At 43.6% G+C, this 576,716-nt stretch overlaps 4 protein-coding genes across 12 annotated transcripts; 1 reads left to right on the top strand and 3 right to left on the bottom strand.

Annotated features, from left to right (window-relative positions):
• Positions 1 to 70,993: 70,993 nt before the first annotated feature.
• HDDC2 (HD domain containing 2) lies at positions 70,994 to 102,212 on the top strand. Its single transcript, XM_040350364.1, has 6 exons — positions 70,994 to 71,099; positions 78,415 to 78,536; positions 82,820 to 82,922; positions 87,529 to 87,597; positions 100,053 to 100,191; positions 102,072 to 102,212. Exons 1-6 carry the CDS (start codon positions 71,037 to 71,039, stop codon positions 102,167 to 102,169), a joined length of 594 nt encoding a protein of 197 aa, XP_040206298.1. The 5' UTR covers positions 70,994 to 71,036; the 3' UTR covers positions 102,170 to 102,212.
• A 17,639-nt stretch (positions 102,213 to 119,851) lies between these two features.
• On the bottom strand, positions 119,852 to 241,803 carry TPD52L1 (TPD52 like 1). Of its 9 annotated transcripts, none has more exons than XM_040350354.1 (9): positions 241,594 to 241,802; positions 205,678 to 205,793; positions 200,021 to 200,169; positions 158,185 to 158,301; positions 149,260 to 149,274; positions 144,830 to 144,868; positions 139,753 to 139,813; positions 137,296 to 137,313; positions 119,852 to 121,012 (listed from the first exon to the last, which is right to left on the bottom strand). In XM_040350354.1, exons 1-9 carry the CDS (start codon positions 241,613 to 241,615, stop codon positions 120,884 to 120,886), a joined length of 666 nt encoding a protein of 221 aa, XP_040206288.1. In that variant the 5' UTR covers positions 241,616 to 241,802; the 3' UTR covers positions 119,852 to 120,883. The 9 variants fall into 9 exon arrangements, with proteins under 9 accessions (XP_040206288.1, XP_040206289.1, XP_040206293.1 ...); XM_040350355.1 differs by having other exon boundaries at positions 158,185 to 158,286; positions 241,594 to 241,801; XM_040350359.1 differs by lacking the exon at positions 144,830 to 144,868 and having other exon boundaries at positions 241,594 to 241,803.
• Positions 241,804 to 263,116: 21,313 nt separating this feature from the next.
• LOC120937286 (early endosome antigen 1-like) lies at positions 263,117 to 322,230 on the bottom strand. The gene is made up of 10 exons (XM_040350353.1): positions 322,146 to 322,230; positions 321,749 to 321,840; positions 314,156 to 314,234; positions 308,437 to 308,551; positions 306,587 to 306,771; positions 294,329 to 294,483; positions 293,519 to 293,681; positions 276,874 to 277,032; positions 272,890 to 273,057; positions 263,117 to 263,513 (listed from the first exon to the last, which is right to left on the bottom strand). The coding sequence occupies exons 2-10, from the start codon at positions 321,835 to 321,837 to the stop codon at positions 263,325 to 263,327; spliced, it is 1,302 nt and encodes a 433-aa protein (XP_040206287.1). The 5' UTR covers positions 321,838 to 321,840; positions 322,146 to 322,230; the 3' UTR covers positions 263,117 to 263,324.
• Positions 322,231 to 342,049: 19,819 nt separating this feature from the next.
• Positions 342,050 to 461,207, bottom strand: RNF217 (ring finger protein 217). Its single transcript, XM_040350352.1, has 6 exons — positions 460,163 to 461,207; positions 370,304 to 370,537; positions 366,146 to 366,310; positions 347,659 to 347,860; positions 344,696 to 344,767; positions 342,050 to 342,601 (listed from the first exon to the last, which is right to left on the bottom strand). Exons 1-6 carry the CDS (start codon positions 460,724 to 460,726, stop codon positions 342,528 to 342,530), a joined length of 1,311 nt encoding a protein of 436 aa, XP_040206286.1. The 5' UTR covers positions 460,727 to 461,207; the 3' UTR covers positions 342,050 to 342,527.
• Positions 461,208 to 576,716: the final 115,509 nt, after the last annotated feature.

Raw genomic sequence — 576,716 nt, 5'->3', positions numbered from 1 at the left:
TCCAGTTTAGAGTTACAGAGGAGGTCTAGTGCTAGAATTGTTGCTCGCACTCTAACGCACGCGGCCATACCTCAAATGTGAACAGCGTTTACATATGTTGGCTAGACTTACGTGCGAGTTCGCTTCTGAGTGCGAGCTACCGGGGACAGGGGCATTTTCAATTTGATTAAATTTTTTATTATTTTTTATTTTACTTTATTTTTTTTATTTTGACACTTTACATTTTTTTTTATCACTTTTATTCCTATTACAAGAAATGTAAATATCCCTTGTTACTAGGAATCGTTTGTGAGAGGTCCTCTTTATGGAGAGATGCTAGGTGAATAAGACCTCCAGACTGAAAAGCATGAAATCGAAAAAACAATTCATGATCCCTAGCTTACCAGCCGCGATCGCAGCTTTGTTTACAATCATGGCCCGGATATGATGTCATAACGTTGTGTCCGGGCATCCGAGGGTCATGAGTCAGAGATGACTGGAAATCTCCATGGTTGTCACCTGGCAGTGGCCGATTCTTTCTCCGGGTCCCCGATGCTCATCAGCACCCTCGCAGTTCATTAAGAATTACAAGCCATTTTCTACGGTACTTGTAGTTCATGCATTCACAGGAGATTGTGATTGAATGACACGACCTTGTGGGCAGATCCCACATGGGCAAACCATTTTTGAATTATAACAGCGGGTGCAGGGAGGAGATTCTGTCACAAAGGGGGGGGGTGAGAGCAGGGGGAGAGACTGCAGGAGCTTGAACATGTTACATAAAATGTAGGTGGAATATGTAATATTATAGCAGATCAACAGGTATGTTTCTGTGTTTTCAGTGACTTTTGTGCTGCTGCGGCCATGTTTTCTGCACATACTGTATTAAAATGCACATTTTAGGCCTGACGATTGCCTAAAAACCCCACAAACATTGTTATGAAAACAGAGACCCTGTAAATTAAAATAATGGCAGCTGCAATTTTTTGTCACAGGAAAATTACACTACTTTACTTACCAAATCTGTATTAGCAGTAAAAAATACACTCAAATTATTTTTACTGACTACTTAGAGCCAGTTCACACTGGGGCGACTCATCAGGCGACTCAGCCGCCTGACAAGTCGCGTCCCATTCTAGTCAATAGAACCGTTTTGAATCATTTGTCCAGGTTTCAGTCCACCTGAAACCCAGACACAACATTCAGGCAGGATGTCACTGACCCTCGCCTCCTCCTCGCTGCCGCATTCCAGAGCCTTGTCCAGGCTGAGGTCTTCCCGTGTATAAAAAAGGGATATAGTTTTAGTTTTTGGTTCATCAATCACACACAATTTCAGCTCATGACTGTTGCAAATTGAACGTTAAAGCGGGGGTTCACCCTTAGAGGGCACTTTTCCCCCTTCGCTTCCTGCTCGTTATTACTAGGGGAATCGGCAATTTATTTTAAAATATGTGCAGTACTTACCCGTTTACGAGACGCATCCTCTCCGTCGCTTCCGGGTATGGGCTTCGGGAATGGGCGGTCCTTCTTGATTGACAGGTTTCCGAGAGGCTTCCGACGGTCGCATCCATCGCGTCACGATTTTCCGAAAGAAGCCGAACGTCGGTGCGCAGGCGCAGTATAGAGCCGCACCGACGTTCGGCTTCTTTCGGCTACGAGTGACGCGATGGATGCGACCGTCGGAAGCCTCTCGGAAGGCTGTCACTCAAGAAGGAACGCCCGCTCCCGAAGACCCATACCCGGAAGCGACGGAAGAAGATGCAGCTCGAAAACGGGTAAGTACTGCACCTATTTTAATATAAATAGCCGATTCCCCTAGACCGAACGAGCAGGAAGCTAAGGGGAGATTTTTTTTTTTTTTTTAAATGGGTGAACTCCCGCTTTAATAAATAGAAAACTCTCATTCTGACCCCAATCATTTTCGGCCACTACTGTCTATTTATATGTAAAACACTTTTTGTTAAATCATTAATTTGTTATCAATAATAACATCTAGTTAACATGAATAATTTTCGGACAATAAATATTTAGAAAAATACTATACTGGTTCCAGCAGGGCTCCTCCACTTCTTCCTGGATGGAAGGCCCAGGTTGCTCCTCGGAAGCCTCAGCTATTTTGAGGGAAGGGTGGAGGGAAGGCTGGAAGAAAGTGTGGAAAGTGATTCCCTGACTTTAGTCTGGTTCATCCAGAAGTGGAAAGAGGAAATATGGACAGCCGCACTCCAAAAACCTTGATGGTTGTCTTTTATTTAAAAAGGAAATGCACTACAAAACACAGCACAAAATACAGGGATGTACAACTGACGTGTTTCGCACTACTGTCTAGTGCATGGGTGCTCAACCTGTGGCTCTCCAGCTGTTGCAGAACTTCAAGTCCCATCATGCCTCTGCCTTTGGGAGTCATGCTTGTAACAGTCAGTAGCTTGCAATGCCTCATGGGAATTGTAGTTCTGAAACAGCTGGAGAGCCACAGGTTGAGCACCCATGGTCTAGTGCAACCATCAAGGTTTTTGGTGTGCGGCTGTCCATATTTCCTCCTTTCACTTGTTGCCTTGTGCATCACCGGCACCCTCATCTGCTGAGAGGATACTGATCATCCTAACACAATCCACCTGGAGTGGTAACTTTCTCTCTTTGGTTCGTCCAGAAACCGCATTCTGTTGTAGTGCCACAGACTGGGTACATACACGTCTTTTGCTGCTGCTCCTGATTTCTGGGATGCCAGGACCTTATTATGCTCCTTCTTATACGTGTTTCCCAAGCTACCAATTTTCTTTTCCAAAAAGTCGATGTCTGCGTCAGGGATCTGTGTCTTCATAAATTCCAGCAGTTTCTCCAACGCTGCCCTCCTATCTGGTTTATTTCTATATAAGGGGTTTTTAATCTCCCACAAATTGCTCAGATCCCTGTACCTGGCTATGAACTGGCCAATGAAATCAGGGTCTTTGAACTGTTATATATTTTCTGCAAGACAAAACACAAGACAAAAACACTAATTCCAGGCTAAACTCTCCTAATCATATCCCAATATAGGCCTCAATCTAAAATCAGTATAGGCCACTGATGCCCCAAGTTTAAATTTTACCTTTGATAGAGCCATCAGCGCTTTCGTTACTCCTTCCTCTGCACACAGAACGTAGGTACGTCACACGCGTGTTAGCTTTATATACACTGCGCATGCGTGAAACTCTGCACACTTCGCCCGCCCCTGACGTTCTTTCTAGTATATTCCCCGCCCCTTCTCTTTCGTCGCAGTGGGAGAGGAACATGGCGGAGAATCAGCAGGTGCGTGATAATAGCACTAACGAGGCGGAAAGCCCGGATCCAGAAACGTCCCGATCCAGGAGGAGATATAAGGCCTCAAATATGTCCTTTGTAGAGATGGCAAAGATGGTGGACATCTTGAAGAGGACTGACTATGATGGGAAGTATGGGCCGTACACCAACCCAAATGTGAGAAAGACCAAGATCATGACTAAAGTTGTGAGAAGTCTGCACAGGAATTTTGGGGTACAACGAACCAAGGAGCAATTGAGGAAATGCTGGTCAGACCTAAAATTGAGGGAGCACGTTCAGTACAGAAGGATCAGGAAACTGCTTCTAAAAAGTAAGTGTAGCAAACCCCAGAGGGAGCTGCTTTTGTTTGTTCAGTCTGTTACTCTGACTTTCAACCCCAATCTAGCAATGTGATTAATGGAATAACTCAGCGGGAATACACAACACAGTTCTTCTTGTAGTTTACTTGAAGAAAAGTAACATTTAGGTTAACATTAGTCAGCCAGGACCTGTGTAAGTGCCCAGGACAGGTTGAAACAGTTTAAAGAAAACAGTCAGGAACACTATGCAAACAACGAAAGCAATAGGTAACAATTTGTGCAGATTAAATAGACTTCCCTGATAACTTTTGGTGTGTGTGGGATGCTGTGGCTAAAGGGGAACCCCAGGCTGGCCTACGATACCTCTAGTACACAACCAGTGAAATTATATCAATACCCGTGGTGTGTCCCCTTTAAGAGCAACTGCGGTAATGTCCTGGAGGCAAAGCTTTGCCATTTATTATCTTCACCGGCAATGTAGGAGCTCTGTGGACAATATTTGGATGTGGTAGTCTATGAAAAGCATTAAAGATTCCTGGGCAAAGTCACCTCACCAAATCCTGTACACAGTCTATCGATACGCCGCGTAAGGTTGCTCCGGCGTATCTTTGTTTTGTATCCACAAAACAAGATACGCCTGAAGCTGGGCTAGATCCGACTGGCGTACGTCTTAGTACGCATGCACCATTCAAAAACAATGCCAATTACGCGGGGTCAATAGGAATTACCATAAAACACTCCCCCATCTCATCCATTTGAATTGTGCGCCCTTACGCCGACACAGTTACACTATGCCGCTGTAACTTACGGCGCAAATTCTTTCAGGATACAGAAAATACGCTGTATGTTACGGCGGCGTAGTGTATCTGAGATACGCTACGCCGGCCGTAAAAATGTGCGGAGGTACGTGGATCTGGCCCTATGTCTCTATACCCTGTAAACAGTCATTTAGGCAAAAAAAAAAATTTCCTTTACAACTCCTTTAAGCAAAAGATCAATGACGTTGAACAAAAAATGAAGAACATGATTGATGTTTTAGGCAGAATCTAAATCACCAAAAAAATTTACTTTTTTTTGTCCCAAAAATGTTTAAACCATTTTAAAATCAAACGTAGCCACAACATGGCTAGAAAACGGTCGGTTGGTCAGAACGAACTAACAGAATGCACTGAAGAACAGAAAGGCCTATGAAGAACGAGCTAAAAATCAGAAACGAGCGGATAACAATGCACTGGAAACCAAATACGAACTGACTACACGCACTGAAAAACAGATACGGAACCCATAAGCACAAACTGAACAGCAGGAACGGTCTGAAAAGCACGAAGACTGAAAAGCGTGAATTATCTCTCACCAAACTTGAACTAACACGAGATTAGCAGAAGGAGCCCAAAGGGTGACGGATTGGCTATTGAACTTTCCTTTTATAGTGCCGTTGTACGTGACCGCGTTCTTGGCGGTCGGAATTTCCGACAGCATTTGTGTGACCGTGTGTATGCAACACAAATTTGAGCCAGAATTCAGTCGGAAAAAAAACACGTTTTTCTTGTCGGATTTTCCGATCGTGTGCATTAGGCAGCAGACTTTGTGAAAATTAATATTTGTGTCATTCTCAAAACGTTTGGCCATGGCTGTATACTAAATAAAAAGGAAAAAAAATTGTGTGTGCTGCTAAAGTGTTCAGGTTTGGCTTGAACAAAAAGTGGCAACCCTAGTTTGACTTGAATAAAAGGTGGCAACCCTACCTCTGAATGAGCCCTAAAATACTAAATCACTCTTAGGCCCAGATTCACGTAGGAGATACGACGGCGTATCTCCAGATACACCGTCGTATCTCTGAGTCTGAGGCGTTGTATCTTGGCGCCTGATTCAAAGAATCAGATACGCCAGAATTTCTCTAAGATACGACCAGCGTAAGTCTCCTATGCCGTCGTATCTTAACTGCATATTTACGTTGGCCGCTAGGGGCGTGTACGCTGATTTACGCCTAGAACATGTAAATCAGCTAGATACGCCAATTCACGAACGTACGCCCGGCCGTCGCATTACAGATACACCGTTTACATTAGGCTTTTTCCGGCGTAAAGTTACCCCTGCTATATGAGGCGCAGCCAATGTTAAGTATGGACGTCAGGCCAGCGTAGAATTTTCCGTCGATTACATCGTTTGCGTAAGTCGTTCGCGAATAGGGCTGTGCATCATTTACGTTCACGTCGAAAGCATTGGCTTTTTGCGGGTTAATTTGGAGCATGCGCACCCGGATACTTTTACGGACGGCGCATGCGCCGTTCGTAAAAAGCGTCATTTACGTGGGGTCACAAGAAATTAACATAAAACACGCCCACGTGTTCCATATTTGAATTAGGCGGCTTACGCCAGCCTATTTACGCTACGCCGCCGCAACTTTGCTTTGTGAATACTGCACTTGCCTGTCAAAGTTGCGGAGGCGTAGCGTAAATAGGATACGTTACGCCCGCTCAGAAATACGCGCTCCCTACGAGAATCTGGGCCTTAGTTGATAATGTGCAAACTAAGCTGATCTGCTGGGAAAGCCACACAACTAAGTTGACTGAATATTATAGTTTTGAACCTGAAACATTTAATGATGTTGTGACTGTAACCTCATTACATTCTCATCACTATGAGTGTAAGTCTTCCTCTATTAGAGTACAACACGATAAAGCGTGCGGTCAGCCCAGCCAAGGGGCAGAGATTCAACCACCCACCGTCTCACAGTCCAGGAAAGCCCTGGATTCTCATGAGAAACTGCAGATTTAGCTTATCTGCGTCACACAAGTGTGCAGACGGGAGGACTGCACAGCTTAGAAATACAGAGGCTGCTGCCTATTTCCCAGGCCAGATATAGTACACACGTCTGACAGTGACAGGAAGGAGCTGCAAAGGACAAACAGAAGGAGACCACAGAATAGAGGGGATGAGAGATGTGGCTGTGACAGTGTGAAAAGAAGCTGCTAAAAATATGTCCCAGACTTTTCTAGCTGCTGCACAAGGCAGAAACGTACTAAGATGCAGTGATCGGGACTGTCCTGTCCTGCATCCTCTCTTTTTACCTCTAACAGGAAGCAAAGTCATGTTTCCTGTAAACACAACTGGAGAAAATTACTACCAATATTTTTTTGGCATCATAGCAAACATCCTGGTAGCTTCATCCCCGTCTGACAACACTCCTCCTCTATTATCTGCTAAAATCTAAAAAAGGTGTTGCTAGATGTCTGCCTAAAAGTGGAACGCTTGGAAAAATCAAAATCATCAAATAAAACAAACACAAACATTCCTGCAACTGTGCGTGACAGCAGAATGCATTTAGTAAATAATGTTTTAAGATAATAGCTTATACGTTGTAGTAGAGGAGATGTTAATGGAGGGAATTTGGTTGTATGGATGACCGCAAAGAAAAACAATTATGCTCTGTTTACACACACAGATCCACGTCCTTGTCTGTGTAACGGGCGATTGCGGGTGCCCGGCGGACATCGCGGCCGCCAGGTACACGTATTGGCACCCCAGTGAAGCGGTGGGCGCGCGTCGCGTGCCCCCCAGTGGCCGGAGGAGCCGAGACGTCCTCCCAGCATTTGAGAGCCACCTTGTCTACGGCCCCGGCTCGAAGTAGTTAAAACGGAAGTACATGCACAAATATTTAGCTCCCAATAAAAGGCCCAATGTCCATGAGGCTAGCATTTTCTTCCCACCTTATCTGTGAGGCAAGTTATCCCATTACTGAACTTATGTGGTGGCATAAAGAAGTTGTAACCCTAACAAAAAAAGATCCAGTTCCTTTAAAGCATGTTAAACAGCACAGTGCTTCAGCTGTGTCATTTGTCGCTTTCTATGCTGTAATATACCTGGTTGATCCTGCCTGTTCCTGTGTCCCCCTTTGTGGTTGCTGATCAGTGATACCGTGGTCAGTTTATTTGCCTCTGTCATCCCACTCCCTGCTGTGAGTCTCTTCTTTTCCCCCTCCCTCCCTTCCTGTCAGTTTAAAGTGTGTAAGCAGATCTCCAGACCCGCTCTTCCCCTCCTGCAGATGTTCAATGTGGTTGTAAAGTTACTGATAACAATTACTGCCAACCCCTCTGCTATAACAATCTATACTACACAGTGAATGTGTTTTTTTTGTTCAATTGTGCAGCTAAATGCCTTATTTCACAGCGACGTTGTGCAGTCATGTGACCTCCCGGCTGACATCAGAGGGGTATTTCAGCCGCTCCTGCTGTAGTTCTCAGATCTGGGAAGGAGAGCGGTGGGATGTCACATGACCGCACAGCGACGATGTGAAATAAGGTATTTAGCTGCATAATTTAAGAAAAAAACAAACAAACACACACTCACACACACTGGGGCTGATTTACCAAGCCTTTGTTCCATGATTTATGGAGCAAAGGCTGGAGCAACAGCCGTTTTGGCATTTACTTAAGGAATGTGCTGGCAATGCAGCACAATTCCTTATTTACTATAATGCCGACTGCGCCCAGGAGGGGGCGCATGGTACGCCTCTATGGACCTGGCGCACTGCATTTAGAAATGTAAATAAAAAGTGTTTGGGAGTGAGTTTATTAGGGGGGGGATGTGGGGTGATGTGGGGAAGTGTAGTGACATGTGTTTGTTTAACTTTTACGGGCCGAATTGAAAGTGAAAGTGACTTTTGTGAAAACGAGCCGCTACGCCTGCAAGTACATTTAAACCTGCGGGAGGTTTATTTGAGTACTGCGCATGCTTGAGCGGCAAATTCGGGCACTTACACACCCTGCTTCACTACGCCGGCAAAATATTTGTAAATATCAAGCGGCGTAGCTGCCTTTACGCAGCTTGAAGCGGCGCACGTGAATGCCCAAATCGTTTTCAGCTTACGCTGACCATGAATGGGAACTCCACGCCAAATTAAAACAAAATGGCGTGGGTTCCCCTCCAGGAGCATATCAGGCCCTTAGGTTTGGTATGGATCGTAATGGGGGAAAACCTACGCCGAAAAAGGCGTGGAGGTTCCCCCAAGATCCATACCAAACCCTTATCAGAGCATGCCGCCTGGCCAGACAGGAATGGGGATGGGGACGAGCGAGCGCCCCCCCCCTCCTGATCTGTACCAGACCGCATGCCCTCAACATGGGGGAGTGTGTGCTTTGAGGCAGGGGGCACTGTGCCCCCCACCTCAAAGCACTCTTGTCCCCATGTCGATGGGGACAAGGGCCTCTTCCCGACAACCCTGACCGTTGGTTGTCGGGGTCTGCGGGCGGTGGCTTATCGGATTCTGGGAGCCCCGTTTGTGAATGAGTATGGGTACATCGACAAATGTAAAGTTAAAAAAACACACTACACATTTATTAGTCAGCTGGGGGGGGTCTTCTGCCGGCCCCCTTTCTTCTTTAAGCTCTTTTATAAGGGGGGGTAGGCTGGGACTTCACCGCTGTGTTCCATCTTCTGCCGGGCTCCACCGGGGGCCCGGGCTTCACCGCCGCCTTCGCCTGGGCCCCCTCCCCCTTTCATCTTTAAGCTCTTTTACAAAGGGGGGGTCTTCTCCACCGTTTTCTGCCGGGGGACACCGGACTTCACGCTGTCTTCTGCCAGGGCCCCCTCCCCCTTTCTTCTTTAAGCTCTTTTACAAAGGGGGGTGCGCCCGGTCTTCTCCGCTGTCTTCTGCCGGGCTCCATCGTGGGGACTGGTCTTCTCTGTTCTCTCTTCTGCCGGGCTCCACCGCGGGGGCCCGGTCATCTCTCTTCCCTCTTCTGCCGGGCCCCCCGGCCCAGGTTTATCCGCTGTCTTCTCTGTTTCCTCTTCTGCCGGGCTCCACCGCGGGGTCCGGTCTTCTCCGCTGTCTTGTTCCTTCTTCTCTTCCAGCGATGTTGACACGACGAGCTCTCCCGATGTAATGCCGTCTGAGCGTTGCGCAACGACTTATATAGGCATGGAGCGTGGTCACCGGGTGATGCCACCCGGCAACCCCACCCTTTGTTACATCACATTCCCGGGGCATGATGGGAATGTGATGTAACAAAGGGTGGTGTCACGTACCTGGCGGTAGAGCCTGATGTGCGGAGGACGGCCTCTCTTACAGCTCTGACTCTGAGCCCCTGGTAGAGCAGACAGGAAGCGCAAGAGTGCAGAGTCGCACGAGTGCCTGGCAAGATCGCTGATGAAGTCGCTGGGCTGGAACCTCTGAAGAGACCGCGGAGGACACCGGTGCAGGAGAAGACCAGGAGCAGCTGTCAGCAGATAGCAGGGGCGACTTTGTGCAGGAACACCACAGACAGGAGAGCAGATGAGGCTGCAGATGGATGGGTGCTCAACAGGACTCAGAAGGACTGGAGAAATAGCGGATGCAGGCAGGCCGGGTCATACACTAGCGGTCATGTCAATAACAGAAACGAAGGCAGGAGTCAAAGTGCAGGCCGGGTCGGTTTTGGACTGGCAGCGAGGTAGCAGAAGAGGCAGGCAGAAGCAAGGTCAAACAAGCCGGGTCATGTACAGGCAGAAGGCAGGAGCGTCAGGGACAAGCCGGGTCGGGTAACAGGAACAGGAATCAGATACCGGAATCAGGAACACAAACGCTGTAGAACGGACAGCACCTGAGTCCGGGAACTGACCCAGTTTAAATGGCCTGTCTGGCGCCAAACGGTTATGGGGTGCACGCCGCTGCAACTGGAACTGGAGTCACTGGCTGTCTTCTACGGCCGCCATCTTGGACGTTGGCATGCCCTTCCTGACAGATGGACTCGCCCGGGTGGCGTCACCCAGTGACCATGCCCCATCTCTATATAAGTCGTTGCACAACGCTCAGACAGCATTACAGCGGGAGAGCTTGTCGTGTCAACATTGCTGGAAGTGGTTAAAAAATAACAAAACAGTAAAGTTAGCCCAATTTTTGGGGATAATGTGAAAGATGTAAATAGATACCTAACTTGTCATGCTTTAATATTGCACACACTCATGGAATGGCGCCAAACTTCGGGACTTAAAAATCTCCATAGGCGACGCTTTAATTTTCTTTACAGGTTACCAGTTTAGAGTTACAGAGGAGGTCTAGTGCTAAAATTATTGCTCTAGCTTTAACGCACGCGTCAATACCTCACATGTGTGGTTTCAACGGCGTTTACATATGTGGGCGGGACTTAAATGCATGTTCGCTTCTTTTTTTTATTCTTTTTTTTTAACGTAATTTTTTTTCTTTTTGCACTTTTTTGTCCCTTTTTTTTTTTATCACTTTTATTCCTATTACAAGGAATGTAAACATCCCTTGTAATATGAATAGCGTGTGACAGGTCATCTTTATGGAGAGAGGCAGGGTCAATAAGACCCCACATCTGTCCTCCAGGCTGGAAAGCATGAGAAGTGCTGATTTAAGTGCTGATCTAGCACAAGGCAATCCTATTCTAATTGTGGGTGTTTGAGGGAAGCCAAGTGAGTGTTAGAACCCCTATTTGTGTTTTTTTGAGTTGGGCTTTGTGTCCCTTTTCTTAAAATTGGCTTCACTTCCTGTCACACAGCTGAACAGGAAGTGAGGTTAAAACCCTACCAATGTCTTTTCTTGGGGACACGCAGGTCAATCTAACTAGTGTCCCCATTAAGCAAATTTCACTCCAGCACTGCTGTGTACACCCCAAATGATTAGTTTACTTTGGGTTTAGTAAAGGCAAAGCCACTCTGCAGTACAAGCATAGTCGCTGAAAATATGAGGGGAAGCACTGATGCTTTTAACATCCAATCATGTAACCGAGGATGCGGCATCATCCGGTGACCCCGCCCCCTCTGACGCACATGTACCACACGGGGACTTTCTTATGGCTTTCCCCGTGCGTCAGAAGGGGGCGGGGTCACTGTATGAAGCCGCGTCCTCGGTTATAAAAGTACTGTTAGAAGAACGGGAGCGTCACACGGCGGGAACTTCAATTGGAAGCGAATCGTCCAGGGAAGAAGAAGCAAGATGTGGACGAGAAGACCGAAGGAAGGAGAAGAAGATGGAGGAAGAAGCCGGTGTAAGATGCGGACGAGAAGACCCAAGAAAGAAGCAGAGGAAGAAGAAGATAGAGGAAGAAACCCGAATGAAAGCAGAAAAGAAGAAGATGGAAGATGAAGAAGCGCGGAAAGAAGACATTAACTACTTGCCGACCAGCCGCCGTCATTCTACGGCGGCAGGTCGGCTCTCCTGGGCGAGAGCACGTAGTATAACGTCAGCTCTTCGAGCGGCCACTAGGGGCGCGTGCGCGCCCCCCGCTCGCCCCCGACTCCCGTGCGTGTGCCCGGCGGGCGCGATCGCCGCCGGGCACACGCGATCGCTCATTACAGAGCGGGGACCGGGAGCTGTGTGTGTGTAAACACACAGCTCTCGGTCCTCTCAGCAGGGGAAATGCTGATCTTCTGTTCATACAATGTATGAACAGAGGATCAGTGTTTCCCCTAGTGAGGCCACCCCCCCCCCACAGTAAGAACACACCCAGGGACATACTTAACCCCTTCCCCGCCCCCTAGTGTTAACCCCTTCACTGCCAGTGGCATTTTTATAGTAATCCAATGCATTTTTATAGCACTGATCGCTATAAAATGCCACTGGTCCCAAAAATTTGGCAAAAGTGTCCGAAGTGTCCGCCATAATGTCGCATTACCGAAAAAAAATCGCTGATTGACGCCATTACTAGTAAAAAAAATATATATTAATAAAAATGACATAAAAATACCCCCTATTTTGTAAACGCTATAACTTTTGCGCAAACCAATCAATAAACGCTTATTGCAATTTTTTTTTACGAAAAATACGTAGAAGAATACGTCTCAGCCTAAACTGAGGAAAAAAAATGTTTTTTTATATATTTTTGGGGGATATTTATTACAGCAAAAAGTAAAAAATATTCATTTTTTTCAAAATTGTCGATCTATTTTTGTTTATAGCGCAAAAAATAAAAACCGCAGAGGTGATCAAATACCACCAAAAGAAAGCTCTATTTGTGGGAAAAAAAGGACGCCAATTTTGTTTAGGAGCCACGTCGCACGACCGCGCAATTGTCAGTTAAAGCGACGCAGTCCCGAATCGCAAAAAGTGCTCTGGTCTTTGACCAGCAATATGGTCCGGGGGGTAAGTGGTTAATAAAGGAATTGTCAAAAACCGGCTATTCTTTTTTTACATTTTTGACACTTTTTTTGCTGAAATGGTAGAGGTACAATGTACCCCATTACCATTTCACACAGGGGGGGGGGCGGGATCTGGGGGCCCCCTTTGTTAAAGGGGTCTTCTAGATTCCGATAAGCCCCCCGCTCGCAGACCCCCACAACCACCGGCCAGGGTTGTGGGGATGAGGCCCTTGTCCCCATCAACATGGGGACAAGGTGCTTTGGGGGGGACCCCAAAGCATCCTCCCCATGTTTAGAGCATGTGGTTCAGGAGAGGGGGGGCCGCTCTCTGTCCCCCCTCTTTTCTGCGGCCGGACAGGTTGCATGCTCGGATAAGGGGTCTGGTGTGGATTTTTCGAGGAACTCCACGCCATTTTTTTTTTAATTTGGGGTGGAGTTCCCCTTAAAATCTATAACCAGACCTGAAGGGCCTGGTATGGATATTTGGGGGGAACCCCACGTCATTTTTTTTATTTGACGGCGGGGTTCCCCTTAATATCCATACCAGACCTGAAGGGCCTGGTAATTGAATTTGGGGGGACCCCACGCTTTTTTTTTTTTTACATGAATGAATTCTCTCTGAATTGCCGGGAGCCAACAACTCATTATAACCGTGAGTGATTTTTTTAATGACTTTCTTTCCTTCAGAATGTCATTTTGTGCAGAGACAGTTCTAAGTACGGGAAACAAGCGCTATTTCACATTCTTACTTTACACCCCCCTAGGTACAAAATTAAAAGTAATATTTCACTTTTATTGTTGCACTTTAAGCATTATTAAATTCACTGCTCCCGAAAAAACTACCGTTAAAAAAAAAAAAAAAATGCATTGATACATGTCCCCTGGGGCAGGACTCAGGTCCCCAAACACTTTTTAGGACAAAAAGTTGCATAGACTTCTAAAGGGAGTTTGGCGGCTTTACATATTAATTGCATTGTGCCCTGTGCTGCGCCGGTTCATGCACCTAATTAAGGATTCATCCGGCGTGCCAATTAAGCCATGAACCGGCGCAGCGCATTGTTAATAGTAAATCATCCCCACTGTGTAGTACAGCTTGTTATAACAAAGGGACTGTCAGTAATTGTCATCAGTAACTTTACAGCCACTTTAAGGGCCCTTTCGCACCAAACGCAGCCCAAAATCAAGGTAATCCTATGGGTATAAATGGAACGGGTGTTACTGGCGCAAATAAGAAAAAATACAAATGTTTTTATTTCGTTCTGTTATATGGTTTGCTGCAATCAAAAGGTGCAAGTCACTCTATGGTGGCTCGCCCAGGATATAAATGGTATGATATAAGGTTTGCGCTACCCTAGCAGGTGACGGATGTCAGCCTGGCCTTGTGCAATATACAAAACTATTTATCACCTATGGGTATCACCATGTGCCTCCACATGAGTGTACGCCTCTGTGTGGTACTATATATACTGTAAAAAATTAATTGATAAATGACAAAATACACCAAAAAATATATATGTATAAATGACAAATCCTTATATACTTATTGTTTACTATGTGCCCTATATGGGTATTTTCTTCTAAAAATAAAAATAAAATAAAAATAAAAATAAAGACATGCATGCGTTTATAGAATTTTCAAATAGTGTTTTTCTAATCCGCAAAGATATCCACAATCCTATTACGGATTAACAAAAAATATATATTATATCTCAAAAAAACAAATGTGCTCAAACTTTGTGCCAACCACTAAGATAAAGCACAAAAAAGGGGGGTTCCTATATGGGTCCCCTTCCCTGTGTTTATTATTCGTTATACAAAGTCCCAGTGAATAACCAAGTGCTCCAAAGCGATAAACGTTCCTCCTATGGAGTATTAAAATACAGCGTGCTTTAAACACCTTCGTGATAATCCCATCACCTTCAGAAATGGCCACTCACCAGATCCTGCTCAATTAATGCCTTTGGTTCATTCCCAGGATAACCAATCCTATTTGCCCCACCAAAACTGTTGCTTTTCTTGAATGAGTTAATATGGCCTCGTTTTCTCTATAAATGCTCATAGGAAATAGTGTAGTAGGTAAAATAATTTATTGGTTTAAAAATATAAAAACTATTGCACTCACATTTTTGTGTGCCTCTATTCCAGCACCAAGCTTCTCCAGCCGTGTATGCAAAATTCGAGAGAAAAAATGCGGTCCTCTATTGCGTTCCCCTTAGGCCTTTCCTACGAACGGCGTGATGTCCCGTGGGTTTCAGCAGCCTCTACGCGTTTCGCAAAGGTTCTTGTGTCATCAGGAAGCCTGAAACGCATAGATATCTTTGCGGATTCGAAAAAACACTATTTGAAAATTCTATAAACACATGCATGTTTTTATTTTTATTTTATTTTTATTTTTAGAAGAAAATACCCATATAGGGCACATAGTAAACAATAATAGCCAGATTCACGTATCACGGTGTATCTTTATGCTGGTGTAGCGCATCCCATTTTGTTACGACCCTGATTCTGAGAACACTCTGTCTCAAGTTTAGACTCCAGCTGTAGAGGCCTATCAGAATTAACCACCAGCTCACTCTCACTGAACTATAAGAGTATGGGGTCTATATCATCATATCCTCTGATTGGAGCAAAACATGTAGAAATAGTTTAATACTTGTTAAACTATATAGTAACCTTTGTCTAGAGCAATGACAAGGATAAGTCTTTAGTAAGTGCTTTTTGAATATATAGGTACTGAACTTGAGTCATGTAGGAAATTAGCACTCCTGATATAACATATAGAAGCAAAACCTCAATATATTTAGAGCAAGTATCTCAATAGTTAATATGTATTTCTGAAAGAGAGAGAAGAAGGTAGTCCAGACTATGGGCAACAACACTAACTATATGGCAAAATAGTCTTTAAACACAAGCAGTTAAAGAGGTAGTGTGGACCAGGTCAGTTTGCATAGTAGTAGATGGTAATCCCAATGTGCAATAATATGCTCTATATAATTATGCAGTTTAAGAAGTAGTGTGAACCAGGTCTGTTTGCACAGGAGTAGATGGTAATCCCTTTATGCAGTAATATGCTATATATCCTTATGCAGTTTAAGAAGTAGTGTGAACCAGGTCTGTTTGCACAGGAGTAGATGGTAATCCCTTTATGCAGTAATATGCTATATATCCTTATGCAGTTTAAGAAGTAGTGTGAACCAGGTCTGTTTGCACAGGAGTAGATGGTAATCCCTTTATGCAGTAATATGCTATATATCCTTATGCAGTTTAAGAAGTAGTGTGGACCAGGTCAGTTTGCATAGTAGTAGATGGTAATCCCAATGTGCAATAATATGCTCTATATAATTATGCAGTTTAAGAAGTAGTGTGAACCAGGTCTGTTTGCACAGGAGTAGATGGTAATCCCTTTATGCAGTAATATGCTATATATCCTTATGCAGTTTAAGAAGTAGTGTGAACCAGGTCTGTTTGCACAGGAGTAGATGGTAATCCCTTTATGCAGTAATATGCTATATATCCTTATGCAGTTTAAGAAGTAGTGTGAACCAGGTCTGTTTGCACAGGAGTAGATGGTAATCCCTTTATGCAGTAATATGCTATATATCCTTATGCAGTTTAAGAAGTAGTGTGGACCAGGTCTGTTTGCACAGGAGTAGATGGTAATCCCAATATGCAGTAATATACTCTATATACTTGCGGTTAGGAGGTAGTCCAGACTGGGAAAATAAGCACAGGTGTAACGCTGGTGGTCCTTCTATCTAGTATAGCAACTAAGATCAGGATCCAAGTATCCCAAAAGTGAAGTTCAAGGTTGGTGTGAGTTGGTGGAGGGTCTCCAGGTGGCGACAGGGTCCAACAGGAATATTCCAACAACCTGTCGCCAGTGCTGGAGGTTTAAATAGCCCGGTCTCCCATGCACGCCGAGCGCCGCACACTGGAACGCACTTCCGCGTTCCAGCGTGGAGCGCAGACGTCCGCGTACCGGAAGTGACGCGGATGTCTTTGTGAATGGAGCGCAGCTGTCATATTAGGTAAAGCTGCGCTCCTAGTACATAAATTAACGCTAATAGCGTTACATACTCCCCTCCTCAAGGGGGCCCATCCGGGGCGCCTAATAGGAGATGGTTTATCAGGATATTTGTGATGGAACTGCTTAATAAGTCTAGGGGCATGAATATCTGATGAGCATTCCCAGGAATCATCTGTGGGAGAATAGCCTTTCCAACGAATCAAGTATTGAATGGAAGAACCTCTCCTCCTAGAATCCAAAATTTTCTCTACTTGATATTCAGTCTCACCAAAAACTTGAACTGGTGGAGGAGGTTGTGGATCTCTGTTTGGAAAAGGGTTTGGTTTGAAAGGTTTAATTAATGAAACATGGAAGGATGGATGAATCTTCCAATCGGAGGGTAGAATTAATCTGACAGCATTATTGTTAATGATGTGGGAAATTGGAAAAGGTCCCGTGTACTGACGGCCAAGTTTCTTAGAAGGAATCTTGAGTCGTAAATTCCTAGTAGATAACCATACCAAATCTCCAATCTTATAAGATGGGGGTTTTGTTCTATGAGAATCGTAGTACTTCTTTTGTCTAATCTGCGCATCTTCAAGATTAGAACGGAGAGTATCTAGAGTATCCTTTATGGTTGATAAAAGATTCTGAACAGCAGGGACATTAGTTGAAGGAAAAGTAGACGGTAAATTATTAGGATGAAAACCATAATTTGCGTAAAAAGGTGAAAACTGGGAGGATGAACTGGAGGCGTTGTTGTAAGCAAATTCTGCATGTGGAAGTAAATGAAACCAGTCGTCTTGGAGGTGGGTGCAGTAACAGCGCAGATATTGTTCCAGTGTTTGATTTACCCGTTCTGTTTGCCCATTAGTTTGGGGGTGATAGGCGGTAGACATGCGATGATCTATTTGTAGCGTTTGACAGAGAGCTTTCCAGAATCTGGAAATGAATTGTGAGCCTCTATCTGAAATGATCTGAGATGGTAAGCCATGAAGTTTAAGAATATTGGATATGAAAGCCTTTGCCGTCTCTTGAGAGGTTGGTAACCTCTTCAAAGGTACAAAATGGGCCATCTTTGTTAAAACATCAACTGTGACCATGATGGTGTTTGTTCCATTTGACCTTGGGAGGTCAACTATGAAATCCATAGAAATAACGTCCCAAGGTCTATTTGGTACTGGGATAGAAGTTAATAGACCATAGGGAGGTTTTCTAGAATGTTTGTTGGTGGCACAGGTCTGACAAGAATTAACATAGTCCTGAACTGTCTTTGTGAGATTTGGCCACCAGTAATTTCTCTTGACTAGATGAAGGGTCTTAGTAATGCCAGGATGTCCTGCAAGTGGAGCATCATGAAGTTGTTTTAGTAACATAAGTTGCAATTTTGGTGGAACATATATCTTGTTGTTAAAAGTTAATAGTCCGTTAGACTCTTGTTGTAAACCCATAGGTAAATGAGATCTCTCTTTAGTGAGGGTTTGAATAAGCAATTTATTGAAGGTCATAGTAGTACCCAGAATCCTATTGGATGGAATAATTGAAAATGGTGGAATCTCCAATGTTTGTTCTTCATGCATACGAGACAAAGAGTCTGCTTTAGTATTTTGAGTGCCAGGAAGGTAGGAAATAACAAAATTGAATCTATCGAAAAATAGACTCCATCTGACTTGACGGGCAGAGAGAGTTTTGCAAGATTTTAAGTGTTGTAAATTTCGATGATCAGTGAGGATGGTGATAGTATGTGTTGAACCCTCCAGCAAATGTCTCCAGTTAGAGAGAGCATCTCTTATTGCTAGTAATTCTTTCTCGCCAATAGGATAATTTTTTTCCGCTGAGGAGAGTGTCCTGGAAAAAAAGGCAACTGGATGTAGTGGTTCCGATAATGTAGGTTGTTGGGAGAGTACAGCGCCAAGAGCAAAATGCGAAGCATCTACTTCTAATGTAAAATGGTATGATGGATTTGGCAATTGAAGAATAGGAGCAGAAGTGTAACTATTCTTGAGTGTGTCAAAAGATTTCTGTGCATCATCATTCCAAACAAAAGGTATCTTTGAACTGGTTAAGCTGGTTAATGGTCTCACAATAGCTGAAAAGTTCTTTATGAACTTTCTGTAGTAATTTGAAAAACCGAGAAATCTCTGAAGAGCTTTCCTAGTTTGTGGTGCAGGCCAGGACAGAATACAATCTACCTTAGATCGATCCATCTGAACTCCACTAGGAGTAATTTGGTAACCCAAGAAGGAAATAGTAGTTTGACTGAATACACACTTTTCAAGTTTTGCATACAAAGAGTGTGTCCTAAGCCTAGCCAGAACCCAGCGCACATGTTTGTGATGTTCATCCTGATTCTCAGAATAAATTAAGATGTCGTCCAAATAAATTACAACGCAAATATCAAGTAGATCATGAAAAATATCATTAATGAACCACTGAAAAGTTGCTGGAGCGTTACACAAACCAAAAGGCATCACACAATACTCAAAAAGGCCATATCGGGTTTTGAAGGCAGTTTTCCATTCGTCACCCGAACGGATTCTGATCAGATTATATGCACCTCTGAGGTCCAGTTTTGTATAGATCTTGGCGTTCTGTAGACGCTCAATGAGTTCCGGAATGAGTGGTAATGGGTATCTATTTTTTACAGTGATATTATTGAGGGAACGATAATCAATGATTGGTCGGAGTGAACCATCTTTATTCTTTACAAAAAAGAGAGCTGCACTTGCTGAAGAGGTGGAGTTCCTAATAAACCCCTTTTTTAGATTCTCATCGAGGTACTCTTTTAAATGTACAAGCTCTGGTTGAGAGAGGGGGTAGATTCGAGCAGTAGGAATAGGACTGTCGGGAATAAGGTCTATGGGACAGTCGTAAATTCTATGTGGAGGAAGTTTATCTGCATTAGTCTTACTGAATACATCAAGGAAATCATGTAAATATTCAGGTAGGTCATGTGGAATGGCGTCAGAGAAAGAGATGATGCATGGGGAATAACAGAACTGTTTACAATAATCAGACTGTAAAGAAATTGATTTGGTGGACCATAAGAAAATAGGCTGATGAAGAAGTAACCATGGGAGGCCTAGAACAATGGGAAAGACAGGTGAGGAAATAATATCAAATTTGAGGGTCTCAGAATGACCAGTGGCACATGTAACCTTTAGGGGAGATGTCTGAGATATAACAGGACCATGAGTTGAACTGGACCCATCAATAAAAGTGAGTGACACTGGATTTTGCTTAAACACACAGGGAATTTTATTTGATTCTACAATACTTGAATCTATAAAGTTGCCGCAGGCTCCGCTGTCGACCATTGCTTCAATGGAAATCTCTTCTTGATCCCACTGTAGAGTAAGAAGGATAAAGATATATCGATTAGACGTGGAAAGGGATGAGTCTAATTTATTAATGTGGGAAAATTTACCTTCAGAGTTTTTCTTAAGTAGAGGACAGGTAGACACAATGTGGTCTGGAGCTGAACAATAAAGACATAGATTATTGGCTCTACGGCGTTGCTTTTCTGCTGGAGTCAAAGGTCCTCTTATAGTTCCAAGTTCCATTGGAGACTCTTTTGAAGGCGATCTGAATCTCCTGAAGGAAGTGACTGGGTATGTATTTGCACGTTCTGCCTTTCTCTCACGCAGACGGCGATCGATAGTCACTGATAGGTGCATGAGGTCTTCTAGAGTATCAGGGAGCACGACGCGAGCAAGCTCATCCTTCATAGCCTCTGATAAACCCAAACGAAATTGATTTCTAAGAGCAATCTCTGACCATTGGGTCTCCCTGCTCCAGCATTTAAATTCTGAAATAAAGTCCTCCACAGGCCTCTTACCCTGTTTGAGGGTTCTGATTGAATTTTCAGCTGTTAGCTGTTTGTTAGGATCTTCATATAAGAGAGACATCTCATTAATGAAAGTATCAAAAGCTCCCAAAAGATCTCCATGTTCTTCTATGTATGTATCAGCCCACACTCTGGGTTCACCTCTGAGATAGGTAACTAAAGTGAGGATCTTTATTCTATCAGAGTAATAAGTGCGCGGACGTAATTCGTACATCAAACGACATGAACTAATAAATTGTTTATAATTCTTCCTTTCACCAGAAAAAAGTTCTGGTGGGCAGACCTTAGCTTCAGGTCTGTCTCTAGCTTGTGCATGATTGAGATTGCGTAAGGTATCATTCTGAACACGCAATTCATTCATGTTAGCAGTCAGGTTATCCACTCTTTGGGAGAGTGTAACTAAATGATTTGCAAGTTCAGCTGGATCCATCTTGAATGTTTCCCTTTTTTTTTTTTTTTTTTTTTTTTTTTTTTTTTAAAGAGGTTGGAATATTATGTTACGACCCTGATTCTGAGAACACTCTGTCTCAAGTTTAGACTCCAGCTGTAGAGGCCTATCAGAATTAACCACCAGCTCACTCTCACTGAACTATAAGAGTATGGGGTCTATATCATCATATCCTCTGATTGGAGCAAAACATGTAGAAATAGTTTAATACTTGTTAAACTATATAGTAACCTTTGTCTAGAGCAATGACAAGGATAAGTCTTTAGTAAGTGCTTTTTGAATATATAGGTACTGAACTTGAGTCATGTAGGAAATTAGCACTCCTGATATAACATATAGAAGCAAAACCTCAATATATTTAGAGCAAGTATCTCAATAGTTAATATGTATTTCTGAAAGAGAGAGAAGAAGGTAGTCCAGACTATGGGCAACAACACTAACTATATGGCAAAATAGTCTTTAAACACAAGCAGTTAAAGAGGTAGTGTGGACCAGGTCAGTTTGCATAGTAGTAGATGGTAATCCCAATGTGCAATAATATGCTCTATATAATTATGCAGTTTAAGAAGTAGTGTGAACCAGGTCTGTTTGCACAGGAGTAGATGGTAATCCCTTTATGCAGTAATATGCTATATATCCTTATGCAGTTTAAGAAGTAGTGTGAACCAGGTCTGTTTGCACAGGAGTAGATGGTAATCCCTTTATGCAGTAATATGCTATATATCCTTATGCAGTTTAAGAAGTAGTGTGAACCAGGTCTGTTTGCACAGGAGTAGATGGTAATCCCTTTATGCAGTAATATGCTATATATCCTTATGCAGTTTAAGAAGTAGTGTGGACCAGGTCAGTTTGCATAGTAGTAGATGGTAATCCCAATGTGCAATAATATGCTCTATATAATTATGCAGTTTAAGAAGTAGTGTGAACCAGGTCTGTTTGCACAGGAGTAGATGGTAATCCCTTTATGCAGTAATATGCTATATATCCTTATGCAGTTTAAGAAGTAGTGTGAACCAGGTCTGTTTGCACAGGAGTAGATGGTAATCCCTTTATGCAGTAATATGCTATATATCCTTATGCAGTTTAAGAAGTAGTGTGAACCAGGTCTGTTTGCACAGGAGTAGATGGTAATCCCTTTATGCAGTAATATGCTATATATCCTTATGCAGTTTAAGAAGTAGTGTGGACCAGGTCTGTTTGCACAGGAGTAGATGGTAATCCCAATATGCAGTAATATACTCTATATACTTGCGGTTAGGAGGTAGTCCAGACTGGGAAAATAAGCACAGGTGTAACGCTGGTGGTCCTTCTATCTAGTATAGCAACTAAGATCAGGATCCAAGTATCCCAAAAGTGAAGTTCAAGGTTGGTGTGAGTTGGTGGAGGGTCTCCAGGTGGCGACAGGGTCCAACAGGAATATTCCAACAACCTGTCGCCAGTGCTGGAGGTTTAAATAGCCCGGTCTCCCATGCACGCCGAGCGCCGCACACTGGAACGCACTTCCGCGTTCCAGCGTGGAGCGCAGACGTCCGCGTACCGGAAGTGACGCGGATGTCTTTGTGAATGGAGCGCAGCTGTCATATTAGGTAAAGCTGCGCTCCTAGTACATAAATTAACGCTAATAGCGTTACACATTTGCACTACGCCGACGTAACATAGTGAGGCAAGTACTGTATTCACAAAGCACTTGCTCCCTAAGTTATGTCGGCGTAGCGCAAATGGTCCAGCGTAACCCCTCCTAATTCAAAGTAGGCATGTAGTGGGCGGGCTTCATTTAAATTAACCGTGACCCCATGTAAATGAGGGCCGTTGGTACGGTGCATGCGTGCGCATGCTCAGAATCACATCGCAAATACTCCCTATGTAATGACATTGGCTCAATGCTTTCGACGTGAACGTAACCTACGCCCAGCCCCAATCATGTACGCTTACGCAAACGACATAAAATATGACGGCTGTTCCGTCGTCCATACCTTGCATGGGCTGCACCATCTTTTTGGTGGTTTATCTTTACGCCGCAAAAACACCTTACGTAAACGGCATAGCTTACTGCGACGGGCGTACGTACTTTCGTGAATAGGCGTATCTTGCTCATTTACATATTCAACGCGTAAATCCACGTACACGCCCCTAGCGGCCAGCATAAATACGCACATAAGATACGGAGGCGTAGGAGACTTGCGCCGGTCGTATCTTAGCCAAATTTAAGCGTATCTGGTTTCCAGAATACGCTTAAATATCCGACGGAGCGCATTCGGACTTACGACGGCGTATCTACTGATACGCCGTCGTAAGTCTTTTTGAATCCGGCTAAATGTATATAATGGTTTGTCAATTATACATATATATTTTTTGGTGTGTTTTGTCATTTATTAATTTATTTTTTACAGTATATGTAGTACCACACAGAGGCGTACACTCATGTGGAGGCACATGGTGATACCATAGGTGATAAATAGTTTTGTATATTGCACAAGGCCAGGCTGACATAGGTCACCTGCTAGGGTAGGGCAATCCTTATATATATCCTATAGGTATAGTTCTCATCATTGCAGTGCAGTTGAGCGCAGTTAAAAAAAAGTAGAGCATTAGAAACTGGAAGTCTCTGAACCCCCTTCTATCGCAGAAGTGATATTAGCACTAAACAATCACTGTTTGATGGAATTTATGTATGCCAGGGCCCCCCTGCAAGTCCATGCATTCCTCAAAAAATGAAAGCTAGCTAGCTCACCCAAAATGTACACTTTCACCCTAAGTTACACTCTATTAGGCTTAAACACCAGTCTCTCAACACCCAATAGGACCACCTGCTCTATTGCTATCTTTGTTAAGTGTGCACTCCCACACCTCTTTGCTGATTAATGTAAATTATTACAACTCGCTTTACTGTATGTACCTGCACCAGTGGCGGCCCGTCCATAGGGACGCACGGGCGCCGCCCCCCCTCCCACAGTCACAAAAAAAAAAAAAACGGGCCCTTTAAGAACTTTTATTCGGCTAAAATGTCATTTTGACATTTTAGCCGCAGTTCTGGCGGCCGTCTATAGAGGGCGCTGCAGCGCCACCCCCTCTCGCAAATAACACACATTCGTGCATAAATGCACAAATGTATGTTATTGTTGGTTGCCAGCGCTGCCTGGTCTATTCAGATAACCGGATGCGGGACGCCGGTTACCCGAATAGCGGCAGCTGGTTGGCTGAGGGGAACTGCCTATCAAAGCCAGCGGCTCTGATAGGCTTTTCTCCGGCTCTCAGCTGTCTATACTCTGAGCGCAGGCAATCTGCGCTCATTGTATAAGACAAACGGCCGTTTCAGCCAATCAGGTTCCCGGATTCTGGTTATCAGGAACCTGATTGGCTGAAGCTTCACCACAGCGGCAGAAGACATCGAGGGAGCACATGGAATCCTCAGGTAAGTGCTTTTTACAGGGAAAGGGGCACAGTGACATCATGGGGCACAGTGGTGACAAAGGGCACAAAGGTGAAAATTGGCACAGTGGCATCATGGGGCACAGTGGTGACAAAGGGCACAGAGGTGACAATTGGCACAGAGGTGACAATTGGCACAGTGGCATCATGGGGCACAGTGGTGAGTGACAATGGGCACAGTGGCATCATGGGGCACAGTGGTGACAATGGGCACAGTGGCATCATGGGGCACAGTGGTGACAATGGGCACAGTGGCATCATGGGGCACAGTGGTGACAATGGGCACAGTGGCATCATGGGGCACAGTGGTGACAATTAAAGGGCACAGTGGTGACAATTGGCACAGTGGCAACAGTTGAGGGGCACAGTGGCTGCGTTTGATGGCATGGCACAGTGGTGACAATTGATGGCACAGTGACTGCGTTTGATGGTATGGCACAGTGGTGACAATTGATGGCACAGTGGCTGTGTTTGATGGCACAGTGGTGACAATTGATGGCACAGTGGTTGCGTTTCATGGCATGGCACAGTGGTGACAATTGATGGCACAGTGGTTGCGTTTGATGGCATGGCACAGTGGTGACAATTGATGGCACAGTGGCTGCGTTTGATAGCATGGCACAGTGGTGACAATTGATGGCACAGTGGCTGCGTTTGATGGCATGGCACAGTGGTGACAATTGATGGCACAGTTGCTGTTTGATGGCATGGCACAGTGGTGACAATTGATGGCACAGTTGCTGTGTTTGATGGCATGGCACAGTGGTGACAATTGATGGCACAGTTGCTGTGTTTGATGGCATGGCACAGTGGTGACAATTGATGGCACAGTGGCTGCGTTTGATGGCATGGCACAGTGGTGACAATTGATGGCACAGTGGCTGCGTTTGATGGCATGGCACAGTGGTGACAATTGATGGCACAGTTGCTGTTTGATGGCATGGCACAGTGGTGACAATTGATGGCACAGTGGCTGCGTTTGATGGCATGGCACAGTGGTGACAATTGATGGCACAGTTGCTGTTTGATGGCATGGCACAGTGGTGACAATTGATGGCACAGTTGCTGTGTTTGATGGCATGGCACAGTGGTGACAATTGATGGCACAGTGGCTGCGTTTGATGGCATGGCACAGTGGTGACAATTGATGGCACAGTGGCTGCGTTTGATGGCATGGCACAGTGGTGACAATTGATGGCACAGTTGCTGTTTGATGGCATGGCACAGTGGTGACAATTGATGGCACAGTTGCTGTGTTTGATGGCATGGCACAGTGGTGACAATTGATGGCACAGTTGCTGTGTTTGATGGCATGGCACAGTGGTGACAATTGATGGCACAGTGGCTGCGTTTGATGGCATGGCACAGTGGTGACAATTGATGGCACAGTGGCTGCGTTTGATGGCATGGCACAGTGGTGACAATTGATGGCACAGTTGCTGTTTGATGGCATGGCACAGTGGTGACAATTGATGGCACAGTGGCTGCGTTTTAAGGCATGGCACAGTGGTGACAATTGATGGCACAGTTGCTGTGTTTGATGGCATGGCACAGTGGTGACAATTGATGGCACAGTGGCTGCATTTGGTGGCATGGCACAGTGGCTGCGTTTGATGGCACAGTGGCTGCATGTGATGGGCACAGTGAGGCTGCAATTTTTTTTTTTTCGTTTGCGCCCCCCCAAAAATTTTGAGCACCAGCCGCCACTGACCTGCACCTTGTACTTGTTACCAAACTACCTGTGTCTATGCAGAGTTATGTTGACTCTTTACCATGAATATATATGAAGGAAAAAAAAATGAAGTAGAGCATGCTGCATTTTTTCGCACTGCAAACGCATGTAATGCCCTACAAATGCACTTCAAATGAAAAATGCACTGCAAACGCAACACAACGCTTGCAAAGCATGCGTCAAGCGGGCTTCAAACAAGCTTCAAATGCATGTAAACATGCAGTCAAAATAGTGTGAATGGTGGGAATGGGCCCTGAGCCAGCCATAGATGATTTGATTTTCTTTCCTGCAAACACGAGCCACCCAGGCCGGAAGAACACATAATGATTTTTCCTAACGGCCATACTGTAGCTGCTGGCAATAATCACATAACAAATTTGACAGGTTGGTTATACCCAATTTGATTGATCTATTAACTTGGGTACAATCAAACTGCCCATACATGGTTCAAATATCGGCCGGTCCTTGCTGAACTGGCGGAGATTGGAACCATCTATGGCCGACTTTAAGAGGTAATCGAGGGCATGACCCAGTGCTGATTTTACAAATGAAGTCACTGTTTGCATAACAGACTACGCCAGATTCCTAGGTTGCTGACGCACTTGGCTAAATGGAATTCCTGCACATGCAGGAATGCTAAACTTTTACTCACTATCCAAAAAAATAAAATAAAAGCACAAATAGATGCAGGACTCCTCATTATGTTTGCATCAAACCATATAATGTAAGGTACATAAAACAGTCTTGTTACTATAATTACAGTATAACACTATAAAATGCATAATAACACTATAAGATGTATTTATAAATGCAGATGGATCAAGGCATATACACAGAGCAAATATTTGACTGTCTTGTGACCGCCACACACGCTTGGCCTGAGCTCCACTGATTTTAAGGCCCCATTCACACTTACGAATGGGGCCTGTAATGTTTACATAATGGAGACCCAGAGGGAATTAGCTGCAGGCAGAAACCCTATAGAAAACAACAGGAGGCTGACAGTTCCCAAGGCTAATCGTGGCCTTTCACACTTAACCACTCAAGCAGTGATTACCTGTGAATGACTGGCCTTGGATACAGACTATCAGCATTTAGGAATGGTTATTCCCAGGTAATTTGAGGTAAAATGAGCATATACATGCAAGGTGACACAATTAGCTGTCAGTCTCCCATTGCTTTCAATGGGGCTTCCTTCTGCAGCTAATAGCTGGGGAACCCCACCAGGTCTCCAGCATGTAATTGCTAACTGCCCCATTCGCAAGGGTGATTTATCTATTTTTTTTACATAAATTCAAGGTTTAGGGCTCATTTATTGACAATGGCAATGCACAAAAATGCATAATTGCTGGCAATCTACTTACTTGAGGCAATTGTAGCCATATTAGTGCAATTGTGACAGAGAAAACTGAGTACTGTCCGTGATACCTTTTTTATTTGCACTAACATATCATTTTTAATGGACGAGCTTTCGGGGTGTGTCCCCCTTCTTCAAGGTCCAAGCAGTAACCAGTACTACTTGGACCTTGAAGACAGGGACACACCCCGAAAGCTCTTCTATGAAAAATTATATGTTAATGCAAAAAAAAAAGTATCACGGGCAGTACTCAATTTTCTCTGGCAATGTACCGGTACTTAAAACATATAAGCTTTACTACAAGTTCTAGTCCAAAATGCTTATAACAGCATCACATCTGAGTACAGCCCTGACTGGCAAACAAACTCTACCCTATTTAATGGACTCGGTATGTTCCTTCCCAGAACTTGAACTTGTTCTCCAGTTGACCTCTGCTAGATTAGCCTGACATGAATTCATTGTATTCCATGTTCCCAGGAGGATCAGACAATTTGGACAAAGTTTTAGTCTCCTGATGATAAGAAGGTTATTTGAAAACTCCCACTCAGTTGTTCAGTAAAATCAGCTTTCAAACACCTAAGCGTGTATATATTTAGTGTTAGCAGATGCCAAAGGGTGTCTCGCCTGGACCAGCAGATAAACGTAGGTTGTTTTACACTGACACATGTCTATTTCTTTCTTGTGAAGTCATGTTTCTATTTTTATGCAGTTATGTTGTCTTAGGTGGTCATTTTTCTTTTGATGTTTTATTTTTGATCTTGATGATGAAAGAATGTGTTTCAGGCTTAACACATGATGCTTTTTTATGAAGAATGCAGTTTAGCAGCAGTAACACTACAATTTCCAAAAGCAAAAAAATAGAAGAGTTACATTTTGTCTTAAAGCATATTTCCTCCAACTCCCCCCCCCCCCCTCACGTTCATGATTGAATTTAAATTACTCATCTGACCCTTTTTCTTTTCTAACCGTTTTACCTTATTTGGCAAGCAGAAAGTCCCTCTTCTGCTTTACCTTGCGACGGCGAGGTACGTCATTTCCGCTCGCCCCTTGGCTCCTGGGATATGAGTGTCATTAATTGCAGGAGTCAATGGGCATCCCCCGCTTCTAGCTTTGCGTTATTTCACAACTGGAAAGGACGTAATGCTAGACGGAGCTAAGAAACATTTTTGATTGGGGAATTCAGTCTTTTTTTTGTTTTGATACTCAGCGACAGAAAAGGTATCGGTAGCGACAGGTGGTGGCAGTAACAGGAGCAACATCGCTAAGCTACATGAGAAAACTGAGAGATGCACGAGATTGGGAGATGGATGCTGGGTAGCCAGCTGCACCTAATCCCGGAAGAGAGTCCCAGCAGGCCTAGATGCCCACAATCAGGATTGCTGCTTGCTTTATCAGGAGTTCCAATTAAGTCCTAAGACATGCAAAAAGGCGGAAACTCTATAATATACAGCACATGCTGATTTTTAATGTACAAGTGGCGACTGTCGTGGGGGTAATTAAAAAAAAAAAACAAGCAGCTGGAACAGCGCTTTAAGTACAAATAACCTTTCATTAGGGCAAAAAGTGTAATTCAATAACATGTAATATGGGATTTACCCAGGGCAAACTTCCCCTGCAAAGGAACAATTTTTGTAAGAGTTTCTCTAAACAATCCACAAACTTTTGCAAATGTAGTTTTGATTTGTATTATTCAATAAACAGCTGCATTATAAAATGTAACAAATAAACTATCCAACTACATAATGAATTGTTATTTTTACAATAGGACAGAGGCAAAATAATTGTAAAGCCACTCCGCCTTCTCCCAAGCTTTTAAATTACATAGATACCAATCTGATTCTGAACAGATTTTTAGGTTTGCTATGTAGGTACAGTGTTTAGGAATTCCTATTTTAAAGTCATTCACTGCAATTGAAGCAAACTTTGATACACAGTAAAACTTTGGATTGTGAGCATAATTTGTTCCAGAAACATGCTTGTAATCCAAAGCAGTTGTATATCAAAGTGAATTTCCCCATAAGACATAATGGAAAGCCAGATGATTCGTTCCACAACCATTTATTCGTAGGTCATTCAGTTTATAGTCCATATAAAAAGATTATAGCAATGCAATAGGTTGTGTAACCATAAAATGTCCATCCACAAATGGCAGCCTCCACAAGGGGATTAGAAGTAAAATCCAGCAGGAGCTACAGAGTTTAAAAGAGAAGAGAGGTGCCTCTAAGTCAGTGGTTCTCAACCTTTCTAGTGATGTGACCCCTTGATAAAATTTTCCAAGTTGTGGGGACCCCTAAAAGCAAAATTATTTTTGTAGCATGGGTTGTCAGCACCCAAGGCAAGTCAAGTAATTTGCGCCCCTAACCAACGGACATCTAGCGCTCCTTGAGTCCCTTTCACTTGTACCGTATTAAAACCCCTTATGGTACGCTTTAGGATGTACCACTCTCTTTGTTCTCCCTTTGTTCCATTTTATCTGTCTCTATCCTAATTTTTTATTTTTTTACCCCATCCCTCTCTCTAGCCATCTTTCTTGTTTTCTCTCCCTTTTTCTTTGTTCCTCCCCCTCTTTTCTTCTCCCTTACATGTATTCTCTGTTTCCTCCTCTTACTCCTTGGTGGGGGAATGGGATGAGTGGCAGTGCTGGGGGGAGTTCTGATCAGCCAGCTTGGGTGCTCTTGATCAAGGTCATATGCTGATCTGAGAACTGTAGTGGGGACTTTTAATGGCAACTGTAATCACAGGTAGTGTTACTCACTGTGTCTTCGGCTCCACTGTGTGGACTTTGTGGTGCCTCGTAGCAGTGACACCAATACCAAAATCAGGAGATAGGGTCTCCTCCAGCCCCTCCCACTTTACATTCCTAACCAATCAGCTGACCTCTAGTCTCTGCCCCCCAGCCATGCCATGAACTGAATGGGCAGCTCCGAAGAGGCTGAGTGGGTGGCCACAGGCTCCAGGGATAGCCCTGCTGGGCGGCCACAGGCTCCAGGGATAGCCCTGCTGGGCGGCCACAGGCTCCAGAGATAGCCCTGCTGGGTGGCCACAGGCTCCAGAGACAGCCCTGCTGGGCAGCCACAGGCTCCAGGGAAAGCCCTGTTGGGCAGCCTGCAAAAAGGCTGGGAGAGTGGTGCAGGTTTCAGGAACAGCCCAGGTTCGGTGACCCCTGGCAAATCATCATTCGACCCCGGAGGGGGTCCCGACCCCCAGGTTGAGAACCACTGCTCTAAGTGTAGATGTATGGATACATTTAATGAAGGTACAACATTTAGAAACACACGGTTGATGATTAAAAGAGGCACATCTAAGTATGCAGGCGTCCGGGGTAAAGATGTCCACATAGACCATCCTCTGCACCACTGGCTCGCATCGCTGTCAGTCTTCAATTGTGACCGGGAAGACTACCCTGCAGTAGAGCGATCTCAAAGCGTGGCTTAATGTGGATAGCTTTACCCGGGAAGACATTGCTTGTATATTAAGTCAAAATGTATTAATAAGTTTAGCTTGTCTTGCAAAATGCTCTCAACCCAAGGTTTTACTGTACAGTAATGACTATGTGTGAAATCTATACAGAGGATATTTAAAATTTAGACAGTGGTATGTTACATCGACGAGAAGCTATTTAAAATCTTCACCCAAAGAGTATATATAATCAGGTGTGGGCTTTACACAAGTTTAGGTTGCTTGCTACTTCTAGTAGAACTTCAGCCAAGATGTGGAGAAGGGTTAGAAATGCTTTTTTAAATTAATATTGCTGTTGCTTCAGCTTTTGTTCTGGTTACCATTGTCGCTGGGATAGAATGTAGGGGCCAGGGACAATGGAAATATATTTTCCAAGAAAGAATGGTGGGATTTTTTCCTTACTCTGGCAAAATTAAAATTTTGTCTTGTAAATCTCACCAATGAGGGTACAGTCAACAATTGGAACATAACAGAGGTTCCAACCCTTTCCACTTCTCCCAGGGGAATAACTAAGATTGTGAAAGACCTGAGGCACACTAAGAAAAGAAACCATACTCAGTGGACTGCAGTAAATGGTTGTTCCTAAGAGGGGGATGGACTTCAAGGAGAAAAGTCAAAAAGAACCTCATCAAATTTACAGCGATTTGGTCTGACTGGACATCATTTAAAGAATCTTCCAATTACCAGCAGGTTATTCCATGAAAGTGGTTTTATTACAGGAATATATGGTATCTTATAGCTCAGTAAAACTCTTTCCTTCATTCATGTATGTTACTTAGCTCTGAATATCTGGGAATTATTCCCTCCCCCTTCTTTTTTTTTTTTTTCCCCCTCCTTCCCTCTTCCTAAAAACGTATACGATTACATGCATATGCCTGTTCCTCGTCCTAGTTTAGAAAAACTATATAGTACGGTGATAGTAAAACTATCTGTGCTCTATTTCCATTGAAACTCTATGTAGTGACTGCATGGTTTTATAGTACTTTTTACCAAAATTGTCATCTGCTGTCATTGCCTACTACTGTAGGTGTATTATTTACATTGTTGTATGCACTATTATTCACTCAATAAAGACTTTGTGAAAAAAAAAAAAGAACCAGAGCCGACTTGCGATATACAGTTGTGCTCATAAGTTTACATACCCTGGAAGAATTTATGATTTTTTTGGCCATTTTTCAGGGAATATGAATGATAACATTTCTTCCACTCATGGTTAGCGTTTGGCTGAAGCCATGTATTGTTAGTCAACTGTATTTATTTTTTTTAAATCATAATGCAACAGAAACTACCCAAATGACCCTAATCAAAAGTTTACATACCCTGGTGATTTTGGCCTGATAACATGCACACAAGTTGACACAAAGGGGTTTGAATTAAAGGTAACCATCCTCACCTGTCACCTGTGATCTGTTTGCTTGTATTTAGTAGTGTTGAGCAGAATATGCCATATTCGATTTCGCGATATATCTCGAATATATATTCGAATATTCGAGATATATTCGCTAAATTCGAATATTCGTGATATTTTATCGAAATTAAATGATTGCGATTTTTCGCTATTGCGAATGCGAAAATAATTGCGATTTTTTTGATAACTGCGGTAGGAGCACTCTGATTGGCTCAGAATATTCTTGATATTTTATCGAAATATCGCAACATGCGAATGCGATATTTATTGCGCAATTTCGAGAAATGCTGGAGGAGCGCTCTGATTGGCTCAGAATATTTGTGATATTTTATCGAAATATCGCAACATGCGAATGCGATATTTATTGCGCAATTTAGAGAAATGCTGAAGGAGCGCTCTGATTGGCTCAGAATATTCGTGATATTTTATCGAAATATCGCAACATGCGAATGCGATATTTATTGCGCAATTTCGACAAATGCTGTAGGAGCACTCTGATTGGCTCAGAATATTCGTGATATTTTACAATACAAAATAATTGCGAATATTCGGCAAATGCGGAAGGAGCACTCTGATTGGCTCAGAATATTCTTGATATTTTACAATACAAAATAATTGCGAATATTCGGCAAATGCGGAAGGAGCACTCTGATTGGCTCAGAATATTCTTGATATTTTACAATACAAAATAATTGCGAATATTCGGCAAATGCGGAAGGAGCACTCTGATTGGCTCAGAATATTCTTGATATTTTACAATACAAAATAATTGCGAATATTCGGCAAATGCGGAAGGAGCACTCTGATTGGCTCAGAATATTCGTGATATTTTACAATGCAAAATAAAAAGTGTTTTGCATTGGTGGTGATTCTTTACTCTATCCATCTGTCACAGCCGTTTGTCAATCAAACACCTTGAAGATTGAACACGTTCATGCTGCATGCTTTGGACTTTTTTTCACTTCACATATCAAAGACATTTTTATGAAAGATTATTTTTCTATTATTGGGACTATATTTCTTTATATATTTGTTTCACTGTGTATTTCATAAGTTATTTGCGCTTGCTTATTTTATAATTTGCCCACATGTCTTGTCACTAGACATATTTTTTATTCTTGTAGAGCGATTCCATTTTCTGTCTTGTATTAATTTATGTTGTATAACATTTTTGAGTTGCTGCTGTATTCTCCCCTTTTTTAAGGCATGCGCAATTTTTTCCTTCTTACAAAAAATAATAATATCAAACATACAAATATTCATAACATACACATACACAAAGCCCCCCCCTTTTGCATCAGAGACAATCAGAGTTCTCCTACCACAGTTATCGAAAATTCGCAATCATTTTCGCATTCGCAATAGCGAAAAATCGCAATTTTTTTTTTTTCAATTTGGCAACATAAAAGGATCGCCTCAGCTTAGCTACTCGGCCCAGGGTCTCTAATCATACCAGCAATGCTTTTAGACGTCGATAGGATGTGATCTGTTTTAAAAATCAAATTGAAAAAATGCGAATATTCGGAATTGCGAATATTCACCGCGAAATTCGAAATATAGCGCGATTTCTCGAATATGCTATATTCGAGTCGAATATTCGCAATGCGAATATTCGTGAGCAACACTAGTATTTAGTGTGTGTGTATAAAAGGTCAATGAGTTTCTGGACTCCTGACAGACTCTTGCATCTTTCATTCAGTGCTGCAGTGACATTTATGGATTCTGAGTCATGTGGGGAAAGAAAAAGATTGTCAAAGGATCTGTGGGAATAGATAGTTAAACTGTATAAAACAGGAAAGGGATATAAAAAGATATCCAAGGAATTGAGAATCAGCAGTGTTCAAACCCTAATCAAGAAGTGGAAAATGAGGGGCTCTGTTGAAACCAAACCACGGCCAGGTAGACCAACTAAAATTTCAGCCACAATTGCCAGGAAAATTATTTGTGTAGCAAAGAAAACCCCACAAATAACTTCATTTGAAATACAGGACTCTTTGAAAACATGTGGTGTGGCTGTTTCAAGATGCACAATAAGGAGGCACTTGAGGAAAGATGGGCTGCATGGTTGAGTTGCCAGAAGAAAGCCATTATTACGCAAATTCCACAAAGTATCCCGCTACAATACGCCAAACAGCACAGAGACAAGCCTCAAACCTTCTGGCACAAAGTCATTTGGAGTCATGAGACCAAAATTTCACTTTTTGGCCACAACCATAAACACTACATTTAGAGAGGAGTCAAGCTAATAAGCCACTGATCAGAGCAATTTAACTAAAATGTGACCCCCCCCTCCTCCTGCCACCGCTGCTCTGCTGCTATGTATCCCACCCCTCCACCTGCCTATGCTGACATCTAATGTGCCCCCCACCCTCACTCTAACTCTCCCTTACACTGACTTACCCTTCCTGCTCTAATCCCCCTCTCCAGCACCTATCCCCCCTTGCAAACTTTGATCCCTCTATAGCTGTCCTGCAGCTGTCAAATTCTCTCCTCTGCCCTCCCACCCACTGTTTGTGTTGCAGGGCAGCCACAGAGGGATTAAACTGTAAAAAAGATACTGCCTGTCCTGTAGCTGCAATCCAGCACTCCAACCTCCCCCTTCTGCCGACTTTTCATGCTGCAGGACAGGCACAGAGGGATCCGTTTTTCTAAAAACTACCCCCGCGTTGCTCCGACCCCCACCCCCTCCACCGCACCGTTTGGGCTGCTAGCTGGCTCTCCCTTCCTTCCCTCCCGCCTGCTGCAGCTGCCAACCGATCGCGGTCAGCATGGAGGGGGATGGGGGTTTTGCGGGGGATGAAGTGTTGGGAGGTTGGGAGGGCTGGTAAACATGTGTTTTACCACCCCCTTCCTTTCCTAAAAGAATGCAGCCCAGCGATCATTACAGAGACATTAGAAGTCTGTTTAGACCCTGATGTCTCTCTAAAGCCCATCCCCCACCCCAAAAAAGTATTTAAACGTAAAACTTTAAGGTTTACCGTTGCAACAGAGGGTCGGGGTCACCCGTACACGTCACTGGGTAACCCTGACGATTCCCCTTGCGTTTCTGGCTTCGCCCTCAGCTATATAAGAGCTGTCAGTCTGGTGGCGCGTCATTCGTGTGTGTCGTACATTTGCTGGAGATCATCGCTGGAGATTGAGAATGGATTACATCGCTGGATATCGAGAATGGATTACATCGCTGGAGATTGAGAATGGATTACATCGCTGGAGATCGAGAATGGATTACATCGCTGGAACCTTTTTTTTATTTTTTTAAAATAGGATGCATTAAGGTGAAAAAAACACAAAGGTTTACTACCCCTTTAAGCGCAAAATCACGTACCTGTACGTGATTTTTTTTATAGCTCCGGGGGGGGAATTTATTTGCCACTCCACGCTCCTGCTGCGATTGGGCACAGCGGGAGCCAATCAGCAGGTCCAGCGGAAGTGATGTCCACCGTGACATGCCGATCATTATGAGGAGAGGCAGAACCGCTGTCTGCCTATGTAAACAGGGATCTTTGTTTTCCCCCAGTCAAAGCACTCCCCTCACCGTTAGAAAGCACTCCCTAGGGACACACGTAACCCTTTGATCGCCCCTGATGTTAATCCCTTCCCTGCTAGTGTCATTAGTACAGTCCCCAAAAATTTTCAAAAGTGTCAGTTAGGTGTCTGATTTGTCCACCGCAAAACAAAAATTGCTGATCAATACCATTACTAGGAAAAAAAAAAAAATTATCGCATCCCAGTTTGTAGATGCTATAACCTTTGTGCAAACCAATCAATATATGCTTATTGGGATTTTTTTTACCAAAAATTTGTAGCAGGATATTGACCTAAATTGATGAAGAAATGTGATATTTTACATATTTTTTTTTTAATTGTCAGTCTTTTTTTGTTTATAGCGCAAAAAATAAAACCCGCAGAGGTGATGAAATACCACCAAAAGAAATCTCTATTTGTGAGAAAAAACACCATAATTTTTTTTGGGGTACAGTGTCGCACGCCCGCGCAAGTGTCAGTTAAAACAACGCAGTGCCCTAACGCAAAAAAAATTGCCTGGTCAGGAAGGGGGTAAAACCTTCTGGAGCTGAAGTGGCTAAATGGTGAAGAAGCATGTTGTGAACAAAAGACAACTCCAAGAAGATAATCAGTAACAAGTATAGGCCATTCCAAGGCAAGAAAAAAACCTTGTTCCCTATCATTCCCTATCACGATTGCTCGTCTTCTGCTGCCGACGTCGCTGGACTCCAGGACAGGTAAGTGTCCATTTATTAAAAGTCAGCAGCTGCAGTATTTGTAGCTGCTGGCTTTTAATTTTTTTTTTATGGCGGAGCTCCACTTTTATAGCCTTCCTATCACCCCACTGTTGATACCTTTCACATGTTTCAGGTGGTGCTGGTCTGAGCATACTCTCAGGCCCCGTACACCCGACCAAGTTTCTCGGCAGAATTCAGACAGAAACTCGATCGGAGCTGAATTCTGCCGAGAAACCCGGCCGTGTGTACACTTTCGGCCGAGGAAGCCGACGAGTTCCTCGTCGAGCCAAATAGAGAACATGTTCTCTATTTCCTCGTTGTTCAATGAGGAAAGTTGGCTCGCCGAGATCCTCCGCGGCTTCACACGGACCTCGACGAGCACAACGATGAGTTTTGCCCGTCGAGTTCCTTGGACGTGTGTACGGGGCCTCAGACTTGTGAACACGGAGAGAAATTCACATTTCCCCCCATACTCGGGAAGTACTGGGCATTTCTCTTGGCACATGCAGGCATATTGGGTTCCAGGGGGCATACAGGAGTAAATATACTGTAGTAGAGGGTGTGAAGAAAAGTAGAATATTAAGTGAACCTGGTCTTTCACCCTGTTTCTACTTTAAGGCCTACTAATGCACACCTTTTGCATTTTTTCAATTGTGAAAGTAAATGAATCCCTGCAATTTAGATTGCTAAAGCTACCTTTAAATGGAAATATATCAACATTACACTTAAAAGAATCAGGTGCTGTTCAGAGCAATACGCTTTCTCCTCCATCCTCCCTTTGACCTCACTCGTGGTTGTTTATTCAGGCAGTGACTCAGGTTGAAATGGAAAGGAGTCGCAAAAGGGACCAGAATTAGTTTGCATAAATATCTCCTAAGTACAAGAACTTAAGCTTTTACACAAAGTCCACCCATTCTGCTCGTATGTCCTGCAGGGAGTATCAGAATCTCAGCCTTCACCACCCGCTGACAGTTTGGTAGATAGGAATGCCAAAAAATGGCTCAGTACAGTTGTGAGGGGATATGTGGCCTGGACTCTGTGCCAAGGAATTCATGTATGGCAGGGGACATGGGAGGGGCAGGAGGAAATCTCACCTCATAATGAGAAAGACAGCCTTGGATGAGCTGGCACAAACAGCTTGCCCACTGTCACAAATCGCTATTTGTTTTGGAAAGCAAGTATTTTTTTCTCATTTACCTTGGTTTATAACATTATAACATGTTTCGTTTATTAATTGCACTGCGCACAGCTTCCAAATCTACTTAAGTTATTGCGCAGAGCTCAACTATAAAACAAAAACATACTTTCCTAACTTCTATATAAACATTCTACGGTTAGCATTTAAAAATTTGGTTTATTATCAGTTATCCTACAATTGAGGCCCCTTTAAAACAGTTTATTCTTATATAGGCAATCCTTGTTAATATACGTGTCACCTAAAAATTTTATTAGATAGGGATCTGAGAGTCCCTATATTCTGGCACCTTTATTTCCATTTCAGAAATTCCTCCCTCCCTTTCAGCAACACAACAAAGCTGGCTGTAATATGGGTTTATGAGTCATTGCTGTTAATGTACCCTGTAGGTGTTATGATTATACAGTGTGTTCAGGCAGCTATAAAGCTTATGTCAATAGTACTAATGGTTCTATGACATATGCCTGTAGTATTTTACATTTCGGGACATAAATAGTTTTTTTAAGATGCCTTTAGTGCCAAATGTGCACATAAAAATATTATCGGTATCAATGAACTGATTTTCTTGATACTGGAAATAGAACTGATTAAAACTGGTTAAAAAACATTTGGGGGAATTCATAACGAGGGTCTCTGGCGCATTTTAGAATTCCATTGTGCCTTTGAACAGCAAATGTCAGTGCATGTGAGAGATTGTTGGAAAAGGGTACATGAATTTGGGGCAAGAACCATGAACCCCTCATTGGATTGTACCCCCATTAACACCCATCATACCATAACAACTGTACAGGACAGGTCCAAGATGGGAGGTATGTGGTCACAGGGGCAGACTGACCATTTGGAAACTCGGGCACTGCCCGAGGGCCCCATGCCACTAGGGGCCCCATCAGGGTTGCCAATCTCAGTAAAACCAGAGACATGTCCCTTACCGACATCCTTTTGGTCTAAAAAATATTATAGCTGCCCCGCCTCTCCAGTACCTTTTCAGTGTGTGTATGTGTATTCTGTGTGTATGTATACTGTGTTGCTCCATAATCTATTTCCCGGGGGCCCCATTCTATCCTCTTGCCTGGGTGCCCCATAATCTCCTATTGCCCGGGGGCCCCATAATCTCATATTGCCCAGGGGCCCCATAATCTTCTATTGCCTGGGGGCCCCATAATCTCCTATTGCCCGGGGGCCCCATAATCTCATATTGCCCAGGGGCCCCATAATCTCCTATTGCCCGGGGGCCCCATGAGTTGTCAGTCCGCCCCTGTGTGGTCCCGTTAAGGGGAACGACAAGAGACAGTTGGAGTACTCAGTAATTCCCATCAAAGCAGAGTGAGGGGCTCCAGGGCGATCCGGTAGAGAGGGAAAAACTGATTTAACCACTTAAGGACCGGCTCCTGTACATATACGTTGGCTGAATGGCATGGACAGGCAAATCAACATAAATATATGTCACTTTAAATTTGCCGCCGTGTGGGCGCACGCGCGCCCCTGCCACGAGCTCCGTGATCGTGCCCGCGGACTCGATGTCCGCCAGTGTCCCGCGATCGCGTGTCACGGAGCTGCAGAACGGGGGATGCCTGTGTAAACAAGCATCTCCCTGTTCTGCCTAGTGACAGGACACTGATTGTCTGCTACCTCTCATCAGGAGCAGCGATCAGTGTTGTGTCACAGTAAGCCACACCCCCTAACAGTTAGTATCACTTCCTAGGACACACTTAACCCCTTCCCCGCCTCCTACTGGTTAACCCCTTTACTGCCATTCACATTTACACAGTAATCAGTGCATTTTTTATATCACTATAAATGTGAATTTTTTACAAAATAGCGTCAAAAGTGTCCGATGTGTCCGCCATAATGTCGCAGTCACGATAAAAATCGCAGATCGCCGCCATTATTAGTAAAAAAAATATATATTAATAAAAATGCCATAAAACTATCCCCTATTTTTTAGATGCTATAACTTTTGCGCAAACCAATCAATAAATGCTTGTTGCGATTTTTTTTACCAAAAATATGTAGAAGAATACGTATCGGCCTAAACTGAGGGGAAAAAAATTAAGTTACGTTTTTTTTATATATTTTTGGGGGATATTTATTATAGTAAAAAAGAAAAAAATATTGCTTTTTTTTCATCATACTGTCCGTGATACTTTTTTTATTTGCACTAACATATCATTTTTCATGGACGAGCTTTCGGGGTGTGTCCCCTTTTTCAAGGTCCAAGCAGTACTGATTCACAAAAATTTTAGCAGAAGGTGAAATGTTAAAACAAAAACAAAAAAAAATGGGAAAGGGAAAAGAAAAACAAAACACATACAAATCAATGTGTATTGTTGCTCTATTATTGTTTATAGCGCAAAAAATAAAAACCGCAGAGGTGATCAAATACCACCAAAAGAAAGCTCTATTTGTGGGAAAAAAAGGACGTCAATTTTGTTTGGGAGCCACGCTGCGCGACCGCTCAATTGTCAGTTAAATCGACGCAGTGCCAAATCACAAAAGGTGCTCTGGTCTTTGGGCAGCCAAATGGTCCGGGACTGAAGTGGTTAAGCCAGCCAGACATGGATTGAAATTCAGCCAATCTATCGTTCAACTTGTGTACACCCAGCCTGTTGTTTTTTTCTCCAAAAATCAATGGTCGCGATTAAGCACATCGTGTGAAACATGTGAACTAGCAGCAGCTTTGTCCTGGTTGTGTCATTTGCTTTTGTAGATTATACAATAAGTGCAAGGACTTGTCGTGGTGCGCAGCAATTTCTTCTTGGATTGTATGCATTGCGGAGGCGAGCTGGGGCGGGCACCCATGTGTGTAGTCTATTAGTCTGGTTCATCTCTCCTGAAGCGGCATGTCTCTCCATTATCCTAAAATCAGTGCTGCCGGTTAGTCAGCAACACTGATCATTGTATTCTGCCAGCAGTGAAGGCCCCTGGCAGATTACAATAGCAGTGATTACAATAGGTTTCCCCCATCCATATAAATGTGTGGATGGGGGAATCAGCTCTTTTTTTTTTTTATCCACTGGTTGTACAATTTTTTTTTATCATATATGGCATGCCTTACAGCAGGGGTCTCAAACTGGTGGCCCTCCAGCTGTTTCAGAACTAAAAGTCCCATTATGCCAGTGGGAGTCATGCTTGTATCTGCCAGCCTTGCAATGCCTCATGGGACTTGTAGTTCTGCAACAGCTGGAGGGCCACCAGTTTGAGACCTGTGCCTTACAGTTTTCTCAGGATTGTTAAATACCGATATGTCACCCGTAATTTGGAGGTTTGTAGAGATTTTGGGTGGGAAAGAGCTTTCAAAACTGACTAAGGGTATTTTGGAGAGGGTTAACCGACCTGTAAAGGCCCTGTACACACCATAGAATCTATCCGCAGATAAATCCCATCGAATGGGTTTCAGCGGATAGATTCTATGGTGTGTACACACATTTCCGAATTCCAGCAGATAAATATTTGTTGACATGCACAGAATATCTATCCGCTGGAATCGGATCCCACGGATGGATCCGCTGGTCTGTACAGACTCACCGAATCCATCCGTCCGAAGGGATCCCCCGCATGCGTCGTAATGATTTGACGCATGCGTGGAATTCCTTATATGACAGCGTCGCGCACGTCGCCGCGTCATAATCGCGGCGACGGCGCGATACGTCATCGCAAGAGGATTTCGGCGCGGATTTCAATGCGATGGTGTGTACACACCATCGCATGAAAATCCGCCGAAATCCACGAGAGGATTTATCCGCGGAAACGGTCCGCTGGACCGTATTCGCGGATAAATTCTATCGTGTGTATGGGGCCCTAGAGAGGGCTGAAAATGGGCAGGAAGCAGTCAGCAGGTGTTCCTTGAAACATTGTGGTAGGACTGTGGATTGTATGGGCTACTGAGGCGCTACTGGGCTCTTGTGACTTTTCTTGACCCCAGGAGTAGGTGGGGACTTTAAACCTTGTTTTACGTTGGCGGTAAGCCAAATCTTCCCGTGAAAGGCCACTGGAAACTTTTTAACCCCTTAAAGCATTTGTAAAGTATTTATTTTCTTATAAAATACCAAACATGTTATACTTACCTGCTCTTCTCGGGTTCCCCTCTGGCACTCCTGGATCCTCCTCTTTTCAGTGTGCCACCATAGGAAGCCGCTTTCTATTGCTTTGCTTTGCTTGCCATTCAGAGGAACAGAGAAAGATTGATTTGAATTCCCACGCCAGCCTTTCTCAACCTTTTTAGAATAAGGGAACCCTTGAAATTATTGTGCAGCGTATTGAAACATGCACTGGAAGCTTCTTGTATACAGCAGAACACCTTTACTTTAATGGAGAATATCTTTATAATGGATTTACATCATGTAGACAGAAACAGGAAAAGAATGCAAACAAGTGTATACTTAGATACAGAGGTTACTTCCTCTCATATAATAGAATACATGAACTATACACTATAATACTACAGTACCACCTGGTGGCATAGGTAGGTATAATGCACATGTGTATACCCTCTTGGGCATGAAGTTCACCAGAGCTTCACAGGTTGCCACTGGAGTCCTCTTCCACTCCTCCATGATGGCATCACAGAGCTGGAGGATGTTAGAGACCTTGCGCTCCTCCACCTTTCGTTTGAACATGCCCCACAGATGTTCAATAGGGTTTAGGTCTGGAGACATGCTTGGCCGGTCCATCACCTTTACCGTAAGCTTCTTTAGCAAAGCAGTGGTCATCTTGGAGGTGTGTTTGGGGTCATTATCATGTTGGAATACTGCCCTGTGGCCCAGTCTTTAAAGGGAGGAGATCATGCTCTGCTTCCGTATGGCACAGTACATGTTGGCATTCATGGTTCCCTCAAGGAAACTGTAGCTCTCCGGTGCCAGCAGCACTCATGCAGCCCCAGACCATGAGACTCCCACCACCATGCTTGACTGTAGGCAAGACACACTTGTCTTTGTACTCCTCACCTGGTTGCCGCCACACACACGCTTGACAATATCTGAACCAAATAAGTTTATCTTGGTCTCATTAGACCAAAGGACATGTTTCCAGTAATCCATGTCCTTGTCTTCAGCAAACTGTTTGCGGGCTCTCTTGTGCATCATCTTTAGAAGAGGCTACCTTCTGGGATGACAGCCATGCAGACCAATTTAATGCAGGGTGCAGCGTATGGTCTGAGCACTGACAGGCTGACCTCCCACCCCTTCAACCGCTGCAGCAATACTGGCAGCACTCATACATCTATTTCCCAAAGACAGCCTCTGGATATGACGCTGAGCACATGTACATGCCAGTGATGAGGAGGCAAGAGGAAGGGGCTGAGTCCCGCTGTCTGTGTCAATGGACGCAGCAGAGGGAGTTCTGAATCGTCCCTGTTGTCTTCTGGGACCTGTGTGTCTCCCAGAAGACATCAAGGGGAAGGAGGAGGGGCCAGACATGGCGTAGTTCGCCACAGAACATGCCGTGATCTATGCCCGGAAGTGGGAGCAAAAACCTGGTGTACCTGGAATCCGATAAGCGAAAGTTCTGCTTAAAGGCAGAAGGTTTTTTTAATGTTAATGCATTCTATGCATTAACATAAAAAAACATCTGTGTGTAGCAGCCCCCCCCCCCCCCTCACCACAGTACCCCCCTATTACCCACCTTAGCTCCTTCTCTCTCCAGCAATGTCTACAATCCCCACAGCCACTCCTTTTGATTGGCTGAAGCAGCTGTGCCATTGGCTTCCGCAACTCTCAATCAAAGTCAGTCAGCCAATTAGAGGAGAGAGGGGGTAGGGCCAGGTTGGGGCTCCGTCTCTGAATGGATACATGGAGCTCTGGCTTGGGTTGGGTGCCCCCTGTAGCTAGCTGCTGGCTGAGGGACACTAAAATGAGGGAGGGGCCAGAAGCATCAAAGCGGGACCCAAGAAGAGGAGGATCCGGGCTGTTCTGTGTGAAACCATCTGCACAAAGGAGTAAGTATAACATGTTTGTTATTTTATATTTTATTTTTTAAAACAAGACTTTATAATCACTTTATTAATAAAAAACAAATTGTATGGTGTCTATTTTTCTAATAATTTCAACAGTATAACTTTCCAGTCCATCACACAAAGAAAGCATTAAGGTAAAGAAGTTTCGACTTTACAACCCCTTTAGGCTTTGACAATAAAATCTGCAAGCTGATCTTCTATGCACAGCTGCATCAGATTTTGAAAAGAAGTATCAATCTGAGGTTTTTTTGCTTTTATTTATATATATATGTGTGTGTATGTATATATATAGTATTTAGCAGAGGCCCTAGAGAATAAATTGGTAGTTATTAATTTTTTTTTTACGACATATGGTATTTGCGCAGCAGTTTTTCAAATGCAATTTTGTTGGAAAAAAATAAAAAACACAATATATAACTATTTTTTTTTTATATGAAAGATGATATTAGGCAGAGTAAATAAATACCAAACATGTCATGCTTTAAAACTGCACATGCTCGTGGAATGGCGCCAAACTACGGTTTTTATTTTTTTACAGGTTGCAGTTTAGGTATAGTGGTAGAATTATTGTTCTCGAGCATGGGGGTGCTTTTAAAAAAAATGACATTTTTTTTATTAAATTTTTTTTTATTTTACACTGTCCCTTTAATTTTTTATTTTTTTGTAATCACTTTTATTGCTGTCACAAAAAATATAAACATCTCTTGTGACAACAATAAAGCATGACATGTCCTCTTTATTGCAATTAGGGGTCAATAAGACCTCACTTTTCTCCACTACAATGGAAAGCATTTGATTCAGGCCGAGTTCACACTGGAGAATGCAGCGACTCACAGCAGGAGTCCAATGTGTCTCCATTCACCGTTTTAGGTCCAATTTCAGCACGAATTTTGGCCTTAATTCAAACCTGAAAAGGGACCAAAAGATGCACCTGACTCCTGTGCAATTCGCACCGTAGCCACTGCGGAGATGTGTGAACTGGCACCATAGAGAGTCAATCACAATCTCCTGCTATGCAAATTGGATGCAGGGAAAGCCGCATCCTATTCGCAGTAGTGTGAACCCAGCCTAAAAAAATAAAAATGGATCCAATGCTTCAAAAAAAACTGCATTGTTTGCATCAGACTGGAACCAAAAGTGACATCATGACGTTGCTCCGGTCCTCCCAGATGTTTTGAAACTACATTTCCCATGATGATCAACTACATTGCAAAGTGCATTAGCATCATGGAAAATGTAGTTCCAAAATATCTGGGGTGCCAAGGTTCACCATCACTGTCCTAGGCCATAGAGATGAGCAGAGACTATCTTTCCTCTGTTCATCTCTGTGGCCAGCCATGCAAGTGCCAGATTGGTTCTTCTCGGGCATACCAATCAGCCAGGTAAGCCCGAGAACCACCGTAAAGCAGTGAGGAGGTGGGTAGTGACCCCTCCTGCTACTACTAAAATTGATCCAGCAGCTAATCAGCTGCCTGGCTTACATGTCACAGCCCTGCATGATGAAAATGGTCACCTACTGGCCTTGTATGAGGGCAGAAGATGAAAGCTACTTCCGTTCTGTCTATGTTGTATACAGAGAAAGACTCTGCTCTCCGTATCTGCCTTAACGGGCCACCTCCAAAGTCAAGATCCTATAGAGTTGGTGTACATTGATTTTATGTGCTTGGAGCCCTATATGACTGAACAAGGATAGATCCTAATATGCCCAAGTTTTCCCAAAGAAAAGACCAAAGAGCTTCAACTGTGGCCAAAATTCTGGTGGAGAAGTTCTTCATCCATAAGGGATTGCCTCAAAGGATTTATTCTGTTGAAGGGAAAAACTTTGAAAGCATACTTGTATGAAAGCAATCGTAACCCTTTCTAGCATGCTTGGGACCCTCGTGATGAAGAAACAGCATGCCAAGATGATTTTTGCTCTTTTTTACTATAAATGATTTCCAAACAAGGGACCCTATTAGTTCGATTACATCGCTAAAATAAATATAATTATGATATTGATAACATTTATAAAAGCTGTTATAAAGCATCAGCTGTTAAAGTTTGGAATTTATCATATATACAAAAGTTTTGCATTCATATTTACTCCAAATGTATTCATATACTGCCAGATATACCTCTGCTTTAGACTATTCCTCTGCATCTTCTGTTTTAACATGTCCTACCGTGTTTCCCCGAAAATTAGACCGGGTCTTATATAAATTCTGGCTACAAAAAACACACTAGGGCTTATTTTCAGGGGATGTCTTATTTATTTATGGTATGTACAAAAAAGTTTCTCCCCCTGTCAGCTCTGGAGTCAGCATTGTGAAATTCTGTAATCCCAAAAATAAACCTTTGTTTAAAGACCTTATAAAATGATGTAATCCGTTCTGTAAAAAGATAATATCACGTGCAGTGTGTCTCCTTGTGTAACATTATTGTGGAAAATACCTTACTTACAGTGCCGCTTGCCGCTCACGTGAGCCGCTGGAGCTCTTCTTCCCTACTCCAAATACTGCAGAGGGAGGGGCCAAGATCCCCAATGACGTCAGACCCACTCTTAGTACTGCAGTGGGAGGGGCTTGATAAAGTTTTATTGAAAAAAAAAAACAGCTGACATCAGCTGGGAGGAGAGGAGAAGAGCTCCGGCGGGTCACGTGAGAGCCCAGCAGTGCTGTAAATAAGGTATTTTCCACAATAAAGTTACAAAAGGGAGACACACTGCACATTATATAATCTTTTTACAGAACGGATTACATGTTTTTACAAGGACTTTAACTAGGGCTTATTTTGGGGGTAGGGCTTATATTGCAACCATCCCAGAAACTCACGCTAGGTCTTATTTTCGGGGTAGGGCTTATTTTCAGAGAAACAGGGTATGTATGAGTATATCTGAAAACCACTAATTTGTTACACCATTAAGGTTTTGTTATGCAATTGTAGAGTACAGTATATAATGCTACTAGATGGTGCTTAGCAGGTATATAATTTGTAGCACCAACTAGAAAAAAATCAAATACCAAAGATGATGAGATTCTAAAATGTTTCAAGAGGCCACTCAGACCTACAATTAAAATGTTGAAACCAAATATGACAGTTGTCCAATGTCACAAACAGACTGTATTGTTTGTTACCGCTAGATTCAATTTATGAAAATGGAATTTGGCTATTTTTCAACAAAAAATGTCCATACTCACCATGGAATATATGCCAGAAAAGCATAAACAAAACCTCAACAGGCCGTACTATTAAGTTACAGATAGAAGACCAGTAAATGATTCCTTATGAATATTCCCAGAATTGCTTTTTTTTATTAGAATCACATTATGTTTTAGAGAACAAATCTACTGCAAACAGAATAAGATGCCCTTCACAAAGAAGAAAATACGTATTTTAAAACACTATTTTACTAAAACTACAAAAACTATAGTATTACATATTACTTCAGTACAAATATCTGTGATTCTGACAAAAATAAAGAAGTGTTATCATCAGAGACAATGGGCCAAGGGTGTAAAACGCTGCCTGGGTCTCATAGGCACCCACACATCCCCAACCAATTGGCCTCAGCTGCTTTAGTGTAGAACATTAATTTAAAAACTCTAATTATTGCATATAAAACAGGGGTAATGGAAAGGCTAAGGAACAAGCAACATTAAATTTACATTATATTATTCTTTCACAAAACCTGATAATCATCCCATTAAATCTATAAGAGTGTTTCCAAATATCATTTGACTGTAACATGCCATGTTAGTTACGATTTATTGGTGAACTGGGCTACCTCTAAGCATAGCATTGCTTCAATGAGGGCCCACAAACTGCATATAGTCGATGTGACAGGAGTCACTTTGGGCGGGGGGGCCCGTGGAACCCAGAATCCCTTGGGGAGGTTGGGAAACCCTTGTTCCCAGCTCCCCATGCAACTCCTATGTCTAAGTCACCCTGTGCCTATTAGGGGCACAGGGTGACAGAGAACCCCAGTCTGATCTGTACTAATCAAACTCAATGTACAACCACACTGGAATGTTACATATATATATATATATATATATATATATATATATATATATGGTGTGGTCTGTGTTGGGTTGTTTGGGGTGTGGCTGTATTTCATTGTTCGATTGCGTCTGTCTGCCTTGGGAGAAACTTATTATGGGATGTATATGTCTCTGCAGCCCCTGCCAAAGACAGTCCACTGATGAGAAGTTTGAATCCACCTGTGTCTTGCTATTGGTCGAGGTAAAGTCTACCCCGCCCTTTTTTTTATTATGCAAATGAGGTGGAGCTTGTCCCCCTAAGGTATCTCTATGTACTTGTGTTCAAATGAACAGTTCCATGCTCAAGCTGCATACCTAAGCTAGTCTCACCGGGTTCTTAGTTACAATATTCGGCTGTAAAATCTGATATCTGAGGGTCCAGGTTAAAGAAAGTAGTGTACAGATGGAAGCACTCAAGCGGAGTGTGGGATGGGATCTGTTACACTCGCCATCTTTTTCACTTTCCCATTGCTCAGTTCAGCCACAGGGAGCAAACAATAATAACTGGCACTTCTGGGAATGGGACACATGCATAGGTGTGCGCACAGGGTGTGCCATAATCACCCCATGCACATTAGCATTATCGCTCTGTGTGTCAGCAGGAAGATGGGAAAGATCTATTTTACTGGCTTAAGAGAAGTGCTTACACACTTGTCTTTCACTGTGCCGGCAGAGAGATTGATTGCAATCTCCCTGCCAGTACCATATATATGTAGACACACATGTGTGCTTGAGCTTTAGAGTTCACACCCTAATGCAAAAAGCTGCAAATATTTATGGATGCATGTGATTCAATTCCTGTCCACATGATTACTTAGGCAACCACCTCTGTCACATGTGGGTGGCAATGGAATGCTGACCCTTCCTTGGACCTCAAAGCTAAACGCAGCAGGAGGGAACAGACAGGAAGATAAGTACATGTAGCAGATAGGGCAGGAATTAAAGGGCACCTTTGCTCTTCCCATTAGGGTGACCACGTGTCCCGGATTGCCCGGGACAGTCCCACATTTTGCAGGTCTGTCCCGGGCACCTTCATTTCAGGACAATACAGTGTCCTGGAATGAAACTGACACAGCCACTCCCCAAGCCAAACGAATGCCCCCCAAAAAAAGGCTGCCACATCACCGCTTTACTCACTGACAGTACTTGTCCTGGTCGGGAATGCCTGGAGGAGCACAGTCCCCGCCCCCTGCTTGTGATTGGAGAAATCATAAATCCCGCCTCTTGTGTCCAATCACTGTGCTGTGATTCATTACAGCACAAGCTGATTTTTGGGAAGGGGGGTGTCCCTGAATGGTAGTTTGGAAATGTGGTCACCCTACTTCCCATTCACAATCAAGCCAACATAAAAGTGACTAAGGATGCAACAAGTAAGTGTGTAGCTTTTTCCCTCCCACATTCTGCACATTAGCATTCCACAGTATGATGCCTTGTCCTAACAGAATGTTTTTTTTTTATCTGTGTTCCCTTTCACATGCTTTAGCTCACAGCTGTGCATGCTCCTAGCTGTGACACTGCAATTGTCTCAATTCATGATCAGAAACCAATCATCGTGGTTCCTAATCATGCGATCACCATGTCCGCTATGATGTGCTGATTACTAGGGATGAGATTCGGGTTCAGGTTGCACATGTGTTCGAGGCAAACCTAGTTCATATATCCTTTGGGGACAAACCAAACCAATGTTCCGTTTTACGGATATAGCAACTGTGGGGATCTCCTGCCCTCTACTGTCTGTATTTGTACATTTCTGGACTGCTGATACAGTATATTATTTATGCACTAACATAATTAAGTCTGTGATATGATGGTCATGTATAGCGTTCACCTTGCTGTATATTAGTAGGTGACCTGTTTATTTCAACAGAGTTTATATTTAGCTCCTGTTATTTTAGTTAACTCTTAGTTAACAGTACTTTCTGGTCTGGTATTCTAAAGCTAGTTTTAGCCCAGGGCTTAATAATCAGCATAGGTAGGGCCAGGTTAGGCATCTTAAGGCCACTTCTGGTAGTTAGAGGTCCAGTTGCATGACAGATTAGAAACTACTAAGGATTAAAGGAGAAGTATGTGAATCAGGGTTATTGCAGCTTTATACTTACCTAGGTGGATATCTGTCCCCCGCCACCTCTGCACTGAGAACCGAGAGATCGAACATCGCTGATGGCTCGGTTCTCTTGGCTCCCCGAGCAGAGAGCTGCTGCCTGTAAATCAGCAGCTCTCTGCTCTGCTCCTCCACGCTCACTGGAGTGCTGAACTGTGGAGGCGCAGGGAGCAGCTGTTACGTACCTGGTTACCAGAGTCTGATGCAGGGTAGCCCCTCTTACGGCTCTGGTTCGCGAGCCACTGAATATGAGAACAGCGGACTCGGAGCACAGAGGGGTAGGAGTGCCGAGGTGGTGAAGAGAAGTCGCAGGCGGACGGAACCCTCTTGATAGACGATGCTGAACGCAGGAGCGGAGGATGGGTCAGCGACCCGCACGGAAGCTGCGACTACAGCGGCACAACAGGAGACAGTTCAGATATATTGGTTAGCAGGAACAGACAAGCCGGGTCACAGAGGTTAGGCAGGAAGGAGATGGCAGAAGGGTAGTCGGTAATACAAGCAGGTGGATCTGGCAACGGAGAGGTCCAGCAGGCGGTTGGTCGGACGGAGCCGGGTCGGGATTGGAGAGGTAGAGTAGTCAGGCAAGCCGGGTTCAGAGATCAATCAGGATTTCAGGCAGGTAGGAGAACAACAGGTCTCAGGTAGGGATCCAAAGTCAGAACTGCAGATCAGGCAGCGAAGACACTGTGCTGCTGAGGTGTTTAAATAGGGCAGCCTGCTGTTAATCACTGAAATCAGTCTGCACCATTAACCCTTAAGTGGCAGATCCATGACATTGTGCTGCTGAGGTGTTTAAATAGGGCAGCCTGCTGTCAATCACTGAAATCAGTCTGCACCATTAACCCTTAAGTGGCAGATCCATGACAGCAGCCATCTTAGCGGATGAGAGACTGAGATGGCTATCAGTCCAGGCACCTGGCAGATCCAGACTTCCAGACGCAGGATGACGGAGTGCCTGGACTAATCTGTGTGATGTCAGCAGAGAGTGGACTTCAGTACGCTCTCTACTGAAAACAGGTCACAGGAGTGCAAAATGAATTGCACTCCTTTGACCCATAGGAGAAGCCCAGCCAAATGAGCTCAGGCTGGACTTCTCCTTTAAGACACAGAGTAGATAGGCTGTCTCTGAATTCAAGTGCCACTATATCAGTTGGTAAGAATCTGAATTCCATCAATAACTATATATACCCGGGTATATGTGCACAGTTCTACCAGGACTCGTTGGCCCTTTGTCAATATACCTGTTTGAACATTGGATGTATATACTATAATTACTCTTTTCTTATATAAAGCTGCTTTCTGGCTTTAGGACTTTGGTCAGATGGCTTACAAGGTCCAATATGGGGGCACATGGATAATCCAGCCCCCTCACTATAAAACATTTTGACAATTGACTTAGATGTGATAGGGAAAGAACAGAAAGTACTGTTCAGTGGCAGCTGGTGAAGTTTTTGGATGGGGGGGCGCAAGACTCCGCCCCTCCACGTTGGTCCCTCCCACTTCTAATAAGCCACACCCCTTATAGAATCCACCCACTCTGTCCCCTGTATTCCACTTGCTTCCACTCATAGTGTCAGGAGTATACAGCTCAGCATCACAGGACAGAGTATATAGCCCCAGCATCACAATTAATGGTATATAGTGCAGCCTTACAGATCGGCGCAAACAAACTAAAAATTACACTGTTAGTGATGAAGGACTCTAAATAGGCAGGAGATTACCAGAGACTGCAGACATACTGCAGGAGATTACCAGAGACTGCGGACATACTGCATTAGATTACCAGAGACTGCGGACATACTGCAGGAGATTACCAGAGACTTCGGACATACTGCAGGAGATTACCAGAGACTGCGGACATAGTGTAGGAGATTACCAGAGACTGTGACATACTGCATTAGATTACCAGAAACTGCAGACATACTGCAGGAGATTACCAGAGACTGTGGATATACTGCACAAGATTACCAGAGACTGCGGACATACTGCACAAGATTACCAGATACTGCGGACATACTGCACAAGATTACCAGAGACTGTGGATATACTGCACAAGATTACCAGATACTGCAGACATACTGCACAAGATTACCAGAGACTGCGACAATACTGCACAAGATTACCAGATACTGCGGAGATAATGCACAAGATTACCAGAGACTGCGGACATACTGCATTAGATTACCAGAGACTGAGGACATACTGCATTAGATTACCAGATACTGTGGAGATACTGCACAAGATTACCAGAGACTGTAGACATACTGCATTAGAGAACCCGTAATTCTGTGAATTGTGGCCCTAATGAAAGACTTTGCGTAGGGGGTGAAGGTTGGTATTTTTGCAGAAATGTACATGTAAAATAAATTTTGTAAATAAGTGGGCGTGGGGGGGGACTGAAGGCTGCTATTTTGGCAGAAATTTAAATAAAATCCGGTAAATATGCGTGGGGGGTTGGGGGGGTGGTTAGGAGATGGCTGCTATTTTGGCAGAAATGTACATTTAAAATAAATGACATTTGGTTAATAAGCGGGGGGTGGGGGGGTATGGTAGTGACAGCTATAATTTTGGCAGAAATGTACATTTAAAATAAATGACATTTGGTTAATAAGCGCGGGGGGGGGGGGGGTTTGGGGGGATGGTAGTGACGGCTATAATTTTGGCAGACATGTACATTTAAAATAAATGACATTTGGTTAATAAGGGGGGGAGGGGGGATGGCAGTGACGGCTATAATTTTGGAAGACATGTACATTTAAAATAAAAGACATTTAGTTAATAAGGGGCCGTCACCCCCCCTACCTACCCCCCCCCCCAGCTTATTAACTAAATGTCTTTTACAGTAAAAGACATTTAGTTAATACGCAGGGGGTGAGGGGGGGTGACGGACGCTATTTCGGCAGCACATAGGATTAATAAACAGAAGAGCAGAGAGGAATGTACATGAAAGACAAACAGGCAATAACGAGGAGGGGGGGGGGGGTGGCAGGGGGATCGTGGCACTGGCAGCTACTTTTTCAGGACTCAGTAATGTACATTAGTCCCGAGGGGGGAGTAAAGATAAGAGGCGGCAATGAGCACAGGAGCGGAGGGGGATGCATACCTTAATGGATGCATACCTTAATGTCCCGAGAGTCGGGACCACACGGGCGCTGAGCTGCAGAGTGTGCCGACGTCACTTCCTGTACATCGAGTGACGTCGGACTTGGATCACTATAGCGTGTGCACCCGCTCGGCCATAATAATAAAGTCCACCGCGCCGGAAATTGTGGCGCGATGGATAACGCCACAAAGGCATTTTTTGTCTGCCAATGTAGCGCCTCGCCTGCAATCTTGTGATTGCACAGACGTGGCGCTACCCATACTTCACTGTGCCCAGCGCCGGGCACAGTGCACATAAGGACCATTTTTGTTTTTCTTAAAGGGACATGTTTTAAAAATAAAAAAACATTTTTTTTTTTTTTTATAATTTTTTTTTTTACTGACTGGGGGAGGGGGGGCGGCGCCTGGGCGCCCTCTATGGACGGGCCGCCACTGGTACTGTTGATAAAATACATTAGTGTAGTCCAGGGGTGTCCAACCTTTTGACCTTCCTGAGCCACATTGGAAGAAGAAGAATCATCTTGGGCCACATATAAAATACACTAATGCCATTTACACACGATCGGTTTGTCTGATGAAAACGGTCTGATGGACCGTTTTTTATCAGACCAACCGATCGTGTGTGGGCCCCATTGTTTTTTTATCCATCCGTGAAAAAAATAGGAACTTGTTTTAAAATTATCTGATGGTTAAAAAACCGATAGAAAAAAACATTGTCTGTGGGGAAATCCATTGGTTAAAAATCAACGCATGCTCGGAAGCATTGAACTTAATTTTTCTCAGCACGTCGTTGTGTTTTACATCACCGCGTTCTGACACGATCGTTTTTTTAACTGATGGTGTGTAGGCAAGACTGATGAAAGTCAGCTTCATCGGATATCTGATGAAAAAATCCATCAGACCGTTTTCATCGGATGAACCGATCGTGTGTACAGGGCATTACAATAAGGACTGCTGATGATCAGAAAACGTCAGGCAGATCACAAGTTAACGATCACTGATATAGATAATATACCTATCTGAGCAATAAAACGTAATTCTTTTGTAATATTTTTTACTGTAAAAGAGGGCAACATAAAACAAGTGCTTCATCCTTGAACATAGTTGCTCACAAATAGATGCTGCCGAAAACTGATTACATGAATAGGGCGTGATTGTGAAGAGTGGGATATTTTTTTGTGGAAAGATACATTTTATCCACTATTGTCAAACTTTTCTTGGGCTACATGTTAGCTAAGTGTAAACAGATTTTTTACAAAAAATTAATAAGTTTACAAAAGTAAATTATGATTTTGTGTTGGGCCGCATTCATAGCCGCCTTGGACCGCAGGTTGGACACCCCTAGTGTAGGGCTAATCCTATGCATTAAGGTAAAAAAAGACCTGGCAGTAACTGTCCTTTGGGTAGCTTAAAGCTGTTTATCTTGGGGAATTTTGGGGTGAGGGGAAAAGGGCTTTTTACATGTTATAACTGCTGACGTGTCCTGGAGGTTTCTTACAGCCTCATCACATGCAATATGGTCATAGTAGGCTGCATGTGTTTTTCCCAGGGCATATTTCCTAATTGTTGCTGGCTGCAATTGTTTTTTTTTTTCACAGCCTGTCCCTGTACACATGCACTATACTAATAACCAGCTGCATGTGTTTTTTCATGTTATATTTATTATTGTTGCAGGCTCCAATTTTTATAAAGGCCTTTTTTGAAAAAACAGTGCAACATTCCTGGGAAACGTACAGTACATCAGAACAGAAGTGATTTACAGGCAGAGGATTGTGGCAGTGAGTGATGGCCAAGATTAGCATGTGAGGATAGGTGCCTTATGGAGCATTATCCTGGTTTGATCTTTTCCCTGATGGAATTCTCTTACCTTACTGATCCGGTCAGAAAGGGTCTCATTTGTTTGCAATTTGTGGTCCAACATTAGTGGATTTTCCACTCACTATGGACATGCCAGCCAGGCTGGAAGGATATGCACGGGTGCCGGTTAAAGTTCTGCATTGCACTGCCACTTTGCATGTTTCTGGAGAAACAGAAGGTATGGATTCCGTGGAGATAAAGGACTGAGCAGCTGCAGTGGGACACATTCATACCTCCCAACTTTTTAAGATGGGAGCGAGGGACACCTATTAGCAAGTGTATGTAAGCATGGGACACACACCCCTCTCACGCCCCCTTAACCACTTAAGGACCGCCTAACGCTGATATACGTCGGCAGAATGGCACGGCTGGGCACAATCACGTACCTGTACGTGATTGTATAATGCCCAGCCGTGGGTCGCGTGCGCGCGCCCATGGCGCGCACCCGCGACCCGGTCCGAAGCTCAGCGACCTCGGCCGCGGGACTCGCGGACCCGGTCGCCGCTGGAGTCCCGCGATCGGTCCCCGGAGCTAAAGAACGGGGAGAGCTGTGTGTAAACACAGCTTCCCCGTTCTTCACTGTGGCGCTGTCATCGATTGTGTGTTCCCTTATATAGGGAATCACAATCGATGACGTCACACCTACAGCTACACCCCCCTACAGTTGTAAACACACATGAGGTCACACATAACCCCATCAGCGCCCCCTAGTGGTTAACTCCCAAACTGCAATTGTTATTTTCACAGAAAACAATGCATTTTAAATGCATTTTTTGCTGTGGAAATGACAATGGTCCCAAAAATGTGTCAAAATTGTCCGAAGTGTCCGCCATAATGTCGCAGTCATGAAAAAAAAATGCTGATCGCCGCTATTAGTTGTAAAAAAAAAAAAATAATAAAAATGCAATAAAACTATCCCCTATTTTGTAAACGCTATAAATTTTGCACAAACCAATCAATAAACGCTTATTGCGATTTTTTTTTACCAAAAATAGGTAGAAGAATACGTAACGGCCTAAACTGAGGAAAAAAATTGTTTTTTTATATATTTTTGGGGGATATTTATTATAGCAACAAGTAAAAAATATTGATTTTTTTTCAAAATTGTCGCTTTATTTTTGTTTATAGCACAAAAAAAAAAACCGCAGAGGTGATCAAATACCACCAAAAGAAATCTCTATTTGTGGGGAAAAAAAGGACGCCAATTTTGTTTGGGAGCCACGTCGCACGACCGCGCAATTGTCAGCTAAAGCGACGCAGTGCCGAATCTCAAAAATGGGCAAGGTCCTTTAGCTGCATTTTGGTCCGGGTCTTAAGTGGTTAAAGGAGAATTATACAAAAAAATTATAAGTTAACCCCACAAGTGCTTTATCTGTACCACTACTATTCCTTTATGTTAAAAAATGATCACAAGTAATACATGGGGGAAAAAAAATTTATTTGCAGAAATGAGGCAAAGTTGCAATATACCTGAGAGCTACACTTTCATATATATGCTTTATTAGCTCAGTTCTCTGAGGGTATTACACAGTTAATAGAACCAAGATTAGACCAAATGGTAAGAAAAAGAAGCAAAAAGAAATTACTTTCAACTCTGTATACTTATACTGTATATCAAGGACTATATTGTCGTGAATGTTGGACAAGAGATGTCCCAAAATTAGAAGAAGAAAACTGGGAGGAGATATGGAGATTTCCATTTCAGATATTAGTATCACTTTGATCCTTTTCAAAACGGGGCCTAGCAAATCAATAGTGCCCACTGTCACAGATTAGCTGAGCATGTGCAATTTTTGTTATCTTTTTTCTGTGAATGAATACACTCAAATTTAGATTTCTTTATTTATTTTTATAAACACCTGCCTGTTTTGTCCCTCTTATACTGTCCCCTATTTGTGCCCTTCTAAAAGCACTTACATTCTGTACTACAAGTCTGTACAAATAATTTATTGTCATTTTTATTTATGGTTTGTAGGTTTGTATCTCTAGAATTGTATTTATGATTTTTATTTAAAATGTTATATGTTTATAGAGTTTATGATACGCAACCATTTAGCAAACTAAACACCATGCAGCCAAGTGTGTCCCTTGAGGATCTCTTAACAACACAGGGCCAGATCCTCAAAAGGGATACGCCGGCGTATCTACTGATACGCCGTCGTATCCCTGTTTCTATCTTTGGAACTGATCCACAGAATCAGTTTCCAAAAGATAGGCAGAAGATCCGACATGTGTCGAAATGCCGCTTCGGGTATACAAATTAGCACTTACGGAGATCCACAAAGCTTTTACGCTTCGTTTTTTCTCCGTAAGTATTAAGTTGCATGTGTAAAATTAGGGCTGCTTTTACAAAGTGAAAACTGTTTACACCTTGTAAAAGTAGACCCTTCTTACCCGCGACGCTGTTATTTTTTTTTTTTACATTTTTTTTTCCCGCCGTATCTTTTTTTTTTCCCGACGCAATTTTTTTGACCCGGCGCGATTCACGAAGCTCGGCGTAACGTAATTTTGCGCTATGCACGTCGGGAAAATGACGTCACGAGCATGCGCAGTACGTCTGCCGCGGGAGCGCGCCTAATTTAAATGGGACTCGCCCCCATTTGAATAGGAACGCCTTGCGCCGGCGGAATTTAAGTTACACACCCGAAAATTTCTAGGTAAGTGCTTTGTGGATCGGGCACTTAGGTAGAAATTTTCTGGCAGTGTAACTTAAATGGGAAAAGATAAGTTACGGCGGCTGGCTGTGGATCTGGCCCATAGTGTTTACATTTACTTTAAATCTGTAAATTTGCAAAAAAAAACAACAACTCGTCCTTAAAGCGGAGTTCCACCCAAAAGTGGAACTTCTGCTCATCTGTCTCCTCCCCCCCTTCGGGGCCACATTTGGCACCTTTCGTGGGAGGGAGCAGGTACCTGTTTTTGACAGGTACTCTGCCCCCACTTACGCAGGACCTTGCTGCGGAGAGGTACGTCAGAGGTCCAGCTCCCTTCTCCTCCTTCCCTGCCGCAGGGCCAGTAAGAGAGCACAGCATGCTTTGTGCATGCGCAGTAGGGACCCAGCCGTGAAGCCATAATGCTTGACGGCCGGGTTCCCTAACTAGCAATGGCGGCAGCAGCTCCAGACAGCTGATGGAAGTATCAGCTGTGGTGCCGACATCGCCGACAGGTAAGTGTCCTAATATTTAAAGTTAGCAGCTGCTGGCTTTTAATTTTTGAAGGGGTGGGTAGAAGTCCACTTTAAATGATATGTATGGATCAGTTTTGTTTTTAACAGAACAAAATATAAATAATAAGTCTGCAGTGCCACCCACTGGCCATTTAATAAAACTGACACCTACTGTATATGATTAAAAAAAAAAAACAGGACTGTACTGCATGGGTAATTTATCCTAAGTGGCAAATTGAAACAAGGAACTTCCACAGTAGTATAGAAAAATACTGGTTTGCATTGTAAGTCAAAGTAATAAATATGAAAAGTGTTAGATATCCATGGCAAGTATATCATGAACCAAACTTTGGCTATTATTCTGCAGGTTGTTCTGTATTTTAAAATCTTGCTAAGTGCCCAGAAGTGTGCATGCCAGCTTTTTTACGATTTTATGCAGTAAAAATGTGTTCTATTAATACACTATAGGGAATCGGCCCGTAATTTATATAGAAGAATTATGAAGCAAATCAGATGGTGACCATTATATTTATTAAAAGCAGAGTAAATTTGTATTATACCCTTCCAGAAATATATACTTAGTTATTTTTAAGAAAAAGGGGATTAGTAGGTGGTGTCGGTTTCATCGTGATGACGTCGTCTGGACGCTCCAGACGACGTCATCACAACGAAACCGGTCGAGCGGACGCACGCTGTTACAACACTTCCACGAGCACATACAACGCCTGATTTGTTTTTATGAAATGTGAGTACCCAGTGATTTTATTTAATAAACATTAGATTTTAAAACGGTATCACACTATTTGGGCATCCTCTTTCCTTCTTTTGAGTGGCTTCTGGAAACAAAGCCATATACAGGGGGACAATTAAAGATTTGCCAGAGCGCAGCACAGGGCATACACTGTGGATGCCTTCTACCCCAGCAGGGGGATTTAATCTGGTGAGTGCGGGAAATACCTGAGCACAGAGGAAGGGTGCACAGAGTGAATCACCAGAATACCTCATTAAGAGTGGCATGCAGCACCTTTGCACGGACTAATCAGCACTTTATATTGCAGCACAATTTTTTAGAATATCAACTATTCAGCACGTTAAATATTATATGGACTATATGCATGTATTGGTCATTATCAGAATTTATATGTGACATATTTATTCACCATCAATTATTTCATTCATGTTATTTATTCATTTAATTTATTTTCATTAAGTATTTATATTTCACTTAAGTAATTAAGTTGCACCTTTACATTTATGGTATGATTCATACAGCAGGCGTCACCACCTACTAATCCCCTTTTTCATATATATATCCCACCTTGGTGGGGTACATCTGTAGGGGCAGCCACTGTAACTGACATTCTTTATATTCTTTATATTTTAATTTATTTGCACATATTTCACTGTCCTTCTTGTAGCCTATATTTTAAAGTTTTTTCCGTGGCGCTGATTCACATCACCTCTTCTTTAGTTATTTTTAAGCCTCATCGACATAGACACTTGGCAGTTCCTGTGTGTTGAGGAGTAAAACCCCTGGCACTTCCTGGGACCCGGGCAGCTGTACGTGTCATGTACAGCTGCCTGGGGAGAAGTGTAAACACCAACGCATAAGCGATCAGCATTTACCTTAACACAATTTCTTACAACCATTCACCTATATTGGTGGCTGTATGAAGAACATGTGGCTCCCCAGGGGCCAGAAAGCGCAGAGAATTTTTTTTTTTTAATTGTTTATTTATAACAGGAAGCCGGTCCACATGGACCACAAATACAAGCATAAATTGTAACATTGGTACAGAGCGATTACACAGCACATTGAAAGGCATACGTATCCAATATTAACAACCCATGGGTAGTCCTTTCTAGTCTTATCACCTTCGGGATGTCTAAGGCAGCACGTCTTAGCCCGGTGTGTTCGGTCCCCTTGTTTGTTTGTTTTTTTTATATAAAGAAAGAGAACATCTATAATAGCAAAGAAAGTTAGTAGAAATCAGGAATAGTGTAACGTCCCCGGAAATAGGGGGCGAAGTGGAAAAAATAGGAGATGCAAGAGAGGTAGAGAATGAGAGGAGAGAAGAAGAGAGTGAAGGGGGGATGGTGGGTAATGAGGGGAGGGGGGGGTGGCCCGCAGACACGGGTTCCAGCACCGACTCTATCTGGGGGGGGTGTCAAGATCCGTGAGCTCAGGGCAGCTCCGAAAGAGGGTGTCCCAGCGTCTCATGTCGCCGGGCTCTCTCCCCTGAACGCTTGACCTTCCTCTGAGTACTTGAAGGCGTTCCATATTCGCCATGTATTAGAGTATGCCTCTTGCCTATTCTGGTCCGTCATAATTATGTCCTCCATCTTATTAATGTCTTTGACTTTTTTGAACCATTGGAGAACAGTCGGTGGAGATTTCCAGAGCAGTGGAATACAGGCCTTGGCTGCATCTAGTAAATGCCTCACCACCGATTTCTTATAAGCACGAGCTGGGGTATCATTGGCGTGCAAAAGAAAATACGACGGGTCATCCGGCACCACCCGGTCCGAGAATTTCTGAACTAGTCTGCGAATCTCCCCTCAGTATTCCCCAAGACGGGGGCAAGACCAAAAGATGTGGAGCAGTGTGCCCTTTTCCTCCTGGCAGTGCCAGCATAAATCCGATGTTGTGGGAAAGAATCTATGTAATAGGACCGGGGTCCTATACCAGCGCAAAATCAGCTTGTAATTAGTTTCCTGGGTCTTTGTACATAGGGAGGATTTATTTGTAAATGTGAGTATTTGTTGCTTCTTGTGTACTGTAAAAACACAGTTCAGTTCCTTCTCCCATCCAGTAAGGCCTGGGAGCTCCCAATCACCTGGTGGAGTGATAAGTATGTTGTACGACCGGGAGAGTGTGTGTGGTAGCGCCTCCGTTCCCGTGCAGAGTTCCTCTTAAGGCGTGAGGCCTACTGGCCACTTTTCTGAAAATCCACGTCGTCCTGGATGCCGGCCGAGGTTCGGAGATTTCCGTCGGAAAGGATTGCGCCTGCGCAGTCCTTAAAGGAACTTTCTCATTAGCCGGAACCATATCGGCAGATCACCGGCAGCAATCCATGAGTCGACTCAAATGTATCGCAGAGTGGTAGGCACGGACGTCCGGCATTGCCAACCCCTCGTGTGTCTTGGGACGCATGAGTATCTTCCTGTGTAGTCAGGGTTTCTTTCCCGCCCACACAAACCTCCGGAACACCGACTGAACCTGTCCAAAGTAGTCTAGGGGAATGTGTATTGGCAAGGCCTGCATAAGGTACAAGAACTTTGATAAGATTGACATCTTAAGAATGTTACAGCGGCCAAACCAGTAGTACAGGCCGCTGTCCCATTCATCCAGCAGCTTCTTGACCGTCTGGAGGAGAGGTGGAAAATTCTGCTGGAATAGCTGAGCGAAATTTGGTGGAATACGGGTACCCAGGTAAGTCAAGGCCGCGTCCGTCCATTGCAGATGAAAGCTGGAGCAGAGATGTAAAAGTTGCGTCTGGGACATGCCTACTCCCATCGCCACTGATTTCCCAAAGTTTATTTTGAGGTTGGAGTGTCTACCATATATATCAAATTTGTTCATCAACTTAGGGAGAGAGGTTCCCGGATTCGTAAGTGAAAACATTAAGTCATCCGTGTAAGCAGAGACCGTATGTTGTGACTTATTCACCTCTATCCTGGATATGTCAGGGTTTATTCTCACATGACACAGGAAAGGCTCCAGGGATAGTGCAAACAATAAGGGCGAGAGCGGGCAGCCCTGCCTGGTCCCATTGGTAATTGGAAAAGCGTCGGAGAACACCCCGTTCGCTCTCATCCTCGCCGTCGGGTTGGAATATCCCGCTGCCACCCAGTGTAACATAGTTGGGCCCATTCCTATGTGTTTTAACGTTGCCATCATAAACTCCCAGCTCACCCGGTTGAACGCCTTTTCGGCGTGCGTCTTGTTGATATTAGCTACGTCAAGCAAATTCAACACCTTCGTTATGTATAACCGCGATATGCGCCTGTAGGGTGGACTCATGAAATTTGCCCCCGATCCCAAATCATTATATAGGTCTATTAGGTGCTGGCCCAAAGAGGGGAGCAATTCCCTGTAGTATGGAATGGTAAGGCCATCCGGTCCCGGGGCCTTACCCGGTTTAGCCCGGCCCAAAGCCAATTGCAGTTCCGGGAAGCATAATGGGTTCCTCAAATATCCCCCTTGCTTCAGTTGGTAGGGACGGCATGTCAGAGATGGCTATGTAGTCTGCAGTCTCGTCTCGGGTGGGTGGTAGGTACCGTGGTGAGATTGTAAAGGGAGCTGTAATAAGACCTGAACTCCCTCGCGATGTGGTGGGGTAGAGAAGCTTTCTGTCCTGCGGTCGATGTAATATGTGGTATATGAAAGGCTTGCCTCTGTGTCCAGAGTGTTTGTGCTAGAAGTTTCCCGCACTTATCGCCGGACTGATATATCTTCCGTCGACAGATCTGCAATGCCGCCTTGGCCCTGAAGTGTATTAAGTCAGTGACCTGCGTCCGCGTCACGTCCAGTTCGATTCCCAGTTGTCTGGTCAGGGTATGTTTGTGTTTCGTCTCCAGTGCTTGGAGTTTAAGTAGTAGTGAATTCAGTTGTGTGGTCCTTATTCGTTTGAGTTGGGTGCCATGCTTAATAAGTACCCCCCAAATGCCCGCCTTATGGGCTTCCCATACTACTCCCCTGTCACTGTCTGGAGTTCTGTTGGTGTCAAAATAGTGCTTTATCTCTGCAACCACGTCAGCCATGACTTCCGGGTTTTGAAGCAGTCCCTCATTAAGCCGCCACGGTGGCCGTTGTGCCGATCTGGTTTCTGACAAAGCGTAACTCAAAGTTATCGGGGCATGGTCTGACCAAGTTATGGAACCGATGGCAGTATCCTTCACCGCATGAAGCTGCTTGTGGGGGATCAGAAAATAGTCGATGCGGGAATACGACTGATGCGGTCTGGAGAAGAATGTATAATCTCTCTCCCCCGCAGAGAATTTTTTGCCTCAGCACACAGGAGTCCTTAAGTGTCCATGTGCATGAGGCCTTAGCTACTGGCACATGAGAGAACATGGTAATGCATCAGTTCCTGTACATTGTTAGTATTAGATTCTAGTTGATTTATAAAAGTTCCTGTGAATTCTTGTGGCAACAAGGCCGATCAAAGATATTAGCTTGTACAGATTCTAATTAGACTGAATCATAGTAAATCTGGATCATGATAAAGCATATACACGCATAGTGGGTATTAAAGTTGAAGTCCAGTCTGGAGACAAAGTGAGTCATTCTATTTTTTTTACTTTCCTGGCAGTCAATGCTCTCCTCTACTGTCGACCCTCAGGGCGTGGGTAGGTCTTCAGCATTCTCACGTACAATGCAGAACCACTGGTCCTAAATAATACATGATGGCATAGGAAAGCTGCCACTGATAAAGCAGTGAAGTGGCTTGAATGGAACCAGTCTTTTAGCATTGAGGAAGCCTGCAGGAGAAAGGAACAAGGGAAATATTTAATCTTATTCCTATCCCCCCTGTCAAAAAAGTGGAAAAAAGTTGCCAACTTTCATAAAAGTCAAAAAAGTCATCAACTGTCAAAAGAAGTCACTGTCATAAAAGTAAAAATGTCAAAAAGGTAACCAACTGTTGAAAAAGTAAAAAAAATAAAAAAGCACCATCGAAAAACATCACAAACTGTTGAAAAAGGTAACCAACTGTCACAAAATGTAAAAAAAAATCAATCAAAAAGTCATAAATGGCACCAACTGTGGAAAAGTTGATAAAGTCAAAAAAAGACACTGTTGAAAAAAGTCAGCAACTGTCATTACCTCTGAGAAAGTTCCATAATAATTGGAGGGTAGCTTTTTAGGCCTCTTTTACATCTGAGCAATGCAGAAATACAAGATTCTGTATCACACTAAAATTGCGGCAAAACGTGCAACACGTTTAGGGAGCTATTTATTCTTAATGGCACCCCAAACCTAGTTAGCCAGTGAGTGTTTTACTGGGCTACAAATGCGCCAAAATTAGCTTGCTTGGCATACGAGTATTTATACTGAAGTAACAGCATTTTATCAGGAGGGGGGTATGAGTCCTTTGGGCCCTCCACATTGGATTCCCTCCTTTGTCTAGTTACATTAGAAGGGGGGCTGCATATGGCCTTTAGGGCGCCCAAGTCCTCAGGATGATAGATACAGTTAATGATGATCCATGTGAACAGAAACACCATCAGTGCCAGCATACGAAGTAGGCATAAGGCTTTCCCAGAAGTCTGTGGTGAGAGAAGTGAGGTCATCTTTTTCAGAGTCTTTATCACGTTTCTCTCTTTGTTTCGCTCTTTGAGGATTTGCATCACTTGCTTCACCTTCTTTATCTGTGTCTTGCTTCGGGAGCCTTTGTGGGACTTTCTTTATCCTTCTCGGCATGGATTAATGCTCCAGATTGTTCCGTGAGGACATCGGTTCTGGTCACTGTGACTACGCTAGTGGGCGGGCCAAAAGGGTAATCTTTCTTCTTGGTCCGGTTCAGCTGGCAAATTACGACCACACCCCTGGGTTGTAACTCGTGTTTTGGTTCCTGTCAGGGTAAAGGAAAAGAAGAGACTACTTTACCGTAGATGCCATTCAGCTTCATAATCAAGTTTCCACAATATTCTTCCTGTATCAAAGTCAGATCTCTCTGCTCTATTACCAAGGGATTCTTAATCCAGGGCGTGGCAAAAGGTCGACCCATCGGGATCTCAAAAGGGGACAAGTGATTGGTCTTGTAAGGGATCATTCTTATTTCTGCTAAAACCGCAGGCAGCATAGTTTTCCATTTGGCAAATGTGCCACCCGTAGCCTTCCTTATTTTGTCTTTAATCGTTTTATTCTTTCCACTATACCTGAACTCTGGGGGTGATATGGAATGGGGAATTTTCACTCTATTTGCAAAGTCTTTACTAGTTCCTGACATATCTTGGAGACAAAGGCTGGGCCATTATTTGAATTTATTTTGCAATGGACATCCCCACCAGGGTATTATTTATTGTGTCAGGATTTTTACAACTGTCCTTGCATCTTCCCGGGTACATACAAAAACTTCTACCCACCTAGAGAACATGTCCACGAACACTAACAAATATTCCTGTCTTTTGCCCAATTTTGGCATGTGAGTGAAATCAATTTGTATATGTGTAAAAGGAGAGGTAGGATATAGTATATGTTCATGTTTGGCCTTGTTTGGGTTATTTCTGATACATTCAATGCATCTGGACACAAAAGATTTGAATAGGGGTAATAAATGTAGAATGAGGAAGACTTGTGTTAACATTTCAGCTGTAGCTTTCCATCCATTATGTCCTATGCCATGGTACTGTGATGGGCAGCACCCAGCAGGATTCACAGCTTGGCTGGGGTCGCTGGGCAGGTGGGACCTTTCCCTCAAAGTTCCGAGTGATACTCTGGCTGCCAGGTCGGTGTGAGAGGCCTGTCCAGGTACACTATACTTACTCCGGCTGGAGTGGCGATGAAAGTAAAAGTGTCGTTGGAAGCAGGATTGCTTCTGTGTTGTTGGGCCTGAGTCTGCTATTTCTTCTCCTCATGCATCTCTACTGTCTACCTCAAGTTTGTAGTGAGCGCTACACAGGTTTGCCTTGACAGCTCGGGATCTCGTAGGTTGCCTCTTGAGCAGTCTTTACCCAATACACTTTTCCCAACTACAAGCTGTCTGACACGGTGGAAGATGGTAGTTGTAGTTCAATGATTCACAGATCGCTGTGGATGAATGACACAGCTGTGTGGTTAAAACCCTGCATTTTAAATTGTGACGGCGGGTGAGGGGGGAAGATCCCCCGCACACTGTCAAATCAGGGATTTAGAGGGGTTCAGGCAGGTGCTCTTTGGTAACATGTTACACCCTAAATATGGGTGTACCATGTTACCAAAGGTGAACTTACCCTCTAACCCTAATTTTGTAGGTAAAATTGGGGTTCATTTAAAATAATAATCATATGTGCTCACCTTTTTCACTGACATGCCTGTGTAATTGAAGAACTTTTCCTCGTGTGCACAGAAGTCATTATACATGACCCAGAACTGGCCTCTCTGTTCTCTATTTGCAATCACTGGATGGATCCAGTATTTACACTGAGGTAGTAGCTGTCGCGACTGCTGCCATGACCAGTGTTGTAAGTAACGGAGTTACAATAAACGCAGTTACCTAACGCAGCCCCTTTTGAGGGTAACAAGTAATCTACCTGATTACTCTTCCCCTCAAAGTAACGCAGTTACCATTACTTGGGCGGCGTTACTGCAATTACATCTACCGCCACTAGATGGCAGCAGAGTAATTGCTTCTGCCGGCGCTGTGAATATGAATATGGGTGGAACTCCGTTTTAGAATCATGTGACCACTGTGATGGCCTGTCACAGCGGTCTGAAAACTCCCAATTGCAAGGAGCCCTGGATACAATGAGCCCCATCCGCCTCACACTGACCTATCACCGGGGAACAACTCACATCGATCACACACACTGTGTGCACAACCTGATCAATGATCCGGGGAACACATGGCCGGAACAAAATGTTCCACAGAACAAACGTTCCCTATACAACACAGTGTACACAGCGACATCTAGTGGTCAACATGGTAAGTGCAGGACACCTATACAGACCAATGATCAGCTGGTTATTTTTGGTCAGTGATTTCATCTCTTCATCAGACAACAAAGAAAAATCTGACATCCCCATTCCAGATCCCTTGCATCCAATAAAGCTTATATAAGATAAATAAAATAATAAACAATAAACTATAGAAAATTCTTATAAAGCCTAATATAAGATTTTAAATTACAGACTCTGTAAACGTCAAGGGAATGTATATTATAAACATACATTTTAATCCAGCTTATAATTTGGATGTAATATGTAGCAGATGGATAAGGGTTTTAAGTCCTATTAGCTGCACATAAATAGTGGGACGGATGCACCCAGGCTGGGATATACACGAGATCACCATTTGTTTGCGTTTTTTTTCTCTCAGGGATCTGGCATTCTTTTGTCTTGGAGTATTAACTCACTGCTCCCTGGCAAGCGCCCGTCATCTGCTTCTCAACAAAGCATTGTAGAATATGAAAAAAAAATTCAGTTACTTTGCTGAGTAACTAATTACTTTTTCAATGTAGTAACTGAGTCACAAATGCAATAACTTTTTCGGAGAAGTAATTTGTAACTGTAACTAATTACTTTTTTAAAGTAAGATGAGCAACACTGGCCATGACCAACAATGAGAATATGACAGCATAACAAACAAACAAACCAGGAAGTAAATATATCATGCTTTTAATTTACATCACAGCAGATATGCTTAAAGGTTCGTGTTTTTTCACCTTAATGCATCATCCTATGCCTCCCCGTTTTACTTACCTGAGCCAGTTCACCTGCTCGGCGTGTCCCCGGCGTCCCCGGAGTCTTGGCATTGATTGGATAGATTGATAGCAGCGCAGCCATTGGTTCCCGCTGCTGTCAATCAAATCCAATGACGCGGGTGATGGGGGGGGCTGAGTCATACACTCTATGGACGCCGAGTATATGACACAGGAGCACGCCCACAAGGTAACCCCCTCGGGAGAGAGCTTCCCAGAGGGGGTTATCTATTTCGGGTAGGAGCCGCGAGAGCCGCCGTGTGACCCCAGAAGAGGTAAGTATGACATTTTTGTTAAAAAAACTGAACCTTTACAATCACTTTAACATTTGACAAAATAAAAAAGCAGAATAAAAAAAAAAAACACCCCTATTCCCCTCTAAAAAAAAAAAAAAAAAAAGTGGGCGGATCTTATTGGAAAGCCCACGTGAAAAGGGCCTAAAAATAAAATCTTACGTTTATAAGCTGTAAGAACTAGAACAACAATTACAAAATTAGTCATGTGACTTGGGGGAAAAAAAAGGCAGAAGCAATTCCATTTATATAATAACTACACCAAATAAGTAAGCCTAATTTAATACAACAATATTTGTATTTAATCAGTATGATCAGTATGCCTGAAATCAATATACAGAACACATAACTTTTTTAGATTAATATAAGAGATAATAAGTTGCTAACATTAAAAGTAATTTGCATATTATTAGTGGCACCTCTAGGTAAAAAATACAACTATTACAAATTATTTATAAAATTGTGTGGCTTTAATTATTATCAATTTTTTGACTAGATACAATAAAATATTGCAGCGCAACCATATTGATGTGTAAGAATAGATTGAATGGGGAGGGGGTCCCTCTGCTGGACAAAATTAGGTATGCCAAGCCACTCATGTATATTAGAATGTAATACTTTACTATATATTAAATACAAAAAGCGCATTATGCGCTGGTGTGAATGAGCCCTAAAAGGATATCAGACAGAACAGGTAGTAATGTGAAAAATGTGGACAAAAAAGGCAACAAATATAATGTTTACTCAAAAAATCTGCCATTAAAATGACAGTTTCCTAACTGACCCTATTCTCTCCCTATGAATTTTATCAATGGTCCCAGGATTGGACAGGTGATCTGTCTATCAAAGTTTCACGGACAAGGGGGAGGGGCTGTATATGACGCACGCGGCGGGGAACACAGCTATTGAATTGAAAGCTGTTCTGTTCCCTGCGGTTTGAACAACAAGGCGGCGGCGGCTCCGGCTCCTCTCCTACCCAGCACAGGTAGGCTGCAATTGTGGGGGGACTCTGGCTGCAATTGTGGGGACATTTTGCTGCACTGGGGACACATGCTGCATTGGTAGACATGGGCAGACTGCATTTTTGGGCACGGATAAAGTTGTTGTTAATATTTATTTTTATAACTTAATTCGGCATAAAACATTTAAGTGTCATTTCATGAGATTTATGAGGGAGCGTGTCTAGGGGCGGGATTAGTAGGCGGGACATGGTAGGGGTTGGGCGGGGCAACTGGTGGCGAGTAACCCTTGAGGTCTGGCTAGTAGCTCATGACTTGAAATTTTGAGCCCTGCTGTATACTGTACTTCCCAATGACATGAGCATTTAGGTAACACCTTTACATCAGGGTCTGCAGAGTTCTCCCTTACACTCTGATGTAAGGGAGAACTTTGTGGATTATGATGTAAAGAGGAACTCTGGAGTCTGATGTAAAGAGGAACACTGCTGACTGTGATGTAAAGTGAATTACGGAGTCTGATGTAAGGAGAATTCTGATTTAAAGGGGAACACTGCGGACCCTGATGTAAAGGGGAGCTGTAATGTAAACAGGAATGCTACAGACCGTGATGTAAGGGGAAACTCTGATGTAAAGGGTAACGCTGCAGACTGTGGTGTAAAGAGGAAACTTTGTGTATTATGATGTAAAGGGGAACCCTGAAGTCTGATGTAAAGGGGGACACTGTAAATGGGAGCTCTAATGTAAATGGGAATGCTACAGACTGTGATGTTAGGGGGAACTCTGTGGACTCTGATGTAAGGGAGAAATTTGTGGACTACGATGTAAAGGGGAACTCTGGTGTCTGGTGTAAAGGGGAACTCTGTGGACTGTGATATAATGGGGAATTATTGAGTCTGATGTAAAGGGGAACGCTGGTGTCTGATGTAAAGGGGAACTCTGTGGACTGTGATATAATGATGAATTATTGAGTCTCATGTAAAGGGGAACTCTGTGGACTGTGATATAATGGGGAATTATTGAGTCTGATGTAAAGGGGAACTCTGTGAACTGTGATATAATGGGGAATTATTGAGTCTGATGTAAAGGGGAACTCTGTGGACTGTGATATAATGGGAAATTATGGAGTCTGATGTAAAGGGGAACTCTGTGGACTGTGATATAATGGGAAATTATGGAGTCTGATGTAAAGGGGAACTCTGTGAACTGTGATATAATGGGGAATTATTGAGTCTGATGTAAAGGGGAACTCCGTGGACTGTGATATAATGGGAAATTATGGAGTCTGATGTAAAGGGGAACTCTGTGGACTGTGATATAATGGGAAATTATGGAGTCTGATGTAAAGGGGAACTCTGTGGACAGTGATGTAAAATAAATGATTGAGTCTTATGTAAGGGGAACTCTGATTTTAAGCGAAACACTGCGTGAAGGGGAGCTGTAATGTAAACGGGAATGCTACATGCGGTGATGTAAGGGGAGTCTCTGATATAAAGGGTGACGCTGCAGACTGTGATGTAAAGGGGAACTCTGATGTAAGGGGGAACATTGTGGACTATGATGTAAAGGAGAACTCTGGAGCCTGATGTAAAAGGGAACTCTGGGGACTGTGGTGCAAAGGGGAATTATGAAGTCCGATGTAAAGGGGAACTCTGTGGATTGTTATTTAAGGGGGAATTATTCAGTCTGGAACTCTGATTTAAAGGGAAACACTAAAGGGAAGCTGTAATGTACACGGGAATGCTACAGACGGTGATGTAAGGGGGAACTCTGGTTTAAAGGGAAACACTGTGTAAAAGGGGAGCTGTAAAAAATAAACGGGAATGCTACAGACGGTGATTTAAGGGGGAACTCTGATGTAAAGGCTGACGCTGCAGACTGTGATGTAAAGGGGAACTCTGATGTAAGGGGGAACTTTGTAATATAATGTAAAGGGGAACTCTGGAGTCTGATGTAAAGGGGAACTCTGTGGACTGTGATCTAAAGTGTTTAATGGAGTCTGGTGTAAGGGGAATTCTGATGACCCTGATGTAAAGGGGAGCTCTAGGTTCTGAAGGTTCCAAATATGCCTTTGCCTCATCACGTCACTTTGCACCCACTTATCCTATCACATGATGTCACAGTGCACCCCACTAGTCCCATCACTACTATCAGTACACCTCCCATATCGGACCCCCGTTACATCTTCCCCTCTATAAAGCCGCACGCAATGTAAGCAGACAGCACATGAGTGAATAGTTTCTCATTAGCATAGCCCCAGCACATCGCTTTCTCGGCTCACTTCTCTACCACGTGTGACCCCTCCCATCATCTCCTGGTCACATGATACGGTCACATGACACGGTCACATGACGAGGACTAGTTCCCAGGCATCTTTTCAGCAGTGTGTATTGTACCGTAAAGCGAGGTGCGATGGCTGCAGCCGGCTCTGGAAGGAATCTCTTACAGTTTATGAAGTTTATAGGACAGCTAAAGGTAACAGAGGGAGCCTTGTGTGTATAGACTGCCCCAGCTTCGGTGCTATGAGAGATATGTACTGCTCTCTATAATGAGCACAGGAAGGAGCTCACAGGGCATGTGTTCTGATTAATGGCAATTGTTGACACCCTTTTAGTAAAAGCCCAGCTCTGTCCTTGTAACAAAGTGCACCTCTCTATTGTCCCCTGACCCAGCCTAGCCCCCCATTCTTCAAGCCATCTACAACAACCAGCCTTTGTTTACATCTTGCTGTACAATTCTTGGTATAGAAGTTAGTGAGGCTCTACTGCACAGGCACTACCAGGACACTGACCAATAGTGATGAGTTTGGGTGTATTTGGATTAGGATCCGAAGCCACACATGTGCAAAACCTGCAAGGGAGCTGTCCCCTAAGTGGGCAATCATCTGTGGTCAGCATCCGGCAGACTTTCAGAGCGCATGCAAGATGAAATCTTCTAAACTGTGCAGGATTAGGAGATATTCATTTTACCGCTTTCACATTTTTTGTAGGTAAAAATGTGAAAGCGGGGTATACAACCGCTTTAAACCCCCCCCCCCCAAAAAAGGGGAGACCGCTAAGGTTAGATTGAGGTAAGTATGCATCGGGGTGGAGTCTGGGCTAAACTGGGTCAAGGGACTGGGGCAAAAAAGGATTGGGCCTGGGTTCACACCTATGCATTTAGTGCTTTTTGCAGATTTGCACTACAGAACCTGTTCCATAGGAAACCATGTTCAATGGACTGTAGTGCAAATCTGCAAAAAGCACTAAAAATGCATGCAGGTGTGAATTAGGGCTGCAACTAACGATTATTTTCATAATCGATTAGTTGGCTGATTATCGTTTCGATTAATTGGATAATCTTAAAAAAAAGTGGTTTATAATTCAGTTAACCCCTTCCAGCTACAGGCATCATTCAGATATTCTTGTTTTCAGCCGGCAATTCTGTGCACCATAAAAATGATCATAGCGACAATTCCACCACTTGATCTTTTTTACAGGCGACAGGAGGGGGCACCCCTCCCGACGCCATCCGGTGCTTCCCCGGGCTCCAATCGGGTACTCGGAGAAAGAATCGGCCGCCGCCGGATGACCATAGAGATTTCCGCTGGAGGCCCGGGTGTGGCGTTATGACGTCATGTCTGGGTCGCGGTTGTTTATCTCATGTTTTTTAGCCTGGAGGAGAAATGGTGGGGTCTTATTGACCCTGCATCTCTCCATAAAGAGGACCTGTCACAATAGATTCCTATTACAAGGGATGTTTTTAGATGATTAGAAAAAAAAATGTAAAAGAGAAAGTGTTTTTTTAAATGCCCCGGTAGCTCGCGCTCAGACGCAAAAGCACACGTAAGTCCCGCCCACATATGTAAATGCCAGTCAAACCACACATGAGGTATCGCCGCGTGCGTATGAGCGCAAGCAACAATTCTAGCACTAGACCTCCTTCTGTAATTTGAAACTGGTAACTGTAAAAAAAAAAAAATGATGTGACGCCTATGGAGATTTTTAAGTTTCGAAGTTTGGCGCCATTCCATGAGTGTGCTCAATTTTAAAGCGTGACATGTTTGGTATCTATTTACTCGGCGTAACATCATCTTTCACATTATATAAAACTGGGCTAATTTTTTTTTTTTTTTAAATTAATGAAAAAACGCATTTTCTAGCAAAAATTTTGATTTTTTTTTTTACATGTAGGAGAGGAGTGCCAGAATAGGCCCGGTATGGAAGTGGTTAATATGTAAAGTTTAAAAAAAAATAAAAAATCTTAAATACTTATATGCTGGGGTAAATATAAATAACCAACTATATGGTTAGGCTACTTTCACACAGGGGTGGTGGGGGCATCGGCGGTAAAGCGCCGCCATTTTTAGTGGCGCTTTACCATCATTTTTGCGGTGCTATTCGCCCACTAGCGGGGTGCTTTTAACCCCCGCTAGCGGCCAAAAAAGGGGTTAAATACACAAGCAAATCGCCGCTTTTTCGGCGCTGCTGCCCATTGATTTCAATGGGCAGAGGCGCTGTAGGAGCGGTGTATTCACCGCTCCTACAACACCTCAAATATGCAGCTAGCAGGACTTTTTTTTTCTTTACTGTTCTGCCAGTGCACCGCTCCAGTGTGTAAGCCCTCAGGCTTTCATCCTGGAGTGAAAGGAAAGGCTCTTTCAGGGTGCTTTGCAGGTGCTACTTTTAGCGTTCTAGCGCCTGCAAAGCGCCTCAGTGTGATAGTAGCCTTAAGGCCCTTTCACACATGCGGACCGTATGTCCGTTTTTCACCCATCCGTTTTCAGATTAGAAAGGGACATACATTAATCCCTATGGGATTGTGGATTATCCGACACCGATCTCATCAGTTTCCGCTATGCTCTGTTTCTGGAGACGAAGGTAAATCCTATTTTTCCATCCGTCATCGGATCGGATGAACACGGACAGACGGTCCGTGTTCATCCTATCCCCCCCATAGAGGAGAGCGGAGATCTGACAGGGCAGTCCCTGCACAGTGTGCAGGGACCGCCCTGTCATCTGCCGGCTCAGCGGGGAGCAACGGAGTGATCCCTGCTGAGCAAGCGTATGTTAAAGAAACGGAGCCTCACGGGATCCGTAAGTGTGAAAGGGGCCTAAAGGAGAAAAACCTCTTATCCACTCTGGGAATAACAGACAGAAGAGATGTACTGTATACTATTAGGCCGCGTACACACGACCGGTCCAAACCGATGAGAATGGTCCGACGGACTGTTTTCATCGCTTCACAGCTGAAGCAGACCGATGGTCTGATGTGCATACACACCATCAGTTCAAAAAACAATCAGGTCAGAACGCAGTGACGTACAACACACGACGTGCTGAAAAAAAACGAAGTTCAATGCTTCCAAGCATGCGTCAACTTGATTCTGAGCATGCGCGGGTTTTGAACCGATGCTTTTGTGTACTAACCATTGGTTTGGACCGATGGTCAGCCGTCCATCGGTTCGATTTTAAAGCAAGTTCTATAATTTTTGTCCGAAGGATAACAGACCGATGGGCCGTACACACAGTCGGTTTGGACCGATGAAACTGGACTTCAGCCTAGGTTCACACTGCTGCGAATTCAAAATCGCGGTAAAATGCGCGATTTTTACCGCGATTTCGCGGCCGCGATTTTGCCGCGATTTCGGCCGACATTTAATGTAAATCGCGGCCCGAAATTGCAAAAAGTAGTACAGGAACTACTTTTTGAAATCGCAGATGCGGCGTCGCACTGATTAGGACAGTGCCATTGCCGACAATTGCCGCCGATTTGAGATGCGATTTGACATGTCAAATCGCATCTCAAATCGTTCCAAATCGTACCCAGTGTGAACCAGGGCTCAGGCCGTTTTCATCGGTTTGGACCGACCGTGTGTACGCGGCCTTAGAGGTTGAATCTGGAAAATATCAGACTCTGATCAATTTTTTTTATTTAAAGAAAAAAATATATTAAAGATTGTTTGTCAGACTGAACTGTAATATATTGTATGCTGGCCATACAAAAACAATGTCTTTCTTCAAAATAAAATTTAATGTTAAGAATGTTTGTTCGATTTTTCTAATCTTTAACCTCTTCCATACAGGGCAGTTATACACACTTCCATACCAGGCCTATTCAGGCACTTCTCTCCTACATGTACAAATCATATTTTTTTTGCTAGAAAATTACGCAGAACCCCCAAACATTATATATGTTTTTTTTAGCAGACACCCTAGGGAATAAAACGACGGTCATTGAAACCTTTTATTTTGCACGGTATTTGCGCAATAATTTTTCAAACGCCTTTTTTTTGGAAAAAAATTGTTTCATGAATTAAAAAAATTAAAAAACAGTAAAGTTAGCCCATTTTTTTTGTAAAATAGGAAAGATGATGTTACACCGAGTAAATAGATACCTAACATGTCACACTTTAAAATTGCGCACACTCATGGAATGGCGCCAAACTTCGGTACTTAAAAATCTCCATAGGCAACGATTTGAAATTTTTTACAGGTTACCAGTTTAGATTTACAGAGGAGATCTAGTGCTAGAATTGTTGCTGGCACTCTAACGCACGCGGCGATACCTCACATATGTGGTTTAAACGGCGTTTACATATGTCGGCGGGACTTGCGTGTGCGTTCGCTTCTGCGCGCAAGCTACCGGGGACAGGGGCGTTAAAAAAATAAATTTTATTTCTTTTTTTTTTTTTATATATATTTATTTCTTTTTTTTTATATATATTTCTTTTTTTACACTTTTTTTAATTTTTTTTTTTTTTTGATCACTTTTATTCCTATTACAAGGAATGTAAACATCCCTTGTAATAGGAATGTGTGTGACAGGTACTCTTTATGGAGAGATGCGGGGTCAATAAGACCCCACATCTCTCCTCCAGGCTGGAAAGCATGAAATCGGTGAAAAAAAATTCACCGATCTCATGCTTGCTGTTGCTTAGCAGCCGCAATCGCGGCTTTGTTTACTTACGGTTACCCGGGCGTGACGTCATCACATCGCGCCCGGGTCCTCCGACGGTCATAGAGATGACTGGTGACTATCTGGTCACCAGTCATCTCTATGCTTCCTGCGAGCGCCGGACGATTCGTTCTCCGGGCCCCCGATGGCACGGGAGAGCCCGGAGAAGCACCAGATGGCGGCGGGAGGGGGGGGATGTCCCCTCCCGCCGCCTGTAAGAACGATCTAGCGGCGGAACCGCCGCTATGATCGTTCTTACGTTGTGCAGAATCGCCGGCAGTTTAGAAGGATATCTGAATGATGCCTCTAGCTGCAGGCATCATTCAAATATCCCCCCCACAAAGCCCAGGACGTCATATGACGTCCACTCTGAACGGCAGAGGTTCTTTGTGGACGTCATTTTACTATGGGCCGGTAGGGAAGTGGTTAATGGGGTCAAATCGACATTCGTTTTCGACCACAGTGATGAGAAAATTCAAAGGAGCAGAATAGAAAACTTGGTCAAAGCAATTTTATAAAAAAAATGGGTACTCGCATGTGGGCAAGATCAAACAAAGCATTTCATGCGGACATGCATAGAAACAGAAGTGTTGTGATGTTCTGTCAAATCGCTCGACCGCTTTCGTCGACCTGACATCTTCTGGAGCAGCCTTTTTCAACCAGGGTGCCCAGGTGCCTTGAAGTTTCTTCAGTGGTGCCTCTGCAAAATGCCTAAAAATTTATCAAAAATTGTATACATTCTCTCAGGTGGATCAAGCCTGCCTTTTAGTTAAACAAAGCCAGGGGTTTTCATTATGCACCATTACGACCTGACACTGGCATCCTAATTTACCCATGACATCATCAGTTAATAAGGAGGATGTCTTTTGCCTCAACAGCATTCTTGTTTGTCCTTCTTGTGCCCCTCTCCCCCAGCACTGGGGTGACATTAGCAGACTGATGGGGAGAAACTGATCTGAGGGAGAAGAGAAACATTGGAATACTAGTCAATACCAGTGTGCAAAAATGTATTTGCTTTGGAAGAATAAATCACCTCTAACGTTGGATGTCCTACGCGTGGATGTTGCTGCATTATGTAAAGCTATTAGAATAGTTGTTTACATTTTAGAAAGGGGTGCCTCGAGACTGTCCATAATTTTAAAGGGTGCCTTGACTGAAAAAAGGTTGAGAAACACTGTTGTGGAGCATGCAGAGCGTCACTACCACTTCCTATTCGTCACAAAAAACACATTGCGTCTTATTTACCTTACGGCGGCCATATTTGGTGTGGTATTGAGGACCGAAGTCCAAGTGATCTAGTGCATATAGACGGCGGCCATTTTTGGTGTGATTTTTTTATTTATTTTTTGGTCAGAAGATTTATACAGTCTCCGCCGCCATTTTGTGTAAGATATTGGAGACTGTAGTCTGGACCTACTTGTCACCGAATTGTATTAACCCGCAGGACGCTATGCATTTACACAAATATTAAAAACTTTAACCACTTCCATACCAGGCACTTGCGCACCTTCCTGCCCAAGCCAATTTTCAGCTTTCAGCGCTGTCGCAATTTGAATGACAATTGCGCGGTCATGCTACACTTTACCCAAATGAAATTTTTATAATTTTGTTTCCACAAACAGAGCTTTCTTTTGGTGGTATTTGATCACCTCTGGGATTTTTATTTTTTGCACAACAACTAAAAAAAGACCCAAAATTTTGAAAAAAAATAAGTTTTTTATTTTTTTCTGTAATTTTTTTTTTTTTTGTAACTAAGTAAGTTTTCTTCTTCAATTATGGGCACCGATGAGGTGGCACTGATGGACACTCATGAGTGGCACTGATGGCATTGCTGGGCATCACTTCAGTCAGTGCCCATGTTGCCAGTCAGTGCCCATTTTTTTTTTTTTACAGCAGTGAGTGAGCAGAGAATGTCTCTGCACTGTATGAATCGTGGAATTGAATCGAGATCACAATTTTTTTTTACGATTTAATCATGCAGTTTTAGTATTGGCCGCTTGTTCTGCATTGTATGTAATGACATCAGCTGAGGGCTTTCTGGGACTGGTCGTCACAACCAGAGAGAAGACTCCAGGATTAAGGTAAGCAATTCTCTGAGGTCTCTTGTTCACTACAAAAAGCTGGGAGAGTGGCATTTTTGGTCTACCTGTGAGTTAGTCACCGCAAATTAAAATGCAGTTATTGTGGGTGCAATGCACAGGGTTTTGTATTTTTTACCCCCAAGTCCATACCAAGGTAAGAATGTTAAGTGGGTAAATGGACCACAAGTAGGGTGACATTAACACCCAGCTGCTGTACTTGACTTGTAGTATTTTCATGATCATTCATTGATCCCTGTGAGTGGAGCCATGCACAGCCATGCTGAATTAAAAAAAAAAAAGAACGCTTAGAACTGTTATAGGAAGTGGTTAGTTTAGAGTGCTGGTGCATGGGACTGTGCTTCACATTGTTTCCTAAATATGGGTGCAACATGAATCCTATTCAAAAAAGCAGCCTATGCCTTTACCCACTAAATGGTCCATAAACACGCACTGCCTGTTTTATCCACAAAGGCCGACGTACCCCTCTCTCTGCATTCTTCTTGCCATTGCTTGTTTCAGGAACGTGTTAACAGCTGAGTGTAGCTGCAACTATTAGTGTGCTGAAAACACTTGGAAACATGAAAACAAAGTATTATGAGACACAACCATAAAATAAAAATAACTTGAATATTTTCTTATATTGTCTTTAGCTAAAATTTGCATAGGCCTTATCAGTTTCAAACTACTTTGTCATGACCATGTCTCACCTTTTTCTTACCAAGTTGTTGCAGACTAAGTGGCTTTTTTTTTTCTTTTTTTTTTTTCTTCTGCAGAGAACACCAAGGACAGGATGGGTATACAGCCAAGTGAAGAAGCCAGAAAGTGTCTCAGATCATATGTATAGGATGGCAGTTATGGCAATGGTAGCAGAGGACAAGACATTAAATAGAGACAGGTATGTTATTGTATCAATACATATTTAAAGATGACCGTGCAGTAAAATGCACCCTGCCAGCCATGATCTGTCTGCATTGCTTAGGGAAGTACAGAGACCCAGTGATGGCATCGGCACTAGCATCCCCTGCAACAAAAAAATTAATTATTGGCGAGTTTCTACCACAAGGAAATTACATCTAAAGGGATGCAGACCCTGCAATTTTCCTCCAGAAGTGATTGATAATTATGAAACCACTCCTATTAGATTCAGTTCTACACATGGCACAGCGAAACACACAGCGATTACTTCAGAATAACAAAAGGTAGGCATCTGCAACAAAGTTTGTCAAAATCCTTGTAATGTACACACAACACCTAGACAGGGTTTTTTTTATAAACAAAAGTGGAGTTACTCTTTAACAATTACAGTGTGTGTGTGTGTGTGTGTATATGTATGTATGTGTGTGTGTATGTGTGTATATATATATATATATATATATATATATATATATATATATATATATATATATATATATATATATATATATATTGGTATAATATTTACATTTACCAACAAATAATTTAAAATAGAAACATTAAACTGGAGATGAAACGGTTTAATGGTTCTTGTACAGTGTGATCTATTGAAATGAATGAGTCAAATAGTAAAATAAGGGCATTTCCTGGTTAATTAGAAGGTAATGAATTCCCTGTTCACACAATAAATATTCTTCTGTGTTAGCTGCAGCTCTGTCGCTCACCATTGCTGTCTGTCAGAAAAAGGAGATAAGACAGCTAGTGTGTTACTTTTGTTAATGTTTACAAATGTTACACTGAATAATCTCTGTAAGACCCCTTTCACACTGGGGCGGTTTGCAGGCGCTATTGCGCAAAAAATAGCGCCTGCAAACCAACCTGAAAGAGCGGCTGCTGTTTCTCCAGTGTGAAAGCCCGAGGCAGGACAAAAAAAAAAAGTCCTGCTATCCGCATCTTTGGAGTGGTGTGTAGACCGCTCCTTCACCGCTCCTGCCCTTGAAATTGATGGGACACCGCGCCTATACCGCCGGCAATGCGTCTCTGCAGAGGCGCATTGCGGGCGGTTCAAACCCTTTCTCAACCACTAGCGTGCGCGGGGGGGTAAAACCGCACCCCGCTAGCGGCCGAATAGCGCCACAAAATTAGCAGCGTTTTACCACCACCGCGCCTCCCGCCCCAGTGTGAAAGGGGTCTAATTGGCTGTCAGAGTGATCATTCAGTAAAGAAGACTTCTGACTGGCTCCCAATCGTAGGATTCGGAGCTCCTCTTTCTACAGACAACGGGTCTCACGGGGCTGTGCACGGGAGGGAACCGGCGAGATGACAGATTACAGGCTGTCTCCTGGGCTTACAGAAGATGCCTTGTTTACAGAGGAGGAGATTTTATGGACGTGCGTAACACACCAAAGGTAGAAAACTGGTTAAATGTCAGGTTTATGGGATATTTAAACCCAAGAATGCAAATTTAATATTGGGGTTGTCCCGAGACCACTTTTTAAGACCAAGTACTGATACTTATTTTTAATTTCATGTGACAGTTTGACTGATGGGCACTGATAGGTGGCAATGATGGATGGCACTTATGGGCACTGATAAATGGCACTGAAATGCAGCACCAATTGGCAGTTGCATAATAAATCGGTTGAGCTCCTGCAGTACCACATGCACAGACCGACATGCAGGAACGCCGGTTTGCGCAACTGAGCCGCCCTGCTGCAGTATATATGCGGAAGGCGGTCGGCAAGTGTTTAGGACAATGTCTAGCTGGATCAACAATTCATAAAACATCCTTGATAGAGATGTGCGATTCCCTCTGAAAAGTCATTTAAATGATTTGTCTTCATATGCTTTTATTACGAGTACAATGTCCCTTCCATTTATTTATGGAAGGGACAGAGATTGCAGATCTGTTGGCCTTATGGCCCAGCTTTACAAACTGTTTGGAATGTTCAAGGATAGGTGATTAAGTTAGGAAATAGCTGAAGTAATTGTGCCCTTATTTTAGCGCTACATCATGGGGCTTATTCCATGTAGAAATTAAGAGACATTTTTTTTTTGTTTTTCTTTCTATCCTAAAAAGTCTAACAAGTTGGACTTTGGGGATGGGGTCCAATGTAAGCTCACCTTAGAGATTTTCTGTCAAGGTGAACTTACATTTTAAAATGTTGTTGTGCTGTTAGACCTAGCTTCTGCACCCAGAGTATTCACAAAGGTGCTTTCGCCTTTTCTCTCCCTTGTAGGAACTCAGGTAATCCATGTTGCCTAGATTACTTTCTGCTGGAGGATTCATCTCCCTCCTTAAGCAATATGTACAAACAACCCAAGGACTATCCAGTTTCTGCAGGTTTTCGGTTTAGTAATCAATTTCCAAATTCTATCCTCCAGTTTTTCCTGTGTCTGGAATATCTAGGCCTTATCCTAGACAGGGCCCAGGCAAAGGTTACCTTTCATAAAAGGGCCACATTCAAATAAAGGACAAATCCTCTAGCCTTATGTTTGGTATAGTGAATAATAAATATTGGCGATTTGCACTAAGCCTCACCCACTGTGTAAATCTAATATTACCAAATGAATAAATAGTTTCAATGTATAGTCATATAAAATGCAAAAATCGAACAGTAAATTCCATAAAGAAATGTATTGATGCTCAATATGTATAAAAGTACAGTCCAAGGGCTCTTAACGTAATAAAGACTTGGCTTAAAAAAGAAACATGTTGCACTTACCTGCTCTGTGCAGTGGTTTTGTAGTGCTCGCTCGCCCCCGCCCCCCCCCCCCCCCCCTTACTGGCTGCGATTGTCAGCAGTGGAAGCCAATGGCACCTGCTGCTTTCTCAGCCAATGAGGGAGAGTCCCCCAGAGAGCAAAGCTCTCGTGCACATCGCTGGGTCGAGATGGGGCTCGGTTAAGTATAAGGGGGGGCTGGGTTTTGCAGCTGCATAGAATGCATTAAGGTAAAAAAAAAAAAAAACTCCTGCCTTTTTAGAACCACGTTAAATCCAACAGATATGCATCTCTGTGTGTGAAAAGTCCCAAAATGCCACAAAAAGGTCCAGTGTACTGTAAGGTATATAACTTCTATTTCACCATGCTTCACTGTTTCATGCATTTCCACTGTGCAATGTGCCACCAGTTACCCAAATGAATAAAGGCTTTCCAAAGCTTTGTGACCCTCTGGAATCAAGTGGTCATAGTAACGTGTTTATATTTCAGCTCCTCTCCAGCACTAAATTAGTCAGTCGTTTACGATCCAAAATGTGCCCAAGATGCATTTGCATAAAAACAAAAAACAAATGTGCCCACAATAGTGTAAATCTGTATATAAAGTGTTTCTCTTTTTTTATTTTTTATTGCAAAGGCTCAAAGCATTCACATAAGATTAATGGGATAAGAGCATCCTATTACTCCAGCTGGCTTACAACAAGATATGTAAAGACCACTATACTTGATGACCTCTCCAAACTGAGTCCACGCCCCTACACATTCTGTCAGATAATGACATCTTCAGGAGACCACCTGAATGCCATTCATGATGTACTGATATAGTGTTTGTAGAAGGAGGGTGGAAGAAAACAAACCAGCAGCCAGCCAAACAAGAGTAAGAATGGACCTAATAAGTACCACTGAGAGAGAGTGAGAGAGAGCCAACTCCACATTAAAGGGTCACTAAAGGATTTTTTTTTTTTTTTTTAGCTAAATAGCTTCCTTTACCTTACTGCAGTCCTGGTTTCATGTCCTCATTGTTCGTTTTTGCTTTGATGTTGCTGTAAATCCTCTCTGTTCTGGACACTTCCTGGTTGTCTGTTTCCTGATCACCACAGTACTGGGAGATTGCTCTCTGTGGTGACTAATCAAGGAGGTGTGATTACTGTGTGTAAAACGAAACTGGATTGGTGCTGAGGAGTTTTAGACAAAGTATCACTGCCCTCTATTGGCTCTCTGTACATCAGAGAACCAGGAAACAACAGCAAACACGAAACTAAACTGCAGGCACATTATATGATTGATTTTTATCTATTTTTAATCCTTTTTAAAATGAATCAGTTAACTATTATGTCTCTATACCCTGTAAACTGTCATTTCAGCTAAAACATTTTTTTCCTTTAGTGACCCTTTAAAGGTTTTGGAATAAGATGTCCGTAAAGCTCATATAGGACTTAATTTCAGGTCTCCGCATACTTTTTGTTCTTGTATTTTTTTTTTTTTTATATATTTTTTTTTAAGTGTGAACTTCATGCTTTTGTTGAGACATATTTGTTTTATTTAGGTGTATACGACTTGCTCTTGTACATGACATGGCTGAGAGCATTGTGGGTGACATAGCTCCAGCTGACAATGTTTCCAAAGAAGAGAAACACAGGCAAGAAAAGGTGAGTACTTTTTAACTAGTCATTGACACTGGAGCAGATGTATATTGCTAACCACTTAAGGTCCACCTTATAGCAGTTTTTATATATGATCCGACTTCCCAGGGTAGGGGGTGCTTGTGCCGACAGCTCGCTTCCACTGTGATTGCACATAGCCGAATCTGATCGCCGGGTGCACTGTACCCAATGTCCTCCGGCACCTGCTGATCGTTGGGCAGATTGCAGTTCTGTGTCTGTCTATGTTCACAAGGCTGATTGCCATTCTGATAGGAGGAAAGAGATGGAATTTGTGTCCCTGCAGGTCATAAATTCCATCTCTTTCCCTAGTAAAAGCACCTTACACAGTATTGAAAAAAACACTGGCTATGCACACAGTTAAACCTTTGCTCACCCTATCCTGCCAGTGTCATTTAGTACAGTGATGGTGCATATTTTTTAGCACTGATCTCTGTATTAGTGTCACTGGTCCCCAAAAAATGTCAGTGTCAGCCAATCAGGAGAGAGAGTCCCAGACAGCTGAGACACGAGGACAGAGATGGAGCTCCGGTAAGTTGGCATTAAAATAAAACCAACCTTCTGACTTTACAACCCCTTTAAGAACAACTACTTAAATAGGATTTTTTGTTCTTTGCCAGAGTTTAGTGTCATGTTAAGAAATTGCATTCATTTGCACACATGAAAGTGAAAAATAAGTTTTCATGTTCGCTAGATATATCATACGCTTATGTCTTTTTGATGATGTCCACAGTTGAGCATCTGAATGATCTACTGTCTTGGTAAAAGCATAGTTTAACTGTTGTTAACCTTTACATATACTCAGTGAAGTGACTGGCTTCAGGTGATACACTGAGATGAAACAAATTCTCCTGCATGAGTTGTAACTGTTTATCTGCAGTCTTCTCTTCTCTACAGCCATTCAAAGTGCAGAATTTGTAAGACTTGTCTGAGCTGTGGGGGGAAAAAAAGGGAATGGACAGCTGAAAATACACACTGCAGAGTGAGGAGAGCTCTGAGTTCTGATTGGAGGCAATGGATACACCCCCTCCACGCAGGAACAGAGTTAAGGGCTGTCCATCACAGGCTGTGTGCTTTACATCCTCCCTTAAATTTGTCAGAAGAAAAGGAACAGGCAGCAGGCAGAAATGACACCTAGGGCTCTGGTTTGTGACACGCACACACTATAGAGCAGTGGTCTCAAACTCAAATTACCTGAGGGCCACAAGACAAGTTTTCATATGCCATGGGGGGCAGCATGCAAACTTTCAAACTTCAAAAACAACAGTACTGGTGTCAGCGAACACATTATTAACCACCAGCACTGGTGTCAGCGAGCGCATTATTACCACCAGCACTGGTGTAAGTCAGGGTTTGACAAATTTGCTTGGAATCTAGGAGCCAGCTAAAAAAGTTAGGACCCCGTCCCGACGAGCTTGCGCGCAGAAGCGAACACATACGCGAGCAGCGCCCGCATATGTAAACGGTGTTCAAACCACACGTGAGGTATTGCCACGATTGGTAGAGCGAGAGCAATAATTCTAGCACTAGACCTCCTCTGTTACTTAACCACGTGACCACCAGGCCTATTCTGGCACTTCTCTCCTTCATGTGAAAATCACAATTTTTTTGCTAGAAAATTTATCAGAACCCCCAAACATTATATATTTTTTTTTAGCAGACATCCTAGGAAATAAAATGGCAGTCATTGCAATACTTTTTGTCACACCGTATTTGCGCAGCGGTCTTACAAGCGCACTTTTTTTGGATAAAAATCACTTTTTTGAATTAAAAAAATAAGACAATACATTTTGCCCAATTTTTTTATATATTGTGAAAGATAATGTTACGCCGAGTAAAATGATACCCAACATGTCACGCTTAAAAATTGCGCCCGCTCGTGGCATGGCGTCAAACTTTTACCCTTAAAAATCTCGATAGGCGACGTTTAAAAAATTCTACAGGTTGCATTTTTTGAGTTGCAGAGTAGGTCTAGGGCTAGAATTATTGCTCTCACTCTAACGATCGCGGCGATACCTCACTTGTGTGGTTTGAATACTGTTTTCATATGCGGGCGCTACTCGCGTATGCGTTTGCTTCTGCGCGCGAGCTCGTCGGGATTGGGCGCTTTAAAAAAAATATTTTTTGTTTTCTTATTTATTTTTATTTAGTTTTATAATTTTTTACACTGAAATAAAAAAAAATTGATCACTTTTATTCCTATTACAAGGAATGTAAACATCCCTTGTAATAGAAAAAAGCATGACAGGTCCTCTTAAATATGAGATCTGGGGTCAAAAAGACCTCAGATCTCATATTTAGACTTAAATGCAAAAAAAAATAAAAATGTAATTTTTTCAAATGACAAAAAAAAAAATGTTTCTTTAAGAGGCTGGGCGGGACTGACGTTTTGAAGTCACTTCCGCCCAGCAGAGCTATGAGGACGGGTGAAGGAGATTTCTCCTTCAGTCCCGTCCCCGCTCAGCTGCCGGACACATCCGATCCCCTCCGCCGCTACCGACGGCTCCGGTAAGCGGCGGAGGGCGCGGGAGAGCGGCGGGAGGGACACCGGAGACCGCCGTTATCGTGTACACCACCGCCCCCTGAAAAGATGAATATCTCGGTTGTGGCAGCAGCTGCTGCCGTTATGGAGATATTCAACTTTAAAAACAGGACGTCTTTTTGACATGGGGCGGTGGTCAAGTGGTTAAAACATGCAACCTGTAGATTTTTTTAAACGTCGCCTATGAAGATTTTAAAGGGTAAAAAAGTTTGTCGGCATTCCACAAGCGGACGCAATTTTGAAGCGTGACATGTTGGGTATGAATTTACCCGACGTAACATTATCTTTCATAATATTAAAAAAAATGGGGGTAACTTTACTGTTGTCTTATTTTTCAATTAAAAAAAGTGTAATTTTTTCCCAAAAAAGTGCGCTTGTAAGACCGCTGCGCAAATACGGCGTAACAGAAAGTATTGCAACGATCGCCATTTTATTCTCTAGGGTGTTAGGATACAAAATATATATAAATGTTTGGGGGTTCTAATTAGAGGGAAGAAGATGTGTAAGTATAGTAAAAAATAGTGTAAAATGACATTAGAATTGCTGTTTAACTTGTAATGCTTAACTTGTAATACCAACGGCCACCACCAGATGGCACCAGCTCACATCTGGTGGTAATAACTTGTAATACCAACGGCTCACCACCAGATGGCGCCAGCTCACAAAAAAAAATTTCCTCTTTGCTCCCCCCACTTCCGCCCAGCCTGCGGGCCATTTATAACTGGTCCGCGGGCCGAAAATGTCCCGCGGGCCAGTACTTTGAGACCACTGCTATAGAGGGATATGTTTTGTGTACATTTCATGTCTGAGGGTAACAACCACTTTAAAATGGGTTCACCCAAGCATTGGCATGTAGGCAGGAGAAGTTAGTGGCATGAATGACCATATCCTGTCCATGGAATCGGTGTTAATGCTCACTGTTTTCTGTGTACTGATGCTTTGTCCTGATCAATGAAGCCTACGGTGCTTTCTGACCACTGATCAAATTGCTTCATCAACCAAGATGCGTACATTTGTAGCAAACGGCAAAGCACTTTACGTAACGCTTCTTCTATAGTGCATTTTCATTGTGTGTCCTATGTCTAAATGGAGAGCGCTAGGCCTGGGGCAAGACTTTGTAGCATGTCACTGATTTCAGAAGTTGCAAAGTGCTATTGTTTAGAAGCTGATGCTTCTGGGCAGGCAGCACTTCCAGAACATAGCAGATGCTCTGCAATATGGAGAATCTTGATAATGGGGACATAAGGTACTGAATATTACTTGTGTCTTGAACACAGCTAGCAAAAACTGAATTTCTCAGACGACTGCTGTAATTTTTTTTCCACTTAGTAGCTGGAAATGACCCGAGAGCAAACCTCTACTTTGCCAGGTATGGCATTTTGCAAAAGCAAAACACTTTCATTTAAAAATGCGCACAGGCAATGCTTTTTTATTTTACACGTGTCTATAATTTACAGAGCTGCACAATGCTGTGACAGCTCATAACTGGAAATATACACTTTATTGTCAGAAAAATATGTACATTGAAAATAAACAATATTTTGTTTGGAAAGCTTTATAAAGTGGTTCCAGCAATGAATTGGTAAAAGTTTTGCTAGAAATGAAGCCTATATATGCACGGAGCGCGCTCTCGGGAGGGGCGGGGCAAGTCGGGATTATGTCACCCAGGAATCGATTTTTTTTTTTTATTTTTTTTTTTTTCCGGTCGTATGCATCGATGCCACCCGAAACGCGGTGCAGCGATTCATTTCAGCACCCCTAGTTGGCACAGTTTTGCTCATTTGTGACAATTTCTAGAGATTTTCTTTTTTTTTTTCTCCTAAACAAATGCAAATAATTTTAAAAATACAAATATTTGCCATTTTTATGTTGCTTTTACAAATTAATTTAACTACACGGTATGGGCTTCAAAATGTGTTTTTTCTTTTTGTATAAGGAGAATAAAATTTACCTGTTTAAAAAAAAAACGCATTCACGACCGTTAGATTTATGCTTTTCCAGGGAAATATGGGGTACGTAAGCAATATCTAATTTTGTGATATATTTCTTAAGGATGCTATGAAGCATTTATCTGACCTGCTACCCGATGACCTGAAGAAGGAGATATATGACTTGTGGGAAGTAAGTAGATATTTATTTATTTTTTGCCTTTTTTATGATGCACAGAACACCAATCCCCCTCATGTGTTTCTGAAGATTAGTATATTTTTTTTTTTACTCTTCACTCTGCACAACCATGAATGTTCATGATGCAATAGGTTAATATTGTGTCTGGGGGAACATTTTATTTTATCTGTAGATAACCTTAGACTCTAGCAGTATGTAAACATTTTATTTGATATTATAAGGAATGATTTACAGAACTGTACAGACTTTGTCCATTTGCGGCATGCATTTATGTGCATAAAGTACCTATGCACATTATGGCAAAGACCTTAAAGTAATTGTTAAGCCACTATCATCTCCTCTGTCTGATAAAAAGCTGCATCGTAGTGTGTGTGTGTGTGTGTGTGTGTGTGTGTGTGTATATATATATATATATATATATATATATATATATATATATATATATATATATATATATATATATATATATATATATATATATATATATTTCTACCGGTTTTAAGTGTCTTCCACGATCACATGACTCCAGGGTGTCAGATCTCCCCATGTGATATCTTCAGCTGGCGGGGCCAAGATTCCCCTGCTGACGTCTGCCAGGGAGGAGGAGAAGAGAGCCTGGAGTCATGTGATCGCTAAAAGACACTGTTAAAACAGGTAGAAATCTTATATATATATATATATATATATATATATATATATATATATATATATATATATATAGCATAGGCACTAGGACACAGCTTTTTATCTGACAAAGGGGATGATATACAGATCAGATCATTAATTTTGAACCAGTGGGAGAGGTGCAGATCAGTGATAGTGAGAGATGAGACAGGAAGGGGGGAGGAGGGCAGAGGGAAGACACAGGAGAGCTGCAGATAGCAGCGTATAACGGAGGCACGTACATTAACAGTGTCAGGGCTCAGCAGCCCTAATATATTAAGGTCAGTGTACAGAGAGGAGGGTAGAAACTGGCAGGATCAATGGGTTAACAAACGCTTTTAAAGAATTAGTTCACCTTTAAAAAATAAATACACTTTTTTTTTTTTACTAGAATCCTGGAGAGCATTGCACCCGTGATTAGCAGATCGTGGGTGCAATGTAGGGCTTCTGCAGCCCTTCTTTTTTTTTTTCATAGTGACAGCAACCGGGGAGAAGATCCCCAGCTTGTTGTCACTAGATGCATCAGATTGTGGAGATGCTGCAAGAGTGAGAACATGTTCCACCCAAAAAACAAGTGGAACGTGTAATGCGAACTTCTCCTTTAAAGTGGATGTAAACCCAATTCATGTAATTTGAGATAAGCACATATATCTGCAGTGTTTTATTATCTCTCTTCAAAGAGCCAAGTCTTATAGCTCTCTTCTGAACAGTTCCTCTGTTATCAGCCAGATAACTCCTGACAAATTCTCGGACACATCACATAAAAGCAGCCTAACATTTCTGTCCAGGGAGGTTGCTATAGATTAGCAGGGAGCTGGCCCTATTACAAAACACCTCCTAAGTGTCTCTGCCTATGATGGGAGGGGGTATGTGCCTTTCCTTCAATCAGCAATTTTTAGCTATCTTGAATGTGTGCCCAGACATCACACTCTGTGTTAAACAGGAAGAGACCATTTCTTAACACGATCTGGATTTTCTAAATGGTATATCAATGTGAAGACAGCAAATATGGATGTAAAACTTATGTAGGGAGATTTTTTCATCTGAGGCTGTTCACTTCACTGGGTGTATGGAGGGTTTACATCCACTTTAAACACTGGCAGCAGATTTTAATTCCACTAAGAAAAAGCCTAGTACACACTGGCCGAATGTCGCGAGGCATCGGCTGGTTCAATAGAAACCGGTTGACTTTTGGCCCATGTGTACAATAGCCAGTTTGACAGAAGTGGCCCATTCGGCCGGCTTCTGTCCAAGGGGTATGACCGAAAAAGATCTGCTGATCGCCATCCGATCGGCACACTCAGCCAGTGCCTGAGAGTGCTGGCAGGGGGACTGTTCCCATGTCAGAACACAATAGCTCAGTAGGGGAGATTGCTGTACGAACATCGGATCTGTTAGTTCAGCGGCTCCTTCTGAGCCGCTGAACTTTTCTGTTTAGCCTGCTGGGTGTGTGCCAGGCTTGAGCTTTTCCCAACTGTCTGGCTATCTGTGCAAGATCCTGCCCTCCCATTGGGGGAGACCTACTGCAGGAGATCTAACCTGATGCATCCAGGAGGTCACAGGGAGCCAGGGATTGGCAACAGAAAGGAGTGTGACAGGTTTGGAGAAAATTGTGTGTGCAAGGTTAAATGCAATTGTGGTGTGATAGGGCGCAGAAGTGAATATTTCCAGGCCTGAAAAGTTATGACAGCTGGCTGATATTACAGAGGTGAGCTGGCCATGGTAAGCCACCGTGTGTGCTTTTTGTTTTGTGCGGAGTGTGTCTGGCTTGAACAGTGGGCATTGATTTAGAGACTGCTAGTGGCGATAAGATAAATAAAGATTAAACATGTGGGTATGTTTTAATATTATGTATAACTTGACAATAGTAGTTTTGACTTCCCTAGGTATAAAGACTATTTCCCTTTTAAATCCTATGTACTGTATTGCTGCATTTTGAGAAGTCTGCATGCCGCCCCTTCCATTGTAAGTCAATTGGAACCTATCCAAAGCACATAAAAAAAAACTCTCTACATCTGTCTTTGGGGCCTTTTTAAATTGCATGTCCATGTTTCATAGGTGCATGCTGGGTGGCGGGAAACCCAAAAGCACTCTGAAAATGCTTTAACCACTTAACGCCCGCCGCACGCCTATTTACGTCCACAGAATGGCATGTACAGGCAGATGGGCGTATATAAACGTCCTTGCCTTCTAGCAGATCGGGGACCCCCTCCACTGCGGGCGGATTCCCGCGGGGTGCGATCCGGGATGACGGCGCAGCTATTCGTTTATAGTCGCTCCGTCGCGATCGATCCCCGAAGCTGAAGAACGGGGAGAGCCGTATGTAAACACAGCTTCCCCGTGCTTCACTGTGGCGGCTGCATCGATCGAGTGATCCCTTTTATAGGGAGACTCGATCGATGACGTCAGTCCTACAGCCACACCCCCCTACAGTTGTAAACACACACTAGGTGAACCCTAACTCCTACAGCGCCCCCTGTGGTTAACTCCCAAACTGCAACTGTCATTTTCACAATAAACAATTTTTGCTGTGAAAATGACAATGGTCCCAAAAATGTGTCAAAATTGTCCGAAGTGTCCGCCATAATGTCGCAGTCACGAAAAAAATCGCCGATCGCCACCATTAGTAGTAAAAAAAAAAAGTAATAAAAATGCAAAAAAACTATCCCCTATTTTATAAACGCTATAAATTTTGCGCAAACCAATCGATAAACGCTTATTGCGATTTTTTTTTTTTTTTTTTTTTTTTTTTTTTACCAAAAATAGGTAGAAGAATACGTATCAGCCTAAACTGAGGAATTTTTTTTTTTTATATATATGTTTTTGGGGGATATTTATTATAGCAAAAAGTACAAAATATTGCATTTTTTTTTCAAAATTGTCGCTCTATTTTTGTTTCTAGCGCAAAAAAAAAAAACGCAGAGGTGATCAAATACCACCAAAGGAAAGCTCTATTTGTGGGGAAAAAAGGACGCCGATTTTGTTTGGGAGCCACGTCGCACGACCGCGCAATTGTCTGTTAAAGCGACGCAGTGCCGAATCGCAAAACCTGGCCTGGGCATTTAGCAACAAAATGGTCCGGGGCTTAAGTGGTTAAGTGTGTAAAAATGCAATATGCTTTTTTGAAAAAATACATGCAGATTTTTTCAGAGCACCAGTGTGAAAGGGCTCTTGCCATTTCTTTCTCTTCCATTGAGGGATACAGGAAATCTTACAGTATACTGTTGGGTTGTAATGCTACCTACAGGAGGATTGGAAACTGGCAAATAAATAAAAAAACATAAGCCAGCCCAGGATAACCCCTTCTTTACCCAGCATGCCTCTGTTTTCTGCTAGTGTTCTTGAAGTATGGACATCTTTTCTTTTGCTTTGCTGTGTAAAGTCTAAACTTCTTTCTTTTTTTTCTTTTTTTTGGTATTGTTTTTCTTTTGGATACCAAAGCCTAGTACACACATTCACAAACACATTCACAAAAAATATCACTTTTGAAGTGATTACTTCACTGTTTGAGCCACATATATGGTAGCTTTAGATTTCTGGCCACTGAACTGGACATTTTGGGGCTAGCCTAGATGTGACCTTCTACATTATCATTGTATATGGGTTTTCTGTCCTTTTTTAATTTTTTCCCCATTATGTCGTGTGTGTGTGTGTGTGTAATATATATATATATATATATATATATATATATATATATATATATATATATATATATATATATATATATATATATATATAGTTTATTATTATTTTATTTTTTGCTGATGAGTTATCATCTGCCACTGACTGTCAGTTCCACTGTCAAACGTACAAAAAAAGACAATCTAAATCTACTATGTGGTGTAATTTTCTTTTGATTCCGGCAACTGTTCCGCAGATGATGTCATGGTTACCAAGGTGACCCTCTTTCTTTTAGATTTAAGCCAAGATTGCTTGTTCAGGAAGAAAGTAATCCAAGAGAATTTTTTATTCACTTATGTTCGTTAGTGCAGGGAGGTCTGAGGTTGTGCACAGCGATCTCTCAAAGTGCTTCCCCTGTCAGTTCAATGCAAAATACTTAAGCTTCATCCACACAGTTATACAGGGGCCGTGCAGTATACAGAACCTGCAAAATCTCTCTGTATTACCGTGTGCATGAAGCTTTAAGAACCATAGATATCACATTGTGTACTGAGAAAACAAGTACAGTGCTGATTTGGAGGTAGGGTTGGTGCTGAGGGCCATGGAGTGCACTTTATACATAAAGTGGGGAAATTAATGAGTTGATCCCCTGCAGATTTTGTAAGTTTGCCCACTTACAAAAAAGGGTCTATAATTGTTATCCGTGTATTTTAAATGATGTCTTGAGTCCCCTAATTAGTAAATGGAGTCCACCTGTGTGTAATTTAATCCCCAGTATAAAGACAGCTGTTCTGTGAAGCCCTCAGAGGTTTGTTGGAGAACCTTTGTGAACAAACTGCATCATGAAGGCCAAGGAACACACCAGACAGGTCAGGGATGAAGTTGTGGAGATGAAAATATCCCTATCTTTGAACATCTTATGGAGCACTGTTCAATCCATTATCTGAAAATGAAAAGAGTATGACGCAATTTTAAACCTACCAAGACATGGCCGTCCACCTAAACGGACAGGCTGGGCAAGGAGAGCATTAATCATAGAAGCAGCCAAAGGGGCCCATGGTAACTGACGGCGCTGCAGAAATCCACAGCTCAGCTGGGAGAATTTGTCCACAAATCTGGCATACGTGGGCGGGACTTGCGTGTGCGTTCGCTTCTGAGTGTGAGCTACTGGAGACAGGGGCCTTTTTAATTTTATTATTTTTATTTAACTTTTTTTTTTTTTTTAACATCCCTTGTAATAGGAATAGTGTGTGACAGGTCCTCTTTATGGAGAGATGCGGGGTCAATAAGACCCCACATCTGTCCTCCAGACTGGAAAGCATGAGATCATGAAAATAAAATTCACCGATCTCATGCTTACTAGCCGCAATCGCGGCTTTGTTTACTTCCGGGTACCCGGGCGTGATCGCGCCCGGGCCTCCGATGGTCATAGAGATGACTGGTGACCATCTGGTCACCAGTCATCTCTGTGCTTTCCATCCGGCGCTGGATGATTCTTTCTCCGGGCCCCCAATGGCACGGGGGAGCCCGGAGAAGCACCGGATGGCGGGGGGGAGGGGGGGCGCTGCTATGATCGTTCTTATGGTGTGCAGAATTCGCAGCCAGCAAACAATGATATGTGACTGATGCCTCTAGCTTGCAGGCATCATTCAGATATCCCCTCACAAAGCCCAGGATGTCATATGACGTCCACCCGCTATTGGAGATCCCCTCTGTGGACGTCGTATGACTATAGGCCGGTACAGAAGTGGTTAAGCAGGGAACTTATAAATATTGATTATGAATAGTTTGTATTTGCCATTTGCGCATTTCGGGGGCACACCCCCCTTCCTCACAGCGGAGTTACTCTGGCTCTGAGGAAGGGGGTGCGCCCACGAAACGCATCAGCTTTTTCCCCCTTGATGTTATACAGCACATGTCTGCACTATTCAATATTGTGTGGTTTTATGGCTCCATTGAGAGTTGCTACTTTGTGAGTACTCACTTTTTACTGATTTTATTATTCAATAAATGTTTTTGGTAATGCGCTAGGTGTACGTGCCTTCCATTTTGTTTTATCGGATTACCCCATCAGAGGGGCTGCGTCCACCTAGACCTGGAATACTGATGTCCTTGTTTTCTTTTTAACCATAGAAGTCCTCTTAGTGCTGGAATTTACTGCGTTTCTTTGTATATCCACCTTTAGTAACATACACCCTTATTATTATTATTATTATTATTATTATTATTATTATCATACAGCGCTAACAGTTTGCGCAGCGCTTTACATCAGGGAAGACCGTACAGTCACAATACAAATCAATACAAGAGGAATGGGAGGGCCCTGCTCATAGTCCTCCACCCTCAACACTGATTTACAGTTCTTAATGCTTTCTCCCAATTTCCGCAACAACCTTAAAGCGGTAGTAAACCCACACAATAAAAAAAAAAGGGAAAAAAAATAACCCTGCAAGGCAAAGGCATAATGAGCTAGATGCAGCACATACTAGCTCATGAAATGCTTACCTCAGAATGCGCAGCTAATGTCAGTGGCTGCATGCAAATGGAATATCTCCTAAACTGTTCAGGTTTAGGAGATATTTTTTTTACCTACAGGTAAGCCTTATTATAGGCTTACCTGTAGGTAAAAGTGTCAAATTTGGGTGTACAATCACTTTAAAGTGCTCTGAAATGCAAGAATTAAAATGTAATATGTTGCAGTTTACCAGTCCTTCGATGTAATGGCCACATTTTTCTTTTTTTCATACTTGGGGTCCTAGAGATTTAGAGGCTGTATACCCGCAGATTATTATTTTCCTGTAAGGCAAAAGGCATAATGAGCTAGTATGCACCGCATATTATGAAATGCTTACCTTAGAATGAGGCGTCAGCAGGTGATCCCGGTCCACGCCGAGGGAGCTGACATTTTTCCCTCATTGTGTCTTCCGGGTATCGCGGCTCCGGCGCTGTGAGCGGCCGGAGCCACGATGTGGTCACTCCCGCGTATGTGCGTAGGAGACTTCTTTCTGGGAACGCCCGGCATTCAGAACGCATGCTCCGCTGATGTCACCGACTGCATGCAAAGGAAATATCTCCTAAACCGTACTATTCATTTTTACAGGTAAGCCTATAATAAGGCATAAAAAAGGGGTATACAACCGCTTTAAAGCTGAGTTCCACCCAAAAGTGGAACTTCCGAACCCTTTCGATGCCAGCCCCCATGCTCCATTTTGTACACATTTCCTTTTTGTTTGTTTTTCACTTCTAGCTTTCAGAATTTGTGAAAGGCCCCCTAAACCATATAGTTCCTGAAAGCACATAAGCAGAATAAATAAGGTGCTACTGATTTATTTTTTTTAGACCCCACAGTATTTGCGCAAATGTTTTTTATCAAACCCATATATTTGCTAGAAAAACACTAAAACCATTATTGGCAGATAAAAACACAGCAAAATTTACAAAATTCCTACTAAATATAAAAGATTAACCTGTACTGAGTGAATAAATAAATATTTGTAACTTTTTAAATTGCTCCTTTTTTGCAAAATGGTGAAAATTGGAACGCAAACGGTGTAAATATCCAAATTTCTCAAATCCTGAATGTTTTCATTTTTCCCTTACAGCATTTGTGAAAGACCCCCAAAACCATACATTTTCTGAAAGCATATGACCGCTAGAATAAGTTGCTCCTGATTTTTTTTTTTTTTTTTAGACCCTGCGGTATTTGCGCAAATGTTTATCAAACCAATATATTCGCAATGATGGTGGCAGAGGGGAGTGGGTTTGCAGGGGGTGTCGGATCTGGTGGGAGGGGGTAATTGGTGCTGGGGGGTGAAGGGGAGAGGAGAGCAGGGGGGGGCAGTTTTAGATGAAAGGGTATGGAGGGGCTGGAGAGGCAGGGGACATGATGGCAGCGTGGGTTGGGGGATGGTCACAAAAGGGGTAATTCATCAGCGGGTTGTAATCCGCTGATCAGAGTTATATAATTGCTCAGTCTGCTGAACTATTCTGATATAAGCTTATGGTCATTGAAGTGATCATAAGCTTATAGGAGAGGGAGAAATTAGGTCAGTACACCGTACTGACCTGGCCACCTGCGGGCACTTCTGTACGTCAGTGTGGTGTACTGACCTGGCAGTGAAAATGACATGTGACAAGGCTACAAAATACCTATCCTCTTTTCTATAACCTAGAGAGGGGGGGTGGTTTTGTAGTCCTAGCATGCTTTCTGATAACATCGTTTGCAATAACACTGCAGAGTGCTCAGGACAACACTGTATTTCTGGCCTAATCAGCGGAAAATGCTTTCAAACTCCATCCCCCATTGCCGCATCATACTGTAAATAGTTATTTCAGCTCCCCCTGTTATCAACTACACTTACAGCCTCTTCACTATAACTGTTCATGGTATAGAATTGTATTACTCCTATGCCTAACAGTAACTAGAAATAGTGGTCTCCATTACACACCACACTACGAATGGACATAATGCTGAAGGCACATCAGCTAGAGAAATATAGTCAGTAGCTAGATGGTGCCTATTTACTTTTTGTGTGCGTTGGAGAGGTCTAGTGTTAATCTTCTTATGGACAAAGCCATTTTCACAGTGCAATAGCTGTATGTCAGGCTTGAAACATAATTCTCTGAATGAGCGCTATACTGCTGCAATAATTTTTTTATGCCTTATGGTGATTTTTACAGTGATGCCAGCAATGCCAATTACATGGGCACAGGATTTAACTTCACACTAATGAAATATTTAAGGAAAACGGGCAGAAAGAGGAATTAAATTGGGTTGAATAATGACAAATACTGGGACATCATTAAAACATGTTTATTAGGATGGAAAAACAAAGACAGAAATTGCTATGCTCTTTAAGCAGATCCCGGAGGTATGAAAAAATAGAAATGCTGAAGAGATGGCAAAGTAGGCCATAATGTTTCATGCTTGGAGCAACAAAAGAGAGACAAGCTGCCACTGCTGCACGGCGAGCTGTGTGGTCCTGACGAGGGATAATTTGACAAGCAGGAAAAATGTGATGAGTCTTTACATTCTTCTTTTCACTTAATATAAAACATCTTCTTTAGTATTGTGTGAACTAATGCATGATGTTTCCCCAGCTAAACAGCATGTGGTGTCATATGCTGGACTGAATGTAGTTTGACATGACGTTTAGAGGCCAATTTCCAAACGGTCAGCGCTGATATATCGCCATTTGTTTCAAGGAGAAAAATCTTCCCTGGTTAAAAAGCGGCTCTGGGTAATTTCTGCACCACTTTTTGCCATATTAAAGTGGTTCTTAAGCCTAAAGGTTTTTTTTTTGTTTTTTTACCTCCTTGCATTCTTTGCATTAAAGTAGAAGTTCACCCTAATGCCGCGTACACATGACCGTTTTTCATGACGAGAAAAATACCATTTTTTAAATTGGTCATTAAAAATTATCATGTGTAGGCCCCAGAGCATTTTTCTCAACGTGAAAAATGGGCATTAAAAATGTATGCTCCATTCTTTTTCTCGTTTTTCACGTCGTGAAACGGTCGTGTGTAGGCTTTAACGATGGGGGAAAAAAACGTGCATTCTCAGAAGATATAACAAAATGGTTGCAAAAACGTGAGGGGTGTACTCACTTTTGTGAGATACTAGTATAAAAAGAAAAATGCAGCAATGGCGATGATCACCTCCCCTTATGTAACGGTGGTTGGTGTTCCTAACTTCCTTTCCAGGGTGAGAACTCTGCTCCTCCATAAATACAATACAAAAGTTGTGGGTCTATTACCAGAAGTGTGTTTATAGCGATCAGTGCTATAAAAATGCATTGATTACTGTAAAAATGTCACTGGCAGGAAAGGAGTTAACACTAGGGGGTGAGGAAGGGGTTAATTGTGTTCCCTAGGTGTGTTCTAACTGAAGGGGGGTGGGACTGACTAGGGGGAATGACGGATCACTGTTCATACATTGTTATGAACAGACAATCAGGCATTTCTCCCCCTGACAGGACCGGGATCTGTGTGTTTACACACACACAGCTCCCGGTTCTCGCTCGGTATAGAGCGATTGTGGGTGCCCGGCGGTGATCGCGCCCGCTGGGCACACGCCGCCGAGCCGACCTGCCGCGTATAACTGCGGCGGCTGGTCATCTAGTGGTTAACCACTTCGGGCCCGTAAGAATTTACCCTCTTCCTGAACAGGCTATTTTTTGCGATACGATACTGTTTCACTTTAACTGACAATTGCGCGGTCGTTGTACCCAAATTAACTTGATGTGTGTGTTTTTTTTTTTTTGTTTGTTTTTTTTTTTTTTCCCCAACTATAAACAAAAAGAGCGACAACTTTGAGGAAAACAATGTTTTTTTTTTTTTTGCTATAATATCCCCAGAAAAAAAAATCTTCATCAGTTTAGACCAATATGTATTGATTGGTTTGCGCAAAAGTTATAGTGTCTACAAAATAGGGGATGTATTTTTATGGCGGTGAGCAGCGTTTTTTTTTTTTTTTTTTATTGCGGCAGACAAATCGGACACTTTTGAGACTTTTTTTGGGACTGTTGACATTTATACAGCGATCAGACCTAAAAATAGCCACTGATCACTTAAAAATGGCACTGGCAGGGAAGGGGTTAAGTGTTCCCTAGGGGGGGTGTTTCTAACTGGGAGAAGGGAAGGGTACTGACTAAGAGTAGTGAGAGATCACTGTTCCTGGTAACTAGGAACAGTAGATCTCTCTCTACTTCCCTGACAGAACAGGGATCTGTCTGTTTACATTGACAGATCCACATTCTGTTTCTCTAATGAGCGATCGCGGGTCGCCAGCTGGCATTGCAGCCGCCACCACGCGCTTCGGCGCCGCCTATAGCTCCTAAATTAGCTGACATTTACCTACGGCGGTTGGCACGTTCGTCCCAACCTGCCGCAGTATAATGACGGTGGCTGGTCGGCAAGTGGTTAAAAGAAACCTTTTACTGAGAGAATATGGAGACTGCCCTTGATGACCTCTTTCTGAATGCTATTTGTCTGGCTGTCATGCTAATTCAGTGGATTCAGTACTTTCTATGGTACTGACCATAAACAAGTATCGGGCACTTTTTATTTAGAAAATACAGAAGGCATCGAGAGTCTGGCAATGTATAGCTAGGTCACGTTTTCTTTCATAGATGAGGCAGCTGACATTTTAACCACTTCTAGACCGCCGCATGTACATATACGTCGGCAGAATGGCACGGACAGGCAAATTGGCGTACCTTTACGTCCCTGCCTAGACGTGGGTCGGGGGTCCGATCGGGACCCCCCCGGTACTTGCAGCGTTTCCCATGGCTTCACGAGTGATCCGGGACGAGGGCGTGGCTATTTGTTTTATAGCCGCCCCCTCGCGATCCCTCCCCCGGGCTGAAGAACGGGGAGAGCCGTATGTAAACACGGCTTCCCCGTGCTTCACTGTGGCGGCTGCATCGATCATGTGATCCCTTTTATAGGGAGACTCGATCGATGACATCAGACCTACAGCCACACCCCCCTACTGTTGTAAACACACACTAGGTGAACCCTAAGTCCTACAGCGCCCCCTGTGGTTAACTCCCAAACTGCAACTGTCATTTTCACAATGACAATGCAATTTAAATGCATTTTTTGCTGTGAAAATGACAATGGTCCCAAAAATGTGTCAAAATTGTCCGAAGTGTCCCCCATAATGTCGCTGATCGCGCCATTAGTAGTAAAAAAAAAAATAATAAAACTATCCCCTATTTTGTAAACGCTATAAATTTGGCGCAAACCAATCGATAAACGCTTATTGCGATTTTTTTTTTTTTTTTTTTTTATACCAAAAATAGGTAGAAGAATATGTATCGGCCTAAACTGAGGAAAAAAAAAAATTATATATGTTTTTGGGAGATATTTATTATAGCAAAAAGTAAAAAATTATTGAATTTTTTTAAAAATTGTTGCTCTATTTTTGTTTATAGCGCAAAAAATAAAAACCGCAGAGGTGATCAAAAGCCACCAAAAGAAAGCTCTATTTGTGGGAAAAAAGGACGCCAATTTTGCCATGTCGCACGACCGCGCAATTGTCTGTTAAAGCGACGCAGTGCCGAATTGTAAAAACCCCTTGGGTCATTTAGCAGCATATTGGTCCGGTCCTTAAGTGGTTAAATTTATAAGAACATTTTTAAATGTGTACATTTTCTACATAGGAATATGAGTTCCAGTCCAGTGCAGAAGCAAGATTTGTGAAAGAATTGGACCAGTGTGAAATGATCCTACAAGCTCTTGAGTATGAAGAGCTAGAGAAGAGACCAGGGACACTGCAAGACTTCTTTGATTCAACATCGGGTATTGGTTTTACTTTAATGTGTTACCAAACTCACAACCATAAAATCAGTCTGTATATGCCGTAAAGCATGCTTTTTATACTCACTGTGGAACTCAAGGGGTTAATCCTCTGCAATGTGTAAAAAGGCTGTTTGATCCTGTCTTATCTGATCATCCCCTTCCACTGTCCCCTGATAATTTCCTGATAACACCTATGGAGTCAAGCTGCACATGCTCAGTTTGGTGTGTATTGCTAGAGGTGTTTTTTTTTTTTTTTTCTTAGGAGAGCGGGTAATCGGCACAGGGCCAATCGGCACTGTCCAGGCAGTGTCTGGGTCTTGTGGTCCCATAGGGCAGTCAGATAACTTGTCCTACAAGCTTTAACCAGTGCTTGGCTGAACACTGCTAGAAGTCACAAGACTGCTCTAACTGCTGTTGAGAAAGTACTTGGCCGTTTACATTGACTAAGATAGTTGCATTTCCATGTTCTGTGGGAGACCTGATCTAGTGAATGCAGGGTCCTGGGTTTAGTAACACTATAACCACTTGCTTACTGGGCACCTAAACCCCCTTCGTTCCCAGGCGGAATTTCAGCTTCCGGTACTGCGTCGCTTTAACTGACATTTGCGCGGTCGTGCGACGTGACTCCCAAACAAAACAATTTTTTTCCCCACAAATAGAGCTTTATTTTGGTGGTATTTGATCACCTCCTGCGGTTTTTATTTTTTGCGCTATAAACAAAAAAAGAGCGACAATTTAAAAAATATATATATTTTTTTTACTTGTTGCTATAATAAATCTCCCATTTAAAAAAAAAAAAAATTTCTCAGTTAAGGCCGATACGTATTTTTCGACGTATTTTTGTAAAAAAAATAAAAAAATCGCAATAAGCGACTGGTTTGCGCAAAAGTTATAGCGCCTACAAAATGGGGAACAGAATTATGATTTTTTTTTCATTATTTATTTTTTACTAGTAATGGCGGCGATCTGCGATTTTTATTGGGACTGCAATATTGCGACGGACGTATCGGACACTTTCGACACAAATTTGGGACCATTCACATTTATACAGCGATCAGTGCTATAAAAATGCACTAATTGCTGTATAAATGTGACTGGCAGGGAAGGGGTTAACACTAGGGGGTGAGGAAGGGGTTAACTGTGTAGCCTGGGTGTGTTCTAACTGTGTGGGGGGAGGGGGGGTGACTGGGGGAGGTGACCGATGCTGTGTCTCTATGTACAAGAGACACAGATCGGTCTCCTCTCCTCTAACAGCACGTGGAGCTCTGTGTTTACACACAGAGTTCCACGTCCCTGCTGTTACCGGCTGTGTTCCCGACGATCGCGTGTACCTGGCGGGCATCGCGGCCGCCAGGTACATGCATCGGGTTCCCAGCGATGCGGCGGCACAGTGGTTACCCGCCGCGTGCCCCCCAGTGGCACGCGCGGGTAATGCATTCCAAATGACGTCCAAAGACGTCCACTTGGCACCTGAGAACCGCGCTGTTGACGTCTTTTGTCAATAGCGCGGGGCTCAAGTGGTTAATTCCTATTCTGTTGTGGGAATTTCAGAGCAGTTACCTTGCAGAGTGTACTTTGTTACTGCACATTGGCTTTTTTTTTTATCTGTAATCCTGTATATCCAGACTGTTCCTATTCACATACCTCTGACACACCCAGACAGTTGACACTGCCTTGGATAGGCAGCGTGGCAAATGCTTGTGAAAAATGAGACTAGGTGAGCAGAATTCCAAACCCTTTGGCAGGTAAAATAGTTTATTTTGCTGTTATGAAGACTTCCTTAATGTTTCAGTTAATGATCAAATGTATCATATTGGCTGCAGTTCTGTTTGTGTAAGGGAAGCTGTTTTCCTAATTGATTTTTTTTTTCTATTTTTCAGGAAAATTTAAACACCCTGACGTTGTTCAACTAGTTTCAGCAATTTATGAAGAAAGAAAAACGAATATAGCAGCAGAAGCCAGTAGTTCTCAGCCATGAGATAGTAACAAGTTTGCTATAAATAAATTATTTATGGTTTTTATACTGTTGTATGTGTTTTTCTCAAGGCATCTTCAGGGCAAAGGGTAGGATGTAACTTTTTTTTTTTTTTTACTGGGTTTTAAATGGAAACATTTGATATTTTTAGTACAATTGTATTTGTAGAACACAAGGAGTAGTAAGTAACTTAATGAAGGAAAAACAGGTAACAGTTTGGTAACTTTTTTTTTTTTTTTTTTAAGGAATCTTCAGGGGCTCCTCTCGCCAGAAAACACAAAATACCCCTGAGCCACAGTTACTTGTGTTTCTGCCGGTGACACCGGAGCATCACTAATATCTTACTTTATCTATGCTCTTAGACATTCGTGCTAGTAGGTGCTCCTCATGTGATTCTAGTGGACTTGGAGGGGTTGCATATCTGGTTGTTTTTCTAGGCCATTTTTTTTTCTTCTTTTTTTTTTCTTTTTTTTGGTATACTAGTGGGACCTTCCCTCCCCATCACCTTCTTGGTATATTCCCCATTCCTTCTCCACCAAAGGAGAAGCAACTATCCCTGCGGTCACTGAGGATCTAATGGAACCCTCTTACTCACATTTGGTCAGGCTACAAGTCCTCCCCTGTGTTGCCTCAGGTGGAATGCAGCCTGCTTCACACCGTGATATGGTGGGTCTACTCTGGTGCTGGCATCCACAGACAACCGTGTAGGTGGGGGATGCAGTTGGTAGACATGGATCTTCCCAGGAGTGTTGCAGTAGATTTCATCCTTTCAGCAATGCTGCACCATATGCCCCCAGCTTGGCAAATTTATTTATGGCCAAGTGGGAGGAGGATGTCGTCGATGTTGTTTTTGCTGTGGGCCAGATACATCGACGACATCCTCCTCCTCTGGAGGGGTTCAGAGGAGGAGCTGGCAGGCTTCATGTCTTTTCTCAATCATAATGATAGGGGTATAGTTCTCAAGTATGAGGCCAGTAGAGAAACTATTAACTTCCTAGATTTGACCATCTCTGTTAAGGACGAGAGGTTTGCTACCTCCACCTTTTTCAAGTCCTCTGATAGGAACTCGTACATTCCTAGTGACAGCTGCCATCATGCCACGTGGCTTCGAGCGGTACCGAAGGGCCAGTTCCTTCGCCTTAAACGGAACTGTAGTGAACAAGAAATTTTCACACAACAGGCAAGTGTTCTAATGGAACGCTTTGTGGATAAGGGTTACCATCAAAATACCCTTGTTCAAACTTTGGATTTGGTCAATAAGACCAGGCGTCAAGATCTACTCAAGGAGAAATCTGGTGTTGATCAGCTGGCCAGTTACAAAGCGCCTTTTATCACAGATTACTCATGCCAACATGCCAGTGTCAAACACATTATTTCTAGGCACTGGCATGTTTTGAAAAGTGATAAAACCCTGAATGCCATTCTCCCTGATAAGCCGAGAGTGATATTCAGGGGTTCCACTTCCCTCAAAGATAAATTGGCCCCCAATGTACTGGATCCTCCCAAGATTCCGTCCATGTTTTTATCAGGGTTAGTGGGTTTTTTCAAGTGTGGGAGGTGTAAAGTCTGCGTTGTGAATACCAGAATTCCCAAAAGGACCATGAGTTTTTGTTCAAGACATCTGCCTAAACAATTCCCTATAGAGTCCTTTATCACTTGTTCAAGTATAGGAGTTATCTATTTGTTGCAATGCCCTTGCGGGCTTCAATACGTAGGTAGGACTAAGCGCCCCCTCCATATCCGTCTGAACGAACACTTAACTAATATCATGAGTGGATATTTTGACCACTCAGTGTCGAAACATTTTTTGTTGTGTCACAATAAGGACCCTAAGGGCATTATATGTGTTGGTATTGACAAATATCAGGCACATTGGAGGGGCAGCGACCTAGTAAGGAACATCTCAAGGACAGAGATGTTGTGGGTACACACCTTAAAGTGCTATGAACCTCATGGTTTAAACATTGAGGTAGATGTCAATTGTTTTATAGGCAACTCCTAGCTTTTAGTTTTGTTTTTATGTACTTTTGTTTCCGTTATGATATTTGCAATAATGGTTCAATTACTGTAACTCATTTACATATGCAATTGTTTTATAATTGTTTTTTATTTTTTCTGTATTTGAGCAATGTATATGTCTGTAATGGTGAACCATTTATATCATGATGAACATGTGTCTCCAATGTTTGCTTTACATTGGGAAAGTGTTTTTTGTATGGTTTCTGTGCATACTCGCAATGTATTTCTCATCTATGGAGACATATTTTTACATTTTTGTTTTTAATGTTTTTTAACTTTATTGTCAATATGATATTGAAATAATTTTTTATGACTTAATTTTTTGTTCAGATTTGGCTGCATCATTTATACCACTATCTTTGGTGGTTATAAAATTACCAGTATGATGGTTCTTAATAGACTATGCACGCTATGGTATACACCATCTAAATAATTTATTATCTGAGCCAGTGGCTATTCCCCCTAGTTTGGCTCATGATATTATATTAATATACTCAGGATCCTGTGGGTTTTGCGGCTTCTGTACCGACGGATGCTATTAATATGTTAAATCGTTGATGCCCGCAGCTCTCAGGGAACCTTTTTTCTGTTTTCAGCGTTTCCCTTAAGTTTTCCCTTATTTAAGATGGCGGACGGCTTGTCATTTGGGACATGTGTTCATCGTTTGCTCCGCCCGCTGCTATGTATTTAACGCGGTGACATGGGACGCCTCCTCATACCCCGTGAACAAGTCTGATTGGACGAAACGTTGGGAGGAGGCGTGCTGACGTCACCGCGAGTGAGGAATTCGTTCCATTACCGGCCGGAACTGTTTTATGCTGATTGTTTTCATCCATGCTGTAAGTGCATTACTTTTTTTATACAATAAATCCCCAAATGATGTCACACTATTGTGAGTTCTCTTCCACATGCGTATTTACCATCTGAATATTCGCTTGAGGATCGATCTGACGAGTCCCTCTCCTGCTGCACACACTTCAATTGCTGTTTGCGCTAGCCATTCCTAGGGCTCTGGTAAGGAGCAGTGTGTGCTGTGGTGGTGGTCTTTTTGTTACACTGTTGGTCTGCCAGTCACTGGGTGATAATTACCTATAAGTGTTCCATACAGTATCACACTATTTTTGCCTATTTGTTTTTATCTTGGACACTGCTGGAGAACCATTGTGAAGATCCTAAAGATTCTGATCCCCTGTGCAGTCCAGGTGTGTGGCTGCTTGCTTGGCCTGATCCATAAGGATCAATCTATCTGGTAAGGGTCATCAATACCAGAAAGTTGGGATCCATGTCCACTGTTTTGTTTCTTTCCAGATTTTCACCATTTCTGAACAAATCATTCACAGAAATGACTTTATGATTTTTTGATTACAGTTATCACATTTTTTATCCTAAGACTCTTCAGTTTTTAGTATTGAGAAAAATATTTTTATTATTTTTTCTTCATCACTGGATTTTTCATTTATTCCCTCATTTACGGGATAATTCCCTTATTTACGGGATAAACACTACTATTACATTTGTTAGCGCAACTCCACCTTTTTTCCAATGCTGCACCATGAGGTCTGATTCCTCCATGACACCTGCTAAGAATCTTGCAGATGACTCCAAGGTAGATTGATTAAATTATTTATTTTCTTATCGCTCTCCTCCCAAGGGTACCCTTGGGAGGAGGTCCTTTCTTTGGGTGTAGGTTTCTATCGGTGTTTGCGTGCCTCTTACAAGCACATGGTGTGTTTCTGTACACCATGTGTGTGGCAAGTTGGAGTGAAGTGCCAGCAGCTAAGAGTTAAGTATAATCTGTTAACCATTTCTTAAATTTTTGTAAAACTTGTTGAGAAGTAAGCAGACCCCAGTGGCCTTGCAGCTAAACTAAACACAATTGTTTTGCTTGTAGAAAGGTAAGGTGATGATCTAGTGGTGTCTTCTGGGGATTAATTTATATGCTTGATTTTGGGCAATATCCCACCCCTAGGCTGAACTAGAAACATAAATTGTGAATCCTGGGCAAAACCCCTATGCACGAGGAACCTAGCAGCGCTTTACTACCACTGCATCCCCACCCCATTGTAAAAAAATAGCCTTAAGGACAATTTGCTGCTACATGGTAGCCATTCTGCGCAGGATCGTGTGCGTGTGTATATATAGATTGTGTGTGTGTGTGTGAGATATTTTATTTATATATATATATATATATATATATATATATATATATATATATATATATATATATATATATATATATATATATATATATATATACACACAATGACATGCCTTTGGCCTACAAGTAAATACAGTAATATCTTCTGGAATTCTAATATTGTACACTAGATGTCAATATTAACAAAGGACTGTTGATGGGCAGTGTTCTATGGGAATGTACATTCCCTGTTGTGTTACTGAAAACTGTCTTCACTTTCGATCACCACTCATCTCTTTTCCACTGGACAGTCCACATGGAGTCAGCTAAGCCTGCACCACATGTTTCCTAGGTCTTGATCCTCCTGGGACAGCATCGCTGGTATGATGGACTGTTTATCTATATGCCTAGTAGACATTTGTTTGTGTTCATATAATTCTTATATGTTCATTTATTTGTTTATCTCTAGATTCACCATTATTCATACGCATCTTATATGGCAACCATCTGTTCATCGTAATAAAGATCCAAAGTTACAGACAGTCTGGTTATTTAAGATGCAAGGTTTAAGCTGTATGTTGAGCTACATACATGCCAGGGGCAAACGTGTAGAGATATATTATTATATTTTATATATATATATATATATATATATATATATATATAATATAAATTAGTGCCTTTGCGAAAGTATTCGGGCCCCCTTGAACTTTGCGACCTTTTGCCACATTTCAGGCTTCAAACATAGATATAAAACTGTATTTTTTTTTTTTTTTTGAAGAATCAACCACAAGTGGGACACAATCATAAGGTGGAATGAAATTTATTGGATATTTCAAACTTTTTTAACAAATAAAAAACTGAAAAAATAGGCGTGCAAAATTATTCACTCCCTTTACTTTCAGTGAGGATCTCTGAATGAACCAATGTTGACCTAAATGACTAATGATGATAAATAGAATCCGCCTGTGTGTAATCAAGTCTCTGTATAAATGCACCTGCACTGTGATAGTCTCAGAGGTCCGTTTAAAGCGCAGAGAGCATCATGAAGAACAAGGAACTCACCAGGCAGGTCCGAGATACTGTTGTGGAGAAGTTTAAAACCGGATTTGGATACAAAAAGATTTCCCAAGCTTTAAACATCCCAAGGAGCACTGTGCAAGCGATAATATTGAAATGGAAGGAGTATCAGACCACTGCAAATCTACGAAGACCTGGCCGTCCCTCTAAACTTTCAGCTCATACAAGGAGAAGACTGATCAGAGATGCAGCCAAGAGGCCCATGATCACTCTTGATGAACTGCAGAGATCTACAGCTGAGGTGGGAGACTCTGTCCATAGGACAACAATCAGTCGTATACTGCACAAATCTGGCCTTTATGGAAGAGTGGAAAGAAGGAAGCCATTTCTTAAAGATATCCATAAAAAGTGTTGTTTAAAGTTTGCCACAAGCCACCTGGGAGACACACCAAACATGTGAAAGAAGGTGCTCTGGTCAGATGAAACCAAAATCGAACTTTTTGGCAACAATGCAAAACGTTATGTTTGGCGTAAAAGCAACACAGCTCATCACCCTGAACACAGCATCCCCACTGTCAAACATGGTGGTGGCAGCATCATGGTTTGGGCCTGCTTTTCTTCAGCAGGGAAAGGGAAGATGGTTAAAATTGATGGGAAGATGGATGGAGCCAAGTACAGGACCATTCTGGAAGAAAACCTGATGGAGTCTGCAAAAGACTTGAGACTGGGACGGAGATTTGTCTTCCAACAAGACAATGATCCAAAACATAAAGCAAAATCTACAATGGAATGGTTCACAAATAAACATATCCAGGTGTTAGAATGGCCAAGTCAAAGTCCAGACCTGAATCCAATCGAGAATCTGGAAAGAACTGAAAACTGCTGTTCACAAACGTTCTCCATCCAACCTCACTGAGCTTGAGCGGTTTTGCAAGGAGGAATGGACAAAAATTTCAGTCTCTTGATGTGCAAAACTGATGGAGACATACCCCAAGCGACTTACAGCTGTAATCGCAGCAAAAGGTGGCGCTACAAAGTATTAACTTAAGGGGGCTGAATAATTTTTGCACGCCCAATTTTTCAGTTTTTTATTTGTTAAAGTTTGAAATATCCAATAGATTTTGTTCCACTTCATGATTGTGTCCCACTTGTTGATTCTTTAAAAAAAAATAGTTTTATATCTTTATGTTTGAAGCCTGAAATGTGGCAAAAGGTCGTAAAGTTCAAGGGGGCCGAATACTTTTTGCAAGGCACTGTATGTGTATATATGTGTGTGTGTGTATGGTATAATATATATGTATGTATGTATAATAAAAAAATATATATCTGAACTTCCGCCTAGGGGGCGCACACGCGGCTTCTCCTGTGTTTAGTCACAGCAGAAGCTGATCAGTGTGTGGATGTCAGCTGGCACCCTCCGATCATCGGGAAGACACATTGACAGCGGGTATGTGAGCAGGGGCTAAAATCCATCCCATCCCATCCCTTAGAAAAAAAGCACACAAGGATACATTTAACCCTTTGATTGCCCTAGATGTTTAACCCCTTCCCAGCCAGTCATTAGTACAGTGACCATGCATATTGTAAGCACTAATCACTGTATTGGTGTCACTGGTTCCCACAAAGTGTCTCAGTGTCCCACTTTAAGTTGCTGATCGCCATCATTACTAGTATTAAAAAAAATTCTGTATATATCCCACAGTTTGTTGATGCCATAACTTTTGCACAAACCAATCAATATATGCTTTTTCCATTTTTTTTTTTTATTTGTAGCAGAATACATATTGGCCTAAATCTATGAAGATATTTTTTTTTTATTTTTATATATATATATATATATAATGTTTTATAGCAGGAAGTAAAAAAATTCAAAATTGTTTATAGCGCAAAAAAATAAACGTGGTGGTGATCAAATACTACCAAAAGAAAGCTCTATTTGTGGGGGGAATATATGTTTTATTTGAGACTAGTGTTGTATGCAATTGTTGTGCAATTGTAAGTGTAAGTAATGCAGTGGCATATCACAAAATGGCCTGGTCATGAAGGGGGGGGGGGTCAAATCTTTCCCTCTGGAAGTGGTTGAAGAAAAAGTTAATCTTTTCAGGCAGAATTTCACTTTTCTTAATAAATAGAATCCTTTTGTAATATAAGTTCTGGCCGGCAATCCCAATGTTCTCATCTCTCACCTTATCCAAAAAAAGCGTTGAAATTTCATGTTTCTGTCTGTGTTTTAAAACCGTTCTAGTCGCATCCCTTCCTGTAGGTCAGCTCCCGTCATTCTGTGTTTTTTTGCATTACAGAAAAGCATGTGATGGGGTGTGCATTATCAGTCTGTACCATTACAATACCACCACCTACTTCTTCCATTAAGGTGGCCATACACATTACAATATGATTGTACAATCTCCTTTGGATCTCCCATCAGTCATGTAGTGTAAGTGCCTGCCTGGTTTGTTACATATTGATTGTTCAGGTGGGTCCTCCTGTTCCATAGTTCTAGTAAATCTAAAGGAAATTATACAGAGATGGTACAATCTGACTGCATAGTGTATGTCCATCTTTACACAAGTACATAGGAGGAAGTAGATGGAGACTCTCAGCTGTTGGGCCCTGTTTACATCTTCACATAGCAGGAACTCACGTTTCCACACGTTTGTTTTTTTGCGGGGGGCGCCTTTTGGAGAAGTTTGCCATTCGTCATGCATAGGGCAGCCCATTCACTTGAATTGCTTACCTTGGAATGGGCAGTGGCTGCATGCAAAGTGAATAGATCCTAAACAGTGCACCTTTATGAGATTTTACCCACAGGTAAGCCTTATAGCAGGGGTGTCCAAACTTTTTTCAAAGAGGGCCAGATTTGATGAAGTGAACATGCTTGAGGGCCGACCATTTTGCCTGACCTTCTTTAAACCTTTAAAATAAGGTCGAAGTGTGTTCGTTCGAGCACTGTAACACTGCCCAACAATAATTCTCTTGCCTTTGTGGCTGTGTGTGGTGAAGAGATGAGTTTAGGTGTGTTATTTGGATATAACGTATTTATCACCAAAAAACCCGCACCTTAACTTTAAACAGGAAGTTTCGGGAAGAAATCTTACATTTTAAATAAAGAACTGTAAAGCAAAATAAGGGTCAGTGGCCATCTGCAGCCTCACAAGTGCTATGAATGCAGCATCCTCCGCATTGCCATTAATGCAGACTCACCATTCGTCAGTGCAGCCTGATTCATGTCCATCTGCAGCCTTGAGGAGACAGGGAGGGGGCGGGACGAGCGCCGACAGACATACAGGAGAAAGTCCTATTTTCTCGGACGCCTTTTTAATTGAAAGTCCTGCCTCCTGTGTCGTCCTATGGCAGCGCAGGAGACAGGATTTCCTTTTACAAAGGATGCCGTGTAAACAGGAAATACTCCTGTATCTTGTACGGCACTTGTCCCATCTCTTACAAGGCAGCAAGCATTTATCTTTTGTGGCCTCCGGCGCTCTGGGATTCGTTGGGGGCCACAAAAGATAGATATATGTCAAAATTACCAGGCGGGCCGTCCAGGACGCAGGCCGGACTTTGGACATACCTGCCTTATAGGCTTACCTGTAGGTAAAAGTACAAAAAAGTATACAATCACTTTGAGCGTATCAATAGCTGCGATTTTTATTTATTTTTTCTTTAGCCGAACTGCGACATTGTGGCGGACAAATATGACCCCAAATGACACTTTTTGGGGACCAGTGACATTATTTGATCAGGTATGAATAATGGGGAAACTAATGCGCAAACCACACTAACTAGAGCAATAATAATAAACTAAAGATTAAAATAAAAATTAACACTAAGCAGCAGCCATGCCAATAAGTGCTCACACACTAACAGTAATTGATAAATAAGGGGGAGGGCAATGGCGCTAGCTAATAATAAGATCAGAGATCTCTCCGCGGCTGAGAGCAGAGACATTGTAATTACATGCTGTCTGAAAACGTTTGTTTTGTAAGTGTATTTGCTTTTACTTATTAAATCGTTTTATTAGTTTTACACTATGGAGTTCTTATTTGTTTGATTGAGAGCCATCCCACCTGGGTACTTATTGCTGGAGCTGGAGCCTAGGGATCTGTGGATCACTGACCAGAGGGATTAGTGTGACAAGGGCTAAACGGGCTGACCAGGAGCTTCCTATCACAGACCTAATTTGCTATTAAGCCAACAGGATTTGGTGATCTACAGGCTTCTTACAAGCCTTCTTGAGGTGAGAGGCTTGGGCAAACGGATCATATGCTTTGCACGTTATGCACTGTGGGACCTATTGTGAAGTCGAGCACTTTTATTGGAACACATATGCACTTCGGAAAAGTATTGTCGATTGAAGCACTTTGCTGTTACTTATTTTGGACACTGGATTGATATGTGCAAAAATAAAAACGCATATTTTGGAGTGTGGAGTGTGCACAGAGACTCACGTTTCTTTATACATATTTTTATTCCTTCATTTAATTGCATGTCTCTTTATTTATTTTAATTTTATGGATGACATCATATTGGTTATTAATTACTTATTTAACACTTTTTCACGTTAATTTATTTATCATCATCTTGGTGATATCCTTTATACCACACAAGTGGTTCATATTTACAACAACATCACTCTAGTTTACCCTCCCTTTTCATCCTGTTGATTGATGGTGGGTGACAGTGATCAGGAGTGACAAATTTTCTGGCTCAATTGTTTGTACATTGGGATTGTGACTACAAGCAGGATTTTAGAAGTTCATTTAGTTATTTATTAATTTTATTATTAGCAAGCGCCATTGCCCTCCCCCTTATTTATCAATTATTTGATCAGGGCTATAAAAACTCACTGATCAATGTAAAAATTACACTGGCAGGGAAGGGGTTAACACTAGGGGGCGATCAAGGGGTTAAGTGTGTTTCCTAGGTGTGTTCTAGCTGTAGGGGGGAAGGGCTTACTGGGACATGACAGAGATCACTGGGAAGAGAAGATCTGACAAGTCCCTTGTCCTGTTCTGCCTCTGTATATCAAGTCCACTGCGCTTGCGCGAACTGCTGTACAGGTACGGTGATTCGTGCAACACTGCCAACCTGCCACAGTATATCTGCGTGAGCTGGTCGGCAAGTGGTTAAACAGAATCGGTCCCAGGACAGAGCCCTCCAGACTATTCAGAATATGTGCCATTTATCACACCCTTTGGACACGCTCCTGTAACCAGTTTTCTATCCAGGTACATAAACTATCGTCGGTGCCAACAGACCTCAATTTGTAAATTAAGGTGTACAGTATCAAATGCTTTGGCAAAGTCCAGATACACCACGTCCACAGGCATTCCTCTGTCCAGATTACCTCCTCCTAAATGATTGGTCTGGCAAGAATGAGCCTTCATAAATCCATTCTGGTTACTACTGATGATACTCTTCATGAGCAAATTTTTGAATATAGTCCCTTATCCCCTCCGATAGTTTACTAGTGTTGGTCAACAAGGATCTATTATACCAGGCCTCAATCCTACACCCCCAAGTACCAATGCATAGGCTAATGACTGATGGTCAGCCTAACAATTTCTGAGTGTATATGTGTTATGTATATGTGTTATATATATATATATATATATATATATATATAAATATTTTTTTTTTTCTATAGTGCTCAGTGTTCATCTTTTTTACCCCTTTTGTGCACTGATGGATAACGGCATTATGTGTATAGACCATGGTCCAAGTAGCTAGTTGGGAACATCAGTAGTTGTGGTAGTCATGGTTTAGATCTCATGGATTTCTAGGATTCCGTTTTCCCGGTCTCTATATTCCTGATGAAAGTAACTTTACATCCACCCAATCATCTCCACAATTCCCCCCCCCCCCCATATGTAGCCTCGGTTCCATTTTCCCACTTGCGGGCATCCACTAACTGATCTCCCTTCTGGTACATGAGCATTGGAACAGTGTATGTTGTTGCTTTCAAGTTTGGATGCCACTTTCCTTAGCTGTTGTGGCCAGGAAAGAATCTAATAGGGCATGGTCTGTGGTCCATTAGCTCCAGTGGCAAGCAGAAAGAGAGATCAGGGGTCTAATAGACCCATGATGTCATGTTAAACAGAACATGACATTATAGTATGCTATTAAATGGGGGATATTGAACCCCTGTATAATAATCCAGTTAAGTGTAGAAAAAAAGAAACCTATAATAAGTTTAAAGCCCTCCCAAGGAACAAACGCATGTGGTGGGTACACCTATGTACGAAAATGGTGATTTACGCTACACTTGTTACATATCCCACAAAAGTTGGAATGAGAGCACTAATTCTAGACCCATCCTTCATGGTTAACTCTACACTTATGACCTGTAAAGGCTTTTAAAGCGTTGTCTTTGGGTATTCCAGGGTAAAAGAAAAAAAAGAAAAGCTTATCACCATTTCACAGGCGCATGCAATTTTAAAGGGGTTGTAAAGGTTTGTCTTTTATTTTCTAAATTGTTTCCTTTAAGCTAGTGCATTGTTGGTTCACTTACCTTTTCCTTCGATTTCCCTTCTAAATGTTTTTTTTTCTTTGTTTGAATTTCTCACTTCCTGTTTCTCCTCAGTAAGCTTTCCACCATCATCCGAGTGGTGAAAAGTCATTTAGAACAGCTTACTGAACACCTTACCGAGGAGGAACAGGAAGTGAGAAATTCAGACAAAGAAAACAAAGAAATAAAATATTTAGAAGGGAAATTGAAGGAAAAGGTAAGTGAACAAACAATGCACTGGCTTAAAGGAACCTATTTAGAAAATAAAGCTTTACAACCCCTTTAAGGCTCGACATATTTGGTATCCACTCATCTCAACCTCTTTTTATATTTTACCCCAATATTTTTCCCCTAATTTTCATACCTAAAATGTGCATGTTATGTGTGCAAAACATGAAAAAAAAATGGTGATGGTAGAAAAGTGGTTATAGTGTTACTAAAACCACAACAGTAAAATCTGTCTGTATATGCATTGAAGCATGCTCATTATACTCATTGTGAAACCAGATGGGTTATTCCTCTACATTGTGTAAAAAGGCTGACTGATCCTTCCCTTTTACTGTCCCCAATCCATCTGCTAATGGTACAGAGCCTGGAGACACTCTGCACATGCTCAGTTTGGTGTGAATTGTTAGAGTTTTTTTTTTGGGGGGGGGGGGGGGGGGTGCATGTGATTGGACAGTGCCGATATTAGCCCTGTGTTAGACAGAAATTCAGGGGGTATGCAGTATCATAGGACAGTCGGAGGAGAATGAAAACTCCTCCTACAAGCTTTAACCATTGCTCTGCTGGACACTGATTGATAGTCACAAGACTGCTATATACTGCTGATGAGAAAAGGTATTTGACAGTTTATATTTACTAAACTAAAATAATTGCATGTTCTGTGTACTGAAGGAGACCAGAAATAGTGAATGCAGGGTCCTGGGTTTAGTAACACTTTAATAAAAATGGATTGTTTTCAGTAGATGGTAACACAATGACAATCATTTCATAGCTGAATAGCGTATGGCTTGCCAATGTCACTGCAGGATACCTTGTAAATCATCTTTTGAACAGTTTGGATACTTTAGGCTATGTGCAGTTGGCTCCTGTTTTGTTATCAAATGCCAAGCAGACACCACCAGTCACAAACACAAGGGGATTGCAGTGTATTATAGGAAACCTGCCAGTAGAAAAATGTGTGGATTGCAATTGATAACCTTGCCTGGCTGTTATGGTGACCCCCCACGTAAAAAACAAATTACTGCCCATAGCAGCCAATCACAATTTTTATTAAGTGAAACCTGATCAGTTGCTTTTGGCATTCTGACCTAACTTTCTGTGCTTCGTCAGTGACTTAAAAAATTAGCCAATGTTAGGTAACTAGCATTTTAGAATGAGTTGCTGATAGAGGTCTCTATTTTTAACACAAAATCTTTTTTCCATATTACATGACACATAAATTTGATACAAATTCAAACGCCACTTGCTCTAAAACCAAGAGATCTTTATTAAGAATATTCATTTGGTATACATAAAACTCCTGATCTAATAATTAATTTTTCATATTTTTATAAAATGTTTATTTTATTTTTTGTTTTTTTAAATCTTCACAGTAAACACAACTTAAGCGTACTAGTTGCCACATGATTTTGTCAAGCAAAAGAACTGAATTTCCAAGTAACTTTGTTACAAGCACAGTATAGAAATTTCAGTCACACAACTTCCATTGATATGAATCTATTGAAATAAAATAGAGAAAGTGCTATAAACTTGTCAACATTTCAAAACCTCTGCATTTGGCACATAAAGTTCTAGCATTCGATCATATATATATATTTGTAAAATATCCAGTCCAGGTTATGAAATCTACTTACATACATTGTCTACTAGGAGAGGGGGAATGCTGCAAACTTTTTTTTTTTTTTCAACTTGCTGGAAAATGTTGTAAAGGATTTTCAAATCTCACACACTAACAAGATTGAATATTTTAAACTGGAACACATATTATTATTTTAGCTTTCATAAAGGACTAAAAAAAAAAAAAGCAGTCTTCTATTGCTGTCTGTTTGTCCATTAGGGGAATATACCATCACTTCTGTCCTGTTGGCTGGTGTCACTAGGATAGAAAATGTTGTGACACAGAAATCTTGCAGAAGGTTAAGTGGTTCCTGTCTAAATTGGTTATGGAGATGCTTTCTCAGCTTTAAATCACGCTACATGCAAAGGGGTAGCAACAGCTATGGAATCTGTGTTTTAAGAAGGTTGATTTTGATAGTTTGAAATATCATAGCAGTTTACGCCCATACCAGCTTTAAACTCATCCCAAGGTTTCCTAACGAAGGGCAAAGCAAGAGGTTACCTTAAAGCACTTTTATTCATTTATTTCATTTTCTTACAGTGGATTTAAAAAGTCTACACACCCCTGTTAAAATTTCATGTTTCTGTGATGTAAAAAATTGAGACAAAGATAAATCATTTCAGAACCTTTTCCACCTTTTAATGTGACGTATAAACTGTACCACTCAATTGAAAAACAAACATCTTTTGGGAAAAGTAAAAAAATAAATAAAATATGGTTGCATAAGTGTGCACACCCTCTTATAACTGGGGCTGTGGCTGTGTTCAGATTTAAGCCCCAAACACACTATTAGATTTTCTGCAGATTTTTTACTTCAGATTTACCAAAACCATGTAGTGCAAGGGCCTGCCTGATTGCACACAAATTGAAACTCTTAAGGTTTGACCTCATATTATATGGTTTTGGTAAATCTGAAGACACAAATCTGCAGAAAATCTAATTGAATGGTGATTGCTTAAAGCCTCATACATACAAACTCATGTTACATAGGAGTACACACCTGTCATCATTTAAAGTGCCTCTGATTAACCCCAAATAAAGTACAGCTTTTCTAGTAGGCCTTTCCTGACATTTTCTAAGTCGCATCCTACAACAAAAGCTATGGCCGTCAGAGGGATCTCATCGTTAAAAGGTATCATTCAGGAGAAGGGAACAAAAGAATTTCCAAGGCATTATAGATATACCATGGAATACGGTAAAGACAGTTATCAAGTGGAGAAAATATTGCACAACGATGACATAACCAAGAACTGCACGTCCCTCCAAAATTTATGAAAAGACAAGAAGAAAACTGTTCTAGGAGGCTGCCAAGAGGCCTACAGCAACATTAAATGAGCTGCAGGAACATCTGACAAGTACTGGCTGTGTGGTACATGTGACAACAATCTCCCGTATTCTTCGTATGTCTGGGCTATGGGGTAGCCTGGCAAGACGGAAGCCTTTTCTTATGCATAAAGACATCCAAGCCCAGCTAAATTTTGCAAAAACACATTTGAAGTCTCTCAAAAGCATGTGGGAAAATGTGTTATGGTCTTATGAAACCAAGGTTGAACTTTTTATGCCAAACATATCTTTTGGAATTATGGCAAAACACACTTCACATTACCAAAAGAACACCATCCCCACTGTGAAGGATTGTGGTGGTAGCATCATGCTTTGGGGCGATTTTTCTTCAGTTGGAAAAGGGGCCTTAGTTCAAGGTAGAGGGAACAGTTCCAAATATCAGTCAATAGCCCTTCAGGCTTTTGCTAGAACGCTGAACATGAAGAGGAGCTTCATCTTTCAGCATGACAATGACCCAAAGTATACATCCAAATCAAAAAAGGAATGGCTTCACCAGAAGATTAAAATTTGCGCAGCCAGAGCCCAGACCCGAATCCCATTGAAAAATCTTATTCAACTGGTGGAAAAAGTTCTGAAATGATTTATCTTTATCTGTCATGTTTTTACATCACAGAAACCTGACATTTTAACAGGGATCTGTAGACTTTTTATATCCACTGTAAGTACCAGATATAAATAAATGAATACACATGCTTTAAGGCAGTGGTCTCCAAACTGCGGCCTGAGGGCCAGATGTGGCCCTTTGCTTGCCTTTACATGGCCATTGGAGCACTATTCCTCCCACTGATACAAGACACTATTATGCCATCTGACACCAAAAATGGAGCAACATTTCTCCCACCGACACAAATAATGAGGGCTCTATTCGTCCCTAGGATAGCAACAATGGGGCACCATCTCCCCCCCCCCCCCCCCAATACCAAATGTGGGGATGCTTACTCCCATTTATGCTAGGACAATTTCTACTTCTGCTGGCCACAATCCGGCCCTCCTAAAGTCTGAAGGACAATAAACCGGCCCTTTGTTTAAAATGTTTGGAGACTCCTGCTTTAAGGTAACCTCTTGCTTTGGGATGAGCTTAAAGAAGGTGTGGGTGAGAACTGCTATGATATTTCAAACTGTCTAATTAAAATCAACCTTCTTTAAAGCAGATTCCATAGCTGTTGCTACCTCTACCCCTTTTTGCCTGTAGCTTCATTTAAAGCTGAGAAAGCATCTCCACAACCTTATACATTTCCCTCTTAACATCAATTTTCTCTCAATCTTGCATGTGTTGCTAATGAATGAATAGGACAGTATAAAATTATGGGCAATACACAGACTGCAAGCCTGTTACCTTCTTCAAATTGTGCCATTCAACTTTTCAAAGCAAATAGGATGATTGACAGATTTTTTTGTATACCCACGTTGTGGTGTTCTGGACGTATGTTATTTCTGCAGTCTCTCAAAATAAAGATCTCTGCTTGCTTATCTTTGAAGTACAACAATGTACTTATGAACATTGGCCCTCTATTTGCTAGCATATTCAACCGAAAATGCAATTTACTGCCTCCGGCTAAATCATCATCTTAAAATCCTGTGTTGGCGGGAATGCTTTCAGATTATAGGCACATCTTTTGTAACTCACTCCAAGGTCACGTAACCAGCTTTTGTTTTTGGATTGAATCATGTTAGAGGGCCAAAGATGTCATACTTGGACAGTACCATGCACATCAAGACACTATATAGAATAAAGTTAAATAGCAGATATTGGCAATGTAAATAAAAACATCACCGGGTTAAAATAATACATTTTATGGTCTCGGTTTTATAGCATAAAAAAGTAATGCATGTCATGGACATCAGGACTTGCTTTGGGAAGGAACGCAGTGATAGTTTTAGGAGTCACTGCAATTGCACACCACGTGCTATTTCACCATTTGACTTAACTTGCACTTTCATACACTCTGTGACAATATTTTATACTTTAAATCAGACAAAGTATAACATGGCTCAGTTTGAAAGAAATAAGCAATTGGGTATAGAAATTCAGCATTAAAACTACTTTAAAATATGTTTTATGAGTTGTTGGGTCCATTTACACTATATGCAATGGCGCTTTCTTTCACAAGAATAATAAAGTTTACAGCTAGGATACATAGGATTGTTTTCAATGTGTCCCTGTTGTGATGTGCAGTTAGGTGCGGAAAAATGCAGACATGCTGCAATTCTCTAAAGCAAACTGGATGGTAACTCATGTCATTGCAGATCAGGCAGCAAACTGCTCTGTCCAGGCAAGGATGAAGTGTCACAATGTGACACTGCAAATAAAATGAAGATAAAAAAGGTTTACAGCGTGATGCGCTAAACTGTACATCGCATAGCCCCTGCCATACCTCACACAGACACTAGCCAGCATGGTAAAGAGCTGCCTTTGCTGCCACTGTAGTAATGGGATATTATTGATTAGGAGTAGGACAGTCTGTTCTTGGTGCGGGACTATTACAAGAGGAGAGTAACAGGAGTACTGAGGTAAGTAACATACTATATACAAATATACCAAAAATACCTTATTCACCTCCACCCCAACAGATCTCTGCAAACTGTTTAAAGCACGTATTTCTAAAATTAAAGAAAAAAAAAACTGAGCGACCTACTTTTTTACACTTATTGCCTTTTCATCCAATAGGACTTAATCATTGCTATTATTTTTTGTTATCATTTAGGCTTATAGTCTTTTAACAGACATAGATAGTCAAATCTAATGTTCTTGTTAGGGTTAGTGAGCATTACAATTCATTGTGGAGCTTCAAAAGCATAGGCATCGTTTAAGGCCTCAATTACGCAAGAGATTTTAATTGCTTGCGGGCAGGAGCTTTTTATAAATACATTCCAAGTGCATAAAAACAATGTTTTAATGCCCAGTTCCTCCAATCATAGAAGCCATATTACAGCTTCTATGAATGAAATGTGATCTATGAATGAAGGGGGAAGACCTTTCAATTATCTGTCTGTGCTCCATTCACAGGTCACATTTCATTTGTACTATGGCTTCTATGAATGGAGGGGGGGGGGGGGGTCAGAAAGACCAAGTATAGTTGATCCTGTCCCTTTTAAAGCATGAATAACAGCACAGTTCATGTGCTGTGTAATTTGGCTCCCTGTATAACCTGAAATAATTGGCTGATCCTGCCTGGTTCTGACCCCCCCCCCTGCAAACTGACCACAGTTTACCATGGCTGCTGAGCCCTGACACTGGTCAGTTTACATTCCCTCGCCATCCGCTCTCTCCTCTGTCCTCTCTTGTGTCCTCCCCTCCCTGCCTGTTAGCTCGTGACTGAGCTTTGGCGATTGCAGATCTATAGGTCTGACTCAGTAGGGAGGGAGTGTTGGACCTCTGCAAAAAGACCACTGCTTGCACACAGAGAGAAGGGTCCCTCTCTGCAGCTGTTGTCAGGGGACAGACTTTCCTTCTTAGGATATAGCTGCTTCAGAGTGAATAGGTAATAAATTGCAAGAGATTAAATACCATTTTGCACCTAGAATATATGAGACTTAAACAGGGTTTTAAATCTTTGCTGAAAATGATATGCTTTTTCTATAAGCAATTAATATCACAAGTGTAATTGTGCCTTAAATGCATACTGTACATCTGTTCGGGAGTTATCTTGTGTGATATTTTAAATCAAATTTCTACTCCGCGCCCCCCCCATATTAGGGACACTATACTATTTTGGTTCAGAACAGAAATTTATACACCATTACCTTTATTGAAGGGAAACAAAACATATACATTTCTGAATTTATGACAGTATTTTGCAAGAGGCAAGGTGTTGACTGAGCAGCTATATGCATCATTAGTAGATGTCCTCACTGTAGTTCTTCATCAGCTTCAGGCAGAAGGCTGCCAGCCAGTGAACTCTGGGCGCTAGCATGGGCAGTAGAGCTCAGAACTTCTTCAAAACTTCCTTGTGTTTGGTTTGTTGCTCCTACTTTAGCCTGGAACAGTAAATGCAATGAAAAATTGATATCAATATAAAACAAAATAGTTTTGGCTTGGGCACGTTTTTTTTTCTTACCCGAGACAGAGTAAAAGCTCCCTTTTGCCTCTTTTTCTAAATGTTTATTAAGCCCAACTTCAGCCAATAGTTTTTTTATTTTTTTCATTTTTGAAAGCATGGGGAAGCGTTAGAATCCTCTGTCAGTGTTTTGTTTTACTGTCTTTGGGGGGAATTTATTGAGGGGAAAAAAGACTGTGCACTTTTCCCAGAAAATGTACCTACAGGGGCTGCAGTTGCAACCTGGCCCCCTATCTTCACCTGGATAACATGGGCAGCGGCATATATAGGAACTGATCCCCTACATTTTCCTCCTGCAGCCACTGAGTGCCCATTTCTCCTCTTCTCCCTATCGCAGGCATTCAGCAGCTAGAGGGTATCAGTTCCTTTGTATGCAACCTCTTCTATCCAGCCTCTTTCTGCTGCCCTGAGCCCCTGTGCTCTCCCCTGCACCACTCATCCCCTGCAGCTCTGCCGGGTTACCCCTCGCCTCTCCCACCAGCTGCTGTGGGGGGATTTGTCAGGATGGAAGGGGCTTGTAAATGTGTAATTTTACTGGCCCCTGCCTTATCTGAGGCTGGGTTCACATTGTGTGTAGCGTGGCTAGCATCAGTGGGTCTGGTGTGTCCCCATTTTAGGTGTGAGTTTTAGCTGAATTCAGACCCGAAACGGAGCCAAAGACTCACAGGGCTTTTCTGAAGTGCACTCCACGGCCGCCTCAAAGATGTGTGAACCTACACCATTGAGAGCCGGTCAGTCTGTCATACAAATTGGATGTGGGGAAACCTGCATTAAATTTGCAATAGTATGAGCCCAGCCTGAATGAATACAGTATAATTTGTGATCCATACCAATCACTGACTGTCTATTCATAACTAAAGCATAGTAAACGGTTTCTTAAATATGAAAGATCACAGGTTTGTTTAGACCCCTAATATTTTACCAAAGCCCCCCCCCCCCCAATTTTTTTTTTAAATAAATAAAAGAAGATAATGTAAAATATATATAATTACCCACTGAACTACCAGGGTCACAACGGTTGCACTTGTGACTAGACCCTGGGGTCAGGGGGGCCTTTTATGGTTTCTTGCACCAGGGATCTGAAGGTTCTAGTTGGGCCTCTGTAATTTCGCCTGGGAAAGGTCTAGTTCTTTCCTCCACTGCGAACAGGGAATTGTGGCTCCTGTAGTTTGGCAGCCATTCACTTTCATTGTAGATCCTTCTGCGGGAGACACCATCCCCATTGCCGCTGATTGTTTAAGATCTGTGGCTGCCAAAAAGGGGGGGATCTTAGGAGCAAGCGAGAATTTCATATCAACACAGCCGCACCTAAACACACTGTCCCTTTCTGCAGCAGCTGGGGGAGGGGCATATCAGCAGGGGAAGAAATAGGAAAGTGGGCCCAAGCAGTCACAACCCACTCCTACATTGCTCGCTCACAGCAGGGGATATAGCAAACCATCACAGCTCTGCATGCAAGGCAGAAGTTTACACACAGCCTGCAGCAGTACCCAGCTACAGGAACATTTTGTATGCCCCAGTCCTGATGAAGCAGCAAATACATTAAACATGCTGACACAGCAATGGACACTATATCTATATAAGTTGTAACTCTGTACTCTCCATCCTACATCCTTGAGTCTTCTGTAAGGTCCAGTAGATCAACCCTCAAATTTTCCACTCGCCTACTCGCATTTTGTGAGTGGAAAATGAGGGCTGGCGAGCGTGAGCTGCCGGGGGAAGCAGGAGAGTTGAATGGGAGCCCCGGGGAACAGAGAGGAGAGCAGGCGGCCGGAACATTGCTGTTACAGTTTTCATTAGAATTGCAAAGTGTTCCCCGGACCCTGCACTCACTGTCACACACAGCCCCGCCTCCTGGCCCGGGTACTTTGATCCACTTTACACATCCCGGCATTGGACGGGTGATCGGTCTATCAAAGTACCCGGGCCAATAGGCGGGGCTGGATGTGACGGCGAGCCTCAGGAACACTCAGCAATTCAAATGAAAGCTGTTAGTGATGTTCCTCGGCGCTCTGATCATCTGGCTAGAAATGCTCTTCCTCTCCTCTTTTCCCCTGCACAGGTCGGCTACATTGTTGGGCACAGGTGAAGTGGCATTGATGGGCACCAGTAGGCTGCATTGTTGGACTCAGGTGAGGCTGCATTGATGGGCACTGATAAAGTTGTTGTTAATATTTGTTTTGTAACTTAATTACGGTATGCATAAAACATTTAAGTGTCATTTTATGAGATCATTTATAAGGGCGTGATTAGGGGTAGGGATTGGGTGGGGCAACTGGTGGCGAGTAACCCTTAAGGCCTGGCTAGTAGCTCAGGACTTGAAATTTTGAGCCCTGCAGTAGATCCAATGTTTTCCTTGAATTGTGGGTATTTACAATTCTATAGTATCACATGCATCCTTCCTCATATGTTTTTTTAAGGCTTTGTACGTTCCAGACATTTTATTTTTCTGCAATGTTTTTATTTTCAACTTCTCACTGCCTGTGTTTAGCTGTATTATACTTAATCTACCTGAACCTAAAAAGTGATGATTTGCTATATTGTAGATAAAGCTTTTATTTTTTTTTGCTGGAGATGTCCCATTTATAAATATTCCTTAATTCCCCGTCTCAAGATAAAATAGGAAGTCAACGGAGTGCTCTTCAAAGTAAGGAAAATATTTTCTAAAACGGTTGTCACTGACTTGATGTTCCCTCTATTTCTGACCCCTTGGCACTTTCACTATTCATGTCAATGTTCACCAAGATAAATAGAGTAAATCTCTCCCATACAGGGAGCAATATAAACTTGACAGAGGTTCTAACCGTTTCGCACACTGTCCATAACAAAAAAAAAATATGCATTTCTTTACACATTAGATATGTATTTTCATTATAGCATGAATGCATACAAAATGTATATTATTGTACTGAATCGTAAAATACTGTAGTTCTATATAATACATATACTGCTATACAGATACAGTTGTAGTCAGCAGAATTAGTAGATGCACCGTGTGATGAAATAGAATTTTTTCCACCAGAGTAAACCAAAGACATAACTATTTATTGTGCATGAAGGCATTAAACCTACTGTAATTCTGTAAAGCTCTGGAAGAGGTTTCCTTGGCAACATCGAAATAGCTTATCGCCTTCACATTTTGTACTACTTTTTGAAACGCATTTCCTGTAAACCCATGTACATGTTTATATACCATCTGTTAAAGGCTCAAGCATTCCACAATCTGTACCCTAGTACTAATACTGTTTACATCATTTATTTCCATGTGCACTTCTCTATTGGTGCAAGAAGTGGTTAAAAGATATCTTTAACCTTCTATTCATTTTATAGTTTGCTGTACTTCTCGGCATTTATATAGATCATGGCCCTTATATGATACACACATTAGGCTTAAAGTGATTGTAAATGATCACCTTGTAAAACAACCCATTCAGCTTAAAATATAAAAAACGAAAAGGCAAAACATTTCTGTATAGATTTAAAAAATAAATTATAAATACCCCCATGCCTTTTTTTTTTAATAAGTGATCACATTCCCTCTATTCTCGGCTGCATAAGAGCTGGGGGTGACGAGACACAGCACCACACAACTTCCCACTGAAAGGCTGTGCATTGGAGGCATGCCAGCACAAGTCTGATCATTGGAGAGCAGGCAGAGTTCTCAGCATAGCTATAGAACTGACCATACTGTGCTCTTCTACTTAGTTGGGTCAGTTTTTAATAGGAAAGCAGAGGGACTAGCAGGAACACCAGGGATTTCACACAAAGCAAGCAATACGAAAAGAACAGGATATTTTTCATACAAGTACATGGCACAGCAGGCACATATCAGGAATAGGAAATGGCACAGCAGGCACATATCAGGAATAGGAAATGGGGTAACAAACACTTTAACTTATCAAGCATCTGGCATTGGGACTTTCTATGCTTACTGATATCCACCAATCAGATGCATCTTACCAGTGCAGGTTTATATCTGATTGGTAGCTACTAGGATGCACAAACACATTTATGTCAGACACTTAATAAATCATGTCAGTTGCTGAAAAAATAAAGCTGGCCCATAAATACCGGAGAATGGTTTGGACATGCAGGCACAATTATTGATTTCAAGAAAAAAACTCTTCTGTGTGGTTTATCAAACGCTACCTGACTTTAGAATTTAAAACTAACTGGTGTGTGTTCACTTGGTAAAGACTTTGATCCCTTTTTAAATATAGGCACCATATTGGCCATATGCCTATCAAGTGGTACCAAGCTAATAATTAAAGAGTCTCTAAAAATTTGATTTTGAAATAACAGAACTAAACTCTCTGACGACACATGGGTGTAAGCCATCTATCTGGTCCAGGTGCTTTACTCACGTTCTGTTTTTCTAAATGTTTGTAGACCATACCCAGTTTTTAGCCATTTTGGAGCTACAGTATGTTAGTACTATACACATTATTGACTGGAGCTCCCACATTTATCTTTGTATACACAGAGCTGAAATAGGGAAAAGTATTTATTAAAATTTGCCTTCTCTTTGTCCACTGTCACCAACTCTGATGTTATCTTGTAAAGAGCCTACATGCTCAAACGCATAGGCAGGAACTGGAAGTCAGGGGTCCACCGTCTTTGTTTTACCATCATATGCTGTTTTTATGGAATCTTCTGGACATTTGTAAGTGATTTTTTATTAAACAGTGTTTTTTAAGCCTACTACACTAAGTGCTGTGTTTTCCCCCTACTATTCTCTTGAATAAGAAAAAAGAGGAAGAAAAATTATCCCAAAAGAAAAATCTTCAGAGAGGAACAACTGGAATTAAAGGACTAAAATTCTTTATTGAGTGTCCACATTAAACTAGCAAAATAATAAATAAATACACCCACCTCCACCACATTTAATAAAAATTTAGACAAATATCTTCATTAACCACAGGTAGCCACCACAACTGAACGTGTCAGAATAATCCCCTGGGAGAGAGCAACAAGTGCAGAGCTCGTCGCTCTCTCCCAGGGGATTATTCTGACATGTTCAGTACATGAACCTACCATAAAGTATTAATATGGTTGTACATACAGCATATTCCTATTGGTACATGGAACGTAGTGGACTGATTCATTGACTGCTTTGAAGTATTCCACTGTATCTTCCCAACTCCTCTTATAAGGGCTTGTTGGTGTCCCTCTGGGTTTTTTTTTCTACTCTCCCCTGTGTGAAGTTTAAAGAATGTTGTACCTTCTATTAATTAAGGAACCACCGGTTCCTCTGACTTCGCTCTACCAGCTCTACTCTCTCTCTCTGCATTAGCAAATTTCTTTCCTATATTGGATATCTGCGCTAGCCACTGTGCTGATCAAGACTTGAGTTATTTCCAAGTGAGATCCTTTTTTGCTCTTGCAATCACTGTATCCTGAACTGTGTCCTGAAGAAGCCCAATGGCAAAACGCATTGATGCATTCGGGTTCTCATCATATTATATGTATTCATATGTATGATTTTTTTAACATTTGCACTGTCCTCATGTATGTGTCTTTTTTCTATTAAAAAAATGTTTTTCTACCCAATCAAAAGCCAATCTATGCTCTAGAAACCCAAATCCTTTCCTCTTACATCAGGTCTTTATACATCCAGTTCTCCAAGCTCCTGTTGCCTTTCCTGTGTTGTGCACAGCACAGGCAATATTCAAAAGAATTTAACCTTGGAGGGGCTTCCCTTCAACTTGCAGTCTAGTTCTTTACACTGATGAGGGATCCCCCATCTTCCATGTATTCTGTCATTTAAAAAGGGGTGAAGTTCAGAGGTTCACATATTCTGTCATTCACCAGGGGTGAGGTTCAGATTTGTCAGGTGGTGGATTTGCTATGAATTTGGTTCACCAAGCTAAATTTTAGAGGGCCCATAACGCCCTTCCAAACCTTTCAACTGTGGTCAGCAGGGTTAAAAAAGCCAAGAACAGGAGCTTTGTTATATGCCAGGCCCCTCACTCTATCTTTTTTTTTTCTTTTTCTTTTTTTTTTTTTTTTTTTTTTTTTTTTGCTCCTTTACTTCAGGTTCCGCCTCCTAGAGTTTCTTTAGAGCGCTCAGCTTTCATTTTTGCCGGCCACATAGCGTCTCTATTTGGTTTTACATCATTAGTAAAGGGATACTTTTAATTTGTTTTGTACTCCATGACCTCTTAAATTCTCTCCAATCATCCCATTTTTTGCTTTTACTTGTATCGTTCCCTTCCAGCCCATTCCTTAGATCTTCCATCCTGTATGTCTCTTCAACGGCGTCAATCCACTCCCATATCATAGGGCATTCTGTCTCTTGCCATTTTCTGGGGATTAACCTTTTTGCCGCGTTCAATAGGTGTGGTACCATTGATTCCTTATATCTTCTGAGGCCTATATCACCTCCGTGGAATAGAACCGTCCAGGGATCTTTTTTTATTTTAATTTTTGTTATCTCTTCTATATATTTCAAGATCTTCTCCCAGAAAGTCTTTACTTTAGGGCATTCCCACCATAGATGTGCCATAGTTCCTAGGGTCTCACAGCCTCTCCAGCAGTTTTCAGACTGGTCCTCTTTAAATTTGCTTAATTTGTTAGGGGTTATATACCATCTGGCAATACATTTATAATTCGTTTCTGCCGTTCGGCTATCTACTGCTGAGGAGTGTGTCAGTTTCAACATTTTCTGTAGTTGGGTCCTGTCGTGCTGTGATTTGAGTTCCTTTTCCCATTTTTCAATGAATGGGGGTGTCTCCCTCTCGTCGGTCTGTAGTAGTATCTTGTATATTTTTGATATGGTGCCTTTGGCATTTTCCGTTATACATAATTTCTCCATTTCTGTTAGCTGTTCTCACTGGGGATGGTAATTTCTGTACAAACCGACTGAGTTGTTGATATCTCCACTCATTAATTTCCATCAAGGTTTCTTTCAGTTTTAACTCCTCGTATGATATCATGTGTCCATCTTTAATTACATCTCTTAGTCGTGCTGTGTCGTTCTTTATCCAATTCCCTCCCACTTGTGTTTTCCCTGGTGCAAAGTATTCGTTATTTTTTAGTGCTATAAGGGGTGAATTAAACTTACTTTCCATTTTTTTATTTACTGTATCCCAAATTTTAAGTGCATTTTTTGTTATTGCGTGTATTTTCGTGCTGAATTTTCTGTGTCTAGGGGGATTCCATATTATCGTGTCTAATCTCACCTTAGATAGTGCGCTCTCTAGACTGACCCACCTTTTTTCTTTGTTGACTCTGGCCCACTCTACTACTCGGGATACCACTACTGCTTCATAATATTTTTTTATGTCCGGCACTGCGAGTCCCCCCTTATTTTTTGGTTGTTTTAAAATCTGTAGGGAGATTCTATGCTTCTTAAAGTTCCATATGTAGTTCATGATAAGTTTTTTTAACATATTAAGAAGCGGCTTTGGAAGGGCTATGGGAATCATTTGAAATTTGTAAACGATTTTTGGCAATAGGACCATTTTACAGAAGTTTATTCTCCCAATCCATGAGATTTGTCGGTTTTTTACCCTTTTGATTTCGCCCTTAATTTCATCCAGTAGAGGTATATAATTGATTTTATAGATTTTCCTGATTGTGTTTGCCAGCCGGATCCCTAAGTATTTGAGTTCCTTTACCCATGGGAGTCGGAGCACCATTCTTAACAGCCTTTCCTCTGTTCTATTAATATTTACATTTAGGATTTCTGTTTTAGTGAGGTTTAATTTAAAATTTGAGATTTCTCCATATTCCTCGCATAGGTTCAAGAGCTTTGGGATTGATGTTATAGGGTTCACAACATAGAAGAGGACGTCGTCCGCAAATGCAGATAGCTTATGTTCTTCTTGATCAATTTTTACTCCCTCTATGCTTGGGTCTTTGCGTACCCTAGCCAGTAGTGGTTCTAGAGATAAAACAAATAGGAGTGGGGACAAGGGACAACCTTGCCTTGTGCCATTTTTCATCATAAATGATTTTGACAGGCTGCCATTTACTTTTATTTTTGCCCTTGGAGACCGATAGAGGGCTCTGATCCAGTCCAGCATCCTCAGGCCGAAGCCCATATTTTCTAGGGTTTGTAACATGAGTCCCCAGTCTACCCTGTCGAATGCCTTTTCGGCGTCTATCGACAGGAATAGACCTGGGGACCCACTTTCCCTCATTTTTTGAAGGATCAGTAAGGCTCTGAGTCCGTTGTCCCTTCCTTCTCTCCCTTTGATAAACCCCGTCTGGTCTGGATGGATCAGTTTGCCCATCTCTCTCTTGATTCTTTCTGCCAGTACTTTGGAGAACAACTTAATATCCACATTAAGTAAGGATATAGGCCCCTCACTCTAAAAGGCAGTTGTTGCTATAACGTGATATACAGTGCTGTAATGCACTAAATTACTGTGGATTGCAGCATGTTGCACGTTAACAAAAAAAAAAAAATTGTTGAGGTTTAGTATTTTTTTTTTTTTTGTTTGGAACTGTGCAACATGCACTTATTGACACAGGCACAGCTGACCTTTGTTTGCCTCACATCACTGCATACATGTGTGGTTTAAGTGGTCAGAAACCTCAGAAATATGAACAAAGCATATCCCTATATAGTGTGTACAGGTCTCAATGGTCTCAATTAGGAGCACTAAGTAATTTCCTCTGCTATCAGCACGAATCACTTCTGACAAGTGAAGAAAAGAGAAACAAAGGTGACAGGGGAGGAGCTCCAGCACACAGCCTGTGATTGATAGCCTCAGCTCTGTTCCTGTGTGAAGGGGGTGTGTCCTTTTCCTCCAATCAGCTCTCAGAACTCCCCTCACTAAACTCTACAGTGTGTAAATTCAGCTCCCTGCCCCTGTTTTGCTTAAAGCTCAGACAAGCTTTAAATTCTGGACTTTATCTGCAGTATTCTCTCCTCTACATCAGTTCAAATGGGTACAACATACGTATGGGTATTTATTTCATCTCTGTGCATCACCTGAGGCAAATTCATTTCAATAGGTATATGGAAGAGATTATAACCATTAAGTAGAGTGCACCAAAAGACCACATACTTATTCCCATAAGTGCCAACGAGCAGCCATTCTTAACCTTTTTCTCTTATCGTCCATGGACGGACACAGCTCCTTAAATCTTGACAAGTGGGTTATGTTCCTCACAGGAGAGGACTAGGCAGAAACATGTTAGATAATTAAATACATGTTACTCTAACAGAGTTGAACAGCCCCGCCCAGGGGGCGGTCCCTCCGGACATAACCCTCCTCCCTGCAGCCTCCATTTTTTTTTCTGTCTAGCAAAGGAGAAGGATGTATGGCTCCCTTTGGGCCCAGCGCCCTGAGGACATTTTTATTTTATTTTATTGAGAATCTCCTATCAACTGTCCGCTGAGAGACAGGCTGGATATATAGATCCTTGTAGTCTCCTCAGTCCTGTAGTCTCTTCAGTCCGGCCAGCGAGCGTGAGCACACCATTGCTAAGAGGCTGGGTCTGCCACGACATACCCCATGACTCCTGGGGTGGCCGGTGAGCTTTTGCTCCAGGGTCCACACATGACTGGGCTGTGGTGTTGCCTCACTCACAGTGGGCCGGGCCGACAGCTACTCCAACGCAGTTGTATGCCTGTCAGGAATGCGTCAGTGAGTCCTCGCATGGACGGGTAAGTACAGTCCTTCCCACCTCAGCGGGTTGGTATGACTGGGCATTTCTGGGGTGAGGGGGTCCACCTATCCTCCTTTCCCTGCTTTCTGTCTTGTTTCCCTCATATTGCTGCCACCTGTGGGGGGGGGGCTCCTTTTCCCACCAGGGGACTGTGGGGTGTCTGGACCTGTGTATTTCTGTGGGGGTGTGTTTGACTCAGAAAGGCCTAATTAGGCCTTCTCATCCAGGTCGTGGCATTTTGACGCCATTTTTTTGTGGTCTGCTGTTATTGTGAAATTTCATTGGTGGCCATTTTGTTGTGGTCGCGCTATGGCACAGTTTACTATTGCGGACGGCCATTTTACTGTGGCCGTGCCCTGCTCTGTCTGAGGCGTCCAGCGGGCATTTTGAAGGTGGTTTTGACCTCTAGTGCTGGCTTCTACAGCGCACAGCACGGATCTCCTCATAATTTTACCTTGGTTGGTGAGTCCCCTGGGTAACCCCCGGTCAGCGCAGCAAAGAGGGTGGGCTTTATTCAGGTCTTGAATGGGTCCCTGAGAGCTGTCTGGTTATGGAGTCAGTGTCTGGTCTTCTTCCCCAAATATGCCAGAGGTGACAGCTGGTGGTCCTGCACCTGCGGTTCGCGTGTGGGCGTAAGGGGGGTAAAAAGTGTCCCTTCCCCCCACCATCCCCTGGGGAATGCTCTGACTCAGACCAGGACCTGGCTGTGGCTCAGGTGCCTGGTTCTGTGTTGTCGGAGGTAGTGGACCTGGACCTTTCGTTGTGAGAGAGAGACTCCTTTACTTGGGTCAGTACTGGATAGGGCACTTGTCGGTGCGCTTGTTAATGCTGTAAGGGCCTCTCCTCAAGCTGATTATTGCAGCTGAGGCATCCTCTGAGGGCTCAGTCTTTTTTGGGTCACACAAATCAGACCCCTCTGTGAAGGTTTTTCTTTCTGTGTCCTTTTTTGACAAGTTCATTGATAAGGAATGGGATAAGCAGCAGAAGTCCTTTGTAGTTCCTCAGCGCCTGGCGGTTCGGTACCCCTTTGAGGAGAGCCTCCTGAAAAAATGGGCTTCTCCTCCGGTAGTGGACCCCCCAGTTGCCCAGTTAATTAAGGTGACCACTGTCCCCATAGAAGGGACCCCTGCCTTTGATAGGAGGTCCGTGGCACTGACCTGCTCAATATTTACCATGCTGGGGTCTGCATTGCGGTCTATTGTGGCTGCTACCCTGATGTTTCAGACACTCACTGAATGGGCAAAGGTTTTGCTCCAGACTGTGGAGGAGCACCGACTCCCTCCTGAAGTTATTAGGCTGGCGGACCGCCTGGGCCTGGGCCTTGTGTATGTCTGTGATGCTACACTGAATACGGCCCCCCTGATATCCAGAGCTTCTGTTTTCGGCGGTGGTTTTGCGCCGCCTGATTTGGCTGAAATACTGGTCTGCTATCTAAGCATCCACAAAAAGCCCTGGCAGATTTACCCTTCAAGGGTGGGAGGCTTTTTGGTACATCACTGGACGACATTGTCAAGAATGTCACTGGGGGTAAGAGCAGCAGGGTGCTCGCACCAATCCTAGCCTTGCTGAGACAGTGAGGCATTGCCATTGTGGGCTACTTAAATGACCTTCTTCTGAGAGCAGCTTCTGGCTCAGAATTAGGGGGAGATGTGTCTATAGCCAGCCACACCCTCCAAGAATTCGGGTGGGTGTTAAACATTCAGAAGTCGGTCATGGTGCCGACTCAGCATTTGGAGTACCTAGGGTTGTTTCCGGACTCCTCGGAACTGAAGGTCTTTCTTCCCCTGGAGGAGTTGCTGACTGACTCTTCAGTCTGCAGTGATGATGTTGGCATCTGGGCCTGGTGGTTGCCTCCTTTAAGGCGGTACCGTATGCCCAGTTCCACAATCGTGTTTGGGAGAAGGAGATACTGTCCAAGTGGAACATATCTCCTTGGTCTCTGGATTGTCAGATTCAGGTGAGCCACCTTGTCAGAGTCTCTCTCAATTGGTGGCTGTGATCCCCGGCTCTTCAGTCCGGGAAGTAGTTTTTTTCCTTCCAGTGGACAGTGATTAGGATGGACGCCAGCCTCACGGGTTGGGGGCCATCTGCCGATCAATGTCCTAGCCCTCCGGGCGACCAGGTTATGCCTCTCCTCGTGGTCAAGGAGGTTGCAAGGTCGCCCAATCAGGATTCAGTCGGACAACGCCACGACGGTGACTTATGTCAACCATCAGGGGGGAACACGGAGCTCGGCTGCAGTGTCCGAGGTCGCTCACATCCCAAGATGTGCGGACAGGAGTGTGCCAGCTCTGACGGCCGTCTACATTCTGGGTGTGGAAAACTGGCAGGCGGACTACTTGAGTCGCCAAATGCTGGACCATGGGGAATGGTCATTGCATCCGGAGGTGTTTCAAATCTCCTGGCCTCTCAACCGCAAGGTGTCGAAGTTCTTGGCCAGGTCAAGAGATCCCTGGGCAGACGCGTCAGATGCGTTGGTGGCCCGTGGGGTCAGTATCATTTACTTTATGCCTTTCCCCCATTGAAGTTGCTTCCTCGGCTGTTCCGCAGAGTGGAGGCCGAGGGGCTCCCGATGTCTCTAATCGCTCCAGACTGGCCTCAGCATCCTTGGTGCGATCTCGGGCACCTAGTGGCGGATGTGCCCTGGCGGCTGCCAATGTGGGAGGATCTTCTGTCTCAAGGTCCCATACTTCATCCTGCTTTACACTCGCTTGCTTTAAACGTCATGGCTTTTGAAAGCCATGTATTAAGGGACCTGGGTCTTTCCAACTCAGTCATCTCAACCTTGCTGAGGGCACAGAAGTCTTTTTCCAGGAAGATCTATCATCACACCTGAAAGGCCTACATCTCTTTGTGAGAAGCGTTGGAGTGGCATCCACGGACGTTTTCGGTTTGCTGTTTTTACAGCGTGGAGTGGATCAGAAATTTGCCTTAACCACTTTAGCCCCGGACCAATATGCAGCCTAAAGACCCAAGGTGTTTTTACAGTTCGGGACTGCGTCGCTTTAACAGACAATTGCGCGGTCGTGCGACGTGGCTCCCAAAAAAAATTGGCGTCCTTTTTTCCCCACAAATGGAGCTTTCTTTTGGTGGTATTTGATCACATCTGCGGTTTTTAGTTTTTGCGCTATAAAGAAAAATAGAGCGACAATTTTGAAAAAAATGCAATATTTTTTACTTTTTGCTATAATAAATATCCCCCAAAAACATATACAAAAACATTTTTTTCCCTCAGTTTAGGCCGATACGTATTCTTCGACCTATTTTTAGTAAAAAAAATTGCAATAAGCGTTTATCGATTGGTTTGCGCAAAATTTATAGCGTTTACAAAATAGGGGATAGTTTTATTGCATTTTTATTAATTTTTTTTTTTTACTACTAATGGCGGCGATCAGCAATTTTTTTCGTGACTGCGACATTATGGCGGACACTTCGGACAATTTTGACACATTTTTGGGACCATTGTCATTTTCACAGCAAAAAATGCATTTAAATTGCATTCTTTATTGTGAAAATGACAGTTGCAGTTTGGGAGTTAACCACAGGTGGCGCTGTAGGAGTTAGGGTGCACCTAGTGTGTGTTTACAACTGTAGGGGGGTGTGGCTGTAGGACTGACGTCATCGATTGTGTCTCCCCTATAAAGGGGATGACACGATCGATGCGCCGCCATAGTGAAGCACGGGGAAGCCGTGTTTACATACGGCTCTCCCCGTTCTTCAGCTCCGGGGAGCAATCGCGACGGAGCGGCTATAAACAAATAGCCGCACCGTGGTCCCTGATCGCTCCCCGAGCGAACCCGACCGCCGCATGTAGCGGGGGGGGGTCCCGATCGGACCCCCCACCCGCTAATAGGCAAGGACGTACATTAACGCCCATGTGCCTGTACGTGCCATATTGTGGACGTACATTTACATGCGGAGGTCGGGAAGTGGTTAAGCACCATTAAGGGTCAGATTCCAGCTTTGGCTGTATTCTTCAGCGGCCTTTGGCGGCCCATTCTCTGGTGGGTACCTTTGTGCAGGGGGTTCATCATATACTTCCCCCTCTTGTACCACCTCTTCCCCCATGGGTTTTGACTCTGGTGCTCTTGGTTCTTCAGGAACCTCCCTTTAGAAATATCAGAGAGATTCCTCTCTTGACACTATCTCAGAAGGTGGCCTTTTTGGTGGCCATTACTTCTGTCAGAAGGGTTTCCGAGTTGGCGGCCTTGTCTTGCAGGTCGCCATACTTGATCCTCCATCAGGATAAGGCGGTGTTGCGCCCGCAACCTTCCTTTCTTCCGAATGTGGTTGCGGCCTTTTACCGGATTGAGAACATTGTTCTTCCATCCTTATGTCCTCAGCCGGCGCATCCTAGGAGGGTTGCGCTTCTTTCTTTAGACGTGGTACGCGCTTTGCAGGTGTACCTGTCTGCTACGGCTCAGTTTCGGAGATCTGACTCACTTTTTGTGTCGGTGTCTGGTCCACAAAAGGGTCTGGCGGTCTCGTCAGCCACCACTTCTCGGTGGATCAGGCAGACCGTCATACAGGCCTATGCTCTTAGGGGGCAGGTGCCCCCTTTCTGGTCATGGCACATTCGACCAGGGCAATTGGTGCATCCTGGGTTTTCCGACATCAAGCATCTGTCTCACAGGTGTGCAAGGCGGCGACTTGGTCGTCCGTTCACACTTTGTCAATGTGAGTGCATCTTCTGATGCTTCCTTCGGCCGCAAGGTTTTGCAGGCGGCTGTTTTAGGGTTGGACCTCCTACGCTGAGGAGCTCTGCTTGTTTTGGGGTGAAGTTAAATTGTTTTTTCTGATACTGTTCCCACCCATCATTTGTTGACACTGCTTGGGGATGTCCCACTTGTCAAGATTTAAGGAGTTGTGTGTCATACACTACGGTGAATGGGAGTGAACCACAACTGCGGTCAAGGAAGGAATTCAATGAAACTTCACTACTGCACCCCAGGCGTCACTCCAATCAGAGAAAAGTCGTTTTGGAGTTCACTACATCCTCTCTCTCTCACATATAGGAATGCGTTCAGCTACTAAGGGTGGAGGTATTACAACATGCCTCCAACCCCTTGCATTGAAAGATTACAATAAACGTGAATGAGCACAACTGCATTAAAGATTCCAATGCACTTCTCTATGCAAGTGATTACCAGTACCGGACCCCAGGCATCACTCCAGAGAATAGGAGTTTGGGGGTTCTCTACATCATATCACTTTACATAAAGGAATGCATTAGGCTACTAAGGGAGCAGGTATAAAATACCATCAACCCTTAGCATAAAAAGTTAGAGCGAACATGTTCCGTATTCTAGGGCGCATGCCCATATACAATTAACAACACATGTCAAGCACGTAGCATATGAGAATACTGTATGCAACTAGCATTTGCGTAAGAGAGGCAAATATAGCTCAGTTAGTTTCAGAGTGTATGTCCCTTTAAGATATTGCAGAGCTGTCAGCTGAAGGCCCACTAAGTAAACTCAAGCAGCAGGATACCATTAGTTATACCAGATCCAAATACAGCACTTTGTAAAGGGTATAAAAGAATTGAGTAATTCTAGAGCAATAATAGTATTTATCTGTTTTCAGGGATGAGTGTTTCCAGTAGGCTTGGGATTCTGTAGTGCAGGGTCTCCTGAAGAAAGATCTCTTAGGATGTCCCAGCAATGGCAATCTGCATGGCAGCATTAGCTTGATTATGGTAGGCATCCAGCGTAGCATGGTTTGCAGCTTTTGGGATTGATGGTACCAGTAGATCTGTAGCGTGGCCGGCTACGGCTGACAATAATAGAACAGCGTTTATACTACACGCTGTTATGTTTATAGCAGAGAGGCATGTGTGCTGAATAGAGCGTTGATTACGCTCGGCACTTCCGCGTTCCAGGCTGGAACGCACGCAGCGCCGTGGGGGGATGACGTTGCCGTATGCGCTCCAGCGTGGAACGCAATATGGCGACAGAGGCGTCGATTACACTGTGTCTGTCCATGGACGATAAGAGAAAATAGGATTTTTTGTACCGTAAAATCCTTTTCTCTGTCATCCATGGACGGACACAGCACCCACTCCTCCTTTTTTGGGTTTGTACTGCTTGTTACGAACTGAGGCTGCATGCTGCAGGGAGGAGGGTTATGTCTGGAGGGACCGCCCCCTGGGCGGGGCTGTTCCACTCTGTTAAAGTAACATGTATTTAATTATCTCACATGTTTCTGCTTAGTCCTCTCCTGTGAACAGGAACATAACCCACTTGTCAAGATTTAAGGAGCGGTGTCTGTCCATGGACGACAGAGAAAAGGATTTTACAGTGAGTACAAGAAAATCCTATTTTTTTATGGTCAAGGAACTCTTAAAAAAATGTAGGTCTCAGGGAACATCTGAAATATTTTTTTTGATCTACAACCAACAGCACCCAGTGTAGTCAGTGAGTTTTACATATAATAATAAATAAATGTATAAATAATAAAACCAATCATTTAATGCTAAACCTGAGCACGTGTTTTGCTGCTTTAATCACGGATAGCTAATTTTGTACATTGGATTCAAATTTCATGGATTTGAAATGGTGGTAAAAATATGACTTTACTTACTTTTTCCATATGACAGACCTGCAATTTTGTTAATTTAGATTATGAAATTGAATATACCATGTAAATTTTTGTGTGTCATTTGTTCAAAAATATTGCTATTGTTTGTAAGCACTATTTGAATAAATCGAATATTTGCCTGTTCAAATCATGGCCCAAACTAGGGGGGTGCTGGGGTGGGCAGCGCCCCCCCCCCCCCCACAGCTGGCTGCCCTCACCCACATGTATATTGTATGTTAAGCTTCTCCCCCATCCCTGCACTCGGGGCCGGCTGTAGTGAACTCATGTAAACAATCTGGATGGGAGAAGTGTCAGCAGCAGAGAGGAGAGACCCAGGAAGATGTGTGGCCTCTCCTCCCTCGTGTCATACCAGAGCTCCTCCATACAGCAAGTTACACAGGATCGCTCTTAGATCAGACGGCACACAGCTTGATTACCCACCCACATTTCCAGGAGTTGAGCAGTCCTTGGAGGAGAATTGGGCAGGGGAGGATTTGTGCTGTGTGCGAGGGATTATTAGTGCTAGGTGGGGGTAATGGGGAGGGGGGTTTGCTAAGAGAAAGATTTGGGTGGGGGCAGAGATTGGTACCTGCGGGGGGATTAGTACTAGGAAGAGGGAATTGGGGGGGTATTTGTACTAGGAGAGGAGAATTGGAGGGGAGGATTAGTACTTGGGGGGGGGGATTTGTACTGGGGAGGGTAATTTGTGCTAGGAGTGCAGATTTACAGGGATGAGGTTTTGTACTAGTTGGGGGGATTGTGGGGTATTTGTACTAGTAGGAGGGATTTGGGGGAGGCGATTTGTACTAGAAGGGAGATGATTTGTACTAGAAGGGGGATTTAAGGGGAGCCTTTGTGCTACGAGAGGGGATGGGGGGGTATTTTTACTATGATGGGAGATTTAGGAAAAGGATTTATGCTAGGAGTGGGGATTTTGGGATATCATTTATACTAGCAGAGGGGTGATTTTGGGATAGAATTTATACTAGCAGAGGGGATTTAGGGAGAGGATTTGTACTAAAAGGGGGATTTGTGAAGAGGATTTATGCAAAGAGTGGGGATTTGGTTGGGAGATTTGCACTAGAAGGGGTAATTTGGGAAAATAATTTGTACTAGGAGGGGGCATTTAGGGGGAGGATTTGTACCAGAATGTGTGATTTGTTTGAGCTGGGGAAATTTGTGGGGAATTGGGGGGGTTGATTTGAGCTGGAAGATGGAATTGGGGGGCAAAGATTTGTGCTGGGGGGAGGATTATGACTGAGAATGAGGAATTTTTACATTTTTGGGCTTGCAGAAGGAATGTATGCTTAGAGGGTGAGCGTGTTGATTAGTGCCGTTTTTTCTTTTTGGCGGGGGATGGGGACGCAGTTTGTCACCTTCACCTTGAGTTCTAGATGACCTTGTTCTGGCATTGCCTGCACTGCACTGCACACAAGGCACTCAACAGATCTCCTCCCCACGTAACACCTACCTGAGCTCAGATTCTCTTACAAATCCTCAATTTGCGCAATGTGTAGCTGGCTGCTATGTTGTAGTTCCGACCTGTGAAATTCTCTGATCAGATGGGCAGCTGCATTAGCCAGCTACACACTATCTCAGCTATGTGCTGTGTGGGGGAAGAGATCTCTTGGGTGTCCTGCCAGCAGTGACCTTGTTCTCATCACGGATGACCACTGTCTTCCGCCATGCTGACCCCTGTACCCTGCCATGCGAACCCCCTGTCCTCTACACTGCTGACCCCCTGTCCCCTCAAGTTACTTTGATAAATGCACTGTACACTGCCCTACAAATAATTTGCCCTATAAACTGTCGCCCCTATCCTCTGCCCTGCTGACCCCCTGTACACTGCTCTACTGAATCTTATACATTGCCCTGCTGACCTCACATCCTAAGCCCCCCCCCCCCCCTGACATTTTTTACTGCACACCTAAATCAGACCAGATTCAGCCCTAGTTCAAATATGTTGAAAACGTCAACAATTTTCAGGGGGTGTTCTTACTTCTTCACATGACTGTATGTGATGCCAGAATACAGTATACCGTCTGTGAAAATTGTACTATTCCATAAAACCGCATACAGCTTAAAAGGCATCTACCAAGTATGTAATTTAACTGATTAGTGGTTTTCCATGCCATACTGGAAACCACTAAAAAGGTCTCCTTCCACACTGTATAATATGTTTTTAAAATATTTTTTGCTTTGTCAAAGATCCATCATGGCAGTGCCCAGCTGCTTATGGCCTTCTTTGCCCAAAAACCCATAATATGGTTAGAATTTATTAGCAGGATTTGCCCACTATAGACTTTAATAGGATTCCACACAAAATTCAGGTTCATCAAACTTTAAACCAGATTCACCAAACCCTCAGCAAATAAAAACCAGGCAGATGATCACTAGATTTCTCATATTTTTTAATACTGTGCTCTGCAATGTAATTTGGTTGATAAAACATGCAGTTACCTTCAGTGAAGTTACTGTATTCTCAACACGTTCCTCAAAAGACTTGAATGTAGGAGAATTTCTGGAAAAGAGAACAAAAATTACAGTACAGTTATTACAGCACTGTAGTGTTTCATTTGGTAATGCATTGGGAAATCTACAACCAACAAGGTTAAAGTTTACAATAGAAGTATAGAATATATTGTTACTACACTTTGCACAAGCTTTACTCTGCCTTATTAAATAAGGCAGAAAGTGTAGCTATGCTATACAAGAGTACCTTGAAATACAAATACTGAAATTTGTCTTCAAGATGGAAAATATATGCATATGTGAGCTGATTAATAAAGAAGATATATAGCTTTAATACACCCCCCCCTCCCCCAAAAAAATAATAAATAGGTTATATACTCTTTCCAGACATAAGATTAAAGGGAATTTAACCTCAGCCCAAATTCCTTTTAATATGTGCAAAAGCACACGTCCCTAGGGGGGTGCAATGGGGTGCTGTAGACGTTGAATTGTAATGCAGTGCACCAACACAGAGGTTAATGTTTTTGTTTTGTTTTCAAACACAGAGGTTAATGATTTTTTTTTTCAGACGCAAAGACTGTAATTTCCTTAAAGTGAACAAAATTGCACCATGTTTACTCTATAGACATTTTATGTGTTTATTCAAGGTGTATAAATTAATATTTACGGGGGTCTCCCAAAAGTTCATGGCCTGACATGGCAGGAGTAACCACACAAATATGAAATGTTATCACCGCACCAAGCCACTCTTCCAGATGTCTGGCGCTGAAAATGGTGCATACAAGCTATACAGTTTTCGTGCGCTTCTTGCCAATAGTTGCTGATCTCCATAGTCGAGTTGAAAATGGAGAAAGTAAAGACACGTGCAACCAATGAATATTTGCCTCAGAAGAGTCTAACTACTGCAGGCATCTTCAAGGATATGCTAACAACATTAAGGAAGGACACCCCATCCTACAGCACTGTTAAGAAGTGGGCAGCAGAATTCAAGTGAGGATGGGACAGCCTCAAAGACAACCCCCATCTTGGCAGACCTGCGGATGTGACCACACCTGAAAACATTACCCATGTGTACAGTGGGGTGATGGCAGATTGCGGCGTTGACATCCGAACAATGGTTAAGGTAACAGGCGTATCAAAAACCACAGTTCAGTGCATCTTGACCCAAAATCTTGATATGCACAAGATTTTTGCCTGATGGGTGCCACGATTGCTGATGCCTGACTCATGGACATCCAAGGACAATCTGCAGCTGTTCAGGAGGGGTCCAGAGAAAGTTTGTACCAGGTTTGTGACTGTAGATGAAACTTCTAACCTAAGAGCAAATCTCAGTCGAAAGAGCAGAAACACACAGGAGATGTTTTTCTTCCACGCTGATAAAGGCTCAGAGTGTTCCATCATTGGGAAAAATTATGATGACAGTCTTCTGGTATGCCAAGGGTCGGCTGCTCATTGATTACCTTCAGAAAGCACAAACTATCAAGGGGGACTACTATGCAATCACGATTCATTGTTTGCGTGATGCCATCAAGGTGAAAAGATGTGTTTTGCTATGGAAGGGAGTGTTCCATCAAGACAATTTTCAGCCACACTGATCTGCTGTGGAGATAGCTGACATCCATTCCTGTGGCATTTCCCTGGTTACTCTTCCACCATACTCATCAGATTTCACAGCATCAGACTACTAGCTATTCCCAAAACTGAAAAGGAACTGCCTGGTGTTGGTTTCAACAGTGACCATGATGTCATTGATGCTGCGAAAACCTTTTTTGGATGATCAAATTTAGATAGGAGTACTGTTGGGCCAAGTGTGCGGACATTGGATGAGAGTATGTAGAAAAATATTACTTCATTGACATCAGACACTTTCTTCTAAGTCAGGCTGAGAGCTTTTGGGGCACCTATTGTACTATTTCTTCCATTCAAAAAAGTAAATATTAATTTATACACTTCGGTGAACAGGATCAGTTCACTTTAAGATGGTAATAAATAAGCATAAAACATGATTGTAGAACATTGTCATCTTAACATATTTTTTAAGCAAACACATTGAAGTGATTGTATTTTTATGAAAGATTCTAAATCAGATGTATTTTTTTCAGGATGGTGTATCAATAACGTTGATTTTTGCACAACAGCAATAGTCAGATGAGTTTGATTGCTAACACAGTCTGATATGTGTTCGATATTGAACTGACATGCTATCAGGGCAGGGAAAGAGCCTTCATGAGGTTAACGGTGTGTTGAATTTATGAACGATGCAGAGGGGAAGTGGATCAAGTGACTAAAACGCATTTAAGTCTTTTGTTGGTTTTACATTCTCATACAGTCTACAGGATTGCAAACCTGTTTGATGCAGGTAAAATCAAGTCAGAAGGAAGACAAATGCAGGTCAAACACACCTCAGAAGCATCTCAAACTGATGCAAACCCAAAGCCACTCAACATAGGTCTTAACTAGCCCAGGCCCTTCAGCAACCCCTCAGATGTTTTCCATTTACTCAGGAAACATTACTGTTTAGAGGGAATGTTTTGTCGGCTTTGTGTTGGCAACAACAATTGAAGAAAATGCACCCTACACAGGTACGGCAATTGATCAGCAAAGCTTGTCTTTCATTTCTAAATTTAAATGCAGTGCCACAGAAAGAGCACAATTATGTTGCCTAATGATGTGGAGGTGAATGGTGCCATTAGCATGTATTTTTGTCTTATATATCAGCAAACCAAGGTTAGGTAGCAATTGATTTGAATACGTTGGTTATTGAGTCACATCTTCCTTTCTAGTTCAGTTGTTTTCAATGTGTGTCTGTATGTCAGCGGGTTCTAAACAAACTAGCACAGATACTTACCGGTATGTATGGCTAAAGTCAACACAGTCCCTATTATCTAAAGCTTAATACTCAATAAAAATCTTATATTCGTTTTTCTTTTTATAGTCATGTTACACCAATATGATATTCACATAAAGCCGACTTAAAATAGCTTTTTTCTTTCACTCTCTGCCCTCCACACCCAGTGCTCTGTGCTGGCATAGAGAATAAGAGCTGCACCCCTCAACACAAGTGTATTGTGGTGGAATAGAGGGGGGTGTCTGACTAGGTCTCTAATTATTAGGTCATGCTATGGCACCTATTGCACTGCACAGTAATATTTTGGCAATTACTATAACAGGAAATTGAAGTTAAGACTATAAGGGCTCTTACACATGGGCGGAACGTATGTCCGCTTTTTCATCCATCCGTGTACGGATGAAAAAGGGACATACATTGGTCCCTATGAGATTGCGGGTGTCAGCAGATGAACATCCGCTGACACCCGATCTCCGCAATCCTCCGATTCTGCAGACGGAGGAAAACCCTATTTTTTCCATCCGTCTGCGGATCTGGTAAACACGGACAGACTGTCCGTGTTCATCCGATTCCCCATAGAGGAGAGCGGAGAAAAGACAGGGCGGTCCCTGCACAGTGTGCGGGGACCGCCCTGTCATCTGCCGGCTCAGCAGGGATCACTGGAGCGATCCCCGCTGAGCAATCACTGATCCGCCCCGTGTGAAAGAGCCCTAAGAAGTTGAGGTTATTAGTACAAGGTCTATTCAACTAAATATTTTTCTAACTTCAATTGGACTTTAAAGTCCATGGTGTTCTTATTGGTTAGTAAAGTTTATCCAGCATAATTATGGGTTATCTGATGCAGGAAGCCTAAGGTCTCCACCACAGGAGCAGAACAAAATTTGCATAACTGAGAGCTGTGAGTTTCAGGGGGCTTTACAAATTATATTACACGTTTATGAAGACATCGGGTTATAACTTCTGTCTGTTTTTATGGTTGTCTTTGCCCCCTACCTAAACTACCTTTACTTCCTGTGTGGCCACTGGGATAGTAAGAGAAAAGACTGCTTCTCATCAGGCATACAACATTGCAGATCCTGCTCCACTTTAGTCAAAACTAAACTCATATTTAGAGTGTAACGTTTTGCTAAGCTAAAAAAAAATATATATACACACACACACACACACAAACTCATATGCATAGGCTTGCGCAGGGGGTGTGCCAGGTGTGCCTGGGCACACCCTAATCACTCTGCAGTGCAGATCCCCCCTGCAGATAGTTCACCAAAGCCCCCAAATGGAGCTCCTAAATTTAAATAAGAAAAAAATAAATACAAATTTAAAAAAATACTGACACCAAATTCTGCCCTACTAACACATCCATGTTTTAATACATTTTAAAATGTTTTTTTTTTTACATTTATTTATAAGAGAGTGTGTGTGTGTGTGTATACATTATGCACGCACACACATGTGTTTGAGCTTTGGGGTGCACACACCTATGACTATATGCCTTTTTTATTTTATTTTTTTACATAAAGTGGATGTAAACCCTCCATATACCCAGTGAAGTGATCAGCCTCAGATGATACACAGGGATTAAACAAATCTCCCTATATAACTTTTACATGTATATCTGCTGTCTTCAGCTTTATATACTGCTTAGAATGTGCACACCTGTTGGAATGTTCACTTTCTTATTAACCTGTGGGTGTGGATTCTTGTCATACACTGTGAGACAGTTAAATGGAGGACAGGCAAACACCCCCCCACCCCTCCCCCTCCACATAGGCAGAGACTTGCAGAGCTGTGCTGTGAATAGACCATCTCTCTGCTAATCTATTTATAGCACCCACCCCGACACAAAATTCAGCCTGGTTTTATCGCAGTTGTCAGATGTTATGCTGATAACAGAATAATGGACCAGGAGAAAGCCACAGGGCTTAGGGATTTGAAGGGAGATGAGAAAAAACACTGCAGCTAGATGTGCCCAGCTCAAATTTTATGAATCAGGTTTAAATCCACTTTAACATTTTAGGTGGTTCAAAGATTCATTTTAATGTCAGTCATTATAGAATGTGAATGAGAGGGAATAGAAAACAGATGTGTATTACCAGGAGATAGCTGAATCATTTTATAAATTGTATGATGGATTATTATAAACATGTGGAATGAATTGAACACAACAAAACAAGCACAAGTAGCAATGAGAATCATGCAAGATAATGGTATAGTTACCTCATTGCTGGCATGCTTATAGAGTGACGGATAGAATAGCTGCCATTGTAAGCATAGTTAGAAGAAAAAGAAACCCAATAAAGGTTCTATTTATTTGAGAGAATTCATAATACAGCTTATAAAAAAAAAATATTGTATTGCATTATTGTTGACCTTGAATTGGAAGACAATTAGATACATTTTACACTGCTTCAGTCATCTTTCTCAACTCGACTTTTGCACAAATAATACCATTAATATTTGTATTTTTCTGAAAGGAATACAGTTTCTTTCATAGTCACAGTCCTAGTTCCCCAGTGTTAGAAGGCCACCTAGGTCATATTTTCCTCACTTTCAGGTGTGAACATGGTACCACATTATTTATATCTGGAAGTTATCCATTACTAATGCCCCCTGGAGACAGGTTTCGGACATGTTACAATACCCCATCTTATTTCCGCCATGGAGAACTGATTGATACTGGATTGGTTAAAAATGTAATTCAAGTTTAATCAGGCAATTATCAGGGTGTGTGTGGGATCATTGAGCCCCCAGCTTACAATTTTGGTTGATGGATTTCAGGGGAAATGTGTAATAGCTGGATTGCATTTTTCTAGGGAAAACAGTCAGCTCTTAAAGTGTATTTATAGTCTAAATGTTGTTGTGTTTTTTTTGTACCTTTTGGATAGAGTAAGGTAGAGCTAAAACCCCTGTAAGGCAAAAAAAATTTTATGCTGTCTGTGTCCCATTGGGAAGGTTTTTTTCCTTACTTCGTGGGCTCAATTCACAAAGCAATATGCTATATTTGGACCATGTGACTCATTTGATCCAAATATTGCATGCAATATTGAAAATGACAATTCATTATCCGTTTATACAGTATTTAAGGGAAAAAAAACTAGATACAGTACAGTAAATACCACAAACTGATCTAAAAGTCAATTCACTAAACAAAAAAATACATTTGTCAAATAAGTTGTAGTCTAGCCACTTGCTATTTAACAAATGTATAACATTTTTATTTTGAAAAAACTTTTCACACTTAAGGCACTCAGGTGTCTCAGCAGATAAATCTCCACAGTTGTAATGTCCTCTTTAAACTTTAAATCCACTGCAGCTGTTTTTCAGGTCATGCACAAGGAATTAGAATTTCCTTTTTTATTAGAACACAATAAAAATGATACAAGTGTAGCACCTTCTAGTGTACTAGAAAGTGTATATACAGGCAGTCCCCAACTAATGAACACCCGAATTACAAACGGCCTTGATACCGGCTGCTTGTGCTCCATGCTGGTCCTGGATACCTCCGAGCAGCTATCTTGCCACATTCCACACTGCAGTACTTCATGTACTGCATGCCCAGAAGAGCCCCAGAAGCGCCCTGGACATCCCACATCCCTGCACAGGCGGACACCGGAACATTCCACATCCCTGCACAGGTGGAAGTTACACTTACAAGCAGTGTTCCGACTTACAAACACAATTCACTACAGTCCGTAATGTGTTCGTAACTTGGGGACTGCATGTAGTTGTTAGAGTAGATAAATGGTTTGGCTTGGTTGGCAGCCAAGTCCAGGCTAAATCTGGGTCAGGGTGAGCGACTCGGGGAGGCTGGATGACTCATCAGGCAGCACCCCTGGTGCTTCCCCCTACTTGCTGAAACCTTGGAGATTCTTCCAGAAGAATAGGCGGGAGGTTAGGAGGAGCTGCCTGGGGTATTGAGAAGGACCCAAGCCAATTCCCAACAAGTGGGCTGGCAGGGGGTGGGAACCTCTTAAATAATCTGGGTTATTCCAGCAGGGGACATGTGGGTGGAAGATGGCGAAGGAGTGCTAAGGAGGCTGTCAAAACTCCTTGAGGATGCCCACTAGTTTGGGGGGGGGGGGGTGACCTTTGGCCTGGGAGCTCAGGTGGTGGCGGGATCATCTACCACACATGAAGGAGTCATGTCCTGGATGCACAGGAGCAGGTAGGAGGACAGTGGGAGAAAGCACGTCCAGGAGAAGGCAGTTGGGTGGGCTGGTGAGTATGCAGTCTGGGGAGGTTTGTGACAAAGTAGCCAGGGGGTTAGTGAGAGGAGCAGCTGCAGCCAGGTGGGCTGACAGTGCCTGAAGAGGTGGTGCTGGGATCAGTAGCCACAGCAATGTAAGCCGACACTGTATTTTGCTACAGAACGGGGCCAGTGTCCCTGTCTGTAAATGGCTTTTGCTTCAAAACCTGACTGTTGCCTTTTTGTCAGATTAACCATCAGGGTGCCAGCTGGAATTCTGCATGCAAGTTTAATGCTGGAGGAAGAGGAGTGTATATATTTGTACATAGGAAAGTTGTCCCTGAAGAATTGTTCTGAAGTCAAGTGGGCATCCCATAATCTCCCTAATCCCTATCCAAGTTTTTTCCCCTCAATAAAACATAAAACAAAGTGCTGGACTTTTTTTTGACTTTGGGAGCCTGTGAGATTTTGGTGTGCCTGGCTGTGCAGGGCGGGAGATCCCTATTCACCAGTGGCTGATCAAAACTGTAGCTGTAAAATCACGTACTTCCAATCACATAAGGGCCTCTTCCCCACAACCCTGGCAGATTGGTTGTGGGGGTCTGCAGGCATGGACTTATCAGAATCTTGAAGCCCTCTTTGACAATAAGGGGTCCCCCAATATACAGTATACCCAATAACACGCATCGATATGAAGACAAGCTGCCCTTCGGAGAGTAGTGGACTAGGTTATTTCTAGGGTACACTTGTTTTTTTGTGAATGAGTAGGGGTATTGTGTACACCAGGGGTCTACGGCCCGCAGACTGCCCCTATCATAAGATCGCAGAACTCACACTCTCCCTCCCCTCTGCTACATTATTCATGTAGTACAGGAAACATGACAGGTCCGGACTAGGGTTGGGCCGAACACCCCCTGATTTGGATTGCACCAGAACATGCGAACAGGCAAAAAATGTAAAATAATGCAAAACATGTATGCGAACCCTATTAAAGTCTATGGGACACAAACATGAAAATCAGAAGTGCTCATTTTAAAGGCTTATATGCAAGTTATTGCCATAAAACGTGTCTGGGGACCCAGGTACTGCCCCAGGGGACATATATCAATGCAAAAATACGTTTTTAAAACCGTTTTTTTAGGAGCAGTGATTTTAATAAGTGAAACAATAACAATTAAATATTCCTTTAACGATATTTAACGGTCCCCTTAGTCTGCCTGTAAAGTGGTGCATCTGTGTGAGATGTTTTACAGCAGCTAAATGAAATTTCTAAAGGAAAATATGTAATAAAAAAAAAAAAAGTGGCGTCTGGTGTTTTTTTTTTTTTCTTTGGGGGGGGCGGCAAATCCCCCCCTCCCGCTTGGTCGTTCGGTTGGGCGCAACCCCCCTCCAGCACTTCACTAACCCCATCTAGATGTCGGGCAGGTTGCAGCTCCTGCGGGCGGGTTAGGGGCAGTGGCTGTGTCCTCTCCTCCTCGGCTTCGATGGTGGGCAGCAGCTCCTCTGTCTTCTCCTCAGCTCGCGGTGGGCAGTGGCTCCTGTGTACTCTTCTCCTCGACTTCAGCAGCGGTGCTGTGCTCTGTGCGCAGTGCTCTGCGCCCTGAGCCCACCATTTTTTAAGCCTATTAAAGCCTCTGCCATTGGAATCCATGCGGTCGGCGCCCTGTATGTAGATCAGGGGGCCAGAAGCATGGATAGGGGGGGTGGTGCCCGTGCGCCCCTCATGGACAGGGCTCCACTGGTATTTACCTATGCTGTGTTTGCAGTATCCACACCAACTACTTCTTTATATGATGGGAATCCTTCAATGTATACAAATACAGGAGAGGACCAGGAGCATCTACCCCCTACGCCAGTCCCAACAAGATATGCTATGCTGCTGGTTCCGAGTGGAGATAATTCACGGTTAATACATCACTTAGAGTTAGACCAACAGTCAGGAACTACATAATGGGCATTAAATAGTTCCCAATCCCCATTCAGGCTTATGATCACAAGCAGAGGGAAGTCATTCAGTAATGATTTCCTTTAAAGCTGTAAAATATCTTGTGACCAAATGGCCATCAATCATTCCAGCACCCTGGTACATTTTGTGTGGTGAACTTTCTTTAGCTTGCAAAAATCTGTATATGTCATAAACAAGGTACTTGTTTGCCCCCAAGACAAATGCTCCCAGTTCTCCCCTGTACAAGTGCATATACTGTTCAATGCAAACTGTTTCAGAAATGCATATACATGGTAGACTTTTTCTTTAGAACGGCATAAAATGTGTAAGAATCAGATGAACCCCATGTAAAAAAAAAAAATAACAATTTGACTGTAACTGCGCAATTGTGGTTGTGAATTTGCGATACGGTAATTGAAACCAAAATATAGATGCATACAAACATTAAGGATACTAAGTTCGACATATTATATAAGTTACAAGATGTCCCTACTATTAATAAGAGTAACATCTTACCTAATAGAATGTGATCTGCAGCAAAGGAAATAAAATCATTACAATGTTATCAAACAATCCAATCAATGCAGACATAAACGCCATCTTTCACATATAAAAATAATGGATAAATATGCACTCACTAAGATAATGCATAAGATTCCTTAAAAACTTAAAATACTGTTACGAAGTGGAGTTTCAACTGTAGGTTTGTTGTCTTAAATTAGAACACAACGAAATGGTTCATTAAAGCGGAGGTCCACCCTCAGCTGAGACCTGAGCGATTACTCGGCTTCGGCTTCCGACATCGCGGGCACCCTGGAAAGGTAAGTTTCCTTATTAAAAGTCAGCAGCTACAGTGTTTGTAGCGGCTGACTTAATTTTTTTTTAAGCCGGACCTCCGCTTTAATAAAGGAGGTATGATGTAAGGTAGATTATATTTATATATTTTTTTATTTATGTCCCACGGGTAAGCTGTCCTGCCTAAACGTTCAGTGATAAGCAGGTTCCATTCTACCCTAGCTCTCTCTTTCGGGGTAGTAGATACTTGTTATACAGTTGAATGGGACCGTATGAATGGGACCAAAGTTAAAAAGAAAAGAAAGATGATCCTAATAAGCCTGCTGCACTGCACAACTATGCGGAAAAAGCATAAGAAATAAAAAAGAAAGATTTACTACATTTTTCAAAGGAATGTTCCTTGAGTACAAGATGTAACAATATGGTAAAGGTTTTAGGGTGGTATACCCACTTCATTGTCAGTATCCTAAAACGTTCCAAATAAAAAAAAAAGTACCAGTTACACTTACCGGTAACGGTTTTTCTAGGAAATCTTCCAGGATGGCACACCTGAGATGACAGTCCCACCTGACAGCAAACACAATCAACAACAGAGTTTAAAAGGCCCCACCCTTCCCTCTGCCCCTCAGTTATGACAAAGTATAGACCCACACCGGTGCCAGAGGGTACCTTCTGTGAACACACACATCACCAACATTTAAGGGTGGGAAGTAGGCCTGCCATCCTGGAAGATTTCCTAGAAAAACCATTACCGGTAAGTGTAACTGGTACTTTTCTCCAGTCATCTTCCAGGACGGCACACCTGAAACGATGAGCAAGAAGTTCAGGCCTACCTTAGGGTGGGATCACCGCCTGTAGGACCTTTCTGCCGAATGCCAAGTCCTGAGGGGACAACAGCTCCATTCTGTAGTGGATCAGAAAAGTATTTTGGCTCGGCCAAGTTGCTGCTCTGCAGATCTGATCAATCGAAGTGCCTGCCCAGGAGGTCGCCAGAGATCTGGTTGAGTGAGCTTTAATGTGGGCTGGAACCGGTTTTCCTGACTTTTTGTAAGCTACTGCGATAGCCAGGTGGATTAAACAGACTATCGTAGGCTTAGAAGCTTGAAGCCCTTTCTTTTGACCGGAGAAATTAATTAAATGATTTGATCTCCTGAACTCACTCACTCTATCTAAATAGGCTAGAAGACACCTTCTAACATCTAATAAATGAAACTTTGCCTCTGTTATTTTTTGGGTTCTGACAAAACATGGGGAGAACAATCTCATGTGACCTGTGAAATTCATAGGTCACCTTCGGCAAATATAAAGGATCCTGTCCGAGGATTACCCTATCCTCTAGAAGCAACAAAAAAGGCTCTTTAATAGTCAGAGCTCGTAGGTCACTAACCCTTCTGACTGTCGTAATTGCCAGAAGAAAGGCCATCTTAAGTGAAAGGAACGTAACAGAAATTTAAGCCACCGGCTCAAAAGGCTCCTTGGTTAGAGCATCTAGTACCAGGGATAAATCCCAAGGAGGAAACCTGATTGTTTTTACCGGGGTTACCCTTTCCTTGGCTGTTGGAAATCTTTTTATCAGTGGGTTCAGGGCCAGTCTTTGGTCAAAGAATACCGATAAGGCTGCCACCTGAACCCGGAGTGTACCCACTGCCAAGCCCTGGTCAACTCCCTCTTGGAGGAAATCCAGGACCATGGGAATTGTTTGGAGAGGACCTTCTCTAGGCTGAGCCCAACGAGAGAAGACTTTCCAAACTTTTGCATATATTTTTCTGGTGACTGGCTTCCTACTCTGCAGGAGTGTGTCAATCACCTTTTCCGAGCATCCCCTACGCCTGAGGCTCTCCCTCTCAAATACTATGCCGTCAGGGAAAGAAACCCTGGATCGGGATGTAACACGGGTCCCTGGGAGAGGAGATTGCGTCTGGACGGGAGATGCAACGGAGGAGCCATCGACCAGCTCCTCAATGTGGGGAACCATGCTCGCTTCGGCCACCAGGGTGCGATCAGGATAAGGTATCCTTTCGACCTGGATAACATCTGTAGAACCCTGGGGATGAGTGTCAGAGGAGGGAAGGCATAAGCTAGGGTGAACTCCCATTTCTGTGCCAGACCATCTATCCCATAGGCGTCCTGCTCTCTGGTGAGAGAGAAGTACTTGTGGACTTTCCTGTTCTTTTTGCAGACAAATAAATCTATTTCTGGTCTGCCAAAGTGTTGGCTTACCAGAGAGAAAACCTTGTTGTTCAACTCCCACTCTCCCTGATGAATGGGCTGCCTGCTGAGGAAGTCTGCCTGAATGTTGAGGGACCCTCTCACATGTACTGCCGAAACTGAGAGAATGTTTTTCTCCAAGTCCCCCAGGATCTCCTGGGTCAGTTTCGTCAGTCTGCTGGACCTTGTTCCCCCCTGATGATTTAGGTAGGACACAGCTACTGCATTGTCCAAGAGGATTTGTACTTCTCTTCCTTGGACCTGGTCCTTGAAAAAGTTTAGGGCTTTTCCGACCGCTAACAGCTCCCTGAAATTGGAGGAGGCTTTGCTCTGCTCCCGGTCCCAAGGGCCCTGGGCAAAGAGATCTCCTATATGAGCTCCCCAGCCCCAGATGCTTGCATCTGTAGTCAGAATCAATGGATTCTGTTGGGTCCAGGCCTGACCAACTGACAGGTTGTCTGCGTTGATCCACCAGTCTAGGGAGTTCCTTGCCTCTTCTGAAAGGGATACTGTCATGTCCAGGGATTCTCTTCTCCCATCCCAGGAGAGAAGGAATCCCTGGAGTTTCCGGGAATGAAATTGGGCCCAGTGAACCGCTGGGATGCAGGATGACATGAGTCCCAGTACTCTCATCATGGCCCTTAGGGAGAGCTCTCTGGTACCAAGCAGAGAAACGACTGCTCTTTGCACTTTGGTGATCTTCTCTTGTGGTAGAAACATCCTTTGGTTCACCGAGTCCACCCGATACCCTAGAAACACATTGGATTTTGCGGGATCTAGGGAGGTTTTTTCTTTGCTGATCAGCCACCCCAGTAATTCTAATGTGGACAGCACCTTGTCTCGGTCTGCCTGGAGCTGTTCCAAGGCCAGACTGAAAATCAGCATGTCGTCCAAGTATGGGATCAAGGCTATGCCCTGGAGGTGTAGGAATGATACCACCTCGGCCAGAACTTTGGTAAAAATTCTTGGACTGGCCGCTAGGCCGAAGGGGAGAGCCTTGAACTGCCAGTGTCGGACGCCCTGTCTTTTCTGCACTGCAAACCTCAAGAACTTCTGATGGATCGGGGAAATGGTAACATGCAGGTAAGCATCCTTTAGGTCCAACGTAATCATAAAGACTCCCTCCTGGAGGTCTTCTGACCATGTAGATGCTCTCCATCCTGAACTTTTTGTAAACCAGGAACTGGTTTAATTTTCATAGATTTATAATCAGCCGGAATTTTCCGGATGGTTTTGGTACCACAAATATGTGGAATAAAACCCCTGGCCAATTTGATCTACTGGGACAGGAATGATGACCTGCTGTTCCGCTAGCTCCCGGACACTCTTCAATAGGCCCCCTGCTTTTAATGGGTCTTTGGGGAGATGGGTCAGGATAAAGTTTGGTGGAGGAGGAGACAAGAATTCCAACTTGTACCCTTCCTTTATCAGACTTGAAATATAAGGACTCGGTGTGATACTTTCCCACTGAGGGAAAAAACCACGAGAGCCTTCCGCCAACTTTTATGCTGGCGTCATTTGGATTCTTTGTTGGAAGTAGTAGCTCCGGAAAAAAGGATGCCACCTTTTTCCTTGCCTTTACTGAATCCCCACTTTTTCTTTGGCTCCTTCTTTCCCTGAAAACATTTTTTTTAGAAAGGGGAGCCTCGAAAAAATGTCTTCCTTTTATATTTTTTGGACTTAGCAGGGAACTTTTTTCCCTTCTCTGTGGAACAAGACAGTACCTGCACCAAATCAGAACCAAAGAGCAGGGATCCTTCGAAAGGAATCCCGCAAAGGCGAGACTTGGATGTGAAATCTCCATCCCATGTCTTTACCCAGAGGGCCCTTCTGGCAGAATTTAGAAGAGCTGCCGACTTGGCGGTGGTTCTGACTGTTTCCACTGCAGCTAAATAGGCTGCTGCTTTTCCGACCACTTCCAGGGAGTCTAACACCTTCGGATTTACTCTCCTGCGCTACATGGTCCATTAGTCTGCGAACCCATGCGTCCGCATTTCTAGCAACGCATGCAGAGGCCAATGCAGGGCCCATAGCGGCTGCATTGGCATCCCAAGCCCTGCGCAACAAAGTTTCTGACTTTTTATCCATCGGATCCCGAATGTTGACAGAATCTTCAAATTATAAATCCGAGTGTTTGGATACTTGGGCCAATGAGGCATCCAAAACGCAGAATTTTGAAGAATTTGTCCTCTTCCTCGGCTTTGAAGGGGCACCTACGCTTCCAGGTTTAAAGTCTTTAAGACCCTGCGCTCAGGTTCCTTCCATTCTCTTAAAATAATATCCTTAAGAGCTTGGTGTACAGGAAAGGATTTGGTTTGGGCTTTACCGAGTCCCCTGTACAATCTGTCTTGAACTGAGACCTGCGTGGCTGGTAGCTGGATGTCCTCAGAGGCATAAATCGATTTGAGGAGATCTTCCATATCCTCCGCAGAGAAGAGATGGCCGCCCGGTCTAGTATCCCCCAGGCTACTCTGATCCGAATTCTCCCCTTCTTCCTGAGAACTTTGAACTGAGGATTCTAACTCTACATCAGAATAGGTTAGAGATGGTCCCTGAGATCCCTCTGTAATACTGGTTTGGGTCTCTATCAAAGATGAGGAATCCTCTGTACCTACGGGAGCTACCTCTCTGTTTGCTACCGTGGTTTTAAAGGATTGGAGAGTAGCAAGGATTTCAGTTTGTAAAGCTCTGCACTCTTTCATGGCTTGCGCTGTCTCCTTGCCTGCCAATTTGTAAATACACTTGTAGCAGAAGGGCTTATGATCCTGCGGGAGCTTCTCCCCACAGTGCTTGGATTTGTTAGATGATTTACCCCAAGACCTGCTGGTTGTCTCCTGGGCAGGGCATTCGGTCTCTAAAACAGACAACAAAAAAAGACCCTTGTTACCCATGGCTATCCCCGGGGGAGTATGTAAAGAGGGCCACCCCAGCATCACTTTCCCCCGTCAGCAAAAGTTACTCACCCCCTGTGGCGACTTGTGTTGCTGGAACCGGTCCATCCTTTCTGTCCATACTGCCTTAGGGCAGTCCCGCCGTAGGGACTCGTTCTGTAGGCTGGGTGGGACGCAGGACCATGGACCCCTGCTCCGTTTACCGCACTGCAGCATGTGGAAAAACGCTGCTCTCCGCCATTTTGGCGTAGCCCGGCGCGTGGAAGTGACGCATTCCACCCGCGCCACTCCAGGCTTCCGGACATGCGCACTGACTCCCCGGGGACGCCAAAGCCTGCACCGCAGTCCGGCGAGGATTCCTATGTTTCTAGTTCCGCTCGGAACCACCAGCAACCACAGCCCAGCTAAAGGGGACATCCACGCGGCACCTCCTGACCATCAGCCACCGTCAGGTAGGAGGAGTAGGATTAAATGGTCCCTGGAAAGCATGGACCCCCTCACCGGTTCCAATGCCACCAGCATTCTCAGGGAACCCTTGTAGCACTGCACAACTATCTCCCTGAGAATGTATCTATGGGGAAAACCCCCCTGGTCTCAAGCCAATGCCATAATCTGACTCTGCAGTCCCCACTGACTGCTCTTAGGTCAGAAAACACCAGGGGGAAGACCTTGGTCCCAGACCTTAGTCTCTGCTAAAATTAAAAAAATAAACTGTTTTGCTGCCATCCTGTTGGGAAACACAATCAATAACTGAGGGGCAGAGGGAAGGGTGGGGCATTTTAAACTCTGTTCATTGTGTTTTCTGTCAGGTGTGCCGTCCTGGAAGATGACTGGAGAAATACAGAAGCAACATATAGTTTAGTATTTCAAACCTACAAAAATGGGATATCAAATGTGTGGAGAACCACTGTCCCTGTAAAGGTGCAGGCTAATCCATTGGAAAATGAAAACCCAACGAAACGTGAAAAAGATCAAGGCACCCCAGGGTGTGTAAACTCACTATACAAGCCCACCACTGATGTATTAGGTGTCATTAAATTGGTTGTAAAGGCAGGAAGTTTTTACTTTAATGCATTCTCTGCATTAGGGTAAAAAAAACTTGCATGGTCAGTTCCCTCCAGCCACCCTAAATACTTACCTGAGCCCAATCTCAATCCAGCACTGCCCAAGAGCAGCAGCAATGCTCACTCTCTCTCCTCGGGACTCGCAGACAGCAGTGGGAGCCATTGGCTCATCCTGCGATCAATCAAATCCTGCGAGGAGGAAGCGAGTGGTGGGGCCAAGTCATGCTGTGTGTGTCAATAGATGCATATAGCCCAGCAAGCTTGCTATGAGATACTCAGAAGGGGGGAGGATCAGAGAGCATTGGCGAGGACCCCAGAAGAGGAGCTTTAAGGCTGCTCTGTGCAAAACCATTGCACAGAGCAGGCAAGTATAACATCTATATTATTTTAAGAAAAAAAAAACCTTTACATTCACTTTAAGGCAAAGGAATCCATTACTACAGGCAGACAAATTTGCATTACACAACATAGGCTGAAAATATTTAGAGTTGAAACACCATGAGGCTCCTGGATCTTTTATTTGGTTATCATTGCTCTATATCCTCCTTGACAACAGTGATTTATACTATGGGCACATGACAAGTACAAAACCATAGGAGACAGTAAAAAAATTATACTACTGCTTCCCCTTTCTTGTGAAAAAAATTACCACCCTTCTGGTAGGCAGATTCCAGAATATATACTTAACATAAAAAGACACGTTTCAGTGGCGACAACAGTTTTGAATTGGTGGTCGCAATTCTCGCTCACTTTATTGCATTAGGTTGCCAAAAAATGGAACTGCAGAGCAAGAGGGAAAAACTATGCAGCTAAAAAATATCAGTGTAGACATTTCAGACTTGCAGACCCCTAATGTGTGTGTGTGGTCAATTTAAATCTTTTGTTCATGACCAAAACTGATGCGAATGAGCTGTGGAGGAAATATTTAGGCGGTACACCACAGATTCCTATGAGCCTGCTTGTTGAGTCCAAGAATTAAATAGAAGATTCCCCTCTTCATATTTTATAAATAAGCTTTAGCACATACCTGAATGTGGTCTGAGACTGAGCTCAAGTAACCATATAGTCTTAATTTTGTGCTTTTTGTACACTCTTCTGTTATATCAAAAATAAACGACCACTTTAAAAAAAAAACCTGACAGGTAGGCTTGTTATGATAAATGAGACTCTGCTTTTTTTTCACGAAGTGTACAGTGAGCCCCACATACAGTGCTCAGTGTACAGTCTTGCCATGTGTTTTCCCTGTGCAGGAGTTATGTCACCCCAGCATGATCAATCTGGGATCCAGCCTGCCACAGCTCTGGTCTACCCAGCCCTGCCAATCTGCCTGTTGCACCAGCCACGAACATCCAGCCATACCAAATACTGGACTGTTTCTAGGCACTCCTGCGTCACCATGCTTCTGTGGCTACGGTCTCAACCTCAGGGTCCCACAAGCCGGTGCTGCCAGAGAGGCTCTCCTCTACACGTCAGGCTCATGATCCAGGTACGTGACACAGAGACTCTGGGCCAGATCCACAAAGAAGTTACGTTGGCGTATCTATTGATACGCCGCCTAACTTCTAGGATGCGCCGGCGTATCTTTGTTTTGTATTCACAAAACAAGATACGCCTGAATGTGGCCTAGATCCGACAGACGTACGTCTTAGTACGCCGTCGGATCTTAGGTGCATATTTACGCTGGCCGCTAGGTGGCACTTCCGTTGATTTCCACGTAGAGTATGCAAATTAGCTAGATACGCCGATTCTCAGAACGTACGTCCGCCCGGCGCATTTTTTACATTGTTTACGTAAGGCTTTTTTCGGCGTAACGTTACCCCTGCCTCATTAGGCGTACGCAATGTTAAGTATGGACGTTGGGACAGCGTCGAATTTTCCGTTGTTTGCGTAAAACGTTTGCGAATAGGGCTTTGCGTAAGTTACGTTCACGTCGTCTAGGCATTGAGCGGGCGTAATTTAATTTGAAAATTCGATGTGAAACTGAGCATGCACCGTTCGAAAAAAGCGTAATTTACGTCGGGTCATGCTTAGTTAACATAAAACACACCCCCCTGTTCCTCATTTGATTTAGGCGCGCTTACGCCGGCACATTTACGCTACGCTGCCGTAACTTTAGACGCAAGTGCTTTGTGAATACAGCACTTGCCTCTCTAAGTTGCGGCGGAGTAGCGCAACTAAGATACGCCCGCTTAGAATTACGCCGATCTACGTGGATCTGGCCCTCTAATTCCAGAAGAATACCAGATGAAGGTGGAAGCTTGAAGGCAGTACAGGTTTCACAGCACTGAAGGAGATTGCTTTGCAGGTTATTGTGCCATAATGTATAAATATGCTGTGCAAACTTAAACATTGTAGAATTTTTTTTTCCTTTTTTGATCGTTTACTTCAGCTTTAAAATGAAAAATGTAGGTTTATTCAACAAAGCTATCCTCAAAGATAGCTACAATAGTAATACATTAATAAAAAATGCAAAATGAAATTACCTCATGTCTCCCAGCTTCTTGCCAATTGCACTTCCAACATTAGTTATTGCAGTAGATGCTTTTATTCCAGCTTGGCTCAGGGTCTCTTGTGTCTTCTTGTACCTACAATGAACCGATCTGTGTCAGTGTATAATTAAAAATGACATGTTAACAAAAAAAAGTTTCCTTTTTTTTTTAGGTCTCATCACACCATTTTTTTTACTAAACCTAAACCAAAAACAAGCTCTGTTGAACATAAACAGGTATAGTCAGGCATGTGTGTTGAATAGAAATATGACGTGCAAAACAGGCACAGTTAAAAAAAAAAAATACACCACATTTAATGATATGAAGTTTAAAACAAATATGAACCTCTTCAAGAGAAATTCAGCAATAACTAAAATACTTATTTGCCAGACATTAAAAAAAAAAAAAAAAATGTTTTTATATATATATATATATATATATATATATATATATATATATATATACATACATACATACATACATACATACACATACACTCTTCTCATGTTTTCCATTACAACTGACAAATTGACAACATGTTGGGTTTGTTTACATATGACAGTTTTTAAATCAAACATTTTATTGTCATTTGTTTCTTATAATGTTTTCTAGCATGATATTGCTTTAAAGTGTTAGTTCACCTTCAGTAAAATATTTCTAAAACCCCCCTTTGCAATTTCATGTGTTCTGAATAATGAACATCAGTACTCCTCCTAAACTCAGCTAAAGCAAAGGACAGCAAATGCAATGCAAATGCACACAGTTGGAACGACCCTGAGCTATGATATCCAACTCTTCAACCAAACATGGAAGAATAGACAGAAGATGCTTCTCTTGTAGCCCAATATTTCAAGTGATGAAACCCTACTTCCTCTGTCAAAAAAGAATAACAACAGGTAACCCATTCTCCACTCTGCTAGCAGTCACTTTCTTCCCCAGACATGTGCTCCACCTGTCCAAAGTTGGGAGCAAGAAATTGTCCAAAATGTCTTGGTATGCTGAAGTTTCCTTCACTGAAAAGGGACCAAGCCCAACTCCTGAAAACAACCCCCATAAATACCCCCTCCAACAAATTATTTGGACCAGTGCACAAAGCAAGATCCATAAAGACATGTACAGTATGAGCAAGTTTGTGGTAGAGGAACTTGACTGGCCTGCACAACACCCTGATAGAACACCTTTGGGATCAATTAGAGCGGAGAATTCTAGCCAGGCCTTCTCATCCACATGAATGCCTTAACTCACAAATGCGCTTCTGGAAGAATGGTCAAACATTCCCATAGACACACTTCTAAACCTTGTGGACAGCCTTCCCAGAAGAGTTGAAGCTGTTAAGCCTCGTACACACGATCAGTCCATCCGATGAGAACGGTCTGAAGGACCGTTGTCATCGGTTAACCGATGAAGCTGACTGATGGTCCGTCGTGCCCACACACCATCGGTTAAATAACCGATCGTGTCAGAACGCAGTGACGTAAAACACGACGTGCTGAAAAAAATGAAGTTCAATGCTTCCAAGCATGCATCGACTTGGTTCTAAACATGCATGAATTTTTAACCGATGGTTGTGCCTACTAACGGGGGAATCCATCGGTTAAAATTTAAAGCAAGTTGGCTTTTTTTTAACCGATGGTTAAATAACCTATGGGGCCTACACATGATCGGTTTTGACCGATGAAAACGGTCCATCAGACCATTGTCCTCTGTTTAACCGATCGTGTGTACGAGGCCTTATAGCTTGAAAGGGTGGGCCAACTCAATATTGAACCCTACGGACGAAGACTAGAATGCCAATACGTTTGGTAATATAGTGTATATGCATGGCTTAACTCTTTCCTAATTGGTCCTCCGATTCCTGTCAGCATCTGTGCTATTTTTCAATTATAGAAAGGTGTCATTCATAAATGATACTGAATATCTGCATAGTTATTATCATTAGATTTTCCTACATAATAAAATACATAAACAGCCAGATTCACGTAGAGCGGCGTATGTTTAAGCGGGAGTAGCGCATCTCATATGCGCTACGCCGACGTAACAGAGAGGCAAGTACATTATTCACAAAGCACTTGCTCCCTAAGTTACGGCGGCGTAGCGTAAATGGGCCAGCATAAGCCCGCGTAATTCAAAGTAGGCTGGTAGTGGGCGCGTTGTATTGAAATGAATCGTGACCCATGTGAATGCATGGCCGAACGAACCGTGCATGCGCGCGCATGCTCAGAATCACGTCGCAAATACTCCCTATGATATGACGTCTCAATGCGTACGACGTGAACCTCACTTACGCCCAGCCCCATTCACATACGACTTACGTAAACAACGTAAAATCAGACGGAACTTCCGACGTCCATACCCTAAACAACTTAGACCAGCTTTTTGGTGGTTTAACTTTACGCCGGAAAAACGCCTTACATAAATGATGTAGATTACAGCGACGGGCGCAAGTACATTCGTGAATCAGCGTATTTAGCGCATTTACATATTCAACACGTAAATCAACGGAAGCGCCCCTTGCGGCCAGCGTAAATATGCACCCAAGATACGACGTGTAGGAGACTTACGTCGGTCATATCTTGGCAAAATTCAGGCGTATCTCATTTTAAGAATGAGCGCATAGATACGACGGCGCACATTCGGACTTACGACGGCGTATCTACTGATACGTCGGCGTAAGTCTCTCTGAATCTGGCCCAAAGAGTTCAGAAGGTCCTCCAATGTTGTGTATGGTTGCATATATTATAGAAGGATGAAGCAGTATATTGTTGCATCTATTATTTCAAAGTTGATTTATAGCAATCAGGAAATGCTAGAAAGTTTAAAGTAATTATTTTATGCTATACCAAATGCACCCCAAAGTGCTCCAAGTGCATCACTAGCTGCTTTTTCATGTCCAAGGTCCAGCCCTGTCTCTGCCACTTCCCAGGCTACATCAGACACTGAACCAACTGTAGGGAAACATTCCGCTTCTGGAACGCCTCCCATAGGTCCAGGAAGGATCCCCTCTTGCTCCAACTCTCCAGATACCTGGCCAGCACAGGATGCAGGAGAACCCAGGGTCCCAGCTCAAACTGATCTGCCGTGCCTCCCTCACCATACAGGGCTTCCTCCCGACCGCACCTTCATCCCAAAGCAACATCATGTTTGAGGCTTCTCATGATTCAGAAGGACCCCAAATAAGAAGGTGTGATACCAATGAAGAGATGACTGCCATCAGCCTGTTTAACCTTGGACAAATGGGCAGCAATGTCTCCCTCATGCCATAGGGACAAAGGGTGAACCCTTTCTGTGGCACCGCCTACAGACCTGTATCCACTTTCGGGTACCGACGTGCAGAGCTTAACTCCATCCTTGGAGGCTCTTTTCCAGGGAAACCTGAACATATTTGCACCCTGTTCACATAGTTCCACTGAAAGTCGCACTATACAGCTACTGTGTTTTCTCCACTACCTCTTTGACTCTACCTTCTGGCATAGACTGTCTGTGACTTCCCATGGTAGTTCACAGAAGGTTATCACTTCCCAAAAACCTCTCAACTATTAGTGTTGCTCACGAATATTCGCATTGCGAATATTCGACTCGAATATAGCATATTCGAGAAATCGCGCTATATTTCGAATTTCGCGGTGAATATTCGCAATTCCGAATATTCGCATTTTTTCAATTTGATTTTTAAAACAGATCACATCCTATCGACGTCTAAAAGCATTGCTGGTATGATTAGAGACCCTGGGCCGAGTAGCTAAGCTGAGGCGATCCTTTTATGTTGCCAAATTGAAAAAAAAAAAATTGCGATTTTTCGCTATTGCGAATGCGAAAATGTTTGCGAATTTTCGATAACTGTGGTAGGAGAACTCTGATTGTCTCTGATGCAAAAGGGGGGGGGGCTTTGTGTATGTGTATGTTATGAATATTTGTATGTTTGATATTATTATTTTTTGTAAGAAGGAAAAAATTGCGCATACCTTAAAAAAGGGGAGAATACAGCAGCAACTCAAAAATGTTATACAACATAAATTAATACAAGACAGAAAATGGAGTCGCTCTACAAGAATAAAAAATATGTCTAGTGACAAGACATGTGGGCAAATTATAAAATAAGCAAGCGCAAATAACTTGTGAAATACACAGTGAAACAAATATATAAAGAAATATAGTCCCAATAATAGAAAAATAATCTTTCATAAAAATGTCTTTGATATGTGAAGTGAAAAAAAGTCCAAAGCATGCAGCATGAACGTGTTCAATCTTTAAGGTGTTTGATTGACAAACGGCTGTGACAGATGGATAGAGTAAAGAATCACCACCAATGCAAAACACTTTTTATTTTCTATTGTAAAATATCAAGAATATTCTGAGCCAATCAGAGTGCTCCTTCCGCATTTGCCGAATATTCGCAATTATTTTGTATTGTAAAATATCAAGAATATTCTGAGCCAATCAGAGTGCTCCTTCTGCATTTGCCGAATATTCGCAATTATTTTGTATTGTAAAATATCAAGAATATTCTGAGCCAATCAGAGTGCTCCTACAGCATTTCTCGAAATTGCGCAATAAATATCGCATTCGCATGTTGCGATATTTCGATAAAATATCACGAATATTCTGAGCCAATCAGAGCGCTCCTCCAGCATTTCTCGAAATTGCGCAATAAATATCGCATTTGCATGTTGCGATATTTCGATAAAATATCACGAATATTCTGAGCCAATCAGAGTGCTCCTACCGCAGTTATCAAAAAATCGCAATTATTTTCGCATTCGCAATAGCGAAAAATCGCAATCATTTCTTTTCGATAAAATATCACGAATATTCGAATTTAGCGAATATATCTCGAATATTCGAATATATATTCGAGATATATCGCGAAATCGAATATGGCATATTCTGCTCAACACTATCAACTATCTCACCTGGCCCCTGCTTATATCAGGGAAAAAAGACAGCCCTACCCACATTATACACCCAGGGATGGAGATTTCATAAAAGGGATACTAACCCCTGCCCACAAATGTGTTTGGAAGTGGTACACATACGCTTTTAGGTACACTTTTAATTGTAGTCAGAGTCTTCACCGAGGAATACGACATCCTAACTACCCAGGCCTGAGGTGTGCCATTGGCCTTGCCGACAGTACGCCTATAAGTGGGCATACCCCGAAGTGATAGTGAAGTGAAGAAATAATGATGAAAAAAGACAAAATTGAAAAAAGGGGGAACGGGTGGGTGGGTACCCAGAAATCCCACCGACGCCGGAGATTAGAGGGGAGGAGGGATAAATAGCCCTCTGACTCCTCCTACAAACACAGGCTAACCTGCGGCTAGCCTTAACACTTGTAGTCAGAGTCTTCACCGAGGAATACGACATCCTAACTACCCAGGCCTGAGGTGTGCCATTGGCCTTGCCGACAGTACGCCTATAAGTGGGCAAAAAGACCCGGAAGTAGGTGTGATGAAAAGTGGAAGGGCATGAACCATCTGTGCGGTAGGGAAGCACGCCCGGACAGTCTCAAAGAACGACTAGCATCCGTGACTACAGCAGAAACCAGCGTACTAAGAACCGATGATTAGAAGGAACCCCCCCATCCGTTGGCACTACACAACTGCCCGGAAACCAAACGACCGTCCCATGACTGATAGACTAAGCCTCCCTCCTGAAAGCACAGACATGGGCACGAATGCTGATGGCGAGAAGATACGTGGGGGAATGGAACAAGGGCCGACCTGAGGAGCCCTGTGAAATGCAAACATCATCCAATAGGACGCAAGACCAGTAGCCCTGTCAAACACCCACAACCCCTGGCCTAACTATCTATACCTGGTAAGGGGACGTGAGAGGGAGAGATGCCAAAAAGGACAAACTGATAGGAGGGAAGGGGTATGAGAGCCGGCTACCCGAAAGAGGAGTAGCTGATGTTGACGGATGAGGCCAACACGCAGTAGCGATATGCAACGATACACAGACAGAACCAGACATGGCATGACACAAACTACCCAAGTGACTGTGACCCCCCACCTAGGAACAGGCTGGGAATTGGACAAGGAAACATGGACTGACAGACCTGCCCCGACGATCCGGCAACCTATGAACAAGAGAACAGCCCAGACCCCTACCATGAGCAGAGAAGAAGTGACGACTTCATGAACGAGAACCCTGATAAAATTATCCTTGCAGGAAAGGCCAGAACACGCTCCATGCTGGTATGTGAAGTAACTGGGATGGAATTGGACACAACCTGAAACGTACCGCCTACCCTGCTGTGGCCGGAAAAGGAAACCCCTTGTTGACTTACCGCTCTGCTAAGTCAAGTACGGACCAACCCGAGTGACGGAGTACTACCATGCTCTGAACCCCCACGTGGAGCAGCCAGGATGTACCAAAATGTGTCATCCCCGAACGTGCGGCACGCCCAACCCTAGGAAAACAGGAAGAAAAGACAACAGACAACAAAACATGAGACACCCCCCCCTTTCTGTACCTGCCTGGGCCAAAGACGTGAGCAGAAATGACCAGACCTCAGCGCGTGCATGAACCTGACAGATCCCACCCAAGTCTATGTGATAAGTGTAAGCAGTAAGTGAGCCCGAGTAACCTGCCGCGCAGAGACAGGTAATTAAAAACGAAACACTCAGGGCCGATGTACCCACAGCCCGTGGTGGGTAGATGTATAGGCGTAAGAATGAACGTGCACGTATGACGTATGGTATACAGGCGAGAGGATTGTGGTCAACAATCATTTAAAAACGAAACCTCAGCCCGTATGGATCTGTAGACGTGACAGATCCTGAGATGCGCACCCTGGCTAACTATACCCGGAAGAATGGTATGACAAGACAAAGAAAAACACATGAAGCTACAAGGCTGTTCGTGTGCCATGACTGCATAGCACCGACAAGCTATGTGACCGAACCACGCTGGAGTAGAACCCCAAAAAGAAACACAAGCCCCTCTCTGCCTACCCAAGCATGACGACATGCAGTTGCCTGGAGGGACCCTAGCATGTGAATGAACCTGACGACCCCCCGGTGAATAACTGGTGAGCACAAGTGACCTGCTGCGCAACCGAACACTGAGGACCCGTGTACCCACAGACCGTGGTGGGTAGTCCTGCAGGTGAAATGAAACGTAATGCATGGTAAGACGTGACGTGACGTGACAGGCGAGAAGATTGGGGTCAACCATCATCTCTAAAATGATAACCTCAGCACGAAAGGACCTGTAGACGTGACAGATCCCGAGACGTGAGCCCTAGCCAGCTGGACCAGGAAGCAAACCTACGAAATATGATAAGACATGAAAATGGACGAAGATGAACCGGCTACCGGTAAGGGCTGAATCTGCGTGACACTGACGCCATGACAGAAACACGCCATGACCTGAGCTGCTGTGACAGAAATACTAATGACAGAGCAGCGATAGCAAATCGTGCTACGACAGAACATGCCATGACAGAAACATGACGCTGACAGAACACACTACGACAGGAAACATGATACAGACAGCCCGATACGACAAAAAACACGCTGCTGACAGAACTGCTATGACAGAAACATACTACTGACAGAACCGCTATGACAGAAACATACTGCTGACAGAACCGCTAAGACAGAAAACATACTGCTGACAGAACCGCTAAGACAGAAACATACTTCTGACAGAACCGCTAAGACAGTACAAGCTATGACAGAAAACATGCTGCTGACAGAACTGCTAAGACAGAAACCTACTGCTGACATTACCGCTAAGACAGAAACATACTGCTGACAGAACCGCTATAACAGTACACGCTATGACGGGAAACATGCTGCTGACAGAACCGCTAAGACAGAACATACTGCTGACAGAACCGCTACGACCGAAACATACTTCTGACAGAACCGCTATAACAGTACACGCTATGACAGGAAACATGCTGCTGACAGAACTGCTATGACAGAAACTGCTACGACAGAACACGCTGGTGACAGAAACTGCTATGACAGAACACGCTAGTGACAGAAACTGCTATGACAGAACACGCTGGTGACAGAAACTGCTATGACAGAACACGCTAGTGACAGAAACTGCTACGACAGAACACTAGTGACAGAAACTGCAACGATAGAACACGCTGGTGACAGAAACTGCTATGACAGAACACGCTGGTGACAGAAACTGCTATGACAGAACACGCTGGTGACAGAAACTGCTACGACAGAAACGTTGTGATAGTACACGCTATGACAGAAACACGCTGTAGACCGAATCGCTATGACAAAACATGCTACCAACCACCGCCATGACATGAACAATGTGAGGCAAGAATCATGTGATGACCCCCCCCCCCCTGCTGGACTACACCCCCCTCCCCTTGAACTGTGACCCCCAAGGAAGCCTGACTAACACGCCAGACCCCGCCGGCTTGGCCCCCGGCTCATAGCTATGCCAGGGCACATCAAGCAACATGTGCCTTCCAAACAGTGCTTATAGTTGTATCCCCTGCAAGACCGACATGGTGACAGACAGCATGGGAAGGAGAAAGTGGATGAATGGAGCAGCATTCCCCCCCCCCCCCCAAGCTGTGAACGGCAGGCCACCCCCTATGGCTGCTCCACTGACAGCACGATCCATCGGATTCATGAGTAATCCACCAACCGGACTGACTGTGTGTGCGCCCCCCCCCTTCCCCCGGCGCGAGCACCAGGAGAAGCGGGCGGCCTCCTCAATGCTGCCAGATTGAGCCCAGGCAGCGGGGGTGGGTGACTGGCCCCCCCTCCCCCGGCGTGAGGAATGTCCAGCAACGTGGTGGATGGTCTGGCGAGAGCTCGAACAGGTGGCGGCCTCCATGGAGCCATACACCACGCGGACGCCACCGTGAGTGTCCGTAGTAGTGGGAGGACAAACAGCCCCCCCCCTTCACCGTGCATGTCCAGTGGAGCAGGAGGGTGGATGGAGGGGCCCCCCACTGATGCTGCATGACGGCTGGTGTGGGGAGAAGCAGGCTGGCAGCCTCCGTGATGCAAGATGGAGCCGTTACCATGAAGATGGCCCCCCTCCCGTGGAATGCACCCCCCACCCCGCGAGCATCAGGAGAAGATAGAGGGGAGGGCGCTCAGCTGACGGAGGAGGATGGGGAGCTGACGGCACAACTGACCCCCAAGTTACCCCTGACTGAGGGGAGCACAACGGGTGGGTGGCAGCAGGCCCCCCCAACCCTGGAGCATGGCAGAACCCCCCAGTAATACCACCTGTATGGTCGCGATCCCCCGTGGGGGATCGGAACCACGATGAGACACCTGCTGCCACTGCTCTGCCCGAACCGGAAGTGACGCGCGTACCCAGAAATCCCACCGACGCCGGAGATTAGAGGGGAGGAGGGATAAATAGCCCTCTGACTCCTCCTACAAACACAGGCTAACCTGCGGCTAGCCTTAACACTTATATTAACATACATTTAAAAAAAAAAAAAACATTAAGATGACCTAATAAAAGTATAATATTTGATTAAATTCCCTGCAATATATGCAGAAGACCTTGGAGTGATGTATGATTTGTTTAACAATAAGAATCCCATCAGCTTTTTTTATCATCTTGGATGTCTTTTTTCCTAGTAGCTGATACTGGCTTACTTATTACATTTAATATTGCCTGCTTTTTACTGATGAAGAACCTGTCAGTCTTGCAGGAAGATAATGTACTGCAAAGTCAATCTCAAAATTGGCAATAAATGTAAAAAAAAACACTTTACTTTTTATGTACTGTATCTATTGGCGTATAACACTCACTTTTTTACCCTGAAAATAAAGGGTAAACTGTGCCTGTGTGTTATACGCAGGGGGCTGTGGAAAGTTTTTTTCCTGAAACTTGACTCTTAAAGTTAGGGTGCGTGTTATACGCCGATAAATACGGTATTTACACTACAGGGCACAGTGAGTGTTATAGTGATGATTGCACAGTATCCTTCAATACATCTGAATAAGGAAAGTACAGAAGAATTGTAATGCCTGTATGACATATATATTCTTCATTTTGCACTAGATGCACTTACAGTCTACCCAACTCAGTTAAACTGTCTGTCTACTTCCTCCACTGCTTGTATATTGCCACCAGGTCACCTGGAGAGTGCCACACTATGCTACATTGCTTATATAAAGTTGAATCTGTTTGTAATTAAAAAAAAGCAGGTACATTTTTTAACCACTTAAGACACAGACCAATATGCAGGTAAAGGACAATGCCCCTTTTTGCGATTCAGAAACAGCGTCGCTTTAACTGACAATTGCGCGGTCGTGCGATGTGGCTCCCAAACAAAGTTGGCGTCCTTTTTTTCCCACAACTAGAGCTTTCTTTTGGTGGTATTTGATCACCTCTGCGATTTTCATTTTTTGCGCTATAAACAAAAATAGAGTGACAATTTTGAAAAAAATGCAATATTTTTTACTTTTTGCTATAATAAATATCCCCCAAAAATATATAAAAAAAGTTTTTTTTCCAGCCGATACGTATTTTTCTACCTATTTTTGGTAAAAAAAATTGCATTAAGCGTTTATCGATTGGTTTGTGCAAAATTTATAGCGTTTACAAAATAGGGGATAGTTTTATTGCATTTTTATTAATATATATATATTTTTTTACTACTAATGGTGGCGATCAGCGATTTTTTTCATGACTGCGACAATATGGCGGACACAATGGACAATTTTGACACATTTTTGGGACCATTGTCATTTTCACAGCAAAAAGTGCTATAAAAATGCATTGTTTACTGTGAAAATTACAATTGCAGTTTGGGAGTTAACCACTAGGGGGCACTGAGGGGGTTAAGTGTGACCTCACATGTGTTTCTAACTGTAGGGGGGCGGGGCTGGACATGTGATGTCATTGACCGCCTTTCCCTATATCAGGGAACAGACGATCAATGACAGTGCCACTGTGAAGAACGGGGAAGGTGTGTTTACACACACCTCTCCCCGTTCTTCAGCTCCTGTGACCGATCGCGGGACTCTGGCGGCGATCGGGGCCGCGGTCACGGAGCTTCGGACCGGGTCGCGGGCGCGCACGACCCATGGCTGGGCACTAAAGAGGATGTGCCCAGCCGTGCCATTCTGCCGACGTATATCGGCATTAGGCGGTCCCTAAGTGGTTAAGTGCAGCTCCAGCCCAAAAATACATTTTTAAGCTTTTTGGATAGCATAGGGAAGGGTTATCACCCCTGTAACATTTGTTTTGCTGTCTGTGCCCCTGTTCTGAAGATTTCACCTCACTTTCTGTCCCAATGACAATTGGACTTTGAACATTTTGGGTTATTAGGGAAACAAGGATTGGTGATAAAGCATCAGTGGAGACACCTTTTTCCCATATTAACTCTTACATGAGAACATTTCCCTTCCTAGGGGTAGATTTCCTCTCACTTCCTGTTGTCTCCCTCCGTTTGTAAGTAGGAGTCATTTGTAAGTCGGATGTTTGAAAGTAGGAGACCGGATCGCCTGTATATACTATATGGCCTGCCCTATATACTCTGCAGAAAATTGGGCCTTAGGCAGTGGTGGTGGTGGCACAACACTGTAAAGCCTCACAGATACTCTTGTTGAGCGCAGGAACAGGCCCTGCTGAGAAATATTCAATCAAAAATTGTAATTACGCGCCCCTGTTAACCACTTCCCGACCGCCGCATGTAAATGTACGTCCACAGTATGGAACGTACAGGCACATGGGCGTACATGGACGTCCTTGCCTTTCCGCGGGTGGGGGGTCCGATCGGGACCCCCCCCCGCGACATGCGGCGGTCGGGTTTCCTCGGGGAGCGATCCGGGACGACGGCGCGGCTATTCATTTATAGCCGCTCCGTCGCGATCGCTCCACGAGGCTGAAGCACGGGGAGAGCTGTAAGTAAACACGGCTTCCCCGTGGCGGCGTATCGATGGAGTGATCCTTTTTATAAAGGAGACTCGATCGATGATGTCAGTCCTACAGCCACACCCCCCTACAGTTGTAAACACACACTAGGTGCACCCTAACTCCTACAGCGCCCCCTGTGGTTAACTCCCAAACTGCAACTGTCATTTTCACAATAAAGAATGCAATTTAAATGCATTTTTTGCTGTGAAAATGACAATGGTCCCAAAAATGTGTCAAAATTGTCCGAAGTGTCTGCCATAATGTCGCAGTCACGAAAAAAATCGCTGATTGCCGCCATTAGTAGTAAAAAAAATAAAAATGCAATAAAACTATCCCCTATTTTGTAAACGCTATAAATTTTGCGCAAACCAACCGATAAATGATTATTGCGATTTTTTTTACCAAAAATTGTTGGAAGAATACGTATCGGCTTAAACTGAGGAAAAAAAAATGTATACATGTTTTTGGGGGATATTTATTATAGCAAAAAGTAAAAAATATTGAATTTTTTTCAAAATTGTCGCTCTATTTTTGTTTATAGCGCAAAAAATAAAAACCGCAGAGGTGATCAAATACCACCAAAAGAAAGCTCTATTTGTGGGGAAAAAAGGACGCCAATTTTGTTTGGGAGCCACGTCGCACGACCGCGCAATTGTCTTTTAAAGCGACGCAGTCCCGAACTGTAAAAACCCCTTGGGTCTTTAGGCAGCATTTTGGTCCGGGGCTTAAGTGGTTAAACAAGGGCAGAAAAATTGGGCCTTAGGCGGTGGTGGTGGTGCCACAACACTGCAACTCTTTACAGATGCTCTGGTTGTGCGCTGTGAAATATTACAGCAACATTTTTAATTACACGCCCCTGTTAAACAGGGGCACATAAATTGGGCCTTAGCCACTGGTGGTGGTGCCCAGAAACAAAAATGTTCTTAGAAGCTAATCAACATGAACATTGAGGAGGAATAGGATAGTCACTCAGCATAACAGGATAGTCCCTCAGCATCAGCATAGGCATTCTTCAAGGGATCTCACATTCATAATAAAATTAATCGCTTCCATCAGCATCAGCTGCTTGGTAGCTGGTGATCCAAGACTGATTAATTTTTATGAAGGTGAGCCGATCAAGTCTGTGGACAGGCGCACTCTGATCGGTTACAAAGCCTCCAGCAGCAATGAATGTGCATTCAGATAGAACGCTGGATGCAGGACAGGCCAGTAGCTCAATTGCATACTGTGCAAGCTCTGGCCAGTGATCGGTTAAGGGAGAACGTACACTGTTCTGCCTCAAGTGCCCTGTCCATTATTCCACGCAGCGTGTGCTCCAACAGGAAGATAAGAGGGACAGTATCACTGATGCATGCACTGTCACAGCTCACCATCCTTGTAGCCTATTCAAATGGTGACAGGACAGTGCAAGCATCCTTTATCCGTAGCCACTGGCGTGGCCAAGCTCCCCTGACCCTGTCCTGGTGCCATACTCGCACCGGTACTCATTGATTGCTCTCTGCTGTGTGTGCAGCCGCTGCAGAATTGCCAAGGTTGGAGTTCCACCTGGTGGGCATGTCACAGATGAGCCGGTTCTTTGGCAGGTTACATTCCTTTTGAAGGTCAGCCAGCCGAGCACTGGCATTATATGACCGGCAGAAATGCCCACAGGCTTTCCTGGCCTGCCTCAGGAGATCCTGTAAGCCTGAGTACCTGCACAAGAACCGCTGCACCAAATTAAGGACGTGAGCCCAACAGGGAACTTGGGTCAAGTGTCCCTGTCGGAGGGCGGAGAAGAGGATGGTGCCATTGTCGCAAACCACCATTCCTGGCTGAAGGTGGCGTGGCGTCAACCACCTCTGAGCCTGTCCCTGCAGAGCTGACATAATTTCTGCCCCTGTGTGGCTCCTGTCCCCTATGCAGACCAACTCAAGCACTGCATGGCATCTTTTTGCCTGAGTGCTTGCGTAGCCCCTAGAACACCTACGGAGCACCGCTGGTTTCAAGGACAAATATGCACAGAAAGAGGCCATAGAGGAAGAAGAAGAGGACGGGGTGGAGGAGAGAGAATCACAACTACCAGCATTTTGGAGGCGGAACAAGCTCCAACAATACTGCACCCTGTCCTGCATCCTTCCCAGCTGCCAGCAGAGTTACCCAGTGCACCATGAAAGAAAGATAATGTCCCTGTCCATGCCTGCTGGATCATGAGTCAGCAGTAATATGCATCTTAACGATGACCGCCCTGTCCAACAAGGCCAAGACATTGCCTTCCACAAGCCGGTAGAGAGCCGGAATGGCCTTCCTAGAAAAAAGATGGCATTTGGGAACCTGCCACTGAGGTACCGCACATTCCACAAATTCTCGAAAGGGCGCAGAGTCTACCAGCTGAAAAGGCAGCAGTTGGAGCACTAACAATTTAGCCAAACTACCATTCAGCTGCTGAGCATGTGGATGGCTGGGACCGAATTTCTTTTGATGGGTTAGCAACTGGGGTAGGGAAATTTGCTTGCTACAATCTGATTCAGGTGTACCGCTAGAAGATTGTCCGCATTTCTTTGGAACACCTAATTCTAAACCTTCATTGCAGGCACCTTCAGTGCAGGTCTCTGAGAGGTATAGTGGGGTTGGGAAACCCGAGCTGATGAGGAGCAAGGAGAGGTCCACCTTGTTCTTTGGTGTGGGTCTTTTAAGGAATGTTACCAACGGTGCGATCTGCTGCACACGTCTCAAAAAAAAAACCACAGTAGCGCCCTGCACATGTGGAGCTCATGTTTTTCTTTTCATTTCAATTTTAAACTAAATGGGTTGTTTTACAAGGTGATCTTTTACAAACACTTTAAGAGTCTGCCTTGATAACATACCGGGAGTTACTCCTTTGTTAAATGTTTTCTTTTAAGAACTCATTCATTCCAGCACATTGGAGTAACACATGGTAAACCATATGTGTCATCTTAATGAGTGGTAACAAAGCTTGCACACGTCAGTGCAAAAATCACCTGGGTCACAGAGCCACAACACACCCGGGGGGTTATTTATGAAGGGCAAATCCACTTTGCACTACAAGTGCACTTGGAAGTGCAGTCGCTGTAGATCTGAGCAGAAGATTTGAAACGAGGGGAAGCTCTGCTGATTTTATAATCCAATCATTTGCAAGCTAAAATGCTGTTTTTTTAATTTACTTGCATGTCCCCCTCAGATCTACATAGAGTGCACTTTCAAGTGCACTTGCCTTTCGTAAATATCCCCTAATGTACGTTGTGTTGACCTGCAGAAAAAAATAGCATGACCTAAATTTCTGTATGTCGAGGTGTGTTAGTCAATTCATTTCAAATACATCGGCTAGCGCAATGCACCTCTTAAATTCTCTAATAATAATAATAATAATAAAAAAAAAAATGGGGTTACTTACCGGTAACATCCCTTTTCCAGGAGTCTTTCAGGACAGGTACTGTAGAGAGACACAGGCTCCTCCCCTCTTAGGAAACACCGCCTTCCAATTAAGGATTTAAGCCTCATCCTCCCTCAGCTCCTCAGTTTTTCCAGAGTACCTCCGGCCAGCTGGGGAGACACAAGAACACGTCAAATAAATATCACTTTTCATCTTACCTGACGGCCTTGTATGATGAGTTTTTCAGAAATACCCCTAGAAAAAAAGGGTGGGTACCAGTGCTGTCCTGAAAGACTCCTGGAAAAGGGATGTTACCGGTAAGTAACCCCATTTTTCCCTGTTCGTCTTTCAGGACAGGTACTGTAGAGAGGATAAGCGAGCACCTTACCCTAGGGTGGGACCACTGCTTGTAGTACTTTGCGTCCAAAGGCTTGATCCTTGGTCGAAAGCAGGTCCAGTCTGTAGTGTTTCACGAAAGTCGAGAAACTAGACCATGTTGCAGCCTTACAGATCTGCTCCGGGGAAGCACCAGCACACTCTGCCTGTGAAGCTGCTACAGCCCTGGTGGAATGTGCCTTAATACCCTGTGGAGGCTCCACCCCCTTAGATATATATGCCTGAATAATGGCCGATCTTAACCATCTGGCTATCGTGCGCCTAGAGGCTCTGGACCCCTTTTTGGACCCCGAAAATAAAACAAAAAGAGAATCAGTTTTCCTGACCTGCTCTGTGCTATTTAAGTATTGTAGGACACACCTCCTTACATCTAAACTGTGAAATTTGTGTTCCTGTTCCCTCACAGGATTCGAACAAAAAGAAGGCAATGTGATTTCTTGACTTCTGTGAAAATTAGAAGATACCTTCGGTAAAAAGGCCGGATCCGTCTTAAAAATAATGCGGTCCGGAAAAATCTGAAAAAAGGGCGCCCTAATTGACAGGGCTTCGAGTTCACTCACTCTTCTAGCGGTGGTGATCGCTACCAAGAATACAGTCTTGAGTGTGATCACCTCTAAAGTACTACTCTCTAGCGGCTCAAATGGTTCCTCTGTAAGAGCCTGTAGAACTAATGAAAGATCCCATACTGGGAAGTTGGGGGCTCTAACTGGTCTTCTTCTACTCAAGGCCTTAAAAAACCTAGAAACCCATGGGTCAGATGCTAACTGTCTTTCTAGGAAAACACTCAAAGCTGAGACCTGACCCTTCAGTGTGCTAATGGCCAGCCCCTTGTCTGCTCCTGCCTGCAGAAATTCCAATACTGCTATCGAGCTATGAACCTTGAAAGAGCTTTCCAAGCACCAGTTGTTAAAACGCTTCCAAACTTTAAGATAGATTGCTTGCGTCTCCTTCTTCCTGCAGCTTAGAAGGGTTGCTATTAGTCGTTCTGAAAAGCCCTTGTTTCTTAGCAGCTCCTCCTCAGAAGCCAGGCTGCTAGGTTCCACCTCTCCACCTGCGGACAGCAGACTGGACCCTGAGTAAGAAGGTCTTCCCGGATTGGCAAAATCCAAGGAGGTTCTACTGATAGACTCTTCAGAATGGAAAACCATGGTCTCCTGGGCCAATGGGGTGCAATCAGAATCAGCGTTGTGTTTTCCCTTTGCAGCTTTCTCAAAACTGCTGGAATCAGAACCGGAGGGGGGAAAGCATAACACCTGACGAACTGCCAGGTCTGTGCTAAAGCATCCACCCCTAGTGCTCCGTCCCACCTGTTCAGGGAAAAAAATAGCCGTGTCTTGGTATTTCCCCTTGAGGCGAACAGATCCACCTCCGGTATTCCCCACCTTTGAGTGATCACTTCGTAAACCTCTTGGTTCAGGACCCAATCGCCCTCCCTCAGCTTTTTCCTGCTGAGGAAATCTGCGACTTGATTCTGCTCCCCCCTCAGATGAATCGCAGAAAGAGATAAAATGTTGGTCTCTGCCCATTTGAGGATGGACTCTGTCAGCTTCCACAAGGACTGGCTCCTGGTGCCCCCCTGCCTGTTGATATAGGCAACTGCGGAGGAATTGTCCGAACGGATTCGGACATGATGACCCTGAAGATCTCTTTGAAAGGCTCTGAGGGCCAGATCTATAGCCTTCAGCTCCCTCCAATTCGAGGATCTCTTTGAGTCCTCTATTTCCCAGGTACCCTGCATCAGAGAAGAATTCAGATGTGCTCCCCATCCTGTGCCACTGGCGTCCGTTGTTACTGTCCTGGATATTGGACAAATCCACTCCAGCCCTTGTAACAGGTTCGCCCCCTTCCTCCACCACCAGAGGGCTCTCTTGACCTGAATCGGTACTGAAATTAGAGCATCCAGGGACCCCGGGTTGCGATCCCAGACACTTAAGATGTAAAGTTGTAAGGGACGAAAATGCAACCCTGCCCACTGTACCGCCGGAAGTGTGGAAGTTAGAAGACCCAAGGCTGACATGGCTTTCCTTATTGTGAGCTGAGAGCTGCCCTGAAGAAGTAGCATTGCCCTGTCTACTTTTTGTATTTTTTCTGCTGGGAGAAAGACCATCTGTCTGGTTGAGTCCAGTTCGTACCCCAGGAAGGTGACCCTTTGAGATGGCACTAGACTGGATTTCTCCAGATTCAAAAGCCATCCCAGGCTTTCCAGGACCTCTCTTGTTACCCGGAGATCCTGGGACAGCTGTTCCGGTGACCCTGCAAACAGTAACAGGTCGTCCAGGTACGCTATCACTGAGATCCCTCTGAGACGAAGGAACGCCAAGACCTCCACCATAACTTTGGTGAAGATGCGGGGGGAAGAGGAGAGCCCGAAGGGAAGGGCTTTGAACTGAAGGTGAAATGTCCCTTCCTTGGACCTTACTGCCAATCTCAGAAACTTCTGATAACCCTCTGCTATAGGGATGTGCAAATAGGCATCCTTCAGATCTATTGATGCCATAAAGCAATTGGGGGGGAGAAGGGTCTTCACTGAGTAAATTGAATCCATCCGGAATCTTTTGTAAGTGACCGAGAGATTCAGGGGCTTCAGATTCAGTATAAGTCTGAACTTCCCTGATGGTTTGCGAACCACAAAAATGTGGGAATAGAAGCCCCTGCCTGTCTCTTCTGTCGGGACCCGAACCACTACCTCCTGATCCTCCAACTCCTGAAGGGAGGAAAGAAGAGCTAATGATTTCTCCTTGCATTTTGGTAGCTCGGTGATCAAAAGTCTTAATGGAGGAGGCTTTGAGAATTCTAATTTGTATCCTCGCCTTATGATCCCCAGCACAAATTGATTGCTGGTGATCATTTCCCATTGTGGGAGAAAGGCCCCCAATCTTCCCCCCACCTTGACTTCGTCATTGTGGTTTTTGGGGTTGTTCAGGAGCACGAAAAATCGCTGCTCCGCGCCCCTTACCTTTCGGTCCCCAAAACTTCCTTTTCCCTTCTGGTTTAGGGGTTTCTACTTTCTTCTGGGACCAGAACTTCTTCTTTGCCTGTCCCCCAAACTTTTTCTTTAGAGGAAAGGCTTTCTTTTTGTCGGCTGTTCGGTCAAGAACAGCCTCCAAACCTGGTCCAAACAGCAGGTCTCCTGTGAGGGGAATACCGCACAATTTAACCTTAGATGCGCTATCCCCTTGCCATGTTTTGAGCCATAAGGCTCTCCTTGCCGAATTAGACAAGGCCGCAGAGCGCGCAGACATGCGTATAGACTCTGCTGATGCGTCTGCTAGATACGCTACCCCATTCAGTAGTGTAGGAAAAGAGGCCAAAACAGTTTCTTTGGGTGTCCCTGCTTCAATGTGCGCTTTCAATTGCGTGAGCCAATGTTCCATGTTGCGAGCTACCACTGTAGCTGCCATGGCAGGCTTGAGATTCCCCTGTGAAGAATCCCACGATTTCTTCAGAAGTGAATCCATTCTTCTGTCCATGGGGTCTGAAAGCACCCCCATGTCTTCAAACGCCAAGTCAGTGTGTCTGGACACCTGTGAGAATGCCGCATCTAATTTGGGAATTTTGTTCCAAACTAAGGCTTCTTCCTCAGAAAAGGGAAATCTTCGCTTCAATGCATTTGAAAGGAAGGGTTTCCTTTCCGGATCCTGCCACTCTTTTTTGATGGTCTGGACCAAGACCTCATGGACCGGGAAAACTCTTTTCTTTTGTTCCCCTAAGCCCATGAACATTCTGTCATGGAGCGATAGTGCTTTTTTCTCTTCCGGGATCCCCAACGTAGCGTGGATTGCCCCTAAGAGGTCATCCACTTCTTCAAGGGAAAGCTTATATCGGGAATTCCTTGAGGGTTCCCCCTCCTTCCCTTCCCCTTCAGACTCCCCTTGGGAGTCAGAAGCGGCACTATCTCGCTCTTCCTCAGCGTCCTCTCTGAAGTCCTCTGGGTTCTCTCCACTTACGGAGGGAAGTACCACAGGACCAGGTGGATTAACCTGCTGCACTGGAGAAGGGCTACTCTGTGGCAACTGAAAACCAGCAAACAGATCCTTAAAAGATTGAAAAGTGCTGGTAAGCTCTTTCACTGTAGTTGCTAGCTCAGAACCCTGCTCTGCCTCTTTCTCCCTGATTAACCCCTCAATACAGCGTCTGCACAGTGCTTTGTTCCAGGTCTCTCCTAAAGAAGTTTTACAGGAAGGACACCTCTTCTTGGAGCTATGACCCGATTTTTCTGTGGATTTCTGTAAAACACAGTAAAAAGCAAGAGCAGGTATGAGAGGCTATCAGCGTTTCTTTTAAAAACAGCAAACCACCAGGAGTGTTTTTCCCCCTAGCCAACCATCACCAAGGGACACACTACCTCACCCCCCGACCACCAGGAGAATACACCAGTGAAGCTGAAAAGAAGGTAAAGGAACACCACCCCAGGGTTCCTACCTTAGAGTGGCTGGTGCTGCTGTCCTCCGGAGGCGCGTGTGAAGCCTCTGCTTCCGACATCTCCGGTCTAGGCTGTGGTCGATGGACACGCTCCGAATGCCGTCCCCACGGCTGAAAAGCGTAGGCCGCACCAGCCTGGCGTGTGGTCCTTATCCTCTGCCGCGTCTGGGCCTAGAAGACGCGTATCCGGCGGAAGTGCCCGCCCCTTCCGGATCTGACGTCACCCGTCATCCGGCCGGTCTCAGCTCCTGACCTAACTGTGTGATTACACAGGGAGCCGACACGCCGCCTGCAGCGTCCCCCTGGACGAAAGGACAAGGACCCCCTCGGTCAAATACTTCCCCAAGAACGCCGAGGCACGCAGCGCAACAGGTACCTTCGATTTTAGAGCTCACTAGCCCAATCAGGTAGTTGCAGGACTGAGAAAAAGAGAGTCCAGGACCCCCCTCCTCAGAAAACATAGCCCCAGCCTCCCCAGCTGTCTGGCTCTCGGCCCCAGCGGTGTCTCCTGCCGGAGGAAACACCATAAACTGAGGAGCTGAGGGAGGATGAGGCTTAAATCCTTAATTGGAAGGCGGTGTTTCCTAAGAGGGGAGGAGCCTGTGTCTCTCTACAGTACCTGTCCTGAAAGACGAACAGGGAAAAAAACTTCCACAGAACACCATAGAGATTAACAAATATCTACTAACTCAACTGAAAATAGATATTTCAACTTAGACGCCTTTTGCAATTCTTTATTGTGTTCCCTTACACCCTTTTGCTACAGGCATTTGGTTTCTACATGGTAGCCTTTCCTATTTTCTAAATGAAAAAAACGCAGTATGACACAGAATTAGTATCCAAGAGGGATATTTTATTTAAACAACGCAAGTTCACAGATTCTAGCATGTGTCATACAGTGGGGCAAGAATAAAAGCTAAGCAATTCTAAAGATCCTGCGGGCAACAGTCATTAACCCTGGTCAAATGACTTAAAGTGACTTAAAGGCTAAGGTCACATACTATTCTGGTTATACAACTCTCTCTCCCCATGTTGGTAGAGACAAAGTGGTACCTCGCTGCCAAAAGTGTTCCATGTACCAGTTAAAGCGTAATATAAAGCAGTATTAAAAAATATATATTATATTACAGCTTACCAATTTTTAGATGTTTTAGTTGCATTAGGTTTATTTTTTTTTGGCTTTTTCCCCCTTTTATTTTCACATTTTGATCTGACCACGTTCTTTAAAACACAAGCTGTTCAGCAAAAATAGCAGTAAGGGTTGGGACAAACAATTTAACACTGACAGGGGTTATTTTAATGATCACCCTTTCTTCATTTATGCCAAAAGAAACAAAAAGACAAACTGTTGTTTTTGGAATTAATACTGATTTATTGTTACCAAAAATGTAATGTTTGCATGTTACAAGATTGATGTAATGTAACTATTGGAATTTAGCTTTACAAGTGTTATGCCATACTAGCTTGATGTAGTAATTATATCAGTGACAGTAGCATTGATTTACTAAAGGAATAGAGGTTGTTTAAGTAGAAAAGTGAATGTTCACATTTTTTTGTGAATAAAGCAAAAAAAGGTATTTGCTTCAACCAACCAATCGTGCTAGAAAAATAAATGATTTCCTAAAATTTTCTTTAAATATGACTGGGTATTCAAAATGAAGACATGTTCACCCGATTTGCAAACAATCACTTTACAAAGTAAACATCAGAGCCAGCTTTGTAATTAAATGCATTAAATGGGGACATATAGGTCCAGATTCACAAAGCACTTATGCCGACGTATCTCCAGATACGCCGTCGTAAGTACAAATGTGCGTCGTCGTATCTATGCGCCGAACCAGAAAGCAAGATACGCCTGAAAAAGCAAGTTAGGCTTACCGGTAACTTGTTTTCCAGAAGTCTTTCAGGACAGCACCTCGAGAGATAGTGGCTCCTCCCTCTCCAACAGGAAACACCTTCATTCCAAACTTTAAAGGGAGGCTCCTCCCAGCACACTTCAGTTGTTACCGAGAAACCTCCGGCCCCGGCTGGAACATATAAACACATAGGTTAGTCACAGCATGGCACATTTAACAAGTATCTCAAACGGGCGGGTTGCTGCTGTCCTGAAAGACTTCTGGAAAACAAGTTACCGGTAAGCCTAACTTGCTTTTTCCCAGAGCATCTTTCAGGACAGCACCTCGAGAGGATACCAGAGACTTACCACCTTAGGGCGGGACAACAGCTTGTAGGACCTTTCTGCCAAATGCTTGGTCCTTGGCAGAAATCAGGTCCAATCTATAATGCCGTATAAACGTGTTAAAGCTTGACCACGTCGCCGCCCTGCAGATTTGTTCCGGGGTGGCACCAGCTCTCTCTGCCCATGAGGTCGCAAGCGCTCTTGTAGAGTGGGCACAGATCCCATCTGGTGGGACAATCTTTGCATGCAAATAGGCCTCCCTGACGGCTAGCTTTAACCATCTGGCTATCGTGCCCTTTGAGGCTGGATGGCCCCTTCTTTTGCCCCCAAACAAAACAAATAGTGAATCTGATTGTCTGAAGGACTCTGTTATTTTAAGGTAGCATAACAGAGCCCTTCTCACATGTGAAAAAACGATTCTTTTTCCCCCGAGGGGTTTGAACAAAATGTAGGTAGTACAATCTCTTGAGCTCGATTGGCTGCTGAGGCTACCTTTGGTAAGAATTTTGGGTCTGTTCTAAGCACAACCCTATCCGAAAATAAAGAAAAATACGGTTCCCTTATTGACAGGGCCTGTAGTTCGCTCACCCTACGGGCTGAGGTGATAGCGACCAAGAAAAGAACCTTTAAGGTAGCATCTCTAAGAGAAGCATCACACAAAGGTTCAAAAGGCTTTTCAGCTAAAGCTTTCAAAACAATTGACAAATCCCACTTCGGGAAACCCCTGACCTGTGGCGGCCTAGCCCTCGAGAGGGCTCTAAAGAACCTTGATACCAACGGTTCGGAGGCTATTGATCTTTCTAGGAAGACTGCTAAGGCGGATACTTGCACTTTCAGAGTGCTGACCGCTAACCCCATATCTGCTCCGTTTTGCAAAAATTCTAGGATGGCCCTCAAACTGCTAGGTTCCATGTTAGCAGTGTGACACCAGGACGTAAATACTCTCCAAACTTTAGCGTAGATGGCTCTTGTGACCTTCTTCCTGCTATTTAATAGGGTAGACACTAACCGATCCGAAAACCCCTTATCCTCTAGGATCTTTCTTTCAGAAACCAAGCTGAAAGGGAGAGCCTGGATACGTTCGGATGACACACTGGACCCTGACTCAGAAGATCTGACCTGCAAGGTAGGTGCCAACATGGTCTTGTAGCCATGCTTAGGAGTGTCGAGAACCATGGTCTCTTGGGCCAAAACGGAGCAATCAGGATTACTGGGACTCCATCCTTCTGAATCTTTCTCAGGACCAGTGGAATCAGTTGGAACGGGGGGAAAGCGAAGGAGAGGCGAAATCCCCAGGGATGCGCCAGGGCATCCACCCCTAAGGAGCCCTCCAGTCTGTTTAGAGAAAAAAAACAGAGGTACCTGGGAGTTTTCTCTCGAAGCAAATAAGTCCACCTCTGGTTGACCCCACTTGCTGACTATTTCTGCAAAGACTTCGGGGTTTAGAGACCACTCCGACTCCTGAACCTGACGCCTGCTCAGAAAATCTGCCACCCCATTCAGGGATCCCTTCAGGTGTATTGCCGAGAGGGATCGCAGATTTTTTTCTGCCCATAATAGAGTGCTTTCGGCCAACATCAGCAGGGACTTGCTTCTGGTGCCCCCCTGCCTGTTCAAATACGCTACGGCCGTAGCGTTGTCCGTCAACACCTGGACATGTTGGTCTAGAAGATCCGGAGCAAACCTCTCTAGAGCTAATGAGACTGCTCTCAACTCCCTCCAGTTCGAGGATCGAGCCGATTCCTCCTTTGACCATCGGCCCTGAACAAAGTTCTTTCCCAAATGGGCTCCCCATCCCCAGGCACTGGCATCTGTCGTTATCCTTTCCCCCACCGGAAAGGACCAACTCAGACCTCTCGAGAGAACCCTCTGGTCCTTCCACCAATATAGGGATCTTTTTACCCGAGATGGAATCTTTACTAGACTGTCCAGGGAATTGAGGTTGTGATCCCATGACCTTAACAGAAAACTTTGTAGGCACCGAAAATGCCTTATGGATATGGGTTGATAGGACTGAAGTCGAGAGATTGTCTCGTGGACCTTGATCTTTTTTTTTCTTGGGGCAGAAATATACTTTGGCTCAGAGAGTTCACCTGAAATCCTAGAAACAGAATATCCTGAGCAGGTACCAATGAGGATTTCTGAAGGTTCAGGATCCATCCCAGGGACTCCAGGTGAGTCTGAGCCGTGGCCACGTCTATCAGTAATTTTTCCCTTGACGGGGCAAAAAATAGCAGGTCGTCTAGATATGGGACCACTGCTACTCCCTGTAGCCGCAGCGGGGCCAAGGCTTCCGCCATCACCTTGGTAAACACCCGGGGTGAGGATGAGAGCCCGAAAGGCAGAGCCCTGTACTGCAGGTGCTGAACTATCCCCCCTCTCCTTACCGCAAACCTGAGGTATCCTTGGGATTGCGGAGAGATCGGGATGTGCAGGTAGGCGTCCCTCAAATCTATCGACGCCATGAAGCAACCTGGCGTCAATAGATTCCGGACCGAGAAAATAGAGTCCATTTTGAACCTCCTGTACCTGACTGACCTGTTTAAGGGTTTCAGGTTTAAGATCATCCTGAATTTTCCTGTCGGTTTCCTTACCAGGAAAATATGGGAGTAGAAACCCAGGCCTTGTTCTGCCTGAGGTACCTCTATTATTACCCCCTGCTGCCTCAACTCCTTTAAAGAGGATTTCATGGCCAGGGATTTTGCTGGATCCTTCGGGAAATTTGTCACCAGAAATCTTTGGGGTGGAGTTTCTGAAAACTCTATCTCGTAACCCCCGGGACAGGGTGGTCAGAATGTACTGATTGGTGGTTATCTCTGACCATCGCGGAAGAAACCTTTGTAATCTTCCGCCAACCCGGGACGCCGAGTCATTGCGTTTTTTGGGGCTGTGCAGGAGGATTGAAAAGGATTCCCTTCTTTTCTTTGGCTTTCTGTGCCCAACCTCTCCTGTCCCCTTGGGGTTTGTTACCCTTATCTTGTGCCCTTTGCTGACGAAAAAAACGTCTAGGGGGCTGCCTTTTCCTTTTGACCGGGAAAGATTTCTTTCTATCTGCGGTCCTGTCCAGGATACTATCTAAGTCTGGACCAAATAAGAGATCTCCTGAGAAAAGGATACCGCAAAGTTTGTTCTTTGATGCAGCATCCCCTGGCCAGGTTTTTAGCCAAAGCGCCCTCCTGGCCGAATTAGCCAGGGCCGCTGACCTTGCTGACATTTTAATGGCCTCCACTGAGGCATCTGCAATGTAGGCTACTGCCGCGGTCAGAGTAGAAAACTATTCCAGAATCTCCTCTTTCGACGAATCAGCCGAAATATGATTCTTCAGCTGATTTGTCCAGAATTCTAGATTCCGGGCAACACAGGTTGTGGCCATGGCGGGCTTTAAACCATTCATGATTGACTGCCAAGATCTTTTGAGGAGGAGATCCATGCGCTTATCCATGGGGTCCCTTAGAACGCCCATGTCCTCAAAGGCTAGGTCCGTGGACCTAGATACTTGCGAAAAAGCCGCATCGAGTTTTGGAACTTTATTCCAAACTGCTGTTTGATCTTCCTCAAAGGGAAAGCGCCTCTTATGTGCTTTAGGGAAAAAGGTTTTTTTCTCTGGGTCCTGCCATTCTCTAACTATGGTCTCAGAAATCACTGAATGGACCGGAATGACCCGCCCCTTTGACTCACCCAGACCCGCATACATGCGGTCATGCAAGGTTAGATCCCTTTTTTCCTCACTCAGGCCTAGAGTTAAATAAATAGCCCTGATTAAGCCGTCCACTTCCTCCAGGGATAGCTTAAATTTTGAGGGGTGCCCCACAGACTCCCCTTCTGACTCCTCTGAGTCCTCGCTGTCTGGTACCTGAGAGCCCCCTTCCCCGGGACCTGCGTCAACTGTTCCCAAAATCAGTTCCGGTACTGACACTGAATCCTGAGAGGATTGGGAAGTGGAGGCTAGAGGGGTGGTAGGCGGAACTAATGACTCACGTAAGGACTGAAATGTGGACAGTAGTTCTTTCTTTGCTGAGGAAATCAGTTCATCCCGCATAGCGGCTGACTCCTCCTGTATCAAAGAATCAATGCATGGTTTACAAAGTGCCTTCTTCCAGCTGTCACTCATCTTAGTTTTACATGATGGACATCTCTTTTTAGAGTCAGACTTAGCCTGCAAGGAAAAAACAACAGGGAAGAGAAGGCAGGGAGACCTTAGTGACGAACCCTGTTCACACTTATGGACCCCCATAATAGGTGCACTAGGAAAAAATAAAGACCAACCAGTGCCCAGACAGGCCCCCAAACCACTGGGGGGGAGAAAAAAGATTTTGAGACTGACCATCCACCTGACAGAAAAAAGGAAAAAAAGGCAGAACTCATAAGGAAGGAAAAACACTCACTGTGCTGCTTCCCGCCGAGGTCTTGCTGGTGCCTGTGCCTGTCCCCACCGCTGGATTCTCTGCTGTCTCCATCGCAGAATACCAGCGCTTCACTCGTGGCTTCACTGACCGGCTTCCGGAGACCTATAGCGCCGTTGCGCCGGACCGGAAGCGGAAATCGGCACCAGCTCCCGCCCCGTCCCACCTCGCCCGCCTGTAGCACCCGGACCCCGGATGTATGGAAGGGGAAAGCCCGGCTACTACCGTCGCCGAACGGGTAGCTCGGGGAGCGGAGTCTCCCAGGCTCTTAGCCTGAAAAAAGGTATGAAAAAAACGGGAGTAATCCAGGGCTTCCCTGGCCCTCTAAGAACTCCCTTGAAGATGTTCCCTCCGGGTCGGAGGAAACACAAAAACTGAAGTGTGCTGGGAGGAGCCTCCCTTTAAAGTTTGGAATGAAGGTGTTTCCTGTTGGAGAGGGAGGAGCCACTATCTCTCGAGGTGCTGTCCTGAAAGACGCTCTGGGAAAATAGGCTTCTTCCGACCGGCGTAACTTTCCTACGCCGGCATATCGTCGGCGCATAGTTACGCTGGACGCCTCATTGCAAATGAGGGAGATACATCGATTCACAAACGTAGTTGCGCCTGGAGCATAATATACGCGGTTTGCGTAAGACTTACATCCGGCGTACAGTTATTCCCCATCTATGAGGCGCATCTCATGTAAAAGGTATGGACCAGGGAAATCAGCCGTCAAATTTTACGTCGTTTACGTAGTACGTGAATATGGCTAGGCGTAGGTTACGTTCACGTCGTATCAACGTATCTTAGGCAGTTGTTTCGACGTGATTCTGAGCATGCGCACTGGGATGCGGCCACGGGACGGCGCATACGCCGTTCGTTTTAAGTACTTCTATGGCGCTTGGCCCATCATTTGCATGGGGTCACGCCTCATTAGCATGGCTCACGCCCACTTCCACCTACGCTGGCTTACGCCGAGGAAACCCAGCGTAGATTTGAGAGCGAGTGGGGGCGAGTGCTTTGTGAATACAGTGCTTGCCTCTGTACGCTGCGTCGGCGTAGCGTATATTCCATACGCTACGCCGGCATAAATATGCGCCAATGTATGTGAATCCGGGCCATAGTCAAACTTCCAAGACCCCTATTCAAGGTGTTTACTCCATGATACAAGAGACATTTGGGCTGATTTAGTAAGTAGTTGAGAATTGTTCCAGTAGAGTAGGTTGGAAACTTTTTCTCAAACTAAACTCTAAAAAAGTCAAGGTTGAAAAAAAAAAAAAAAAAAAAAAAAAAAGACTTGATTTCTCCATCCATAAATGCGAGGTAGATGGTGGAATCCTCTTCGCTGTGTCATTAGGGAGACTTCCCTAATATCAGAATACACTAATCAGCTTTGCCGGCCACAGCAGGCGATGCGGATGAGGCAGAAATTTTCTAGCAGGGGCAGTTGTTTTAAAGTTGATCGGGAGAATAACTTCTGCATAACCATCCTATATTTGGATCTAAATTCATCCAGACCCTGCTGAACTGACCAAATGTCAATCCATATATGGGCGACTTAACTGTGAATACGTTTTTCCATGAGGGAAAATTGAAGTACAGTAAAACCTTGGTTTGAGAGTAACTTGGTTTGAGAGCGTTTTGCAAGACAAGCAAAATGTTTTAATACATTTTGCCTTGATATACAAGCAATGTCTTGATATAGTAGCGTCATGTCACAACTGAGTATAAAAAAGAAGAGAGGAGCCTCTAAGTGTAGCAATATGGTTACATTTAATGAAGGTACAACATTTAGCAACTAATTGCTACACTAAGGCCCTGTACACACAATCAGTCCAAACTGATGAAAACGGACTGAAGTTCAGTTTCATCGGTCCAAACCGACCATGTGTAGGCCCCATCGGTCTGTTGTCCTTTGGTCCAAAAACAGAGAACTTGCTTTAAAATTGGACCGATGGACACCTGACCGATAGGTCAAAAAAAACGATGGTTAGTACGCAAAAGCATTGGTTCCAAACCCGCGCATGCTCAGAATCAAGTCAACGCATCCTTGGAAGCATTGAACTTCATTTTTCTCTGCACGTCGTTGTGTTTTACGTCACCGCGTTGGACTCGATCGGTTTTTGAACTGATGGTGTGTAGGCACATCAGACCATCAGTCAGCTTCATCAGTTAACCGATGAAACGGACCTTCAGTCCGTTTTCATCAGTTTGGACTGATCTTGTGTACAGGGCCTAATGCCCCGTACACACCATCACTTTATGTGATGAAAAAAAATGACGTTTTTAAAAACGTCACTTTAATTGACCGTGTGTGGGGGAAAACGTCGTTTTATGTCTTCTAAAAAACGACCAAAAAAAATTGAAGCATGCTTCAATTTTATGTGTCGTTTTTCAAAACGTCAACTTTTACTTCACAGAAATTGACCGTGTGTAGCAAAAACGTCGTTTAAAACGAAGTTTTTTCACCCGCGCATGCCTAGAAGCTAGTTATGAAGCAAGCTTCCATGGAAAAACGTGGTGGAACGTAACCTCGCTTTGCTAGAACATTGTGAGAAAAACGATGGTGTGTAGGCAACTTCGTCTTTGAAAATTGAAGTTTCAAAAACGTCATTTTTTACTTCACAGAAAATGTCGTTTTTTTTCATCACATAAAGTGATGGTGTGTACGGGGCATTAGAGTTGCCTCTCTTCCCTGTAAAAAAAAAAATGCTTTGATATACAAGTGCTTTGGATTACAAGCATGTTTCTGGAACGAATTATGCAAAATTGTAATGAAGCATGTTTAATACATCTGGGATTACAATCAGGTCTGGATGAAACTCTAGGGGTTTCAAACAAATTTGCTGACTCAATAGTGGCAAGAAAGAATATTCTAAGAATGCTCTGATGAGAATTTTCTTATGAACAGTTGTACAAAATCCTACTAGTGTATGGCCAATTTAAGGTTTAAAGCCATTTAGAAGCTTATGAAACATACTGAAAATGCAATAATATACAGCGACGAGAGTATGTGAACTACTTGGCATTAATTGGTTTTCTGTAATTATGTGCCGCAAAACGTGGTCTGAGCCTCATCCAAGTCATAACAATAGACAAACACAAATGTGCTTAAGCTGATAACACACAAACCATTATTATATCTCGCGTCTTTATTGAACACACTCATAAACATTCAATGTTGGAAGAAAAAAAAATATGTGAACCCCATAGACCAATTACTTCAATGAGTCAGTTGTTTGCACACCTTGAGTCCAATTAATGAAAGGGAGTTTGGAGGCGTGGTTAAGAGCTACTTTGATTGAGAAGACACTCAAACTTTTTAAGATTGTTGTTCATAAGAAGCATAAGATGATGTGAACCCTGCCTTGCAAAAAGGAGCTTTTTGATAACATACAATCAAGAGTAGTTGATCTGCATAAGGCTGGAAAATGGATACAAAGCAATCTCAGTTTTTAGGTATTAAAAGACCATTATATTTTAGGCTTTATTCACACAGGTGCTTGGGCCGTGTTTGCATATAGGGCTACTCACACAGACTCCTGTCAAATTAGGATGAGCTGCAGTGTCTGTGCAGCTGCTGTGTTGCCATACACTTACATGGACCACCTGCAGATTGCTGTTCAAAAGATGCATCAGCTGATGTGTGAACCAAGCCATGGAAAAAGGAGCTCTCTGAAGACATATGATCAAGAGTAGTTGAAAGCAATTTCAAAGTGCGTAGGAATTGGTTTAGTACTGTGGCTATTATTCCTAGAAGTTGGCACTCAGCCAAGATAACTCCCAAGGTGCAACACAGAATCCTAAATGAGGTAAATAACCCACGAGTAACACCTTAAATGCTTGAAGACAGTGATGTGAAACTGGCAAACATCCCTGTTCATGAGTCTACCATATTCGAGTCTTTGAACTGGCCAGGTGTCAATGGCAAAACACCATAGACTGCTCTACCAAGAATAAATAAATTGCAAACCACAACTCTACTGGAAAAATGTTTTGTGGACTGAACAAAACAAAAGTTGAATTGTTTGGGTAGAATACTCACCATTATGTGTGTGAAAAGGGCAAAGCTTACCAACATCAAAACATCATCCCAACAGTGAAGTATGATGGCGGGAACATCATGATATGGGCTTGCTTCGCTGCCTCAGGGCCTAGACCACTTACTATCAACAAGGGGGAAAATTAATTCCCAAGTTTACCATAATGTCCTGCAGAATAATTTCAGGGTCGCCATCCGCCAGCTGAAGCTTAGTAGAAGCTTGGTGATGCAGCAGGACAAGGGAAAAAAAAACACCATTGGGAGTGGTCCAGTCAGAGCCCAGACCGTAACCCCATAGAAATTCTGTAGAACGACTTCTAGATAGCCGTAATGATTAAAAATTGACTGCTGAACATTGTGCAGGTCTAATACAAAGCTATCAAAGTTGCTTGCTTAATGTAATTGCTGCCAAAGCAGGTTGGTCCAGCTATAAACCCCAAGGGTCCACTTTTTCCTCCAGCACTTTGAATGTTTATTGGGTGTGTTCCATAAAGGAATGAGAAATTAGAAGTGTTTGTGTTTTAACGGCTTAAGCACATTATGTTTGTCTATCACATTTTATGACAAATTCATGCATAAAACTAACTAATCCTACGGAATTCACATACTTTTTCATGTGTGTGTGTGTATATTATATATATATATATATATATATATATATATATATATTACACACACACACACACACACACACACACACACACACACACACACAGTATGTATTCTGTACAAAGTCATCATCTGTAACACGTCCTCGTGTTTCATGGATATAATGTCTTTGTCTTGGGACCCTGAAGTGAATTGTAAAATTAGAATAGTGATGCATTGTGACATTTGGGAATATGTGTAATGCCGACAAAGGCATTGTCAGCTTTTGTCAGCGTTTTTAGTGCACACTACTGTTAGTGACATCTTCTATATGCTCTAAAGCAGTTAACAAGACAGCTGCAAGCACATATTCGGGGCTGAAAATACACAGCAGCCATATCTTCTAGAAAATGGTGGCTAAATCTGAAGACCCTGCACAGAATTATATTGCAAAACCAATTATGATCTGCAAATCTAGCAATATTTTATGCTTAGATATTAGTAGTTTATTAAATAATTACACACAGATGGATATACCTTGTGGTAGGATCCTGAAAATATTGTAGGATGAAAAATGTACATTCATGAAAAAGAATAACATAACCTAAATCGGGCACTGAAAGATATCCACTTTTAGCCCTTGAGGACCAAAAGGTGAGCACCGCTGCTTTAAAGGATAAAGGAAAAGCAGTTTACATTGATAGTTAACCACTTGCCGACCAATGCACACAGATAAACGTCGGCAGAATGGCAGTGTTGGGCAAATAGACATAGCTGTACGTCCCCTTTAAGAAGCCACGCTCTCCGTGACCGAGCCCGCGGGCCCCGTGAACTTGATGTTTGCCGGCAGCCCGTGATCATGTCACGGAGGAGAAGAACGGGGAGATGCCTATGTAAACAAGGCATTTCCCTGTTCTGCCTAGTGACAGGACAGAGCTCTACTGCTCCCTGTCATCAGGAGCAGTGATCACCGTTGTGTCACTTGTAGTCCAGCCCCCCCACAATTAGAATCACTCCCTAGGACACACTTAACACCTTCATCGCCCCCTAGTGTTTAACACCTTCCCTGCCAGTGCCATTTACACAGTAATCAGTGCATTTTTTCAGCACTGGTCGCTGTATAAATGACAATGGTCCCAAAATAGAGTCAAAAGTGTCAGATGTGTCCGCCATAATTTCGCAGTCGCGATAAAAATCACAGATCGCCGCCATTACTAATAAAAAAATGTAAATAAAAACATTGCCATAAATCTATCCCCTATTTTGTAGACGCTATAACTTTTGTGTAAACCAATCAATATATACGCTTTTTGTGATTTTTATCACCAAAAACATGTAGAATAACACATATCGGCCTAAACTGAGAAAAAATGTGCTTTTAAAAATAAAAATAAAAATTGGGGATATTTATTATAGCAAAAAGTACAAAATATTGTGTTTTTTTTCTAAATTGTCGCTCTTTTTTTGTATATAGCGCAAAAACTAAAAAAAATAAAAAATAATTGCAGAGATGATCAAATACCACCAAAAGTAATCATGATTAATGCCCGTTTGATCTGCCCTTGTCAGTGGTAGGGACGTATCTTAGAACCCACTGGGGAACATAGCTTCTCAAGGACTGGGGACCATGAGTGTGCAAGGCCTTGCAAAGTGTTTATTGGCTTCCCTCCATGCCTTCAGGCAAGACAAGAGTAAAGTGAATAAGAACTGGTGAAATATAATTGGTGTTATGCACCATTTCCCTCAAAATTACTTTGTGTCAAGGCTGGAACAGGTGTCCCTAGTGGGTGTGAAGACATGTTCCTTCCAGTGGGAGGCCTGACTAGGTGGTTTGTTAAGTGGTCACTATCTCACATATCAACTAAGCAAGCATAACATTTTGTTGAATGGCAGTTTTCCCATGCCACCAACACTTGGCATAGTTCACAGAAAACAGGGTGTTGGCGGATATACTGTGTGGCAGAAAAATTCACTGTGAGCTAGGAGATCTGTACATGTAGAAAACAAGTGGCCAGAGGTGTGATCCGAGGCATGCCTTAGATGAGATAAAGCGCTATGATTGGAAGATGCAAATTATAGAGCTGTACAAAAGGCTGTGATGTGCAAACATTTGGGGACTCCATGTAGTTCAGCCCGAAGTCGCCACCGGGGTGGGGGGGTCCGGGGTGGTCGTGGTGCATTTTTTGGCTGGTCGGTGGGGTTGTGTGGCGGTGGGTAAGCTCACTTGCTGCCTGGCTTACCATTGCCTATCAATGACCACTAAACTCACCTACCTGACACACTGACCTACCTGACCTCACCTACCTGACATACATACACTCACCTCACCTACCTGACATACACTGACTTCACCTACCTGACATACATAGACCTACCTGACATACACTGACCTCACCTACCTGACATACATAGACCTACCTGATATACACTGACCTACCTGACATACACTGACCTCACCTGACATACATAGACCTACCTGACATAAACTGACCTCACCTACCTGACATACATAGACCTACCTGACATACACTGACCTCACCTACCTGACATACATGGACCTACCTGACATACACAGACTTTACCTACCTGACATACATGGACCTACCTGACATACACTGACCTCACCTACCTGACATTCGGGGCTCCAGCTCCCCTAACCACACCCTCCCGACCCTCCCGACGCCCCCGAGTTCAGCTGAGGGCTTTGACACTAGCTTTTGTTTTCAGGCATTTAAGAGCTTAGCCAAGAGGTGTCCAAGGTGTCAGAGGATTGACAGACAAGTTACAGTGTGGGCAAGAGGTACAGGCTGCAGCCCTTTCTTGTTCTGGACCCAGCAACCAGCGGTGGCTACCTAGGACCTTGATATGCAGGGGGATGCCAAGAGTGTACTGGTGCCCAGATATAAACTCTGTAGCATTTACTGCAAACCTAAATGTAATTTTTGGGTGAACAGACCATTTAAAGTGAACCTATAATTAGGCTGCAAGCAAGATCCTCAAAGTGCTCTACAGAAGCAGCTCATCTTCCTTTAATTTCGTTGGACACTCACAGAAGGGTCATATTATGAACAGACTTCAGCTGGCAATTCTTCTTAATCAGAGTAGTAATAAGATCGGTGAGGGCAGCAAAAGGGGTGAATGCATATTTTCTTCTTAGGGAACCATTTTACTTGAAATATTACTACATACCAGAGGTGCTTTGAGAATATTAGTGTAGCGCCTATGTACTATACAGTACTGGTGCTAGTCAAATTTAAATGTAGATCAGAGTACAGTTAGACTCTGATCCTGATTGTTAGTGGCAAATTGCGGTCTCTGTCTCAGCTTGGCTGTGCTGTGAGCCATTCTGCTGTGCTTGGGTGTTCTTCCAACCCCGGTGCTGTAGGTGGCAGCAGTGGAGTCTAGGTTTAGGTGCTCTTCCCAACAGCCAATGGCGAGGGTTTGTCCTCGTTGTGCATGCTGGGAGGGGGTATTTATGGGACAGACGCCATTGTTCTGGGTCTTTCTTCGTCCAGTGTGGCACCCACCTTTGGGGTGGCCACATCGCGGTGCCCCAGCGATGTGGCCTGCCTGGCTGGGGTGTGCGTGCTACGTGGTGTTCCTTGTTCCCGGACAATGTTGGCCCGAAGCATCTGAACCAGCGATGGGGATCCAGTGAGCGACTGGGTTACCCTTTTGAAGATCCCGAGCTGTGTGCTGTTTGGTGGAGAAGTTGGTCTGAGGAGCGCCATTGAGAGGCTGGCGGTCCAATAGAGCTAGGAAGAAACCACCGGGGATCACAGGTAACCGGACACTAAGGGGACTGGTCACCTGTCAGTCGGTACCTGGGCGACAAGTTGAAAGAGATCCAGATGTAACCTATCCAAGGGGCATATGTCCAAGAATTTCACCCAGAGGGGACCTGTGGCAGAGGTATCTTCTGAGGCTCTTTGAGAGGGGTCTGTGGCAGAGACTTTCTCCCAAGTTCAAGTTCACCAAGGAGGGTCTGTGGCAGAGACTAAGGCTTCATTTACACTTGGCGGACTCAGTCGCTACGGAGTCAGCCTGCTCCCGTCGGCTCAGCGGGAGATCAGTCCGCAGATCTCCGCTGAGCCGACGATGACAAGCTCATCTCTGCTCACTGAGCGGGGAGGGGCTTGTCGGGCACCGCTGTGTCCCTATGGAGCGATCTGATGAAAACGGACAGCATGTCCGTTTTCATCAGATCTTACCCGATCTGATCCGCATGGACGGATGGGGACGTGGCCCCCATACGTCTGTTTTTAGCGGGTCGGATGTCAGCGGACATGTCTCCGCTGACATCCGACGCTCCATAGCGATGCATGGAGCGGCCGTTCAGGTCCGCCGACAGACGGACCCGAACGGCCAAGTGTGAATGAGGCCTTATTCCTATAATTGTCCGAGTGACGCTCTGGCTGTCGGGTCAGTGAGAGAGGCCTGTCCGGGTGCGCTGAACCCACTCCGGCGGGAGTGGTGAAGAAAAGTGTTACGTTTGGGAGCAGGACTGTTTCCTATCATTACGCCTGAATCTGCTGTCTTTCCTCTTTTCAACTTCCTCACTGCAAGTTTATTGTTTTTTACCCGGCTGGGTAATAAAGAGCACAGCAAAAGAGCACCTGTCGTGGACATGCCTTTACTTCTGTTTATGCACATACGCATCATTCACCCCATGAAAATTTGGAGGAGCCGCGAGGTAACACGCCGCCCAAAAATCCAGCAGCTCCAATGGGGGTAATGCTACATTAGAATATTTAAATACACATGGCCTGGCCACAAAAAGCATTTGTCAGCCTGAACCATGTGCTTAAATGCTAAGAGTAACTTTATTTTGGATGTGGTTAAAATAAATGTACAGTGATTTTTTACATCTTTTGGTTGCGTATTATTTATTCTTATGCACATTCAGCAGGTAGAGCTTAGGCTGTACAGTTTCTTGTAACCAGTCATGCAAAGGCTGCAGATCAGTCCAAGTTTCTGGGTCATCTATCAAATTATTATTTCTAAAACAAAGAACCACATAATATAAAAACAGTAGTAAATATCAGTAAAAGCTTTTAAACATATAAAATAATTTAAATTGGCCCCAAATCATCCCTGGATATTGTTAAATTGCTTAAACAACGTCATCACTGCAGAACAACCTAATCATATTATGTAATTTCACTGTGTATGGGCACATTATTAAGTAATTAAATTACATTTTGCATCAGTTGAATTGAAAACACAGATTTTAACTACAGCCCAAGGCTTTGTAAGCAGTGTCTAGGAAAAGGAGTTTCTGACAATACCTTTATACCCCCATTGAGTTCTATAAACATCTGTACTATTTAAAGTCTGGAATAATATCATGGTAGTTAGAAGACCAGTGATCCATTCATTGACTTAATTAAGGACATATGATTCAGAGTGAACTTCAGTGCTGCAAACATGCACAGACCATACTCCAGCACAGACGGAGGCTCTTTTTGGATAAGCAGCTGTGGCGTCCCAATAATTTAAGTTCACTTTCTCAGCCAATTAACACATTTCAGGCCTGAATGGGTTGCAAAAGGTAATTTTCAGGTCAATTACACTATAATTTTACTCCTGTGTAATTGTCAATTTGTCGTTTCCCTGCAGCTAAATAGTAGACATGAAACTTCATTGTCAAGCAGCAGATTGCCATATTTAATATACCAAAAGACAATATGTCAGCTCAGGACAGATTAGTAGCAGTTTCCTTTACCTAGCATTCAGACACATTATCGTTCAAAATATTTTACTAATTCATTTGTCAAATTCTTACACATAGGATGTTTTTGCAGCTGCTGTTAGGGGCGGCTGGCATTTTCCTATTCCCTGCCTCTAAATACCCCTCCATGTTAGCCTATGTATCCACGCACACAGACTTTTTAGCAGTGTTTAGAAGAGTTTAGAGGCAGGAACAAAAAAACCCACATCTAGTGCGGCCAATAGCAGAAAAGTTTGGGCAGAAAAAACATTTGACACCTGTAAAAGTGCCTAAACGCGAGTTAACGCTAAGTGAGTTTAGTGCCTGAGCGCGAATTAACGCCCAAGTGCTTGATGCCTGTAAATGTGCTTAAACGCTTGTAAAAGCATTAGGCACTTTTACAAGCGTCAGGTGTTTTTTTTTTTTCGGCAAAATCGCTGCTGGCTTCTAGGAGAGTCAAAAATAAAGGTTTGTGTGCATGAGACCTTAATCACTTCATGTAGCTTTACTGCTACAGGGCAGCCGCACATGTATATACCAGATTCTGCTTCCGGGTAGGGGGCGCGTCAGCTGTGTTGTGATTAGACAAAGCACAAGCTGATCAGCGGGTGCCAACCAATTGATAACCGCCGGCACCTGCCGATCGGCGTGGAGGAAGGCAGAACAGAGCTCTACATATGTAAACAATGTGCAGAGCACACATTTAACCCTTTGATCACCCTAGATGTTTAACCCCTTCCCAGCCAGTGTCATTAGTACAGTGAAAGTGCATATTTTTAGCACTAATCACTGCATGGTCAGTTAGTGTCAGACTGGCCACCATACTATCACAGTCCCACTAAAAGTCCAACTTTCCAGCTTTCCTGAGCTCCCAGCCTGAGCCCCCCCCCCTCCCCGGTAAGTGGTCCCTCAGCCTCCGACAGCCTCCCTAAGCACTGCTCCTCCATCTTCCACCCAAACTTCCTTGCTGGCATGGCTCATGTCTATTTATGGGTTTTTCCAGTCCCCTGCCAGACCCATTCCTGGGGATTGGCTGAGGGTCCATGAATATTAAATGGCATCTCCTTCTAGCTTCTGCCCAGTAATTCTAGAACATTCTCCAATGTTACAGAAATGGGGGGGGGGGCACCAGAGAGCTGCCAAGATGATTCATCCAGCCCTGGCCTCTAGTAACCCTGACCCAATTAAATGACTCAGGTTGAACCTATTGCAGGGTGTTGAGGTATTAATCATTCTGAATGTGCAAAGTAATTCAGCAATGTGCATTGTTTTTAAAAAAAACTGTTCAGGTCTAATTGTAGCTCAGTTTTGGTCTATTGCCACCCATTCAATGGGATGTGTGTTGAATTCATGCATTGCCACATTTCATAGGCTTGAAGCTGGTCAGCAAGTTGGTTTAGAAGGCTTTTCTGGTTGAGAGGCTTCTTTGGGGAACATGTTCTGAGGAAGTATTAAAACCACGTTTGCAAGCCCCTCCTTTTGAAAATGCTAGTTTCCTGGCACTGGTGTTTAATGACTTGCACACTTTGACTTCCTGATCTGGAACAAGCATGCAGATCAGGAGATGGACTGGAAGTGAAGGAAATTAAATTAGACTTTAATGTAAAGTGCAATAATTTTCTGTGTAAAAATGATACCCTGTCCTGTCGTTCCAACACAGACAGATCTCCTCAGCCAACCCCAACATGTAACATTTAACTAATCAAACACTCAAACAGACTTACAAAAACCCTGAAATGTAAAATGAACAACGTGTATGCTCATAGGATTGTGTACTTTCTCAATTTATAGCGCTTAGTCCGTTTTCTGTCTGCTCCCCCCTCCTTCCTCTGCATGAGTCACTTCTGACAGTTTATCGTGACACCAAATACAAGGGAGGGGGCACCCAGCACTCCTTGGAGGTACACCCCCCCCCCCCCCCCAAGCTCACAGAAGGCGATTGACAGCCTCAGCTGTGCATGTTTCTGTATGAGACTATGTACAGTAGAGGGCGTGTCCAAAATCTCCACTAAGGTTTCAAATTACACTCAGCTCTGTGCAGGGTGTGACATCAGATTCCCACCCCCTTGCCTTCTGGAAGCTGAGAAATGCCATCTAAACTGTGTACTTTGAAGGACTTTGGAGTAGAAAAGCCTACAGATAAACAGGTACAACTGTTTATGGAGGATCAGATTAATCACTGTGCATCATATTACGCTAGTCACTTCAGTGTGACTATGTAAGGGTTCATTATCACTTTAAAACTAAACTCCAGCCCTACCTTCACTCTTTTTCAGTTCTAAAGGCTCCTCTTCTACACTAGAATTGCTTACTCTGATTTCACTGCACACTGTGAGCTTTTGACTGTGTGAATTAGGAGCTTCAGAAATTTAGATACTGCTTGCCTTATGGGAACCACCTAGGACCGCCAACCCCTACAGACTGACATCTACACATCAAGCCATTTTGATATTTGCAAAACTCCTTCAAAGGATCATTGAGTGATGTACTGCGGCAGGCAGGGCCAGGACAAGGGGTATGTGGAAGGGGAGGCTGCCCTGAGCGCAATGATTTACTGGGGGCCCCTTTCTTCTGTTGCAAGGCTGAGTAGTGACAGAGTGATTTTATGAAGTGAGTGACTACTGAGTGTAGGATGCCCTAAGGTTGCACATAATAAACAGGGGGGGGGGGGCACGGTTTGGCATCTTTGCCCTGGGAGCTGGATGATCTTGTCCCGGCACTGAAGGGAGGATTCTGTGATGTTTTCATGAAGCCATGTACAGCACCCTGCCTTTCCTCCTAATAAAGAATTGAATTTCATCAAATAAAGAAATATAAAGTAGGTCTAAGCCCTTGTCCACAGGCCCGTAGCTTTGAATCTGCTATCCCTGCTTGACTTCATTGCGGCTTGTATAGGACTTCTTTCACAGAAGTCAATGCAAGTAGTGTTGAAGTCACACCAAAGTAATGAAGGACGTTTTCTAAGTCAGAGCGACTTGAGTCGCACCAATTTAATTGCCATTAATACGGCGTGACTTGTCATGCGACTTTGAACTCTCAAGTCACATGACAAGTCGCAGCAGTGTGAACCAGAGCTGAAGCTAAAAAAGTTCACATCTGTCATGAATTCTCCAAGACCTCTTGGGGTAACTACAACAGTTATGCGTGACTATTTTATGACCATAACCATCTGGTAGCATTAGGCTGCATTTGCGCGGGCAATTAGCTACATTGTGTGTCTGTCAACTCCACCCACAGGAATCAGATTCCTGCCACTGGGATTCGAAGTATGGCTAAAAAAAAATCTGACAGAGGTTCTTACACATGTAAATGTAAATTTTCTGGTGAATGGGTAGGGATACTACCCCATACTCATTCACATGGGGAGTCAGGATCTGGGGGTCCCCTTGTTAAAAGTGGGCTTTCAGATTCTGATAAGCCGCCTGCCAGCAGCCCCCACAACCACCGCCCAGGGTTGTCGAGAAGAAGCCCCCTGTTCCCATCAACATGGGGACAAGGTGCTTTGGGGTGCATGTTGAGGGCATGTGGCCTGGTATGGTCCAGGAGGGGGGGACACTTGCTCATCCCCCCCCTTTACTGACCTGCCGAACTGCATAAGGATCGAATGAGGGTCCGATATGGATCTTGGGGTCTGGTATGGTCCTGGGGGGGGGGGGGGGACCCTACGCCATTTTGTTTTTTGGCATGGGGCTCCCCTTTTAAGATAAATACCAGACTCCAAGGACCTGTTATAGTCGGGTCCCATCCATTGAAGACACATGGAAGTTGGACATTAAGTTATAGGACAAATTCGGATAGAAAGTCGTCCGCCTTCCATGTCGGAGCAGTGTGAACCTGGCCTCAAAGTAGCTATAAACCACACCAAACTCTTGTCAATAATTGGAAAAAAAAATCATCTTTGGCCGTGACCCAGTCAGAGCCCAGACCTTAACCCCACAGAGATGCTGTGGAATGACCTCAAGAGAGCCATTCTCACCAGACATTCTACAAATATGTCTGAGCTGAAGCAGTTTTGTAAAGAGGAATGATCAAAAATTCCTCCTGAACATTGTACAGGTCTGATCCAGAGCTACCGAAAGCGCTTGCTGCCAAAAGGAGGTTCGACTAACTATTAACTCCAAGGGGTCATTTACTTTTTCCCTCCATCACTGTGAATGTTTAATTGGTGTGTTCCATAAAGACATGAGAAATCAGAAATGTTTGTTTGTTATCAGCTTAAAGAATATGTAAACCAAAAACATTTCATATTTCTGACATTTGCCTGCTGTACCATGTACTTGTATGAGAAAGTATCCTGTTATCTTTGTATTGTTTATTTTGTGTGAAATCCCTGGTGTTCCTACCAGTCCTTCGGCTTTCCAATTAAAATCTGACCACACTGAGCAGGAGAGCACACACGTTCAGTTCTCTAGCTATGTTGGGAACTCAGTGTACTCTCCTCCAATGATCAGACTTTTCCCAGACAACTCATCCCCTTCATCCCCCCCTCTGCACAGCCTTTCACTGGGAAGATTAGTGTGCTGCTCCCTCTCTTATGCAGTTGAGAACAGAGGGAATTTGATCACTTTTTTTATATCTATACACAAAAGTTTTGCCTTTCATTTCCATTTTAAGCTGAATGGGTTGCTTTACAAGATAATAATTTACAGTTATTGTTGTAACTTAGTTGAGGATCAGATCACATTTTATGGCAAATTACTACAGAAAATGTATTACTCCCAGGGGGTTCATATACTTTCTTATGTCACTATATTTGTATCAGCTTCAATGGATTTATGGAACTGGTATGTTAGATAATATACCACAGTAAAAGCAAATCGAACATATTAAAGCTGCTCGGGTCTTGATGAACAAGGTTTGTACTTACGCAGAATGGGTCTGCACATCATGCCAGCCTCGACTGAAGTTCTGCTTCAGTTCATTCATCATGCTGACTCCCAACTTATGTTTTATTTCTGCAAGGTGCTTCTCTTTGGCAGCCAACACTTGACGTAGAGTTACAATTTCATCTTCCAGCTTTGTACACAGAGAAAAAAAAAAAATCAAAGGGAACAAAAACAGATTGCATTTTGTCTGTCATAATGAATAGCTGTTTTACCAGTGTATCATTTGATATAGGACTATTAAATTAGGCCTCAATCGTGCAGATGTGGTTAAGCCTAAAAAGCATTGCATTTTCCCATATTTCAGGTAGCTGCAGTTGGGTTGTACACCTGGGTAAAGAAGAAAATGGTTTTACACCCTTTTCCCATGTAACATGTGCCGACGTCATTGGCACATGCGCACTCAAGAAACGGCCCGGCGCTCGAGCCGTTTCTCCAGTAGCCGTGCCGTCATTTGCGAAAAACCTCCGGGAGACACATTGTCGGTCACATCGATTCGTGGGGACCGCTGCAATAGCTTTGATCTAAGGAAAGTATTAATGAGCTAGTATGCGATGCATACTAACTCATTATACCTTTGTCTTGCAGGTTTTTTGTTTTTGTTTTACTGAGTTTACAACCCCTTGAAGGGTAAAGTTCTGCTTTATGCACTGGTGGCTGTCACAGATCACCCACAAAGTTCTACAGACATGCAAGACTGCCCCGTTACTATTTTCACAGATGTACAAGCCTGAGGCCAGACAGTCTCAACCCAGCCCGGCCATTTTCCTTTCTATTAAGGTTGGCTCTTTACCACACATTGCTTGAGTAGTGGATCCTATTCCTAGCACCAGGCCCCAGTACCTTGTTCCTGGGTTGATTGTTCCTCTACTTGTTCAAGTTCCTAGTGCCGGTTTAATTTCCTAGTACCTTTGTCAGCTTCAATGTGTTTCCTGTGCACCCCAACTGCATTTAGAATTCCTCCTTTAAAAGAGAAGTATGTCCCCCCCCCCCTTTTATACTTACCTTGGTGGATGCAGCATGGGACCGATGCTGCATCTGTCCCCTCTACACTGAGAACCGAGCCATCAAACATCGCAGATGGCTTGGTTCTCACAGATCCCTGAGAGGAGAGCTGCTGACTGTCAATCAGCAGCTCTCCTCTGTGCTCCTCCACACTTACTGGAGTGCTGAGCTGTGGAGGGGTGGGGAGCGGCCATCTCAGGCTCACAGCGGCTCAGCTGGTGAGCCCAAGACTGAGATGCTGGGACTGTGACGTCATAAGAGGCCTATATAAACCGGTGCGAGCTGCGCACCCGGCATTACAGCGGGAGGGAGCGTCGAGTCAACACCGGAAGAAAAGAAGAGGGAAGAAGAAGGCGACAGAAGAAGACCAAGCTGGCCGCCGCTAGTAAGAGAGCTACAAAGAAGATAGTGGCGGCCAGCCCGAAGAAGGCACCGGAGAGCGGGAGAAGAACCAGGGAGCGCGGAGAGCAGAAGAAGACGAAAGAAGACCCCCGAAGTCAGAAGAAGATCCCGGGAGAGCGGAGAAGTCGGAAGAAGACCCCCGGAGCTGACTAATAAAAGATTTTAAAAACCTGTGTAGTGTGTTTATTTTTTTGACACGTTTCTTCCAGGTGAATGGGTAGAGGTACGATGTACCCCATACTCATTCACCTAGGGTGGGGGGCCGGTATTTGGGGGCCCCCTTGTTAAAGGGGGCTCCCAGATTCCGAAAAGCCCCCCGCAGACCTCGACAACCAACGGCCAGGGTTGTCGGGAAGAGGCCCTGTCATCAACATGGGGGCAGGGTGCTTTGGGGTAGGGGGGGCCACAGGGCGCTCCCCTGCCCCAGAGCACCTACCTCCCCATGTTGAGTGCATGCGGCCTGGCAAGGTTAAGGAGGGGGGGGCACTCGCTCGTCCCCACCCCCTTTCCTGACCGGCCGGGCTGCTGCTCGGATACGCATCTGGTATGGATTTTGGGGGGACCCCCACGCTGTTTTTCCAGCGTAGGGGGTTCCCCTTTAAATCCGCACCAGACCCATGGGCCTGGTATGCTCTTGGAGGGGAACCAATGCAGGTTTTTTTGTTAAAATTTGGTGTGAATTTCCCCCCTCAAGATTCATATCAAGCACAGTGCCTGATATTGGCAGGGATCCAAATCGGATCCCTGCTCATTAAAAGTCGGACTTCAAGTCGCAGGGCAAAGTCGGATCAAAGTAGTATCCTGTTCATGAAAGGATCAATGTAGGACCAATGTAGGACCAATGTCGCAGAGCAAAGTAGGATGAAAGCTGTGTAGTATGTGTGAACCCAGCCTTATGCTGGCCATACACTATACGAAAATTCGGCGGTTCAGACAGTTCTTTCGTTTTTCGGCCAGTTAATGGGCACAAAATCGATAATCGTTGGGACGTTTTTGAGCTGAAAAAACTAAGGATACATTTGGAAATTTTCTGCCGAACAAACGATAAATCGGAAGGTTAATGCGTTTCCCGTCCGAACTTTCTGCACTAGGTATATGTAAAAAAAACGAGCCAATTTTTTTTTATTTATGTCCACTGAACGATTTATCGGTTTACATGATGGCACTATCGTTTGCGCTCACGGCCGAACGTTCGTTTTTCAAAAGTTCGTTCGGACGATTTTTCTTGGAGTGTATGGCCAGCATTATACTAGAAGGGGAAAGTGAGCAGCTGTGGCTACCAAAGTTATTATTAATAACCCTTTCACGCCGAGCGTACGCATATATGCGTCCTCGGCTTTCAGGGGTTATACCGGGATGATGCCTGCAGCCGCAGGCATCATCCCGGTACCGTTGTTTAGAGCGGGCGATCGGCTTTCCAAACATAACAACCGATGCGGCTAAAAGCCGCTCGGTTGTTATGCCGGAGGAGCGGGAGGGGACATCCCCCCCCTCCCGCCGCCTCTCGCCGCTCTGACCGGGCCTCCCGTCCCACCGGGAGACCCGATCCACGATCCGGCGCCTCCAGCGTCTCGGCGCGCTCTGAAACAAAGCCGTAAACGGCTTTGATTCAGTGTCCGCATTGAAACCACGGAAGCGGCGTCATGACGTCACTTCCGGGTTTCTCAGATGCCAATGGCGCCGAATTTAAAAAAGTATACAGTATTCAGAATCGCCGTTTTCGGCGATCTGAATACTTTGAAGTGCAAAGGAGGGCTCGGGGGTCTTTTAGACCCCCGATCCCTCCATAAAGAGTACCTGTCACCACCTATTGCTGTCACAAGGGATGTTTACATTCCTTGTGACAGCAATAAAAGTGATCAAAATGTAAAAAAAAAAAAAAAAAAAAAATTTAATATTAGAAAAAATAAATAAATAAATAAGAAAACAAAAAAAAAATTTTTTTAAAGCGCCCCCCTCCCCGCGAGCTTGCGCAGCAAAGAAAGCGTATACGGAAGTCGCGCCCGCATATGAAAACGGTGTTCAAATAACACATGTGAGGTATCGCCGCGATCGTAAGAGTGAGAGCAATAATTATAGCACTAGGCCTACTCTGTAACTCTAACCTGGTAACCGTAAAAAAAGTTTAAAGCGTCGCCTATGGAGATTTTTAGTTACCGTAGTTTGTCGCCATTCCACGAGTGCGTGCAATTATAAAGCGTGTCATGCTTGGTATCTATTTACTCGGCATAACATCATCTTTCACATTATGCAAAAAAATTGGGCTAATTTTACTTTTTCATTTTTTTAAAATTCATGAAAGTAAATTTTTCCCAAAAAGTTGTGTTTAAAACACCGCCGCACAAATACCGTATGACATAAAATATTGCAACAATCGCCATTTTATTCTCTAGATTCTCTGCTAAAAATATATATATAATGTTTGGGGGTTCTAAGTAATTTTCTAGCCAAAAATATGGATTTTAACTTGTAAACACCAAATGTCATACATAGGCATAGGCATCCCACAGGGTGAAAAGTGAATGGGTTCAAAATCAGTACAAATTGCTGTCCACGCTAGACGAGGAACACAGTAGGTCTCTACTCTACTTTAGAGAGATGGCTGTCCATAGTCTATGATAAATCATAGATATATTCATTGTCACATGATCCCACTTATTTGCAAGTTAAAGCAGTACCCAAAAACAAAAATCTATTACAGCTTAACAGTTTTTAATGGCTGCATTAGTTTTCTTTTTTTTAGGCTTTTTTCCTTAACTTTTATCTAATGATCCTGCTACTTCCTGTCTTAGGCCCCTTTCACATTGAGGAGTTTTTCAGGCGGTACAGCGCTAAAAATAGCGCTGCTATCGCGCCTGAAAAACTCCTTCACTGCAGACTCAATGTGAAAGCCCGAGGGCTTTCACACTGAGGCGATGCGCTGGCGGGAGACAAAAAAATCTCCTGTCAGCAGCATCTTTGGAGCGGTGAGAGGAGCGGCATGTATACCGCTCCTTCACCGCTCCTTCCCATTGAAAACAATGGGAAACCGCGGCAATACCGCCCGCAATGCGCCTCTATAGAGGCGCATTGCGGGCGGTATTAACTCTTTATCGGCCGCTAGCGGGGGTTAATACCGCACCGCTAGCGGCTGATACCCGCGGCAATTCCGGCGGTATAGCGCCGCTATTTTTAGCGGCGTTATACCGCCACCGCAGCTCCCGCCCCAGTCTGAAAGGGGCCTTAGGGTGGTTCCATTCCATGGTCAGAGCCACCCATAGGCTGCATTCACACTTCAGCATTTTGAATCATGGACAAATTTGCTGCGAATATGCTTGCGATTTGAAAGCGCTGATGTGTGAATGATAAATCGTGGTACTTGTATTTGAGATGTCCTTCATTTGAATGACACCTCAAATCGTGGTGCGGGTCTGCCGCGATACAATCGCGCTGCAATCGCGGGAAGCATGTGGCCCAAAAGTAGCTCCTGAACTTTTTGCGCTACATGCTTCCTGCAATTTATCGCGTGGCAGACCCGTATCACGATTTAAGGTGTCATTCAAATGAATGGCATCTCAAGCGAGTCCCGCAATTTGTCATTCAGCGCTTTCAAATTGTGGGCAGATTCACGGCAAATCTGCCAGCGATTCAAAACGCTGAAGTGTGAATGCAGCCTTAGACAACAACATTGTCAGTCTGGGGGGAGGGTAGTATTAAATGCACTAGCAAATTTAGATAAAATTTGGCTAACAAAATAGAGCGTCACTCCAGCAAATACTTTCTAAGCAGTTACAGACTTACTGTTGAATCAATAGGTTAAAATTAAATTTTAAAAAGCCTAAAAATAAAATTCCAAAAAAACAAAAACTAATGCAGCCAACACATATGAGGCTGGGTTCACACCTATGCAAATTGGATGCGGGTTTCACCTCATCCAAGTTGCATAGCAGGAGAATGTAACCGGCTCTCTATGGAGCCGGTTCACATATCTCTGGGGCAGATGCGGAGCGCACTGCACAGAAACGCTGCAGGTCTTTGGCTCCATTTCAGGGTCGAATTTAGGCACAGATTCGTCCCCGATTCGTCCCTGAAACAGAGAACGGGGACGCACAGTGTTCCTGTGCGATCCACGGCCGGTTTAGGTGTAAACTGAGCCTAAGAGTTGGTAAAGTGCAATGTATAATACATTTTTGCTTTTAGGTTTATTAGTGCTTTATGTTTTTAGATACCTAGGTTCACAAAAAGGGAACACTACCTTTGCCAATTCATTCTTTAGTTCTTCCTTCTCTTCCTCAGATATAATTTCAGCAAATTCAGCTTCGGTTGTCAATTCCTCATCTGTTTCCTGGAGTGGCTGAGTGTCCAGGAGATCTATAAAGAAATAAAGCATACAAATTGTGCTGTAAATGACAGTACTAATAACGCTAATGCAAACTCCATGCCAGTACATAAAGGCAATCATAAGTAATGTTAAGCATATTCTCATAGAAAAAACAAAGTGCAGCACTCATATATACAGTAGGTTCACAAAGTGTTGGTTAGTTACATTGTGATATCAACATGGGTGAATGTTTAAATCAATAAACAATCATAAATATGAATGGGCATTCAAAAAGTGAAAGTATCAGTCCACCACAGTGCATAACCCAAAGCTCTTATTAAAACTATGCAAATTGATATACATCATTGGATTTCACTGATGCGGAGAAACTTCCGAAGAACGTGGAGAACAGAAAGACTTGCAAAGAGAGCCGTCACCAACTGTGTCAAGGCTTACCGGAGGTAATTGACCTAAATATGTGTATACCACTTAGATCAAACAGGCTTGTGGTGATGATCACCGTAGAGTCAGAGGTAATGGTGCTCACACATCCAAAAATCGACCACACGGATGCATCACAGGGAGAGGGGTAGATATTCCAATACATTCAAAGGAAGTCTCGATATTCATATGTGGTTACCAAAAATTAAAAAGAAGGTCCACAGAGTAATACCGTAAACATATTTATTATGTAAAAAAAGGTAAAGGTAAACTCACATTTCGGTAGAACATAAAAGCATCAAATGGAGATAAAAGATGGCATAGTGGTGTAGTCAGGTGTCACCCGACATGTTTCGTTTTATGAGACCTCATCTGAAATGTGACAATGTGCCCTGCCACCAAGCTTTTAAATGGTAAGTGACCCCAATCTGAGCCATGTGACTTCCGGAAGTGCAACTAACTTGACATCACTTCTGGTTTAGAAACAGATTAAATGGTATGGAATTAACCAATGCTAATGATAATAAAGCATCCAAAATTAAAAGGCTGTTAAAACCATTATATAGACTTATATCTGTCATAAAACAGATCCACGAGACAGACCATATATGCAAAAAACATCTGGTGCAGATAGCAGAACCAAGCTTCGTTCTGAGTATCAAAAGATCCGTACTGACCGGAAATGGCGCAATCATGTAATATGTCATTCCGCCCGCCAGCCACTGCAGCCAAGCTTCAATCTGGATGTCGAGCTGCCGTGTGTGTCAAGGATGACGCAAATGCGTCATAACATCACGCCATTCAACATCCAATGGGCAAGGACAGAGGGACCAATGGTAAGCAAACACTAAAGCCCTGTACACACGATCAGTCCATCCGATGAAGCTGACTGATGGTCTGATTTGCCTACACACCATCAGTTAAAAAAACAATCAAGTCCAACGCGGTGACGTAAAACACAACAACGTGCAGAGAAAAATGAAGTTTAATGCTTCAAAGGATGCGTCGACTTGATTCTGAGCATGCGCGGGTTTTTAACCAATGCTTTTGCGTACTAACCATCGGTTTTGACCCATCGGTTAGGCGTCCATTGGTTGAATTTTAAAGCAAGTTCTAATTTTTGGACCAAAGGATAACTGACCGATGGGGCCCACACACGGTCGGTTTGGACCGATGAAAAGGTCCTTCAGACAGTTTCCATTGTTTTGACCGACCGTGTGTACGCGGCCTAAAGGATACTGCTCATCAGACTGACGTATGTAGCACTACCCCCGGAGGAGCTGCTGGTTTGTTTTGGGTGGCACATTTACCTTGTGGCTCTTCCGAATTCCTAGGAGTGAATAGTGCATATAGCAGTATTAAAAGGAATGTCCGCAACCAGTGTCATTTGCTGTGCTCTTCATTACCCAGCCGGGTAAAAACAAATAAACTTATGGTGAGGAATGTAGAGTTGAAGGAAGAAAGAAGAATAGCAAATTCAGGTGTAGCAATAGGGAAACAGTCCTGCTCCCAAGTGTAACACTTCTCTGCGCCACTCCTGCTTGAGTGGATATAGCGTACCTGGACAGGCCTCTCTCACTGACCTGACAACTAGAGTATCGCTCGAACCTTTGAGGAAAAGTCTCTGCCACAGACCCTCCTTAGAATGAACGTCAGGGAGACACCTCTGCCACAGGCCCTTTCTGATTGCAGTTACGGAGGTAATCCTCCTTAGGTTTATTACCCCTGGATCTCCTTCTTAACGTCGCCCAGGTACCGACTGACAGGTAATCAATACTTCAGTGTCCGGCTACCTTGACCCCCGGTGGTTTGTCAAAATCCTTTTGGACCACCAGCCACTCAATGGCGCTTCTCAGACGGACTCCCCACCGAACAGCTATACCGCTTGGGATCCTCAGAAGTGGGAACCCAGTCAATCACTGGGTCCCGTCGCTGCGGGGCGCCGTGGTGTGGTCACCCTAAAAGGTGGGTGCCACACTGGATGAAGAAGACCCAGAACCAATGGCGTCTGCCCCATAAATACCCTCCCACAGCATGCACAGCAAGGCTCAACCCTCCTGATTGGCTGCTGGGGAAGAGCACCCAAACCTTGACTCTACTGCTGCCATCTACCGCACTGGGGTGGGAAGAACACCCCAGCACAACAGAATGAGCCCACAGCACAGGCAAGCTGAGACAGAGACCCAATTTAAACATCTTAACCAGATCAGAGTTCAACTACACTCTGATCCCCCTCTAAATTTAAATAGCACCGGTACTTTGAAGTAACCAGGCGCTACACGTAAATACAGCACCTATCCAGGCCAATCTCAATTCAAAGATTCAAAGATTACAGGAAGAACAAAGAACCCAGAATAAGTATGAATTAAGAATAGAATGATCAAATTCTCAACGTTATGAGTAATGACGGTCGATTAAGACCCAAATCAATAATAAAACCACATTAAAGATGGGATTAAACCACTGATACAGAATAGGAGATACAAATTGATGCAAAATGTATAGTTGTTTAAATGGTTAAAATTGGGGTCACTTTAATTCTAACAGTCACCACTAATAATTTAAAGAACACATTTTATTAGGATCACAACCAGCCTCGCAAATTAGAAAGGAGGATATTGTACGGTGTTAATTAGATTACCTATGCTTTGTTTATGAACGCATTAATGTCCCACTCCATAATTATTCCTAATGGGGAGTGGGACTGCAACTAATATATCCAGAAAGTTTCCAGTATATAGACCCCTCCCCTCCAAAAGGGAATAAATCTATCAATGATCAGAAACTCTGTCCCCCTAGGATCTCTATTGTGGAACTGACGGTAATGTCTTGGAACAGTGTGTTTGATACTGCCACTTTTAACATGTTCTGTCACCCTAATTGCAAAAGTATGTATGGTACGTACGGCCAACGTACTGTTTGCCACAGGGGCAGGTCAACAAGTATACGACATTAGTTGTAGCACATGTGCAAAATTGTTTGATGGGATAGATCCGCTTGGTGACAGCAGATGTAAATTCTTAAGTAGTCTGTCTTCCTGTGTGTTAAACTGACATACTGTGCATTTTTTGCAAGGAAAATAACCGACTAGATTATGAAAAGCAAATTCTCATTTACTCTATGCTAGTCTTAAAATCTGACCCAAAATGTAATTTTAAGTTTTGGATAGATGGGAGAAGAGCTAGATCCTGTCAGGTTTTAATACTGTCTGGTTTGTGAGATTGCCCATTACAATAAGTAGGCAACTATCACTGACATTTGTATAGAAGGATCATGGTGGCAGTTTACCATCTTTAAAGCGTAAATCCACTTGAGTTGAGAAAAAAAAAAAACTTTCCCCTATGGGTGATCTATGTACATTGCAAGAATTTAACCAAACTTTGTTGCAGATTCCTACCTTTTGTTATTCTGAATGAATAGCTGTTTGTCTGTGTCCATGTGTAGAGTGGATTTGTATGTGGGTGGTTTTAAAATGACCAGTCAACTGCTGCACCTGCAAGGCTCCAATGAGAAAATTGACAAGGTCCGCATTCCCTTTTGGTGTGATTTCCCTTTGGGAGTATCTCACCAAAAATTATATTTTTGTTGCAGGGGATGCCCAAAAGCTGACTTCTATCTTAGTGCAGACTTCTGGGAAAATCAGTGAGCCAATAACTTAAGCAGGAAATTACATATATAGGGGTTGTTATGTACACTATCTGTGTATAGAACACCCCCAGGTAGCCATATTACATTGCATTTTAACGAAAATGACAGAGCTGCACACTAAAAAGGGAAACTTTTTTTTCCCTGTTTTATTGGTGTTTGACATATTGGCTTGATTTTCTATTTTCACGAAGATCCATCTTTAAAAATACCAGTTACGGTAAAATACGGTCACAGTAAAAGGAACATGGGTAAATCCTAAAATACCATGTGATCAAATACAAAATGATTTCCACATAATCCCACACTGACACTCAAAATGGAAGCAGACATGATTTGTAATTGTTTCTGGCTGAAAATATATTGGCAGATAGCGAATGCAACACTAAAGCAAAGCAAATTCATACAGTTGAGCTTCATTGTTTAGCCATACCACCCACATATTAAATGCATTTCAGAATTAATTTAATTAGTCATTTTAGTTTTCAGTATGTAAACACTTTGGTAGGATCAGAAAATAGTTGGTAGGGTCAGTAAGGGTTTTATTGTAAGAAAGTGAAGATGCCTTAAAGCACAAATTAACTCTTTCATGACTAAAAATGACTGAAATTAATTTTTTGCTAGAAAATTACTTAGAACCCCCAAACATTATGGATATTTTTTTAGCAGAGAATTTAGAGAATAACATGGCGGTCGATGCAATATTTTATGTCACACTGTATTTGCGCAGCGGTCTTTCAAACACAATTTTTTTGCAAAAAATAAACTTTCATGAATTAAAAAGAACGAAACAGTAAAGATGGACCAATTTTTTTGCATAATGTGAAAGATGATGTTACGCCAAGTAAATAGATGCCCAGCATGTCATACTTTGAAATTGGGCAGACTCGTGGAAAGGCGACAAAAAAAAAAAAAAAGGATTACCAGGTTAGAGTTAGCGTTACAGAGGAGGTCTAGTGCTAGAATTATTGCTCTCGCTCCAACGATTGTGGCGATACCTCATGTCTGATTTGAACACCGTTTACATATGCGGGCATGACTTACTTATGCATTTTCTTTGCTGCGCAAAATCTTGGGGACGGAGGTGCTTTAAAAAAATATCATTTTTTTTCTTTTTTACATTGTTACTGTAAAAAAAAAAAAAAAATTATATATATATATATATATCACTTTTATTGCTGTCACAAGGAATGTAAACATCCCATTTGACAGTAATATGGGGTAACAGGTGGATACCCCTGCTCGCCAGCCACTCCTGTCCTGTCTAAAAGACCTGCAATCGCTCCTTTGCACTTCACAGTAGTCAGATCGGAGAAAAATGCGATTCTGAATACTAAAAAAAAAATTTTACGGCACCATTGGCAGCCGACTTAACCGGAAGTGACGTTGCTTCTGTGTTTACAGAAAGAAGACTGGAAGGAAGCCAGCTTCCTTCCAGTCTTACTCTAGCCGGCAGAAGTGATAGTGGTCTGTGTGTGACATAAAAATATGCCGTTAATACACATACAGTTAATACATTGTAATACATCATACATTTTAGTATCAAGATAGAGAGAAAAACATGGTGCTCACCAATTCTGTCACTGACTGAATAGAAATTAAATGTTTTTTTTTTTTTAAAGTGAGGACAGGGGATGGGTTGTTACATTACATAGATATTAGCACCAATTAGCATACCTGGGTTCTGGTTGGACTGCTAAATAATAGGTCACCTTGACAGCAGACGTCATAAGGAGTTTAGATTTATTTTAAAATACTTCAGGTATATAAGTCAGGTTGGTTATTTTAAATAGTTCCTTGTCACCATGATATGTTCCTGAGTCTGGAAACATTCCTCGTCTTACTGTGACAAAGGGTGGGTTGGCAATTGGCTGCATTTACACCAGGAACCATACTGTGGTAAGCAGTGCCTGCTATCAAACCACTCTTAATTTCTGCATGATCCAGGTAAGGAACAGGTCTGTTTTAGCAATTTATTTACTGTTGTTAATTGAGCGTTTACATTTTTCTAAATTCTCAACTCAAATTTGGCTAAATCAGCTAAAATACTACCCAGTCAATTGCAGTGCAAAATATTGATGGATATAGACCTTGATCGTCTAGCTAAAGACTCTAGATACGTTTGTGAAGCAATATAGGATCATGGAAGACAGGGGTCATTATACTTGTGGCTCCTGAAAAAAAGGATAGATGGCTTGGTAGGCCTTGCTGCAACAAGGGTATTTTCTAGGCATTCACACCCCTCCTGTTAAGTTATTAATGAGATATAGTAGATTACAAATCTAATGCTAAACCCAAACATGAGAACACAATTGCCTACACCCCACAGGCACAAACATGACACTTGTAGGAACCCAGATTGTCTGTTTGTGCACCCTTCAGAAACTACTCCTGCATCATGTTGGTTGGAACTCATTTGGAAGTTCCAACTGCCCTCATATGTTTATTGGCACCCCAATAATGAGAGTAGAACAGAAAAATCCAACCACTGCAATACAACAACAAAAAAGAAGCATTTAAGCAAATTCATTCTCTTGCATCCACTTAAAACTATTTACTTTACTGTTAACCCTGCTAATTCGATGTAAAATATACAAAAAATATACAAAAATAGCAAAGTCTGGCATACAATTTTGAAAGGTTAGTGGTTTTCTTGAAAATATAAAAAGGACACTTCCCAAAGCCCACTATTATAATCCATTGGCCCACAATTTCATTTTCACTCAGAAGTGACTTAAAATTACAATTTTCGATACCTACTTCAATATTATCTTTTTTTTTATAAGCCAATGGCATAACTGAAGTAGTTTGCAAATTATGTAAACCAGTTTGGTTATTATGTCCTACAGGCTTTGTTATCTCTCCTCATTGCCTGTCAATATAAGGAACAGCCTGCCAAAGTGAATTCAGCAATTAACATGACAACTCATCTAGGAAAACTCTGTTTCGCTGTGAGAATCCAAAACATACTTCTCCGTGCCTGCTGTTTTTATTTTTCTCCTTGAAGCTTGGTTTGCCTCTATCTTCCAAAAAAAAAAAAAAAAAAAATTAAACAGATTTTATTAAAATTACCATACTTCTAATATTGTTGATTTTAATTTAGGCTATAATGTGTCTGTATGACTAAACCTCCTTGAAGATTATACTATCAGATAAATACCTCAGCTCATGTGTTTTTCTAGTAAGAATTGAAAGTAAATATAGAATCCTAGCTATTTCTGTTCTTGCATTATTACCAACTATCCACTCCAATAAACGTCTTTAAAGTGAAAAAAAAAAGAGGAAGATTCTGTATGGAGGATGTGGTCATTTACATTAGAAATGTATTAAATGATTTAACCCAGTGAAGTGCAATACTTGCGCTACCAAATATATTATTTGATTTTGTTTGGTGACTTGGTAAACTGGCAAAAAATGTCCCAAAGTGCCACTTACCAGTTTACCTAGGTCATTATACACAGTGGGCCGTCCATAGGGGAATCTCATGTCAGAGGATTCTTGTTTTAACATCACAGAGGATCATGGGAGGGCACTGATGTCACACTAAAAAATGAGAATGCATTGCAAATAGTAATAATGCTAATAATAATATAGACATTTATGTTTTATTTAATACCGGTATTTATAGGACACCAACACCAACATGTTACAAATGTATGCAACGCTTTACATACTCTGCTATTGTTGACCTAAGAAAAATACCAATTGCCTAGTTTCTGTACTGACCTAACAGTAGAGTTGGGCCGAACAACCCCCGGGGCCCCTCAACCTGCCAGGGTAACCTAAAATACTTTTAGCACTGTGGCAGGGCACCACCCAGTCACAATACATATAATCATAACCATACATATCATCTAATTTCAGACTTTCTGTAATTGATTCTTTATTTACAACATATTCAATTTGCGAATGCTACCAAAATATCTGTAAAAAGTGGAGCTGGAATTCTAAGAAAAAAAAAGCTTTTTCCCCCACCACTTCCTGCTCCCATATCGTGATGAAATGTGTAAATGAATATACAGAACTCAAATGTAGATATTTACAGGTACCGTATATCTTCCTACCAGCCAGTATAACATTGAGGAGAGAATATATAGTTTTCTGCATATGAAGTATGTACATTCTTTATAAGGTATGGCGTAAAAATGTCTTTTTGTGGTATATTTTTAGCTCCACTTAAAGCAGTTAAAGTTAAAGTTAAACTTCAGGCAAACATAAATAAACAGATGAATGTAGCTCTGAATTCGTTGACACGTAATTATTTTGTATTAGTATTATTTTTAATTTGAGCCGTGTAAGTACCAGAATTTGCTTTGGTAACAGCCTTCTGCAGTCCCTGTACAGTATAGCTTATTTTTTCACTATCCAGTGACATGCTGTAGTTGTAACTTAACTGCAACAGAAAAATTAGGCCTCTTGTCCTTACAGGCAAAGCTGTGTGGTGTAAAAGATCTGCGTAAATCTCAGAAATGGATGCACAAAAATACAGCTCTATTGGCAAGTTTAATAGGTCCCTTATATGTATTTTATCTGTGTTTAGCTGTTTGCCTAAAGTTAAGCTTTCAAAATGACTGAATGGAAACAGGATATTCTACCAGGATCTAGTTTATACAATAAAATTCATCCAGCAAAATGCCATTAATCACTTCATTTCACATGTTAAGAGACTGGGAGTCAAGAAATAAAACTATTCACTACCACTATATGCTGGACGGACTCTCCCTTCCTTGTCTTGCTAAATAGTATATAGCCTCGCAGTTACCGTGGCTTCGTCCTCAGGTTTAAAGCTTCTGTGGTAAAAAATATGCTGGAGCGAGTCAGGTTGGTCATTGGGATCGTCATGATCTTCATTGTTTTGAAAAGTAGAGTGCTATTGAATAAATGCACCATTCTATTTAAAACCCATAAGGCATAAGACCCATCTTGACCACATCAATTGCACTGTGTAAAAGGTGTACACGACTATCTTGGCCTCATGCAATGCATCATGACCATTATGTCATCCTACCACAGTCAAGATACAGTATATGCAGTTGAGCACATGTATATTTAAATATATATGTTTTTTCAGCAAACATATGGAAATGCATAAAAATATCTATCTATGAATAATCCATTGCTACTGCTATACTCACTACTAGCTTTTTCTGTTACCAAAACCCAAATAAATTAAACTGCTTAACCTATTTAAGCTGCCTGCATGCTGGTTCTTCAATGTAAAGAAAAACGTCTTATTTTTTCTAACTGCCAACCTCCATATACTGTATGTCAAAAAAACTTAGGTCACTGCAGAAAAAATAAAAATAAAAAAATAAGTTGATAGCACCCCATTAACAAAACTATAATTTTAATATATAGTTGTAGGTCTTCTAATATGAACCTGACATGCAGCTCCACCAAGAAAAAGGAAAAAGCTTATGAAAAAAACTTAATTTTGTGAAATCGGCGATTTAAACAAGATCAGCAGCCAGATTGGAAATGACTTTCACAAGAGTCACGACCTATTTTATAGGGTGCGATTTGGACAGGGTAAAAGCAGCAAATTGTATAGGCTATCTTGCATAATGACAGCACATCAGCCAGGTAATGCTTTGCTTCACCTTCAAAAAGGGGTCAAAATTGGTTCATCTATATCAGGGGTCTCAAACTGGCGGCCCTCCAGATGTTGCAAAACTACAAGTCCCATGAGGCATTGCAAGGCTGACAGTTACAAGCATGACTCCCACAGTCAGAGGCATGATGGGACTTGTAGTTTCAAAACAGCTGGAGGGCCACCAGTTTGAGACCCCTGATCTATATTAATGAAACGTTGGACTTTGGTGTTTGCGTGTTCTACCTCTGCTTGTGTAGGTTTCTTCCGGGTACTCTGGCTTTCTCCCACACTCCAATGACATGGTAGGTTAATTGGATATCTAAATTGACCCTAGCATGTCATGGTAGGTTAATTGGATATCTACAGTAAATTGACCCTAGCATGTGTGTATGTATTGTGGGGGGGTTATCTCACTTTCCCTGGGAAAAGGGCAGTCCAAATAGCAGGTCTTTCCTAAAACCTTGACATATAGGTTTTTTTTTTTTAAAAGGCTGCAAACAAAACAAAAACAGAAATTAAATCCTTGTCATCCAGGCATTAAACAAGACAGATTGTTCTCTGACAGCTGAAGGACTTCTGCCAGTCACCAACAAAACAAGTGTTTTGCAAACCCTTTCCTTCTCTTACAGAGTGATTTCCACATGCAACTCCCTCTCTCAGGTAGCTTCCTTAGTCCAAGGCCAAAGCACCCTCTTGCTCCAGCCCTTCCTCCTTTATCTGACCTGCTGCTGGTCAAAAGTGGGAAGCAAAACCTGACTTGGACACCACCCTGCCAAGGAGGTCTGGAAAACTTGGGCCAGATTCCACCTTAGTTTCCCAAAAAACAAGCAAGGTGAAACACACTTTCCCTCAACCACCTTGCCTTTTTTAATGAAGCGCAGACCAGTCTTGCAGTTTTGTCCCAGGTTCTATTCCCTATTAGTAATAAAACAAGTAAATGCACAACAACTTGAAGCTCATATGTGTCCCAGTAAAAAATATATCTGCAATAAGATTTACAATAAATAATAAGTAAAGAGAAGTGATCTAAAATAATCTGTCTGCAAATTGATACACAGTCTTTAAAAAGTCTATGTAAAAATGAATGCAAGGGTTAAAAGTCCAATTAATGCAAGCAGGGCTGCCATCAAATAGAAATAGAAAGCATATTCCAGGAGCTGCAGGAAACACAAGGAAAGAGGCGACTCTGGGTGCAGTTGTTTGTAAAAAGTAGGTTTTAATCAACATGAAGGTAATCAACTGACATTTGTAAGGAAGTAACAGGCATGATATATGTGATGTCAGAGACAATCCCGAGTCTTCAGCCGTGTAAGTCTCCAGATGACGACTGTGTCCTTTCCGACAAATGGAAACGCCGGCTACCGAAGGTTGCCTCAAAACAAGGCTTGGAACACAAGAAAACAGCCGGCTGCGCGGGATCACGTCATCAGAGGTGGATGCGTTTCGTGAGCAGGCGCACTTGGATGTAATGGCAAGTCGCTCTCCTTTGTCAACAGACATGTCCCCAGAGGCGCCTCTTTCCTTGCGTTTTCTATTCCCTATCAGGTATACAGCAGCCAGGCACACAGCAGCTCCACAGTCTCACAACTCAAGACATAGGCAGTGCATATCTTTTTATAAAAAAGCTGATTAAACTTGGTTGGGGTGTAGTGAGAGCCTTGGGATACTCAAAACCAAATGCTACGGACACCCTCTGGTCATAACATAACAGGGTGAATTACGCCCTGTGACTAGTGGTACTGAAACATAGTTTAGGAACCTCCAATGCATAAGCAATCCTAAGCCAACCAGGAATAGTCTCCCCAAAGGTCAAGCAAGAACAGTCACTAGGGTCTCTCTCACTCTGGACTTTACTCACTGTGCGCTGTGTACTTGTATCCTTTTCTCCAGTACCAGACATATTCTATACTGTAAGCCCCCAGGCCAGATCCTCAGTGGACTTCCTCCAATCTGCTCTCAGCAACTTTAAAAATATGTCCCTCAGCTCTCCTTGAGCTGGGACCTTGTTGACCTCCTGCAGAATTCAGATAAGTGACCAAGAGGGCCACAGACCTCCAGGCTGAGTCTTCCTACCAGGAAGACTGTTTCAGGCCCCAGCCCATGAATACACACCTCAGCCCCCTATTACTCATTCTCCTTCCCAGGGAATGGCCGAGGCTGTATGGATATGCAAGTCCAGAGTCTGTATCTTCCAACCCACTGAATTTTAGAACTTACTAGAAAGAAGGGGGAAGTAGTTGAGCCTAAAGCAATTAAACTTCGCTCCACTGGCTACAGAGGAGCCAAAAAGTAAATTTGTCTTAATCCTACTAGTAACATAACAAGGAGGGTGGTACAATTATGTCATAGTATGCATGCAGATAGGGACCTTAGACTGTAAGCTTCTTGAGGTTAGAGACTGATATACAGTATGTAAAGCACTGCTTAAATTGATGTCACCATATAAATACCTGACTAGGCAGTACCCTGAAAAATGTACCTGTCTGAAATTAAATTTAGTCTTTCAGTGCATTTCCTGGTATGTAAATGTGCCTAGACACTCCTGTACCTACATCCTCATAGCTGGAAATCTGTAATGTGAGATCCAAAGCACTGTTGCCACTGCTAATCTCTGGCGTTTTGGAGTAAGGTGTTAGTGATGCCACAACTGTGCAGATCACTGTTCTCCTTACTGAAGGCTCTGCCAGAAGGAAGCAAAACCCTACCTCTACCAAGATGGCCACCTCCACACACACAGTGCAGAACAAGGCAGAGTAGGTCAGTGATGAGGGGAAAGATTGGCACATGGAGACTATAGGCAACACCAGGGCCGTCTTACTGAGCGGGCCCCCCTGGGCACAGCCCGGGGGCCCCACCTTTGCCTGGGGCCCAATCAGGGCCAGACATTTCAAGCAGCGTCTGACTCCCTCCCGCGCGGCTTTGACTCTCAGCTAGTGTTTCCTGCAATCCGCCGCTCTCTGCGCTGATATGATGCAGACATCGGGATGGTGGCCAGCAAGGAGCAGCAGGGCCGTCTTACAGAGCGGGCACCCCCTCCCTCCCTTTCCCCCCCTGCTCCCAGAACTTGGATTCCTCCACGGTCCTCCTCTCTGCTCCAGGAACCGTGCGCCGTGCGGCCCGGGCCAGAGGCTGGCTGGGAGCCCAGTAGAAAAGAACATGCGGGAGGCAGAGGGTGCCAAGGAGCAGAACAGCGAGCACACCCCCCGGATCTAGAGGGAGACTCGGCGCCGCCACTGCTGGCCATCAGGTACCTAGGCTGTACATACATGCCAGCACACTGGGGTAAGCAGAGGAGTGACAGCGCTATGTGGTCTGTCTCAGCCCCCCTCCTCTGCCTCTCAGACCCCCCTCCTGAGACTTCTCTGCCTCTCAGAACCCTCTCCTCTGCCTCTCAGACCCCACCCCTCCTCTGCCTCTCAGACCCCTCTACTCTGCCTCTGAGACCCCTCTTCTCAGACCCCTCTTCTCTGCCTCTCAGACCCCCCTCCTCTGCCTCTCAGACCCCCCTCCTCTGCCCCTCAGACCCCTCTCCTCTGCCTCTCAGACCCCTCTTCTCAGACCCCTCTCCTCTGCCTCTCAGACCCCTCTTCTCAGACCCCTCTACTCTGCCTCTCAGACCCCTCTACTCTGCCTCTCAGACCCCTCTACTCTGCCTCTCAGACCCCTCTACTCTGCCTCTCAGACCCCCCTACTCTGCCTCTCAGACCCCCCTACTCTGCCTCTCAGACCCCCCTACTCTGCCTCTCAGACCCCCCTACTCAGACCCCTCTCCTCTGCCTCTCAGACCCCTCTCCTCTGCCTCTCAGACCCCTCTCCTCTGCCCCTCAGACCCCTCTCCTCTGACCCCTCTACTCTGCCTCTCAGACCCCTCTACTCTGCCTCTCAGACCCCTCTACTCTGCCTCTCAGACCCCTCTACTCTGCCTCTCAGACCCCTCTACTCTGCCTCTCAGACCCCTCTACTCTGCCTCTCAGACCCCCCTACTCTGCCTCTCAGACCCCCCTACTCTGCCTCTCAGACCCCCCCTACTCTGCCTCTCAGACCCCCCTACTCTGCCTCTCAGACCCCCCTACTCTGCCTCTCAGACCCCCCTACTCTGCCTCTCAGACCCCCCTACTCTGCCTTTCAGACCCCTCTACTCTGCCTCTCAGACCCCTCTACTCTGCCTCTCAGACCCCCCTCCTCTTTGCCTCTCAGACCCCCCCCCCCTCCTCTCTGCCTCTCAGACAGGGGATGGATGGAAAGTGACACACAATCTGGTGGCAGGGGATGGGTGGCAAGTGACACGCTGAATCTGGTGGTAGGGGACGGGTGCCAATTGATACGCTGAATCTGAAGACAGGCAACGATGGCAAGTGACATGCTGAATCTGAAGGCAGGTGACCGTGGCAAGTGACAGGCTGACACAAGTAACACGCTGTAAAGTAGGTGCATAAATTGGGGCTTGTAGGGGCCCCATAGCATTACTTTGCCCAGGGGCCCATGATGCTATTAAGATGGCCTTGGGCAACACTGGCGATTAGTCCCTTGCATCGTCTTACCTTTTTTCAGCACAGCTTCCAGAGTTCAGTTTCTCTATAAACAAGGTTGTGGGTTGTGTGACTGTTGCTTATGAGTGCATGTTTATGGTCTCATATGCCCCTTAACCTAATCACTGCATCATAATCATCCTGTTTGATCTGTTCTGTGTACATAGCAAAGAAAATGATCTACTAAGATGTTCAAAGAAATAAAAAAAAGTGTGTAAACAATTGAAAAAAAAAAAAGAAATGAAAAAAATTAAATAAAAAAATTGTAGCCTTTATTTTAATAGCAAACACCCCAACACAAAAGAAAAGCTTTGAGTATAGTACTCTATAATCTTTTTACATTCCTAATGTTCTTTGTCTTTCTCTGAAAGCAATTCATGCCACTATGTCTTATGTAAATTTTCTGCTTCTAGCAGAATAAAAGAATCAAAGTGCTTTACTCTATAGCTGCTTAAAATAGTCAATTTTCTTGATGACCTGCACTAAATCTCTAAATTGAAAAGTGAGGCCTCCCACACAACCACTCTCCAACTGCTTGGATACTTTGTTTTATGAATCCTGGTGAATACTCAGCAGCTGGATACCTGGAATAAAACTCACCTGCTGGAAAGGACAACACATTGCATAGCTATTCCTTTATTATTTTTCACATACTACTTACAAATCATTTAAGGGGTAAGCTCAGGATGTATTATTATAAGATTACATTGGGAGCTTTGGAGTCTTTGAGTAATTAGTTAATAAGATCAGCACTCAATTTTCAGTCCTTTATGTGTTTTTTTTTTTTAATTGGGGATTAACAAAATTGCTTGTTTTAGGGCTCTCTCCTATTCTGACCTAAATACATTACGTATACAGTCATGGAGCCCAGTATATAAGGATTTGTGTACTACATACTGAGATGATGAGCACCATTTAGAGTACTTTTAAATACTGTACATGAAATAATAAAATGGAGAAATTTTTTAAAACCACCAAGCCACTTGCACAGTACAATCTCCATTTATTCCTTATGGAGAGTTTGTACTCCGCTGGAGAATGAGATATGAACTTTTCATAGGATTGCTAAACTTTCCACATGCCACTTCGGGTGATCACTTCCCGGAAATGAGCCCTTGCTGGGTACGAGCGACTGTGAGGACCCGACTGTGGCAAGCCCCGCCGGTGTCCGTGACATCACCGGATTTCCGACGGAACTCCCTGAAGCCGGTGGAGAGGTGAGTACCAAAAGAATTTTGATCGATCAAAAAAATTAAAGATTAAATCGATGAATAGTTATTTCCACAGCCATACTTTATTCGGGTTCTCTTAAAATTATATACAGTTTCTCTTCAGGCCCATCATATTTTCCATTCCCCCTTTTCCCCCCATTTCCCTTTCTTTCTCTACCCCCCCCCACTTCCCTTATTGTGGGCTCAAGCTTTCCAGGGACCTCTACATGGATGCCTATGCCTTATGATACTGTTGATAGTCATTACATATGACCTGTGTAGTGGCATGCTCACCCATGTACAGATTGTGGGTGTCCGGACGATTGTTTATTTGGCTGTGATATGGACACCAGCTGCCTATTGGAGCCTTGATATGAATGTGGGGGTCCTTTGATGTATTTAAGGGTTGGATTACTGATATACCCTCTGTGTGAACGTCGCTGCTTGCTGAAAACCATTTTCATACCATTTGCCTGAGGTTTTCTTCATTGATACCGAATCGCATGACGTGTATGGTGTACCCTCTTCAGCGTATCATCTTTAACAAAGTTTGATTGGCCTAGTAGGTATATGCCTGTCTGGGTCCAATCGATCCTGTAAGCCCCTTGTCATAAGTGGTGGTGGACTCTTCCAATTTTTTAAGCATTGGATTATGTGTGCGTTTTCCATTCATTTGAGAAGGATTCACAGATTCAGTCATTAATATATATACTTTAATATACCATTAATTCACGTGGTGTTGCACATTATCTTTTACAATTGTTTATCACTAATTGTTTCATTGTTAGCGCTACACTTTTCTACACATGTTTTATTAGCAACTTTTTGATCTCATTTGCTGTGTTAGCGGCTTTTCAGTTTACTAGATAGCGCAGTATTTTTTATTTTTTCTAGATTGTTTATTTGTACCCCATTGTAGTGTGCCTTGTCTCGTGCTGTGTATTGTTAGTGGTCACACCCAAAGACACTTTTTGATGCTGGTGTTTGTGGTTGTTGTGTTCTGTTGAATTCTCAGCATCAACATTTCTAATCTCCCACTGTGGAGTTTCATGTTAGTTTTTTTAATTACTAATAAACCATTATTTATATTATTTTCACACAAATAGATCTTTCTGTTGGTGGTATTTAATCAATGCTGTTTTTTTTTTTTTGCGCTTTTAAAAGAAAAAGCCTAAAAATTCTGTAAAAATAAATAAATGCATTTTTCTTTGTTTTTGTTATAACATTTTGCACATAAGTATTTTTTTCTTTATGAATTTGGGCCAAAATGTATAACTTTCACACAGACTAAATAATATCCACTAATTTGGGTTATTTTTACCAAAGATATGTAGCAGTATAGAGTCTACAAGCTATAATGCCAATCACTGAAAATGTATCAATCTGATCACACCTGATGTACCGACAGCCTCTCTCATTTCTTGAGACCCTAACAAGCCAATAAAGTACAAATACCCCCAAATTACCCTTTTGGAAAGTAGGCATTCCAAGTTAGTTAGTTAGAGGCATAGTTCGTTTTTTGAAGTTGTAATTTTTTCCCACAATTCTTTGCAAAATGAAGGTTTATTTTTTTCACACCAAATTGTCATTAGAACAGGTTATTTATTTATCTCACATGGCATGTACATTCCACAAATGACACCCCAAAATATATTCTGCTACTCCTCCTGAGTATGGCGATACCACATGTGTGAGACTTTTACACAGTCTGGCCACTATAAGGGGTTAGCTCGGTAGCGGGGGTGTGTGACCCTCTGGATGGGTTCACTACACACAGAACTTATACAGAAAGGCAGTCGAAGACGGTTGAAAACAAAGATTTTGGTTTATTCTTCCATCTTGCTGGAAACAAGTTCAAGCATCCAAAAAGCATAAACAAAATCAAACATAAAATAAACCCTGGCCACTTGGGGCGTCTACCTTCACCACACAGGAACCTATCTATGTAGTCTAGCACAGCCTACTGCTGGGTAGACACTGCTGATCATACAGCAGAAAACAAAAGTCTTTTTGATTTTTATCACACAGAAAAATCAATAGCACCTCACCTCTTCAGAAGTATTTCAGCCCACTGCACTCCTTCACTCAGAAAGCCTCAGGATGCAGCAATCAGTAGTAATCCTCTGGATTACTTATAGATGCCTTAATTGCCTCATTCTGAACAGCTGAAGTTTTCCAACGCCCTTAAATCTTTCTGGCTACTTCTGCAGCCGACACCTGATAATAATTGGTGTATTGTCTAAACAAGGCAGAAATGTATCTCCCGTCTGTGACAACACCCACAGATTTACCTGGCTTCCTGTCACACCACATACAGAGGCCCAACATCCAAGGAGCATCATTAGGAGTTCTAGGGACATAAATTACGCATCTAATTTCCTTACAATCTACCACATTTTTGAAGGCCCTTCATATTTCTAACACATAGCATGTACATACCAAGAATTATACCCTAAAATACATTCTGCTAAGCAAAGGGTAAACAAAAGATTACCTGTGGTTTTAGTAGTGCATTTGTCCACAGGAGGAGAGCCATGATCCAGGCAGAAGGCATGGACGTGGTTAGCGACAGTGAATGGCATTGTCCAGGCAGCAGGCAGAAATATTGTCCATAGTCAGTACAGGCAGGCATACTGTCCATATACAGTCCAGGGTCAGTGCAAGTAGAGACATTTCCAGCAGTGACAAAAATATTGGTCCTGGTAGTAAGCAGGAACATGGTCCAAGTAGCAGGCCAGCAAAGAATGGGGACAGGGGTAGAGGCTTCTCCCACCCAAATCTCTTTGAAGCTTCCAAGTCTCCAGATCCTTATCTGGGAATGAGAAAACCAAAAAAAAAAGTGTTTTTTTTCATCCAGAAAAACAATTCTGGAGCCCCTCACATATGTGAGACCCCTGTGTTCCCACTAGCATAACAGGGTAAACGATCAGTCCAAGAGGTAGGCAAAAAATGTGGTCAAACAGTTCAGGGTCAGTTCCAGTTCCAGAGCCTCTGGTTGCACTTAGCACAGAGGTGGCACAGGTGGCACAGATGTGGCACCGCTATATATCATTTTGAACTCACGATGCTCTCCTCTCCTCTCACGCTGTATCGGTGTGAGGAGAGCATTGAACTCCTGATGACCCTGGTTTGTTTACATTTGCGATCACGTGGTAAAGGGCCCGCTATCATTGGCCCTTTACAGCGATCCCACCATTCCGATCATGTGTATGCTCCATCGGACTTTTGCAATTTCCGCCAACAAAAGATTGCGAGCTGGTTCTCAATTTTTCAGACTGAAAAAATTCCCATCAGAAATTACGATCATCTGTGGCAATTCTGACGCGCAAAATTCTGACGCATGCTCGGAATCATTGAACTTCATTTTCTCAGCTCGTCATAGTGTCGTTCGTCATCGTGTTCTTGACGGTCGAAAGTTCAGAGAACTTTTGTGTGACCGTGTGTGTGCAGCCAAGCTTGAGCGAAAATCAGATCGTGTGTACGGGGCATAAGCTTGCCAAGACAAACATTCCATTTACCTCCACAAACTACTAAAAATGGCCACAGGGGCTTCCCCGGTTCAGGCTCGGATAAGGGTCTGGTATGGATTTTGGGGGACCCCTAGGCCATTTTTTTTTTACTTGGTGCAGGGTTCCCCTTATTATCCATACCAGACATGAAAGGCCTGGTATCGATTTTGGGGGACCCCCACAGAATTTTTTTTTTTTTTTTTTACATTTTGGTTTGAGGTTCCCCTTAATATTCATACCAGAGCCAAAGGGCCCGGTAATGGACTGGGGGGGGACTCATGCCATTTTTTTTCAATGAGTTTTATCTATATTGCCAGGACCCAACAATACATTACAGCTTCGAGCAGTTTTAAATTACTTTTCTTCCATTTAGAAATGCAATTCTGCTGTGGGACTGTTCTAAACACGGGGAAATGTGCCACTTTAAGGCATACTATAGACACTCCCCAGGCATGATATTTAAAGGAATATTTAATTTTTATTGTTTCACTTTAAACATTATTAAAATCACTGCTCCCAAAAAAACTGTAGTTTTTTAAAACTTTTGTTTGCATTGATACATGTCCCCTGGGACAGGACCTGGGTCCCCATACACTTTTATGGCAATAACTTGCATATAAACCTTTAAAAATGTTCATAGACTTTAACAGTGTTCATCCAAATGTTCTGCCTGTTCGCAAGTTCTGGTGCAAACCAGACCGGGGGGTGTTCGGCTCATCCTTAATACCCAGTACAGTGAACAGCCTCAGATGATACACAGAGATGAAACAAATCCTCCTACATATGTTTAATTTGTGTAGCGCCCCCTTACTTTCAGTATGGGCACTACACCAGAGTTAGTGGAATTTGTTGAAATTCGGGCTGTTGTCAATTCAGAACTGTCCTGTAGGTCAGTCTGCGCTCCAGGGATGCGTTACCACCCCTGGGCGACAGTTGGCACAAGAGGGGTCCTGACAGACCCACCTTCCCCCAGCAGCCAATCAGAAGAGTGGTTCCCTCGTTGGGCATGCTGGGAGGGGGTATATATGTGGCAACTGCCATTAGATGTTCTGTTCTGTGCGGGGCCCGAGTTCCAGGTGCGGCATCCACCTTCAGGGTGCGCGCATCCATGGGCCCCGTCACCGTGTCCTATTTGACCGAAGCTGCGCGCCATGCAGAGTTTCACTCTGTCATTGAGAGGGGCCCCAGCAACATGCTGGGTCCCAGACCTTCACTGAGAGGATCCTAAGCTGGGAGCTGTACGGTGGGGGAACGGCTCGGGGATAACCTAGAGATAGAGGTTGTCCGGAAGGCCTAGACCAGGGGTCTCAAACTGGCGGCCCTCCAGCTGTTACGAAACTACAAGTCCCATGAGGCATTGCATAGCTGACAGTTACAAGCATGACTCCCTCAGGCAGAGGCATGATGGGACTTGTAGTTTCACAACATCTGGAGGGCCACCAGTTTGAGACCCCTGGCCTAGACGAACCATCGAGGATCCGGTCACCACGTAGCATGACAGGTACACTAAAGCTGTCAATTGGTGACCCTTATCTGAACTAACTGGGAAGATTAACTCTATTCAATCCCTTATACCTAAAATCTTTAAGCCTGTGGCAGGGGCCTGTTCCTCCCAGTGATTTGCAAGTGACACTCCGGCTGCCAGGCCCGTGGCAACCGCCTGTCCGGGGGCACTTTACCCACTCTAGCTGGAGTGGCGACGAGTTGAGCTAAATTATTGCAGAGAGCAGGTTTGCTCTCCTTCATATCCAAGGCCTGATACTAAAGTTCTCTCCATGCTCATCAACCTTTCTCTTTTGTGTGCCATGTTGATGTTGGCCATGTTGGGCCTTGGAATAAAGCATTGGAAACTTATTTGATGTCTGGACACTCGCTCTTTATCCACACTCACAAGTATCACTCCTAGACAAAATTAAGATGGCAACTTAATACGCCGATCCCAAACTAATCAGCGGCTCCTTCGGGGGTGAGCACTACATTTGTATATCTACGGTCTTCAGCTTTATATACGGTTTAGAAAGTGCATATCATGTTAGAATCTTCACTTCCTCATTCAGCAGTATCAGTGTAGTGTTGGATTACAATGGGGGACAGCTGATAGGTAGAGACTTTCAGAACTGTCCTGTGAGTAGAGCAGCTTTTTATAGCACCCACCCTGACATAAAATCCAGGCTGGTTTTATCACATGTGTAGGAGAACTTGTCAGAAGTTATTAGGCTGATAACAGAAGGACGGGGGAAAAGAGAAAGCCAGGGGACTAGGGCTTTGAAGAAAGATAAGAAAACACTGCAGATATATGTGCCCAGCTCAAAATTAATGAATCCGGTTTAGATCAACAGAACAGCTTTATAACCACTCATCTCTCTCTTAAGGTGTCAAGGTGGGAACAAACAATTTCCATTAACCAAAGTCACTAGATCAAGTCGACTTGATCGTTTCTGGTTATCTTGATGCTCCTTTCCAATCTCAACAAACTGTGCACCCTCATTCTCTTTTTTCCATTGTCAACCTTTTCCCCTTTTATGCCCTGTACACACGATCGTAATTTACGATAGGATTTGTTTCCCATTGAAAAAAAATAGAACATTCTCTTTCTAAACTCAGACGGAAAAAAGTCTGATGGGGCACACACACGGTCGGAATATCCGATGAAAAAACTCAGTCAGACTTTTTTCATGGGAAATTCCGATCTTGTGTACGAGGCATTAGTCTCCGACTTTATCTTCAGACAGGTCATCTTTATGGTGAGTAGGAATTAATTAGAACACACACTAGTGCTCTTTGTTGAATGATATACCATTTTTTGATGAAACATATCTTTTTAATGCTACAAGAAAATTAGGCTCTTTCAATTTCACGATTCAGATAGCAATCTTGGATTTCAAGCAGTTACGACAGGAGCACTTTCTCTTTTGAGTGCTTAACTGCACACAGGACCGTAAACTCTCCATATTTGCATCAGTACAGGAACACTTGTAACTTCCCTAAATAAGCACAGCCAACGGTACCATACTACATTGGGTTGGGGGAACCCAAACACTCGCTATATGGTGACTTCTCATTCACAGTGTCCTCCTCGGATCACTGACAAAATTTACCAACCACATAGAGAGCAGGTCATACAGAAAACTACTTAGGGAGTTTAACAACATCCTATAGACATTAACATTTGATGATAGATTTATTAAATGATGTACTTATTTATACAGATACAAACTGTTGTGGAAGGAAGCAGCACAGCTGTTAGGGTCCAATTGGAAATGGCTCTGCTTAAAAAAAAAATGCTGTTCTTTATTTTTATTACTGAATTAAAATAGAGAATTGTGGATAAGTTAGAAGAAGATCTGTAGTTTAATTAAATTATTCTATTTGTTACAACCACTGAGATAAGCTATCAAACAGGGAGTGTATTGTTTTAATTGAATCAGCAAAATAATAGGCATTGTTGTTCAAAAAGGATCAGAAAAGGACAATCATTGTATAGCACTGCAAAGCCAAAAGGAGACTCTGGATATTTAATGAGAAAATTAGGGCTGCCTCAGGATACATATTTAATCACAATATACATACAGTATTGTAGCCACCTCAACTCGGGAAGGTTTTACCCCTTTCATGACCAGGTAATTTTTTTGCTATCATCTTTCGCTGCAATCCTTTAACTGTAATTGCGCCGTCACACAACTCTCTACCCAAATAAAATGTATATTTTTTTTTCACACAAATTGAGCTTTCTTTTGGTGGTATTTGATCAGAACAAAAGGCCTAAAATTTTGAGAAAAAAATATATATTTGTTATCTGAAAAAAAATATATAGAAAAATACAATTTCTACATACATTTTGGCCAAAATGTTTTCTGCTACAGGTCTTTGGTGAAAATCCCAATAAGTGTATGTTAATTGGTTTGCGTGAAAGTTAAAGCGTCTACAAACTATGGTATATATATATATATATATATATATATATATATATATATATATATATATATATATATATATATATATGATTTTTTTTTATACTACTAATGGCTGTGATCAGCGATTTATAATTGGACTGCGATAGTGTGGCAGATAATCTGACACAACCTGATGCTGAGTGTGGGGGGGGTGACTGACTGACACAGACATCACCAGTGACACTAATACAGTGATGCTAATATTATACAGAGTCACTGTACGGAGAAAAGGTTAACATCTAGGGTGATCAAGGGGTTAAATGTGTGCCTAACAATGTGTACTGTGTGTATAATGTGAAAAAAGATAGTAGTATGCGCTAATAATATAAAATAAAATAATGCGCTAATTATTAACTTAATTATGCCAACCGTGCTAAACAGTGATTCAAAAAACAATAAGGAACAAATCCACAAATTATGTCCAATTGTGTATAAGATGTGCACCAGTGTTTCAATTAAAACAGCAACACCCAGTTCAGTGCAGTGATAGGATTAAACGATGTAATCACAAAACCACTCCTGCTTCACAGATGGGGGGGGGTTCTCCTCCACACAGACACCGCTCATGAAAAGAAAAGGAGACAGCTCATTGCACAGATGGTATGGCACCAAAAAGAACCAAGCAAAAGATATTCCTCTGGAATGGCACACTCACGCTACCGCCGTTAAAACACAGCATGGATATCCAATGCACCAATCCTCCATAGGGCCGCTCAGCTGATGTTGCATCTACTCATTCGGATCCACTGTCCCGCTCGTAGCTCCTCCCCCACGCGTTACGTCAATGGTCACTTGACTTACTCATGGGTCATGCGCTAATACCAACATTTGTTGCCGTTAGTACAATGTGCAACATGTGCCAAAGATACCAAATATACACCCAAAAATTAGAAGGTATCAATCAAGTGCAATGTGAAGAAAAATATATAATGTGAAACAAAATATATATGAAGCAAAATAAAACAAGAAAGCATAAATAAAATGTCATTGATAACAAAACACCTCCCCCTTCCAGACACAGATCAGTGTAATAGACTGGGACTGAGAAGGAACAATCCTATGGTGTACTGGGAGTTTTCACAATGCTTGTTTAGCTCCAGCTGACACTCTAATGCTTCAAGGTGACACAGCTCATGAAAAAAAGGAAACAAGATATGGTGCAAATATTGCGGGTTAAAGGGAGAACATATGTGCGGTGTGTGCAAATACACTCACGGAACCCCAGATCAAAATCAGCTTCAAATATAGCCTTTTCTGCCGCTCAGTGTAGCGATCTCCTCATACGAACAGATGTCCGTCGATCGCGTCACTAGGCTCCTCCCCCACGCGTTGCGTCACTCAGCACGTGACTTAGTCATGCGTGTATAACGTGCTGCTTTTTGCTAAAGGTCTCTTTGCTTCTTTTCCCTTAGACAAAAAACAGAGATTGTTCCCTCTGTGCAGAGCCCTGTGTTGATTGTCAACACAGGGCTCTGGGCTGTGACTGGACACAACCGATCAGCAGGTCCCAGCCCTGGGATTTAAAAACTGCACTGTTCTTTCTTTTCTTACCTAGGGACCCCAGGACAGATCAGCGTGATTCTGATTGGCTAGCTCTGGCACATGACTGCTGCATCAAGCTGTGTGGATGGTGAAGCTGTATCACCCACAAAATTGAGCACAGCAAGTGGAGTGGGGAGTGGAGAGGGTGTAGGGTACTAGTCCACATTCAAAACTTTAAAACAAGATTTAGACATAATTGATAGGATTATGTACAACTCCTTTTCTAAAAAGAGATATTGAAAAGGCTTAACATTCCCTGTTGCCTATTGATAAAAGCCATTTCTTTCAGCACTACTTTGAAGACCTTGAAACTTGCATATTCTGACTTAGTAAGTGAGGTCTAGGTACAATATGAAGCCCCGTGTCACATGTACAGCAATTCAAGTGGCTGAGTTTGACTGGGTAATTTCTTTCATTTATTCGTTTCTATAAATCTGTGTGAAGTCTCTCAGTGCATTCTCTCTTTACAAGCAGCTATAATGCTGCATGCATGCAAAGAATTTAATGAGAACACTGACACCTACTCGCAGTGTTTTTTTCCTAAGACTCTGAGTAGGCGGCTGATCCATAGCAAATCACCACCTGGAATCATCACTGCCATGCATTGCTTTGCTTAAATGTCACTTACCACGGAAGAAAGCACTTCAACTTCAGTATATGGCATGTCACATACTGTATATACAAAACTCACAATGGCCAGAAAGAATGAGCTAAAAACACAAGTAAATAGCAGGATTTATTAGGGATTAGTCAACATTAAGTAGTATTAGCGCTGTTATGGCTGCACCATATAAAAATGAGCGAGCGCCAATTCACTGTATGGTTTATCTAGGTAAAGTGTAACTATGAGGATAGTAATGATATTAAATGTATAATAAAAGCAGAAATTAAAAATGTAACGTTGTGTTGCATTTAGGGGTTGCAGCCTACCTGCTCAGTACTGACAATAAGGAGAGCAAAAGCATTTTGAGAGTTGCAAGGGTCCCCCCTTATCAGGGCTGGTGAAACTGAGGGTTAGTGTGGACTGAGCTAAAATATTAGCATAACATATAGCCTTAAAGTAGAATTAAAGGCCAATATAATGTAGGTTAAAGCGGAGGTTCACCCATACCTTACACATTTTCCCCTTCGCTTTATGCTCGTTTTGTCTAGGGGAATCGGCTATTTGTTTTAAAATATGATCCGTACTTACCCGTTTACGAGATGCATCTTCTCCGCCACTTCCGGGTATGGGCTGCGGGAATGGGCGTTCCTTCTTGATTGACAGTCTTCCGAGAGGCTTCTGACGGTCGCATCCATCGCGTCACGATTTTCCGAAAGAAGCCGAACGTCGGTGCGCAGGCGCAGTATAGAGCCGCACCGACGTTCGGCTACGAGTGACGCGATGGATGCGACCGTCGGAAGCCTCTCGGAAGACTGTCAATCAAGAAGGAACGCCCGCTCCCGAAGACCCGGAAGCGACGGAAGAAGATGCATCTCGAAAACGGGTAAGTACGGATCAGATTTTAAAACAAATAGCCAATTCCCCTAGACAAAACGAGCAGGAAGCTAAGGGGGAAAAAAAAAAAGGAATTGGTTGAACTCCCGCTTTAAAAAAACGTGCTTTCCCCCTCCTCATACCCATGTTGCATGCTGTTTTTTTTTACTTTGGTGCGATCACATAATCGCTAAGCTGCAAACATCACCTGCACTTGCCTCCCTTTTGTCAGCGCTCCCTCCCATCCACTGCCAAAGCCACTTGGTTACACAGGGAAGCTGGCGCGTAGTGATCACATGACCGCACTAAAGCTGATAATGAAAAGTATTTACACTGAACTCTACAAACTGTATGCAACATTGGTATTAGGAGGGGGGAAGCAACATTTTTACCTGGACTTATATTAGCTGTTACTTTTACCTTAACGGATGTCACTCAAAATTCTTTAAAAATTTGGTATGCATCTGTACCCCCCTAAAAAAAAATCTTTGTTTTTTTGGAATGTAAGCAGGTTGAGTTTAACCACTCGACACTTAAACCCCCTTCCTAACCAGACCAATTTTCAGCTTTCGGTGCTCTCACATTTTGAATGACAATTACTCAGTCACACAACACTGTACCCATATGAAATTTTTGTCCTTTTTTTTCACACAAATAGAGCTTTCTTTTGGTGGTATTTAATCAGCGCTGGGATTTTTATTTGCACTATAAAAGAAAAAATATTTATTCGTTTCTATTATAAAGTTTTGCAAATTAGTCATTTTTTGATATTGGAAATCTGCTAAAGTTTTAGGACTCCTACCATTCAAAATGGTGCTGGACACATGGCTCGGCCATTCTTGTTTTTTTGGAATGTAAACAGGTTGGCCCGGATTCACGTAGCACTTACGCCGACGTATCTCGAGATACGCCGCGTAAGTGTAAATGTGCGCCATCGTATCTATGCGCCGTGCCCATAGAACTAGATACACCTGAAATTAAGCTTCATCCGACCGACGTAGGTTTCCTACGCCGTCGTATCGTGGGCGCATATTTACGCTGGCCGCAAGGGGCGCTTCCATTGATTTACGATTCGAATATGTAAATGAGGGAGATACACCGATTAACGAACGTACTTGCGCCCGGCGCATTCATATAAGCGGTTTACGCAAGTCGTACGTCCGGCGTAAAGTTAAGCCTCATAAAGCAGGGGTAAGTCATGTTAAGGTATGGACCAGGGAACAGCCGTCGTATTTTACATCGTTTACGTAGTAGTACGTGAATAGGGCTGGGCGTAGGTTACGTTCACGTCGTAGACAGTGATTCGACGTATCTTAGGGAGTATTTCCGAAGTGATTCTGAGCATGCGCACTGGGATGCTTCCACGGGACAGCGCATGCGCCGTTCGTTCGGCTCATCATTTGCATGGGGTCATGCTTCATTTAAATGGATCACACCCACTTCCACCTACTTTGAATTAGGCCGGCTTACGCTGTCAAATTTACGTTACGCTGGCGCAACGTTGGGAGCAAGTGCTTCGTGAATACTGTGCTCGCCGCTCTGCGCTACGTCGGCGTAGCGTATATTATATACGCTACGCCAGCATAACTATGTGCCGAGGTACGTGAATACGGGCCGTTGAGTTTAACCACTGGGCACTTAAACCCCCTTCCTAACCAGATCAATTTTCAGCTTTCCGTGCTCTCACATTTTGTATGACAATTACTCAATTATGTATAAGTTTTTGACCTTTTTCACACAAATAGAGCTTTATTTTGGTGGTATTAAATCACTGCTGGGATTATTTATTTATTTTTTTGCGCTATATATAAAAAAAAAAAAAAAAAAGGACAGAAGATTCTGTAAAAAAAAAAAAAAAAGAAAAAAAAATCTTTGTTTCTGTTATAAAAATTTGCAAATTAGTCATTTTTCTTCATAAATTGTTGCCACAATTTATTCTGCTACATATCTGTGGTAAAAAAATAACCCAACATTGGTCTATATTATTTGGTCCATAAAAAAAAAAAAAAAAAAAAAAAAAAAAAAGTTTTATTTATTTTTTTCCCTCCACAAAATTGTCATGTTAGCAGGTTATTTCTCACACACAGCATATGCATACCACAAATTACACCCCAAAATATATTCTGCTACTCCTCCTGACCACATAGAGAGGTCCAACATGCAGGGAGCACCTCCAGGCGTTCTGGGATCCTAAAATACACATATAATTTCCTGACTCCCTCTTGCACTTTGAAGACCCTGAAGCACCAGGACAATAGAAATGCCCCAAAAATGACCCCATTTTGGAAATAAAACACACCAACGTATAATCTATGAGGCATAATGAGTCTATTGAACATGTCATTTTTTTCTACAAGTTTTTGGAAAATGTGGAAAGAAAATGAAAATGCATACATTTATTTTTACACAAAGCTGTCCATTTATACAATATTTCTAACACATAGCATGTACATACCAAAAATGTCACCCCAAAATAGATTCTCCTACTCCTCCTGAGTACGGCGATACCACATATGGGAGACTTTTCTACAGCCTGGCAACATACAGAGGCCCAACATGCAGGGAGCACCATCAGGTGTATCTAGGGGCATACATTTCTCAAATCTAATTTGACTACCAATTACACATTTGTGAGGCACTGTAATGGCATGGATGAGAACTGATGTGGCATGGATGAGCCATAAATGTGGATGGCCGCGTATGGAAGGGAGGGGTGAGTATGGCTGGGTACTGCCGAGTATGGCTGAGCATTGCTGAGAGTTGATGATGAATGGATGAGTATTGCTGAGTATAGATGGCTGAGTATGGATGGATGGATGAGTATGACAGAGGGATGGCTGAGCATGAATGGATGATTATTGCTGAGTGTGGATGGCTGTGCATGGATGAGTATGACAGAGGGATAGCAGTGAATGGATGATTCCTGCAATGGGCACAGAGCAGCGCTGTGGGCACTACAGATCCAGCCCACAGCACTGCTGCAACCGATCTCTCCCTCTCTCCTTTCACACTGTACCGATCATTACAGAGAAGGGATAGAGGAACCAGACATGAAGCCGGTTAGTTTACATGTGATCGCTCCATCATTTGACCAAGCGATCACATGGTAAACGCCCATTGTCAGTGGCAATTTACCATGATCCGCCGGGTCCTCCAGACCCAGCAGTCATGGATACTCCTGTGTGTGCTCCCCAGGGGGCGCGCGGGAGCGCAATTCTGGGAGGATGTCAATGTACGCCCTCCCAGAGTTATCGAGCTGTGCTGTAGCTGTCATTTGGCTATGGCCTGGTGGTTAAGTGGTTAATGCTGCCCCAGCCAAGAGGGTTAGAGTTAACCGTCTTCACGGATCTTTCTTGATGGGAATTGCCACTGGAATTGATGGTAAGAAGTCATTCATGGTCAAGTAGAATGACAAGGCTCAAGAGTCTTTTCTGGAGCATAAAACAGCCTTATGCCAATATCCAGTGCTGGTTGTTTCAGTTTTCTCGAAAGAATATATTGTTCAAATTGATGCCTCCAGTGAAGGCTTCGGAGCCGTTCAGTCCCAAGAGGTCAATATAGAGGAACACAGCACAGTCTTTGAGTAGAAAGTTGACAGCCAAAAGAAGAAATTTTGCCATAGTGGAGCAAGAGTGCCTGGCCATTAAGTGGGCTTTAGACTCCCTACACTATTTACTCCCTGGCAGGAAATTTGTCTGGTGCCAGACTCTGCACCACTGACCTGGATGACAAATAACATGAATTTTATGGTAACCAGATGGTTCTTGGCATAAGAATAGTTAAAATTTGTAGTAGAACACAGATGTTCTACTACATTTGACAGCAGTTACTGCATTTGATGGCATGGCACAGTGGTGACAATTGATGGCATGGCACAGTGGCTGTGTTTGATGGCATGGCACAGTGGTGACAATTGATGGCACAGTGGCTGCATTTGATGGGCACAGTGGCTGCAATTGTTTTTTTTTTTTCGTTTGCGCCCCCCCAAAAATTTTGAGCACCAGCCGCCACTGATCAATTCAATCAGTGGCGAAGCAATAGTGCCAAAGTTGGGGACAAACCGAAAATAGTACCCAGCAATGCCCTGAAATGCTCAGACCTGTTTCTTTGTGATTAGGCAGTGTCAATCCTGAATAGCCTCTACCTTGTTCATCTGAGGTTTCACCAAACCCTTACCCACAATACACCCTAGATACCTGGTCTTCTCCAAATCAACAGTAAACTCCTTTTGTTAAAAGAGTCAAACTCAGCTTGAACCCGGTGAAGATCGGCCTCCCAGTCTGTATAGAAGATAACAATGTCATTCAAATACACAGAGGTGTATTTCTGAGAAGGGTGTTTTTTTTATCAATTGCCCTCTGAAAAGCAGCTGGGGCAGAATGCAAACTGAATGTCATTCTTTTTTTACTTAAAGTGGCCCTCTGGAGTGGAAAAGGCTGTCTTGTCTGGCTTCCAGACAAAAGGCAAAGAAAATGATAGTATGTACAAAGCTTTAGTCTATAAGATCACAGTTGCAATGCTTTCCAGGCTTAAATGCAAAAAAAAAAACACTAAATTTTCAATGAATTTGTTTTCATTTTTAATATGATTATCATTTTGCAAAAGATGGAGTATGCCGTTAAGTTCAAATGCATAGTCGCTCAGCTGCGGATCAAACCAAAATAAAGCTATGCTCGGTGTTCAATGACCACCACCATAATCCGCACACAGGGGTACTCACACAATGGTTGGAGATATAAGACTAATTTAAGACTCCATAACTTGCATCTTGGCTGCCCTGTAGTCATTGTCAGTTTCCGCAAAACCACCACCCACCACCCTCCTGGAGGTGTCAGCCTCTCTTTTCACAAGCTGATGGGTTCTCGGCCTAATTTAGATACAGTATGGTTTACAAAGAATAGGGAGCTTTTATGAAGCATTGTAAGCACCCTTGAGTTCCCACCTGGAAGTGAAAAATACAGATCTTAATGGAAGTTCTGACTTTAGGTTTTACAAGTATTTAACCAGGCATTTAGCCTCTCTAAACACCTACTGTAATCTTCTAGATGCACCTGATGGAAAGTATTCTACTTGAAACGACAAGTGCTGTTTGAACTAAATAGCTACTAAATCCACAAAACATTGTTAACGTTATAGGAAAATCAAAGAAAACTACGATCGTCAAGCTTAAGATCTGCTGTTTTTCCATCCGGGGGACTGAGAAAAAAAGTAAACAAATGTAAGAAATCCAGACGTGTTCACAGAATCTATCAACTATTTTCACTTCATGAACCCAAAGAGTAGCCATTAGAAATGCGACATATTTACTTCCACAGCTGAAGAGGAGTTATACAGTAGGGGAAACAAAGTATTTGATCCCCTGCTGATTTTGTATGTTTGCCCACTGACAAATGATAGATTTATTTTAACAATCAGAAACAGAATAACAATAAAAATATCGAGAAAAACGTATTTCAAAAAAGTTATAAATTGCAAAATAAATAAATAATAAATAAAATATGTGGTTCGAGTTATCAAACATCAGCCACAAAACTTTAATTACTTGGATAGGGTCTGCAAAGAGGAGTGGGAGAAAATCCCTCCTGAGATGTGTGAAAAACCTGGTGGCCAGCCACAAGAAACGTCTGACCTCTGATTGCCAACAAGGGTTTTGCCGCCAAGCACTAAGTCATGTTTTTCGAAGGGGTCAAACACCTATTTCACTCATTAAAATGTGTGCCTAATGCCCTGTACACACGATCGCTTTGTCTGATGAAAACGGTCCGAACTGATCGTGTGTGGTCCCCATCGTTTTTTTTCCCCCCATCGGTGAAAAAACGTAGAACCGTTTTAAAATTATCTGATGGTTAAAAAACCGATAGAAAAAAAAAAAAAGATTGTCTGTGGGCAAGTCCATCGGTTAAAAATCCACGCATGCTCAGAATCAAGTCGACGCATGCTCGGAAGCATTGAACTTCATTTTTCTCAGCTCATCGTAGTGTTTTACGTCACACAAACGGATTTTTAACTGATGGTGTGTAGGCAAGACTGAGGAAAGTCAGCTTCATCCGATATCTGATGAAAAAATCCATCGGTCCGTTTTCATCGGATGAACCGATCGCGTGTACGTGGCATTAGCCTGCTATAAATATGACATCCTCATTTTAATCATGGCATCCCCAGCCCAAGAGCGCTGCAGACTAAGCTGCCTGGAAACCTACTCTGTATAAATTTGTTGCATGAAGGGGGGAATGGAGCACGCATTAACTCCCCGCCTTCAAGATGTCAGCACCCACTTGCAATTGGCCCTTAGGCACAGTCTCCCTGCCTCCTGGCTTGTAAAGACAAGGTGACCAGGAGGTGAGGCATTCAATAAGGCATTGCTGCCATGCTTGTCTTTGTGTCAGTTAGTAAGTAGTGCCAGGACAAGGGGAGAAGGGGTGCAGGACAGACAGAGAGCTGAAACCAGGGGTTGTGTGTGACTGGGGGCCAGTGAACCCTGAGCATGGGGAAGTAGGATGGTCAAGAGAGCTGCGTCCAGACACTGTGACTATATGCAGTCTATTGATCTCTGCCCCCTGTGTTTCATACTACTGGCATCTGCCTTATTTACTACCGACCTCTGCCCTCTGCCTTACTTTTTACCAACTTCTTCCCTACTACTTACCTCTGCATTGCATACTACTGATCTCTGCCTTACTTACAACTGCTCTGCATTTTTTACTACTGACCCCTGTATAGTACATTGCTTAATACTGACCACTGAAATGTGCATTATTGTGACATTAAAGATTCGGCTTTTTTAATTTTTTTAATAACAAACATGTTATACTTACCTGCTCTGTGCAGTGGTTTTGCACAGAGCAGCCATAATCCTCATCTTCTCAGGTCCTCCGTCTACACTCCAGGCCCCTCCCTCCTGCCAGTGTCCCCAGAGCAAGCAGCTTGCTCTTGGGCAAGGCCAGTGCAAGGATTTTTGCCAACTCAGGCGAAGGTGCATTTTGCTGCCCCCCAGCGTGCACGCACGCACAGGGCACAACGCATCAGGGTACAGTGCACATCAGGGCACACAACATTGAGGCACAGCAGACTGGGGCACAGGACATCAGAGCACGGGATATCAGGACACATGGCACATCAGGGCACGGGGCACTTGGCGCACATCAGGGCATATTGGCACACATCGGGGCATACTGGAGCACATTGGGGCACAGAGTTTACCTGGCAGCCAGTATGCAGGAAGCATCTGTGATAAGTTCTCTCTCATGTCACGCTGCCCCGGCGGCCTCTCCTCTCTTCTCGTCCATCCCAGATGATGTCACAAGCAAATGGGGATGGACGAGAAGAGAGGAGGGGCCACCGGGGCAGTGTGACATAAGAGAGAACTTATCACACACACTGCCAGTGTGGCTGCAGCGCTCCCCCCTCCCTCCTCCTCTACACTTCACACACAGCAGGCATCTCCCGCTGTGTGTATCGGAGCTTAGTGTGAAAACTTTGGCCCCGCTGTGAGAAAAGTCCCGCCCTCCTCCTAGATCAGCTTGTGTGATAGACGCATTGTTCTGCCTATCACACGAGCTGATCTAGGAGGAGGGCGGGACTTTTCTCACAGCACGGCCAAAGTTTTTACACTAAGCTCCGATACACACAGCGGGAGATGGCTGCTGTGTGTAATCCTGGGACTCACAGAGACGAGAAAGACACTGACGCAGTGACACTGTCAATTTTCCGCCCTGTTCCCTGGCGCCGTAAGGCAAGTGCCCATGTTGCCTTGCGCTAGCACCAGCCCTGCTCTTGGGGCACCAACGGGCTTGCTCCCGAGTCGCTGCTCCATGTGTCTAGTTACACATGGATCACGTCCTGGCCCCCCTCTCTCCTCATTGGTTCACTTGCCAAGGTTCTCGTGCACATCTCTGGATCGAGATGTGACTCAGATGAGTTTTTTTTTTTGGGGGGGGGGGGGACTGAGGGTGCAGTCTGCAATACTTATTACTGAACCCTGTATTAAACCTGCCTGCACATTGTCACGATTGCATGTCTCTTTCTCAGGTATTGCCATAATTACGCATGTTCCTGAATGACTGCAGCATAAGTGACATACGGAGGAAAAAATAAATAAAAATGTGGGTGGTTGGTTACGGCATCAGGACTCTGAGTACTCACCAGCAGATGCCGAAAAATGCCAAAATCCAGGAAGTATAATTCAAGGAGGGAGGAATTTGTGCTGGGGATTGTTTTGTCATGGGGGGTGGATAGTATTGAGAACAGGGGATAACTTTTGCCTAAGAGGAACTCTCTGCTTTTCTTACTTTTGACACCTGTTATGCACTCCGGACCCCTACGCCCTGTGCGTTACGCGCTCCTGTCCCCTACGCCCTGTGCGTTACGCGCTCCTGACCTCTACACACACACTTACGCGCTCCTGTCCCCTATGCCCTGCACGTTACGCGCTCCTGACCTCTACACACACTTACGCAGTCCTGACCCCTACGCCCCTGTGCATTACGCACTCCTGACCCAGAGCCAAGTAGGCTCAGGTTCTTCATCTACCCTTGCCCTAGTTAGCCAGAATCCATACCACTAGAGATGCCGACAAGCTTATAATGAGGTACTATAGTTTTCATTTGAACAACTAGTAACAAAGTAATGCTAAAGCTTCGGAGCACACAGTGCCACCACCACCATGCCTTCTGCTCCTGCAGCTTCCCTACAAACTTGACTTTCCTAAAGTCAATATTTCCATAGGGTCAGCGTAGGGTTGCCACCTCATCCCTTTAAACCTGAACACATATTAATTGCACAGGCTTTGTGACTGATTAAGGTGGTAATTAAACTCACTTGGTGCCTTACCTGCATTAAATTTGCCTCAGACATGGTGTAATTCATATGTGTTTGAGTTTAAAGGGATGAGGTGGCAACCCTAGGTCAGCCATAAGCCAAGTCTCTATACAATACAGACAAAATATACCACTCAAGTTCCAACTCTGCACGATTATCTGAAAGGGTGACTTTTTGTATTGATTACAAGAGAGTGATTTGAAGACATTTTTGGAGCAAGATTTCTATTTTTGCTCCTTCTATAGTGTATGTAGGATAAATACAGAAATAACCTTAATGATATGTTAGGCTATTGGGAAAGGCGGAATACCCACTGAGAGAATCGCGTGCGTGTCCCCACTGTATACGTTATTAATCTAGCTTTTTACGGTTTGCATGAATGTTGTTTAGCATATTTATGTAGATCGGTGACCTACAAACGCACAGGCTAGAGTTAATGCATATAAAAACGACTGTCACTCACAGTGGCACTCATTCCACTGGCATGATACGGAGACCTCAGATTAACCCTTTCTGCTTCAATAACAGGTCTGGACACTCTTGCCACGCAAAAACCATGACAACTCAGAAAACAGGAGGGCATCAAGTACAGATAAAGGATAAAAAGAATAATACATTTACGGATATTAATACTGGGAATGCTTATTAAAGCATTCCCACTAAATACATCAAAACCACCTGTGATACACTTTCACTGGTAAATGGAATGGAAGATGGAGCCATGGAGGGTGCGAGACAGATGATAGACAGGTAAGATCTTAAAGGGGGGGGGGGATCCTCAGTCCTGCATCCTATAATAATGCATCAGACAAAATGATAATGTTATACACAAACACCTAAAACAGACATGTAAGTAACAGCAGTTTAAACTGCAATTTACGGTTTAAATAATATAAAACGCGAAATACGACCATGCCATTGAACTCACTTTATACGCCTACAACCAGTATATGGATATTTTACTGTAACAATCACTTCTTGTAGGTATTTCGAACGTTAAAATGTGGCAGACTGACATTACAAGGAACGGCACAGCGATACAGGGATGGCAGTGATTTTACACACCTGTCAAACAAATTGGCATTTATTATGCCAGGTGTGGTAAACATACACAGCAACAGAAGCTCACTGACCTGGCTGTCGCTTGTTTTCCATGTTGGGTTTGTATGTGCGTCTCAGGTTGTGGGAGAAGGAGAGCACATATAAACTAGGAGCTGCTGAATTGTTACTATGCTTCAATACTGAGAACTGAATTGTGACTCTCAGCACTGAGCTGACAGCTCTCTCCCTCCCACTTCTAGCTGGGACTGCCAACTCCACCTCTATCCCCTGACATCACATCTCTGCGCACACCTCCTGAAGAGCAACTTCGTTATGCTTTCACTTAATTAACCTCTGAGATCCTGGACTAAATCATATATGCAGTATGGGAACAAATAAAAAAAAAAACATTCCAGTTTAAAATTTGAGCATTGCAAAATTGTAATATTGCAGCTTGCCAGTTCTTAGATGTGTTGGTTGCATTTTTTTTTTTAGGCTTTTTTAAATTTATCTTCACCTGTCAATCCAGCCAGTAAGCTTGTTGTTTTTTTTTTTTTTTTGTTTTTTATATTTTTTATTGCATCTTTCAAAGGAAACAAACAAAAAAAAAAATTCAATTTCTCAGTCATACACCGTTATCGCATATATGCCTGGGTAGGCAACATACTATCAACATACTTAACGACAATGTTATAGGACACTTGTCCGATTAGACAATATTCAATTGCTTAATCAAGTAACTACAAACCCTGTTTACCCCAACGGGATCATACTGTAAACAAGGGATAATGACTCAATATAATATTATAGAACAAGAACAAGCATACAGGGGTAACAAGAGGGAAGGAAGGGAAGCTTGTTATATTTTAACTCCCTTAGCAGACAAAACTGTCCTGACAAAGTAGCAATTAGAGAATTGAGACAAACCATTTAACACTGACAAGGGTACTTACAAGTGTCCGCTTTTATTTATGTAAAACCTTTATTCCAAAAAGGAAAAAAAAAAAACAGTTGCTATTATACTGTTTAAAAAAAATATTAGTTGGAGCTCAACTTTTTTTCTTTCTTTTTACAGAAGGAATGTTTATTGGTATAATACAGCAGTATACTGGAGCTCAGCTTTAATTCCTGAAAGTTCCTCCAAATTCTTTTTTTTTAAATTCAGCAGCAATAAATACTGCAGCTGCTGACTTTTAATAAGGACACTTACCCGTGATGTCAGCACCCAAAGCCAATCTGTCCCTCGACTCTCGGGTGGAGGCGCCGTCTTTTTCGGTAAGAGCCGGTTCACACTGGGGCGGCACGACTTCGGGGGCGACTCGGCAAGGCGTCCTGAAGATGACTTCAGAGGTGACTTGCAAAATGACTTCTGTATAGAAGTCTATGCAGGTCGCCCCGAGTTGCCCCCAAAGTTGTACAAGAACCTTTTTCTAAGTTGGAGCGACTTGCGTCGCTCCGACTTAGAACGGTTCTATTGAATAGAATGGGACGCGACTTGTCAGGCGGCTGTTTTGCCTGACGATTTGCCCCAGTGTGAACCGGCTCTCAGGCAATCAGGAAGTGAAGCCCTCCAGCTTCACTTCCTGGTTCCCTACTGCGAATGCGTGACCCCACTGGTCCCTGATGTCTTCTGGGACCTGCGTGTCTCCCAGAAGACAGTGGGGGGAGGAGGTGCCAGAAGTGGCGTAGATAGCTGCAGGTGGCTCGGATATCTATGCCCGGAAGTGAGAGCAAAATACCTGTATTAGACAGGTATCTGCTCCCCCCTCCCCCTGAAAGGTGCAAAATGTAACACTGGAGGGGGGGGATTCCGAAAAGCAGAAGTTAAATTTTTGGGTGGAGCTCCGCTTTAAGCCTCATACACATGATCGGATTTACTGCGGCATTAGTGTGTACGCAGCATTAGACAATAGCGGTTCACTGGGCCCAATTCCATTCTCGGGAACTTCAGGGATTCCTTCTCTCCTCCTGGGACGGGAAAAGAGAATCCCTGGACATGACAGTGTCCCTTTCAGAAGAGTCAAGGAACTCCCTAGACTGGTGGCTAAACGCAGACAACCTTTCAGTAGGGCGGGCCTGGACCCAACAGAATCCATTTATTCTGACCACAGACGCAAGCGCTTGGGTCTGGGGAGCTCATATAGGAGATCTCTTTGCCCAGGGCCCTTGGGACTGGGAGCAGAGCAAAGCCTCCTCCAATTTCAGGAAGCTGTTAGCAGTCGGAAAAGCCCTGAACTTCTTCAAGGACCAGGTCCAAGGAAGAGAAGTACAAATCCTCTCGGACAATGCAGTAGCTGTGTCCTACCTAAATCATCAGGGGGGAACAAGGTCCAGCAGACTGATGAAACTGACCCAGGAGATCCTGGGGGACTTGGAGAAAAACATTCTCTCAGTTTCGGCGGTACATGTGAGAGGGTCCCTCAATATTCAGGTGGACTTCCTCAGCAGGCAGCCCATTCATCAGGGAGAGTGGGAGCTGAACAACGAGGTTTTTTCTCTGGTAAGCCAACATTTTGGCAGACCAGAGATAGATTTATTTGCCCGCAAACAGAACAGGAAAGTCCACAGGTACATTACTTCTCTCTCACCAGGGAGCAGGACGCCTATGGGATAGATGCACTGCTACAGGAATGGGAGTTCACCCTAGCTTATGACTTCCCTCCTCTGGCACTCATCCCCAGGGTTCTACAAAAGTTATCCAGGACGAAAGGATACCTTATCCTGATCGCACCCTGGTGGCCGAAGCGAGCATGGTTTCCCTCACTGAGAAGGTGGTCGATGGCTCCTCCGTTGCATCTCCCGTCCAGACGTGATCTCCTCTCCCAGGGACCAGTGTTACATCCCGATCCAGGTTTTCTCTCCCTGACGGCATGGTATTTGAGAGGGAGATCCTCAGGCGGAGTGGTTGCTCGGAAAAGGTGATTGACACACTCCTGCAGAGTAGAAAGCCAGTCACCAGGAAAATATATGCAAAAGTTTGGAAAGTCTTCTCTCGCTGGGCTCAGCCTAGAGAAGGTCCTCTCCAAACAATTCCGATGGTCCTGGATTTTCTCCAAGAGGGAGTTGACCAGGGCTTGGCAGTAAGTACACTTAGGCCCAGATTCTGAAAGGGCTTACGACGGCGCAACGCCATGTGCGCCGTCGTAAGTCCTAATCTGGGCCGTCTTATCTATGCGACTGATTCTTAGAATCAGTTACACATAGATAACCATTAGATCCGACAGGCGTAAGGCTCTTACACTGTCGGATCTTAAATGCAATTTTTTTTTCACCGCTAGGTGTCGCCTTCGTCGTTTTTCCCGATCGAGTATGCAAATTAGCAAAATATGCGCATTCCCGAACGTACGCGCGGTCGACGCAGTGAAGTTACGATGTTTACGTTAGATTTGCGACACGTAAAGTTGCCCCTGGGTATATGAGGCGCAGTCAATGTTAAGTATGGCTGTCGTTCCCGCGTCGAAATTTGAAAATGTACGTAGTTTGCGTAAGTCGTCCGTGAATGGCGCTGGACGCCATTTACGTTAACGTTGAAACCAATGACGTCCTTGCGACGTCATTTAGCGCAATGCACGTCGGGAAATTTTAGGGACGGCGCATGCGCAGTACGTTCGGGGCGTGAACGCGCCTAATTTAAATGATTCACGCCCCCTACCCGGATCATTTGAATTAGGCGGGCTTGCGCCGGGGGATTTACGCTACACCGCCGCAACTTTACAGGCAAGTGCTTTGTGAATCAAGCAATTGCCCGTAAAACTTGCGGCGGCGTAGCGTAAATGAGATACGTTACGCCGCCGCAGAGATGCAGCGATCTACGAGAATCTGCCCCTTAGGGTTCAGGTGGCAGCCTTATCAGTATTCTTTGACCAAAGACTGGCCCTGAACCCTCTGATAAAAAGATTTCTAACAGCCAGGGAAAGGGTAACCCTGATAAAGACAATCAGGTTTCCTCCTTGGGATTTATCACTGGTACTAGATGCTCTAACCAAGGAGACTTTTGAGCCGGTGGCTCAAATTTCTGTTAAATTTCTTTCACTTAAGATGGCTTTCATTCTGGCAATTACGACAGCCAGAAGGGTTAGTAACCTACAAGCTCTGACTATTAAAGAGCCCTTTTTGTTTCTTCTAGAGGATAGGGTAATCCTCAGACAGGATCCTTTATATTTGCCGAAGGTGACTTCTGAATTTCACAGGTCACAGGAGATTGTTCTCCCCTCCTTTTGTCAGAACCCAAAAAATGACAAAGAGGCAAAGTTTCATTTATTAGATGTTAGAAGGTGTCTTCTAACCTATTTAGACAGAGTGAGTGAGTTCAGGAGATCAAATCATTTGTTAATTAATTTCTCCGGTCAAAAGAAAGGGCTTGAAGCTTCTAAACCTACGATAGCCAGGTGGATTAAACAAACTATCGCAGTAGCTTATGAACAGTCAGGAAAACCCGTTCCAGCTCACATTAAAGCTCACTCAACCAGATCTCTGGCGACCTTCTGGGCAGAGAGGGCAAGTGCTTCGATTGATCAGATCTGCAGAGCAGCAACTTGGACAAGCCAAAATACTTTTCTGAGGCACTACAGAGTGGACCTGTTGTCCCCTCAGGACTTGGCATTCGTCAGGAAGGTCCTACAGGCGGTGATCCCACCCTAAGGTAGGCCTGAACTTCTTGCTTATCGTCTCAGGTGTGCCGTCCTGGAAGATGACTTACCGGTAACGGATTTTCTAGGAAATCTTCCAGGACGGCAGGCCTACTTCCCACCCTTAAATGTTGGTGATATTGTATTCACAGAAGGTACCCTCTGACACAGGTGTGGGTCTATACTGTGTCATAACTGAGGGGCAGAGGGAAGGGTGGGGCCTTTTAAACTCTATTGTTGATTGTGTTTCCTGTCAGGTGGGACCGTCATCTCAGATGTGCCGTCCTGGAAGATTTCCTAGAAAATCCGTTACCGGTAAGTGTAACTGGTACTTGTCTGCCAATTTTTGGATCATTAGTACGTTGCTTTCGAGAGCCGATTCCAAATTTTGAGTCCCTCCCATTCAGAAACACTCATGCAAGCCACGTGGTCTAACAGTAAGCTATTTCTTTAGAGCAGCAATAGGAATCTACAACAAAGTTGTTAAAATTCCTGCAAGGTACATAGATCACTCAGAGGGGATTGTTTTTTCTCAACAAAAGAGGAGTTACTCTTTAAAGCATGGGTCTCCAAACATTCTAAACAAACCGCCAGTTTACTGTCTTTCAGACTTAAGGGGGGGGGGGGGGGGCACACTGCAGCCATGGGAAGTAGATATTGCCCTTAGGCTTGGTGGTCAGTGGGAGTAAAAACAAAAATACATTGCACCCCTGTGGTCAGTAGGAGGAAAAATAGTGCCCCATCATTGGTATTAGCCGGTGGAATAGTGTCCCTATCATTGATGTCAGTGGGAGGAATACTACCTCATCATTGGTGTCAATAGAAGGAATAGTGTTCCATCATTGGTGTCAGTGGCAGAAATGTTGCCCCATCATTGGTGTCAGAGGAAGAATTTATGCTCCATCACTGGTGTCAGATGGAGGAATTATAGGCTGTTGGTGTCAGTGGGGGGAATAAAGCCTTGTTTTAGTGGAAAGAAATGTGTCTCAAGCGCTGGATAAAGGCAAGCAAAGATCCGCATCTGGCCCACTGGCCACAGTTTGTAGACCACTGCTTTAAAGGGCAAGTTCACCCTTTGAAAGGTAAAAAAATGTGTATTTACTTTTTTTTGTAGAAGCCTGGAAAGCACTGTACCTGCATTCAGCAGATCGCAAGTGCAATGCGAGGCTCCTGCAGACTGCCAGTGTAAGCTTGTACCTCATATAGGCAGGCAGTTACAAACTGACAGAAAGAATAAATTAACTATGTCGAGTGCTCAACAGTGCCCTGGTAGTTCACTGAGAACTACATTCCATCAGCCGCAAAGAATGTCGGTACTTGTAGTTCATTCATTCATTCACAGAACAAATGACACGTCCGTGTGGGCTGGACAGCAGTGCTTGATTGAATGCAGACACAGGATGCAGGCTTTTCACCTGGCCAATCATTAAGGTTTAATTTCTCTCTCCCTGACTACTGTGGGCTGTACATCTGGGCCAGGGGAGACGGGAAGAAGGACTGTGGTATGCTGCTGTTCTGGCCGGAGCCGCCCATCTCCTCACAGGAAAAAAGGATGCCACCACTTGAGAGGAAAGCCTACTCCACCAAATGTAGTATGATCACAGGAAGGTAGCCCTGATCAGTGAGAGATGTAATTACAAGTCCCAGGTGCTGGGCTGCTGAGAGAATTGAAAGCCTGAGCTAAGAGTGGGAAAGGGAGAGGAGGGGATCTCAGGTTCAGTGCTTCTAAAGTGTGTGTGGGGGTGGGGCTTAGAATTACTTGAAGACAGCATGGAGAACCCAGAAAAGATATACAGGGCCAAAGAGAATGAGTGATTGGACTATGCTGCTGCGGAGAGAACAGTCCTGCTCAGATGGCTGTTGGCTGCCAACTTTCCCATCTTCCTATTTACTGAGATAGTGCTGCCCTCTTGCTGGGGTCTTTGGTACTCATTTATTTGGAGAGCTCTATCCGCTGTGCTGGGATTTTTAAAAAAAACCTTCTGAGTACTCCACTAAAGACTTTGGGCCCCAACGTCAGCCACCAACAGTTAACTACTGGCCATTTGAGGCAAGGATGGCCTTCAACTTTTATAGGCCCATGTGCACTCCCCATTAGTTAGGACCCTGCCCTAAGCAGGGTACAGAACCCTTAGCTCTGTCTATTTTTCCAGGTCATTGGATATTCTTCTTTTACCCTCATAGTGTGATGGAGAGTGTGACCGTCCACATTAGGAACAGGAGCCCAGACATCCAGTGGCTTTTCTGGGGTGGTACTTCACCTTTAAGCCCAGTGCTCCATAGAATGCAAAAATATGCACAGAATAAAAAGAGCTGCTAGCAAGTGTATTTGCAACAAAGAAACTCCACCATAACATCAGTGGAGTCTGTGTAATATGATCATAAACCACTTAACACCAATCTGTCAACACTCATTGATCAAGCTCCTGTGAGAATACAGGGTGTTCCTTCAGTAACAGATATATGACTTGACTGTGACATATAGGTCTGGAAACTGATGGTTATTGCTCTCTCTAACAGTCAACACAAAAAGGCACACATAAAACAGAATTACTTTTGGATGAGAATATGTAGACTACATAATCCTCTGAAACCTTAATGTGTATCTAAACCCAAAAACAAAAATGTAATACATTTCAGATTACCAGTTTTAAAATAGGATGACTGCATTTGTTATTTCATTTTATTTTCACCTGTGGTTCTACAGATTATACACTTCATATCCTCGAGTGAGAACCCTCACTCAACTAGTTACTTACTTATAGGGGTCTTAGACAAGGGGCGGTTTCCCATGGAGTCTACCTGCTCAGCGAGGAATCTGTCTACTGATCCCCGCTGAGCAGGCGCATGGCTAGTCCGTGTCCGCTCCGCTTATGCAGAGCATGATGCACAGACACAGCTCGATCTCCTCTATGGGCAGTTGGATGTAAACGGACTGCCTGTCCATTTACAGCCGTCTGAAATTCAATTCACGAGACATGAGATATGGGGAATGGATTTCCATCTGTCTGTATTTAGCGGATAGGATCGGATTGGATGTTATTGACACGCGCAGCTCTATAGAGGAGATTTATATTTTGTAATTGCTTTAATAATGTGTCTAAAATAATAAAAGGAATGCACCCTAAGAATTGGCAAATTGCAATACCGTATATGAAATGTGTGTTCTTTGGTTATTTATATATTAAAAATAAAAGAAACAAAGAAGTATGTAATTTTGGTGGCAGGTAGGGTGAAGCTTGGGAAAAGGAAAGCCAGAATGCTAAAATGACACATCCAGAGATACTGAAGAAGGCTAATATTCAAAAAGTTACTTGATCACATGATACTACATGTCCAGACACAAAATAGTCATGGATTTGTTTGATTTTAAAGGACACACATTTTTAGCAAATTATGATCTATTTTGTTAAAAAAAAAATCACAATTTGTTAACCTATCAGTTAAAACATTTGTCACCCATGGTTTTCAATCCCAAACCAGTATATGCAAGATGTGGTGTGGTATTCCATGGGATAAAGCAGCATTTGTGCATCCCAATGGAGAATTAAACTATTTAACTCTAGCCCTGACTCCAATAGATAATCTGATAAGATGATTCAGAACCTAAAAAAAGCATTCACCGCAGAAGTGGAATACAGCAATCTCTGGAACAAAAGTATCCCTATTCAACTACATCTGTACACATCACAGGCATTCAATCATGTTATGGAGACATGAAAGGTTTTTTATACCGAAACATTTTTATATTATTTAACAATGGAAATCAGGAGAGACGCAATTATTAAATGCCTGCTTATACTTTATACTACAAGGAAGTAAAGACGGTCAACCCTTCACAAGCCAAAAATACATTTTAAGACTTTTTAAGACACCTAAGATGATCATCTTTTCTTTAGCAAATAGTGGATAGTTACTACAAAACAAACATTAGACTGATATAGACAAATTAATTATTATAGTTCTTTATTAATACAAATGTTCGAAAACAAGCTATAAAGCAATTTACATCAACATAATAATAATAGATATAGGGTACTTGGGTCTAAGGTCCCCGAACCAAAGAGCCAAGAAGAGAATAAGGGGCCAGTTAGGACTATTGCGGTACCGATACAGAGTTACAAAATAAAATAAGAATATAAAAAAAGTTGATAAATTTTTATTTCAGAGCACAGACAAGACAGTTACAGAATTAAAATTGTGACAACCATCCAACGGCACCAAAACAGAGGTCCCCAAAAGGGGAAGACATTGCGATGAGTTGAGGGTTGTAACAGTATCTCAACTAGTTTCGCGGATTATAGCGCTTCATCAGGAGAAGATCTAGGAATAATTAAACAGTTCATCAATGATAGGTTAAAAAACAACAGTATAAACAAACAAGGGGAAAACCACAGGTTAGATTGCTCACCTAAAAGGGTCCGCCAAAGGGGTACAGCGGGCGGGACCAGACAAGAACCCCCGCGGTGGCCAAAAGGGACACATATGTGGAGCAAAAGAAATGCGCGATTTGTTTAATTACGATTTAAAATTCAGACTACATTTTTGTTGGAGATTCTGATGTACTTCTGTGATCCACAGGAAAAGTACAGCCAAACGAGCTTCGCTGTACTTCTCCTTTAATTCAGTATGTTCATTTAGAAACCTCTTACCAACTATACCATAACCTGAATAAATAGGAACCTTCACAGACTTAAAAATGCACTTTTACTTTTAAGTGCCCGAATCTATCTTGATCTCAGTCTCTGTTATTCCCTGCACAGCAGAACTCAGAGAAGGAAGGAAAGTAGTAGATGCTGATAAAGCTTTGTTGCATACACATGTTCAAAAACAGCTTAGAGGAAATAAGGGGAAAAAGGAAATAAACAAAAGGTTACTGCTCCTTCATTGTCCAACCAGCAGCCTGTGGGTGGGGAGTTGACACTGTATTTCTCATTTCTAACAGAAACGTTAGTGTAATTCTTCTTGCTATGCTGGATGAAAATTAAACAAAAGTTTGAAACTGTATAAACCAGTTATCTTCAAAGTCAGCCCCAGGCCAGACGTCACAACTATGCTAAATAAAAACTTGTTTTAAAAAGATTAGGCATTGGTCAAAATCAAGCAACTAATATCTTTTATTTCGAAATTATGATGGAAATCACTTTGATAAATGATAATTAAAAACAATAATTTTTTTCCTGTCAAAGACAAGCCCCATAAAAAATTATTACAGCGCTAGATCGGTCAAAGAGAAGGCCCAGCTTGCAGCATGTGCATGTGCAGCCTGTTTACTCTCACTATGGTAATCAGTGCGCTTGATCTCTGAGAGAAGGATCCAGCTGTCACTGCTTACAAGCTAAGGCTATGGGGTATAGGGGAAAGGTGCTGAACATCACCAAGCAGAGGAAGGAGGGTGCAAAAATTATAATGAAGAGAGAAAGTTGTGTATACAGGGAGTGTTAATAAATTGTGTGAAAATTAGTGTGTGGAATTGAACGAGAAAAAAAAAAAAAAACATGGAAAAAGAGGGAAAAAGCAAGAGGAGGGGAAAAAACGGGAGAGCACAAATGGGGAAGGAAACAAAGGGGAATAAAATCTAATGCCGCGTACACACGACCATTTTTAATGTCCTAGAAGAAACAACGTTTTTTTGGACGCGATTCTTGTCAAGCCTGCCTTGCATACACACGATCGTAAAAAGCAAAGCGCGGTAATGTACAACACGTAAGACGGCACTATAAAGGGGAAGTTCCATTCAGATGGTGCAACCTTTTGGGCTGCTTTTGCTGATTTCGTGTTAGTAGAAGTTTGGTGAGAGACGATTCGCGCTTTTCAGTCTTCGTGCTTTTCAGTCTGTTAGATCGTGACGAAATGTGCCATCTCCATTACAAACGCTAGTTTTACCAGAACGAGTGCTCCCGTCTCATAGCTTGCTTCAGTGGCGGCTGGTGCTCAAATTTTTTGGGGGGGTGCAAACGAAAAAACAAACAAAAAAAAAACAATTGCAGCCTCACTCGGCCTATCAATTATCACCACTGTGCCATCAAACGCAGCCACTGTGCCATCAAAACGCAACCACTGTGCCATGCCATCAAACACAGCCACTATGCCATCATTTGTCACCACTTTGCCATGCCATCAATTGTCACCACTTTGCCATGCCATCAATTGTCACCACTTTGCCATCAATTGTCACCACTGTGCCATCAATTGTCACCACTGTGCCATGCCATCAATTGTTACCTCTGTGCCATCAATTGTCACCACTGTGCCACCAATTGTCACCACTGTGCCCATCAAATATCACCACTGTGCCCATCAATTGTCACTGTCCAGACATCCATCCACCTCGGAGCTTTATATTAAAACCTGCTGGGACTTGTAGTTCTCCATCATCTCCTGGGGCTCAGGTGCATGCAATCCACCATATTTGTTCAGTTTTTCTCACTGCTGGGACTTGTAGTCCCATAGAGGGTGGATTGCATGCACCTGAGCCCCAGGAGATGATGGAGAACTACAAGTCCCAGCAGTCTAAATACAATAACAGGCTCCAAGGTGGATGGGTGGGGATCAGGCAGTGCACCGCTGTCCGCTGATGACCTAATGGGGCGATAAATCAAATCCATTTTGAACTGAGTGTGGCTTGGCTGGCTTACCTTAGCAGCGCCAGCTTCACTCCGCTCGGGCAGTGTGAACTTCAGAGAAAGTGCCGCGTGACGTCATTTCTGATTTTCGTCTGTAAGACGAATAGCCGGAAGTCACAGTAGTAATGCTCCCGGCGCTCATAGAGAGGCACGGGAAGCATATCAGCGCTTTTCAATGCGCCCATATTCAAGCTAAAAGCCTGCAAATGAAGCGCCATGTCTAGATTGTAGTGACGCGGCGCTTCATAGGGAAATGGTGGCCGGCGCTCAATCCCAACCCATTAAAGAAATTTTTTTTTTTTTAAGTTTCTTTCTTAAAGGGGCCAAAAAAAAAATATATATATATATATATATATATATATATATATATATATATATTTTTTTTTTTTTTTTTTTTTTTGCCTACAGGAGGGGGGGCGGCGCCCGGGCGCCCCCTATGGGCGGGCCGCCACTGGCTTGCTTCTGAGCATGCACGTTTTTTCACGGTTTCACAACAACGTGAAAAACGACGCGAGAAATTAGAGCATGTTCTACATTTTTTAATGGGCATTTTTCACGTCGAGAAAAATGCTCTGGAGCCTACACACGATCGTTTTTAATGACCATTTAAAAAAAAAAAATAATTCACGTCATGAAAAACGGTCATGTGTATGCGGCATAAGCATTAACCAGGGTAACACTATCATGTATCGAGGGTCCAATTACAATACGTGACCAAAGCTCACCATGCACTAGTAGAAGTTTTGTTTTCTTAACATGGTTTTCGAATGGTTAGGTTGGTCAAAACAATGTTTAATAGTGACTAGAACATTTCAAGAAGTAGGATGAAAAAAGAAATAAAAAATTCTAGCTGTGAATGTGTTTTTTGCTCGGGGAAAAAAAAAATCAAACCTAGTAAAGAAACCTGTTATGTGTCAATTAATGTATCTATTACAGGTATTTATATAGCGCCAGCATTTTATGCAGCGCTTTACATAGATATTGTACATTCACATCAGTCCCTGCCCTCAAGGAGCTTATAATCTAAGGTCCCTGACTCACATTCATACATACACATACTAGAGCCAATGAACCTACCAGCATGTCTTTGGAATGTGGGAGGACACCAGACTACCCGCGGGAAACCCACACGGGCACAGGTAGAACATGCAGATTCCAGACAGGTTGTGCCGGCCGTGGTTGGGATTCAAACTGATGGCCCCAGTGCTGCTAGTTGGAAGTTTTAACCACTTAGCAACTGTGTTATAGAACCAGAGGACAAGATACTGTATATCTGCATTTTTTGCACACAAACTCTGTATCGGTGGACAAAGACTTAACAAGTGAGGCAGCTGTGTAGGTAAATACCATTAAAAGAATTGTGCCACAGATAGCTTGTGTCTTCTGAATAAGTTTCAACGCAAGATTATTTTTTTTGATCTGAGGATATGTTCAACAACATCAGTCTTAACAAAGTTGCATCTGATACTGTGATATGATTATCAGCAAAAATAGAGGGGATGTGAGCAAATGTCAAGGGCACAATATAATGTATACAGTACATATAATCTATATTCCCGTGTGTACTGCCCTGGATCTAAAGCAAAAAAATAAACATATTTTAAGTAGAACATTCACGATCACTTTTTAGAGATAAAAATCATCCTGTTTGACAACCAGGTACAGCTCATAGAGAATTATGATGACTGCACTGCCAGGCAAAGGCGTGCATTTTGGTAACCATGACAACCTATCCTCAATGTTATAATCATTTGCTGCTCTAGCTGCCTACACACATACTCTATTAAAATTAATATGTATATTAATAAATGCAAGCACTTAATTCATGAACTTCTGGCATTGAAAGGGTTAAGATTAGTGATGTCCTTTATGTAGTCTAAAATGACCTTATGCTGCACAAGGTATTAAGTCATATTGTAAAGCCCAAGTGATTTTTTTTTTTTTTTTTCAGATAACATGCAATACAATTTTCTTGGCTTGTTATCCAATATACAGTACTCGATTTAATGAGAAAGAAGAGCATTGTGATAGCAAATAAAACTCCAAATTAGTCTGTGCCTGCCAGTGTCTGTCAACCTACATTGTCAACATTGTGCATTACAAGGAATAAAGGGGGTTATCCACAAAAGGGATACGCCGGTGTATCTACTGATATGCCGTTGTATCCCTGTTTCTATCTATGGAACTGATCCACAGAATCAGTTTCACATAGATAGGCAGAAGATCCGACATGTGTAATTGAATTACACTGTCGGATCTTAAGGATGCAATTCTAGGCAGGCCGCTAGGTGGCGAGGCCATTGCGGCCGGCCTAGAATATGCAAATGAACACTTACGGCGATCCACGAACGTTCCGACAGGCCCGTCGCGCTAAATCTATGTCGTTTACGTCGAGTTACGCCATGTAAAAATAGGGCTGAGTCCTATTTGACTAAGCCCTATTAAGTATGGCCGTCGTTTCCGCTTCGAAAATTCAAACTCTACGTCGTTTGCGTAAGATGTCCATGAATGGCGCTGGACGCCATTTACGTTATCGTCTAAGCAAATGATGTCGGAGCGACGTCTATTAGCGCAATGCACGTCGGGTAAGTTACCCGACGGAGCATGCGCGGGAGTGCGCCTAATTTAAATGGGACTCGCCCCATTAGATTCGGCACGCCTTGCGCCGGACACATTTAAGTTACACCGCCGCAAATTTCAAGGTAAGTGCTTTGTGGATCGGGCACTAACTTGGACAATTTGCGGCAGTGTAACTTAAATGGGAAAAGTTAAGTTACGCCCGATATTTGTGGATCTGGCCCAATGTACCTCTGCCCTAAATTATTAATCAAGTCAAATTTTTTTGGGCTCCTCTAATCATTGGCGCACCTATTGATTTCTCTTGGCTGCACTACTCACAAGCCCTGTACAGACGAACGGGATTCCCGGCGGTATAAAGTCCACGGGAATCCCAACGGGTAAACCAAGAACCTGCTCGGTAAGTTTCCTTGTGTATTTGTGTATGTGCTATCTCGCGCCAAGAAATTAAATAGATAAATAAATATAAGCAGCTACCCAAAAATAATCAAAGGATTATAACATAGGAAATAGGTGGGGGATGGGTGCGCTATGAATTAATATTTATATAATAAAAAACTGTGCATATATATAAATATGTGAAACACCTGTGAATAATGATAAATCTAACATTAAAAGTCCATGTACACTTGATTGAATATGAAGTCAAGCCCAGATCCCCATAGTATTAAACTTGGTAAGAACTGGGCTCAAGTGAATCAGTCCAGTGATGGTGAACAAAAAAGGAAAAAGAAAAAACGTGCCAAAGTAGATCCTCAGAAAAAAACTGAAGAAAATAGTGCTTCCAATGTATTCCACCTTCACCATATAACCAAACACCCGAAGTGGATAAGTGAAATGGCTCCTTACCAGATGGATATGTCCCTTAGTTTGGTATCAAACAAGGAGACATAAATAGCTTAAACCAGGATCACTTTGTAGAGTCTGCTGTATCCTAGCAAGGATGTGTATACCAGTCTTGGACGTCCCAATATATAACATGAAAGACAGAATGGTGCCAATATAGTGTAGTAGGTTTATTAAAATTAAAAAGACTTAACATAAAAGGAGCCAAATGGCCGCCTACCATAAGGAGTGCCTGTGCCACTATATTGGCACCATTCTGTCTTTCATGTTATATATTGGGACGTCCAAGACTGGTATACACATCCTTGCTAGGATACAGCAGACTCTACAAAGTGATCCTGGTTTAAGCTATTTATGTCTCCTTGTTTGATACCAAACTAAGGGACATATCCATCTGGTAAGGAGCCATTTCACTTATCCACTTCGGGTGTTTGGTTATATGGTGAAGGTGGAATACATTGGAAGCACTATTTTCTTCAGTTTTTTTCTGAGGATCTACTTTGGCACGTTTTTTCTTTTTCCTTTTTTGTTCACCATCACTGGACTGATTCACTTGAGCCCAGTTCTTACCAAGTTTAATACTATGGGGATCTGGGCTTGACTTCATATTCAATCAAGTGTACATGGACTTTTAATGTTAGATTTATCATTATTCACAGGTGTCTCACATATTTATATATATGCACAGTTTTTTATTATATAAATATTAATTCATAGCGCACCCATCCCCCACCTATTTCCTAAGTTTCCTTGTGTACACACGGCCGGGTTTCCCCGACAGGAAAACTGCAGGGAGAGCTTTGGCCAGGAATCCTGTCCGTGTGTATGGTCCCTCGCAGTGTTTCCCCATAGGAAAACTGCCGGGTTTAAAGCCGCCGGGAATCCTGGCAGGAAAATAGAGAGCAGATTCTCTATTTTCCTGCCGGGATTTCCGGCAGTTTTCCTGTTGGGAAAAGTGCTAGAAAGCATACACACGGCCGATTTTCCCGGCCAAAAGCTCTCCTGGCAGTTTTCCTGGCAAGAAAACCAGTCGTGTGTACGAGGCTTTAGGCTGCAGGTTTAATTGGTTCCCCACTGCATTCTGGAGGCTTCAGAACATAGAAGGCTGGAAAAGTCAAATGAACAGCTTGAATATTAGGTGTGCCCAGAAGCTAGCTGGGGGGACAAATATTCTAGGGTCTGGAGAAGCCCTGCTTCCCAGCCTCAAGGGCTGCTGCCCCATTGAGGCATTTCTGCTGGAATCTACCGATGTTCATCAAGGTCCCAACCATAGTAAAATTAGGGGGGGGGGGGCTTTTCCTAATTACATTTGGAGGTAACTAAGCAGTTTCACCTAAATATCTGGTCTGAAAAACTCAGTGAAGAGTGCCTGGTGGAAGCTGAAAGTGTTTAGCTGCCGTGGGACATTGCAAGTATTGGCCTGAGTTCAGCATTCTAGTGACTGTGTGCTGTTTTAGAAAACACGCAAACACGCACAAGCAAAGCTGCTCCAGGTGAGTGATTAGTCATCCATCCACTATCCACTAAGACCCCTTTCACACTGAAGCGTTTTTACAGCGTTTTAGCGTTAAAAATAGCGCTATTAAACCGCTCTCCATGCATCTCAATGGACCCTTTCACACTGAGTCCTGCAAGCAGCATCTTTGGAGCAGCTTTTGGGCGCTGAAAAAAACGCCCCTCTCCATTGAAATGAATTAAAAGCGATGTAAAAACGCCTTACCCTTTCACACTGAGGCACTGCAAAAACGCCCTAAAACGTTAGGGTCTTAGCGGTGCTTTACCAGCACATTGGGATTGCAGATGAGGCTTCGCTCGAAAAACGCTCGAAAACGCCCCAGTGTGAAAAGGGCCTTATGGTGAAGGTGCTAGCACAGCTCGTCTGCAAAGCTAAAGCAAAGAAAAGGATTCAGAATCCACTGCACTTCTTCAACCTTTATTGCATGTTCCAAAAAATCATCACAGACAGTCCAGTGAACAGGCTGGGTTCAGGAAAGAGTCAGCAATGTGTTCCTTAGTGTTGGTGAACCCTAACAATAAACCTCTCTTATTTTGTCCCCTTTAATCTTTAGCAGTGTGTATAAAAAAAGTAAAGCTCAAAAATCCTTATAATAGCTTCTATTGCCATACAAGCAAATACATTAGGAACACTACACAGTCTATTCCAAATCAAAACATGAAGAACATTTTTTCAAATTTGTTATTACAAAAGTTTTTTGGCTTTTCCAAAAAATAGCAGTGTCTGAATTTTCTTTACAAACTCAAATATTTAATGTATAAAATTAAACATGCTATGTTTCATAGAAATGCAGAAAAATTGACAAAACATACGGAAAATAAATCTAATATTTAATTAGATGAGAGATTGAAAACAGTAAATTCATAGCACAATTGCTTGTATTGTTAAAGCGGTACAAACAAATCTGACAAAATGAAAAAGTTAGGGTGGCCATAAACAACCTAATCGCTTCATGGTTACCTTAGGGTGCAATATCATGTTCAATGTGAAATGTTCCAACTTTTTGGAAAGTGCCTTTGAATTGTGTCTGTGAAGTTAACCATGCTTTTGTTGTACCTGGCTGTCTGGTGAGCCTCACAAGACACTGTGGAGGTCCTAGTTTTACAGAGGATAGAAACATGACTCTGTCTATTGTTCTTGCAATGTCAACACCTTACTAAAGCCTGGTACACACTATGGGCCAGATTCAGAAAGACTTACGCTGGCGTATCTACAGATACGCAGCGTAAGTGTACAGATGCGCCGTCGTATCTATGTGCCTTATTCTCCTTACTAGATACGCCTGAATTCTGGCTTAATACGACCGACGTAAGTCTCCTACACCGTCGTATTTTGGGTGCATATTTACGTTGGCTGCTAGGGGCGCTTCCAATTAATTACGCGTTGAATATGTAAATGACCTAGATACGCCGATTCACGAACGTACTTGCGCCTGTCGCAGTAAGCTACTCCGTTTACGTAAGGCGTACGTCGGGCGTAAAGATAAAACACCTCTATAGGTGGCGCAACCCATGCTAAGGTATGGACGTCGGAACAGCCGTCGGGTTTTACGTTGTTTGCGTAAGTCGTCCGTGAATGGGGCTGGGCGTAGGTTACGTTCACGTCGAAAAGCATTGAGCCGACGTATCTTAGGGAGTATATGCGACGTGATTCTGAGCATGTGTGCGCATGCGCCGTTCGTTCGGGAATTCATTTACATGGGGTCACGGCTAATTTTAATACAACACGTCCACTACCTTCCTAATTTGAATTAGGCGGGCTTACGCTGGCCCATTTACGCTACGCCGACGTAACTTAGGGAGCAAGTGCTTTGTGAATACTGGCCTTGCCTCTCTATGTTATGTCGGCGTAGCGCAAATGAGCTGCGCTACGCCCGCTCAAATGTACGCCGCTCTACCTGAATCCGACTATATGAGTTTTTTTTTCAACCTGACAACTCCCGTACTGTCAGCTCAGTACATGCAAAGTTAGTATAGCGATCTCCCCTGCTGAGCTTTTGTGTTCTGACAGGGTGACGCCTTCCCCCCACCAGAACACTCCGATCAGTGCTCTCTGTCATTGGCTGAGAGCGCTGATCGGGAGTCGGTTGGCTGCTGGTTTTCCAGAATGCTTGTCCGACAGAAGCCAGCCATCTTGTCGAACAGGGTGGCATACACATGGGTGTACGCGGCATCAGGACTGTTTCTGGATAGAATATACAGCCTATTTATACTTCAAAGGTGGTCTTATTTTCAGAGGAGCTTGAAGCTCCATGTACACCAATGGGATTTAAATAATGCACTGCACACAGCCAATATACTTTATACTACTGTTGAAATTTGGATCTAATGCCGCGTACACACGATCATTTTTCGGCATGTAGAAAAAACGTATTTTTTTCCAACTTCATCATTAAAACGACGTTGCCCACACACGATCATTTAAAAAAAATGCTCTAGCAAAGCGCGGTGACGTACAACACGTATGACGGCACTATAAAGGGGAAGTTCCATGCGGATGACGCCACCCTTGGGGCTGCTTTATCTGATTTCCTGATAGTAAAAGACGATTCGCGCTTTTCTGTCTGTTACAGCGTGATGAATGTGCTTACTCCATTACGAATGGTAGTTTTACCAGAACGAGTGCTCCCATCTCATAACTTGCTTCTGAGCATGTGCGGGTTTTTAACGTCGTTTTAGCACACACACGATAATTTTTTACAACCCGAAAAACGACATCGTTTAAAACGTCGTTAAAAAATGCAGCATGTTCGAAAAAAAACGTTTTTTTTTTTCATGCCGAAAAATGATCGCGTGTACGCGGCATTACACCTCTATTCCTGACATGTTGACTCCATTATCACAGGCTTGACCTCTACAGTCTTTGGCATCAATCTTGAGAGCATCATTTTGGCAATTTCTTCACCAGTCTACTCAAAGAAATTTAAAGAATTCCAGGAACCTCTCTTAAATGCACCATTTTTCTTTCACTGTACATATCGCAGAATAATAACATTCTGTTTTAAGTGTGATATATAAGGTGTTGCATCAAAAATCATAGATAAATAATATGGCCCGGATTCAGAAAGGAGTTACGTCGGCGTATCTCCAGATACGCCGTCGTAACTCCGAATGCGAATTCATAGAATCAGATACGCCTCAATGTTGCCTAGATACGAGCGGCGTAAGTCTCCTACGCCGTCTTATCTTATGGTGCAATCTTTACATTGACCGCTAGGGGCGCTTCCCAAGACTTCCGTGTCGAATATGCAAATTAGGTAGATACGCTGATTCAGAAACGTACGTCCGCCCGGCGCATTTTTTTTTACGTAAGGCTTTTTCCGGCGTAAAGTTACCCCTGCTATATGAGGCGTACGCAATGTTAAGTATGGACGTTGGGCTGGCGTCAAATTTTCCGTCGATTACGTCGTTTGCGTAAGTCTTTAGCGAATAGGGCTGTACGTAAGTTACGTTCACGTCGAAAGCATTGACTATTTGCGGCGTAATTTGGAGCATGCGCACTGGGATACGTTCACGGACGGCGCATGCGCCGTAAGTCAAAAACTTAATTTACGTGGGGTCAGCCTTGATTGACATACAACACGCCCACTGCCTGGATAATTTGTATTACGCAGGCTTACGCTGGACCACATACGATACGCCGCCGTAACTTAGGGCGCAGGTTCTTTCTGAATACAGAACCTGCCTCACTAGGTTACGGCGGCGTAGCGTATCTGAGATACGCTACGCCCGCACAAAGTAACGCCGGGCTTTCTGAATCCGGCCCCATGATTCTTGCCTTTCAGCTAGTATGGCATCCAAAACATAGTATGCACATATATTGATGAATTTGTTTTGTGTGGATGATAATAGAAAATGTGCAAGTAGGTTTATTTTTTCTTGCCTGTGGTTCCTGAGTACATTATCATAATTTGAGTCAAGTTTGAGAACTCCAAGAAAGTTACAATTATTAATGCCTCCAATTGTTTGAAAGCCTCTTCCCTATAACCCTGACCTGGTGGTTGCTGGGTCTGCAGACCTTTAACAAAACCTGGCCCCCCAGACACTGCCTCTATTTGAATGAGTTAGGAGTACATAATACCCTCGAGTGCGTACACACACTTGGAATTTCCGACAACAAATGTTCAATGGGAGCTTTTCGTGTGTACAAAATTCCGACGCACAAAATTATTCGCATGCTCTTAATGCTCTTAATCAAATACGAGACGGAAGTGCTCGGTCTGATAAAACTAGCGTTCGTAATGGAGATAGCACATTCATCATGCTGTAACGGACTGAAAAGCATGAGGCTGAAGACCGCAAATCGTCTCTCACCAAACTTCTACTAACACGACTGGTATTGAACTTTCCTTTAATAGTGCCGTCGTATGTGTTGTACGTGACCGCATTCTTGGCGATCGGAATTTCTGACAACATTTGTGCGACCGTGTGTATGTAAGACAGGTTTGAGCCAACATCTATCAGAAAAAAATCCACGGTTTTGTTGTGGGAATGTTTGTTCGTCTGTAAGCGGCATTAGTCATTCACACACACAAAAACTAAACAGTAAATAAACAAATTTACACTTTTTCAGTCCTTCCATTAAAAAAAAAAAAAAATGTTGTAAATTCATTCTCATTCATGTCATCTAGGAATGCAGAACTATGTCAGTATCTGGGGACCCACAACGGTTTGGCTTATTTCTATCTATATAATAAATAAGGGCCAGATTCTTGTAGATTTGAGGCGGGCGTAGCGTAAGCCATTTACACTACGCCGCCCCAACTTACAGGAGCAAGTGCTGTATTCCCCAAACACTTGCTCCGTAGTTTGGGGCGGCGTAGTGTAATTGGCCCGGCGTATCCCCGTGTAACTCCAAGGGGGCGGCTTGTATTTAAATTAAGCGCGCCCCCGTGCCGTTCGAACTGTGCATGCTCCGTCGGGTAAATTACCCGACGTGCATTGCGCTAAATGACGTCGCACGGACGTCATTTGTTTTGATGTTAACGTAAATGGCGTCCAGCGCCATTCACGGCGACTTACGCAAACAACGTAAAATTTTAAAATTGAGACGCGGGAACGACGGCCATACTTAACATTAAGTACGCCACCTAGGGGGCATGTTTATCTTTACGCCACGTATCTCTTACGGAAACAACGTTAAATCACTACGACAGGCAAGCGTACGTTCGTGAATCCGGGTAACTAGTCATTTGCATATTCTACGCTGACTGCTATGGAAACGCCACCTAGCGGTCAGCGTAGATATTGCAGCCTAAGATACAACGGCACTGGCCGTCGCATCTTAGGCATGTTTAAGTGTATCTCAGTTTGAGAATACACTTAAACATACGACGGCCTTAGATTCGGACTTACGTCGGCGTATCTGCTGATACGCCGGCGGAATTCTTTGAGAATATGGCCCTAAGACTCAAACCCAAACAACCAGCATTTCTTTTTTATTGGAGTATTCTTTACTGTGGGTACCTCAGCATACCTTTTGAGGTAGAAGCTCGCTACTTATTAAAAACAACACAAGAGCAGTGTGTCCAACACTCCACCATCATTACAAAGAGGTGCAAAAAGGAAATGGATAAATCTGGTCTACAAAAATAAAATTTGATTATGTGATCAACTGCTTTACTAATTCCTTTAATAGGACAGATCAGTGAAAGACTTGGTGTGTTTTTTCATAGAACCAGCCAAGTCCGAGATCTCCCTCCACCTGATGGACTGCAGAGATCGGTGCAGAGATTCCTCCGATCTCACAGTGGATAAACGCTTATCTAGCTCTTCTATTCTTGATGAAATGTGGAGTAACTCCGTCTTCTTGCTTGCTATCTAAAAAAAAGAAAAAGGGAATATATTATCAATAGTAGTACTAGTCATAGTAGCAGAATTACATCAACAGTAACAGCATCTTTTTTTTTTTAAATACGTTAAGCTGTAAAAAATATCTGTTCTAGACTTTTTTCAACCATCTCTTGGAATCAAGTCAAAATTTACAACTGTATTTATCTCAGAATTGGTTTATTCCATTTGGCGAAATTACGATTTCACAGATAAGCTTCTGAAAACCAGAATTACTTGCCACCAGCTTCAGATCACTAATTCCAGATGGGCATCACCTTGAATTTATATTAGGTAGTTTCAAATAGTGTCAGTTAATTGTCCCACTCCTATCTCCCAACTGCCATTACATTCATTTTTTAAAGAAAATGTACTACAGCGCTGCATTTCAAAGATCTCAAGTATAATTTATTAAAGTAGATATAAACCCAAACACTAAAATCTCATAAAACATTCTGATAATATGATAATATCACTTGGAAAGCCCATTTTTATTTTAACTGCCCCCTTTCATGAAAATAGCAGCTGGTGGTATTACTATAAAAGGTTATGGGGTGTTAATTGTGTTATGGGGTAGCAATGTTCAGTCCCTGTGCTTTAGGAGCGGTGACTACACCGCTCCTAAAGCACCCCTGCCCACTGAAACCAATAGAAAGCGCCTGCAAAGCGCCTCAGCAGCCGCGCTTTTAACCCTTTATTCGGCCGCTAGCGGGGGTTAAAAGCGCCCAAAAACGACTGTAAAACGCTGCTAAAACTAGCAGCGTTTGACTGCTGACGTTTGGGCGCTGTCAGTGTGAAAGGGCTCTTAGTTTGGTGAATTGCAGCATTAATTTGTCAGGACCGTAAATCTTTAACATTGGAAGATTTCATCACAGCTCAGAAATATGATTGGGTATAATGATGTGGGCTGCCTTCCTTCCCCAATGGCTGGAAAACTTGCACACCAGGAATTTGTTAAAGCTGAATTTGAGGAGGTCTGTCTATAAGACCCCTTTTACACTGAGGCGGTTTCAGGAGCTTTTGCGTTAAAAATAGCACCTGAAAAGCGCCTGAAAACAACCTCCTATTTTTTTCAATGGAAGCTTTCACACTGGGGAGGTGCACTTGCGGGGCGGTAAAAAAATTCCATATCACTGATCACAATAAAACTTCCAAAGCAGCTTCTGCCATACACATGATTTATACTGATTGGTACTGTCTAATATCCTATTGCATGTAAACACCTTGTGAAAGAAACCACTGATTATAGTCTCTAATTAGTGTCAGATTTATATTTTGGCAGAGAATTTGTTTTCTCCAAAAAAAAATTGTCAAATGCATACGGTGTGTATGACGGTGCTGAAAGTGATAACCCCTACGCAAACAAAAAGGCTTAAGAACAAACTGTTTCTCTGCTACTTGACGCACAATTTCCAGGGAAATAAATGCACACTTTAGTTATATATCCACCAGTACAATATTCATTATAGCTTAGGGCCCTCTCCACAGGGCAGCCATCAGAAATGTTTGTGCCCTTACACAGCTTTAGGCCTGGGCCACCCCCGAGCCTGACCACCAACATTCCCCAGGGCTTCCCACGGGCCATCCTACTGAATCCACACCGGCCACCTCACCTGTACACACTTAGCCCCCCCAATCCTGTATATATGCCACCCCCACACACACCTGTATATATGTCAGTCAGTTCCCCCACCTGTATACATGCCAGCCACCCTCACACCTGTATTAATGTCATCCTCCCCACACCTGTATATATGCCAGCCCCCCTCATACCTGTATACATGCCAGCCCCCCTCACACCTGTATATATGCCAGCCCCCCTCATACCTGTATATATGTCAGCCCCCCTCACACCTGTATATATGCCAGCCCACCCTCACACCTGTATATATGCCAGCCCCCCTCACACCTGTATATATGCCAGCCCCCTCACGCCTGTATATATGTCAGCCCCCCTCACACCTGTATATATGCCAGCCCCCCCCCTCACCTCTGTATATATGTCAGCCCCCCTCCCCAACACCTGTATTTATGCCAGTCCCCTCACACCTGTATATATGCCAGCCCCCTCACACCTGTATATATGCCAGCCCCCTCACACCTGTATATATGCAAGCCCCCTCACACCTGTATGTATGTCAGCCCACCTCCCCAACATCTGTATATATGACAGCCTCCTCACACCTGTATATATGTCAGCCCCACACATACACAAATCTGTAAACACACAAGCCTCTGGCCCCTCCCTGTACACAAACAGCCCCCCTCCCTTTCCTTCACAGCCCCTACTTGTCAAGGAAATCTTCCTACCTAGTCCCAGCTTGTTTTCACAAAGCTGACATGTTGCTGACATGTTGACAGGCAGCTCACACGAGGGGTGCACATGCACATAGTGGCCAGAGGGGGCAGTAAAGAGCTCAGTGTCTGAGCTCAATGACACAGAGAGCAGCAGAAACCGCGAGGTCGTTTCTATAGTGCACAGCACGGCTCCTCTTTACCTGTCCTGCCTTCTTCTGGCCCGGGAGGCCACCTCGGACCCTGGAGCCCCTTACAGCTGTATCGGCTGTACTCCCCTGATGGCAGCCCTGCCTATCCAAAATGCAATTTTCTGGTGTGTTTACTATGGGCCAGATTCACAGAAAAAGTACGCCGGAGTATCTGCTGATACTCCGGCGTACTTTCAAATTTGCCGCGTCGTATCTTTATTTGTAATTCACAAACAAAGATACGACGGCTTTTGGCTAAGATCTGACAGGCGTACGGCTTCGTACGCCTTCGGATCTTAGGATGCAATACTTCGGCGACCGCTGGGTGGAGTTTGCGTCGTTTTCCGCGTCGGGTATGCAAATTAGCTGTTTACGGCGATCCACGAAGGTACGCGCGTTCGTCGCATTCTCTTACGTCGTCGCTAGTCGGTTTTTCCCGTCGCAAACTTAAGCCTGCTATTTCATGGCTTAGATTTAGACCAGTCATGGTAAAGTATGGCCGTCGTTCCCGTGTCAAATTTAAATTTTTTATTTTTGCGTAAGACGTCCGGGAATACGAAAGGACGTAATGCACGTCGCCGTTCAAAAAACACGTCGGGGCGCCGTAATTTCAGTGAGCCCTCATGTGTGCTATACCCTTTCGCAACCAGTCAGTAAGTGGTAATGAGATTCTAGCAGCCAATCACAATCACTGCCTGATCTGACACAGTAAACTGATTTTAAGTCTAGCTGATATTTATTGTATGTCCCAGAGCAGGTGGAGTGGAGAGCAAAATTGCATGACCCCCCCCCCCCCCCAAGAATTTTTTTGCCCAGGGTCCAATCAATATTAAAGATGGCCCTGAGCCAGCTTTGTTCAGGCATTGTCCATAGTTGGCATTTACTTGCTGAGATACTGGTCCAGAGATGACACAGTCAAGTGAATGCTGGTGCCTCCCACCTTGCCACTTGCTACAAAGTTACAATGTTACAGTCTAGTAAAATTAGTGAGAGAAGACTATGAGAATATGCTTTCTACTATCTGCAGGAGAATGATCTCAGCCTAGATAAAGGCACTTCTCAGGAGCTAACAAAATGCTCATGGCACTGCTTGCAGTAAAGATTTATTCTGGCCAGTGGCCCATTGTAACTGGGCACCATGCCAATCATTCACTGTGTGCTACAAGCACCGCTGACTTGTAGAGATCCTTACCCGTGCCTATGTAAGTGTACATAACAATACGTTGAGTGAATAGTGAATTACACTAATATGATTAGGGGTTTCATCTTTATACAGTGATAAAGCTGATTAAAATTGCAATTAATTATTTTTACATGGCACAAATTGTTTCCCAGTATACTTAGAAGTAATGCAGCATGTACATGACTTAGATGTGATTCGGGTACATTGTGCCATCTGGTGGCTGCAGGCTTTATTGCATAACATTACATTACAACATAACCAGGCAGGTTGCTAAAAGGGTCAGAAAAGTTAGCTCTGTACTTTGTAGCTCTGTAATCTTGCACTGATGGAAACTAACAGGCTAGACACAGCTGTGTGCAAGTTAGGCCTCGTACACACGACAGAGATTCTCGGCAGAATTCGCCGAGAAACTCGGTCAAAACCCGGATTCTGCCGAGAATCTCTGTCGTCTGTACAGTTTTGGCTCGATGGAGCCGCCGAGGAGCTCGACGAGAAAATAGAGAACATGTTCTCTATTTTCTCGTTGGCCGCGTTGTTCTATAGGAGAAGGCGGCCCGCCGAGCTCCTCGGCGGCTTCATCCCAAAACGAGACGAGGAACTCGACGTGCCAAGCACGTCGAGTTCCTCTGTCGTGTGTACGGGGCCTGAGACATGGCTTTATATTTAAGGCTCCATTCACACCTAGGCGTTTTTACGCCTGAAGCACTACGCTCACAAACGCCAGAGGGATGAAATAACATTATTTGCTATGGTGACTGTTCACACCTGAACGCCCAAACACCTGTCGCGCGAAGCTCAAACAAGTCCCGGACCTTTTTTTGTCGCGCGTATCGTGCGGTTTGGGCGTATTTGAGCGTTTCCATTTCCCATAGAAAGTAATGGAAACGCTCGATTCAAGCGACTTGCGCAACAACGGGTGTTTGCTACGGGCGTTTCGTCGCTTTAATCAATAGAACTTGTCGCCCATGCAGAAGATTAAAAAAATCTACCAACATAGCAACAAGTGATGAAAAGATGATAATTTTTCCTATTGGCTAAAATAAAAAACGTTGAAGTACAAAAACGTCGGACAACGTTGTATGCAAACGCGCAAATAAGCATGAATACGCGCGACAAAACGCCGGAAAAAAACGCCCAAAAAAACGACCGACGCTCAGGTGTGAATGCAGCCTTAGGCTGTGTATATGCTATAAACTAGTATTTCTGGCTGCGCATTTGGCCCTTGCAGCATACAGGAATGATTTGCACTGGCTCTGTCCATAATTTTTTAGGAATAAATCATTGTCTTTGTTATAGTAATGGGATGTAAGGCTGGCCATAGATGGCGCAAAGACTAGCATTAACACAGTAGTCTTTTTTTTCTGAGGTGATCCTGACGATATTTTCCAACTTTGTTTACCAGACTAAGGCCAGCCATAGATGAAGAGATTTTCTTTCCTGCCACCATGGGTGGTAGGAAAGAATATTGCTTGATTCCCCCAATACCACAGTCAGTGTTGATGGGGGAATCCCTGTGTCAGGAGTCGCTTTGGGCGAGGGGCTCGTGGAACCCAGAATCCCTTGGAGAGGTTGGGAAACCCTTGTTTCAGCTCCCCAGGCCCCTCTTATGTATAAGTTACCCTGGGCCAGATCCCGAGAGAATTGGATCCACGCAGCGTATCAGAGATACGCTACGCCGCCGTACCTTACCTGGCGGAATTTCGAATCCTCAATGATTTTGCACCGTAAGTTATGGCGGCGTAGTGTATTTCTGGCGGCGGAATTCAAATCGGCGATCAGGGGACGAGTTTCATTTAAATGAAGCGCATCCCCGCGCCGAATGAACTGCGCATGCGTCGTCCAGAAATTTCCCGCAGTGCTTTGCGCGAAATGACGTCGCAACAACGTAATTTTTTGAACTTAGACATGAGTTACGTCCATCCCTATTCACGGATGACTTACGCAAAAAAAATAAATTAAAAAAAAATTTCGAAGCGGGAACGACGGCCATACTTAACATGGCAAGTCTATCTATACGCCGCAAAATACCAGCTTTAACTATACGTCGGAAAAAGCCTGACGACATGCGACGGCCGCGCGTACGTTCGTGGATCGTCGTAAACCACTAATTTGCATACCCGAAGCGGAAAAACGACGCAAACTCCACCCAGCGGGCGCCGAAGTATTGCATCTAAGATCCGAAGGCGTACGAAGACGTACACCTGTCGGATCTTACCCAAAAGCCGTCGTATCTTGGTTTGAGGATTCAAACTAAAGATACGACGCAGGAAATTTGAAAGTACGCCGGCGTATCAGTAGATACGCCAGCGTACTTGCTTTGTGGATCTGGCCCCCTGTGTCTATTAGGGGCACAGGGTGACCGAGAAAATGATGGACAGCTACTAATGGACATTGAGAATGCGGTTTGGATTACTTCAGATGGGACATTGTATGAGCTTTGCCTCACAGCCTGTTGTAGGTCATTGCCATGCCGTCTGCAAGTCCTGAATAATCAAAGTATTGCTTAGATGTGGATTCCATGGTCAGTTCTTACACCTATTGTCTCTGCTATGCTACCCTTGGGGGATGTTTTTATACTTGTAACATTGTGTAATGGTCTTTAGGAGATTGGTGACAGCAAGTCTGACCTGAAGCGGGAAGATCTGATTAACCACTTAAGCCCTGGAGCATTTCGCTGGCCAAAGACCAGGCCACTTTTTGCTATTCGGCACTGCGTCGTTTTAACTGACAATTGCGTGGTCGTGGCTCCCAAACAAAATTGACATGCTTTTTTTCCCCCCACAAATAGAGCTTTCTTTTGGTGGTATTTGATCACCTCTGCGGTTTTTATTTTTTGCGCTATAAACAAAAATATAGAGACAATTTTGAAAAAAATGCAATATTTTTTACTTTTTGCTATAATAAATATCCCCAAAAAATATTGAAAAAAAATGTTTTCCTCAGTTTAGGCCGATACGTATTCTTCTACATATTTTTGGTAAAAAAATCTCAATAAGCGTTTATTGGTCGGTTTGCGCAAAAAGGTTATAGTGTCTACAATATAGGGGATAGTTTTATGGCATTTTTATTAATATTTTTTTTTTTTACTAGTAATGGCGGCGATCAGCGATTTTTATCCAGACTGCGATATTATGGGGGACACATCGGACACTTTTGACACCATTTTGGGACCATTGTCATTTTTACAGCGATCAGTGCTATAAAAATGCACTGATTACTGAAAATATGACACTGTCAGTGAAAGGGGAAACCTGTAGGGGGTGCTAAAGGGGTTAAGTATGACCTAGGGAGTGCTTCTAACTGTTAAGGGGCATGGCTTGCTGTGACACGTCACTGATCGCTGTTCCCGATGACAGGGAACAGACGATCAGTGACATGTCAGGGGAAGGAAAGGGAGATGGTTACACCGACATCTCCCCCACTGTAATATCCAGACATCTCCCCCACTGTAATATCCACAGACATCTCCCCCACTGTAATATCCACAGACATCTCCCCCCCACTGTAAAATCCACAGACATCTCCCCCCACTGTAATATCCACAGACATCTCCACCACTGTAATATCCACAGACATCTCCCCCACTGTAATATCCACAGACATCTCCCCCACTGTAATATCCACAGACATCTCCCCCACTGTAATATCCACAGACATCTCCCCACTGTAATATCCACAGACATCTCCCCACTGTAATATCCACAGACATCTCCCCCACTGTAATATCCACAGACATCTCCCCCACTGTAATATCCACAGACATCTCCCCACTGTAATATCCACAGACATCTCCCCACTGTAATATCCACAGACATCTCCCCCCCACTGTAATATCCACAGACATCTCCCCACTGTAATATCCACAGACATCTTCCCACTGTAATATCCAGACATCTCCCCCACTGTAATATCCACAGACATCTCCCCCACTGTAATATCCACAGACATCTCCCCCACTGTAATATCCACAGACATCTCCCCCCCCCAATGTAATATCCACAGACATCTCCCCCCCACTGTAATATCCACAGACACATCTCCCCCACTGTAATATCCACAGACATCTCCCCCACTGTAATATCCATAGACATCTCCCCCCCACTGTAATATCCACAGACATCTCCCCCACTGTAATATCCACATACATCTCCCCACTGTAATATCCACAGACATCTCCCCACTGTAATATCCACAGACATCTCCCCACTGTAATATCCACAGACATCTCCCCACTGTAATATCCACAGACATCTCCCCACTGTAATATCCACAGACATCTCCCCACTGTAATATCCACAGACATCTCCCCACTGTAATATCCACAGACATCTCCCCCACTGTAATATTCACAGACATCTCCCCCACTGTAATATCCACAGACATCTCCCCACTGTAATATCCACAGACATCTCCCCACTGTAATATCCACAGACATCTCCCCACTGTAATATCCACAGACATCTCCCCCACTGTAATATCCACAGACATCTCCCCCACTGTAATATCCACAGACATCTCCCCCACTGTAATATCCACAGACATCTCCCCACTTTAATCCACAGACATCTCCCCACTTTAATCCACAGACATCTCCCCACTGTAATCCACAGACATCTCCTCACTGTAATATGGTCCACATCTCCCCCACTGTATAGGAAGACTAGTGCTTGCTTAGTCCTACCAGAGAAGCCGGCCGAACACAAGCAGTTGAGGGCGGCTGATGATGTCAGTGCGCCGCTCTAGGCTCATCTAAGCCACCACCGGGTAGACCAAGATGGCCGCCGCTCCGGGAGCCAGGCCGAAGTCGCTGCCTTTCCTATGGCCGAGGCAGCAGCGGAGCTCCGCGGATCACGTGGTGTACCGATCCGCATATGGTGACCCGTTCGGATCACGGATCATTTACGATCCGTTGCACCACTAGTACCGATCAAAAGAATTTTGATCGATCAAAATTTTTTACGTATAATCGAGGAATTATTAATTTCCGCAGCCCTAAATTATATAATTGTCAGCTAGTAGTTGCTAGAGAAGGGGGGAGTAGCCACGAGTCAGCCCTAACTTGTTATCTAACCCATTGTGTGATGTTTTGGGTAAATATTTGGGTTATTGTGTATGTGGGGGACTGACATACTTTGCAAGTGTATACAAAGTCTGTATCCTTGTCCAATAAAACATTCCATGTTCCTACAAGCTATTGTCAGCTAGTGTTGTATGGGTGGCTATAATATCTGATCTTGGATGTTCAGACTGGAGGAGGCTGTATATTGATGGAAGCACTCAAGCGTAGCGCGAGGAGGTTCTGTGACACCCTCCCGCAGAGCAATCATGTTCTCCCAGCAGGGGAAGCCGTCTTCCAGGAGAACACAGTAAGTATTGCTAGCAGCAATCACAGCCGCTAGCAATAATCACATGTATAATCCGACAGGCTGCTTTTTTGTAGATCCTCTTTGCTGCTGCAGTATGACATATGTCAGGGGCAGAGAAAACGTTAAAGTAATTATTGAAACTTAACATTGTTATGCTTAAAATTAAAATAACAATCATACAATTGATCATGACAACATTTGTATTCAATTATTTTCAGTCTGATGTCTGGGCTCTGTTTTGGAAGGCAACGATAAGGATAACAATTATGTATATGAAATACATTTCTTAAAATATTGTTACAATTATTAATTAGATTGTCATTGGTTGTTACCTGACTTTGTAGCTGACTAACATGGTCAACTAGCAAGGTCTTGTCTGTCCGTAATTCTGTGTTGATTTGCTCTTCTTTGTCCAAAATAGCTTGCAGCTCAGCAATCTGACTACTCATAGTATTTGTATTTAAATCTTGAAGTGTATTGCCACTCAGCAGCAAGTTCATCTGTAACATGGAAAACGAAACTGAAACAACAACCGTTTATTAGCCTGAACACCAAGGGCATATCATGTATTCTGTTTCTTTTAATAAATATGACACATACTGTACATTGTCTAACAATAACAAAATATTGCTTTAAGCTTGCCACACATATTACAATTTGAAGCTGAATCTTTGTACAGTATCTTTAGTTTTTTTATCATTTATGTAGGGCGAAGACCTCCAAGGCCAGACCAAGGCAGAGGCAAGAGCGGTTTCTGCCTTGAGCTATGTGGGAGGATTGCAGGTAGGACAGCAGTCCTGGGAGAGTTATTTTGCTCCCATTCACAATTTGTTAAATTGGGACTTCTGTCATTCCAGAAATGTCCACTGGGTCAGTCTGTGCTCCAGGGATGCGTTACCATCGCTGGCCAGCAGTTGGCGCCAGTGGGGTTCTGGCAGAGCAAGTTTTCCCTAGCAGCCAATAAGAGGGGTTTTCCCTCTTGCGAGGAATGCTGGGGGAGGGTATATCTGTGACCGGTGTCATGTGCTAAAAAAATCTTCGCGGGTGCGTGCATCCATGGACCCCGCCGGCGCGGCCCACCTGGCCATAATTGCAGGCTTCACTGAACCTCATCCGGAGGTAAAAGGGGACTCCAGTGATCAGGATGTGGAAGAGGGCGCTAGTGAGTACAATCCCAAAAATTTGGGACACCCTCAGTGGGACAAGCCCAATATTACTATATTTTGTTACAGAGGAGCTACTTCTCACTATAAGTAATTATTTCACTTTGTGATTATTTATTTTTACTTAATTATTTTGGCGCGGAAATACACCACATTCACAGACTTCAGTGATCTACTGGGTCCCCGGTTCTATTGAGAGGATGCCAGGCTGGGTGCCTTTTGATTGGGGGGTCGGCTTGAGGAGAACCCGGAGGCAGGTTATCCAACAGTGCTTGAACGAACCAATTGGGGATCTGGTGACCGGAATGCTGACAGGTACTCTTTGCTGTCATCCGGTGACCTATTCTAAAATCCACTGGGAGGATTCGCTCCATTCATCTATTTAGTTTAATTAAAGTAATTGGCCTGTGGCAGAGGCCCTACAGCCAGGCCTGTGAGAGAGATCTGTTCCTCCCAGCAAATCCTAAGTGACGCTTCGGCTGGCAGGCTCGTGAGAGGGGTATGTCCGGGGGCACTTCACCCACTCTGGCTAGAGTGGTGACGAATAATAATTTGGTACTCTATTGAGCAGGACTGCTCAATTAATATCCAAGCCTGATACTGCAAGGTTCTCCCTTTTCTTTATCAACCTGTTCTTCCCATTTGATGTTGGTCGTGTTTGGCCTGGAAATAAAGCATTTGAAAACCCTTCACTGTCTGGACCTTCGCTCACTGCTTTGTCCTCCAACTACACCTCTAGACCATATCAAGGTAACCTAATATGCTGATCCCAACAACAAATCAGCGGCTCCTTCGGGGGTAGCGCTACACGTGATTACACACTATATTGTCAAAAGTATTGGGACACCTGCCTTTACATGCACACAAACTTTAATGGCGTCCCTGTCTTAGTCTGTAGGGTTCAATTTTGAGTCGGCCCACAATTTGCAGCTATAACGGCTTCAACTTTTCTGGGAAGGCTGTCCACAAGGTTTATGCCGCGTACACATGATCGGTTTGTCTGATGGACCGTTTTCATCAGACTAACCGATCGCGTGTGGACCCCATCGGTTTTTTATCCATCCGTTAAAAAACTAGGAACTTGTTTTAAAATTATCTGATGGTTAACTAACCGATAGGAAAAAAAACGATCGTCTGTAGGCACGTCCATTGGTTAAAAATCCACGCAAGCTCAGACTAAATTAGGGGACGGGAGCGCTCGTTCTGGTAAAACTAGCGTTTGTTATGGAGCTAGCACATTCATCACGCTGTAACAGACAGAAAAGCGTGAATTGTCTTTTAACCACTTAACGACCGCTGCACGACGATATACGTCGGCAGAATGGCACGGCTGGGCAGATCGACGTACCGGCACGTTGTTTACATCTACCCAGCCGTGGGTCGCGGGCGACCCGGTCAGAAGCTCCCGGACCGCCAGACCCACAGACCCGATCGCCGCTGTGGTCCCGCGATCGCTCCCCAGAACTGAAGAACGGGGAGAGCCGCGTGTAAACACGGCTTCCCCGTGCTTCACTGTGGCGGCTGCATCGATCGTGTCATACCCTTTATAGGGAGACACAATCGATGCCATCACTCCTACAGCCACACCCCCCTACAGTTGTAAACACACACTAGGTGAAACATAACTCCTTCAGCGCCCCCTGTGGTTAACTCCCAAACTGCAACTGTCATTTTCACAATAAACAATGCAATTTAAATGCATTTTTTGCTGTGAAAATGACAATGGTCCCAAAAATGTGTCAAAATTGTCCGAAGTGTCCGCCATAATGTCGCAGTCACGAAAAAAATCACTGATCGCCGCCATTAGTAGTAAAAAAATAATAATTAATAAAAATGCAATAAAACTATCCCCTATTTTGTAAACGCTATAAATTTTGCGCAAACCAACCGATAAACGCTTATTGCGATTTTTTTTTACCAAAAATAGGTAGAAGAATACGTATCGCCCTAAACTGAGGGAAAAAAAAGTTTTTTTTATATATTTTTTGGAGGATATTTATTATAGAAAAAAGTAAAAAATATAGAATTTTTTTCAAAACTGTCGCTCTATTTTTGTTTATAGCGCAAAAAATAAAAACCGCAGAGGTGATCAAATACCACCAAAAGAAAGCTCTATTTGTGGGAAAAAAAGGACATCAATTTTGTTTGGGAGCCACATCGCAAGACCGCGCAAATTGTCTGTTAAAACGACACAGTGCCGAATCGCAAAACATGGCCTGGGCATTTAGCTGCCTAAAGGTCCGGGGCTTAAGTGGTTAATAACACAAAATCAGCTACAGCAGCCCCAAGGGTGGCGCCATTGGATTCGAACTTCCCCTTTATAGTGCCGTCGTACGTGGTTTACATGACCGTGTTCTGACACAATCGTTTTTTTAACTGATGGTGTGTAGGCAGGACTGATCATCAGTCAGCTTCATCGGATAACCGTGGGTGATGTCACGTGAGTCCTTCTGTTCCATACGTGCAGGGCCGCCATCAGGGGGGTACAGGCAGTACACCTGTAAGGGGCCCGGGGGTCTCCAGGGGCCCGGAGGCCCCCAGGACCCTGGATGGCAACCCCCCTTTTTTTTATTTATTTTTTATAATAAATAAAATAAAAATGTTAATATATTTTTATTTTATTTTTTATTAAAGGGCCAATTTTTTTTTTAGGGGTCCGGAGGTCCCCAGGGCCCCGGATGACAACCCTCCTTTTTTCATATTTTTTTTATAAAAAAATATATTTTTTTATATATTTTTATTTTTTTATTTTGTAAGCAGCACCTATGCAGGAAAGACTTCTGCAAGCATGTGGCTAATATGATGAGTAGTGCACCTACAGGAGGCCCACTAACACACAGCTCCTTTCTCTATCTGCAACGTAGAGAGCGTCCTGACTCTCCTGTAGTCCAATGGAGGGGGCGAGCATGACACTTCACACCAGGGAGAAAGCCTTGCATTACTGTGTGGAGTTACAGACAGAAGAACAAGAAGTGAGGATTTTTCAGAAGAAATAAGGACATTTAAAAGCAAAATCGAAGGATGAGGTAAGTGAAGGAGGACCGCACTAAGGCAAAGGAAGCTATTTAGGGAAAAATTGTACCTTTACAACCCCTTTAAAATACATTTTGGGTAGACTTTTTCCTGCCTCCCTTGTCTTTGTGCCATTATTACCTGTTCCATCCGATCTTTTAGACGTTCCTTTTCTTGTAACAGAAGAGCCTCCTGCCATTTTAACTCCCTGCTCAGCTGCTCTTCTCTGTCCTTCACACTTAGAAGCTGAGCAACACTAGACGAATTATGAGTATAATTCTCTCCCCTCAGTTGTCTTTGCTGGAATTCAAAAAGTAGTAATGTTAATATATACTCCCATTGCTATATCTCACTACGTCGTAGGCATTATGCAATGCCAAAATTAGATCTATATACAATTATGAATGAAAAATTATTTTGCAGATATACAACACCATCCTAGTTAGTTATTTTGGCTCCTCTGTAATTAGTGGAGCACTTGTTGACTGATTTTGGCTGTTTCTGGATCTCATAGGCTGTATATTTGATTGCTTTCCCCTGCCTTTCATAGAGGGCAAAAAGGGTAGCCTAAATATTTATTGTGTTCCAGTCAATTCCTGGGGTGGTGTGCCCAGAAGCTGGCTGGATAGGCATATAAATAGTCTGAGATTTAGAGCAGAGGGGTCTCTTCTCCTGTTGCACCCCAACCCACTAGTTTGGGTTGGGGTGGCTACCCCCACCTGCAGCAGCTATCCCGAGTCCAGCTATTTTCCACTAAGAGCCCAGTTGTGGCACAGCTGGGAGGCATGTTACCAATGATCCACTTCTGAAGCTAGTAAAGAGAACCCTCCTCTGGGAGCCTGGTCTGGAGAGCTTACTGAAGAGTGTCTGGTGCATACTGGAACGAGGCATCCGGTAATCCTGTGACATTATGAAAACTGATCTGAACCCATGGTTCTATTGACTGTGAATCGTATCTCTTGGGTGGAGAAGTCAGTAGGATTCCTCTCTGGGATAGTATCTAAAGAGAAGATACCCAGTTCTGCCCACAATCATGGCCCAGAGCTCGGCGTTGACAATCAACATTTAGCTCTGTACAGAGAGAACAATCTTTCTGTTTCTCATCTGTGTAAAGCAGGGGTGAGAAACTTACAGATCTAGTAGTAAAATCAGCATACTTTACAAATATTACACATAGTTAAAGCGGGGGTTCACCCAAAAAAAATGTTTTAACATTACATTCAGCCCAGTTGTCCTAATGACAGTCGGCTGTTTTTTTTCCCCGTACATACCGTATTTTCACCGCCGCTTCCGGGTATGTCTTCTGCAGGACTGGGCGTTCCAAATTGATTGACAGGCTTCCGACCGTCGCATACAGCGCGTCACGAGTTGCCGAAAGAAGCCGAATGTCGGTGCGGCTCTATACGGTGCCTGCGCACCGACGTTCGGCTTCTTTCGCCAACTCGTGACGCGCAGTATGCGACGGTCGGAAGCCTGTCAATCCATTAGGAACGCCCAGTCCCGCAGAAGACATACCCGGAAGCGGCGGTGAAAATACGGTATGTACGGGGATAAAAAAAAACAAAAAAAACAGCAGATTGTCATTAGGACAACTCGACTGAATGTAATGTTAAAAATTTATTTTTTGGGTGAACCTCCGCTTTAAGCACACATTTCCCCATTGTTCACCCTAGATGTTAACCACTTCTCAGCCAGTGTCATTAGTACAGTGATAGTGTATAATATTATCACTGATCACTGTATAATTGTCACTGGTGATGTCAGTGGCAGTTAGTCAGTTCCCCCCAGCGTCAGTATCAGATTTCCCCCTCACTATCCCAGTCCCATTATAAGTCACTGATCAGGCACTATAACTTTCATGCAAACCAATCAATACACACTTATTAGCAGAATACATTTTGGACAAAATGTATGAATTTGTTTTTTTTTTTACAATTTTTGTATTGGATATGTTTTGTAGCAAAAAAATATTGTGGTTTTTTTTTGTTTTGTTTTTTAAATGTATGATTGTTCTTTTCATTTATATCACAAAAATAAAAAAAGCCAGAGGCGATCAAATACTACCAAAAGAAAGCTCTATCTGGTCATGAAGGGGTAAAATCTTTTGGATGTCAAGTGGTTAAAGAGACTTAGAAGAGTTAAAGTGGTTGTAAAGTCATTATAAGAAATCCTGTAAACCGCTCTGTTACATTTACATATGTTATATAATGTGCAGTGTTTGTGGGAATTTATTGTGCAAAATACCTTATTTATAGCGCCAATGGGTGCTCACATGACCCGCCGGAGCTCTCCTTCCTCAGTCCAAGCACTGCAGAGGGAGGGGACAAGATTCCCTGCTGACGTCGGCCGGGAGGAGAGGAGAGCAGCGGGAGGTCACGTGAGCACCCAGTAGCGCTGTAAATAAGGTATTTTGCACAATAATTTTACACAAACACATTATAATCACAGCGGATTACAGGATTTTTTTGATGTTGACAGGCAGGGGGGGAGGGGGAGAAATGAGAGCAGCAGGTTAGTGGAGGCACATAAACTGAACACAGTAATCATGTATCAGCAGCCATGATTACCGTGGTAAGCACAGACGGGGACAGAGGAACAGGCAGGATCAACCAGGTTTTTTAGAACATAGAGAGGTGTGAATGACACAGCACAAGCACTGTGCTGTGTATCATGCTATAAAGGATCAGGATGAAAAATGTTTATGGTTACAATCACTTTAAGTGTCCTCCTGTAAATGATCCGTGTGGCCCCACTGGTAATTTGGATATATATCTCTTTTGTAGCCCCCAACGAATCCCAGAGCATTGCGAATTTAGAGGCTGCATTCATGTCAAGCGTGGGGCTGCATTCATGGCAATGGTGAGGCTGCATTCGTGGCAATAATGAGGTGGCATTCATGGCAATGGTGAGGCTGCATTCATGGCAATGGTGAGGCTGCGTTCGTGACAATGGTGAGGCTGCATTGATGGGTACTGACCCTGATTTTATTTCACAGTTCTTTATTTAAAATTAAAAAAATAATCCTGAAACTTAAAGTGAAGGTGGGTCTTATAAGCCAGTGTGTGTTCTACACCGATAAATACGGTATATCCAAAAAAAAAAAATGCAAGAGTTCATCGTTAGACTCTTTACCACACACAGCCACAAAGGCAAGAGAATTCTTGTTGGGCAGTGTATTAGTTAATTTGAATTTAATTTTAATGGTTCAAAGAAAGTCAGGCAAAATGGTCGGCCCTCATGCATGTTTACTTGATCAAATCTGACCCTCTTTGAAAAAAAATTGGACACCCCTGCCCTAGACTGATTATTAAGCCAGAATGAATGGATTGTCGCTGTGTGCCTGGCTACCTCTGCACTGATTTGGGAAAAAAATTGAAAATTTACAGGGGCTCTTAGGCCCCTTTCAGACGGACGGATAGAATGGTGCTTTTAGCTGCGGATTTTCTATTTTTCAACCGCAGCTAAAAGCACACAATGTTTTCCTATGGCCCCATTCACACACAACGTTTACGTGCGATTTCGTTACATGCGGTTTGGTGCGAATAGAAAAAATAGAATTGAATGCGTCCAGGTGCGATGTAGCGCAGCTATATGCACATAACCGCAGGTAATCACAGTCTTTTTTGTCAACTGCGGATAGCAGCGTTGAAAAAAAAAAAAGAACAGGAAGCACATCATAATCCCAAAAAATAAAAAGGGTTGCTATGGAAATGAATACCGCAGCTAAACGCAGCCGCAAGTAAACGCACGTAAACGCATGTACTCGCAATGTGCAAATGCAGCTAATCGCAGTGCCTGGAGCCTTGAATTTCACAAAACATTGGTAGTGCTTTTTACTTCGGCAAAACAGCCGTCCGTCTGAAAGGGGCCTTAGGGTGGTATTGCTACCTACTGTATATACTGTATGCATCATTTTTCGCACATACTATTGCATACCTATGCTTGCTAAAACAGACACTGGATGTGATGTGGATCATGACTCAGTTATTTTACATGTTTACATGTTTAATATTCTAAAACTCCATCTGTTGCTTGGCAACCCGAGAGGTCAATGTGAGTGGGAGTCAAGAGAGAAAGCAAGAAACACCTACAGTATGTGTCCCTCCCATTTAATCATTTGCCAATGCAATACAGCAAGAAGAAAAACAGCTTGTCATTGGAACGATCTTGAGAACTAACACGTTAATCTCTTGAAATCTTCTCATATCTCAATCTCCTAATGCGAATATTGTATTGCATTGATGTTATAGTATATGGTAACAAAGCGACTGAGGACAGGTCCAGGGATGGTCTGGGTTTTGCAAAACTTGTCCCTAAAAAATCACTCATACCCATCACAACAAAAAAGACCATTTAGATTAAGTTTTCATAATCTATTATTTAGGGTGCTGTTTAACCATTTGCATATTGGGCACTTCCACCCCCTTCCTGCCCAGACCAATATTCAGCTTTCAGCACTGTCACACTTTGAATGACAATTGCGTGGTCATGCAATGCTGTACCCAAACAAAATGTGTATCGTTTTTTGAGACAGAGCTTTCTTTTGGTGGTATCTATCTAATCACCACTGTGTTTTTTATTTTTTGTTTTTATTTTCTGTTATAACATTTTCTAAATAAGTAAGTTTTATCCTTCACTGATAGACGTTGATAAGGCTGCACTGATGGGACCTAATAGGCTGCACTGATTGGCTGCACTAAGGCTGCGCTGATGGGCTCTTAGGCAGCACCGATGGGGACTAATGAGACTGCACTGATATGTGGCACCGATGGGCACTGATAGGGCCCTCTTGCTGTCACGGTCTGGAGTCAGGCTCAGAGGCCAGTAGCTATAGCAGCAGAACAGGTCACCCTGGCTGATGACACTGGGTCACCTGAGGTGCGGAATCTAAGCGCTAACCGGTATTCACCAGAGCTTCTGAAGGTGAAGATGGATTTTGCTGCGTGTTAGCGCCAGGTCGCGGTCCTCAGGATTGCCCCACCAGGAGGTGAGAAAGCCGGGGTACAATAGCAGATAAGCAGGTAAGGATCAAACAGAAGCGTAGTCGATAACAAGCCAAGGAGTCGGTAATGAGTATTTGTAGGTTGGGATCAGGCAGAAGCGTAGTCGATAACAAGCCAAGGGGTCGGTAATGAGTATTTGTAGGTTGAGATCAGGCAGAAGCGTAGTCGATAACAAGCCAAGGGTCGATAACGAGCAGTAGCAAATATGGACAGCAGCAGGGAAGACAGGAGCAAGATACAGGCTGGAGATAGCACAATATTCTGGCAAGGAGGAAGTGCAGAGACATGGCTTATATCAGGAAGTTCATGGGCGGAGCAAGGGGTTCAAGGTTCAAGACAATCAAGACACAAGGCAGGAATGTTCAATGGATCAGATGGGTTTGTCCAGCAGATCAGACAGGGAGCTGTCCAGCATCCCAGATAGCTCAGTGAGAAGGTTCACTGCCAGACACAGCTGAGGTCCCAGGTTCAAATCCAGGTCCTGACAGTACTCCCCTCCTCCCAGGACGTCCACTGGACGTCTTAGGGCCTGGTTTGTGAGGGAACCTCTGGTGGAATTCTCTTGTTAATCTAGGAGCATGAACGTTCTGCTCAGGCTCCCAAGAATTTTCTTCTGTCCCGTATCCTTCCCATTGAACCAGATATTGCAATTTGTTCCTATAGATCCTGGAATCAAGAATTTTCTCCACCACGTATTCTTCTTCACCCTGTACCTCAACAGGTGGAGGGGGTGGAAGTGTTCTTCCAGAAAAAGTATTTTCGTGAAAAGGTTTAAGTAGCGAAATGTGAAACACAGGGTGAATCTTCATACTTGCTGGAAGTTTTAGGCGAAAGGCAACTGGGTTGATCTGGGCCAAGATCTGGAAAGGTCCCACAAACTTTTGTCCCAACTTTGCGGATGGAACATGAACCTTCAGATTTTTAGTAGATAACCAAACTTGATCACCCACATGAAAGGTAGGAAGTGCTCTGCGATGTCTATCTGCAGCCTTCTTGTAACTTTCCTGAGCTTCCCTCAAAGTCTCGATCAATTTTCCCTGGGTCTCCTGTAAAGCAGTTAATCTGTTGGTAACAGCAGGAATTGGAGTTGAGATAGGGAGATCAGGGATAAAAGCTGGATGAAGCCCGGTATTTAGGAAAAAAGGGGTCTGAGAGGTGGAGCTATGTTTAGAATTGTTATAAGCAAACTCCGCTGTAGGAAGATAGTCCACCCAGTCATCCTGAAGATAACTAACAAAACATCGGAGGTACTGCTCTAACGTTTGATTGGTCCTCTCGGTCTGACCATTTGACTGGGATGAAAAGGATGAAAAGCAGAAGATAGATTAATTGTTACTCCTAAAGCTGAGCAAAAGCTTTTCCAAAATTTTGAAGTGAACTGTACTCCTCGGTCAGAAACTACATCTTCTGGAATTCCATGTAGTCTAAAGACTTCTCGAACCATCAACTCTGCAGTTTGTTCTGCAGAGGGTACCCCCTTCACTGGTATGAAGTGAGCCATCTTAGTGAAGCGGTCAATAACAACCAAGATAGTGGTCATTTCTTTAGAGGGGGGTAAATCAACCACAAAGTCCATAGAAATTGATCCCCATGGTCTTGATGGGACAGGGAGTGGCTGGAGCAACCCCAAAGGAGAAGCTCGGGGTGTCTTATTGCGAGCACAGACCAGGCACGAGGCTACATAACTTTTGACATCTCTTTTGTACCCAGGCCACCAAAAGGAACGGGATAAAAGTTCCTCCGTCTTAGAAACTCCAAAATGTCCAGCAAGTTTGGAGTCATGAACCAACTTGAGGACTTCAACCCGAGCAACTTCAGGTACATAGAGGCGATGTGCTTGAGTCCAGAAGCCATTCTTGTAATCAAGGATGATGTTCATAGGAGGATCTTTGAGGAGTGGGTCATTCTCGTACCCTTCCTTGAGAAGACTCAAGAATGCTTTAGAACTTGTGACACCTAGAAAGTTCTTTTGAGGCAGGACTGTGTATTCAGAGTTGTCTTCCTGGAGAGGCCCAGACAACATTCGTGATAAGGCATCAGCCTTACCATTCCTTGACCCAGGTCGATATGAGATAATAAAATTGAACCTGGAAAAGAACAATGACCAACGTGCTTGTCTAGAAGACAATCTCTTGGCAGAACAAATGAATTCCAGATTCTTATGATCTGTGAGAACGGTTACAGGATGCTTAGCGCCTTCCAGCAAATGCCTCCATTCAGAAAATGCTTCTTTAATTGCTAGCAACTCCTTATTCCCAATGTCATAATTTCTTTCGGCTGAAGACATTACACGAGAAAAGTAAGCACAAGGATGTAGCTGCATATTTTCACCATGTCGTTGGGAGAGGATAGCTCCCACGGCAGAGTTTGAAGCATCCACTTCCACTATAAAAGGTAATTCAGGATTGGGATGTACCAATACTGGTGCAGAAGTAAAAAGAGTTTTTAACTTTCCAAAAGCAGCCTGTGCCTCAGATGACCACACAAAGGGCACCCCTTTCTTTGTTAGCTGGGTAATTGGAGCTATCACCTTAGAGAAGTTCCTTATAAATTTTCTGTAAAAGTTGGCAAACCCGACAAATCGTTGGATTTCCTTAATGTTTCCGGGGGCAGGCCAATCTACCACTGCTTTAATCTTCTCAGGATCCATGCCCACACCATCTGGAGAAATAATATACCCTAAGAACTGGATCTGGATTTGTTCAAACTCACATTTCTCCAATTTGATGTAAAGTCGATTCTGCCTTAATCTTTCAAAGACAATGCAAACATGCTTGCGGTGCTCTTCCAGGTTATCAGAAAAGATAAGGATGTCATCCAGATAAGCAATGACAAATTGGTCCAACAGATCTCGAAAAACATCATTTATGAAGTGCTGAAAGGTCGCAGGGGCATTGCAGAGACCAAAAGGCATGACCAAGGACTCAAAATGCCCATATCTGGTTCTAAAGGCGGTTTTCCATTCATCTCCTGAACGAATACGGACCAGGTTATATGCCCCCCGTAGGTCAAGTTTTGTAAACACTTTGGCAGAACGAAGTCTTTCCAACATTTCTGAGATCAAGGGGAGTGGATAACGGTTTTTAATTGTGACCTTATTCATGTGCCTGTAATCAATGCATGGACGCAAGGTGGAGTCTTTCTTTTCAACAAAGAATAGAGCTGCTCCTGCAGGAGATGTTGAGTGTCTAATAAAACCCTTTTCTAAATTTTCATCAAGCCACTCCCTGAGCACTTTTAATTCAGGTTCTGAGAGATTAAAAAGGCGGCCAAAAGGTATTTCGGCCCCTGGAAGCAGCTCAATGGGGCAGTCGTATGGGCGATGAGGAGGTAATTGATCTGCATTTCTCTTATCACAGACATCCCGGAATGCATGGTATTGTGGAGGCAAGTCGTCATATGACTGGGTAGTTACCACACCAACTTGCAATTCCTTGACCAGCGGAGAACTTGTTTGATAAGATTCCCTACAGTGTTCCTTGCAGTGGGAGGATGTGAAATCTATGGTCCGTGCTCCCCAGTTGATAGAGGGATTGTGAGTGGAGAACCAAGGAATGCCCAAAATGATGGGAAATTTGGGTGATGTGATCAACTGAAAGCTGATGGTCTCACGATGATCCGCCTCAAACTGGATTACCAAAGGAACGGTTTTATGGGTAACAGGTCCTGAGGATAAGGGTGAACCATCAACTGTCTCCATCTCAATAGGAGAAGATGTATTTATGGCTTGAATGTTATTGTGGTGGGCAAACTCTATATCCATAAAGTTTCCTCCAGCCCCAGAGTCCAGCATAGCAGAGCAGGGGATTTCACGGCCCTCAGAAATTAGCTTAATGGGGATGACAAAATGAGTTGATAAAGAATTAACCTTATTTGCTTCCTGAATCAAAGGAGAGACGGACTGAGAAATTGAGTCTATTTGTTCAGATACTGTAATATCTGTTGCTGCAATTGTTCTTTTAAATTTATTGGGACAATTAACTGCGTAATGTCCGGAGTCTCCACAATACAGACATAAGTTCTCTGAACGTCGTCTTTCTTTCTCCTGAGTAGTAATAGATCTTTTAAGAGCATCCACCTGCATAGGTTCAGGAGTGTCAGAATCAGGAGTAAATCTTGAAACCTTAGGAGGATACTGAGTAGTAGAAAAACGCATGCCACCATTACTGCCTAAGATTCCCAGTCTCTCCTTTCTCCTTTCAGTAAGTCTTTGATCAATTCGAATACACAATTTAATAAAAGCCTCAAGGTCGTCAGGACTTTCTACTCTGGCAAGCTCATCTTTTACTTGTTCCGAGAGTCCTTGATGGAACTGACTCTTTTGTGCTGCTGGATTCCAATTGGTATCTGAGATCCAGCGTCGAAATTCAGTTGTGTACTCTGCAACAGAGCGTCTAACCTGCCGTAAATTGTGCAATTTTGCCTCAGCAGTAGCGCAGCGGTTAGGATCATCGAAAACTTGGTTCATCGCAGTCACAAAAGAATCGAAATTATCCAGGATGACATCATCTTTCTCCACATAAGGGGAGGCCCAGGCTAAAGCTTCCTCAGTCAGGAGGTTGATAATAAACAGCACCTTTTTCCTGTCCGAAGTAAATGCAGCAGGTTGCATCTGAAAGTATATGCGACATTGATTAAGGAACCCTCTATAATGGCGGCGGTCTCCGTTAAACTTAAGTGGTAGGGGCATTCGTGTATTAGTATCTACGGCAGCAGTGTCTCGAGCACGAAAGTCACGCAATTGTTTCTTCATATCAAGGATTTCCTCTTGTAGTGCTTTCACTTCAATTTGCAACTCAGAACATTTTTCCTGGTAGTTAACAGCAAACGTCTGCAACTCAGCGATTTGCACCCTGAGAGGAGCTACAGCAGCTGCTACAACGGCCTCCATGTTTTGGGCCAGAATATTCTGTCACGGTCTGGAGTCAGGCTCAGAGGCCAGTAGCTATAGCAGCAGAACAGGTCACCCTGGCTGATGACACTGGGTCACCTGAGGTGCGGAATCTAAGCGCTAACCGGTATTCACCAGAGCTTCTGAAGGTGAAGATGGATTTTGCTGCGTGTTAGCGCCAGGTCGCGGTCCTCAGGATTGCCCCACCAGGAGGTGAGAAAGCCGGGGTACAATAGCAGATAAGCAGGTAAGGATCAAACAGAAGCGTAGTCGATAACAAGCCAAGGAGTCGGTAATGAGTATTTGTAGGTTGGGATCAGGCAGAAGCGTAGTCGATAACAAGCCAAGGGGTCGGTAATGAGTATTTGTAGGTTGGGATCAGGCAGAAGCGTAGTAGATAACAAGCCAAGGGTCGATAACGAGCAGTAGCAAATATGGACGGCAGCAGGGAAGACAGGAGCAAGATACAGGCTGGAGATAGCACAATATTCTGGCAAGGAGGAAGTGCAGAGACATGGCTTATATCAGGAAGTTCATGGGCGGAGCAAGGGGTTCAAGGTTCAAGACAATCAAGACACAAGGCAGGAATGTTCAATGGATCAGATGGGTTTGTCCAGCAGATCAGACAGGGAGCTGTCCAGCATCCCAGATAGCTCAGTGAGAAGGTTCACTGCCAGACACAGCTGAGGTCCCAGGTTCAAATCCAGGTCCTGACACTTGCCCTTCTGTATGGAACTGTATTGTAATTGTGCTGTCCCCACTCTACATTGTAAAGTGTTGCATAAACTGTTGGTGTTATATAAATCATGTATAATAATAATAGGTGGCACTGATGGGCACTGATGGGCACAGATTGGCAGCACTTGTGGGCACTGTTGGGGCTGCATTGATAATCAGGACACTGATGATCCGTGCCCTGATTATCAGTGTAGATGTCCCCAGTGTGGATTTGCTGGTTATTGGCTGTTCTCTCCTCACGTACAGTCAGTGTGAGGAGAGGACTGCCGATAATGGCAAATTATAGTTTAACCACTTGACCTTCAGAAGAGTTTATCCCTTTCATGAGAAGGCCATTTTTTGCTATTCAGCACTGTGCTATTTTAACTAGCAATTATGCTGTCATGCAACACTGTACCCAAATAATTTTTTTATAAATGATTCATACAAATAGAGCTTTATTTTGGTAGTAGTTAACCACCACTGTTTTTATTGTATTTTTCATTTTTTTGCTATATAAAGGAAAAATACCGAAATGTAAAAAAGAAAAACAAAGAACACATGTTTAATTTCTGTTATAAAATTTTGCAAATAAATAATCTTTCTTCATAAATTTAGGCCAAAATGTATTCTGTTACAGTTCTTTGGTAAAAATAACCCAAATCAGTGTACATTATTTAGTCTGTGTGAAAGTTATAGAGTCCACAAACTATGGTATATACTTTACAGTATAAATTAGAAATGTAATCAATCCTGATGTACTGAGGGTCTATCTCATTTCTTGAGGCCCTAAAATGCCAGGACAGTACGAAAACCCTCGAAAATACATATTTTTGAAAAGTAGACAGCCCAAGGTATTTAGTAAGAGGCGTGGCAAGTTTTTTGAAGTTGTCATTTTTTTACACAATTTTTCATTTGGAAAATAAAAAAATGAAATACGCTGTTTCTTTTTGACAATTTTTTTTACATACTGGAAGCGCTTCATGACTGTTTTGTTTACATTGCAAATCTTGTGATCACTTTGACCAATCAAGCGATTACATGATACCCTGGCCATCCACAGTGATCTGCCATGATCCGTTGTGTCCACCAGACACAGTAGTTATGGGATCGAGGGGCGCGCAAGTGGGCATGTGCAAGACTGGGACACTAGGTGAAAATAAACATAAAAAAGCCTTATGTTGGGAAGTGGGAGGACTTGGAACGTACACTAGAGATTTCAAAATCGAACCAAATATGGTCAACAACTAAAACAGCTTCCCCCAACATAATAGCTAGTGAAGCCAACTACAAGGTACTGACTAGGTGGCACCTGGTACCAGCCATGGTAGCCAAATATGTGCAGAACTGTCCGCCACAATGTTTTTGAGGGTGTACAGATTTGGGCACATATCTTCATATTTTGTGGTCATGTCCTAAAGCACAAACATTTTGGAAAGGTATATTTAAAACTGTAACCAAATTACTAGGGGAAAAAATCCTTCCTGATCCTGCAATGGCACTACTCAACTTAAAACCAGACTCTATTTCACATACTCAATTCAAATTGCTGGTGCAACTCTTCACAGCAGAAAAACAGACACTAGCAAAATCTTGGAAATCACCTAAATTGGTCTTACATGAAGCTATAGCCAAGATGAATTATACCATGACCCAAGCCAAGATGGCTGCTTTTAAATTGGACATGATCCCCAGGTTTGAGAGGATGTGGCAGCCCTGCATTGCATATATTAGGCCAACATTGCACAATAGAGTACTACTGCCATGGTAGCTGAATCAGTGTGTTATATATGCCATTGTTCAACATCTCTTGGATTGGAGCGGTAGCTCTTGGCTCGACCACACGGACCCCCCTTATGGTTCCAGTGTTCCAGTACTCTCTTTTTTTCTCCATTTTCTTTTCTTATAGTTATGGTTATTTATTTATTTATTTTTTCTCTGTTATTTGCTATTTTATTATTATGATTTTGAAGCTCCCTTCGTATTGTTAATAACTCTTTGCTTCACAGAGGACAATATATATGTCAGTAGTTACTAATAACTACATAAAACCTCTAAACTTAATAATCTTAATGTCATTAGTGACTAAATAGTATACCATACTTTTAGGAATTACAACAGTTTATATATGTGCCTCCCACTTTTTAAGGGACCAAAAGTAATGGGACAATTGGCTGCTCAGCTGTTCCATGGCCAGGTGTGTGTTATTCCCTCATTATCCCATTTACAAGGAGCAGATAAATGTCCAGCGTTAATTTCAAGTGTGCTATTTGCATTTGGAATCTGTTGCTGTCAACTCTCAATATGAGATTCAAAGAGCTGTCACTATCAGTGAAGCAAGCCATCATTAGGCTGAAAAAACAAAACAAATTCATCAGAGAGATAGAAAAAACATTAGGTGTGGCCAAATCAACTGTTTGGAACATCCTTAAAAAGGAAGAGCGCACCGGTGAGCACAGCAACACCAAAAGACCCAGAAGACCACGGAAAACAACTGTGGTGGATGACCGAAAAATGATTTCCCTGGTGAAGAAAACACCCTTCACAACAGTTGGCCAGATCAAGAACATTTTCCAGGAGGTAGGTGTATGTGTGTCAAAGTCAACAATCAAGAGAAGACTTCACCAGAGTGAATACAGAGGGTTCACCACAAGATGTAAACCGTTGGTGAGTCTCAAAAACAGGAAGGCCAGATTAGAGTTTTCCAAACAACATCTAAAAAAGCCTTCACAGTTCTGGAACAACATCTTATGGACAGATGAGACCAAGATCAACTTGTACCAGAGTGATGGGAAGAGAAGAGTATGGAGAAGGAAAGGAACTGCTTATGATCCAAAGCATACTACCTCATCAGTGAATCATGGTGGTGGTAGTGTCATGGTGTGGGCATGTATGGCTGCCAATGGAACAGGTTATCTTGTATTTATTGATGATGTGACTGTTGACAAAACCAGCAGGATGAATTCTGAAGTGTTTCAGGCAAAACTATCTGCTCATATTCAGCCAAATTCTTCAGAACTCATTGGACGGCGCTTCACGGTGCAGATGGACAATGACCCAAAGCATACTGAAAGCAACTAAAGAGTTTTTTAAGGGAGAAAAGTGGAATGTTATGCAATGGCCAAGTCAATCACCTGACCTGAATCCGATTGAGCATGCATTTCACTTGCTGAAGACAAAACTGAAGGGAAAATGCCCCAAGAACTAGCAGGAACTGAAGACAGTTGAAGTAGAGGCCTGGCAGAGCATCACCAGGGATGAAACCCAGCGTCTGGTGATGTCAATGTATTCCAGACTTCAGGCTGTAATTGACTGCAAAAGATTTGCAACCAAGTATTAAAAAGTGAAAGTCTGATTTATGATTGTTTATCTGTCCCATTACTTTTGGTCCCTTAAAAAGTGTGAGGCACATATACAAACTGTTGTAATTCCTACACGTTCACCTGATTTGGATGTAAATACCCTCAAATTAAAGCTGAAAGTCTGCAGGTAAAGCACATCTTATTTGTTTCAATTTAAATCCATTGTGGTGGTGTATAGAGTCAAAAAGATTAGAATTGTGTGATGTCCCAATATTTATGGACCTAGCTGTATTTACTTTGTATATTTACATATTGAATTAAGAATATTTGAGCTTCTCTATTTTCAATGTATTTAATATATTCCCTGTAATTTGTATTACACCATTGTACTCAATAAAACACAAGGAAAAAAGCCCAATAAAAGAGAAGATTATAAAAAAGAAAATACTAATTCAGTCACCACATCTAAGGATTGGTAGGCTGGCATTATATTACATTTTGAGTTTTTATGTTGAAAGTATACAGTATGTGAACCCTTAGGCCTCGTACACATGACCGGATCTATCCGCTGGGATTGATCCGCAGATCAGTTCCAGCAGATAGATCCGGTCGTGTGTAGGCCTGAGCGGACATTTATCAGCGGATAAAAATCCAGCCGAGGGATTTCAAGCGGATAAAAATTTCTTAGCATGCTAAGAAATCTATCCGCTTAAATCCTGTCCAGCGGATTTATCCGGTGGTCTGTACAGACTCACCGGATCAATCCGTCCGCTCCCCTCCCTCGCATGCGTCATAATGATTCGACACATGCGTGGAAGTACTTACCTTACAGCGTCGCGGCGACGGCTCGACACGTCACCGCGGATGGATTCCGCGCGGATTTCGATCTGATGGTGAGTACAGCCATCAGATCCAAATCCGCCAGAGGATTTATCCGCTGGAAACGGTCTGGAGGACCGTTTCCAGCGGATATCCTCTGGTGTGTACGGGGCCTTAGGCCTCGTACACACGACCGAGGAACTCGTCGGAAAAGACACATCGTTTTCCTCGATGAGTTCCTTGTTAGGCTTGTCGAGAAACTTGACAAGCTTTCTTTGCATACACACTGTCAAGACAAAATCTCGTTGTTCTCAAACGCGGTGACGTACAACACAAGCAGGGGAAGTTCGATTCCACTGGCACAACCCTTGGGGCTGCTTTTGCTAATCTCATGTAACTGCGTGTTAAGTAAAAGTTTGGTAGGAGACGATTTGCACTTTTCAGTCTGTTACAGCGTGACGAATGTGCTATCTCCATTACAAACGCTACTTTTACCGAAGGTGCGCTCCCGTCTCATACTTTATTCTGAGCATGCGCGGGTTTCTAAGCATACACACGTGTTTCTCGTTGAAAACCTGCCCGACGAGGAACACGATGAGAAAATTAAGACTCCCGTCGAGGAAAAAGAGAACTTGTTCTCTTTTTTCTTTGTCGAGTTCCTGAACAGTTTTCTCGATGAAAAGCATACACACGACCATTTTCCTCGGCAAAAAAGCTCTGCCACCAAGTTTCTTGATGGATTCTGTCGGGGAAAACGGTTGTGTGTACGAGGCCTTGCCCTTGAAACATTATATATATATATATATATATATATATATATATATATATATATATATATATATATATATATATATATATTCAGTGTAATTTCTTCACTTCAGTGGTGTTGTGCTGTACTCTTTGTGACTTTGATTTGAGGACCATGAGTAAGCTGCTTGTAGTTTACTTAACGGTATGCATAGCCAAAACTTAATATTTTTAGTTGTGGAAAGAGAGAAATTTTAGAATGCTTGTCAAGTTTTGGGGTGTTTTTTCTGTGTTATCACTGGGGAGATTTACCCTCTGTATTTGGGCCCGTGTGTATGGGATTTTGTTAATCTCAGATGGGTTTTGAATTCTCATACAAGTTTATGGGGATACAAAACCCTCCTTGAAGCAGGTCAAATGCAGGTTAGAAGGAGATCGACTTAGGGTCCTTTCACACTAGCGGACCGTTCGTCCGCTTATTACAAGTCCGTTTACGAACTTGTAATGAATCCCTATGGGATCGTGTCCGTTAGCGGATGGAGCATCCGCTAACGTCCGCGTCCGTCGGGATCCGCTTTTGCGAACGGAAGAAACCCTATTTTTCTTCCGTCCGGCGGAACGGATCGGATGCAGACGGACAGACAGTCCGTCTGCATCCGATCCCCCATAGGGGAGAGCGGAGCAGAGACAGGGCGTTCTCTGCACTGCCCTATCCGCCGACAGCTCAGCGGGGATGAGGGATGATCCCCGCTGAGCTTTGGCGGACACACGGAGCGGACACAGAAACGGTCCGCTCCGTGTGAAAGGACCCTTAAGGTTATATGCACCTGTCAATTAATTGCAGCTGATTTCAGAAGCTTCTGAAATTGATGTCAAACTGAGGTCATCAACACGGGCCCAAACCCCATCAACACAGCCCCTTTGTGATGGAGATCATTGTAGCTGTGGCAGAATGTGATGGGCAATCCAAATATTTTGAGTTTTCACTAAAAGTATAGAGGGGGAATCTTGCAATGTTCCAGTTACAACTTTCTAAGAGCGGGTTTCCTCTCACTTTGGAGAGATTTCCTCTCACTTCCTGTTGCATCCCCAGGATAGGAAATTAAGGGATTCTCCGCAAGGGGAAACAGACAGCAGAAAATAAACTGACAGGGGTTTTCACCTTTCCCAAATCACTTAGGTTTTCAGGCAAATTGAAAACTTCATCAGTCACAGCCAGGCTATGAATTTTGGAAATCCCACAAGTCCAGTTTAAGGAACACCTGATTAAAGTTTGGTCATACTAGCATTTGCTGCATTGATCTTACCATTTCCAGTTGCTTGGTAATTTCCAATAACTGAGCCTGCAATACACTATTTTCACTAGCCAAGGATGCACAGTCATCCATCATTTTCTTTCTTAGAACACGGTCCTGTTCAGACTGCAGATCTTTCTCTCGAAGCTGCTGGTGAAGGTAGCTTAGTTCATTCCTATAAGTGAAAGTATAATGGCATAATTTTGTAAATATGCTACCCCCTTCAAAGCAAGTAGGGTGGCATTACCATCTTTGTTGCTTAAGAAATAAAGTGTAATCCCCTTGCATCAGTCTTCTGACTGGGCATGAGATCAGTTCATTACCGTAAGCATGTTCCTTGTGTTAGACTGACAACAGTGCGCAATGCAATAGAACCTTATTGACTGACACTGATGCTCTGCCCTTTCTCAGTCTGACTATTACATTGCAGAAGGTTACATGAAGAAGTTGATGACATAAAGGCAGATTCAGGTGCTAATACCAGCTGTATTTAACCCCTTTATGCTCAGAGGTCATTGAAGCCTAGTTGTCAAAACCAATGCATATTTATAAAGCAGTGAATCTGACATAAATAACCCCCTGTGACTTATTTGTCTACCTACATGTTTCATTTTTTTAAAAATACAAATATGCCATTCCTTCTTCTGACATGGTCATTTTGTTTATTTACCATTCAATTAATAATGTTCACATAATATTACACACTTTAAATGGTCTTAGTTCGTGTGTATCTTGGTGATCCATGTGAAAATGGGCCTCTGCAATATACAGTATGTACAATGTTCATGCAGAATACCTGTATGATGGGGACAGAGTTTGTACCTTAAATCAAGTGTCAGTTGGTTCTTGGTTGTTGCTGTGTGTTTAAGCAGTTTATCCTCCATTTCATGCCTGGCTGAATTCACCTTCAGCAGCTCAATTCTCTTCTGTGACAGCTGGTTTTCCATCTCTTTCTGATTTTCCAATCTTTGCTTTAGCTATTAAAAAAAAAAAGGGACAAGCTGAACAGGACATTGACACCAATTTTCCAAGTTTTAAGAACTGGTGAATGTTTACGTGTACTTGTAACTTTAAAGTGGTTCTTCGTCCTTTTAAAAAACAATTACATTAAAAATACAGTAGCTGCTGACTTAATTAAATGACATTCACCTGTCCAGGGGTCCAGCTCCATGCTCACCCAAACCACTTCTTCAGGTGCCCATCACCAGCATGGTTACTGTGGGCAGCCGGGTATATTTCCATGCAGATTCCCAGAAGGCTGTCCACTACGTATAAGCAATCCACGATGAGCTGTGACATGTCCCAGAAAGTTCTAGATGGGGGAGGGCGATGAGAGAACACCCGGTGGTTTGTTGCCACAATCTGATCGGAGGTGGGAATGGGTACCTGTCAAAACCACTATGCTTGGCCTTATACACAGCAATTTTCAGGCAATGTCAACCACTTTCAACCAGCACCTGTTATCAGTCTGCAGATTTGCTGGACAGAAGTCACTTTATCCTGGCTTGGTCAATCAAGTAGGATGAACACTCTGAACATGGAAGAACACTAGGTGAGGATGAAAATGCCGAAAAGGGCATTCACAAGGTAAGCATGCCTCAATGTGCAATGTACTCAGTATGCTTGTACATTATGGCAAAATCGGTTGGAGGCCCCAACATTCCTAATGGTTTTATTCCACCTTAAAATGACATTAGTGTACAATAGGTATACATCTAGAGATATCCCACCGATGAGATCTGTATAGCTGCAGCACCTATAGTACATCACAGGTGTCAAACACAAGGCCCGCGGGCCGAATCCGGCCCTCCAGGTCATTTTGTGTGGCCCTCCTCTGGTCCTACTCCAGCCCATTACTTTCTGCTTTCAAGCAATGCAGCTTCTTCTCAGCAACAACATAAGGAAAGAGGGGTGCACTGTGATGTAAGGGAGAGTGGGGGACTCGACTTCTGATGGTGGGGTGGCTCTTGACATCTAATGGAAAGGGGAGGGAATGCGCTGGACATCCAATCTTACAGATACAACCGGCCCTTTTGAGGGCAATCATAATGCTGATGCGGCCAACAATGAAATGGAGTTTGACACCCCTACATGTTCTAAATATTGACCCCAAATTTGCATAAAATGCTGGGCATTCTTTAACTGCATATATAGAAGGAATTCATTGACTAATTTGTTTGTGCTTGTTGGTAGACTGGAGTGTTTCCAGTAAAGCAGTATCAGTTTATGTACATAAAAGCATAGCTCACTTCAACAGTTTTAATCACTAACCAAGAAAAAGTATGCAGATATGGACTTCTGACTTTACTTTGACTTTCTTGATATGCATACTGCATCTGTGACTGGGAAACTGATGAAGTCAGAAGGTCAGTATAACAGCCAAGCAACTGGCATTCAACAATGGCAGATCCTATGTTTCTCTTAGAAAGGTCTACTTTTAATTGATCAGATTAGCCACTAGAGCAATAAAAATAGAAAACTGTTTAAAAAAAATAATAACAGAGATTGATAATATAGAGCTGATTTCTTTTGAAAGTATTTTAAAAAATACTGAAGAAAAAAAAATATTGTTGAAATTATTGGAATTTCTTTTAAGTACAGAATGTTTGTGCATAAGTTGTGCTTAAGAAAAAAAAACTACAAATCAGACCTTAACTAACTTACTTTCTATATATTTGTGGTTAGGAGTTAGCTGATATGAATGTTGTAGTTTGGTGCTACCTCCACTACCAACCTTGTTGCCCTAGGCACTTATAACAGGTGTGCCTTTACCACTTGCTTTCCAAGCCTATTCGGAAACTTCTTTCCTACATGTTTTTTGTTGCTAGAAAATTACTTAGAACCCCAAAACAATATATATATATTTTTTAAGCAGGGGGCCTTAGATAATAAAATGGTGGGTGTTACAATTTTATGTCAAAACAGAAAAAATACACTTTAATGAATGTTAATGCACAAAAACATAATATAATACCCAATTGTTTGGTAAAATATAACAGATGATGTTATGCTGAGTAAAGAGATACCCAACATGCCACGTTTTAAAATATTAATGCTTGTGGAATGGTGACAAACTACGGTACCTAAAAATCTCCATATGCAAAGCTTTATACGTCTTTACAGGTTACCAGTTTAGTGTTACAGAGATCTAGTGCCAGAATTATTGCTCTTGCTATAATGTTTGTGGTGATACCTCACATGTGTGGTGAAAACACGAATAACATAGACTTATGTATGCGTTCGCCTTTGCGCTCGCGTACGCAGGGGGGAGGTGGAGGGCTTGCTTTAGATTTTTCATTATTTTTCTTATTTTGTTATTTTTTTTTTTATCTCATGTTTTTTGTTTGTTTTTTTACACGTCTGTTTACATTTTTTTATCAACTTTATTGCTATCCCAAGGGATGAACATCATAAAAAAGAGATTTTTAATACAGCTTACCTGTAAAATCTTTTTCTTGGAGTACATCACGGGACACAGAGCGGCATTCATTACTATATGGGTTATATGGAGTACCTTCAGGTGATGGACACTGGCAATCTCAAACAGGAAATGCCCCTCCCTATATAACCCCCTCCCATAGGAGGAGTACCTCAGTTTTGTAGCAAGCAGTATGCCTCCCAAAATGGTCCTCAAAAGAGGGGTGGGAGCTCTGTGTCCCGTGATGTACTCCAAGAAAAAGATTTTACAGGTAAGCTGTATTAAAAATCTCTTTTTCTTTATCGTTACATCACGGGACACAGAGCGGCATTCATTACTATATGGGATGTCCCAAAGCAATGCTTACAATGAGGGGAGGGAGAACATCTCCAAGACAAAAGGATTTAATTTAGAGAAATACTCAAATCATAATAAATCCAACTTAGTTGAGAAAAATAATCTTAAATTTTAAATTTAACTAAAAAAAGAGGAGCCCCCGGAATCCGAGGGTCTCAAACTGCAGCCTGCAGCACTGCCTGCCCAAAGGCTGTATCAGAATTCCTTCTTACGTCCAACTGGTAGAATTTTGTAAACGTGTGGACAGAAGACCAGGTTGCCGCCTTGCAAACTTGAGCCATAGAGATCTGGTGGTGTGCTGCCCAGGAGGCGCCCATGGCCCTAGTAGAATGAGCCTTTAATGATACTGGAGGAGGCAACCCTTTCAAGCCGTAGGCCTGAGTGATTAATTGCTTAATCCACCTAGCAATGGTGGACTTTGCAGCTGCCTGCCCCTTCTTGGGCCCATCCGGTAATATGAACAGCACATCTGTTTTCCGGATCTTCTTTGTAGCTTTAAGATAGGCCTTCATGGCCCTGACGATATCCAAGGTATGCAGCAACCCTTCTTTTCTGGAAGTAGGTTTAGGGAAGAAGGATGGTAATACCAAATCCTGGTTCAAATGAAAACTGGATATAACCTTCGGTAGGAAGGAAGGATGAGGGCGGAGAACGACCCTGTTCTTATGAAAAATAAGATATGGTTCCTTACAGGATAAGGCCGCCAGTTCCGATACTCTTCTTGCGGAAACTATGGCGACCAAAAATACTAACTTCCTTGTCAGTAACACCAAAGGAATTTCAGCCAACGGCTCAAACGGTTGTTTCTGTAAACTTGACAGAACAAGGTTTAAATCCCACGGGCAAAGCGGGGATTTAACTGGAGGTTTAATACGTAAGACCCCTTGAAGGAAGGTCTTAACCAGCGAGTGGGTGGCCAGCGGCCGCTGAAACCACACTGACAGAGCAGAAATCTGTCCTTTGATTGTGCTTAATGCCAATCCTTTATCCACTCCTAGCTGGAGAAAACTTAAAACTCTATCAATGGTGAATTTGCGAGGAAGCCATAGCTTGGACTCACACCAGCCTACATAGGCCTTCCAGACCCTGTGATAAATCACCCTAGAGACCGGTTTCCTGGCTCTGATTAGGGTAGAGATTACTTTCTGAGACAGACCTCTACCCCTGAGAATCAGGGATTCAGCTTCCAGGCCGTCAAATTTAGATGCCGTAAGGCAGGGTGGAGGATCGGACCTTGCGATAGCAGGTCTGGCCGTAGAGGAAGAGTCCAAGGGTCTCCCACTACCAGCTTTAGGATTAGTGAGTACCATGCCCTTCTGGGCCATGCTGGAGCTACCAGGATGACTGGTATGTGCTCCACCCTGATCCTGCGCAGCAGGCGGGGTAGTAACTGAAGCGGGGGAAACGCATAAAGAAGTTTGAACTGATGCCAAGGGCAAACCAGCGCATCGGTTCCGCAGGCCATCGGATCCCTTGAGCGGGACATGAACCTGTCTAGCTTCTTGTTGAGTCTCGATGCCATGACATCCACGTCCGGCACTCCCCATCTTTGGCAGAGTGCTTGAAAGATTTGTGGATGCAGAGACCATTCCCCCGGCCATAGAGTCTGGCGGCTTAAGAAGTCCGCCTGAAAGTTGTCCACTCCGGGAATGAATATTGCCGATATGCAGGGCACATGAGCCTCTGCCCATAGGAGAATCAAGCTCACCTCTCTCTGAGCGGCTTGACTCCTGGTTCCCTCTTGGTGATTTATGTATGCCACGGCCGTGGCATTGTCTGATTGAATTCTCACCGGGAACCCCTGCAATTTTGACGTCCAAGCCCTGAGGGCTAGTCGAGCAGCTCTGAGCTCCAAGATGTTGATGGGCAACTGCTGCTCTAGCTTTGCCCAAGTACCTTGGCGAGTGCAACCATCCAAAATTGCTCCCCAGCCTGCCAGGCTGGCGTCTGTGGTCACTATCTTCCAAGCCACTGGGCTGAAAGATCTCCCCTTCAGTAGGTTCTGAGGGTCTAACCACCAACACAGACTTTGTCGGACTCTTGATGAGAGCGGCAACGGGATATCCAAGGCCTGTGGCCTTCTGCTCCATGCTGACAGGATGGCTGCCTGCAGGATGCGAGTGTGACTCTGGGCGTATGGTACCGCCTCGAATGTGGCCACCATCTTGCCTAGTAACCTCATACATAGGCGAATAGTCGGTTCCTTTTTGCTTAGAACCAGTAGGATTAATTCCTTGATGGCTTTGACCTTCCTCAGAGGTAGAAACACTCTTTGTTGTTCTGTGTCTAATCTCATGCCGAGATATTCCAACTGCCTTGTGGGCAGGAAAGCTGACTTTTCTCGATTTAGGACCCAGCCGAACTTCTCGAGGTATTGGACCGTGAGGGCCACTGCTCGCTCCAAGCCGGGAGACGAGTGATCTATGACTAGGAGGTCGTCCAGGTATGCTAGGGTCGTGACCCCTTGGATCCTTAGTTTGGCTAGGATTGGAGCTAGGACCTTCGTGAACACCCGGGGGGCCGTAGCCAACCCGAAGGGAAGCGCCACGAATTGGAAGTGACGCGAAGCCACCATGAAGCGTAGATATCTTTGATGTGGCTGATAAATTGGAACATGAAGGTAGGCATCCTTTATGTCTATGGACGCCATGAAGTCGTCCTTTTGGAGTGTGGCAGCTGCTGACCGCACGGATTCCATCCGAAATGAGCGGATCTTTAGGTATGCATTTACCATCTTTAGGTCCAAAATTGGCCTGACATCACCATTGGACTTCGGGATGATGAATAGGTTGGAGTAGAAACCTAGCCCCTGTTCCAGGACTGGTACCTCTACTATTACTTCCTGGGAAAGTAGATGATTTAATGCCGACATTAATGCGGCTCCTTTTTCCGGATCGTTTGGAATCCTCGACTCCTGGAAATGAGGAGGAGGAAACTTTAGGAAATCTAATTTGTAGCCCGTGGCCACGGAAGACCGTACCCACTCGTCGGGAATGCTGGCTTCCCAAACCTCTGAAAAGAGTCGCAGCCTTCCCCCCACCTTCGTGGGTGGGGGCGCCCCTTCATAAGGGCTTGGGGGCTGGTTTTGCTGGTTTGCGAAACCACTGCTTTCTGCCTCTAGCAGCCTGTCCTTGAGACTTGCTGTTGAAGCCGAAGTTTGCTTTCGCAGGAGGCCGTCGATACTGTTTGGCATTAGAGGGCCCCTGCCCAGGGGAGTACTGTCGTTTAAACGCAGGCCCCTGAAACTTCTTTTTAGATGGCAAGAGAGTACTTTTGCCGTTTGAAATGGTCTGAATGTATTTATCTAGGTCTTCTCCGAAGAGTCGTCCTCCATAGAAGGGAAACCCTACCAGGAGCTTCTTGCATGGGGGCTCGGCCTCCCAGCTCTTTAACCATAAGAGTCTTCTCATATGGATAAGGGATAACGATAAACGTGACGCTTGCTGGATAGAATCCTTAATTGCGTCTACTGTAAAACATATGGCCCTAGGGACATCCGAAAATTCTTCTGCCTGCTGGGCAGGAATAAGTTTAAGCATCTGCTTAATTTGATCCGATAATGCTTGAGCAACCCCAATCGCAGCCACAGCTGGCTGTACTACTGCCCCTGCCGTAGTGAAGGAGTTCTTAAGTAGTGCTTCCAAGCGTTTATCAACTGGATCCTTGAATACCTGTATGTTTTCTACAGGGCATGTTAACGACTTGTTAACACATGAGATGGCTGCGTCCACTGCAGGAGTAGCCCATTTCTTGGAAAATTTATCTTCCATAGGATATAGGGCAGAGAATCTTTTAGGTGGTAAGAAGATTTTATCTGGCCTGTTCCAATCTTGGAACAAAACTCCCTCTAATAGAGGGTGGATCGGAAACACTGCATTGCTTTGAGGCGCCCTCAGTGAGCCCAAAGCTGAAACCGTCGATACCTGGAGATCTGGTACTGGCAAGTTGAATGCATTATGGACCAAGTCCGTTAAGGCTTGAATCCACCAGCCCTCCCCTTGGGAGACTGCTCCAGACTCCTCTGTATCCGGATCTTCGATCCCTGAACCTACTTGGTCCTTGTCCAAGAGATCGTCCAATTCCCCTGAGGAAAGGACCTCCTCTTCTGAGGGTCCACGCTCGGGCGACGGAGATCTAATCCGTTTACTGCCCCGCATAGCTGTGGCTATCATTTTTCCCATTCTTTTCTCCATCTCTCTTAAAGAGGTGAGTAATACCTCGTCCGTGACCATCTTAGGGTTGGACTGACCCGCGCCAGCTCCAGCCCCAGATCCCGATGGCCCCAAGGCTCCCTGTGGGGAAAGCAGCGGCATAGCTTTGTCCGAGACCTCAGACTCTCTGGGGGAATCCCCACCTCTTGTACCCTCTGACCCGGATGCCATGGTACAATACCGAGGTACACCTGCTACCTATTGGTACTTGGAACTATAAAAGTTAATTGCCCAAACACCTGTTTGGGGGATAAAAAATGCTTCCTCTCCCCTAGATGACTTTTTTTTTTTTTCAATCTTTTTTTTTTTTTTTTTTGTTTTTTGTTTCAAATCCAGGAAAGAAAAATCATTCTGTCCCCCTGAGTAGTATTGCAAGAAAAACTATGAGATGGAAAGAAACAGCCTATTTCTAGGCTTGAAAACAGTCTTCTGAAGACTGCAATATTCTTTTTTGGCCACTGTGTGTCCTCGGCGCCCCGTGCTGCCGCTCTGGTCTTTCCTCCCCAGTTCCAATGTATCGAATGCTGTTTGGAACGAAAAGGAAGGGCCGCCCCTTCCTTAAACCACTGACCCGCCCTTCCCCCCCTCAGCTAAACGGCGCGAATTGCGCCTATAACAAGTGAACGCGCGAGCGCGCCCGCCGATAGGGGGGGGGGGTTGGGGGGAAGGGAGCCTCTCTGCTCCAGCTGGAACCACGAGGAGGTCAGCGTTTTGCCTGCTTTGCAGGCTCTGAGGAGGAAGACTGATGGAGCATCGCCTGGAGGCTTGCAGGTAAGCATAGCTCTCTGACACACACATACACTTTATATTACACAGGCCCTATGTTTCTCAAATGCTTTTCCAACACTACAAGGGAGGTCACTTCTTATGGGGAATAATACACATAGAGCCATCCTATCATTAAGATATGTGACTAGTTTGCCAGATGCAGCGCATAACTTTAGGCATGTCCCCTGTGACCCCCCAGAAAAAACCTGCTAAGAACCAAGTTCCGCAAGTTTTCCCCTCACTTACCTGCTCCATGCCGCAGGACTTTGCCAAGCAAGAGGCCCAATCTTCCCCCATCTCCGTGGGGATGTCTAGACCTTCAGGCCCTGGGTTCCTATGAAGGATCCACTGTCCTGGGCCCATATAGCACTCTGGCAACAGAAACATTAGGCACCCAAAGGTTTCTAAGTTCTGGGCCCAGGGTCCAGCTCTCTAAAAAGAAAAGCATTATGGGCTATACCCCAAGGGTTTGGGGTCCGGTTACTGACCACTTTAGCGCTGAGGCCTTTGGACAGAACCGGTTAGCTCACCTAATCCCAAGGATGCGGAGGCAAGCTAAACCATGACCAACACCTAAGACACTGGCGTAAAAACTGAGGTACTCCTCCTATGGGAGGGGGTTATATAGGGAGGGGCATTTCCTGTTTGAGATTGCCAGTGTCCATCACCTGAAGGTACTCCATATAACCCATATAGTAATGAATGCCGCTCTGTGTCCCGTGATGTAACGATAAAGAAAGAATGGCCCGTGACAGGTCCTCTTTATGAAGAGATCTGGGGTGTATAAGACCCCAGATTTCTCATCTGGTGTCCAAAGCAGCCGATCAGACACAGATTGGTCTGATCAGCTGCTTCACTGGCCAGTAACCAGCCAGTGAACACAAAAACAAAGCCGAAAGTGACAAAATACTCATCGCTTCCAGTTTCGTAGATCATAGAGATGATCACGGACATTCCGATTACCAGCTAGGACCACTTTTACAAAAATGAGCAATGCCAGTAAAGGATAACAAATACTAGGATGATGCCTGTAGCTGCAGGCATCATCACAGTATAACCACTGCAACTCAAGGACATACAGGGAAGTCTTGTGCAACAAGTAGTTAATGAGACTAGTAATTTTACTGTTTTTTTCCTTTTTTTTTCTTAGGTAACATAAAGAAATCAGCTCAATGTAAATAATCAGTACATTTAAGGTTTCAAAGATATTTTGATTATGTATTATTTGAAATGATATACTGTCTGTACAAGTGGGTGGTTATAGTTGTTAAATTTGTAATGAAGCAGTGCTTCACAATGGCTTTACATGCAGCTGACTGAAAACAATGCACTCCCGGGGGCAGATTCATCAAAGAGATACGACGGCGGATCTCCTGATCCGCCGTCGTACCTCTGAGTCCAGCCGGTCGGATCTATGAGGCTGATTCATAGAATCAGATTCCTCATAGATCTCCCTTAGATCCGACTGGTGTAAGTGACTTACATCAGTCGAATCTTAGGCTGCAATCTACCGCCGGCCGCTAGGTGTCGTCGCTTTTTTTTTTACGCGTCGGATATGCAAATGAGGAGAACCGCCGATTCAAGTCCGTACGCCCGCCCGTCGCTTTTATTTAACGTCGTTTGCGTTTGGCTTTTTCCGGCGGATAGCTACCCCTGTTATATGAGGGGTAGCTAATGTTAAGTATGGCCGTCTTTCCCGCGCGAGATTCAAATTTTTACGTCGTTTGCGTAAGTCGATCGGGAATACGGATGGCCGCAATTGACGTAGCCGCCGCAAACAATGACGTCCTAGCGACGTCATTTGGAGCATGCACACTGGGAAATTACGCCGGCGGCGCATGCGCAGTTAAATCGGCGAGGGGACGCGCCTGATTTAAATTGTACACTCCCCCTAGCCGCGGAATTTGCATTCCGCCGGGGGAGTTACGATCCAACGATGCAATTTTCGAGGTAAGTGCTTGATGAATACTGCACTAGCCTCGCTAAATTGCACCGACGGATCGTAAAACACGTAGATCGAGCGGATCTAAAGATCCGCTGATCCACATGAATCTGGCCCCCTGTGTAACTGGTATCTTATGTCAATAGTTGTAAAGAGGCACAAAGCACAAATGAACTGAGCCACTGAGAGTTCTCCTTAGTGAACAATCTTCAAATATTTGTATTTAACAAGAAAACATAGTTTTGACAAGTACTCCCACTTTTGCTCGGATCATCTAGGCCAAGGGTGTCAAATTCAATTTCATCATGGGCCGCATCAGCATTATGGTTTCCCTCAAAGGGTTGAGTCTGTAAGACTATACTGTATAAATTGATCTATTCTTTATTATATTAAATGATTGCCTCTACATTCGATTATTGCTGGTTTTAGTAATAATTTAAGACATAAGCTGTGAAGGGTGGGTGCAGACCGGCACGGAGTCCACTCACACTCCTGTAACAAATTATGCAAGTCTAAAAAGGAGGGGGAACGCTGGTATCATCCACAAGAAACTTTATTGCAGACTGTTTAAATGGAAGATGATTCTGCCATGGTGTTCTGTCTGAGCAGTATCCATTAAAGTTTCTTTTGGATGATACCAGTGGTGTGAGACCCTCCTTTCATCTTTAACAGAATTGTATTATTCTCATAATAATTATAAGCAGCAGATGTCCAGAGCATCCACCCGCCCTTACATTAGGTGTCAAGAACCCCCCCCCCCCACCATCAGGAGACAAGAGTCCTCCACTCTTTCTTACATCACAGTGCACCCTCCTTAACATGTGCTGCTGCAGGGAAGAAGCAGGGAAGCAGAAAGTGCAGGGTCTGGAGGAGGACCAGAGGAGTGCTGGAGACAAGGGGGTGCTGTGACTGCACAGAGAGGTGCAGAATCTGTAGGAGGCGTTCTTTCCTCTTCTCTGCTGCTGACACGGGGGCAGAGACAAGCCTCACCGTGGCTACATGAGGAAGCAAAGGATCTGGCAGAGGAGTCCTCCTCTCTGCTGCCGACTGCTGGGACAAGGTGGGGGCAGAGGTGAAGGGGGTGCCGCAACTGCAGGAGAGGAGCAAAGGCCACAAGAAATGGCCTGGTGGGCTGAATTCAGACACATGTAGTCTAGGTGATTCGAGCTGAAGTCCCCCGTCCCCCCCCCCGCCTGCAGCCTTCTGGGACATGTCACAGGTCCCAGAGGGCTTCAGGGCCAATCACAAAGCACAGTGCAGTTCATGCATGTGCAGCCGACTGTTAAGCCGCAAGGAGTCACAGCTGGCTGCCCACCGCTAACATGCCAGCGTCTGGGATCCAAAGACTGGTGAAGAATCGAATGGGGTGAGGACGGTGCTGGATGCTTGGACAGGTGAGTGAAGACTTTACATTTTTCCAGAACTTACTGATGAACCACTGTAAAGTGTAAAGTTTTATTTAAAAAATATATTATGCTTACCTGCTCTGTGCTGCTATGAGTGCCCCCTCAGCAAGCCATGAACCTGAATAGGCAAAGCCAGGTTGTGTAAATCCCTTGGGGGGGGGGGGGGGGCAACGGATAGTGGGGTGTTTCTTGCCTTGATGCATACAGTGCATTAAGATAAAAAAATGTTTAGACTTTAGAACCACTTTAAGGTAAACACTGCACTAATATCTTGAAGTTGTTTTAAAAGGCTGCTATGGGGGCCCGAGCCGGCCTGTGTGCGTCCAGAGACACACACATGGCTCGGCCCTGCTCCCTGCGTCCTCCTCACAGGATTTGATTGACAGAAGCCTCTATTACCTCTGAGACCTGTGAGAACAGAAAAGGGAGAGGGCACCACTGCAAATGGGCACAGCGCTGGATTGAAAAAAGTGTAAGTGTTTAGGGAGGTGGGGGGTTTACATTTACTGGGACATTTTTACCTTAATGCAAGAAATAGAACCACATTGAAACACGCACACTCAATAAAAATATACCAACATTCCCTTTAGGGCTCTTTCACACGGGGCGGATCAGTAATGCCCCACTTTCTCAGCTGGGATCGCTCCTCTGATCCCCGTTGAGCCGGCGGATGACAGGGCGGTCCCCGCACACTGTGCTGTCTTTTCTCCGCTCTCCTCTATGGGGGGATCAGATGAACACGGAACGTCTGTCCCTGTTCACCCGATCCGATGATGGATGGAAAAATAGGGTTTTCCTCCATCTGCAGAATCGGAGGATTGCGGAACCGGATGAGATCGGGTGTCAGTGGATGTTCATCCGTAAGCGGATGGATGAAAAAGCGGACATACGGTCCGCCCGTATGAAAGAGCCCTTAAAGCAAAAAAAACTCTAGGACCACATATTCACTATAAACCTGTAAATAGAGTTTGTGTATACCTGTGCCTGAAGAATGTGCACTTTTTGATTAGTGTTGGCTAAGCTGAGACTCTCCCGTTCAAGCTCTTGTTTGCTATGCATTATGTCCATCTCCTTCTGTGCGATCTGTCTGTTAGTTAGCTCCTTTGTCTTCTTTATCTGAACAATCTCCTCGATCAACTGCTTTTTTTCTTTAGAATAAGAAGCTACAAAGACAACGCAAAACACATTTGTTTATAACCATCAGTTACTACCATTGTCTCACTCTTTGATAGTATTAATATAGATAGAAGCTAGAGAAAAAACAAAACAAAGATAGTTGCAGATGCATGCACCAGAGACTTCTGTTTTTAATCTAAATGTTGGGAATAATTTGTATCTCTTTGCTACCCGAAAATAAGATCTATCCCGATAATAAGAACTACTGTTAATTCGGCAGAGGTGGCTCTAGGCTTTGTGAGGCCTTAGGCAAAACTTGACATGGGGCCCCACTCACACCCATGATGGGAAAAATAATTCAAGGACAAGAGCCTATTCCCCACAACCCTGGCCAGTGGTTGTGGGGGTCTGCGGGCAGGGGGCTTATCGGAATCTGGAAGCCCCCCTTTAACAAGGTGGCTCCCAGATCCTGCTCTTTTATAAAAGGGGCGGAGTCCAACCGGTGATGTCACCTGATGAACCCGCCCCCTTGTGACGTCATTGACTGAGGGCATGCTGGGTAATTGACACAGGGGTGGTGTCACTGATATTCACTTGTTGTTAGGGACGCTGGCGGCCCAGCTCCTGAGTCAGGGCTCTTAACGCTGCCTGAGCACATCAACGTTAAGGTGCCCTGTTCCTCAAAACTGGGGTAATGCATTGGGTAAGTTCGGCGCCTGTGAGGCCCCTGTGAGTGTGAGGCCTTAGGCGACCGCCTAATTTGCCTAATTAAAGAGCCGCCTCTGTAATTCGGGGAGGGCTGAAAAATAAGCCCTACCCCAAATATAAGCCCTAATTTAGGTTGGTTGTGCAATGCTACAGTCCACTCTCCTGCACTAGTATATGTTGTGGAGGCTCAGCTGATCTCCTCTTCTGTCAGCTGTAAGCGAGGAATCTCGGCCCCTTTCCCGCTTGGGGTGGAACATGGAAGCGCAGAGCAAGGCTCAGCTGATGATCTCTTCTCCTGGGTGTCAGTGGGGGATCTCGGCCCCCCTCCCTCTGCACTAATCATAGGCAGGGCTCAGCTGATCTCTGCTGCTCTCCTCTTCTCCCGAGTGTCATTGGGGGATCTCGCCCCCCCCCACTCTGCAGTGCTCGGAGAGGTGGTTTTGTTTTTGGGGGGGAGGCAGCAAACAATCAAACACTCCCCCCAAGCGGCACCCACCCCCCGCTGTTTGCCGTTCGGCCCGACACTTACCCCATAATGGCGGGTGGCAGGCAGTGTGGCGCAGCGGCTTGGCTCCAAGTCCTCTACTCCATGGCGGCTTCCAGCTCCTCCCCTCCTCCTCCTAGGCACCCAATAGATCGCCTGTCCTTTCACCCAATCGGGTGACCGGTGTCAAAACCCGCTTTCTGATTGTCTGGGAGGAGGATCAGTGTTACAACAGCGAATACTGTATTGATTCGCTGTTGTAACACACCTGGGTGGGCTCCGTGTGTACTCTCTGTGACCCGAGCCCACCTTATATTGAAGCCTATTAGAGCCTTTGGCTCTAATCGGTGCTTCAAAAAAACAGCCCCCCTGCATTGGCATCCATGCGCCGATGTCCTGAAAGGGGCTGGCGCATGTATAGGGGAGGCAGCGATGTACAGGGGGCAGCGCCGCCTGTGCGCCCTTAATGAACGGGCCACCCCTGAGTAAATGTAATGAAATTAGATATAGACTTAGTTACCTTCAGATTCTCTGATTTCCTTTTTAACTTGTTCTAGATCACGCTGCAGCATTAGTAAATTTGCATCTTTTCGTTTCACTTCAAGCTTCAAGCCTTCGCCATCTGATCGAAGGTCCTAAGAAAAAAGGTAACTTTATCACTTGTTTTTCAGCAAAACCATCTTCCCTGTCCTAGACTGCACATACACTTTAAAATGTAAACTACCTTCAAAATCGGAACTACCACCCATCTATCCTTCTGTTCAATTGATTACAATCTCCCTTACAAATGTTATAGTGTTCCCTGATTTTACCACTGTCACTTGCTTTACTTAGTAGTGTCCTAATGTTTTTAGCAGTATTTGACATTACAGGCTGCTGGTAAAAAATGTAACTGCAGATCTCTGTTCTAGGAAAATCAGGAACATGTTATTCTTAGTACATTGAGGAGCCTGAAATAGGCAATGAACTTCCAATTTGCTTGCTTATGTAGCTACAACATTTGAGATTAGGTTTACATACTGTACTAGAGCTGCACGATTCTGGCTAAAATGATAATCACGATTTTTTTTTTGCTTAGAATAAAGATCACGATTCTCTTGGCATAACATAATTTTTCACATTATACAAAAAAATTGGGCTAACTTTACTGTTTCTTTTTTTTTTAATTCATTGAAATGCATTTGAAAGACTGCTGCGCAAATACAGAGTGACATAAAATATTGCAACCACCGCCATTTTATTCTCGAAGGTCCCTGTTAAGAAAATATATATAATTTTTGGGGGTTCTAAGTAATTTTCTAGAAAAAAATACCGATTATTACTTGTAAGCAACAAATGTCAGAAAAAGTCTTATGCCGCGTACACACGATCATTTTTCGGCATGAAAAAAACAACATTTTAAAAAAATGTCATTTAAAATGATCGAGTGTGGGCTTCACATCATTTTTCGGGTTCTGAAAAACGACAAATTTTTTTTTCGAACATTCTGCATTTTTTGACGACGTTTTAAACAATTAAGTTTTTCGGGTTGAAAAAAATGATCATGTGTGGGCTAAAACAACGTTAAAAACTCGTGCATGCTCAGAAGCAAATTATGAAACGGGAGCGCTCGTTCTGGTAAAACTGCCATTCGTAATGGAGTAAGCACATTCATCACGCTGTAACAGACAGAAAAGCGCAAATCGTCTTTTACTAACAGGAAACCAGCTAAAGCAGCCCCAAGGGTGGCATCATCCGCATTGGAACTACCTCTTTATAGTGTCATTGTACGTGTTGTATGTCACCACGCTTTGCTAGAGCATTTTTTTAAAACGATCGTGTGTGGGCAACGTCGTTTTAATGATGACGTTGGAAAAAACTACGTTTTTTTTCTACATGCCGTAAAATGATTGTGTGTACGCGGCATAAGTCTTTAAGTGGTTAAGCTGACCTCATTTACAGACCTAAGTTCATTCCTTTGATCTAAAAGAACTAAATAATACTTTGTTTACAGTTACCTCCCAGCACTGACAATGTTGTGATAAACTTGACAGGCTGCCTGTTTTTTTTTGTGTTTTTTTGGACAGCTGTCAGCTATGAGCAGAGAACTGCACTAAATCAGGGAAATGCTGTACTAAGATCATTAGGGGGGTTGAATCGAGATTGGGATTTTTTTAACGCTTAATAATGCAGCTCTATACGGTACCAATCTATTTTTCCTCTATTTCTACTCACTGGGGATCATGTACTGAAGGAATAGGCCTGTACGCTTGTGAAAGTGAATGTTTATTGATCTTAGTAAATGAGATAAAACTTGTGTCCTACTACCAAAAATGATATATATATATATATATATATATATATATATATGTATGTATGTGTATATATATATATATTTATATTTTGTTTTTCCTTTTCAGATGATTGTCTCCTTGGTAAAAAGATAAAGTGGAGTGCACAGCAAGCCACACCCAATAGTAGGTGTGCTCAGGGATCAGAACTGCAAATTGCACAAAGCACAATCTTTAGGAGTGCGTAACGCACAGGGCACAAGAATCAGTGCGTAACGCACAGGACGCAGGAGTTTGTAACGCACAGGCAGTGTTAATTTTTATGTCAAATTTAGATTTTGTTTTAGTCATAGTCTTTTGACTAAAATGCCATTTTAGTTTTAGTCGTAATTTCAGTCATCTGAATTTTTGTTGTTGTATTTTAGTTAACTAAAATAGCATTATTTAGTCAACGAAAATGTTCTCAGCAACAAAATTAACACTGTGAACAGGGCTCCCCACATCACAGAGCCCTTCCCCCCCATTTCACCCTCTACCCACAGTACAAATCTCTCCTCCCACTGACCTGAGAGTGACATGGAGAAGTCCTCGGGACTGCAGGAGAAGCAGTGAGGCTAATGGGGGCTAAGCACATCTGAGCTGCTCGAAGAGGTACGCTGATAAAGGCAGAAGCTGACAGAGAAAATGAATAGAAAACTTCCCCTACCAGCTTCTGTGTTTTCCAGTGACAAGGCGGTAAGGCCAGAGCAGTCCTTCCACGTTACCACTGGACAAAGTTGAAATTCCAGTTGCTAGGTAGAAGTAGGATAGGCTTTCCTAAAGAGATAGGTTTTCAAGCACTGCCTGAAGGTGGACAGAGTAGGAGATAACTGGATGGACTGGGGTAGAAAGGAAAAAGGATCTGAAGAAATCCCAAAGACAAGCATGAGAGGAAGTCATGTAAGAGTTAGAGAGCAGGAGGTCGTGGAAAGAATGAAGGACATTGTGGGTGATATTTTGAGATGAGGCTGATGATGTAACTTGGGGCATTTGTGGATGGTTTTGAATGTTGTGGTTAGTATTTTGAATTCTATGTGTTGGACGATGTGTTAGTTAGATGGATAAGTTTGGCAGCAGCATTCGAGATGGACTAAAAAGGGTGCTAGATTGTGTAAAGGTAGGCCCACAAGGAGAGAGTTGCAATAGTGGAAGTGAGAGATAACGAGGAAGTGAATTAAAAGCTTTGTGGAGTAATTTGTTAAGAAGGGGTGAATTTTAGAAATGCTGTGGAGTTAAAGGCAGCAACATTTGGACAGTGATTGGATATGGAGTCGAAAAGAGAGGTTAGAGTCCAGGATTATACCTAACACCCTGGCCTGAGGGGACTGACTGATTGCAGTGCTGTTGATCTCAGAGGGGTGAAATCATGGGGGCAGTAATCCTACTTGCACTGAACATTCAGGCCTACTAAGAGCTGTATGGAGCAGACAGTATGTGAAAACTGAACACATTAGAATTGGGCAGTAAACTTGCTTGTTTTATCAATTTTATAAAACATACCAGAAACTCAGACATTTAAAATGTTAGATACTTGTCTGGAATTATCAAACATTACTTGAAAAGGATTAACAGAAATCTGACTCTTCACTATTTACCAAGAGTGGTACAATATATTTTCCTAATTATTTTCCTAATTATTAGCTGTAAAATTTCTGAACAAATCTGTCTGATGGAAATGAAAACAGAATCTGTCAGGGGTTCGTTTTATTGTAATGTTTTATCGGAACAATTGCCATACATGTTTGTAAATCAAACTACAGGCTTGGTAAATATGTGGCTGTAATGTCCATTTTTATGCTGTATAAATCCTATTTCCTACAGAAATATATGGTGCAGTAAGCTAATATCATTTGCAGAAATGGTGCAGAAAAAAAGTCCATTCATATTGCCACGGCAGAGTAATGAGCAAGGTTAAACTGACTGCTTTGATGATTTCTGGACTTGTACTATTACAAAAGCAGCCTTAGTCACCCTGAGTGTGTGACATGATATATTGTAATAATACATTGTCAAAGATGTGCTTCTCTCAGCTTCCTTTGTTGCCAGTCTCCCTACCCTACCATACAAACCTTGAGAGATTAGTAACTTAAACTCAAGTCAACTGGAAGATTAATGTGCAGTCTGCTTCTCGCTGAACTTTACACTCCTAAACCCCTTGGCAGAGTCTACACAAAAATGTCTCAGCATGTGTCAGATACAGGAACAGGGCTTTGAGCAGCAGCTTCTTTAGTGCCGGTTCACACAGGGGCAACACAACTTCCAGCGCGACTTTGCGAGACTTTCAGTTGCCTCCAGGACAGGTGACTTTGCCAGTGGCCAATCAAACAATAATCAGCTCTGTGGAAGGGAGGGGTTTGCATGAGCAAACTATTTTCTCTTCCTGTAAAGTTGCTTCAGTTAAGACAGTGATCCGACTTTGGAGGCAACTGCCATTGAAATCTATGGGTACCAGTTGCCTAGAAGTCGCCTTGAAGTAGTACAGGAACCTTTTCTGAAGTCGGAGTGACTTTAGTAGTGTACATTAAGACGGCTCTCATTCACTTCAATGGAATTTCTCATGTCGGGCGACTTGGGGCGACACAAGTCGGATCCCAAGTCACTGTAGTGTGAACCGGCACTTAGGGAAGCTAAGGATCTAGCACATTTTTTGCCACTTTAGTTGGGATTTGCATTGTTTGTATAGGATAGTTCAAGATATGCTTTTAACTCTTGTTCTATTGCAGAAGGCTGCATAGAGTTGTGAGATCCCCATAGTACAGAAAACAAAAAATAGGTACAATGGGCAAGATTCACAAAAGAGATACGACGGCGTATCTCCTGATACGCTGTCGTATCTCTGTGATCCGCCCGTCCTAACTATGCGACTGATTCATAGAATCAGTTACGCATAGATAGCCCTAAGATCCGACAGGTGTAATTGACTTACACCATCGGATCTTAGGATGCAATTCTAGGCCGGCCGCTAGGTGGCGATTCCATTGCGGTCGGCGTAGAATATGCAAATGACTAGTTACGGCGATCCACGAAGTTCCGCGCGTTCGTCGCAATCTCGTACGTCGTCGCTTGTCGGTTTTTCCCGTCGCAAAGTTACACCTGCTTTAACAAGGCTTATCTTTAGATCAGCCATGTTAAAGTATGGCCGTCGTTCCTGCGTCGAATTTTGTTTTTTTAAGACGTCCGGGAATACGAAACGCCGTAACGCACGTCGCCGCTCAAAAAAACCATCGGGGCACCGTAATTTCACGCAAAGCACGTCGGGAAATTTTAACACGGAGCATGCGCAAAATGTTCGGCGCGGGAACGCCCTTATTTAAATGGTGCCCGCCCCATTTGAATTAGGCGGGCTTGCGCCGAGCGGATTTACGTTACACCGCCACAAGTTTACAGGTAAGAGCTTTGTGAATCAGGCACTTGCGCTGTAAACCTGCGGCGGTGTAACATAAATCAGATACGTTACGCCGCGGGGGAGTAACGTATTTGTCTGTGAATCTTGCTCAATATGTTTGCTTACAGATCATTTTAAAAATAGAATATCCATTCATCAAATCAAAATTAATTTATCAAAATAAAGCGGATTAAATGATCAGTTATACTGTATATGGAAAAAACTATATGTATATATATATATATATATATATATATATATATATATATATATATATATATATATATATACATATATATATATATATATATATATATATATATATATATTAAAGTGGATGCAATGTAATACTGATGCAATAATTTAAGATGACTATTTTATGCATCGTATTTTAAATTCATTTTTGGATGTAGGTACAATCTATAATATAAAATTATTAAAAACTTAGGTTATTTTACAAGTAGTGTTCATTCACATACTGTATGTACCTTAGAAGCATTGCTGTATATTTACTAAAACTATAGTAAAAAAAAATAGTTTATTACCAACAATTTCCTGAGCAGGTGCTCTGCTTCCATGGTGAGTTGTGGTGAAAGTTCTTTGGCCTTTTTAGTCTGCCCACGAGTGAAAATCTGGAGTTAAGTATAAGCTCTCTAAAAGTATGTTACTTGACCAATCTATTTCCTCATTCTAGTACAAAAAAATTAGCTAGTATACTACTAATAATATATCATTTATCAAAGCAAAGATCGGTATGGTTTGTCAATTTTTCCTTTTTTCGTGCTTCCTCTCAGTTGAACTAATAAGATATGACTGTTACCTTTTGGGGAAAGGTATGCAAGTTTGGGTCACCCAAGTGTGCACATTTATGGAAGAAGCAAGGAACGCAGTCAACCTGGCAGAAAGCACAGCCAGCCACAGCTTGTCCCAAAAGAGCCAAATATGATCAAGGGTTTTCAGTGCCATCTTATTGATCTTTTCCTCCAGGATCATTCATCTGGGAGTGTCTCAGGGATGTGCGGTGAGGTCAGTGGCTGGTGAGGCACTGGCTAGTATCAGAGCCAGATACACACAGGTTACATACGCCGTGATCGTTAGACCGAGAGCAATAATTCTAGCACTAGACCTCCTCGGTAACTCTAAAAAATGTTAAAGCAACGCCTACGTAGATTTTTTTTAGTATTGAAGTTTGGCGCCATTCCACAAGTGTGTGCAATTAGGTATCCATTTACTTGGCGTAACATCATCTTTCATAGTATACAAAAAAATCATGCTAAGTTTTTTTTTTCTTTTTAAACATTAAACAGTTTATTTCCAAAAAAACGCGTTTGAAAAATTGCTGTGCAAATACTGTGTAACATAAAAGTTGCAACAACCACCATTTTATTCCCTAGGGTGTCTGCTAAAACAATATATATATAATGATTGGGGATTCTGAGTAATTTTCGAGCAAACAAATTATGATTTTTATATGTAGGAGAGAAGTGTCAGAATTGGCCTGGGTAGCAAGGTGTTAATTACCATAAGTAAGTAATAAACATATATTTGTTTCTTTTTAAACATTAAACAGTTTATTTACAAAAAAAAACGCGTTTGAAAACGTGCTGCGCAAATACTGTGTAACATAAAAGTTGCAACAACCACCATTTTATTCCCTAGGGTGTCTGCTAAAACAATATATATATATATAAATGATTGGGGATTCTGAGTAATTTTTGAGCAAACAAATTATGATTTTTATATGTAGAAGAGAAGTGTCAGAATTGGCCTGGGTAGCAAGGTGTTAATTACCATAAGTAAGTAATACACATATAATTATTAGATATTGTTTTTAAAGGGGTTGTAAAGGTTAAAAAAAAAATCCCAAAATAGCTTCCTTTACCTTAGCACAGTCCTCTTTCACTTACCTCATCCTTCCATTTTGCTTTTAAATGTCCTTATTTCTCCTGAGAAATCCTCACTTCCTGTTCTTCTGTCTGTAACTACACAGTAATGCGAGGCTTTCTCCCTGGTGTGGAGAAAGCCTCTTGAGGGGGGAGGGGGCGAGCAGGAGTGTCAGGACACTCTCTACTTTGCAGATAAAGTAAAGGAGCTGTGTGTTAGTGGGTGTCCTGACACTCCTGCTCGCCCCCTCAAGAGGCTTTCTCCACACCAGGGAGAAAGCCTTGCATTACTGTGTGGAGTTACAGACAGAAGAACAGGAAGTGAGGATTTCTCAGAAGAAATAAGGACATTTAAAAGCAAAATGGAAGGATGAGGTAAGTGAAGGAGAACTGCACTAAGGTAAAGGAAGCTATTTAGGCAAAAAAAAAACTGTACCTTTACAACCCCTTTAAGGTCATTTACTATATTTTCAAAAACTGTACTACAGCAGGTGGCTTAACAGAAAAATTAAATAAATAAAATTAAAAAATAACATATAGCATAATAATATATTATTTAGCTTGATTATAACAGTACCTTTTCAGCAGCAGGAGATTCTCATTCTTCCGCTTAACTGTGTGAGAAAAACATGGGCTTATCGGTAAACCTTATACCCATGAACCCATGTTTTTCCTTCCAGTTAAGAGGGCTGGGCTGGAAGGGAGCATTTGTCTTTTAGGCCTTGTACACACGACCGAACATGTCTGCTGAAACTGGTCCGCGGACCAGTTTCAGCATGCTAAGAAACATGTCTGCTGGAAGCCGTCATCGTCGCGGCCACGTCCCCGCGTATCGTGTACGCGGGGATTTCTGTCTGATGGCGGACCGTTTTCAGCGGACTGTCCCCTCGTCTGTACGAGGCATTAGACACATTCCCCCTTCTATCACACTGCAGTGAAAGGTGTGCCTCCACTGCAGCATTTTTATTGGACAGCTTGCACCATTGGTCCAAGGCTCCAAGCTGTCCATTGAGCTCAGCGCCTCTGACAAGAAGTCATCCTCTCTGTTGCAAACAGCATGTGCCAGCATGTATTTAAACTGGCCGCTCTGTATGTAGCTTCTGACAGGCTGCGCAAGGAGCCCTGTATCTCCGGAACCATAGGTGACCCCAAATTTGGGGTCTCTGTGACCCCAGGTCGCCGAGCTATGACCATCGAAGCTCATTTTTTTTTATGTTCATGGCTGCCTCCCCTGACTGCACATCCCTGAAGTGTCTGTCATTGCCATAAAACCAGCAAAGTCTGCTTCAACAGTCATGTGTATAGCCTGTTTAAAACATAACTGTGAGAGGTAAAAACTAGGGAAATCCTGCTTGCAGTGGTTAGCTGACACCTCCAGATTCCTGCACATCGTCTCTGATGCCCTTTAGGTCATTCCAGAGTGCTCAACACCTTGCTGCACTGCAAAATGCCAACCAGCTTTATGGTTAACCCCTGTGGCCCATCTTCTTTCTAGCTCATGCTCCTTGTAATTTACCTTGTACTGTGATTGGGTTGGAAGGGTATGCTGTGTGTTTCGGGTTTCCCTTAAAGTGGATGTAAACCCCCAATTTTTTTTTTTAATGTCATAATGTAGAGTATAAGATTTCCTATCATCTGTATCATCTGTGCCCATTCTTGCCACACAGAGTTAATCCAGCTCTGAGCAATCCTCTTTTATTGTTCAGTGAAAATTAACAGACAAACCCTGTCTAAATACAAAGTCCTTTCCTCTCTCCTTGCTTTGAGTGACAGGTTATTTACATATCTAGCTTGGACATGTTTATCATATGTTATGTTATGTTTATCATAATATGAGGTGATCCACAGGTCATTGTATATTACCAGGATGTGTTATGTGGGGGAGGGGTGGATTTCTCACTTTTTATACTGTGGATCACCTCATATTATGATAAACATAACATAACATATGATAAACATGTCCAAGCTAGATATGTAAACTGGGCACAGATGATAGGAAATCTTATACTCTACATTGTGACATAAAAAAAAAAAATGTACATATGTATAATGTATATGCTACCACCAAATGTCTAAAGAGATACTGTACTCAGAATACACTGAAGATGGGGGGGGGGGGGGGTCAGCACTGAAGCAGAACTAAACCTCACAAACATGTTAGGGACCCCCAGGAGCTTTTGCCAAAATGTGTACTTATGCTCAGCTATACCTTGTAAAGCATACTGAGTGCTTCTGGCTTGGAGGTCTTTGGCCATCTATAACTGGGACGCACACAAGAGTTACTTTGTACCAGCACAAAAGCATGCCACAAATCTACACTGTGCTGTGCTTGTGCAATTCACATAATAATATAAAAAAAAAAATTGAATCACCAATGTCCCCCTGCACATACACAAATGCACACACGTGTTGGTCCAGTAGGTGTATGTATACAGCGATGGCACCACATATGAGATATTGCTGCGAATATCAGTGTAAAACCTTGTACACACGATCGGACTTCAAACAAACTTTTCCTTGGATTTTTGTCCGAAGGGAGTTGGCTGGGCACACCCATAGCATACACACGCTCTGAATTTTCTGCAAACTTTCCTAAAACTTTCCCAACATCAAGTGGTTTTTCTGCTCTTTACTGACACCCTTTGGTCAACTTCTGCTATTGTTGGTTGATTTTAACATTGGTTCTGGGCATGCATATTTGTACTTTGTACAAAAGCACAATGGCTTGCTGTACACACGGTCGGACCAGGCACCATCGGACTTTTGTTGCCGAAAAGTTTGTCCGTTTGCAGAGCAAACATTTGTCCGATGAGCGAAAAAGTTTGTCCGATTGAGCGTACACACGGTCGGATATTTTTGAAAACGTGCTCATTTTAAAGTTTGTTGGCAAAAAGTCAGACCGTGTGTATGGGCCTTAAGAGCAATAATTGTAGGGACATAATTCATGGTGAATTTTAAAATGATAACCTGTAAAGGCCTTTAAAGTGTCACCCATGAAAAAATGTAGTTACTATAGTTTATCACTAATTTCAAGTCTTGACATGTTTGGTATCTATTTACTTGATGCAACATCATCTTTTATATTGTATCGAAAAACTGAGTATTATATTGTGTTTGTGTGCAATAAAAGGGGCTAAGTGGTTAGCACTTCTGGTTAGCAGCTCTAAGGTTGTTGGTTCGAATCCCATGTTTACATGTTGTTCCTGTGCCTACCTGGGCTTCCTTCCACACTCCAGAGACATGCTGGTAGGTTAATTTGATCCTGTCTAAGGCCCCTTTCACACAGTCGGACCGTTCAGGTCCGCCTGTCAGCTTTGTTGGCTGACCTGAACGGTCGCCCCATTCTTCTCTATGGAGCGTCGGATGTCAGCGGGGACATGTCCGCTGACATCCGATCCGCTAAAATCAGACGGATGGCGATACATCGCCATCCGTCCATGGCGGATCGGATCTGGTGAGATCTGATGAAAACGGACATGCTGTCCATTTTCATCAGATCTCTCCATAGGAGACAGCGGCGCTGGACAAGCCCCTCCCCGCTCAGTGAGCAGAGAGGGACTTGTCATCTGCCGGCTCAGCGGAGATCTGCGGAGAGATCTCCCACTGAGCTGGCGGACCGCTGAAAGCAGATCCCTCCCCAAGTGAAAGGGGCCTTAACCACCGGGCCAATTTTGGCTCTTCTCTCCTTCATGTAAAAATCACAATTTTTTTGCTAGAAAATTAATCAGAACCCCCAAACATTATATATTTTTTTTTAGCAGACACCATAGGGAAAAAAATGGCGGTCATTGCAACTTTTTCCTCGCACGGTATTTGTGCAATCATTTTTTAAACGCCTTTTTTTGGGAAAAAAACGGTTTCATGAATTAAAAAATAACAAAACAGTAAAGTTAGCCCAATTTTTTTGTATAATGTGAAAGATGATGTTACGCCGAGTAAATAGATACCTAACATGTCACTCTTTAAAATTGCGCACACTCATGGAATGGCGCCAAACTTTGGTACTTAAAAATCTCCATAGGTGACGCTTTAACATTTTTTACAGGTTACTATTTTCGAGTTACAGAGGAGGTCTAGTGCTAGAATTGTAGCTCTCGCTCTAACGCACGCAACGATACCTCACATGTGGGGTTTGAACGACGTTTACATATGTGGGCGGGACCTGCATGCATGTTCGCTTCTGCGTGCGAGATAACGGGGACAGGGGCGTTTTGAAAAAAAAATATATATATTTTATTTTACTTAATTCTTTTTATTTTTACACTTATTTTTACATTTTTTTATCACTTTTATTCCTATTACAAGGAATGTAAACATCCCTTGTAATAGGAATCAGTGTGACAGGTCCTCTTTATGGAGAGATGTGGGGTCAATAAGAAATCAGTGGGAAAAAAAATCACCGATCACATGCCGACAGCCGCGATTGCGGCTCTGTTTACTTCCGGGTACCGGGCATGGCGTCATAACGCCGCGCCCGGGCCTCCGACGGTCATAGAGATGACTGGTGACCCTCTGGTCACCAGTCATCTCTATGCTTTCCAGAACTGCCAAACCGATTTGCTCTCCGGGCCCCCGATGGCACGGGAGAGAGCCCGGAGAAGCACCGGATGGCGGCGGGAACGGCGCTTCGATCGTTATCGTGCACAGAATCGGCGGCTGAAGACAGCGATATCTGAATGATGCCTGTAGTTGCAGGCATCATTCAGATATCACCGCACAAAGCCGAGGACGTCCCAGGGATGTCGTCGGTCATCAAGAGGTTAACTGACCCTAGTATGTGTATGTATGAATATGAGTTAAGGACCTTAGATTGTAAGCTCCTTAAGGGCAGGGACTGGATGTACAATATTTATGTAAAGCGATGCGTAAATTGACAATGCTATATAAAGTACTAGGGATCAGTGTTAATTTTGACATCAAATTTCTATTTAGTCTTAGTTGACTTTAGTCTTTAGTCTTAGTTGACTAAAATAGCATTTTAGTTTTATTTTAGTCATCTGAATTGTTTTATTTTTATTTTAGTCAACTAAAATCTCCAGTACATTTTAGTCTTCTAAAATCGAATGGGTTTAGTTAAATTTTAATGCATTATTTCTTTAGAATTTCCAAACATTATATACTCCTGGAGTAAAAATCTGATAACATGTTTCTTTTTTATGGTTTTAGGGTTTGAACATGTACTACTAGACACAGATTTAGCCGTTGTGATATATTATGTCTTTATAAATAAAACCAAGTTTCATAAACAAATAAAAATATTGCTTTATGGAAAGCAGAAGTACAACTTGAAAATATATATAAAAAAAACCTGTAAACTCTGTTGGCTGTCATGCCATTGCACATATTACCTGAAAATATTACCAACATTAAATATTAAGACACAAAATAAGAAAAGCCTTTTTCTTAATTTCTTTTCTTTCAGCAGCTCAGTAGATGCCCCCTCCGTATTCTTATGTGGTAGTGCAGTGTTAATTTTGACTTCTAATTTCAATTTAGTTTTAGTCCTAGTCTTTTGACTAAAATGCCATTTTAGTTTTAGTCAGTTTTAGTAGACAAAAATATTGTAGTTGACTAAATTAACACTGCTACGAATGCACAGATGCCAGTGTTTTCATAGCGAGTACCGATACTTTTTCTCAAGTACTCAACGATGCCTAATTTTTTTTGTGCGGTGCAAATAAATGCATAAGATTTGAACAGGAATTCGGTGCGATTCCTTTCCGAATCATATGCGTTTTTAGCACTGTATCAGTGTGAACCCAGGCTAAAAGTCACTATGACAAGCAGTGAGGGAAACCGCATATGATTCAGACAGGAATCGCACCGCATTCCTGTTCAAATCCTATGCGATTCTTTGCAGTGCAATTTGAGCCCACCATAATGAAAAAGGTATCAGTTTTAGGTATCGGCGCACTTGCCCGAGTACAAGCACGAGTACAAATGCTTAGTATCTGCACCGATACTGGTGAAAGGCTAAAAAGTACCTGTCATAAATAAATAAAAAAAAATACTGAAAATTTTTGTTTGATATCCTGCAAAAAAAAAAAAAAAAAGCAACCGCCAACATTTTATTTTCCAGGGCCTCTGCTTTCAGAAATATACAGTGCTTTAGTGGTTAATACAAAGCCAGGTAACTATCATTTTTATAAGTAGATCAACATTGCAGCTCCTGCAAATAATGTCATGGCCGGACCGGTTTACTTTGACTGCCCTTTTACCTTACATAAACTCCATCAACTGAACGGAAAAGGATATAGAAAGCTGGTCTCCATTTCAAGGAAATAGACTTGTTGCTGCAGATTCTTAATATACTGGGCTTCCACGGTGAACGTAGGAGAATCCATTCTCTGTAAGCAATGACAACGCTTTGTGAAAACCTAGTAAATGCACAATCACATACCTAATACACCTAATGCTTTCCACTTCACAGACATACTCCCTGTGTTAGCTCCTTGTCTGTAGGTTTGCTGTGGTAATCCTGCCCTCTGCTGTCCATGTTACATATTACAATACAATCCTTTCGAGCTGTTTATATTGGTAAAAGTAGACTTCAATATGTGTACAGTGCCGTTCATGCGAAAGAATTATCACATTTCATAATTCCGTGGCTAAAAGGAGATGTAATTTTTGGTTATGAGGCGCAGTATATTACCAGAAGACAGCAGACAGCAGCAGCTTCAATGTTGTTGTGTGTTGCAGCAGCCTAGGACACAGTGCTGGTTGCCTAGGCAGCAGTCACTCCCTGTGAGGGCGGAGATACTTCTGTAGAGTGACACACACTCAGGATTGACGACTGGAGGCTTTAGCCTTTGAAGCCGCTGTTCTATCAGAATAACGAACCCGTCAAATAATGTAACGGAAGTGACATTCCGTAAACTGCCCATGTGTTCCACCCAGGGCTGTCACTTCATCCCTTTAACCACTTAACCACTTAAGCCCCGGACCATTTTGTTGCTAAATGCCCAGGCCAGGTTTTGCGATTCGGCACTGCGTCGCTTTAACAGACAATTGCGCGGTCGTGCGACGTGGCTCCCAAACAAAATTGGCGTCCTTTTTTTTACCCACAAATAGAGCTTTATTTTGGTGGTATTTGATCACCTCTGCGGTTTTTATTTTTTGCGCTATTAAACAAAAATAGAGCGACAATTTTGAAAAAAATGCAATATTTTTTACTTTTTGCTATAATAAATATCCCCCAAAAACATATATACAATTTTTGTTTTTCCTCAGTTTAGGCCGATACGTATTCTTCTACCTATTTTTGGTAAAAAAAATCGCAATAAGCGTTTATTGATTGGTTTGCGCAAAATTTATAGCGTTTACAAAATAGGGGATAGTTTTATTGCATTTTTATAATTTTTTTTTTTTTTACTACTAATGGCGGCGATCAGCGATTTTATTCGTGACTGCGACATTATGGCGGACACTTCGGACAATTTTGACACATTTTTGGGACCATTGTCATTTTCACAGCAGAAAATGCATTTAAATTGCATTGTTTATTGTGAAAATTACAGTTGCAGTTTGGGAGTTAACCACAGGGGGCGCTGTAGGAGTTAGGGTTCACCTAGTGTGTGTTTACAACTGTAGGGGGTGTGGCTGTAGGACTGACGTATAAAAGGGATCACTCGATCGATGCAGCCGCCATAGTGAAGCACGGGGAAGCCGTGTTTACATACGGCTCTCCTTGTTCTTCAGCTCCGGGGAGCGATCGCGACGGAGCGGCTAGAAACGAATAGCCGCGCCCTCGTCCCAGATCGCTCCCCGCGGGGTACCGACCGCCGCATGTACCGGGGGGGTCCCGATCGGACCCGCGGAAACGTACATGTACGCCCATATGCCTGTACGTGCCATTCTGTCGACGTACATGTACATGCGGCGGGCGTTAATCGGTTAAGGACCGAGCCTCTTTCTGAGATTTGGAATTTACACGTTTTTTGCTAGAAAATTACTTAGAGCCCCCAAACATTATATTATATATATCATTTTTCTCTAACACCCTAGAGAATAAAATGGCGGTCGTAATTTCTGTCACACCGTATTTGCACAGCGGTCTTACAAGCACTTTTTTGGGAAGAAAAACACGTTTTGAATAAAAAAAATAAGAAAACAGTAAAGTTAGCCCAATTTTTTTTTTATATTGTGAAAGATAATGTTACCCCAAGTAAATTGATACCCAACATGTCACGCTTCAAAATTACACCCGCTCGTGGAATGCCGACAAACCTTTTCCCTTAAAAATCTTTAAAGGCGACGTTTAAAAAATTCTACAGGTTGCATGTTTTGAGTTACAGAGGATGTATAGGGCTAGAATTATTGCTCTCGCTCTAACGATCGCGGCGATACCTCACGTGTGGTTTGAACCTCGTTTTCATATGCGGGCGCTGCTCACGTATGCGTTCACTTTTTTTTCCTTATTTAATTTATCTTTTAATTAAAAATGTTACACTGTTGTTTTTGAAAAAAAAAAAATTGTCACTTTTATTCCTATCACAATGAGTGCAAATATTGTAATATAAAAAAGCATGACAGGACCTCTTAAATATGAGATCTGGGGTCAAAAAGACCTCACATCTCATATTTACACTATAATGCAATAAACAAAAATATCTAGTGTAATTAGAAAAAGACGTGGGTGGGTGAATGGTTTCCTAGGTCGAACAGCAGTTACTCACAATCCCATCATAAGATACATAAAAACAAAAACAAATATAAGGAAGAGAGGAATTCTCCTCCAAATATAGGGATTTTTTTATGTGAGGTGCTGTTTGTGGTATTTAAGGTAAGCACACAAAACACAGTGGTTTTAGAAAAGTATCAAAAAGATTTAATTTTCATATAAAAATATATCCATATAAAACAAATTACATGATATGACCACAATACATTACAAGGAATGAAAAAGAGAGAATTATTAAATGCAGACTGCCGACTAGTTTCGCACTGTTGTGCTTCGTCAGGGCTTGCAATTCATTCTTTTTTGAATATGGTGGTCAATTCCGTTTAAGAGACTGAGCCAGGGCAAAATATTGCCTAAGAGTTAATCGATAAGTCCCAGCAATGTGGACCAAGGCAGCGCCGCGCTTAGACCAGTGGACGCCAGATCCAACTGGCTGTAGCAAGTGCGGCTAATGGAATGTTGGGAACACCAGTGGGGTCCAGGATAAGATCTTAAATATAGTTATTGTATCCTGATAAAAGTATTGGTGGTGCTGCACCTAGACAAGCGATGACTGCCCCATTCAATTAATCGTTTTGTAGAGATGTGCTCTGTCAAGGGCAGGTCCAGGCATCCAGTGCGTGTCCACTACGGGTAACGTGTCCCTTCACTCAGGCTGGCGTCTGATGTAATTAAAAAAGATGTCACTTCTGCCCTGCAATGATATGGAGACGGATGGGGGCCATCTTCCCCGCACTCATCTCAATGTCAGCGTATCTGCCGAAGAGACCACTTTTATCTGGAAGCGGACCACCCGCTCTTGAAGATGGTACCGGGGCTATGGTAGCTGGCCACTACCATAACAACGATATTCCTCTTCAAAGTAGCAATATATAATGATGGCCTGTGGTCCATAAGTGGTTAAACAAAACCCAAGCTTCTTTGTTCCTATAAAATATGCTTTGATTGCTTTGTGTGAGCCTACCTTAGCTGGTCGCTGACTGTCCCACGTACATATACTGCGTGGCAGCGGATCTTCTGTGCAAAATCACGTACTCGTGTGATTGGACACATTGGGAGCCAATCAGTGGGTTCTGGCAGACCCGATGTCCGGGACCCACCAATCGTTCCCGACAGAGGCCGAAAAGCGACCTGCCTATGTAAACAGGACAGATTGCTGGTCAGTGACCATTGAAGATAGAGATCTTGTGTTTCTGCTAAGCAGGAACACGGATCTCAGGCTTCCCACAGTTCAATTGGAGATTTAGCCCCCCCCCCTCCAAAATCCAAAAATTAAAAGTCAGCAGCTACAAATACTGTAGCTGCTGACTTTTAACATTGGGACACTTACCTGTCCTGGAATTCAGCAGTGTTGACACCCCAGTCTATTTTCAGATTGGCTTTTGGGTGCTACCTCAGCCATTCATGGTAAGGGGAAACAGCCAGGCTCCCTACTGCACATGCGCAAAGCGTGCTGCACTTTCTAACAGACCCAGCGGCGGAGGAAGGCGAACTTCCAGAAACTTCCTGCAGCCAGGTCTCTCGGAAGTGTGGACAGGTACCTGTCAAAAACAGGTCCCCCCCCCCCCCCCCGATAGGTGCCAAATGTGGCACCAGAAAGGGGGAGAAGGCAAGCAAACGGAGCCTCCCATATTGGGTGGAGCTCTGCTTTAAAGCACTCCCTAGGGACACATTTAACCCTTTGATCACCCTAATGTTAACCCCTTCCCTGCTAGTTTCATTAGTGCAGTAACAGTGCATATTTTTGTCTGATTTGTCCGCCAAAATATTGCAGCCCCGCTATAAGTTTCTGATCACTACGCCTTCAAAGTCCATTATCTGCTCTTTACACATGTATATTTTTCCATATATTATGGATGTGTTTTATAGCATAAAACCGTTTTCATCGGACATGTCTCCTCATGTGTACAGGGCCTTACTCGCAGCAAGGGGGCGGAACGGACTAAGGTTTTTCTCTGTAAGTCTGTTTTATTTCACTGAACAATAAAAGAGGATTGCTCAGAGCTGGATTAACTTTGTGTGGCAAGACTGGTCACAGATTATAGGAAATCTTATACTCTACATTGTGACATCAAAAAAATAAAATACATTTTTTTGGGGGTTTACATTCACAAAAATAGAGCGACAATTTTGAAAAAAATTCAATATTTTTTACTTGTTGCTAAAATAAATATCCCCCAAAAATATATAAAAAAACGTTTTTTTTTCCCTCAGTTTAGGCCGATACGTATTCTTCTACCCATTTTTGGTAAAAAAAAAATCGCAATAAGCGTTTATCGATTGGTTTGCGCAAAATTTATAGCCTTTACAAAATAGGGGATAGTTTTATTGCATTTTTATTAATTATTTTTTTTTACTACTAATGGCGGCGATCAGAGATTTGTTTTGTGACTGCGACATTATGGCGGACACATCGGACAATTTTGACACATTTTTGGGACCATTGTCACAGCAAAAAATGCATTGTTTACTGTGAAAATTACAATTGCAGTTTGGGAGTTAACCACAAGGGGGCGCTGAAGGGATTAAGTGTGACCTCATCTGTGTTTCTAACTGTAGGGGGGTGTAGCTGTAGGTCGGACGTCATTGATTGTGGTTCCCCATATTAGGGAACACACGATCGATGACGGCGCCACAGTGAAGAACGGGGAAGTTGAGTTTACACACAGCTCTCCCCGTTCTTCAGCTCCAGGGACCGATCGCGGGACTCCAGCGGCGATCGGGTCCGCAAGTCCCGTGGTCACAGAGCTTCGGACCGGGTTGCGGGCGCGCGACCCACGGCTGGGCTTAAACAATCATGTACAGGTACGTGATTGTGCCCAGCCGCGCCATTCTGCCGACGTATATCGGCATTAGGCGGTCCTTAAGTGGTTAAGCTCTGATAAACCAAGCCCCCTCAATCAGTTCTGTCCCTGGAGGATTATACTGCAACCTTGTACACTGCCTCTGACCGAAGAGCATTATGGGGTTGATGTACATTTACTAAAGGCAAAAAGACTGTGCACTTTGCAAGTGCAGTTGCTTCAGAGTTTAGTAAAGGAGCATCATCATCTAACCCAATGCAGTTTTTTGAATTTCCCTGTAGGTTATCGGGTATTCTTTGTAAAGTAAAGCTTTACCTCATTTACTAATCTCTGGAGCGACTGCACTTGTAGAGGGCACAGTCTATCTTCCTTTAGTAAATAAACCCCTAAAGCCTCATACACACGATCAGGTTTTCCGACGGGAATTGTGTCTCCAAAGAGTGTTGGCCGAAAATCGGACCGTTTGTATGCTCCATCAGACAAATGTTGCCGGATTTTCCGTGGACAAATGTTGGATTGCAGGCTTTAAAACTTTCTGCGGACAATGGTCTATTGTCGGATTTTCCACATTCAATTTGCATGAGAGGCGACTGTGACCGGATCTCAGAGCATCTCCAGAACAGATGCAGAGCCAATTGCGCAAAGGTCCTGTGTGTCTTTGGCTCCATTTCAGGTCTGAATTCAGGCAAAAATCTGTGCCCGAACCCAGCCTAAAGGATGATTTTGGCCATGAGGAGTTGCAATAGCTGCTATTGTTCCTAGTCTTAGCAAACCATTTCATCTCTTACTGATGTAATGAAAAAACAGTCTGTAGCTCGTACTAGTGCCACTACCTGTCTAAGATCTCTTATAGGTCCCAAGACTACAAAAATCTTTCCAATGCACCCACTAATCCTAGACATCTGATAAACTGCTCACAGATCGAAAATGTTTTGGGGAGTCTTATGCCTCGTACACACGATCGGTTTTTCCGACAACAAATGTGTGATGGCAGGTTTTGTTGGATAATCCGACTGTTTGTATGCTCCATCTGACAATTGTTGTCGGAATTTCCAACAACAAATATGGGAGAGCATGCTTTAAAATTCTCTGACAAAAAATGTGTGATGTCGGATTATCCGTTTGTGTGTACAGAAACTTGTCGTAAAAAAATCCAAAGTACAAACACGCATGCTCAGAAGAAATGCTAACCATAAGACAACATTGGCAGAAGTTGCCCAAAGGGTGGCGCTAAAGAGCAGAAAAACAACGTCGTTTGTTAGCCGAAAAAGTTTTGCAGTCTGTATGCAGAACAAGTTCACGGTCAACGCCATTCGGACAAAATTCAACGGATTTGTCCGATGGAAATCTGATCGTGTGTACGAGGCTTAATAAAAAAAAATTAGATTTTTTGTACTCACCGTAAAATCCTTTTCTCTGAGTCCATGGATGAACACAGCTCCTTAAATCTTGACAAGTGGGTTATGTTCCCTGTTTACAGGGAACATAACCCACTTGTCAAGATTTAAGGAGCTGTGTCCGTTCATGGACGATAAGAGAAAAGTGGCCTGTTCCAGACAAGGATCTGGCAGTTTCTTGTAGTAAAAAAAAACTGCTGATTTCTGTTGAGGATGTGCCAACGTTTCAAGAATTCCATAGATAGACATTGTGGGTTGCAAAGCAAGCTTTATTTGCTGTTTTTTCTAACTTCTAAAGAGATGTATGAAACTCTTATGTGGCGCAACTCTCCAGAAACAAGCAAAAACTGAAATATAATTTTTGACTGAACTTACCTTTTTTAGGACCAATCAATTGATAACACTTATACCAAAATAAAGACTATATAGTGGTTTTGTACATACATTCTTTTTTTTTTTTTATGGTTCTCAAAAAAAAAGAATTGTCAGGAAATATAAAATATTATAATTCAGCCAGCAGATGGAGTGGCAAGCTCCTCTTCACATACGCTAAAGTTCCTGTAACCACAGTGTTGCAAAAAGCATGTTTACAACGCCAACTGAATGCGTCATCAGACCAGACCAGTGACTCATCGCTTATCACACTGCATGGCCCAAGTTTCAATCAGGTTATGTGAAAAAGGGATAACTAATGCTGTGCAGTGTCTTTAGCTAACCCAGAGTTTACTGGGAATTATTGTATGTGTGCGCCCGTGTTTTGCAGCAGGTAGAGCCAAGTTTATGCAATCAGCTGTAGACAGGAAGCCTGAAGAAATAAATGACAGGTTGACACTGTCTACAGCTGTTGCATGTAATGGGGTTAGGTCATATTTTCATTTTTTTCTGAAAAGGTGAACAAACCCTTTAAAGTATCATCTTTGTTCACAGCAATCATTTCAATATTTCTATGATACAAGCATAAAACCCAAAATCTGATTGGGTTACTATGTTCACCTATATTGTTCTCTGCAAGCAGTGAAAAAAATCATCAATGTGCTCTTACCTTAAAGTGACACTAAAGGTTCATGTTTTTATTTATTTTTAAACAACAAACATGTCATACTTGCCTCCACTGTGCAGTTTGTTTTGCACAGTCGCCCCGATCCTCCTGTTCTTGGGTCCCGCATGGCAGCTCTCGCAGCCCCTCCCCGCATTAGATAACCCCCTCTGGGAAGCTCTCTCCCGAGGGGGTTACCTTGCGGGCGTACTCCTGAGTCATACACTCGGCCCCGCCCCCCAGGTCATTGGATTTGATTGACAGCAGCAGGAGACAATGGCTGCGCTGCTATAAATCTATCCAATCAAAGCCTGGAATTTGTGGAGAGAAGGATGGCGGGGACGCGCCCACGAAAATTCGGGGCTCAGTTAAGTAAAATGGGGGGCTGGGGGGCCATGACAGCTTTTGGCCAGGAAAACTGGCTATGTGTATGCTCTTAGCAGTTTTCCCAAAAGGAAAACCGCCGGGAATCCCGGCAGGAAAAATTAGAACATTCTTTTTTCCTGCCGTGATTCCCGGAGGTCTTTTTCCCAGCAGTTTTCCTATGGGAAACACTGCGGTGGAGCATACACACGGCCGGGTTTCCTGGCCAAAGCTCTCAAGGCAATTTTCCTGCCAGGAAAATCGACCGTGTGTAGGGAGAAAAAGCTGCCGAGCCGGTTCTCGGTTTTTCAGGCGGTAAAAAGTCATCCGGGAAACCGGTACTTGTGTACAGGGCATTGGGTTTAAAGTAGAAGTTCAGTCAAGTCCTAACTATAATTAAAACGTCTCCCACCCCCATTCTATGCCTATTTTAACTATTCTTTGAAAGGAAGGATGTCTATACTTACATATGCTGAGTGAGCTCTTGTCCGGCCACATGATCTCTCCAGTGGCCGGCTTCAGTAAAGCACAGTCTGGACGGTGACATCACCCATAGGCTTACTAAGGGCCATCCATTGTCAGCAGTCCTTCACTGAAGCCTGTGTTGGAAGACGATCATGTAATTGGACCGAGCTCCCTTAGCATAAGTACGTATAGACATCTTTCGCTTCACAGTGTTGTTAGAATAGGCTTAAAATCCAAATGGGGGCAGGTTTAAGAATAGTTAGGATTTGACTGGACTTCCAATATAAAGTGTTATGTAGCGCTAAAACTTTTTTTCTTAGCTTTGGGTACAGAGGTGGAAGGGTTGGAACTTTCCTCCCCTTTTAGTGCTGTCTGGGTCTCTGTTAGATTTCCCTGCAATTCCTGGCCTGCTTACGAAAGGACAGGAATCTTTTAAAACAGCAAAATAGGCAAATAAAAATGCCCTTTTAAGCGTAGAGGGTAGGTTAGTACACCTATTAGATTTATATTTTTGTCTGTGTCCCTGATGCAGATTTTCTTTCCTTCCTGTCTAATGAAACCGCTGTCAGCAGGAAAAGAATGGATAATAGATTTGTTAAACAAATATGCAAAAATGAGAATTATGTACATACAACATATGGTTTTAATGAAATGCATGACACAGGTTTATAAAAAAATCTTTTTATTTATTTTTTATTTAAATGTTACCCTGACCATTTTATTTATTCGACATACAAGTCTCTTTATGTTCAGCATTTACTATCTTAATTATTTTAATAAGGTGGCATGTTAACGCTTACCTATCTCCAACACATATCTACTCAAACCAATAATTCAAAACGGAGAAACTGAAACATTCTGGCCACTGTCATACATAACTAACAGGAAAACAATTCAGGAAATAAGGCACTACAGTATATTTAAACAAGTATGCAACAGCTGTGTGTATTCGTATACTATTTGTAGATACATACACATCTAAAAACATACTTAAAGCACCAAATGGAAGCCTATGGAACCAATGTTTGTATTCAGCTAGAAGCCATGGTTAAATCATGTGCAATTAATATTGTCTTGTAAAGTGCAGCTTGTACAATATAATTAAATAAGTTACATTAGAAAATGATGGTGTGTGTAATGCCAAAGAGATACATTAAAGTGGAACTCCAGCCAAACAGCGAAAAAAAAAAAAAAAGTGTAAGCACACATGAACAGTTTTACCTATTAAAATACTTGATATTCTGTTTAGCCAGTGTAGTCATTCATAAACCCCTGCCCCACTGTACGGTCAGGTTAGACTATTTCTTAATGCAGTATCCTGGGTTCCATCAGCTGATTGGGCTATGATTGGCCATCACTGCACTGCTGTGCTCCTTCCTCCTGTACATTGCCTAAATTGGCAACATTGTACAATGCATAGGGGGATTATTGTTCACGTCTTCCCAATAAGTAGGGAAGGGGGAGAGATAATTTAACAACATAATGTAGGTGGGTAGAGTAGCATTATTTTAAAATAAAATCAATGATTTTAAATGAATACATAACTGGGCTAAAATTTGTTTTAATATTTCCATGAAGTTCCACTTTAAGTTACAGTACAAGAGACACACATTGATTTTTCAATAAGCAATGCAAAGAGGAAAGCGCCAAGCATAAAGTGGAGCAATCATAGCAACCAATCAGAAGGCAAACCCCATCAGTAAAGGACAGATTCTGAGCAGTTGCTTTGAGTATTGCACTTCAGACTTTGCTCCAGCTACACATTATTGAATAACCCATAAAGTGAATAATTTCCCACTAAAACAGTAAAATGCATAAACAATTATGAAAAAGAAAACGCTAGCATAAACAAATGTAACCATGCATGTAAATAATGAAAATATACCTTAAAAAATAATAATTTATCCCATCAGCAGAGCAGCTTTGTGATGTGAAAAGAAGAAAAACCATATGACATAACTACAGGCACCATAAGGTACCAGCACTCCAGCTATGTATAGAACATTTCCCACAAAGCTTCTCTTCTATGTTCTGGAGGCCATATCCTCACAATCAGACCTCTATACTTGTTTCCTCTATCCAGAAGCTGAAGAAGCACCACATTGGGGTCTAATCCCAAGAATACATTTTTACTATATTACAGCTTAGAAATCCCAAAAATGTGGTGGCTGTATCTGTTTTCACTTTTCAGACTAAGAACATTTTCAGCAAGTACTGAAAAGATTTGCTGATCTTGCTGGACATGCAGTGTCCTTGTTACTTCCAGTGAGCTGTTAAGATATGACACAGAGTATCTTTATTATGCAAACTATTAAAGCTAGCCATAGACAATTTGAATCATGTATGGGCAGGCTGAATATACCCAAGTAAATCAACTTGGGTACAACCAGCCTGTTTTACATACGATTACAGCTGTTATAGCCGCTAGCAATAATCACGGTGTTCTCTTGGCGGGGACGGCTTCCCCCACCAGGAGAACGCAATGGCTCAGCTGGAGTGATTCACCCATCAACACTGAAGCCTCGTACACACGACCGAGGAACTCGACGGGCGAAACACATCGTTTTGCTCGTCGAGTTCCTTGTTAGGCTGTCAAGAAACTCGACAAGCCAATTTTCTCCATTCCTGTCAAGGATATAGAGAACATGCTCTCTTTTTGGCTCGTTGAGTTTCTCAAAAAAAAACGACGTTTTTAAAAACGTCACTTTAAATGACCGTGTGTGGGGGAAAACATTGTTTTATGTCTTGTGAAAAACGAAAAAAAAAAAATTGAAGCATGCTTCAATTTTATGTGTCGTTTTTCAAAACGTCGTTTTTTACTTCACAGAAATTGACCGTGTGTAGCAAAAAACGACGTTTAAAATGACGTTTTTACACCCGCGCATGCCCAGAAGCTAGTTATGAAGCGAGCTTCAATGGAAAAAACTGGTGAACGTAACCTCGATTTGCTAGAGCATTGTGAAAAAATGATGGTGTGTAGGCAACTTCGTCTGACACATAGCTGGATCGGATCGAGCTCAGGTTAGAAAAGTGTGTGTGTGTGTGTGGGGGGGGGGGGGGGGGGGAGAGCTGCAGCACAGAAGGTTTTTCACCCCAACACATTAGGGTGAAAAACCTTAAGGCTTTAACTCTTCAATCCTGTATGTAATGGAGAAGAACATAGGCAGGCATGTTTGAAATTCGGCCTGTGTGACGTCCTCCTGCCAAAAGATACAGTGTAGAAAAAAGCGTAGCCACGAAGGGATAAAAGTGTGTTATTCACAGGATTACCAGGTGAAAATAAGGGGGGAAAAATCTGGAAACAAAAAGGTAGATGGCGTTATCACCCTGCTGGGACATTGTAGTCTGATAGCTGGACCCTGCACTGTCAGAACACACTGATCAGCAGCAGCCACCACTGATGAAGAAAAAATGTACAACTCGTCACTTTGACACAAGTCAATCAAACAATCGACTTTTGTTGAGTGAATATGACCACACACTGATTGGAATTTGTCTAGTCACTGCTGAACAAGCAGAATTTCAATTAGTGTATGGTCAGCTTAGGGATTGGTAAGAAGCAATAGATTACATGTTTGTTTTGGGGTTTAAATAGGTTCTAATGGTGCCTGCACTTATAAAATAATGGTTTGCATTCCTTCCCCCACCATGGATTTAATTAAAGGTGTCAATGCACAGAAGTCAAGATGTGCACCTGAAAAGAAATGCAGTAGCACACATGAGGCTGGCCTTCTTGAAACATAAATATCTGCTCTTGTATGCAAGCAATTCATTGTTATGCACAGAACTATGAGGGCTGTACTGAGCCTGGGCCTGGTTCATTCAGCGCTTTTAAATATTAGCTACAGAAGGATCCTTTAAAACAGATATTTAGTAAATACTGTGGGTTGCCATGTTGCAGGTCTTTCACTGCCAACCTTACCATCTAAAAATTAGCCAGTAAACAAGAAGGGTCAGGACAGTATACAGCCCTTATGCCTCTGTGCAGTAATAAATTAACAAGGTAAAATGGAAAACTATTTAAAAATAAATATATTCATACAGGAGCAGACTCTTCCAAATTTGAGACACACCTGATGTCTTAGTTAAAAAAAACTAACAAAAAAAAAAAAAGTCAAAAAACAAAAACGGAAAACTGTGTTGAGACGAGATCAATTACCAACAAATTGCTCAAACAAAATGTCAAAAATGTATGAAGCCTCGTACACACGACCGAGGAACTCAACGGGCGAAACACATCGTTTTCCTTGTCGAGTTCCTTGTTCCTTGAACTCGACAAGGCAAGTTTCTCCATTCCCGTCGAGGAAATGGAGAACTTGCTCTCTTTTTGGCTCGTCGAGGTTCTCGACAGTTTCCTTGACGAAAATGTACACACGACCGGTCGGGTGTACGAGGCCTGAGGTTAGAAAATGTCTCCACAGCCAAAGAGCTGGTAATGCCAAAGCGAGAATCTGGACTTTTGAAAATGATATTAGATTGGCACATTAGCAGTACAATAAGCCAATGTTTTATTTTTATTTTATTAGATATGCTGTTTGGAAAATCATGCACGAGTCTGCCCACGTATGGACAATATTGTCCACTGCTGGTAACAGAGCAAATATGAGAAAAAAAAACTTTCTAGAATGTTCTATACAACCCAAATGAGACATTCACCATAAAAACAAAAAACAAACAAAAACACAGCAACAGTAGGTTTACACATTAAACAGAACCTCCATGGTACATTACGGCAATGAAATAATCACATTTCAAAATTTAATTGAATTTGAAACAAAGTAAAACATAGGCAAAAAAAAAAACACACACACACACACACCTCTAAACAGAAATACTCAGAACTTGGTTTTGTCATTTGTTAAGAATAACATGTTTAAAAAAAGGTCAAGTACTGCAGATTCATACAAATATTTCATTTCTAGATGGTCAACTTTGACTATTTTGTAGCGGAAATAAATTTCACTATAGCTACTATATGAGGCTGTAAGATGACACATTAAATAACATTTTCTATATAATCTTACAGTTATTTGGCGCTAGGTCAAAACAATTAAAACCTTGAAAACAAGATTCACATTTAAAACAAAAATGACTAAAAAACAAATCGAGAACTTTTCAATAAAAATGACACATAAAAGTCAGTGCACTGCAACGTATTGAGTGACTTATCTAACACATAGGGTTTGTTTACATATGCATGCTAAAGGTACCCACAGATACACTAAAAATAGTCAGACATATGATATATACGTAGTTCATGTAATCCTACAATCATACCAAAGAACATGAACAATGGCACAATGGGAAAAAAAAAAAAAGAGTTGACTGAAAAGTTCCAGCCTTGATGATAGACTATTAATGGCAATGTCTGGTATTCTTTTGTGATCATCATCAGTGTGAAACACACACATGAACAAAGACTTCCTAATGTCCATGGGTACCCTCAGCACAGTTTTTCTGACTGCCAATTGAAAAACAAATATGAAAAGCAATAAGGCAACAAGAGTTTGTCTTTTCTGCTTAAGACAATGTTTGTATGTACATTCTGGCCCCTAACTGCACTCATAATCACTTCACTGCATTAAATTCACAAATTTGTTCATTATATAAGGGGCGTATGGCTTCCAGATGGGACTTAAACATGAAACAGAATTTTAAAATCCTTGAAGGCAAACATTAAATAATAATGTATGAACTATACTTTTTTGGCAAAATAAACATTACAATGGCATCTACAAGACATGGAAATCTCATTAGGGTTGCCATATTTTGTGTTTTATTGCATGTACGTTTAAACCATATGTGTGTCTAGATTATCTTTTCTTAAAGGAAATCAAGGCAATTATTTTGCTTCCTAGTTTGGAATTGTCATAGCAGCCTAATCACTAGGAGACTGCAATGATCTAAAGCAGTGGTCATCACCCCTGTCCTCAGGATCCACTAACAGGCCAGGTTTGCAAGATAACTGAATTACATCACAGGTGATGTCATTTGCTGCTCAGTGATTGCAGTATTCTGCATCTCCCCAAGGTAATCCATAAAAGCTGGCCTGCTAGTTGGCCCTGAGGACAGGGTTGATGACCACTGATCTAAACAAATGATTTGTCCACTATCCACAACAATACAGTATGTATGTTTGCAATAAAGGGCAACTTCAATTGCAGAAGGTGGATTTGTTTTTTGTTTTGTTTTGGTGTGGAGTAACATTAAATGACTCCTAGGTTATGGATACCATTTTATCCTTGCTGTGGATATAATCAGGTTTGCTTGGGTTATAGTGGTAAAGGAAGGATTCCTTACCTTAATGCAATGCATTCTATTTGTCCGGTCAATCACAGCATGTGAGGAGAGAACGGTTGGGGAGGGGCAAGCAGTGCTGTGTGTGTCTAGCAGAACTCAGCAATAGAGAGGAGCCAGGAGCGCCAGCGGGGGACCCCAGAAGAGGATAGGGGTTGCTCTGTGCAAAACCAAAGGAGAACAGTGAACAGCACAGCAGTGACATCACCAAATTGACTCCTAGTCTTGGGAGACTCGGATGTATGAGGCAGCAGTCCTTTAACCCTACACTGCAGATATATAGCTTATGAGGCTGTGTAGTGCATAAACATCCTTGCATACCAGGAAATGCACTGCTATTTTTCAGAAATCCAGAGTAAAAAGGTACATTTTCAGGGAACTGCTTAGGCACGTTTAACATTTTTACATTTTTGAGTTCTGTTTAAATTTAAGGGGCCTTTTCTCACCATCTACCTTGCATTACATACACCAAAGAGAAGAATTACCATCAATGAGCAACATCTATTTTCACTCTTTCATTTCCTCCAGTAAGTACATATGTACAGGCCTGTAAATATCCTAACAAAATATTGCCTAAGCCGGCCACACACTGAACCATGTATGATCAGGCTGAATGGACCCAAGTTGATCAACAATCTATTAACTTGGGTACAACCATGCTGTTGGATTTTACATGCGCTTATTGCTAGCGGCTGGTATAGCCACTAGCAATAATGATTGTATTCTCTTGTTGGGGGCGGCTTCCCCCGTTAGGAGAACGCAATGGCTCCGCGGGAGGGATTCCTACCACTGACTGTTTTAAATGGGGGAAATCAAGCAATTTTCTTTCTTGTAGGAAAGAAAATTGCTCCAACTATGGCCAGCCTTTTAGACACTAGAAAGAGTATTTTTTTGGAAAAAGGGGACAACAGACATTCACATTTCTACAAACTAAAGAGAGGATCCTAAGAGGTCCAGGTTTTGTCTGAAGTTTTACATCTACAGAATATGTGTGTGAGCTACCTCAATTGGATGAATAATATACTATCTTTGGCAATAAAAGTGAACACTGCTGCTCATGTTGGCATTACTGCGATTGGCAACCTTCATGATTCTGTTGTGAACTGTCCTGAGATGTCACATAATTCAAGTGGTAGTAATGGATAAAAATGTCCATTGAATGTTTTCTGGACCGTACAGATGTGGCACCATTTCAATGGATTCAGCAATCCAATGCAAACTTTCCTGAGCCACTGGTAATAATAGTTGAGGCACTACTGGCTAAGAAATAGATTACTATTTTTATACTTTGAAGACGGACTGAATTATGGTTCACCCCACAAAATAGTATTTTAAAGTGGAACTGTGGCCTTAAAAAACTGCATGCAAGAAGGCATTTTATTCCAGAAGATACATACTATGTCCTATCTGTCATAAAGGATTCTGAGGCCTCGTACGCACGACCGAACATGTCTGCTGAAACTGGTCCACGGACCAGTTTCCGCGGACATGTCCGACCGTGTGTAGGGCCGAGCGGACAGGTTTCCAGCTGACAAAAGTTTCTTAGCATGCTAAGAAACATGTCCGCTGGAAAGCTGTCCGTCGGACATGTCCGATGGTCAGGACCACTCATCGGACATGTCCGCTGGCCTGAAATCCTGTGCATGCGTCAAAGTGATTCGACGCATGCGTGGAAGCATTGAACTTCCGGGTTCGCGCACGTTGCCGCTACGTCGCCGCCACGTCACCGCGTTTTCTGTCCCCGGGGAATTTGGTCTGATGGTGTGTACACACATCAGACCAAATTCTGCCAGCAGACATGTCCGATGAAAACGGTCCGCGGACCGTTTTCATCGGACATGTCTGGTCGTCTGTACGAGGCCTCACCCTTCTTCCTTTCAGTCTCATTTACATTGTACACTTAGCTATGCATATGTAGCTCATTGTACAATACAGTCATCTGAGAGGTGCTGGGATGAGTAAACTCCAGCACAAGTCTATCATCATCCTACTCCATCCAAATAAAGACCGCTAAAGATCCAGCATCGGGGAGAAGATGTCAGGGCTGGCAGGAGACTTTGCAGGTGTTGCATTGGAGGTATTTACAGATTTTAGTTAGAAATAGCACAAATAAGCTAAATATGGATGCTGCTTTTTCAGAGAACAGTAAATCTATATTTTTTTGAGTAACAATCACCTCAGTCTGGAATCAATTGCGGTGTCCGTGGTACAAAGATTTCCCTATTCGGTTGCAGAAGTGATGGGAAAGACTTCCAAAGTAGAAGGAAATAAAATGAATTTCCTTCATTAGCATGGAAAAGGATTAGAATGCTTTCCAAGTTTCTATTGCAGTCTATGTCCCTATTGGGGAGATTTCCTGCCCCAGAGGCATGCTGTGTGCCAGGGATTGACAGGAAGTGAAAGAAAATCTCCTACACAGGGACACCTGGCAGAGGTTCTATCTATGCCCAATTATACTGAATACCAACTTGCTCTCAAAAACAGACACTACAAATATGATTGGCTACTGAGAAACACCAACACTTTCCTTCTCTACAGCATTTATGACTCTTCCACAAAAAGGTTAATCTTTTATGCTACTCTCAAGGCGGTCATCTACAGATTAACGGAGTACTACTCAGATGCAAACATACATGCAAACATAGCTATACTCGCACATTTTTGTTGCTAAGTGGGACAGGGCTTCAATAAAGATTCAATATGCAGTCTCATTATAAAGGATAGATTATCGGAAAAAAAAATTCAAACAAGAAAAGTCAGAGATACTACAATCTGTGCAATGTCACATCACATATTCCTGGAGGCATCAACTGCCACATAGTACTGGAAGAAAGATCTGGCACTGCTTCATTGGGTAGCGACTGCAAGAACTGGGAGAAGACAGCCAGTTCCCAAAGATGTAAAGATGTCAGCGTTGCACCAAGCGTGCAGTGGTGGATTACAAAAGAACAATGCTGGATTAACTGGACATGCAAGTATTTAGAATTTTTCTTTTTTATAAAGCTTACCCAGCTTAAAAAAGTAAAAGCGATGGAAGTTCCCCTTTAACGCTTGATACATTTTTGGGGCTATGGGTAGCTATAATGGTTTTTGTATAGGTATATATTAATAAGGTCACCATTTTAATCATTTTGTATGGAGTAAGGGGAAATTATAGAACACACACAATTACATTCAGTAAGGCTGTGTAAAGTGAAGTGTACAATAACCAATAGTAACCAAATTTAAGATTAAAGTTTGGCTATGCTACGGACATTTAACTCTTTACACTTTCCTGACAAGTAATAGACTAGCTTTAAAACAAGCCCTCGCTGACCTTGGAAGCTAAAGCACTCTGAAGAAAATTTCTTCATCGGAGGCACTGATAGCAGAATTCTTCTTCTTTTGCCAACTCTGGACCTGGCAGCCTGCCAACCTTCTGATGGTAACAAACATCAGGTTCTGTTTACAACTTGTGTTCAGGCCCAGTGTTCACTAGAACGTGATGCATTCCATGCGCATTTCCTGCACCACGTTCAAAATGCCCTGCAGTTGTGATCTGCGGAGGGTGTAATAGTTAAAGGAGTTGTAAAGGAAAACATTTTTTTTGCTGAAATGACTGTTTACAGGGTATAGAGACATAATAGTTAACGGATTCCTTTTAAAAATGATTAAAAATAGATAAAAATCAATCATATAATGTGCCTGTAGTTTCAGTTTCGTTTATGCATCTGTGAAGTACAGAGACAATAGAGGGCAGTGATGGTTTGTAAAACTAAAGTGATTGGTTCTGAGGGGTTTAAGACACACAGTAATCACACCTCCTTGATTAGTGCCACAGAGAGAAAGCTCCCATGACTTTTTTCACCAGGAAACAGACTGTTCAGAACAGAGAAGGATTACAGCAACATCATAGCAAAAACGAACAATGAGGACATGAAACCAGGACTGCAGTAAGGTAAAGAAAGCTATTTAGCTAAAAAAAATGTTTCCTTTAGTGACCCTTTAAAGGATGAACCCAAACACAGAAGTACCATGTGATCTGATTGCAGTGCACTTCTAAAAGTAGTGCATGCACTATTTTTGGTGTGGTACAGTGCGATTTTAGCCCATGCAAACTGAATGGACTCAAAATCGGTCGCACTAAACCACACGTGAATCGCAAAGGAACACACAGCATGTTCCTGTGTGATTCCCGGTATGAACCGACCTTTAGTCTATGTAGCTACAAAGGTCAGAGAGGGCTTGTTATAAAGTGCATTTAGTCGTGAATATGTAAATATTAAAGGGTCCATTCACATGCCTGTTACTGCAATGCACATACCATGGTACCATTCATTTTGTGTGGCACCTCAACACACCAAAACAGTAGTCAGCAATGTGCCAACAGCATCCCAGCAATGCACGGCACCACAGCGCAAATGCCATGCAATTAAAAAAATGGGTCATGTATGACTTTGGCTGCATTTTAATGCTTTGGCAGCCCATTCAAAATAGTTGCACTGCTTTCATGTAACACACGTTAATGCATGACTGAACACACTGCTAGAGTGTGAATGGATCCTTAATGTCCAAAGGCTGGCTACAGGTGCACATTGCATTTACAGATCGGTAAAGAGGCTGGCTGCTTTGAGTTAATCCACACTACAAATCATCACTGTGATTTCCACTATGGTAGTACACTTGCTTTCAGCTAGTGGTGTTCTAGCCTTTGAATCCCCCCTGTAGAAAAACCTTGACGCGCACACTGCTCATCCCTTCCAGAAGTCACAAGACTTTGCATTGAACTACATATTTCACTTCTGACTGACAGAGACAGTAGTGCACATCATTTTCCAAAATGATAGATGGAAAAACCTGCAGCAACAAGCCTCCAACGGTCATTCCCCTATGCAGTGAAGGAGAATTACATTTTTTTTTATAAAATTAGGAAATGGACAACAAAACCATTTTTTTAAAAACAATAATAAATATGGCTCACTTGTGTAACCAACGAGAGCAAACTGCAGAGGGAATTTTAATCCAGGTCTACACAGAAGTTTATGAAACCTCAAGGGCTGACCTGTTCAGTGACTGTGCTGAAAGCATGGCATTGTCCTGTCTTTAACACACTTTTTCTCCGTTTAAACTCACCACAAACATTACAATCTAACAGTGCACAGTCTTTAGATTAATCTAAACTAATATGGCTGTGGTGCAAAATGTGTATCCAAATCAGGCAGGACCAAGCACTACACTTATGGTAATGCAAACGTGTGGTGAGCTTACCGATTAGGAAGTATGATATACAAGTAAATGTGATCATAACATTGCATTTAAAAGTCAAATTGTGACTAGGTGATACAGAATGGTGTTTAGTGTTTTTATCGCCCAACAACAAAATAATTGTTTTATCGTTGACATATCACTTGTCAAACATGTCAAAAGCTAGCTGGTACACCATAAATTACCGATTTTTACTGCAACCGTTTGTTGTAATGTTGTCTTAGTGCTACGCATTCAGAATGCGTAAAGAGCTCCACACGAACTTCAATGCTGATGATGACTGACCAAGTTTTCTCTGTAAAATGACAGGATTCTGAAAGATTTCTTCAGTAACTGGTACTGCACTTTTTCTTACACAGATCAGTTCTTTGACAAAGGCTTTAGGAGGAGAGATGGGATTTGTCAAGACTTCACGTTCCAACCAAAGTGCTCATTTGATTGTCTAACCAATGGGAATCTAGTCTTTAGCCTACACTTCTAGGAAGGGAATGGCAATTCAAATAATGTTCCAAAATAAACATACAAATAAAAAAGAAGCAGCAATTCTGGGCATATCCAGCTGGGAGTGCACCATGAAGAGGTGGCTTTATGGTCTGCCTTTGGGGGTGGTACGGAAAGCAAAGCATCAAATGGTACTGTGCTCTACAGTCCATCTTCTAGAATTCAGCGTTTTTTTGATGATAAAACTCTCCAGTACACAGTATTACCCCCCACAGGTCTGTTTCAAGCTTTAGGCGGTCCCCTATCCTTACCACGGCATACCCGTCCGTGTCCTTTTCCGTTTCTTTTTACAAAGGCAGTAGATAGGCAATCCAAATAACCCTAAAAAAAAAAAAAATATCAGAGTTTGGAATACAAAACACACCAATTTGCTTTATCATTGGAAATGTTAATGACATCAATCTGATCTCATACAGATGGATATAATTGTAAACTACAAAATGCCTTAATCACAATTAGTGTTAACACACTATCATATTTTCCAATGCATGTTGTTCACCTCTGTCCAGCACAACAACAATTTTTTATTAGCTAAGCACACTTCTGCTGCGGTGGCTACTATCACTAATGGCGTCTCTATTGCACCAGCGCAGTATGCACTCCCTACCTAAGGACTACACAGCTGTGTCCTACCACTCTGTGCGCCAACATGCACGGGCAGCACAGATTGGCTGGCGACAAACACGACATTTGATCTGCCCACTTGACTGACAGAACAGCCCGACCTTGTCTTTTAATAGAGAAGCAAAAAAGAAATAAAACCATGCTTGCATTGGCACTTAAGGTGACCGGAAGTACCCAAGGGACATGTAGTCCCACCGTCAAGGCTTTCTAGCGAACTTTTTTTTTTCCGACTGGAAGTTACAGGGAGAGCTGTACCTGATCGCAGAGTTTTATAAAGATATGAAAAACCTTTAGAAGCGGCTGAAAATAACCAACTGTCAGAATACTGGAGAAAATGTTTTAGAATAGGCTGAGCAACAAGATGTAAGCCCAGTAAGGAGCACAATCATTGTACGATATTCCACAGACCCTATACTGCAGGAACTCTGGCGTTAGAGATAATCAGGCAATGCAGAAGGAACTGTTAAAATCCACAATTTTCCTTTCAATACGTTTTTATTAATATTTCAGAAAGGATTACAGTCGTCATATATACTTTTCAAAATTAAATATGGCCCCTTAGGAGCAATACATAGCAGAATGCTAAAAAATCTTGAAACGGTAAATACCACTAAATAAATTAATTCCTGGGGGAAAAGACAGAGGAAGTAGTGATTGCCCGGTAGGCTAAATAAAGTTGTAATCATTGCTACCCTCAGGACCAAAGAAGGTCCTTCCAATAAAACTGTGGCTCGGAGTCAAGGGCAACTCGGAGTCCAGACCCTCAGCACCCCATTTGGGAACCTGCTGTGCTAAGGGAAGGGTCCCCGACCCCCGCTCCTCGCCATCCCTCCCCACACCACTCTCACCAGTGCGGGCGAAGGGAGTGCAGTGGGCTGAGAAGGGCCTACCATGTACTTCCCCCCACAAAACATGCCATAAATAAAGGAGTCTAACAAGATATTAAAGTGTCAATACCATCGACCGTAACCCTGTAAAAATCCACAATTTTATTCGCCAACAGACAAGAATGTCACATTAATACACATAAGTGAGAGTTTGTAGTGCAACTCCCTAAAAGATGATCATTACACAGAGGACTAATTCAGAAAGGCTGCTCCGCCAGTAATCTGTACTGCTGTGCTCAAGATCCCAGTCCCAGCAAGTGGGATAGTGCTGTGGAAAGGTCTCCCCAACACAGAATTTGGTCCCGAGGAGTTCCAGCGGCCACCGGAGTCTCTCAGTTGAGATGTGCCCGGACTGGAAGTGACATGGTCAACATTTCTAATCGAGTCATCTGTGCAATAATCAACTATTGAGATGTTGCACTACAACCTCACACTTATCTGTATGACCTTCACATTCTTATCTTTGGTCCAATAAGATTGTGGATTTTAACAGTTTCTTATGCATTGCCTGATTATGGCTAATGCCAACGCTGCTGCACTACAAGGCCTGTGGAATAATATACACTGTGTGCGCTCTTTAATGGGCTTACATGGTGATCATCTCATACCGTTCATATGAGAAGTGAGCAGCCCCTTTGTTGATTTCCTTTTACCTAGCAGCACATGACTTGTTACCTTAGCGTTTGCTGTCTATGTTGTTTTTCTGAGCAACAAGTTGACCTTTTAAATATTAGGTACACTGTTACACAAACAGCAGAATGTTATGGTAAATGATTCATATTATTAGATGTAAATTCATAATGAACTATTCAAGCTAATGAAACACCCAAACTATCGAATTATATCACAGTAATACACAGCACATAGTTCTTACTTGACATGGTGCATCATCATGTATTCTTACCCACTACAACTGCAATGGCTCCCAAAGCCAAACCTAGGACAAGGAGCAAGGGTGCAATGAGTAACTTGCCGGCTGAAAAAAAAAAAAAAAAAAAAAGCAATTTTAAATAATTCGTCCTGTTTAAAGCATTACATTATTGTTTACATATCTCAGACCACTTCTTCCGATGACCACTTATCTCCCATCCTAGCTGTTTCTTGGCCAAAAGTGAATTTAATATAACTGACTTTAGGGTTGAACAGCATCTACGTTCTACTCGGTCATAAAAGAAAGCTCTGAGGCTACTATACTTTGTTATAATCAGCAACTTTTAGAGAGTGTGCCAGGATCAAATGCCAATTGACTCTTTAGTACTGCATGCTTTAACTACTGTGTTTCAAAAAGCTGAAAAGCCTCGAGAGGAAACTCCTTTGTTGCACTTTGGTTGTGATCTCTTTTCGATATGGCATTGGTCTCTCATGCCTGCAGCTCCATTGTTTAAATAAAAGCCTTTTCTTGAAGCTTTCATGGTTTTTAAAACCCAGTATCATGGCATGACCACACAGACACAGGGGTTACAAATATCACAAACCATTCAACCAGAATAATTGGGCACCTGTAACTATCATGGTTTAAGGTGCACCCCTAACCCTTCAGCTGCATAAAAATATATGCCTAATCTGTCCAATAAACAGAAATACTTACCTTACTATCCCATAACAACCAGCTCTCCAGTCTCTGGTGCTAGAATATGAATGAGCACTTCTACATCTTTATGTAGAGGTCAAGATCGGCGATGATCATCGGTCCTGCATTGTATACGGCAAGAGGAGTGGCTTCAAGGGACAAGCCTTTACAACCATAACTGGTGGGAAGGAAGACTGAGGATTAAGGTAAGCATTCCTGTGTATTAGGTTACCTCCATGTAAAAGGAGCATTATATTCTTCATCAGTGGGGAAGGTTTGGGGTTGGATAGAGGGATGAGGGACGAGGACACGTTTTTTTATTTATGCCCAGAGTTGGGCATTTAAAATATTGTTGATCAGTGACCGTCATGCAGTGTCAGTGCACCCTCATCCACTAGAACTAGCACTAGAGGTGCACTGAATGGAAATTGTTGGTGACAAAATCGAAAAATTCAGGATGCACTTGACCGAAACCGAAAATTACCATAAAAAATATATATATACACACACACATACACGTGTATGTGTGTATATATATTTTTATATAGAATTGCATTATATTCAGCTTTTAATGAATATCATGAATTTAAATGAATGTGAATTTATTAGTGTTTCACTGCGCCTATAGTGTTATATATTTCAGAGATGCTACTTAAATAATAAATCCCAAAAATTGTGTGACATTAAAGGATCACTTAAAACAATCTTTTTTTTAAAATAACAAACATGTTATACTTACCTCCACTGTGCAGCTCGTTTTGCACAGAGTGGTCCCGAACCTGGTCTTCTGGGGTCCCTTGGTGGCTGTCTCGGCTCCCCCCGCAAGGACTCAACACCTTCATGTGAGCTTGCATGGTGTTGAGTTCTTGTAGGCGCGCTCCTGTGATACAGCCGGCGGCCATAGTCAATGGCTGCGCTGCTTTCAATCAACCAATGAATGAGGTGGGAAGATGGCCGAGAAACCTGCGCGTTCACGGCGCGGGACTTTCGAGGGGTCAGGTAAGTAAAGGGCGGGTTTCGGGGGGCCTCTAATCCGCAGATTTTTTTTCACCTTAATGCATAGAATGCATTAAGGTGAAAAAAAACGTTTACCTTTACAACCCCTTTTATATGGTTGCGCTACCGTGGAATTGATTATAGGTTGGTACACTAATGTGAATTTATTGTTGGCCATTATGGGCACCTTAAGCGCAAGAAAAATGCATTTCTTAAAATTCTGTGTGCGTCTTCACACTTTTCCATTGCACTCCAGTTGTGGTGTTAAAAGTCTTGTTTGCTGCATTTTTGGTCAGTAAAAGTACCAAAAACACACCTCCCCATTGAAATGCAAGAAGACTGCATAAATAACGCACCTGTGTTACATTTTTGATGCATTTTTTAAATCGCTTGACCTATGAAAAACACATCATAAGCACAGTAAAATCATGGTAAATCACAGCAAAATTGCGTGCGTTTGTGGCGCCATTATCAGCAGCCTTTTCTCTATTTGGACGATGCAGAGAACACCATTTTAGGCCGATGTGTTTCAAAAATTTCGGTGCATCTAGCACACAGCAAACAAAGTGAAAAGCCAAGGTTTGTGGGAACAGAGCAACTCCTGATTTAGAAAAACAAAAACAAAAACCACAAGGATGGAGATTAAGTTCCACACTAGTTTTCATATTTGCTTAAAGCGGACATCAGTAATTTTTTCAACTTCCCATCTATTAAATCTTCTGCCCTTGTTGTTTTAAGTTTGGATAGTAAAACTATTTTTTTCTGCCAGTAACTACCTTGTACAGCCCACTTTGTTTGTCTGGTAAAAAGCCTAGGCTTATTACATTATGCACAGCTCTCTCTCTCTCGCACTCTTGTGAGGGTTTGCCAGGAAGGGAGGGGGGGGTCATAAGAGGGCCAATGAGAGCTGAAGGGCTGCAGAAATGGAGGTGTGCTTCTGTGTAAATCCAGTTAATGAACAGGCAGCAGCTTCAGCTGCCCACAGTTAAAATGGTTTGAGTCGGACTCAGTGGTAGGAGATTTAAGCAGCATATTTGGCAAGTACAGAATCACAATATATATATAAAATAACATGCAAAGTGGTTGGAGGGAAGCTTCAGAATGGCAAATATGTATTTAATACAAATTATGTGAGCAGACTGCATGCAGTTCCTCTTTAAACATTAGAACAAGGACCCCATAACAGTAATACCCCTTAGATTGTATACTAAAGTTAAGTCACATTTTTAATTTAGATGCAAACGCTTATCTGGTGGCGCTCTCATATGCAATTAAAAAAAGCCAGTATTACATCTACTCACCGCAAACAGAGCCTCGCACTAATCTCCTTAGGTGCGGTCTCTCGGGGAGGTAGCGGTATTTGCATCCAAATACACTGAGGTTTGACGTGTGATCACCAAAGAAGCGCAGCTGACGATATCTCTCCCCACAGCGGTAGCAGAAATTAGTGTTACACTGGGAACAGGTCATATGATCACAGCCTTCTGTTCTCTGAATGTGGACCTGGGGGGAAAAAAAGCATCACATTAATAGCAGATATCCAGATAAAGTGAAACTAAGGCCAACCAACCATTCCAGGCTTTTGTGGGGTTCTGCCATTGCTGACCACCTCCTGGAAATGCTACTTTCTTGACCCACTGGTTTATGGATTATTGAGCCGCTGACCTGAAACAAGTATGATGAGCTATATAGAGTCAAAGAATAATTTAGAAATATTATTTATTTACACACTTGTTCCAGGTTATTAAATACAATTCTGATAAAACAGGGTTAGCATTTTTGAAAAGGAACGTCAGCAATGGCAGCCTACGCATTTCTCCAACGGGCTTCCCCTAGAAAATGAAAACGTAAACCTGCATACATAACACGCAATTCATTTATTGTACAGCAGGCTTCTGACTTGCTTCCTTGTTCCTGACCTCTCCCTTGACAGCACTAGTAATTCTGGTAATAGGAGAATAGATGACACTCGCCTGCGTTCCTAGAATGCTGTACTCGACTAGACCCAAGCTGAGTCACATAGGAGGACAGAAGCATGCTGACAAAACTGGGCAGTGGACAGGAGTGGAACATCTTGGATCACTTTTTTATACAAGTTTCCTTTAAAAAATGCCAACATTTAAAACAATTTTTGTACAATAAACGTAAAAAAAATATCTGTACTCAGAGTTCATATTACTGTAGCCAGTTCAGAGAGTTTGTTACGTTAAAAGTATGCCGTAACGTCCAGTTTTGAAAAGGGGTGGACAAACACCAAATTACAATTTCAATAATCTAATAAAAAGATGAGAAGAAAGTTAAACAAGGTTTTTACCTGGACCATTTTTTTAAAAGGAGAATGTACCATTGGATACTGTTACACAGTGTAATGGCTGTGTAAGGGCACAGAACCTGTATTGTATAACTAAAGTCTTTACTTTCTGCTAGAAGTTAAAAACAATGCATCCACATACAAAAAGGCGCAGGTAAATCGCTATTCATATTATTGTATTTTTCTTTGCCCAGAGCTCACCCTGAATAAGATCTGTAGTAATGGCTTAGAATGATATACCAGTTTTACATTCCACAAACAGCCAGCAGAGGGAGCATTAACTCTAGTTAAGAGTTCTGTTGCTTTCTTTTCTTGACTTAAATTTATTGCAGTCAAAATAAGAAACAACAGTAAGTATGATGTGTGTTGGCATTCACACAGAATACCTCAAAATGATTTTAAAAATAGAACCATTTCTTAGCTTACTAGTTGATTCCTTGGTGCAAATTTATGCATAAGACTTATATGTTTAAAATAACATGCAATGGGCAATTACGGGGGGAAATTTTAAGGTCAGATTATAAAAAAAGTGCATTACCATGAAATGCACCACCTAGGCCTTGAGAGCTTTAAAGTGATTCCAAAGGCAGACCTATAGACGCACACAGCCCAGCTCGGGAGTGGGCACACAGAACTGCCCCGTTAGCAAACAGTTTGGCAGGGGACGCCAGAAGGGGAGGTTCAGGACCACTCTGCAATACTATTGCACAAAGCAGGTATATATATAACAAGGTTTTTTTTTTTTTTTTTTTTTTTTTTTTATAATAACCATACCTTTACAACTGCTTTAATCTTTTGTTAGGACTAATTGTGTGCACATCCAGTTTACAACTGATAATGAGATCTGACAGTACTGAGCAGACAGGGTTAAATCGCAAACATTATCCCTCAGCCCCAACATTACATAAGGGATAAGCCAAGTAGAAGGCAGCTACAGGCATCATTCAGATATCCTTGTTTTCAGCCGGCGATTCTGTGCACCATAAAGAATGTTCTTACAAGTGACCACATCCGGTGCCTTTCCGGGCTCTCCCGTGCCATCAGAAACCTGGAGAGAGAATTGGCCGCCGTTGGAATGTAGGCTCATTCCAGCCCATAGAGATCGGCCCATAGAGATTTCCGGTGACCAGGTGGTCACCAGTCATCTCTATCGTGATCGCAGCTGGTAAGCATGAGATTGTGATTTTTTTTTTCGATCACAGGGGGAGAGATGCCGGGTCTTATTGACCCCGCATCTCTCCATAAAGAGAACCTGTCATGAACAATTCCCATTACAAGGGATGTTTACATTCCTTGTAATAAGTATAAAAGTGATACAAAATTAAGAATGTAAAAGAAGTAAAGTAAATAAACAAAATAAAATGCCCCTGTGCCCAGTAGCTCACACTCGGAAGCAAGTGCACATGCAAGTCCCGCCCACATATGTAAACGCTGTTCAAACCACTCATGTGAGGTATCGTCGCGTGCGTTAGAGCCCGAGCAACAATTCTGGCACTAGACCTCCTCTCTAACTGTAAACTGGTAACCTGTAAAAAAAATTAAAGCGTCACCTATGAACAGATTTAAGTACCAAAGTTTTTGCGCCATTCCATGAGTGTGCGAAAACATCATCTTTTACATTATACAAAAAAATTGGGCCAACTTTCCTGTTTTGTTATTTTTTAATTCATGAAACTGTTTTTTTTTTTTTCGTTTGTTGTGCAAATACCGTGCAAAATAAAAAGTTGCAATGACCGCCATTTTATTCCCTAGGGTGTCTGCTAAAAAAAGAGAGGAGTGCCAGAATAGGCCCGGTATGGAAGTGGTTAAATGCTTATGCGTAATGCTTTCCTTTCCATTATCTAGTTTTTATTTACTTGCCTTTAAATATGCAGGGACATTACTCTAGTCCAGGGATATGCAATTAGCAGACCTCCAGCTTTTGCAAAACTACAACTCCCATCATGCCTCTGCCTTTGGGTGTTATTCTTGTGGCTGTCAGAGTCTTGCTATGCCTCATGGGACTTGTAGTTCTGCAACAGCTGGAGGTCCGCTAATTGCATATCCCCGCTCTAGTCAATTCCCTGGCACAGCCCCCTCCCTCCTTGCATATCTTGGCCTTTTACTGTTCTGAGGGTGTCCAATTCCTGTCTATGCTGCCCTGGCTCCTCTGCCCCTCCCCTCTCTGCAGAATCTAGCAGGCAGGGGAAGAGTGAAAGAAAATACTCTAGAGTGCCATTAGAGTAACAGCTATGGGTCTGCTGGGGCTACTGACATTACATTCAAGGTGGCCAGTATGAGTCTCAGGTCTTTTAGATGTCTACACAAAGGGAGGTTTTTCAGGTAAATAACAAGTATACAATACATAAAGTGCAAATATAATCTTATGGAAATATTAAAATGGATTGTTTGGCAACAGGGTCTCTAAAAAAAAAGGAAAATGGTAACGCACAAACCTGACAGCAATTTATTGTGGTACTATTCATTCTGAATGGCACTTAACACGCCTTGTGAGTGCACCACTACGCATGTGTGTTTAATCACGCCACTACACACAGATGTAAACCACCTGTGAATTGTGGTACACTGCATTAAAAAAATAAATGCAAGTCCATGAAGGTGCGTTGTGGTGTGTTGACAGTCTTTTATAAATAAAATAAACTACCTTACCACAATGCAAGTTCACATGCAAAATAATGCACTGTAAGCACCACACAAATCTGAATCAAGGGGTTGATTTACTTAAAGTGGATGTAAACCCACTCTCATCCTTTCTAAACTACTGCCATAGTGCTGATCTATAAGGATATAGATGCCTCCTGCATGTATCCTTACCTGTCAAATGTCTCCCCTCGGTCTGTTATAAGAACTGAAAACCTGCAGATTCTGTGGGTGGGTCTGTTGCCTGGAGCTCGGTGGGTGGAGTTGTGATGTCAGTAGACTCCCCGCCCTCCTCTACACTCCCCAGTGCTCCTAATAGCAAGCTGCTTGCTATAGGGGCACTGGTACATGCTCGCTCCCGAGTCCTGCTCTATGCGTCCATAAGACACAGAGCCACGGCTGGGTCATGCCCCCCACTCTCTCATTGGCTATGATTGAAAGCAGTGGGAGCCAATGACTCCTGCTACTGTCTTAGCCAATGAGGAGAGGGAGTCCCAGGACAGCCAAGGCTCTCATGCATATTGCTGGATCGAGATGGGGCTCAGGTAAGCAGCACACAGATTTTGTACCTTCATACACAGAATGCATTAAGGTAAAAAACTTTTAGGCTTTACAGCCACTTTAATTGAACTAGTTGAAGTTAGAAATCGATTGGCTACCAGCAAAGCTGCATCAGATTTTACACCTTCCAGTTTTAGTAAATCAAGCCCTAGGTGTGCCAAAGAATCAGGATAACTTAGGTCCTGTTCTATAAAGGAAATTTCCCTCTTCTCTGGAGAAATTGTGCTAGTTGCTGGGTGGGAGGAGAAACTGTTTAGAAGCAGTCACTGGGAGAAAGGTCAGTGTGACTCTTTGATGCAGCAGTGCTATATGTGTAAAAGAACCTGTGCATGTGAATGGTAGAGTGTATTTGTTTAGGGAAATGAGAAAGGATCAGATGTGTCATATTGCCACCATAAAATGAAGAGTTGGCTACACAAAGAGAATGGTGTTACTTTTACCTTTGGTACGTAGCACCATAAAAAGTGAGCCAATACTGATATACATGGAGGGGTAGATGTATGTAGATTGCTCGGGACATGCATTTCTCTATAAAGAACCTCACAATTTCTGAATGAGGAATTGGTGTACTAATGTAACAGTTTCTTTGTAAACCGAACAAAGTTCACATGCTACAGAAGATGTCAGAGGCGCAGATGTCATAATGAGAATAAAAGCAAAAGGAGATTTTCCCTGAAACAGAGAGATTGCCGAGACCGGAAAGACTGTTATCTTTGGCAAATGAATGAATAGGGTGCATGTGGGGGTGAAAGGTTTCTTCCCCTTTCTTCAAAGAAAATGTGGAAGTGTACTTTTGCTCTTCTACTTAACCCCCGAATACAGGGCCCACTAGCTGAATACTTTTCTGTGTTTAGGAAAAAAAAAAAAAAACACCATGCAAAACTCTGTTTATAAGGCCAATGTTGGAAATCTGAATGGAGTAATATCAATTAGGTAACCTTTTTTTATAAGAAGTGTATATTGCAACCAATGTTTGGGCAGAAAAAACTGAAATGTAATTTAAATAGTATCTCAATCTGTCTTTGCACTACTTTCTATAATGCCGGGCAAGGCAGGAATAACAAGAATGTATTTCTGGACAGCCACACTCTCGAACAAAAGTTGCCTTTATTTAAAAGATAAGAACAGCACTACAAGTCACAGCAATCAAACTCCAGACAGCTGACGCGTTTCACACTATATCTAGTGTTTTGCCTGCACCTGGGATCTTTGTGGGGTGGATTACCACCAAGGTCTCCACCTGGAGCGGCCATCTCTCCTTTCTATAATCCCAGGCACATATTGGAAAAGGAAGGGATGGAACAGTTAATACATCAACCTTTACTGCATAGTAATTTAAAGCATTTTTGATGTCCGTCTCCTGCCCTTATTGGCACAGTGCGCTGTCAATCAAAATACCGGGAGGTGGGGACATCAGCGAGCGGTGTTCACATATAACAATACCTGACACTGCGGGGGATCCCTGCTGTGTCATACAAGCGATTTCTAATAATAATCCCTGCTCTGCACTGGTGGTCCCTGACAAGCAGCACTTGTAGTCCCCGACATTTGGCTCTGGTGGTGGTCTCTGACATTAGGCTCTGGTGGTGGTCTCTGACATTAGGCTCTGGTGGTGGTCTCTGACATTAGGCTCTGGTGGTGGTCTCTGACATTAGGCTCTGGTGGTGGTCTCTGACATTAGGCTCTGGTGGTGGACTCTGACATTAGGCTCTGGTGGTGGACTCTGACATTAGGCTCTGGTGGTGGTCTCTGACATTAGGCTCTGGTGGTGGTCTCTGACATTAGGCTCTGGTGGTGGACTCTGACATTAGGCTCTGGTGGTGGACTCTGACATTAGGCTCTGGTGGTGGTCTCTGACATTAGGCTCTGGTGGTGGTCTCTGACATTAGGCTCTGGTGGTGGTCTCTGACATTAGGCTCTGGTGGTGGACTCTGACATTAGGCTCTGGTGGTGGACTCTGACATTAGGCTCTGGTGGTGGACTCTGACATTAGGCTCTGGTGGTGGACTCTGACATTAGGCTCTGGTGGTAGTCTCTGACATTTGGCTCTGGTGGTGGTCTCTGACATTAGGCTCTGGTGGTGGTCTCTGACATTAGGCTCTGGTGGTGGTCTCTGACATTAGGCTCTGGTGGTGGACTCTGACATTAGGCTCTGGTGGTGGACTCTGACATTAGGCTCTGGTGGTGGACTCTGACATTAGGCTCTGGTGGTGGACTCTGACATTAGGCTCTGGTGGTGGACTCTGACATTAGGCTCTGGTGGTGGTCTCTGACATTAGGCTCTGGTGGTGGTCTCTGACATTAGGCTCTGGTGGTAGTCTCTGACATTTGGCTCTGGTGGTGGTCTCTGACATTAGGCTCTGGTGGTGGTCTCTGACATTAGGCTCTGGTTTGAATTTATAAGGCTGTAACCTATCATACCATGTGTTATGTATGGCTTGCTGGCTGCAGAATGAGGGATGCGATTTATGTTGAAGTAGGCGAGTTCACATTCACAAGCCTAGTGTACTTCCCACATTCACTCCCATCCCAAGGATTCATGGGAAATGTAGGCTGATTAGAGATCCTCCCTGCCAGAAAAGATGATGCATTTTTTGAATCACAAAGCTGACTTCCTGAAAATTCAATCAAAAATCTCTCAATCTTCACAAATGTAAAAACTTGTGTGGGGGGTGTACTAATGGTGGATTTTTTGAAAAACCCAGAGTTCTGATCTAACAATTTGCATACATATACACTTTCAATAAAACCTGTCAAAGACACGAGAAATTCAAACTGAGGCATTAAAAGGAGAAGTACAGCCAAAGCTCATTTGTCTGTATTTCTCCTGTGGATCACTGAAGTGCAGTTTGTTCTGCACGCCTGTGACCCATTTTCAGCAGACAGACTGAAGCCCGCTATTCGCTGACATCACAGAGCCAGTTCAGGCTCAGGTAAGATTGCAACAATGGAGTAGGCATATGTCCACATGCATGGACTGGCACCTGGCTCAGCCTCTCAGTGAGCTACTGACAGCCTGAGTCGGGCGCTCCCAACCCCTCCACAGCTGATGCTGCATCCACCTAGGTAAATATGATTCTTAAAAATAATAATAACAACACATACCTTTAAAGTGGTTCTAAAGGCAGAAAGTTTTTCATCTTAATGCTCTAAGGTAAAAAAAAAACCTTTTGGTGCAGCCCCCCCCCCATACTTACCAGAACGCCATCTTGATCCAGCGAAGTGCATGAGAGCAGGGGCTGTCCTGGGTCTCCCTGTCCTCATTGACTCACACAGCAGCAGGGGGCCAAGCTGTGCTGTGGGTCTGAATGGACCATGTCCACTCAGAGGACCACAGCTCAAAAGTGAGTACACCCCTCACATTTTTGTAAATATTTTATTGTGACAACACTGAAGAAATGACACTTTGCTACAATGTAAAGTAGTGAGTGTACAGCTTGTATAACAATGTAAATTTGCTGTCTTCTCAAAATAACTCAACACACAGCCATTCATGTCTAAACCACTGGCAACAAAAGTGAGTACACCCTAAGTGAAAATATCCAAATTGGGCCCAATATTTTGAGGGACCAGTCAATTTATACTGTTATACCAGCTATACACTCACTACTTTACATTGTAGCAAAGTATAATTTCTTCAGTGTTGTCACATTAAAAGATATAATAAAATATTTACAAAAATGTGAGGGGTGTACTAACTTTTGTGAGATACTGTATAACCAGCAGCTTTCATCACTAGGTCTACTTATTGATCCGATTTTTTGTTTTCAGTGAATTTATCTGCCTATGCATTTTATAGCGATCGTATGGTCCATCTGATGTGCCCAGGTTGGTAACAGGTTTAAAGGGGTTGTAAAGGTATTTTTTTTTTCATAAATAGCTTCCTTTACCTTAGTGCAGTCCTCCTTCACTTACCTCATCCTTCCATTTTGCTTTTAAATGTTCTTATTTCTTCTGAGAAATCCTCACTTCCTGTTCTTCTGTCTAACTCCACACAGTAATGCAAGGCTTTCTCCCTAGTGTGGAGTGTCGTGCTCGCCCCCTCTCTTGGACTACAGGAGAGTCAGGACACCCACTAACACACAGCTCCTCTCTCCATCTGCAACGTAGAGAGCGTCCTGACTCTCCTGTAGTCCAAGGGAGAAGGCGAGCACGACACTCCACACCAGGGAGAAAGCCTTGCATTACAGTGTGGAGTTACAGACAGAACAGGAAGTGAGGATTTCTCAGAAGAAATAAGGACATTTAAAAGAAAAATGGAAGGATGAGGTAAGTGAAGGAGGACTGCACTAGGGTAAAGGAAGCCATTTAGGAAATAAAAATTGTACCTTTACAACCCCTTTAACCACTTAAGGACCCGCTCATGTACATATACGTCGGTACTTTAAAGATGGATATCTTGGTAACGGCAGCAGCTGCTGCCACAACCGAGATATCCATCTTTTCTTTGAGCGGTCTTGTAAACGATAACGGTTGTCTCGGTGCAGATTCGCCGCGACATCACCGTTATCGGCGGCGGGAGAGGCCCCCCCACGCCCTCCACCGCTTAGCGGAGCCGTCGCCAGCGGCGGAGGCGATCGGGTCCTGTCCCCTGCTCGGCTGGGATACGAGTGAGGGCAAGATGGCCCCCACCCGTCTCCATAGCAGGGCGGAAGCGACGTCAAAACGTCACTTCCGCCCCTGCTTCTTAAAGTGACATTTTGTTGTCATTTTTTCATTTTATTTTTTGCATTTTTGTCTAACTATGGGATCTGAGGTCTTTTTGACCCCAGATCTCATATTTAAGAGGACCTGTCATGCTTTTTTCTATTACAAGGGATGTTTACATCCCTTGTAATAGGAATAAAAGTGACCCATTTTTTTTTTGTGTAAAAATTTATAAAATAAATAAAAATAAATAAGAAAACAAAAAATAATTGTTTTTAAAGCGACCCGTCCCGACGAGCTCGCGTGCAGAAGCGAATGCATATGTGAGTAGCGCCCGCATATGAAAACGGTGTTCAAACCACACAAGTGAGGTATCACGCGATCGTTAGAGCGAGAGAAATAATTATAGCCCTAGACCTCCTCTGTAACTCAAAAGATGCAACCTATAGATTTTTTTAAACGTCACCTATGGAGATTTTTAAGGGAAAAAGTTTGACACCATTCCACGAGCGGGTGCAATTTTGAAGCGTGACATGTTGGGTATCATTTTACTCGGCGTAACATTATCTTTCACAATAAAAAACAAATTGGGCCAACTTTACTGTCTTATTTTTTAATTAAGTGATTTTTTTTCCACAAAAAGTGCGCTTGTAAGACCGCTGCGCAAATACGGTGTGACAAAAAGTATTGCAATGAACGCCATTTTATTCTCTAGGGTGTCAGAAAAAAATATATATAAATGTTTGGGGGTTTTAAGTAATTTTCTAGCAAAAAAAACAGTTTTAATCCTGTAAACACCAAATCTGAAAAACAGGCAAGGTCGTTAAATGGTTAATATAGTTTCCAGGTCACCAACAGCAATCCTGCCAGATGGTCATAAAATAAACATAAAATAATCCACTCATACCCACAATCATATGGCTAAATTATACAAAAATAAAAATGTGTGAATTCTTATTCTATGAATGTAGCAGTAACAGTTGGTAAACTATACAACCCATACGGAATATGTAATCACCCCTCCCAAACACTTGATCTTTTCTCAATCTCCAACTGTTCCGCAATACAGGGTATTCCATTCTCCAACTGCTTATCCCACCCACTGCTGTAATTCTCCTGGTAATCCGGATTATATTTGTGAAGGTGACAGGGAAAATGGACTGGCACAGTATCAAGTGAATACAGTATTGGTTTCTGTGGTCCAATAACATAGACTTCTATTATATTCTGCAGGTTTGGTGCACTTTCAGAAAGCTCACCAAACTCGCAGGTAATAACAGAAGTCTATGACTCAGTGCAGGTAACCCTCAGGTAAACTGCTGGGCACCTGCGGATCAGTTAGAAAGCAGCCCAGTAACCACTGCAGAACAGATATGCCCAAATATACACTGTGATTTTAGTAATAACCTAACTTTTAATAACAGTATTCTATTCCATCCCATGTCATAAGGTAAAGCCTACATAATACATTACAATAAAATAGGGCAATATGGAGCATATGTGGTGTTATGGGGCATTACAATTTATTCTGACTGGCACTTTAGACATATACAGTAGAAATGAATGCTGCTGTGCTGAAGGGAAGCACAAGGCACACATTTGAATGTTCTGTACAATATATTGTACAGCAATGGCAAAAAATAGCACATGTGCATATTTGGGCTTTGTAGACTATTGAAAGTCCCTTAAAAGTGAACACCTAAACACTGAGGCCCAGATTCACGTAGATCGGCGCATCTTTGAGCGGGCGTAACGTATCCTATTTACGTTACGCCTCTGCAACTTAGATGGGCAAGTGCCGTATTCTCAAAGCACTTGCTCCGTAAGTTGCGGCGGTGTAGCGTAAATAGGCCGGCGTAAGCCCGCCTAATTCAAATGTGGAACAGGGGGGCGTGTTTTATGTAAATGTTGTGTGACCCGACGTGATTGACATGCGCCGTCCGTGGAATATCCCAGTGTGCATTGCTCCAAAGTACGCCGCAAGGACGTATTGGTTTCGACGTGAACGTAAATGACGTCCAGCCCCATTCACGGACGACTTACGCAAACTACGTAAATTTTTCAAAATTTGGCGCGGTAACGACGTCCATACTTAACATTGGTACGCCGCGGCCGGGCGTACGTTTGTACTACTGTACTGCGACGGCCGGGCGTACGTTTGTGAATTCACGTATCTAGCTGATTTACATATTTCTAGGCGTAAATCAGCGTACACGCCCCTAGCGGCCAGCGTAAATATGCAGTTAAGATCCGACGGCGTAAGAGACTTACGCCGGTCGGATCTAATAGAAATCTATACGTAATTCAGAGATACGACGGTGTATCTGGAGATACGCCGTCGTATCTCCTTTGAGAATCTGGGTCTGAAATGCTAGTGAAGTAGTTGTGCCCAGGAAATCTAGCTCAGTGATTGTCCTCTGTAGCTTTTATTTTAGCACAGAACTATAGAAAACACCGAAGATCATCTTGTGTTTCATCTGAAAACAGAACGCCGCCCTCCTATTAACACACTCCAAACAATGGTAGCAATCAATAACAAAGTATGTTTATGCTTTCCCGTCTGATCAGGATGGCACCGGAGTTGGGCTCATTACTGGGGGTTCCCCACCTGCTCTGATCAGATGGCCATCCAGGCTTTTTTACCTCAGGCAACGTGAAACTGTAAACTTTGGCCTTTTGTCAAATCAAAGGTGTTGTTCAAACAAAAGCTTCCATCTCAAAGACCAAACAGTTGTCAGGCCTGTCCTTCAAAAACACAGATCACATACGGAGGACGCAGAGATGAAAAATAAAAGCACCGTGGATGGGGCAGAGATGCTTTGTAGTGTGGTGGAAGGGATGGTTAGAAGGTCAAGAAATGGGCAGGTGTAATAGATCACTTTAGTGCTGTGGTAGAAAACACTCGGAATGATAACAAATAACCACTTGTGGGCTTTTTGGCCCAGTTAAATAACCTCTGGTTACAAAGCAGCCTTTTGCTGCAATGCCATGTAAATTATTAATGGCAGAGTGACGTTGAGTGTAAATACAGATCCAAAGCAATCCTGCTGACAAAAGAGAACAGAGAGAGAGCGGCTCACCTATCACCTTCACCCGCTTACACAAGAGCAGCTGAAAGGATTCTGACATGGAATGCTTTGACATATCTGCATTAAAAGAGCAATCCGCTGACAGATGCTCATCTGAGAAGAATGGACATCTAGGAAGTCAAAGTATCTCCCTTCTTAAAAGAGCATCAACGGTAACATGCTGACCCAGTGGAGAATCTCATCATTTCTATACATAGCACAAGGAGGCTAGATCAGCCTCTGTAGAGCATTGCTTGTGATCCTCAGAGGAATATGTACCTTAAAATAAAGAAAAAGCTCCTCTTTTCAGCATATATGCTTTTATACTCAATAGTTGACAGCACGTCTTACATTCACAAGAAAAGCAAACTGAACCGTGGTGATCGTTTAATCATTGTCCTTCTAAACTGGAGTGGATGTAAAGCCAATTCATGAAATTTGAGCTGGGCGCATATATCTGCAGTATTTTGTTATCTCTCGTCAAAGAGCCAAGTCTTATAGCTCTCTCCTGAACAGTTCCTCTGTTATCAGCCAGATAACTCCTGACAAATTCTCAGACACATCAGATAAAAGCAGCCTGGAATTTCTGTCCGGGGAGGTTGCTATAAATAGATTAGCAGGGAGCTGTCCCTATTACAAAACACCTCTGAGAGTCTCTGCCTATGATGAGAGGGGGTGTGTGTCTTTCCTCCAATCAGCAATTTTAGCTATCTTGGCTGTATGCTTAGACATCACACTCTGTGTTAAACAGGAATAGAAAATTTCCTAACATGATCTGAACATTCTAAACAGTATATAAATGTGAAGACAGCAGATATACATATAAAACCTATGTAGGGAAATTTGTTTCATCTTGGTGTATCTGAGGCTGTTCACTTCACTGGGTGTATGGAGGGTTTACATCCACTTAAGAATTATCGCTGGACAAAATGTAATACTTAAAAGGGGTTGTAAAGGTTTGTTTCTTATTTTCTAAATAGGTTCCTTTAAACTAGTGCATTGTTGGTTCACTAACCTTTTCTTTCAATTTCCCTTCTAAATGTTTTTTTTTTCTTTGTCTGAATTCCTCACTTCCTGTTTCTCCTTAGTAAACTTGCCACCATCATCCAAGCGGTGGTTAGTCAGCCAGGACAGCTTACTGAACAGCTTACTGAGGAGGAACAGGAAGTGAGAAATTCAGACAAAGAAAACAAACATTTAGAAGGGAAATGGAAAGAAAAGTTACTGAACCAATAATGCACTAGGGTAAAGGAACCTATTTAGAAAATAAAAAACAAACCTTTACAACCCCTTTAACCAGTTAACAACCGCCCTATAGACGATATACTATACAAGGCGGTTGCTTAACTCTGGGAGGACGTCCATGGACGTCCTCCCAGAATCGCGCTCCCGTGCGCCCTCTGGGGTGCACACATGGGAATGTCCGTGACCACCGGGTCCTCCGGACCCGACGGATCACGGTAAATCGCCGCTGATATCGGAGGTTTACCACGTGATCGCTCCGTCCAATGACTCCAAGGTCTCCTGATTTCGGCATAGGTGTCACTGCTACGAGACACCACAAAGCCGGAGACATAGTGCGTAACACTACCTGTGATTATAGTTGCCATTATAAGTCCCCACTACAGTTCTCCGATCAGCAGATGACCTTATACAAGAACACCTTAATTGGCTGATCAGAACTCCCACCCAGCACTACCACTCTTCCCAACTCTCTCGAGCACTGCCACTCATTCCAACCCCCACCAGCACTGCCACTCATCCCAACTCCCTGCCAGCACTGCCACTCATCCCACCCCCCACCAGCACTGCCACTCATCTCAACTCCTTGCCAGCACTGCCACTCATCCCATTCCCCCCCCATCAAGAAGTAAGAGAAGGAATAAAAATAGAGACTACATGGAAGGGAGAGAAAAAGAAAGGGTGGAACAAAGAAAAAAGAGAGCAAGAATAAGAAAAAGAACAAAAAAAGATGGCCAGAGAGAGGGATGGGGAAAAAAAACAAGAAATTAGGATAGCGAGAGATAAAGGGGAAAGAAGGAGAACAAAGAGAGTGGCACATCCTAAAATGTACCAGAAGGGGTTTTAATACTATACGTGTGAAAGGGACTCAGGGAGCGCTAAATGTCTGTGGGTTAGGGGCGCAAATTACATGTCTTGCCTTGGATGCTGACAACCCACGGTACGAAAATAATTTTGATGTTAGGGATCCCCACAACTTGGGAAATTTTATCAAGGGGTCACGGCACTAGTAAGGTTGAGAACCACTGCTTTACAGGGATGGTCTCTGGCAAGTCAATAAAATGTTCCACAACATTTAAATTGCCTTTTTTAGATTGGCTTCACAAAGTTTGCTACAGAGGAGCTACAAAGAGGCTTTAAACATATAAACACACATATATATATATATATATATATATATATATATATATATATATATATATATATATATATATATATATATATATATATATATATATATATATATATATATATATATATATATATATTGTAAGGGGTTAGCTCGGTAGCGGGGGGGTGTGACCTCCTGAGTGGGTTCACTACACACTGAATTGTACAGAGAGGCAGCCGTGGGTGGTTGAAAAACAAGGTTTATGGTTTATTCTTCCATATTGCTGGAAACAAGTGCAAGCATCAAAACAGCATAAACAAAATAAAAAATAAAATAAACCCTGGCCACTTGGGCCGTCTACCTTCACAACACAGGAACCTACCTATGGAGTCTGGCACAGCCTACTGCTGGGCAGACACTGCTGGTCTTCCAGCAGAAAACAAAAGTCTTTTTGATTTTCTTATCACAGCAAAAATATCAACAAGCACTTCACCTTCAGAAGTCTTCCTTTTGTTTATGTACACCTAAGTAAATACACAATAAGGGGAATTAACCCCTATAGTTTAACTATTTTTCCTTTTTCTTCTCTTTTTGTTCTTCATAATTCACTCTTGTTATTATATATTTAAGTAAATACACAATTAGGGGAATTAACCCCTATATATCTCACTATATTTTAGTAGGACTTAATGTCTCTCATTGGGTCTTCACAGGGGAAAGTGTCCCCCCCCCTTTTTTTTTTTTTTTTTTTTTCTCTCTTGATTGTTGTGCACTTAAGTAAATACACAATAAGGGGAATTAACCCCCACATTTTTTTTTTTTTTTTCTCTCCTCCCTCTTCCTCTCGTTCTGTCTCTCCCCTCTCCCGCTGTCTCCTCTTTCTCTCTCTCTTTCCCTATGTCCCCCCCCCCTCCACTCACTGTGGGTATAGGCATTTTCCATGGAGATGGAAAGGGAAGGATCGGCCCTGGGGCAGAATGTGATGGAGAAATCCAGTAGTAGAATGTAGTAGTGGTAGAAGAAGACACAGTGTTTATATTTGTCTTTTCCTCTTTCAATTGAAGGGGTACATATCGAGACCTTATATGTTAGTCTGTATATTGATTTTATGTTGTATTAATTGTGTTGTTTTGTGAAAAAAAATGAATAAAAGTATTTGGAAAAAAAGAAGTCTTCCTCAGCTCACTGCTCTCCTTAACTCAACAAGCCTCAGGATGCAGCATCCAGTAGTAATCCTCTGGACAACTTATAGAGGCCTTAATTTTCTCATTCTGAACAGCTGAAGCTATCCAACGTCCTTAAACCTTTCTGGCTACCTCTGCAGCCGACACCTGATAGTAATTGGTGAATTTTCTAAACAAGGCAGAAATGTATCTCCTCTCGTCTGTGACAACCCCCCCAGAATTACCTGGCTTCCTGTCACAATATATATATATATATATATATATATATATATATATATATATATATATACACACACACACAGATACATATATACACATACATTACACACACACATACAGTATCTCACAAAAGTAAGTACACCCCTCACATTTTTGTAAATATTTTATTATATCTTTTTATATGACAACACTGAAGAAATGACACTTTGCTGCATTGTAATGTAGTGAGTGTACAGCTTGTATAACAGTGTAAATTTGCTGTCCCCTCAAAATAACTCAACACACAGCCATTAATGTCTAAACCGCTGGCAACAAAAGTGAGCACACCCCTAAGTGAAAATATCCAAATTGGGGACAAAGTGTCAATATTGTTTGTGGCCACCATTATTTTCCAGCACTGCCTTAAAGAGGTTGTAATTTTTGGAAGTTGTACATATAGGTAAGCCTAAAATATCTCCCAAACGTGCGCCATTTAAGAGACATTTACTGTATACTGAGTCGATGAGGTCATCGGCACATGCGCTGTGAAGAAACAGCCACCCGTACCGTTTCTTCACGAGCGAGTGCTGTGACCAGCAGCTCCTGCACGCATGTGCGGGAGGGACATGACGCGGCTCCAGACAGTCACAGAGCCAGAGTCCATGGCCCCAGGAGGAAGAGGGGAAAAGATGGATTCGGCCTGCAGCGGGGACGGTGCTGGCTTTGTTTGCAGGTAAATGTGACATAATGTGCTAGCATACAATGCATACCAGCACGTTATGCTTTTACTTTGCAGGATAAAAGAAAGGAAGTAAAACCCACCAGGGTTTACGTCCTTTTTAACCCTCTTGGGCATGGAGTTCACCAGAGCTTCACAGGTTTCCGCTGGAGTCCTTTTCCTCTCCTCCATGATAACATCACCAAGCTGGTTTAGATGCTCAAAAGGGGTTTAGGTCTGAAAAAAATGCTTGACCAGTCCCTCAGCTTCTTTAGGAAGGCAGTGGTTGTCTTGGATGTGTGTTTGGGTTTATGTTGGAATACTGCCCTGTGGCCCAGTCTTTGAAGGGAGGGGGATCATGCTCTGCTTCAGTATGTTACAGTACATGTTGGCATTTATGGTTCCCTCAATGAACTGTAGCTCCCCAGTCCATGGCACTCCCACCACCATGCTTGACAGTAGGCAAGACACACTCGTCTTTGTACTCCTCACCTGGTTCCCGCCACATAAGTTCATCTTAGTCTCATCAGACCACAGGACATGGTTCCAGAAATCCATGTCCTTGGTCTGCTTGTCTTCAGCAAACTGTTTGCAGGCTTTCTTGTGCATCATCTTTAGAAGAGGCTTCCTTCTGTGACAACAGCCATGCAGACCAATTTGATGCAGTGTGCGGTGTATGGGCTGAGCACTGACAGGCTGACCCCCCCCCTTCAACCTCTGTAGCAATGCTGGCAGCAGTGATATGTCTATTTCCCAAAGACAACCTCTGTATATGACGCTGAGCACGTGCACTCAACTTCTTTGGTCGACCATGGAGAGGCCAGTTCTGAGTGAAACCTGTCCTGTTAAACCGCTGTATGGTCTTGGCCACCATGCTGCAGCTCAGTTTCAGGGTCTTGGCAATCTTATTGCCTAGGCTATCTTTATGTAGAGCAGTGTTTCTCAATTCCAGTCCTCAGGCCCCCCCAACAGGTCAGGTTTTCAGGATTTCCCTCAGATGAAAAGGCTGTGGTGATTACTAAGGCAGTGAAACTGATCAAATCACCTGTGCAAAATAATGGAAATCCTGAAAACCTGACCTGTTGGGGGGGCCTGAGGACTGGAATTGAGAAACACTGATGTAGAGCAACAATTCTTTTTTTCAGATCCTCAGAGGAGTTCTTTGACATGAGGTGCCACGTTGAACTTCCAGTGACCAGTATGAGAGAGTAACACTAATGAGTTACATGACACCTGGGAGGGAAAATGGCTAATTGGGCCCAATTTGGACATTTTCACTTAGGGGTGTACTCAATTTTGTTGCCAGTGTTTTATACATTAATGGTGTGTTGAGTTATTTTGAAGGGACAGCAAATGTACACTGTTATACAAGCTGTACACTCACTACTTTACATTGTAGCAAAGTGTAATTTCTTCATTGTTGTCACATGAAAAGATATAATAAAATATTCACAAAAATGTGAGGGAGTATGAGGAATCTGAGGCGCTCAATGTACTATCGATGTCATGCTAGTATGGCGATATCTCCGCAGAGCTATTGTGTTCTGACACACCAGTAAGCATTTACAGCCATAGGCTGTGAGCGCTGATCAGATGCCGATTGGCTGCGGTTTTTCCAGCATGTCCATTCAACAGAAGCCAGAAATTTGGCCGGCTTCTGATGGACAGGCTGCTGTACAGACTGAATGTTGGGCGTTTTTTGTTGAACCGGCCAATACTCAGCCCATGTGTACCAGGCAGAAGCATTTCATACATAAAGATGAAGAGGGGGGGGGGGGGGGAACAAAAAATAAACAATGCCTAACAATTCACAGAGATGTCTCACTGGTCCCATGATGAGAAGTCGGATTGCAATGTTGAATATAATCAGGGAAAACAGAAATTCCCTTTATTGGACTCTTCCATAGCTTAAAACAAAGGTTCCATCACCAAAAGTACAGCTGCCAACTTCTTCAATGCTGCATTAGTCAACAACCTCCGGGATGCCAAGCAACGTGTTCTCTTTACATTGCATTGAGCTAAATAAGCACTACACGTTCCATTTGCATTATTGCAGTCCTACTTTACCAGCATAAATACATGAACAACCTAAACATGTAATCACTCACCTTACATCGAGGACATTTCTGGGCATTTCTTTGCCCATGTTCAATCTCATTGGCCCAGTGCCGTAATAGCTTGTCCCCTTTCTTGTAATCTCTACAATTAACACCTTCATGCCAGGGAGAATGGCACTTAAAACACCATACAAATTGGCAAGACGGGCACTGAATCTGGCAAGAGGAAAAGAAAATGTCAAATTTAAGTTCGGGTACTATAAAAGAGGAACAGACAGCAAACTCTAATCATTATGTTCAAAATTATATTACTACAGTTTTCCAGTATACTTTAAGAAATTGTGGTTCACTAACTATACAAAAAAGGAGTACAAAGCCACTTTTTGCCAATTCATCCAACCCCAATTAGGCCACACGCTATGAGAAAACAGGACGGTTTGCTACTCTTAGTATTACTGTACTTACTGAAGAATGTTGAAGGGGTCTACAAGTAAAATGTGGACCCAGGGAGAGGCTTTCACTGATGACTATTCTATTTCCTGACGCACATCAGGATGGAATAGATGCAACTTAAACAGACTAGGTCAGTGATGGCGAACCACCCCAGATGTTTTGGAACTACATTTCCCATTATGCTCATGCACTCTGCAGTGTAGTTGAAAATCATAAGAAATGTAGTTCCAAAACATCTGGGGTGCCAAGGTATGACATCAATGGACTAGGTCATCTGCATAAATGACATATGACCTGAACACATCACAATTGCCTACAACCAAATTAATATGTGTATGGTCAGCTAAGGTAAGTATGTATAATGTCCGTTTGTCATAATCAATATGCAACTCTCAATTTTCCTTGCTGGACCCATGTTTTACCTACCACTGATTATATTGAAGGCAAGTCTGACCTTACAATTCAGACTTTTCTCTCATGAGGTATTTCAAGTACTGTACTTGATATGTGCACAATTTGAGGCCTTGTTGGACCACTGGCCCCCACTGCTCTCATAATTTACCTTGTGTATGTTTAGGTTTTGTTACAATATATTAAAAATCTTCCATGAAAACAAAATAAAAAATGCACAATATCAAAATTTTGTTCTTTAACAAATGATGAGATCTATGCAGTCCATGAACATTATTCCGTTATGTCAAACACATCCATTTGTATTCCCTCTTTTGTAAAATCTAGTAAAGCCTGCCCCAAATACTACCAATATTTTTCATAGCTCCATCCTGTCCTCTCTTTAGGCAAGACGAGCCATTAGGACATGTACCCCCCATCAGTACAAAGAGGAAGCCCCGTCATATGCAACCTGTACTCTAATTTGCTCAGTGGCCGCGATGGGAAAGAAAGCCCAAGTTTAAAATGATGGGATAGTATTCATGGACTGCCTTTAAAGGTGAAGGTTAGATTTACACTACAGGTCCACAACATTTACACACACCCCAGGGTACGGTTTTAAAGTTGCCTATTTATTCATACACAAACAAAAAGTAAATGCACTAAATCCTTAGTACCCAACATGCAGCCCGCCAGCCCTCTGTGTGCGGCCCGAGGGATATTGGGCATCATAAAAGATAGCAAAGTGGGACTGGGGTGTTGAGCACTGGAATGAGCTCTGTGTTCTACCACCCTCCAGGCGGAGGGGATATTAACTTTTATTGGCATGACCACCAAAGCAGGAAAAAGGACTTTTACTGTCATCGACTACCTTGGGGGGTAGGGGTGGGTTATATATCATTGCCACTGAACCATCAATTGTAATACTGCATCCACTCTTCTTCACAGGGATCAGCCAGGTCCGGAAAATGTAAACTTAAACTGGCCATACATTATACATTTTTCTTTTTCAGTTTGCTTTAGATGTACTTCTTCAACTATGTGGTGCAAGGACCTGCCTGAATGCATACTAATTCAAAGTGTTTAAGTTTGACCTCATAGTATATCATTTTTGAGAACCTAAATTAAAATTGTATAAGATAATTGTATAATGTATAGCCAGCCCTACTATGGTCCAAGTTGGACCAATGCAACTATGCAAAAAAAAATCCATATCTGGAATTCAGCTTTAATAGTGCTGTCCTACTGTTAAACTAACTAGGCTTAGAGCCAGATTTAAGAGACTTGGTGCAGAGTTGGCCTAGTAAAAACTACTGTGAACAACGACTTAATTGTCATCTATTTTCCCAGGGAATAAAATATTAAACCTGTTGGTTCTTTTGGCTCTGCGCTTGCTCCCAGATTCATTTTTGTGAATGGCCAGGAGCAGAAGGGGCAGCAACTGAACTCCAGTATTTGGGGCTTACATCTGGAGCGGCTAAAAGTACAGTGGAAGCTGAATAAATCCAACATCTTCAATTGGTTTACACGATTGTTTCTTGGGGAAACCTGCTTTAAATCTGATAAGGTTATTGTGCCTGAAGTTGGGCTTTAAGAAAAATACCTGCAGAGAAATACGGATGCAGCTGTCATATCTATGTTTGTAAACAAAGAATTTCGACCAATATGGCCAAGCAGGCACAGTGATCACATGACTGGGAACTATGCCGACTGGCTCCCAATCATTAGTGGAGGCCCTGAGCTATCAGTGACACCTCAGGGCCCACAGCACTAAATTCTCCTAGCCTATAAACAGTGTAGAATAATGTTCCCACAATAAATGAGTGAATGTCCTGGGGAGAATTAATCTACAGATTTGTAGACGGGAAGGTATTAGGGCTCCCATGTAGATTGGAAACTTAGGGCCAGATTCACGTAGACTAGCGGCGGCGTAACGTATCGTAGATACGTTACACCGCCGCAAGTTTTCATCGCAAGTGCCTGATTCACTTGCAATGAAAACCTACGCTGGCGGCCTCCGGCGTAAGCCCGCGTAATATAAATGGGCGTGTGACATTTAAGTTAGGCGCGCTCCCGCGCCAGACCTACTGCGCATGCTCTGTTTCGAAATTCCCGCCGTGCTTTGCGCGAAGTGACGTCATTTTTTCGAACGGCGACGTGCGTAGCGTACTTCCGTGAATTTTTAAATTTTAAAGTGGGAACGACGGCCATACTTTATACAGCACATACGTGTGCTGTGTAAAGTTAGGACACCCAAAATGGACGACTAAATTTGCGACGAGAAACTAGACTAGCAGCGGCGTAGCGACCGCGAAAAACCGTTGTGGATCGCCGTAACTCCTAATTTGCATACCCGACGCTGGTTTACGACGCAAACTCCCCCCAGCGGCGGCCACGGTACTGCATCCTAAGATCCGACAGTGTAAAACAATTACTCCTGTCGGATCTAAGGGCTATCTATGCATAACTGATTCTATGAATCTGTCGCATAGATACTCTGAGAGATACAACGGAGTATCTGAGATACTCCATCGTATCTCCGCTGTGAATCTGGCCCTTAGCTCCTCTCTGTACCTACATTTACTTCTGCTGCAATCATATTTACTTCTTTAAAACTTTAACCACAAAATAGAAAAATACTCTGTTATGGGTTTGAACAAAACATTTTGTATTTAAAATGAAATCTTCCTGTATAAAAACGAAAGACTTCAATAAACCGGATTGGCATGAATTTCAGTAACAGTGCATAGGTAGTATGTGATGTATAGTTATCTAATTAACTCATTTATACTGCATTAGGTTCATTTACTGTATTATGTAACTGCTCCACTTACTTAAACCTTTCAACATGCTACAGTTAAGTCAATAGGTTGGTATGCTAAAAATGAATGTGATCCCTTCATAATCCTAAAGGGAATGTGTTCAGTTTGGTTCTAAAGAAAACAGAATTCAAAATCAGGCCGTTCCTCTTGTGACTACACAGACCAGCTAAATCAAACTGATTCCTCAACATTTATTCGTGATTTTTTAATATGCTATAGTCTCGGTTCTCTCTGTGTCAAATCAGTCATTTGCCTTTCCCCTTTAAAGCTTTAAACGTTCTTAACGATGACATGAGAACAGATGCATTTTATACAAAAGGTGATTAATGATGGTAAGATCTATAAAAAATAAACTAAAAATCAAAATATAAGCTAGGTATACAGATGGTATTTAAACCCGTTCAGAATCATTTAGCCTGTAATTAAACCTTTTTGATCATTTCCTAGGCACTTCCCATGAAATTAAATGGCTGTTAATGCCACAGTAATCCGTGCCCTACTTTTAGGATCACTAATCTAAGTGTCATTGGCTACACATGCTCACTTTGAACTTGCTCTCGGCTTTGGTCGGTGTTGGAATGTGACTCTTCCTTTTCAAGGCCGTAAAGTGCTTGCACTGCGGGCAGGGCTTGGTGCTGGAGTCAATGTGGCTAAGTTCCAGGAAGTACTTGTACTTGATGATGTCATCGTGTGGCAGGCTGTATAAGATGGTGGATTCATCCAGATGTTTATTGCACTCAGTTATGGGGCATTTAATCTCCACTTGTCCAAGTTGCACCTGTGAAATCAAAACAGCAGATGACATTAAAATACCCATTTATGGACTTGGCAACTCATAAGGGTTAGAACTTCAGGCAGATAAAATAAAAACAGCGATGTACGGGTACGTTGCTTTACATGCACAAGCCGCCCTTCCACAGTACATTGCCTTAACCTTAAAAATTATTGTAAAAAGCTTTGTTTTTAAAAAAATAACAAATTTGTTATACTTACCTCCTCTGTGCAAGGGTTTTGCACAGAGTGGCCTGGCCCGATCCTCCTTTTCTGGGGTCCCTCAGCGGCGCTCCTGGCTCCTCCTCTTCTCGAGTACCCCCATGGAGAGCTGCAACTCTATGGGGGAACTTGTAGTCTGGGGGGGGGGGGCTGCAGCACAAAACCCCTTTAAGCCTTTACAACTACTTCCATTGTCCAAATGATGTAGTAGACCAGGAGTCTCCAAACTATAGCCCTCCAGTTGTTTAGGAACTACAACTTCCATCATGCCTAGTCATGTCTGAGTTTTACAATGCCTCATGGGACACGTAGTTCCGTAACAGTTGGAGAGCCCTGTAGTAGACCAATGACAGCTGAAAATTGTGCGTTAGCGTACATTACTGTTCTTTGCAATATTTGATGAAGAATTGCAGTATGAGCTGAGGTTTGTGTTTTCAAAGTAGTATGTAAATATTACAACAGTTTTTACCACATGATTACAAACCAACAAACAGTAAAAGGTCATTCCAATGTCTTTTGAACAATTTCTTATCAGATGGCAAACCTTGACCAACTGGCAGAATTACATTGAACATCTTACAAAACGTCAAAGACAATTTGTTTGGTGGTCATAATGGCAGTGGTGTACATATTATTATACAGGATTTATATAGCTATAGAGATACAATCTAAAAGGGTCAAGAGATACAAAAGATAATAAGGTTTCATGTACACTAGCAGCTACTAAAAGCTTGAGTTCAGGAGCTTTTGGCTTTTTTGACAAAGCTCCTAAACGCAATTCCAGAAAAGCCTTGTCAACGTACACATAGGCTTTTAGCAGAGTATAGGAGCTGCTGTGGTTCAACCTCCCTCTAGGAACGTTTTGACCGCAGGTCGTGGGAAAATGCTAAACACAGCAAAACTGTGCCGCGATTTTGCGTTTTCCTGTGGTCGCGGTAAATAACGGCCAAGTGTACCTAAAGCTCAACTGTGAGGGGTGAGCTGATGGAGAAAATAAAAAGTATAGTTGTTAAACAGGGGCAGGATAGGCTTTTCTGAAGAGAACATTTTTCAGGGATTGCTTAAAAGTAGACAGAGTAAAAGACAGTCAGACAGATTGGGGTAGAGAATTCCCTAGGATGGGACAGGCTCGAGAGAAGTCCTGGAGGTGAGCATGGGAGGGGGTGACAAGAGAGCAGAAGGTCTTGGGAAGAATAAAGAAAACAATGTGGTTGGTATTTTGGGACTAGGTTATTGAAGTAGCTGGGGGCCAAGCTGTGAATGGCTTTGTAAGTTGTGAGTTTTTTAAATGTAATTTGTTGGGTGAGCAGCAGCCAATGGAGGGATTTGGCAGAGAAGGGTGGCATACACTGAATGGTTGTTAAGGTGGATGAGATGCATCTGGCATTAGCTTTCATAATAAACTGAAGGGAGGAGGATAGCCTATGTAAAGGTAAGCCAATGGTAGTAAAACCACAGCTTATTCACCTGCTTCTATCACCCTGCGGCTGCTCGAGCAACTGAGCCCTATGCAGACGTTTATGGTGAGAAGGTATAAAATGAACTAAAAAGCCCTTCACTACACCAGATAACAAAAAGCATTAACCTGCCTCATTCCATTTCATATTTCAAAATAAAAAAAGAGGATTATTTCAGATTTTAGGACAGTGGGCAAAGCCATGCAAACAATTTCCTTTTTGCCCCAGTGACCAACTGCACATCCAGAGTCTCCGGTATACACAGTGTAGATAAAGCCTATTATACAGCCATTAATTCCAAACTGCATACAGCTGTTTCAAGCTGCCCAGGTACCTTTCTCAGATATTTCCATCCCTGATTTAGGGCTCATGTACATAGGCATCCTGAGTTTTACAATGTAAAAGTAAGTTGTCCAAGCTCTGTAAGCAAGTAATGTTTATATAACATTTACATGCGTAAAAGCAACCCTGTGCAAGCTCCAATTTACAAAGGGTTTGAACTAACAACTCTGACTAAAGAATGGAGTGACAGAGAAGTGGGTAAAAAGGGGAGTATTAGGGTTACCACACACATTACAATCTAACTAGATTTACAATCGAAAAAAGACCAACTCATATATGACAGCATGTGGTTGCCATCATCCCATAATACTTGAAAATATTAGAATATACCTCATGAGGTGGGACTATGTAGTATATATTTTCAATCTTTTTTTGCGTGTTGCCTACATAGTCCCACCTCATGAGGTATATTCTAATATTTACTAGATTTACAATCAAGTTTAGATTTACCAAAACGAATATGAGGACCCGTCTAATTTGTATCCAAGCAGGCAGGCCATTGTAGTACATTGGTCAGAGGGCAGCTTTCAATAGATTGTCACTTTGACCTGAATGGGTAAAGCGGCAGGGTCTTTGGAAATGCTCATTTACCACAGATGCAGTTTAATGAGCTTTTAAAACGCAGTACGAATGAATATGCAAAAAATAAATAAATATATATATATATATATATATATATATATATATATATATTCGTTCGTACTGTGTTTAAAAACTATAATATATACACACACAAACAGTATTTCAATGAGCTAGTTTACACACTATACATACATACATACACATATATATGTATATTATATAGCTCAAAAGGTACGGCCAACAAAATGATTATTATTGCGCCTATTATTTATCTGTTTCCAGACTTTGCCCCTTTATCTTCCTCTGGTAATCTTGCAAACAACATACTTCCTGTACCTTCCCAGCCAATATCTTCACAATGTATTGAGACAGCCATGCTGGACTTCAAACATGTCTGCATTTTTTCATCCTAACTACAAGGTAGGTGATGGGATTAGTGGTTTACACAAGATAGATAACCTTGTTTTTGCTTACAGGAAGTGACAAGGACATTACATTTCCAGCAAGATCAACAGGTATTTTTATTACTTGTTAAAAAATGTTCTTATCCTAAAAAATTAAAACCAGCACAGCCACCATATTAAAAATATATGTGAACCCTTACATCGTAAAACAACCCATTTCTAAAACGAATCTCTATGCATATAGATCTGTATTTATCTACACACACACACACACACACACACACACACACACACACAAAATATATATATTATATATATATATATATATATATATATATATATTATCCTAAAACCAGCCAGGTTTGGCACTCCTAATACTACGTCAATCATAAATGAAAAATGTTGTATTACTAAAACAAATACACCTATAGAAGAAACTAACTCACGCACAATTCTGTGCAATGGGTTTTATAGAGGTCAAACTTCATCAATGTTGACTAAAGAACAGTGTTGTTGTTTTGCATGACATAGCCTAGTAAGAACTGGTGTAAGCCTAGGCAGGCAACTTGTGACCCACTGATCTGTTCAGCTTATGTTATACTGACATACGACTGACAATTTCAACCTGAAGTATTTTCCTCTGTACAGACTGACACAGAGCAGCAGAGGTTTAAAAGCTTAGTCATTCTTAATTACATTACATGCAAATACACACAAAAGGGTTCAGTGCCAGCTAGAGAAGCACACAAACCAGTCCAATGAACAAGGATCTAATTATTCAGTACAGTATAAATAGACAAATTCTAGGTAAAATCTACTATGTGTCATTGCTTACATAAGAAGCAAGTAACACATCATATGTCAGGATTAAATGAAAAATGATTTGTGTTACAGGAGCTCATCCTATTCAAGAGTTCATTCACTGATGTCTTGAGAATACCGTTTATATTTAATTAACAGTTGGCAACAGGCTCAATATAACAACATAATTAACACAATAGACCTCTCACATTAGTTAACAATGTTATTCATAGCATTGCCAATAGTGGTAGTAAACACGGCTTGGACACTCGTATAATAAAGCTTACTAATGCCGCAGCCGTGACTCCATGCACATGCCCCTATTCGAAAGGCCGCAGCAAGTCAACCCAGAAGGAAGACCGGGTGAAGATGGAAGCCCTGTCGCCACTAACAGCGCTCTGCTGGAGGGCTTTGTATAAAGGCAAGTTACAGTTAGGCCTCTTGCACACTGCAGCTTGAAAAAGCTCAGTAGAGTTTTCTGTTTTTTAACTGAGGTAAAATACAGCGCATTATTTGTAATGTGCCTATACACACACAGGCGCGTAAACAAGCCCCTCATATTCTTCAGTAGAAAAATCTGCATGTTTGGACAGCAATTTACACCTTGTGCGCGCAAATGCTCATTTGCATATTATACAGAATAAGAACGTAAGAATAAGCTTGCGTGAAATGGCGCAAATGCATATAGGTGAAAATGCGAATACATACATACAAAAAAAATAAAAACGCCTGAAATGATGTCTGAAAAACAGATACTCAAACAGGGGTATCATGTGCAAGAGGCCTTAAAGTGGATGTAAACCACAATGTAGAGTATAAGATTTCCTATCATCTGTGCCCAGTCTTGCCACACAGAGTTAATCCAGCTCCGAGCAATCCTCCTTTATTGTTCAGTGAAACTTAACAGACTTCCAGATAAAACCCTGTCTAAATACAAAGTCCATTCCTTTCTCCTTGCTTTGAGTGACAGGTTATTTACATATCTAGCTTGGACATGTTTATCATATGTTATGTTTATCATAATATGAGGTGATCCACAGGTCATTGTATATTACCAGGATGTGTTATGTGGGGGAGGGGTGGATTTCTCACTTTTTATACTGTGGATCACCTCATATTATGATAAACATAACATAACATATGATAAACATGTCCAAGCTAGATATATAAATAACCTGTCAATCAAAGCAAGGAGAGAGGAAAGGACTTTGTATTTAGACAGGGTTTTATCTGGAAGTCTGATCATTTTCACTGAACAATAAAAGAGGATTGCTCAGAGCTGGATTAACTCTGTGTGGCAAGACTGGGCACAGATGATAGGAAATCGTATACTCTACATTGTGACATAAAAAAAAAAAAAAATAATTGGAGTTTACATTCACTTGTATTTAGTTGAAAAAAAAAAAAAAAAAGACACCAGTCCAACCAACAGAGAAAAAAAAAGGAACCCCCTCAAATAGAAAACCTCCATATACACTATTCAATACCCATATATGCAATGTATGATGTATACTAGCACATTATGACACTAACTTTTTAGTTTTACTTTTATTTTTTAAGTTGACAACCATTTTAAAGAATGGCTCAGACTTTTTGGGTGTTATGAAAAAGTCACATTCTCCAGACTACTATAGATATCAGGCATTTTAAAACTTGGTAATATAATTGGTCCAATAAATAAATACCGTATTTATCAGCGTATAATGTGCACCCTAATTTTAAAGGGGTTGTAAAGGTTTGTTTTTAATTCTCTAAATAGGTTCCCTCGATTTCCTATCTAAGCGGATTTTAGTCAGCCAGAACAGCTTACTGCGGAGGAACAGGAAGTGAGAAATTCAGACAAAGAAAAAAAACAATTAGAAGGGAAATCGAAGGAAAAGGTAAGTGAACCAACAATGCACTAGCTTAAAAATAAAAAACAAACCTTTACAACCCCTTTAAGAGGGAGGTTTCAGGAAAAAAAAAAACTTTCCACAGCCCCCAGCGTATAACATGCAGGCAAAGTTTACCCTCTATTTTCAGGGTAAAAAAGTCAGTGTTATACGGCAATAAATACAGTATTTGATATATTCCTTTCTTCCAATCTGTCCATCACACACTTCACCATATTCTATCCCCCATTCCCCACACTACCAACGTCTAGTAAAACGTGACCCATTGTTTGTTTAGTGCGCCGCTCAGGCCTGATCACGATGGGGAGTAGTGTGGGTGACACTGCATCCACCGGGGTAGAGGTGGAGTGCCAGCAAGGGATGGAGCTTGTCCCAGCTCCTGTAGTCACTGTAAGGAAGAGAGGAAAGATCCCTGGTGCCGAAAATCCACAGAGTCCTATGGTGGTATGAGACAGACAACCTCAGCCTGGGCTCCTGCCAGGCCATGCCCCCAACGTGTTTCACTCCACCCCCCCGGAGCTTAGACATGTGGCTATAGTAAAAGGTCTTGGTGGATTTAATAGATTTTTAACAGGCCAAAACCATGCCATGGACGGACACGGCTCCTTAAATCTTAACATGTGGGTCAAGATTAGATTTAAGGAGCTGTGTTCGTCCATCAACGAAAAGAGAAATAAGGCCATCATAAAAAATAAAAATAAATGAAAGGCACTGAAACGCATTGCATACTTGCATTGCCATTCATTGCCTAAAATTTTTTAAAAACTTACATAAATCTTCTTTTACTAAATACCACATTTACATGAAGTATCAAAGGAAGATTAAAGCAGTTATGCAAGTGTCATGAAATAATAATTAGCACAGCTTTTGTTACAGGTTGGACATTTTAGATGTACTCCAGGTAACAAGAGAACCATCTGAAAACAAGCCATTACAAGCGGCTAATCTCTTTGAGCGTAGTAGTGACAGCCAACTTGTGTAGACAGGTGGGTTTAATGAAAGCGATCATTAATTACCGCTATGAATCCTCCTGGCAAGAGCCTGTTACTAGAAGCTTACTGACTTTTTCCCGTTCATCTGGAAAAGTTATTGAGCATCACAAATACACTCTGGTGAAAATTTGAGCTTTAAGGCCTCATACACACTGGGTATAAAAGAAAAAATAATGCTGCTTATACAGGCGTTTGGCAACCTGTAGAAGCAACTCTATGTTAGCGTATGTGTCCATGAACAGTTGGGCGTTTACATACATATTTACAGAGAAGCGTTTCCAGGCTGAAATAAATACCCATCACAAGTGCATTTTTGTGAGGAGCGTCCGGGGCAGAAAAAACATGCTTGATGTGTATAAACGCCCTAGACCTCGCCATACTTTCAGCACTGCAACTATGAGAGCTGTGGGTCACATACACAGAAGCCATACTGTTGTTTATCCACCCCTCCTTGCCCCTTATCCATTCAAAGAAAGCCTTGTGTCTTGTAAAGCATTCATACAATATTCTTAAAGCAAAGCTAAAAAAAGGGGGGCTTAGAGCAGGGCTCGACAAACCACAGGTGCCACGTCACCAATGGGACCAGACGTTTTGAGGTGGCGCCTGGGCTGCTGCTCAAATGCTCCCCACACACCGCGTGCCCCCCCCCCCCAAGCTATGTATCCCAGGCTCTGCTTGCCCATCTGTGGGCCCGGGACCTGCTTAGCGGGTGCTTCCAGGTAGAGGGGAGGGGGGAGGAGAGCAGACACACGTTGCCACCTACCCCCATATATACAAATGTAAACGCACATGATGGGGGCATGTCAGGGTTGCTGGCTACATTGTGTATTAACCACTTAAGGACCTCTTCACGCCGATATACGTCGGCAGAATGGCACATCAACGTATAGGTACGTTGCTCTTTAAGCCCAGCCATGGGGTCGCGGGTGCACCAGCTACACGGTCCGAAGCACCGTGACCGGGGGATTTGCGGACCCGATCGCCGCTACAGTCCCGCGATCGGTCCCGGAGCTGAAGAACGGGGATAGCCGTCTGTAAACACGGCTTTGCCGTTCTTCACTGTAGCGGCAGCATCGATCGTGTCATCCCTTTTATAGGGGGAGACAATCGATGAGGTCACACCTACAGCCACACCCCCCCTACAGTTGTAAACACACTTCAGGTCACACATTACCCCTACAGCGCCCCCTGCGGTTAACTCCCAAACTGCAACTGTCATTTTCACAATAAACAATGCATTTTAAATGCATTTTTTGCTGTGAAAATGACAATGGTCCCAAAAATGTGTCAACATTTTTCGCCATATTGTCGCAGACACGAAAAAAAAAAAACGCTGATCGCCGCCATTAGTAGTAAAAAAAAAAAAGGAAATTATAAAAATGCAATAAAACTATCCCCTATTTTGTAAACGCTATAAATGTTGCACAAACCAACCGATAAACGCTTATTGCGTTTTTTTTTACCAAAAATAGGTAGAAGAATACTTATCGGCCTAAACGGAGGAAAAAATATATTTTTTATATATTTTTGGGGGATATTTATTATAGCAAAAATTTAAAAATATTGAATTTTTTTCAAAATTGACGCTCTATTTTTGTTTATAGCGCAAAAAATAAAAACCGCAGAGGTGATCAAATACCACCAAAAGAAAGATCTATTTGTGGGGAAAAAAGGACGCCAATTTTGTTTGGGAGCCACGTTGCACGACGCAATTGTCTGTTAAAGCGACGCAGTGCCGAATCGCAAAAAAGGGGCAAGGTCCTTTAGCTGCATTTTGGTCCGGGTCTTAAGTGGGTAAAGCAGCAGACTGGCTCTCTAGCATGCTGCCAGCACAGGGTATTTACCCCTTGCTGCAGCATACTAGTTCAGGTAAACAAAAACAAATCTGCGTACTTGTGAAAATTATTTTAATTTGTTTTTTAGTTTTTTTTAACATTCTTTGTTTTGCGAGCAGAGCAGCAGCTGGTGTGAAAAAGCTTCATTGGTTTCAATATTTTCTAACCTGCTGATCAGGAACAAGTATAGGTCAGCAATGGCTGCATCTAGATTTTCTCAGTACATTATCAACAATGGAAAACAATTGTTACAGCTGTTAAGTAATTTTCCATATATGAATTTTAAAAACTGCTGTGCTGTATAGCCAAAAATGACCAACCAACAAATGATTGGAATATCTAGCCTTCTCTGTGCTCTGCTGTAGACTATATGGCGTCACATTAAGATCTTATCCAGTACAGCTGTTGTCTTCAGCCACAGTATGACAATCAGCTACCATAAGAGTGATGCCGGAATCCATCCGGAGGCAGCCACTAGTTCATATGCCTTACTAGGCACTCTATTCACTTTCCCACAGCTAAGCACTCCCAACGTGGTAGTCACTTGAAAGGACATCATTGTGCTGTTCTATCTACAGTACATTCTTATATCAGTGGCTTGTTTTTATATATTCTGTAAGAATGTATAGTGGAAAACACACATCATAGCACTCAGATGATGTAAATGCACATACAGCGCCTTGAAAAAGTATTCACTCCCTTTGAAATTGTCCACATGTTGTCATGTTACAACCAAAAACGGAAATGCATTTTATTGGGATTTTATGTGATAGACCAACACAAAGTGGCACATAATTGTGAAGTGGAAGGAAAATTATAAATGATACTCAAATTTTTCTTACAAATACCGGTAAATATGTGAAAAGTGTGGGGTACATTTGTATTCAGACCCCTGAGTCAATACTTTGTAGAACCACCTTATATTGCAATTACAGCTGCAAGTCTTTTTGGGGATGTCTCTACCAACTTTGCACATCTAGACATTTTTAGCTAAAGCTCTGTCAGATTGGATGGAGAGCGTCTGTGAACAGCAATTTCCAAGTCTTGCCACAGAGTCTCATTTGGATTTAGGTTTGGACTTTCACTAGGCCATTCTAACACATGAATAGGCTTTGATCTAGACCATTGCATTGTAGCTCTGGCTGTATGTTTATGGGCAGTGTCCTGCTGGAAGGTGAACCTCCGCCCCAGTCTTAAAGGGGTTGTAAAGGTTTGTTTTTTCTTTTCCAAATAGGTTCCTTTAAGCTAGTGCATTGTTGGTTCACTTATCTTTTGCTTCGATTTCCCTTCTAAATATTTTTAATTTTTTTGTCTGAATTTCTCACTTTCTGTTTCTCCTCAGTAAGCTTGCCCCCATCATCCAAGCTGCTCTGGCTGGGGGTTAGTCAGCATGCTCACCCCCTCCCTTGGGACTACATTCCTGCGGGGAGAAGCTGTGAACGTTCACAGTGTCTCCCTGCAGGGATGTAGTCCCAAGGGAGAAGGCAAGCACACTGACTTACCCCCAGCCAGAGCGGCTCAGACGATGGGGGCAAGCTTACAGGAAGTGTGAAATTCAGACAAAAAAAACATTTAGAAGGGAAATCGAAGGAAAATGTAAGTGAACCAACAATGCACTAGCTTAAAGGAACCCATTTTAGAAAATAAAAAAACCCAAAAAAGAACAGAAAACATCAAATGTATAAACAGACAAGATATACCTTTAAGAAATAAGGTAATTTTGATGGCAGCAATATATCTAAAAAAAGTTGGGATAGCACAACAAAAAGATGGCAACATACAACCTCAATTCCAAGACGTTGGGACAGGGACATGTTTACCACAGTGTAGCATTCCCTCTTTAACACCACTCTGTAAATGTCTGGGAACTCTGACATTGTGGGAGAGGAATGTGGTCCCATTCTTGCCTGAGCATATGCTGCTCTAAAACCTGGTTACATCTTTCAGCATTGATGTACGTGTGTTGATGCTTACACACTAATGCGCCCCATAACATCAGAGACGCAGGCTTTTGAACCGATCGCTGATAAGCCAGAAGGTCCCTCTGCTTTTTAGTCTAAAGGAAGCAATGCCCATGGTTTCCAAAAAGAATGTTGAATTTCCATTTGTGTGGCCACACAACAGTTTTCCACTTTGCAACAGACCATTTTAAATTCGCTTTGGCACAGAGAAGATAATGATGTTTCTGAATCTGATATGGCTTCTTCTTTGCATGATGGAGCTTTACCTTGCGTTTTTGGATGGCATGGTGAACTGTGTTCACAGACCGTGATTTTTGGAAGTTTTCCTGACCCCATGTAGTGTTGTCCATCACAGAATCATGCCTGTTTTAATGCAGTGTCGTCTGAGGGCACAAAGATCACTGGCATCCAATATTGCGTTTAGGCCTTGTCCCTTGTAAAGAGAGATTTGTCCACATTCTCTGAATCTTTTCATGATATTATGTACTGTAGATGATGATTTTTCAATTTTATGTTGAGGAACATTATTCTGAAATTGTTCGACAATTTTTAGACCCAGCTTTTTAAAGATTGGTGAACCTCTGCCCATCTTTACGTCTGAGACACGATTCTCTAAGGTGTCCTTTTTATACCCAAGCATAATACTGACCAGTTACTTTTTTGGAATTAGAGATGTACCGGTACCTGCTGATTTTATCCACAGAAAAATACAGAAATTTAGTCCAACTGTAGAAAGGGTGGTAAAGCACTCGCATAAACATACATCGGTTTACCCAAAAGATTAACCATTAAGATCAGTTTCAGAAAATATAAAAAAAAATTAAAGAAAAATAATTGTGGTTCATTTGCACAAAGCTTTATCTGAATGACATTACAGACATCTAGGCGAGTAGATATTTATAGTTTATAAGTTTGTTTCACCCTATAATTTAAAGCAGAACTCTAGCCAAACAGAAGATAAAAATAAATAGCTTAAAGCGGTAATAAAGTCTTAAAAAAAAAAATAGGTCCCTGCAATGTCATAATGGGCTAGTATGCATTTCATACTAACATTATGAAAGACTTGCCTTATAAACAAAGCCCTCCAGTGGCATGCTGTCATCATGAATGGGTTTTCCTTCTGGGTTTGTAGCCTCTGGTCATATGAATGGCCAAGCCACGATGATGGCACACAAGAGCCATGGGCATGGCAGAGTGTTCTGAAGGGATGGCACACTCAGTGAATGGTCCCTTTAGACCGCAGTGCACATTCACTGTGATGTCACTAACTGCAGAAACCGTGAATAATCTCTTAAACGGTGCACATTTATGAGATATTCCTACATTTTGCAGACTTCGGGATGCAATTTCAATAGACATCTGTACAGAAACCTGTACAGATGTCTCTGAAATTGCCCCTGAACTTGCAAGATTTTATTCCTGCTGTCAGTGTGACCTGGGCTGAAGGTAAATAGTGCAGCCAAAGCTGACTTCATGGTATCTCTTAAAGCAGTAGTAAACACCACTTGGAGACTTGCACCCACAGGTAAGCTTATAGTAAAGCTTACCTGCTCTGGGAGCATTTCCCTGCCCAGGAACCACATGCGATACATGTCACCACCCATAGGAAACGTAAACTGATAAGTTGATTTAGAAATTAAGCCTGAGAGTTTCAGGGATGATATTGGGTAACAGACCATTGTGTATTATAAATAGTGAATGCACATAATCTCATATGCCTTCCAGTGAACTGTCAGACACGGAAGTCTTGGAAAGCTGCAATGTTTTCCCATATTGGAGTCTGTGAGCTGCTCTAGGTACACATAAACATGTCTGATGCTCAGCCAGGGGAAGCGGAGAACAGCTTATTAATAAGGTAGTGGGTCACTTTCTCTGACTGCCAATTAGAAGTGTTCTCATGCAGGGTTACTCTGGGGACCCGCCAGCCATAATACTTTTTTTATTTTTTTATGCAAAAGGTCTTAACAACTACTCGTCTGACGTTAATTGTTAATAGTGATGTTCACATGTTTAACTATGAGCCATTAAACAGTCGTCCTCTTCTGAGTCATGCACACAGGAAGCTCCAGAACACAGAAAATTACATTTATTCACAGTAGCAAACGCATAGAAAGGAGCCAATTATCTCATACTGCTGCTCTACCAGCCACCCAAACTCTGTGCAACCATTTGTATAGGGCTTCTTCCTGCAGCACAGCTAATTAGACACATACATTTATACTATTTAAAGTATTTTATGATTACTTTTATATTTGAGAGATATCTATGATTACACAATGCATGCTACAGACATATACAAAATAATTATAAAATAAAATGGCTTTAAAGGAATAAGTCAGTTTTTCGGAAAGAAAAAAAGCTCTCCTGCAAATGTTGTAGTTACAGGGATGAGACAAACCATTTAATGCTGGAAGGGGTGCTTACAACGATCTGTTTTATTTAATGTAAAACCTTTATCCCAAAAGGAAAAGTGGTTGGCTTCAATTCCGCTCTAAATCTGCTAGTCCATCTAACATTCCACTCCACTCCCCCTCAGACTGACAATGGTGCCATCTGCTCTGCCTCCTGTACTTGCCAACACAGAGTGGTGGCACGAATACAGAAGGTGCGTTACTGGCCAGATCACAACATAAAAAAAGGGTAACAAAACATACCTGTTGTATCGGAGTGAATCCTGCAGTACACCATTTTTTAGAGCTGGCAGTCAGCTTTTTGGTGGTAACAACCGAAGCAGCTCAGCAGCCTCTTGGTCGTCATCACAAGGAGCGGACGTCCCCCACTCTCCCGTCACTCTGCTTGGGTCTCCCGTCCCACCGGGAAACTCGAGCGACCAGCCGCCACAATCACCGGCTGGCCGGAGTCCCAAACAAAGCCTGAATCGGCTTTGATCAAGTCTCTGATGTAGAAACCCGGAAGTGACGTTACGGCAGGGGAGTTTAAAAAATCCCTAGTATTCCAAAACACAGATTTGGGCGTTTTGAATACTTTTAAGTGCAAAGGAGGGATTTGGGGTCTTTTAGACCCCGTATCCCTCCATGAAGTGTACCAGTCACTGCCTATTACTGTCACAAGGGATGTTTACATTCCTTGTAACAGCAATAAGCCCTTATGCCCACTAACGTTTTTAAAAACGGGCTGTAAAGCTAGTACAGACCCCAGGAAAAAAAGCGACGTTTTAAGCGCGATTTTTCCCGCGGTTTGCATTGAATTCTATGCACGTTTAGCCGCGCTAGTTTTCAGATGCGTTTTTCTTTCTCTATTCAAAATCAATGGTTCCCTATGGGAGCCCATTGATTTAAATAGAGGTCGCATCAGAAGTCAGATCAAGATGGACCTGGTATCGAAGGACCTGGTATCATCCTGTGGGGGAACCTCACGCAATTTTTTTTTTAAATTTTCGCGGGGGGGTTCTCCTTCAAGATTCTCCACACACGAGTCGCCCTGCAAGTCGGATCATCTTGATCCGACTTCTGGTGCGACCTCTATTCAAATCAATGTGCTCCCATAGGGAACCATTGATTTTGAATAGAGAAAGAAATGCAGAACGAGACTTAACACAGCGTTAAGCCTCGTTAAATCATGTTTGCCGGCGTCTGACGTCTTTACAGCTCTATTGCTGGAGCTTCAGAACGCACTGGTCCTGTTTTTTTTTTTGCAGCTTAAAAACGGCCCAGCCATTTACAGCTCAAAAACGTCATGGTGGGCATGAGGCATAGGTTAACATGGAGAGACGTTTTTAAGCTGCAAAAAACGCTCAGAAAAGTGGCTGTAAAAACATCCATGGGCATGAGGCCTAAAGGTTCTCAGATTTATTTATTTTTAAAAGAGACAGTGTAAAAAAAGTAAAGAAAAAAAATGTAAATTTTAAAGCGTTCCCGTCCCTGCGCACCAAAGAAAAAACGTATATGTAAGTCACGCCCGCAAATGTAAACGGTGTTCAAATCACACGTGAGGCATCGCCACGATCGACAGAGTGATAGCAATAATTCTCACAAAAGACCTCCTCTAACACTAAACTGGTATCCGCTCATTTTTAAAAATCTCCATAGGCGACGCTAAAGTATTGAAGTTTGTCACCATTCCACGAGTGTGCGCAATTTTAAACTGTAACACGTTAAACATAAAAAGTGTAGCGCATAAAATTAATAGATCATCCAATGAAAGGGTGAATAAACAGTGCATCAAACAAATGGTGAAAAAATGATGATGACAATATATCAACCAAAAAAGTGATGTATATGTATAGACAATGGATGGTGTATATATAAAATCGAAATAAATATATGTGAAAAAAAAGTCCAATGTGATGAAAATTGGTGATAATAGTCCCAATGCCTCGGAATGAAGTGCAGTAAAGAAATCCACCACCGATCATTGAAAAGAAGGCTTACCAGAGATACTGTACCCTAATGGACATATGCCCAGAGGGTCAGTAAAGCAGGGTATAAACCACTCTCAGGCCTGGATCATCGGCTGCAATTCTCACGGAGATGTCTCGCACGTCAGAGAGGAACCCAGTGATCGAATCAGAAAAAGTTAGCTTCCAGGGGTACCCAATGTGGGCCAAAATGTAAACCAATATGTAGAGATGTAGGAGAAGAAGAGAATTGCACATAGCGTAATACTGAAAGGTACCAATGTTTAATGTAGGTAAAAACACTTACATTATAAAAGGTGATCAGCGCTTTCAAATGTACAAAGTGGAAACGGTGGAGTCTCCCGACGCGTTTCGCATCAAATAGTGCATCGTCTAAACTGTAACACGTTAGGTATCTATTTACTCAGTGTAACCATCTTTCGCAATATACAAAAAATTTGGGTTAACTTTATTGTTTCGTTTTTAATTGCATTTGAAAGACCGCTGCGCAAATTAAACAACAAGTGTCAGAAATGGGATTGTTCCAGAAGTGATTAAGGCTGGTAAATATGACAGACAGTTTTAGGATTACTTGCAAATGAAATTCAGCACACAAATATAAAATACAAACAAGCTACAATTAGAAATCTTTACGTGGAAGTAACTATAGGAGGAATACAATCAACCAATTATTTTGCTGAAAGGAAGAAAAAAATAAAATAAAATGAAAAGGCATAAATGCACTCCACTTTTTTCAAGCCACAGAACAGGCTTTGACCCTCAAATGTCATTATCAACTTAGCAACACAGAAACAAATTGTATTTTCCAGGTTACTGAACCACGTCTTTTAGAGTTTCCATTGGCTCTGTATACGCTGTTGTGATTACCTGGGTGTTTAAAGCCCTGAGGTGCGTTCCACCTTTTCTTCTTCACTTGCCTAAGACAGACAACATATTTAGTGTGTGACAGGTGATTGATGTGCACTTTTACATCCTTAAAGGATAAGTTCACTTTAAAACAAAAAAAAAAAACAATTTCTTTGCATGTAAAGCATTGCACCGGCAATCAACAGATCACTGGTTCCATTCGGAACTCCTGCAGATCTGTCAATGTATCTGTGTGGTAGGCAGAGGCCCCACCTTCTTGTGACATCGCTGCTCAGGGCATGTGTACCCACCACCATGTTGAGGGCATGTGGTCTGGAATGGTCTGGGTGGGTGGGGGCTAGCTCGTCCTGACCTGCCAGGCTGCGTGCTTGGATAAGGATCTGGTATGGATTTGGGGGGGGCCATACACCCCTATTTGTGGCATGGGGGTTCCCCTAAAATCCATACCAGACAAAAAGCTCTGATATAGTTTGAGGGGGAACAATATGCCATTTTTTTTAATTTGGCGTGGGGTTCCCATTCAAGATCCTCGGAGCACAAGTCGCATGCCGAAGTCGGATCAGTTAAGAGAATGATATTCAATGGGCTGGAGTAGGACCAAAGTAGTGCAGGAACCTTTTTTAAAGTCGGACCAGTTAAGACGCCTCTCATAGGGAAGGGAACCACTAATTTATACACGTCATGCAACATGAGCTCCCAATGTCGGAGCGTTTGTCGTACCAGTGTGAACCGGGCTTCAAAGATAATCATATAATTGGGGAAATAAGAGATTGTTTGGGAAATAATGCTTAATATGTATGTATAAGCATGTAAAGTCAAAAACTGGATTATAAAATCCATTCCTTGGAGTACATCACAGGACAGAGACTCTATTATTCCTTACTCGCAAGGTTTTGCACCACTTATAGTTGATTGGACACTGGCAAACAGACAGGAAGTCCCCCCCCCCATACAGGAAAGACCTCCAATTTTTGCTGATGTCTGAATGTGTTGGTCACTGCTGTGCATTTTCTGTGCACATGGATGCAAGATTCTCTAAATGGTTCTTTGAGGCCTCGTACACACAATAGGTTAAACAGAGGACAACGGTCTGATGGACCGTTTTCATCAGTCCAAACCGATCGTGTGTGGGCCCCATACGTAATTTAACCATAGGTTAAAAAAAAGCCAACTTGCTTTAAATTTAACCTATGGATTCCTAACCGATGGGAAAAAAACTATCGTTAGTAGGCACAACCATCGGTTAAAAATCCACGCATGCTCAGAATCAAGTCAACGCATGCTTGGAAGCATTGAACTTCGTTATTTTCAGCACGTCGTCGTGTTTTACGTCACCGCGTTGTGACACAATCGTTTTTTAACTGATGGTGTGTAGGCACGACGGACCATCAGTCAGCTTCATCGGTTAACCTATGACAACGGTCCTTCAGACCGTTCTCATCAGATGGACTGATCGTGTGTACGAGGCTTTAGACTTAGGAGGCTAGTTGCTATCCATATCCATTCCCCTGGCTATTATGACTGCAGAATTGTACACGAAAACCACACGGGATGACAAGGATGATGCAGGGATGGCCTATAATGTTGCCGGTCCGCACTGGATCCTATGTATGATTTTTGCCTAGCTGTTTTCTGGTAGGGTGCTGTACAAGTCCAGGGAAGTAAACCCCAAGTAGGGGAACTAGTCCCCGAAAGCCTGCTGGGCACAGTCCATCACGATTGTTGAAGACACGGCTCCTTTCTTATGGAGGGAGTCCTGCGGCAGGAATATTGAAGGGGAAGATCTCATCCGGTTATCCCCATGCTCCGTGTCCCATAATGTACAATAAAGGAACATATTTTTTGTACATTTGGATGTGAGAAGCTGTCACATATTGCATTTGGTCATCCCAATGAGCTGCATGCATGGTATTCCCCACCTCGCAGCTGCATATAACAAAAGGGCGGACTGGTTATGAGATCATTAAAGATGGCTATTGTGAGGGGGTTAGCCCGGCAGCGGGTGTGTGTGACCCCCTGGATGGATTCAGCACACAAAAACAATTAGGCACAGCAGACGGTGGTAGGAGGAAAACAAAAAGATGCGATTTTTATTTGAACTATATACAAAAATAAATGTGACAGAAACACAAAAATAAACCCTGGTCACTTGACCGCTCACTAAACACATCAGTGTCCCTAACACCTGGGTACAGCCTAGTGCTGCCCAAGTCCCTAACTCCCTGCTGTTTAAAGTTGTGGTAGTAGTAGCCACACAGGCTTTGTCTCACCGCACAGAGAACACTCCCCAGACTATTCACACAGGTCTGGTTCCAGTTTGGAGCATATCTCTCTGCATGCTGGGAGTTTTTGTAGAGGACCCAACGAGCCCACCTGATACAGCTGGGCTCATCAAGTCCTCCCAGCAGGACTCCCAGCACTCCCCCTAGAGGTACAAACTGGCATAAAGCCTGAACCTAGGTGATATATACATTGCATCCTGGATGCAACCAGGGAATTTAACCTGCCTGCTGCCACACTATATTATCATAAGCATCCATTCCCTGCCCAATGGGCATACTTTAGGGATCAACCGATTATCATGACGGCCGATAGCATTTTCCGAAAAATTGGTATTGGCCACAAACTAGACCGATATTACCGTTATTGGTCTCTGCGGGCCACGGACATATTTTTTGGGGCCCAGAAGCCTGCATAGCCAGTGTGCAGAGGCGTGTGACACACACACACAAACATCATTACGCCTCCGTGCACTGGGCTTAACGTTCTGAGTCTGACAGGCTTCCCTTGCCTCGACACTTAGACACACCAGCCACCCACCCATCCACTGTAAGGTGCTAGGCCACTGAGGTCAGCCAGCAGCCACCCACAGCAAGGTGCCAGGCCAGCCAGCAGCCACCCACAGCAAGGTGCCATGCCACTGAGGCCAGCAGCCACCCACCCACAGCAAGGTACCAGGCAAGCAGCCACCCACTACCAGCAAGGTGCCAGGCCACTGAGGCCAGCCAGCAGCCACCCACCCACAGCAAGGTGCCAGCCAGCAGCCACCCACTGCCTTAAAAGGGAAGATATGTATAGTGGTATGAATAGATTAATTATGGTGGGGACAGAAAAACAAACATGATTCATCCATGATTCATCCATTCATTCATTTCCCTTACCACTCCATGCTGTTCTGTTTAGAGGGCAATGTTTTGGAGAGCATCTCAAAGGGAATATAAAGAGGAAGCATCATCATGCCAGCCTGGTCTACAGTTCTACAGGCCTCACACATTAATGGAGTGCCATATTCTCCAGGAATAAGGAATAAGGATTACTCACCAGGAAAAACAAAAACAACAAAGGACACATGACATCACACTGCAACATTTTCGATATGTATACTGAAAACTTTATTTAGTAGCAGGACGGGGCTTCAGGGAAGGGGTAGCTGATTGAAGTGTTCATTTATACAACAAAGATTATTTGTAGGTAGTAAACAGTTTCAGCCCCCGTTCACATCGGCACGATTTGATATGTCAAATTGTATGTCAAATCGCAGTCCATTGCCGGCAAATGACACTTCCAATCGGTGCAACGCCGCACCGGTTTCCAAAAGTAGTTTGTGCACTACTTTTAAAACCCGTGGCTGAAATCAGGACTGACATGCGAGAGTGAAATTGTGCGAGTTCAGCTTCATTCCCATAGCTCAGTGTGAACCTGGGCTTACTTCTCGGTTTTTAGTCCCAGAGCCAGCAAGGGGCAGATGCAACATCAGACCGATGCTGTATCCACCTAGATAATTATGATTAAAAAAAAAAAAACACAAACTTCTACTTTAAAGATTTATAATTCTTAAAGAAATTAAAGTAAAACTGACAAAAATATTAGTATTGCTTTAAACATTACTGCCGTTAAAGGAGAAGTCCAGCCTGGGCTTGTTTGGCTGGACTTCTCCTAAGGATCACAGGAGTGCAATTCGGAGTGGTCTGAAGCCCGCTCTCCGCTGAGACGGCCACTCCCCACCCCTCCACAGCTCATCGCTCCAATGAGCATGGAGAAGCAGAGCAGGAGAGCTGCTGACTGACAAGCAGCAGCTCTCCACTCGGGGAGGAGTGAGAACCGAGCCATCTGAGATGTTCGGTGGCTCTGTTCTCAGTGCAGAGACGCCGGGGGACTGATGCTCCATCCACCTAGGTAAGTATGATTATGGGAAAGAAAACAAAAAAAACTCATACTTCTCCTATAAAAACACACAGCAGTGAGAGCACGTCTAAGCACACAGTTCAATGGATGCACATGTATACTGAGATGATAGGTCTTCAACAACTGCAACTAGCATTCAAAAAAAAAAAAAAAAACACACTGACTGACTATTTATGTCACCAGTTCATTGTTACTACATAAGGCGTCTCATGTTACGGGCGGTTATTCATTTGAGACTTGTGTAGTGCAAGCAGAAATTATTTAGGACGCAACAAGCTATAGCATATGCTATAAGGAGTCAATATCAGTATGTGCCACCTGTCTTGGCGAGGAATGTGAAGGGAAAGGTCAAAATCTTCTTTGTGATAAAATAAGGCTTCACTTGGGGCTCTTATATACCCTTTTCTCCTGGCAGGATAAAAGCAGCCGGAAAAAAACAAACCCTAAGCCATGTTTTTCCAAACACATTTAGGTGCGTCAGCTTTTATTTGTTTATTCCTTTTTTGGCCAGAATATTAATTTATTCTGGCCATTGAAATGAAAAAAATAAATAAATAAATAAATAAAAAAAAACGCTTAAACGCTAAAAAGGTAATCAAACGTTAACACGTGTTTAGGTGCGTCAGTTTTTTTCTGCCAAAACGATCGTCTTTCATTCGCAAGAGTGAAGTTTTCTCTTTTTTTGTCTCTAAACTCCTGTAAACACCTATTGCGTGCATGGACACACGTGTTAACACACAGGGAAGTTTAGAGGAATAAAAAAATAAAAATAAAAATCAGATGTCTGTAAAAGCAGCATTTTTGAGCTCAAGTGTGCAAGAGGCTTTAAAGTGATTGTAAAGTCTTGTTCACGTGTTATTTTTAAGGCCCCTTTCACACTTGTGCGGCTTGTCCTGCAACTTGCGACCATTCATATCTGTGCGACTTCAAAGTAGTCCCTGCACTACTTTGGTCCGACTTTGATGCGACTTGAGATCCATAGACTTCAAGATAACAGGCATTGCTTTAAGTCGCATCAAAGTCGCTGCAAAATCACAACCAAGTCGTACAAGTGTGAAAGGTCCCTTATACTTACCTCCAATGTGCAGTGGTTTTGCGCAGAGAAGCCCAGATCCTCTTCTTCTCAGGTCCCTCTTCTGCACTCCTGGCCCCTCCTTTCTGTTGAGTGCCACCACAGCAAGCAGATTGTTATGGGGGAACTGGAGCCGAGCCACAGCTCCCTGTGTTCATTCAGACAAGGAGCCACGGCTCGGCAGCGTCCCCCTTTCTCTCTTCATTGGCTGGCTGACTTTGATTGACAGCAGCGGGAGCCAATGGCCAACTTTAGTCAGTTCCGGGTTTCTTCTATGGTGATATAAGCAAAAATAATCCACATAACATTGTTGCCTGTTAAATATCCCTGGGTATTACTGATGTGGCAGACTGCATTCTCTGACAGACATGATCTAATAAAATAGGAAATTCAGAGTACAAATATCTCCCCAGATCCAGCTTAGAGTTCTTGAATAAACATCCCCCAAAACATCAAGAATGCGCAGTTAAAAGGGGTTGTAAAGTAAAGGCAGCCGCCTTAGCACTTAAACTCGCCTGAGCCCCATCTCTCTCCAGCGATGTATAGAGCAGAGGATCGGGAATGAGAACGGAGCAGTGCCCCAGGGCAAACGCCTTTCTATGGGGGAACAGCTTGAGGGGAAGGAGCCAGGAGCACCGGTGGGGGATCCAAAATAAAAGAGGATTGGAGCTGCTCTGTGCAAATCCACTGCACAGAGCAGGCAAGTATAAAAATGTTTGTTATTTAAAATAAAATTAAGCTTTAAATACCACTTTAGTCACTTCAATACCGGGCATTTTCACCCCCTTCCTGCCCAGGCCAATTTTCAGCACTGTCACGCTTTGAATGACAATTGCGTGGTCGTGCGACCTGGCTTCCAAACAAAATTGACATCCTTTTTTTCCCACAAATAGAGATTTCTTTCGGTTATATTTGATCATCTCTGCGGTTTTTATTTTTTGCACTATAGACAAAAAAAAAACTGACAATTTTGGAAAAAAATATATATTTTCAACTTTTTGCTATAATAAATATCCAAATTGTAAAAAATATATATATATTTTTTTCCTCAGTTTTGGTCGATATGTATTCTACATATTTTTGGTAATAAGCATTTGATTGATTTGCGCAAAAGTTATAGCGCCTACAAAATAGGGGATAGATTTATGACAGTTATTTTTATTATTATTTTTTTTTTTTTTTTACTAGTAATGGCGGCGATCTGCGGTTTTTGTCAGGACTGCGATATTGCAGTGGACAGATTGGACACTTTTGACACTATTTTGGCACCATTCACATTTAGACAGCAAACAGTGCTATAAATATGCACTGATTACTGTATAAATGTGATAGGCAGAGAAGGGGTTAACACTAGGGGGTGATCAAGGGGTTAATGTGTTCCCCAGGGAGTGATTCTTACTGTGGGGGGACGGGACTGACTGGGGGAGGTGACCCATCTGTGTCCCTATGTCCCTGACAGGACGTGGATCTCTGTGTTTATCCACGTCCCTGGCTCTGTGACGAGTAATCGCGGGTGCCCGGCGGCCATCGCGGAAAATATGCTGAATATTAAAAACTTTTTTTTATATGGATTTAAGCAATTTTGAAAATATTTTTTAAATTACAACTATTGGTACCTAAAAAGTCCCATATTAGTATAGGTTTGCAAATATGTTATGTTATATGAGGATGTTGGCAACATCTAAATCTGTATTCCTGATTCTTATTAAAAAAAAAATGTACACTCTCCTTTATTAGGTACACCTTGCTAGTACCGGGTTTAACCCCATTCTCCCTTCATTCTTTATGGCCTGGATTCAACAAGGTGTTGGGAACATTCCTCAGAGATTTGGGCCCTCATTGACATGATAGCATCATGTAGTTGCTATCTGGTGACTGTGGAGGCCATTGGAGTTCAGTGAACTTATTGTCATGTTCAAGAAACCAGGGGTGAGATGATTTGAGCTTCGTGATATGGTACATTATCCTGCTGGAAGGAGCCATCAAAAGATGGGTACACTGTAGTCATAAACGGAAGGACATGGTCGGCAACAATACTCAGGCTGGCCGCGTCGTGGCGGTTAAACAATCCTCAATTGGTACCAAGAGGCCCAAAGTGTGCCAAGAAAAATATCCTCCACACCATTAACCACCACCAACCAGCCTAAACCATAGATACAAGGCAGGATGGCTCCATGCTTTCATGTTGTTTATGCCAAATTCTGACCCTACCATCTGGATGTCGCAGCTGAAAATCAAGACTCATCAGACCAAACAACGTTTTTCCAATCTTCCATTGTCCAATTTTGGTGAGCCTGCGCTTGTTGTAGCCTCAGTTTCCTGTTCTTAGCTGACAGGAGTGGCACACGGTGTGGTCTTCTGCTGCTGTAGCCCATCTGCTTCAAGGTTCAATGTGTTGTGCGTTTAGAGATGGTATTCTGCATACCTTGGTGGTTATTTGTGTCTCTTGACTTTTGACATCAACAAAGCATTATCGTCCACACAACGGCCGCTTACTGGATATTTTTCCTTTTCAGACCATTCCCTGTAAACCCTAGAGATGGTCGTGTGAAAATCCCAGTAGATCAGCAGTTTTTAAAATACTTAGACCAGCCTGTCTGGCACCAACAAACCATGTCACGTTCAAAGTCACTTTAATCCCCTTTCTTCCCCATTCTGATGCCCGGTTTGAACTTGAGCAAGTTGTCTTCACAACGTCTAGATGCCTAATCGCATAGAGTTGCTGCCATGTGATTGGCTGATTAGCATATTGTGATACCAAACAATTGCACAGGTGTACCTACTAAAGTGGCCGGCAAGTGTATAGATCACATCCCTGCAATACATGTCTACTTAACATTTTTATTCTATCACTTTAAGGCTCCGTTCACGCTAAAGTGATTTCAGAAGCGACTTCAGTTGCACGACAGTGAAAATCACACTATATAAAACTGTGCTGAAAATCTGAACCTAGCCTAAACATGCAGGTACAGAAAAGGAATTGCTGATGTGCCAGAAATATTGGATACTCCTACCTTCCTCTGACATGACAAGTTATTTTGAGCCTTGAATTCTCAGCACGTGTTGTCAGCCCTGCCTACATCTTTTCTGATGGATTACAGAGAACACAGCCCTCTCCACATCTCCATAACTTCTTCTTGTACACAGGCAGTTATCAGATCACAAACAATCTACGGTTATCGAATGCATAACAAAAGATCAATGGGAGAAGTTCATTGTTGGGGTGTACACACACTTTAAATCTGGTACAGGATATCAGGTACATACACCACTAAACACTCATTTAAGGGCTCACTGACACCAAACGCCTGCATTGTTTTGTGCACTTAGGGCAGGCCATTCATTTCAAATAGGGGGGGCAATACACATGTGAAGCAAGCAACAAGTAAAAGTCCTGCAATACCATGTGTGGTAGGCGTGATCACAAGCACGTTTGCCAAATATGTGTGGGTGCTATTAAGAATTTATTGAATTTTGCACGTGTCCCTGCAGTTAACGAGTCCTTAATTTTAGTGAACTATATTCGTGGAACTTCACTCTCCCAATCAAAATCGATTATTTTTTAAGTGATACAAAAGTTTTTTTTTTAAATAACAAACATGTAATATTTACTTGCTCTGTGAAATGATTTTGCACAGAGCAGCCCAGATCCTCCTCTTTTCAGGTCCCTCTTCTGTGCTCCTGGCCCCTCCCACCTGTTGCGTTCCCCCACTGCAAGCAGCTTGCTATGGGGCCACCCAAACCGAGCCGCAGCTCTGTGTATCCATTCAGACATGGAGCCACGGTTCGGCCTTGTCCCCTCTCTCTCCTGATTGGCTAACTGACATTGATTGACAGCAACAGGAGCCAATGGCGCCACTGTTTTGTCTCAGCCAATCAGGAGGGCATGTCCCGGACAGCCCCAGGCAGTTGTGCACATCACTGTATAGAGGTAGGGCTCAGGTAATTATTGGGGGGACCGCTGCAAACAGAAGGTTTTTTAGCTTAAAGGAGTTGTAAAGGAATTTTTTTTTTTTTTTTGCTGAAATGACTGTTTACAGGGTATAGAGACATAATAGTTAACTGATTCCTTTTAAAAATGATTAAAAATAGATACAAACCAATCATATAATGTACCTGCAGTTTCAGTTACGCTTTTCATCTAGTTTCATTCTTCTGTGAAGGACAGACACAGAGCCAATACGGGGCAGTGTTTGTTTTTAAAATGTAACTGATTGGTTCTGAGGGGTTTTAGACACACAGTAATCACACCTTCTTGATTAGAGACCACAGAGAGAAGCTCCCAGTAAACATTTTTAATAAGGAAACAGACAACCAGGAAGTGTGCAGAACAGAGAAGGATTACAGCAAAAACTAACAATGAGGACATGAAACCAGGACTGCAGTAAGGTAAAGGAAGCTATTTAGCTAAAAAAAAAATTCCTTTAGTGACCCTTTAATGCATAGAATGCATTAAGATAGAAAACCTTCTACCTTTACAACCTCTTTAAAGTGATACTAAAGTCTTGTTTTTTTCTTGCTTAAAAATAACAAACATGTCACCTGTTCTGTGTAGTGGTTTTGCACAGAGCAGCCTGGACCCTCCTCTTCTTGGGTCCCTCTTTGGAGCTCCTGGCCCCTCCCTCCTGATGAGTGCCCCCACAACAAGCAGCTTGCTATGGGAGCAGTGGAACCGAGCCGCAGCTCCGTGTGTCTATTCAGGCTAGGCCCTGTCCCCTCTCTCTCATTGGCTCATTGGGAGGATGGGTTTTCTCAACTATGTGCAGATGGATTTCAGGAAGCAAATTCTACATCAGTGTTAATTTAGTCTAAAATATGACTAACGCTAAAACAATTGAGGTGACTAAAATACGACTAAAGCTAAAATGGCATTTTAGTTAAAGCGGTTGTAAACCGCATAAACTTTTTTTTTTTTTTTTTAAAACCTGCAAGGCAAAAGGCATAGTCGGCTAGTATGCACCGCATACTAGCCGATTATGAAATACTTACCTCGGAACGAGGTGACCACCACTTACCTGGTCCACGCCGAGCAGGATGTCATCTTGCTCCGGCGTGTCTTCCGGGTATCGCCGCTCCAGCGGTGTGATTGGCTGGAGCGGCGATGACGTCACTCCCGCGCGTGCGCGCGGGAGATTTAAAATTGGCAGGGTCCGGCGGATGCCGGTCCTTTCGCCGTGGATTCCCCCCTGCGCATGCGCCGCCCGCATTGCGAGGGGAATATCTCCTAAACCGTGCAGGTTTAGGAGATATTCTCCTTACCTACAGGTAAGCCTTGTTATAGGCTTACCTGTAGGTAAAAGTCAAAATAGTGGGTTTACAACCACTTTAAAAGACTAAAACTAAATTGACATTTGACTTTAAAATGAACAATGGTCTGTATCGCATGTTCATACCTCAATACTATAAATAATAACATATTCCATTTTTCACTCCAGCAGTATATAATGAGTTTGGAAATTGTAGAGAAATGGTAACTAATGAATTACAATTTAATTACACCCATTGTAGACGACTAAAAATGTACTGGAGATTTTAGTCGACTAAAACGTAGGACATTTTAATCTACGGAAAATCTAGTGGAGATTTAGTCGACTAAATACGACAAACTAAAACAATTGCAGAAGACTAAAATAGGACTAAATCTAAAATGCCATAAGACTAAAACTAAATCGAAATTTGCTGCCAAAATTAACACTGCCCTTACTCAAGTTGGCCACATCCAGAAATGCTAGGGGTGTGTTTTACGAAGCGATTTCTCAACAAAAGCATGTCTCATTGGTCCATGGGGGGGAGTTTGTATTAAAAATGAAATAAAAAAAGTGTTTTTGGTTTGTGGTGCTCGTTTAAGATGTATATATAAGGACACAGCGTGTCCTTACAACACATGCAGACTCAACGTGATTGCTACACCCAAGTTATGCTGTAAAAAGGTGAATGCATTTCTAAAGATTGACGTTGCTTTGCTGCATTTTTTAAAGATGACATTTTTAATAGAAAATGTAAGCTTCAAAATATTATTATGTCTTTTCCTCCTAAAGCTGATTTTCCCAGTTACTCGGAAATCCATGGATTTCTCTTTATACCCCTGAGAATTTCCCAAATGCAATACCTTGATAAGCTGGCCTTATATTGTTAGAATTCCTAACAATGAGTGGCCTTGCTGTCACTGTCCGGCTCAACAAACTTCACCTGAAAAATTGAAGGAGCTGGATGGAAATCCGTCGGGCAAACAAGGACTACAGCCAATCAGCTGCAGTCACCGTTTGGGTATTCTGACAGCCCTGGGTGCAATCTGCAGGGGAGATGGAATCAAATGCTTTTTCACATTCAGCCCACTGGGGTGAGATCCAAAAGTTTACAGCAGTCACCAAAACAGTTGGCAAAGGGATGTCTTCTAATGGGGACATTTGTTCTGCTGCCAACTGTTAACGGGGGATTATAGCCCAGCTGTAGTCTTTGTAAAACAAAATAGACTGATTGAGGATACATTAAAAAAAAAATCTATTTTTAAAAGACTCGCTGTAGTTTTTATTGCACTGCACTTTGCTCCAGCCCAAAATTCATTAGCGGGAGTGTTTCAGTAGATAGCATAATACACACGATCAGAAATTCTGACAAAAAAAAAAAAAACATGGATTTTTTTCTGACGGAATTTTGGCTCAAACTTGTCTTGCATACACACGGTCACACCAAATTCTGGCCGGTGATGTACAACACTACGACGAGCCAATTAAGTTCAATGATTCTGAGCATGCGTAGGATTTTTCTCCCTCGGAATTGCATACAGACGATCGGGAATTTCCGACAAGAACTTTTCCCTTTGGAAAATTTGAGAACCAGCTCTCACATTTTTCTTGGCGGAAATTCCGACAGAAAAAGTCCGTCAGAGCCTACACATGGTCTAAATTTCTGACCAAAAGCTCACATCGGACTTTTCTTGCGTACGCGACATAAGTATTGCTGACTGGAGAGCAGCAGTTGTGGCAACAGAGCAGGTCAGACCACTGCATGCTCTCATGGTAAGTAGCTGACTTTACCTTCAGCTGGGATTATGAATTTTGGACTGGTGCACAATTCAGGAGAAAGCTATAATAATAAGACTTTAAAGCGGAACGTCAGTTTTGTTTCAACTTTCCATCTAATAAATCTTCTGCCCTTGTTGTTTTACCTTTGGATAGTAAAACATTTTTGTTCTGCCAGTAAACACCTTATACAGCCCACTTCATCTTCTTGTGCTGTTAAAAAGCCTAGGCGTATGACATCATGCACAGCTCTCTGTCTCTCACCCTTGTGAGAGCTTGCCAAGAAGGGGGGGCGAGTCAAAGGAGGACCAAGGAGTGCTACAGATCTGGAGGTGTGTGTCTGTGTAAATCCAGGAAGTGAACAGGCAGCAGCTTCAGCTGCCCACAGTCAAAATGGATGCAGCCAGACTCAGTGGAGGGAGATTTCTGCAGCATATTTGACAGGTACAGAATCACAGTATATATAAAATAATATGCAAAGTGGTTGGAGGGAAGTTTTAGAATGGCAAAGATGTTATTACAAATTATGTGAGCAGACTGCAGTTCCTCTTTAAAGTACAACTTCTTTCCCTCTCCCCACAATTTCTTCCTCATCTTTGTCAATGGGTTATCTACGAGAAAAACAAAAAACAAGAAAAAAGAAGCACAATACTCTCACAACCAGCAAATCCATGGTGTTCTATAGTGACCCACCAGTGCTGCCATCCTCTTCTCTGACATCACTGGGAGCCGGCTGTCCCTTCTGGATTCTTGCAGGTGCCCACCAATGACACTGTGTGGAGCATCATCAGGGGGATGTCTGCAAGAACCAGTAAGAGAAAGCCGTGCCCTGATAATACGTTATATGCACTGTATAGTACACCAGGGCCCCCTGGGATGTATGACATGGTTTCCCAGGAAGCTCCAGGCAACTGGATACAGTACTTCATTCACGACTAAGCCCAGTTCCACATCTAAGTGTTTTGCAGCTTGAAGTTCAAAGCTTCAAAACATTCAACAACCAAAATACAATGGGCCAGATCCACGAAGCAGTTACGCTGGCGTATCTAATGATACGCCGCGTAACTTCTAGGTTGCTCTGGCGTATCTTTGTTTTGTATCCACAAAACAAGATACGCCTGAAGCTGGGCTAGATCTGACTGGCGTATGTCTTAGTACGCCGTTGGATCTAAGGTGCATATTTACGCTGGCCGCTATGTGGCGCTTCCGTCGATTTACGCGTCAAGTATGCAAATTAGCTAGATACGTCAATCCACAAACGTACATCCGCCCGGCGCATTTTTTTTTTACATTGTTTCCGTAAGGCTTTTTTCGGCGTATAGTTACCCTTGCTCTATGAGGCGTACGCAATGTTAAGTATGGACGTCGGGCCACCGTGAAAATTTTTCATTGTGTACGTCGTTTGCGTAAAACGTTCGCGAATAGGGCTTTGCGTAGAATTACATTCACGTCGAAAGCATTGGCTTGTTGCGGGTTAATTTTGAGCACGTGCAATGGGATACCCCCACGGACGGCGCATGCGCCGTTAAACAAAACGTCAATTACGTGGGGGCAATAGGAATTACCATAAAACACACCCCCATCTCATCCATTTGAATTGCGTGCCCTTACGCCGACACAGTTACACTACGCCGCCGTAACTTACGGCGCAAATTCTTTGAGGATACTGAAAATACGCTTTAAGTTACGGCGGCGTAGTGTATCTGAGATACGCTACGCCGGACGTAGAGATGCGCCAAGGTACGTGGATCTGGCTCCATGTTTTTAAAGTGTGCTTATTCACATATTAGATGCCTGAAGCTCAAAAATGTACACAACCTTCTTCTAAAGCAGAACTAGGCATTTTTGGACCCAAAGGACTTCAATTGAAGCACCTGAAAAACACTTGAAAATGAGTGTCATTCAAGCCTAAAACAACCAGCTCTTCATCTTAGCAGCATTCCCTGGTAAAAACAAATCTAAACAAGCCTGAAAAAAAAAAAAAAAAAAAAAAAATCAGCAAAAAACGCCTGGAAAAAACAAACACTCCAAAATTGGAAGTAGGGAAGGTTCCCCCAAGATAAGTATTAAATAAAAAAGAATAAAGAGTAATGGCAAGTGGGTGATAAGGGAGAAGCACTGCTTTAAGGTACGTTTAAAGGCTAAATTTATCTTTGGTGTCAATTGACTATGATTGTCGCTGGTCAGCACATTCTTAGTCCACTGAGAACTACAAGCCATGGTGACAGATTCACAGATCAGATTTTAAATGTGACAGTGGCTGTGGGGAAGAGAACACCTGCCCGCTGTCACAGAGGATGGGGCTCTAGGGTGGGATGATGGTGCTTAAAAACATGTTACAGCCTAAACATCAGTATAACTAAAAAAGGTAAACTTAGCCTGTAAATGCACCATCAGCTGGTTTGTTTTGTTTTCCAACAAATTACTACTGGACAAACGTATTGACCAAAGACCAGGTTTGTTATGGTAGATAGACTGTACCTAAGGCCCCATGCACACGAGACGCTGCTAAACTCGAGTTCAGAGGCATTTGGGCATTTTTTTCAACTGCCCCTGAACACATTTAATGTTATCCTATGTGTCCATGCACACAATCACGTTTTTTGGCGTTTCAAAGCAGTTGGGTTTAGGGCTGTTTTTCCAAACCCAAAATTTTGGGTTCAGACGCTTTCAGCTTTTGCGTTTTAGACGCAAATCGCGGCAAATCACGGCAAAACACGGTACCGGCGTTTTGCCGCGATTTCGTTTATAGGCGTTTTTAAAGGTGACCTATTTTTTTTACATTAGAAATCTCAAAAATGATGGCAAATGATGAAAAACCATAAAAAAAACATAAAAAATGTAATTGCTTGCATTGCATTGTGGACAATCCACAACTTGTGGCAGGTGACGTGGCCAGTGGACAATCCACAACTTGTGGCAGGTGACATGGCAAGTGGACAATCCACAACTTGTGGCCAGGTGACGTGGCCAGGTGACGTGGCAGGTGACGTGGCCAGTGGACAATCCACAACTTGTGGCAGGTGGCGTGGCCAGGTGACGTGGCAAGTGGACAATTCACAACTTGGCAGGTGACGTGGCCAGTTGATGTGGCAGGTGACGTGGCCAGTGGACAATCCACAACTTGTGGCAGGTGACGTGGCCAGGTGACGTGGCAGGTGATGTGGCCAGGTGACATGGCAAGTGGACAATCCACAACTTGTGGCAGGTGACGTGGCCAGGTGACGTGGCCAGTGGACAATCCACAACTTGTGGCAGGTGACGTGGCCAGGTGACATGGCAGGTGACGTGGCCAGGTGACGTGGCCAGTGGACAATCCACAACTTGTGGCAGGTGACGTGGCCAGGTGATTTGGCAAGTGCATAATCCACTTGTGGCAGGTGACGTGGCAAGTGGACAATCCACAACTTGTGGCAGGTGTCGTGGTCAGGTGACGTGGCAAGTGGACAATCCACAACTTGTGGCAGGTGACGTGGCCAGTTGATGTGGCAGGTGACGTGGCCAGTGGACAATCCACAACTTGTGGCAGGTGACGTGGCCAGGTGACATGGCAGGTGATGTGGCCAGGTGACATGGCCAGTGGACAATCCACAACTTGTGGCAGGTGGCGTGGCCAGGTGACGTGGCAGATGACGTGGCAAGTGGACAATTCACAACTTGGCAGGTGACGTGGCAAGTGACACGCTAAATACACGTACACTGCTGCTCTCTCAGCTGCTCTGGTCTCACAAAATAGCTGAAATGGTTAAATAACACTGTTTTTTGAGCTTAGGGAGGGTCTTATGATATTTCTTAACCAAATGCTTATAAACGCAAACGCGGTAAAACGCTGCGAAATTCGCGGCAAAAACGGGCATTTTAAACGCCAGTTTTTGCGTTTGATAACTTGTGTTTAGATGAGTTTGCATTTGCTTCTCGTGTGCATGGGGCCTAAAAGTTTTCAAATACTTAGTCCTGCTAATAATGGTAACATACCATGCTACATGTTCAAATCTTTCATTCATTTACTGTGCATACACATTATATTTTGTCGTTTTACATAGAGGACTCATTTCTTTATACAAGATAAAAAGTAAAAACAAATGGATGTTCTTACAAGTGATATTAGCTACTGTGTAACTTACGGGCCTCTTATTGAAGACACCCTCACCAAGTCATAAAAAGTTTGGAAACTAAGAAGTCTAGTTGTACGATGGTGGAATTTACGGAGACACTTGATCTTTGATGAACAACTTGAAATGAAAAAGGCTTTTCTCTTAGCAGAGGTTACAAAATTAGAGAGGCACCATTTTTTTTAAACCGTAAACAAAAATTCGGAACTTCTGTACATGTTCACATATAGGCAATTTTTATTTCCCGTTTTGGATGGAGTACGGGAGGTTTATAAACCCTGTACAGTTAAATTGTTGCCATCTGCGCCCCACTGGGGGAGATTTACCGTCACTTCCTGTCCCATAGCCAAACAGCAAGTGAGAGAAAATACCTGCAAATTAAGGAACCCCCCCCCCCCCAGTGTCCCCATTGGAAGATTTCCCCTCCATTACTTTTCTGGGGACAACCCAAAATGTGTGATTTTCATTCAACTTTCAATGATAACGGTAAACAGAACAAGGAGAGAGTGTCTCTCTAACGGGGACACAGACAACAATACAACAATGTCCCAGGGATCTCCAAACTACGGCCCTCCAGCTGCTGCGGAACTACACTTCCCATGAGGCATTGTAAAACTCTGACATTCACAGACATGACTAGGCATGATGGGAATAGTAGTTCCTGAACACCTGAAGGGTCGTAGTTTGGAGACCCAATCCATTTACCCTTTCTCCAAAACGTAAAAAATTTGCTCTTGGGGTATAGGGGGTGGATGAAAAAAAAAATACTTACCTTATTGCTCACATCTGAACATTACTCTTTGATGCTTCATCTTATGGACAGGCCCACACATACAATGCAAAACCATTGGAGTCCATCCAGACCACATAATGCTATTATAATATTACATAAAGATGTTCGATTATATATTACCACCCCTATCAAATTATTCTCTGCAGCTATTACCTTTTGTATCACCTCCCCTCCCTTTAGAATGTAAGCTCTATGAGCAGGGCCCTCCTGTACCTTCTGTACTGAACTGTACTGTAATTCTGCTGTCCCCCTATACACTGTAAAGCGCTGTGCAAACTGTTGGCGCTATATAAATCTTGTATAATAAAAATAATAATATTACAGTAGGCTTTCAATCAACATAAATAGTAACAGCACAGCTTCTATTTATTGCCTTTCTTCAAAATGAATACATTAAACGGAAGGAGTTTGTTGAAATCCAGTGAAATGCCATCCCAAGTCACATGCATCTGCTCTTGTTGAATCATAACTTCCACACCTACAGAATGCTGTGTCATCCAAGAAATACAAACACAATGGAACGCAGATACATAATGCTATGAGCACATCCTCTTACACCAAGGGCTGTGCTGTGTAACTAAACATAACCAAAGGATTATGCATCAGATCAGCCCACTTTTCTTTACTAACAGGAAGATATACAAGAAAGGCATTTCCATCCCATTATATAAGCAGCTGCACAATGACATAAAGTCACCTCATCCCAGACTAAACAAACCACTACATATCACTTTACATTATAAAGAAGTCAACTATTTTCTGCAGCTTTCCAGGGAGAAAAGATTTTTTTAAACCAGATTTTAGTGTCAGTTTAAGCCTTTCCTTTAAAAAAAAAAAAAAAAAATCTTTATTTAAAAAAAAAAAAAAAGTGTACAAAATATCGCAGGGATGATACGCAAGTGCAAAACTTTTGCCTAGCCTTTTAAAAAAAAAAAAAAAAAAAAACACAATGCGTCATACACTTTGAGGCTGGGTTCACACTAGTGTCGGATGCAGCTCACAGCAGGGGTCTGGTGTGTCCCTGTTCTCAGTTTCAGGGACAAAATCGAGGACAAATTTTCACCTAAAATCGCCCCTGAAAAATGGAGCCAAAGAAGCACAGGACGCAGCCACCCCAGAGGTATGTGAACTGTTTGTCACAATCTTCTGTCGTGCGAATTGCGGGGAAACCCACATCCAATTCACACTAGTGTGAACCCAGCCTTCGCCTTTTGATACACACAAGGAATGAGGAAAATTAAGTTTTAATCAATGTCATTCTAGAATTTATAGAACTACTTATGCATTGGTAAATACTAGGGATGTCCCGATACCACTTTTTTAGGACCGAGTACAAGTACCGATACTTTTTTTCCATGTACTCGTCGATACCGATTACCGATACTTTTTTTTAAAATGTGTCCATATGTCCCCAAATGCAGCCTTGTGTCCCCAAATGCAGCCATGTATCAAATGCAGCCTTGTGTCCCCAAATGCAGCCATGTATCAAATGCAGCCATGTCTCCCCAAATAGAGCCATGTCTCCCCAAATAGAGCCATGTCTCCCCAAATGCAGCCTTGTGTCCCCAAATGCAGCCATGTATCAAATGCAGCCATGTCTCCCCAAATAGAGCCATGTCTCCCCAAATGCAGCAGCCAAATGCAGCAATGTATCACCAAATGCAGCCTTGTGTCCCCAAATTCAGCTTTGTGTAGGTCTCCAGTGGCAAAGAGAACCCCCCCCCCCCCCAGTCTAGTTCATCAGCGCTCGGGGGAACATAACAGCTTTCATTTGAATAGCTGTGTGTTCCCCGCTGCGCTACGTCATATATAGCCCCTCCCCCTTGTCCAGGCACTTTGATAGACAGATCACCCGTCCAATCCTGTGGGGGCGAGCAGGGCGGCGATTGGTGATGCGGGGTGTCAGTCTGACACCCTGCATCTCCGATCTCGGTAAGGAGCCTCCGGCGGAGGCTCTTTACCACGTGATCAGCCGTGTCCAATCACGGCTGATCACGATGTAAACAGGAAGAGCCGTTGATCGGCTCTTTCTCACTCGCGTCTGACAGACGGCTCTCCTGACAGGGGGGGGGGGGTATACGCTGATTGTTTATCAGCGTAGCCCCCCCCCGCGGATGCCCACACTGGACCACCAGGACCACCAGGGAAGGGGGAAACGTGGATGGCCAGGTATGTACCACGTGGATGGCCAGGTATGTACCAAAAGGTCATCCACATGTTAAAAAAATATTTGCAATAGATGCCAAACAGCGCCCACAAATGGCCACTGACTGGCAACATGGGCACAACATAGGAAATATTTAAAAAAGTGATGCCCAGCAATGTCACCATCAGTGCCCATCATTGCCACCTCTCAGTGTCCATCAGTGCCACCTCTCAGTGACCATCCATGCCCATCAGTGCCCACCTATCAGTGCCCATCTGTGCCACCCATAAGTACCCATCAGTGCCGCCTATGAGTGCCCATCAGTGCTCACTGGTGCCACCTTATCGGTGCCCATCAGTGCTGCTTTATCAGTGCCCATCAGTGCAGCCATATCAGTGCCCGTAATTGAAGCAGAAAATGTACTTATTTACAAAAAAAAATGAACAGAAAAAAATAAAAACTTTATTTATTTATTTTAAAATGTCGATCTTTTTTTAGTTGTTGCACAAAAAATAAAAATCGTAGAGGTGATCAAATACCACCAAAAGAAAGCTCTATTTGTGGGAACAAAATGATACAAAAAATTGTTTGGGTACAGTGTAGCATGACCGCGCAATTGTCATTCAAATTGCGACAGCGCTGAAAGCTGAAAATTGGCTTGGGCAGGAAGGTGCGTAAGTGCTTGGTATGGAAGTGGTTAAGGACCGAGCCTGTTTTTCAGACTCCGTGTTTTACAAGTTAAAAACATTTTTTTTTTGCTAGAAAATTACTTAGAACACCCAAACATTATACTTTTTTTTTTCTAACACCCTAGAGCATGGGTGCTCAACCTGTGGCTCTCCAGCTGTTGCGGAACTACAATTCCCATGAGGCATTGCAAGCCGCTGACAGGTACAAGCATGACTCCCAAAGGCTGAGGCATTATGGGAATTGTAGTTTTGCAACAGCTGGAGAGCCACAGGTTGAGCACCCATGCCCTAGAGAATAAAATGGCGTTCGTTGCAATACTTTTTGTCACACTGTATTTGCGCAGCGGTCTTACAAGCGCACTTTTAAAAAAAAAAAAAAAACTTTTTTGAAAAGAAAAATAAGACAACAGTTAGTTAGCGCAATGTTTTTATATTGTGAAAGATAATGCTACGCCGAGTCAAACCTTTAGCCTTAAAAATCACCATAGGCGACGTTTAGAAAAAATTCTACAGGTTGCATGTTTTGAGTTACAGAGAAGGTCTAGGGCTAGAATTATTGCTCTCGCTTCAACGATCCTGGTGATACCTCACTTGTGGTTTAAACACCGTTTTCTTATGCGGGTGCTGCTCACATATGTGTTCGCTTCTGCGCACAAGCTCTTTGGGACGGGGCGCTTTAAAAAACTTTTTTTTTACATGGTTTAAAAAAAAAAAAAAAATTGGGGTAATTTTTATTCCTATTACAAGGAATGTAAACATCCCTTGCAATAGTAAAAAGCATGACAGGTCCTCTTAAGAATGAGATCTGGGGTCAAAAAGACCTCAGATCTCATATTTAGACTAAACCGCTGTGTTGGATATCTCACCGAGTTCTGGGGTGGCTCACAGGCGTCGCACTCCCAGAGGTGAGCACATACCCATTTGGGGGGGGTCACGAATTAGGCAAATTGTGGATGTTATTTTCACTGTTTTAATATGGACTTTTTTGCACTATACTGCATGGACATTTAAATTATGCACTTTATATGTTGTTTGATTCAATGATTTTTGATATTTGTATATTTTTCATGATTCAGCACTGAACTCATATTGACAAAAAAAAAAAAAAAAAATTAATCAAGACCTTATGGCGAGTGCCATACAAGACATATTCTTACTTTGACTAGTTTATGGTTCATGTTTACTGTAGGGAAAAAAATATAAACATACTTAACCACTTGACCACTGGGCACGAAAACCCCCTTAATCACCAGACCAATTTTCAGCTTTCGGTGCTCTCACAATTTGAATGACAATTACTCAGTCATACAACATTGTACCCATCTGAAATTTTTGTCCTTTTTTTCCCACAAATAGAGCTTTCTTTTGGTGGTATTTGATCACCTCTGCGGTTTTTATTTTTTGCGCTATAAAAGAAAAAAGACTGAAAATTCTGTAAAAAAAAAAAAAAAAATCTAGTTTCTGTCATATTAGCAGGTTATTTCTCACACACAGCATATGCATACTACAAATTACACCCCAAAACACATTCTGCTATTCCTCCCGAGTATAGCGATACCACATGTTTGCGACTTTTACACAGCGTGGCCACATAGAGAGGCCCAACATGCAGGGAGCACCATCAGGCGTTCTGGAGCACCCAGGCCAATTCTGACATTTCTCTCCTACATGTAAAAATCATCATTTATTTGCTAAAAAAATTACATAGAACCCCAAAACATTATATATGCTTTTTTTTCAAAGACCCTAGAGAATACAATGGCGGTTGTTGCAACTTTTTATCTTGCACGGTATTTTCGCAGCAATTTTTTGAACGCGTGTTTTTTAAAAAAAAACAGTTTTGTGCTTAAAAAAAAAAAAAACAGTAAAGTTAGCCCAATGTTTTTGCATAATATGAAAGATGAAGTTACGCCGAGTAAATAGATACCCAACATGTCACCCTTCAAAATTGCACACGCTCGTGAAATTGCGCCAAACGTTGCTACTTAAAAATCCCCATAGGCGACGTATTGCAAGGTATTGGAGTATTGAGGGTATTGCGGAGTATTAGGGGGGTATTGCAGAGTATGGGGGGGTATTGCAGAGTATGGGGGGGGTATTGCAGAGTATGGGGGGGGGTATTGCAGAGTATGGGGGGGGTATTGCAGAGTATGGGGGGGGTATTGCAGAGTATGGGGGGGGTATTGCAGAGTATGGGGGGGGTATTGCAGAGTATGGGGGGGGGGTATTGCAGAGTATGGGGGGGGGTATTGCAGAGTATGGGTGGGTATTGCAGAGTATGGGGGGGTGGGTATTGCAGAGTATGGGTGGGTGGGTATTGCAGAGTATGGGGGGGTGGGTATTGCAGAGTAAAATAAAAAAAATGATGAGTGCAATACTCTGCAATACCCCACCCCATACTCTGCAATACCCCACCCCATACTCTGCAATACCCCACCCCATACTCTGCAATACCCACCCCCCCAGGGTGGGTATTGCAGAGTATGGGGTGGGGTATTGCAGAGTATGGGGTGGGGTATTGCAGAGTATTGCACTCATCATTCTTTTTTTTTTACTGCAGAGTATTGCGCAGGGATGGCTGGATCTGTGACTGCAATTGTCACAGATCCAGCCCACAGTGCGGCGGCTGCTGCTGCCGCCCGATCCCCCCCCCCCTCCCTCTCCTCTCACACTGTACCGAACGGTACAGAGAGGAGAGGGAGGAACCGGCGTCATTACATGACGCCGGTTTGTTTACAAGTGATCGCGCCGTCATTGGACGGCGCGATCACGTGGTAAGGAGCCGCTTCCATTGGCTCCTTACCGCGAGTGCTGTTGCTGCGGGTCCCGTAGACCCGGCGAGCACCGGCGATCGCGTGTGCGCGCCCGCTCGGGCGCGCACAACGCAGTCTCTGGGAGGACGTACATTGACGCCCTCCTAGAGTACAGGAACCGCTCTGTAGCCGTATTTTGGCTATAGGGCGGTTACCAACTGGTTAAATAGCGCTCTGTATTTACACAGCACGTAAAAAAAAAGAAAAGGAGTGCATTCTGTCACTACACAAGTGACATGCGGTGAAAATGCCATCCTCCAAGTTTTCTTGCCGTCATACTCATTCAGACTAAAGAAAACAAGTCAATTCTGGAGTCCGACTAGCTCAGTGGGAAGGGGAAAGAATGAATTATGTTCTTTTCTATAAATAATAAGCTTGCAAGCCACAAAACACAATAAAGTAAAAGTAAAAGCTTAAAGTGTTTGTTAACCCCCCAAGAAAAAAAAACACTGACCACGGTAGATCAGGGCTGCTGAGCCCTGACACCGTGGTCAGAGTATGTGCCTCCATCATACGCTACTATCTGCAGCTCTCCTGTCTCCTCTGTCCTTTCCGCTCTCACCAGTACTGCTCTGATCCTCTTTCCACTGCTTCAAAACTGATCATTATATCATCCCCTCGGTCACATAAAAAGCTGTGTCCTAGTGCCTGTGCTTTATAAAAAAAAAAAAAAAAAACAGATTTCTACCCATTTTAACAGTGTCTTCCAGTGATCACATGACTCCAGGCTCTCCGCCTCCCCCTTGTGATCTCTCCAGCAGGTGGGGCCGAGGTTCCCCTGATGACGTCAGCCAGGGAGGCGGGGCAGAGAAAAGCAGAAAGCTTGAAGTCACGTGAATGCTGGAAGGCACTGTTCAAACAGGTAGAAATCTGCTTTTTTTTTATAAAGCACAGACACTAGGACACAGGTTATTATATGACAGAGGGATGATATAAAGATCAGTTAGTGGCTTAATAAACACTTTAACAATTCTCTTCAGTTCTAAAATCGTATGTACCAATCAGGACACCAGCCATACCAAACTTTTTATTAGCAAGGTTTAAAACTAGACTGACTATATACTCCATTTCCAGCAACAAGAAAACTCCATTGTTGTGGGAAGGCATACTGAAATCCTTTTATCACACTTGTACTTCAATAACTCAAGTTTGATAAAAATGTGGTAGAGCAACTAAAACAAGCAGATATTTTAGATTTCAACCCCAATTATTGACACTTACTAGATTGATAAAATGTCCCCTCTTAGGCCCCGTACACACGACAGAGGAACTCGACGTGCTTGGCACGTCGAGTTCCTCGTCGAGTTTTGGGATGAAGCCGCCGAGGAGCTCGGCGGGCCGCCTTCTCCCATAGAACAACGAGAAAATAGAGAACATGTTCTCTATTTTCTCGTCGAGCTCCTCGGCGGCTCCATCGATCCAAAACTGTACAGACGACAGAGTTTCTCGGCAGAATCCGGGTTTTGACCGAGTTTCTCGGTGAATTCTGCCGAGAAACTCTGTCGTGTGTACGGGGCCTGAGGCTCCTTGTACATGGGACCATCTAGGTCAGGGATCTGCAATTAGCGGACCTCCAGATGTTGCAAAACTACAAATCCCATCATGCCTCTGGGTGTCATGCTCGTGGCTGTCAGAGCCTTGCTATGCCTCATGGGATTTGTAGTTCTGCAACAGCTGGAGGTCTGCTAATTGCATATCCCCGATATAGGTGAAGTGCATCCCTCCTGGTGTTAAAGTGAGCCTGGAAGTGATAGGTACAGTGTATAGCCCAGCTGCAGACAGCCTATCGAAGTCTATGGCAGGCTGTAACTAGACAGAATAAATGCTGTATTGAGTAGTACTTGCTTTTAAGCATTCAGGGACTTGTATTATGGACCTTCATCCCTTAAAGTGTCATTAAACTCAGACTATGAAAAACTCATTACAAGCTATACGTGCATACTCACAATCCACAAATCCTCACTGTAGGTTGAGATTGTGTAGACCAGCTGGTGTCCTCTACAGAGAATGCTTAATTTCAGTTCCCATCTTAGGCCCGGATTCACAGACAGCGGCGCATATTTATGCCGCCGTAGCGTATCTCCTGTATGCTACTCCGACGCAGCGCAGAGAGGCAAGCATGGAATTCACAAAGCACTTCCTCCCAAAACTGCGCTGGGTTTCCTAGGCGTAAGTGGAAGTGGGCGTGAGCCATGCAAATGAGGCATGACCCCATGCAAATGATGGGCCGATCACCAGACAAATACGTATAACGAACGGCGCATGCACCGTCCCGTGGACGCATCTCAGTGCGCATGCTCACAATCACGTCGGAACAACTGCCCAAGATACGCCGGATCACTGCCTACGGCGTGAACGTAACCTACGCCTAGTCATATTCACGTCCAACGTAAACTATGTAAAATACGCCGGCTTGTGTTCCCTGGTGCAGACCTTTGCATGTCTGCTGCTGAGTTACACCTCCTTTATGGGGCATAACTTTACGCCGGACGTATGACTTTACGCTCACTGCGTCGGGCGCAAGTATGTTCGTGAATCGCCGTATCTCCCTCATTTGCATATTTGAATAGGAAACCAATGGGAGCGCCAAATGCGTCCAGCGTAAATATGCGCCCACTCTACGCCGGCGTAGGCAAGTTACGTCGGTGGGATGAAGCGTGTTTTTAGGCGTATCTTAAGGTTGTGGATCCGGCGCATAGATACGACGGATTGTATCAGTGTGCTTGAGGCTTAAATATGAGATACGGTACATCTTATTTTGCTCCCATTGGGCATAGGGTCAGATAGTAGGCTTCACACCTCCAGTATTTTAGTGAACAAGTTTCTCTAATACAATTGTCCCTTAGGGCCCTTTCACACGGGCGGACAAACGGTCCATTTTTTACAAGTCCGTAAACGGACTTGTAATACTTCCCTATGGGATTGCAGACGTTAGCGGATGATGCATCCGCTAACGTCCGCAAACATTCGCGTCCGCAAAGATCCACTTTTTCGGACGGAAGAAAACCCTATTTTTCTTCCGTCTGGCGGAACGGATTGGATGAATACGGACACACAGTCCGTATTCATCCGATTCCCCATAGGGGAGAGTGGAGGAAGGACAGGGCGGTCTCTGCACAGTGTGCGGGGACCACCCTGTCCGCTGACAGCTCAGCGGGGATTTACGGATGATCCCCGCTGAGCCGACGGACACACACGGGGCGGATCAATACGGATCCGCTCCGTGTGAAAGGGCCCTTAAAAGCAGGGGTTTACCCTAAAATATCTATAGACTGTTATATCCAGCTGACATCAACAGTATGCTGGATTTTTTTTTTTTTTTTTTGGGCTGTACTTACGTTTTTTCGTCGTTCCCCCAGGGAGTAGGCGTTTCTAAGACGACGAGGAGACGATTAACGTGCGGGTAAAGCGCGTCATCGCCTTCCGAAAATATCCGAGGGGGACTCGGCACTTTACGGAGCCTGCACAGTCAGCTCTACACGGCAGGCGCCGTATAGCGCCGTGTCCCTGTCGGATATTTTCGGAAGGCGATGACACGCTTGACCCGCATGTCAATCGTCTCCTGGGAGGATCAACACTCACTCCCAGGAGACATTGCGCAGAGCTCCCCGTCGGGGAAAAGGAGCGACACGCCCACTCCCCGCAAGGAAGAAGACCCGGAAGTGCGGCTGAAGACAGGTAAGTGTACACATTAAAAAAAAAAATGACAACGCTACAAGCCTTTATTAAGGCTACAGATAGGTTAGCGAAAAAGTAAATTTTGAGGGTGAAGCCCCGCTTTAAAGACTGAGGCAACCAAGACCTATTCTATGGAACAAAGGAGATGCATATTTAACCTAGATGCTCTTTTTGTATTTGCGTTGATGAGTGGGGATATTGTCCAGTCAGAATTGAAAATGAAGCCCTAAATGCTTACGAGGAACATGACCTAACATTTTTTATTCAGGAATTGAAACAGTATACCCATCTATCCCACTCCCTTTTCTTGGTAATGTGATAATCTGGGAACTCATAGTGTTTACATGTAATGCAGAGGAGGTATTCCCCATAACAAATTGCCAGAAATGAGAGTGAGGGATATCTCTACAAAACCCACAAAAGGTTTTCTTTGAAATGAGGTGGTGTTCTTTATTAAAAGCCTGCCAATGTCAAAATGCCTACAAAGTGTCTTCAAAATAAAGCTGCTAAAAAAAACTAAACAAAAAACATTCGTCTTGGCCCCAGCACCCAACACGTCATGGTGGCGCAGGTGAGGTGACTTTATGGCACCTTACTGCTGCCTCCTGTGAAAGCTAAGGGCTTTAATTCTGGGAGAATACATTCCAGATCATTGCAAGTGTGCATTCATGCAGGTTTTTAGAGGGTTTAGCTTTCTCAGCAGGCAGCTGTGAGGCAAGGCGACGTCACGTATGCCTCGAGGAAGCATCAGAAGCTGTAGCAAGTTTTTTTTCCCACAAAAGGTTTTCTTTTTAAATCTCCTTTGTAGACAATTTGACTTTAGGGGGCGTGAGGCGCAAAACAAAGCAGACCTTCTATCTTTATTTTAAAGATTTGTCAACTTTGTTGCATAGCAAGACAGTGTGAAGCAAAAGCAGTAGGATAGAACTAAACAATGATGACTAAAAGAGGAAGTAAAAAACCTGCAAGACAAAAGGCATAATGAGCTAGTATGCATAGCATATTAGCTCATTATGCATTTCTTACCTCAGATCGAATCCCCTGCATCGGTCCACGTCTCACCCTCTGGCCGCCAACATTTCTCCCGGCGCTTACTTCCATGTATCGCAGATCCGGCGCTGTGATTGGCCGCCGCCACAATGACATCATGCACACGGGAGCCACCGGTAATGACACATGGACTAAAGCAACGGCACATAGGTGCCATGCACATCGAGTCCCCTGCTGGAGATTTCGCCCAGGAGAGACATTCTGCAGCAGTAAAAAGACGTGAGCCGGTCGGGAACCGGTTAAAGGTAAACCCTTTCCTATACCTAGTAAAGTGAACAGCAATCAGATGATACACAGCGAAAAAACAAATCTCCCTGCATAAGTTTTATTTGTATATCTGCTGTCTTCAGCTTTCTACACTCTTTAGAAAGTGCAGATCATGTTAGAAATCTTTCTTCCTGTTCCAGCGGCAGCACATTGGGGTGGGTGTGGAGTCTGGGCTTACACTGTGTGACAGCTGATTGGAGGAAAGGCACACACCTCCACCTAAGCTACCCCTTCAACACAAATTTTGCAGCTGTGTCAGAGAGATTTCATCAGAAGTCAGCATGCCGATAACAGAGGAACGGAGCAGCAGAAAGACACAGCACTTAGAGCTTTGGCGACAGATAAGTAAGCACTACATATACAGTTGTGCTCATAGGTTTCTGTTGTGATTACGATTTAAAAAGAGTAAACACAGTTGATTGATAATAAATGGTTTCAGCCAAACAATAACCATGAGTGAAATAAACGTTTGTGTTATCATTCATATTCTCTGAAAAATGGCCAAGAAATCATAAATTCTGCCAGGGTATGTAAACTTATGAGCACAGCTGTATATGTGCCTAGGTCAGATTTCATGAAAGGGGTTTACAACCACTTTAATTTATAATTCCCTATCTCTATGCCCCTTGACCAAAGGGTTACTTTTTTTAAATAGATGACCTGTAACAGTTTCTATATTCACCTTGCTAGCAGGCCGTGTAGTGAACAATCTGTGCTTCCCAGCCATTGCATGTATTTTACACTTTCATTTCAGGCGTGTAGGATACTTGTTCCCCATCTGGTCATTGCAGTTCCTACCAGGGTGTTAGTCACTACAGGATACATAAACCACCAGGAGCAACCCCAGTGGCTGGTAATGGATTATTTGACACAATCTGACAGTTCAATACTTGCAGTGGCTGGGAAGTTGAGAAGCAGCAGCTTTTCAATATACGGCCTTCAGGAAAGGCATGTAACGGTATATAAACACTTCTTTTGCAAGCACCATCTTTGGTAAAACTGACCTTATGTAAAGTTGATTTTATTTCTGTTTGTGGACAGGTTTCCATTTACTTGGTGACAGAATAAGAGGAAAATCGCCCCAATGTGGACCATTTTTAAAAACAATGAAAAAAAAGAGGTAAAATTAATGGCTTTTCTACGAGTGTTTATTGGATAGCATTACCTGCTCCCTGGAGTTGGAAGAGAGACATACTAGACTGGAGGCGGAATATGTTTCTGTTCCGCGCGGTGATCACCAGGCATAGCAACAGGTGCTCTGCTAACTATCTACGTATAGTGTAGCCCAGACTGACAAAGCCCCCTACTCAGCCCAAAAGGTTTCTGAATTCGGGGGTGGGGGGGTTGGTAGCTTGCCAGCTTGGCTACCTAAGGGCAAAATTCCATCCACAACGATTAGCTGCATCAGAAATAGAGGTGGTCATGTTCTCACATCGCCGATCTCATTAACAATCGGTTCCTAGAATTTTTCTAGGATATATATCCCTCCCGGGATGATTTTTCGCAATCTGATCTCTCCTCTTTTCTCGATCCTAGATCTTTTCCTACCTTGTCTGCAGAGGATAGGGAGAGGTTGGAGGAGGACATCACTCTGGAAGAAGTTCAATTGGCTTTGGGGCGGTTGCAGGGTGGGAAGGCCCCCCCAAGGCGGACGGCTTGCTGTCCGAGTTCTACACCAACTTCATGGAGCTTCTTGCGCCCAAACTGACCTTACTTCTCTCCGATTTTGTGGCCTTGGAGTCATTACCTGGGACATCACAAAAATTGGAATGCAATATTTCTTACAATTTTGAGAAGGTGCCAGTCCATTTTTGGAGCTTTGTGTGGAATGTGTCAGATTTGTTATACCACTATGTGTCATACCAATACAAACAAAAGAATAAAATAGAAAATGCCTAAACATTTATGATTGCATGAGTGTGTGTGTGTGTGGGGGGGGGGGGGGGTATATAGCAGGAGCCCATGTGAGTGACAGGATTCCTGAAAAGATCATGAGTTAAACTGGAAGTCCAAAGCCAATACCTACAAGCAATGCAAGGACATGTGCCAATTGGTTATGGACTTGTGTTGATGGCATTGGTTTGACATCAGTTTCAGAAGCTTCTGAGATTATTTAAAAAATCATAGACAGTTACATTTGGCCTGAAGTCTGCAGTTGACCCCTTTCTGACCTGCATTTGACTTGCTTATCTTGGTTTTGAGTTCCATTAGACTTGTATTCTTTGCTACAGTTGAGCAGTGCAAGTCCTGAGTGATAATGATCACTTGTAGGTTTTATCTTCTCCATAGTGAAAAGAACAGTTCCTTCACTGCACATGCTCCTTATACTGTACGTGTCAGTCAAGCTGGGAAGGAAAGGGTCACAGTGGTGTACAATCTAAGGACCTCTTGTATTGTTGAGGGATCTGCTAGTCCCAAGCACGCTAACCGTTCCGAAGCTTTCTTACATTGTGAAAATAAACAGTAAAAAAAAGTACAGTACTATACAAAACCAAAAGGAAATATGCTTTCAAATTCAATAATGCTTCTAAGAACTCACCACAAGAACCTTTGCTTTATTGTACGAACACAAAAGTAAAATAAAACTGATCCGAGTGCAATTTTTCCCATGTAACAATCTGCCTAATACGGTTTAAACAGATTAGACCCTGCTCACTAACACACGAAAAAAGCAAATACTAAGGCCACTGAAGCGAGAATACGGTATGGTACACATCACCTTTTGTTCTAATGAAAGGAGTTTCTGGGGCTGTGCCGCTGTAGAGAAACTCTTTGTCATAGCACACGACCAAACAATTACGGCCTGATAAAATTCTCTCATGGCCAGAATAGAACTGTTACATTTGTCAGGAGCATCAAGGGTCACCAGTCCATTCAGCTGCTAAGGAATTGAACCTATCCATGCACATTTACATTCGTTCCACTATGGGAAACAGGCAAACTAGGAAACTGGGCTGTAAACCTATTTACATACCAAATACTCAATTTAGAAAATACCCTGGATTAAAAAAAAAAAAAGAAAATAAAAAAATATGTTGCTATAGTAACACCACCATCCAAAATTACATTTTCCCAAGCTTCCACTATGAAAATCGGAGAGCGCATGGAATAAATGCTATAAAAGTTGACAGTAAACGGTCAAGTATAGGACTCCTGTCTGTTGGAAATAAAAAAAAAAAAAAAAGGAAGTACTAGTTTGCAATAATCTTAACAATTCTCAGAACTTTATAAAAGAATTTAAACTTTTGTTCATAAATAACACCTGTAATGCACACATTAAACACCATTTCCTGCATCTCGCCACAGTGTGTGATTGACAACTCAGTGAGCCATAATAGCCCAGAAGAACTGCAACACTATATAGATCACTGTGAACCATGTTGCTATATTTGTATTTCTCCACAGTAAGGCTTCATTTCCATGGACGTTTTTGGACGTTTTTACAGACAGGACCAGTGCGTTCTGAAGCTCCAGCCTTAGAGCTGTAAAAACGCCAGACGTTAAAAAACGCTCAAAAACGCGCAAAAACGCTAAAAAACGCAGCGTTTTTGAGCTCCAGCTCCAAAAAAAAAAAAAAACACGGACAGTCGTTTTTAAGCTGTAAAAAAAGTGGCTGTAAAAACGTCCATGGGGGCCCATTCACACCTGAGCAACGCTGCCGCAATGCGATTTTAGTGCTTTTTTTATACCGCATTTTTGCAGTGGGGCCTTCCTCTGTTTCAAACACATGCTAAAGAAGCTCAAATACCAGTTTCTGGCACTGAGCCAAGCGTGTTTTGCCATGGCCAGTTTTTTGTGTGTTTTGTCATACAACTGCTACCTGTATTTGGGATGCAATTAAGAAATTATTTCTGTCTGCGTTCCTGCTACGCCCAGATGTGAACAGGGCATAAAAACTGAATTTCTCTCATATGAATTATAGCGGAAAAGGAATGTGTGATGAGTCATGCATACCAGACAATTGTTTAAGGATGAGCAGAACTGAATGTTAAAAACACAAACTAGCTTAAAAGGCAACACAAAGCAAAGTAACTACGGTATAAAAGCAGTCGCAGGGGCTGACCAGTAGTGCGAAATGTGTATGCATCAGCCTAGATTTATCATTCGTGATGTAAGCACTGCATCTGCATTTATATGTTAGTGCCAATTATGCTATAAAATTTATACATTTTATGCAAGAACATTTAGTTATGATTATGATAGACAAAAGGGCAAATATTGCATACTACTTTACTATACATGTTCAGTTCATATTTATATAATATATATAAAAAAAAGGGGGGGGGGGAGATATGCATTGTCATAGAAGGAAAAAAATTGAAATATATATTATATATATATATATATATATATATATATATATATATATATATATATATATATATATATATATATATATATATATATATATATATATAAATAATCTTTTTTTTTACTCAATATATAACTAAAGGTAACATTTATTTTAGAGTTTCGGATAGAGTGGAGATGGATTAGACTCCGTCATTTGTATTTGCTGTCTGTGCCCAGAGATTTAGGCCCCTGTCACACTTGTGAAACTTGTCCTGCGACTTGGGACTGCAAAGTCGCATGACAAGTCGTATTCCATGATTTCCAATGGGTACCATTCATATCTGTGCAACTTCAAGTCGCAGCAACTTCAAAGTAGTCCACCGAACTCAAGATTACACAGGCATTGCCTCAAGTCTTTCAGGTTGCACACGTGTGAAAGGGGCCTTACCCTTCTATCTGTCCTGTTTACCATTATCGTTAACAAAAAAAATCCCACATTTTGGGTTGTCCCCAGAAAATTAAGAGGGGAGTACTTCCAATGGGAACACTAGTTCTGGTGTCCCCCCCAAAGAGATTTCCTTAATTTGCAGGATTTCCTCTCACTTCCTCTTTGGCTATGTGATGGAAAGTGAAGGGAAATCTCCCTAAAAGGACAAAGATGGCAAATATAAACCTTACACGGGTTAAAGCCCTCCCTTACTCTAATCAAAACGAGAAAAAAAAAAGTTTTGCCTATAGTTCAATTTAGATTTTACATAAAACTTTTATTAAACTAAAGAAAACCAGGGCTACATATAAATGTGCTAAAGTATTGCAAGCCCCAGACCAGTTATTTTAGTGGAAGGAACAAAATAAACAGAAAAAGAACAAATACAAAAATGTAATATATATATATATATATATATATATATATATATATATATATATATATATATATATATATATATATATATATATATATATATAAACACAAAACCACACCACATATTTATCTCATTCCTAAACAATAAATCTGCTCTAATATTTAGAGCATATAATCTATTATGCCATGAATTGGCTCACAGGTGAAATAGTTTGATTAGATAAAAAAAATTGTCCCACAAAGCCCTAGGTTAAAGACCATTTTGTACACTTTCCGGTCAGCTACATAAAATTTGCATGTGAGAGTTGTATGCCCATTTAAAATGCAGTTTCGTGTTGATTGGTACAAAGGGTCAGTTGTAGGTTATGTGTGAAACCAGGGGCAATTTACATGCATCAAGAAAGACCCACCTGGGTATCTGGTATCACCCAACCTGCAGGAGAAAAAAGTACAATAATACTAAAAACAACACTGAAAACAAGCTCTGGTCATTTTCTAAAAGGAGTGGATTTTTTTTGTGCTACTGAAGGAGATTGTTAGACCAATGAGATTAAAGGGGTTGTAAAGGTAAAAAAATAAAAAAAAATCCCTAAATAGCTTCCTATACCTTAGTGCAGTCCTCCTTCACTTACCTCATCCTTCCATTTTGCTTTTAAATGTCCTTTTTCTTCTGAGAAATCCTCACTTCCTGTTCTACGGTCTGTAACTACACGCAGTAATGTGAGGCTTTCTCCCTGGTGTGGAGAAAGCCTCTTGAGGGGGGAGGGGGCGAGCAGGAAAGTCAGGACACTCTCTCTACTTTGCAGATATAGAAAGGAGCTGTGTGTTAGTGGGCGTCCTGACACTGCTTGCCCCCTCAAGAGGCTTTCTCCACACCAGGGAGAAAGCCTCGCATTACTGTGTTTAGTTACAGACAGAAGAACAGGAAGTGAGGATTTCTCAGAAGAAATAAGGACATTTAAAAGCAAAATTGAATGATGAGATAAGTGAAGGAGGACTGCACTAAGGTAAAGGAAGCTATTTAGGGAAAACATGTTTTACCTTTACAACCCCTTTAACTTCACAGGATATACTAAACAAAGAATATTTGTCATATTCGTCACCTCTTAAATGTGTGATTTTCAAGTGCGTAATCTCCCATTGTAGTCGGGGAAGACTGTTGTTTCTACTTCTTGAATAAACTGCATCACGGTGCAATTGTGGGAGAGTAATTGCTCAATCATTCTACTAAAAATATATATATATATATATATATATATATATATATATATATATATATATATATATATATATATATATATATATATATATATATATATATATATATATATATATATATATATATATATATATATAATAAAAAAATAATAATAATAATTGATTCTAGTTTTTAATACAGGATTAAATAATTTGGTAATTTTATGTCTGGACACTTGAAAATGGAAAGCTAAGAGAATGGTGGAGAAAACCAAGATTATATATATATATATATATATATATATATATATATATATATATATATATTAGTAAATTGCAAGGTGTACAGATCCATAAAATCCAAACAGAAAAATCTGTTTCTGTGGCCAGTAATTTATGCATACATGTAAAGTTAATTATGACAGTCTAAATGCTTTACTGATGTTTAGGCATCTATCTCCATAAAACGGTCTACAGAGATCTCCATAAAACTGAAAATGTACTTGTGCCATAAAGATGACTGACGAATGTTGATCACCATAGCAACAAGCTCAAAGTGAACCCTATAAAAAGTACAAGAAAAGGCATTACAACCTCCCCTGCAAGTGACATCAGCCAAGTGGGTAGGAAGTGGAACCCAGCTACAATGCAAAACACGAACATGCCACCACGAGCTGAAGGGGCGCAATGCACGGTCCCAAGAATAGGGACCAATAAGGTGCTGCTATGATTAAAAACAGAACTACACAGTATCTAAGCACCACAAACCACTATTTAATTCATTTTTAATATTGAAAGCAAATTCATCCATCCATCTCTTCATGCTTTTTTCTGTAGAGAAATCATTTTAAACCCCCCCCCCCCCTACTAGCATTTCTGGCCATGGCAATCTTGAGGGCAGATGATCCATTACTTCCTGGAATACATCTGCCCTTATCTCAGGCATGCAAGCATGAGTCTGGGCCACAGCAAATGCACAGTAGGGACCTGGCGTGAAGCCGTAATGTTACATCGCTGGACTCCAGGACAGGTAAGTGTCCCATTATTAAAAGTCAGTAGCTGCAGTGTTTGTAGCTGCTGGCTTTTAATTTTTTTGGGGAGGACCTCCTCTTTAAGTTTATTAACTCTCTTCCCAGGTATTTTCTTCTGGTCTTCAACATTTGTATAGTCATGTCCAATTTCTAGACGTTGATGTATCACATTACAATAGAAAATGGACTGCATATTTATGAAGCTCACCAATAGAAACACCAACAATTGAAGAGGTGCCTTTTGTACGGATCTTCAGTCGAGCATCTGGTTGTGCGACATCATGTCTTTTTCTTTGTGAAGTCAGCACAGGGAGCCTCTACATTTTTACTAGGGATCATCTTGCTCTTCTCAGTTTTAGGCCTTTAAAGTAAATATATTTTTCAGGAGGTGTCCGAGGGAATCCACTATCGCCCAACTATAGTCTGCATATTTTTATTTAAAGTACTTCTGAAAACAGAACATTTTTACCTTAAAGGAACACTAAAGGTTTGTTTTTTATTAGATCAATTGATTGCTGTAAGCTAGAGCATTTAAATATCACTTACCTCGTTTTTCCTTTTGACCTCCAAAATACAGTAATCCAGGTTTGAAAATGCCATTTCCTGTCTCTCCTCTTCTTGCTTTCCACCAGCATCTGAGCCGTTTTGCATGGTGGAAAGCAGAATGTGCTCACCCCCTCCCTATGACTACAGCCCTGCGTGAAGATGCTCTCTTATCCCTCACAGGCATGGAGGCTAAGCCTAGAACTGTAGTTCCCATTAGGCCGTGATGTAGCAAGAATGAATGCGCACCGCAAACCAGGAAGTCAGTGAGAATAATGATTCAGGAGTGACGGAGGTGAATAAAACAGACCGATTTCAACAGGTATCAAACTAGTTATAATGCAAAACATTACTTTTTACTTTATCAGCTACTGTCAGGCCCTGTACACACGTCCGAGGAACTCGACGTGCCAAACACATCAAGTTCCTCGTCGAGTTCTGTGTTGAAGCCGCCGAGGATCTCGGCGGGCCAACTTTCCTCATTGAACAACGAGGAAATAGAGAACATGTTCTCTATTTGGCCCGACAAGTTCCTCGTCGGCTTCCTCGCTGAAAAGTGTACACACGACCGAGTTTCTCGGCAGAATCCAGCTCCGATCGAGTTTCTGGCTGAATTCTGCCGAGAAACTCGGTCGTGTGTACGGGGCCTCAGACTTTAATTTAAGAGGAAAATATTTTTGTCTTTACAACCCCTTTAAACTTTAGCATTCCCTGAAAGTATCGCCCCCCCTCACCCCTCTTATACTATCGTTAGATCAAGAGGGGGCTCAGGTAAGTATTAGGGGAGGCTGCTGCTCACAGTTTTTTTTACCTTCATCGTGAAGGTAAAATCCTTGTGTCTTTATAACCACTTTAATACTGATCTCTTGATCTCCAATGGCAAAAACAGAAAATAAAGAAGTGATGATGTAATACTGCCTGGCTGCAAATGAATGTGGCCATGTAAGAATGCATGTTTCGTATATACAGTTAGTACACTGAAAGCAGTAGGGATTTTCCTAGAATTACATCAGGAAGAAAGAATGCATGGGCAGCTAATCATCCTCCTAGTCCAGTAAATGATACTACATTTTTTAAATACTTACATTTTCCTAATTGCACAGCCGTAACTTCAAGCTTTCAGTGCTCAGTTTCCCTAAACTTTCTGGTAAAGCGGGGGATTCACCCGCACATGACACTTTTTCCCCTTAGATGGATGCTCGTTTTGTCTAGGGGAATCGGCTAGTTGTTTTAAAATATGAGCTGTACTTACCGTTTACGAGATGCATCTTCTCCGCCGCTTCCGGTATGGGCTGCGGGACTGGGCGTTCCTATTTTGATTGACAGTCTTCCGAGAGGCTTCCGACGGTCGCATCCATCGCGTCACGATTTTCCGAAAGAAGCCGAACGTCGGTGCGCAGGCCCAGTATAGAGCCGCACCGACATTCGGCTTCTTTCGGCTACTAGTGACGCGATAGATGCGACCGTCGGAAGCCTCTCGGAAGACTGTCAATCAAGAAGGAACGCCCGCTCCCGAAGACCCATACCCGGAAGCGATGGAGAAGATGCATCTCGAAAACAGTAAGTACAGCTCATATTGTAAAACAACTAGCCGATTCCCCTAGACAAAACGAGCATGAAGCTAAGGGGATTGTTTGAAAAAACAGTTTTATGGGTGAACTCCCGCTTTAAGGTGGGCACACACCTATCAGTAGTACTACTCTCTACAATAGATTCTTCAGGACTACATTTTGCTGATGTAAAGATGCTGCCTGCACCAACATGCACAAGCAACCAAGAGGACACAGGACAGGAACAGGACCAGGCCAAAGGACAGCACTGCCTCAGAAGCCATTGTCAATTTCCTCTGGGGAAGCCGCAAATGCATGTCTTTGGGGTTTGTAGTCCCCTTGGTGTGTGTGCGTTTGTGTGTTGGCCACGCAGCATACCAACAGTGCCCTATAATTTAATGCCAGGGGCACATAAGAAAAGTTTGTTCCAATAGGGCTTAATGGGACCCTACAAGAAAAAAGGAGCCACCCCAACACCAAAAAGTGGGGAAAAGGTTGAGGGGTCCAGCCAGTGCCGATCCTGACCTCCCTGGGGCCCTAAGCAAAATGACATGGCACATTAAAAATGAGAAGCGGGGGGGCGCTGATGACAGTGACATATCACATTAAAGAAATGTCGGAAATGGCATCTTACATTAAATTGAGAAGCGGGGGGTGCTGACTTCTTACCTCTTCTCCCATGCAGCAAGCGAGTTGAGAAGCGGGGTGAGGGGACGAAAATTACTTCTCACCAGGCGGGGCCTCTAGTAATTTGGGGGGCCCTTCGCAGCTTGGCGGGGCCCTAAGTGCCTTGCATAGTGAGCCTATAGGGCGGATCGGCCCTGGGTCTAGCAGCAGTGAAAGCAAAAACGTAGAATACTGAAAAGCAGCAAAGAATGCAAGTTCTGGCATCAGCAGTAAAAATAACAGACGACTTTAATATCACTTTAAAAGCTGTCAGATTTTGATTCTTTACAAAAGCTGACTGCAGGCCACAACCTAACACCCTTGTGCTTATGTCCTGTAAGTTGAGTGTGTTTATATTTTTTGTCGTATGCATTATTTCTAAATATACATCAAATGGGCTGTTAAATTAGTTTGGAACAAAAATGATCTATTTATAATGGTCTATTTATAACTATAATGTGTGGACGTGCAACAGCAAAGAATAGTATGACACAAGCAGGGCTGAGATGTATGCAATTTAGAGGAGCAGGATGAAAGGACTGGCAGTCATTACCTAGATTCAGTGTACAGCTCACTTTTATTTTGGTCATAAAGTCTCCAAAAATATCATGGATAATACCACACCTAAGAAGTGCAACTAGTTTAAATAACACAGCCTATTACAAGTAATCTCTTATTTGCAGACCAAGAATAAAACAGCTTTTGACAGACATTAAATACACCATTCTCGACAGACAGAGCTATGACTAAGCACTAAACCCTAGTGTGAAACGCGTCAGAAATACACCCCACTGCTTGCTGTGCTTTTTAGTGCTGTTTTCCTTTTTTTACCATTAAAGGCTACCATTTTAAGGTTTCGTTTGGTGTGCGGCTGTCCATATTTTCTCTTCAAGTTTTGGATGTCGGGGGTGGGCAGGACCCAGCTATCCAACACCAGCCAATGGGATGGGATCTGGGTTGGCCACTACATGTATGTGGCCCCGCCCCTTTCCTAAACAGCCCAATCATTGGCTGGATAGCTGCTGGGTCCCACCCACCTCCGACATCACGCTGAATTTGTGAGCTCCTCTCTCTCTCTCCAAACAGTTTCACACACCGTGGAGCTGCAGAGAGCAGTTTCACACTGCTATCAGCTGTGAAACCTGCCACTGCCTGCAAGTACCACCTGCCAATGCCAACGAGCGCCACCTGCCAATGCCAACCAGTGCCACCTGCCAATCAGTGCCAACTGGTGCCATCCAGTGCCACCTGCCAGTGCCACATGCCAGTGCCAATAAGTCACCTGCCAATCAGTGCTATCTGCCAGTGCCACCTGCCAGTGCCAATTAGTGCCACCTGCCAGTGTCAATTAGTGCCATCTGACAGTGCCACCCGTTGGCACCACGTGCCAGTGACAACCAGTGCCACATGCCAACAAAAAACAAAAAACACAGCCTAATATATCGGCATCATATATCGGCCATCCCGATTTCTAAATATCGGCATCAGCCAGAGAAAAACCCATATCAGTCGACCTCTACACCTGACCCCTGCACATACCTACCCTGGACCCTACACTATTTACATTACTTACCTCTGCAACCTGCACTCTGTACATTACATATTTCTGACCCCTGCATTTTGTACACAAGTTCACATTTTAAGTTCCTCCCACAACACTGATTACTAATGGTTCAAAAGTCGTATTTTACAATTCTAACTCAACAAACCAACATAACTACACATTTATGCGGTGGTTGTACAATTACCTGGCACTGCCATATGATAAGCCCACACACACACACACACTTTTTCAGTCCAAACTGCAGGATATCCCAAGGATATTGACACAATCTTTGCTCATAGCCACAAAAAATAAAAATAAAAATAAAAATTGATATAGATATTTATCTCTATCTATAGATACACACACACAGACAAACATCATAGAATTACCATGTAAACATAAAGGATGCTTCCTGACAGTTTCTGAAAAAACTAACCACATCACAGTAAGGGTCCTATTTTTTATTTAGTTTTTCACCCTAACATTTACTAGAGTTTTGTTGTAATTTGATGCACAATACTTCTCGTGCTTCGAGACATACCTCATAATTCAGGCTAGGTGGTTAGCGCTCTTGCCTCACAAGTCTGGATTTTAATGGCACCCAAGGGACCAGGGTGGTTTTACTAAAAGAACGGAGGCTGTTAATTATGCAAAGTAAATTGCCTATACTCATTTAGGATCTGTTCACACCAAAAGACAAAATTGAATGCATGCCTGCTGGCGTGCACTTGGAGGAACAGCGCGAATGCACCAATCCTGCTCCATCGCACTCGTTTGTTTGTTTTTTGTGAGAAATGTATGAAATGTCACATTCTACTAGTCGAAGCGTGGATTGTGCTGGACCATGCAGCAGTGAAAAAAAGTATGGCATGCCATACTTTTTTCAGCAAATAGTACCATTGCACTGTAGTGGGAATGGGCATGATGGGGACCTAATGCTTCGTCTTGCACTGGGACTGGGCTAGGCAAGGCTGCCCAGGACATTCAACACATACCTCTTGTGAACAGGCACTTAATAAATCATCCCCACTATCTGCATGGAGTTCATATTTTGCATGGGTTTCCTCTGGGTATTCGGGTTTCCTCCCATGATTTAAAAACCATGCCAGTAAATACTCTGTCTCCCTCCCAAAACCACTTCCTGGCTGGAAAAAGTATAAAAATGAAAGTTAGTATATTTTTTATTTTAGTACAATGAGAAAAGGAACGCTTAGGTCCCTTAAAGCCAAACTCCAGTAAAAATCTATTCTTTGGACATTTGTATTGTAAAATAAAATGCCTCCAATGATGGGTTTCCCATATGTGGATGGTGCTGCACAGTGGTGGGTGCCGCCCCCTCTCTCCTGCACACACTCCTGCACACACTTGCATGAATATATGTCTTGTCGCCGCTGCCGCCCACTATTCAGGTGTCCAGCCCACTGTTGAGCGCCGGCCATCTGGATAACAGAGGTGGGTGTGTTTTGGAAGTGCCTGATTAGAGCCAGAGGCTCCAATAGGCATCCTGATTAGAGCCTGTGGGCTCTAATCTACTTCCAAATGGTTAAACAGTGGGCGCACGGCTGTGCGTTCCCTGTTTAAAAGGGAAGTATCTGTTTTTTGTTTTTTTTTGCTATTTATACTTACCTCGGTGGATGGAGCATCAGGCTGTCCCCCGGCATCTCTGCACTGAGAACCAAGCCACCGAACACCGCCGGTGGCTCGGTTCTAACTCCTCCCCGAGCCATACTGACTGTCAGTCAGCATGGATTCTGCTCTACTTCTCAGCGCTCATTGGAGCGCCAAGCAGTGGAGGGGCGGGGAGACCGCTAAATCTGCCATCAATCAGGGCAGCTGGCGGTCCCCGACTTGGAAGTCGTGATGACGCGCTGCCCCGACTGATGGTAGAGACGTCAGCAGAGAGCGGACTTCAGACAGTTCTCCGCTGAAAACGGGTCACAGGAGTGCAAAACAAATTGTAACACAGAGGAAAAGCCCAGCCTAAAAAGCTCAGGCTCGACTTCTCCTTTAAACCATGCTGTGTTAGGGAATCCCTTCCCTAACATTGACCCGCCTCTCAGCCAATCAGGTGCACCGGGTCTGGTTACCGGTCACCCGATTGGCTGAAGCAACATCGAGGACGCGAGAAGACATTAAACAAGCGGAGGGAGCATGGAGGAGGACGGCGCTGACCCGATGAAGGTAAGGGCCGGGCTGGGGGAAAACTGGCTGCATTTGTTTGTTTGCGCCCCTCCCCCAAAAATTTGGAGCACCAGCCGCCACTGGTGCTGCATTAGGTAAAACTCGTAGTTTCATTCATCCTGGACATAAATGTAAGAACTGACCTTCCACTGTGGAGACTCTATAGCTCACTTTACCCAACACAGCACCATCCACACATAGCAATTGTCCAGATATAGCTTCTTCCCCCTGGAGTTCAACTTTAAAGTGTTAACACGACAACATAAACTTGGAGGATATTTGCCTTTTTTCACCTAGTTTACTATGACTAGTACAAGATGGCCCTGTTCTAGTACAATGTTGTAATGATGTTATATTAAAAAAATAAAAACAAAACTTCAAATCGAAGCCGCATGTAAATAAACAATATTAAAACTGTGCTTATGTAATCCAACAAGAAACAGGTTTTTCTCTATGATACACCCATGGGCCACAATGACAGGTTGAAGCAGTCAGACTTGATTGTCCTTCCCACAACAGACATATATATAGCAACAACATGTGCCACAGAAAAACACAAACCAGGAAGCAGAACCGACCCCAACATAACACAAGCGTTCAAGTGATTGGAAAGGCTAAAGGTTTTTCTTTAAAGTCTTACTAAACCCACAACAGTAAAATCTGTGTGTATATGTAGTATTGCATGCTTGTTATACTCACTGTGGAACCTAAGGCCGGGTACACACGAGAGGATTTATCCGCGGAAACGGTCCGGGGGACCGTTTCCGCGGATAAATCCTCTGGCGGATTTTGATCTCATGGTTGTACTAACCATGAGATCAAAATCCCCGCGGAATTCCCTCCGCGGTGACGTGTCGCGCCGTCGCCGCGATGATGACGCGGCGACGTGTGCGACGATGTCATATAAGGAATTCCACGCATGCGTCGAATCATTACGACGCATGCGGGGGAGGGAATCGGACGGATTGATCCGCTGAGTGTCTTCTGTGAGCCTCTCCTTCTTACACGGTCTCAAATCCATTTTCTGAAAAGGCAGAGCCTTTGGAGTTACCCTGCACATGCTCAGTTTAGTGTGTATTATAAGATATTTAGCATTTTATATTTACTAACATATTTGCATCTCCACGTTCTGTGTACTGTGGGAGACCAGAAAAACCAAGGACTCTGCCTCCACTATAACACTTTAATGCATTCACTGTATGAAGGTATATTATATATATATATATATATATATATATATATATATATATATATATATATATATATATATATATATATATATATATATATATTTATATTGCTTCACCCCATTCCTAAATACTTACCTGAGCCTGATCTTAATCCAGTGCAGAGTCTTATAGGGTTATTTCCTGAAAGGAGTTGTAAAGGCAGAAGGCTTTTTATCTTAATGCATTCTATGCCCCCCCCCCCCCCCATTCCCTGCCCATCAGTGCAGCCTCATCAGTGAAGGAGAAAACGTACTTATTTACAAATTTTTATAACAGAAACAAAACAAACTTTTTTTCCCCAAAATTTCCGGTCTTTTTTTTTTTCTTTGTTGCGCAAAAAATAAAAACCCCAGTAGTGATCAAATACCACCAAAAGAAAGCTCTATTTGTGGGAATAAAATGATAAAAAAATTGTTTGGGTAGCATGGCTGCGCAATTGTTATTCAAAGTGCGACAGCGCTGAAAGTTAAAAATTGGCTTGGGGGGGGGGGGGGGTAAGTGCCTGGTATTGAAATGGTTAACCTATTGCCAACCAGTGCACAACGATATACGTCGGCACAATGGCACAGCTGGGAAAATGGGCGTACCTGTATGTCCCCTTTAAATTGCGGCTTAGTTGGCGCAGGCGCCCGCTGCATACTCTGAGGGGGGGGGGATGTAAACAAGCCATTTCCCTGTTCTACCTAGCAACATGACAGGGAGCTACTGCTCCCTGTCATGTTGTAGTAAGCCCATCCCCCCTACAGTTAAAACTCAGTTAACCCCTTGATCGCCCCCTTGTGTTTAACCCCTTCTCTGCTAGTGTCATTTACACAGTAATCGGTGCCATAAATCTATCCCCTATTTTGTAGACACTATGGCCCGGATTCACGTAGCACTTATGCCAACGTATCTATGCGCCGTGCCCATAGAACTAGATACACCTTAAAATAGGCTTCCGCCGACTGACGTAACTTTCCTACGCTGGCGTATCTTGGGCGCATATTTACGATGGCCGCCTCATTGCAAATATGCACATGAACGAACGTAGTTGCGCCCGGCGCATAATATACGCAGTTTGTGTGAGGCTTACGTCCGGCGTATAGTTATTCCCCATCTATGAGGCCCAACTCATGCAAAAAGGTATGGACCAGGGAACAGCCGTCGTATTTTACATCGTTTACGTAGTAGTACGTGAATATGGCTGGGCGTAGGTTACGTTCACGTCGTAGGCATTGAGCCGTCGTATCTTAGGGAGTATATTCAACGTGATTCTGACCATGTGCACTGGAATGCGTCCATGGGACGGCGCATGCGCCGTTCGTTCGGCCCATCATTTGCATGGGGTCACGCTTCATTTAAATGGATCACGCCCAGTTCCATCTACTTTGAATTAGGCTGGCTTACGCCTACGAATTTACGTTACGCCGGCGCAACGTTGGGAGCATTTGCTTTGTGAATTCCATGCTTGCCTCTTTGCGTTGCGTCGGCGTAGCGTAAAAGAGATACGCTACGGCGGCATATATATATGTGCTGATGTATGTGAATCTGGGCCTATAAATTTTGTGCAAGCCAATCAATATACACTTATTGCGACTTTTTTCAAAATCGTCGCTCTTTTTTTATTTATAGTGCAAAAAATAAAAACAGCAGGAGGTGAACAAATATCACCAAAAGAAAGCTCTATTTGTGGGAAAAAAAGGACATTAATTTTGTTTGGGAGCAACGTCTCATGACGGCGCAATTGTTAGTTAAAGCGACAGTGCCGTATAGCAAAGAATGCTCTGGTCAAGAAGGAGGTAAATCCTTCCGGGGCTGTAGTGGTTAAACTATAACTAAAAAGGCAAAACTTTGTTTTGTATAGAGGTAAGAGGGATATAACTGCTTGTCAGTTTTTATTTGCTGCCTGTTCCCACATTAGGGAGATTCCCCCTCTCTATTTGTCCCGCTTACTATTATCATGGAAGGTTAAAGTATAAAAAAAAAAAATCCCAATTTAAGATGTCCCCAGAAAAATAATAGAGGGGACAATTTCCAATAGGGACACTAGTTCTGGTTACCTGGGGGTCCCCAAGGAATTTCCTTAATTTCTTCTCACTTCCTATTTAGCCATAGGACAGAACGTGAAGGAAAATCTCCACAATGGAAAAACAAATCTGACAGGGGTTATAACCCTCCACTGGTCTATCCAAAATGAAAAAAGTTGTTTTTGTGCAATTCTCAGAGTTCAGCTTTAAGATATAGATGTTAAGTAAGAGAACATTAACTAGAAGAAAAACCAGCTCAGTTGTATCTGTTAATCTAACTGGCCATGGCCTGATAAGACAGGATGGGTTTTATTAATTCTGCAACATAACTGACCCCAGGATACCTCCCTTCCCATCTACATTTCACCTAGGATTTGTTTATTTTTCTTAATCATAAAGCAAGAAAAACCAAAAGACCCAGGATACATGGGCAGCTGAAAGTATACAAAGATGCTCACTTTTACCCAACCCCTCCACATCTTCCCTAATCATCATTTTACCGTAATGGGCACCCAACAGGATGATAAAGTCCAAACAATATTGTCAGGAAAAGTTGAAATTTGCATTTAATCTCACATCTGACATGCTGTTTTCACAGTATGATGCAGGTATTGTACATTTAAAGTGGCTGCAAACCCGTTACAACAACTTTTACCTACAGGTAAACCTAGATTAAGGCTTACCTGTAGGTGCTCGAAATATCTTGCAAAAGCCAGTGCCGACATGATCGGCGCATGTGCACTAAAGAAAGGGCACGATCCATGCCGTTTCTATAGTGCCCGTGCAGTGCGGGAGTGACGTCATGCGACTCCAGCCAATAGCAGAGCCAGAGTGCACAGCCCTGGAAGGAAGAGGGGTTGAAGATGGACACGAGAGAGAGAGGGGACATCGCAGGCTTTTTCTGCAGGTAAGTGGCACATAATGGGCTACTATGCGGTGCATAGTAGCCCATCATGCATTTACTTTGCAGGGAACAAAGAGGAAGTAAAACCCATCAGGGTTTACTTCCTCTTTAATGTGTTCATCATACTGTACCATAGACTTGTATAAAAAGATATGCTTTCAGCAAGCAAAATGTCTTAAAGTGTTACTATACCCAGGACCCTGCATTCAGGTCTCCCACAGTACACAAAACATGGCAATGCAATTACTTTAATGAAAATAAACTGCTAAATATATTTTTCTCATCAGCTGTATATAGCAGCCTTGTGACTTCCATCATTGTCCGGGCGAGCACTAGTTAAAGCTTGTAGGTGGAGTTTTCATTCTCCTCTGACTGTCCTATGAGAATGCATGACCCCAACCCTCTTTCTAGCCACTGCTGATTGGCCCTGTGCTGATCACATGCACCCCCCCCCACTCTAGAAATACACAAACTGAGCATGTGCAGAGTGCCCCCAAGGCTCTGTGCCATCAGTGGATGGATAGGGGACAGTAAAAAAGGAGAGGATCAGAGAAAACAGGATCAAAACATTTTTTACACAAAGCAGAGCATTAACCCCTTGGGTTCCACAGGGAGTATAACAATATTTACTGCAGTGGTCATCAACCCTGTTCTCAGGGCCCACCAACAGGCCTGATTTTATGTAATACCTTGGGGAGATGCAGACTAGAATACTGTAATCACTGAGCAGAAAATGATATCACCTGTGATGTATTTCAGTTATCTTGAAAACCTGGCCTGTTAGTGGGCCCTGAGGACAGGGTTGAAGACCACTGCTTTACTGCATATCCAGACTGATTTTATGGTTGTGGGTTTACTAAACACTAACAATTCACCACATCAAAAGGTAAGATGGGCACGGTGCCTTTAAAAGTAATGGAATAGAACTTGCATGGGCCCTTACAGTGTACAGAGTTCCTCTGGGAAAAAAAAAAACAACACAGAAAGGCAGAGAGCTTGTAGACATGTACACACAATCCAGCCACCAAGATATATGAAATAATCAGTTAGCCAGTATTAAAGCCGAGGATTCGAAATAGCTGAAATCTACAGATCCAAGAGACTATTGCAATTTGTGCACCTAAACACTAGATTAATGCCGCGTACACACCATCACTTTATGTGATGAAAAAAGACGACGTTTTGAAAAACGTCAATTAAAAGGACCGTGTGTGGGAGAAAACGTTGTTTTATGTCTTGCGAGTCGTTTTTCAAAACGTCGTTTTTTGTGTCACAAAAAAACACAGTGTGTAGGCTAAAACAATGTTTAAAACAACATTTTTAAACCCGCGCATGCTCAGAAGCAAGTTATGAAGCAAGCTTCAATGGAAAATGGAGTGATGAACGTAACCGCGCTTTGCTAGAGCATTTTAAAAAAAACGATGGTGTGTAGGCAACGTCGTTTTTGAAAATTTAAGTTTCAAAAACGTCGTTTTTTTACTTCACAAAAAATGTCATTTTTTTCCCATCACATAAAGTGATGGTGTGTACGCGGCATAAGGGATCATTTCAACGCCATAATGGTTGCTGGTCGAGCTCGGTGCAATCTCACAGAAAAAGCTAGGCAAATCAGAAAAGTCAGTTCTCCAAACTGATATACGGTACAAATGGGCCAGATTCACGTAGAAGTGCGGCGGCGTAACGTATCGTAGATACGTTACACCGCCGCAAGTTTTCATCGCAAGTGCCTGATTCACAAAGCACTTGCAATGAAAACCTACGCCGGCGGCCTCCAGCGTAAGCCTGCGTAATTCAAAGGGGCGTGTGCCATTTAAATTAGGCGCGCTCCCGCAACGGGCCTACTGCGCATGCTCACTTTTGAATTTCCCGCCGTGCTTTGCGCGAAGTGACGTAATTTTTTCGAACGGCGACGTGCGTAGCGTACTTCCGTATTCCTGGACGTCTTACGCAAGAAAAATAAATTTAGAATTTCGATGCGGGAACGACGGCCATACTTTAACATGGGCTGTGTAAAGTTAGGGCAGCTAAAACGACGACTAACTTTGCGACGGGAAATTAGACTAGCAGCAACGTAGCGAACGTGAAAAACCGTCGTGGATCGCCGTAAGTACTAATTTGCATACCCGACGCTGGTTTACGACGCAAACTCCCCCCAGCGGCGGCCGAGGTATTGCATCCTAAGATCCGACAGTGTAATTCAATTACACCTGTCGGATCTTAGGGCTAACTATGCGTAACTGATTCTATGAATCAGGTGGGTTATAGGGTAATGGCGCTGCTTATGTTTGTTTAATAATTTTATGCACTATGTCCTGTGTGTGATGGAATATCACATTTGTAGGGGAGCTCCAAATGTTAGGAGAGGCCAATGAGAGTGGGTCTCCTAGACCTGCGTATCGTTTAACCAAACGTCCAGGTGCTACCCCCTGATGCTGTTTATAATCAACACTGGTGACCCAATGATTTATTGGTTGTTCCAGGGGAGTTGATAACCGTGTTCCAAAGGAGTGTATGGTCAGCCAATGAATTGTATTTCAATCCTGTGTACCTATGTCTGCTGAAAATAGGTATATCCTAAAAAGGTGTCTCAGGTGAATCCTAGGTGTAACCTCTAAGTGATAGTGCGTGCTGTGACACACACTTACAGTGTTCTGTGAGAACCAAATTGAAATATATAAATGTAAAGCACTAGAGATATATTGATAGTGAAGTGCCCCCTTGGACACTATTAGTGATGTTCACGATTAGCACCCTAGAACAGCGGTGAATACAAGGTGACAAACACACTTGGTGTATATAAAGTATTATTGCTGTGAGCCTAAATGTAGATTAACTATATTTAGCGCAATAATAGAAGTGAAAAGAAAAAATGAAAATAAAAAGTAACACTGCGAAGTGATATAGACTACTGACAATTAATGTCGGCTATGAAATCAAAGATAGTGTGCAAAAACAGAGCAATATCTGGTTGTAAATAAATACCATCCCTCAAGAGGGTACACAGAGAAAAATGTTAAATATTGATATATGGGTTGGATGTTGTTTAAATGTGAAAAAAACAACAGCAGTGAAAAGTGAACATGTGAGGAGTGAAGTTGCACGTCCAGGCTAAATTGTATAAAATAAACAAACAACCCTCAGTGGGTGACACTGCTTAATTGCTGAGACGATCTCTCAAATGAACGTAAACTCAAAAGACCAAACTAATGTTCAGTTTGGGAACAATGTGTCACTGGTGCCAAAGTACATATTAAAGAAAAAACAAAAGTAGTGACTTCATGTGGCTATCTTCTTGATGGATTTTATGGTGACTTATGTGCTCCCCCTGTTGGGTCCCCACTCACCGGACGTTGGCACCCCAAGGGGCAAAAGGCAATGGTGGTGGTACCTCGATGTTAGTGGTTGGTTTTTATTTCCAAACGGCAGTAAAATTCTTTGCCACCTCTGCAGAGGGGGAGGGAAGGAAATCCAAGCAGCTTCCAGGTGTCCCAAGGATAGTAATCAAAAAGGAAAGAAAAAAATCCACATAGCGTGACACTGCGTTGTGCAATAGAAAAAGATCACTCTTCTTTATTTAAAAATATTGTAACCACGTACAAATCTGCTAGTAATGTGGTGGTTTGAACATCTTCACCAGTAATCCCAAATCCCCGTGGGATTTAGCAGAAAAGTGGTTTCTTAAAAAACATTCACAGGGTATGTTTTACAAGGGGAAGAAACAAAGGGGTATAAAAAAAAGGAAAATTAAAAATAAAAATAAAAATAAAAATCAAGAGTCCATTAGGTCAAATTGCAGATGAAAATAAAAGTAGGCTGCAATGACATATCCGGTCCTGCTCACGAGCTGTTTAAGCGGAGCCTGTGTCATACGGTAACGCTGTGCAGTCAGCAGCAAGCGTTCGTGGCTTCCCGTGCAGGTAGATCGCGGCTCGGAGGACTCGGATACACTCAGCTGGTGGGCCGTACGTGCGTATGTGCTTGCGTCTGGATCACCTGACGCGTTTCGTCGTAAGACGTTATCAAAGGCGATTCAAGCTACAGACGCACGCTCGTGATTTTTATACACGGCTGTAGATGTGTCCCGCCTGTAGTGAGGAATTTGATTGCTGGCTATACACTTGCTGACATCCCATAGTCCTCCCACCCGTTAACCCTTGGTGTAATCCAATTGTTTTTAGGGGGAAGGACACAACTAGCGCCGGAAATAAAAATAAAAATAAAAGTAAAAATGACTTTTATATTGGTATGATAGACAACTAGGCTGGCTGCTTAATTAGTAATGTCAGAATGGGAACATGTAACAAGTTTAAATCTTAGGTTGAAATCTCTAATCTACCATATACTATGAGATGCATGCATCCGACAAGAGAAAACAATATAAACATATATATATCATTCCCAATATATGTAATGCTCTAGAAGGAAGATTATATATACTACACAATCGTATATGCATTTCCCTGGCTCAGACAGTGTAGGGAAGAGGTCAGAGAGGAAAAAAAAATATAAATAATTTTTTTTATATATATATCCAATGGTATATACATTTGCCCTGGCTCAAACATTGTAGGGGAGAGTTTGAAGAGGTGATATCCTGGCTAGGGATACAAGAGTAGTATTTCAATTAAAATGCATGGTTAAGATCAGAGTAGGGGACTTCTGACCCCCCTCCGTATTTTTCCCATGATAAGGTTAATTACATACAATGGGCTGGTTGAATGTTGGGATGAGTTATCCTATATACATAGTGTACATGTCCTTAATAACAGCATCCTCCATTTATTCATGGGGGGGGGGGGGGGGGGGTTTTACCCCTTACAATGGTATGTTGTCATAACGGAGCTGTCCACTAGGTGGATAAAATATATATATGAAGAGACAGAGTTGGTTAGATGTACTTTCCTGGTTCGCCCCAGCTAGAAATGCCTGTTGTAAAAACAGAGCATAAATAAGAAATGTATATGAGATGCTAAACATAAAAATATTTAATAGAATATGAAATAAACTATGGGAGAGCTATTTCATTAATGCTCATTGCTTTATCCTGAACGGGCTCTGTTTATTAAAAGTAGAGCTTTTCGTGTAATTCAAATTATTAGAGTAAAGGAGGGACTGTGGGCTGTACCTAGATCTAGCTTCCCACCCCATCAATTATATCCATGGGGTAGAAATGCATAAAGTCTAGGGATGTGATGGCTTTTAAACCGAACCCCAAACTCTTTTATTTGGGAAAAAAAGTAAATTGGTGATTTTCAATTTAGGTTGTAATTTTATATTGTTTCTTTGTATGCTGCATTTTTATTGGTTTCTTATACTCTGGGTCTGGAGGGAAGGAGTTAATATTTAAAAGTGGGATTTTTCCATTGGTTTTATCCGAGGTTGCTTTATGGGAATTGGGATGCAGTTACACAAGGAGGAATATATTATGTCCGAGATATTCGTTATGAAATTCAGGTCTCACAAGGGTTTTTTGGATTGTAGATGGTCTTGTTGCTGTTAGAAGTTGGAGATGAAGCAATTTAGATCTATGTCTAAGTTAAGGCCTCTAGGTGCCAGGGATCCCATCTTGTGTATCCATCTGGTTTCGTTTTGTGACACTTGTACCCTTTTGTTGCCACCCCGCCAGTGATCCTTGATAATATCAATCCCAAAAAAAGTCATACAGCTGGGGTCTTTGTGGTGTTTCTCTGCAAAGTGTCTCGAGAGGCTGTGCTTAGAAAAGCCTTTTTTAATGTTCTTGATATGCTCCCTGATTCTTACACGCAGGGCCCTGGTAGTACGACCTATGTACTGAAGGTGACATGGGCACTCAATGACATAGGTCACATGCGTGCTATTGCACGTGATCAATTCTTTTATTTGATATTCCTGGTTGTATACTGTGGATTTGAAGGTGGTCTTTCTACGGGGTTGGGGTCTGTTGGTTCTACATGGAAGGCAACGTTGGCATCTATAGAAGCCTTTGAGGTCTGGACATATGTTGATGTTCTGAGGGGGATCAAGTACATTGTGTACAAGGTGTGTCCTCAAAGTGGGAGCTCTCCGGTAGATGAACTTGGGGCGGGGTGGAAGAATGTTAGCTAGTGTTCTGTCTTCTCTGAGGATGGGCCAGTACTTTTTAAAAATCTTCTCCACTTGTTTATACTGATTGTTGAATCCAGTAATAAAGGATAGATCTACTTTGGGTACTGTTGGGGGTTTCTTTTTCTTCAGCAGTGTTTCTCTGTTCATTAGTCTGATGTTATTTTTTAATTTGGTCAGTAGTTCTTCTTTATAACCTTTTTCAATGAATTTTTTAATGAGTACTTCTGCTTGTATATCATAGTCTTCTAGACGTCGACAATTTCTCCTCACTCTCAGCAGTTGTCCTTTGGGGATATTACCTATCCACTGAGGATGGTGACAACTAGAGGTGGATATGTATCCGTTTCTGTCGGTTTTTTTGAAGAATGTTTTTGTGCAGAGTTCCCCATTGTGCTTGAAAATCTGTAGATCCAGATAGTCGACAGATTGGTTATGCCATTTCCCGGTAAAGGTTATACCAAATCTATTACTGTTTAGTTGCTGTATGAAGGTTTCCAAACTGTCTGCTGTCCCATCCCAGAGAATGATAAGATCATCTATATATCTTCTGTAATGTCGTAGCTGAGGAATATTCTGCCCGTATATATATTCCGATTCCCACATGTCCATAAATAAATTAGCGACACTCGGGGCGTAGCGAGCCCCCATCGCTACGCCCTTTTTTTGTACATAGAATTGTTTCTTGTACCAGAAATGGTTATTGGACATGGCCATCTTCAGGCCCTCTAATATGAATGTTATTTGTTCTTGCTTCATTTCGGTGAGTTCGTGTAATGCCTTTTCAACACCTTTTAGTCCATCTTGTTGTCTTATACTTGTATACAACGAATCTACATCTATTGTTGCCAACAGTAGATTATTGGTATCCTTAATGTCCCCAAGTTCTGTCATTAATTGGGTGCCATCCTTCAAATGGGATCTCCCTTTGGTTACCAATGGTTTAAGAAATTGGTCCAGGTATTCTCCTAACCGCGAGAATATAGAATTTATACCGCTCACAATCGGTCTTCCTGGCGGTTTCTGTAACCGTTTGTGGATTTTTGGCACCTGGTATATTACTGGTGTCTTTGTGGACTCAGATATTAGATACTTTGCCTCTTTAGCGTTCAAGATTCCCAATCTCACTCCCTTCTGGACATATTTGGATAATTGTCTTTTATATATGGGTCCTGGGTTCTTCTTCAGTTTTACGTATGTGTCAGGTACATTTAGCAAATTCTCCATTTCAGCCTCATAGTCTGTTTTATTAAGTATAACTAACCCCCCCCCCCTTGTCCGCAGGTCTAATGACAACTTGCTTCTTCTCTCCAATTTGTTTTATTATTTTCCATATATTCTTATTGCCTCTCGATTGCTTTTTTTCCAGGGTTTCAATGTCTTTTTCCACCATTTTTCTGAAGGCGTTAAGACATTGGTTACCAGGGGTAGTTGGGTTGTATAACGATCTGTTTTTTAGGTTAGTGTGGGTATACTTCTTAGGTTCTGGTGGACGTTCGTCCTTATTTAAGGTGAAATACTTTTTAAGATTTAACTTCCTCATATATTTTTGTAGATCTATATATGTGTCAAATTTATTTAGGGTTTTCTCAGGGGCAAATTTTAGGCCGAGGTCTAATGCTTTCCATTCCTCGTCTGAGAAAATGGCACTACTGAGATTAAAAATCCCCTCCCCTAGTACTCTCTTTGCCTTTTTCTTCTGCCCCCCTCTCTTTCCTCTTGTGCATCTCCTCTTTGTTGGTGCCACTCCGCTGTGGTATCTGTTCTCTCCCAGTTCGGAATTCTGCCTGGTCTCCCATTCATTGGCTGGTTCCGTTGGGTATATGGGTCCATAGCTTCTTGATGTCTTTCTCTGTCTCTCGGTGTATTTTCCCATCCATTGGCTCCTCCCCGATTCCTGGTGTGCCCTGCCCACCGGGGGTTCCTGTATGGGGTGTTGGGTTGTCGCCTTCCTTGAGGTCTGTTGTTGTGGTTCCCTCTCTGAAAACCCCCATATTCTGTTCGTTCTCTTTGGTAGGGATATTGTCTTCCTTCTCCATATCCCATGTTAGGGGATCTGTATCTTCTAGGGGTGTTGTGATGTTCATTATTCCCTCTTCCCGACTCTCGTCTTCTTCTTGGTTCTCTCATATCCATTCTGGGTCTTGTATGTTGATTAGTGTCCATTCTCGGATGTTGTTCTGGGGTCAGTTCAAATCTTAATCTGGGTCTACCAGCCATTTCTTCTGGTTCAATGTCCTCTAAATCCTCACTAGAATTTTCAGACAGGGAATCTTCATCTAATTCAAAGAGGCAATCTTCCTCCACTTGCCACTTGTATACTTTATTATTCTTATAATCCAATACGTCCCTTTTGAACTTTTTTTGTTTTTTAAGTTGTATATCAGTGTCATATTTCTTTATGTGGGTCTGGAGCTGTAATTCTTTTTCTTTATACTCAGGTTTATTAGTGAAAGGGACTAGAGAGTTTTTTAGTTCTATTATTTGTGACTCCACTCCTTTTAGTTTAACTTGTCTCCTCTTTATGATGGTCTGGAGTAAGTCGCTTTCACACTTACTAAAAAACTGGAACCATTTTTCTGTTAATGCTGGATCATTTAGATGGTCATTCGGATTTACATCCCATCTTAGGCGTCTAGGTGTTATTTTTTCTTTTACATATGTTTCAAGGGTGGCTATGTCCCACCAAACCCTTAGCTGTTTCTCTAATGCATGTTTCAGTTGTTTTGTCAGACTTTCCATATCTTGTTTAGTGTTTACTTGTTCCTGGCTGAATATACCTCCCACATCAATATTTCTGTTTGTCATATAACCAAAAATGTCCATAGCTGCAGATCTAGTTGCAACTGGTATAGCCGCTAGAAAAAATTAAATTGGGGGGATCCGCGCTTAGGATATGAATCAGTCGCATAGATAGGAAGCCCCTAAAACAGAGATACGACGGCGTATCAGGAGATACGCCGTCGTATCTCTTTTGTGAATCTGGCCCATAGTTTTGGCAACACTGGCCTATGAAGGTTGTTTTGCTATACAACTGCTTCATGATTGTGAAGAAACGAAATTGTATTCTACAATAATCTCTTGCCATATATCTGTGGCTAAGGACACTTGCAAGATTTACAGAAAGCGCTACAGTTGACACAGGGGTACTCTAAATGTATCCAGTAGAACTATGTTTAGCTACATTGAATGCTACAGTACAGGCTGGATCTCACAGCAATGTAAGATACAGCATGAATAATAAGGCACAAGCCTCTCTCTCAGGATGCATGATAGGTGAAAGACGATCACACCGAGAATGCAAGACACTTACAAATATTCACTGCTTGCATTCATGGTAATCAAGTCCTATGTTAGCAATTGTGAAGACAAAAAAAAAAAAAAAAATGTGATATAGCAAGGAGCCAGGAATCTACAAATCATATATTGCAAAGTCTGCCTCCTTTACTAAACACTATCAGGGCCCATCCACACCACCTGCATTGAGGCAATGTATATTGACTACAGTGCTGTTTACTGTATAAAAAAACCCCAACGTATGTGTTCTGCATTGCACTGCAGCACAACATAAGGCATTTGCAATGGGCTGTTTAAAGTAGTATGTGTTGTAGCACACTGCATTCTGGTGTGAATAGGCCATAACAGAATTTTTTTACAGACATGCACACATCTGCATGTTAAAATGGAAGTTAATAATGTTTCTAATCTTCCTCTTTAACCACTTGCTTACTGGGCACATATACCCCCCTCCTGCCCAGGCGAAATTTCAGCTTCCGGCACTGCGTTGCTTTAACTGACAATTGCGCAGTCGTGACAAGTAGAGCTTTCTTTTGGTGGTATTTGATCACCTCTGCGGTTTTTATTTTTTGCGCTATATACAAAAAAAGAGCGACAATTAAAAAAAAAAAAAAAAAAAGCACAATATTTTTTACTTTTTGCTATAATAAATATCCCAATTTTTAAAATATATATATATTTTTTCCTCAGTTTAGGCCGATGTGTATTCTTCTACATATTTTTGGTAAAAAAAAAAAAAATCGCAATAAGTGACTGGTTTGCCAAAAGTTATAGCGCCTACAAAATAGGGGACAGATTTTTTTTACTAGTAATGGCAGTGATCTTTGATTTTTATTGGGACTGCGACATTATGGCGACATTTTGGCGGACACATCGGACACTTTTGACACATTTTTGGGACCATTCACATTTATACAGCAATCAGTGCTATAAAAATGCACTAATTACTGTATAAATGTGACTGGCAGGGAAGTGGTTAACACTAGGGGGCGAGGAAGGGGTTAAATGTGTACCCTGCATAGTGTTTCTAACTGTGGGGGGGGAGGATAGTGACTGGAGGAGATGACTGATCTGTGTCCCTATGTACAAGAGACACAGCATCAATCTCCTCTTTCCCTGAAAGGACGTGGATCTGTGTTTACACACACCGATCCACGTCCTTGTCTGTGTAACCGCCGATCGCTGGTGCTTGGCGGACATCGCGGCCGCCAGGCACGCGCATCGGCATCTCAGTGATGCGGCGGGCGGGCGCGCGCCCCCCCAGTGGCCGGAGGAGACAAGGACGTCCTCCCGGCAATTGAGAGCCACCTTGTGACCGTCTTTTAACAATAAGCAGGATGCCAAGTGGTTAAGAAAAGTAACCAGGTCTCATTACAGCTACCCCATATCCAGTTATACTAAAGGCCCATACACAATCTGACTTTTTGATGGGCCTGTTTGATCGGACAATCTGACCGTGTGTATACTCCATCGGACAAACTTTTTCACCTTTTCATCAGGCAAATGTTCGCTGTGAGAACAGACAAACTTTCCGGCAACAAATGTCCTACGTCGGCTAATCCGATCGTGTGTACACAAGTCCATCGGACTTAAGTACAAACACGCATGCTCAGAACCAATGCTAAAGATCAGACAATAATGGCATTAGTTGCCCAAAGGGTGGCGGTACAGAGCAGAAAAAACACGTAGTATGTCTATTACGTCACTACATTCGTGTTTGTTGGCTGAAAAAGTCCTGCTGTGTGTATGCATACCAAGTTCATGGACAACGCCCTTCGGAGCAAAATCCACGTTAAAGTCAGATGGAAGTCCAATCGTGTGTATGAGGCTTTACCTTCATAAAGCATCCAGTTATCCTTACCTTCAATACATAGGCAGAATGATTTATATAAACAAAACGTCGTAAAAGGTGGCCATATTCTTCCCAATATTATCAGCAGAACTGAACATTGTTTGTACTTAATTTATAATTCTCATCATGCTGGAAAATCTCATTGTGCTGTGACCATGTCCCTTTCTACATATAAACTCACCAAAGCTGCATTGCATACCATCAGCCGGGTCAAGAAGAGAATCGCAACAAGACTCTGCAGTCTGGCAATCGAGAGGGGACAAAGATCGGTTCTTGTCCATCATTCACAATGATAAAACGGCCCAATTAGGACTACCCTAGCTCATAGCAATCTATCAACATTTACCCTCAGCCCCGGTTCACACTATGCATTGCACAGGAATGCGCACTGCATTACTGTGCAATTCACATGTGCTTTAGTGCCGTGTTATTTGAATGAAATCGCATCACATCACTCCAAAGCAGTGCATGCACTATTTTTGTAAACGCACCACATCTGAATTGCATGGTAGTTTTGTACCATGCAATCCGCTGCAGGCAAACGCAGTGCATTTGCGACCCGTGTTTGGGGTGTCATTAACATTGCACTGACACTCGCTGCAGATCGCATGGGTAGTTTGTTTTCAACGTGGGACATAAAACGCGTACAGATTAAGGGTTTCCCACACTACATTCTAGTATGAACTAGGGCGTATTGTCCAAGTCCTCTGAGCTGATAAACGTCCTACAGAAACCAGAGGGCATTTAGATGCCAGCACAACCTACATTCCTGAGGAATCTGTTTGTGGCCAGGCCCCAAAACATGAACACATGGTGATGTATATCCCATGGCAAGAAGCAGAGGCATTTACTGGATTATCTTGGGTGGGAACTACTAGGCAGGATTTTCTAGCCTGGGAGATCGTTATTCTCATCAAGAAGCCTCGATTAGTGATATCCATGCATTACTTATCGGTATTCATCTAATGTTCATGGACCCCTTCAGAACAAGACATCTAATTTGTACCTGGGAAAAAATCCTGAATGTAATTTTACAATTTTAAGAATAAGCAATGAAAAAGCAACTTTTGTAGAAAGGGTCTAATAGACCCCATAACAGTCCACAAATGGGCATGGTTCTCATTGATTGACTCAACCATCTGCTTTGGATTGAGTCAGACAGATTTGCTGTAATTTGTACAAACAGCCTCAAATAAAAATGTATATTATTAACAAAACATTTCTTTCAGTTACCATCAAATGCATTTTTCAATAGGTGAAATGGATAATCATCTACCAGAGCCTCCAAGTTTTCCTAAAGACTAACCTGTAAAGAATAACAGAGACCTGGAATCTCAATGTAATATGTTCATTAACGTCTGAATAAATGAATCTGCTGCCAAATTGATAAATAACTGTGTTGCCCATAAGAAATACAACTATTATTTTTCTGGAAAATGTTTGAAAATGAGAAGATCTGACTAGTTTAGACGGTTTACTAAAGGCACTGAACAAACTACAAATTATTATTTTACGGCCTTACAATAGCACATAGAAGGGAAGTTAAAGTATATGTAACCACAAACCCTAAAATCTTGCTGTAGCTTTAACATGTTGATACAAACTCAAGTCAATTTTCGTACTTTTAAATCTGCAGCTTCCATTAGGGCCCTTTCACACCTGCAGACCGTTCAGATCAGGCGGACCTGAACAGATGCGCCATACATCTCTATGGAGCGACGAAGGCGACATGTCCTCTGACATCCGACGGAAGGACAGGCGGTCCGTTTTCGTCCAATCCCCACCATAGAGGAAAGCGGAAATCTGACAGGTCCGTTTCTGCACAATGTGCAGAGATGGACTGGTCATCTGCCGGCTCAGCAGGGATCAACGGAGTGATCCCCGCTGAGCAAGCAAATGTCTAAAAACGGATCTGCCCGCGTGAAAGGACCCTAAAAGGATAAAGTTCCCCTTTGGAAACATACTGCACCCATTTTTGGGGTGGAACATGTAACATGTTCCCACTCCTGCAGCCTCTCACCGACCCCCGCCTCAATGTAACAGCGGCCTGGGGGTCTTATTCCCACACCTGCTGTCACAATTTGAAAAGAAGATCACAGAAATCTGTGAATGAACAACAAGTACCGACAGCCTTTGCAGCTGACTGCTTGTAATTCTCTACCAGGGCTCTGTTGAGTTCCCTAGGTAGTTCATTCATTGAGTCTGGCAGTGTGAGCTAATCATCCGGCATGTCTTCCCCTGTCTATGGTGCCTGGCTGCAGAGGCTCTGATATAGCTTCCACAGAGAGAGCTGTGATATCCGGACAGCACACGGATTTCAGAGACATGTTTTTATCTACTTTTGATTGCAAGTGCAACTTTTCCCTTTTTTTTGCTCTCTACAATAAACTTGGGGTTCCAAGCCTGACAGAAAAGGCAGCCTTGCTCAACCTCTAGTCATCTCACCACTAATTACGGTAGAAGTTGCTCATAGCCTCCAGATTAATCCTTTTACAAGCTGTCATTTATTTAGCCATCAATTGCATTTTGTTTCTTTGTTTGTATTCGTTATGTATATAGAAACAGACACCGTTTCCAGCAAGCTGCTACACAGCAATTCTCAGGAGCAGTTTTTTTGCTCTGGTTATTTTATTTTGTCTATGGTTTGTACTTTTATTTTCCCTGAGTGATGAGTGCCAGGCGTGAGTTTACAGACAGTAATGTGCAGTGTTCACACCGCAGTGTTGATGTCACGTCAGTTTTTTCTTCCACGCAGAAGACTGCATACAAATTGCAGATTCCTGTGCAGAAAAAATCTGCACTTGATACGAGCGTTGCGGTGTGAACAGGGCGCATAGAGAGCATAGGGCGCATTATTGACACTTTTTTCCCCCAGGTGAATGGGTAGGGGTACGATGTACACATAGGGTGGGGGGCTGGGATCTGGTTGCCCTCCTTAATAAAGGGGGCTCCCAGATTCTGATAAGCCCCCGCCCGCAGACCCAGACAACCAATGGCCAGGGTTGTTGGGAAGAGGCCCTTGTCCTCATCATCATGTTGACGGCATGTGGCTTGGTATGGTCTAGGAGGGGGGACGCTTGCTCGCCCCCCTTTCCTGACCTGCTGGGCTGCGTGCTCCGATAAGGGTTTGGTATGGATCCTGGGGGAACCCCCACGCCATTTTTTTTTGGTGTGGGGGTTCCGCTTAAGATCCATACCAGACCGAAGGGTCTTGTATTGTCCTGGGGGGAAAGATTCTCAGCACACAAGTCGCCCCGCAAGTCGGATCATCCCATAGGGAACCATTGATTTTGAATATAGAAAGAAATGCAGGACGAGGCTTAACACAGCGTTAAGCCTCGTTAAATTGTGTTTATCATCTTTTACCAGCGCCTGACATCTTTACAGCTCTCATGCTGGAGCTTCAGAACGCACTGGTCCTGTTTTTTTTTTGCAGCGTAAAAATGCCTAATCCGTTTACAGCTCAAAAACATCATGGTGGGCATGAGGCCATAGGCTAACATGAAGAGGCGTTTTTAAGCTGCAAAAAAACGCTCAAAAAGTGGCTTTAAAAACGTCCGTGGGCATGAGGCCTAAAGGCGATGGACTGGCTAAGCATGTCTCCAGACCTAAGCCCTATTGATTATCCTCAAAACGGATGGTGGAGGAGCGCAAGGTCTTTAACAACCACCATCTCTGTGATGTCATCATGGAGGAGTGGAAGAGGACTCCAGCAATAACCTGTGAAGCTCTTATGAACTTCATGTCCAAGAGGGTCAAAAATAATAGTAGCCACACAAAATATCGACACTTTGGACCCAATTTGTAAATTTTCACTTAGGGGTGCACTCACTTTTGTTGCCAGCGGTTTAGACATGAATGGCTGAAGGTCGATTTATTTTGAGGGGACAGCAAATGTACACTGTTATACAAGCTGTACACTCACTACTTTACATTGTAGCAAAGTGTCATTTATTCAGTGTTGTCACATGGAAAGATAGAATAAAATATTTATAAAAATGTGAGGGGTGTACTCACTTTTGTGAGCGTGTGTGTATATATATATATATAGCCATCTATTTAGCTTCCTAAATGTAATGACAACTGCGGTCAACGAGGATGTTGATAATATTTGTCTGACTCAAAAGTATAGACCCCTTGACAAGAAAGATTATGCGTGTTCTATCCTGTGTGGGCTTCAACTGTCATGTAAATCAAATAAAGTAAAACATGTACACAAAGTGAGTACTACCACTACCAATACACAATTGTCAGTGAATCAAAAATTAAAAATAAAGGGGAAGGAAGGAAGGAAGGAGAGTGGATTCCCCATGTCTATCCATATAACACATCATACAGAACTGTGTGCAGCAGCACCTGTTCCATTCTAACCCTAACATCTTTATGTGGATGATGTCATTTTTGAATAGTTTAAGCCTTCCTAATCTGGCATATTTTCTTGATGTTGGTGATTTATACGGAGCTCTGTGAAATGAAAGTCTTGTCACAAAGCGCTGCTAATGTCCTCAAGCTTTGATTAATTGTGTTCAGTATAAAAAGACCCAAGTGCTGCTTGGATGACCCAATGTTTGTGCACAATGATGTGAACATTATTTACAGGAGTGTGATGCCGCGTACACACGACCATTTTTAACGTTTTTTCCGGTGACGTACAACACGTACGACGGCACTATAAAGGGGAAGTTCCATTCAGATGGCGCCACCCTTGGGGCCGTTTTTGCTGATCCTCGTGTTAGTGGAAGTTTGGTGAGAGACGATTCGCGCTTTTCAGTCTGTTACAGTGTGACGAATGTGCTATCTCCATTACAAACGCTAGTTTTATCAGAACGAGCGCTCCCGTCTCATAACTTGCTTCTGAGCATACGCATTTTTTCCCCCGTCGTTAAAGCCTACACACGACCGTGTTTCACGACGTGAAAAACTACGCGAAAAAATAGAGCATGTTCTAAATTTTTAATGGCCATTTTTAATGTCATGAAAAATGCTCTGGAGCCTACACATGATAGTTTTTAACGACATTTAAAAAAATTGCATTTTTTAAGGCTGCATTCACACCTCGGCGACAAGTAACGCCGCGTACGAGGCGTATTTTGCCGCGATTCGTGTAACTTTTTTTTTTTTTTTTTAACAAATCTTTCCCATTGCTGTCTATGGCCGATCGCCAATGCAGCCTGAAAAAAAAGGGTCCGGGACTTGTTTTGTCACCAAGGTGTGAATAGAGCCTTAACGTCATGAAAAACGGTCGTGTGTACGCGGCATAAGAGCATGCCTACACAAAGGCCCACAAATACTTTGGCTTGTTTTTAGTCGTTTTCAAAAGTGTTAATTCCAACTGAGGGCTTTTATACCGTAATGCAGTTAGACTGCATGAGCTGAAATACATTTGGGCAAGTTCTTAAAGGTTGTTTTTTTTCTTACTGTACTATTGTGCTGCAGCATGCCCTGTGCTGGCTGCATGCTGAGGCCTGGACTGCTGCTCCACAAAAAGCACAGCAATATGGATCTCCACTGGTGTGACACGCCCCCTGCACAATGTCCCAATCACCATCGCTGCTCAGGAAGCATAGGTGCTGTTGATTGGAGCACTGTGCCGGAGGTGTGTCTGCATTGAGTTGTGTTACAGTCCAGATGTCACGTGTGCTGCCAGCATAGGGCATTTTAACCCTAGCTGTAGCGAAATACTACAGTAAGAATTGGAAAAAGACACTCACATTTATTACCGTTTATACAGCTTAACTAAATGACAGAAATAAAACAAGTTTCAGTTGGGCTTTAAAGTGGAACTTCCCCTCGCCAATCTCACCTAGGGGGAAAAGATGTTTCCTTGGTTCTGGAGCCTCATGGGATACTATGATGCTGCAGGACCAGAGATCGTGCCCATCATGTTATAAGGGACTGGCTCTGTCTGAACCCAGAGGACGCAGGCAGCTACCATTAGCGAGTAGGACAAGGATGGCAGCGCAAAACCTGCAGAGTAGATTGCAATGAGACAGGAAGGCATTTCTAACAGTGCACTGGTACGCAGTCATGTAGGAACAGGAAGGGGCCATCCCTAAACTGTTCCCACAAAGTTGGGGGCATGAAATTGTCTAAAAATGTATTGGTATGCTGACGCCTTAAGCGTTCCCTTCACTGGAACTAAGGGGCCAAGCCAACCCCTGAATAACAACCCCCCTCCACCAAATGATTTGGAACAGTACAGCAAGGTCCATAAAAACATGGATGGGTGAGATTGGGGTGAAGGAACTTGACTGGCCTGCAAAGAGTCCTGACTTCCACCTGATAGAACACCTTTGGGATGAATTAGAGTGGAGACTGCAAGCCAGGACTTCTCATCCACATCAGCGCCTGACCTTACAAATGCGTTTCTGGAAGAAAGGTTTTAACATTCCCATAGACACACTCCTAAACCTTGTGGACAGCCTTCCCAGAAGAGTTAATGCTGCAAAGGGTGGGCCAACTCAATATTGAACCCTACAGATGAAGACTGGGATGCCGATAAAGTTCATGTGTGTGTAAAGCCAGGCGTCCCAATACTTTTTGACAATATAGTGTACATTGCCAGCCAGACCAAAATGAATGGGCTGTCGTAATGCAGTCATCACTTTAATCACTTGCCGACCAGCCACCGCAGTTTTACTGCGGCAGCATGGCAAAGGCTGGGCGAAACAACGTTATGTTAAGTCGCTTCGCTCTGTGGCCACCAGGGGCACATGCTCGCCCCCAGAGGCGCTGCGAGTGCCTGGCGGGCGCGATGACCGCCGGGCACCTGCGATCACTTGTGACAGCCAACCCTTAAAGCAGTGTTAAACCCAAAAGCAAAGACTATATTGCAGCTTACCAATTCTTACATGTGATAACTGCATTAGTTTCCTACTTTTTCCATCTGGTCAGCAAGTCTGTTTTCAAAAGAACAAGCTGTCCAGTAGAATGTATTAGTTAAAGAGATAAGACAAACCATTTACCACTGACAGCAGGGCTCACAATGGTCAGCTTTTCTTTTTTATTGTACAACCTTTATCCCAAAAGAAAAAAAAAATCTAAGCTCTAACTGCATGTGAGCTGAAGTTTGATTCCAATTTGTAAGGCCCCGTACTCACGACCAAACATGTCTGCTGAAACTGGTCCGCGGACCAGTTTCAGCAGACATGTTTGGCCGTGTGTAGGCACGAGCGGACCATTTTCGGGCGGATCGGACAGGTTTCCAGCGGACAACTGTTTCCTGGACTTGCTTTAAAACAGTCCGCTGGAAACCTGTCCGCCCGGACATGTACGGTCGTCTGTACAGACCTACCGTACATGTCCTGCCGCCCGCCATCCCTCGAATGCGTCGAATGACTTTGACGCATGCATGGAAGCATTTTAAAGGCAGGCCGCCCACGTCGCCGCGTCATTGTCGCGGCGACACCGCGTCATCGACGCGGCGACACCGCGGACATGCCCCGCGTATTGTTTACGCGCGGACTTCTGTTCGATGGTGTGTACAGCCATCGAACAGAAGTCCCCGGGCAGACATGTCCGATGAAAACGGTCCGCGGACCGGTTTCATCAGACATGTCTGCTCGTGAGTACTCGGCCTTAGTGTATCAAAATCTGCTAGTAAATCTAACACTCCCCTCCCCCAGATTAACAATGCTGCTGTCCAAAATGTGCCCCCTGCGCTCCTTCATCCAAAGTGTAGGCACCCTAATACCCTAAGGAGGTGTGTTACTGGCCAGATCACCAGGTGAAAACAGAGGTGTAAATCCTAAAGAGAGAAAACGGATGCAGCCACCACATCTAAGGATTGGTAATATATTATATTTTTGGTTGTGGGTTTAATACCACTTTAGAAAATTGCAACTAAATAAATTAGTGTAGTACCCTTATATAGGCCCAGATGTCAATCAGTTTGGTGGGGACATATGCATTTTTGACCCAATATGTGGTTAAAGGGGTTGTAAAGGTTCACGTTTTTTTCACCTTAATGCATTCTATGCATTAAGGTGAAAAAACATCCGAAAATACCAGCCCCCCCGTTATACTTACCTGACCCCTCGAAAGCCCCGCGCTCGCCCCTCTTCGCCGCTCAGCCTGGCTGTTGATTGGTTACAGCGGATGAATTGAAAGCAGCGCAGCCATTGGCTCGCACTGTTGTCAATTACATCCAATGACGCGGCGCACTGGGGGGCAGGGCCGAGTGATACAGTGAGTGGCTATGGCCGCCGGCTGTATCACGGGAGCGCACCCGCAAGAACTCAACACCATGCAAGCTTGCATGAAGGTGTTGAGTTCTTGCGGGGGAGCCGAGACAGCCGCTGAGGGACCCCAGAAGACCAGGTTCAGGGCCACTCTGTGCAAAACGAGCTGCATAGTGGAGGTAAGTATAACATGTTTTTTATTTTAAAAAATAGATAAAATAGATAAAATATATATATATATATATATATATATATATATATATATATATATATATATATATATATATCTTTAGTGATCCTTTAAGGCCCAATGAAAAAAAAGGAGTATGGTTTCTGTGGGGCGGGAATATCACACATATTTTAATAGGCTAATGGAGGCACAATGTTGATCTTGGAGGTGGTGACATGTGGATGTGAGATATTGTAAATTTGGTGTATATATACTATGTAACGTGGTTACATTTTATTTAGAAGGGTGGGTCTAAGAGCTAAAACTATTTATTCAATCCTTAATTATGATGACCACAGAAAAGTAGTATGTGTAGCATCCTGTTCTTTAGGGTAAAGCACATCAGGTTAGAGCAGTGGTTCTCAACCTGGGACCCCTCGGGGGTCGAATAACGATTTGCCAGGGGTCACCGAATCCTGGGCTGTTCCTGAAGCTCGCACCGCTCTCCCAGACTTTTTGCGTCCGCCCAGCCTGGCTGTCCCTGCAACCTGTGGCCGCCCAGCTGGGCTGTTCATGGAGCCCGCGGCCGCCAACTGTAGCCACCCATTCAGTACATTGCTGGCAGAGACTAGAGATCAGCTGACTGGTGAGGAATGTTAAGTGGGAGGGGCTTGGGGAGACCCCCCCAACCAAGGAGTAAGAGAAGGAAAAAAAAATAGAGAATACATGGAAGGGAGAGGAAAAGAGAGGGAGGAACAAAGTAAAAGGGAGAGAAAGAACAAGTAAGACGGCTAAAGAGAGGGATGGGAAAAATAAGAAATTAGGATTGAGATAAAAAGGGAAAGAAAGGAGAACAAAGAGAGAGTGGAGCATCCGAAAATGTACCAGAAGGGGTTTTAATATTGTACGAGTGGAAGGCACTCAGGGAGCGCTAAAAGTCCGTGGGTTAGGGGCGCAAATTACTTGTCTTGCCTTGGGTGCTGACAACCCACTATACGAAAATTTTACAGTTAGGGGTCCCCACAACTTAGGAAATTTTATCAAGGGGTCACGGAACTAGTAAGGTTGAGAACCACTGGGTTAGAGGAAGCATGCGTGTACATGTAGCCATTTTTATAAATAAGCGCCACTATGAGCAAGTCTAGGATATATCTAGGGCTGTTACATACGAGTTTCTTGCTTCAACTGAAAGCCGACAGGTTGCAATGGGCAACAGCTGCAACTTGGCTCCAGTATCCAGATAAAGAATGACATCTTGCGCAGTACACAGCTAAATGAGCATGTTGCATTAGCGAAAGTGACTAATACAAAGTACAGTTTTTTCATTTTCTAATGTATTCACATCCAAAGGTTATTTAAAAATATAGTTACAAGATACAGCAGATGCTGGGCAATGTTTTGCTGCGAATTATGGTTTTTAACAATTGTAATTTATTCAATGACGAATAAAAATTATAAAAAACAATCAAGTAACCAACTATTGGGCTTTTTCTATCGTAAGAAAAGAAAGTGTGGAGCAAAAGAAAATAAATAAAAAAAATGCGACATGCCCACATCCTCTCTGACATTATCTCATGTCATGCTGTGTGCCTGGGACAGGTTGTTTTCCTAGCAGAAGGAAGATAAAACATTCAGCCACACAGGAAGTGACCCTGTCACCAAAGCCGAAGGGGGTGGATGAAACTTCTACTAAAACACAAAAGCCAAGTCTGAGTTCCTATGTAGTAACAAGTCTGGAGGAAAATAAACAATCGAGCAATGCTGTCACACTGGAACTTGGAATTGCAAGATTTTTATTTATTCCACAAGGCCTTCTGGTGTTACTACAGAACTCTATATACAAGAAATATTATATTCTTCACACAATTGCCCTTGTAATAACATTGCACCTTGGATTGCCCCCCCCCCCCCCCAAAAAAAAAAAATCTTATCCAGTGTGTCTCCAGAGGTTGAGCATGTTTTGCCTCTCGGATAAGTAAACACCAACCCAGTGATCTTTTTAGAGAAGGAAGTGAATCTTTCTACTGGCCATCATGCTAATGCACCATGAGCTGAAATTAAAATACATTTTATCAGGGGTTCCCTGAGACTGGAAAGTTATTTCAATGATTCCTTTGTGTTAAAAAATAAATAAAAAATTAAGCAGTATTAAATATATGTTTAATGCCTTGATTGGGCATTTCTAAATGCATACAAAACACATGTAATAATGACTTTAATGGTTTCCTGTGCATGTATCTGTGCTTAGGTGACATTTAGGGCCCATTCACACTACCCATACTCATAAAATGCTGCTGCCAGGCTCATCCACCTTACAAACGTTTGGCGTCTGCTACCCCTCTCTGCCAATCCCTCCATTGGCTGACAACAAATTAAAAATTCAAGGTACTAACAAATACTTACAAAGCCATCCACGGCCCCCAGCTACATCACGAACCTAGTCTCAAAATACCAACCAAATTGTTCTCCTTGTCTCTCCCAAAACCTCCTGCTCTCTAGCTTCCTTGTCACCTCCTCCTATGCCCGCCTCCAGGACTTATCCAGAGCCTCTCTCATCCTCTGGAACTCCCTACCCTAATCTGTCTGACTATCTTCTACTCTGTCCACTAACACTTTCAGACGATCCCTGAAAACTCATCTCTTGAGAGAAGCCTATCTGGCTCCCACCTAACTACACGTTTATTTTCTCCATCAGCCCACCCCACCAGTTATTACTTCTTGTATCTTTTGACCCTCCCTCTTAGATTGCTAACAAGCAGGGCTCTCTGATTCCTACTCTATTAAAAATTGTATTTGTCCCGTCTCCCCTCATGTTGTAAAGCGCATAGTACACTGTTGGCGTTATATAAATCCTGTATAATAATAAGGCCCCTTGCGCACAGGAATTAAAATACATGTCTCCAGGTGCATTTGGAGCCAATATCTAAATGTACCTGGAAGAATGTAAATGCTTTGCTATGGCAGAATGAACACACAGACGTTCAGCGGAGTCTAGGTGCATTCGGTCTAGCTGCATTTAGATACAATATAAATTTTGGCTGGCCATACATTATACAACTTTCCTTTAGATATACCAAAACTATTTAATATGGAGGTCAAACCTAAACATTTCAATTTGAATACAATCAGACGACCCGTGCACTACATAGTTGAAGGTAAACCTAAAGGAAATCAAATATTGTATAATGTATGGCCAGCTTTAGCCTAGTATTATGTGACTAGGTGCAGGTAAATGTGCCTAAATGCAATTATACCCAGGAACATCTAAACCCTAAAAAAGGGATCTGGGATGTTTAACAATTGTTTATACATGCCAGATAAATTCTCCTGTGTTTAACACATGGGGCCAATGTGCATGGGACTCAAAATTCTTGATTTTTGCATGAGTGCCTGGTTTTCTACTTTATAGTGCACACTCCAAAGATGCACTCCATTCATATCTCCTCATAGCAGCACAGTGCAGTGCCATATGATATGCGTCTTTCGGCAGCTCTGTAGTGTGAACAGGACACAATTGTTTCTATATGCCTTAGTGGTGATCTCTGTTTTGTGTGGGGAAAAAAAAAAAAAAAAAAAACTCAGGTCACCGCACATAGAGGTTGATTTACTAAAACTTGAGTGCAAAATTTGGTACAGCTCTGCATGGTAGCCAACCGGCTTCTAACTTTGTTCAATTAAGCGTTGACAAGAAAACCTGGAAGCCAACTGGTGTCCATGTAGAGCTGCACCAGATTTTGCATTCGCTAGTTTTAGTAAATCAGCCCCACAGTGTGATGGAATCCTTAGAGAAAATACATTTCTGCACATCCCAGGCACGATTAGAAGCTCTAAACACATGTATATGTACAGTTACCATAGGAGGCCTTTTCACACCTGACAGGCACGCTACATGCTGACAGCAATAGTGCTGATGTGCCAATTCCAGAGCACTGCACTATTTACCTTTTTTTTTTTTTCAGTCCAACCCAATTGAAATGGCAAAGTTACAATTCATAAAGTTCTACTGCCACAGTGGTGTTGTGATGTGACTGTGTATGTCATAACCTCCTGCACTGAAGTACTGCATGTAGTTATTCTTTTAGTGCACACCACTGCAATGTAGTTGTGTTAAAGTATACGTAAAGGCAATAGCCCGTATTCACAAAGCACTTACGTGGCGTATCTCGAGATACGTCGGCGTAAGTGTAAGTATGCGCCGTCGTATCTATGCGCCGTGCCCATAAACTGAGATACGCCTGGAAATAGGCTTCATCCAACCAACGTAACTTTCCTACGCCGGCGTATCGTGGGCGCATATTTACGCTGGCCGCAAGGGGCGCTCCCATTGATTTCATATTCAAATATGGAAATGAGGGATATACGTCGATTCACGAACGTACTTGCGCCCGGCACATAATATACGCGGTTTGCGTAAGTCGTACGTCCGGCGTAAAGTTATTCCCCATATATGAGGCGCAACTCATGCTAAGGTATGGACCAGGGAACACAGCCGTCGTATTTTACGTTGTTTACGTAGTACGTGAATAGGGCTGGGCGTAGGTTACGTTCACGTCGTAGGCAGTGATCCGTCGTATCTTAGGGAGTAGTTCCGACGTGATTCTGAGCATGCGCACTGGGATACGTCCTAGAGACGGCGCATGCGCTGTTCGTTTTAAGTACTCGTATGGCACTCGGCCCATCATTTGCATGGGGTCACGCCTCATTAGCATGGCTCACGCCCACTTCCACCTACGACGGCTTACGCCGAGGGAACTCAGCGCAGTTTGGGAGGCAAGTGCTTTGTGAATTCGGTGCTTGCCTCTCTGCGCGACGTCAGCGTAGCGTATATTAGATACGCTACGCTGGCATAAATATGTGCCAATGTATGTGAATCCGGGCCAAAATGTTTTCTTTCACTTTGGACAGAGTGGGGGTGGATTAGAACACCTGTTAGTTTTTATTGCAGTCTAATGCCCCGTACACACGATGAGGAAAATCGTACAAAAAAATACCGCTTTCGGATAGATCGTTCGATAATCTAATCATTAGTACACGTCAGACGCATCCGATTAAGGCCAGTCGTACAAAATTTATAGAAGGAACAAGATAGAAAATTAGGCTACATTCACATTAGCACCACTATGTTTACGTTAAATTTATCTGAAAAGTCTAGACAAACTATATGCTTTCTAGATCACTTTCTCCTGCATGTATCCAGTATATGAAATGCTACAGATGACTGTCAGACACTGTAGACTTACTAGAGGAAACAGACTTGTGCCACACTACAGGAAGGGTTGGAGTCTGGGGACATGCTGCAGGAGACAGTAAGTGACAGGGAACAAGTCACATGAGACTGTTAGAGATCACTACTATTACAGCTCCTGCAATAAGAAATGCTCCTAATTCTGACCACCAAGGTCCAAGAACCCCAAAGCAAGTATCAAAAGGCTACAGCAATCTAAAAACAAAAAAAGAAAACATTTCTGCTGAACTGATTGGATGCAGCCTCTGTTTGGCTATTCAGTCAGCTGCTGGTGACAGCTGTAAGAATACAGTAGACACAGTGCTGTAGTACATAGATGGCGAATTTGTTAGATTGTTTTCGTTCAGTCCACAGGCTAAACTATTGGTAGGCTGAATAAAAACACAAAAAAAAAAAATCACACAGCTTTACAGCCCATAGACAGTGCAAATGTCTTTCCTGAAACCGCAATTCCCCCCCATCAACACAGACAGTGCCGACAGGTGAATCCCTCCTGCCGAGACACTGTATCGGCAGGAGGGGGAAGCCGCCCCCCGTCGTGAGAAGACAGCGATTATCGCTGGCAGGCTGGTTGTAACCCAAGTTGATGAATCAAGCAACTTGGTACATTCAGTCTGCCCATTAATGTTTTTTTTTTTTCACAAGAAATCCCATTAATGGTTTAAATCTCGGCCGGATCCTGGTGAACCAGCCATAGATTTGAACTGTATATGACCAGCCTTAGGGAGTGTTTGGAGTCTGGGACAAGCAGTCAGACTGAGGAAGATGTTACACTAAACTGTTAGGCCCCGTACACACGACCGAGTTTCTCATTCAGCCAGAAACTCGATCGGAGCTGGATTCTGCCGAGAAACTCGGTCGTGTGTACACTTTTCAGCGAGGAAGCCGACGAGGAACTCGTCGGGCCAAATAGAGAACATGTTCTCTATTTTCTCGTTGTTCAATGAGGAAAGTCGGCCCGCCGAGATCCTCGGCGGCTTCAACACTGAACTCGACGAGGAACTCGATGTGTTTGGCACGTCGAGTTCCTCGGTCATGTGTACGGGGCCTTAGAGACCACTGCATTCCCTTTACAAATCAAAGTTCCTACTACTGAGCCACAGCAACTACCAAACGGCCACAGGTTGTATGCCAGGAACCTAAGGAGTACTGTGCTCCTGGACCTAGTACACTACTGCAGTAGATTGCTTTTTCAGAGGGCGGTTGACAAGTGTCAGGTGATGTCACCTTCTGTTTTAAAGTTTACACGTTTGGGCAGGTACGCTGTCAAATGCCAACATGGGGTGTTACTTTTGCTGTGACCATCCCATCCAGCTGCCACTTTCCTGCTCCCACTTTTTGCTGTGACCAGCCCCTCCAGCCGCAACTTTACTGCTCCCACTTTCACTTGGATAGTCTTGGTCAGTGGTCTCCAAACCCTTTGATTGCCTTTATCCGGCCCTTTTCCTCCCACCGACAATGGGGCATTATTCCTCCTGCCGACACCTAAGGTGGGGCACTATTCCGCCCACTGACACCTAAGGTGGGGCACTATTCCTCCCACTGACACCAAAGGTGGGGCACTATTCCTCCCACTGACACCAAAGGTGGGGCACTATTCCTCCCACTGACACCAAAGGTGGGGCACTATTCCTCCCACTGACACCAACGGTGGGGCACTATTCCTCCCACTGACACCAACGGTGGGGCACTATTCCTCCCACTGACACCAAAGGTGGGGCACTATTCCTCCCACTGACACCAAAGGTGGGGCACTATTTCTCCCACTGACACCAAAGGTGGGACACTATTCCTCCCACTGACATTTAAGGTGGGACACTATTCCTCCCACTGACATCTAAGGTGGGACACTATTCCTCCCACTGACATCTAAGGTGGGACACTATTCCTCCCACTGACATCTAAGGTGGGACACTATTCCTCCCACTGACATCTAAGGTGGGACACTATTCCTCCCACTGACATCTAAGGTGGGACACTATTCCTCCCACTGACATCTAAGGTGGGACACTATTCCTCCCACTGACACCTGAGGTGGGACACTATTCCTCCCACTGACACCTAAGGTGGGACAATATTCCTCCCACTGACACCTGAGGTGGGACACTATTCCTCCCACTGACACCTAAGGTGGGACACTATTCCTCCCACTGACATCTGAGGTGGGGCACTATTCCTCCCACTGACACCTAAGGTGGGGCACTATTCCTCCCACTGACACCTAAGGTGGGGCACTATTCCTCCCACTGACACCTAAGGTGGGGCACTATTCCTCCCACTGACATCTAAGGTGGGACACTATTCCTCCTACTGACACCTAAGGTGGGACACTATTCCTCCCACTGACACCTAAGGTGGGACACTATTCCTCCCACTGACATCTAAGGTGGGGCACTATTCCTCCCACTGACATCTAAGGTGGGGCACTATTCCTCCCACTGACACCTAAGGTGGGGCACTATTCCTCCCACTGACACCTAAGGTGGGGCACTATTCCTCCCACTGACACATAAGGTGGGGCACTATTCCTCCCACCAAATGCAATATTACCTACGCACATGTTTCTGAAAATGGGTGCTGCAATGACCACGGGCTGGAAACCGTACACAAGATTGAAGAAATGTCATCAGCACACCAAGGATTTTTTAAAAGGGTCCAACGCTTTAATTTCAAGGTCACATAGTACACATACGGCAACATTTCAGAGCCATGCAGGGCCCCTTCGTCAAGCAAGTCACTTGCATGACATTTCTTCAACATTCCACCCACCGACACCAATACTGGGGCACTGTTACCAATGCCAGGACATTTTCTACTCCTACTGGAGTAGACCCCGGGTCTAGGTTGTATGTGCAGAATTTTTGCACCCCCACAGCCTTCTGGAACATGTCACTGGTAACAGAAGGCTGGGGGACCAATCAAAGCACAGCAGTGGGATGCAGCTGTAAAGCCAGAAGGAGTCACAGCCGGTTTTCCTAAGTAAACATGCCGGGGACATGAAAACTGGTGAAGAACCGTCCCGGGTGAGGACGGCGCTGGACAGGTAAGTGTCCTTTAATTAAATGTGAGCAGCTACAGTATTTGTAGCTGCTGACTTTTATTATTATTATTTTCTCCATAGAGCCTGAAGATCCTGTAACTTTTGCCACAAGTGTAAAGCAGGCCTTTAGTATACATGAAAAATAATACAGTATTGTGAAAGTATCCAAAGTCCCATGTAGACAGGTGAGAGGCCATTACCTGGGAGCTGAGATACCTCTTGAGACACTCCTCGCAGACCCCTTTCTTGCAGCAGGGAAGAGGTTTGATGGACTTGTCCTCCAAGCATACCCGGCAGCTCATCATGACTTTGTGTCCGCCATCCCCTAGGCTGCTAATCAGGAAGGGGGCAAGTTCCAGCTCCAGGCTGGCAGGACTAAGGGGCAGCTCCCCATTGATCCGGGGTAAGGAGCTGAGGGAAAGAGGTTCGGTCATAGTGCGGATCTCCCCGGTGTACATAGGAGGGATGTCCCCAGACAAGTCACTCTCCACGCAGTATACAGTGCAAAGGACGCCGCATCGCTTCTTCGGCTTGTGGCCCGCAGATCCTCTGTCTTCTATCGGAGGGGTGCCCGCATTCTCCACCTGTTCCTGAGGCTCCCCACTGCCAGGATAGGGGTCTGCCCGCACACCCCTGTCTGAGCCCCCGTCCTCCTCTTCTTCTTCCTCCTTCTCCTCTTCTTCTTCCTCCTCACTGCTGGCGATGTGCTGGGTGTGCTGCAGCTCGTCATGCTGATCCCCCATCCCCGGTGCCCGTCTGCCCATACAGCACAACAACTACACACTTCTCCTAGTTGTCTTCTACTTCCGGGTCCCTCCAGGGGCCTGTCCCCCTCTCAGCTCTGACACCCACACGGCTCCGTCCTCTCACACTTCTCCCTCCTGCAGGCGGAGGTCCCCCGTGCATAGCCCCTAAGTGGAGGCTGCCGGGCTCTTCTACTCTCCCCCGACCATTACAAAGCGGCCAGCACTGAGCAGACACAAGGGAGAGAGGCGGGGACACGCCAAGACTGCTACTGCTTTCCTGCTCCACCAGGCTCTTCAGCTGTTACCGTATTGTGTCTACTATCCGCCTCACAGCGACAGCTCAGGTGCTACCTACTCCCCCTTCAGCTCAGACCCATCAACAACATAGGCTCCGTCCCTGGTTACCGTATTGTATCTACTATCCGCCTCTAGGCGACAGCTCAGGTGCTACTGTACCTCCCCTTCAGCTCAGACCCATCAACAACATAGTCAATTTGGTTACCGTATTGTATCTACTATCCGCCTCTAGGCGACAGCTCAGGTGCTACCTACTCTCCCTTCAGCTCACACACATCAACAACACAGCCTCCCTGGTTCACGTATTGTATCTACTATCCGCCTCACAGTGACAGTTCAGGTGCTACCTACTGCCCCTTCAGCTCAAACCCATCAATAACACAGGCTCCCTCCCTGGTTACCGTATTGTATCTACTATCTGCCTCTAGACGACAGCTCAGGTGTTACTGTACCCCCCCTTCAGCTCAGACCCATCAACAACATAGTCAATTTGGTTACCGTATTGTATCTACTCAGGGCCGATCCGCCCTATAGGCTCACTATGCAAGCCGCTTAGGGCCCGCAAAGCTGTGGTGGGCCCCCCAAATTTTACTAGAGGCCCCGCCTGGTGAGAAGTCATTTTCGGCCCCTCACCCCGCTTCTCAACTTGCTTCCTCACTTCAATGTAAGATTTAATTTCCAACAGCAGAACCCCCCCCCCCCCCACCCCGCTTCTCAACTTTAATGTCACATGTCACTGTCGGCAGTGCTGCCTTGTCCCCCTTCAGCTCAGACCCATCAACAACACAGGCTCCCTGGTTATGGTATTGTATCTACTATCCGCCTCTAGGCGACAGCTCAGGTGCTACTGTACCCCCCCCCCTTCAGCTCCTCAGACCCATCAACAACATAATCAATTTGGTTACCGTATTGTATCTACTATCCACCACAAGCGACAGTTAAGGTGCTGCCTTGTCCCCCTTCAGCTCAGACCCATCAACAACATAGGCTCCCGGGTTACCGTATTGTATCTACTATCCGCCTCACAGCGACAGTTCAGGTGCTACCTACTGCCCCTTCAGCTCAGACCCATCAACAACACAGGCTCCCTGGTTACCATATTGTATCTACTATCCGCCTCACTGCGACGGTTCAGATGCTACCTACTCTCCCTTCAGCTTAGACCCATCAATAACACAGGCTCCCTGGTTACCATATTGTATCTACTACTCCGCCTCACTGCGACGGTTCAGATGCTACCTACTCTCCCTTCAGCTTAGACCCATCAATAACACAGGCTCCCTGGTTACCATATTGTATCTACTATCCGCCTCACTGCGACGGTTCAGATGCTACCTACTCTCCCTTCAGCTTAGACCCATCAACAACACAGGCTCCCTGGTTACCATATTGTATCTACTATCCGCCTCACTGCGACGGTTCAGATGCTACCTACTCTCCCTTCAGCTTAGACCCATCAATAACACAGGCTCCCTGGTTACCATATTGTATCTACTACTCCGCCTCAAATCAACAGTTCAGGTGATACCTACTCTCCCTTCAGCTTAGACCCATCAACAACACAGGCTCCCTGGTTACCATATCGTATCTACTACTCCGCCTCAGTGTGACAGTTCAGGTTCTATCTACTCTCCCTTCAGCTTAGACCCATCAACAACACAGGCTCCCTGGTTACCGTATTGTATCTACTACTCCGCCTCAAATTGACATTTCAGGTGCTACCTGCTCCCCCTTTAGCTCACACACACATAAACACAGGCTCCCTGGTTACCGTATTGTATCTACTACTCCGACCTCACAGCGTCAGTTCAGGTGCTACCTGTCAAACCATGAATCGGACCGAGACAGAAGAACAGTTAACTCACACTTGTTTAATAATAAAAATAAAAAGGTAAACAGAGTAAGCGTAGTCAATACATAGCCAGAGTTCAGTAACCGGATTGGGTAGTCGGCCAAGCCAATGTCCAAGAGCCAGTGATAAAGGTAGTAGTACAGCAAGCAGGATCTATAGCCAGAGGGAATGTCAGTCAAGCAGGTCTTCAACAGGAATTCAGGAGAAAGTCTCTAGTGATGTTAACACGGGTGAAGGCAAAGAGCAAATGAACTGGAAGGCTTTAAGTAGGCAGAGCTCACGAGCAGGATCATCAACAGGTGGATCACTGTGGAGAGATGGGAGCTGACAATTAGCTGACAGCTGAGCTGCCAGCACTGAGAAGGAAGGGCTGAGCCCAGCCCTGACACTACCTACTCCCCCTTTAGCTCACACACAACAACACAGGCTCCCTGGTTACCGTATTGTATCTACTACTACGCCTCACAGCAACAGTTCAGGTGCTACCTACTCCCCCTTCAGCTTAGACCCATTAACAACACAGGCTCCCTGGTTATCGTATTGTATCTACTACTCAGCCTCACAGCGACAGTTCAGGTGCTACCTACTCCCCCTTCAGCTTAGACCCATCAACAACACAGGCTCCCTGGTTATCGTATTGTATCTACTACTCAGCCTCACAGCGAGAGTTCAGGTGCTACCTACTCCCCCTTTAGCTCACACACATAAACACAGGCTCCCTGGTTACCATATTGTATCTACTACTCCACCTCACAGTGACAGTTCAGATGCTACCTGCTCCCCCTTCAGCTCACAGACGTCAACGACACAGGCTCCCGGGTTACTGTATTGCATAGCTCCCAACTGTCCTTGATCGCAAGGGACTCTCCCTGATTGGGAACAAAGTCCTTCTGTTCCTATTGCCTCCTCAAGTTTCCCTCATTTTGGTCTGATCTATATAGTTGTATATAGAAAGCACTATTTATCTTTCAAAAACGGTTTCCCAGTGCTAAACCTTTCATCCAATTTCTAAATGTCTACATTTGTAAATTCCAAAAGCCAATATAAAGGAATAGTGGTGGTAAAAAAAAGCACTTGTGGGTTAAACCAAACATTTTTTATATGTACAATTCTCCTTTAAGGGGGTGTGACAGGGTGTGTGTCCTATGTCTACATGCCTTTGTTAATAGGTGTCCCTCATTCCCCATTACACACATAAACACAGGCTCCCTGGTTACGGTATTGTATCTACTACTCCGCCTCAGAGCGACAGTTCAGATGCTACCGTACTCCCCCTTCAGCTCACACACATGGAAAGGAAAGCCTAAAGGAATATGTCAGTGTGGTATAAATATACATAGAAGCTCAAAAGTTTTTTTTTTCAGAATTAAAGGCGCTTTTCAGCTTTTTAGCACTAAAAATAATGAAAACAGTCCATCTGTCTGTTTTCATCGGACAAACCGATCGTGTGTACAGGGCTTTACAGTGTGCTGCAGCGTGAATCTGTTCTAAATGAATGACATCACAATCTACACAGAGTTTCTGGTGGTACAATTGTGGTAAAACACACATTAATATAATGCATACTGTATGTCTAAAGGAGTCCTAAGGGTCAAGGCTGGTCACATAGGCATCAAATGGTCGAAATTCACTCTGTGGGTGTCCCTGTTTCCAGGAGCCAGGTGGAAGCTCTAAAACCCCTGCAAATGCATGGTATCTCCTCTGTCATAGTTGCAATTAGCTCAGACTTGGAGAGAGATCTCATACCTGTGATGATGGGAGCAAACAGTAATGTTCAGCAACAATCAACTAACAAGGGATATTATAGTAAGAGCATCTATGGCAGGTCTAATTAACAAAAACACATATCAATTCCCTAATGTCCAATATCCAATAATACCAACGTTTTATTCCTTACCGAAGGTACAAAGGAACTGGGATACGCCGCCCGGTCAACCTATAGTGTCGGGGATAGGATGTATCTCTGAAAAAGCTAGCAAATTATTTGATGACTACTTAAAGGATCACTAAAGGAATTTTTTTTTTTAGCTAAATAGCTTCCTTTACCTTACTGCAGTACTGGTTTCATGTCCTCATTGTTCGTTTTTGCTTTGAAGTAGCTGTAATTCTGCTGTGATCTCCACACTTCCTGCTTGTCTGGCTCCTTATGAAAAAACTCATGGGAGCTTCTCACTGTGGTCTAAGCTGTGTGTCTAAAACTTCTCAGAACCAATCAGATTCATTTTAAAAACAAAACACTGCCCTGGATTTGTTTGTTTTTGTTCTGTGGGTCTCTTTACTTCACATAAACATGAAACCAGTTTAAAACCGAAAGTGAAACTAGAGGCACATTATATGATAGAATTTAATCTATTTTTAATCATTTTTAAAAGGAATCAGTTAACTTTTATGTCTCTATACCCTGTAAACAGTCATTTCAGCAAAAAAAATGTTTTCCTTTAGTGACCCTTTAAGACCTTTTGTTATATCTTTACCTTCTTATGTACAGGACACTGGAGATTTATTAAAAATTCTGGACGACATCACTGTGCCAGCCGAGGGTTGGCTTGTTACAATTGATGTTGAGGCCCTATATTGCTCAATACTCCATATGAAGGGAAAAACTATGACCCGCAGAGTTTTTGAAAAAACAAAACCAAGTGGCATTTCAACGCTTTTGTTTTGGAACTGCTTGAATACGTCCTGTCTAGGAACGTCTTTGTGTTTAATGTCTCCCACTACCTCCAGGTACAGGGGGTCACGATGGTTACTAATTGTGCCCCATCGTACGCGAACCTGTATCTGGGGGGGGGCGATCACTATTCTTTGATGCTAATTGGTCAATGTACATGTGCCACGTTATGTCGTGGCACCAGTGCATTGACCATATCCTGATGATCTGGATGGGCACATCGTAAACCAACTTCACCCAATACGATCCTCCACGTGGCTAGTGCCCATCCAGAGGCACTCAAGAACAGTATACCATCTAGTCAGTATTTGGCATTAAAAAGAAAGTGCAATAGAGAGGAGGATTTTTTAGTTCAGGCGAGGGATTTACAAATACGCCTCCTGCGAAGAGGCTACAATTTACTATTCCTAATTTACTGGCAGGCATGTGATTGTGCTAGCTGCAGTATTCTCACGTGGTGTATTGCCTGTGTACTCTGCAGTGTGCACCATAAAGCTACGTGGTGTGTGTACTGCATTTGTCCTCTGTAGTTTGCACCTAAAGCTACTTGGTGTGTACTGCCCATGTCCTCTGCAGTTTGCACCTAAATCTACGTAGTGTGTGTACTGTTTTTGTCCTCTGCAGTTTGCACCTAAAGCTACTTGGTATTTACTGCCCGTGTCCTCTGTAGTTTGCACCTAAAGCTACTTGGTGTGTACTGCCTGTGTCCTCTGTAGTTTGCACCTAAAGCTAGGAACATGTTTTATGACATGGATTGGTCAAAACACTTTGAACTTGAACTTTACCATGGAATGTGACGAAAGTATAGTCACCTTCCTGGATATTCATATTCTAAAAAGATTGCATAACAGTCTTACTACGGATCTGTATCGTAAACCAACTTCAGCCAATACGATCCTCCACGTGGCTAGTGCCCATCCAGAGGCACTCAAGAACAGTATACCATCTAGTCAGTATTTGGCATTAAAAAGAAAGTGCAATAGAGAGGAGGATTTTCTAGTTCAGGCAAGGGATTTACAAATACGCCTCCTGCGAAGAGGCTACAGCAAAAAATGCTTAAAGAAAGCGTTCAATAGAACGAAAGAGAGATCTCATCAATCACTTCTGTATACTCACCGTAAAGTAGAAAGTAATAAACCCTCTCGGATCATTACGGGTTTCTCCCAGAACCATTTAGGTTTCAAAAAACCCAAAGGTACATACAGCTGTGGGAAATGTAATTACTGCAGCTGGATATGGAAAGTGAGGACAATTCGACCAGCCAACGGACAACTGTGGACTGCTAAGGAAGCCATTTAGTGTCAAACAGTTGGTGTTGTCTATTATATGGAATGCCAAAAGACCCTTCTAAAAACGTATCAGGGACTATGTTTATGAAATAAAAAACTGAAAAATGGAATAAGCTATCAGCCACCATATTGGCCTATATCACATTTTTGGTGGACTACATGAGGTCTTTTTGCTCTCATGTAAAGCATGGGTAGGCAAACTCGGCCCTCCAGCTGTTTTGAAACTACAAGTCCCATGATCAAGTCGAACCCATGTTCGACTCGAACATCGTATGTTCGCCCGTTCGTCGAAATTCGAATGTTACGGCCCGTTCGCACCAAATTCGAGTGGCGCGTCACGGCCCATAATTCACTGTGGCATCGCAGTGCATTGCTGGCTGATGATTGGCTAAGCATGCACTATGACCCGCATGCTTGGCCAATCACAGCGCGCAAAAAACGGAGAGCCATAATTGGCCATAGCCAGGGTGGCTTTGGCCAATTATGGCTCAGGGGGTTTAGTACACGCCCCACACTATAAAAGGCCGCCTGCAGGTTGGCCTTGTGTAGTGTGTTGCGGCAGTGGTTTGAGACAGAGAGAGAGAGTGTCATTTTTCCTAGGTAGATAGAGCAGGCAGGCTAGTCAGTTAAAGTTACAGTGTGTAGAGGATATATATGCATCCCAGATGTTGTACATATATTTATACACTGTATAGTTTAGCTAGATCAGCTATTCCTTATTTACTGGCAGGCAGGTGATTGTGCTAGCTGCAGTATTCTCACGTGGTGTATTGCCTGTGTACTCTGCAGTGTGCACCATAAAGCTACGTGGTGTGTGTACTGCATTTGTCCTCTGTAGTTTGCACCTAAAGCTACGTAGTGTGTGTACTGCCTTTGTCCTCTGCAGTTTGCACCTAAAGCTACTTGGTATTTACTGCCCGTGTCCTCTGTAGTTTGCACCTAAAGCTACTTGGTGTGTACTGCCTGTGTCCTCTGTAGTTTACACCTAAAGCTACTTGGTGTGTACTGCCCGTGTCCTCTGCAGTTTGCACCTAAAGCTACTTAGTGTGTGTACTGCCTTTGTCCTCTGCAGTTTGCACCTAAAGCTACTTGGTATTTACTGCCCGTGTCCTCTGTAGTTTGCACCTAAAGCTACTTGGTGTGTACTGCCTGTGTCCTCTGTAGTTTACACCTAAAGCTACTTGGTGTGTACTGCCCGTGTCCTCTGCAGTTTGCACCTAAAGCTATGTAGTGTGTGTACTGCCTTTGTCCTCTGCAGTTTGCACCTAAAGCTACTTGGTGTGTACTGCCGTGTCCTCTGTAGTTTGCACCTAAAGCTACTTAGTGTGTACTGCCCGTGTCCTCTGCAGTTTTCACCTAAAGCTACTTGGTGTGTACTGCCTGTGTCCTCTGCAGTTTGCACCTAAAGCTACTTGGTGTGTACTGCCCGTGTCCTCTGCAGTTTGCACCTAAAGCTACTTGGTGTGTGTACTGCCTTTGTCCTCTGCAGTTTGCACCTAAACCTACGTAGTGTGTGTACTGCCTTTGTCCTCTGCAGTTTGCACCTAAAGCTACTTGGTGTGTACTGCCCGTGTCCTCTGTAGTTTGCACCTAAAGCTACTTGGTGTGTACTGCCCGTGTCCTCTGTAGTTTGCACTTAAATCTACTTGGTGTGTACTGCCCGTGTCCTCTGCAATTTGCACCTAAAGCTACGTAGTGTGTGTACTGCCTTTGTCCTCTGCAGTTTGCACCTAAAGCTACATGGTGTGTGTACTGCCTGTGTCCTCTGCAGTTTGCACCTAAAGCTACGTAGTGTGTGTACTGCCCGTGTCCTCTGCAGTTTGCACCTAAAGCTACGTAGTGTGTGTACTGCCTTTGTCCTCTGCAGTTTGCACCTAAAGCTACTTGATGTGTACTGCCCATGTCCTCTGCAGTTTGCATCTAAAGCTACGAGGTGTGTGTACTGCCTTTGTCCTCTGCAGGCCATTAGTATGTCTGGAAGGACAACAAGGAGAGGCAGACAGTTACGAGGGCAAGCAGGCTCTGCGTCTAGAGGCAACAGTGCTGGTCGTGGACACGGTGCATCCTCATCAGCACGTGGCCGTTGGACACGCTCGTCCTTGTTTTCGGCAGCTGGCCGTGTTGAGCCGCAACATGCCGAAGACTTGGTAGAGTGGATGACCAAGCCGTACTCATCCTCCTCATCCTCTCTCAACCAGGCTCAGGGTACTTTGTCTGGCAAAGCAGCTGCCAAGGCGTCCTCTTCCCTCTGCTCAATGGCATCGGTCATGTAACGGTCACCACCGTTTACGACCTTCCATCAACTACGACAGCTCATCTGACACACAGACAAACCAGCAGGCCTCCCATTTCCCAGAATAACGAGACTTGCTCCGTGTTCTCTGGTTTCAAATGAAGACAATTTTAATGGTTTCTTCTCAGCTTATATACAGTACAAGGCATGGAAGTATTCAAAGGGACAATGAAATCTCCACCCCCCTAATCACACACTAAGGCCCCATACACACGATAGAATCCATCCGCTGAAAAATCCCAGCGAATGGGTTTCAGCGAATAGATTCTATGGTGTGTACAATCCAGCGGATCTGTTTCCGCGGATTTTTCTCCCATGCGATGGATTTCCAGCAGATAAATATTTGAAGACATGTCTTCAAATCTATCCGCTGGAATCCATCCCAACGGATTGATCCGCTGGTCTGTACAGACTCACCGGATCAATCCGTCCAAAGGGATCCCCCGCATGCGTCGTAATGATTCGACGCATGCGTGGAATTCCTTATATGACTGCGTCGCGCACGTCGCTGCGTCATCATCGCGGCGACGGCGCGACACGTCATCGCCAGAGGATTTCGGCGCGGATTTCGATTCGATGGTGAGTACACTCCATCGCATCAAAATCCGCGCAAATCCTCGAGAGGATTTATCCGTGGAAACGGTCCGCTGGACCGTATCCGCGGATAAATCCTCCCGTGTGTACGGGGCCTAAGGCTAATTACTAAACATTCCTTCATTAACAGCATACCAAACAAAACACCATCACACAATGATCTCCTTCCAATCCACATCCCCAGACAGACGCTCTGTCTCCGACAAGTACATTCCACACATAAACAGTATTTAGCATACATAATTAGAGGTCTGGGAGCAGACCTGGATTAACACCTTTACACAAAGACAATGGAATGTCTTCCAGGCCCTGACTCAATTAGCATGTCACTAGTCAGGGCTAATCATAGAAATGAGTCATAGAATATTCTTTGCAGGCATTAAGGAATATACTGTAAATCACTGTCCACGCCAAAGCAATCCAACATGTGTACCCCATCTCATGTAATACATGAATTATGATTCACTTGCCACCCCATGCCCAAAGGGCACAGGGTGGACTCAGACCCAAGAGTTATCAGTGATGCTGACACTGGAGTATCCCCCATCCTCACAAAGTCTCTGGGTGTCACGGGTCATTCTGTTACATCTCTCCCCTTTCGGTGGGAGACTGACACAGGAGGAGACCCCGAACGGGTTGACCCCGAAGTCAGTCAGTAGATCCAGTCCTCCAATGCTGGTATCCATACCGAACCCCAAATAAATTGCTCCAAACAAAGCATTACTCACCCCGCCAACCTCTGTCTCTCTTAGAGAACCTGCCTGTCGCTGGGGAGAGGCCTGGACTGGCCCATCTCCCTGGAGTCCTTTCAGCCGCTGGAGAGAAGACAGGGTGACTGGGCTCAGTCCATCATGTGGTTGGGGATCTGGGCCAACTGGCCCCCATCCCTGAGGTATACCAGTGGAGACTGAAGTCCCATCCACTGGTAGGTGAAATTCCCCTGATGCTTGCAAAGCCAAGCCGACATCCTCCTGTCTCGGTGACGCACCATTTTCTGGGGTTGTGTCAGCGGAGACCACAGTCCCATCCACTGCCCCAGGAACTCCCTCTCCTGCTAGGTGAGAGCAGAGGCTTGTGGCACTCTGCTCCGTTGCCAGCTCTTCCGCTGTGTTGCTGTGAGGGGAGACCACAGTCCCATCCCCCGATGTCAGCTCAAGCTGCAGTTGTGTGCGGCAGCCAGTAGCATCCTGCCCTGCCGCCAGTGATTCAGCTGGGAGTAAACGCTTTACCACCACAGCTTGTTGCTGGGAAGGGGGGCCAATTGCCCTGGCTCCCTGGAACTCCACTTCCATGGTGACTGGCATCTGTACCTCTCCCCTCTCTTCGGTTGGTGCTGCTGTGACTTCTGCTGCTGCAGCACCTCTTTGCTGTAGCCAAGTGGCATCCACAGCCGCTATAACCCGGTCTATGATCTCCGGTGGAGGATTAGGTCCATACTGTGCCAGTCCACGTCTAACAGCCCGGTCAAAAAACTCTTCATCGGGTGTCCTGTCTGTTATGCTGGGCCTTTCAGCTCTATCCATTTGGACAAGCTCTGTAATAATGTCCCTTCTCTTACGATTGCAGGCCGATCTGCCCCGGCTCTCCAGTAAGTCCTTGAGGGAAGTGAGCTTCAGCCATTCATACAGCGTCTCCATCGTCATGTGTCCTTGTAGCCGTCCTTTAAGCGATGTAATTATCCTGCTGCTAGCCACCACTTGTAACGGTCACCACCGTTTACGACCTTCCATCAACTACGACAGCTCATCTGACATACAGACAAACCAGCAGGCCTCCCATTTCCCAGAATAACGAGACTTGCTCCGTGTTCTCTGGTTTCAAATGAAGACAAATATAATGGTTTCTTCTCAGCTTATATACAGTACAAGGCATGGAAGTATTCAAAGGGACAATGAAATCTCCACCCCCCTCATCACACACTAAGGCCCCGTACACACGACCGGATCTGTCCGCTGGGATTTATCCGCGGATCAGTTCCAGCAGATAGATCCGGTTGTGTGTAGGGCCTAGCGGACATTTTCAAGCGGACATTTGTCCAGCCGACGGTTTTCCAGCGGATAAAAATTTCTTAGCATGCTAAGAAATCTATCCGCTGGAAATCTGTCCTTCGGACTTATCCGGTCGTCTGTACAGACTCACCGGATAAGTCCGTCCGATCCCCATCCCTCGCATGCGTCGAAATGATTAGACGCATGCGTAGAAGTATTTACCTTCCAGGGTTGCGCACTTCGCCACATCATTGTCGCGGCGACGGCGCGGCCACGTCACCGCGGATGTTTTCCGGGGGGATTTTGATCTGATGGTGTGTACAGCCATCAGATCAAAATCCGCCAGCGGACGTATGCGATGGAAACGGTCTGGCGGACCGTTTTCATCAGATATCCGCCCGCGTGTACAGGGCCTAAGGCTAATTACTAAACATTCCTTCATTAACAGCATACCAAACAAAACACCATCACACAATGATCTCCTTCCAATCCACATCCCCAGACAGACGCTCTGTCTCCGACAAGTACATTCCACACATAAACAGTATTTAGCATACATAATTAGAGGTCTGGGAGCAGACCTTGATTAACACCTTTACACAAGGACAATGGAATGTCTTCCAGGCCCTGATCAATTAGCATGTCACTAGTCAGGGCTAATCATAGAAATGAGTCATAGAATATTCTTTGCAGGCATTAAGGAATATACTGTAAATCACTGTCCATGCCAAAACAATCCAACATGTGTACCCCATCTCCTGTAATACATGCATTATGATTCACTTGCCACCCCATGCCCAAAGGGCACAGGGTGGACTCAGACCCAAGAGTTATCAGTGACGCTGACACAGGAGTATCCCCCATCCTCACAAAGTCTCTGGGTGTCACGGGTCATTCCGTTACAGGTCACTCCTTCCCTAGCCCCACCATGTCCTTCTGAGAAGTCCCCCGAACTGTTTGACCACAGTGTTGGGTACATGCTGCATGAGGATGCGCAGCGTTTTGAAGGCTCCAATGATGGTACACAGCTAGAGGAAGGCAGTAACGTGAGCCCAGAGAGAGGGGGTGCCCAAGAAGGACAGCAATCTGGCAGTCATGTTCCCCCAGCTGCAGCATACTGCCAGGTTTTCTATAGTGATGAGGAGGGAGGGGATGATGAGGTCACTGACTCTACGTGGGTGCCTTATAGGAGAGAGGTGGAGGAGGAGGCACAGGCACATCTCCAACGAGACAGGATGCCCTCCAGGGGCCAGCTTAAGGGCAGCACACCGACTGCATCACAACGCAGAGCTACGCATGTGCAGGGCACTGCTGTCCCAGCGTTATTCAAAAAGTTCTTTGGTGTGGGCCTTTTTTGAGACGAGTGCATCAGATCGCACCGCTGCTATTTGCAACATATGTCTCAAGCGTATCTCGCGTGGCCAAAACATCACCCGCTTGGGTACCACATGCTTGACCAGACATATGTCGACCTGCCATGCAGTTCGTTGGCAATCGTACCTCAAAGACCCACACCAAAGAACAAAGCACAAAGCGGACCTCCCCTTACCCCTCATCAGCAGGGATCTCAAACCCCACTATACCCTCAGTCCTCTCTGAAGCCTGCACTGATAGGACTGAAGGTGTAGAATTAGGTGTGTCACAGCCTAGTACATGCGGGCAATCTACTATCGGTACACCGATGGCAGATTGTACCAGGCAAATTTCCCTGCCCCAGCTGCTGCAGCGCTGAAAGAAGTTCTCTCCCAGCCATCCACATGCCCAGCGGTTGAATGCTAGCTTAGCTAAATTGCTAGCACTTCAACTGCTGCCTTTTCAGTTGGTAGATTCTGCCCCCTTCCGTGAGTTTGTGGAATGTGCGGTACCTCAGTGGCAAGTTCCCAAACGCCACTTTTTCTCACGGAAGGTGATTCCGTCTCTCTACCGCCATGTGGAAGGCAATGTCCATGCTTCGCTGGACAGGTCGGTCAGTGGTAAGATGCATATTACCGCTGACTCATGGTCCAGCAGGCATGGACAGGGACGTTACCTATCTTTCACGGTGCATTGGGTGACTCTGCTGGCAGCTGGGAAGGACGCAGGACAAGGTACAGTAGTGTTGGAGGTTGTTCCGCCACCACGCCTCCAAAATGTCACTACTGGTTGTGACACACCTCTCTCCTCCACCCCCTCCTCTTCTTCCTCTGTGGCCTCTTCCTGTGCGGATGTGTCCTCGGAACCAGCGGTGCTCCGTAGGTGTTCGAGGGGCTACGCAGGTACGCAGGCAAAGAGATGCCATGCGGTGCTTGAGCTGGTGTTTTTGGGGGACAGGAGCCACACTGGGGCAGAGGTTCTGTCAGCTCTGCAGGGGCAGGCTCAGAGGTGGTTGACACCATGCCAGCTTAAGCCAGGAATTGTGGTTAGCAACAATGGCACCAACCTCCTCTCCACCCTGCGACAGGGACAACTGACCCATGTGCTCTGTTTTGCTCATGTCCTTAATTTGGTGGTGCAGTGGTTCTTGGGCAGGTACCCGGGCTTACAGGATGTCCTGAAGCAGGCCAGGAATGTCTGTGTGCATTTCCGACGGTCATATAATGCCAGTGCTCGGCTGGCAGACCTCCAAAGGGAATACAACCTTCCCAAGAACCGCCTAATCTGTGACATGCCCACCAGGTGGAACTCTATGTTGGCCATGCTGCAGCGGCTGCACACGCAGCAGAGGGCCATCAATGAGTATCTGTGCCAATATGGCAGCAGAACTGGGTCAGGGGAGCTTGGTTTTTTTCCCCATGCCAGTGGGCCATGATCAGGGATGCATGCACTGTCCTGTCACCATTTGAGGAGGCCACGAGGATGGTGAACAGTGACAGTGCATGCATCAGTGAGACTGTCCCTCTTATTCACATGTTGGAGCACACGCTGCATGGAATAATGGACAGGGCCCTTGAGGCAGAACAGAGGGAAGAAGAGGAGGACTTCCTTACCTTTTTAAGGCCCCCTTTATCCAGACAGTGTTCCTGCTTGCCCGCTTATCACACAGGAAGAGGACGAGGAGGAGGATTGTGTCAGCATGGAGGTGGAGCCTAGCACTCAGCATCAGCAGCAGTCTTCAAGGAATCAATTACAGTCCCAAGGAACCCATGGACTTGTACGTGGCTGGGATGAGGTGGCTGCGGATCATGTCATCCTCCGTGATCCAGAGGATTCCGCACTGAATGCCTCAGCAAACCTAAGTTGTATGGCCTCCCTGATCCTGCAAAGCCTGCGGAAGGATCTTCGTATTCGTGCTATCAAGGAGAGGGATCATTACTGGCTGGCAACTCTCCTTGATCCACGTTACAAGAATAAGGTTGCGGACCTTATCTTGCCAGCGCAGAGGAAGCAGAAGATGAAACATCTTCGGGAGGCCTTGCAGAAAGATCTGTGCAACGCGTTCCCAGAGACTGGGGGGTTACAAAATCCAGGTCCTGTACAACGTGTTGCTGAGGTTTCGGTCAGTCACAAGAAGGTGGCCGTCTGACCGATGCGTTCAGACAATTTTTTAGTCAGCAGCCCCAAGGTATGACCGGTTCCAGCAACCATCGCCAGCGTCTGTTTTACATGGTGCGGGAATACCTAGGGGCAAGATTAGACTTGGACACCTTTCCCACCGAAAATCCTCTGGCTTACTGGGTCTTAAGGATGGATCACTGGCCAGAGCTTGCACAGTACGCAATTGAGCTACTGGATTGTCCTGCATCCAGCGTTCTTTCAGAACGCACATTCAGTGCTGCTGGAGGCTTTGTAACTGATCACAGGGTGCGCCTCTCCACCGACTCGGTCGATCGACTGACCTTCATAAAAATTAATCAGGCTTGGATCACCACCAGCTACCAAGCACCTGATGCTGATATAACTGAATAATTTTTTTTGAAATGTCAGATCCCTTCAAGACTGCATATGCTGATGCTGAGTGACTATCCTGTTATGCTGATTGACTATCCTTTTCCTCCTCAATGATCATGCTGATAGCTTGTAAGAACATTTTTGGTTCTGGGCACCGCCACCAGTGGCTTAGGCCCAATTTTTCTGCCCCTGTTTAGCAGGGGCGTGTAATTACAATTTTTTATGCAATACTTTGCAGCGGGCTCATTCCTGCGCTCCAACTAGAGTATCTGTGAGGGGTTGCAGTGTTGTGGCACCAGCACCAGTGCCTAAGGCCCAATTTTTCTGCCCCTGTTAAACCGGGGCGTGTAATTACAATTTTTGATGCAATACTTTGCAGCGGGCTCATTCCTGTGCTCCAACTAGAGTATCTGTGAGGGGTTGCAGTGTTGTGGCACCAGCACCACCACCACCAACAAAGGCCCAATTTTTCAGCCCCTGTTCAACAGGGGCATGTAATTACAATTCTTGATCTAATATTTCACAGCAGGGCCCATTCCTGTGCCCACCAAGAGTAACTGTGAGGGCTTACAGAGTTGTGGCACCAGCGCCAGCACCAAAAGCCCAATTTTTCTACCACTGTTCAACAATGGCATGTAATTACAATTCTTGATATAATAGTTCACACAGCAGGGCGTTCCAGTGCCCACCAAGACTAACTGTGAGGGCTTACAGTGTTGTGGCAATACCAACACCTAGGGCCCAAATTTATGCAAAGTATATACGGCAGGCCCCTACTTTCAAACATCCAACTTACAAACGACTCCTACTTGCAAACGGAAGGAGAAAACAGGATGTGAGAGGAAATCTACCCCTAGGAAGGGAAATTCTCTTCTGTAAGAGGTGTCTCCTGTCCACTGATGCTTTATAACCAATCCTTGTTTCACTAAAAAAAAAAAACATTTAAAAAAAATCATTTGTCATTGGGACAAAAAGTGAATTGCAATCTTCTGAACAGATGCATACAGACAGCAAAACAAATGTTTACAGGGGTGATAACCCTTCTCTATGTTTTCAGAAAAGCTTAAAAATAGATTTTATGGCTGGAGCTACACTTTAAAAAATTACCAGTTCAAAATTACAATCAGATTCTACTTAACAACAAACCTACAGTGCCTGTCTTGTTTGCACCGCCTGTATAATGCTGTTCAAAGTATATAGGGCCAAATGGGCTTGCAATGACCTGGGGGGAGTGGGGGGAAGCCCATGCTATTTTTATCAATGATTTTCATCCATATTGCAGGGACCAGACATTACATTAATGCTGCAAGCAGTTTTAAATTACTTTTTTCTTATAGTAATCTCATTTTGTGCAGGGACAGTTCTAAACATGTGCCACCTCACAGGCATACTATAGACACCCAGCAGGTACGATATTTAAAGGAATTTTTAATTTTTTTTTTCACTTTAAGCATCATTAACCACTTGCCGTCGCCGCACCGTCGAAATACGTCCACAAGGTGGCTCTGCTGGGCGAGAGCACGTAATATGACGTCCTCTCTCCCAGCCGCCACTAGGGGCGCGCGGGCGCGATCGCCGCCGGGCACACGCGATCGCTCGGTACAGAGCGGGGACCGGGAGCTGTGTGTGTAAACACACAGCTCCCGGTCCTGTCAGCAGGGGAAATGCTGATCTTCGGTTCATACAATGTATGAACCGAGGATCAGTGTTTCCCCTAGTGAGGCCACCCCCCCCACAGTAAGAACACACCCAGGCATACTTAACCCCTTCCCCGCCCCCTAGTGTTAACCCCTTCACTGCCAGTGGCATTTTTATAGTAATCCAATGCATTTTTATAGCACTGATCGCTATAAAAATGCCAATGGTCCCAAAAATGTGTCAAAAGTGTCCGCCATAATGTCGCAGTACCGAAAAAAAAATCGCTGATCGCCGCCATTACTAGTAAAAAAAATATAATAAAAATGACATAAAACTACCCCCTATTTTGTAAACGCTATAACTTTTGCGCAAACCAATCAATAAACGCTTATTGCAATTTTTTTTAATGAAAAATATGTAGAAGAAAACGTATCGGCCTAAACTGAGGAAAAAAAATGTTTTTTTATATATTTTTGGGGGATATTTATTATAGCAAAATGTAAAAAATATTCATTTTTTTCAAAATTGTCGCTCTATTTTTGTTTATAGCGCAAAAACTAAAAACCGCAGAGGTGATCAAATACCACCAAAAGAAAGCTCTATTTGTGGGAAAAAAAGGACGCCAATTTTGTTTGGGAGCCACGTCGCACGACCGCGCAATTGTCTGTTAAAGCGACAGAGTCCCGAATCGCAAAAAGTACTCTGGTCTTTGGGCAGCAATATGGTCCGGGGGGTAAGTGGTTAAAATCACTGCTCCAGAAAAAACGTCTGTTTTTTTTTTTCCATTGATACATGTTCCCTGGGGCAAGACCCGGGTTCTCAAACCCGTTTTCCGACAATAACTTGCATATTAGGCTTTAAAATGAGCACTTTTGAATTCGTTCTAGTCCCATTGACGTCAAGGGACTGGTGCGCACTGAACGGGGGATGTTCGGCTCATCCCTACCCATGATACATTGCTAGACCCTGACAATCACAGGCATGACTCTCTGCATTGACAAATGTCTCCTGCAGTTTGAGACCCAATGGAATTTCTGACTGCAGTCGACAAAATTACCGTGTTTAAATCAACAGATTTGTTTTAAACCATTTCTTTAAGAAACAAACCCTTTCCGTCTTGAATTTTTTTTTTTTGGAAGGTTTTGTCATCCTGATTCTGTGGAGTTGTAGGTTGTAGTTACTCATGAACAGAAAAAAAAGGTTCTACATTTATTTGACTTTTGTCTTATAGGATGATTTATGGACATAGGATTAAATGTACAATGAGTTTTTAATGTTGGGTGCACATTCCTTCCAGTGCAGGTGGATTTGGGGCTTGTCTGTTCTATGGGATGGTTTAAAGTTTGTCTGTTGGAGGGGTCTTGTCCCCCCTCCCATTAGGGTTTTTGGGGATGGTGTTTAGCCTTGGGTCCTATGAATATGTGAGCTTATAAGGGTTTATAATTCTTCTTGGTGGCATCTAATGATGTTATTGATTTAGTGATATACATGAATAGATATGGAGTTTTTCAGTTATGTTGGTAGTATGATATCAATTATTGTATCTACTAATCATTTTAAATAAAATGATTGATACATTTCCAAATCCTGCTATTTTCAATTAATACACAAGATGGCGATACTGAGTAGGTTGTGTGTGTATACAAGCAGTTTTCTGGCATGGCGTTATTATGGTGTCCACTAGATGGCAACAGCTAAGGATTTGCATACAATACATTGGATTACCCTGGAAAAAAGAAATGTTCCTGGACTGCCACACTCTGATTTAACAAAATGAACAAATGATAAAATCCAAAGCTGTATAACATCCAAAAATTCATGCAACACTGCAATCAATGGTAGAAAGTGGACATAGGGGACAAAAAAGCTAACATGTTTCACATCATGGATAGATGCTTAGTCATAGCTATGAGCTATGAGCGCAGAGTCTGCACATGTCAGTACTACAGGGCGGGAGCACAGCATAGGTCGCAGGGCTTGGAGCGGTACTTTTTTCCATTGGATTACCCTATGATAGAATATATATGATAAATTGTTCCAGTTTGTGAGCTTGTGGTGGGATGGGGCGGTATCGTTACCCCCGGTGCCCAGACTGCCTTTCCCCTCATCTATGTGGATGTATGGGTTTAGGCTCACCATTACTGCGCATGCATGATTTGACGGTACATGCACAGTAACATGTTCGGGAAAGTCAGGCTCACAGCTGATTCAGCGAAGTCCTGACGTGATAGGGAGGCAGTTTTGGCGCCAATTTCACCCTATTTAAGGGTGGTATGATTGTGAGCACTAGTGTTGCTCACGAATATTCGTATTGCGAATATTCGGCTCGAATATGGCATATTCGAGTATTCGCGATATATTTCGAATTTCGCGGTGAATATTCGCTATTCCGAATATTCGCATTTTTTCAATTTTATTTTTAAAACAGATCACATCCTATCGACGTCTAAAAGCATTGCTGGTATGATTAGAGACCCTGGGCCGAGTAGCTAAGCTGAGGCGATCCTTTATGTTGCCGAATATAAAAAAAAAAAAAATTGCGAATTTTCGCTAATGCGAATGCGAAAATGATTGCGAATTTTCGATAACTGTGGTAGGAGAACTCTGATTGTCTCTGATGCAAAAGGGGGGGGGGCTTTGTGTATGTTTCTGTTATGAATATTTGTGTGTTTGATATTATTTTTTTTTGTAAGAAGGAAAAAATTGCGCATACCTTAAAAAAGGGGGAGAATACAGCAGAAACTCAAAAATGTTATACAACATAAATTAATACAAGACAGAAAATGGAGTCGCTCTACAAGAATAAAAAATATGTCTAGTGACTGACAAGACATGTGGGCAAATTATAAAATAAGCAAGCGCAAATAACTTGTGAAATACACAGTGAAACAAATATATAAAGAAATATAGTCCCAATAATAGAAAAATAATCTTTCATAAAAATGTCTTTGATATGTGAAGTGAAAAAAGTCCAAAGCATGCAGCATGAACGTGTTCAATCTTCAAGGTGTTTGATTGACAAACGGCTGTGACAGATGGATAGAGTAAAGAATCACCACCAATGCAAAACACTTTTTATTTTCTATTGTAAAATATCACGAATATTCTGAGCCAATCAGAGTGCTCCTTCCGCATTTGCCGAATATTCGCAATTATTTTGTATTGTAAAATATCAAGAATATTCTGAGCCAATCAGAGTGCTCCTTCCGCATTTGCCGAATATTCGCAATTATTTTGTATTGTAAAATATCAAGAATATTCTGAGCCAATCAGAGTGCTCCTTCCGCATTTGCCGAATATTCGCAATTATTTTGTATTGTAAAATATCAAGAATATTCTGAGACAATCAGAGTGCTCCTTCCGCATTTGCCGAATATTCGCAATTATTTTGTATTGTAAAATATCACGAATATTCTGAGCCAATCAGAGTGCTCCTAGCGCTGTTGTCGAAATTTCGCCATCAATATCGCATTCGCATTTTGCGAAATTTCGATAAAATATCACGAATATTCTGAGCCAATCAGAGTGCTCCTACAGCATTTGTCGAAATTGCGCAGTAAATATCGCATTCGCATTTTGCGAAATTTCGAAAAAATATCAAGAATATTCTGAGCCAATCAGAGTGCTCCTACCGCAGTTATGGAAAATTCGCAATTATTTTCGCATTCGCAATAGCGAAAATTCGCAATAATTTCATTTCGATAAAATATCACGAATATTCGAATTTAGCGAATATATCTCGAATATTCGACTATATATTCGAGATATATCGCGAAATCGAATATGGCGTATTCTGCTCAACACTAGTGAGCACTTGTGGGTCTTCATTTGGAGATACTTTCTGTGATGGCAGTGGTATCCAGTGCAAACTAGGCAAACAGTGTGGATGGTTTGGTCTTGACTTTTTCCCCGTTACAAACAAGGTATTTTGAATTGTTTTGGAATTGGATTCGATAGTATGACATGTATAGCTTTCTGCATATACAAACAAGTATTGTTTTTTCTATTTTATTCCAGATTTGACTTTTTTGCTGTATATCCCAGCTATTGGAATCTGTCTACCCATTTGTGTATGGACTTTAAAAAATAAGTTTTCTCCTAGGTATGTCTTATAGCGCTGGTTGGCTAATGCTTGAAGTGGTGGTGTCCAATCAGCCCTAACCGCCAACCCCTTTTTTTTACCCTGTCTTTGGCTTCTATCTGACTTCAGTTTCATTGAATATAGACAGATCCTTATTCCACCCTATAGTGCACTGGCAGGAAAGTCTAATGTTCTTAGGGGGCCTTTCAAAGACAATATTTACTAAATGTAAGTCTTTGTAATTACTATGTATAAGCAAATGTACAGTGATATGCATCAATTTTGCATTTGCGATTATTTATTATTTGCATTGATTTTATTCTCTCTACAGCAACTCTACTACATTCATTCCCCTCCAAATAGGTCCCCTGAAGAAGCCGACAGGCGAAACCCATTGGGTTGTGCGTCTCCTCACACATGTGTAATGGTGTATGCCAGGGATATGCAATTAGCGGACCTCCAGCTGTTGCAAAACTACAAGTCCCATCATGCTTCTGCCTCTGGGTGTCATGCTTGTGGCTGTCAGAGTCCTGCTATGCCTCATGGGAGTTGTAGTTCTGCAACAGCTGGAGGTCCGCTAATTACTTATCCCTGGTGTATGCCATGTTTATACATGACTGTGTGCATATATGATTACAGATGAATCAGTGTACTTTGGTTCAGGGAATGTTTGTTCCATATAGAGTTTGTATAAGAGCAAAACAATCTTGTACAGAACGTCTATTTGGTTTAGACATGATTTTAACCATTTGTAATCTTAATAAAATGGAATTTTAAATATCACGTTGTACGATCTATTATTCCAGGAGGAGGTTTCGGCACCTTTAAAGTCCCAATATTTTGTTGTTTCTTGTTGTATAATCCTTTTCAGGATGTTGTGCTGATTGTCAACTGAATTACTTCACTCTATTGTTAATCTACACAGAGTTCCTGATGCTACTATTGTGGTAAAAAAAGGAAAGAGTTTGGTCAGGGGGACTTTAAATGAGGCCAATCACTATGTAGAGTAAGCATGTGGGATATACATTATTGCTTAATTGGGTTCCAACACGAAAGGGGGGATTTAGTTAGTGACTTTGGATGAGAGATCTATACCAAAAAGCAGTCTTAGCAAAGAGCATTGTATTATGACTTGTGACAGTGGCGTCACTAGGGTTGGTGTCACCTGGTGCGGTAAAATATGGTGTCACCCCCCCAATAAAAAAATTCAAATATTTTTTACCCTACTGTTTTCTCTCTGTTCTCCTTTCTTCCCCTTTTCTCTCTCTCCCTATCCATCTTTCTTGTTCGTTCTATCCCTTCTTCTTTCTCTCCATTTTTCTTTGTCCCCTCCCCCCACCTCTCTTTCTCCAGAACCGGAATTCAGAATTCTCAGGAGCCTATAGGCCAGGGGCGTACCTCTGCATCCTTCAATATCTTTTTGTTACTACTGTGTACCCCTCTCCACAACTGCACCTCTGGACCACTTTACATTGCACAGTACCCTGCACCCCTTTACATTACACAGCCCCCTGCATCACTGGATCCCTTTAAAATTACACAGTACCCTGCATCACTGGACCCTTTTAAAATTACACAGCACCCTGTATCACTGGACCCCTTTACATCTCACAGCCCCCTTCACCTCTGGACCCTTTTACATTACACAGCCCCCTGCACCACTGGACCCCTTTACATTACACAGCCGCCTGCACCTCTGCACCCCTTTACATCACATAGCCCCCTGCACCTTTGGACCCTTTTACACTACACAGCCCTCTGCACCCCTTTACATTACACAGCACCCTGCACCTCTGGACCATTTTACATTACACAGCACCCTGCATCACTGCACCCCTTTTACATTACACAGCCGCCTGCACCTCTGCACCCCTTTACATCACATAGCCCCCTGCACCTCTGGACCCCTTTACATTACACAGCACCCTGCATCACTGCACCCCTTTTACATTACACAGCACCCTGCATCACTGGACCCCTTTACATTACACAGCACCCTGCATCACTGCACCCCTTTTACATTACACAGCCGCCTGCACCTCTGCACCCCTTTACATCACATAGCCCCCTGCACCTCTGGACCCTTTTACACTACACAGCCCTCTGCACCCCTTTACATTACACAGCACCCTGCACCTCTGGACCCCTTTACATTACACAGCACCCTGCATCACTGGCCCCCTTTACATCTCATAGCCCCCTGCACCTCTGGACCCTTTTACATTACACAACACCCTGCATCACTGCACCCCTTTTACATTACACAGCCACCTGCACCTCTGGTCATGTCAGCTAAAAAAAAAAAAAAAAAAAAAAAAAAAATTTTTTTTTTTTTTTTTTTTTTAAATCGGGATGGTGTCACCCCTCTAGTGGGTGTCACCCGGTGCGGCCCGCACCCCCCGCACCCCCCTAGCAACGCCACTGACTTGTGAGATCATGTACAGCATATTGAATGACAAAAACATTTTGCATCTACAAATACATACCGTGTTTCCCCGAAAATAAGCCTGGGTCTTATATTAATTTTGGCAACAAAAGACACAGTAGGGCTTATTTTTGGGGTAGGTCTTACCATGTAATGTGCTGTCTTCTCTTCCCCTCTCTCGACCTGCCTGTTAGGAATTCTCAGTGTGAACTTAGTTAAAATGCTTGTAAAATCTTGTAATCCACTCTATTACTGTAGTATATAATGTACAATGTGTGTATTTCTGTAATATAATTGTGCCAAATACCTTCATTATAGCACCGCTCTGCGCTTTTGTGACCTGCCGGAGCTCTCTTCCCTGCATTTATGTTACAGAAACACACACATTGTACATTGTGTACTAATGTAATAGCGTGGGTTATAGGATTTTAAACTAGGGCTTATTTTCGGGGTAGGGCTTATATTGCAGTCCTCCTGTAAAATTACGCTAGGTCTTATTTTAGGGGTAGGTTTTATCTTTGGGGAAACAGGGTATACATATTGACGCCATGGTACTTGGCATATCGTGGAGTAAAGACAAGTCCACGAACCACTGGAGGGGCTTGATGGTATAATGAAAATCTAGGAGTAAAACAGTATAAAAAACATAAAATCATCTATATGAACATCATGCATCTATTTATGCCTGCCGCGTTTCATTGGGATATACCAACTCTTCAGGGGCGAATGCAATAGTGATCTATAAAAAGACATAACCATATGGTATAATGTTGTAGTTCAATAATATAAATAATGTGTAAGGGACAAGATAGATAACCCTATAAATACTCACGTCAACTGTATCGATGTGAACACAGGATCAGAGCTGTTGAAATTGTCTGGCATGGGAGCTGAGGTAGAGACACGTGGACAAGCAGGGAGCACTGTGGACTCCCCAAAGCCAATGTGTAAATGTAGATGACAGTTTTTACTTTTATCATGGTCATTTTTCAACTTTAGTCAAAGCTCCCAGTCAAAGAACCCCCTACCTGCATAGGCATTTTTTTTTCTTAAAGCGGAGTTCCAATTTCACTTATAATATAAATACCCCTGTAATACACAAGCTTAATGTATTCTAGTAAAGTTAGTCTGTAAACTAAGGTCCGTTTTGTTAGGTTGTTACAGCATTTAGACACTTTATAAAATAGAAATTGACTGGGGCCATCTTAAGTGTGGGCATCATGAAGCCAGACTGTATGACTTCCTGGATTTCAGCCTTGCAGATCTCGCACATGCTCAGTGCTGCACAAGCAGTGTATTAGGTTTCAGATCAGGTTTCAGCACCTGTACTGTACAAGTCACATGATTCTTCGAGACTGGGGAGTGCACAGACTCCTGGAAAGTTACACCCACTACATTCCCAGGAGTCTGTGCAGTGTAGTTAAGCACCTAGGTGCAGGAAGTGGGAAGATTAACTATTCTGCCTAGCAACAACACTTTGAAGGCATCTAAAAAAAAAAAAAAAATTCTTAAAGGACTAATGACATTTTTTTAAAACTACTGATGTAATGTTATATTTATGGGTGGAACTCCACTTTAAAGGTGAACTAAACACTTTACTGTCCCGTTATTGCAGGCACCAGTGTACTTCCAGGGAAACTTCCAGGTAAACTGCGGTGATGGGGGAAGTGATGATTGCAAGGGTTCTGCTGAGTCAGGGACTAGCCATGTTGCTGAGTCAGAGGCTAGGGAGCAGTGGTATGTGAAAGGGCTCTGCTAGGTCAATAATTGCAACACTGAATATTTTCCACAGCATGGTGCTAACAACAGGAAAATGTAGAAGAGAAAAAATGTGATCAAAAATACCTTTATTTACATGTGTTGTCTCTGTAAAACAGAAGAGTGTTAAGATCTTAAAATGCATGCCATAAATACTTTTAGAGGGACAAATCCTTTCCCTTCATTTTACATGCATACATTTAGCAGGTTCTTCTAAGTAACTCTTCAGGTCACATTTTTATGGCAAGGCTTTACTGTACCAAACTTGTGCTCCTATTTTTGTATGCATTGAAAAAGTTACTAAAAACAGATACGACCGCCAGCTAGAATCCTTCTGTTTTTATAATATTGCTATGACTACAGACCATATGACATATGGTGTATGAATATAGATATATTATTAATGCCATAGCTGTGGGATGGATGTGTCTAAAGCCAAAAAACACATTTGATGGAAATCACAGATATAGTAATTTGTGACATTTATCAAATATGACATTTTTTCAGAATTCATGTAAGGACCGTTTTGTGTTTTATTAGGTTAAAGAAATTACTTTCTGTTGTTATACAGTAAATTACTAAAGTAAGTGTTTATTTCCCTGTCCTAAGTAACCTTTCTCAAGCACTCTATAACTTTTTAAGGTTATGCCATTTAGTAAAAAAGACAGAATATTGGATCTGACAGGCTGCTACCAGTATAGTAGAAGGGTTTACACACTTGTGGCTCTATTAATTGGCTGGCACTACTTTGGGATCGGGTGAAGAGATAAATAATATAAAAAAGGACAGTACATAGAGGTTTACAACCATATTTTTGTTCGTCCCCAACGTGGTAGAATCACAAAGTTGGGATGGATTGAACACCATCTTCCTCGTCTTCCTTTTCTTCCTCTTTAAATTGGTCCTTGCTGACCCCCTTACTCTTATAACTACCTTCAGCTGTCAATCACTAATTATAAAGGTATATGTATATTAAAGTACAACTTATGCTGGCCATACACTATGAGTCTGACATAATGTTATAATATGTGGACAATCTCCTTTAGAGCCGGTTCACACTGGGGCGACTTGCGATCCGACTTCATGTCGCCTCAAGTCGTCCCAAGTCGCACTGTAGAGAAAAACAATGTAAGTGAATGGGAGCAGTGTTAATACACACGACTCAAGGCGATCCGACTTCAGAAAAGGTTCCTGTACTACTTCAATCCGACTTGTAGGCAATTTGTACCCATTGATTTCAATGGAAGTCGCCTCAGAAGTCGGATCACTTTCTTATCTGAAGCTACTTTCCAGGAAGATAACATACATTTCTCAGGGAAACATCTCCTGCACCCCTCCCTCTCCCAGAGCTGATTGTTGTTTTATTGGCCACTGGAAAGTCTCCTGTCCTGGAGACGACTTCAAGTTGTGTTGTAAATCGCCCCAGATCGCCCTGTGGTTCATGTTCAAGTCGTGTCGGAGTCGCCTCTGAAAGTCGCGCTGGAAGTCGTGTCGCCCTAGTGTGAACCGGCTCTTAGATTTTCCAAATGTATCTAATAAGAGGGAAAACATAGCCAATTCAATAAATTTGTATCAAATCAAGCAGACTCCTGCACCATAGATTAGATAATGAATCTAGAGGAGGTTGTACAATTAGGTTGTATAGTGAAGCTCATGTAGGACACTCTAAACAAGTATTAAATCCATTGGCTATGTAATGCACAAGCTTCGTAAAGTAAACAAAAATCTTCCTTTGCCTTGCCTGAGTCAAACCTTCTTTCATTTGTGGCTCACACATTGCCCCTCCCAGACACTGCAGCTCGTAGTGGGAGGGCTTCAGCAACAGGGCCAGTGCTGTCAATCCAAAAAGCAGTGGGCAGGACGAGGTGTGGTCAACTGCTGATTGACAAGTCACAGACTGGTGAGCAAGCAGTGACAGAACTGATAACTTTGCACCCTGCAATATGTTTTAACCCCATTTTAGTGTAGTGCTACCGTACCCCCACAGGGGCCGCTGATTTTGTGTCTTGTGTTCTTTTCCCAATAAGTGCACTAGCAGTCATGTAAAAGTCTCAGTCACTCTTCTTGCTCAAAGATCAGTCTAGTGGTATCATGTTTTTTTTTTCAAGTTTATTGAAAACTTGAACTTCGATGGGTGCAGGGTAAACATGGGATACTCCAGCAACATTGAGTAGTAACTTGAGGACACCTATCTTCCTCCTAAAGATTCCTAGCACATTCCTTGCAGCATCAAATGATGGGCTGAGCTACACAAGGACACCATGAGTAATATCCACTTCTAGTACAAGCTGACTATGAGGCTACAGGACCGCAGCAGCACACAGTCACTGGAATTTCACACACTGATCTGTGCTTACAAATGCTTACAAATGTCTCTGGATAGTTGGATGCATCCTTCCAATATCAGACAGACATTTCTCCTATAAACTATTCAGACCAGATCCAGAAAAGGAAATCCCTCTATCAGCTCCAGCAAAGTTCTGTAGAATAAGTCCCCCAGCTTGCAAAGTTGGAACCTTGATGAGCAAATAAATAAAAAACACAGCTGTATTTCCCCAAAGAGCAGCAGCCATTCAGGCTGGAATACTCTCCTCCTGGACAAAGATCCCACAGCTCCTGGCTTTAGAGTTATTATGCTCACTCCCAGCCACCATCTTTGCACCCCCCCCCCACAGGGATTGGCTGAGACAACATACATATTCAGTTGCTGATTTGCTTACTCCAGCCTGATATCTTCCTGAAGTATCCGGAAGGCAGAGGGAAGCAGCCAAACCCACAGCCTGTGAAACCAAGAGCAGACAAGAGCAATCGCCAACAGCTTTACTGATTACAGTAGAGCCAAGAACTAAAATTACCTAACCTAGCACCAATCTAGGAGGGTGCTACAGTAGTGCAATCAGGCACAGTCTACATGTAAGTAATAACTTTGCTCTATATTCAGGATCAGTGCAGCATCATTGCTATCATCACAGGAAGCTGCATTAGGTAAACTTCACTGGTGGGACCAACTGGTATTTGTGGGACTTTGCAATGGGACTTAGGGCTTCCCTCTGAAGAGTGATCTGCATTGTATTTCTCTTTAGAGATACTTTGACAGACAGTGAGGAGGCATTATGTCACCTCCTCTGCATTTGCTGGGCGCTGGTGAGGCTGCATTGATGGGCGCTAGTGAGGCTGCATTTGATGGGTGCTGGTGAGGCTGCATTTGATGGGCACTTCATTAAAAAGGTGGGGTATACATGGGCAGGGCAAAGGGGGTGGAGTCAGGGGTGGGGCCAATGGGGTGGCAAAATAAAGTTTCACCTAGGGTGTCAAAAATCCTTGCACCAGCCCTGGCTGTGATACTATTTTTACCAGGGGATTCTGCATCAGTCACTCACCTTGACATGTAATGCAATGTGTATAGTTAGGCACAGGGTGCTATACAGGTCCAGTACTGAGCCCATTTTCTATGGTTCCCAGTAGGGATGAGCCGAACAACCCCCCGTTCGGTTCGCACCAGAACCTTCGAACGGACCGAACGTTCGTGCAAACATTTAGAACCCCATTGACATCAATGGGACTCGAACGTTCGAATACAAAAGTGCTAATTTTAAAGCCTAATATGCAAGTTATTGTCGGAAAACGGGTTTGAGAACCCGGGTCTTGCCCCAGGGAACATGCATCAATGGAAAAAAAAGTTTTAAAAACGATCGTTTTTCGGAAGCAGTTATTTTAATGATGCTTAAAGTGAACAAAATAAAAAAAAATCCTTTAAATATCATACCTGCTGGGTGTCTATAGTATGCCTGTGAAGTGGCACGTGTTTAGCATTGTCCCTGCACTTGTCCGACCATGTGTACGGCCTAGCGGACCGGATTCCTGGGCTAGCGGACAGGTTTCCAGCAGACAAATGTTTCTTAGCATGCTAAGTCCGTTGTCCGTCGGACATGTCCGATGGTTAGTACGACTCATCGGACACGTCCGCTGGGCCGAAATCCCTCGCATGCGTCGAAGTGATTCGACGCATGCGGGGAAGCATTGAACTTCCTGGGTCGCGCACGTCGCCGCGTCATCGTCGCCGCCACGTCACCGCGTATTCTGTCCGCGGGGAATTTGGTCTGATGGTGTGTACACACATCAGACCAAAATCCCCCAGCAGACATGTCCGATGAAAACGGTTCGCAGACCGTTTTCATCGGACCTGTATGGTCGTGTGTACGAGGCCTAAGAAAAAAGTAATTTAAAACTGTTTGTGGCTTTAATGTAATGTCTGGTCCCTGCAATATGGATGAAAATCATTGAGAAAAATAGCATGGGTTTCCCCGCCCCCTCCCCCCCAGGTCATTACAAGCCCCTTTGGCCCTATATACTTTGAACAGCAGTATATAGGCGGCGCAAACAAGACAGGCACTGTAGGTTTGTTGTTAAGTAGAATCTGTTTGTAATTGTGAACTGGTACTTTTTTAAAGTGTAGCTCCAACCATAAAATCTATTTTTAAGCTTTTCTGAAAACATAGAGAAGGGTTATCACCCCTGTAACATTTGTTTTACTGTCTGTGTGCATCTGTTCAGAAGATTGCAATTCACTTTCTGTCCCAATGACAAATGATTTTTTGAAAATTTGGGTTTTTTAGTGAAACAAGGATTGGTGATAAAGCATCAGTGGACAGGAGACACCTCTTACAGAAGAGAATTTCCATTCCTAGGGGTAGATTTCCTATCACTTCCTGTTGTCTCCTTCCATTTGCAAGTAGGAGTCGTTTGTAAGTTGGATGTTTGAAAGTAGGGGCCTGCCGTATATTCTCTGCAGAAATTTGGGTCCTAGGTGTTGGAGTTGCCACAACACTGTAAGCCCTGACAGTTAGTCTTGGTGGGCGGCGGGTGCTGGAATGCCCTGCTGTGTGAACTATTATATCAAGAACTCTAAATACATGCCATTGTTGAACAGTGATAGAAAAAATGGGCCTTTGGTGCTGGCGCTGGTGCCACAACACTGTAAGTCCTCACAGTTACTCTTGGTGGGTGCAGGAATGGGCCCTGCTGTGAAATATTAGATCAAGAATTGTAATTACATGCCCCTGTTGAACAGAGGCAGAAAAATTGGGCCTTTGTTGATGGTGGTGCTGGTGCCACAACACTGCAACCCCTCACAGATACTCTAGTTAGAGCGCAGGAATGAGCCCGCTGCAAAGTATTGCATCCAAAATTTTAATTACACGCTCCTGTTAAACAGGGGCAGAAGCCTCAGCAACATGTTGTCCAAGACCAGGATTTTGTAACCTCCCAGTCTCTGGGAACGCGTTGCACAGACCTTTCTGCAAGGCCTCCCGAAGATGTTTCATCTTCTGATCCCTCTGCACCGGCAAGATAAGGTCCGCAACCTTATTCTTGTAACGTGGATCAAGGAGAGTTGCCAGCCAGTAATGATCCCTCTCCTTGATAGCACAAATACAAGGATCCTTCCACAGGCTTTGCAGGATCAGGGAGGCCATACAACGTAAGTTTGCTGAGGCATTCGGTGCGGAGTCCTCTGGGTCACTGAGGACGGCATGATCCACAGCCAACTCGTCCCAGCCACGTACAAGTCCATGGGTTTCTTGGGACTGTAATTGATCCCTTGAAGACTACTGCTGATGCTGAGTGGTAGGCTCCTCCTCCATGCTGACACCATTCTCCTCCTCCTCCTCCTGTGTGATAGGCGGGCAAGCAGGAACACTGTCTGGATAAAGGGGGCCTTGAGAGGTAAGGAAGTCCTCCTCTTCCTCCCTCTGTTCTGCCTCAAGGGCCCTGTCCATTATTCCACGCAGCGTGTGCTCCAACATGTGAATAAGAGGGACAGTCTCACTGATGCATGCACTGTCACTGCTCACCATGCTCGTGGCCTCTTCAAATGGTGACAGGACAGTGCATACATCCCTGATCATGGCCCACTGGCGTGGGAAAAATAAGCCAAGCTCCCCTGACCCAGTTCTGCTGCCATATTGGCACAGATACTCATTGATGGCCTTCTGCTGCGTGTGCAGCCACTGCAGCATGGCCAACGTAGAGTTCCACCTGGTGGGCATGTCACAAATTAGGCGGTTCTTGGGCAGGTTGTATTCCCTTTGGAGGTCTGCCAGCCAAGCACTGGCATTATATGACCGTTGGAAATTCACACAGACTTTCCTGGCCAGCTTCAGGACATCCTGTAAGCCCAGGTACCTGCCCAAGAACTGCTGCACCACCAAGTTAAGGACATGAGCAAAACAGGGCACATGGGTCAGTTGTCCCTGTCGCAGGGCGGAGAGGAGGTTGGTGCCATTGTCGCAAACCACCATTCCTGGCTTAAGCTGGCGTAGCGTCAACCACCTCTGAGCCTGCCCCTGCAGAGCTGACAGAACCTCTGCCCCAGTGTGGCTCCTGTCCCCCAAAAACACCAGCTCAGGCACCGCATGGCATCTCATTGCCTGCGTACCTGCGTAGCCCCTTGAATGCCTACGGAGCAACGCTGGTTCCGAGGACACATCAGCACAGGAAGAGGCTACAGAGGAAGAAGAAAAGGAGGGGGCTGAGGAGAGAGGTGTGTCACAACCAGTAGTAGCATTTTGGAGGCGTGGTGGCGGAACAACCTCCAACACTACTGTACCTTGTCCTGCGTCCTTCCCAGCTGCCAGCAGAGTCACCCAATGGGCCGTGAAAGATAGGTAATGTCCCTGTCCATGCCTGCTGGACCATGAGTCAGCGGTAATATGCACCTTACCACTGACCGCCCTGTCCAGCGAGGCATGGACATTGCCTTCCACATGGCGGTAGAGAGCCGGAATCGCCTTCCGTAAGAAAAAGTGGCGTTTGGGAACTTGCCACTGAGGTACCGGACATTCCACAAATTCACGTAAGGGGGCAGAATCTACCAACTGAAAAGGCAGCACTTGAAGTGCTAGCAATTTAGCTAAGCTAGCATTCAACCGCTGGGTATGTGGATGGCTGGGAGTGAACTTATTTCGGCGCTGCAGCAGCTGGGGCAGAGAAATTTGCCTGGTACAATCTGCCATTGGTGTACTGATAGTAGATTGCCCGCATGTACTAGGCTGTGACACATCTAATTGTACACCTTCAGTCCTATCAGTGCAGGCTTCAGAGAGGACTGAGGGTATAGTGGGGTTGGAGATCCCAGCTAATAAGGGGCAAGGGGAGGTACGCTTTGTTCTTTGGTGTGGGTCTTTGAGGTACGCTTGCCAACGAACTGCATGGCAGGTCGACATATGTCTGATCAAGCATGTGGTGCCCAAGCAGGTGATGTTTTGGCCACGCGAGATACACTTGAGACATATGTTGCAAATAGCAGTGGTACGATCTGATGCACTCATCTCAAAAAAGGCCCACACCTAAGAACTTTTTAAATAACGCTGAGGCACAGCAGCGCCCTGCACATGCGTAGCTCTGCGTTATGATGCAGTCGGTGTGCTGCCCTTAAGCTGGCCCCTGGAGGGCATCCTGCCTCGTTGGAGATGTGCCTGTGCCTCCTCCTCCTCTCTCCTATCAGGCACCCACATAGAGTAAGTGACCTCATCATCCCCTCCCTCCTCATCACTGTAGAAAACCTGGCAGTATGCTTCAGCTGGGGGAACATGACTTCCAGATTGCTGTCCTTCTTGGGCACCCCCTCTCTCTGGGCTCACGTTACTGCCTTCCACTAGCTGTGTACCATCATCGGAGCCTTCAAAACGCTGCGCATCCTCATGCAGCATGTACCCAACACTGTGGTCAAACAGTTTGGGGGACTCCTCAGGAGGACATGGTGGGGCTAGGGAAGGAGTGACTGATGCCATTGAGCAGAGGGAAGAGGACGCCTTGGCAGCTGCTTTGCCAGACAAAGTACCCTGAGCCTGGGTGAGAGAGGATGAGGAGGATGAGGACGGCTTGGTCATCCACTCTACCAAGTCTTCAACATATTGTGGCTCAACATGGCCAGCTGCTGAAAAAAAGGACGAGCGTGTCCCACGGCCACGTGCTGATGAGGATGCACCGTGTCCACGACCAGCACTGTTGCCTCTAGACGCAGAGCCTGCTTGCCCTGTTTTATTGGCTCGTGACTCTCTGCCTCTCCTTGTTGTCCTTCCAGACATACTAATGGCCTGCAGAGGACAAAGGCAGTACACACACCACGTAGCTTTAGGTGCACACTGCAGAGGACACAGGCAGTACACACTACATAGCTTTAGGTGCAAACTGCAGAGGACACGGGCAGTACACACCAAGTAGCTTTAGGTGCAAACTGCAGAGGACAAAGGCAGTACACACACCACGTAGCTTTAGGTGCACGCTGCAGAGGACACAGGCAGTACACACTACGTAGCTTTAGGTGCAAACTGCAGAGGACATGGGCAGTGCACACCAAGTAGCTTTAGGTGCAAACTGCAGAGGACACAGGCAGTACACAACATGTAGCTTTAGATGCAAACTGCAGAGGACACCGGCAGTACACACCAAGTAGCTTTAGGTGCACACTGCAGAGGACAAAGGCAGTACACACACCACGTAGCTTTAGGTGCACACTGCAGAGGACACGGGCAGTATACACCACGTAGCTTTAGGTGCACACTGCAGAGGACACGGGCAGTATACACCAAGTAGCTTTAGGTGCAAACTGCAGAGGACAAAGGCAGTACACACACCATGTAGCTTTAGGTGCACACTGCAGAGGACACAGGCAGTACACCACGTGAGAATACTGCAGCTAGCACAATCACCTGCCTGACAGTAAATTAGGAAGAGCTGATCTAGCTAAACTATACTGTGTATAAATATATATACAACACCTGGGATGCATATATATCCTCTACACTGTGGGCCGGATTCAGATACCTGAGCGCATCTGTCCGGCCGGCGTAACGTATCTCCGATACGTTACGCCGCTCTAACTTTGGGCTCAAGTTCTTTATTCAGAAAGAACTTGCGCCCTTATTTACGGCGGCGTAACGTATGTGTTGCGGCGCAAGGCAGCGTAATTCAAATGGGGATGTAGAGGGCGGGTTTTATTTAAATTTGGCTTGACTCCGCGTATTTGACGTTTTTTTTGTACGGCGCATGCACCGTTTGTGAAAACATCCCAGTGCGTCTGCTCGAAAATCTGCCTCAAAACGTCTTTGCTTTCGACGTGAACGTAAATTACGTCCAGCCGTATTTGCGAACGACTTACGCAAACGACGTAAAAAAATTCAAAACCCGTGCGGGAACGACGGCCATACTTAACATAGGATACGCCGCACATACCCCTCATATAGCAGGGGTAACTTTACGCCGGAAAAAGCCGAACGCAAACGACATAAAAAAAAAAGCGCCGGGCAGTTGTTTGTTTCTGAATCAACGTAAATACTAATTTGCATATTCCTCGCGTAATCAAACGGAAGCGCCACCTAGCGGCCAGCGTGAAATTACAGCCTAAGATACGACGGTGTAAGACACTTACACCTGTCGGATCTTAGGGATATCTATGCATAACTGATTCTATGAATCAGGCGCATAGATACGACCGAGCGCACTCAGAGATACGACGGCGTATCAGGAGATACGCCATCGTATCTCTTTCTGAATATGGCCCTGTAACTTTAACTGACTAGCCTGCCTGCTCTTAAAATGACACTCTCTCTCTCTCTCTGTCTCTAACCACCGCCGCAACACACTACACAAGGCCGACCTGCAGGCAGCCTTTTATAGTGTGGGGCGTGTACTAAACCCCCTGAGCCATAATTGGCCAAAGCCACCCTGGCTTTGGCTAATTATGGCTCTCTGTTTTTTGCGCGCTGTGATTGGCCAAGCATGCAGGTCATAGTGCATGCTTGGCCATTCATCAGCCAGCAATGCACTGCGATGCCGCAGTGAATTATGGGCCGTGACACGCCACTCGAATTTGGCGCGAATGGCCTGTAACGTTCATAATTCGACGAACGGTCGAACATACGATGGTCGAGTCGAACATGGGTTCGACTCGAACTCGAAGCTCATCTCTAGTTCCCAGACCCTGGAGACCCCTCTTGGAATACTGTTTGCCTATTATGATGGGTGAAGCCTGATCCCTTATTAGGCCCAAAATCCTGGATAAGGTTTACCCGAATATGCACACTGGTTCCCGGCTTTAAATTACACTGTGCCGTTTACTGTGCACATGATTTGGGTGTTATTCACTTTATTATGGCAGCCACTGGCATTTTGTCCCTAACACTTCTCAATGAGCACTTTTAAAATGGCTGTTTTCTCCAATTTTATCTGGACTTTTTAGAAGGATAAGGTAACTGAGTCACGCCGTCAAAATAGTGTGTTTCCACCAGCCTCTTAAAATGAGAATGCATGCAGTAGCTTGCTGCTTTCCGGTGGCTATCTTCTACAGAGACGCAGCCATAAAAGAGTTATAGCGGCTTCTTCTCTGGGCACGCAATAATCCATCCATTCCACACTCCATTCCGTAGTATCCCACTGGGAATCCCCTCACTAGTAATAGTAAATCACAGGTGCAAGGGAGCTGGCACAAAACAGTATGTGTTCCACTGCAGCCTACAGGAAACACAGAACACCACTGATCTCTTGTCTCGGAGCACCATCCTATATTGACGCTGCTCCCCCAACTGACTCTGGCTCCCTCTGAGGCATGCACCAAGTGGCCTGTCTGATAAAAGCAGATTTTGTGGGCAAACATGTCCCCTTTCCTGCTTGACCCTGTTCAAGAATCAGAAGCACAACCTCCTTTGCGTGAAGATATGGAAAAAAAGTATCGAGGGTATTGAATTTGTAGCAGAGGTAGAAGAAGATGTTCCTTCCCCAGAAGCTTATGTGGTATATGATGTTCGTGGGAATTTAACTTGTAGTAGCATTTTTAGCAAGCCCATATTAGTCAGGACTGTGCTGTAGGGTTTGTCGGGTCACTTTTATTAAATGAAAGTCCAACATTAAAGCGGTGTTCCAGCTGAATTTTTTTTTTTTTAAGTCAACAGCCACAAACACTGTAGCTGCTGACATTTAATAAGCACACTTACTTGTCCAGGTTGCCCGCGATGTTGGCCCCCCGAGGCCGATCCATCCATCGGATCGGGTGCTGGCACCATCATACGAAAAAGACCTTAAATGTTAACCAATTTCCCCAAAACTTCACACCATATAAGGCTCTATCCATGCCAACATATTCTGAAAATTTCAGCTCAATTGGTTTATCACACCAAAAGTTATTCACATTAAGCTATATTTTACAATACTAAAACATTTAATGTGAAATTGGCTTAATGTAGCTTAACGAGCAATAAAGTGCCTAAACCTCAATCAATTGCCCTGAAACTTTGCACAGCTTAAGATCTCAACATTCCAAACCTATCCTATGCGTTTTGTGCGATATGGTGTTCCACAAGACAAACTTGTGACATTAAACTTGTTTTTTTGAGAGCTTAACATACAAAAAAGACCTTAAATGTTAACCAATTTTCCCCAAACTTCACATAATAGAAGGCTGTATCCAGGGCCGGCCTTTGGGGTGTGCGAGCTGTGCGGCCGCACAGGGCGCCATGGGAAACAGGGGCGCCGTGCGGCCATCACAGCTTGCAAAATGTGAGTCGCAGTCAGTTACTCACATGATCATCACAGGAGTCCGAGTCCTACGAGTTACAGCAGCAGGCGCTGCCAGGTCCCCCTGCCCTGGGACTGGGTAAAGAGCAATGCATCAGTTGCAGCACCTGAAAAAAATGTCTGCTGCCGGCCCCGACAGGCACACTGCACATGGACGGCGCATGCGCAGTGGCGTCTAAGCGCCGGGCGGCGCCATTTTTAAATGCAAAGCCGCACCGTCCACCGAAAGGTAAGTCAGTTTAGGTGACAAGGGGGCGAAGGGTGAAGATGGGGGGCACCACAGGATTAGCTCGCACAGGGCGCCTGAACACCTAAGGCCGGCCCTGGCTGTATCTATGCCAACATACAAAATTTCAGCTCATTTGGTTAATCACACCAAAAGTTATTTATGTTAAGCTATATTTTACAATGCTAAAACATTTAATGTAAAAAGCTTAACGTACCAAAATGTGCCTTAACCTCAATCAATTTTCTTGAAACATTGCACAGCCTAAGTTCTCAACTTCCCAAACCTATCAAATAAGTTTCAAGTGATTTGGTGTCCCAGAAGGCAAACTAGGGACATTAAGCTTGATTTTTGGAGAGCTTAATGTGGCTTAACGTACATAAAGACCTTAAATGTTAACTAATCTCCCCCAAACTTCACACAATAGAAGACTCTATCCATGCCAACATATTCTGTTTATTTGGTTAATCACACTAAAAGTTATTCACATTAAGCTATATTTTACAATACTAAAACATTTAACCACTTAAGCCCCGGACCATTTTGTTGCTAAATGCCCAGGCCAGGTCTTGCGATTCGGCACTGCGTCGCTTTAACAGACAATTGCGCGGTCGTGCGACGTGGCTCCCAAACAAAATTGGCGTCCTTTTTTCCCCACAAATAGAGCTTTCTTTTGGTGGTATTTGATCACCTCTGCGGTTTTTATTTTTTGCGCTATAAACAAAAATAGAGCGACAATTTTGAAAAAAATGCAATATTTTTTACTTTTTGCTATAATAAATATCCCCCAAAAACATCTATAATTTTTTTTTCCTCAGTTTAGGCCGATACGTATTCTTCTACCTATTTTTGGTAAAAAAAAACGCAATAAGCGTTTATCGATTGGTTTGCGCAAAATTTATAGCGTTTACAAAATAGGGGATAGTTTTATTGCATTTTTATTAATTATTTTTTTTTTACCACTAATGGCGGCGATCAGTGATTTTTTTTTGTCACTGCGACATTATGGTGGACACTTCGGACAATTTTGACACATTTTTGGGACCATTGTCATTTTCACAGCAAAAAATGCATTTAAATTGCATTGTTTTTTGTGAAAATTACAGTTGCAGTTTGGGAGTTAACCACAGGGGGCGCTGTAGGAGTTAGGGTTCACCTGGTGTGTGTTTACAACTGTAGGGGGGTGTGGCTGTAGGACTGACGTCATTGATCGAGTCTCCCTATAAAAGGGATCACTCGATCGATGCAGCCGCCACAGTGAAGCATGGGGAAGCCGTGTTTACATACGGCTCTCCCCGTTCTTCAGCTCCGGGGAGTGATCGCGACGGAGCGGCTATAAACGAATAGCCGCGCCGTCGTCCCGGATCGCTCCCCGCGGGAATCCGACCGCCGCATGTATCGGGGGGGGGGTTTCGATCGGACCCGCGGAAAGGCAGGGACGTACATGTACGCCCATATGCCTGTACGTGCCATTCTGTGGACGTACATATACATGCGGCGGTCGGCAAGTGGTTAATGTGAAATTGGCTTAATGTAGCTTAACGAGCAAAAAAGTGCCTAAACCTCAATCAATTGCCCTGAAACTTTACACAGCTTAAGATCTCAACATTCCAAACCTATCCTATGCGTTTTGTGCGATTTGGTGTTTTTTACAAGGCAAACTAGGGACATTAAGCTTGTTTTTTTGAGAGCTTAAGGTACAAAAAAAAACCTTAAATGTTAACCAATTTCCCCAAAACTTCACACCATAGAAGGTTCTATCCATGCCAACATATTCTGAAAATTTCAGCTCATTTGGTTAATCACACCAAAAGTTATTCACATTAAGCCAATTTTACATTTAATGTAGCTTAATGTAGCTTAACGAGCAAAAAGGTGCCTAAACCTCAATCAATTGCCCTGAAACTTTGTACAGCCCAAGATCTCAACCTTTCAAACCTATCCTATGCGTTTTGTGCGATTTGGTGTTCCACAAGCCAAACTATGGACATTAAGCTTGTTTTTTTGGGAGCTTAATGTGGCTTAACGTACGAAAAAGACCTTAAATGTTAACCAATTTCCCAAAAACTTCACACGATAGAAGGCTCTGTCCATGCCAACATATTCTGAACATTTCAGCTTATTTGCCCTTCCCTGTCTCAGTGCCCAACAATTCAGCAGCTGTCAAAATAAATAAAAAAAGAAACAGGCTGGCAAAGTTTATCAACAAACACTTCACATCAAGTTACATTGAAACATTTGTATCAATTGTAATGTTCTGTGTTCTGAATCTATATAGGGATGAACTTTGATATGCAGGTGAAGAGAGTTAAAGCAACCATGACAAGGCAAATTTATTTTTTTTTTTCTAATTAAACATCCTCTGTAGAACCCCTTATTAACCCTTTAGTTTTCTCTAATCAGCACTGATTAAAAATTCTCCTTCTCTCTTCAATTGTAATTTTCTTGGTGATTTTTTTTCTTTTTTCTTTTATTTGTCTAATAGTTAAACTTTTTTTTTGGTTTTTGTTTGCTTTTCTTATTAATATTTTTTTTACAACTTTTTACATATATTTACTGCTGAAAAAAAATGCCTTTTGTTTAGTTTTTATACATTAAATTGTCTAAGGATTGCAAAAAAAAAAAAAATACTGTTGCAGGACAATATTCACAGAAAGAAAGCCTTGTTTGACCTTAAATAAAAATTTTATGTATTACGGTGTTATCTTAAAACGGAGTTCCATTTTTCGGAATCCTCCCCCACTTTCAGGGGGAGGGGGAAGCTGATACCTGTCTAATACAGGTATTTTGCTCCCACTACTGGGCATAGATAGCCGCAGTAGCCACGGATATCTACGCCACGTCCGGTGCCTCCTCCGTCCACCCACTGTCTTCTGGGAGACACACAGGTCCCAGAAGACAGCAGGGACCAGTGGGATCATGCAGAGCGACTCGAGCTTGCGCAGTAAAGAGCCAGACTGTGAAGCTGCAAGGCTTCACTTCCTGATTCCCTTATCGAAGATGGTGGCGCCTCCACCCGAGAGCCAAGTGACAGATGGAGGAGAGAGAGGGGGTGGGGCCAAACCATGGCTCTCTGTTAAAATGAACACACAAAGCTGCGGCTCGGCTCGAGTGCCCCATAGCAAGCTGCTTGCTGTGGGGGCATTTGGCAGGAGGGAGTGGCCAGGAGCGCCAGGGAGGGAACTGAGAAGAGAAGGATCAGAACTGCTCTGTGAAAAAACACTGTACAGAGGAGGTACAGTATCTCACAAAAGTAAGTACACCCCTCACATTTTTGTAAATATTTTATCTTTTCATGTGACAACACTGAAGAAATGTCCTTTAAGAGCCATAGCAGGCATGTGCCCACTGCACGGTGAGGGACCCAATGCGCATTGCACATTTAACCCCTTGATCGCCCCCCCCCCCCAGTGTTAACCCCTTCCCTGCCAGTGACATTTGCACAGTAATTAGAGCATTTTTATAGCACTGATCGCTTTATTAATGTCAATGGTCCCCGAAAAGTGTCAAAAGTGTCCAATCTGTCCGCCATAATGTTGCAGTCCCGGTAAAAAAATCGCAGCTCACTGACATTACTAGTAAAAAATAAATAAATAATACAAATTCCATAAAAATGCCATAAGGCCTCTTTCACACGGAGCGGACCGTTTTTGTGTCCGCTCCGTGTGTGTCCGTCGGTTCAGCGGGATCATCCGTAATCCCCGCTGAGCTGTCGGCGGACAGGGCGGTCCCCGCACACTGTGCAGAGACCGCCCTGTCTTTCCTCCGCTCTCCCCTATGGGGAATCGGATGAAGACGGACCGTGTGTCCGTCTTGTTTATAAAACATTTTTTTGGGGATGTTTATTTTAGCAAAAAGTAAAAAAAAGTTTATTTTTTTCAAAAGTGTCGCTCTTTTTTGGTTTATAGCGCAAAAAATAAAACCGCTGTGATGAGCAAATACCACCAAAAGAAAGATCTATTTGTGGGAAAAAAGGACGTCAATTTTGTTTGGGTACAACGTCGCACGACCATGCAGTTGTCAGTTATATCTACGCAGTCTAGTATCGCAAAAAATGGCCTGGCCAATAGGGGGGCAAATCCTTCCGGGCTGAAGTGGTTAATCAATAGCTTTGAAACTTTGCACAGACAAAGTTTTAATCTTCCCAACCCTATCCTGAACGTTTTATGGATTTTGGTTTCCCACATGATGATTGACATTTAGCTTAACCACTTCCATGCTGCGCCTATTCTGGCACTTCTCTCCTTTATGTAAAAATCATCATTTTTTTGCTAGAAAATTACTCAGAACCCCCAAACATTATATATATTTTTTTAGCAGACACCCTTGGGAATAAAGTGGCAGTCATTGCAACTTTTTATCTCGCACGGTATTTGCGCAATAATTAAAAAATAACAAAACAGTAAAAAATTGGCCCAATTTTTTTAGACCCCTCTACAATACAGACCCTCCTACAATACAGACCCCCCTACAAAACAGACCCCCCCTACAAAACAGACCACCCCCCCTACAAAACAACCCCCCCTACAGTGCAGACCCTCCCCCCTACAATACAGCCCCCCCTACAATACAGAGCCCCCCTACAATACAGCCCCCCTACAGTGCAGACCCCCCCTACAACAGTGCAGACACCCCCCCTTCAGACCCGTAATGCACCTCGCTCGGCTCAGATGATCAGCGTGCCGCGTGCTGCACACACAGCACTTGTAGACTACACGGAGGAGGGGGAGGCGGCACGGCTTCACTCTGCTCGGCTGTGTGACTGCGAGACAGTCACAGCCGAGACTTATCAGAGCTGCAGCGGCCACGAGAGAAGGGGATCTTTGCGGCCGGGTCCCGGGTCTGCCGATGGGATGGGTATCACTCGGGTGTGGCTCGCACCCCACCTGCAAAGCTAGGTGGCTTCGGCCTGCTGTGTGTTACCTAGGCTGCCTCCCTGTCACCACGCCATGCTGCCTGCTGTCTCTGCCAAGTCTTCAGTCACGGAGGGGGGCGCCGGCCTGACACCCCCCTGGTGCGGCACACCCCCCCGCCCTCGACTTAGTACGCTACTGCATTATGCTCTTTTTACACTAAGCCACATGATTTAGGGTTGTAAAATGTGACTGACTTTTGGTGTGATTAACCAAATGAGCTGAAATTTCAGAATATGTTGGCATGGATAGAACCTTCTATTGTGTGAAGTTTGGGGGAAATTGGTTACCATTTAAGTACGTTAAGCTCCCCAAAAAACGCTTAATGTCACTAGTTGTCTTGTAGAACTTGCTTGAAACTTATAGGATAGGTTTGAAAAGTTGAGATCTTAGGCCCCGTACACACGACCAAACATGTATGCTGAAACTGGTCCGCGGACCAGTTTCAGCATACATGTTTGGTCGTGTGTAGGCGCGAGTGGGCAGATTTCCAGCAAACATTTGCCCGCCGGGCCTTTTCCCAGCAGACAAATATTCCTGGACGTGTTTTAAAACCGTCCACTGGAATCCTGCCCGCTCGGACATGTATGGTCGTCAGTACAGACCTACCGTACATGTCCGAGCGCCCGCCGTCCCTCGCATGCGTCGAATGAGTTCGACGCATGCCTGGAAGCATTTAAATGGCAGGCCCGCCCACGTCGCCGTGTCATCGCCGCGTCATCGTCGCGGCGACGACGCGGCCACGCCCCGCGTATTGTTTACGCGCGGACTTCTGTACGATGGTTAGTACAGCCATCGTACAGAAGCCCTCGGGCAGACATGTACGGTGAAAACGGTCCGACGGACCGGTTTCATCGTACATGTTTGCTCGTTAGTACCCGGCCTTAGGCTGTGCAAAGTTTCAGGGCAATTGATTGAGGTTAAGGAGTTCTTTTGCTCGTTAAGCCACATTAAGCTACATTAAGCCAATTTCACATTAAATGTTTTAGCATTGTAAAATATAGCTTAATGTGAATAACTTCTGGTGTGATTAACCAAATGAGCTGAAGTTTGGGAGAAATTGGTTAACATTTAAGGTCTTTTCTGTACGTTAAGCTCCCAAAATAACAAGCTTAATGTCCGTAGTTTGCCTTGTAGAACACTAAATCGCATGACACTTCTTGGGTAGCTTTATGGATAGAGTCTTCTACTGTGTGAAGTTTGGGGGAAAATGGTTAACATTTAAAATCTTTTTCGTACGTTAAGCGTTATGTCCCTAGTTTGCCTTATGGGACACCAAATCACTGGAAACTTATTGTATAGGTTTGAAAGTTCGAGATCTTAGGATGTGCAAAGTTTCAGGGCAATTGATTGAGGTTAAGGCACTTTTTTGCTCGTTAAGCTACATTAAGCTACATTAAGCCAATTTCACGTTAAATGTTTTAGCATTGTAAAATATAGCTTAATGTGAATAACGTTTGGTGTGATTAACCAAATGAGCTGAAATTTTGTGGAATGGATAGAGTCTTCTACTGCGTGAAGTTTGGGGGAAATGGTTAAAATTTAAGGTATTTTTCGTACGTTAATCCACATTAAGCTCCCAAAAAAACAAGCTTAATGTCCCTAGTTTGCCTTGTGGGACACCAAATCACTGGACACTTCTTGTATGGGTTTAAAAGGTCGAGATCTTGGGATGTGCAACGTTTTAGGGCAATTGATTGAGGTTAAGGCACTTTTTTGCTCGTTAAGCTACATTAAGCCAATTTCACGTTAAATGTTTTAGCATTGTAAAATATAGCTTAATGTGAATAACGTTTGGTGTGATTAACCAAATGAGCTGAAATTTTCTGAATATGTTGGCATGGATAGAGCCTTCTATTGTGTGAAGTTTGGGGGAAATTGGTTAACATTTAAGGTCCTTTCTGTACGTTATCCTTCCCAAAAAACAAGCTTAATGTCCCTAGTTTGCCTTGTGGAACACCAAATTGCACGAAACACATTGGATAGGTTTGGAAGTTCGAGATCTTGGGACGTGCAAAGTTTCAGGGCAATTGATTGAGGTTTAGGCACTTTTTTGCTTGTTAAGCTCCCGAATAAACAAGCTTAATGTCCCTAGTTTGCCTTGTGGAACACCAAATCGCACGAAATGCATAGGATAGGTTTGGAATGTTGAGATATTTAGTCAGGGCCGTCTTTAACACAGGGCAAATGGGGCAGCTGCTCAGGTGCCCAGGGCCCTGTCACTGTAGGGGGCCCAAAGCAACCCCCTTTTTAGGGGTCCGGAGGTCCCCAGGGCCCCAGATGGCAACCCCCCTTTTTTTATTTATTTTTAAATAAAAATATATATTTTTAATACATTTTTATTTTATTTTTTATTAAAGGGCCAATTTTTTTTAGAGGTTTTTTTATTAAAGGGCCAATTTTTTCAGGGGTCCCCAGGGCCCCAGATGGCAACCCCACTTTTTTTATATATTTTTAACTAAAAAAAATATATTTTTTTAATATATTTTTATTTTATTTTTTATTAAAGGGCCAATTTTTTTTTTAGAGGTCTGGGGGTCCCCAGGGGCCCGTAGTTCCCCAGGGCCCTGGATGACAACCCCCCTTTTTTTTTATAAAAAAAATATTTTTTTATATATTTCTTTATTTCTTTTATATATATATATATATATATATATATATATATATATATATATATATATATATATATATATATATATATATATATATATATAATATTATTATTATTATTATTATTATTATTATTAAAGGACCCAGAGGTCCCCAGGGCCCTGGATGGCAACCCCCCTTTTTTTTATAATTTTTTTTTCATATTATTTTATTTCTTTTTTTTCTTTTTATTTCTTTATATATATATATATATATATATATATATATATATATATATATATATATATATATATATATATATATGTGTGTATATATATATATATATATATATATATATATATATATATATATATATATATATATATATATATATATATATCTTTTTTTTTTATTAAAGGGCTCAGAAGTCCCCAGGGCCCCATGTGGCAAACACCCTTTTTTATTTTTTTTATAAATGTTTATTTTTTTTATTTTTTGTTATATATATATATATATATATATTTTTTTTTTTATTAAAAGGGCCCAGAGGTCCCCAGGGCATTGGATGGCAACCCCCCCTTTTTTTATATAAATGTTTATTTTTTATATATATATTTTTATTTTTTATTAAAGGGCCCAGAGGTCCCCAGGCATTGGATGGCAACCCCCCCCCTTTTTTTATATAAATGTTTATTTTTTATATATATATTTTTATTTTTTATTAAAGGGCCCAGAGGTCCCGGATGGCAACCTCCTTTTTTTTGTAATTTATTTTTATAAAAAAAAATTATTAAAGGGCCCAGAGGTCCCCAGGGCCCCAGATGGCAACCCCCTTTTTAAAAAATATATATATACATGTTTTATATATATTTTTTTATTTCTTTTTTTCTTTTTATTAAAGGGCCCAGAGGTCCTACACCCCTTTTTTTATATCTATTTTTCTTTATTTCTTTCTTTATTTCTTTTTTTTTGGTAAGGGCCTCCGCTTCTAAATTCGCGGCAGCACCACCCCCTGCTTCTCAATTTCAGGCGGTTCAGGCGGTTCTCTGCTCCAGGGGGCCCATGCCTGAAGCTGTGTTAGTGGCCCCATAATTCCTGATGGCGGCCCTGCCGCCCGTTAGGCCCCTGTGCTGCCCACAAATCAGGCTGAAAATCATCAGCGGCACACAGCCAGTGACAGTACTGCTTCCCTTCCCAGTGTTTTAAAATGTACAGCACCCCTGGCTTCCCTTTAGACGTGCACTTCTCCCTTCCTGCCACTGGGTGCTGCTTGTATATAAAAGTGAATTAGAATGTGATTTTATAACATCCCCAGTTTGCTCTTCCAGAGGCTGACTTCTTCATGTCCTGCTCCTCAAGGTATGTCACTGTTTGCTAATCTATATTGTAAATAGAAGTTTTCTGTAGAGTGTGCCCAAAGTCTTTATAATATTTGATGATTCACTGCAGGTCTGGTCAGTGTTTTAAAAAAGTTCCTCTATTTTACACATGGCATGGCATGGGGTCACAGCACCGTCTGTCCATTCTGCTTTAGCACCATGGGACCCCATGCCATGCCATGTGTAAAATCGAGGAACTCTTTAAATCACAGACCAGACCTGCAGTCCAGGCTGAGTAAGGCCTCAGAGCACATGGCATTACTGTCTGTATTTAACTGCTTGATGGGCTTATTTTGGGCCTGGCTGGTTCACATGTATGTGTTTTGGCGGCCCACATTTACGCAGGCACAGCAGCCCATTCATTTGCATGGGCCGCCATGCCTGCGTTTCCTGCAAAGAAAAGCACATGCCTCATGTAATAGGCTGCACACACGGCACGCCTATGCCCATCAAGCACTGAAATACAGCACTGTCTGTCCATTCTGCTGTCTGCTGTGACTTATCTGCAGTTCCCGCACTGTCAAACTTGCTGCATTTTTAGACGTTTAGGTCACGCTTTTAAAAACCCAGTGCGTTTGTGTGTGCAAGAACTGCAGGTAAGTAGCATGGTGCAAAAGCAGAATGGATTTCAAGGCAACTGTATTTTTAAAATGCTGAATGCACCTTTTTTCTGCAGGAAACAAAGGCATGGCAGCCCATTCAAATCAATGGGCTGCTGTACCTGCACAAACGAGGACCGCCAAAACACATACATGCGAACCAGCCAGGCCCAAAATAAGCTGAAGGGGGGCCCAAAAAAAATGTTTGCCCAGAGCCCAAACCATATTAAAGACGGCCCTGTATTTAGTTGTGCAAAGTTTCAGGGCAATTGATTGAGGTTTAGGCACTTTATTGCTCGTTAAGCTACATTAAGCCAATTTCACATTAAATGTTTTAGCATTGTAAAATATAGCTTAATGTGAATAAATTTTGGTGTGATTAACCAAATAAGCTGACATTTTCAGAATGTGTTGGCATGGATAGAGCCTTCTATTGTGTGAAGTTTGAGGGAAATAGGTTAACATTTAAAGTCTTTTCTGTACGTTAAGCTCCCAAAAAAACAAGCTTAATGTCCCTAATTTGCCTTGTGGAACACATCGCACGAAACACATAGAATAGGTTTGGGATGTTGAGATCTTTAGTTGTGCAAAGTTTCAGGGCAATTGATTGAGGTTTAGGCACTTTATTGCTCGTTAAGCTACAGTAAGCCAATTTCACATTAATAGGTAGATTCACGTACGGGCGCCTAAAATTAGGACGCCTAGCCTAGTCTTTTTAGGCTACACCGCCGTAAATTTTTTGGGCTAGTAGTGATTCTAAAACCACTTACCTTCAAATTTTCGGCGGCGTAGCCTAAAATGAGCGGGCGTAAGGGTGCCTAATTCAAATGACTGGGAGGGGGGGCGTGTAGTATGGAAATGAGGCTTGACCTCACGTTTTTTGATGTTTTTTTACACTGCGCATGCGCCGGGCGACTACATTTCCCAGTGCGCATTGCGGCTAAGTAGGCCGTACGGGCCTATTGATTTTGACGCATACATAAACGACGTAAATCCCGATTCGCGGATGACTTGCGCAAACGACGTAAAAAATTCGAACCTCGCGGCGGGAACGGCGGCCATACTTAACATTGTTATTCCACCTCATAGGTGGAATAACTTTAGGTGGCCTATCGCGTACGGAAACGACTTAATGCGACGGTGTAGGCCCGGCGTACGCTCGTGAATCGGCGTATCCCCTCATTTAAATAATCTAGGCCGGCCGCAATGGCAATGGCAATGGCACAAGCCGTCCTATCTTAGATATGTTTAAGTGTATCTCTGTTAGAGAATACACTTAAACTTAGGTCGGCTTAGATTCAGAGTTCGGTTCGGCTTATCCTGTGCGTCCTGTAAGTCCAGGACGTGACCGCGAGAGGAGCCGAGCCTGCCCGACTATACCCGAGTGTACTGCGCTCGGTATATGCCGGCGCAGTGGTTCAAACTCGGCGCGGGAAGCGGGTATCGCGCACCCACGATTTTGCCCTGATATTTAGGGCAAAAAAGTGCGCGGTATACGACGATAAATACGGTATATTCTACAGTAAATATATTTAACATCAAAATAAAAAGAAACCTTTAAAAAAATATATACAGTATATATATATATATATATATATATATATATATATATATATATATATACTGTCCTGTGGATGTATATTATTATTTTTTTTTTAACCACGTCAAACTCAACCACAGCAAGAGACTTGCTCATGATTTCATTTATTCATAAATATTGTCTCTACTTCAGTTTCGCATCATTTGTGGTTATCTATACTGTTTTTTATATTTATCTTTTTACTTCATTTTATTTATTTATTTATTTTTTATTCTCCCCCCCCCCTTCTTTTCCCCCTTCCCTCCTCCCTTCCCTCCCCGATCTCCTAATGGTTTGTTCCTTCCTTTCTATTTCTCCATTATTTTCCCCAGATATTCCTCCGATGTTTTAAAGTCTTTCCACTGTCTCCATTTTTTGTTATGTTTATTGAGTTGGCTCACATCGCAGCTACTTAGATATTCCATCCTGTTGTAGTTTTCAACTCTTTCAAACCATTCTTTTATGTAGTTTTTTTTTTATTTAGCCAATTTTTTGGTATTGGTCCTTTTGCAGCATTTATTAATGGTGGGATTAATGTTTTCCTGTATCTTGTATTTGATTCTTTTCGGTCATGGAACACACAAGCTTGTATGCTATTAGCTATCTTTTCTCCAGTTATTACTACCACTAATTCCTGAATTTCCTGCCAATATTCCTTTATCTTTGGGCAGTCCCACCATATATGTGTAGTTCCAATCTGTCCACATTCTCTCCAACACAGTGGGGTTTTATCTTTATTGAATTTATGGATCACTTCAGGTGTCCTATGCCATCTTGATCATCATTTGTAGTTCATTTCAATTGTATTCATATCAGTTGCAGTGTTATGTACGGATGCTATAATTCTTTCAACTTGTTGGTCCTCAAATTCCTTACTTATTTGTTTTTCCCATTTCACTATAAAATAAGGTTTTCCTTGTAGTTCTAATTCTGTCAGAATTTGATATACTCTTGATATCACGTGTTTTACTGGAGTTTGCGTAGAGAACAACCTCTCTAAGGGGGTTAATTTCTTTTTATCTCTTAACGTTGTAGGTATTGAATTTATAAGATGTTTTAGTTGTATATATTCCCAGTGGTTGATATCCCACCTATTTTTTTCTTTTATCTCCAGGAATGTTTTTATCTTTCCCTGTTCTATAATGTCCTTTATTTGTGCAGCCCCCATCTTGTTTCCAAACCGTGTCCTTTTCCCCAGTATAAAAAAATTAGTTTCCGTAAGTGAAATTAAAGGTGAATTACAAGTCCATTTATTCTGTTTGTGCATTAAGTCCCAAACTTTGAAAACATTCTTTGTTAGTTTGTGCGTGTCCACATCCAACATTCTATACTTTCGTGGTATCCATACATTTTTGTGAAGTGCTGTTTTACTTATACTATTTTCCATTCAAATCCATTTTTTTTCATTCTCTTTGTGTTTGTTTCCCCATTCTACCATTTGTGCAATGATCGTGGCCTTATAATATCTCTTTATATCCGGTGCTGCTAATCCTCCATGTTTTTTTCCTCTTGTTAATGTTGCAAAGTTTACTCTTGCATTTTTGTTTTTCCATATATATTTTATCAACATTGTTTTAATAGTCTTGAAGAAACTCTGTGGGATATCAATAGGTAACATCTGGAATTTATATGTTATTTTTGGGAGGGTAACCATCTTAAAAGCATTTATCCTTCCTAGCCATGACAGTGCTTTTATTGCATTTTTTTTAGATCTATTTTTATCTCGTTTAGCAAAGGGATAAAGTTGGCAAGATCCAAACCATCTACCGTAGATGTCAATTTAACCCCCAGATATGTTAGTTCTCCTTTCACCCACGTGTATGAATATTGTTTTTGCAACGCAAGTTCTTCTTTTTTCTCCAGTCCTATATTTAGAATTTCTGTTTTTATGGGATTTATTTTGAAGTTCGAAAGTTCACCGTACTTTTTTATTTCCTTAGCTATATTTGGCAAGGTCACCTTTGGGTTAGTTATATACATTTAAATATCATCGGCGTATGCCGCTATCTTGTGTTCTTCTTCGCCTACTCTCGCCCCCTCTATTTTTGGATTATTTCGAAGAGTTGCCAAAAAAGGTTCCAGCGTTAGTACATATAGAAGTGACGAGAGCGGGCACCCTTGTCTGGTCCCGTTATACATTTCAAAGGGAGATGACAGTTTACCATTAACCTTGACCATTGCCGTTGGTCTACTAGATGTATATTATTACATGTTTTTTTTTAATTTAATAGAACATCTATTCTGCTCTTTCCTATCAAAAAAAAATCAGAAGAGAAGGAATCTTTATTTTGAAACGCGTTGCGGTTCCACTGCATGTAGCAGTTTTTGATCAGCTGTATAAAGCAATCACCATCATGCCATGATATGTATTTAAGTTATGTACTTATGGTTCTTTTTATTGCACACCAGTCTTTTCCTCATGTATGTCAGCTTATTAATCATACAATAATACAATTTGTACTTTTTTTATATATACATCTTTTTGCTATATATTTTTCCTATACTCTGGCCTGATATAATCCCATATATTGGGGGACTTTTCCTGTATAGTTCCATTAGGGATTATCGCCCATTCCTTCTGAACCATAGTCCATCACCTCTACTAAAAAAATGTATACAAGCCAGTGGGTGGATCAAGCCTAACTTTTAGTCACATAAAGCAACAAGTTTTCATTGTGCACCATTACAACCTTCTAGCCGCCAGCATCATAACAACCAATGACATCATCGGTTAACCATTTCAATACAGGGCATTTTCACCCCCTTCCTGCCCAGACCAATTTTTAGTTTTGAAGTGCTGTCGCACTTTGAATGACAATTGCGCGGTCATGCATCACTGTACCCAATTTTAATCTTCATGTTTTTTTCCCCCCACAAATAGAGCTTTTGTTTGGTGGTATTTGATCACCTCTGCTGTTTTAATTTTTTGCGCTATAAACAGAAAAAGAGCGACAATTTTGAAAAAAGCACAATATTTTTTGATTTAATAAATATCACAATTTAAAAAATAAATAAAAGTTTAGGCCGATATGTATTCTTCTACATATTTTTGGTAAAAAAAATCGAAATATGCGTATATTGATTGGTTTGCTCAAACGTTATAGCGTCTACAAAATAGGAGATAGATTTATGGCATTTTTATTTTTTTTATTTTTTTTACTAGTAATGGCGGCGATCTGTGATTTTTATTGTGACCGTGACATTGCGACGGACATATCGGATACTTTTAACATGTTTTTGGGACCATTCACATTCATACTGGAAACACACATCGGTCTCCTCTCCTCTGACAGGACATGGATCTGTGTGTTTGCACAGTCCTGCTGTGATGGCGGGCAATCGCGGGTGCCCAGCGGACATCGCGGCCGCCTGGCACACGCACTGGGTCCCGAGCGATGCGGTGCGCGCGTGTGCGCCCCCTAGATGGCCGGGAAACCCAGTACGTCATATAACGTCCATCCGGAGAGAGGGAAGGTTCCTGCCGACGTCATTTTACAATGACTCGGTAAAGAAACGGTTAAGAAGAAGGATGTTGGGCGCCTGCACAGGATACTTGTTTGCCCCTCCCCTGTCCCTCTCCATCAGCACAGGGGTGACATTAGCTGAGTGAGGTAGAGAACCTGAGGGAGAAAAGAAACACTAGAATACTAGTCAGCAATTGCATACTGATAAAGAGAAGTTGTCACCTGTTATCACATATGAAAAGTGACATTCTTCTGTGGAAACCCAGGAAGCACTTGTACGGCATTTATTTCCTGTGATTCTACAACCCCAAAGCAGGATAACATTTAAAACACCACTGGGTTATTTACATCAATCCAACAATTTATGAAACTGGACATAGTTTGGACATTCAGATGATGATTTACTGAATGCAAAAAGACTGTTCACTTTGCAAGGGAAGTTGCCCTTTGCAAGAGAAATTTCCCTAGAACTTAGTGAATGGGGTGAAGCACTATTGACTTCCATTGTCTCATCGTGTTCAAGCAAAAATTCATTTTTTTAAAATTTTCCATGCACATGATTATTCTTTTTTTTACATTTTCATTGCTTTCACAAAGATATGGGCAATATTAAAGCGGGAGTTCACCCATTTAAAAAAAAAAAAAATCTCCCCTTAGCTTCCTGCTCGTTCGGTCTAGGGGAATCGGCTATTTATATTAAAATATGTGCAGTACTTACCCGTTTTCGAGCTGCATCTTCTTCCGTCGCTTCCGGGTATGGGTCTTCTGGAGCGGGCGTTCCTTCTTGATTGACATTCTTCCGAGAGGCTTCCGACGGTCGCATCCATCGCGTCACTCGTAGCCGAAAGAAGCCGAACGTCGGTGCGGCTCTATACTGCGCCTGCGCACCGACGTTCGGCTTCTTTCGGAAAATCGTGACGCGATGGATGCGACCGTCGGAAGCCTCTCGGAAACCTGTCAATCAAGAAGGAACGCCCATTCCCGAAGCCCATACCCGGAAGCGACGGAGAGGATGCGTCTCGTAAACGGGTAAGTACTGCACATAGTTTAAAATAAATAGTCGATTCCCCTAGTAATAACGAGCAGGAAGCTAAGGGGGAAAAGTGCCCTCTAAGGGTGAACCCCCGCTTTAACTTAGAAAGTGCAACTTCCCGTGCAAAATTAATAACCCATTTGTCTGAAGCAAAATACAAACCCTCAGGACCCGTACACACGACCGGATCTATCCGCTGAAACTGGTCCGACGGACCAGTTTCAGCGGACAGATCCGGTCGTGTGTAGGCCCGAGCGGACAATTGTCCGGCGGATCGGACAGTTTCCAGCGGACAAAAATTGCTTAGCCTGCTAACAAATCTGTCCGCTGGAAACCTGTCCGTCGGACGTGTTCGGTCGTCTGTACAGACTCACCGGACACGTCCGACCGACCACCATCCGTCACATGCGTCGTACTGATTCGACGCATGCGTGGAAGCTTTGAACTTCCAGGGCCGCCCACGTCGCCGCGTCATCATCGTGGCGACGGCACGGCCACGTCCCCGCGTATTGTTTACCTGCGGATTTCTGTCTGATGGTGTGTACAACCATCAGGCAGAAATCTCCGGGCGGACATGTCCGCTGAAAACGGTCCGGCGGACCGTTTTCAGCAGACTGTCCGTCCGTGTGTACGAGGCCTCAGGGTTCTGGAATGGAGTCAGCCATTCTTCTGGGATTTAAGACCCAAGTGTGTCTGGTTATTAATACAGTGGACTATTATTTAAATAGTGAAGATCATAGAGTGGGTTTATTTGTGCATGTATGCATATTACGTTTTGAAGATCATATGTTGTTCTGCTGCTAGACTAATACACCTCACTAACCTATCTGTGACTGCTGCTCCTCTCTGCCTTTCCCTTCACTGGCTTCCCCTACCCCACCATGTAAAATTCAAAATGCTAACCACAATATACAAGATCGCCCCCATCTACATCACCAACCTCATCTGCAGATATCTCCCAAATCGTCCACTCCGCTCTTCCCAGGACCTCCTGCTCTCTAGCTCCCTTGTTACCTCCTCCCACACTCGCCTTGAGGACTTCTCCAGAGCCTCTCCCATCCTCTGGAACTCCCTGCGTCGGTATGTCTGATCAGCCCCTACCCTGTCCACCTTTAGGTGATTCCTGAAAACTCATTTATTCAGGGAAGCCTATCCCACACCCACCTAACAACTGTCCCCGAGCCACCCCCATTAAATCATTCTCTGAAGCTGTTACCTTTTGTACCAGCACCGCCTCCCTTGAATGTAAGCTCTACAAGCTGGGCCCTCCTGTACCTTCTGTATTGAGCTGTACTGTAATTGTGCTGTCCCCCTATACATTGTAAAGCGCTGTGTAAAATGTTGGCGCTATATAAATTGTGTATAATAATAAAATAATATGTGCCAAATAATATCACAAGTACAACGTACCATTAATATGTTCTATTGCAGTCAGGTCTGTATTGTTCTTAAATGATTTTAATCTTTTTTATTTTAGTTCTTGCTCTGCAAATAGGAATAGGTTCTATAGTGCAGCTTTACCTCTTCTACAGTATACAGTATATGTACGCACCTTGCCTTTTTTTTATTTATTACGTTCTGAAGTCACATTAGGAGAGTTTCTATGATTTGTGTTCAATAATTTGCATATTCAACAAGTAATCCCAGATAATAATAGTTATCTATCTATCTATATGTATATCCTCATGTATGTATCCTCATGTATGTATGTATATTCCTCAGTTCTTTAGACTGATTGTCGTTAGAAGCTTCCTGAATGCCTTGATGTATGACTAATAAAATCTTGTATTTTCTGCTGATGTTGTCTCGGTCACAAGCCTGCGTCACAGATCCCAAATGACAGGAACTCACCAGAGCTTTCCCTTCTGAATGACAGACAGGAAAGTAAGCTCTTGCAGGCAAACAAGAACAGCTGTTGCCTAGAAGAAAGAGCAAGCTTATGTGAATTTATCAGAAATAGCAAACGTGGAGGAGGTGGATGATAGCAGAGACGGTAATCACATGGCAATAGTCACATGGCAAGTATGACATTTATCATTTCTCTGGTTATAAATAGACAGTTTTAAAATTCTTCTACTTTTTATTGCAAAATCTAGCTATCTTAAATGTACCTTTTTATAATGTTTTGCTTACAGATTTCTTAAATTTTTCTGAAACCTTTTTTCACATACAGTATGTACTTAAAAATATGTTGTAAACTGTTTCACATTTTGTATGCAGACCAGTACGGATTGCTATAACTTGTTAATACATAAAAAAAAACAAAAAACGCTTTAATCTCTATTCATTAAGCTGAATCATCCTTCAAGCATTTTATCTATTTCAGGTATGGACTTTTTTTACACGATAATTAATTATTCACTTGGTATTTCATTCATTTATTTATAGACATATGGGGCCAGATCCACAAAAGGGATACTCAGGCGTATCTGCTGATACGCCGTCGTATCCCTGTTTCTATCTATGCGGCTGATTCATAGAATCAGTTACGCATAGATATTCCTAAGATCCGGCAGGTGTAATAGTTTTACACTGTCGGATCTTAGGATGCAGTATCGCGGCCGCCGCTGGGGGCATTTCTCGTCGAAATTCTGCGTCGGGTATGCAAATTAGCACTTACGGAGATCCACGAAGGTTTTTCCCTTCATTAATTCTCCGTAAGTGTTAGTTTGCCGTCGCAAAATTAGGGCTGCTTTTACAAAGTGTAAACTTAGTTCACCATGTAAAAGTATACCCTTCTTTCCCGCGTCCGGCGCGGGAGCGCGCCTAATTTAAATGGGACTCGCCCCATTAGATTGGGCCCGCCTTGCGCCGGACGGATTTAAGTTACACCGCTGCAAATTTCTAGGTAAGTGCTTTGTGGATCGGGCACTTAGGTAGAAATTTTGCGGCGGTGCAACTTAAATCCGAATATTTAAGTTGCGCCCGCTGTACGTGGATCTGGCCCATGGTTTATGTGCTAGCGCCTCTTATCTTTCACTCAATTGTATGGTTACACTCCACTGTAATTTTTAGAGAGAAGCTCAGCTTTTATTACAAATTTATTTCCTAATTCACTTTTAATAAAATTTTTGGCGCGAGATTCCTTCCCCCATGCTTATATATGTATATTTAGACCTTTGTGCTAACAACTATGTATTACTTTTAGATTTCTCCTGACGAAGCGACTTGGTCACAAAACTAGTTGAGACCTTGTCCTGTGCGACCTCTACTTTCACCGTGACTCTCCCCTTGTGGACTACTGTAGCCCGTTGACCGGTCTGGTTGGTCCCGCAATATAAGTATTGTTGTGTTCTGTATTACTGTCCTGATGTTTTTTATGATTATGTTTTTTTGATACTGTGTTAATAAATTGATATATATATATTTAAATTTTTTCTACCTTCTGAGTTTACTTCTCTTCATAGTACCGGTATAGTCCTCTTGCCCCCCACTCTTTTGGCTCTTTGGGTCCTTGGGGTCCCCTTAGTCCCAAACTCTATTCCAATTGACTTATAGTATGATGGCACTACTATTTCTTTACTGTTTATATTAAGAGGCTTAAATTTAAATTCACATCTACTTAAAATTAGTGTAATTCCCAGGCTTATCTATCTCCTACATACCATCCCTATAACCCTCCCACAATTATTTTTTAAACAACTAAGGAGGGCCTTCTTGACTTTTGTATGGGGAGATAAACACCCCAGGTTGGCATATGAGATTTTGAGGAGAACAAAGGGGGAGGGAGGGGTAGGTCTACCAGATATAGTGTTGTACTATAGAGCCATGGCCCTGGTCCATATAATGAACTGGTGTCATGACTCGGCGAGTAAACTGTGGGTACCCCTGGAGAAAACACTAGCAGGAAGGAATCTGGCCAGGGCGCCTTGGATCCCAACCCCTTACAAGGGGCTGTTGGACTATATATCGCCCCTGACAAAAACAACATTAACCATATGGGACAGAATGAATGGCACAGGAAGGTTTGCTCCCCCAATATCACCAATAACACCCCTAGAGGGATTCCCCTGGTTTCCTCCGGGGGAGGAGAAGGGAAGTCTAGAGTCATGGGGAAGGGAGGGGAAGGGAAACTGTGCAGGAATTGCACCACAAGGGAAATTGCTCTCACAGGAAGAATTGGTACAGAAGTGGGGGGAAGTAACAATGGCAGAATGGAAATACTGTCAGTTGAATGATCTATTTAATAAATGGAAACATAAGATTAGGCCAGCAAATACCCTGACTATTTTTGAGGAGTGGTGTGTTGACCTATCAGAGCCAGGACATATGCTATTTCATATGTATAGACTGGTGCTGGGTGCTCAAAGTCAGACAACTCCCTATTTCATTCGGGAATGGGAAAGGGAGCTGGGGCATAATTATACATCAGAACAGGTAAAAAGGTTGATGGAAACAACACATTACTCCTCAATAAGCTCTAGCATACAAGAGATGTCCTATAAGTTCTTAGCTACTTGGTACCGTACACCGTCAAAATTGGCCCAGATATATCCAATGGCGGATGTCAACTGCTGGAGAGGATGCAACCAGAGGGGGTCGTTCCTACAACTATGGTGGTATTGCCCCATGATTAAATTTTTTTGTGAGGAGCTAGCCCCCTGGATTAAAAGAATGACACTAAGACCTATAGTGTTCTCTCCACTACATTTTCTTTTCCATGGGATTCCGTCGTCTATAAAGTTCTACAAAAGAAGTGTTACCCCACATCTGCCTAATGCAGCAAAGGCACTAATACCTAGATATTGGAAACAATCAAGATGTCCCACTATAATGGATTGGAAGATGGAGGTGGAGAGGATTTTGGAGGCAGAGAGATGGATACATATAGTTAAGGACCAACAGAATAAATTTAAAGATACATGGGCAGGATGGATATATCATTCCCCTAATATAGGAATAAATTAGGTTGGGAGGAGTGGGGGGTCGGGGGAGGGGGGTAGAGGGAGAGGATTTGAGGAGAGAGATGTAAGTGGGAGGGTTTTCCCCCATTATTTTTTTTTTGTTTTCCTTTTCTTCTTTGGGTGGTAGGTTGTCAGCTCTTCCCCAGGGGAGACACATTGGAAGAGGGGATCGGGGGCAGGAAAATAGGGGGAGGATTGTGATATTTGGATGGCACATATATATATATATATCATTGCGAGTGCCAGTATCTCCCCTTTTCCCCTTACCCTTCCCCCCTTTTTTTTTTTTATTTATCTATTTTTTTTTTGAGGTTCACTGGAAACTACACACGGGGGTAATAAAACACAAAAGTACTAAACAATAAGGTGCTAGCAAGCCCCTTTTTTATTTTTTAATGGTGCACTAGATACTATATAATGGCACATATAATAAGGTGCTTTTAAGCAACTCTCTTAATATGGTATGGTTGTTTTTTTTTCTTTTTTTCTTTACTATTAGGGGTTCACCGAATACTATATACAATTATAAGGACACATATAATAAGGAGCCATTAAGCGCCTTTCTTAAGAGAATGTTTTTTTTTTTTGGTAAGTTCACCGGATATCATTAATAGGGGCAATTAAAACACAAGAGTAACACATAGCAAGGGGCCCTTTTTTCTTAAAGGGAAGGAAGTAATCAATGTGTGTGTTCGGGGGAAGGGGGATAATATGTTTTAGGATGTAAAGAGAGTAAAATTGTTTGTGTCATGTTTATGTTGTATGTTGAACTTTGTGATAATAAAGGAAAAAAAAGCAATCATAAAAAAATTAATAATTAGACCCCTTTTACACTGGGGCCGTCCGTGCGTTAGTGGTAAAGCGCCGTTCATTTTAGCGGTGCTTTACCACTGTATAAGCGGCGCTTTTCGGCCGCTAGCATGGAGCATTTAACCCCCGCTAGCGGCCAAAGAAGGGGGTTAAAAATGCCCATGCCCACGCTTCGGAAGTGGAGTGCTTTATGCAGCGAACTCAAACCGTCTCAAAGATGCTGCTTGCATGACTTTTTCTAACGTTCCGCAAGCGCACCGTCCCAGTGTGAAAGCACTTGGGCTTTTACATTCGGGCTTCATGAGAGGCAGCTTTCAGGTGCTTTACAGGCACTATTTCTAGCGCTAAAACCTGCTGAGCTTTATACACCACACTTTTTGGATTTTTGTGATCACCTATGCATGCACCTTATATGATGCTTATACATTTTTATATTTGTTGTTTTTAATACATTTTTAATCTTTTGGATTCATCTGCACTGTGGAGGCCTTTTTTGTTTTCCCTCATGGTTTATGCTTCTAGACACAAAGAACCTTTTCCTTGTTGGGATCCTCTTCACTATAGCTTATACCTAGTACCATTATTGGTTTTCTTTGACGTGGATGCAGGTGTATAGCAGTTCCATCGCAGTCCGAACTTGACAGTGTGCAGAGTGTACCCTGGAGGATTGTTCTTTGCCTTGCTGACCCACCGGCGCTGGCGTGTGTGTCCAAGATTCGGGGTAAGAGTACCTGTCCCCCCTCCTTTGGTGTTGGATGCACATCCCTGGGTGTTGTGTGAAGATAGGTACAACACCTTAATATTACACCCAGGGCTGTATTTTGGCCTAGGCCGACAAGGCCCAGGCCTAGGGCGGCACTTTGAGGGGGTCGGCGCCCCCCTGCACAAAAACATCCCCCGACCCGTTCTCCCGAAGTCCCGGCTCCCGCGGCCTCCTCCCGGCTCACATACAGCCTCCCGTGTGCACACACGCGGCGTCGGCAGCCACATCCACCGCCCAAAGCCACTGAGGTGCCTGACCAGTGCAGAGTTATCTGCAGCCTTGCACGCAGCGCCCGCCCGCTGCTTCACCATGCAGCGTGACATCCAGCCCAGACTCAGGTAGGAGGACACCATTGTAAGGGGAGAGTGGGGAGCCCGAGTGTATGGCAGCCAAGGAGTGAGTGTATGGGAGGGGTTGGAAGGCTGTGCAGTCTCATTGTGCTGTGTTTGGAAGACTGGTGGCAGCCCGTTTTTGCTGGGACTTGTAACGCACTGTGGGGGCTGAAATATGGCAGCCCCGTTTTTGCTGGGACTTGTAGTGCATTGTGGGGGCTGAGATATGGCAGCCCCGTTTTGCTGGGACTTGTAGTGCACTGTTGGGCTGAGATATGGCAGCCTCCTATGCTGGGACTTGTAGTGCACTCTGGGGAGCTGAGATATGTCAGCCTCCTATGCTGGGACTTGTTGTGCACTAGACTACAGGGGACGGAAGAATGGCAGCCCACTCTGTTGGGACTTGTAGTGCCCTCAGTGGCGGATTGAGGATTCCTCAGTCCCCCCACAGTTTAAGGCACTACAAGTCCCAGCATAGGAGGCTGCCATATGTCAGCCCCCCCAGAGTGCACTGCAGGTCCCAGCATAGAAGGCTGCCATATATCAGCCCCCACTGCTCTTATGCCACGTACACACGGTCGTTTTATGTGATGAAAAAAAATGACGTTTCTAAAAACGTCACTTTAATTTACCGTGTGTGGGGGAAAACATCGTTTTATGTCTTCTAAAAAACGACCAAAAAAAATTGAAGCATGCTTCAATTTTATGTGTCGTTTTTCAAAACGTCAACTTTTACTTCACAGAAATTGACCGTGTGTAGCAAAAACGTCGTTTAAAACGACGTTTTTTCATCTGCGCATGCCCAGAAGCTACTTATGAAGCGAGTTTCAATGGAAAAACGTGGTGGAACGTAACCTCGCTTTGCTAGAACATTGTGAGAAAAACGATGGTGTGTAGGCAACTTCGTCTTTGAAAATTGAAGTTTCAAAAACGTCGTTTTTTACTTCACAGAAAATGTCGTTTTTTTTCATCACATAAAGTGATGGTGTGTATGCGGCATTACAGAACAGTAGAAAGAGCTGGGGGGGGGGGGGGTGTACTGGGAGGGGAGAGAAGGAGGCACAGGTTTGAGATGACGGGGGATTTTTTTCTGAATGTGAGGATTTATGCTGGAAGATGGGGAAGGATTTGTGCTGGGAAAGGGGAGTTTAAGGCAAGGGTTTGTGCTGAGAAGGGGGATTTTCACTGGAAGGGGTTATATGAGGGTGAGGATTTGTGCTGAAATGGAGTATTTTTGCTGCTAGTGGGAGATGGAGGGGGCGGGGGTCTGGAAGGGGTGTGGTTTACAGATGATAGGGCGGGTCTTAAAGAGGAAGGGGTGTGGCTTTGACAGGAAGGATGGGTCGTATTTAAATTAGGGGGTGCATAAATTTAGTCAGGCCTAGGGCAGCACAAAACCTAAAGACACCACTGATTACACCTATAAATGTGGAGCACTGAATATTCTTAGGAACTTATATAGGATAATCAATGCGGAGCAGTCTTGTCTGGTTTAATATATGCTTCACGCATTAACTATATACATTGGTATTTTCTTACCTCTGGCATTCTGCTCTATATGGAGTATGGGTGTATTTGCAGGATTACAGCCTAGCTATTCGCATTCTAGCAGGGGCGTAACTAGAAATCACAGGGCCCCATAGCAAAATGGGGTATGGGGCCCCCCCAGAGCCGCCCTAGTGTCAATGCAGCGTGACCTGTGCCCTATACAGCGTGACATGTGTCCTATACAGGGTGACCTGTGCCCCATACAGGGTGACCTGTGTCCAATGCAGCGTGACCTGTGTCCAATGCAGCGGGACCTGTGCCCAATACAGCCTGGCCTGCCTGTGCCCAATCCAGCCTGGCCTGCCTGTGCCCAATCCAGCCTGGCCTGCCTGCCTGGCCTGCCTGTGCCCAATCCAGCCTGGCCTGCCTGTGCCCAATACAGCGTGACCTGTGCCCAATACAGCGTGACCTGTGCCCAATGCGGCATGACCTGTGCCCAATGCAGCCTGGCCTGTCTGTGCCCAATACAGTCTGAACTGCCTGTGCCCCATACAGCCTGGCCTGCCTGTACCCCATACATTGTGACCTTTGCCCAATACAGCGTGACCTGTGCCCAATACAGCGTGACCTGTGCCCAATGCGGCATGACCTGTGCCCAATACAGCCTGGCCTGCCTGTGCCCAATACAGCCTCACCTGTGCAGAGGAAGAGGCAAGCCGGCCGGATCAGCATAGAGCGGGATTGCCTGCTGTAATAGCTTTCATTTGAATTTCCCGTCTTCCCGGGGCTCATCGTCACATAGCCCCACCTCTTAGCCCAACGCCTTTGATGACGTCACATGTCCGACACTGGACCGGCGTTCTGTCGATCAAAGGTGCCGGACCAAGAGGTGGAGCTATGTGACATGAGCCCCGGGAACACTGGAAGTTCTAATGAAAGCTATTACAGCGGGCAATTCCGCTCTCTGCTGATACGGACAGCTCGCCTCGTCCTCTCCTCTCTCTTCCCCTGGCTGGGAGACCATGCCGGCGATCAGGGCCAGTGCAAGGATTTTTGCCAACTCAGGCGAAGGTGCATTTTGCCACCCCCCCCCCCCCCCCCGTGCGCGTTATAACGTCTGCAAAGTGCCTCAGTGTGAAAGGGGTCTTAGGCTACTTTCACACTGAGGAGCTTTGCAGGTGCTGCAGCGCTACAAAATAGCGCCTGCAAAGTGCTCTGAAAGAGCCTCTTTTCTCACTAGTGCCGCAAAAACGAAAGTAAAGTGCTGCTAAAATAGCGGCGCTTTACTGCCGGCGGCGCAACGCCCCAGTGTGAAAGTAGGCCAAGTAATGTGCCAGGCACATGACCAAACAGATGCAAGCAGCCAATCAAATATAGTACTTGCTCAATATGGATTAAATAAATTAGAATTATGCATAGCCATAGATATAAATAAAGTGATTTGTGCAACAGCAGGTACTATTTGCACAGATCACTTTATTTATGATATCTATGGCTATGCATAATTCTCATTTATTTAATCCATGTTGAGCAAGCACTATACATTTTGGCGGCTTGGCACTGTCTTGCAGTTGGAACCTGGCACACGTCATGATGATACAATGCAACATACACATGATAAAAAGCAGAATCAATTCCTATGTGAAATAAAATATTTGCTCAATAACTCAGTTAGCAACATCAACATTTCCAGGAAGAAAAAAATTGAATAGATCTACTTTCCTAGTGAATTACTTAAGCTTTCTCCTCTGTGTTTTTCGGCTGGAATAGGTGGCAGCTGTCCCTGACACACACACATGATTCATGGTACCTGGCTGGCTGGCCTAACCTGTTGCTGCCTGGGCCTGGCTTTGGGGTTTCCGGTTCCCCTAATAGCAAAGTCTCCTCACCTGTCCAGGCTCAGTCCTCCACATGATGGGTACGAGATGAAGTCAAACAAGGCGCGCAGAGGAGGGTAGGCGGAGCTTTATGCTCCGCCTACTCTAGCTACCCAGCCGAATGACGCTAGTCTGGACGATCACACTATTCACCAAGCACGGGGGCGCCTGTCACACTCGGCTCCTCCATGCTGACTGCTGCTGAGCTCATTTTTTTTTTTGCAGGTGAAAATGTGCTGTGCCGTGCCGTGCCGCCGCTGGGGCTTGCGGGAGACGGACGCAGCCATAGAAGGACGAGTGGGAATCATTTTAGGAGCAGGGAGCTTTTTTCTTGCTGCGCCCCCTCCCCCATAGCGCCGATGGTACTTCCCAACATGCATATCACATACACAGACACATTTTCTCTGCGGCGGCGGCGGTGAAAAAAAAAAAAAAAGACAATTTTCCAATGCTGTTATCCTCACCGGGCCCCCCTGATCCTCACTCAGCTGCGGGCCCCATAGCGCCCGCGTGGGTCGCTATGGCGGTAGTTCCGCCACTGCATTCTAGTACTGAGCACTTGGAATATGTTTATATCACCTGTTTTTGTTTTTTTCATGCACATGTTCCATATTGCACTGTATGTACATTAATACGTGAGGGATCTCTAGGGTTTCTGTAAATTTTCATAGCTCTGCATTTATTATTTTTTTATCTAGCGCTAAAACAACTGAAAACTGCCTCAGTGTGTATGGGGTCTCAAGCTTCGTACACACGACCAGTTTTCCCAACAGGAAAACTGCCAGGAGAGCTTTTGGGTGGGAAAACCGGACGTGTGTGTAGCGTCCCCTTGCTTTCAGCATGGGCATTACGCCTAAATTTAGCTGGAAGGGAGAGTTACTTTGTTCCCTTCCAGTGTTTGTTTAACTTTGGGACCTCTGTCATTCTGGAAATGTCCACAGGGTCAGTCTGCGGTCGGGGAGTGCAATGCCACCCCTGGCCGGCAGCTGGCGCCAGAGGGGTTCTAGCAGAGCGAATCTTCTCTCAGCAGCCAATTAGAGGATGTTTTCCCTCGCAGGGCATGCTGGGAGAGGGTATATCTGGGACAGAGGTCATGTGGTTCGGGGTCCTTCTTTTTTTCCACGGGGTCCCTGTTCCAGGTGCGGTACCCACCTTCACGGTACGCGCATCCATGGACCCCGCCCGCGCGGCCCACCTGGCCAGAGCTGAACTCTGCAGCGGACCTCATCCTGATGAGAGAAGGGACCTCAGCGTTCCACTGGGTTCCAAGGCCTATTGAAAGAATCCCAGCCTGGGATCGGGTGTCCGGACCACTGACAGGTATGCTTGCTGTCATCCGGGGACCATTCATAGAAAAGACTACTCTCTTTCCTTATTCACTCAAGTCCTCTATTGAAATTGGCCTGTGACAGGGGCCCGACAGACAGGTCTGTGTGAGAGACCTGTTCCTCCCAGTATTATCCTAAGTGATGCTACGGCATCCCTATTGTAGGGGCCTGTCCGGGGGCACTTCACCCACTCAGAGTAGAGTGGCGACGTGTAACCAAATTGGTTCAATGCAGAGCAGTGTATTGCTCAGTTCTATATCCAGGCCTGATACCGCATGGTTCTCTTTTCTTCCTTCATCAACTTTGATCTTCCTGAATTGTGTTGATGTTGGCCGTGTTTGGCCTGGGCAATAAAGCATTGAAACCTTTTATTGAATGTCTGGACCTCCAATTACTGTTACACCCCTAGACACTGCCAGGGTAACTTAGAAGGCCGATCCCCAAATCAATCAGCGGCTCCTTCGGGGGTAGCGCTACATGTGTATGCTTCCTTGCAGTTTTCTTGGCTTTCCCCTCGGTTTTCTCGGCTGGCTTTTTACCGCAGAGAAAACCGAGCGTGTGTACAGGGCTTCACTCTTTTGAATCAAATACTGACAAGGTGGCAGCTGGTCATCAGTTATAGGTTTTCAAGGATTTGCTGCATTTCCGATATTTAAACATTTACCTTTGTTAATTTTATTGCTGATGATTGAGAGAAAACCAAAATCCTATTAGTGTTTTGTTTTGTTTTTTTATATATATTGCCTTGCATAAAATAGTAGTGTGCTTCAGCAGCTTAATTGCAAATCTCAGTGTTTATCGTTCAATGATATACTGTAGAGTCACGTGCTGCTGCAATTAAATTGTTTATGATATTTGCTGCCTAGAAATGCAAAGGCTTGCCCTGTGATAAACAGAAATGAGAACAGATAGAGGAGAAAAGGGCAGTTAAAAGTTAACAGCAGAACTCTTCTGATTGTGTGTCTGGTTTCTTACCAGCTGGTGTCTGCACACATTTTTTTTTCTGTTTGTGTGCTGCTGTTTTCAAAATACCCCTGGTGACTTTACAACCTGTTTCTCAAAACACAGCAATATGGTGTGTTTTCTGTTCATATAGCACAGATAAGTTGGCATCAAAATTAAAGTAAGAGAAAAAATAAAAAAAATAAAAAAAAAAAATCAGTTAATAACATGCACACGTATTATTTATCAATTTCCTCCAGAATATACAGAGGGCACACAAAACCTGAAAATACACACAGAGCGTGCACTGTCTGAGACCACTCACCATCAGGGCCGCCATCAGGAATTATGGGGCCCCTTACACAGCTTCAGGCATGGGCCCCCTGGAGAAGAGAACCGGGGGGGGGGGGGGTGCCGCCGCCTGAAATTGAAAAGCGGGGAGGCTGCCACGAATTGAGAAGCGGGGGGGGGGGGGGGGGGGCCTTTACAAAAAAATAAGAAATAAAGAAAAATATATATAAAAAAGGGGGGTAGCCATCCGGGGCCCTGGGGACCTCTGGCTGGGCCCTTTAATAAAAAGAAAAAAATATATATATAAAAAATATACAGTATATTTAAAATTATTTATTTTTAAAAAGGGGGTTGCCATCTGGGGCCCTGGGGACCTCTGGGCCCTTTAATAATAAAAAATTATATATATATATATATATATATATATATATATATATATATATAAAATAAATAAAATAATATAAAAAATAAATAAAAAAAATATATAAAAAAAGGGGGGTTGCCATCCGGGGCCCTCTGGGCCCTTTAATAATAATAATAATAATAATATATATACAAAAAAATATATATAAAAAAAATATATATTTTTTTATAAAAAAGGGGGGTTGTCATCCAGGGCACTGGGGATCTCCGGGCCCCTGGGGACCACCGGGCCCCTAAAAAAAAAGAAAAATTGGCCCTTTAATATAAAATAAAATAAAAATATATTAAAAATATATATATATATTTTTATAAAAAATAAATAAAAAAGGGGGGTTGCCATCTGGGGCACTGTGGGCCTCTGGACCCCTAAAAAAAGGGGATTGCCATCCGGGCCCCTGGGGACCTCTGGGCCTCTTACAGGTGTACTGCCTGTACCCCCCTGATGGTGTCCCTGCAGACCATACAACTCCTAAATCCAGATGTAGCACTCACCTCCGAAAGGGCCTGCTGATTTTGTCCCAGGTTCTTTTCCCACACTAGTGTAGTAGCCAAGCCCCCAGTGACAGTCACATTTCTGGATCATTGAGCAGTCTAGGGGTATCTTTTATATGCGTTATTGTAAGTTGAACTTGGATAGGGTGAAGGGAGGCTTTACAATACTCTGGTAACTCTATGTGAAAATACAAGGACACTTCCCACTTTCTCAAACTTCTTATTACAGCAACTCCAGCAGCATTTATGCACACCCCCAGCCTCCTACTGAGCTTCCTTTTCCAGGTATTGGCTGTGGGTCTGCCCTTTCCAGCCTACTGCATTCTAGAATTTACTAGGAGGCAGAGGGAAGCAGTTGAGCCTGAAACTAGTACAATCTTTAACAGCCCAAAATAATCACAGACTACTCCACTGATTGTAAGCCCAAAAAAACTAAATTTAATTTAGGAGGTTGCTACATCCACCCTTCATCAAACATAGGCCCTGTCCTCATGGGCCAAAGCAACCAACCCCCCCCCCCCCCCCCCCCCAAAAAAAAAAAAAATCTCTAACTGCTAAGAGCAAAGTGTCCATAGCAATAAGGGAGGGGAAAAGGGAAATGACAAAATAACCGGTTAGTTGGCACCGGCCCAAGTAGGGCTAGGTGCCACTGACTATATGAGATGGCACACAGGCAGGGAAGAGTTAAGTGAGTCTTCCCCCCTCCAGGTTTCCCCCCTCCCCTTCCCTGGGATAGGGGAGGTTTCTCCACAGGCAGCATAGGGCCAATAGATAGGCTCAGGGGGTGGACTGGGGACATGTGACAGGGGGGTTTAAGAGTGATTCCCCCTCCCAACTGCTTCCTCTTGCCCGCAGCAGCCCCCAGCAGGTGAGCTCTCTTACCTTTTGGCTGTGATATGGCTGATGATCTGCTGGGCATGATCCGGGAGCGGGTGCGGTCCGATGGAGGATTCCTGTCACGGGTCGCCGCCGACCTGGGGATGTCTGGACCGTTCCCTTCGCTGTGTACCGCTGTGGACGTCCAGGTAAGGGGTCGGGGGGCCCCTCGTAGGGTCACTCGACCGCCAGACAGACTGAGTCCCAGCCCCCCTAAGGCCTCACGGCGCTGCAAACCCACTGCTGCATCTGAGGCTGGAAGGGGAGGAGGGGGCGGGGCCACCGCCAAAACGCTCGTGGCTCCGCCCCCTTCCTCTCCTGCATCTCCACGTGCTTGCTCCTTGGTCACAGCACAGCCTGTGCCAACGGATTGCATCTCTCCCTCCCTATTTTCAATGATGGGTAACAGCAATGCCCCAGGTGGTTCCAGCTCCTCAGCTAGTGAGGAGGCTGGCTTAGAAGGTGATGCAGCCCCCCCCCCCCCCCCCGCTCCTGGCTCTGTGTTACATGTGATGCCCCCCCCGGCTAGGCTGCTCACAGCAACCCCCCTGCATCTGCAGCTGAGGATGCTGGGGAGGACATAGTTTACCCCTCTCCCCACCAGAACACCTCCGCTGTTCCCCCCCCTCGCCCCCAACCCCCCCCCCCTCCTCCACGCTCTGTGAGTCACAGGCACGAACGATCCCGCAGGCGGGAGATGCGTTCATTCTCCAGGTCCTCATCGCGCAGCTCTGGCCGGTACGGTCGTTACAGCAGAAGCCGTCGCCATAGATCTCCCTGGCGCCATAGCAGACACAGGCGCTCCAGATCCTCCCACTGGGAGTCCCCATCCTCCTCCGTCAGTCCCTCCAGGAGCCGTTCTAGGGACCGGGAGGGCCGGCATAGGTCTAGGCAGGGTTCCTCGAGGCGCTCCAGGCAGCCTTTACACGTGGACGAGGTGTCCGGCGTGCCAGCATCCTCTGTTGCTCCCGTCGCTACGTTTGTTCCGGTGGCTCCCTCTCTAGTGTCGGCGACTCTTCCGCCTGTCCCGGCGTCCACTTCTGCGGTGTCGTCAGCTGCGATCCTTCCTGGGATCCCTCCTCCTCCTCCATCTTCTGCGGTGACTGGTGAGTTTGATTTCGCAGGGGCCTGGGGGGCGGGGAGCGGGTCGCAGTCTCTGGTACCGGCGCTAAAGGCACTATTGGCGCAGCTGGAGTCCGGTTCCCAGGGGATGGTTACACCTCCTGCGAGCAGGCGGGCTCCGTCTCCGACAAGGGCCGGTGTACACAAGGAATCCTTTTTCTGTGGGATTAGCCCGTTGGGATCACACGTCAGCGAGGATATTAAACAAAAAATCTGGGATAATAAGTACATTGACATATGGTCCCTGGTATCGGCAGATCAGCATACTATCGACAAGGAGCGTAAGCCCTTCACGGACAGGTCATTCGACCGCAGGCCCCGGGTTGCCAGAGCTATAGGTAACTGGCTTCAGGCTTTCACGGTGCTGGGTGGTATTATGGGGGAAAAACACCCCGAGCGCTGTTCGGAGCTCTTCGTCTATCTGGATTCTGTTTACAACGCCTATAAGTCCCATGGCGGTAGCGCCTGGTGGAGATATGATGAAGAGTTCCGTAGGCGTTTGGCGTTACAGCCCGAGGTGGGATGGGGTTGCAAAGCAACGGATGTCTGGCTGCGGCTTATGATGGCTCAGAAACAGACTCCCTTTCTTGGCGGGGCCGCTGCCCCCTCAGCAAGTCAGCAGGGCGCAGCGGCCGCAAAGAGACCTGGAACATGCTGGCTCTTTAACGAGGGCCACTGTAAGTTCTACGGGCTGTGTAAATTTAAGCACGAGTGCTCCTCTTGCGGGGGTGCCCATGGGGCAGTTCGCTGCCCCCGTGGCGCAAAGCCGACACAAAGGGGTGCGGGGCCTGCTGAAGGGAAAGACGCCGGTGAGCGTGGAAGAGATGTCCCCCTGGCTAGAGCGTTACCCCAATAGGTCGGATGCAGAGCAGTTACGCATAGGCTTTTTGTACGGTTTTCTCATTCCCTTTATTCCCTCAGCTTCCCATCAACTGGCTGGCAATTTGCAATCCGCTACGCTTTACCCGGAAGCCCTGCGGGATAAGGTTAGTAAGGAGGTCAATTTGGGACGCATCGAGGGTCCGTTTTTATCCCCCCCCCCATTTTCAAACTTGAGGGTTTCTCCTTTGGGAGTAGTCCCCAAAAAAGATAGTGGCAAATATCGGCTAATTCACCATTTATCCTATCCCAGGGGCTCATCGGTTAACGACGGCATCTCTAAAGAGGAGGCGTCGGTTTCCTATGTGTCCTTCGACAAGGCGGTGTTGTTGGTACGACGTGCCGGCAGGGGTGCCCTTATGGCAAAAACGGACATCGAATCCGCCTTCAGGTTGTTACCAGTGCACCCGGAATGCTACCACCTTCTGGGTTGCTGCGTGGATGGCCTTTTTTATTATGATACCTGTTTACCAATGGGCTGTTCCATATCGTGCCACTATTTCGAAATGTTCAGCTGTTTTTTGGAATGGGTGGTGCGTTGTGCAACCCGCTGCAGATCCATCATTCATTATCTGGATGATTTTCTGATAGTAGCCCCGGGCGGATCTTCCTATTGTCGTTCTTTGTTGGACTCTTTCTGTGCTTTGATGAGCAGGTTCGGGGTTCCGCTTTCTGCTGAAAAAACGGAGGGTCCGACCACCAGGCTGTCTTTTCTGGGCATTGAAATAGACTCCCTCGAGATGGTTTTTAGGTTGCCGGCGGACAAGCTTGAGAAACTATCAGGCCTGATTGACGGTTTTTGCGCAGTTCAGAAGGTCACGCTGCGTCAGTTGCAGTCGCTTTTGGGCCTCTTAGTCTTTGCGTGTCGCATCATGCCGATGGGTAGGGTTTTTTCACGCCGGTTATCATTGGCCACAAAAGGCGCCAAGCGGCCTGAGCACCGCATAAGACTGACTTCATCCCTAAAAGCGGACCGGTCGGTATGGCGGCAATTTTAACTACAACGGTCGTACGTGTTTCCTGTTAAATGAGATAGACAATCAGGAGTTGTCCCTGTTCACTGATGCGGCTGGATCGGTGGGCTACGGTGCAATTCTCGGCCCTGATTGGAGCGCTGAATCATGGCCGCAGGAGTGGCAAGACAAAGGGTTGTGTCGCAACATGACTCTCCTTGAGCTTTTTCCCATTGTGGTGGCGGTTGAACTTTGGGGGGATAAGCTCAGGGACAGGAAGGTATGCTTCTGGACCGACAATAGCAGTGTGGTTCATTGCATCAACGGTCTGTCTTCCTCCTCACTACCGGTCCTAGCTTTACTCCGTCACCTGGTGCTCAGGTGTCTGGAGTATAATATATGGTTTAGATCTCGACATGTTCCCGGTGTTGATAACGGTATCGCGGATTCATTATCTCGTTTTCTTTTCCAGGAGTTCCGGATTCTTTGCCCGGGGGCGGCTCAGGAAGGCCTGCCTTGCCCGCGATTCCTCTGGACCCTGGCCTTATAAATTTGATGCCACTCATTGCATCTTCGGTGACTCCAGCCACCTGGTCCAATCATGGTAAGGCATGGAAGGCCTGGTTGGGGGTGGCGGGTGAGAGGGATGTGGCGTCCAATGGGGATGTACGCTTTCAAGTTACGGTTGAGTATCTCTTGAGTTTAGAACTTTCTGGTTGTTCTGCCGCGGTCGCCCAACGCCGTATGGGGGGGGGTTGGTTTTCACCTTAAATTGCACGGTTGGCAGGATTGCACAAAGCATTTCGGTATCCTGCAGGCTTTGAAGGGTTGGCGGAAAAGGCACGGGAAAAAGGACAACAGGCGTCCGGTTTCCTTTGCTTTACTGAATTCCCTGATCGGGGCCACGGTTAATGTATGTTCCTCTCCCTACGAGGGGCTTCTATTTTCTACGGCCTTTTGCCTGGCTTTTTTCGGCGCGTTACGCGTAAGCGAGCTGGTGGCATCGGCGGCTGGTGGTCCTGGGGGCCTTTTCAGGGATGATGTCCTGCTAGCCAACGGGGTAGTACAGGTTCGGGTTATAAAGTCGAAAACAGATCAGTTGGGTAAGGGTACTTGGCTGCGCCTTGGGGCGGTAGGGGGCCCCCTTTGTCCAGTTGCTTTGGTAACGGAGTTCCTAAAGGTGAGTCCTGTTGGGGATAAGTTTTTGGTACACGCCTCTGGGGCCCCTCTCACGCGGTATCAGTTTAGTTCGGTTTTCAAGCGCTGCCTTGTGGCTGCGGGGGTCTCGGCGGGCGAATTTGGCACGCATTCGTTTAGAATTGGTGCGGCCACGGAAGCGGCAAGGGCCGGTTTAGCTATGGGTGACATTCAGAGAATTGGTCGATGGAAGTCGGGGTGCTATGCAGGTTATGTTCGCCCGGAATTGCTGCTTTAATCTTTTTTCCCCCTTTTTTAGGTCCTGGTGCGCCGGTGGTGCACATTGTGGGCCATTCATACATACATCGTGCCGCGCAGAGGGCTATCTGCCGGCCGGGAGGCAGATCCTTGGGATTTCCAGTTGAGGTTCACTGGCGAGGCATCGGGGGTCTCCCCTGGTCCAGAATCCTGTTGGAAGCCGTTCAGATTGCCGGCGTGTCCCGGGCTCCGGTGGTGCTGGTAATACATGCCGGTGGAAATGATATTCGCTCCCTGCGAGTTCCTGAGATCATGATCTTAATGCGGATGGATTTGGAGAGATTGGTTTTTCTTTTTTCTGAGGTCTTGTTAGTCTGGTCGGAAATTGTCCCTCGGGTCACGTGGCAGGAGGACAGGGACGCGGCAGCAATAGAGAGGGCTCGCAGAACCATTCACTCTCGCATGTCCCGGTACGTTAGGGCAAGATCTGGGGTAGTGGTACGTCACAGGCAGCTTGAAGGGGACAATAGGCGGCTTATGGGTCAAGATGGGGTTCATCTCAATGATATCGGGCTCGATATCTTTTTATCCGGCCTTCAGGATGGCATTGAACAGGCCCTTTACATTCTGGGTGGGGGTCGGAGCCCAGTTTGAGGGGCTGAGCTCCTCCTGTGGCGGTACAGGAGTTAATTATTAAAGGAGGGGAAGGCTTTTATGCCCGTCGGCTTAGGCCGGCGGCTGGCTGGTTGCTTCCCCTTGGAAAATTACGGTGTTAATAAAGGTTAACAAGTTAATGTTATATGGTTATCAATAAAAGATGTGGCCGACCCCTACGTCCACTCAAGGGTAATATGGTGTTGTGTCTTTATTATGGTAAAGCTGAGACGAACACATGGGTACGGTGAAAAGGGGTATGGTTCAGATAGTCTGGTTGGCACCGGCCCAAGTAGGGCTAGGTGCCACTGACTATATGAGATGGCACACAGGCAGGGAAGAGTTAAGTGAGTCTTCCCCCCTCCAGGTTTCCCCCCTCCCCTTCCCTGGGATAGGGGAGGTTTCTCCACAGGCAGCATAGGGCCAATAGATAGGCTCAGGGGGTGGACTGGGGACATGTGACAGGGGGGTTTAAGAGTGATTCCCCCTCCCAACTGCTTCCTCTTGCCCGCAGCAGCCCCCAGCAGGTGAGCTCCCCGCCCTCCCGCCCCTTAGGTCTGGTTTTAGCAAGCAAATTTTGCAAAAAAATAAAAATAAAATATAAGAGAAATGAGCGTATGTAAAGGAGTCACGAATGACAGTGTTTTATGGTGGTACGTTTATACGGATATTATGGTTCTGGCCTTGCAGGCCCCGTTTATTGGTTGCACTATGCGTTTTCTACTTGTTTTAAGTCACAGCTGGCGGTACAGGAGTTAATTATTAAAGGAGGGGAAGGCTTTTATGCCCGTCGGCTTAGGCCGGCGGCTGGCTGGTTGCTTCCCCTTGGAAAATTACGGTGTTAATAAAGGTTAACAAGTTAATGTTATATGGTTATCAATAAAAGCTGTGGCCGACCCCTACGTCCACTCAAGGGTAATATGGTGTTGTGTCTTTATTATGGTAAAGGTGAGACGAACACATGGGTACGGTGAAAAGGGGTATGGTTCAGATAGTCTGGTTGGCACCGGCCCAAGTAGGGCTAGGTGCCACTGACTATATGAGATGGCACACAGGCAGGGAAGAGTTAAGTGAGTCTTCCCCCCTCCAGGTTTCCCCTCTCCCCTTCCCTGGGATAGGGGAGGTTTCTCCACAGGCAGCATAGGGCCAATAGATAGGCTCAGGGGGTGGACTGGGGACATGTGACAGGGGGGTTTAAGAGTGATTCCCCCTCCCAACTGCTTCCTCTTGCCCGCAGCAGCCCCCAGCAGGTGAGCTCCCCGCCCTCCCGCCCCTTAGGTCTGGTTTTAGCAAGCAAATTTTGCAAAAAAAAATAAAAAATATAAGAGAAATGAGCGTATGTAAAGGAGTCACGGATGACAGTGTTTATGGTGGTACGTTTATACGGATATTATGGTTCTGGCCTTGCAGGCCCCGTTTATTGGTTGCACTATGCGTTTTCTACTTGTTTTAAGTCACAGCTGGCGGTACAGGAGTTAATTATTAAAGGAGGGGAAGGCTTTTATGCCCGTCGGCTTAGGCCGGCGGCTGGCTGGTTGCTTCCCCTTGGAAAATTATGGTGTTAATAAAGGTTAACAAGTTAATGTTATATGGTTATCAATAAAAGCTGTGGCCGACCCCTACGTCCACTCAAGGGTAATATGGTGTTGTGTCTTTATTATGGTAAAGGTGAGACGAACACATGGGTACGGTGAAAAGGGGTATGGTTCAGATAGTCTGCACTTATCAGTCCACATTAACAGCTCCAGTCTTCCCAGCAGTCACCAACAACGGCTGACTGCATTCAAAGGGAAATCCAAAACCGAGCCCCAGAAAGGGCCTGCTGATTTTGTCCCAAGTTCTTTTTTTACACTAGTGTAGTAGCAGCCAGGCATCCAGTGACAGTCACACTTCTGGCTAAATGAACAGTCTGTTGGCATCTTTTTTTATGCTTCATTGTAAGTTGAACTTGGATACAGTGCAGAGGCTGTTGGATACACCAGTAACATTATAGGAAAACATGAGACCCATACAGCCTGAGACAACACACAGAGGTGTAGTTATAAAAAAATGGCTGTAAATTTGTTTTGTGCAAATTTGGCAAAATGTAATGTTCTCGGGCTATATTCTCACAATTCAAATGCGTGAATGCAGAAAATGCCAAGAAATGGCAACTAAATGGTGCTGGGCAGCATACTTATTTCCTGCTAAATTCAACATCCAATGGCCATAATGCAGTATGGCCACTAGATGGTGGTGACTATCATAGGAAATACGTATGCTCCTCATTGCCATCTAGTGCCCATAATGTGATATGGCAACTAAATGGCTCTGACTAACAAAGAAAAAAAAGAAAGAAAGGGTAGGAGGGAGCAATTGGCGAGTCAAAATAAGGAAAAGAGACCCACCTAATGCACATGAATAGGTGGGGGTGGGGATGAGTGGAGGGGGATAAAATAGAGAAGGGAGGGGAAAGGACACTCACATCCCCCTGGCCTATTTCCCTGTTCTTTAGTCTCTGCCAAGACTGAAAGGACAAACGTATTAGTGTTCAGAAGTGAGTGGTGTTTGTTCTTGGTAAAAGATATGAAGTCCAGATTTTCCAATATTTTTTCCTGTTCTTTTGGTGTAATTTTAGATTTTCCATTTACTGGATCTTTGTAATTTGAACAAGCCATTGCACCTTATCAGGCGGTTTAGAGCTTTTTCACAGTGCAGGAATGCACGATTTCACTGCATTGAGTAGGTGGTTAAGTAACTAATCTTTGTATTTAATTTAAATAAAAAAAACAGCATGGGATCCCTCCCAAGACCATACCAGACCCTTCAGTCTGGTATTGATTTTAAGGGGAAGCCCCATGCCTAAAAAATAAATGGCGTGGGTTCCCCCAAAAGCCATACCAGACCCTTATCTGAGCATGAAGCCCGCGAGCGAGCACCCCCCCTCCTGAACCATACCAGGCCACATGCCCTTAGCCACTTCAGCCCCAGAAGGTTTCACCCCCTTCCTGACCAGAGCATTTTTTGCAATTTGACACTGCACCACTTTAAGTGATAATTGCACGTTCATGCAACACTGTACCCAAACAACATTTATTTCCTTTTCCCCCACAAATAGAGCTTTCTCCTGATGGTATTTAATAACCTCCGTGGCTTTTATTTTTTGCACTATAAACAAAAAAAAGAACAATATTTTTTACTTTCTGCTACAAAACACACACACACACACACACATACATATATATATATATATATATATATATATATATATATATATATATATATATATATATATATATATATATATATATATATAAAAAGAGTAAAATATCAAATTTCTTCATCAATTTAGGCCAATATGTATTCTGCTACATGTTTTTGGTAAAAAAAATCCAAATAAGTGTATGATGATTGGTTTGCACAAACGTTATCGCGCCTGCAAACTATGGAATAATGTTATGGCATTTTTATTTTTACTAGTCAAAAACTGTGGCCTGGTGTGGTTCAGGAGGGGGGCGCTCACATGTCCCCCCTTTTCCTGTCCTGCTGGGCCAAATCAGATCCTGGTCATTAAGGTCAGACCTGAAGTCATATGGCAAAATCTGATTGGAAATCCTGCCACTTCCTTGTCTGATCAGCGTGAACATAGCCTAAGAAAGCCACATACTAGCAATAGGAAAAATCACGGATGAGTTGTATCGGCTGAAGTGCAATTAAGTATCAAAGACGAAAAACATTTGAAATGTATTCCCTAGATCTGTGTTGTCTTGGACAGAGGATTTTTAAAGCTATTAGGAAGCTAGCTAAATTGCATGCCAGTTGTATAAAAATTGGCCCATGCAGTCATAAAGGGAAGCGTGACCGGAAAATCTTTTCGCAAAAGTACCAACAGCAGAGCTCGATAGCCCCTGGACTTAAAGCCTAACTCCAGGTATGATTAAATTTTAAAGAGCTTGTTTGGACCAAGCTGGTCCAAAGGAACTAATTCCTTCATTAACAGATGCGATTGCTCTCAGCACTGTATAAACTGTATGCACAGGGTCGGTGCTACCACTAGGAAAACTAGGCAACCAGCCAGGGCACACTGCTGCCTAGGGGCGCCCAGCCACTGTTTTCCCTCCGCATTTGCATGCTCTGCAGGCTGCAGCATGTAACTAACTCTCAGGCAGCTTCTATGACCAACCGGTAGTGTAATTAGAGGCGCAGAGCAATGTTTTCTGTATAGTGCCACCTCCTGTCACATGGGTAAGGCAAAGGGGGGGAGTCAGAAGTGGAGCCAATGGGGGCAGAAAAATGAGGTTTCACCTAGGGCAGGAATATGCAATTAGTGGACCTCCAGCTGTTGCAAAACTACAAGTCCCATCATGCCTCTGCCTCTGGGTGTCATGCTTGTGGATGTCAGAGTCTTGCTATGCCTCATGGGACTTGTAGTTCTGCAACAGCTGGAGGTCCGCTAATTGCATATCCCTGACCTAGGGTGTCAAAAATCTTTGCACCAGCCCTGTGTATGCAGGATCAGCTACATATAGTATACAGCACTATGTCCTGGCAGCAGAATGGAGACTTCTCGTCAAGCTCACAGAATAAAATTGAGCAAGCTTTGTATTTTCTGAATGAACACAGAACAAAACTGGTTGCAGAGGGATGTTCACAAAAGTATGCTGAGTACTATGCTTCTCAGAGGTGTATTTAGGTTTTGTACTGCCCTAGGCCTGACTAAACTTGGGCACCCCCTAATTTAAATATGACCCACCCCTTTGTGTCAAGGCCACACCCCTTCCTTTTTAAGACCCGCTCTGTCATCTTCATGGGAGGAAGACAGAGGAACGCCGTGGGAAGAGGAGAGAGGGATGGGGTGGGAAGAGGACAGAGGGATGGGGTGGGAAGAGGACAGAGGGATTGGGTGCGAAGAGGACAGAGGGACGGGGTGGGAAGAGGACATAGGGATTCCGTGGGAAAAGGACAGAGGGACGGGGTTGGGAAGAGGACAGAGGGACGGGGTTGGGAAGAGGACAGAGGGACGGGGTTGGGAAGAGGACTGAGGGACGGGGTTGGATAGAGGACAGAGGGACGGGGTTGGGAAGAGGACAGAGGGACAGGGTTGGGAAGAGGACAGAGGGACGGAGTTGGATAGAGGTCAGAGGGACGCCATGGGAAGAAGATAGAGGGGGACGTTGTGGCATTGAATAAGGCCTAGAGGATAAAAGGTGAGGCACTTCCTAATGGCTCAGTCCCTGGGAATAGTAATGGATAATGACCAACATGCCCTCTTACCAGACCCAGCGAAATTGCAACAGTGATCCCTCTGGCTGGACGTTCGCTCACTCTGGGTTGCCCGGGGTGACTCTAGTCAGTAGTGTAGCATGTCTGTATCCTGGCAGTGGCTCGGTCTTTCTCCCTCTCTGGTGGTGCGGGTACAACATGGCTCTCTCTCTGGTGGTGCGTGTACAGTGTGGCAGTTGTTACACACGCTTCAATTGGAAGATTTACATTTACATCTTGATCTAGTGGCAAATGTAACATTTTGGATTTCCCATCACTTTCTGTCTCGGTGACCGTGGTACTAGAGCAAATAGAGGGCAGACAGCCATGAAAACTCGACAAGCGTTTCTAAATATCCATCATTCTTTCAGAATGTTTTAAAAAAGTTTTAGCTATGCATACACCTTTATACATAGTTGCTATATATCTCTCTTTAAACTGCATCAGAACAGAACTGAGCTAAAAAGACATCACACGTGGGAGTGCAATCAATTTCACTGCTGACTGTCAATGTCACATTGTGTTGTTAATGTGGTTTAATTAAGAAATTGGATTTCTATGTGACAATACATCAAATATTTAATTGACATAAAGAAAGAATTTGTTGAATGACTCTACTACCGATTGCCCAAGCACATGCTGCAAACTTTTACTGAACCTTTAATTCGGTCAGTCTTTAAGGCTTCAAGTAGAATAAACACACCCTCTACTGGAGAAAAAGTGTAAATTATTTTTACAAAATATACTGTACAGCTTTCTCAAAGTGAATTGCTGACATGTTTTGGAAGGTGGAAGCTCCAGGGCTGTTACGTTTTCCCTTTATCCCTAAGCTACTACCATGGCACATGGAAATGATTGGTTAAACTCACAAGTGTTTTATTTTACCTCTACAACCCTTTATATTGGCTTTTGACATTTACAGTTGTGTTCAAAATTATTAAACCCCCCAATGCTGTAAAGGGTTTTAGGGAATTTAGTGTACATTTGTAATTGTATTCAGAATGAAATCCTACAAGGACTTCTTAAAGAACCATATGCAACTAAAATGACATAAATTGGTTTTGTAATACAGTAGTAAATGTTTATTTTGTGAATTCCTCAGTTACACAATTATTCAACCCCTTAAAGACTACCACTCTGAAGAACAGAGGTTTATTGAAGTGTTTTCAATTAGGTATTGAAAACACCTGTGGATGTCAGGGAGCAGCAATAAAGCCTAATAAGCACCAATCAGGCAGCTTTAAAATGACTGTGATACTCAGCTCCTTCTAGACATTTACTGGTGTGGTTACAAACATGGTGAAGTCAAGAGAATGGTGCAGGAAGACAAGAGAAGAGGTGATTACTCTTCACAGGAAGGGCAATGGCTATAAGAAGATTGCAAAGACGTTAAACATACCAAGAGACACCATAGGAAGCATCATTCGCAAATTCAAGGCAAAGGGCACTGTTGAAACGCTACCTGGTCGTGGCAGAAAGAAGATGCTGACTTCGACTGCTGAGCGCTACCTGAAGCGTAGAGTGGAGAAAAGTCCCCGTGTGACTGCTGAGGAACTGAGAAAAGATTTGTCAGATGTGGGTACTGAAGTTTCTGCTCAGACAATACGGCGCACACTGCGTAATGAAGGCCTCCATGCCAGAACTCCCAGGCGCACCCCCTTGCTGTCTCCAAAGAATAAGAAGAGTCGACTGCAGTATGCAAAAATCATGTGGACAAACCACAGACGTTTTGGGATTGTGTTCTGTGGACTGATGAAACAAAATTAGAAGTGTTTGGGCCCATGGATCAACGCTATGTTTGGAGGAGGAAGAACAAGGCCTATGATGAAAAGAACACCTTGCCTACTGTGAAGCATGGCGGGGGGTCAATCATGCTTTGGGGCTGTTTTGCTTCTGCAGGTACAGGGAAGCTTCAGCGTGTGCAAGGTACCATGAATTCTTTTCAGTACCAGGAGATAGTGGATAACAATGTGATGCAGTCCGTCACAAACCTGAGGCTTGGGAGACGTTGGACCTTTCAATAGGACAATGATCCCAAGCATACCTCCAAGTCCACTAGAGCATGGTTGCAGATTAAAGGCTGGAACATTTTGGAGTGGCCATCGCAGTCACCAGACTTAAATCCGATTGAGAACCTCTGGTGGGACTTAAAGAAAGCAGTTGCAGTGCGCAAGCCTAAGAATGTGACTGAACTGGAGGCTTTTGCCCATGACGAATGGGCGAAGATACCCGTAGATCGCTGCAAGACACTTGTGTCAAGCTATGCTTCAAGTTTAAAAGCTGTTATAACTGTAAAAGGATGTTGTACTAAGTACTAAGATTGAATGTCAATTGGGGGTTGAATAAAACTGATAATGATGTGAGCACAGAAAAGACATTTGTGGTTATTTCATTATAAATGTTATGTGATATTTGTCTGACCTACACGTGCCTCTTTGATTTAATTGTAAGCAGGATGACTGAATGATCAAAATCAATGTCAAACTGGGCAAAACAATCAATTTCAGTGGGGGTTGAATAATTTTGAATACAACTGTACAAATGCAACTATTTGAAATTTGAACAGGATATTGCGCTAAACCTGTAGGTAAATGAGAGAACCAGAACCTTTGCTAAGTGGAAGAGTGGGTTTGATAAAGTTGGCAGTGCCTCCACCCAGGACAGGTCCTCTGTGAACAGAGGGGATTCCGTTTCCGGGAAATGAACCAAAGTAATTGAGAGCAGAAAAACGACTGCAACCAGCATATAACATTAATCATAAATATATAGATGCAAAGAAGTATAGAAATAATACAAGCGTTATATAAGAAGAGATTAATAACAGTACATACATTGTACTAACAGGTATTGTCAGCAACAAGACCTATGTGAGTCCTGGTGGAATTGTGCACATTTATTAATAGAAATACCTTCAGATAAATGTTGCAAGAAAAATTGAGTTGCAGGGGCCCTTGAGGATTATGTGACACCTATCTTTGTGTTGGAAACTTGAAGACAAGATCTGTGATGATGAGGAGATCCTCCAACTGTTGTCTAACCAGCCTGGAATGTAGACCTAGCTATCTGGCACTAATATTCCCTCCATCAGATTAGCGTGAAAATACAGCAGCAGTAGCAGCCCCACTCCAGATGGTCCCTTGTATCTTCTGCAGCAGTCTTTTATTACATTTCTTGGAATTTCCAACAGCAGTACAGTACCTGCGATATCTTGCCTCACAACAGTATAGTCTCTGGCAGGTGCAGCAAGGCATCACTCCTTAAAGTGGTTGTACACCCTTACATATACCCAGTGAAGTGACTGGCTTTAGGTGATACACAGCGTTGAAACAAATCCTCCCGCACCTACATAAGTTGTACCTGTTTATCTGCTGTATTCTCTTCTCTACATTTTTTCAAAGACCAGAATTTATACAGCTTGTCTGAGCTGTCAGAAAAAAGGGGGCAGAGAGCTGAAATTACACTCTGCAGAGCTCAGTGAAGAGAGCTCTAATTGCTGATTGAATGGAAGGGGCATACACCCCCCCTTTCACACAGCATACAGTAATAGAGCTGAGGCTGTCAATCACATGCTGTGTGCTGGAGATCCCTCCCCTGTCATACTTGTCATCAGACAGAAATTACACTTAGGGGGTTATTCATGAAAGGCAAATCCAGTTTGCATTAAGAGTGGACTGTAAGTCCACTTGTTAATGCAGTCCCTGTAGATCTGAGGGGAAGATCTGAAACAAGGGGAAGCTCTGCTAATTTTATCATCCAATCATGTGCAAGCTAAAATGCTGTTTTTTATTTTTCTTGCATGTCCCCCCAGATCTACAGCGACTGCACTTGAAAGTGCAACGTGGATTTGCCTTTCGTAAATAACCCCTTTAGTGTTCTTAACAGAGACAAGTACACATTATAGAAGGATATGTTTTGTTCATATTTCATGTCATCCACTTTAAAGCCATACAGAAATAGCCACAGCAACACAGTCTTTGGTGGGTTCAGCACAGCCTTGCACTCACATCAGTAGGACAGTCTGGGCCCGCAGGTAGTAGCAGCTCTACATACGTTGAATGTAGTTATTTACTTAGGCACTGGACTTGTATGCACATTTTTAGCAAGCAGGCTAGTGCTTACTATTAGGGATGAGCCGAACCCCCCCCCCCCCCCGTTCGGTTCGCATCAGAACCTTCGAACGAACTGAACGTTCCGGCAAACTTTTAGAACCCCATTGAAGTCTCGACTCGAACGTTTGAATTCAAAAGTGCTAATTTAAAAGGCTAATATGCAAGTTATTGTCGTAAAACGGGTTTGAGAACCCGGGTCTTGCCCCAGGGAACATGCATCAATGGAAAAAAAAGTTTTAAAAACTGTCGTTTTTTCTGGAGCAGTGATTTTAACCACTTAAGGACCTTGGGTGTTTTTCAGATTCGGCGTTTTCAAGACTAAAACCGTTTTTTTTTGCTAGAAAATTACTTAAAACCCCCAAACATTATATATATTTTTTTCTAACACCCTAGAGAATAAAATGGCGGTCATTGCAATACTTTTTGTCACACCGTATTTGCGCAGCGGTCTTACAAGCGCACTTTTTTTGGGAAAAAATCACTTTTTTTAATTAAAAAATAAGACAACAGTAAAGTTAGCCCAATTTTTTTATATATTGTGAAAGATAATGTTATGCCGAGTAAAATGATACCCAACATGTCACGCTTCAAAATTGCGACCGCTCGTGGAATGGCGTCAAACTTTTACACTTAAAAATATCCATAGGCGACGTTTAAATGCAAAAAATAAAATAAAAAAATTAGAAAAAATTACATTTAGAACATATTGCTTTAAGAAGCATGGGCGGAAGTGACGTTTTGCTACGTTATGCTATGGGGACGGGTGGGGGCCATCTTGCCCTCACTCGTATCCCAGCTGAGGAGAGGAAAGGACCCGATCGCCTCCGCCACTACCGACGGCTCCGGTAAGCGACGGAAGGCGCGGAAGAGCAGCGGTGGTCCTCTCCCACCGCCGATAACGGTGATCTCGCGGTGAATCCGCCGCGGAGACCACTGTTATCGTTTACAGGACCGCTCACAGTAAAGATAGATATCTTGGTTGTGGCAGCAGCTGCTGCCGTTACCGAGATATCCATCTCTAAAAAAAGGACGTATATGTACATGAGCGGGTCCTTAAGTAGTTAATAAAGCCTAAAGTGAATTTTTTTTTTTTTTTATTCATTTAAATATCTTACCTGCTGGGTGTCTATAGTATGCCTGTGAAGTGGCACGTGTTTAGAACTGTCCCTGCATAAAATGAGATTACTATAATAAAAAAGTCATTTAAAACTGCTTGCGGCTTTAATATAATGTCTGGTCCCTGCAATATGGATGAAAATCACTGAGAAAAATAGCATGGGTTAGCCCGCTCCCCTCCCCCAGGTCATTACCAGCCCCTTTGGCCCTATATACTTTGAACAGCAGTATACAGGCGGTGCAAACAAGATAGGGACTGTAGGTTTGTTGTTAAGTAGAATCTGTTTGTAATTTTGAACTGGTACTTTTTTTAAAGTGTAGCTCCAGCCAAAAAAATCTATTTTTAAGCTTTTCTGAAAACATAGAAAAGGGTTATCGCCCCTATAACATTTGTTTTGCTGTCTGTGCACATCTGTTCAGAAGATTGCAATTCACTTTCTGTCCCAATGACAAATGATTTTTTGAAAATTTGTTTTTTTTAGTGAAACAATGATTGGTGATAAAGCATCAGTGGACTGGAGACACCTCTTACAGAAGAGAATTTTCTTCCTAGAGGTAGATTTCCTCTCACTTCCTGTTGTCTCCTTCTGTTTGCAAGTAGGAGTCGTTTGTAAGTTGGATGTTTGAAAGTAGGGGCCTGCCGTATATACTCTGCAGAAATTTGGGCCCTAGGTGTTGGTGTTGCCACAACACTGTAAGCCCTCACGGTTAGTCTTGGTGGGCGCTGGAACGCCCTGTTGTGAACTATTATATCAAGAATTGTAATTACATACCATTGTTGAACAGTGGTAGAAAAATAGGGCCTTTGGTGCTGGTGCCACAACACTGTAAGCCCTCACAGTTACTCTTGGTGGGCGCAGGAATGGGCCCTGCTGTGAAATATTAGATCAATAATTGTAATTACATGCCCCTGTTGAACAGGGGCAGAAAAATTGGGCCTTTGTTGGTGGTGGTGGTGCTGGTGCCACAACACTGTAAGCCCTCACAGTTACTCTTGGTGGGCGCAGGAATGGGCCCTCCTGTGAAATATTAGATCAAGAATTGTAATTACATGCCCCTGTTAAACAGGGGCAGAAAAAATGGGTCTTAGGCACTGGTGCTGGTGCCACAACACTGCAACCCCTCACAGATACTCTAGTTGGAGTGCAGGAATGAGCCCGCTGCAAAGAATTGCATCAAAAATTGTAATTACACGCCCCTGTTAAACAGGGGCAGAAAAATTGGGCCTTAGCCACTGGTGGCGGTGCCCAGAACCAAAAATGTTCAAAAAGCCATCAGCATGATCATTGAGGAGGAAAATGATAGTCACTCAGCATAATAGGATAGTCACTCAGCATCATCATAGGCAGTCTTGAAGGGATCTGACATTTCAAAAAAGTAAGTCAGAGGATTTTAAGGTCTGCAACCTTACTCTTGTAACGTGGATCAATGAGGGTTGCCAGCCAGTAATGATCCCTCTCCTTGATAGCATGAATACAAGGATCCTTCCGCAGGGTTTGTAGGATCAGGGAGGCCATACAGCGTAGGTTTGCTGAGGCAATTGGTGCGGAGTCCTCTGTGTCACTGAGGATTACAGGATCCACAGCCACCTCATCCCAGCCACGTACAAGTCCATGGGTTTCTTGGGACTGTAATTGATCCCTTGAAGACTGCTGCTGATGCTGAGTGCTAGGCTCCACCTCCATGATGACACAATCCTCCTCCTCCTCATCCTCTTCCTGTGTGATAGGCAGGCAAGCAGGAACATTGTCTGGATAAAGGGGGCCTTGAGAGGTAAGGAATTCCTCCTCTTCCTCCCTCTGTTCTGCCTCAAGGGCCTTGTCCATTATTCCACGCAGCGTGTGCTCCAACAGGTGAATAAGAGGGACAGTGTCACTGATGCATGCACTGTCACTGCTCACCATCCTCGTGGCCTCCTCAAATGGTGACAGGACAGTGCATGCATCCCTGATCATGGCCCAATGGCATACGGAAAAAAAACAAGCTCCCCTGACCCTGTCCTGCTGTCAACCACCTCTGAACCTGCCCCTGCAGAGCTGACAGAACCTCTGCCCCAGTGTGGCTCCTGTCCCCCAAGCACACCAGCTCAAGCACTGCATGGCATCTCTTTGCCTGCGTACCTGCGTAGCCCCTTGAACGCCTAAGGAGCACCGCTGGTTCTGAGGACACATCAGCACAGGAAGAGGCCACAGGGGAAGAAGAAGAGGAGGGGGTTGAGGAGAGAGGTGTGTCACAACCAGTAGTAGCATTTTGGAGGCGTGGTGGCGGAACAACCTCCAACACTACGGCACCTTGTCCTGCGTCCTTCCTAGCTGCCAGCAGAGTCACCCAGTGCGACGTGAAAGATAAGTAACGTCCCTGTCCATGCCTGCTGGACCATGAGTCAGCGGTAATATGTACCTTACCACTGACCGCCCTGTCCAGCGAGGCATGAACATTGCCTTCCACATGCCGGTAGAGAGCCGGATTCGCCTTCCGTGAGAAAAAGCTGCGTTTGGGAACTTGCCACTGAGGTACCACACATTCCACAAACTCACGGAAGGGGGCAGAATCTACCAACTGAAAAGGCAGCAGTTGAAGTGCTAGCAATTTAGCTAGGCTAGCATTCAACTGCTGGGCATGTGGATGGCTGGGAGAGAACTTCTTTTGGCGCTGCAGCAGCTGGGGCAGGGAAATTTGCCTGGTACAATCTGACGTCGGTGTACCGATAGTAGATTGCCCGCAAGTACTTGGCTGTGACACACCTAATTCTACACCTTCAGTCCTATCAGTGCAGGCTTCAGAGAGGACTGAGGGTATAGTGGGGTTGGAGATCCCAGCTGATGAGGAGCAAGGAGAAGTCTGCTTTGTTCTTCGGTGTGGGTCTTTGAGGTACGCTTGCCAACGAACTGCATGGCAGGTCGACATATGTCTGGCCAAGCATGTGGTGCCCAAGCGGGTGATGTTTTGGCCATGCAAGATACGCTTGAGACATATGTTGCAAATAGCAGCGGTGCAATCTGATGCACTTGTCTCAAAAAAGGGCCACACCAAAGAACTTTTGGAATAACGCTGAGAGACAGCAGTGCCCTGCACATGCGGAGCTCTGCGTTGTGATGCAGTCGGTGTGCTGCCCTTATGCTGGCCGCTGGAGGGCATCCTGCCTCGTTGGAGATGTGCCTCCTCCTCCTCTTCCTGTCTCCTATCAGGCACCCACGTAGAGTCAGTGACCTCATCATCCCCTCCTTCCTCATTCTTGTAGAAAACCTGGCAGTATGCTGCAGCTGGGGGAACATGACTGCCAGATTGCTGTCCTTCTTGGGCACCCCCTCTCTCTGGGCTCACATTACTGCCTTCCTCTAGCTGTGTACCATCATCGGAGCCTTCAAAATGCTGCGCATCCTCCTGCAGCATGTACCCAACACTGTGGTCAAACAGTTTGGGGAATCCTCAGGAGGACATGGTGGGGCTAGGGAAGGAGTCACTGATGCCGTTGAGCAGAGGGAAGAGGCCGCGTTGGCAGCTGCTTTGCCAGACAAAGTACCCTGAGCTTGGGTGAGAGAGGAGGAGGAGGACGGCTTGGTCATCCACTCTACCAAGTCTTCGGCATGTTGCGGCTCAACACGGCCAGCTGCTAAAAAAAAGGACAAGCGTGTCCCACGACCACGTGCTGATGAGGATGCACCGTGTCCACGACCAGCACTGTTGCCTCTAGACGCAGAGCCTGCTCGCCCTCTTCTATCGGCTTGTGACTCTCTGCCTCTCCTTGTTGTCCTTCCAGACATACTAATGGCCTGCAGGGAGATGTACAGTAGCTGCATAAATACTGACAATACCTGTTGATCCCTGCCTGTGGTATTAATATGAGCAGATCCCTGCCTCTAGGAATAAATATGAGAAACACCAGCTTTACGTAGCATTAGGTGCACACTGTGCAGAGGACACAGACAGTACACAGCTTTAGGTACACACTTCAGAGGACACAGACAGTATACCACGTGAAAGTACTTGCAGAATGATCCCCTGCCTGTGGTATTAATATGAGCAGATCCCTGCCTCTAAGAATAAATATGAGAAACATCAGCTTTACGTAGCTTTAGGTGCACAATGTGCAGAGGACACAAACAGTACACACACACACCACGTAGCTTTAGGTACACACTGCAGAGGACACAGACAGTACACCACGTGAAAGTACTTGCCTGTGGTATTAATATGAGCAGATCCCTGCCTCTAGGAATAAATATGAGAAACACCAGCTTTACGTAGCTTTAGGTGCACAATGTGCAGAGGACACAGACAGTACACACACCATGTAGCTTTAGGTGCACACTGCAGAGGACACAGACAGTACACCACGTGAAAGTACTTGCAGAATGATTCCCTGCCTGTGGTTATAATATGAGCAGATCCCTGCCTCTAAGAATAAATATGAGAAACATCAGCTTTACGTAGCTTTAGGTGCACAATGTGCAGAGGACACAAACAGTACACACACACCACGTAGCTTTAGGTGCACACTGCAGAGGACACAGACAGTGCACCACGTGAGAATACTGCAGCTAGCACAATCACCTGCCTGCCTGTCAGTATATTAGGAAGAGCAGATCTAGCTAAACTCAATACATTGTATAAATATATATACGACACCTGGGATGCATATATATCCTCTACACACTATAACTCTAACTGACTAGCCTGCCTGCCTGCCTGCTCTATCTAACTGCAAAAAATGACACTCTCTCTCTGTCTCTCTCTGTCCACTCTTAACCACTGCAACACACTGCGCAAGTCCAACTTCCAGGCAGCCTTTTATAGTGTGGCACTGGGGCATGTACTAAACCCCCTGAGCCATAATTGCCCAAAGCCACCCTGGCTTTGGCCAATTATGGCTCTCCGTTTTTTGCAAGCTGTGATTGGCCAAGCATGCGGGTCATAGTGCATGCTTGGCCAATCATCAGCCAGCAATGCACTGCGATGCCGCAGTGAATTATGGGCCGTGACACGCCACTAGAATTTGGCGCGAACAGCACATGACGTTTGTATTTCGACGAACGGTCGAACATACGATGTTCGAGTCGAACGTGAGTTCGACTCGAACACGAAGCTCATCCCTACTTACTATATGTGTATCTGGATTTCAGAGTCTAAAGCCTCGTACCTACGATCAGACTTCCATCGGACTTTTCAGTGAATTTTCGTCCGAAGGGGCGTTGGGCGTGAACTTGGTATGCATACACAAGGCAGAACATTTTCCGCCAACAAACATGAACGTAGTGACATAATACGTGTTTTTTTCTGCTCTTTAGCGCAACCCTTTGGGTAACTTCTGCTAATGTTGTCTTATGATTAGCATTGGTTCTGAGCATGCGTGTTTGTAGTTTGGATTTTAGTCCGATGGACTTGTGTACACACGATCGGATGATCCGACGTAACACATTTGTTGTCGGAAAATTTGAGAGCATGCACAGCGAACATTTGTCTGTGGAAATTCCGACAACAATTGTCCGATGGAGCATACAGACGGTCGGGCTGTCTGTTGTTGTCTATTTTTGTATTCAGTACTATTTGGAATTTGGTGTTGATTTTTCAACTGAGCTCATGCCCTTTTTTTACGTTTAACAATCTATGGAATAAGTATGCATGATCAGGAAAGTCAGAGAAAAGTCATAAGTCCATAAATGTATACTTGTTTCAGGTCTCTGAGCAGGAGTGTCAGCATGACAGCCAGTCAAGAAGCATTTTAGAATAGATTAAATTTTAAAGCAAAACTGTCTGGATAAACCATTCTTCAACTAACATCTGTTCTAGACACCCTCTGGTGTCTCACCTTGTTCTTACCAGATTGTCCTGGAATTTGCTACTAATTCTGTAGGAAATCTCACATTCAGTGCCATGGCCCTGCACAGAGGTCTGGTAATTGGCTGCACCAGATGTTTGCATTGTAAGGAGGAATTTGGTGCATCACATGCTGCGCCAGTTGGGATCAGAGCTACATTAAAGGTGTAGATAGTCACTAAGGGGTACCTAGCATGGAGTGGGGTGGTCTGTTGGGGATATTTTTCCCCAACAGGTTTGTTCTATTGAGTTAATTTGCTAACGCCATATTTCCAGTCATTTGCAGGGAAATGTAACAAAACAGGATCTTTCCTGACACACAATTGCATGATTGATGTTAACTTAACTTCACTGTGCTAAGTGAATATTTTCTTTCTTTAATAAATCAATCCCATCGACTGACTAGGTAATGAACTAAAGATAAGGATAACATGCACCCTCACTAAATCAATGACAGCTATGTTGTTTCTATATTTACATTTTTACTTTAACCTCTTGCAGCCAAGAGGCCGGATATATGCAGCCCGATGTAAAGACTTTTCTGTGCCGACAGCACAGTTACCGACAGGGACTGGAAATCTCCCAGTGCAGACTTGTGATTGGGAGCTTTCCGATCATGTGACCAATGTGACAGCCAATGACATCACCCATATGACCCGAATGACCGCCTCTTGGCATTTTTTCGGGAAGGAGTTAAATGTATCGTTATAGGTTTTACATCCTTAAATCTGTTGCTAATGTGATGCTCCTTACCTAGCTACTTAAAGTATTTGTATTTATAATAGTTAGTGCACCATCTATAAATCTGGGTGTGTTTTTTTTATATACACACACAGAGTGGTAAGGCATCTGTGACAATCACGGTTCACCCTCACTACCACACTGTTACCAGATAAGGAAACTGTGCCACCCCCTTTCCATACAGATAATCGCCGAAATAGCCTCATTCAAATTAACAGAAAACATAAACATCAATCCGGCAGAAAAGGGACAATGGGTTCTCTTTAGAAAAGACTTTGTTCAAGAACATACCCATCTTTGGTCTGGCCAGGAACAAAAAAAAAACGTGAATGAAGGGAGAGAGCCTGTTATACGGCACCTTATTCGAAAAGGGTCTCTCCATCCAAGCTTCCGTTGTGACTGGTCAGGCAAAAAACAAAGCCACGTTGGTTGCGCCAAAATGATAAGGATTTACCCCTGATACAACCTCAGGGCGAACCCCATTTCTGCCGTTTGACCCAAATCATAATAGTGAAACATGCAGACCAGAGAGAAAAAATCTACATCTTCACCTTTCAACGTTCAGCCTCAAGAGAAAGAGGTGGAGCCTGTGCGGCTCCTTTTATTAACAACATGACATCACAAACATAAGCATACAGATTGGTCAGTTCATACAGTTCAGTCCCTTATTACACGCCCCTGTGACGTCTGTACTGCACACGTTCTCCTTGCAAGTCCATATATGGTATGGAGCTTTCATGGCACAAACAGCCTTGTGTAGCGTCCATTGTGGAATGTCCAGACACAGGGTTTCATTCTCAATTTTCCAGGGACTAAGCCATATTTGGTTCCTTCAGTAAAACAAGGACAAGGAGGGGCGGTTTGGGAGTGAGGGGGGATTTGAACACATCTGTTCTTGATAATAGTCTTTTGTCTTCCATTTCAAGTTGTAACTTTAAAACATTATCTGTTTCTTCATGTAAGGATAATAACAGTATTGTAGTATATACCCATACATAATAACTTCATATATCTTATATAGATAAAGAAATAAACAACATTTCAGTGGTTCTAATAAAAGAAATAGTCAAAATAGGAATTTTAATACTTCCATCACATTCTCATAACTATCTTACAGAAAAACTTTCCTAGAATTTCCTATCAGATAAGCATAAGTGCATAATGTGAACAAGGGCTCACCGAGGCTGGCACGGCTCATGTCACCTGGTGGCCAGTATATAAAAAACAATGGCAGTCCATTATTCGAATTGTAAGGTGAGAATTTTCCCTTTTTCCATAGCTTATTCTACCTAGCTAACTAAACACCATAGGGCCAGATTCATAGAGATCTGCAGCGGCGTAACGTATCGTCTTTAAGTTACACCGCCGCAAGTTTTCAGCGCAAGTGCCAGATTCACCAAGCACTTGCGTGTAAACTTACAGCGGTGTAACGTAAAGCCGTCCGGCGCAAGCCCGCCTAATTCAAATGGGACGTGTACCATTTAAATTAGGCGCGCTCCCGCGCCGAACGTTCTGCGCATGCTCCGTTCGGAATTTTCCCGCCGTGCTTTGCGCAAAATTACGGCGCCCCGACGTGTTTTTTGAACGGCGACGTGCGTAACGTAATTTCGTATTTCCGGACGTCTTACGCAAAAAAAATAATAATTACAATTCGACGCGGGAACGACAGCCATACTTTAACACGGAGGAGTAATTTTACCCCATGTAAATAGCACTCTTAACTTTACAACGCGAAAAACCGACGTAAGAGAATGCTACGAACGCGCGTACCTTCGTGGATCGCCTTAATCAGCTAATTTGCATACCCGACGCTGGAAAACGACGTGAACTCCACCCATTGCGGCCGCTGGAGAATTACACCTAAGATCCGAAGGCGTACGAAGCCATACGCCTGTCGGATCTTAGCCAAAAGCTGTTGTATCTTTGTTTGTGAATGACAAATAAAGATACGACGCGGCAAATTTGAAAGCAGATACTCCGGCGTACTTTTTCTGTGAATCTGGCCCATAGTGTCTTAGAAGCCCCAAAGTCCATACATTTTTCGCTCAAGGTAGAACAACATTTCCCAGCAGTTTTCCTTCTTCTGAGGGACAACTCCGGGGACAGCAGTCGGGAACTGAGAACAAATGTCCTCATTGGTTGGAGAAACAAACACGCTGAATGTCAGATCAACATGTTTTTTTGTTATTTTTTTCAGAGAAGGCAAACTGGCAGTTCCAGAATACCAGGCAGCATGACTCCATGACTCACGTGGGCATTCCGTGTATCTACCGGCAGCCCACAGTTCAACACGGTCCCAGCAATACAGCCAACAGGAATGTCCCCCACTAGCAAAACTTTCTGTACAAGAGGGGGAGTGGCCTTCAGCATAGCCTCTTCACTCCACAAGGCACACATTTGTAATCCATATGGTGTCGATAAAACCACAATTTGATAGCATTTACCAGTAGTATCTGGGGTCTGGTAACTTCGGGGTTGCTCCTATGGCATTTACCGTAGTAATGTAATATTGAATGTCTTTCTTGTTGGGCCCGTAGATGATCACACTATCTGGGTATATTTTGTAACCATAGCCCCAAGTTTGCAATACTGAGGTATACCTTTCAGCTATCTTGGGTGACAAATGTTGAAAATCCACCCTCATAGGGATTCGAAGAAAAATCTGTACTGCTTCTTCTACCCATTGTGTTTCCTTGTCCTGCATCTCTTCCTCTAGATGGGCTGGTATATAGGGATACAGATAACCATACTCCTCAGCCACTTTCTTAATAATTATGCATTGTATCTTAGATACAGCCTGGACAGTGTTTTAGGGTCTCCATACCTGGTTAGGACCCGTTCACCGTTATCCTGGAATAATGTCGGGCTTACAATCAAACTTGGTCAACTGAACCGGTTTAGTCAATGCAAATTTAGGAACCCATCTTGCCCAGCGATCCTCCTCAAAGGACTTGGCAATGCATAAGGAGGGAGCGGCACTGGCAGACAGTTCAATTTTGACACTGGCTGCTGGCACAGAGGGAATTTCTCCTTCCCCTAAATCACACAACTGCTCTTCATCACTATCAGTCCACTTCCCAGTCCATGATAAAGTGGCTGAAAGCAGTTCAGAGAGTCGATCCTAGGAGACATCTGAATCAACAATAGTGAATCTTGGGCTGGTAGATAGTTGGCCATAGAGCTGACTATTTTTGACACAACCACATTGTCTCCCTTAACCACTTAAGACCCGGACCATTATGCAGGTTAAGGACCTTGCCCCTTTTTGCGATTCCGCACTGCGTCGCTTTAACTGACAATTGCGCGGTTGTGAGACGTGTTTTCCAAACAAAATTGGCGTCCTTTTTTTCCCACAAATAGAGCTTTCTTTTGGTGGTATTTTATCACCTCTGCTGTTTTTATTTTTTGCGCTATAAACAAAAATAAAAGCGACCATTTCGAAAAAAATTCAATATTTTTTACTTTTTGCTATAATAAATATCCCCAAAAAATATATAAAACATTTTTTTTCCTCAGTTTAGGCCGATACGTATTCTTCTTCTTATTTTTGGTAAAAAATTGCAATAAGCGTTTATTGATTGGTTTACGCAAAAGTTATAGCGTCTACAAAATAGGGGATAGATTTATGGCATTTTTATCAATTTTTTTTTACTACTAATGGCGGCAATCAGCGATTTTTTTCGTGACTGCGACATTATGGCGGACACATCGGACACTTTTGACAAATTTTTGGGACCATTGTCATTTTCACAGCGAAAAGTGCTATAAAAATGCACTGTTTACTGTGAAAATCACAATGGCAGTGAAGGGGTTAACCACTATGGGGCGCTAAAGAGGTTAAGTATCCCCTAGGGGAGTGATTCTTACTGTAGGGGGGCGTGGCTGTAGGTGTGACGTCACTGATTCTCATTCCCTATAACAGGGAACAGACGATCAGTGACACTGCCACAGAGAAGAACGGGGAAGCCTCTCCCCGTTCTTCAGCTCCTGTGACCCGATCGCGTGACCCCGGCGGCGATCGGGTCCACGGGTCCTGTGGGCGGGTCACGGAGATTCAGACCGGGTCTCGAGCGACCCACGGCTGAGCTCTTAAAGGCAACGTACAGGGAAGGTGCCTGTGCCCAGCCATGCCATTCTGACGACGTATATCGGCGTTAGGCGGTACTTAAGTGGTTAATGACCACAGGTATCACCTCCCCCACTGGAACACCACTTTCACCCTTTGCAGGCTTACCCGACTCTGGCGTCCTTTTCCCCGGTGTTTCCTCCATCAAGGAGAGCAGGTGGGCCCGACCCAGGCCTTGAGGGACAACTGGGGCACTGGGTCCTTGAGCAGCCACAGAAACAAGAGGAGAAGCCATTTGCAGCGTCCGCACAGGTTGGGCTGGTGAGACTACTTCAAGCAGGGGTTCACTGCAACATCTACAGACGTTTTAAGGCCTCAGATGTGTGGCCAAACCAGAGCACTTCGAACAGATCAGTCCCAAGGCCTCATAGCCTCCAGCTGTGTACAGGGCAAGACTACCCTTAGGTCTATACCGCACTCCGGTGTCAGTCAAAATGCTCTTTGACTCGCTCAAGACCAACACTCGGAGCATAAAACCCGCCATAGTACTTCCAAACTGCGCCATCTTCCCCAATCCCACAACCAGGCACACAGGGCAGCACTTCATTATCCTCCTCTGCAGAGCGGGAGCTCCTCCCCTTCCTAAGAATTGGTGCCGCCTTTTTCTCTTCGCGGCATGCCAAAACTCTAATGGAGTCTGGTTTAACCCTTGCAGCACTGGCGTAATGTGTCAAAAGACCAGGCTGATACTCTCCTATGAGCGATGAGACATGCTGGTTCTTCCTCACACTGTTGGAATGCACAATAACACAGTCTAATAACACAACCAGAGGACATCCCAATGTAGCTGTGGCCGTTTTCTAGGGGCGACTGCAGTAGGAATAGTTTTGTGGCCCCTGAGGCCTAATGGTGACCTCCAGAGTTAGGGACAGCTGAGATCCTTCTGTGGGAGTGGGTTGCAAGGCATGGTGGGTGTAATGCAAGATGAAATGGTGGGGGCCAGACACTTTAAGAATCCAAAGAGATTTATTGTCTCGTGAACAGAACTTGGGGGAGAGAGGGTTAGGGCCAGGACACCCTTGAGTAAATGCAATGATAATTAGCAGACTCCGAGTCTTCTATAGAAAGACAGCTATACAGGTGAAGGCCTCCAGTCGGACACCACTTCTGTATAGGTAGGACCACTGTCATCCTATTGCAACAATCTTGTAGTAGTTACTAATGGCAATTGTATTCAACTATCTGCAACATGAACAGTTCTCTGCTTACTCCACAATCTCTCACTGTGGGTCTTCACTCAATGAAATCCCTGTCTTTCACTAGACTTAGGATCTAATAGCCACTGGATCCCCTTAGCTCTTTCACTGTTGGCACTCAGTATCTTCCTCAAGCGTCACCCACGCTTACCTGCTGGGTCCCTGGTTTGGCACTTACAGATACTCTTCAAGCGCCCCCCCCCCCATGCTGACACGCTAGATCCCTGGCTTGGCACTCACTGATCCTCCACAAGCATCACCTCTGCTGTCCGGCTGGGTCCCTGGATTATTACTTGCTGAGGTTAGCACTTGCTGAGGTTTTCCCACTTCTTCACCATCCCGGCTAATGAGAAGTCTGCTCTGGTATTGTCCTCGGCTTACTTACAGTGGTCTTCTTCAGTAACAAGGTGAATGGTCCCTTAGTGGCGACAGCTTTCCCTTCTACCTCTGACCACAGCTGGTTCCCATTCCGGCTGAACTAACAGCCAGAGGCCCCCGGGATAGGTCTCAGGCTTCTGGTCTAGCAGCCCGGGGCAGCATATCACACGTCCACCCAGACAGCCGTCCAGGTGGCACAGAACCCTGATCACCTGACTCCACCCAAATAAATAGGCTCTCCCAGCAGGCCAAGGGACTTAAAGAAACACCTGCCAATTGGCTGGGACACTCCATTCAGTCATAATCTGTCCTTGCTATGCCCTTGTCTTCCAATGTCATCAGCTACGAGGCTACCTAATGACAGAAGAGAGGAGTGCAGCAATTCCAGAACTAGGGGGAAATCAATTGATCTCCAAACAATTGACCATGTCAATCACACAGACACTCAGAACTACTAGTTTGTAAACTCCTTATTGGAAGTTGTCTGTAAACTCCCTAATGGAAGAGCCTGAGCCAATCATCAGGCAGCAGCAAAGGACTGTGGGGGAGAAGATAAAAAGCCAGAGGAACTAGGCCAGAGCCTCTTTTTGCCTGCACCCCATCAGATGAGCATCTCCTGCACATGTGTGTGTGGAATCGTGGCCTACCAAGGGGCAAATCCAGCCCAGAGGAACAGATTGTTCATGCAGCTTCAGCCCAGAGGAACAGACTTTCCATGCTAAAGAAGGACACCCTGCAACAGCTCAAGGACTGAATGCCACTGCGACACACCTGCATCTAAGATCGATCGATCGCTCAGGGGAGGACCGATGACTGTGTACAGGATTTGGTGAGGGGGCTTTGCCCAGGAACCTTTAATGCTTTTCCTAGAATACTGCATTCAAATATTGTCTGCAGAGCTTCTACATTGCTGGTGAAGATAATAAAACGCAAAGCTTTGCTTTCAGGACATTGCCGCGGTTTCTCTTAAAGGGGACACACCACGGGTATTGAGATTATTTTACTGGCGGTGTACTAGAGGTATCATAGGCCGGCCTGGGGTTCCTCTTTAGCCACAGCATCCCACACACACCACAAGTTGTTGGGGAGTCTATTTAATCTGTGCATATTGTTAATTATTGCTTTCATTGGTTGCATAGTGTTCCTGATTGTTTATTTAAACTGTTTCAGCCAAGTCCTGGGTACTTATACAGGTCTTGGCTGACAAATGTTAACCTAAACTTTTATTTTCTTTATGTAAACTACAAACGGAACTGTGTTGTGTATTCCTGTGGAGTTATTCCATTAATAACATTTCTAGGTGAGGGCTGGGACAGTTCATTGGGGTTGAAAGGCAGATTAACGGACTTAACAAACAAAAGCAGCGCCTTCGGGGGATGCTACAAACACTTATAGCGGAGGTTCACCCTAAAAACAATTTTCTAACATTACATTGTGCTCACTCTCGACATTGACAGTACGCTGATTTATTTATTTTTTTTTTTTGCCGTACATACCGTTGTATCGCTATTTTCCCCGCCGGCTTCCGGGTAGTGAATCCCGCGGGAGTGGGCGTTCCTATGCACAGGCTAAGTGATTGACGTGATGACAAAAGCTTCCCCCCGGCGCATAAGGCACGTCACGAGTTGCCGAAAGAAGCCGAACTGCGAGTCGGCGCTATACGGCGCCTGCGTACCGATGTTCGGCTTCTTTCGGCAACTCGTGATGCGCCTTATGCGCCGGGGGGGGAAGATTTTGTCATCACGTCAATCACTTAGCCTGTGCATAGGAACGCCCACTCCCGCGGGAGCCACTACCCGGAAGCCGGCGGGGAAAATAGCGATACAACGGTATGTACGGTAAAAAAAAAAAAAAAACATCAGTGTACTGTCAATGTCGAGAGTGAGCACAATGTAATGTTAGAAAATTGTTTTTAGGGTGAACCTCCACTTTAAGGTTTGACCTCATATTATATGGTTTTGGTAAATCTAAGGGAAAATAAAATCTACAGAAAATTGTATAGTGTGTATCCAGCTTAAAGCTGACCACACATGCTTACTCATAAAGTATGAAGCCAGCAAATTTGCATTTTTGGAGGAGTTGAGCAATAGCATGCTGCATATTTTTGTCAGAAAGGGTTTCATTTATAATGGGTGAGATATAATAAAATAAATTGAAAAATAATGATATTTTGTTTTACTACTTTTGATATTAGTTGGTCTCAATGTTATGAACTTATATTATCCTTTCCTATGTAAAAACTTCTGTTAAGGAGTCATCTTTAAACCACAGAGTTTCGCTTTGTCCAAATTGACCAAAATGTACAAATGTTCTTACAGTCTTCAAAGATGTACTTTAAACAATATTTAGTAAAAGACTGAAGAAAAGCAGAGGCCTAGCTGGTTCGTTCCCTGTTCTTACGCCCCTGCTTTTTGCATAAATAACGGCACATATGGGATCTATTTATAAAAAAAAAAAATGCTGTCTGAATGTGTCAGCAATCACAAATAATCCCCATAATGTGTCTCATATGTTTGTAGTGATACCCCCAAAAGAGCCGATGATTGCTAATGATTAAATGTAATGAAAGCGTCACTGCAGATCTCCTGATAACAGCACAAATGATGATGATGACCAGGGTGCTTTTTCTGATTGCACAGAGGTTTCCAGCACACACGTAATAGCGACTCTTTGCACACTGAGTCTAGGGGATGCCTTTTTAGGTCAGTGTTTTTTCAGCCTTTTTCAGCCAAGGTACCCTTTAGAATCGCAAACAATCCCAGGGCACACCAGTCTTAGGCCCCATACACACGAGAGGATTTATCCGCGGATACGGTCCAGCGGACCGTTTCCACGGATAAATCCTCTCGAGGATTTCCGCGGATTTCTATGCGATGGCGTGTACACACCATCGCATTGAAATCCGCGCCGAAATCCTCTGGCGATGACGTGTCGCGCCGTCGCCGCGATGATGACGCGGCGACGTGCGCGACGCTGTCATATAAGGAATTCCACGCATGCGTCGAATCATTACGATGCATGCGGGGGATCCCTTCGGACGGATGGATCCGGTGAGTCTGTACAGACCAGCGGATCCATCCGTTGGGATGGACTCCAGCAAATAGATATGTTCTGCATGTCAGCAAATATTCGATCTGCTGGAATCCATCCCAGGGGAGATATATCCGCGGAAACAGATCCGCTGGCGTGTACACACCATAGGATCTATCCGCTGAAACCCATTTGCTGGGATTTATCTGTGGATGGATTCTATGGTGTGTACGGGGCCTAAGGGCTTGTTCGCCCCAGGAGGTGTATCTGAGCGCACAAGCTTTTTTGCGCGTTCCCCTACTTGCACAACTCCACCAAATCCCCCCTCCTAGTATAACCCCACCAAATCCGCCCTACCTAGCACAAAGCCAACAAATGCCCCCTTCTAGCACAATCCCCTCCACCCAAATCCCCCTCCCAACACAAACCTCCTCTCCTGACACAACCCCCCCACCCAAATCGCCCTCCCAGCACAAACCCTTCCTCCTAGCACAACCCTCCAACCCCCCCCCCCTCCTAGCACAACCCCACCCAAATTCCCATCTCAGCACAAACCCCCTCTCCTAGCACAACTCCCCCAACCAAATTGCCTTTCCAACACAACCCCCCCAATCAAATACCCCTCCCAGCACAAGCCCTCCCTCCTAGCACAACCCCCTGCCGATTCCCCTTCAAGAACAAACCACCATAAATCCCCCCCTCCAGCACAAACCCCCCTTCTAGCACAACCCCCAAAACTCCCCCTCCTAACACAACCCCCCCACCAAATCCACCTCCCAGAACAAACCTCTCCTCCAAGCACAACCCCCCCAAACCCCCCCCACAGCACAACCCCTCCTCAATCCACTTCTCAGCACAGCCCTCCCTCCTAGCACAACCCCACCCAAATACCCCTTCCGTCACAAACCCCCCCTCCTAGTACAACCCCACCCAAATACGCCTCCTAGCACAAACCTCCCTCCCAGCACAAACCCGCCCTCCTAGCACAACCCCCCCAATTCCCCTCCCAGCACAAACCGCCATAAATCCCCCCTCCTAGCTCAACCCCCCACCTGTTCCCAAATCCCCCACATAGAACAATTACTCACCAAATCCCCCTCTTCCTTACAGTAGTGACAGCAGCCAAGAGGGGAGAGAGCCAAGAGGAGGTGTGGTTTGTGCTTTCTATACCTCTCCCAAGCTCCTCTCCTTCTGGAGATCTGAGCAATCCTCTATTAACAGGAGGGAGAGCACACAGATAACTCCTGTGTACAGAGGAGGCAAAGATCTGTGCCTGAAACTCCCCCTGCTCTCTGCTCCTCTCTGTACTCCTACCCGCAAATCCTTACTAACCGATGACGTCATCGGTTGGCAGGATGTGGTTGGGTTGCCAGCTTATTTTTTTTTTTTTGCCGGCAAGAGTACAGAGAGGAGCAAAGAGCAGGGGGAAATGTGCGCACAGCTCTCTGCCTACTCTGTACACAAGAGTTGACCATGCTCTCCCCCTCCTGTAGCACAGGAGCTTCCAGAGGATCACTCCGATTAGGCAGTTGCCACTGAACCCCTACGGACTCCTCACTACATATCAGTTGAGAAACACTGTTTTAGGTTTTAATGCTGATAAAACTTGTAACTGGGGGGGAGAGGCATAGGGCATGGTATACTCCAATAAATGCAAGTTCCAAAAAGGAGGACACTAATTTAACTGTCCTGTAAATAGCACTTATTGACCACTGAGACTAGAAGGAATGGCCAGATCAGGGACAATGTAAGAGTGAACCTTGTAAAGCTACTCTGCACCAATGTCACTCGATTCAGCAAAGAGCCTTTTACTCACAAAGCCACCAAAGAGCTGCCTGGCTTCCTGTTGTCTTCTAGTGAAGTGCTAGTAGCTTGGATCCTCAAGGGTGATGTCTCAGGGGTGTCTTTGTAGCTATGGGCTGCCAGGCTTTGACACAGCCAGGACCCTGATGAGCATCAATGTAGATCAGCAGCAAGGCCTTCAGAGATGGTAGCTTTCCCAGCTGGTGAATCTCCTAGGCTTTACCAAATATTTATATCCCCCCCTTCCTTCACGCTCCAGTGGTCTGAACCACCTACTGAGATGGCTATGGGAATATGAACATTAATACCTCAACCTGGCAGAGAAAGCTCATACTGGTAGTGCAGTGACACCTACTGGCAACAGTGAGAGATCACAACACCACATAGTATAAGGAGAAAACAAGTGCAAAAATATACAAATCAAAACTAGGCTGTCTACCACCCTGCCTAAAAATATATTTTCATATCATTTAGCAACCTATCTAGGAGGGCACTACATGTTTATTTCCTATGATTGTTAGCTTTATTTAGGGGCCATATTTCCTGAAATATCTCAATCAGGAAAATACTTGTTATGGCCATGGGTGTTCTCAAAATTAAAGTGTAAATCCAGCCAAAATATGTTTTAATTTTGAATAGAGCAAAGGAAAAGTTGATGTTATTTGATATTCACTTCTGATATTCACCTGTTTTTCTGTCCCTCCAGGTCTCCCTGCTGGCACTGGCTGTGTATGAATCACTGACAGGCTGTCACACAGTATAACAGAGATGTGGGGAGTCAGTATTTTCTATTTATTGGCATGTTTTTGTACCACACGTCACGGTCCAGAAGTAACTCAGAGGAGGTGCAGAAGTGAACAGGGAACATTAGTTTCCTGTGTCTCTATGTGGCTGCGACATATAGCACATGTATTAGGCAAGCATTTCTCAACGTCTTATCTCAGCACCATTTAAAGTTATGCAAAAACAAAGACACCCCAGTCCTGAACTGTATTCATTGAGCTGAAGGACACTGGCATTGCAGTGGATGAGGATGTCACCCTGTTCTTGGTACACATGGGGAGAGTTCCCACTTCTCATCGGAGTCCCCCATTACATCAGAGTCAACTGCTTTCCCATCAGAGGTCCCCTCTATCACACTAGAGTCCCCCTCAAATTATAGTACCCCATCACATCAGAGTCCACCACATAACATCAAAATCAGCCCCCATCACATTACAGCCCCCCCAAACAGACATCCTTTCTTCACAAACAGAGTTCTACCTTCAAATTTTCACTGCGGCTGTAGCATCATGGCAGAGGGTGGGAGGCAGAGCAGGTAAGGACTAAATAAGATTACAATTCTATTCTGAATGCCCACCCTGGATCATGGTCATCTGATTCCATGTTTAGTGTAGGCAGGCAGGCTTTCAGAACCATAACAAAGAATGATGGCGTGCATCCTGAATGGCTCCAATTTGGATCAATTTTGGGACCTCATCCACTTTACCATTGTTCAGTGGATCTGAGCACAACCAAGTTCAGTGCAGGTCTCGCTGAAAAAAACAGACGAACATTGCATGCAACCATCCACACTCTGTGTGGAGACAGTTATATTCTCCACATGTGCTAAAATAGGTTCCTTGACCCAATGACAGGTATCCAGCAACCTTTTGAATGTGAGTATATGCTTAACTACACTTTTTGCTATACTTCCCATATACATACAACTAAATACTACTCTCTCACTGCTTGTTATCCCTGTTTTTTTTCCTGGTCTCTGCTCACTTGGAGAACCATTGACTCATCCTATATATTGCACCCTTGCCACAGTCATATTATATTTCAGGAGCAGCACATATCTTTGATGCTGGTTTCTTGTTTTTGCAGCTAAAAAAAAAGAAGCTTTCTAATATATATATATATAGAAAATGTCTGTTGGCAACAAACAGCTTTTTCATGTACATCAATTTCCTGCTGAGCCAACAGAATGAAAGACATTTCTTAAATGACAACAAGTCTATTAGTGCCCGCTTTGTAACAGAAGCCTCCCAGTGTTAGCGGATAATAAAGTTGTGTGTTACCTGAAATAGAGTTAAAATGATGTCAAGACCTTGTGATTTTTTATTTAGTACTACGACTTTTAGGAAACAGGATAAGTGGCACAATGACAACATGTGAAATGATTGTGCCCACCTTCCTCTGTAGAGGGTTTCTGGAGTAAGCCATTTTGCATCATTTATAAAGAAAAATGTCTTGGTTTCTTTGTGTATCAATTATGGAAGGCCTTTTTCAACATTATTTTACAGGGATTCTCTCTATATTTCTTAACCATAGCTCCGAAGACTGATATTACAGAACAAATGCATTAGTTCCCACTCTGAGACATGGACACAGTAATCATGCACTGTGTATATCTGAAATCACGCTTTCTTTTTGATAAAAACCTGCTAATTGTTCTATAATTAGAACAATGATACTCTGGTGGTTTTTTTTGGTAAAATTTGGGCGCACTTACCTTTCCTTTTCAATCTCCAACATTTATACTCGGTAACATTTAGGTTACTGGATTTTCAAAATGGAATTTAGAGCACCCACTTGACTGAGCCCACTTGTAACCACATTCACAAACCACAACCCTACTTGCAGCCATAATCACAAAATCACACCCCTATTTTTAACATACCCTTAAACAATTGGTCACAGACCTTTGGAACAAGAGGTAGACTTTGAAGGTAGAGAAATGATGTGGCACATGTAATGTGCCATGATGAACTGTGTGTGTGGCCAAATTGCGATAACAGTGGTAGCGACTTAAAGTGGTATAGTTAAATAAAACCTGAGCCTTCTTTGTTATCGGTCAAAAGTGCATAACACACAGACTGCAGGGGTCAGGACTCAGGAGTATGTAACACAGAGTGGATCGGGTTTGCGTGAGGCACGGACCACAGGGGTCAGGAGTCCGTAATGAGGAACACAGGGGTCAGGAGTACATAAGGCAAAACACAAGGGTCAGGAGTATGTGACACAGAGTGCAGAGATAAGGAGTATGTAATGTACAGAGTGCAAAGAACAGAGGGCCAGATTCAGGTACAATTGCGGCGGTGTAACGTAACCCGTTTACGTTACACCGCCGCAAGTTTACAGAGTTAGTGCCCGATCCACAAAGCACTTACCTGTAAACTTGCGGCGGTGTATCGTAAACACGTCCGGCGCAAGCCCGCTCAATTCAAATGGGGCGTGTACCATTTAAATTAGGCGCGCTACCACGCCAGACGTTCTGCGCATGCTCCGTTGGCAATTTTCCCGATGTGCTTTGCGCGAAATTACGGCGGCGCGACGTGTTTTTGAATCGCGACGTGCGTAACGTACTTACACCGGGAAAAAAAATTCAAAAGTGACGCGGGAACGACGGACATACTTTAACATGGTGGAGTAATTTTACACCATGTTAATAGCACCCCTAACTTTGCGACGGGAAACTAAGACTTGCGTCAACGTAACGACGGGAAAAACCTTTGTGGATCGCCATAACTGCTAATTTGCATACCCGACGCTGGAATACGACGCAAACTCCACCCATCGGCGGCCGAGGTATTGCATCCTAAGATCCGACGGTGTAAGACAATTACACCTGTCGGATCTAAGGGCTATCTATGCGTAACTGATTCTATGAATCAGTTGCATAGATACTCTGAGAGATACGACAGCGTTTCAGAGAAACGCAGTCGTATCTCTTCTGTGAATCTGGCCCAGAGAATATAAATTACAGAGTGCAAGGATCCAGTGGCGTCACTAGGGTTGGTGTCACCTGGTGCGGTAAAATATGGTGTCACCCCCCAATAAAAAAATTCAAATATTTTTTACCCTACTGTTTTCTCTCTGTTCTCCTTTCTTCCCCTTTTCTCTCTCTCCCTATCCATCTTTCTTGTTCGTTCTATCCCTTCTTCTTTCTCTCCATTTTTCTTTGTCCCCTCCCCCCACCTCTCTTTCTCCAGAACCGGAATTCAGAATTCTCAGGAGCCTATAGGCCAGGGGCGTACCTCTGCATCCTTCAATATCTTTTTGTTACTACTGTGTACCCCTCTCCACAACTGCACCTCTGGACCACTTTACATTGCACAGTACCCTGCACCCCTTTACATTACACAGCCCCCTGCATCACTGGATCCCTTTAAAATTACACAGTACCCTGCATCACTGGACCCTTTTAAAATTACACAGCACCCTGTATCACTGGACCCCTTTACATCTCACAGCCCCCTTCACCTCTGGACCCTTTTACATTACACAGCCCCCTGCACCACTGGACCCCTTTACATTACACAGCCGCCTGCACCTCTGCACCCCTTTACATCACATAGCCCCCTGCACCTTTGGACCCTTTTACACTACACAGCCCTCTGCACCCCTTTACATTACACAGCACCCTGCACCTCTGGACCATTTTACATTACACAGCACCCTGCATCACTGCACCCCTTTTACATTACACAGCCGCCTGCACCTCTGCACCCCTTTACATCACATAGCCCCCTGCACCTCTGGACCCCTTTACATTACACAGCACCCTGCATCACTGCACCCCTTTTACATTACACAGCACCCTGCATCACTGGACCCCTTTACATTACACAGCACCCTGCATCACTGCACCCCTTTTACATTACACAGCCGCCTGCACCTCTGCACCCCTTTACATCACATAGCCCCCTGCACCTCTGGACCCTTTTACACTACACAGCCCTCTGCACCCCTTTACATTACACAGCACCCTGCACCTCTGGACCCCTTTACATTACACAGCACCCTGCATCACTGGCCCCCTTTACATCTCATAGCCCCCTGCACCTCTGGACCCTTTTACATTACACAACACCCTGCATCACTGCACCCCTTTTACATTACACAGCCACCTGCACCTCTGGTCATGTCAGCTAAAAAAAAAAAAAAAAAAAAAAAAATCGGGATGGTGTCACCCCTCTAGTGGGTGTCACCCGGTGCGGCCCGCACCCCCCGCACCCCCCTAGCAACGCCACTGCAAGGATCAGGAGTATGTAATGGACAAATTGCAGGGGTTAGACGTGTATAAAACATAGGGGTTGATTTACTAAAGGCAAATAGACTGTGCACTTTGCAAAGTGCAGTTGCACTCTGCAAGTGCAGTTGCTCCAGAGCTTAGTAAATATGGTAAAACTCAATCATGTGCAAGGAAAAAAAAAAGGAATTTTCCTTGCACATGATTGGATGATGGAAGTCAGAAGAGCTTCTGCTCATTTACTAGACTCTGGAGAAACTGCAAAGTGCACAGTAATTTTGCCTTTAATAAATCAACTCCATAGAGTTCAAGGGTCAGTAGTGTGTAATGCATAGAGTGCAAGGATTTGAAGTGTGCAATGCCAAGCGTAGAGAGCCCAGAAATGCATAGTGCATGAAGTGAAGGGGTCAGAAGGGCACAGCATGTAGGGCTCAGGAACATATAATGCACATGATAATGTAACATTTCCCACTTGTCCCAGTACAAATCCCCTCTGTAAAGATCCCAAACAAATATTTTCCAGGACTGATCTGTCCCTCTAAATCCCTCCCAGTACAAAGGACCCTTGCCCCAGATTTCTCTTAGTACAGACCCCTCCACATTAGAGGCCACCCCCCTAGTACAGTCTGTTTACCCCAGTACAGACTGTTCCTCTACAGCAGGAGTCTCCAAGCTTTTCAAACAAAGGGCCAGTTTATTGTCCTTCAGACTTTAGGTGGACCGGATTGTGACCAGTGGTGGTAGAAAATGTCCCAGGCCAAGCATCAGTGAGAATAAATATGGCCTCTAAGTTTGTGGTCAGTAGGAGGAGGAGTAGTGCCCTTATTGGTAGGAGAAATAGTATCCCATCATTGGTATCAGTGGAAGAAATCGTGCCACCTTGTGGGTGTTAGTTAGAGCAGTGTTTCCCAACTCCAGTCCTCAAGGCACACCAACAGGTCATGTTTTCAGGCTTTCCATTATTTTGCACAGGTGATTTGTTCAGTTTCACTGCCTTAGTAATTACCACAGCCGTTTCATCTGAGGGAAATCCTGAAAACATGACCTGTTTGTGTGCCTTGAGGACTGGAGTTGGGAAACACTGAGTTAGAGGAATAGCGCCTCACATCAGTGGGAGGAATAGTGCCCCAAGGGCCGGATAAAGGCTAGCAAAGGGCTAGCATTTGGCCCTCGGGCCGCAGTTTGGAGACCCCTGCTCTACAGTATATACTTCTTTACCTTCGCAGTATTGAGCCCCCCCCCCCCCCCGTAAATATTTCTCTTCTCCAGTAGATACCTCTCTCCCTTCCTAGTACATACCTCTTTCCCCAGTACAGACTTTCCCCCCTCAGTACAGACCTTCCGTCTTCATTAGAGAACTCCAAATAAATGTGTTAGGAAAACTCTGGGGATGCTTGCTTCCTGGGAATGGAACACTTAAAGGTTAAAGCTGAACACCAGGTGGATATCAATGACACAAATTAATGCAGTTTATATACTAGTATGTTTTTAATGCGAGCAATGTAGGTATAAACTTTGACCTGGTATCAAGAACTGGGTCAATCTGATCATGTGATGAATGCTGATAGGAAGAGGTGAAAGAAATGAGCTAATCCCTGAGCTGCTTCTCATTTTACTGTCCAGGCACAGACAACGGTAGATCCATAATAGATAGGAGCTGGCAACTCGCTAGCTTCTTCATCAATAGACTTTATTGTTGCACAACAGAAATAGCAGAATGCTAAAGATGCTAATGCGTTTCAGCTGAATACTTCCTCATAGCATATATTAATACTACTAGAGTAGGTTTAGAAAGACCTGGGATTTGAGGAAGTAGCTTGAATGATGTTGACTGCCACACTGAGGACATCTGTAGGGAGGTAGAGTTCCCCTTATAGAACTGCTCTTCTTAGTGCTGGGGTAGTGAAGAGAAGCATCCAATTTATTTAAAGGGAAGAGCTTGAGTTTGGGGGGGGGGGGTTTGCTTGGTGACACAAAAAGTAGAAGTCTGCCAAAAGGTTCCTGGTGTGCTTTCCCCTTTGGAGGAAGGGCTGTGGAGGACTTTGCCCATAGTTTTCGGGAACTTAAAGGGGTTGTAAAGGAATTTTTTTTCCCCTAAATAGCTTCCTTTACCTTAGTGCAATCCTCCTTCACTTACCTCATCCTTCCATTTTGCTTTTAAATGTCCTTATTTCTTGTGAGAAATCCTCACTGTCTGTAACTACACACAGTAATGCGAGGCTCTCTCCCTGGTGTGGAGAAAGCCTCTTGAGGGGGCGAGCAGGAGTGTCAGGATGCCCACTAACACACAGCTCCTTTCTCTATCTGCAAAGTAGAGAGTGTCCTGACCCTCCTGCTCGCCCCCTCCCCCCTCAAGAGGCTTTCTCCACACCAGGGAGAAAGCCTTGCATTACTGTGTGGAGTTACAGACAGAAGAACAGGAAGTGAGGATTTCTCAGAAGAAATAAGGACATTTAACTACTAGCCGACCCGCCACCGCAGTTATTCGGCGGCAGGTCGGCTCGGCCGCGCAAAATCATGTAGGTATACGTAATTTCGCATTCCAGCCATTAGGTGTGCGCCCCCTGCTCGCCCCTGGTGCCGACACGCATGCCCGGCGGGCGCGATCACCTTCGGGCACCCACGATCGCTCGTTACAGAGCGAGAACCGGGAGCTGTGTGTGCAAACACACAGCTCCCGTTCCTGTCAGGGGGAGAAATTACTGTTTCGTCCGTTCATACAATGTATGAACAGCGATCTGTCATTTTCCCTAGTCAGTCCCACCCCCCCTGTCAGTTAGAACACACCTAGGGAACATAATTAACCCCTTCCTCGCCCCCTAGTGTTAACCCTTTCTCTGCCAGTGGCATTTTTACAATAATCAATGCTCGCTATAAAAATGCCATTGGTCCCAAAAATGTGTCAAAAGTGTCTGAACTGTCCGCCATAAGGTCGCAGTACCAATAAAAAATCGCTGATGGACGCCATTACTAGTAAAAAAAAAAAATATTAATAAAAATGCCATAAAACTATCCCCTTTTTTGTAGACACTATAACTTTTGCCCAAACCAACCAATAAACGCTTATTGTGATTTTTTTTTACGAAAAATATGTAGAAGAAAAAGTATCGGCCTAAACTGATTATAGCAAAAAGTAAAAAATCTTTTTTTTTTCAAAATTGTCGCTCAATTTTTGTTTATAGCGCAAAAAATAAAAACCGCAGAGGTGAGCAAATATCACCAAAAGAAAGCTCTATTTGTGGAAAAAAAGGACGCCAAATTTTGTTTGGGAGCCACGTTCCACGACCGTGCAATTGTCAGTTAAAGCGACGCAGTGCCAAATTGCAAAAAGCGGCCAGGTCATTGACCAGCCAAATGGTCCGGGGCTGAAGTGGTTAAAAGCAAAATGGAAAGATGAGGTTATTGAAGGAGGACTGCACTGAGGTAAAGGAAGCTATTTAGGGAAAACATTTTTTACCTTTAAGTTATAGACTTAAATTTGGTTGTGAGTACCTCCTTGTTCTTTCACTATTTTACCATTATCATGATGTAACAGATTGATATGTTCTACTCTTGGTAATAATTTCCCTTTGGGATTAATAAAGTATTCTGAATCTGAATCTAAATCTGAATCCCACCATTATTTGGAAAAGTTACTACCATTTTTATAAATGTTTGTAATATGGCTAAAAATAAAGAAACTACGTTTGCAGCAAGAAGCGTCTAAATTCGATTTTAATGGGAGTAAGGTGTTAAAGCCCAGCACTGGGCACATATTTTTTTACCCAAGCAAGGGTAAATTGCTCGGAGAATGTAGATTATTTACCTTATTCTCTGATTGTTCCTGCGCGATATTGGTCCTTGTATCTCCTGCCCTCCCATGGTCTAGCGGTCTTATGCGGTGGACTGTTCCTGATGTCATCAAGCCCATAGCCCTGCTATGGATGTGAGGATATCAGGAATAGTCCTCTGCTGGATCATGGGGAAGCACTGTTCACCGGTGGAATGGAGGATTGGGTATAGGCTTTCCATTCCCCCCTGGACAAAGACGAGCAGTTAAGCCTTTTTTTTGCCTGGAGTTGGGCTTTAACCACTTCAGATTTGGCTGCTCAATGACCATGCCATTTTTTGCGATACGGCACTGCGTCGTTTTAACTGACAATTGCGCGGTCATGCGACACTGTACCCAAACAAAATGTATGCTCTTTTTCTCTCACAAATAACGCTTTCTTTCGGGGGTATTTTATCACCTCTGCATTTTTTTTTGCGCTATAAACAAAAGAAGAGCGACAATTCTGAAAAAAAAAAACACAATATCTTTTACTTTTAGCTATAATGAATATCCCAATTTTTTTTTTTTAAGTATTTTTGTCCACAGTTTAGGCCGATATGTATTCTTCTACATATTTTCGGTAAAAAAAAAAAAAAAATCACGCAAATGTTATAGCGTCCACGAAATAAGGAATAGATTTATGGCATTTTTATTATTATTATAATTTTTTTACTAGTAATGGCGGTGATCAGCGATTTTTATCGGGACTGTGATATTGTGGCGGACGGATTGGACACTTTTGACACATTTTTGGAACCAGTGACAATTATACAGAGAGCAGTGCTATAAATATGCACTGATTACTGTATAAATGTCAGTGGCAGGGAAGGGGTTAACACTAGGGGTTAAGGGGTTAACTATGTTCCCTAGGTGTGTTCTAACTGTGGGAGGTGGGACTGACTAGAAGGAGAGAGAGATCGGTGTTCAAACTTAGACAGGATCTGTCTCCCCACCCCTGTTTACACACACAGATCCTGGTTCTCGCTCTGTCACGAGCTATCACGGGTGCCCATCGGACACCGCGCCCCCGCCGGGCACTCGCATCGGCTCCGGCCGGGAGATGCAGGCGCGTACGTGCCCCCTAGTGGTCAAAAGGTGAACTGACGCAAGGTAACATCGTTTCGCCCAGGGGAGCCAACATGCTGCAGTACAACTGCGGCGGCTGGTAGAGTACATAGCTCCCAACTGTCCCTGATTTCGAGGGACTGTCCCTGATTTGGAACCTCTGTCCCTCTTTTCCCCTCATTTGTCCCTCATTGGTCTGGTCTATATAGTTGTATATAAAATGCACTACTTATCTATCAAGAAGTATTTCACAGTGCTAAATATTTCATCCAATTTCTAAATTGCTGCATTTGTAATCTCCAAAAGTCAGTATAAAGAAATAGTAGTGGTAAAAAAAAAGCACTTGTGGGTTTAACTAATCATTTTTTGTGTGTATAATTCTACTTTAAGGGGGCATGGCAGGGTGTGTGTCAAATGCCTACATACTTTTGCCAATAGGTGTCCCTCATTCCCATCTCAGAAAGTTGGGTGGTATGAAAGAAGAAGTTAAGTATAGCCAATGCACGGAGGTAAAGAGTTGTGTGCTTTACTGGTGCAAGCCTGGTCAGTTGTAGAATGGGTAGTGATGGAGGAAAAGGAGTTCTCCTCCTATACCATGCATAAGTTGTCCAGGGCCCCTGTGTCTCATCAGTATTACAGGGGCTGAGGGGGCCTGCTGAACACAGAAGTTTTTTTTATCCTAACCCATTCTACAGCATTAAGATTAAAAAAAAAAAACCTTCAGTGGGTGCACTGAAAAACTTGGTGGGGTGACCAGTGGGCGGATTCGATAGGATGGGTCATAGGATAGGGTGACCAGACATCCCCAGTTTCAGGGGACAGTCCCCTGATTGAGGACACTGTCCCTGGACCAAGTATGTCCCTGGTTTTGTCCCCAGATTGGATTTAATATGGGGCAGGGGCAATTTCAAAGACAGTCAGTGCAAAATTAAAATAAAAAAAATTGAATTGCACACCCCCGCTCCGCCGTGCCTACTAGCATAGGGGGTTGTATTTTTCCCATTATCTGTGCCCCTTATCATGTGCTTATGTTCAATTTCTATTGTATCTGAATTTTTGTAAACATAACCTTTACTGCAATATCCATTTTGACTGTACTACCGTGTTTCCCCGAAAATAAGCCCGGGTCTTATATTAATTATGCCAACAAAAGACACAGTAGGGCTTATTTTCGGGGTAGGTCTTACCATGTAATGTGCTGTCTTCTCTCCTCCTCTCCCTCCCTGCCTGTCAGGAATCCCAAGTGTGAACCGAGTTAAAATGCTTGTACAATCCTATAATCCACTCTATTACAGTATTATATAATGTACAGTGTGTGCGTTTCTGTAATATAATTGTGCCAAATACATTTGTTATAGCGCCGCTCTGCACTTCTGTTACTCGCCAGAGCTCTTTTCCCCGCAATTATATTACAGAAACACACACATTGTACATTATATACTACTGTAATATAGTGGATTAGAGGATTTTACAAGCATTTTTAACTAGGGCTTATTTTCGGGGTAGGGCTTATATTGCAGCCCTCCTGGAAAATAACGCTAGGTCTTATTTTCAGGGTAGGTCTTATTTTTGGGGAAACAGGGTATGTCATGTTTATGGTTGATCAATAAATTATCTTTTCTACACCCGGTTCCTCTTCGTGCCTCCATATAAAGTCCCAAACTTCCCCCTCCTTCTTATCATGTGCTGGTCGGAGCGGAGGGAATATTTCTTCAGTTTCGGGTGCATGCCCATTCAGCTTCACTCGCATGTTCTTCTGCCTTGGCTCAAATCCTGGCCAGCCTCCTGCCTATCTCCTTGCCTTCCCTGGCAGAGTGATTTTCCTCCGCTCCCCATCCAGTAGTAGCCGGGGCCCGAAGAGAGGCTGTGAGGTGGGTGGCGACGGGCAGAGAGTCGCTGATTGTTGCCATTACTAGTAAAGAAAAAATATGTCCCTGGATTTCATTTTAAAAATCTGGTCACCTTATCATAGGAAGGCCCTGGGGAATGTTGATTGTCAGGCCAGGGGGGCCTAGTCCAAAAGTCATGAAAGGGGCCCAAAGATTTATGATGACTGCCCTGGTCTCATGGTCCCTGGGTGGATCTGAACCAAGCATAGGCCTATGCGTGAGCAGGGCCGGCCTAAGGCCCCGTACACACGAGAGGATCCATCCGCTGGAATTGATCCGCGGACCGGCTCCAGCGGATAGATCCCCTGGTGTGTACAATCCAGCGGATCTGTTTCCGCGGATTTTTATCCCCTGGGATGGATTTCAAGCGGATAAAAATTTGAAGACATGCTTTCAAATCTATCCGCTTGAATCTATCCCAACGGATTGATCCGCTGGTCTGTACAGACTCACCGGATCAATCCGTCCGAAGGGATCCCCCGCATGCGTCGTAATGATTCGACGCATGCGTGGAATTCCTTATATGACAGCGTCGCACTCGTCGCCGCGTCATCATCGCGGCGACGGCGCGACACGTCACCGCGAGGGGATTTCGGCGCGGATTTCGATCCTATGGTGAGTACACTCCAACGGATCCAAATCCGCTGAAATCCTCGAGAGGATTTATCCGCGGAAACAGTCCGCTGGACCGTATCCGCGGATAAATCCTCTCGTGTGTACTAGGCCTTAGGTGTTCAGGCGCCCTGTACGGGCTAATCCTGTGGCACCCCCCCCCCATCTTCACCCCTCGCCCCCTAGTCACCTAAACATACACAAGGAAAAAATATTTGTAACAAATAATAATTGTATTTTACATCTTTTCTTTTTCTTATGTGAAGTCCCTTATATCCTCCTCCCCTTTTGTGTGTAGGCTGGCTATAAAAAGTAAATACATTTTCTTTTTTCTTTGAAAAAGCAGATGCATGCAGGGCCAGGGGCTCAGTGTGATTTACCTTTCGGTGGATGGTGTGGCTATGCACTTAAAAATGGCGCCACCCGGCACTTAGATGCCACTGCGCATGCGCCGTCTGCCCGAGAATAGCCAAGAGTTTTCGGGCTTTCCAGAGCAGCGGCGGCGCATGCGCAGTGTGCCTGTTGAGGTCGGCAGCAGCCATTTTTTTTCAGGTGCCGCAGCCGATGCGTTGCTCTTCACCCAGTCCCAGGGCAGGGGGACATGGAAGCGCGCAGGGGGACCTGGTAGCGCCTGCTGCTGCGACTCGTAGGAGTCGGATTCCTGTGATGATCATGTGAGTAACTGACTGTGACTCATATTCTGTGAGCTGTGATGGCCGCACGGCACCCCTGTTGCCCATGGCGCCCTGTGCGGCCGCACAGCTCGCACACCCCAAAGGCCGGCCCTGTGTGTGAGTACTCCAGGCATGAAGTGGTTAACACGTGCAGTGACCAGGAAGATGAGGAGAAGCGCTCTTGGATTGGTATCTGTGCATGTAAACAGTGTGTGGGTTTGAGTGGAACATCAGCGTGATGCCCTGCAAACCTATATGTCTAGGTGGATCCCAGCTCTGCATGTCAGCCATGTGAAAATCTGGGCCCCCCCTTACACATTTATCATTAATGAAGTACTGTAGGGAAAATCTCTGGATTAAAGATGAATATTGTTTTTTCTGTTTTATATTTTATTGATCTGTCCATTTATATCTAGTTATTTTGGGCTGTAGTTCTGCTTTAGACATCTTGCATTGCTAGCAAAACCATCTTATCATTGGTGGAAAGTGATTGTGCTGTAGCTAAAAAACAAATTGGCTGGAGAACTAACATCTCATCATGGTTTTCCTCTATAATTACCCTCTGTTATTATTGTATTTGGTATGTAAGAGTACGGGAAGACTTCCAATGACCCTTTTTGAGGTCCAGTTCCATTTGTGCTTTAGCAAAATCACTATAAATGTGTTGGCAACACTTATTATAACATCCAAAGGGTGGCCTGTGTGCTTGGCAGTGGCTTTCTTTCTGACCTCTGCAGAGAACAGGTGGCAAGAGAGCTTACTACCAACTAGCCTAAAAAGCTGCCCATGCCTAATTTGGCAGCCTATCTCATCTTTTATCGTCTTGTAGTTTATATATGTAGGCTAGTGAAAACATTTTAGATGGTGTGCATGACAACATTTTGTTGGGTCTGCACAGTAGAAAACAGCACTGGTTTGCAGTTTCTGTATACAAAACAGATAATGCAATGAATAGTAGTGAAGATGCGAAGAGACAGGAGACAGGGTCAATAATAATTTTACAAGCAGCTACCAAGCTTATACCTACTGAATGCCAGTGTTCTGCAAGTGTTTTTCACCCAGCATTCTCCTCTTGTATGTACAGTATGTACCTGCATTGTTCTTCACATTCACCCTTCTCATACATACTTGACTCAGAGAAGTCCAAGTTCCTTTTTGCCCATTTTATTATAAATTCGATAAAGTTAACTTGGAACTGCAGGCCCCACCCGCCCAAAACCTACCCGGATATAACTAAAATTAGTACACTTGACACAACTTTAAGTGGCAAATATTTGGCCGCGACACCTTTATTGATTTACCAATAAATTTCCATAACTTTAAATAAATCGTTCAAACATAAATCGTCATATACCATGTAGCTGAAAAAACCTGCTCAGTTCTGAAAACTCGAGCAGTACTCCAACAATTTTCTTTTATTTACAAATAACGTCCCCCCTGGATACCAGGGTGACCCATCACATAAAGTAGTCGCGACTGGGGCGGGAGGGAGGGGGTCCGCGCTGCTTGCTTCCACAGGGCCAGAGGAAGACCACCGGAAACTGCTGGTCCTTAAATAGCCTCCAGGCTCTTCCAGCAGCTTCCACCGTACCCTATTGGCTAATCCCACCGGGCCTGCCGAGCTCCTTAGCCGGCCAGGTGCTGTCATTAAGACCCTTAACCCTTACCTGCCTAGCAGGGCTGAGGGAGCCGCAGTCCCAAGAAAGTGGGCTCATATTGTGCCCTCTTTATTCATGGAACTGCAGGCCCCACCCGCCCAAAACCTACCCGGATATAACTAAAATTAGTACACTTGACACAACTTTAAGTGGCAAATATTTGGCCGCGACACCTTTATTGATTTACCAATAAATTTCCATAACTTTAAATAAATCGTTCAAACATAAATCGTCATATACCATGTAGCTGAAAAAACCTGCTCAGTTCTGAAAACTCGAGCAGTACTCCAACAATTTTCTTTTATTTACAAATAACGTCCCCACCAGGCGGGCTTGCCCTCAAGCCCGGCCCCCCCCAAGCGTCGCGGCCTTCTCAATCATATTCTGTAATCCTAAATTAAAAATGTCCAAACCAACCTCCGACAGATGGATCCCATCCCTCCTGTACAAACCCGGGTAGCCACCCTCTAAATCCACATGACGATAGGAGAAGCCCCCTAGCTGTGGCATGAACTTCTCCAACGCCCTGTTAACCCTCTTCCTCATTTTCTCCATGACCCTCCTCTGCTCAGAGGAGAGCCATGCGAGCCGAGGGACTATCTCAGAGAATACCACTATCGTATCCGGGAAGGCTGAGCTGAAACGCTGCAGATCATTTCTTATTGCAAAAATTAAATCTAAAGTTTTGACCTTACCTAGGTCATTTCCACCCAAATGGATTACCAATACCGATGGCTGTGGCCATATTTGACAAAGTTTAGATAGTTGAAAATTCAATTGGGCCCATTGCAGACCTTTTATACCTCTCCATGAAACACTGAAAATGTCCGGGTGCAATGACAAATTGGACGAGTACACACGCTGATTCGCTCTTTTCTGAGCCCAATATACAAAGGAGTGCCCCAGAATCCACACTGTGAGCTGGGTACCTAAAATTAAACGAACAAATTAGGGCGAACATATAACTGAAAACATTTTGATCTCCACCCACCTAACGCTTTAATATCATCTTCCGGGACGCCGGACCGTGCGGCCTCTGAGGCTGCCCCGATCCTAAAAGAGTGGGATGAAAATTTGAAATCTTCCAAACCCAAATTAGCCAGACACCTCTTAAGTATTGAGTCAAATTGATATTTAGTAAGGGGAAGAGAATCAACATGGGCCAAAAAATACTCCCCCCCGGGCGGTCTGAAACTTAGGAAATGTTTCACCACTGCTACAGGGCAAATAGATAACTCATTCTGCATTTTTAAATTTACCCATCTACCTTTACCAACCTGGTCCGTCTTGGAGTGCTGCAGCCATATACGCACGCCAACTTGTTCCACCAACACCTGTTCTGGCCGTAGACCAGAACCACCTTTCTTGCTGGCCGGTATCAGTTCCGAAACACGGAAAGCACCAAAAAAAGGCCAGCACAAAAGCTGTCTTGAAAAGTAGTGCCTCGTATCTCGAAAAACATACCGCCTCTGTAGCCTTACACAGCCCTTTTAGGATTTCCAGCGAGATTGGTCTCCTCCCATCCGACACCGGATTAGATCTTCTGTATCCCTTTAGGGCCTGTTTTACTGTAAAATAATAAGAACACGGCTTCAAACCTAATAAACGGAAATGAAAGGAAATGCCGGCCAACACCTTAGTAATGTGACTGCAGGACAACTGTTGCCGCATTAAATTTGACAAAAAAGCTAAGATCGCGCCCTCAGAAGGCTGACTAAACGCATGACCCTCTTGGCCTGCAAAAGCTATCCAGCTGCTCCAGGCTGCAGTGTAACAAGCCCATGTTTTGGGTGCCAGAGACCTCGAAATTGCCGCCGATACTTCCTCTAGATCATCTCCCACAGGTAGGCCGGGCAAGGAAAACCGAGCACATCCGCCTCCGGAAAAAGACTCCGAAAACGCTCCTCCTGCAGGCGAGACAGAGAATCGGCCAGATTATTCAACACCCCTGGGACATACTTGGCCTTCAGCCAGATGTTGAATTTGAGGCACCTGAAAACAACTTGCCTTAGGATCCTTATAACTGGCAACGACTTCGATGATAAGCAATTGACAGCATAAAGTACCCCTTTGTTGTCTGTCTCAACTAG

The sequence above is a fragment of the Rana temporaria genome, chromosome 4, assembly GCF_905171775.1.
Source record: "Rana temporaria chromosome 4, aRanTem1.1, whole genome shotgun sequence".
Taxonomy (NCBI): Eukaryota; Metazoa; Chordata; class Amphibia; order Anura; family Ranidae; genus Rana; species Rana temporaria.
Note: the sequence above shows the minus strand (reverse complement) of the source record. Positions and strands in the feature narration are given on the sequence as shown.

Bases quoted from the DNA above. Each gene is read 5' to 3' on its own strand.
- RNF217 (XM_040350352.1), bottom strand. From the start codon at position 460,726: ATGGGCAGACGGGCACCGGGGATGGGGGATCAGCATGACGAGCTGCAG. The intron at 366,311-370,303 runs GTGAGCATGTGT...TCCTCTTGCCAG, and splicing joins AAGCCGAGAGCAAGTTCAAA to ATTCAGTGCCCGTCTTGCCA. The intron at 342,602-344,695 runs GTAAGAATACAT...TTTTTTTTTTAG, and splicing joins AGCCATTGCAGTTGTAGTGG to GGTTATTTGGATTGCCTATC.
- LOC120937286 (XM_040350353.1), bottom strand. From the start codon at position 321,837: ATGGATTCTCCTACGTTCACCGTGGAAGCCCAGTATATTAAGAATCTG. The intron at 294,484-306,586 runs GTATACACAAAC...TTTTTTTAATAG, and splicing joins TGCACATTCTTCAGGCACAG to CTAAAGCAAAGATTGGAAAA. The intron at 277,033-293,518 runs GTAAGATCAATG...TTTGAATTCCAG, and splicing joins TTACCAAGCAACTGGAAATG to CAAAGACAACTGAGGGGAGA.
- TPD52L1 (XM_040350354.1), bottom strand. From the start codon at position 241,615: ATGGAAAACAAGCGACAGCCAG. The intron at 205,794-241,593 runs GTCAGTGAGCTT...ATTTCTTTATAG, and splicing joins GGAAAACAAGCGACAGCCAG to ATCTCCTGGACACTCAGCCA. The intron at 139,814-144,829 runs GTAACTATACCA...TCTCTTTTCCAG, and splicing joins ATAAGCATGCCAGCAATGAG to AAATTCTCCTACATTCAAGT.
- HDDC2 (XM_040350364.1), top strand. From the start codon at position 71,037: ATGGCTGCAGCCGGCTCTGGAAGGAATCTCTTACAGTTTATGAAGTTT. The intron at 82,923-87,528 runs GTGAGTACTTTT...ATATTTCTTAAG, and splicing joins AGAAACACAGGCAAGAAAAG to GATGCTATGAAGCATTTATC. The intron at 100,192-102,071 runs GTATTGGTTTTA...TCTATTTTTCAG, and splicing joins CTTCTTTGATTCAACATCGG to GAAAATTTAAACACCCTGAC.